The following is a 576,716-nucleotide window of genomic DNA, read 5'->3' as shown; positions in this document are numbered from 1 at the left end:
CAAAGGTCCCCTCAGTGACCCCCAGACACAGATGGGTCAGGTGGTACCAGCGGGGGGGGGGGGGGCGGGCGGGAGAGACGGAGGGAGGGAGCGGTCTGCAGAGGGGGCTCTGTCTCGTGGGAGCCCCCGTCCCGGCAGGAGCGGAGCAGCGCTGAGATGGGGCACAGGCATCGCTGTGAAGCCCACATTCTTCTGCTTTCTGTGACTTCTGCCAGGATTCTGGGCATGTAAGCAGATTGATTCTCTTGTTGTTCATGCTCAGGGCTTCTCAACTGCTGCAGCAATGGCCACAGCATTTGGGCAGAATCATCTTGACTTACCTTTTAAAAGTGGAAGTCTGATTTCCAGGGAAATGTTCAGGTATTAGATGGAATTAGCACCTCCTTCCCTAAAGAACACCTCCCTTGTAGATTCCTATCTACCTAGTCACCTAGTGACTGAGCATAATGGTGATTAATTCAGAACAGGCAGCGGCTTATTGAGCATGGAAATGTATTTTAATATATTTTATCAGAGTGGAAATACATTTTACCAAACCTGCCTCCACAAAATCCTATCTGAGCAAGAAAAACACCCCAGATGCAGCCACCGGGCCAGGCTGGGTGACAGCTCATGGATGTCAAGCTCATTTGGGAAGAAATGAAAGTGCTAGAAGTTCTTTCAGAGTTCAGAGCACCCTGAGTGTGTGGCTACTGACTGGTGCGTGTTCAGGGCTCCAGTCTGGAGGGTCTCAGCGTGAGTGCGTGCGAGCGAGGAGGGGTTCGGGGAGGGGGTGCTGAGGGGAGGTGCCTCCAGCATCCCCTCCAGAAGGGCCCCCTTCAGGGCCCCTAGGAACTACTGTCAGGTGTGGGGGCCCTGACCCCCACAGCTCAGCACCGCCCGGGACGGGCAGAGCTCCCCAGAGTCACAAGCTGCTCCCCCTTTGTTGAACCTGGGGGCCTCCTTCTGCCATAGCCCTCGTTCATGTGACTGGGATGTGGCCCGGGACCCCCACTCCATTTCCCACACTCTTCCCCACAGTGCCCCCCAGGCCCGTGCCTGTCACCGCATGTTGTCCATCACGGGAGGGGGAGTCAGGACACAGAGACGGAGGTGGGGAGGCCTGAGCTCCCGCAGGTGGTGTCTGTTCCCTGGGGCTCCCCTCCCCCGTGTGACCGTGGTTTCCTCACTCCATCCACCCCAGCACTGACAAGTAGAAAGTGTTAGTCGCTCAGTGGTGTCGACTCTTTGCAACCCCTTGGACTGCAGCCTGCAGGCTCCTCTGTCCAAGGGATTCTCCAGGCAGCAATGCTGGAGTGGGTTGCCATTTCCTTCTCCAGGGGATCTTCCCGACCCAGGGATCAAACCTGGGTCTCCTGCATTGCAGGCGGATTCTGTACCGTCTGAACCACCAGGAGAGTCGGGGGGGGGGGTGAGTGGCTGAATCACTGGACAACCCCCACTCATGGCTGTTCTTCAAGGAGAAGAACCTCCATCAGGAACTGCTCTCCTGGGTTGAAATTCGCGGTGACCAGGCTGGAGCGAGTCGGTGCTGTTACTCGGTGACTTGTCCACCACGGCGGCGGGTCACAGCCTTGGCTCCTGGTGGGGACCCGAGGAGCTCTGAGCACCACCCGTGTCACCCCTGGCCAGGGAAGTCGGCTCCCCGGGGGGCCTGGCCCCGGCGGTCCTCAGATGGCCCCCAGCTGCCTCTGCGGCTTGGGCAGGATTGACAACCGCTAACGAACACGATCTTGTTTATGTTTTACAGAAATCCTTTAAGGAAGGCCTTATCGTCACGGGCTGCAGACGAGAGGCGGCCCTCCAGCTGTGTCTAGCTGGTGTCCACACCAGTGCCCCGTCTGCCCCCCGGCAACTTCGGCTGGGGGGCGTGGGGGCCCCCCACCCCTGGCCACGCCGAATCACAGGCCGGGGGTGGGGAGGCTCTGGCCCCAGCTCCACAGGGAAGGGGGCACCACCGCGTGCCCGCTCACAGGAACCGCATAGGAATCCGTGATCCTGGTTCCTCCTGAGCAGGGGTGGGGGAGGCGCAGACCGGGGGGACGGGAGGGACGCAGGGCCCCCAGGCCCTGTGCGCTGACAATACGCCATCCATCAGGGCCAAGTGGGGGACCCAGGCCAATGCCAGAGCCCCTGCTTAAGACACACACACATGCACGTACATGTAGGTGGACAGACAGACACGGCCACACATACACAGATGCATCCACAGACACACACGGAGACGTGTGGACAGAACACTCACACACCACCATCTGTTCAGCGTGCTTCCAGCCCAAGAGCTGAAGCCCGACCGTCTGTGACACCTGTCATCTTTCCAAGTCTTCGAATTGAGCACAACAGTTTAACAACTGCCTTCTGAGGTTCCCCTCCCTAAAGACAGGAACTTCCCCCTCCTCTAATTCTAGAAGCATGAAAACAGCTTCTTCTCAATTGTTACTTTTGTTCTCAAAGGCTAAACCGACCCACTGCCAGAAGCAAAGTCAGGGCTTGGAACCAGGGCGGGACCCACAGTTGCCCAAGACACACAGGGCCCTTGGGGTGGGGGCAGAGGCCGCTCCTCAAAAGGCCGAGGTCCCCGTGGGCTGTGCACCGCCCGCCTCTGAGCGCTGGGCACTCCCTGCAGGGGTGAGAGCAGGTCTGGGAGCGGGCCTGTTGGGCTGACCCTCTGCACGTCAGGACCCAAGCTCCAAGAGGCACCAGGCGTGGCCTAGATTCCATCTGGGTCAGAATCGACCCAGCAACACCAGTGAAAGGTGCTGCCCCAGCCTCCAGGGTCACGGTGGGTGGCCGGCGTGCAGGCTGTCGGTCTGCTCCAGGCCACAGGGAGAAGCCCCGTGCCTTTGCTTCCCCAGAAAGCGCCTGCGGAGAAAGCTCACCTGCTAAGGAAGACATGCCCCTGAACGTCTTCAGACAGCCTCTCCTCTCTGCATCCCTGCCCCCCGAGCAAAGGCAGGCAGAAGGGGCCGCTGGGCCCAGGCAGGAGCACTGGGGTGGTTTGGGCCTCAGTGTCCTGAACGGGGCAGCGGGCACAGGTCCATGGCCCGGGGAGGCGGGGGGATTGCAGGGGCCTCAGCCAGTTCCCGCACACGGTGGGTGGATGACAGACAGACGCCTGGCCTGGTGAGCTGCAGGGGGCCCTACTATCCCCGGAGCAGGGCACAGGGTGGCCAGGTCTGGGGCCCGCAGAGGGCCGGTTGGAAGGCTGCTGCCTTCGTCTGCGGGGGCAGTGGTGACAGCCACAGATCAGGGGGCCTTGTCAAGAGGTGCTAATTTTCTCAGTGTCCTGGGCCAGAAGCCCCAAAGCCAGGTATTCCCAGGGGCTGATTCCTCCCGAAGCTCCCCACCCTGGCGGGTAGATGCTGCCTCCTCCCTGCGTGTTCACGACACCGTCCTTCTGTCTGTCTCTGAGCCCAGGCATCCCAGGTCTTCGGGGCCCTGGTCTTGTTGGATCGGGGCCTCCTCTGGGACCTCCCTGTGGTTCTCTGACCTCTGTAGCGACCCCACCTCCCAGTCAGTCACCGAGGGTGAGGACTTTAGGGGACAGGATTCATCCCGGAACGACTGTAAACCAAGTTCACAGCTGAACAGAAGTTTGACTTCCTATGGCCCCCGCCCGCCCCTCGCATGCAGGCCAGCCACGCGGATGACCCTGGTGCAGCTGGGCCACGCATCTCTACCCGCCCGTCTGCATCCGCCCTTTGGTGACCAGGAGGGAGGTTCGTGATCCTTTGGGAGCCCCAGTCCCCCCGGCCCACGCTCCAAGCTAGGACCCCGTAACTCCCTGGGGAGACAGGGAGGGGCCCACAGCCCCTGAGCCTGGAGCATCAGACAGGCCCTACATGGAGGAGCGCATGTCCTGGGAGACCCGGGAAAAGGTCCTGGAAGGGGGTCCTTTCCCAGGCTGAACGCGGGAAGAGCGGGAGTTACCCGCACAGTGTCACGAAGGTTGAGTGCTGAGGAAATCTGGGCCCAGACTGGTCCTCCGGGAGCTAGGAGGGCCAGCCCCCACCCCGGGCGCCCCCAGCTCCACACACTGAAGCAGGCGGCCGGCAAAGAATGTGTGTGTGTGTGGGGCACAGCCTCCAGGGAGGGAGCTCCCTGAGGGGTCTCTGACCATCCGTGAGGGGCCCACGCATGTCCGGCTGTGGGTCCAAGGAGCCTCGGGACACAGCCCAGCCTATGGGGACACCCCATTCTCATCGCACAAGGAGTGGACCCCCAAAGGCTGGCAAAGGCAGGGGGCCCCTAGGGCTTCCTCCTGCCTGCTCCCACCCTAAGGTCCCAGAAAGACCGGCACTCTGCCAGCCCCAAACCTCCCACCCCAGCGGGACAGCTCCCTGGCCTGAGAGCAGAGTAGGTTCCGACTCGCCCTCTGGCCAGCTCCTCGCCCGGGTGTAGACAGGAACCCAGCCCTGGCGGGAGGCGGGTGAGAGTTGGCCGCCCTTCTGGGGTCTGGCCCAGGCTCCCTTGTAAGGACTCAAACTCTGCTCCCACATTTCCTCCGAGAGCGGAAACACCCCCATGTGTTGGAAACAAGGCCCGCCCTCGGGGGGACCTGTGGGAGGGGGCCGGCCGGCTGACCCCCAGGACTGAGTCCTCCGCTCCCCATCCTTAGCCCAAGCCCCCGGCCACCCTGCCAGCCTCCCAGGACCAGAGCGGAGGCTGAGTCACTGAGGGGTTTAATTTGGAAAACAAGATCACAAAACCAAGAAAGAAACCACAACTCTATTAGCAATTACATGCAGAACGAGGTCAGAGTTATAACTTTCATTTTTCTTCTCCAGATTCCATGCTGGCGTTGGAGGAACTTTTTCCGAATTCCCAGGGGAAGAGCCGGAGCTTTGTCCTGGGACGTTGCTCCCTGCACCGGCTGAGTCCAGATGAAAACGTTAGATCAGATCTAACTGCTGCAGACTAGACAGGCTTTTTAGGACAAATTAGGGCGCAGGAGGGCTCCCTGAGGACTGCAGGGCAGGAGAGCCGGAAGGAGGCGGGGCCTGGTGGGAAGGAGCCGAAGGCAGAGGCAAAACCCGCAAGGCCCTCCGGCAGGCGACCTGGGCCAGGGGCAGGGGCTGCGACCCTCGGAGCCGCGCCTGGGGGGCCACCCGGTCTTGGCCCCCGCGGTTTAGAGCAGCCCCGCACCCAGGCAGGAGCCCCTCGCGGCTGGCTTTGTTGTCCTGCCCTCCTACCCAGCCCCAGCCGCTTCCGCGAGGCGCCTCTTCTCCGCCTTGTTTGATATTTTCAGATCCGGCCCGAGGCAGGCGGCGGGCCGCAGGAGGATGCTTCAGGGTGTCTTGTTTGGTTTGGAAATATTTAAATGTCTGCTGCATTTCCTCCGAGAGGGGACTCGTCAGGGCCGGTGGGAGAGCCGTGCCCTCTGGCCTCAGCCTTGCAGGGACTCTGCCTCCCTGCCCGCCACCCCCCACCCTCGATGCCGGGGAGAGGGGACCCACGACCCACTTACAGGGAGGGACGGCTCCTCGCTGTCTTTACGCCAGCCTAGCTGAGGATTGCTCAAACTGCGGGCTCCTGAAAGCCTCACCCACACAGCGTGAGGCTCCGTGGGGAGACGCATGCTTTCCATAGATCTAAACGCTAGTGGCCACCACAGAGGACCAGAGCCTCTGAGAAGGAACAGAGGGTAACGCAGACAGCCTCTCCTGCTTTGTAATAGGACATGAAGCCGTAAGTGGCCAGCAGGATGAGGGTGGTCCCTCTTGGCCTGTGTGAGCGCCCGCTCGCGGGGGGACCCCCAGGACTCCGTGACCACCTCCTTGTCACAGCCGGGTGCTCGCCTCGCCCCACCCCTAAGATTGACAGGAAGCTCCCCGCCCCCTCCACTCCCACCCCCCCAGCCTAAGCTGGGCTGGACAGACAGGTGGACGGGGTGGAGTGTCTGAGGCTGATGAAGCGAGATGGGGTGAAGCAGACTGAGGCCAGGGCTGGTGGTGAAGGGGGCCTGACGGTGAGCATCCCGGCCACTGTCCACCACCTACCTGGACGCAGGCCTGACCGTGAGCATCCCGGGCACTGTCCACCTCCTGCCTGGACGCAGGCCTGACCGTGAGCATCCCGGGCACTGTCCACCACCTGCCTGGACACAGGCCTGACCGTGAGCATCCCGGCCACTGTCCACTGCCTGCCTGGGCGCAGGCCTGCCTTTGGGGCAGGCTGGGGGAAGCACAGCATGGTTTTCTCCTGCTCCGTTTCCCGAGGCCTGCCTCCAAGAGGGAACCACTTTTCCCTCTGTGCCCCTCACCCCCTGCTTCCCCCAGCAGAGAGCCCACGCTGGCGGTGACTGGACGCCAGGTCCCTGGCCCGTCCCCTAGCGGGCCGTGCCGAGTCCCTGCCGAGGTCCCTGCCAGAGAAGCTTGTCTTCAGGGAAAGACACTGAGGAAAGACTTCTGGGTGTGGCTCATCTCCGTGCATTTCCCCCTCCCCGGTCAGCCCGCCCAGGGCCGAGGGCCTGGGAAAGCCGCATCCACACGCCAGGAGTCGCCTCGCCAAGTGGTGCACGAGCTGGAATGGCCGGAAGGGACTGAGGGGATGACCGTGAGAGCCCCCCACCCCATGCTTGTGGGGGGACGCTGGGAAGGATGGGACTTGACCCCCCGCCGGGCAGCCTGCCAGAGCTGCTGGGCTGTGAGCCCCTGGGCCTGGGGCCGCACGAGGGGTGGGCACATCCAGCTCCGGCCACTGGAAGACCCCCCCCCCCCGCCCCTCCTCCCCGCCCACCATCCCATCCTGGGCCTGGTCACAGGCCCTGCGGTCCACCCCTGCACTTTCTCTCTCCTGTTAAGTTTACCTCCGCAAGCGGCCCCGACCTTCCTTTCTTTGTGTTTTTTTCCTTATCTTGGAACACTTCTGTTTTAATTTTTAGCTTTTTGATTTATCGTAGGTTTTAAATCATTGTTTTCCGTTTCTTGATGGACACACGCACATCGCAGATGGGAGGGGAGGGTCCATTGTACCGTCTTGTAGCTCTGGGTGTTCGTACAAGAATCAGAAAGTAAATTTTCTGTGTCTTCAAGTGAAAGGTGTGTTCCTGTTAGGTGCCATCAAGGGAGAGCTTACTGCCAGTTAGACGTGTTCTCAATAAAATCTGCCTACAGGAATGGCCCTGCTTTGCTAGGATTTGTGCAGCGAGAGGGGGAGGCTTCACACCAACACAAAGGCCAAGGGAAGGCTCTGAACCAGCATGACAAGGAAGGACCCCGTCAGTGCTCCCCCAGGAGCGGGCGCTCCAGGTGCGACCAACGTCTGACTCAGGATGTGCGGGAACCTCAGACAATGGTGGCTCTGGGGACTCCGCAGGAGACGAAACCCGGGGTCCCCGGCTGAACGGATGCCGACACCCCGTCTCCACCCCATCTCCACGGCAGCCAGTTTGTCCTCATCCCGCACCTGCTGGCACCTGGGCAGGCCCGCGGGGACGGGAGAGGAGGCCGCTCTGTGCTCGCTGATCCTCACCGCTGTCCCCGGACAGCACGGCCTCTGCAAGGCCAGGGCTTCAGGGCCGGGGAGGAGGAGAGCAGGAGGGATGCTGCTGCCTCTCCTCAGCTCCTCACTTTTCTGATCTAAAATGTTCACTGCTTCTGGGAGTCCCATGTGACTAAGAAAGATACACACAGATGAATTCTTAAGCCCATAACTTAAACCTCTTAAAAGCTATTGTTTCCATTTATCATGACAACATTTTTTTTACATTAGTTGCAATTTGAAAAAAAAGAAAACAAATCACATAGAATCTCACTTTCAGGGATTTGAACAGCAGGCAGACAAGGAGCGAGAAAGGCTGGCGTGACTCAGCAGAGCCCTGCCTATGGCAGCCAGCGTGGGCCGGCCACAAATCCAAGTTATTATGTAAAATCTCCTTCTTAAACTTTGGCCCATATAATTTTTTAAAACGCCGTACCAGCTCAATAAAACACATCTGCTGGTTGAATTCAAATAGCAGTCCGTCTGTCTGCAAACTTTGGTACAGATTTTGCATCCACACAAAGGATGAACAGAAGAAATTGGTGATTAATAATGGGAACATATTTGAAGAAATACTCTTTGTAATATGGATGAGTCTTAGATCTCTGAACTTATAAAGAGGATACTGAAATATGAGGCATCTAAAGAAAAGATGTGTGTGAAGCTCCTCATTTTACATTGTTACAAGAAAACACCATCATCCCATGCATATAACTTAGAACTCATGTTACCAAGAGACGTACTAGCAACTTAAGTGCACGTGGATGGAGGGCAAAACTGAGACAATTTTGGACAAACAATGGAATCACAGAGACAACACAGGCCAGGGCTCCTGGGGCCCACCAACTAGAAGGGCACTCTGAAGGGTTATTCAGTTACTGGGAATAAGGAAAAAATCCTGTTTCCATGCTGGAGGCGAAATAATTAAGTTGAGGCTCATCTCATACGTGAATGTTACTGAGTAGCATCGCAAGGAGCCTGTCTTGATCCTGAGGGGGTGCTGGCTGTCCGGGCGCAGGGGGCAGAGGGACAGAGACTGTGGAGTTAGCGTATTCACAAGTCATGTCCACTCAGGTGCTCAAGTCTACCTGTTCACGACTCCGTGAGCACCGTAGACCCTGGGCTTGAGATGGAGGGGACTGACTGGGGGGGTGGGTCCCCCCCTCACAGAGCATGCAGCCTGCTGGAAAGCATGAAATAAACCCAGAGTCCAAAAGCCTGCAGAACTGTAAAAGAAGGGCTGAGCGCAACGCAGGCATTGAGCAGCCCCCAGAAACTGAGTGGCTGCCGGTCCTGCCTGAAAACCAGCGGGAAGAGGCAAGAGAACCAACCACGGGGGCCCACCTGCACCCCATCCGCCCCAGGATGCGCTCCTGAGGCCATCAGGGCACAGCAGCTTCAGGGCAAAGCCAAGCTGGAGGTGGGAGGACTGTGAATGTTTAGATATTGCCGGTAAAAAACAACTGTTGCCATTCAGCTGCTGTCTGTAACCCCACAGGCTGCAGCCCGCCAGGCTCCTCTGTCCATGGGATTCTCCAGGCAAGGATCCAGGAGTGGGTGGCCATTTCCTCCTCCAGGGGATCTTCCCAATCCAGGGATCGAACCTGCGTCTCCTGAACTGGAAGCAGATTCGTTACCACTGAGCCACCGGGGAAGCCCTTACAAGCAGTTACATGCTTGGAAAGAAGAAACACGTGACCGCAAGGCAGAGTTAGGGCGTCCCGGTCAGATCAGACCAGGGAAGGTCACTGTTCACAGCCGTGAGCTTGGGGCAGCCACGGGGCCACCCTCACCCTTGTAACCCCAGCGGGACCGGGTTTCTAATCCGCCCTGGGGACCGTCCTCCCCCAGGTGCCCTCCAGGACGAGGAAGCCTCCACCCGCCCCAGACAATTTATGAAGTACCTACCTTCCACCCTGAGCTCACCATCTACCTTTATCAGAAACAACCTGCTATTGAGACAGATGACAGCCCCAGACTGTGAGAGGGGAGCTGAATAGAGACCGATTTTGCTCCCGCGTGGGGGCTGGAGGAAGGCAGGGAGTGCTGAGGAGCGCGAGGCGGCCGGGCACCCTCAGTGATGCCAGGCCCAGGGGCACGAGGTGCAGAGCCCCCTTGGAATCACCCCCTGTCTGCCTCGCACCTGGAGGTGAGGGTCCGGCTGTGACTTTCCTAAGCAGGGCTGGCTCAGCTCCCGCCGGGCCTTCCCACTGCCAATCATAATACAGCTCCAGCGAAGCTGCCAGAAAAGGCGTCGGGGAGCGCTTCTTGGAGCTGCTTCTCCAACTCCAGCTCCAGGTCCAACTGCCGGAGCCACCGGACGGCCCAGGCCGAGCACGTCCACGAGGACGAGGAGGTGGCGGGAGCCTCGGCATCGAAGCCGGCAGACTCAGGCACCTTCGCCCTTGTTTGCGGGAGGAGATGGAGCGAGTTGTGACCACAGGGATCGGGCAGCTGCAGACCATCCCAGGCCCAGAGTGGGCGCCCAGGGAGCGTGGCTAGGCCTGAGTCCCCGCTTCCTGTTCGCTGGCGCGTCCTGAGCTTTTCAGGCCTTTTCTCATCAAATGCCAAGGGAGGGGTCAGGCAGTCTCTAGCTTCTTCCTGCTTTAAACCTCTAGGGCTAGAAGACAAGAGCCTGCCTCAGGGGTTTTCAGAACAGTAAGCGCTCAGTTTCCAGGATAAAACAGGAGTGTGGCTGCAGCAGCCTCCTTTGACGCCAAGAATTGGCACAGCCCCGGGACTCGTGAGGGATCGTAAGGACCGCGGCAGATGCAGGGGCGGGAAGCCGGTCCTCCACTCGCCAGGACGAAAGCGAGTCATCACATTAGTGCAGCAGCAGGTTTTCTCTTCGTAGCAGTCACCACCGTGACACTGTGTAGATTTGTAAGGACATGAGGCTCCGAGTGAGCAAGTAACATGCCCGAGGACATGGAGTCATGACCCCGCTGCAGCCCGAGTCACACCAAGCCTCTGGGCTGTGGAGCCTGTCTCCTCCCCATCCTGAGCCCCAGGAGGCTGTCAGATGGCTCCCAGGACAGTTGGAAGTGCGGGAAACAGCAGCACCTCGACCACAGCCCTCGGGCACTGGCGACCCCGGGGCCGGGACGGGGAGGGATGTCGTGGGGGAGCCGCGTGGGCAGGGTCTGCTCAGAGCAGGTCGCCGGGCTTGGCCGGGCCTCTGGGCCGCTGGGGCTCGCTGCCCACAGCAGTGAACAGAAGAGGCTGCGGATGCTGGCTTCACAGAGAGCAGCCACAGCTCAAATTCCTGCCCCAGTAGTTCCCCCTGCCCCCGGCTGCAAAGCCAAGCCCGCCAGTGCGATCTCCCCCCACGGGAGGAGCGCAGAGCCCTGGAGGATGGACCACCCAGTGGAAGCCTAATTAGGATCAGGCTGCTCTGTGAGGAGGACCCGGTGCTCCGCTACGAGAAAGTCTCTGCTGTGAAACGCCTTCCAATCCCCTCAAGCATCAGCCACACTGACCTCAGGAGCGGGGCCAGGCGGTTCAGGGGTGACCAGCCCACGGCACACTGGGACCCCCATCCGCCTGTCCCCATGTGGCCTGGGTCCTCCTTCTTCCAGGCCCAGCTTCCCCACCCCCCCGCCTGCACCCCCACCCCTCATGCCCCCGGCCCGTGTCACCCTCAGGCAGCGGGGAGCTCAGGCTCCGTGGCGAACTCCGTGTCCCCCCAGACGTGGCGTCGGCAGCTGGTTTTGAGGGGTGAGCTGAGCACAGGTCTCTGACCTGTCCGTGACCACAGAGCAGGTGAGTGTAATCAGGCTTCCAGGCCAGGCCGGGTGGCCCCTGCCTGCTGGAGAATAGACGTGTGACAAGCTCACCGAGGGAAGGGACTGTCGAAAAGCAAGGACAGGCCCACTCATGGCCCTGAGTCTGTCTGAAATTCCCGTCAGGCCATGCACCTAGCAGGGCCATTTGAAGAGCTGCTGATTCTGTGAGGATAAGACTTCGCAGGTCTTAGCTATCATTTCTTGTCTCACGCAGGACATTAGACACGAAAGTGAACAAAGAGTTTATGTGTTAGTGGCAGGAAGGGGCTGGGGAGGAGGGAGGGGCTGGGGAGGAGGGAGGTGGGGCCCTGCCGCCCCTTCACCCAAGAAAACAAGGCCAGCGCTGCGGATCCGAGCGGGAAATTCCTGCTCGCCTGTGTGTGGTCACACCCAGCTCACGGAAACACCTGCTCTATCTGCTCACAGACAGGAGAAGCGGGCTTTCAAAATTGTAGATTTGAGCCTGGAACTTTTAAAAAGTGCAATATTTTACCCCAACTTCACAGAAACTTAGCAGACAAAGCCAGTGGAGTTTACGCTGGCACACCTATTTTAGTAATGCACCGCGATATTATTTTTATTCTTTAAAAAAAATTGGAATATATTTGCTTTACAGTGTCGTGTTGGCTTCTGCGGCACAATGAAGTGACTCAGCCGTACGCATGCCTGTGCCCCCTCCTCCCTCGGGAGCCTCCCTCCCTCCCCACCCCGCCGTCCCACTCCCCGAGTCATCACAGAGCACCGAGCCGAGGCCTCTGCATCAGCAGCTCCCGCCAGCCGTCTGTTGTACGCACGGGAGTATATAAGTGTGGTCTCCCAGGTGGTCCCAGCCTCCCGTTCCCGTGTCCACAAGTGTGTTCTCTGCATTTCCGTCTCTATTCTTGCCCTGCAAATAGGCTCACCTGCACCATTTTTACAGATTCCACCTGTTATTATTTCAAATAATTCAACTCTGACTTCACATGATGTGTCACTTGAGGTCCTCTCTGGGTTCTTGTACACGAAGAATCAGACGCCAAGACAGTCTGCTGAGAGCAAGAGCAGGGCCTGAGGAAGGGCCCCCACCAGGAACACGGAGGGTCTCCCTCTGGACACGCCATCCCACCCCCGCCCGGGAGGGGCTTCCTGAATCCTAAGGAGAGCAGCTGGGGTCATTCCAGGAGCATCTACCATTCAGACACGCTATTTCTCTCCCCCCGAACTATCATAATGGGAGGAAAAATAAAGCTTGAGTAAAACTTCCGAGGATGGCTTTGTTGGTAACACAGACGAATCACCATCTGCATCCATGGCCCATGACTCATGTCTGGTACTCACTGAAATCCGGGAAATGGACGGTTAGGGCAAACTTGTGCATCTCACCCCTGCGGACAGCGGGTGGGCCTGGGACTTGCATCCTGCGTTCGGGCCCCGCTCTGCTTGTCTGCAGCTCGAAAATCTCCTGCCTTCACCTCCTGGACTCCGCCCTCCTCATCCAAAGAAACAGATCTCTGATCCTCAGTCACCATCTGGCTAGAGAACCCAAAAGTTGACATCCTGAAGGTATTCCTTTCACACACCTCCTCTGCTTTCAAAAATAATTCTAAACAACACTATGGTGTTTTCTCAACAAGAAAGAGGTTAGTGTAGTTTTTATCTTAAATGACCATCTCGAAAAGAGGGAAGTGAAAGGTGAATTGATTAAAAGAAATAATCTGTACACTGTCTGGGAAAATAGAAGGCAGGCGTCCCGACAGACACCCATCAGGAGCTCCGGGTGAGGCGTTGAGAGGACGCTAGCTCTTCCCTGTCAGGTGTGCATGCCCAGCAGGTTTTAAACGTGGTCTGAACAAGCGTTGGGGGCGTGTGGAGAAAAGGGAACACCTGCGTGCTGCACGTGCGGATGCTCAATGGTACATCCCGAGGAGAACTGCATGCAGCTTCCTCAAAAGACTGAAAGAAGAACCACATGATCCAGGAGTCCCACTTCTGGATACCTGTTCAAAAGAATTGAAAGCAGAATCTCAAACATATTTGCATACCCAGGCTCAAGGCAACATGATTCACAACAGCCAAGTGGCGCAAGGAAGCACACGTCCATCCGCAGATGATAGACAAAGAGTCTCTCCATACAGTGGAGTACCATTCAGACTTACAAAGAAGGAAATTCTGACACAGCCTCCAAGATAGATAAACCTTGAAGACATCAGGCCCAGGGAAATAAGCCAGACACAAAGAGCCATGTGCTATATGATTCCGCTACTACGAGCCGTCAAAGTCATGGAGACAGAGTGTAGCGTGGAGGCTGGGGGGAGGTTAGAGTTTAACGGGCACTGAGCTTCAGTTTGGGGAAACGGGGAAGTCTGGAGGAGGGGGGAGGGATGGGAGCCCAGAACTGAGAATGCACTGGATGCCACAGTGCTGCAGACTCGAAAGTGGTTGATGTTCAATTTTAGGTTATGTGAAAGTGAAAGTCACACGGTCACGTCTAACTCTTTTCAACCCCCTGGACTATACAGTCCATGGAATTCTCTAGGCCAGAATATTGGAGTGTGTAGCCTTTCCCTTCTCCAGGGATCTTCCCAACCCAGGGATCGAACCCAGGTCTCCCTCATTGCAAGCGGATTCTTTACTGGCTGAGCCAGTTGTGCATTTTACCACAATTTAAAAAAAAAAAAAAAGAACAATCCATTTTGCAGGAAAGGGAATGGGCCCTCTTCCCAGCCCCCTAGCTCCCAGTCCCTCAGCTCCCAGCCACCCCCCTCCCAGCCCCGCTTGACCCTGAGGACGACCCCGGCGCTGTCAGGGACAACGGGCAGCTCTGGACACCCGGGTGGGTGAGCCCCATGCACCCCATCCCTCAGGGGTTACTTCCAGGACGGCAGACAGACAAGATTAGCCTCAGACACAAAACAGCCCAGACATTGAGAAAGTGGCAGGAACACACTTTGCAAACAACTGGATTCAAGAGCGCGCGCAACGTGAGCGTGGGAAGAACAGCGTCGGCCTGCGGGAGACCAGGGCTGGAAGACAGGACGCAGCCCCCGGGGCTCACGGCCGAGTGAGGGGGTGTGGCGAGCCGGCAGGAGGCAGCGCGCGGGCCGGGCCGCGCCCCGTGGTTCGCCCGCATCTGGTGAGACGCCCACCGCAGCAGCTCCGGCGCAGCAGACGGTGGCCGTTTCTCCCCTGTGCTGAGTGCGTGTATCACTACCAGTGCCCAAGTATGCGCTAAATAACATTGACCACACTCACCGAACTGCACGTGAGAGCCCCAGAAGTGATCCCGCTTACGCTGGGATCTCTTTTTAAAGCAGTTCTTAAAAAAAATAAAAAATAAAGCAGTTCTTGGGGTTTTCAGACCGAGGCGCCAGAGGGACGCCTCCTTTTGTGGCGCAACAGCGCCGCCTCATGGACGAAGCTCATATGACACACGCTTCCTAAAGGCCTCGGCGGGGAGCTTCCGGCCTTCCTGGGACCTGACTGTGCGGCGTTTCCAGGGGGTCCAGGGAGGATGACGACGCCCTTTTTGCAAGTCAAATATGGGGGGCAGAAATCGAAATCTCATATCGCCTCCACTTTGCTCCTAAGATTGAAAAGTCTTTGGGGCACTTGAATTTGAGATGAGGGGCTGATCACCAGCTTAGCAGAATCACTGGAAATGCCCACCGAACAATGTGGGATCCAACTGGTGGGGACAAGCAAAGGAAACCTCATCAAAGGCAGCAGGATGACACTATGCAAAGAAAAGTGCCCCGTTTGTTATCACCCTGCCGGGCAGGCCTGAAGCTCTAAGATAGCCCGCAAGCACTGGGCTGGACTTCCCTGTGGCTCAGGGGCCTGACAATGCAGGAGACACAGGTTCCGTCCCTGGGTGGGGAAGATCCCCTGGAGGAGGGCATGGCAACCCACTCCAGTATTCTTGCCTGGAGAATCCCATGGACAGAGGAGCCTGCTGGGCCACAGTCCACGGGGTCGCAGAGAGTCGGACACGAGTGCAGGACGGAGCACACAGCACCCATGACATCTGCTAGGTGTGCGATGGCTTTAAAAAAGGACAGACTTACTCTAAAAACAGCGTTGCTGGGAAATGAGTGTCAGTAGGCTTGCTCGACACAGAGTTGCCACAAACTTTCAACTAGTACAAAACACAATATTTGCAAAGCGCAATAAAACAAGGTCTGTGTGTCCTGTAGATTAGACTCTGTCCCCAAAATAGTGCTTCTCAAGCACTGACATGCCCTGAATCCTTTGTGTGTGTATGTGTGGGGGGAACAGTGTGCCATCAGCTCAGACCCTGACACGGCTCTCCGCTCCCGGCGCTGATTCTGCTGGGCCACAGACCATACTTCAAGTAGCAAGGTTCTAAGCTGCACCTGTGGATGGGGGTCAGCCCTGAGGTAGCCCTGCCCCCAGCTTGTATGTTGTGTCATTATTTAGGCTCTGAGAGCCTCAAATTCTTCAACCACTGAGAACTCTTCCTGCAATCACTTCAAGTATCAGAGATTTCAAAGTAAAGTCTGTTTACACTGATTATCTTAATCAGTTCAGTTCAGTCGCTCAGTCGTGTCCGACTCTTTGCGATCCCATGGACTGCAGCCTCCCTGTCCATCACCAACTCCCAGAGTTTGCTCAGACTAATGTCCATCGAGTCGGTGATGCCATCCAACCATTTCATCCTCTATTGTCCCCTTCTCCTCCTGCCTCCAATCTTTCCCAGCAGCAGGGTCTTTTCCAGTGAGTCAGTTCTTTGAATCAGGTGACCAGAGGATTGGAGTTTCAGCTTCAGGATCAGTCCTTCCAATGAATATTCAGGACTGATTTCCTTTAGGATGGACTGGTTGGATCTCCTTGCTGTACAAGGGACTCTCAAGAGTCTTCTCCAACACCACAGTTCAAAAGCATCAAGTCTTCAGCACTCAACTTTCTTTATAGTCCAACTCTCACATCCATACATGACTACTGGAAAAACCAGAGCTTTGACTAGATGAGCCTTTGTCAGCAAAGTAATGTCTCTGCTTTTTAATATGCTGTCTAGATTGGTCATAGCTTTTCTTCCAAGGAACAAGCATCTTTTAATTTCATGGCTGCAGCCACTATCTGAAGTGATTTTGGAGCCCAAGAAAATAAAATCAGTCACTGTTTCCATTGTTTTCCCATCTGTTTGCCATGAAGTGATGAGACCAGGTGCCATTTTGAATCTCCATATTTTGAATGTTGAGTTTTAAGCCAGCTTTTTCACTCTCCTCTTTCACTTTCATCAAGAGGCTCTTTAGTTCCTCTTCACTTTCTGCCATAAGGGTGGTGTCATCTGCATATCTGAGGTTATTGATATTTCTCCCGGCAATCTTGATTCCAACTTGTGCTTCATCCAGCCCAGCATTTCGAATGATGTACTCTGCATAGAAGTTACATAAGCAAGGTGACAATATACAGCCTTGACATACTCCTTTCCCTATTTGGAACCAGTCTGTTGTTCCATGTCCGGTTCTTTGTTCCATGTCCGGTTCTTTGTTCCATGTCCGGTTCTAACTGTTGCTTCCTGACCTGCATACAGATTTCTCAGGAGGCAGATAAGGTGCTCTGGTATTCCCATCTCTTGAAGAATTTTCCACAGTTTATTGTGATCCACACCATCATAGGCTTTGGCATAGTCAATGAAGCAGAGTAGATGTTTTTCTGAAATTCTCTTGCTTTTTCTACAATCTAACAGATGTTGGTAATTTTATATCTGGTTCCTCTGCCTTTTCTAAATCCAGCTTGAACATCTGGAAGTTTACAGTTTATGTACTGTTGAAGCCTGGCTTGGAGAATTTTGAGCGTTACTTTTCTGGCATCTGAAATGACTGCAACTGTGCGCTAGTTTGAGCATTCTTTGGCATTGCCTTTCTTTGGGATTGGAATGAAAACTGACCTTTTCCAGTCCTGTGGCCACTGCTGAGTTTTCCAAATTTGCTGGCATATTGAGTGCAGCACTTTCACAGCATCATCTTTCAGGATTTGAAATAGCTCAACTGGAGTTCCATCACCTCCACTAGCTTTGTTCATAGCAATGCTTCCTAAGGCCCACTTGACTTAACATTCCAGGATGTCTGGCTCTAGGTGAGTGATCATACCATCATGATTATCTGGGTCATGAAGATCTTTTTTGTACAGTTCTTCTGTGTATTCTTGCCACCTCTTCTTAATATCTTCTGCTTCTGTTAGATCCATAGCATTTCTGTCCTTTATTGAGCCCATCTTTTCATGAAAGTTTCCCTTGGCATCTCTAATTTTCTTGAAGAAATTAGCCCTATCTCTAGTCTTTCCCATTCTATTGTTTTCCTCTATTTCTCTGCACTGATCACTGAGGAAGGCTTTCTTATCTCTCCTTGCTATTCTTTGGAACTCTGCATTCAGACGGGCGTATCTTTCCTTTTCTCCTTTGCCTTTAGCTTCTCTTCTTTTCTCAGCTATTTGTAAGGCCTCCTCAGACAGCCACTTTGCCTTTTTGCATTTCTTCCTCTTGGGGATGGTTTTGATCACCACCTCCTATACAGTGTCACGAACCTTGTGAATGAGGCGGGGTGGATGCATGACTCCAGCCTCACAGCTGAGGGAACTGGGCTGAATGTCTACGCCCCTCCCCCAAGCTCATCTGCTGGGATCCTAACCCCAGTTTGATGGAATTAGGAGGTGGGGCCTTCGGGGGGCCATCAGGGCGGAGTCTGGAGCCCTGGGATGGAATCTGTGCCCTTAAAGAAGAGACTCCTCACCATGTGAGGACACGGAGTGAAAGCCAGCGTCTCTGAAGAAGCAGGCCCTCCGAGACACGTGACCTGCGGGCCCCACCTCGGACGCCAGGCCTCCTGACGTGAGAGCGGATGTCGTGGTCCAGGCCCCTCGCCTGCAGCCTCTGTTACCGCGGCCCAGATGGACTGAGACAGCCGTTCTTGGCCTTGGTGAAATCGTGCGTCCCTCTTCTCTTGGCTAAACGCCCAGACGCGGAGCAGTGGGTCACGTGCAGGTGTTTCTCGCTGATGCGAAGCTGCCCGTCTGCAAAGGCGCTGCTCCGGTTCCCACGAGCAGGACGAGCGTTCCGGGCGCCTGCATTCTCGCCGCACTCTGCGCCTCTGATTTTGGTTTTCTATCCGTTCTACTAGGTGCGTTACGGTAACTCGCCCTGGTTTTAATGACTCCAGTGGCTAATCATGTGCTTGTCTGCATTCTGTGTATTTTCTGTGAAAATGAAATGCCAGTGAAATGCCAGAACTGTGAAATGCCAGTTCTGACCTTGGGCCCAATTTTTATGAGGCTGTTTGTTTTCTTATTTTCGAGTTTACATGGAAACAGACTTGCTGCATTTCCTATCTGTGTGCACCTCCTTCTGGGTCCTCTGTTCCACTTCATTAATCTACCTGCCTATTCCCAGGCCAGGGCCACACAGTTTTATTACTATAACTGTTTTATTACCGTAAGGATGCCTTTCATTCATGTAAGACAAGTCTTCCTTTATTATTCTTTTCAAAATACTCCCAGTAATTTTCAAATTTTTATTGCCAGATGAACTTTAGAACAATTTTGTCAACTTCTCCCCAAATTCTGTTGAGTTGTTTACCTGAAATGATACTGAATTACATAAAATAATTTAGGGAAAATGACCCTTTATACTACTGTCTTCCAACCCAAGAAAAGATGGGTCTTTCCCTTTGGTAAGACCTTCCCTTGTGTCCGACGGCTTGGATTGTTTTTATTTTTTCAAATATTTGTATTTAGACTGTTTTCACATTCTGCATGACCAGAGTCAGGGATAAAATCAGAAGTGAAAACAGGACACTTCTTGGCAGAAGTCTGGTTCAGTCCCAAAGTGGACAGGCTGGAGGCAGACAAGACAATGCTGGTTTTTACATCTGTCCTATCTTAGCTATTTGTAAGACCTTCAGCTTTAAATCTCAGGATTAGAAAAGCAAACAGCTGCAGGCAGAGTTAGGCTCCATCTCCCTCTACAGCCCATAACTCTCCACGGTGAATGAAGCGCCCTCAGTTCAGGCCCCACTCGAGGGAGAGCCAACCTGGCCTGAGGCTTCCGGAGGAGACCACGTGGCCACGCAGGCCAGCAGAGGCCCATATCCCAGACACGCCTGCAACACATGAAAAAGGCCACTTTCTTAGTCTTTAGCCTAAGCACAATCCCACGCGAACACTTGTCTTTTTCTTTTGAAAGGAGTGATGTAGGCTGATGTACAAAAGAATTCTTGAGAATAAGGATGCCATTCTCGAGCCTGCCTGCCAAGTATCTGAACTCACTCCCTCTCTGTGATGAACTGATCATAGCGATCAATGCCATTCCCAGATCTGACGCCCCTGGTATAACCCTCACCTCATTTTCGAGAGACCTATTTCTATCATCGTATCCCCTATGGTTTTGAGGAAGAAAACAGCTCCTGTATGTCTGACTTCTTGTCTCTTAATAAATTTCCTGTCACATCGGTGTTCTCAGCTTCCGTGAAGGAGCTGGGTCCCAGTGCATGGCACCTCCTGGAGCTCCCTGGGCCTACAGAATTCAAGTCACCTTAGAGTCTCAACTTCCTTCTAAGAGGAAGGGCAGGCCTCCACCCGGGGTCCCACTGCTGTTTGCCAGCTCGGACCCCCTGTGTCTCTCCAGCGCCTTTGAAGTCTTCTCCATTGTGGGGGAGGAGGGGTAATCTACTGTACTGACAGATAAGCTCAAAATCTCACACCCTTGTATGATACAACTTCATCTCTCATTTACCAAGTCACCAAGAAGCCGGTTCTTCCCACAGAGGTGTTCAGAGACCAGCTAAGGGAGGCCCCGTTGCCCCCACGAGTGACGCCCCCACGAGTGACGCCCCACCAGTGACGCCCCCCACCAGTGACGCCCCCACGAGTGACGCCCCCACCAGTGACGCCCCACCAGTGACGCCCCCACCAGTGACGCCCCAACAGTGACGCCCCCACCAGTGACGCCCACACGAGTGACGCCCCCACCAGTGACGCCCCACCAGTGACGCCCCCCACCAGTGACGCCCCCCACGAGTGACGCCCCACCAGTGACGCCCCCCACCAGTGACGCCCCCCCACCAGTGACGCCCCACCAGTGACGCCCCCACCAGTGACGCCCCCGAGTGACGCCCCACCAGTGACGCCCCCAACAGTGACGCCCCCCACCAGTGACGCCCCCCACGAGTGACGCCCCACCAGTGACGCCCCCAACAGTGACGCCCCCACGAGTGACGCCCCCACGAGTGACGCCCCACCAGTGACGCCCCCACGAGTGACGCCCCCACCAGTGACGCCCCCCCAGCAGTGACGCCCCCCACCAGTGACGCCCCCACGAGTGACGCCCCCACGAGTGACGCCCCACCAGTGACGCCCCCCACCAGTGACGCCCCCACCAGTGACGCCCCCCCACCAGTGACGCCCCCCACCAGTGACGCCCCCACCAGTGACGCCCCCCACGAGTGACGCCCCCACGAGTGACGCCCCACCAGTGACGCCCCCCACCAGTGACGCCCCACCAGTGACGCCCCCCACCAGTGACGCCCCCACCAGTGACGCCCCCACGAGTGACGCCCCCACCAGTGACGCCCCCCCACCAGTGACGCCCCCCCACCAGTGACGCCCCCACAAGTGACACCCCCACCAGTGACGCCCGCACCAGTGACGCCCCCACCAGTGACGCCCCCACCAGTGACGCCCCCACGAGCGACGCCCCCACCAGTGACGCCCCCACGAGTGACGCCCACACCAGTGACGCCCCCACCAGTGACGCCCCCACCAGTGACGCCTCCATCAGTGACGCCCCCACCAGTGACGCCTCCATCAGTGACGCCCCCCACGAGTGACGCCCCCACCAGTGACGCCTCCATCAGTGACGCCCCCACGAGTGATGCCCCCACGAGTGACGCCCCCACCAGTGACGCCCCACCAGTGACGCCCCCCACCAGTGACGCCCACACCAGTGACGCCCCCACGAGTGACGCCCCCACGAGTGACGCCTCCATCAGTGACGCCCCCACGAGTGATGCCCCCACGAGTGACGCCCCCACCAGTGACGCCCCACCAGTGACGCCCCCACGAGTGACGCCCCCACGAGTGACACCCACACGAGTGACGCCCCCACCAGTGACGCCCCACCAGTGACGCCCCACCAGTGACGCCCCCCACGAGTGACGCCCCCACCAGTGACGCCCCCACGAGTGACGCCCCCACGAGTGACACCCACACGAGTGATGCCCCCACCAGTGACGCCCCACCAGTGACGCCCCACCAGTGACGCCCCCACGAGTGACACCCCCACGAGTGACGCCCCCACCAGTGACGCCCCCCATCAGTGACGCCCCCACGAGTGATGCCCCCACGAGTGACGCCCCCACGAGTGACGCCCCCACGAGTGACGCCCCCCACCAGTGACGCCCCCCACCAGTGACGCCCCCACCAGTGACGCCTCCATCAGTGACGCCCCCCACGAGTGACGCCCCCACCAGTGACGCCCCCACCAGTGACGCCCCCACCAGTGACGCCTCCATCAGTGACGCCCCCCACGAGTGACGCCCCCACCAGTGACGCCCCCACCAGTGACGCCCCACCAGTGACGCCCCCCACCAGTGACGCCCCCACCAGTGACGCCTCCATCAGTGACGCCCCCCACGAGTGACGCCCCCACCAGTGACGCCCCCACCAGTGACGCCCCCACCAGTGACGCCCCCACCAGTGACGCCTCCATCAGTGACGCCCCCCACGAGTGACGCCCCCACCAGTGACGCCCCCACCAGTGACGCCCCCACCAGTGACGCCCCCCACGAGTGACGCCCCCACCAGTGACGCCCCCACCAGTGACGCCCCCACCAGTGACGCCTCCATCAGTGACGCCCCCCACGAGTGACGCCCCCACCAGTGACGCCCCCCATCAGTGACGCCCCCACGAGTGATGCCCCCACGAGTGACGCCCCCCACCAGTGACGCCCCCACGAGTGACGCCCCCACGAGTGACGCCCCCACGAGTGACGCCCCCACCAGTGACGCCTCCATCAGTGACGCCCCCCACGAGTGACGCCCCCACCAGTGACGCCCCACCAGTGACGCCCCCACCAGTGACGCCTCCATCAGTGACGCCCCCCACGAGTGACGCCCCCACCAGTGACGCCCCCACCAGTGACGCCCCCACCAGTGACGCCCCCCACCAGTGACGCCCCCACGAGTGACGCCCCCACGAGTGACGCCCCCACCAGTGACGCCCCCACGAGTGATGCCCCCACGAGTGACGCCCCCACCAGTGACGCCCCACACCAGTGACGCCCACACCAGTGACGCCCCCACGAGTGACGCCCCCACCAGTGACGCCCCCACCAGTGACGCCCACACCAGTGACGCCCCCACGAGTGACGCCCCCACGAGTGACGCCTCCACGAGTGACGCCCCCACGAGTGACGCCCCCACGAGTGACGCCCCCACCAGTCACGCCCCCACCAGTCACGCCCCCCACCAGTGACGCCCCCACCAGTGACGCCCCCACGAGTGACGCCCCCATGAGTGACGCCCCCCACGAGTGACGCCCCCACGAGTGACGCCCCCACCAGTCACGCCCCCCACCACGCTCCCAGGTATGCTGTCCCCCCCCACCCCCTGCCAAAGATGGGCAGAGAGAAAGCAGAGAGAGTCCGCGGGTTCCTCCAGCCCGCTCGGGCAGCCGCGTCCAAGCAGCGCAGGCAGGCAGCTGGAGCAACAGAAACGGGTTTTCTCTCAGTCTGGAGGCCGGAAGCCCGAGGTCCGGGTGCGGGCGGGGCTGGTCTCCTCTCCTTCCTTTCCCAGGCTGCTCTCCCTGGCGTGTAGACGGCCATCTTCTCCCTGGTCCTCTTAGGGCCTTCCCTCCGTGCGTATCCTAATTTCCCTTCTTACAAGGACTCAGTCCTGTTAGTTTAGGGCCCACCCACACGACCTCACTTAACCTTAATCACTTTTCTGCAGACTGTCTACAAACGCAGTCACATTCTGAGGTCCTGGGTGTTAGGGCTTCAACATACGAATTTGGGGGATCACCCTTCAGCCCATGACACGTTTTGAGTCACTTTAGACCAAGTTGTGATCTTGGCTAAAATCACTATCCAAAGCTGATAACACAGCCCCCCTAAGCCAAGGTGGCCAGGAAGCACCCCCACCTGTAGCCGATCCAGCAGGGGTCGTGGGGCAGTGAGCCTGCTCTGCCAGGCAGGGCTCCTTGCCCTGGGGACTCTCTCTCTAACTGACCCAAACCATCACGCTCAGACAGTCGGGAGCAGGGACTTAGAGGCTCCAGAGGCTCCTGTAAGTCCGCTCGCTGCCTCAGTTCTGTACTTGGTGTCGTGATGAAGGGCAGACACAGTTCCCGGTGTTCTGTATCGTGTGCGGAATGCAGAGTCGACTTAGAATTCCAGCAAGAGCCCGAGCTAAGAACCGCTGTCCTCACCGTCACCATCTGCAAGAGTAAACAGTGCAGCTGACACAGACCTAGGGGAGTGGAGATGCTGAGAAGGACCACCAGGACCCACAGAGGGGCCGGGGTAAGAGTGTCCCCCATACCTGCCACAACCCCAGCCTTTACATCCAACCCACAGAAGTGTCACCCCCCAGAGCTCTGACTCTCCAGATGTCTGTGAAGCTCTAGCTGGAGCCGGGATCCGCCCCATGAGCCGCAGCTTAAATGCCAGCTGATGGGGCTCAAATACGCCTAAGCGTCTCTGTGAGCTGACGGCTAATTCTTAGAGAACAAGCCCCAGCGAATTCATGAAAGCACATTTCTGCAACGGAGACCAGCTTCCTAACTGTTGGTTCACCCTGAATGCAGGTCATTAGATATTCCTGCCTGGGCCCTGATCGTCACTGTCACTCCTGAACCATGGCACGGAGGAGGGGCGTCTATGGGAGCAAGGGGTGGCCTCCCACGAGAGCCCCTGATGGACCCGAGGGACTGCTTTACCTCCCGGCCTCAGGGTCTCATGCGGCAGCTTCCGCAGGGCACAGGGCCGGACAGTGAGCGTCTCAGAGGCTTCCGGTCAGAAGAGGGAGGTGTAGGAAAGGAACGGAGGCACTCCCCCGGCACGCCCGGCTCAGGAGTGTCCACACTCTCTCCTCCCTGCGGACGGACAGCGGAAGGGTGGCGTTTGTTCCACGCACGGGACTCACCAGCCTCACACACAGGGGTCCTGGGACTCACACTCACCGTCCCTCCCCCGGGCGTCACTCCCGGCTCAGGGACCGCGCTGCCGTTCCATGTTTTAGCGGCTGCGCAGTCCACGCATCGCATTTACAGACGCTTCCTTCTGCGGACGGCGTCTGCCTCGTCCGCACCTTTGCCAGCCTCGGGGCGCAGCGCTCCGGAGTTGTCTTCGGGAAATTCGTTGCTGACAGTCGTGCAGCGCACCCCGGGGCCCCCTCACTGTGACAGGAGGGCGGGGCTTCCACGCGGGTCCTGACGCGCCCTCCCGCGGGGCTCGGCGCTCCGCCCCGGGTGGTCCGGTGCTGTTGGGCCCCCGGACCAGCCTCCCCGCGGTGGCCCCGCCCACCTCCCCACCCTTTCCCCCACTCGCCCTCAAGTTTGCCGGCTCTAAGCTTCCCAGTGAAAACCATTTTCACTCCTCTGATCCCAATATTTCCATTACGGTACTGTAACAGAGTTACTGGGCTCCAGAGAGCATCTGGAGCAGCGATTCTGAGGGTGCCTGGGACACCCTGGGGAGGCTGGCGACCCTCACGAACCCCGCGCGTGAGGAGGGGTGGGGTTTCAGCGGAGCCGAGGAGGGGCGGGGGCAGTCAGGGGCTCCTGATGGTGACCGATGCACACGGCTACAGGACCGGAGCCCCTGACTTAGGTGAAAGGGAAGAGCCCACCCAGGAGGACCACACTGTCTGCTGTGCGATCCACTTACGCAGCACTGAGGAAACGGCAGGATTCTAGAGATGCAGACCAACGGTGGTTTCTGGGGAGCAGCGCGGGGAGGGGAGTTGACTCCAAAGAGAGTAGGATGAGTAGATGGAACAGTTCGGAACTCGCCGGTGGTCACAGGAGTCTGCACAGCGGATAAGATGGCTTAGAATCACACACACACACACACACACACACACACACACAAACACGCGAGTGCAGGTGAAAGCCAGGGACACCTGCTAAGGTCTGAAGTCCAGTGACCAGTGCGAGGTTGATGTCCTGGCTGTGACACCACTACAGGGATGGGTGGGCGGGAGGACGGGATCAGGGCTCTGTAACAGTCTTGCCATTTCTTGTGGGTCTATAATTACCTCAAAGTAAAAGGCTAAATATTTTTCTGAAAAAATTCCAGGAGCTAATTAAGAGTTGACTCATTGGAAAAGACCCTGATGCTGGGAGGGACTGGGGGCAAGAGAAGGGGACGACAGAGGATGAGATGGCTGGATGGCATCACCGACCCAATGGACATGAGTTTGAGTAAACTCCAGGATTTGGTGATGGACAGGGAGGCCTGGCATTCTGCACTTCACGGGGTCGCAAAGAGTCGGACACCACTGAGTGACTGAACTGAACAGAACTGAATTGCTAGATAATCAAAAATCTGCAAAGTATACCCGGATCCCCTGAGTCAACGACTATCTTGTGAAAGAGCGATATCTCCTCAAGGACCCCAGGCCCCTCGCGGGGGCCCCGTCAACCCCCACTGAAGCTGAAGTTGTAGGCCCACAATGCTCCCTGAGCTGGCCAAGCCCTCCCACTGGAGAGGGAGCTTTCTACCGCCTGGGCCTCATACTGACAGGAGTCGTGGAGACAGACCTGGGGATCCAGGACAGAGGAGGGGCAAGACTGGAGATGTGTGCACGGGCCCTGGGCCTAGTAAGTGTGTGTGCACATGTGTGTGTGCATGTATGTGTTGTGTGTGCGTGTATGCTGAGTGAGTATGTGCATATGGGTGCACACATGTGTGCTAAGTACATGTGCATATATGTACCCACATGCATATGTGTGCTGAGTGAGTGTATGTGTGTGGGTGCTGAGAGTCTGTATGTGTGTTATGTATGTGTGTATGTGTGTGGACAGATATGTATTATTTGTGTATATATGCACACACATGTGCTGAGTATCTGCATGTGTGCACACACATGTGTACTAAGTATGTATATGTGTGGACACATGTGCTGAGTGTGTGTGAGTACGTATGTTCCTCTATGCACATGTGTGCTGAGTATATGCATGTAGGTGTACACATGCTAAGTATGTATGTATATGTGTGGACACCTGTGTGCAAGTGTTTGCATGTGTGCATGCATGTATACTAAGCATGTGTATATATGTGGGGACATGAGTGCTGAGCAAGTGTGAACATGTGTGCATGTGTGTGCTGAGTGCATGTGTGTGCACACATGTGTACCAAGTGTGGTGTGTATATGTGTGGGCACGTGTGTTAAGTGTGTGTGCATATGTGTGCACACATACGGGGATTACGGGGGAAAGTTGGCTGAGAAGGGAGTTACCAGCTACTTGTCTCCTCAGAATTGACTCCGAGTAGATGGTTGTGTTATTTGTACTAGTCTACGGTTCCCAGTCCAGTCCCCTGGGGCCACCTAAGCTTAGCTCCAAAGCCATGGGACATTCGCTCTCCCCACTGGTCCCAAGGGGGTCTGGGACAAGGGAATAGAGCCCTCGTCCTTTGAGAACCCGCAGCCCTGGTGTTCGATCCCCGGGTACTTGCTGTCCCGTGTCCTGAAGACATGCAAAGGATGAAGTGCTGCCTTAGCATTAGCGACTTAGAAGGCAGAGCAATTTTCTTTTGTCTAATTATGCAAAGACGCATCAATCAAAGTAAATACAAAGAACTCAGGTAAAACTGTGAGGCACTTCAATGGGATGGAGACTTGAAATATGGGTTTGGCTGAATTGTGGGAAAAATGCCAAATAACATCTGACTTGATGCATAATCTCTGACATAGATGAAGAGCTGGTTTAGAGAAGTTTCGTAACAAATGGCTCTTAAATTAGGATTTCAATCCTTTTATACAGACTTGGCAAATGTAAATCCAGGGTAGGCTGACCTCTGCATGCTAATACTTTATCCTAATTTTAGCCTGGGGTGTCTGCCTTCAAACGCACCAGGTGTTTAGGTGTGTAGGTGTTGAGGAAGGTGGCGGGGGTGTGTGTGTATTAGTTACAATCAGCACCTCAGAGTAAGAAAAGGAACACGCCCAACCCTCATGACAGAGGACTCCAATAGACAACTACAGAAGCAAAATACCAAGTTAAACAGACAAAATTCAGAGATTTTCCAAGTAGATTTCCCCCCTCAAATGTTCTTTTCTTTCTCTGCCTCTTCTACCCTCTTCTTCCTTGGAGCTCAATGAAAACTTTGGCTTTCCAAGTTTAATTTTGCTTTCAGTTTGTATGGAACCTAACATCTGCTTTCAAAGGCCGGTTGCGGCCACCGTGACTTGGGTTTGCCCAATTCCCATCTGGAGGGAAATAAGATAAAGGAGTGGTCACACGGGGCCCTGCTCTCCGCCTCAGCGGGGGTCACTTCACCCCATGGAGGCACAGGCGTGATCTTTCGGGGAAATGTTTGAAATCAAACACATCTGCTTGAATTTATCGTGAACACAGAGGTTCCAAGCCCGAAATAAAATGGAAAAACGATTTTGTGTGGTTTCCAAAGCCAGTAAAATGGCCAGAATCACTTACATCTCTGATCCCCGGGACGACCACGAGGATCCTCCGCCTTCCTGTGAGCTGTTTTCAGATCAGCTGTCTTTAATCTTCCTCCTCGCCTTCCCTTCAGGGAACTTACAGAGTCTCAGGTCTCTGATCCAACCTAAGGCGATTATAAGTGCATACTTTCCAATTTTTTTTAAAATTACATTTTAGACCCTTAGGCCCAAAGAGAAAACACCTGGAAAACAGACGAGTCTTAGAAATTCATTGAGCAGCTTTAAAAATCATTCAAATGAGCTTCATTCTTGAGCTGAGGTTTTTATTAGCTATACGTTCCTGCAGTCCAGACAGCAGGTACATGGGGGCTTTCATATCAAATCATGAGAGAAACTTTGACCTACAGCTCCTTTTCCCTCTCTACTTTTAGGAAAGACCTCACAAATCATAATAAATTAGCTAATCGTGATTTTGTGAGAGAAATTAGCAATAAAAAAGAAATAGCTTTCCACAGAGTTTTTCTAGAAGTCATACATGATAAGCCCAATCTCCTGTTTCACTTGCTCAGACCCAGAGTCACTGAGATATCACAGAGTCTTCGACCACGAAACAGAAGTCTGGTGCTGGTCGCAGACTGACCTTCTTTCTGGTTTAATGTGTGGGTGCTGGATGGCTGCCATGTCCCAGGACAGGGGCTGGATGCTCAGGGTGGAGACTGCGTTGGTCCCACTAGTGCGGCTGGTCTCTCGCTGCTCCTTTTTTCCCAAAGTTTTCTGTCCTCCCAGTTCAAGTTCTAACTGAATCTGTTCAGTAACTCCAGCTTCAATTCCAAAATCCTAGCTGAAAATGTCTTATTGATACAGTCCAGCTGTGAATTGAATATAAACAGATGCGTCTCCTATGATGCCAAGCCTTGGCTCCACAGGCAATGTAGCAGACCAGTCGGGGTAGTTGAGTTCAGTTCAGTTGCTCAGTCATGTCCGACTCTTTGTGATCCCATGAACCGCAGCACGCCAGCCCTCCCTGTCCATCACCAGCTTCCAGAGTCCACCCAAACTCGTGTCCACTGAGTCAGTGATGCCATCCAACCATCTCATCCTCTGTCGTCCCCTTCTCCTCCTGCCCTCAATCTTTCCCAGCACCAGGGTCTTGTCTGAGGAGTCAGTTCTTTGCATCAGGTGGCCAAAGTACTGGAGTTTCAGCTTCAGCATCAGTCCTTCCAATGAACACCCACGACTGATCTCCTTTAGGATGGACTGGTTGGATCTCCTTGCAGTCCAAGGGACTCTCAAGAATCTTCTCCAACACCACAGTTCAAAAGCATCAATTCTTCGGCGCTCAGCTTTCTTTATAGTCCAGCTTTCACATCCATACTGGAAAAACCATAGCTTTGACTAGATGAGCCTTTGTCGGCAAATATCTCTGCTTTTTAAAATGCTGTCTAGGTTGGTCATAGCTTTTCTTCCAAGGAGCAAGTGTTTTTTAATTTCGTGGCTGCAGTCACTATCTGCAATGATTTTGGAGCCCTTTATTTGGAAGAAAATAAAATCTGTCACTGTTTCCATTGTTTCCCCATCCATTTGCCATGAAGTGATGGGACTGGATGCCATGAACTTAGTTTTCTGAATGTTGAGCTTTTAAGCCAATTTTTTCACTCTCCTCTTTCACTTTCCTCAAGAGGTTCTTTAGTTCCTCTTCACTTTCTGCCGTAAAGATGGTGTCATCTGCATATCTGACGTTATTGATATTTCTCCCGGCAATCTTGATTCCAGTTTGTGCTTCACATCCAGCCCAGCATTTCACATGATGTCCTCTGCATATAAGTTAAATAAGCAGGGTGACAGTATATAGCCTTGACATACTCCTTTTCCAATTTGGAACCAGTCCATTGTTCCACATCTGGTTCTAACTGTTGCTTCTTGACCTGCCTGTAGTATCTCAGGAGGCAGGTAAGGTGGTCTGAGATGGGTAAAGAATCTGCCTGCAGTGTAGGAGATGCAGGACACTTGTGTTCAATCCCTGGGTCGGGAAGATCCCTTGGAGGAGGGCATGGCTACCCACTGCAGTATTCTTGCCTGGAAAATCCCATGGAGAGAGGAGCCTGGTGGGGTACAGTCCATGGGATGCAAAGGGTCGGACATGACTGAGCACACACATACACTTATATGTGTAACAGATTCACTTTGCTGCGCATCTGAAACTCACACAACATGGTACGTTAACTATATGCCAATAAAAATAAAAAAACAACAAATAACAGCAATTCTCCCAGAGTTTCTGTGGGGATTAAGTGAGATGATGCAGATAAGAGATCATCACAGCCTGGGCACAGAATACACCTCGATAAGCTATTCTATTCCTACCACCCTCAGGTTATTCTGAGTCCATCGTTTGGCAGCTGCCTGAGCAGGTTTTCTCAAGGAAGCACTGGGTGCGGCTGTTGGGTCCCCGGGTACACCGGGTCAGACCCTGGGCACCCACCAGCCCATCGAGTCAATACCCTGTCCAGCGCAGGGTCCCGCCTGCACACCCGTGTCCTCATGCATTCTCTAGACTCTCCTCCAACAAATCTTCTTGGAAGTTTCCAGAAAACAGCCTCGCCAACACCCTTCTCTCGCCTGTCCACTGGGGTGGATCTGAGGCCTCCTCACTGTCCATGCACTTGTGACCCAGGAGCTGATGCCGTCGCCCTGCAGTGGGGACCCTCGGGAAGGGCACTGCCCTGCTGAGGAGGACAGTTCACCACATGCCCGCTGGGCCGCTATGCCCCCCACCAGGTGCTCATGGCACTCGTGGGCCCCCCGGGCGGGCTCCCTGCTCTGGAGACACCCTGGTGTCTGTACTGCATGGACAGATGCATGCAGTGACTGTGTCCCTGCTGTGGAATCTGGTGTCCAGAGAGACTCCTTCCATCACCAACTCGATGCTGACCAGCTGGTAAGTTAGTCAAACTCCTTGAGCTCCAGCACCTTCTGCAAAAGGATACCAACCCCCTTAGAGATGTGGTGAAGAGTCACCGAGCCGATGTATCTAGTCTTAGAAATTTCTGATTTCTGGAAATGGCAAAGCAGTTTACACCAGACTGATCTGCCCACCAGCATCGGTTACGAGCTTCAGACAAGATAGGATGGGCTATTCTGAGGCACCAGAGCGCAGAGGCAGATGCGGAGAAGGCTCGGCTCTTGAAAAGAAGAGACGCCCCCGACGGAGTGAGGAGCCGCGTTTACCCAGTCTGTCCCCTCGGGCCCTTCACAGGCCCGGGGACTGGAGGCCGAGCAAGAGCGGAGGCACTGAGGGTGTCCCTGCAGACGGCAGAGCTCGGGGCGGGCAGTGACAGGACCCGGAGGAGGAGGGAGCACCAGGCAGAGCAGGGTCACGGGGCGGACTGGTCTCCTGCCAGCGTGCTCCACTTTCTTTCTTTCTTTTTTTTTTATTATTTTTTTTTTATTAGTTGGAGGCTAATTACTTCACAACATTTCAGTGGGTTTTCTCATACATTGATATGGTGTGCTCCACTTTCATTCTTCACATCGACATTTTACACAGGAACATGAGCCAGCCAAGAATTTCTACACCACGTCATCCACAGTGCCCAACGTAAAACGGTAACTACTTTACATGAAAAGAACCAGGAAAATGTGACCTACTCAACAAGGCAGGTTCACTCATGACCCCAAATCACAAAATAACAGATACATTCAAACAATTTGCAGGAAAAGATACACAGATGAAGAGAAGTTTAGGAGAGAAATAGAAATTCTAAATGAATAAATATATCTCCTAGAACTGAATGTTCAATATCTGGAATTTTAAAGAAACCTCCACAACGTGGAACATTTCAGTATCAATGACCTTGAAGACAGATAATCTCAACAGAAATTGTCCAAAATGAAGAACTGGAGAAAATAATTTAAAAAAAAAAAAAAAAAAACAGTGAAAGCAATGAATAGAGGCACAGTTATATGTAAGAGTTTCAAGCAATCCAATCTGTATGTGATCTATCTGGAGACTCTGTTTAGAGTCCTAGCAGCAAAGAAAAGAGAAAACAGGACAGAAAAAAAATTGGAAAAATGTTCAAAATTAGTCCTAATTTGATTAAATACATGAGTCTCCAGATACTTAAGACGATCAAGTCCCAAGAGGGTTAAATATAAATAAAACCACCCCTTAGCACCCATCCTCAAGTTGTTAAAAACTAATAAGGAAGAGAAAACTCATAACCAGAGAAGGAAAGAAGATCCTCATAGCCTGCCTTCTCATCAAGAACACTGGAGGCCAAAATAACGTGGAATGACGTCAGTGAAGCGCTGAGAGCAAAGTGTAAATTCTGAAAGTCTCAGCCCCACGAAAACACTTTCAAAAATGAAGGCAAAATAAAGATTCCATCCCATGGGCACGAGGCCGCGCTGCACACGCATTCTAGAAAAATCCACCGGTGGTCGCGCGGCCACGAGGAGGGGCCCCTGCAGGCGGGTCGGAAAGAAGGGCAGACGTCCAGAGAACATAGAACCTGCCGCCAGAGGGGCGGGGCCTGCAGCCGCCCCGCGGGGCAGAAGCAGGGGTTTCGCAGAAGCGCGGCTTTGCTTTAACCTTATTTTTACTCTACGATGACGTACTGAAAGCACTGGCTTGTGTTTGATTCCACTTGAAAGAATAAAGAAAGTGACATTTCTTTCCTCTCTGTGTTTGCGTTGTTAGATTCACATTTTTTATTGGAATATAATTGCCTTACAGTTTGCCGTGTTGGAGTCCGCTGTGCGGCAGTGTGAATCAGCCGTCAGCATACACGCGTCCCCTCGGTCGTGAGCCTCCCCCCACCCCACCCTCCAGGTCTCACAGAGCCCCGAGCTGAGCTCCCCGAGAGACACAGCGGCTTCCGCGAGCCATCGCTGGCACACGCGGGAGTGTCTGTCCGCACGCGAAGCCACCCGGTCAGTTTCTCTGCCCCGTCCCTCCCCTGCTGCGTCCAAACTCCACTCCGACATCTTTGCCTCTATGCCTGCCCTCAAATAGGCGCTTCAGCGCTGCTTCTCTAGACTCCGTATATACTAGGAAGTGAAGTCGCTCAGTCGTGTCCAACTCTTTGCGACCCCATGGACTGTAGCCCGCCAGGCTCCTACATCCATGGGATTCTCCAGGCAGGAATACTGGAGTGGGTTGCTATTTCCTTCTCCATCCGTATATTAACCCTATATATATATATATATATGGTTATATATTAATATATGTTAATATATGATGTTTGTTTTTCTCTTTGACTTCACTCAGTATGACAGGCGGCTCTGGTACAATGGAATATCACTCAGCCATAAAAAGGAACAAAATTGAGTCAGTTGAAGTGATGTGGGTGAACCTAGACTCACTCTTGTTACGAAAATAAAGCTGATCTGGCCCCTCTTCATCCAGGACTCCCCCCTCCCTGGTCCCGTCCGAGGCTGTCTCACCCGTCCTCCCCAGGAGGGGCAGGGCCGGCAGACAAGCAGGGCGGAGGACATTGCCTTTTCCCTCATTTCACTGTGTCAGTCCCTTTTTGAAGCTGAAAGCTTAGTGACCTGCTTTCCCAGTCATCACTGGGTCTGGCTGATAAGTCTCTCCTGTGTGTTCAGTCCCCAGGGCTGCTCTAACAAGACCAACAGAAGGTGCCTTACGTGGCAGAAACGTCCTTTCTCAAAGCACTGCCGGCTGTGGGCAGGGCCAATTTCTGCGGAAGCCTCTCCTCGGCTGGCAGATGCCGCCTTCTCCCTACATGTCTGTCCTGGTCTCTTCTTCTCCCAGGACACCAGCCTCATCTCGTTGGATTAGGGTCCACCCTAAAGACCTCCTTTTAGCTTCATCACCTCTGTGAAAACCTCTGCCAAACAGAACTATATGTGAGGCCCTGAGTGTTAGGACAGCATCCTGTGGAAGGTGGGCGTGGGGGCAGCCCCACCCAGAGCACCGAGAGCAGGGCAGCTCTGCTGGACCCAGAGAGTCTGTCCGTCCACGTGAGACACAGCCCAAGCCACCGGCTCACGCCAGCTCCGTCTTTCAAGTTCAAGGCTCCCGATCTTACTCCCCAGGCTTCTGCACAATGGAGGGGCCTCTTCAAAACTCCCATCGTAAAGAATAGCTCTTTCTAGTTTTCCTGGTGAAACGCCTGTGGTTCAGAGGCTGATCTTATCGAAAGGCTGCATCAGCACAAACCTCCAGGATTTGCCTGGGGGCCTCTGGAGGAAGCCACGCAGTGTCGAGAAGAAACTGGACTGCAGCTCCTCTTTTGGTACCAGGCGGATACCCAACACCCTTTATAGTCTTGTTTTGCAGCTTAAATTGTATACTCCCCAAGTCCCCAGCTGAATAAATGCATTGAATTAGGGGTGGGGGTGTGCGACTTTGAATAAGGCTGCCTCTGGTCTGTGAAATTCTATATGGCTTTGTCGGGGACCTAAACAGTTGTTCTTGCCCCAAAGATGGTTTGATTCTCATGTTAAACTTTTAGTTTGATAGAGAGCCAAAGAGCGCAGACTCGGGAATCTGAAATGCCCCATTTCCCAGGCAGACCCCCGGTGAAGTCAGTGACCCGTGGGAGGTAGACAGGGCCGGACTGCAGTGTCTGGCGTCTCCCTGGGGAGCAGGCGCCGCTTTCACATATGCTGTGATGTGGAAATAGGAGAGAACCTAGAAACCACTGATGCTTTCGTGTGGGCATCACAGGGGACTCCTGCCCAGGTGTCCTCAGACCTGGGACGCCTCATGGGTCAGGGAGAAAGGGCCCAGCTCAAGCAGGCACTTCCGTCAGAGGCCGAGCCGCCGGCAGCTGTACCCAGACAGGACTCTTGAGCCGTGTGATCAGAGCACAGAGCCTGCAGGGGACCCTCCAGGAAACAGGAAGGACGTCCTCCCTGTGACCACAGGCCTGAGACTTCTCGGAGTCCCAACGGATGCATTTCCTTGAATTAAGATGGTACCTTGGGGAAGAGACAGAAACCCTGCTCCGGCCAAGGGCCAAGACGGAGCGAGCACCTCTTGTTTGCTGGAGAGTCGTCTGTGTGCCCACCAGCCGGCTTCAGCCCGCCGGGGACAGAGGGAGCGGGGAGCGGGGTTTAGGGCAGGGGGTGCATCTCAGGCCCTCCCCATCACCAGCCCTCCCGGGGGCCCACTGCCCCCAGTTCCTCCCTCCCTGGGGGCCACAGGCAGCCTCAGGCCCCCTCCTCTGCCGGTTACAGGATGTGTGCTCCCAGGCACGTCCTCCGCCCGTCTGCAGCGGACTCCCCGCCCCCCCCACGGCCACGCAGACAACATGCAGGGCTCAACACGCAGGGCCGAATGAGCCGGCCTGGTGCTCCCACTGATGTCCTCTCGCCCTGGGCTGGTGGGGCCGGCCCTGCAGGGGGTCCCCCAAATGAAGCCAAGGGCCTCCAGGCCAGGGTGGTGTCCGCTGCTGTGTGGACAGAACCTGTGGGATGCCTTGCTTTATCTCACTGCAGAGGTTTCACCTAAAGGACAGATTTCTAAGTGAAAATCCCAGACCCATGCAAGCCTGACGTTTGCTATTTGAAGGCAAAGAAACCACAGTGAGGGCTAAATTGACCTCTTTTCGTGGGACACATACACACATGCCCCAGGACCTTTTGGAAGGAGCTGCAGGTGGGCCCATGGTCCCCACGTGAAGTCCTGGATTTGAAGCCTATTTTAGGAGAAGGAAATCTGAGGCTTGGAATTTCAGACTCACGGACTCTTGCAGCAAGAAAGGACCTGAAGTCAAGGGACCAGTGAGCAACCCCAGAGTCCCAGGTCCCCAGCCCGGGGCTCCAGCAGCCCTGTCACTTCCTGTCAGAGCCCATGGAAAGCTGGCAGCTGCTTCTCCAGCTGCAGGGCTCCTGCCGGCATCACGGGGCCCACCCGAGGTCCCCTAGGCGCTCAATGATGGTTCTAAGGAGGATGAACTCGTTAGCACCCAGCACGGGGAGTCATCACCTCTCTTCTGTCTCAGAGGCCACACCCACACCCTTGGCATCTCCCTTGCCCACCCCGCAGCCTGAAGGGCACCAGGTCACCCCGATGATTTGCTCAGGGCCTTGGTCTGGCCCCTGCGCTGGGTCTGGCACCCAGACGTCTGACAGCGGTGGGGACGGGTCGCTCTCTTGTGCACAAGGGGCTCCCAGGGGACCAGATGGCAGAACCCACCTGGAACCCCGGCCCTGTCTCTCGCTCACGTACAAAGGCAAGGTGCGTTCTGCCGCCAGCTCCCTCGGGAGGCGCCGAGCAGAGGGGAGACCAGGGCCTGCCTCCCAGGACCCCACGTGAGGGAGAAGCCTCAGGGCCCAGGAGGCCGGGCCGCCCTGTCCCCCACTCCTCCCTGGGTACCTTTGGCTGGGCGGAGGGCCGAGCCTGCCCGGCTTTCCAGCCCTGACCCCAGGAGCTCCGGGTGCGCTGGGGCCCCTCGTTCCGTCCCCTGACGTATGCGGGGCCATAGAGGGGCGGGAACAGGCAAGTCTCTGGCCCCCTGCCCCTCCAGGGCCTGAGCTAGAGGCGGGTCCCCAGCTCACAGGCAAATGGGTGCCTGGCACTCGAAGCCTGGGTGCAGGCGCCTGAGGAGGCAGCTCCTGGGGCTGCTGGATGTGGGACATCCTCCCCAGAGTGGGAACACGGGCCAGGTTCCCGGGCGCCGTTGCCCTGCTCCCCCCACCTCCACGGCACCTCCCTCCCCCTCACCCCCCAATGGCACCCCTCCACCCCTCTCCCCTGCTGTGCTCAGGAGCCCACCCCCAGGAGGAGCTGCTTGTGTTGTTCCCCACCAACGCCGTTCCCAGCAGAATTGCATGACCTCCCCCTGACAGGGAGCGAGCTGGCCGCCTGGCCTCGGCTCTGCCCCGAGGCCCAGCCTCAGTCCTGTGCGCCTGCCACATGGCTGGGCCCCCTCGGAGCGTGGAGACCTTGTGGTGATTGGGATTGGGGCGCCGGACCCACACTCCTCCAAGTCCAGGATCCGCCCGCAGGGGTCTCCTGTCCCCGCGCAAACCCTGGGGGTTGGTCAGGCCAGGGCAGGCACACTGTGGTTCACCCCGGAGCAGACGCCCGCACAGCCGCCTTCACACTCCCCCAAGCCCGCGGTTCCCTGGACTTGGCCACACAAACACGCTCCTCACTTTGCAGCATCCACAGCACTGGGCGTGGGGCGGCCCGCGCGGCCCTCCTGACCCATCTCCTGGGCAGCCATGTGTCTTGCTCCTTCGAGGTGGGAATCTGTGCCCCCTGCCCCAAGGGCATTCATGGCCCACTCCGTCCGGGGACACGGCCTCAGCAGAAAGCGGAGACAGCCCGGCCCCTGTGAACCCACCCATGGCTCCCAGCTCTCCTCCCCCGGGAGTGGCCGGTGACCGGGGAGCTGGCACACACGTGTCCCCCCAGCCCAGCTCAGGCTGCCAGGGGAGGGCCCTGGAGAGACAGCCAGGAGGAAGGCCAGAAAGGAAGGGCGGGAGCTCCTGCCTTCTCTACCACAGCAGGTGGGGCAGCCCCAGGCCCCTTAGGCGGGGCAGGGTGGCGCGGGGCCTCCTGCAGCAGCTGCCGTCTGCTCTTTGCCTGTGGCTCCTTGGCGCAGTGGGCCTGTGGCGACCCTCCTGACAAAGGCGGCCCCCATGCAGGGGGCTACCATTTTTCCCAGAGAAACATCACTGGCTTTTGGCTGGAGTCCGAAGTTGCCCAGAGGAGATGGCAACCCACTCCAGTATTCTTGCCTGAAAAAATCCCATGGACAGAGGAGCCTGGTGGGCTACTGTCCTTGGGGCTGCAAAGAGTCAGACACAACTGACCTCAGAAGTCAGACAGAAAAGAACAGGCAAGTGCTCTGGGGAGGAGAGGGGCTTACTCCAACTCAACCTGCATGAAGAGCCTTCTAGTTCCTCAGCTGCTTGGATGGACACTCGGCTTCCACTGGCCTGAGGCTGGCCTGAGTGAGGCAGGCAGACTGGACAGCCTGGGGTAGGAGTCCCAGAGGGTACTGGGGTGCAACAGAGAGGACTTCTAACAATTTCTGTGTGATTTTCACCAATATACTGGGGAGCAGAGCCTTGCAAAGACAAAACTATTAGAAGCTAAACAATAACATATAACTAAATAATAACTCCACCATAGTTCAGCCCCAGGTAAATAGCAGGAAGGGAACGCAGCCCCACCCATCAACAAAAAGCTGGATTAAAGATTTACTGAGCATGTCTCCGCCCATCAGAACAAGACCAGTTTCCCCCTCAGTCAATCTCTCCCATCAGGAAGCTTCCATAAGCCTCTTATCCTTCACCATCAGAGGGAAGACTAAAAACCATAATCACAGAAAACTAACCAATCTGATCACAGGGACCACAGCCTTGTCTAACTCAGTGAAACTATGAGGCATGCCGTGAGGGGCCACCCAAGACGGGCGGGTCATGGTGGAGAGGTCTGACAAAACGTGGTCCACTGGAGAAGGGAATGGCAAACCACTTCAATATTCTTGCCTTGAGAACCCCATGAACAGTATGAAAAGGCAAAAAGATAGGACACTGAAAGATGAATTCCCCAGGTCGGTAGGTGCCCAATATGCTACTGGAAATCAGTGGAGAAATAACTACAGAAAGAATGAAGGGATGGAGCCAAAGCAAAAACAACACCCAGTTGTGGATGTGACTGGTGATAGAAGCAAAGTCTGATGCTGTAAAGAGCAAGATTGCATAGAAACCTGGAATGCTAGGTCCATGAATCGAGGCACATTGGAAGTGGTCAAACAGGAGATGGCAAGAGTGAATGTTGACATTTTAGGAATCAGCGAACTAAAACGGACTGAAATGGGTGAATTTAACTCAGATGACCATTATATCTGCTACTGTGGGCAAGAATCTCTTAGAAGAAATGGAGTAGCCCTTATAGTCAACAAAAGAGTCTGAAATTCAGTACTTTGATGCAATTTCAAAAACGACAGAATGATCTCTGTTCTTTTCCAAGGCAAACCATTCAATATCACATTAATCCAAGTCTATGCCCTGACCGGTAATGCTGAAGAAGCTAAATTTGAATGGTTCTATGAAGACCTACAAGACCTTCTAGAACTAACACCCAAAAAAGATGTCTTTTTCATTATAGGGGACTGAAATGCAAAATTAGGAAGTCAAGAAACACCTGGAGTAACTGGCAAATTTGGCCTTGGAGTACAAAATGAAGCAAGGCAACGGCTAACAGAGTTTTGCCAAGAGAACTCACTGGTCAGAGCAAACATCGTCTTCCAACAACATAAGAGAAGACTCTACACATGGACATCACCAGATGGTCAATACCAAAATCAGATTGATTATATTCTTTGCAGCCAAAGATGGAGAAGCTCTACACAGTCAGCAAGAACAAGACCAGGAGCTGACTGTGGCTCAGATCATGAACTCCTTATTGCCAAATTCAGACTTAAATTGAAGAAAGTAGGGAAAACCACTAGACCATTCAGGTACAACCTAAATCAAACCCCTTACAATTATACAGTGGAAGTAATGAATAGATTCAAGGGATTAGATCTGATAGAGTGCCTGATAAACTATGGACAGAGGTTCATGACATTGTACAGGAGACAGGGAGCAAGACCATCCCCAAGAAAAAGAAATGCAAAAAAGCAAAATGGCTGTCTGAGGAGGGCTTACAAATAGCTGTGAAAAGAAAAGAAGTGAAAAGCAAAGGAGAAAAGGAAAGATACACCCATTTGAATGCAGAGTTCCAAAGAATAGCAAGGAGAGATAAGAAAGCCTTCCTCAGTGATCGGTGCAAAGAAATAGAGGAAAACAATAGAATGGGAAAGACTAGAGATCTCTTCAAGAAAATTAGAGATATCAATGGAACATTTCATGCAAAGATGGGCTCAATAAAGGACAGAAATGGTATGGTTAGATAGAAGATATTAAGAAGAGGTGGCAAGAACACACAGAAGAACTATACAAAAGAGATCTTCACGACCCAGATAATCATGATGGTATGAAGACCTAGTGCAACCAAAAATTAATTAATTAACAACAATAAAAGCATGCTTATGCTGGGACTCTACCTACACTTACCTGAATGAGCAAAACAGACTTTCAAGTAAAGTGAAAATACTATTGCCAGCATGGATATGTTGTATAGTTCTATATTTAATTTTCATTTGATTATAAAATTTCATTTACAGTTTTTTATCTTAGGAACCCAAGGGCTGTTTAACATAGACATTTATGGTGAACTAAAGTTACTATGAGACCATTTAAGCACTTGGCATTAAGTGAGCATGAATTTGTAGTTCCATAAACGTTCTCTTGAACTGCTTAGGACACAGCACTGCAAAGCAAGCTGAGAAATCCAAGGCTTGTCGCGTCATTTTTTCCTGATCAAGAAAGAATGCTTTTCTCTTTGCCAACTAAAGTTAACAAGCCGGACCATTACATTAAAAGTTCTGACTGATCAGTCTGGGTCTTTTGCCAGTCACTCTGAATGGGCTTCCCTGATGGCTCAGTTGGTAAAGAATCCACCTGCAATGTGGGAGACCTGGGTTTGATCCCTGGATTGGGAAGATCCCCTGGAGAAGGGAAAGGCTACCCACTCCAGTATTCTGGCCTGGAGAATTCCATGGACAGTACAGTCCATGGGGTTGCAAAGAGTCGGACACCACTGAGCGACTTGCACTTTCACTGAACGCAGCGGTGAGAAGGATAAATACGGCCCCTGCCCTCACCGAGGGAAGAAGCCACGTTCCATTATTTAAGCAGCACAGGCCCTGGAAGTTGCTGGGGTGCAGGGCATCCTGAGCTGAGGCCTGGGGGCACACGGGTCGGGAGGGGTCTCCTTGTAGAAGGGCACTCAGGCCGAGCGTCAACGTTGGCCAGGAGGCGAGGGGTGGGCAGAGGGGAAGGGGACCGACCCGGGGGTTCCCAGGCCCCAGTCAGGGCCAGTGCTCCGTGGGGACACCAGCACTTCCATCGGGGACACGGGGAAGGAAAGACACGGCTGGGCCGGCCTGGGGATGGGAGGGGGCAGGGGGCGGGGTTCTGAAGGTGAGGCCTCCGTCGTCAGGGAAACCAGAACAGTGGGGTTTTACTTCCCGCGTCTTCCAGGGATGAGAGGGGCTGACAGGGGTGTGACAGTTAAGCTCAGTTTCAGGAACGAGAGGACCAGTGTTAGTCCCTCACCCATGTCAGAGTATTATGGATGCCAGCCCTCTGTCAGCAGGTTAATGGAAGGAGTCAGACGTAAGTGGTGAAATCTGCTGAAGTGCAGCTCCCGCATAACCCAGTCTGACTCTGGGGAACAATTTTGAACATGGATTCTAAGATGCACAAAACACTCTGTGAAAACCCAAAGAAAAGCACTTGTCGGCTATAGGCCTCAGATTGCAGCCAAGTCCCAAACCTGCGTTTGGGAGCATCAGCCTTCTGAGACGCTCTGAGCTTGCCCTGCAAGACCAGAGAGCAAGATTAAACCTGGAACAAGCATGTGTTTCTTGGAACATGTTAAAATAAGAAAATCATGTGTATTCTTTTTTATTAATCTGTAATGCTTCAACCTAATTCAAAGCAAATGTATGAAAACCAGAGCCTGTGTGTAAGGGAAAGGTCATCTCAAGGAGTCTTAGAGATGATCCTGTATTTAAGCCAGTGGCCGGGGCGAGGATTCTCGAGACCCTTGTAGGACTGGTGAGTGTGGAGCAGGCGGCCACCAGCCCTCACCTTCCGAGGGCAGCGCCGTTTCATGCTGTGGTCACCAGGTGATCATCAGTATCACTCTTTCGGTCTGAAATGCATCCGAGTTTGGACAGCAAAATACGTCTTGATTTAGAGCTGGGAATCGATCTTGGGGATCTTCAAGCAACGGTTGCTTGGGGGCGGCTACAGAGAGAGCCGGGGGCCAGGCGGGCACGTGCTGGCCGGCTGCCCTCTGTCCCCCTGAGCAGTCCCCGTCACAGGGGCCAGCCCAGGCCGAGGGTCTGTGGGCGGCGCTGAGGGTTCACAGCCCCAGAGGAGCCCCCATGCCCCGTACCAAGTGGGAAGCAGTAGAAAGTCTGGCACTCGTGTGGATGCGGCTCCCGGGTCCTGTGTCCCCTCAGGCCAGCACACAGGCTCTGAGCCGTGGGCTCCCAGATTGTGGCCCTTCTGAGCCGCGGCCTGGCCCAGCCTGCATGCATGGAATGGAGCAGAGAGGGCCAGGCCTGCCGGTGCAGGCTCCTGAGAGAGGGAGGCAGGGGAGACCCAAGTCCCCGAGATTCAGGAAGGGGCGTGGGGTCCGGAGACCGCTCCTCACGCTGAGCACCGTACTCTCCCGGGAGGAGGCTTAGGGAGCAGTGGACCCATCCACTTTCGGACGCTGACCCGGGCTCCTGCCCACGGCCTCCCCTGTCTCTGTTTCCCAGGGACCCGGCCCAGTGGGGCTGCGCCTGAGCTCAGTCCCAGGTCACTGCGCCCGCAGCAGGACGGGGAGGGTGCTTCCTTGGCCCAGAACCCTCCAGGAGGCCGTTCTGAGGGCTCCCTCCAGCCCTGCCATGCTCAGAGCCACGGGCTCGCGGCCCTCGTGGGGAACGGGACCGTGGGTGCAGCTTCACATGCACACGCATGTGCACACAGGGACGCCTGTGCCCGCAGCCCAGGCTCGGGGGTGGCAGCGTGTTTCCGGGGCGCCCTATGTACATGTAACATCCAGCCTTGAGCGTGTGCAGGTTCAGTGTTCCTGGGCCCACGGGGTTTGAGCACCGGCCACGCGGGGCTGCGTGGCCTCTGCCGCGTGGAAAGGGGACGCTCTTCTCCCGAGGCCCCTCCCCAGGTGCCTCTTCCAGCGAATCCCAGGCTGGGCCTTTCCTGGAAGGCAGTCCAGCCCTCCACCCTCAGGAGGCGCTGCTCAGCTCTGGGGCCCAGCCCTGAGACCCAGGTGGCCCACGGGACCCCTGAACTGACCCCGAGTGCCAGGGTGCACCCTGTCAGTGCCCCATCTTTAAGCCCAGAGGCACCTGGTCTGGCCTGCAGAACCGCCGTCCAGGCGCCGGTCCCGGCCCGGAGTCCCCCTTCCTGGGCTCTCCTCCCCGGGGCGTGCCCTCAGCCTCCCCCAGGCTCCCGTCTGGGGAAGATCTAATCATCAGTGAGCGATGACCACTTCGACCCGGGGACCCGGGAGGAGGGGGACGAGCCGCGCCCTCTCTGCGGGAGCAGACCACCCCCTGGGGCCCAGGCAGAGACGGATCAGTTCTCATGCTGTGCCCTGACGCTGGATGCAGGCCGGGCCCATATCTTCTTTGGGGCACCGCGGGCTGCGGTCCTCAAACACAGCTCTCAGTCTTCATTTTCACTGTGAAGCTTCCCGTCGTGTGTAACCCAGACACGACTGTCGACTCTGTGATTCTCGGTCGCTGGCATTTTCCAATCCTGCCTCCATGAATGTGCACTCCACCATGCTTTAAGGGGCAGCAGCGTTTTCGTCTGATGTGTTATTTTCAGCCACCTCTGCTGTGGCGGAGTCCCCACTATTGGGACTCTCTGGCTCGGACCCTGTCCCATTCAGGGGGTGCCCGCAGTCCACTCCTCTGTCAGTGGACACTCAGACACAGCTGGTTCTTCCACAGAATTACTTCCTCGAGTTGAATTTCCACGAGTGACTCGAGCCTGCCCACAGGTATAACCATTTTCCAACTTGCTTTTGGAAGAGGTTTTTAACAACGTACAACTAAAGTGAGCATGTTTTACAAAAACTACAACCTTGCCAGGAATTAAATTAGCTTTTGCTGACTTTTTTAGTAGCTAAAAAAAAAAATAACAAAACAGATAAACTCAAAGGTCTTTGCATTTCTTTGATGATTAGTGAAGTTTTTGTTTCCCTTAAACTTCATGCAGGCTTCCCTGGTGGCTCAGAGGGTAAAGTGTCTGCCTGCAATGTGGGAGACCCAGGTTCGATCCCTGAGTCAGGAACATCCCCTGGAGAAGGAAATGGCAACCCACTCCAGTGTTCTTGTCTGGAGAACCCCATGGACGGAGAAGCCTGGTGGCTACAGTCCACAGGGTCACAAAGAGTCAGACACAACTGAGCAACTTCACTTTCTTTCAAACTTCATGCATTTTTAAAAGAGCCCATGGCTACACCTTCATGCACTTTCTGTAGATTCTGCTGCTTCAAAGCAAAGAATTCTAATGAGGCCCGAGGGGCGGAGAGAATTAAGATCCCATGCACAGGCAATGGCACCCCACTCCAGTACTCTTGCCTGGAAAATCCCATGGACGGAGGAGCCTGGTGGGCTGCAATCCATGGGGTCGCTGGGAGTCGGACACGACTGGGTGACTTCACTTTCACTTTTCACCTCCATACATTGGAGAAGGAAATGGCAACCCACTCCAGTATTCTTGCCTGGAGAATCCCAGGGATGGGGAGCCTGGTGGGCTGCCGTCTGTGGGGTTGCACAGAGTTGGACACGACTGAAGTGACTTAGCAGCAGCAGCAGCACAGCCTGTAGCCGACTTCCCAGGGTCGGTCGGCACCCTGCAAGCTCTCCCAGCCCAGAGAGAGCAGGAGCTGGAGTTGGGAGCAAGACGTCACCTCCAGGGAGAGAGAAGGAGGTGGGGCACGTCCGTCCTTCCCTGGGTGTGGGCGTCTGTGTTGCCACCTGCTTCCCACCTGCCCAAAGCTCCCGTGGGCTCCCAGGTCCCGCCAGCGTGGTCCCCGTCCCTGGTCACCTGCCCCCAGATATAAGCTCTCCCCACACAGCTGTTCAGTCCCAGAGGCCATACTTCCGGTGCCCACGGTCCGGCTCTCCCCCAAGAGTGGCTCGGGCTTGCAGCCTTTCCTTTTTCCAGCTTTACAGAGATACAGTTGACATAAGACACGGGGTAAGTTGAAGGTGTGGGACGTGATGACTCGACACCCTTATGTGCTGCTGACGATTACCACTGTGTCTTCTGCAGGAAGCTCCAGCTAGAGCCGGTGGGGACACTGATGGCTGAACACAAGCCATCGGGGACTTCCGGGCGGAGGGGAGAGAGAGACCAAAGAGGAGGGGGCCACCTGTAGGTTAAAAGAGACTTAAATACATCAACCAATTCCAATGTGTGGGACTTACTGGGATCCCGACTCAAACAAACATGCTACCAAAAGATTATGACACTTTTGATACAATGAGAAATTTGAACATTTACTGGATATATAGTCAAAGATATGGCTTTTCCAATAGTCATATACAGATGTGACCATAAAGAAGGCTGAGCACTAAAGATTTGATGATTTCAAACTATGGTGCTGGAGAAGACTCTTGAGAATCCCCAGACATCAAGGAGATCAAACCAGTCAGTCTTAAAGGAAATCAACCCTGAACACTCATTGGAAGGACTGATGCTGAAGCTGAAGCGCCAATCTTTTGGCCACCTGATGCAAAGAGCCAATTCACTGAAAAAGAGAACTTTGTTTCTCTTGGAGAAACCAAATCTCAACCAAAGAGAAAAGAGAAGCTACTTGGAGAGTTTATTGATATTTCTGGCACAAGCTTCCACCTTCCCCACTGTTGCTCTAGCAGAAACCTGATCTATCTCCTGATAACCAACCGGAAAACTCCCCTCTGCCCAGGGATTGCTCTTCACCCGGAACCTCGGCCTGTGGCCCCGGGTCCTCTCTGCAGGATGTGGATTTTCTTTCCCCGGCCAGATCCCTTACAGAGTTATTCAGCGTGGCTTTTCACCACGCACATTTCTGCTGTAAATTGTGTTTCCATTTTCCTGCCGGCATCTCTCTCACCATGAGGTCACCACGTCACCTGCTTGTGACATTTCCTTCACCTGCCTCCCTCTCTCCCTCCATCTCTCAGGAGTTGAGTTTCCAGCAAGAGGAAGTTTCCTTCTGATTCAGTAGATTGATGCAAGAGAAGAGCTGTTTTGATTAGGATTTGTTTACTTAGATGCCTTTCCAGCTGTGATCTAAATTCAAGAGCTCCTTTTTGAGTTTCCTCTGTGTGTCAGGCCCTCCAAAGAAACAACAGGCCCGTTCAAAGTGAAAATGCTTGATTCTTCTTCCAGAAATATGAGCATCTGAAGGAAAGTCCAAGAGAAGGTTTGCTTTCTTCTTTTAAGCTTGCTGCTACATAGAATGGTATGCAGATTTAAGATGTTGAATTTTGTGTCTTATTCCTTTTGAGCTGTTATAACAAAATGCCATAGACTGAGCTATTTAAAAGCATCAGACCTTTATTCCTTGCAGTTCTGGAGGCTGGAAGGCAGGGTCAGGCGAGGCCCCACCAGAAGTGCAGACTGGAGGCTTCTCGCTGGCTTTTCACATGGCGGAGGGTGAAGGAGTCCATGGGGCCTCCGGTAAGAGCATGAATCCCTCCCCTGAGGGTCTGTCCTCGGACAGGATCACCTCCAAAGGCCTTGCCTCCTCCCACCTTCACACTTGGAATTAGGTTTTCAACATAGCAAGCTTGCCGGACATAAACATTCAGACCACAGCAAAAATATTATGGTTACTTAGTCCTTCATCTCAGTCTCTGGAATAAGGATGAACAGATGGACAGCTGTAGATAAATAGATAGAAAGATGACAGATGGGTAATAGCTAAATAAAAGATACAGAGACACACACAGAGACAGCTAATGGGGTCATAAAATGAAAGTCTTTCAGCCTCCTTAATTTACTGGTGAGGAGACTAAAGCCCAGGGAAGCGAGTTCTGGTTCCCCAGTAATGCCTAGACCCGGGGCTCCTTACACCCCAAGCAGAGTCCCTCGTGGCCACTCTGCCTGTTCCCACTGGAGCCGGTCCGGTTAAACTGGGACCCTGCAGGGCCGCAGCGCCGAGTCCCCGGGCCCCGGGCAGCAAGGGCAGGTCTCCACTCATAGCTCATCGGCAGCTAGTCCACAGGAGGGCCCCTGGTCACTGCGGCTGATCGGTGCCACGCCTTGGGCCATGGCCTCTCAGCTCACCTAAGTCCCCAGTTGCCAGGGGAGACTCACCCGGGTCTGGCACGGCTCTTCACACCCCCATGGGGAAGCACCAGGGCCGCTGCCTCTCCTAAGGGGGCAGCATCCACTTATTCTTTGCTGTGTGTTAGGCAGCTGGGGGCGGGGCAAGGACCACGCACCTGTTGCAAAGGTGGGGGCGGGGCAAGGAAGACATGCCTGTTATAAAGGTGGGGGCGGGGCAAGGACGACATGCCTGTTATAAAGGTGGGGGCAGGGCAGGGAAGACATGCCTGTTATAAAGGTGGGGGCGGGGCAAGGACCACGCACCTGTTGCAAAGGTGGGGGCGGGGCAAGGAAGACATGCCTGTTATAAAGGTGGGGGCGGGGCAAGGAGGACATGCCTGTTATAAAGGTGGGGGCGGGGCAAGGACCACGCACCTGTTGCAAAGGTGGGGGCGGGGCAAGGAAGACATGCCTGTTATAAAGGTGGGGGCGGGGCAAGGACCACGCACCAGTTACAAAGGTGGGGGCGGGGCAAGGACGACATGCCTGTTATAAAGGTGGGGGCGGGGCAAGGACGACATGCCTGTTATAAAGGTGGGGGCGGGGCAAGGACCACGCACCAGTTACAAAGGTGGGGGCGGGGCAAGGACGACATGCCTGTTATAAAGGTGGGGGCGGGGCAGGGAAGACATGCCTGTTCTAAAGGTGGGGGCGGGGCAAGGACCACGCACCAGTTACAAAGGTGGGGGCGGGGCAAGGACGACATGCCTGTTATAAAGGTGGGGGCGGGGCAAGGACCACGCACCAGTTACAAAGGTGGGGGCGGGGCAAGGACGACATGCCTGTTATAAAGGTGGGGGCGGGGCAAGGACGACATGCCTGTTATAAAGGTGGGGGCGGGGCAAGGACCACGCACCAGTTACAAAGGTGGGGGCGGGGCAAGGACGACATGCCTGTTATAAAGGTGGGGGCGGGGCAAGGAAGACATGCCTGTTATAAAGGTGGGGGCGGGGCAAGGACCACGCACCAGTTACAAAGGTGGGGGCGGGGCAAGGACGACATGCCTGTTATAAAGGTGGGGGCGGGGCAGGGACGACATGCCTGTTATAAAGGTGGGGGCGGGGCAAGGACGACATGCCTGTTATAAAGGTGGGGGCGGGGCAAGGACCACGCACCAGTTACAAAGGTGGGGGCGGGGCAAGGACGACATGCCTGTTATAAAGGTGGGGGCGGGGCAAGGACGACATGCCTGTTCTAAAGGTGGGGGCGGGGCAAGGACCACGCACCAGTTACAAAGGTGGGGGCGGGGCAAGGACGACATGCCTGTTATAAAGGTGGGGGCGGGGCAAGGACGACATGCCTGTTATAAAGGTGGGGGCGGGGCAAGGAAGACATGCCTGTTATAAAGGTGGGGGCGGGGCAAGGACCACGCACCAGTTACAAAGGTGGGGGCGGGGCAAGGACGACATGCCTGTTATAAAGGTGGGGGCGGGGCAGGGACGACATGCCTGTTATAAAGGTGGGGGCGGGGCAGGGAAGACATGCCTGTTATAAAGGTGGGGGCGGGGCAAGGAAGACATGCCTGTTATAAAGGTGGGGGTGAGCACAGGACGAGGCACCTGCACTGCCTTTCTCAGGATGACTCAGAGTTCGCCTTTGGGGGAGGGAGCCTTGGGAAATCACAACCTCAAGTCACAAGGAGTCTTGGCATTTCTAGTTGCCTCTTTGTCTTCCAATCTGAGGCTTTACAACCTTAAACCCTTCATGCTGCAGCCATGAAGAAAAGTCTGTTTCTACATTTCTAGAGCATGCAATGTCGCCAGCTACACGGATGGCCACAAGTCCTCCAGAGACTTAAAAAAAATGTATGTCTCTTTGTTTCAGGCTTCCCTGGTGGATCAGCAGTAAAGAACGCACCTGCTAATGTGGAAGACGTGGGTTCAATCCCTGGGTTGGGAAGATCCCCTGGAGCAGGAAATGCAACCCACTTCAGTCTTCTTGCCTGGAGAATCCCATGGACAGAGGAGCCTGGTGGGCTAGAGTCCATGGGGTCACAAAGAGTTCTTTGTTTGCTGTAGTCTTGGGGTCTCATAGACTCAAGCCCATTGGCTTTCAGAGCTGATGCTTAGGGAGTCTCTCCCTCATTTGAACAACGGCTTAGAAGTTGGTGTGCTTGTTGGGAGGTGCAAATCCTTGCTCTCCGCTACTGGACAGAGTGGAGCCAGGGCGGGGCTGATGGCGATCTCTTGTATCTGGCCTCCCCTGGCAGCTCAGTGGTCACTGTCTTATTCATTCCCCAAAGTGCAGGGGGCACTCAGCTCGCTTCTGGATTTCTTCTCAATGGAACTGCTCTATGAATAGCTGTGCAATTGAGGAGGGGGTCTCGGGAGTTTCCTCCATCACCATCTTGGATTAGAACCCAAAATGAGTCCTATATTTTTATTGCATGATGAATCACTGATATTCAAAAGCTGAAGTACGGGAAGAAGGGCATGATGAGAGTTGAGATGACCCAGGCGGAGGACGGCGCTGTGCGCTGTGAACTGAGTCACCTCGTGTCCCTGCTGACACCCTTCCCGTGTGCCGCCCTATCCCGGGAGCTGGTGAGCTAGAGTTCCCCAGCTCTCCCACATCTCGCGTTCGATAGCGCTTTAGGCCCCACTATTTAGAAACCCGAATGTAAGTCTGGCAGGTCTGTTTCTGATACTTCTCCCATCGGGGGGGTGTCTGAGCCCTGGGTGTCAGCAGTGCCTACTTGCTGGCATCTGGGACTTTGCAGAGCACGGCTGAGGGCACGTGTTTGGCCGGCATGGGCAGCGCCAGGCATGGCGTGACTCTGGATCCCGAGGCACCAGCAGGATCTCCTTGGGGAGGTTGCCGGTGGCACCGGCTGGGATGGCTCGGAGCCCGCCGCTGCCCTGCCCCCCCCAGGCAAGGTCCACTGAGGCAGAGAAGAGGCAGGGTGGCTTTGGACAGTGCTCCTAAAAGATCAGCTGGCATCTATTCCTTCGGGTTCCCCGAAGAGCCTGGAAACCATGCGACATCCTGTAACAATTTCCCTTCTGCTCGCACTCGCCAGAGTGAGTCCCTCTGTCAGCCAGCGGACCAGGCAACACCCCGGGAAGACCTCGTGGTGACGCCTTTTCGTTCAGATCCTTCTCTCACTAAACCAAGTCCCCACACGTGGGTCGAGAATGTTTTATTCATTCTCCTCGGCCAAACCGCAGGCTTCCCCCTTTACAAATGCAACTTGAGATTTACCCTCCATGAAGCCATTTTAGATGAGTTCAAAAACACATCCCATTTCCTCTGAAACTGTAACTTAGACACTTAGCGATGGCTCTTTGGGGACCCCGAGAGCATTAATCAGTTTCAGAACCAGAGTCAGCATACCTCCCCTGGGAAGCATTTTTCACGAGAAGTAAAGAGTACTTTGACCTCAGCCGGCCAGATGAAGACTTAAAAGCTGGAGCTGAAGGCTGGGGTGGCGGAACGTGTGCAAACTCACTCCTCTGGTCTTTCAAGCTATTTCTCTTCCCGTTTCCTTATCTCTCGTCTTCCCACAGCTCTGGCAATTGGCAGCAGAACTACATGCAAGTTAATCTCACCAGTGAAGGGACGTTTTTTCCAAAAAAAAAGGGTCCAGATCTGTCAGCAAAGGTGTCAGGAGACCTGCAGTCAGAGCCACCTCCTGAGTCAGTCTGCTCTGAGTGGCAGGTGCCAGGGCGCAGGGGGCGGGTGACCCCGCTGTGGGCACACACCACCCCTACAGGGCCCTCTGCTTTCCTGGGGGGCTTCTCTGTCCACTTCTCAGCTGCAAACTTTCCACCTGGCCCAGAGCAGAGGCAGATAAGAACACAGAAGCAAAGTCGCCAACAGTCCTAAAGAGAAACTTGCAAAGGAAAACTAAACGGAGAGAGAGCATGCCAACAAATCCATCAGAGACAACTTAAGACTCGTAAATTGTTCTTCTCTTTGACTGTGATTTCCAAAGTCACTGCCTTTTTCCTTTTAACTTGTAATTGCCTGACTCAGAAGTGGTGTCATGACCCTTCGATTAACCACATCGTTGGGCTTTGGCAGTGGGACCAGCAATTGTGAAAATGAGAAGTGAGTCAGAAAGAGAAACAAATATTGTATATTAACACAAATATGTGGGATCTAAGAAAACAGTACACGTGAATCCATTTGCAGGGCAGGAATAGAGACGCAGACACAGAGAAAGGACTTGTGGACACGGGGGATGGGGAGGGTGGGACAAACTGGGAGATTAGGGTGGACATAGACATACTGCCATGCATGAAGCAGCTCGTGGGAGGCTGAGTTCTGGGAGGCCGCTTCATGCAGCACAGGGGGCTGAGTTCTGTCCCTGTGACAACCTGGAGGGGGGAGAGAGGGAGGGGACGGACGTATACACACGGCCGCTCCACATCGCGGCTCAGCAGAGACCAATAAAGCACTGCAAAGCAATTATATCCCAACAAAAATCTAAAAGACAACTAAAAGAAACCATAACCCATGTAAAGCCTTAAAAAGAGATGATAAGTGACATTAACAATGTCATCTACATTTTGATGTATTTTACAGTACTAAAAAGAATGCAAAGCAAGCTGGTTAGTTAATCCTAAGTGTTTATTGGTCCTTTTCAAAGCTCAATAGTCTTTGAATAATAAAACTAACACTTTCTCTAGCAACTCAAGAAGTAACGAAGTGCCACTAAGCCACTGTTTGGGATTTGGAACTAAACTTAATCTGTAGAGATTCCTTAACTGGAAGGTTGTCTTCCTTGCAGGGGACACTAACCTGTTCCTACTTTAATTATTCTTTCCTTTGATGAGCAGATTGTAGTACACGCCTTTTTGTTCATACACGTATGAAACGTTTGTCTCACCAGGATCAACTAGATATTAAAAGAATTTAAACATTTCCAAAAATCACAAAAGGACATTTTGGACATTCTCAGCACTTCTATTACTTCCCATCTGTGATGTGCTAACCACTGAGAAGTAGAAAGTCTCTCAAGCACCCTGGCTTGGTAATGCCCAGGGAGGCCCCCACGACAAGGACAAGCTGATGAGGCTTATCACCCTGGCCTCAAGGAATCCACCACTGTCCCAAGGCGTCTGCTCTTGCAAGATGTGGTGGAAACAAAGGGTGTGTGCCAAGAAAAATAACGGCTTCCACTCCTGCAACTCCATCTTTAAGAAACAAGGCGATTCCTGAGAAAGGTGTAAAGGGCACAGGCCTCGTTATGCAAGTATCACATAGCACAGCTGGAGCTACACCCAGCTCTTAGGTTCCCGTGAAGGTAAAGATTCAGATACGTGTTTCTGAATTGTCTTAAAAAGAAAAAAAACAACTGTCCTTTTAATTAAAAAATTAAATTTGGTAACCAACATGTGTTAAACTCATATTTTGCATGTTGCATGTTATGAAAGTGCACGGGTTCCTGAAAGTGTCTTAACGCTTCCGAAAATGTTCGAGGACACACCTCTGGAGCCCTCCTTCTCTTCGTCTTCAGAGACAGCAGTTTCCCTGAAACGCGCAGAGCATCGTTTTAAAGCAAAGGCTCCTTCCACGGGTCCTCAGGAGTGGTTGCCCGCGGCTGAGACCGCGTGGTCGTGGGTTCTCTCCACACAGGAGACTGGGCAGCAGTGTGGGCATACGTCACCTCCTCTTCAACCAGGGGACGAACCAGGGTGACAGTCGTCCCTTGTGCCCATCCCCGGAGCCTGCGAGATCGTTTCTCTGCACACGGGGGTCCCAGGAATTAGCCACAAGTGCGGGTACCTGCAGGGCTCACCCTCCATGCCAGGCCTGCCTCGTCATGTGGGACCCCACGCAGTCCTGGGAGGCAGGCCGGTCACCCACCGTGTGCCCTGAGCACCCCGAGGCTGAGGGACTGCTAACCTGCCCTCGGTGAAGCTGCCCAAGACAGCCCAGGCCTTCTGTGCCAGCCTGTGCTCAGTCATGCCCCTGCCTTCAGTAATGGCCCTGCTCACCCGCTTGGCCACACTACGCTCCCACCAGACCCAGATGCAAGCAGTGCTCTGAAATGCAAAATCAGAATAATGATTACAAAGCCAAACACCACCAACATGCAAACCATGAGTTTTTAACATTCAGCTCACACTGGAGACTTTTCTACACTGCATTTCCTTTAAGGAGCTCTATAATGTACTTACAAATTCAGACTGCTTATCTACTTAATTCATAATCACTTTACAGCATTTACTTTTAGGTCAAGTCTAATATATCATGAAATATTTAAACTTCCCCTGCAAATAGAAAAAGAGCTACTTTATTTTACATTTGAATTATTTGAGCTTTGCCATGCTATATAATAAAAACATTTTCCCCAGCCAAGACAGTACCTCCAAGAAAATTAAACTGATCCGTCTTCATCATAAGTATTTCCTTAAAAGCACTGAATACTGAAGAAAAAAAAGAGGTTAAAGAGAATGGGAGAAGGAACGGATGCATTTTTTTTTTTTATAACTGACGACACACAGAGATGCTTCAAGTATCAATAAGAAAATCAGACAAGGTCCTCTCTATCGCTTCCCTATTTTTTTCTAGATTTTAATTGGAAATATATTAAATATAAACAAAATGTACCCTTTACTCAATTCAATTTTCAATATTTTTATTAACTCCCACCAAATACCCACTTCCTCCAATTACTTTGAAGTAAAAACAAGGTATATCATTTCATATAAAAATACTTCCATGGCATTTAATAATATAGCTGTTTTTGGGGGAAAATATCTGCACTACAATGATCACAACTAAAGAAAAATGTGAGCGCACTTCTCCAGCACCGACACGCTCCCAGACAGTGCTCCATCTCTCTGACTGTCTCAGGGCCTCTCTTCACGTCTGCTCAGTAGTGTCTGAGGTCCACGCGTTGCCCAGCTGCTACATCTCTCGGGTCCTTTTCCACCTACAGTTTCCCTTTCTTTTTTCTTGAACTGTCTTTGTTGAAGAAACCGGGGTTTTTGTCTTGCAGCACCGTCCATGTGGTGAGTTTGCTGATTGCAAGCAATGGTGTCATTTAAATGTCCCCCATAATTCGTGTAACTGGTAGTTCGATTTAGACCCTCTCTGAGACTGAGCGTTGCCCCTCCTGAGGTTGTTCAGCTGTGTGATTTTTTCCTTCCTTTCAAAAAGAACAAATAGATTCCGTGATCTCAATACTACATAACATACAGCTACTGCGAAGGAGGACCTCCTCTGGGAAAGTCTTTGTTGGGAGAATACGTAGCATCTCACATGGTCTGAAGGAAAGAGGACGTACAGACCCCGTGGACGCGCCCCCACCTACGAGTTAGGCGACCTCGAGCCTGATGTCTGTAATTCGGTTATTCTTTTGCCAACAGGAATGGCGATACCGCCCTTAAAAGGCTGCCCTAAGTTTAGAGAGAGCGTCACACAGCCCTGAGCACACCCTCGTTTCTAAGGTGCTGCGCTCACTAATAAATTAGCACGCTTCTGCTCTGGCTCTCAGGGCTCTCCAGCGCCTCGCCCGCTGGCTCAGCCCCGCCCGCCCGCTGACCGCATTCCCCTCCAGGCTCCCGTCCCCCGCGGCCTTTCCAGGAGGGCCCGCCCCAGGCTGAGCACCCTCCGTGTGTGTGCTGTCTCTTCAGTTATCAGGACTGAACAAGCCTCGAAAACGTGAGCTACCCACAGATGATTCCTCCGTGCTTTCATTTAATGTTGTTTTGAATAAAACTTGAAGCTGTGAGTTGCAGGAAGTGAAACCATAACGCCAGAGAGAAGCAGCCATCCCCGGGCTGACTCAGCGGTGTGTCGAGGGCACGGTCCTGTACACAGTGCAGTTCTGGGAACAGACTGTCAGTGGTCGCCATGAACCGCCACGAAGGCCGAGCACCCACAGGGCTCTGATCTAGGGCCGTGAGTTGCCGAGGCGTCTAACACCCCACAACTCAAGGATCCATCCTACAAATCCATGGAAGTGCCTGTGTCTCCACTAACCAGATCGTTGGCAATAAAGGGAGCTGGTCCTTAGACCACTCAGATCCACTCCCTGGAGCTGAGGATGACATCGGCCTTCCCTGAGGCGCAGGGCACACAGGGAAGGTGGATGCTGGTGCTTTAAGTCACTCAGTCATGCCCGACTCTTTTGCCATCCCATGGACTGTAGCCTGCCAGGCTCCTCTATCCATGGGATTCTCCAGACAAGAATATTGGAGTCGGTTGTCATTTCCTCCTCCAGGGGATCTTCCGTACCCAGGGATTGAACCCACATCTCCTGCATTGGCAGGCGGGTTCTTTTTACCGCTGAGCCACCAGGGGCAGAGACCTGGAACAATCCTCAGCAGACTGTCTGCCCACCATGGCCTGGCTGGCACTAGTGGTGAGAGAGCCCGCCTGCCAGTGCCGGAGACGTAAGACGTGGGTTTGATCCCTGGGTCGGGAAGATCCCTGGAGGAGGAAATGGCAACCCACTCCAGTACTCTTGCCCGGAGAATCCCATGGACAGAGGAGCCTGGTGGGCTACAGTCCATGGGGCTGCAGAGTCGGACATGACTGAAGCAAGTTACCACATACGCACCGTGGCCCAAGTGCCCACTCCCAGCGATGCACCGCAGGCCCAGCGGTGTGACCCTGGCCCTCTCCTGCCGCCGTGGTGGGCTGAGGGCCGCAGCCTTGATACGCGAGCGTCTCACTCTGCGTGACGGGCTTCATCAGACCGACAGGTGGTGCTCACTCTTTTGTGGTGTGGTGGGGCCCTACATCAGAAGGACAGTCAGCAGATCGTGTTTGCTGTTCTGTTCGGAAGATTCCTCACCGGCTGCAGAGGGCAGTGCCCGTGGCAGAGGGGGCAGGACCGGACCTGCCCAGCCTCGAGCAGCTTCGGGGCCAGCACCACAGCTGGCTGGCATCCCGTTGGCGGGAAGACACCACAAGGCGTCCCCAGGGCCCCGGGCCGCTGGAAACACGGGGCGGGCGACTCCAACCTTCGAGCCGACCCCCCTCCGGCACCTGGACGTGCCCACCATGGTCCCTCGAGGGAGTCGAGGGTCACAGGTCTTTCCTCCCAGCCCCACCCCAGGTCTATCTCAGCACCAGCTCCACCAGTCTCTCCGGTTGCAGCTGCGCGGAGGCCCTGGGCTTGGCCCGTGTGTCCAGGATAACCACCCCTCACCCACGTGCTCGCTCCCCTCTGCGGGAGTGGAGGCTGGATTCCGGTGACAGAACAAAGCTGGGATCATCAGACCCCCAGACCCTGTGTCAGCCGGTGGTGCTGGGTCACCTCGTGGCTCATGCAGACGTCGCCCAGCGCTGGGGAAAGATTCAGTGGTAAGTCTGGTTTCTAGAAAACATTAGAAGCTGACAACCCCGCCAGACCCAGCCTGGGGACGCGAGCAGCTCAGCGCAGGGGAGGAGCCTCCTGTTCTCACAGGCTACGGCATCTCTACCTGGGAGTCAGGGAGGTTTGGGTGATGAGCCTCTCCATCAAAAAGGACGCCAAAGCCGCGAAGCGCCGGCCGCACGGCCTGACAATGACTCCCGCGCAGTCCCAGAGGCCGAGTCTCAGGGCTTCAGCCCCTGGGTGCTCGCTCTCACAGAGGAAGGAATTCCAGGATCACCAAGAGTTCTCTTTCAAAAACAACCACCCAGACGCCTCATTCCACAGCCACTTTCACGCCCAGAGCTCGGCCTGCTCAGGACAGGACAGCACCTCCCTTCCACGGCGGTGGGCAGGGCCTGGGGTTCGGGCGGGGGCCTGGTGGGGCGGGGCCTGGTGGGCGGGGCCTGGTGTTCTGTGGGGGGCATGGCTGCGCTCCCCGCGATGGGAAAGAGCGATCTTGATGAGTAAAGCGAAGCGTGTGTTTCCACGGGGCTTGGAGATGCCATTGCTGAGCGAGGTCAGAGCCATCTGCCTGCCTTGTTTTCTCTGAACTTCTGGTTCCAGCGGGGATGGAAAAGAAAACCCCACTTTTAATGTCAGTTATGATCCACACACTGCAGGGTCTCAGCCTGGGATTTAGGAAACCAAGCCATGAAAACGGTCTGAAATGCTGTGTTCAAGGTCAGTCTGCCAGCCTAGGGTCCTTTCTAGGACAGAGCCCTGAAGACACCAGCAGGAACAGGGACATTCTGCACGAGAGCGACATTGCACCGTTAGGACAAGGCTGTTCACAGCCTCCAAGTCCTGAGCTGAGATCAGCGCTTGCATCTGCAGACTGCCCAGCGATTTCTATAGACTTCCTCCTCGGACTCAGACCCTCGGCTCTAAGAGTTTCCCACACGTCATTTAGGAGCAAGTCTGCTGCTTTGGCTGCATTTCTGTGACTAGCCGCTGGTCTCACTCAGAGGATCTCAATCCATCACCCTCTCTGGTGTCCAGAGTGTTCAGTATTTGCAAGATCCAAGGACGGGTCCAAAGTCCCAAATAAAGAATAATATCTGAAAGCAGGCATCAAAGGAAACAGAATGAATGGTTGTGGCTCTGAGCTTTGCCATCAAAGCACTTGGAAAGGCCCCCAAGTCTGATGGTGTTGTTCCAAGTTGTGGTCCTCACGGTGTTGTCCGAAAAGTGTCAGAAGGATCCAGGGAGGGATGGGGGGCCTTGGGTACCATCCGTGCCAAGATGTCCCCGGAAGAAGTGGCAGTGAATCTGGGTGGAAAAGCAGGACTTAGCCCCAGCGGACTGGGCCGGCGGTCTGGATGCCCACATGCATCAGTGAGAACAGCTTTCAGAGGTGAAGCCCCATGTGTCTCAGAGCAGCCCAGCTTTCAGAGCCATTAGCGGGACTCATCTCTTCATTTATGTTTTATTATTTTACATAGAAATTCCTGGTCCTGAACAGCTCACAGAGGGAAACACAAGAGGAAGTGGGTGAGCTGTGAGGAGTGGAGGATTGAAAATACCATGTTTTCGGGAAGAAAAACCTACCACTGTTTTCTGCATTTCTTCACTGGAATTTATTACTCATCCAAGCACAACAGATAATTGAGCGGGGTATTCTGCCATGCCTCCAAAAACAATACGGCCACATGTCCGAAATCCCACCGTTTCCAAAACCTCATCTTATCCGTAAAGGTCCCGCTATGGTAACCATCTCATACCAAATAAATCCTGCTGTTGTTACTGAATAACATGGTTCTTTCCATTTCACATGTGGGCTCCGAACAGGCCATAAATCCATTGATGAATTAGTCAGATTCTGACCACGGTTCTTTCCACAAAGGCAAGGCGAGCTATGATGAATTTAAGCCCAGTGGCCTGCACAGGAAAAATCCCACAAACTCCCTCTTCATAAATTGAGGATGAGGCATGTGGGGGGCGGGGCGGGGCGCCCAGTGCGTTCTTGCTGACACCCAGACCCATGGGTCATTTATTAGCTGTTCGGACCGGTGGCTGGGGAAGCGCGTCCTGCCTGGGTCTGGTCCAGTCTGCCCGCAGCTGCCTGGGCCGCGGTCCAGTCACAGGGCTTCCGGGTCTCGGAGCCGGGGCCCTGAAGGAGGCCCTGGGGGTTTCCTGCCGCAGGGCTCCATGGTTTCACCTTCAGTTTGCAGGAGGCGGGGAGCAGGTGAGACAGTGTGTGGGAAGAAATGGGCAGAAAGGAAGGGAGAGAAGCTGTTGCCGGATGACAGGGGAGAGGGGCGTCTCTCCACCCCGAGGTTAGACTCAGCCTCTCTGGCTCCCAGGCAGATGCAACAGGCCAGCCTGGGCCCCCCGACGGCAGAGAGCGTGTGCAGTGCACCTTCCCCGACCCCAGAGAGCCCCGTGTTAGCTTGTCCTCACCTGGGAATCCCGCGAGAGGGCGGGGAGGGGAGAGCGGCCGCATCGCTGTTAATTTCTGCTGTCAGGACCGCACGGACAAACAATGGGGAGATGACGCGGAGAAAGCAGAGGTTCCGGGAAAGGCCTGGGCACACGGCTGGGCGGCGAGGTGCTGATAAACAGATGAGGTCGCTGAGTCACAGAAAGGGTTTTAAAAGCCTCATGCTGCCCTGGGTGTGCACAAAGAGACCAAACACTGCACCTAACAAGGCCCTCTTTATTCTGTGGATCCCAGCCCTTCCTACAGCCTCAGAGGAGACCGCAGACCGTCTGGAGCACCCCAAGTTCAGAGGAGCCTCGGGAACACGGGACGCCTTCCAGGAAAGAGCCGCAGAGTGAGTTATAGGCTGCGAGGGGCACTCCACGGGGCGGGTCAGCATCGGCGAGGAGCCCCCTGAGTCAGCACAGCGGCTCTGGGTCCACTGCGGCCAGCACAACGGACAGTGACCCCCTGGCCCCGAGAAGGTGCCTTCCTCCTCAGAACTGGGGCTGCAGACCACACCCGGGCTCTCCACCAAAGAGCCAGCAGTGTATTTAGAACCACAGCCCCAGAGGCCGCGGCGGCTCCCAGAGACGGTCCCACAGAGGGGCGAGCCAGGCAGAGCCGGCCGGGTCAGTGCGGGCGCCCGGCCAGGCCATGCCTCTGAGCCGCTCCCGCCCAGGCCTTCCCTGCCGCAGTGGCGCTCCTGCCTCATTCACTGCCCGGGTCAGTGGGGGCCGCCAGTGAGCCCCGTCTGAGCCCCTCCCCTCTGAGCCCCGTCTGAGCCCGCTCCCGCCCAGGCCTTCACGGCCACAGTGACGCTCCTGCCTCATCCACTGCTTCAGCCCGGGAGGAGAAAGATGGTGCAGCAGTCCCACCTCGAGGCCCGAGTGACCCTGCAGACCATCCTTGACACCACGGATCCTGGAAGACAGTGCATCCCACAGACCCCCAGGATCTCAGGAGAGGTCGTGGGGGCCACTGCCTCAGCCCTGCCTACCTGCCGCCCTGCCTGGAGTGCGGACAGAAGCCAGAGTCAGAGATCAAGGATGCAGACTTTCAGACAGGGTCTAAAGAGTCTGTCCTCATCCTGAGCCTGCCTTCTCCTCTTACCCCTCAGAATACAGCTTCAAGATGCTCCTGAAGAACACGGAGGAAGAGTTTCTAAATGGAAGGACATACTATGCGTCTGACATGAAGACTCCGCATCAAAAGATGCCAACTCCAACTTCATGTAATCAAATACAAACACATCTTGATTCTTAAAGGGGCCTGTTTCTGGAATGAGACAAGTAAATCTAAAATCTGTATGAAGAAAAGGAAAGAGAATCAAGAAAATTCTGAGCAGAAAGGTGAGGGCATTATTATTGTCAGTTTTCTTGGATACGATGACTGTGTAAGAAAATGTCCACGTTTCAAGAGGGCCAAGCTGCTGTGCTGTCTCACACACGCACACATTCACACATGCACACACTCATGCACAGTCACACATGCACACACACACAGCTAGGGCAGAGGTGATAACTGCTATCCACTGTTGAATTTAGGGGGTGGATACAGAGGGATATGGTCTGATCCATCAGGGCTTCCCTGGTGGCTCAGATGGTAAAGAATCTGCCTGCAATGTAGAAGACCCATGTTTGATCCCTGGGTGGGGAAGATGCCCTGGAGGAAATGGCAACCCACTCCAGTACTCTTGCCTGGAGAATCCCATGGACAGAGGAGCCTGGTGGGTTACAGTCCATGGGGTTGAAAAGAGTCGGACACGACTGCGTGGCTAACACACACACCCACGGGTGATCATGGCACTATGCTTCTGACAATTTATTTATTCATAATAGAGAGCTGAAAAAAGTACACGATAAACAAAGTCGAAAGACAAATGACAAACTGGGAAAAACTGTAACTTATATCCCGGACAAGGGTGAGTCTTCTTGTACATAAAGAACCTCCATAAATCATGAGGGAAAAGTCCCATACCCAGATGGGAAAGTGAGCAAAGGAAAAAAACGCTCACCAGGAAACAGAAATCATGAAAAAATATTCAGTCTCCTTTGAAAGAAATTTAAATTAAAACTGCGCTGAGGGCTTCCCTGGTGGCTGAGTGGATAAGAATCCACCTGCCAATGTGGGGGACGTGCGTTCAATCCCAGGTCTGGGAAGACTGCACATGCCACTGAGCAGCTAAGCCCACGCGCCACAACTTCTTGAGGCTTCGCCCCACAACTTGCGAAGCTCAGGTGCCTGGAGCCCCTGCTCTGCACCAAGAGAAGCCCCCACAGTGAAGCCTGAGCTCCACAAAAAAGAAGACCCCCCCATGCCCTAACCCCCACAAAGCAATGAAGACCTAGTGCAATTTAAAAAATACTGCACTGAGTCAACAAGCCTCATGTATGTTGTTGGCAAATCCCCCAAGTTTGGGAACACGGGGGCGGGGACGGCGGGGTAGGGCCTCCACACCCCTCGCAGGCACTGACTCTGGCCTAAGCACCTGACATCTGGGCATCCAGCCCGCGGACACTCCTGCACACACAGAACGAGGCTTCCAAGGGGATCGCTGAAAGGCTGTTTGTTCTAGCAGATGGCTGACACCCCCACCAGCACCGCTGTGTGGGGTTAAACCACCTGGGCATGCCAGGTGCCTCTGGAAGACGCTCCCAGGCACTGGGGAGAAGTCAGCAGAACACGATAGGGAGTGAGGTTAATGCTACGGTGTCGGGGGCTTAAAAAGAAGAAAAAGAAGAATATGTTTTATCTGCTTGTATTTCTACAGTGAAATATCAGGCGGACACGGCACGCACAACCTACCCTATACAAACACACAAGGGGTAGAAGCCGCTGCTCGGTCGCTGGGGTTGGAGAAGGAGGTCAGTGACCTGGGCGGGAAAGAGGCTTCTTGGTGTCTGCTTTTTACATCTTTGTTCTAGTTAAACCATGCTTGAGGATCGCCTATTCAAACACACACACAAATTAATGTAAAAGAAAACAGAAAATGTCTTCAAGAACGTCTTCTGATTTTTAGATAAGGATTTCCTAACTGCTGGGGAAACAGTTTGAAGATTCTTCCATGTGTGGTCCAGGCAACACCTGGGCCTCTGTCACCTCCTTTAAACTGTGCCGAACAACAAGCCTGCTGCCCGCCTGGCGAGTCTGACCACTGCGGAGGACGACCTGACCATCCTCCGCCTCCGGGGCCTGGAAGCGTGGAGTAGGCTCTGCAGGCTCCATCAGCTCCCTGGGGCTCTGCATGTGCAGACACAGCCTGGCTTCTCCCAGGGCCTGGGACCAACGCATGGCGCTCACACCCCCTTTCCAGAGAATTCCTAAACAAATACGGATGAGAGAGGACCAGGGGAGCGACCGCATTGGCTACCGTTTGGGACGGGTGGGGAGAAGTCCCCCACTCCACATGAGACTCCTCCAAAACACCAACATGAAACACATCCCCGCCCTCTGGAGCCAGCTGAAGCCAGGAGGCCACACACGCCGAGCCTGGTCCTTCCTGTTTGCAGGGCAGAGTGGCCCGAGGGCCTGGGTTGCGAGCAGGGGACCAGGCCCGGGGACAGCCACCGCCTTCCCTAGAGGCCGCCTGCCCGGGGTGAGGCAGACCAGAGCAGAGCTGTCCTTCAGGAGGATGGCCTGGGCTGCACAGGAGCTGATGGGGGGGGATGGGAGGGATGGGGAGGGGGACAGGGAGTGGGACGGGGAGGGGGATGGGGGGGGACGGGGGGGGGGGATGGGGGGACGGGGAGTGGGATGGGGAGGGGGAGGGGGAGAGGGATGGGGGAACGGGGAGGACGGGGGGGACAGGGGCCGCCCCGTCCCAACGCCCCCACGGCTCCCCAGCACGTAAACAGGGGCCGCCCCATCCCAACGCCCCCGCGGCTCCCCAGCACCTAAAGCCGTGTCACAAAAAACGGCACTTGCCACGAGGCGCACGCATCCCAGCGTTGCAGATGGAGGAGGAGCTGCAGGAGGCCGGGCCTTCTGAGTCCCCGGGAGGAGCCCGCCCGTGAACCCGCCGGTCGACCCATGCCCCTGCTCAGCCAGCAGGATGGGCCCAGAGCCCGAGGGCCCTGCGTCCCCAGCCCAGCTCCCTGCCCAGGGCTGGGCCACCTGTGAGTGGACGCCCCCCCGTCACAGCCCGGAGCCCCCAGGATTGCAGTGAGCTGGGGTATCTTCCTGAATCCCCACCCGTCCCCCTCCCTGCCAGCGGCTTTACAGCTCTTTCTGCTTTCATTTAATGAAAAAACACTCTGCTGGCACTGTGTTGTTTAAATAGAGAAAATCTGAGAGATCGGATTGTCCGAGCCGGGAAGTGTTACTGTGGACGTGCCGCTCCGAGCCCTTCTGGAGAGAGCTGCAGGCGGACAGGCCTCCTGGCCAGCCGCCCTCAGGACCAGGGCTCACCTAGGCACAGCCGCCTGACATTTCTCCCTCCGGAAGGCTGGAGGGGATGGAGCTGCTGAGCGGCAGCAGCGAAGTCGCAACCAGCTGGTTGTGAGCTCAGCCCCGGGCCTCTGCTCCAGCCACAGCGTCTCCCCTCCCTGCGTGTCCCGGGACTCCCGCTGCCGCCCAGGACATGCGAACACGGCTCTTTTTCAGGTCAGGACCAGGGCGAGACCCCGCTCAGAGCATCCCGGACAGAAGAGCAAACTTTGGGGGCCGGGCGGGGGGCACGTCTTCCGTCACGACGGAAGGGCCTAGCCGCTCCTGCTGCATCAGAGGTGCCCCAGACTCGCCTTCTGGCTCGGACCCCGTATCCTGACCCTGAAGCAGCGAGTGTGTGCCCCGGAACCGCCGAGTGCTCACTGGCGTGCTCCACAGTCTCCTGGCACATAAACCAGGCAGGCAGAGCTGGGTTTGCTGCGGCCAGACCAAGGGCGCATGTGTGCTCGGCACGTGTCGGTGGCTGGTGTGCGAGTGTGTGAATGTGAGAGATGGGCAGGGACACAGCACCTCTGAGTGGCTGGGTCACATTCTGAATTCCCGGTGAACTGAAGCCAAACAGTTCAGATAAAGAATCTGTTTTCACCAACTCACGGAAGGCTTAATCGCTCTGGCAGAAACTTCCCAAGTTTACCTTTGGGCAGACACGGCCCAGCAGTAGACAGGAGGTTTCAGCCCTGAAGAATCTGGCAGATCGTCGTGGGCAGCGGATTAAAGTGGCTGGGACACTTGGCTGCCCCCAAGGGCCCGGCCTCTGCCCGTGCGTGCATGGCGGTGGTCCGCAGCCTAGGGGAAAGGTCCCCACATCCCCGGTGGCGGGCTCGGCTCACCTGGGTTAACTTGCCTGGGTTAACTCGCAGGGTTAAGTCCCAGGAAGGGGTTTGTGAGCTGAGGTGAAGCGACCTGCGGGAGCAGCAGGGCTGTAGACTTCATGACGGCTTCCCCACGGCCGCTCCCAGAGCCACCCCACGCAGGGAACCTTCCCCGCTCACGATTCCGCATCAATCTGACACACAAGAGGAGCACCGCATGGTCAATTTCAGGGCACAAGCACGTGATGTCCCAGAACAACTGCCGACTCAGGCCGAGAAACGGAGACACGAGGCCTTTCTGGGACCTGTGGCCGCAGAGCGCGCCTGCCAGAACCTGTCAGAACCTTCCAGAACCTTCCAGATGGAGCACAGGCAGGCTGTACTCCATGCGGCTGCCGGACGGGCTCAAGTCTCCAAGTCAGTTTGCACGTGTCATTAGCAGAGAAAATTCCTTCTGAAGATTGAATCCACAAGTGCGCCCACACCTGCTGCTTGCTGAGTTGTCACCGGCCACCACTTCGTCGCAGCACGTCCCGGGTCACAGAACGTCCCAGGTCACCCCAACTGCACCACCCAGGTGACCCACGACCTGTGGGTCTCACTTCAGGGCTGGTGCCTGACAGGGACGTGCCAGCCCGGCTCTGGGCGGAGAAGGGCTCGAGTCTCTGCTCCTGCGGCTTGTGATCACCAGTGCCCCTCTCCTCACATACAGGCCAGCACCCACACACAGGTACACACACCAGCACACACACACACACACATTCACACCAACACACACACCAACACACATCAACATGCACACCAATACACATATACCAACATACACCAACACACAGCACATATATACCAACACACACACCTACATACAAACACACCACACACCAACACACACACACTGACACACACACCAATACACACACCAGTGTACACACCAGCACACACCAACGCACACACATCAGCATAACCGCCAGCAAGATGTATTGTTGTTCAGTGGCTCAGGCGTGTCTGACTCTCTGCGACCCCAAGGACTGCAGCACACCAGGCTGCCCTGTCCTTCCCTATCTCCCACAGTTTGCTCAAACTCATGTCCATCGGGTCGGTGATGCCATCCAACCATCTCATCCTTTGTCGCCCCCTTCTTCTTCTGCAAGATTAATTTTGCTCAATCTGGTAAAAAAAAAAAAACTACATGCTGCTAGACTCAGCCCACAAATAGAAGTTTACAGCCTGATAAGTCTGATGTTCGGGTTCCTTCAGTGGAAAGTCACCCCCCCAAAAGCCCTTTATGGTCAGGCACCCCCACCCCCAGGAGCCGCATGCTTCTTCCATGACGTGACGATCGCACGGCTATAAAGAGGCATGTTCTGAGTCTGAAATAGCACATTTTTCCTTTGAACTGATGAAAAGATCCTTGGGCGATTTTGGGAGCGGGGCCCAGGGTTTGCGAGCAGAGCAGAGATCCAGAAGGCTTCTGCTTGGCTCCTCAAAAACACAAGGCGCTCGAGAGAAATGGGTGCGGGGTCTGCTCCCCAGACGCAACAGCCTCAGGAGGAGACGTCTGCCTCGGGCGAGGGTTCTGGAAGCCCGCGGGGCTGCTCGCTCTGGATGAACGACACTCGAGACACTTGTGGCCCCTGTGTGTCTGCGCACACCTCAGCCCTGGAGCAAGGATGCCGGGCCCCCCGGTCAGCACCTTCGTCCAGAGGAGCCTGCCTCCGAGTCCTGCTTCCAGGGAGGGGGCCCCAGGTAGGTGCCCCTGCCTGCCCTGCGTCCCCGCCTGCCAGACACACGGCTGCTCCCCCAGCGGCAAAGCTGGACATGGCGGAGATGACGAGGGCTTTCTCTGGGGGAGGCAGATGAGACAGCAGGGGGATTCTCTCTTCCTGGGGAGCGTCAGCAAAGGCTGATTCCTGGGGTCTAGGGTCCAGCCACAGGGACGGGGGGCGCCCCCTGACTCGACGGCTCTTCACTCTGCTGTGCCCTGACCCTGCTCGGCTGCTGAGAGCCACAGTGTGTGTGCTGAACCCAGGTCTGTGTGCGTGTGCGTGTGTGTGTGTGCGTGTGCGTGTGTGTGCGTGTGTGTGTGTGTGTGGAGTTGGATTTTTAAATGGTTTTGTGTCACTGTCTTCAAAAGAAAGAAAAAGCAAGGTGCGGGCACAGAAACGACTCTCAGGCCAACAAAGAGAGTGCTGCCAGGGCAGGGTCAGCAGCGACGTGCTTTCTTGCGGCCACTCAGCCTGTGCCCTGGACACCGTGTCCACCAGGAGGTCTGCCGGGGTCTCTCGCTGGCTGCTTCTGCCCCCCGCTTCCCCGGCAGGTCTCAGGTCTGTGAACCCAAGAGCGCGGAGCTGAGGCGGGGAGGGTTGAAGGTCTGCACTTGAATATGGCTGAACCCTTCTGACTGACAAACATATGTGTATCATGAATTCTACACGAGTCAATACGCCAAGGAAACCTGTCCAGAGTTGGTTCTTCGTGAAATCCCAGGAAGGTGGGAAAGCCCCATTTTCTCTCTCCTTTCTGAAGGGCAAGAGCTCTGTGGTCTGGCAGCCTCCTCCCGAAGTCCGCGGAAGCGGGAGCAGGTAGCGAACGTTCCCAGGAGACCGACGGAGCTGAGAGCAACCTGCGGCTGGGGGAGAACAATGAGCTTATGTTCGTCCAGGACAAATCACACGCTTTCCCCAGCTCATAAAGGCTTTTTATATAACCTTGCTCTGGCACTGCCCGCGCAGAGAGAGCCCGCCGGGAGGTAACCACATCCCCGGGGCGCCAGATGCCCTCGGAACCGGTTCACCCAGCTCATAGCACCCAGGGGCATCTCCACCCACTGCGGCCGCCTGGGCCCTGGGCTCGTCCCCACCGGGAATCAGAGCTTCATGCTGGCGGGGGCCGCTGCAGCCATGGGCGGAGGGACAGACCGCCAGGCACCCGACGCCTCGGTCACAGTGACGGCGGCCTGTGCCAGCCCCCGGCCCAGGAGACCTTCCTGAGTGGCCGTGACCCACACGTGCTTCGGCCCGACCCATCACCCAGGGCACTGCGCCACGTCCTGGCCACCTCTGTGACTCAGAAGCGAAAATTCAGACCCTGCTCCCTTAGAATCTTCTCGCGGGAGATGCTGAATTAGCGGTTCCATCTTTCTCTCGGTACAGACAGCTGTGGTCCCCACCGACACCACGGCTGCCCACGAGGGCTCCTTCTGGCCATTCCAGCAGGCAGACAGGCCCCCCGCAGAGCCCTGCTCTGGGCAAGGCAGAAGAGGAAAGGACAGACCAGCCGGCATGGGGATGACCTGGAGACGCGTCTGTGACAGTGCTGTGAGCCAGTGTCCAGGGAAGGCAGACTCAGGGACTCAGAGGTGAGGGTGAGCCTCACGCAATTATTCCAGGAACCCTTCCAGATGGTCATGAACACCTTTGTTATGCAGATTTGTTACTACTCATGCTAAAACAGCAATACTATTAATTAGCAACAGGTTTTCCTGGTAGCTCAGTTGGAAAAGAATCCACCTGCAATGCAGGAGATTCCTGGGTCAGGAAGATCTGCTGGAGAAGGGATAGCCTACTCATGCCACTGTTCTTGGGCTTCCCTTGTGGCTCAGCTGGTAAAGAATCCGGGAGACCTGGGTTTGATCCCTGGGTTCGATCCTGTGATTATCATCAAATATTAATCGTTGTGTTAAAACCATCACTTGAATGAACTCATCTGGCCACCACGGCCCCTGTAGTTGAGGTTTTTCCAAGGTCTGGGTTTTCAGGTAATGCATCCAGATGATCAGCTGCCCAGATGGCTGGTTTGGGGGATCCCCTCGGAACGGCCCCACCGAGGTGAAGGGCCCCCACAGGGTCATTCACTGTCTGGAACTGCGTCAGGGGAGGGGATGACGGGCACGTGCCCCTCAGACGTCCCTGAAGAGCCCGGTGCCATGAGGGCTGGGCCCCAGGCACAGACTTGGCAGTGGCACCAGGGCACAGTCACCCTCCTGTGGTCTCACGTCTGCCTGGGCCTGGCCCCCGGGACACAGGGACTAGAGCTGTCAGGCTGCTCTAAGGAGGCCGGCAAGGTTTGCAGGAGGTCGAGGAGGGGACAGCAGAGAGCAGGAGGCAGGGCGAGTGCCGGGCACACACCTCGAGCCTGGCTGGCCTCGGCCACCTCTCATGGGGGTGCTTGGGTCTGGAGACGGGTGGGCCAAGGAAGCAGGCAAAAGGCGTCCAGCTCACTCATGGATTTCCTGCACACCCTACAGACACAGACCCACCAAAGCGGACCCCAACGTCACTTGACATTCAGCGGCCCTTCTCCCCAACGAGCTGGAGTCGGTGTAACGACCCAGCAGCAAAGAGGCCTGGACCACTGCTTGCAGAATCCCCTGGAAGGCCGCTGGTCGGCAAACAGCCTGAAACGCCGAGCCGGTCGGCCGAGTCCCGCCCGCAGTCTCCGCGTCCGCCGCGCGGTGGCGCCAGAGCTCCACCGGCCCCGCGGCCGGATCGGAGGCCCCGCGGCCCGGCAGCGCGCAGGGCGCTGAGCCCGCGGTAACCTGCGTTTACGGAGCCACGAGGGGATAGTGGCATCGGTAGACGAAAAGCCGTAATAACTGCACGTGCGAAATGTGGCGCCGCCTTCAGTTCTTAACTCCAGGCCCAGAGCCGGGCACTGCGCTGCGCGTGCCGACGCAAGCTGGCCCTGGGCTTGTGACGGCCTCTCCCCATAAGCTGAAGGGCAGCGGGGCAGGGTGGGCTGCCGCGCGGCTGGCATCACGCAAGAGCCGGGGCTCTTCTTCCTGGAAAACAGCTCCAGGGGGTGCCCGGCAGCCCGCCTGCTCCCCAAATCCTGCTCTCCCTGGGAATCCAGAGTCATTTGCCCTGAGCCTCCCAGGAAGGGAGACACACACGCATGCACACACACACACACACGCACGCGCGCACACACACACGCATGCGCACACACACGCACACACACACACACACGCACGCGCGCGCACACACGCACGCGCGCACACACACGCACGCGCACACACACACACGCGCGCGCACACACGCACACACACACACCAGCCCAGAAAAACCAGAAGAGCAGCTCAGGAGCAGTGGGCCCTCCCCCAGGCTCCCCCCTCCCCCCAGCCCCCCACAGGCTCAGAGATAAGACTCAGGCAGAACCAGAGGGAAATCAATACCCCCCAGCTTCTCCCCACCGCCCTCCGTGTCTGCACGGTAACTTGCAGCCCCTCCATTTGAGCATCGGCAAATGTTATATAAATGATTTACCATTTTAAAGGTGCGATAACATCAGAGCGGAGGGAGATAAAGGGCTTTACTGAAACCCTATGCCCACGGAGCTGAGGCAGCGAGGCTCTCCGCCTTCCCAGGGCTGTGGGCCCATGTTTATCTCTCCCTCTCACCAAATGACTTGGGGCCATTTACACCTCTCACAACACCTATTTCCCCTCTTCCCACCCCCGCCCCCGGCCCTCTGCCTGCCCCACACTTGTTCCCAGGAATTTCCAGGCCGGCTGACAGCAGCTTCCTTCCAGGAGTGCTCCTCCTGAGGACGAGACTACCTCCATCTCAAGTCACAAACAATGCTTCCCAGATTCCGTTTCCCCACTTCAGAGTTTAAAACCTGCATCATCAGATGTCGAAGACAGGTTGAGCTGGGAGGAAATGTCACTCCACTACTCTGGCCACCATTTCCATTCTGCATTTTCTTTGACATTCTTTGTCCAAAGGAACCATCAGTGGCTTCACTGTTTCATATCTGCATGGTGCTCCTAATGATGATCTTTCATGATCCTGTTGACGTTCTCATTCATGGGCAGCCAATTTGCTTCCAAAGGCTTTGCTTCAAAGTTTGCAGTGTTGAACAGCTCACTTGTCCTTCACACCCACTCACAGTGTGGTAGGCTGCGTCGCTTGTGGATGTTTACAATCGAGTACCTACTGCAGAATATGAAGGCGTTTCCCCTTAGACTTCAGGGCTCCGTCTCCTCTGAAGCTCAGCAAGAAGGCTCAGATGCACTCCACTGCCAGCACTGGGCTTTGGGCCCCTCTGCCCCGCGGTCAGTCCTTCGTGGTCAGTCGAGCTCTTCATCTGCAGAAACAGACATGAACACACAGCTCCTGTCAGCATGCGCTGGTCAGAGCAGAAACCTGAAAGTCCAAGACTTTTAACTAGACGCTCAGAGACCCAACCACTCTTTCAATTCCTATTGTGTTCTTCCATTTCCTGTATTTACAGTTGACTTTCGCAAAGGCATTCCAAGGGTTCTCCATTGAGATCACTTGATAAAAATCTGTCTTCTAAGTAAAAGACACATGTTATTCTCCTTTGCAGACAAAGTAAACCGAGGCACAGCTCAGCACTGGTGCTGGCACTCCACGCGCCTGGAGCCCTGGGCCTCAGCCGTGTGGCCCTGCCGTCGGGGTGTGCTGGACTCCCCTCGGCGGCCAATACCCCACCTTGAAGAGGGGAAGCTTTGCTCCTCCATCAGACGCAGCTCACAGGGCTCAGCCATTCGTTCCATTGAAATAATTGGGAGAAGTTGCTTTTTTCCACAGGCTCCTGCCTGCACTTCATCATGTGTATTATTTTGGATTTGCTTCAAAAAGAAAAATGGCCTTTCATGGTGCACACCGAATGTGGGAAGAAACTGGACCAGGCAGACGAACCACTCCACGCTGAGATGGAAACCATTGGCAGAGAACACCCACATTCGAGGCAGGGGAGGGTGTGGGCCCTGCAGACAGAGTGCGGGGCTGAGCCCTGCCTGGTGGCTGCTCCCAGGTGAACCCCATTGGCCAGATGGGCCATAGGACCCTGTCCCCAGCAGACGGCCCTGCCTTCCATCCGCAGGAAGGCCCCAGGAGATTGCCTGCGTTGGTGCGAACACCGCCTTCTGTAGGCGCACATGTTTGCTCAGAGCTCATGTCTGGCCAGGCAGCTGCCTGGGGAGCCCTGCTTCCCCTCAAATTCTCTTTTGCTCCTGACCAAAGCCTGGTCCTCACTGCACCAGCTCCCAGACACCCAGCTTCAGGGTGTCTGATGCCAAGGTGCTGACCTTGCCACCGGACCTGGACCTGCCGCAGGTGGGGGTGGGGGGTCTTTCCTCCCCTCCACGTGGGTCCCTCCATCCCCACCGCCCCCACACCCCCACCTCTCCCCCAGGGCACAGAGAGAAGCCGGCGCTACAGAAGCAACTTTCGGTGAAGTATTAGAATCCATGTGTCTTTTGAACAAAGAAAAAAAAGGGGCATGTTTGAACAAAAATACCCACTCCCCCTCCCACAAAGAAAGAAAGTCCAGCTAGCACAGAGAAGGCCAGCCCCAAATCCCCCAAATCTCCCGTCCAGCCAGACCTCTGGGGGACTCAGCCGGAACCACACAGCCACAGCCATCCTGCCTTTTAACAGAAGGTGGGACCCACAAAAAGCCCATCACATCTCTTCCTCAACCTGGTCCCCATTTGAGTCCTTCTCTGACCTCACCTCCATTCTCTCCCACCACATTCCACCCCCAGCTAAACTCAAATGTTAAATACAATGTAAAATGTCCAGAAGTGGTGGGCACAGGGGTGGATGATGAGCTGAATCTGCAAGACATAAATTCACATGAATTAGTCACAAGTCAAACTTTTCCTAAGGCAGAGAACAAGTGCTGTACCCACGGTCTTTATTCTCCACCTGATGCACATACTTGCAGAATGTTTGTCTGCTGGACAAAACCAAAAGCCTTGCTGATCTTGGAAAAGCAGACCCAGGCCCAGCAGAGAAAAGCGTTTTTAAAGAGACGTGACCGAGAACTTCGAAGACAGCACGTGACCTATGTTTAATGTAACTCTGATCTGCTAGGGGACGCTTTCTGCTTACCTACTTGGAAAACGTTTGACAGCGCTGGAAAATAAAGCACCACTGTCCTTTCATGAGATTTACGACAGGCTGTCAGCACCGCCTGATAATTGAACCTCCTTGAAATCAGCAAAGCTATAGAGATATCATCAGGAAGGCTGACGTTCCAGCAGTGAGAGGAGGGAAAGGAGAGTCAGAAAAGCTTGTTTACTTCATCGAACGCATAATCGAGGAACATTCAAACTCTGCCAAACCGAGGAGGAATGTGAAACACAGATTTTTCAAAATTCACTTAAAAGTCAAAGGAAATGGGACTGCAATGCACTAGCCCTGTCTTTTAAAATGTCCAAAGACGAGCTAAAATGGACCCAGCACTACAGTCTGGGTAAGCCTGAGCCCATTCCAGAGAAAACAGTTGACATGGATGACGGTGATGTTTACTAGAAAACTAACCTGCTTCCAGCAGACAGTGGACAACGTGACTGATACGAGACGAAATGTGTGGCTGTGTTTGCCTTGATGTGAGAGGGTGCGGCCCGTCTGTTTTCCTATTATGTAAAACCCCTGCCCGACTCCTGCCAAAACATTTTCCCAGTGACATGTCTGTCTGCCTTTGGACGGGTTCCTTACTAAAACAAATACAGCAAACAAACCATCTTTGATAGCTGGGACTCATAAAGGCAAACAATGAGAACTACTATGGGCTGTTTAAGATGGCAGCGGGCACCACGCAGAGTTACCACACAGACAGGGCAGCTCCACACGGCGGGCTGGGCCGGCTCCCAGGAGTCACCACTGTGAGCAACGTGCTCTTTCTTGGCAATGACTGAGCCCCCCAGCCCCCACCTTCTGGGCAGTGAGTGGTCCTCTCCCTAATAAGTCACAGCGCGTATATATGTTGCCTGCTTTAGAGGAGAGATAAGTATAAAAACAAACTATTATTACAAGCGCACACTCAAATGAAAAGAGAACGTCTCCTAATACGATACTGGCACCCTATAAAAGTGTAATTTAACCTTATCTAATCTGGAGCCCGTTTCATCACAGGGATGGCCAATAATGTAAACCTTTGTGTGAGAGGCTGCGGAGAGGCCTCTCCCGGGACCGGCTGCTCCAGGCCGGCAGTGCAGAGCCGCGTCCCGGGACGAGAGGTGAGAAAATGATGGATGAGCCGGGGTAGCGCCGGCAAAAATGGCCGAGAGGAGCGTTTCCTCTTCCCATCTCTTCAGGAAGGACGTCAGCGAGACAGACTAAACACAGGCCCTGGTGCGGGCTCCACGTGCGCCCTGCACACACAGACGCCCTCACCAGCTGCTCCTGAAGGGAAGCAGGGCCATTCAGGCTGTCGCCAGAGCCGGCCGAGGGCGGCTGGCGTCCCTGGGGAGTCTGGCCTCAGGTGCCCACCCCGGCTGTGGCGACTGGCTGGGGGGACGCACACTCCAGAGCTGGGACCTCAGGCCCTTCCTGGGAAGACACAGGGAGTCCTGCCCCAGAAGGGCCCCCAGGCACCACAGGGCCCAGGACACTTTGCTGCCCTGTCCCACTGAGAGCAGAGCCCCAGAGCTGCGGAAGCACCTCCCCCACCCCAGCCCACCCCACCCCAGCCCCACTTCCCATCCGCCACCCTACCCCTCCCCTCCCCCCAGCCCTCAGCACCCCTGCTCGCCGGGGATTCTGCAAATCTTGGCTGGAGCTGGGGCTCACCCACTTCAGAAGTAGGGGGCCCGAGCCTCAGGCGCCCCCTCTGTGACATGACAGCCAGGCGGTGCCCTCACGGGGTTGTGGGGGTCAGCCATGCTTGAGCCCACAGGTCTGATGCCCTGTCCCCCCGCCTCACCCTCCCCAGTCTCCGAGGGCACAGAGTGACCTGTCGGGGTTTCCAGCAGTGCCCTGAGCTCTCCCGGCCTGCAAGGCCCTGCTGGCTGGTCCTCCTGAACTGGTAGGACCAGCCGTGAAGGGGGCTGGGAAAGATCAGCTCATCTTCCACGTGCCTGTTTCCACGTCCCCTCCCCGGGGACGGTCCTGGGGACTTCCACGTGGATGGTAAATCCAGGAGAGGAGCCAAGACGGCTCTCGGGTGAGAGAGGACACAGGCTCTGCTAGAGCGCCGGCGGCCAGCACAGGGCCATCTGCGCTCACAGCAGACTCGAGACCCCAGAGTGGGCGTTCTCCCCGTAGTGACCAGTACACACCTCCACAGAGGTGTCCAGCCCAGCTGACACATCCCTCTGCTGGGAATACTCTGAACAAGGACACCTCCCTATGTCTGCCGATTACAAGGGTTAGCCCAGCTACCAATGATCTGGGACATACGCTTTAACATCTGAAATCATCAGACTTATCACGGATGAGGTTTAATAGTTAAACGTCTTCTCTTGGTGGCACATAAGCCATATACCTTATCACAAAGGGCACCTTAGCGCCAAGGAGACACAGCGGAGTAAGATGGAAAGGGAAGTGCGTGACCTGGGCAGTCACTCTAAGCCCACCTTCCTCCCGCATAAGACACAGAAGATGCAGGGATTCAATGGGAAGGTGACTCTCGGCCCTGGACAGGACGACCCCCATGGCTCCCCACCCCATGTGCAAGTTCACCCTGACCGGGTCCACCTGCCGCCTCCCACCAGGTCTGCGGGAGGAGGCCAGCTTTGGGGCGTGGAGACGTTTTCTTATTCCGGCTGGGGTCTCTGTGATCTCAAGCAAAGTGGACCTCAGTAAAAATAAGTCACAAGTTTGTCGCCGTCAATTTTAACCCGAATCAACCACTGGCCTTAAAAAATATGGGAGCAACCACAGTGACTACAACGTGGCTGTTTTCCTTTCATACATTTATTCCTACTTACATTCTATGGAAATTTGCCTCTATTCACTATAGTTTATCTTTCCTTAAATTTTCATTTCCAAACTAAACAGCCCTAACGCAAGTGCATCCCTCCCATGCGCCACTCGCCGGGCTCCACCAGGCGGCTGCATCCACGCGCCATCTGTGTGCGGGGCTCCAGGTGGAAACCGCCTGGGACTGTGGTCCGCGCCGAAGCCGCCGGCCCCACCTCCCCCCCCCCCCCCCCCCCCCCCGTTCTCCAAATCGATTCTTTGGGGGTTCAGTTTTTTGGTAATTAAGACTAAGGAGCGGTTAAAAAACAGAAGTACTTTTTCCTGGAAACCAGTGGCCTTCATTTGCAACTTTTATTGGCAAACCTGGCTGCCAGTAAATACATTCCTTGGCATCTCCCAGAATGTAGTTCACTTGACTAGGCGGCCCCTCTTTCTCTGTAACGTGTACATCAATTAAAGGGGCCGCTGGGAGGAGTGTGGCTGGGGCTGCAAGCCTCCAGCCGGGTCGCCTAGGGTCCCGGGAACAAAGGCTCCCAGGCCTGTGCCGGGGAGTCTGAGCCGGTCCCTCCAAGGGGCCTGCCGGCCGGACTCTTCCCGCGAGCACGCTGGAGAGCTTGCGGGGTGCGAGGACCAGGAGCTGGGCGGGCGGGCCCTCCGTCCGGCGGCGAGGCCTCTCACTGGGCCCCTTCCGCAGAGACCCCTCCCCGGGCTGCGCTGAGGGGCTGGGCTTGGGCGCCGAGGGGCTTCGAGTCGCCCAGGGGCGGCCGCGGGCGGCAGGGGGCGCTCGGGGCGCGCGCAGGGCCGGAGCGGGAGCCGGAGCCGGACGGCCTGAGCCCCGCGCAGCGGGCGGCTTGGCCGGGGGCCTGCGCCCCGGGGTCCAGAGCTCCCGCCTTAGGTGCGGCCTCCCGGCCCCCCTGCTTCCCGGCCCGGCGCCCTCGCGGCCGAGGCGGGAAGCTGTGGGCACCGCTGGGCCGCACTCCCCGCTGCAGATGCACACGACGACCCGGGACCGGCTGCTCGGATCCCGGTGCCGGCCTGCATCCGCCCTGAAGCTGCGGACGGCGAGCCGGGCCGAGGACCCCGCGGCCGCCTGGGAGCTTTGGGAGCAGGCCGGCCTCGCCCTCCGCGCCCTGGGTCGGGCGGATGGAGCGTCCCGGGTCCCTGGCGGCCGGCTCGCGGAGGGGCCAGGGCGTCGGGGCTCCGGCTCCTCAGGCCCCTCCTGGGCGGGAGGGGGTCCGGTCCCGCGCGTGGGGCCCCCGAGCCGGGCTGGAGAGCAGGGGAGCCGTCCCGGAACAAGGCCCCGCCGCCACGAGGTGCGGCCGACTCCTCCCCATTGCGGGGCCGCCCAGCCTTCGGGTCTGTCTGCGCACAGAGGCCTATCCTCTGACACCCGGAGCACGCCGGGGGTCCCTGTCGCCCGCACCGCGCACCCGGGGCCCCGCGGGTCGTCGACCCTTGAAGGCCAGGCTGCTCCCAAGTCTCAGTGGGGACCCGGGTGGGAAGAACCCGAGGCGAGACTGGTCCTTCCGTTCATCCACGCTTAACATTTTTTTTTTTTCGTCCTGGCTGGCTAAGGAAAGAAGGCAGTTCTTATCACCTACCTCTGCCAGGACAAAGGAAGCCCCCAGCATGCACAGCCAGGACCTTGGGTAAAGCTCCCCGCGGCCCCTTCTCGGCACTCAGCTAGCTCTGCGCCCCAGAAACGCTCTGGGAGGCCGGCATTCCCTGCGGCCGGTGGCAGGTGGGAACCTTGAGCAGGTGTGGGCACACTTCCACCAGTGAGTAATTAGTGGGACGGCCCGTCGTGGGGACTAGGGGGACATTAAATTTCCCCATCACATAAACTTCCTGTGGAGGCTGCCCGTAGGACAGCAACTGCACAGTTCGTTCAGTCATGGACATCACTTTGTCTTTAGATTGTTTTTGATTTTTAAAATCGAAAAACAAACACACTTTTTATTTACCATAGGAATTATTTTTCTACTAAGGAGAGGACTGAGCCAGGAAGACTGCATTAACAGAACAAGTACGCCGAAACCCCCCAATGGAGAGAGAAGTCGATCCTCCAGGAGGCTGGGCGTCTGCCCCGCCCCGCCCTGCGCCGATGCCCAGCGCTCCCTGCTTGTCCGAGGGTCTGATAACGAATAACGATCACTGACAGCTTGTATCCTCCCCCACCCCTGGACTTCAGCTCTTCCTGAAGGAGGCCATGTGGAGAACTTCCACAGGATTCTAAATAGCGCGAAGACACCCTGAAACGGATGTGGCTACAATTGCTTGTGACTTCAGTCTAGCGGGGCGACTTCAGGTCCCACTGTCCGTTAAGTGTTCCATACTCCACAGTTGTCTCCCGGCAGCGAAAGGGGGGAAGGTGGGAAAGCTGCGGCCCTGCAGAAACCCCTGTCCCCCTGTGCAGCGTCCCCCCATGCAGGGCTGACTGCCCGTCTAGAGGGGCAGCCAGCTTTTCCTGACGACCCCTGTAGGGCGTCATCAGACCAGCCCGGACCCCCGAGGGGCTAGCTTCCCGGCAAAGCATCCGCTGAGCGGAGCCGGGATCCACCGGACACTGGGCGGAGGGGCCTGCTTGTGTCTGGGGAGGGTCACTGTCCGGGGTTGGGGGGGCGGGTGCGGCGCGGGAAAGTTCCCGAGGGGTCTCTGAAGGACAATGCCAGGAACTTGGGCTGAACTCACAGCCCCTTGGGAATCCTTTTCTGGGCTGGGGATCCCTGCCCCCTCCCGGATCCCTATTCCCTTTATCACGACACGAAAAGAAGCCGCCCCCCAGCTCCCGGTGCCCGGCGGGGATCACCCCTCCCCCCTCTTCCTGCGGTATCACCGGGTCCCAGTTGGGCATTTCCTGCAGGGCCCGCCCCCTCTCCCTTCCTCAAGCTCTTCCAGCGGAGGGCTCGGGAGTCCTGTTTTGGGGAAGGCTGTGACGCCCCTCCCCAGAGCTAAGACCCCCTCTAGGGGTCCAGGTATTGTGATTCCCCCCCTCCCCGCCGGCGGGTCAAGGAAGGGATGGGGCCGGGAAGGTCAGCGACCGTCCGAGGAAACACATCCATTACCGCTGTCGCCCGCGGACCTTCAGGTCACAGCCGCGAGGTGTCAGAAAAACAGCGAAGGTTTCCTGCGAAGGCATTTCTGCCAGTTAAGGTCATGGGGACAGTGACTGAACTATGCAAGGGGCATCAGAAACCCTAGCCGAAAATAAAAACTTCACCCCATTCCCTGAAGACTTCATTTCTGCACCTTCGTGTCCACATACCACCACCGACAATAATAACATAAATCAAGTACTTTAAATACAATCAAGCCGTTTAGTGGAAGTTTGCTTCCGAGGAAGCTTATAAAACACAAACGCAAATATCTTTTCCTGGCGAATATCCAGAGCTCGGCCAGGGGAAAGTTGATCTTCGTAAACTGCACCCTCCTTTTCCCCCGCGCGCCAGAAACTTATTTCACAACGGCCACTTTCATCCCCGAAGCGGCCCAGCACGGCCGGCTGTCGGATTTGCAGTTTACCTAAGGAGCTTTTTCCACCTCTCGGGCCTCGGAGCCGGGAGCAGAGAGGCCGCGCGGGCCGGGCAGCGCGCACCACGGCTCCCGCATGAGCTGCGGGTCCCCGCGCCGGGAAACCGGCGAGTCTCCATGGCCGCGTTGGTGCCCGCGCGCCGCGAGCGGTGGAAACGCAGTTCAAAGGCCGAAGTCGCCAGAGGCCAAGGCGTTCGGGGCGACCGCTGACTTCCTCGGCCTCCAGGCTGCTCTGAAGCCAGGGCGCCCACAAGGCCTCGATCAAGGCGGCGGGTTCCGGCGGGATGCGGGAGGGTGCTGGACTCCAACGCACTGTTCGGTCTCGTGGCTGCGCCTCTTGCCCACCGGGTGCCCAGGAGCATCGAGCCTCTGCCCCTAACTCAGGGTTTCTCGGGGCGGCGGAGACGCGGCCTGGTGGGGGCCCGGGAAGCAGGCCGGAGCGGCCCAGGCGCTCTGCAGGCCGCGCGGCGCTGGGAGCCGGGCTTTGGGGCGGCACCGCCGGCTCGGGAGGAGCAGATACCCGGGTTTCTCTGCGTCAGGGCCCACTCGGAAACCCAAAGGTTTACCACCACACAGGCCCGCGCCCTGACAAGGAGCGCAGCTGTGGCTGGGGCTGTGCAGGAAGCCAGACTCGAGCCGGGAAGCTAAAGGGCTCCTTACACGTCCTCGCAGTTCCAGACTGTCCGGAACCGGGGGTGGAGGTGTGAGGGGCGCACGGCGGCTCTTCAGAGGCTCGCAGTTCCTCAGGAGAGGGCCCAGAGGGCCGCTCCGGGTTGGCCAAAGCGCAGAAAGTCCCGCAGTCCCGGAGGCCGGCTCTTCCCTGCTCTTCATCCCAGACACAGAAGCCGCAAGTCTAGGGGTCCCCCTGACCCTCCAGGGCCCTGCAGGTGTGATTCTGAACGTCCCCCTCCACCCCATCAATCCTCTATCTCTGCAGGCAGGAGCCACGCAGGGCGGGGAGGGAGGTGGCTGTCTTACTCCTCACCACCCGCTCTCCTCACTGAGTTCACAGCCCGAACCCTCCTCTGGGCCGAAGGGTGCCGGCCTCCCCCAGAGGAGGCCGTGTCTGAGAACCCCCAGAGGAGCCCAGGGACGCACAGGCTCCAGGAGCGCCCGCGGCAGACCCTCACCGCCAACGCAGCCCCGAGCTCTTGGCAAGGCCCCTGTCCCACTCCTTTGTTTCTACTGGGGAGGGGTCCAGGAAAGTGAGGTAGGAGCAACAACCCTGCTCCCACCCAGAACAGAGTAGCGGCAGCCCTGCTTTCGGACTCCGAACTGTGCCTTTTTGTAACCCTGCTCAGGACTGGAGAACTTCCAGGTGGGGGGGACTGGGGACTTCTGGGAACCCGGGAGACTGGTGATCAGGAGTGGAGGAGAGGGGAGAATAGGGGAGGGGAGAGTGTAGGGGAGGGGAGAGTGTAGGGGAGGGGAGAGTGTAGGGGAGGGGAGAGTGTGGGAGAATAGGTGAGAATGGGGAGAAGAAAGGAGGGGAGAATGGGGGGAGAACGGGGGGGGGGGGAAGAATGGGGGGGGAGAATGGGGAGAATGGGGGGAATGGGGGGAGAAGGGGGGGAGAACGGGGGGGGGGAGAATGGGGAGAATGGGGGGAATAGGGGAGGGAGAGTGGGGGGAATAGGGGAGGGAGATTGTGGGGGGAGCAGGGGAGAATAGCGGAGGGGGGACAGATGGAGGAGAGTAGGGAGGAGGGGGGGAAGGGAGGGGGGAAGGGAGGAGGGGGGGAAGGGAGGAGGGGGGAGGAGGGAGGAGGGGGGAGGAGGGAGGAGCGGGGGGGGAGGAGGGAGGAGCGGGGGGGGGGGAGAAGGGAGGGGGGGAGGAGGGAGGAGCGGGGGGGGGGGAGAAGGGAGGATGGAGGGGGGGAGGGAAAGGAGGAGACGGGGGGGGGGAAGGGAGGAGACTGGGGTGGGAGAAGGGAGGACGGGGGGGGGGGGGGGGAGAAGGGAGGGGACGAGGAGCGGCCCGGGAAACGCCGGCGCCGGGTCGGCAAGGAGGGGCCTGGGATTGCGAGAATGGGAGAGTCGGGGCCCCAGGACGCCGTGACATCCGGGAGCAGCGGACGAGGAAGGGTCTGCGCGGGGACCGGAGGGCCCGGCCGGGCCGCGGGAACAATGGACGTCCAAAGTAGGGCCCAGGGCGGGGAAAGGGCCCTGCGCGGCCAGCAGGCGCGGGGGCCCACGGCCGAGGACGCCAGCGGGGGTGCGGGCAGGGGTGCGCGCGGGCGCGGGGCAGGCGGGCCGGCGCGCGTGTGGTCAGCCCGCGGTCCTCCGCGGCGGGGCGCGGGCCGGCCCGCTCGGCCTCCGGCTCCTTCGGAGGCGTTCCCGCCTCCCATTGGCCGCCGCCGCCGGGACGGGGCGGGGCCCCGCGGCCCGGAAAAAATGTAACTGCGTAAAAAAGTCCTCGCCTGGGTGACGGATGCTCAAAAGTTCAGGAGTTTTCCCAATGCTTCCTTAGGCGGCCGGCGCGCGCGAGACTGAGAAAGTGACGCGGCCCGGGCCGGGGCCGGCGCGCTGCCCCCGCCCGCTCCTCTGGCCGCCCCGCCGGCGGCTGGGGCTCAGCCTCCGCGAGGCGCAGGCGGCGCGGCGGGCCGGGCTTCGGCTTGTTTTCCAGCCCGGGCTCCGCGCTCCCGCTCCCGCCGGGAAGCCGCGGCGCGCGATCCAGGCCGTCGGCCGCGTCCTCGTCCGGCCCTCTCTGCCGGCCCGAGGCGCCCCGGAGCCGGGCGCGCGTAGGGGAGGCGGCGGCCCGGCACCAGCCCGCGGGCCCGGACTCGGACTGGGCGGCCGGCCCGGCGAGGGCGGGGGGCGGCGGCGGCGGCGGCGGCGGCGAGCGGGGCCATGCAGGCGCGCTACTCCGTGTCCAGCCCCAACTCCCTGGGAGTGGTGCCCTACCTCGGCGGCGAGCAGAGCTACTACCGCGCGGCGGCGGCGGCGGCAGGAGGCGGCTACACGGCCATGCCGGCCCCCATGAGCGTGTACTCGCACCCGGCGCACGCCGAGCAGTACCCGGGCGGCATGGCCCGCGCCTACGGGCCCTACACGCCGCAGCCGCAGCCCAAGGACATGGTGAAGCCGCCCTACAGCTACATCGCGCTCATCACCATGGCCATCCAGAACGCGCCGGACAAGAAGATCACCCTGAATGGCATCTACCAGTTCATCATGGACCGCTTCCCCTTCTACCGGGACAACAAGCAGGGCTGGCAGAACAGCATCCGCCACAATCTCTCGCTCAACGAGTGCTTCGTCAAGGTGCCGCGCGACGACAAGAAGCCAGGCAAGGGCAGCTACTGGACGCTCGACCCGGACTCCTACAACATGTTCGAGAACGGCAGCTTCCTGCGGCGGCGGCGGCGCTTCAAGAAGAAGGACGCCGTGAAGGACAAGGAGGAGAAGGACCGGCTGCACCTCAAAGAGCCGCCGCCGCCGCCGCCGGCCGGCCGCCAACCCGCACCCGCGCCCCCCGAGCAGGCCGACGGCGCGCCGCCCGGGGCGCAGCCTCCGCCCGTGCGCATCCAGGACATCAAGACCGAGAACGGTACGTGCCCCTCGCCGCCCCAGCCCCTGTCCCCGGCCGCCGCCCTGGGCAGCGGCAGCGCCGGCGCCGCCGCGGTGCCCAAAATCGAAAGCCCCGACAGCAGCAGCAGCAGCCTGTCCAGCGGGGGCAGCCCCCCCGGCGGCCTGCCGGCGGCGCGGCCGCTGAGCCTGGACGGCGCGGAGCCGGGCCCGCCGCCCGCGCCCGCGCCCGCTCACAGCCAGGGCTTCAGCGTGGACAACATCATGACGTCGCTGCGGGGGTCGCCGCAGGGCGCGGCCGCCGAGCTGGGATCCGGCCTCCTGGCCCCGGCCGCCGCGTCCTCGCGCGCGGGCCTCGCGCCCCCGCTGGCGCTCGGCGCCTACTCGCCGGGCCAGAGCTCGCTGTACGGCTCGCCCTGCAGCCAGAGCCCCGGCGCGGGCGGCGCGGGCGGCGCGGGCGGGGGCGGCGGGGCGGGGGGCGCCGGGACCTACCACTGTAACCTGCAGGCCATGAGCCTGTACGCGGCCGGGGAGCGCGGCGGCCACGTGCAGGGCGCGCCCGCGGGCGCCGGAGGCTCCTCGGTGGACGACCCCCTGCCCGACTACTCCCTGCCCCCGGCCACCAGCAGCAGCTCCTCGTCCCTGGGCCATGGCGGCGGCGGTCAGGAGGCCGGCCACCACGCCGCGGCCCACCAAGGCCGCCTGGCCTCGTGGTACCTGAACCAGGCGGGCGGGGACCTGGGCCACCTGGCCAGCGCGGCGGCGGCGGCCGCGGGCTACCCGGGCCAGCAGCAGAACTTCCACTCGGTGCGGGAGATGTTCGAGTCGCAGCGGATCGGCCTGAACAACTCGCCGGTAAACGGGAGCAGCAGCTGTCAGATGGCCTTCCCTTCTGGCCAGCCCCTCTACCGCACGTCCGGGGCCTTCGTCTATGACTGCAGCAAGTTTTGACCCCCGCCTCCGCCCCGGCTGCCTCCCAGCCGGACCGAACCGAACCCCGGAGCAGGAGCAGCCAAAAGGACCCTCGGCACAAAAGCGAAACCAAAAACCCAGTCCGTAAAACGTCCACCAAACCAGCAAACAGAGGCCCTCCACACTTTCAAGTCACCAGCATGAAGAAAAGGCTTTCTTCTCTTAGAAGATGGATTCGGAGCCACCTCCACTTGGCTTTATCTAAATAAACAGAACCGTAAACTGTTTTGTACAGAGACAGCAGAGTCATGGTTTGTTAAAGGACAGTGTTACTCCAGATAACACGTAAGTTTCTTCTTCTTTTTAGACAACACCTCTCCTCCTCCTGCCCTGTCCCTTGCCCTCTCACCTGTAAGATATTATTTTATCCTCTATTGAAAGGAGGGAGGAAGTCCCCCATACATGGAAACCGCTTTCTTTTTATTCCTGGACTTGTTTTAAAATGTAAATTGCAACATAGTAATTTATTTTTAATTTGTAGTTGGATGTCCGTGGACCAAACGCCGGAAAGTGTTTCCAAAACCTGACGTTAAATTGCCTGAAACTTTAAATTGTGCTTTTTTGATTATGAAAAGGGAAACTGTATTAATCTTATTCTATCATCTTTGCTTTCTCTTTGTTGAGCATATTCATTGTTTATTAATAAATTACCATTCAGTTTGAATGAGACCTATATGTCTGGATACTTTAATACAGCCTTAATTCTTATGAGAGAAAAAGATTTCAGAGATTAAAACACTAGAAATTACCAATTCTCCTCCTAAATCTCTGGAAAAAAAAAGTAGAGACAACTTCTGACTATTCCTGGTCAAATTACACGCATAAGTCTCTTTTTGTTTAGATTTATTTTTTTCCTGCGGCATCTTCTGCAAAAGTACTATATAGTCAGCTTGCTTTGTGGCTAGTAAAAAGAGATTTTCCTAAACATATCTGAGTTGGCATATACACAAACGCATTTTCTCAGTAATGACAACAGGATTTGGAAATTTCAAGCCCATGAATCAGCAGCAGTCTCACCACGGTGATACCTGTGTGTGGAGAGGTAGCTGTGCCTTCAGATACACATTTGAATATTTGGCTTGTGTATCACTTAGAAAACTGTCGTACTTAGCAGACATCCCTGTGAGCCAAATGCTGGATGAATTTTCTTCCTGTTAATTTCACTCCTTTTTATGAAGGGGGAAAAAACCCCAGCTTTTAAATGTGTGTATATAACTCATCCACATCTACAATCCTTCATGTCTAATGTAGGATTGATTTTTATTTTAATGTACTGCGGGTTGGAAAGGGATATTTAATCTTTGGGAAACTATTTTAGAAGATATGTTTGTAGAACAATTATTTTTTGGAAAAAGTTTTAAAGCAGTAACAAGAAGGAAGGAGCAGGAAGCAGGGCATTTTAGTCCAGGTGGTTTCTTTTCAGTCCCATTTTTCTTGTTAATTTACAGTTAAACCTACGGGGCAGTCCGCCGGCCCCCTCCTTTTGTAAATAACCCAGGAAATGTAATAAATTCCTTATCTTAGGGTGATCTGCCCTGTCAATCAGACTTCGGGGAGATGGCGATTTGATTACAGACTTTCAGGGCCTTTCCGTTTGTTTTGGAGATAATACAGTTTCCTGCTATCTGCCGCTCCGATCTAGAGGCAACACTTAGCAGTAATTGCTGTTGCTTGTTGTCAAAATTTGATCATTGTTAAAGGATTGCTGCAAATAAATACACTCTACTTCCAGTCAAAAACTGCTCTACACGGCCTCTGATTTGCTGGGTCCCTGGCTCAGAGTCGAGCCCGGAGGCGCGCAGGGCGCGGGGCGCGGCGTCCCCGGGGGCAGGCCACCGGGACCGGCCTCCCCGCCGCGCGGCCTCCGCGTCGCAGCCCCGGGCTGGGCGGCCTGGCACCTCCGGGGAGCCCCCTTTTGGGAGTGAAGGGGAAGGATCCGCGGGCAAACCGCCTGGCTCCCGCGTGGCTTATTCGTGGGAGCCGAGAGCGGAGCCGGGCTGGCGGACAAAGGGGCCGCGGCGGCGCGGGGCCGGCCCCGAGAGAAGCGGCCGCAGGTGGCCAGCGGCCCGGTCCGCACGGACGCGGAGCGCCCCCACCCGCCCCCAGGCGGGCTGCGGGAGCCGAGCCCTCCGACCTCGGCCGTCCCGATTCTCTGAGCGGTGGGCAGCCGTGTGGACCTGGCTGTACCCGGCCTCGGGACCGGACGCTCCTCGGCTAGTTAGGGGGAAGACACGTCCTGGGCGCTTAGCGCCCACGGCCCCTCCTCTCCGCCCGGCTGGGTCGGGGCGCTGGGAGAGCCGCGCCTAGGCGCCTCTGGCCGGGTCCGGGGCAGGCGGGCCCACCGCGCGTCTGTGTCTGGCGCAGGGCTCCGGTCCCGCGCCGCGCCCGCCGCTTTGTCTGGAGGACGCACGTGCGTTCGTCTAGCGCGCGGCGGCCCCGGGACGACGGGCAGGCCCCGCCGCCGGCGCCGGCGTGCCCTGGCCGGCCTGACAGCCTCGGCCCGGCCGGTTGGCTGGTTCTGGGCCCGGGCGGCCTCTCTGCTGGGCCGCGTCCCCTCTCGGCGCGCGCGTCCGGTTCGCGAAGGCCGCGGGGCAGCTAGAGCCGCTCCTTGGGCGGGGGGGCGTCCCCGCGGCCTTGGGGCCTGGCCTCGACCCGCCCTCGGTGCTGGGCGGCGAGGGTGGGAGAGAGCTGGCCGGCCCGACTCGGCTCGTCCTTCTCGCCCCGAGTCCAGGGGCTGGAGTGGGAGCGCGGCGCTGGCGCTCGGCTTCTGGAGGAGGCCGGCGGGCAGCCCCGGTCCAAGCAGGGGAGTGCTTGCCTGCTTGCTCCCCAGGGAAGCCTCTTAGCAATCATTTATGCCTTTTCAATCCCAGCGTTTGGAAAGTTAGGTCTTTAAGATATGCTTCGGGGAAGGTGCTTGGGTTACTTGTAGGCAGAGAAAAGAGTTTTCTCCACAGGAGTGGCCCACGGCGTTGTTCAGAAGCTGTGTTGGAGCGGAAGGGCCTGGTCATGGAGCTGATGTTAGATCCCCTTATGTGGCATGTCCTGCTTTCAGGACGTTTTGGCTTCTTGGACACAGTTTAAGGCTGACTGGGGCCACCTGATCCCTGGGAGGTCTGGGCTCTTTATTCTGGAGGGACCCCGCCCCAGTTGTTCATTAGTGCTTTGCACATTTGATTGGAACTGTTACAGCAACAAGGATAATTTTGCTATGAAATATTCTGAGAAGCTCCTTCATGTTTGAACAAATAGCACAGTTTGGAATTAGCCTGGGACATCAGACAGGACCCAGCGGTGGGGGGCGGAAGTCCGCCTCTGTAGAAAGCTTGAGGAAAGTAAGTTTTTCTGTCCTGTGTGAGGCAGTGGACGCTTCTCAGCAGTTTCTACAGGAGTAGGTAATTCTCAGCGTGCTGCATGCCACATGCAGGCTTGCATTTGGTGTATCACACGGTGTTGGGTGCTGTTCTCCAGGGTGATGTAGGTGACAGGCTGTTTCCACCAGACTGCATGCAGACAAGCACACATTTTACAATTTATCATGCCCCGCAGTTTGCAGTTTGTGTCATTAATAATCGAGGTCTGCAGGCGAATAAGGCTCGATTGTGCTGGTGGCCCGTAAGCCCTCGGCTGTTTCCTGCGGGGTCAGAACAAGGGTCAGGGAACAAGCCTGCCTTCCAGCCCTGTGGCTCCCCTGAACTTTGATAGGTGACCAGGGACTGGGGCCTTCGCCCTCCTCGCTGTTCCCTTTGGAGGGGTCTAGGTTTGTAAAGTGGAGAGCCGTCCGTTTCGGTGTGGATGGCGCGGTGCTGGCCGGCTGCCGGGAGGGAGGCGGCGCCCGGTGGATCCAGGCCGACACCGGGAGCAGGGCTGTCCCCTGTTGGCGGCAGTGGGGGTGAGTTTCTTTCCACCGTCACCCCTCGCCCGGAGCTTCTGGGGGGCCTGTTTGCTCTGGAGCTCAGTGCCCAGCGCGAGGATGGCCTGCCTGGTGTCGCCGAGTCTTTGGGCTCCTGTGGACTCATTTTGTAGATCCGTTCCTGAAGCCATTAGCCCTTCCCACAGGGTCATAAACAAATGTCGCTTTAGGGGCAAGATTGATGGTGGCCACGTAATAAAGCGGGGCGGGCGAGAATCTGATTCTGTGCAAACGGTTCTTCAGGCAGGCAGGGAGCTTTGGGGGAGGTCGAGAGAAAAAGAACCCAGAGACTGTATCAGAATGTCCACTCCAGGAACCAGGGGTTGGGGGGCGATGCACAGCCTGATTGATTCAGGCGATGGCCAAGGCAAAAAAAAAAAAAAAAAAACCAAAACCAAAAAAAAAAAAAAACCCATCGACATGTGCTTAGGGCTGAAATGCCAGTTTCAAGACCCCATCTTCCTGAAAGTTACTATTTCAATTTATAAGGAGGCCAAGAGCTTCCTTGAAAAGAGCTGTTTATTAGTGGCATTTCGGTCGCACCTAAACACAGCCTTCCTCTGACGTCGTGGTATCGGTCACTGGGCCTGGGCGGCCGTGGCCCCTCTGCTCCAGGTCCCCCTTTGGCATGCGAATCCATCGTTTGCAGGAAGCTCTTCGAGTTTCTGCCCCCCGTACTCCCCCTCTATCCTCCCCTACTCCCCCACTACTCCCCCCAGGCCTCCACAGAAGCCTGGGGGCCCGAAGCCCCTCCTGGGAGGGTCCCCACCCGCCGAGGGCAGCCTCCCGCGTCCGCCGCGCTGGGCCTGGGCCGGATGTGGCTGCCGGCTGGCGAGCAGGCCTTGACACCCGGCCCCAGGGAGCAGGACAGGCTGGTTCCAGGTCCAGATCTGGTTGGAAAAGGGGCGATGGTTAATCCAAGGAATTCCAGCGCTGAAACCCACTCGGGGGAATGAAAGCCGCCTCTCCATGACGTTCTCCACCGGATTAGGAGTGGAAAATTGAGCAAAATGGACCATGTCCGCCTTGTTGGAAACCAAACTAAGGCGTAGGGAGCAGGAGGGCGACCTGAGGCCTCTGCCGACCTGCTCCTTCTCACCCGGTTCCAGAGAAGTCTCTGCTTCACATTATGTTGTTGTTGTTGACTTGATTTTTTCCCTCACTGATTTCAAATTTGCAGCATATTGAGCTTATTAGAGGGGATGCCATGGGCTCTGGGGTCTCCTGGCCTACAGGCCCCGGGAGTCTTCAGCAGGAGAGAAGGGCGGAGCTCCTGGAGGAGACGCAGGACAGCTCAGAGGAGTGGCTGGCCTGGCGGGGACCCTGCGGGACTCGGGCGCCCCCCCACCCCCACCCCAGAGCACCTCTTCTCTCTGCCTTTGGCTTCCTCCAAGCTGCTGCCTTGTCCCCTGCCCCTACCTTCCCCCAGGTCACTCCCAGGAAGGACCCTGTGTGGGCTGCTCCTCTGCCCCCAGAGTCTGCACAGCTCAGTGCTACTTGGGTGGCCCTGGGAGTGAGCAGTGGGCAGGCAGCCAAGGCTGCGGGCCTCCTCCCTGGGCGGGTGGTGGCACCCCAGGCCTGGCCTCGGGGCAGAGGAGCCCTCCCCTGGGCTCAGGCTGGAGGTTGGTCGCCAGGGCTCTGAGCTGGAGGCTGGGGAGTGAAGGGCTTTGCAGCGGGGCTTTGGGGACGATTTACATGACAGATGAGAAAGAAAGGAGACAGACCCTTCCCTCCCCATCACCCACCCCTGGGAAAAGGCAGGAAAACCAACGCTTTTAGCGCCATTAACTCCTAAGGCCTCTGCTTTTCCTTCAGTACAAAGGTTGGTCCCTGGGCCGGAGGCTGTGCGGGTCTCAGAGGCTACAGATGTGGAAACCGGACGGGAGTGGGAATCACGTGTTTAGGAAGCCATCGGATTCTCAAAAATTCGCGAGTGGAGGAAAGACGAGGACTGTGTCCCCTGCGGAGAGAGAGCCTTGCGTCCCTGTCGGCAGAGGTGGCCGCGGACGCGAGCCGGAGCGCGGGGCTTGGTGCGCCTGGGTTCTCGCCGGGTGGAGGCCGCCCCAGGGCCCTCCGTGCGGCCCGAAGGCCTTTCATCGTGGTCACCCCGCAGGAGATGCGCTGGCCCTGGCAGCGGGCGTTAGGCCGCAGCGGGCGGAGGCGGAGGGGCCGTGGAGGAGACGCGGAGGCCCCACTGTGGCTCCTGGCCCGGCCGTCTGGGAGCCAGACACCCCCAGGCGTCTGCGCGCGGCGTCGGGGAGGCCGGGACGCGGCGTCCAGCGTGTCTGGTGACTGGGAACCCCCCCGCCGACGCGGCTTCGCAGGCCGATCCTGGGAGAGGGTCGGGGATCCTGGGAGAAGCGGCCCGACAGGAAGGCCTCGCTGGACGGCCTCCGCCTGGCTGGCAGCCTCTTGGCCACAAGCGGAACTCCAGCTGAGGTTCTGCTCCCCCGCAAACGGCCCTCCTACCCCAGGCGCGCCTCGCATCGGGGTCGTCTTCCTCGGAAGCCCGTGGCCTCGGATCGGAACCGCCCCGGTTCACCCGCCGCTGGGAGTTTGGGGACCCGTCCTTCCGAGCACCGGCCTCTCGCGCGCCTTGGGCGCTCGGCACGGGGCTGAGCCGTGCGGTTCTCCCGAGTCCTCCGCTCTCGGTGCTGGGACATGTCGGGGGTCCCGCCACCCGCGCTGGGGGAAGGGCGCCTGGCCCCCGGCGGTCAGCGGTCCCGGCGGTAGGTGTGGGAGCCCCGGACCCCGCACCCACGTCGGGGCTCCTCCGTGCAGTGGCTTCCGCGCCCGGTGCCCGGTCCCCGAATCCAGAGATCAAAGAGGAGCAGCTGAGAGCCGGGCGACCCGTGCCTGCGACCCCTGGCCCTGGAGGGAGGGCGGGAGCCGGGGTCGGGGGTCGGGGGTCAGGCCGCGGTCGCTGGCTTCCCTGAGGGGCCGCTCCCCCGGCAGAGATGGTGGCCAGGACGGGCCAGCGAACAGCCCGCGGCGGGCCCAGGGCCCTGAACGGCCGGAGAGGGGGTCGCGGGCTAAGCGCAGCGGCACCGCCTGGACCCGGGACCGCAGGTCGGCGACGCCCGGCACGGGGGAAGGGCCGCTGGGTGCTTCCGCCCAGCTGTCCCTGCCGCGCGGGAAAAATCAAAACCTGCCACTTTTGGAGAGGTGTGGGTGGCGTGTTTGGGTGTGGAGGTGTTTGAAAAACCCCGTCTAGGCACACAGTCTTCCGGTAAACCTGGTGACTCCACCCCTCCCCCAGCCCAGACACCACCAACCCCAAAGGCTGCTCCTTGTGGAAAACAGATGGCTTGGGAACTTGGACTTGCACACACTTCTTAAAGCTGAGAATACCCGGCTGGAAGTGCCGGTGCAATCCTAGTACTGGGGTGTTTTGAGGCATTTTGGCTGGGTTCAGGATGATTTGTAAACAAAGCATTTATGGTTATTTTGAAACAAAAGTTGGAGATATCGCCTTTTGCTTCCCTGATGGCTCAGACTGTGAAGAATTTGCCTGCAATGTGGGAGACCTGGGTTCGATCCCTGGATTGGGAGGGCATGGCACCCCACTCCAGTGTTCCTGCCTGGAGAATCCCATGGACAGAGGAGCCTGGCGGGCTACAGTCCATGGGGTCGCAGAGTCGGACACGACTGAGTGACTAAGCCCAGCCGTGAGCGTTAATAACAGCGGGAAGGAAGGCCTCATTCCCCAGCAGCGCCGACCACCCTGGGGTCTGTCCTCTTGGTGGCTGGCGTGTGTCCGAGCACAGTCACGGACTGGAGTCCAGCTCCTGAAGGGGCCGCCTCGCGGGGAGGCTGACCCCCAAGCCCTCCAGTTCTTCCCCCCCAGGCCCAGCCTGTGTGCCCACACTCACCCCTGGACAGCTGGAGGGGCAGAAGGCTTTCGGCCACCGCCCCCCCCCCCCCCCCCGCCCTCACTCCCTCCCCACCTCCGGTGAGGACGGCGCACAGGCCGCCACCTTCAGGCAGGTGGGGTGGGACCCAGGCCACGGCTGTCGGTACCACCCACGGGCCTCGCTGCTCCGGGGGCACCAGTGTGGGCCTGACAACTCTGTTCTCATGTTGGACTGTGACGCTTAACTTCTTTAGTTTTCACCTGAAAAATCAAGGTGGAAGATAATCATATCTAAAATGAATATTCAAAGCTGGCAGAAGAGAGAAAAAGGGGAAAGTAAATTTGTTGAAATTGAAGCGAGACGTAAGGTAGAAAAAACCCTTTAATGAGAATTGTCTTGAAGGATGTCTGAGTGAAATGCACAGAAAGAAAACGCAGAGATACTCAAGCAGATCTGTTCTCTTTCCGTCTTCTTAAGCATACATGGGGAGGTCAGGAAGCAAAATTACCCCCTCCCCATCCAAAATACGGAAGAAGAGAGAAGGTTGAAACCCAAATACTTCTTGTGCCCTTGAAGCCAGATGCTCCAGGCCATTTTGAGAATAATTTAACCCCAGGGCACCACGGAAGCCCTGCTGACCCCCTGCCTGGACCCCCTCCAGTGCTCACGGGGGAGCCGCTGGGTAACAAGCCACAGAGCCCTGGGACCTGGCGTGAGAAGGGCTAGAGGGTTCAGGGGGTCAGATTCGGAAGAGGAGGAGGGGGTCTGCCCACCACATCGAGGCCAAGGGCAATGTGTGTGAAGGTGTGTGTGTGTGAGACGTTTAAGAGTGTGTTTGTGACAGCGGGTTTGCATTGTGTGTGTGCGTGTGAGCTGGCATGTTTGTTGGTGTGTGTGTTTGCGTGTGTGAGTGTGTGTGTGTGCCCACCAGCCTGCCTAGTCCTGGAGGCCCAGCTTTCCGGGGACCATCTGTTTCCAATTAGCAGCATCCCGATTGGGAGAAGGCCCGTCCTGGGGCCGCTCCCGAGCCCAAGACCCGGGTGGGCCGGCTCAGGCCCCCGGTTCTGCTCCACGGGAGCCAGGCCGCCCCCGGCCAGCAGGCTCTCACAACACGAGCAGCCACACAAAGAGCCCTCTTTCCTGCCACCAGCCTGGAGCCCAGGTCCTCCCCAGATCATAAACCTGCCCGTGAAGACATTCAGAAATAGTTCGGCCCCACTCACAAGCATGTGCAAAGGCTGGAATTCCATTTGCTGTAAAGTTTTATTTTATTTTCCTTGGAGGGGGAGTGAGGGGGAGAGGAGTCCTGACCTAATTTGTTCTGGGGCAAAATACGGCCTCTCAGGCAAAGGCTCCACCTGTACACGAACTCTTGCTTGGTGCGGGTGGATTCCACACGTGTGTGTCCACCTGCCTAACGCTGTGCAGACACGCTGTTCACGTCTCAGGAGCACAGGCGGTGGGAGCCAGGCCGCTAAATGATGCTCTCAGCGAAGCCGGATTTCTAATTAACCTCGCGTGGTTCACATGCACGGTGTCTGGCATACATTAGGCACTAAATATAAACTGGTTGAATAACTAAATAAAAATTAGATTTAAAAAGTGATCTAGTACTGAAAGGAGGTTGGAAATAAGTAGTGTGTGTGAGACTCTAGACCACAAGCAAAGGCATGGGCTCAGAGACCTCTGGGTCACCCAGGGGCCTGGCATGGAATGTTCCAGCAATATTTACCTTCCTTCAAGTTTCTTCTTCTAACCCTCCCTGTTTCTCAAGCCTTCTTTTGAGATGGTGGGAGCCCTGTGGGTTCTAATTATAGTCGTAGACCAGCTCTGCCGTGAATGCCGCCTTTCTGCAGGACCTGGGTTTCCAGATCCGCTGCACAGAGTGGCTTATTGTCACCAGGAGGGGAAGGCAATGTCGCCGCTTGGACTCAGGAGGGCGTGCGGCCGGGCGGGCTCAGGCCAGGGATCTCTCTCGGAAGAAAGCTAGATTACTACTCCAAGGCATGGATTTGCGTGACTTTTTGTTTGGGGTCCTTACAGTTGCTGCTTTTATAACTTGAAGACAGTATCCACAGGGACTGTGTTAATGCTAATTAAGAGGAAGGCTCTTTTTAATAACAAAAGAGAAAAACCATTTGAAAGCCCCACAATCTCAGTTGTCTGGGATATAATTTCAAGTGAAGCAAATATGTGATTAAAACATCGTGATTCCAAAACCGATCAGAGGAAAAGGAATCGGCTGGGCCTTTCCCGGCTGCCGCAAACCTCGGCTGGCCTGGGCCCCGCCGGGCGCTCAGGCGTTGGGGTTGGTCCTCATGAGCTCCACGTCGGCCTCCACCATCTCGCGAACCAGCTCCTGCAGGCAGGGCGTGGGCGCGGGTGAGGGGGACCCCCGGCCCCCCGGCCCCGGCCCTCCTCACTGCCCCCCTTCCCCGCCCCCCGGGCCCCTCCCACCCGGCCGGAGCACCGGAGACTCACTCACATCAAAAGTGACCCGGGGCTTCCAGCTGAGCTTCTGCCTGGCTTTGGAGCAGTCTCCCTGCAGAAAGTCCTGCGGGCAGGATGGGGCGCACGGTCGGGCAGGCGGTGGCGGCCTTGGCAGGGTCACCCGCGCCCCCCCACCCGGCTCCTGTGGCCGAAGCTGGGCGGGTCCCCGCCGCCACCCCGAGTCCCGCCCCGGGGACGCGCTCTGAGGGCCTTGTGGGCCACACCGAGGAGAGGGGACGCGCCCCCGCCCCCCATGGTGCTCGCTTCCCGGCTCCTCTCCCCTCCCCCCTCCCCCGCCAAGTCCCTTCCCCTCCCCCGCCCTCCCCTCCCCCTCCCTCTGCGCTTCTCCCTCCCTCCCCCTCCCCTCCCCCAACCCCCTCTCCCAGCTCTCGAAGCCCCCCCCACAACACCTGCCCCGCAGGAAGCAGGTCTCCCAGCCACCCCTCCTTACTGACCCCCCGCTGCCGCCCTCAGAGCCGAGGTCCAGGCTGTTCTGTCGGTCCCCTCCCTTCCTCGGAAATGCTGATCTCAGGGCTTCTCCTCACCCCCAAGCTCCCCCCACCCAGGGCCGGGCTCCTCTGCCCCTTCCCCGCCCCCAGTCCCACTGCGGCTCATTTGCTCAGTGGTGAGTTTCTCTCCCCAGCTGACAGGGTCTTATCAAAATATAAAAACACATAAAAGAGGACACGATGACTCAACTGGTCCCTGCTGGGCCTCCCTGGACGGGGAGGGGCTGAGAACCTCCTGGCTGCTGCCTCGCATGGACTGCCTGGGAAGGGAACCGGGGGAGGGACTGCCCACCCGGCCCAGCTGAGCCATCCCCTGCCTACAACTGACGGACATGAGGATGAGAAATGAGAATTTCAAGATGCTTCCCAAAAGAAAGTGAGGGCAGAAGGAGGGAGGGGAGAGAGAGGGAAGAAAAAGGAGAGAGAGAGACTCTGAAACAGACCAGGCTGGGGTAACCTCCCCCAGATGCAAACCTGCTTCCTCCAGGGGCCCTTAGATGGGCCATGAGATGGCTGCATGAACACGCTCGCCCTGGGGAAGACATTCTCCCAGCCACACGGAGTACTAAAGGACAGCCTCAAACCACCACAGTGAGGAGCCTAACGGGTGCTCAAGCTGTAGCTGAAATGTTTCTGCCCCACATCAGTCAACTCAGGCTGTGGAAGGTGGATCCACAGGGGCAGGCGCAGGGGCGGGCGGGACCTCTGTGCTCACCCCAGCCCGGCCCCGCTCACTCAGCCTGGACCCACGTCTGCCTCGGCTGTTCCAGCATGGCCCTTCCAGCGGTTCTCTGCCACCCAGCCTCACATTCAGGGCTCAGTCAAGCCCCCAAAGGGCTTCACTGAAGGGCTGCCTTGGCCTCCAGCATTAGTAACAGTCAGACAAGTTACTTCTGCTGGCCCTGAAAGTCCATGTGCAGAGTCCTCAGGAAAAGTAGGGTGCAGATATTACTGATTAGCAATTTAACACAGTGCCTGCCCCGTGGAGCTGGAAATATATGCGGAAAAACAAGTGAATTTATTTCTCTCTCCTTTCCCCGAGTAAATGTGTCTAGACTTTGAGGCTACTTCTGTTGGAGAAGAGAGTCACACAAAGACCTGCATTCTGTCTGTGTCCCCAGTGCGAGCTGTGAAACGTGGCCCCAGGAAGCAGAGCCCCAGGCCCCACAGCAGTCACGCTCAGCTGGGGCGGGGCGGGGGGCGCCGTCCATCCCCGCACCTGCCACGGGCGCCCGCTCCGAGAGGGTGCAGAGCCCCGAGACCCGTGCCGCTTCGCCTGGCTGCAGGAGGCTTGGAAAGGGCGCTCTGCATTGTAACTCTGCTTCCTGTATTTTTCTACAAGCAAGCTCCTAATCTAAAAACAAGTAGGGAACGACAATTAAGGAAGAAGAAAAATGGCTTTCAAAAGCTCAGAAACAGACGTGCTACCGTGCAAGGGTTTCATTGAAACCAGAGACGCACCAGTAAAACTTCCCGATGCAGTTCTGAGCCCAGCTCCCACATTCCGGCCCAGCAGCTAGCTTTCGCCTTCTGCCAAGGCGCTGTCTCCCTGAAATTTAATTAGACCGAGAGATCTTGTGAAGGAAAAGGATGAGGTTCCATTAAAACAAAACGTCGGCTCTGGACGCCAGCTGCTGTGTCCAAGCCGACACCTAGACCGGCCCCTTCTAGGGAAGACATGGACCCCCGGCTTGTTTTATACTCAGCCCCTCTTGAGGGGCTTTCCTGCTTATCCCTGGAGCGTCCCTCAGGGAAAAGGTAAACAGCTGGGCCTGCAAGGTTTGGGGCCCGGGCTGGGGTACATGAGGCTGGCCGGGGGGCAGGCCCAGGGTCCTCCCCACTCGCGTGGGATCGGCTCTGACGACAGGCGAGGAACCAGCCGTGTGTTTTGCTCTCTGCTTCTCTCTGACAGTTCGGGTCCTCCTTTATTTATAGGCTTAAAGCCTTAGTATGACAACAGGGGTCGGGGCTGAAGGGACGTGATGATTTTATGTACAGTTTCCCAAACGCACGCTGTGCACTGGGTGGTCTGGACCTTTTCTTTAAAAGGGAGACAGGGCAGCTCTGGGAAGAATGTGAGGCATTTCTATGTGAAGACGGCGTTTCCTGAGCCCCGGCTCTGGGTGTCCTCCCGTTTCCACGGCTGTTCCCTAGGTGAGCACTGCAGTTTCAGCCTGTGATTTATTCTTGTCGGATTCAATTAGGGTTGGCTGAGCGGTTCCCCAGCGGCGGGGCGGCACAGACGTCCGTGTGCGGACGCCCCGGCTCTTCCGGGTCCGCAGACTCCGGGGCGGCCTTCAGGGCTCGTCCTCCGATGGCCGGGTCCAACCCAGAGGCCTGGGGCCTGAGTGCCCGCAGGCGGAGCGGCAAACCGACGCAGGTGGGAAGCATGTTTTGCTGCAGCAATTTTTCCGGCTTTCCTGGTTTCTGTCCTTGTTCCAGTGAAGTGATAAAGGGCCAGGCCAGATCCTGGAAAAGTCATTAGGCCAGTTCCTGAGACGCCGCAGTCAGCACAAGGCCCGTGCTGCCTGCCGCCACCCTCACCGGCCGCTCTCCACGCCCGGGGCGCCTCTTCTCTACCAGGATGACAGCACAGCTTCCACGCCGGCGGCCTCCCCCTTCCCCTGTGCTCTGGTCATTATTCAGCACATTAAGCCCTTGGATACCCACCCGCTTTCCTGAAAATCACCTGGGGAAAGCCGTCAGGCAGATTCTATCACATTTCTGTTTAAAGTTCATACTCTCATTTCTCTCGCTATTTCACTGAAGTTACATTAGGAAAGTTTTTAATATGAAAGTTAACATCCATTTTATTTTCAAGTGATGTGTCTCCTTAACAGGGCTGCCTGTAGGCTCTCCGAAGGGCATCGGTTTAGGTGGAGAAACATCTAAGGGTGGGCGCTCTTTGGGCAGGAGGCTGAGAAACGCCCACAGCGCCCACAGCAAGAGCTGGACTCCAGCCTGTGGCTGAGAAGGGGCACAGACGATCCGGAGGCTCAGCCACCTCCCAGGACCTAAGAGCCGAGCGTGAGGGCTGCTCCACATTCATCGGCTTCCTTCCACTTTGCTTAAAAAAGCAAAACTGAGGAATGGCTGAGGTTCCCAGGGAATAAAACAATGCCAGTGAATTTGGTTCCTGATGTAACTCGATGCTAATGCCTTCCTCTTGGGGAAATGCTCCTTTTTAGAAAGACAGAACTGCTCACTACGACGACGACAAGGGACAGTCAATGGGAAACGCTGGCCCAGTCCGGGCTGGAGACGCACAGCTGAGAGTCAGCGAGAATGAGGAGAAGGGCCAAGTGGGGACCTTCCCTCAGCAAGCCCACAGGAGAGTCTGCCTCCCGGGGGGCAGGTTCAGGCCTCTGCCCTCATGTGCGTCCTTTGCGCAGTGCGGGGAGGACCGCTCACTCCCCCCCACAACGCCCAGGACCCCCCGCCGTTGGCATCGAGGGAGCTGAGGCCTGGCCTCCCCTCTGACGACAGGGCTGATAAGAGACGAGGAGAAAACCGCGGGTGTCTGGTCTGCTCAGGAAGCGGCCTCAGAGGGGCCGTCCGTCAGCGGGCTGCCGTCGGGCCTGAACAATGCTGGGCTCTCTCGCGGGGAAATCCAGTCCATCAGCACCGCCCCGCTGCCGCTGACCCTGGAGATACCGGGCAGCTGGTGGGGCAGAGAGCGCCTGCCCAGAGACGCCGGCACCTCCGCTGGGGGCCTCGGGATGCGGGGTCCCGGCCCCAGGGCTGGGGGGGGGTGCCTGAGTGGGTCCCCAGGAAGCTTATGGGCTGGGAACCACGATTTGTCATTTGGAACGAGCTACTGAGAGCTACCAAACCCAGGCCTGCAAGGCCACCTCCAAGTGCACCCCAGACACGGGTGAAGATGTCTACCCAGCACACAGAGCTCTCTGGAAGAATGAACGAGAACACAGACTTCCTGACACGTCCACTTCTAAATTTGTAAATAAAGCCTATGGTGGTAAACAGAAAAAGTATTCGCTTTATAAATGGAGAACCCAATTAACAGCATTTATAGTGCAGCCTTCATAGAGATGTCTGTTTTCATTTGTATTTTGAAGATATGGTTAGCAGAAAGAGAAATGTGGTTAGGATGAAGGGAAGAGGCCGGGACAGATGATTTTACAGTGGAAACTGCAATGAAGCACATCAAGTTCCTTTTAAACATAGCTTGAGCAAACGTCGTGGAGAAAGTCCTTCAGGCTGAGGTGAGGACGGGGGCCTTCTCCTCGCAGAGTGGACACAAGCCCGGTACCCAGGCTGGTTCTCTCCCCGATGCCAGCCCTGAGTGCCCCCTCACAGTCGCACGCCCTCCCAGGGCAGAGAAGCGGGCCCCAGCGAGGCCAGCCCACCCGCCTCCGGGCCTGGCTCACCCGGGCTCAGTCTGCGCTCGGCTTCTCTCTTATTTTTGGCTGTGCTGGTTCTCGTTGGGGTGCAGGGCCTGCCCTCTGACTGTGGTGGAGGCGTCCCCTGCTGCAGAGCGCAGGCTCCATCGTGGCATGCAGGCTTAGCTGCTCTGCGGCACGCGGTGGGATTTCCCCAACCCGGGGATCAAACCCACACCTCCTGCCTCGGCAGGTGGACCCTCTTCCACTGAGCCCCCAGGGCAGCCCCGAGCTTTCTCAAAGCTGCGTCCGGGTGCTGTCTGCGCCCAGGTTACTCTGAAGGTGCCGGTGAGGCGGGGGGTGGGCCTGGCCACGCACGCCCTGGCGAGGTGCCTCCTCCCCACCCCAGCCCGCTCCCTTCTCTGTCGGCTGTCCTCCGGGATCCGAGGTGCTCCAGGGGCTGACGGCCCCGGGAGAGCTCGGTCAGTGCTGCCGCGGGAGCCTCTGGACCCTGACGCCCTCCCTGATGGTCACTGTCAGCGGCAGAGGCGGGGCCGCTGGAGGTGGCAACACAGGGCTGGTTCACGACAGGGAGATAAGATTGTCGGTGAGCTCAGCACATCCCAGGCTTCAAAGCCAGCAGCGTCTTTGTCGGAAATGACTGGTTACTGTTAATAACTGGGTCGAGGGTGTGAAGATTACCCAGGCTGGTAGGAGGTGACACCAAGCCCGCGGAAAGGAGATAAAGCACCTTTAAGTGGACGATTAGAGGGGCTGTGACACTGTTGGCCCGTGGCCCCTGGAGCACGAGGCTGGGCGGCTCTGCCTCTGCCGTTTAGGCCCTTCCACCCTCCAAGTGCTGCACGTACACCAGCTAATTAAACCTCCAGACGATCGAAATGCAACCAGGAGCTCCTGGATCTGCCTCAGGAGGCCCCTTCCCTGGGCACCTGACAAGCACCTGGGGGCCAAGCCTGGCTCCCTGTTCGCTCACCTGCAGCCTGACGCGGGCTGGGGGCGCCCCTCGGCAAGGAGGCCGAGGATGGCCACCAGGGACCCGCACACACGCAGAGGAAGGCCATTTCCTTCCCCATTGTGAGGGGACCTGCTGGGCCCTAGACAGCTGCCCCCTCCATGCCCCAGATTAGTACTAATGAATACAGGCTTCCCAGGTGGCGCTAGTGGTAAAGAACCTGACTGCAACTGCAGGAGACAAAAGAGATGAGGGTTCGATCCCTGGGTCTGGAAGATCCCCTGGAGGAGGGCATGGCAGCCCACTCCAGTATTCCTGCCTGGAGAACCCCATGGACAGACGAGCCGGGTGGGCGACAGTCCGTGGGGTTGCAAAGAGCCGGACACGACTTGGCGCCTGATGCGGCACGGCATTAGTGAGTACTGTGGATGCATGCATGCACCTAAAACATGGACGGGTTTCTTCCTTTGGGCTTTTCTCAATCTGAAGAGCACATCAAGCTGTTCGATCTCAAGAAACCCCGCTTCTGTAACCCTCCCGCCCTCCTCTTTCTCACTCCAAACAGAAATGACAAAGCACTCATGCAAACATGTGTTCCCTCGCTGACTTCTGAAGAGATGCTGGGGCTAGCTCGGCCACGGACCACATCCAGGTTCTTGCTTTCTGGCTGTTTCTCTGGGGAGCTTCTTAGTTGAGGAAAACTTAGGACAGCTGCTTCGACACTTGTTAAGGTTTTCTAGTGGCGTGGTGGAAGACGTGCGTGGAGACGAAGGTCAGGTCTCTGTGACTGGCCATTCTCTTGGTTTCCTGCCAGTGGCAGGTTTACCAGGTTGAGAGGCAGCCATGCTGCCCGGTTACCTGGGGTCTTTCCTTTTCTGTCTTTCTAAGAGAAATAGAATCCCTCCCTGAACACGGCCACAGAAACGCTTAAACCCGACAACTTGACGAATGTCATGAAGCCCCCGGGGGTCGGGCGCTGGAGCAGAAGACGCACAGCCCTCAGCAGGCCGAGCCCGCCCAGAAAACACGGCAAGAACATGCTCTGTGGACAGTCGTCTGAGAGGCAGAGAGCTCTCTGAGCAAGATGGACGAAGCTGATGGGTGGGACCAACAGTGTGCTGCAGTGCTGGGTGACCAGATGGCCAAAATCAACCACACGCTCGCCGCCCACCGTGCTGGAGGTTCTGTCCTGGCAATGGAACTGGAGGTGCTGGGAACAAGACTGCCACCGGCCGGCAGTGGGCGGGGAGGGTTTTCTCACCCAAGGGCGGTGGAACAGAAGGTGTGCGTCTGCCAAAGCGCCGGTCTGCCCCCTTCAGATCCGTGTGTTTTGCTGCACACACCTTGTATCTCAAGACCAAAAGCTCCTTAGACACCACTGGGGAGACCCAGCTGCCTCTGCAGCTCAGCCTCTGAGCCGTGTGGCCGTGGGGGAGTCTGAGCCTCAGGGTTTCAGGCTGTGCAGCGGGGGGAACGTTGCCCACCAGGCGAGGCCCCATGAGGGTCAGGATCCTGGGTGGGAACAGCCGGCGTGTCTCTATAACGTCACAGCTCACGGCAACAGCAGGCTGGCTGTCGGCGCTTTCATCACCAAGGTGGGGGGAAAGCGGCGATTCTGACTTCTTGTAGTGATGTCAGGGATGAATCTGTCCTCTTCAAGCAGGGGTGGTCTCACAGATTTGCTTTTATAGTTCTGTCACTTTGACTTGCACCCCAACCAAACTTCTATTTTTAGATCGTAATTTTTGAACAATGGTAACCGATTTTATGTTTAATTTTTCCTCCAATTATTGTAACCATTTCACACGCTGTTGAGTGTTTCCAAACCTTTACTGTCTTAGATGCTGGGGGGGCAGCAGTGGACATGATGAAGGCTTGCTCTGAGCTTCGATGTCAGCAGGAGGGCCAGTCAAGGGGCCGGGATGTGTGAATAAGCCCATCGAGGCCACAGGGGTTCGGGGCAGAAGCCGAGGAGGAGGTGGGCTTGAAGAACAGCGGGAGGTCCTTCCTGGAGCTGTGCTTTCATCAGCGATTTGATGGTGAGAGGAGTGCAGGTGGAGCCCTCGGGTCTCGGGGACAGAGAAAGGCCCCTGAGTCTGCACAGGGTGTCCAGGGGGTCAGAGCCCAGAGGAGCTGACGGCGTACTGGTGTCCAGGGAATTCCCATCTTGGGGCCCAGGCCCTTTGTAGCAAAGCCACGTATTCACGTGGCTTTATTCAGTGGTTGCTGACGGTCCCTTAGAGGACGTGCAGACCACCGGCCACAGTTATGAACTGGCCACCTCAGCGTGGTGTAGCTTGAAAACCTGTTTTTCTGATGCCCATGTCATTTTTGAAAGTAAGTATGGGGTTGACTTCCAGCTCTGTGTCTTACAAGGGTGAGTGAGTTCTTCTCACCTGGAGACTCTCACACACACCCCCCTTCCCGCCTAAAAACCTGCCAGTCTTTCCTGTGCTTGAGTCTCTCAACCTGGGAACATCTGGCCACTCTTGGGGGCCAAGGTCTGGACATCTGCTCCACAGAGTCAGGACCGTGCCCTGCGGGCGGGCAGGTCATGTCACCCCCGGGCCTGCCGGGCAGAGGGCAGGGCCCAGCGCTGTACCAGCACCTGCTGTGGGGGTGAGGAAGGGCTGACCTGCCCCTGATCCAGTGAGGACACAGTGGACCTCCTCCTGGGAGGTCGGGTCCCATCTCCTGGGCCACGGGTCCCTCTTCTGCCAGAAGCTCTTGTGAGGATGGGACACAGCACCACAACCTGCTTGAGTTTAACTGTTTTTGCCCTAATTCTCTGTGACGGTGTGACGTAAAGGTCCACCCGCTGGCTCCACTTCAAGATTTGTGGACTTGGTCAGCCTCCAGCGGAGTTCAGAGTCTCACGTTCCTCGGGGCCCCGGGGGCTCTGAGCACAAGCTCACTGGTGTCTCTGACCTCACCGTGGGCGCTGAGCAGGGTGGGAGCGGTGGGAGACAGGGACGGCGGGGGGACCGTGGGCATGCAGATGATCGGAGATGGAGGTGGCCAGAACCGGGAGCGTGCTGAGGATGCCGGGGTGGAGAGAGGTGGTGGACATGACCCGCTGCCAGGGGAGAGCAGACAGAACACTTGCCGTGGATGGGGGGGTGGGTGGGGGTGGGATTTGGGGAGAACACCCTGGGTTGGGGCTCCAGTGAGCGCATGTGAACCAACGTCCAGAGACAGCATGTGAACTGATGGCGCTACCAGTGAAGTTCCAGAGTCACGTTTTATCAGTACCCCCTGACTTTAGATAGTGCCTTCTTCAGATAGCACCTCCTTTTCAAGGACACGTCTTTTCATGATGATGATGCAGAGGCTCTTCCAGAAGATGGCTTTTGTAAAATCACCTGTGATCGCCTCTATGGCTCTGAGGGACACACTGGCTTGTTCTGAATCTTGATTTGATGCCAGACTCTTGGTGGAGGAGGTCTGGTTCACCCCATGGTGGAGGGAGGCCCACAGCGCCGTCCATGCCCAGCCGGGGGGCAGCCTGGCCATGCCCAGCCTGAGTGAGCAGAGGGTTAAGCCAGCGGTGTCCACACGTCCTGCGGCCGCGGCAGGAGGAAGAGGGGGGGACCTTTCACATGACATCATAAAAGCCTGATTTATCGCCAGCTACCAAACATCTAGAAAATCATAACATCCTTTCAGGAAAACGCAGTGGAAAATAATCAGGCTGACTTTGATGGAAGCTTCGGTGGTGATTCCAAGTGTGGCTGGCTGTCCTGGAATCCCGGCAGAGGCTGTGTTTGTGGCCGGAATGGCCGTCGCCGCTGAGGCTGGGGTCCGAGCTGCGTGCTGCCAGCGGCCGAGATAAAACAGGAGCCTGTGTCACCCTCTGCCGCTTGCCCAAGTGCTTCAGTGTGAGAATCATTTGGAAACACCAGCTGTGCCCACACAGGAGGAATCACGGATCACAGGGCCACGAGCACCACCTGGCCACGTGACCCCACAGGTCCCTCCCGGGACCCCGCTGTGCACGCTGCGGCGTGTTCCCAGAGCGTGAGCCCCGTCTAAGACGAGCCGTCATCCCCAGTAAACAAGGGGCCAAGAGATGACATGGAAGAGATGCTCGGAAGCGTCCAGGAAGCCAAGGGTTGGCCCCCTCCTGCACGAATGTCCGACCTCCGAGCGTTGCTCCCGTGCAGTAACTGGGTCAGATCTCCTGACAGAAGCCGTGTCTTCTCTGACATGTCTGTGAACAGATCCCGGAAAGGGGAGCCTCGCGGGGGGCGGGTGGTGGCCCAGGACTCCGGCCGCAGCAAGTCCACACGACGGTTGGCACAGACCGTGGCCCACCTTGGCCCAGCGATGCCCCCCCGAAGGTCCTGGGTCCCTGGGGTTTGGGAGGACAGATGGGGGGACTTGGGCAGGAAGGCCACGCTGGACTCTGCTCTCACCGGATTTGCTGCTTCTCCCCCAGAGTGTAGCTCAGACTCTTCACAGGATCACAGGCGACTGCATGGGACCCCAAGAAGGTTCCCCGGAGGCTGGGGCTCCATGTGGCCCCCCCGAAGGGGAGAGGTCAGAGGTACTCAGCCTGGCCCCAAGCCGTCAGCCTGCAGAGGGGTCTCCAGGCACCTGGGGCTGCCCTGACACACCACTGCCAGCGCCCCCGACCCCCCTCTTGAGTCTGTCGACAGAAAAGTGCTGCCGCGACCCCCCAGGGCCCGCAGAGGAAGGCCGGGCGGGCGCGGGGCCTGCCCCGCTTGCAGAGCTGCGGCAGGAAACCCCGCAGCTTGGGCTGTTAGCAGAGGGTGGGAGCGGCACTGGGGCCCCTCCGTCCGCGTGGGCCAGGACGCGGGCAGCTTTATTTTAGAGCTGGTGTCCCGGTGGGTGAGGGGAGCACCCCTGTGGCTGAGACTCAGCGGTAGACACGGGGCACAAGGAGTGGTCTGGACACGGGCATGCAAGCCAGCACCTGGGGTCACTCACAGGGTTGCTGTGGGGACCGTCGGGGTGGGGGGCCGGGGGACAGGTCGAGCTCTGCAGTCGGGGTGCCAGGGTCGAGTCCTGAAGACCAGGCCGCTAAAGGCAGGACAAGCCCTCCCCCTTAGAGGACTCTGCTCTTCATCCGACCCAGCCCACCCACCCTGTGCCCCAGGACGCGCCCCCCACAGAACCCCGGGAGCGCAGGGCTGCGGCGCCCTCAGCCCCCTCCCCGGGAAAGGCAGTCTGTCCTTCCCAGCCCCGTGACAGCCTTGAATGTGTGCTGGCCCCAGTGACCGCCCCGGGGAGGCTGACTGCAGGACTGACCGCACGCACCCCCGACTCGACTCGACGAGGCCTGGAGCTCTGAAAGGCGGGCGATGGCTTGAGGCCAGTCACCTCCCCTTGCACGTTTCCCCAGGATCGTTCTTTAGAAGGGATGACCTAAGCAGTGCTTGTTCCGAGGGGAACCTCACGTCTTTACCATCCAGCGCATCACGGCTTCCACCCCGAGGAGGGAGGACCTCTGTCTGCGGGGGTGCTTCTGAGTGCTCACGTGTCTCAGGCTGCCTGCAGAGCGGCCCTCAGCGTGGTGGGCGGTGCTGTGGGTTATCTCATTCTCTGAGCAGAGCTGCCCCAGGAGACACCGCCTAACCTGCAGCTAGCACCACGGTACTGATGTCACACGGGAGAAATCCACGGCGGGCATTAGCTCTGATGACCCGCGTGCCTTGCTGTTACAGTGAAGCTGTGGACACCTGGTAAGAAAATGCAGTGGGATTTTCCTCGGTCCTTTATTGCCTCCTCAGTAAACATGCAGAGCCGTTGCACAGAGACTCATCAGAGGCTTTAGTTTTGTGATACTTTAATTCATGGGTCGTTGAGCTAATTACCACTCCCAAATGATAAAACATCGCAACTATTAACAATTTTAAATCAAAGTGTTTTTGTAAAGCAGCTGCATTTTACAGGCCTATGTGTAGACAGACTGTGGAACACACTGGCTGCTGCCTCTGTGTTGAACTTCCCTGCTGAGAGAGGACTTAAAACTTGGACGGTCTTCTCAGAGGTCTTCTCCGAATTCACTGCTCTGAATTCACAGCTAAGGGCTATAAAGGCAACACTGTACAAAATCAGAAATAAAGAGATCGTGCCCTAACTTTAAGGCATCCTTTTAAAATCTCGAAATGTAAATACAATTCTTGCTTTGTTTAAAGTGTCAACTTATAGTCCTGTCGATGAGATACTGTGCATGTGCAGGTTTTGCTAAAATTCACTGCCACTGGGCCGGAACCCCCGCACGGGGGGCGTGCACCCTCAGCCTCAGAGTCCTGGCCCCATGAGTCTGCGGCGCCCTCGGGAGCAGGTGCGGGAAGGAGAAGCGGGGCTCGCAGAGGCATCCCGGGACGCAGCGCAGCCCGGGTCCCGAGGACGCGCCATTCGCTTCCCAACAGACGGGAGAACTCAGTTTCAGAGGTCAACTCAGGGGTCAGAATATCTGACGACGTCTCAATCTCTAAATGTAACAGTTATGCTAGGCCAGCAGCATCAGACCTTCGCGGAGCACGGTTAACACCACGTTTCGGCTTCCCTAATAAGACAGCCCTTCAGCTATGATCCTGGGGGACTGACTCCTGCACCATGGTGTGGCCGCCCGGGGCTCCTGCCCATCTCCACACCTGCGCCAGCGGCCGGAGGGCGTCTCCTGCTCGGTCAGGCCGGGGACACAGACCCAGGGGACGGTCTCAGCCAGGGCTGCAGACCCGGGTGACCGTCTCAGGTCTTAGCCAGGACCACAGACCCAGGGGACGGTCTCAGGTCTCAGTCAGGCCCGCAGACCCGGGGGACGGTCTCAGCCAGGCCCGCAGACCTGGGTCACCGTCTCAGTCTCAGCCAGGACCACAGACCCAGGGGATGGTCTCAGCCAGGGCTGCAGACCCGGGTGACCGTCTCAGGTCTCAGCCAGGACCACAGACCTGGGGGACTCTTCCCAACCGCCTCTTCCTTAGACTGAAAGCAAGCTTCTCGTATCCTTCCTATAAAGACATTTATGTCGCTTCAAAGATGGCCCTCGGATGTCATGGTTCTGATGGCTTTTTAAGAAAATAGCTCTAAGCTGTCTTGTTTCTTTACGCTGGTTTTCTAAGAGTTTTCCAAGTTCATCTTTCAGAGAGCCCTCAGAGAAAGCCTGAAAGGAGTAACCGGCTTTCTGACCTGCGACCCTGTCCCCCTTATGGGAAGGATCCCCCGTCCGGCGCTGGCTCCGCAGTGGCCCCCCAGGCCCCAGAGTCCTCAGGGGTGCGAGGAGGACTGAGGCTGAGGGCTCCGCCCCAACTCACTCTGCAGACTCAGGGGTCACCCACATGACGAGCTGCTCCCCAACTTCCCTCCAAGGACACCTCCCGAGCCGAGGACACCCTCAGTGACACACTTCTGTCTCTTCCTGTAAACGAAGAGGTTCTTGGAAGCGCTGGCCTTTCCCGGTGCCCCCAGGACACAGGCACTCTGCCTCCGCCATCATGACCAGGCAGACCCAGGACTGCTCCAGAGACCCCAACATGGCCCTGGTATCTTACCTACCAAGCAGGATAATACACAAGCGGGGGTAAGCGCCAGACTCACTGTCTCTTAAAGAGATGCCTTAAAGAGCTGCCACAGTCCTGTCAGATGGAAGAAAGGACACGTGAACGGAACAGGAAAACACCCAGTGGGGGACGTGCCCTCCAGGAGGGTGCCCTCCGGGAAGCATACCCTCCAGTGCAGGGCCACGTCAGCGGGTGGGAGGGAGGGAGGGCCCGAAGCCACTGTCCTGGCCCCTGTGGGTGAGATCCAGGCCCAGCCCTGTGGGGCTCCCCTGGGAGGGAGTCTGAGCGGCGCTGGCCATGCTGGGCTCCTCCATCCAGCAGGGCTGGCTGCCCTGGGCCTGTCCCCACACGCTGGCGGCCCACACTCACCCTGGCCTGTTCCCGCCACGTCTGTGCCCACTCCGTCCTGCAGGTGAGGACGCTTGGTGACAGGCCCAGAACACCAGGCTGATGGGGGCTCCTGAGTACAGCTGCCCCCACCACTCATGCTGCCCTGCCGGCATTTCTGGTCCGAGCAGGCAAGGGACGGACAAGGCAAACAGACGTTCTCCTGAAGGCCCCTCTGAGGTGCTCCGGGAGCTCCATTCCTGAGGTTGCCCACCCCCCATCTCTGCCCGTGCCGACCATGGGTGCACACTCGGGCCTTCAGTTAGGGTCTCAGGCCTGACTGACGGTACCACGATTCCGGGGGGACCTCTGGGACCTGCTGTTTAGCCTTCGGCAGTGCAAGATGAGGGGCTGGATGCGACCAGGTATCAGGAGGCCGGCAGACCGGCCGCCCCGCGAGCCTGTGTCCACCCTTGTCCTGCATACCTCACTGCACAGACGCCCTGCCTCCCCATTGTGCGTCAGCAGAGACCCTGGGCTGCATCGTCGCCCGCCTGCTGTCCTCCTGTCTACACCTGCCACCTGTCCTTGCCTGTGCATTGGCGGTACACAGACACACACACACACGCGCGCTGCCCTGGCCGCCTCCCACACTTGCCCAGGTCACCTGCCTGGTGGTCTAAGCGTCCACCTTGGTCTCGCAGGCTTGTGCGTCTCACCCTAACCATCCAGCCCACCTCCAGCTCACAGACCCACCGGGTCCGTGGCTCCCCTGACTCTCCTGTGTGCTCAGGTCAGTCTCCCGGGGGTCTGAGAGCAGCTCAGATGTGGTTTCCTCCTCTGACCCTCAAGGTGTCACCTTGACTGATGCCCTCAGCTGGTGTCACTTCTCATCTCGGTTCTGACTTATTGATATAATTTGCTTATCACTCAGACTTGGCTATAGCCCACTCCAGGAAAAAAGATTAATTTTTCCTTTGCTCTATGATCAAAGATGGTGCTGTGTTTACAATGGGACTTCAAAATCAAGTGCAAAAGCTATAAACATATGGAAAGACATCCCGTGTTCACAGATTGGTAGATTTAATATGTTTAGAGGAAAATACCACCAAAGACATCTACACAGCTAAATGCAATCCCTATTAGAACCCCAGTGGGATTTTCTATTTCTCTTTTTTTTTTTGCAGAAATAAGACTCTGTCCTAAAATTCATATGAAATCGCAAGGGTCTAGTAATAGACAAAGTACTCTTTAAAGAGAAGAACAAAGTTGGAAGTGTCACACTTCCTGATTTCAAAACTTATTACTGAAGCTACGATGATAGTCTGAGCTGTGTGCTTCTGGCATAAAGATAGATGAATAAACCAATGCAATAGAACCCAGATCTCAGAAATAGACCCCTGCATATGTGGTCAAATGATAAAATGGCTAGAAGAAAACATAAGGGGAAAGATTTATGACACTGGATATGGCAATAGTTCCTTGGATATGACACCAAAAGCACAAGCAATAAAAGCAAAAACATAAACTGGACCACATCAAAATTTAAAACTTCTGGATATCAAAGACACACTGAGCGGGGTGAAAACACAACCAGTGAAATGAAGAAGACATTTGAAAACGAGGTGTCTGAGAAAGGGTTCACATCCAGAATAAATGCAGAAGTCCCACAACTCAACAACAGCAAAACAAACATCCTGACTGAAAAATGGGCAGAGGACTTGCATAGACGTTTCTTCAAAGAAGACACCCAGATAGGCAATAAGCAAATGAAAAGATGCTCAACATCACTAACGAGTGTGGAAACACTAATCAAAACCTCACGGGATACAACTTCACTCCCACTCAGATGGTTACCCTGAAAACAGACCACCACCACCAACAGAGAATGACAAGGTCTGGGAAGAATGTGGGGGACTGGGACCCCTGCACCCTGCTGGTGGGGGGTGAAATGGTGCAGCCACTGTGGAGAACAGTGAGGAGACACCTCAAAAATAACAGAGTTAATACATGACCCAGCGATTCTACTTCCACTTCCGGGTGTCTATCCAAAGCTCTATTCTATTCTACTCCCACTTCCGGGTGTCTATACAAAAGAACTGAAAGCAGGGTCTTGAACAGACATTTGCACACCCATGTTCGCAGAAGCATCATTCACAACAGGCAGAAGGTGGAAGCAACCCAAAGGTCCACTGAAGGATGACGGATAAAAAGGTGTGGTCCATACACAGAGCGGGACATCACTCAGTCTTAAAGAGGGTGGGAATCCTGACCCAGGATTCAAGGTGGATGGACTCTGGGGACACTGTGCTCAGAGAAATGAGCCGGACACAGAAGGACAAGTATCACACGACTCCACTCACGTGCAGTCCCTCGAGGAGTCTGTTTGTGGGGACAGAAACTCGGAGGGCGGGCTTCAGGGGCTGGGGGCCGGGGAGTGATGGGTTGTTGCTTAGTGGGGACCAGGTTTCAGTTCTGGGGGGCGGAGGTGTTCTAGAAGCACAGAGGTGATGGCTGTGAAGGTAGGTGAGGCCACAGCACTTGAAAAAGGTTAACATGGCAAAATTTATGTATACTTTACCACAAAAACTCCATCAGCACCCCATTTAGAAATGACCAAACCACTTCTGTCCAGAATCACTAAGTCTCCTTCATCCCTCAGAAGGTGGCACACCCGAGCCAGGCCTCCAGGTGGTACCTGAGCCTCGTGTCCCCGGAGTCCAGCACGGGGCTGGGGACGCCACGAGACTGGTCACCGAGCTAGGAAAGGAGCAGGGCCGAAACAGGCACCCTGCCTCTCCCTTCCCGTTTCTAAGGCTCCGCCTTCCACTATTTCATGCTCAACTGACATGTGTGTGTATCCTTTTAAGTGAAGAATTTCCCTATTTAAGTAAAATATTTATATTAGCTTTCTTTTAAGGTTGAAAGCCCTTCATATTTTAAACACAAAACTAGAATGAAGGGTAAAATGATGTCTGTCTGTTTGGCCCAAGGGCGTTCTGTCTGCCCCCGTGTATCAGGTCCCGGTGGTCAATGGTCAGAGTCAGGGTCACATGTCCGTGTCCGGCCGGGGCCCCTGGGGAGGGCGGGAGCGGTCTGTCCAGCCTGGACTCTGTGCTGAGTCTACTGGGGGAGACAGGCGCGGGGTGCCGTGGGTGAGCACGGCTCCGTCAGCGGGCATCCCCTGAAGCCACGGGGCTGTCCGGCCCTGGCCCAGGCCCCAGCGGGCGGGTGGCACGGTCCACACCCCAAGGACCTGTTGTGTTCCTGATGCAGGTCCTAATGAGCACCTTCAGGACGCGTGTGTCTGAGACGCATGCCCAGGCTTCCCACCTCGGTGAGAGGCAGCCCCGCTCAGCACTCCCGCGGCGAGGTCCATGGCAGAGCCTCAGCCCGCCTGCCGCTGACTCCGGGGCCTGGGGGGAGTCTGAAGGTCCTCACACGGAACCAGAAGGAGCGGGGCTCGTGGAACTGGAGGCTTGCTGCGCCCAGCGCCCAGAAGAGGTAGGGCCGGTGGGACCCAGGACACCCCGCGGACGCTGCGGGCGCGTCTCCAGACAAGCAGAGGACGTGGGGGACGACGGCGTGTCTGTGCTGAGTCTGGGCGGGAAGCTGGGCAAAGGCCAGACTCCGCCTGTCTGATCTGCAGCTGCCCGCTGCCCATGTCCACCCAGGCAACACGACATCACAGAACAGGACAGCAAAGTGAAAGTCCAGACCCGCTGTGAAGTCTTCGTACAACAGACACAACCACGGACGACACACAGACGCGTGTCCACATGCAGCGCCTGAGCGCTCAGTAAGCTGTGTGGACACTCGGGTGCGAGGGGCGCCCGTCCGTCCAGCCGGGCCCAGGGCTCCGTGTGATCGGCACTGGCCATGGCGCACAGCCCTCTTCTCTCGTCTCGACCTTGAGACGCGGTCCAAGGAGGCCACAGAGTCCAGCCAGTGGTTTCCACTCTGCCTGTGAGTGTCGCCACCCGAGGGGGGGAGGTGACCCCTGCACACGATACAGCCCCCCAACCCCACCCCCACTCCTAGAACACTGCAGGAGCCCCCGGGCGGCCAGCGCTTGGCCCCGGCCCTACCAGCATCCTTCCAGGTCGTGAATCCACTGCAGTGGACTGCACCCAGGCAGGGGCTGGGAGAACTGGTGGTCAGCAGTGACTGACCGGCCAGCACCCGGGAGGGTCCAGGAATTCTTGAGGACAGTCATCAGGCACGTGAACACGCGACCAGCTTTGCGTCGTCAAAGCACTGCACACGTGGTAATTACTGAGCCTCACGATGCCCTGTGGCGCGGCTAAGGTCACCTCCGCTGGACACAGGAGGAAGCCGGCTGGCTGAGCGGGCTGCCCGAGGCCGCATGCCATGCCAGGAGCGGGTGGGGCCGTGAACTCTGGGCACCTGGCGCTGGTCGCTTGGGGTGCTGGGGTGCCATCAGCTGGCTCACCTCACCGGGGCCTCCCCGCCCAGCTGGGGAGCCAGGGGGCCGGGAAGCAAGAAGCAGGTCGACAGCTGACGGTCAGCGCCCGCCCGCCCTTGGGCTGCTCAGCCTGATGCATGGGGCATCCTTTGCCATGGTGGGCCTCAGTACAGTGGACCCTCTGTCGATTGAACAGAGGTTCCTGGAGGAGGGAGGGGGGCAGGGACACGCAGCGACGGGCAGGCTGAGTGATGAGCCCTTCGAGAGGCCCCAGGCAAAAGAGGTTACACGCGGCCAGCTTTCCGCATCATGTCGCCATAATCGCAGAGGCCACCTGCCCAGCAGTCCCAGGACGCCGGACCCCAGGGCTGGGGCCCCCTCTGGGCTGGACCCCCAACGGGGGAGTGTGGGGGAGCCACCCCGTAACGCCCCCCGCTCCTGGGGTCACAGCCTCCTTAGAACCTGGTGCTGGAGGACAGCAGAGTCAAGAACAAACCTCATCTCTCCTCGATAGCATGGACCTTGGTCAGAGGTGCCCTGGCTGGGCCACAGTCATCCCGGGGGCACTCCCGGGAAAGGGCCCCAGCAGCTCAGGGCGCAGCCAGACGAGGACGCACGCGGGGCCCATGTGGAGCTGCCCTCAGCCCCACCAGGACGCTGGTCTGGGGGGCTGCTGTGTGGGGGGCAGAGCAGGAGGAAGTGGGGCCGCTCCGTCCACTGCCTGCAGGCGGCCGCCCCCTCCTGATCTGCCTGGACCACCGTTCAGGACTGCGGGTGCCCTGGGCCTCTCCGCCCACCATTAAATCCCGCTCAATCACAGAGGCGAATGCAGTCACGCTGGGCAGCCAGATGCTATCGCTGCAGACCCTCCTCACAAACCGCGGTGAAACTCGAGAGCTTGACGAGCGCGGCTAAGCAGCTGCACCTCTGACCCGACCGCATTACCCCGGCCCCATCAATCCCGCGTCAGCATAAACAGCATTCCCAGGGCCCCTCGCCACCACAGCGCTGAGGAGCGGCTGACAGCCTAAACATTTTTTAACAGCAATCTTGTCCTACAACACCAAGGGGATTTGCCCGGTATCTGGGGCTTTATAAAACCATATGAACATGCTGAAAGAATTAAAACCCTTTAAAGATGAAGAATGGACGGTGACAGTGCTTTCTGGAGCCCGGGGGCTGGGACGGCAGCACGGGGCGGCAGAGGCGGCCGAACGTCTCTGTTTCTCCAGGTGACTCACCTGCGTCACTCTTCTCCTCTCTCAGGGGGGTGTGTGCGCAGTCAGGTCCAGGTCTGCGGCCCCGTGGACTGCAGCCCCCCAGGCTCCTCTGGCCATGGGATCCTCCAGGCAAGAACACTGGGGTGGGCTGCCATGCCCTCCTCCAGGGGGTCTTCCTGACCCAGGGATGGACCCCGTGTCTCTGGCATCTCCTGCCTTGGCAGGTGGGTTCTTTACCTCTGTGCCACCTGGGGAGCCCCTCGGGTGCTTAAGCTGGCCATTCGAAAAAAAAAAAAACGTGTCCCACTTATCAGTGGCTTGGACGTTTCAAAAGGACGGGACACACTTATCGTCCTGGGTAGGTTTTCCTGACTGTGTGTGGGGGCCTAAGGAAACACTCCCGGGGTCCCCATCTCTGCTTGAGGCCAAAGCTCGGGGGACGAACGTGCGGGGCCGGGACGAACGAGGAGAGACCGTGACCTGTCGCTTGATTCCTAACATCACAAGCAGATGAGGCTGAGATTCCTGTAAGATGCGACGGTATAGTTAGGATTTGAATATATTTATGAATACCTTTCTATGTAATGTTATTTCAAAAGAGAAGACCAACCGTGGGAATATCTGTTTAATTTTTTTTTTCACTTTGTATAAAAACAGTATTTAGTCACTTTGTGGCTTAGCTTCCAAATAAGGAGGATGCTGTTGTTTTTTGTTAAGATACTACAACAGCACATAGGAAAGCAAAAAAACATATGATTATAAGATTTATAAACCCTAACAGAGTGCTTTGAAAAATATGTTATCAAGATGATTTAAAAACATCTTTGCATTTTAAATTCTAAAAAAAATAGGCAGAAAATGTCAATATTTTCAGAGACATGGGGGTAAGAAAAAGGAACCCAAACAGTAAAAACAGAACATTTCCAGTAAGGTAAAAAAAATACTATCAACTTAGAAATAAGTGTTGGGAACATGTGCTGCTCTTAGCCACATGTCACTGAGATTTGCTGAGGCCTGAGCACGAGGAGTCGGCCCAGGAGGACAGATCCCGAGAGGCCGCGGGGTCCTCACGCTGACCCTGACGTCGGCGGGGTCACTGAGGCCCTGGAAGTGCACAAGCTTCGTGAGCCACATTAAAAGAATTATATATTTCTTCTCTCAGAAGGAGCAGACTGAACGTACGTTCACCTCGTGAGGCTGGCGTGGAGGGGGCGCCCGCTCAGCTCGTGCCCGGGGGACATGCCCAGGCTCCGGGGGACATGCTCAGGCTCCAGGGGACATGTCCAGGCCCCAGGGGGACACGTCCAGGCCCCGGGGGACACATCCAGGCCCCGGGGGACACATCCAGGTGCCGGGGGACCTGTCCAGGCTCCAGGGGACACGTCCAGGCCCTGGGGGGGGACACATCCAGGCTCCTGCAGGCCCTTCCGGGCACGGGCCATCCCTGAAGCCGGTCAGGGTCTGTGGCCTCTGAGGCTCTTCCCAGCTTTCGGATCAACGCTTGTTTAGAGGAAAAAACGACTCCATTATACATCTGCCCTCTGCCACTTAAATAAAAAGAAACAGCGTGTGCTGTGTGCTTTGCTGCTTAAATGAAGTGTGTTGGGGGGCGCGGTTTGGAAGACCCCAGGGAGGTAAGGAAGCCTCTGGTAGAAGGGAGGTCAGCGGCCGGGGCTGTCACAGCCTGTCCAGTGACGGCAGGGGGCCGCTGCGACCCCCGCCCCGAGAGCCGGAGGGCTCCTCAGGGCCCCCAGTGTTACAACGCCCCGCAGACCCCCCGAGCCCGGGAGGAGCACGGGTCTCTCCTCGGAGAGGAGCTGCTGCGGGGTCAGGGGTGGGGGCGTGGGCGGGAGGGTGTTCAGAGCCGCCCTGACCGGGAACTGGGGGTGTGGGGGGCAGACACGGGCTGCTCCTCTCTCTCTTCCAGACCAAGGGCTTCTGGGGCTCCTCCCACCTGATCGGGGGCTTTGGGAGACCCGCGGGTGGTCAAAGGACCCCTTCCCGGGGAACACAGGCCAGAAAGGGGGTCTGTACCCCCCGAGGCATCACGGCGGGTAACTGACGCTTGGTTTCTCTTCATGAATGAGCAGGTCGGATATCTAAATGGAACTGGTTTGTCCAGACTGGACGAGACACAAAATGCATATCCGTATGAAAAGATAGAACACTCTCCAGGTTGGTGTCATAATTACAAGGACATCTACAACGAGGGAAGCTACATGGACAGAGATGCTGGATGCAGAGACCTCCGGAGGTAAGAGCAGCTCAGTGACACTGCAGATAATCATCTCCGCACGTCTCCTGTCTTCAGCTGTGTTTTTAGTCTTTGCTCTGCATTCCACCGTTCCAAAAGCCGAAGTCACCGGCGGGTCAGCCCATGGCCCGGGGTGCGTACCTCACACATCTGAACAAAACGCATCTTTGCTCTGAAACGTGAAAACTCTTGCTCTGAGGCAGGGTGCTGGGAGCCCCACCCCCCAGGTCTGCCCTCCTGGGTGGGGGCGGCCACTCCCCACGGTTCTGCTGTCAGGGCCTGGCTGGCAGGCTTCTCCAAGCTCGAGACAATGAGCACCTCTGCCCGCGCTCACCCCCACCCACACGGGCCTCCAGGAGGTTTGCACAGTTGGGCAAAGGTCTGAGGGTGCCTCCTGCCTGCCCCAGGCCAGCAGGCAGAGGGCCCGCTGCACCAGCGCCCGAACCCACCGCTCCCCAGGCCTGCGGAGACGCCAGGCCTGGGGTGCCCCCATCCTCCTCTGGGAGGTGCCTATGGGCTGCCTCGCCCTCCACGCCCTGTTCAGAGGAAGCCACAACCCCAGGCCATGTTTCCGCCCAGTGGCTCTTCTGAGAAGTCCAGGGTGTCCAGGAGGGGTCGGGCTGAGGGCCCCCTGACTCCCTAGACCCCGGCAGGCAGCCCCAGGTCCGGGGCTCAGTCGCGGGTGCAAGCCGCTGAGGAAGGGATCCCAGAGGAAGCATTCCACGGTCCTGAGTGACTATGGGTTACAGACCGGAGAAGCACAGCTCCAACGCCAGCATACATTGCCGCTGTGCTTCCCCAGAAGCGTGTTCTCTCCTGGGTCTGACGACGCCACGTACCGCCCATCAGGAGAAGACCCTGATGCTGAGGGCAGGAGGAGGGGGCGATAGAGGACGAGATGGCGATGGACATGAGTCTGAGCAGGCGGCGGGAGATGGTGAGGGACAGGGAAGTCAGGCGTGCTGCAGTCCACGGGGTGGTGAAGGGTTGGACACGACTTGCCAGCTGAACAAAACTAAGCAGCACCCCCAGGACGACCAGCCCGGGTTAGGGTCGGGTTCAGGAGGGAGTCGGCCTCTGAAGTCACGCTGTGCTGTTTCCCGATGTGAGGAAGACGGCATGCTGGGCAGTCACAACAGACGGGGGCAGGGTGGGGGAGGCGCCATGATGGGAAGTGGTCCCAGAGCAGCGATGGGGGCCTGGCTGTGTGTGTGTGTGTGTCCACACCCATGCACATGCACAGACAGAAGAGACCTAGAGTTCTGTTAGATTCGTGCTGCACGGAGACCATTCCCGGGAACGAAAGTCTAATGTTCCCAGTTCTAGGTCCAACATCCTCTGTCACTTGTTAAGCCTTTAAGGTTATATTCCAAACTGGGAAAGAAGTATGTCAAGGTTGCATATTGTCACCCTGCTTATTTAACTTATATGCAGAGTACATCATGAAATGAGCTGGGCTGGAGGAAGCACAAGCTGGATTCAAGATTGCTGGGAAAAATATCAATAACCTCAGATATGCAGATAACATCACCCTTATGGCAGAAAGCGAAGAACTAAAGAGCCTCTTGATGAAAGTGAAAGAGGAGAGTGAAAAAGCTGGTTTAAAACTCAACATTCAAAAAACTAAGATCATGGCATCCAGTCCCATCACTTCATGGTAAATAGATGGGGAAACAATGGAAACAGTGAGAGACTTTATTTGGGGGGGCTCCAAAATCACTGCAGATGGTGAATGCAGCCATGAAATTAAAAGTCACTTGCTCCTTGGAAGAAAAGCTATGACAAATCTAAGCAGCATATTAGAAAGCAGAGACATTACTTTGCCAACAAAGTTCCATCTAGTCAAGGCTATGGTTTTTCCAGTGGTCATGTATGGATGTGACTGTTGGACTATAAAGAAAGCTGAGTGCCAAAGAATTGATGCTTTTGAACTGTGGTGTTGTTAGAGAAGACTCTTGAGAGTCCTTTGGACTGCAAGGAGATCCAACCAGTCCATGCTAAAGGAGATCAGTCCTGGGTGTTCATCGGAAGGACTGATGCTGAAGCTGAAACTCCAATATTTTGGCCACCTGATGGGAAGAGCTGACTCATTGGAAAAGACCCTGATGCTGGGAGGGATTGGGGGCAGGAGGAGAAGGGGACGACAGAGGATGAGATGGTTTGATGGCATCGCCGACTCAATGGACATGATTCTGAGTAAGCTCCGGGAGTTGGTGATGGACAGGGAGGCCTGGCGTGCTGCGGTTCATGGGGTCGCAGAGAGTCGGACACGACCGGGCAGCTGAACTGACTGAACTGAACTGGGAGCCATTCCCCAGCGCCTGGTCCCCGCGATCAGACGTGGAGAGAGAATTCAGGGACGGTCCCCAGGGGCCCTGGAGACAGCAGACGTGAAGGCTGCACGTGGAGTGGACGGGAGAGGAGAGAGCCTGTTTGCCCACCAGGCTCCATGGCCCCAGGAGAAGCGGGTACCTCACCAGGCCCTGGGCTGCCCCACCTCTCATGGGTTCTTCTCTCCCCACTTGGGCGTCTTGGACTGCACGGAGCGCCTCCCCCAGGGTCCCTCCCCAGTGAGTTGAGAGGACGGGTAGGCACTGGCTCTGCAGCCCCCACGCCTGGCCGGACACCTTCGCGTGATTCTGAAGGCACGACCCCGTCCCTAACTCCATATTCTTAAACATGAAACGCACCGCCTGTCAGCCCGCAGCAGCTGACTGAGGATCAGGCGGGCCCGCCCTGGTTTTGAATTTCGGCTTAAACAGATGAGGTTCGGGGTTTGAGAGCCCCCCTCTGGCTTCGGGTCACCGCTAGCATCCTGACATCCACAGCGTCCCTGTGGCCGTCCCAGGCGTCATGGCTGCACCCCTGGATGCGCCGGGGCCCCAACTGCTCTCTTGGTTCTACAAGGCTCCACCTTCGTTCCTTTGATTTCTCTTCAGCTATGCTGTCAAAGGGCCTTTTTAAAAGTAGACTCCTTTTCAGAGCAGCTTTCATTTTGCAGAAACATGATGCAGAAGGTAGACGGGGGGCCTCTGAGTCCCTCCTCCACCGCCCCCGCCCCGGAACGACCTCCCCTGTGAACATCTTAGTCACAACTGATGGACCAAGACCGCACGCTGACTCAAGTCCATACTGGAGACTGAGCTCCTCTGGGTTCTGACTGACATGTGATCTCTCCTAGCCAACGCATAGGCTCACACAGACTAAGTCTACCTCCTTAAGAGATAAAACCCCGTGCTCCACTGCGTAGGCCACGAATGCGTGTGTGCTGTCGTGTCCGACTCTGCGGCCCCAGGGACTGTAGCCCGCCAGGCTCCTCTGTCCACAGGATTCTCCAGGGAAGAATACTGGGGTGGGTTGCCATTTCCTCCTCCAGGGGATCTTCCCGACCCAGGGCTCCAGCCCACGTCTCTAGCGTCTCCTGCACTGGCAGGCAGATTCTTTACCATAGGTGCCCCCTGGGGAGCAGTCTACTTCCCTTAATCCCTGGGAACCACTGACCTCCCCGCTGTGTCCACAGCTTCGCCTTTCTAGGATGGCACGGAGCTGGAATCGCAGTGTGCAGCCTTTTCAGACTGACTTCTTTCACCTGCCTATATGCAGTTGTTTCCTCCCTAAGGCTTTCCTTTCAGTGTTGACTGACACTCTGCTGTCTGGATGGACTATGATTTATCCATTCACCTATGGGAGGATGTCCTGCTTCCAGTCTGTGGGAATTATAAACGCATTTCCTGGAAACAGTGACATGCAGCTTTTATGGGGACATAAGTTTCAGCTCAGAGGGGTGACTGCCTTTGAAGGCAGTGCACGCCTTCCCCCAGAGTGGCCGCAGTGTTCTGCTTTCCCACCGGCAGGGCGTGAGGGGCCTGCTCTGCACCCTCGACAGCAGGTGGTGTTTGGGACGTTCCATGTTCTCACAGGCGTGCAGAGGCGCATCACTGTGGTTCTGGTTTGCATTTCCCTGATGGCGTAAGATGCTGGGCATCTTCTCACATGCTTATTTGCTATCTGTGTATCTCCTTTGGTAAGCTGTCTGCTTGGACATTTTGCCTATTTTTAAATTGGGTTGTTCATCTCCTTATTGTTGAATTTTAAGAGTTCTTTGTATATTTTGGATATCAGTTTTTTTTATTATTATTATCAGAGATGAGTTTTGCAAAGATTTTTCCAAGTCTGTGTCTTTTTTTTTTTCCCCTCCTAAACAGTGTCTTTCACAAAGCACAAGTTTTTACTCTTAGTGAGGGCCCACTGATGAATTTTCTTTCTTGGGCTGTGCTTCTGGTGTCAGCTGAAAACTCCAACGTCATCAAATCGTCTGGATTTCCTCCTGTTTTATCTTCCAGAAGTTTCCTGGCTTTGCATTTTACATAGAGGTCTACGGTCCATCTTGACCTAACTTTCATGGCGGGCGGAAGGTCTGTGTAGATTCGCTGTCTTGCTCTGTGGATGTTCAGCAGTTTCCGTGCCATGTGCTGAGAAGACAGTCCTCCCTTCACGGGGACGCCCCAGCCCCCTTGTCAAAGAGGAGCTGACCGTGTGTGGAGGGTGGGTCCCAGTGTGCCAACATCACCCCGTGGTCACTGCTAGTGACCGCTCTCTGGCTTAGTTCTTCTTCAGTGTTGTGGTGGCTTTTCTGAGGGTTTAGCCTTCCTGTATAATCTTTAGAACCACTCTGTCAACACCCATAAATACATCTTATATTACTTTTCTTCTTTGTGAAGAAGTTGGTTTAACTCCATTTTTTGCAAGGTATGTCTACTGGTGATAAATTCCATTAATTTCTATTCATTTGAAAAAGTCTTTATTTCTCATTTGCTTTTGAATGATAATTTCATTACATACAGAATTCTAGGCTTTTTTTCCCCTAGCTCTTTAAATATTTCACTTCAGTCACTGCATGCATGGTTTCTGAGGAGAAATTTGACATAATTCTTGTCCTTGTTCCTCAATAGATAAGGTGTTTTTTCCTTTATGACTTCTTTCAAGATTTTTTTCTTTGTCTTTTATTTTCTGCATTTTGAATATGACACATGCAACCACAAACATTTTGGTATTTATTTTGCTTGGTGTTCTCTGACCTTCCTGGATCTGTGGTTTGGTGTCTATCATTAATTGTGGGAACTTCTCAGCCATTCTTACTTCAAACATTTCTTCTGTTCTTCTCTCTCTTCCTTCTCAACCTGGTATTCCCATGACATGCATGTCACACCTTTTGTAACTGACCCGCAACCCTTAGATATTCTGTCCCAGCTTTTTCTTTCTTCCTTCTCGGCCTTTTCAGCTTTGGAACTTTCTGCTGATGTGTCTTCAGGCTTGCTGGTTACTGCCTTGGTCCTGCACATCCACCTCTGAGCCCATCAGAGGCGGTCTCATCCTGTTGCAGAGTCTCTGATCGCTAGCGTTTCCTTCGGCTCCTTCTCAGATGCCCACGTGTCCCTGCATTGCTCGTCTGTCCCTATGTGGTGTCCACGCTGTCCACTACAGCCCTCAGCATGCCAGTCACGGCTATTTTAATCTAAAGTCTGATGACCCCCAAATCTCATTCATGTCTGAGGCTGGCTCTGATGCCTGCTTTGCCTCTTCAGCCTGTGCTTTTCACATTTCAGCATATCCTGTAGCTGAAATCTGGACACGACGCGTTGGATAAAAGGAACTAAGGTACATGGGCCTTCAGTGAGAGGCCTGCGTGGACCTGGCTTGGAGTCGGGCTGTGTTTCTCGTCTGACGCAGCTGCCGGCGTTGGAGGCCACAGTCTCCCCCCAGTGTCCCTGTGTTGTAGTGTCCTGGTTGTCTTGGGGTTTCCCTAGCGACTCCTTCTTAAATAGGGTCTGAGCCTCGCAGTTTCTCCAGCTGGGACCCCGTGTTATCATACGGGGCCCTGCTGACGTGGTATGGGAAGATCCTGTGTGGCCCTAGGAGTGGCTCTCACTCTGTGTCCTGTGCTATGACCTTCACAAGCGGCTCCCAGCCTTCCTCTCCAGCTGCGGGAGACCAGAGGGGTTGAGGTGGGTGCTTCCTTCCCCTACATCCGTCAGTTTCCCTGCAGGGAAGGGGCCCGAGGGCTCTGGGCCCTTTGAACTTTTCCTCCTCTGTCCCTGCCCCACCAAAGGCATGAGGTCAGTCCCTCCTCTTCCATCCTGAGACAAAACTCACGGATAGGTGGGTCCCCCAGATGCTGCATCCTGCGAGTTCCCATCTCTCACTCGGCCTCCAGCAGCCAGCCAATCACCCTTTCTGCATGTGAGACTGGCCCCAGGAAGGGTCCATCCTGGTCAGCTCTGCGTTCAGCCCTCTCCCCAGCGTGGGGCACCATTTTGCCCGGTGACTGCAGTATCCTGATGGATCTGAGAACAGCTGTGCACTTTCAGCTGGTTCAGCTTATTTCCTTCTTACGAGGACACCTGTCGGTGTGGAAACTGGAAGTGAGTTAAGTGGAGTTTTATTTATTTTCCTCCTCAACTGGACTCAGCTCAGACCAAACATGGACAGGCAGGGACAGATAGAACGTTTTAACTGAGGACTCAGTCAGAGGTGAGAAGATTAAAATAGATTTTATAATTATTTTCCCACAAGACATATTTATAAATTTCTGTAAGGAGGGATTTCCTCATGCCAAAATACATTTTCAGGCATTTCTTCTTTGGTTATTTAAACTATCATAAAAATCACTTACAATATTTTCATCTACACAAGCAAGGGAACACAGCCCAGAGAGCTGTGTCAGTAAACACGATAAGGGCTTCTTTCTTTGTTTAAAACAAGCATCCATCGCAGCATTAACACCTGGAACGTGGTGGCCAAGTAACACATTGCCCGAGCGGGAGCTGTTTACCAAACCACCTGAGACCAGGCAGCTTTCCAGTAGATGTACACGGCCCCCAGGGTGTGCATGCACACACACGTGTACACTCACTGGGCACAGACACGCCTGCTCCCGGAGCAGCCAGGCTCTGCCCCAACGCTGGGACACGTGCGTCCTGGAGGAGCAGCCCCTGAGTGAAGTCCCCGGTGCGCCGGGGTCCAAACCCAACAGTGGGAGGGAGGCCGGTGAGCTGCTCCCAGTCCCGGGGTGGTTGGGAAAGAGCTTCAGAGTATAAATAGAGCCCAGGACAAGGACTATATTTACTTAGGGGTGACTACAGCACAGAATAATTTAGGTCAGCTGACGCAAGAGCTGAGAGGCTGAACCGTGACAACAACTGCCCCGGGTCCCAGCGGTCACCAAGCCAGGCGAGGCTGCCCTTCGTGCGGTCTCTGGCCTGCACAGGTTTGCCCTTTCCTCCCCATCCTGGCTGACATGGGCCCAGCAGGGTGAGCCTCCGGCCCGTGGCCGGCCCTGGCGGTAACGGCGGGCCCTGTGGGTGGACCCTCCCGCACCTGTGCTGCGGGCCCCGGGCAGAGCGCCTCTGAGGGAGGGCCTGGCCACTGCCTGTTGCTGCACTCTGCGTGTCCCATATTTTGATAATGTACAGAGTGTTTTATTGCAGTCAAATAATATCTTGAGCTCTCACTACAGCAAACTGCAGGAACTTCAAAGGGATTCCAGTCCAACTGGAACCATCACTACAAAACAAATTTCAGCCTTATTGTTAGCCAGACCACAGAGGGGCGGAGATGGTGCCAAAGAAAATGCTCTCGGAATCTCCTCTATATGTTACCTTTGAACAATTAACTGGTCTCCTGGAGACGAGGGGGAAAGAAAGGAAAGAAAACAAAATAAAAGATTGACAATGGGATATATTGTTCTTGATGTGTGGTGTGCATAGGCTATCGCAAAGCACGAATACCTGCGGGACTGATCACTGATTCCGTCTTGTCTGTGACTGCAGGCAGAGGCCAGTGCTGTGGATGAAACCAGCCTCTGCAGATGGCATCCGTGGCTGCTTGCGGGGCAGAGGTCCTCCCGCCTACGAGGCCCAGTGCCCTCAGAGCAGGCTGCTCCCCAGACAATGGGCACGGTTACCAGGTCTCAACATGGCCTCTGCTCAGGATGCAGTTCTCTGTGCCAACCTGAATTCCTGAACTGTGGGCCCTCTGCCACCCTGACTTCTTCCTGAAGCCCCCAAAGAGATGCGGCGTGGCTCTGGGTGGCCAGCTGCATGGGCAGAACAGGAGGTGAGCAGCACTGGCATGGGGGCCTGGGCCCTTGGGACTAAAACGTTTGGGGTCTCAGCTGTAGGTATTGAGGGCCCGAGGTTGGCGACAGGCCACGGGTCCTGTCCTCTCGACCCTCTGTCTTCCGAGTGCACACAGTCCGAGGTCGTCAGACTCAAGCTCTCATTCTGACTGCGGCTCTGTGTCCCTCCTTGGGAGCCGAGCCGGGACAGGATGTCACCTCAGTAAGGCCCGCTGAGGTCATTATGTTCAAGGCAAGGGAACCGCAGGGGCCACGTGGAGCCATGAGGAGCAGCGGACGGTCTCCACACTTCTCCCCCAGGGAGCTCTGGCCCCGCGCCTCTCCGTCTGCACGGATACCTGCCGGGGGTGCCCAGGCACGCTCCGTACTCTGACACCCACACAAGCCAGCCCTGCACAAGCTGCCCAGAAAGTGGCTCCTCACACAAGTGCCAGGGAGAGGCTTCCTGAAGAAAAGCCCCATAAGTGCATGGGAAACCATTTAACACCTGGTTTGTTCTGTCTGACGGTTCACACTCAGGGCTGCTTCCTTGGGGCGGGGGTCGGAAAGGAGAGAAGCAAAAGACATGTGCACACACATGCACACTCACATATGTATGCACACATGCACACATAGGCACAAACGTACACACTCACATACACACATGCACCATAGTCATATGCACATACACAGATATACATGCAAACACATCCAAGTACACACACAGACACATGCACACACATGCACACACAGATATGCACATGCAGACACACACGCACACGGACACCCTCTCTCACACACACTGATACTCACATGCACACACACAGTCACATGCAGACACACATACACACACACGCACACAGACACTCACACACACTGATGCTCACATGCACACACACAGACAGGCACATCATGCAGACACGCATACACACACATACACACACACAGACACCCTCTCTCACACACACTGATGCTCACATGCACACACACAGACATACACAGACAGGCACACACAGACACACAGACACCCTCTCTCACACACACTGATGCTCACATGCACACACACAGACAGGCACATCATGCAGACACGCATACACACACACGTACACACTCTCTCACACACTGATGCTCACATGCACACACACAGACAGGCACATCATGCAGACACGCATACACACGCATACACACACACAGACACCCTCTCTCACACACACTTATGCTCACATGCACACACACAGACATACACAGACAGGCACACACAGACACACAGACACCCTCTCTCACACACACTGATGCTCACATGCACACACACAGACAGGCACATCATGCAGACACGCATACACACACATGCACATAGACACTCACACACACTTATGCTCACATGCACACACACAGACAGGCACATCATGCAGACACGCATACACACACATACACACACACAGACACCCTCTCTCACACACACTTATGCTCACATGCACACACACAGACATACACAGACAGGCACACACAGACACACAGACACCCTCTCTCACACACACTGATGCTCACATGCACACACACAGACAGGCACATCATGCAGACACGCATACACACACACGTACACACTCTCTCACACACTGATGCTCACATGCACACACAGACAGGCACATGCAGACACGCTCATGCACACACATGCACACAGACACTCTCTCACACACCCTGGGGAGATGATGGACGCAGGGCGTGTGTCAGCATGGGCAGGAATGTGTGCGCCCGCCGTGTGGCCGTGTGGCGCCCCAGGACGGGCCGGCACTTGTCGCTCTGTGGCAAGGCTCTGCTTGACGGACGCGTGTGACAGAGCACTGCAGGGTCTGTCACACTGTTGGACGAGCCCTCGGCCTGCAGTCGGCTGATCTGCAGCACACAGGGCCTGACGGGGCTGGGGGACGCGGCCTGGATGTGCGGCGTCCCCACTCGGGACGGAGGCCGTGGCTCTGCGGATGGGGTTGGGGGGGGCCGGGGCAGGGCCCCCACGGGCTGCGAACCCACAGGCCTACCCGCCTTCTGGGTCTCTGGTCGTCTCAATAAAGGGCTGGAAGGTGAGTGAGGAACGGGAACCTGACTCTCAAACACCCACGGAGCACAGTCCCATGGAAGTATCTTCTCCCGACATGAACAGAAGGACGCTGGGACTCAAACTCTGAGCCACTCACATTCCAGACCCTCACCTTCAAGGACCCATTCTCCACCACTGCTACCTTCTTGGCTCAGGAGACATTCTCTTCTGAAACTACCATGCTGTCTAAACACCGGCAATTTACCTTCCCAAGACGTGCAGTTGTGAGAAATGTGATGAGATTCACTTATTTTATTCTCTAACTTATTCTAAGGCAGAACAAAGAAAAGAGGAGGAGTCATGTCCAGAACAACCTCGGGGCACTCTGTAACGTCACCTGCTCAGGAGAACACCAGTGCTGAGTCAGGGCCCAGCGAGGCCGCCCCCCCAGCCCCTAAGAGACGCAGGCAGGCAGCACCTAAGGATGTCAGCGTCAGCGGGATTTGGGGAATAGAAGCTTCAGACACGACTGCTGCTGCCATCTCACCTGGCTTGCCCTGAGTGCGTTTTCACTGAAGTGAAAGGTTTCTTTAATCCTTTTGATCCTGCTTCCTATGCACAACCCATGAGGTGAAGCCAGAGGCTCTGGGCTTTTCAAACCTGACTAGTCCTTTGTAACTTGTCCTAAACCCTCAGATGATCCACGCAAGCTTTTCCAGCTCTAACACTGGCTCACTTTACAGAAGTCTCACCAGACCCGCGTTAGCATAAGTGGAGCCGCCAGCTCTCAGCACGCACCCCGCACGAGTCACGCGGCCTTGCCACGCCTGTCTCCTTGTGTGCAAAATGAAAATAGGACCTATGGCCCTGGATTTACAGTGTCATTGAGGAGGGACTGAAATAACGCATGACCACCCAGAAGAAGGGCCGCGGGAACTCTCAGACACCCCGCTGGGAAGGCGTCTTGGGGCACACACGGCGACCTGGGGCGACAGCTTGGCAGGGCCTGAAAAATGCACGGCCCTTGTGAGCCCCTTCATGGGCATCCACCTGTCCGATGTGGGCCCCTCACGGGTGTCCGCCTGTCCCATGTGAGCCCCCTCAAGGGCGTCCACCTGCCCACGTGAGCCCCCTGCATGGTATCCGCCTGTCCCACGTGAGCCCCCTCACGGGCGTCCGCCTGTCCCACGTGAGCCGCCTGACGGGCGTCCGCCTGCCCCACGTGAGCCGCCTCACGGGCGTCCGCCTGCCCCACGTGAGCCGCCTCACGGGCGTCCGCCTGCCCCACGTGAGCCGCCTCACGGGCGTCCGCCTGCCCCACGTGAGCCCCTTCACGGGCGTCCGCCTGCCCCACGTGAGCCCCCTGACGGGCGTCCGCCTGCCCCACGTGAGCCCCCTCACGGGCGTCCGCCTGCCCCACGTGAGCCCCCTCACGGGCGTCCGCCTGCCCCACGTGAGCCGCCTCACGGGCGTCCGCCTGCCCCACGTGAGCCGCCTCACGGGCGTCCGCCTGCCCCACGTGAGCCGCCTCACGGGCGTCCGCCTGCCCCACGTGAGCCCCCTCACGGGCGTCCGCCTGTCCCACGTGAGCCCCCACAACGGGTGTCCGCCTTCCCCACCTGAGCCCCTCAAGGGCGTTCGCCTGCCCATGTGAGCCCCCTGCATGGTGTCCACCTGTCCCACGTGAGACACTCATGGGCGTCCGCCTGTCCCACGTGAGCCCCCACAACGGGTGTCCGCCTTCCCCACCTGAGCCCCTCAAGGGCGTTCGCCTGCCCATGTGAGCCCCCTGCATGGTGTCCACCTGTCCCACGTGAGCCCCCTCACGGGCGTCCGCCTGTCCCACGTGAGCCCCCACAACGGGTGTCCGCCTTCCCCACCTGAGCCCCTCAAGGGCGTTCGCCTGCCCATGTGAGCCCCCTGCATGGTGTTCACCTGTCCCACGTGAGCCCCCTCACGGGCGTCCGCCTGCCCCACGTGAGCCCCCTGACGGGCGTCCGCCTGTCCCACGTGAGCCCCCTGACGGGCGTCCGCCTGTCCCACGTGAGCCCCCTGACGGGCGTCCGCCTGCCCCACGTGAGCCGCCTCACGGGCGTCCGCCTGCCCCACGTGAGCCGCCTCACGGGCGTCCGCCTGCCCCACGTGAGCCGCCTCACGGGCGTCCGCCTGCCCCACGTGAGCCGCCTCACGGGCGTCCGCCTGCCCCACGTGAGCCCCCTCACGGGCGTCCGCCTGCCCCACGTGAGCCCCCTCACGGGCGTCCGCCTGTCCCACGTGAGCCCCCACAACGGGTGTCCGCCTTCCCCACCTGAGCCCCTCAAGGGCGTTCGCCTGCCCATGTGAGCCCCCTGCATGGTGTCCACCTGTCCCACGTGAGACACTCATGGGCGTCCGCCTGTTCCACGTGAGCCCCTGACGGGCATTCACCTGTCCCACCTGAGCCCCTCATGGGTGTCTGCCCAACAGACATGCACTGGAGCCCACACAGACCTCGGCGTGACGTCCACACAGGCAGCACCCAGCTTGCCCCAGAGGCAGCTGCCAGCTGTGCTGGGCCTGCGGGGTGGGGTGTAGGGACAGACCCCCGGCAGGCGGGGCCTTGCTCCCGTCTCCTGAGGGCGCCACAGGCAAGCTCCAGGGGAAGGCTCCCTTCCAGTGACGGTCAGAACAACGGCTAACGTGGCCAAAAAGTGGGCACGGGATCCGGCAGAGGGGTCGCAGAAGCCCCCGAGGGCGGCAGACACGCTTCGCGTCTTTGTGGCGGCCACACACCCAAGTGTCGCCAAAACTCCCAAGAGCAAGTGATCTCTGTTTCACTAAACCTGGGTGCGGCCAACCATGGAGCCAGCTCCGAGGATACTGTGATGCCCCCGCTGGAGTCCTGTCACCTGGAATCACAGCCCCGTCATGCAGCATTCCTGCTGCCAGCGTGGGCCTGCCGAGCTGACCTCAGGCCTGAGCACAGCATTCCCCCCACTTCCTTCGGACACACGCCCGCCCTCCCGTTCGTTATCTTTGACTGTTCACCTCCATCCCCCTGCCCCGCAAACAAAGGCAGTGAGGCCCTAAGAAGTGAGGTGGGGGTGCCAAGCGCGATTCCCCTGGCTTTCCAGCACCGCGCGGCCCTGCGGCTCCTGGGGCTGAGGCTGGGCCCGCAGACGCAGGGCGGTGAAGCTGGGGCGGACTCTGCCTCTCCAGCTGTGAGGGTGCAGCACCCTCAGTCCTGCGTGGCCCCAGGGTCAGCGGGATATAGGTAGTACAGCTCTTGGTTTGCTAAGTGAGTTTAGTAACAAGGTTAAAAACAAAATGTTGTTCAATCCTAGAAAGTAGTGAGAAGGCTGTTGACGCCGTGCCCCCCGCCTGTCCTCCTGCTCAGAGGACCGGCTCGCGCCGCCCCAGGGCAGCAGGCTCCCTCCCGGCCACTCTCCTCCCCGTGGGGGTCTCCCTGCTTTCTCGTGGGGCGGGCGGCGGGCACAGGTGGACGGAAAGGAGCCAAGGGCATGGAAGCCAAGCGAGGCATGTGGCTGCTTCACCTGACACGCGGGGCTTCCCAAGGGTCAGGTTTGCAGCCTCGCCCCCAGCCTCCTGCTCCTGAACATGCCCGAGGCCCGACCCTCCATCCCTCTCTTGGTGACGGTGCCTCGAGGCAGGGCACGAGCTGGGCTCGGGGCGGAGCGCTGGCGGTGCCCGGGGACCTGGGCTGGCGGAGGGGGCCAGGCGGGGGCCGCCACTCTCCCCCTGGAGCATGCCCGGGGCCTCGGCTCCAGAGGGAGCGGAGCCCCGCGACCTCAGTCTCCACGCTCTGAAACCCGAGATGACGCCGTCCTTTCCTGCACAGCCCTATGGAGCGTCCAGTGGGTGTTATGACTTGTCTGGTTCCCACAGAAGGAGGAATCCTGCCAAATATTTGCAATCTGCGCTGGAGTGTGCAATCAGGAAGACCGCACCCAGCGGCCAGGGCACGGCTGCAGGGCGAGGAGGCGGCTGCCCCCAGGCCAAAGGGACGTCGGTCCAGGAAGCCGCGAGCCGGGCCTTGTCCTCCGGGAGCCTCCTCTCCCGAGACCCCAGCAGGCGCGCGTCTCTCCCCGCACCCTCTGCCCAGCCAGTGACTTCCTGCCGAGAGTGCAGTTGCCGAGGATGCGGTATTTGCACCGCTCTGGAGCATCTGGGCAGACAGATCCCAGTTTGTGTTTACGTCGGAAGCCAGGGCGGGCTGCCCGGCTGTGCATGATCTTCTCTCCGCCCCTCAGAGAAGCGTCCTGTCCTGTCCGCTCAGGAAGCACCAGCTCAGCGTGCATTCCAGGGCCGGCTTCACCGCACGGAAGGGGTAAAACCAGTCACTGCCCTAGCGTTCAGCAACATAAAGGGCTAAACAAATTAATCTATTGTCCCGGGACACAAGAGCAAATTTTTAGTGAGATTATTTTTTTTTTCCATTTATTTTTATTAGTTGGAGGCTAGTTACTTTAAGGTAGTAAAGCTGAATTTTATTTTTTATCGTCGGATAATAGCTACTCGCAGCGCCATCTGTTGAAATACTACAAAATTTCATTTCCTCCCACCCAAAGAATATTGACTTTAAGGAAGAGAAAAATGTTTGGAATCAGGGGTAGGAACGGAACTTGATGGGGTTTCAGTCCAGCCCTAGTTTCAGGCAAAGTCGCGGCTGTGATTATTTCCCAGACGAGAGGAAAACGGCTGTCTGTGAAGCCCTCCCTGCGCCCGCGCCCTCCCACCTGCTGAAGGATGCAGTCCTTCCTGCGATGAAGAACCGTGGAGCTCAGGGGACCTCCGCAGTCCGTGGCTCCATGGTCGGCTGGGAGGGCAGGGGCAGGCAGACACTGTCTCCCACTTCTCTGGACAACTTGAGCCAGGGCTGGGAGGCCCGGGAGCCCACCCCACCACAAGGAGGACCGGCCCTCCTCCAGGTGAGAGAGGTGGTGAGCACCACGGCCACGACCAGAATCTGAGCCCAGACCCCGCGCTGCCCTGCAGGCCTGCCCTTCCACGGCGAGCAGGGCTGGCCCCCCAGCAGCCGGGCCAGCGCGTCAGGTCCCGGCCGGCACTCAGGTCGCAGCGGCGGTGGGAGGGGAGCTGCGGCGGGTGCTGCTGCTTCCTGGAGGCTCTCAGGACAGAGCGACATGGACACGGAGCCCCAGGGCAGGAAGGGGCCAGCCCTGCCCTCTGGCTCCCCGGGGCCTGGCCCGCGTGCCCAGGGAGGCCTGAAGGGTCAGGAGGCGGAGGGCGCAGGGCAGGAGGGGCAGGCCACAGGCACCTTGAGGCACATTCTGAGCCGGTGGGGAGGTGTGGGCAGAGCAGTCTGCTCGCTTCCGGTCCAGCGCGGCTCTGGCTGTCGTCTGGAGGGCCAGCTGCGGGCGGGAGTGCGTGCTCTGAGGAAGCCGCGGGGCCGGCAGGGGGCTTGGCTCGGAGAGGAGGCAGTGAGCTGGGTCCGGGTTCAGTTCCCCCAGAAAGGGGCGCAGAGGGCCTTGGCTGATGGAGGAGATGCAGGTGCAAGATGGGGACGGGCTTCAGTGAAAATAACCACCATGTGCGTGTCGGGCGTGGGAGCCTCACTTTGGAGGTGTATGCGGGTTTGGGGGTGGTGCCTTCAACTTCAGGGGTCCACTCAAGGAACATGAACTTATTAAGATGACCAGCTCCCCACATGGACGCGGGACGGGACGCCACGGAAGGACCCTGACACGCCGGCTCCTGCGCTGGAGACCACCTGCGGCGGACGCCGGGGTGGGGGTGGGGGGGCCTGCGCTGCTGCGGCTGCGGCTATGAGCACGGCTTCCTTCTAACAGCTCTGAGGGCTGCGGACACGCGCGGCTCTGCAACGGGCTTCCTGTGTCCTCATCAGCCCCAGGGGCCAGTACAGCTCGAGCTATCCAGCCAGGCCCCCGTCCAGCCCAGGTCTCCATCCATCCACCCCAGGCCCCAGACCAGCCCAGGTCCCCATCCGTCCACCCCAGGCCCCTGTCCAGCCATGACCCCCATCCACCCCAGGCCCCCGTCCAGAGCCACTGGGGGATGAGAGGAAGGGCTGACGGGCACCCACGGGCCCCGGGCTGGGTGGGCTGCACACTCAGAAGGGTGCCCCCACCCCGTTCCTCTTCCCTGGACTGTGCCCCATGCCCAGAGGTTGTACACGTGAGCAAGCCAGCCCATAAAGCCACTTAAGTGCAGGCCTCCAACACAACTCCGCGATGAGCCCTTAGAAGCTTTCACTGCGAATATACAGCAACTTCTCTCTGAATGAACCGTCGCATGACTCATGTCGCCTGGCATGGAGCAGTCAGGACACGCCCCCTGAGTCATGGCAGGTGGAATGGAGCGGAGGAGGGACTGAGAAACTATCCTCCCGCTTGCATCAGAGATGAGCGTGTCCTGTGACCGACCCGGGAGTCCGGAGGGAGGGGATGCGCTGCTGGCAGCCTGGGCAGGTGAGTGGCAAGCCCCGCGCCTGCCCCGCGCTTGCACAAGCAACCCCCATCCCTTTCCAGGCATTCTTCTGTCCCTGGGCAACCTTCCCACTGCCCACATGCTGCCCAAGCCCCAGTGTCCGGCCAGCTGGCACCCCCAACTGCCTCCTGAAAACTAACACACTTACATTAGAGCCAAGATCTTCTTCAGTCAGGTGGACTCGACCTGGCCTAATGAATGAAACTCAATGTTTCTATCTGCACGGAGAGCAGGAAGAAGACCAAACAAGGAACTGACCACACGAGACCCATAAGCAGATGGCTTCAGCTGCACACTCACATACACGAGTGTTTCTGCTAAAGGCGTCACCGTGAAGCCCCGGTTTGCTATCCCTGCCTTGCTTCACATATTACTGGAGCATCTACAGGGCAGGGCAGGGAGCCCACTCTGGGGCTTCACTTTAACTATATTCAGAGGCTCACGGCCCAGGCGTACAGAGGGCTTCCTCCTTAGCTCTGCCCCTCGCAGGTCATGGGTCCTGTGACACGTCCTCTTTGTCTCTGGCTTATGCTCCATGATCGTGAGACTCCTCTGGAATGTTTTCTCCCTGTTTCTTGTGCTTGAGGTTTGTGGAGCTTTTTACATCTGTGTGCTTAGAGTTTTCATGAAATTTGAAAAAAATTTATTTGTTATTTCTTCATGTGTTTTTTCAATTCCCTCTCTTCACTATGACTCTGACTACTAGCACATCTGGGCACTTAAAGCTGCCCTGGAGAGCTGACACTCTTCGTTTCCTGGAAAATTCTTTCTGTGTTTCATCTCAGACGGTCTCCAGGGGCACTGGGGTCTTCCTCTGTAGAGCAGTTGCCCCTTAATTCCATCTGATGTAATTTTCACAGCGGACATGGCAGGTTTCATCTCTGCAAGTCCAACTGTCTTCTCCATATCTTCCCTCTAGCTTTTCGGTCTATGAAGCAGTGTTCCACACGTGGGCTTAATGTCTAACGCCCCTGCCACGGGTGTCAACATCCAGGTCACTTCTGCACTGGTTTTGGTGGATTCTTTTCCTCTTCACTGTGGGATATATTGTCCTGCTTCTTTGCAAACCAGTGATTTCCAGTTGGATGTCATCCATTGTGAAGTTCACCTTGTGAGGCAGTGTGTCTATATTGTTACGAACACTCTTGAACTTCATTTTGTGATATATCCTTAACTCGCCTGAAAACAGGGTAGTCCTTGGGGTCCTCCTTTTCAGATCTGTTAGGCAGGTCTGGAGCCGCACCCAAGGCGGGGCCAGTGGATCCCCACTACAGAGGCGGGATCCCTGGACTCTCAGCCGCCGCCTGTGGATGCGTCCAGCCTGGCTGGGGGGAGCCCGTCCCCGGCCCGTGTGAATGTCTGGGCTCCCAGGCCCCGATTGTTTCCTCACACGAGGGGGTGGCTTTTGTCTGCTTCAGAGAAAATGTCAAATATGAAGTTCTGTCCCAGGAAGCACGGTCACCCGTTGGCTCCTGGTCCATCATGACCTGAGCACCTCCCGTGAGCGGGCTGCACTGACCTCCATACCGCATTTTCATCTGTGCAATAACTCTGTAGTAAACACATGGTTCCCCCTTCACATATGAAGCCACGACAGGGCTGATTAGTGTCCGGGCTGAGAGCTGAGCTTCAGCTCCTCTGATTCCCAAGCCTGCGCTCTGCTCCGGGCTCTCCTGAACAGACTGAAGAGAAGACCACGGGCCACCGGAAACGTGTGGGAACAAGCATGGGATCATAGAAACATGCAGGCCTGTGGCCCCTCCCCGAGAGCTGAAAATGCAGAACGGCAGCAAGCGCTCTGCTTCATTCATCCGAGGGGCCTCTGGGGCTTCCCAGGCAGCGCTAGCGGTAAAGAGCCCGCCTGCCAACGCGGAGACACAGAACACGGGTTCCATCCCTGGGTCGGGAAGAGTCCCTGGAGGAAGGCTTGGCAACCCACTCCAGGATTCTTGCCTGGAGCATCCCATGGACAGAGGAGCGGGCTGCAGTCCACAGGGTCACAGAGAGCCGGACACGACTGAGTGACTCGCACACACAAGTGACCTCTGACTGTGAGGGCAGCGTGACCGTGTCTGTCCCTGAGAAAGGAAGACACTGCCCATTAAACCAGGACGTGGCGCTTTACATAGTAAAACTAAACTTTAAATGTTAAAAAATCAATTTCAGGATTTGTTAAAATTAGAATTTTAATAAAAATTAAATTTAAACAAAATTTAAAGACTGAGACTTAATGTTGCTTAGGATCATAAATAGTCACCTAACCTCAATTTCAGACTTGCTAAAATTTCACAAAATACACAGTAAAGTCAATTACTTAGAGAGTGATATTTACTGGTACCTCCCACCTGCCACTGTTGCCCTGACCCGACAACACTAAGGGGCAGCATCACGGTCAGCATTTCCGAGTAACGGAGGCACAGAGAGGCGGGGGCCCGGGCAGCGCCACACAGCTGGTAACGGGTGGTGCCCGGTCTTGCTACTTCTAACACGCTTGTGGGAAATAAGCCCATCTTATCACCTTCTGTGTTTTCCTGCTGACATGTCAGTCCTGTGTGTGTGTGCACCCGTGTGTCGGCATGCACATGTATCCCGGGGGGCTGGAGTCACATGCAGTCGACGGGCACCAGTGGAAACAGCATCAGCGAATGTTGGCGGGATGAGATGTCTCAAATGCCCACAGCACAGTGAGTGAACAGTCATCCACGGGCCTTACATAAACTCAGAAAAAGAAGGCTATAAACCAGTTTTTACATTAGAACATACAACTGTTCAAATGAAAAGCATCTACAGCTTTTGAAGACTCCTGTTTAGCTGTTGTTTAGTCGCTCAGTCATGTCTGACTCTTTGTGACCCCATGGACTTGTAGCCCACCAGGCTCCTCTGTCCATGGGATTCTCCAGGCAAGAATCCTGGAGTGGGTTGCCATGCCCTCCTCCAGCAGATCCTCCCGACCCAGGGATCACACTTGCCTCTCTGACGTCTCCTGCACTGGCAGGCGGGTTCTTTACCACTAGCCCCAACTGGGAAGCCCCAGAACTCCTCAGTTCTGCACAAACCAGGAGGGCTAGTCACCCTGTCAGTCAGAGACTGAACTAGGAATGAAACAGAAAACCCGGGAACGGCTTCTCGTAAGATACTCCTAGACACAAACGACGCGACAACCAGAACCTCTGCACCACACGTTCTAAGCTGGCGGTCTAAGGGTGGCCCCAGGCCAGCAGCACCCACAGGCACGTTATAGAAGTGAGCGTGGGCGCCAGCAAGACCTCACATCGCACTCCAGGGATGGGGCCCAGCAAGAATCTGGGCTTTAAGGAGCCACAGGTCCCAGGACTGGGACAGGGACACGTTAGGGCGACCCCATCATCTGCCCGCCTCACAGGCCCCCGGTCCAGATGACGCAGCTTCAATACCATCCTTTGCTGAAGGAAACGCTGCCCCCTCCCACCAAGCCAGATGCTTCTGCATCCTTTTCCACAGGGTAGGCCCTCGGATGTATAATCTTTCACAAAAACTGAATCGCCAGTTTATCTAGTTTGCCCATCTATTCAAAGTCTCTCCTTGGGAAGCTAGCATTTAAATTGAAACACTTTGTATTGAACAACCAAGGCAGAAACTGTACAGCGTAGAAGTGCAGGGAGAGGAAAATTTCTTCAGGGAAAAACCTTCATGAGATTTCCTTTTCATGAAGCCTCCAGCTCCAACAGCCCCTGGCTGCACCATCCCCCACCCCACAGAGGACCATTTCCAAACCTAAAGACAGATCCGTGCAATTTAAGGAGAAATGCTGAAATTTAGGAGACATGACCAATGTGCCATTTTCTCACAGGTTCTTCATGATGACAAAATTAAAAATCGAGTAATTTAATACATTCTATTTTTTTTTTAGATTATGTCATCAAACCCAAATCAGAAGTCTTCTCATTTTTAAATTACATGTATATATTAATTATAAGCAATTAATAAGTTTACTTATAAATGAGTGTCTGCCTTTCAATACTCTATAAACATCTCTTCCTTTCTATAAGCTTACATAAGCTCCTTAAAGTGAATTAGTTTGCTTACTAATGATGGGCATGACAAATAACGTTATTTGCAGCAAAATATGTTCTGATTCACAGAGAACCAGTTCTTCGTGTCGTGTACGGCTGGACTCTGTGGTCCATGGTCTCTAAATGCCCAGGATGTCATAACTCAGAGGAGACCGCTCAGCCGTATCTCAGGGCAAGAGGCAGTTGGCATCTCTTACGATGTACTGGCTTACGACTTTCCAAAGTCTCTTGCCATCAGCTGGGCACGGAAATGCTTATAACGGGTGGTTTGTGGATAAGAGAAGAGCCGTATTTTAGCACTTAAGTGACTCTCAAGTTCCAGTGCCTCTCAAATGCTGTTTACCAAAAATTTCAATGTTATTATTGGTTGGGAAGAGGGGGAATTAGAAGTACATCCCCACGCGCCACCAGAAGCACGTCTCTGCTAACCACGCTCCTGGTGATGAGGAAGGGGAGCCAGTCAGCGGGTTTCGAGGTCAAGACTCGGGCGGAGAAGACGGTGACCTCACGAGCGTCTGTCTCCTTGCTCACCCGCGTCCGCTCCTGGAGACCTCCAGGCCTTGGGGTGGGCTGGGCGGGGGTGAAGGTGCTCAGGGACACGCAGGCCTCCCGGGGGCCCTCACCCGACCTCGCGGGGGCCCTCACCTGACCTCCCGGGGGCCTGCGGGCCATCAGAGCTCTGTCCTTCCCCCGCCCACTCAGAAGCGCCCACTCCACAGAGAAACAACTCTGCCTGTGGGCGGAGGCGCAGTTCAGGGTTTCTGATTTGTGTTTTAGACACGTCACTGGGACAACGGCTTTGGGTGGGCAGGGCTGGGCCCCAGTGTCACTTGAAACACAGCTTCTAGGAGGAAGAGTTTCCAGGAGCCCGTCAGAGGAAGAGGGAGAAAGAGGGACTCTGGGGGCCATGCTGTGACCAGGCCTCTTCCCAACTTCCAGGCCCTGAGCTACTCTGAGTCCCCCCGACTCCCAGGAACGGACCCCAGGCCTGAGACCGGCACCCCTGAGGGGCAGGCGGGGACGTGCACGTCTAGACACAGTCAGGGCCTCCGGAGGCCGTCTGAGGAGTTCCCGGGAGGATAATCACCGCAATTTACACTAACGCTGCATCTTTGATGGTGAGATCGCAACACGCTTCACGCACGATAATTTCACCTCCCAGTACTTTTGTGCAGTTTAGGACAATCATCCCTCAATTAGCACGGGGAGTGAGCGCTGAGTCAGGGGAAGATGAGGACGGAGGCCAAGGTGCCATTTCAACAGCAGCCTTCTCTGAACTCCCGTGAGTCTGACCCTCGTGGGGTTCCCCATGCTGCTTACTCTCCATGAATAAACTAAAACCTCTGCCGGTGGTTTACATGAACAATACCTGCAAAAACCACAACCTAACCTGCTGTCCACGTGAGGGTCAGGGCACAAAAATGTCACAGACAGACGATGCAGCAGAAATAATGACTGACAGTCAACTCAAGTTTAAAACAAACCATCCCTGTAGGCTCTGTGATACAGACCACCAAGTACAAGGGGATTGAAAATAAATTCCAGCTGCCTGGAAAAATTGTAAAGACGAGGGAGGAAGACAGAAAAGAGGTTGAGTTACTTAAAAAAAAGAGAGAGAGCAATATCATGAAAGACGCAGACAAGGAAAGGAGGGTGTTTCCAGCAAGCAGCGGGTGGCTCTGTCTGGATTTCAGCAGAGGTTGGGGGCAGGATCACCTTAATATTACTTAACTGAGGAGAGGAGCAACTGAGTCAGAAGGCTGACACCAACCTGAGCAGGTGTGCAAAGGTGTTTCTGCTGAAAGCCACCACCACGGGGTCTGTGTGTGTGCCCGGACGCTCAGTCATGTCTGACTCTTTGCGACCCCATGGACGGTAGCCCGCCAGGCTCCTCTGTCCCTGGGATTCTCCAGGCAAGAATACTGGGGTGGCTTGCCATTTCCTCCTCCAGGGCATCTTCCTGACCCAGGGATCAAACCCAAATCTCCTGCGTCTCCTGTATTGGCATGTGGATTCTTCACCACTGAGTCGCCTGGGAAGCCCAGGATCTCTGTTCATTCCAGAGCAATAAAGCTGTGAACATGAGGCTTCTTAGGACCCAGGCTTGGATGTGAGATGGCTGGACGGGAAGAAAGGTGACCGCAGTGGACACTCTCAATGGACAGGCAGAAGCTTTGCTTCACGTTTAGCCAGACATGAAAGTGACGGCCTTTTGATAAATACATTAAAGAAACCCACAATGAGAACCGTGGCATTGGCCCCTGCTGTCCCGATGGGATGAGCGCCCTGGTCTCACAGACAGATTCCAGTGGGAGCCGTCCTCACTCCCTTGGGGTCGGCCAGGCCCGCATGGTGGTGGGGCCAGGCTCTTGCTGCCCACCCTGGGCTGCCTGCTCATGTCTCTCCCCTAGGCCTCCCTGAGCAGCGGGGGCGGACATGAGGCCAAAGTGGAAGCACCCACTTCGCCTGCAGGGCAGCTGGGAGGGGCTGATTCACAGAGAGAGCGAGTCACAGCCACCAACCCGAGGCCTGGCTCCTCGTCAACGGACACGCAAACCACACGCCTGTGGACAAGCCAAGGCCGGCTCCACGTCCATGGACATGCACACTCTGTCCACCGAGGAGCAGGGCAGGCCCACACTCCCGGACACGCACGCCACGTCCGCAGACGAGCCAGACTGGGTGAAGACGGCTCCTTTCTCACCTCGGGGGGCGGCACTGGTACAAGGACCTCACGGGGAATCACAGCTGTTCTTTCTGATCCACATTCTCCCTCTCTTTTCATCTCCCTGTTCATCTGATCCATGAGTCATTAGAATTCTGGTTTTTTCCCTCTGTCACTGCAAGTTAACATTTTTAGCAAGAGAGCCATCTTCAGTCAGGCCACTCCTCTTCACCTGGGAAACGTGACATTAATGAAAACCGTGTTTTGGAAACCTGTTTTAGAGAGTCTATCCAAAGCCTAGTCCAATGCATCTGACTGAAATTTTCATCAAGATCGGTCACGGAGAGGAAGATTCTGCAAGGGGTCACCCCATAGTGACTGGCCAGAGGTCAGATGACACCTGTCAAAGGGGAGGCTGATGGTCTCAGAGGAAGAGGGACTCAGTGGGGCTTAAGGATGACATGGTTTTGAGGCTCATGACAGCAGGAACAGGATGGAAGAGAGTCCAAGCGCAAGGAGAAGAGGGCGAGGCGTGCGGGGAGGAGGGCTGAGCTCTGCCCGGCTGGGGCGGGCACTCACCGCGGGGGTCTGGGAGAGGCCCTGTCTCCACCTGGGGGGAGGTGGTCCCTGCTCCGGGACGCCCTCTGGGCCTCTTTTTAAAGCCACAGTCACCCCACTGCTCCCGGCCCTGCCTGCAGTCCCTCAGAAACACCACACATGTGGGCTGACCCCACCCACAGGGGCCCACATCTGTTCGCGGTGTTTTCGAGGGTGGGCATTATCAAACTTTCAACTGACAGCTAGCTGGAATCTTCATGTCTTCTTTCTCCTCAAAGTGATTAACAATGTGTTTTCCAAACAACAGAAAACTCTGTGACCCAGCAATGGTTCAACGTGATCAACTCAGTATTTTCTTCCAGTAGAACACCCAGACCCTAAGCCCCTGGAAGGAGCACAGCTCTGTCAGTGCTGGGATCTTAGTTCCTGAAACTCACTCAGGCTTCTGAGCCTGGAGCCACAAGGGGACAACGTGTGTGGTGTCCCATCTGCTGCAGCAGCGCAGGGGCCCATGCAGATTCCAGGCCGGGAAGCGGCGTCCGGCGCGAGGATGTGCACAGAGGCCGGTTTCTGTGGGCGGGGGCGGGGCGGGTGTCGGGAAGGCAGTGGACGTGGACGGCCGCCCAGCGTCTCCCGTGGCAGCTGACTTCCAACCCGCTGGCAAGGCGGCAGTTCCGGGGTTGGCCCTGGAATGTGCTGGGCTCCAGGGCCTGGCAAAGAGAAGAGCAGGATCAGAGGAGGGACTCAGCTCTTCATCTTTCCCGGGACCATCGGTCCCGACGCAGTGCTGGCTGTGAAGGAGCATGTGGCCATTGCTGCCTGAAGCCGTCGGGGAACAGAACCAGGCACACACTACAGGAAACCTCAGGAGCCAACGGCTCAAAGAAGCCTTTGAGATGGCCTCTGATAACTAATGATTCCACGGGCGTCCACGACGATGCTGATGGTGATAATTAACCATGATCACAGTAATGAAAGCGATAACACGCGGCGCGAAGCACCTTATACTTAGGCAAGCCTTTCATCCTCAGGAACTAAACGCTCTGCATCCCGCCTTCCGGGCACATCACTTTGAAAGTAGGTCTCTGCTCATCCCTGAAATTCAGTCTGCCTGGACTGGGATGGGGGCACCGCCTGGCAGCTCACGTCAGCTCTTTGGCATCAGCCCTTTACCCCTCTGAGGAGTCCGGCCTCCTGAACTTTGGACACAAACGTTTCATGTGTGGTTCTTAACCAGCTTCGTCAGTCGGGTTTCTGAGACTGACCTCCTGCACCCACAGATGCCTGCCTGTGGGGGACCAGCTCCTGCTCACGACCCCCTCCCCTAAATGCCCCTCAATGCTTGTGCACATCAGGCCCCAAACCCAACTGCCATCGTCCACATCAGGCCCCCAGGCCCAGCGCCAGCTCGAGACTCCGAAATCGTGCCAGAGCTCAGCGCCCTGCACCTGCCCCGTGAACGGAGTGCCTGGGTCCTCGGGGGATCGCGATGGGGTGACGGCCCCCTCCTGCACCGGTGCCCTCACGTGCCGCCTGTCCTACAGCACCGTCCTGCCGCCCCGGCCCCGCGATCTCTGTCTGCAACATCCTGGCACCTGCTGCTGTCCGGCCGCCACCTCCCGGTCCAGTGAGCGCCCCGCTGCCCTGCTCTGGACTGGCCCACAGCCTCCACACCGTCCCCTTGTCTACGGCCGAGGACCCTGCTTCATCTGCCTGCACGTTTCTCGTGGGCTGCGAGGACTCGTTTCCACGGCAGGAATTCAGTGAACGTTGCTTCAGGATTACTCCTCTAAGGCCGCAGTCAGATAGAGACAGTCTACTTTATATGTGCTGATATGTCTTCTGAGACGCTGAAGGTATGGACGTGGCGAGTGCGCCAAGGGATCCCTACAACGAACCCTAAGAGCCGGAGAGCCTCTCAGCGGCTGAGCGCTGACCTGTTTCTTAGTTTAGGCGTTCTTACACCAGGTTTAGGAGGCGGAGCACTTCTGACTTACCCAGGAAACCTGACATGCGTTAGGAAACGTGCAGACCAGAGGTCCTAATGCAGGTTGCACCATTTGTTGCACCAGTAGGGGTTCCTCTAAAATCTGTACCTTCTTCCCCCCAAAGCGGAATGGCACCATTCTGATCCGCATCTAATCACGAACCCTTCAAGGAGCAACGGGAGGAAGTCGGGGGCGTTGTGGTCGGGACACAACTATCATTTCATTAGATACAAACACTCTTGAGGGGTGGGCAGCCAGGGAGGAGCTCAGGCTTTAGGAGGAGTGTCCCCTGCCCGGGGGCCCGGCATGGAGGAGGATAGGCCATGGTGCAGCCGAGACTCGAGTGCAGACAGCCAGGTGCACGGCCCTCACGGGTTCGTCCCCGGAAGGAGAGGGGCAGGGGGCAGCGTGGTTAAGGAGAGACACAAAGCTTAGCAGGAGGAGCCTGGGAGGGAGGATTAAGAGCGTAAACAGTGGTTTCGAGACATAAACTCCTTATAAACACGAGCGGTGAGAAGGTCAGGGAGTAATTACAAAGAGGAAGCTCTGTCCGAAGCGAGGCTCTGCTGACAGCATCCACGCTGCTGCGCCCACCGGTGATGAGAGGGCAGACGTGGGGCCTGCGGGGACGCTGGGCCAGGAGCCCAGCTGCTGCTCTCCTGGTCCCGGCAGAGAGGGGGCTCGCCCTTCGTCTGCCTGGCCAGCTTCCTCTTCCCCCACAAAGGGCAGGAGGGCGGCAGTGGGGGACGAGGGCCCTGGGGGTCAGAGGACCAGGACTGAGCGATAGGGGGCCTCCAGGGGGGCTGGGGAAGACGGAGCCACAGGGAAGGGAGGGTCTGGCTTCCTGCCGGGGTGGGGAGCACAGCCACGGGGAAGAGGGGCCTTTTCAAGACCCCTGCCGTGGACCGGGGTGGTGCTGGGCGAAGGTCTAACTGGTATTTGTACAAGTCCTCTGATGACAGATCAGATTCCTGAGGTCTGGAAAGTGTTACCCTGCATTATTCTAAACAGGGCTACGAGATAGAACAAGCAATTATGGGCCATTTAACTTAACATCATTTACAGAAAAATATTAGGAAAAGTTTGCAGAGGGGACAACTCGACAAGCGTGTGGTAATTTGATTAGAAACAGCCCACATGTTTCTGCTGAAGGAAGGTGTGGTTTTAACCGGCTTTGCCTTCTTTGAAGTTACTGCTTTCCCAGATCTAGATTTTAACTCAGGGCTTTTTTCTAATATCTATAAAGAATGGGAATAAACATAATGTATCTAGGTAAAGGAAGCAAAAGCCAGTCACAGTGGAGGATGTTGGAAATACCACAAGAAAAGTCCATGTTAGAGACAAACAGGACAGGAAGGAAAATTCAGCTCCATCATCAGTAGAGTTTAAACATAATTTTTCATGAAAAATAGGTGCTTTCAAATATGGTCTGTGAATGCATTTCCCGTGACATTTCTTAAAGTGTTCTGCAGGAAAAAAAGGCATTTTTTGGTTTGTTTGTTTCACTGAAAAAAAGAAAATCTTAGCTTTTCTTTTTTTAAGTGAATTGACCATTTGGTGTGATTAACAACTGCCACGCTGGGATGAATACTTCTTAATCCAATCTTTGTGAATTTCCCAAGTTAAAAATTTTCCAAAAAAAAAAAAAATTTTTCAGACAAAAAGAAAACGTCTTTGTTATTATTTTAAATTAAGTAATAAATCAATGTTAATTTTCTCATATTTACATGATAATTCCATATCCCTGAATTGTTATTGAATTTTCAGCAGGGTCAGAAAGGATAAAAATCAAGATAAAACAAGAATAAAGAAATCAAAGTACATAGTAAAACGTTTGCTAGAAGCCTTGATTGTATCACATCACTGCTTGTTAGCAGTTAATACGCACAATTCACCAGCGATGTCAGTCTGTCTTTCAAAAGGCAGCCAACTTGAGTAACTGACCTGTTCTTCCCACCTACACTCCCCACGGGGACTGGGTGTGTGTGTCGTCCATGATCGATTCTTAGGGCCTAACACAGGGTTTGGCAAATATTTGCTGAAAGAATGAATAACTAACAATAATGGCATCAATGCTGGGTGTTTTACTGCGTGTCACTGTTCTAATGAGCAGTTTGTAGAACCGATTATCACTTCTACAACAATTCTTTGAAAAAAGTTCAATGGTTAACCCCATTTTTAAAGACAGGCAGACGGAGGCACTGAGGAGCAACAGGTTTGAGGTCGCCCGCCCGTGATGGACAGTCTCTGAACTCAGGCCGCCTGGCCTTCTGCACAGCCCTGCTTCCTCCCGGCTCGGACGCCCATCACCAGGGCTCCAGGGAGCGTGCACCCAGGGAGACCCGCAGAGGAGGGGGCCCAGTCTTCACACTAACGCTGGGAAATGTGAAGCCCAGTTTTCAGAAGCAAGTTCTCCACCTGAGCCAAACAACTAAACATTCAGGGGAAGCCCAGAGGCGTCCACCGAGAGACCCAGAACAGGACTCCGCTCAGCTCTAGGTGGACGCCAGCATCCTGAGTGCAGACACACACTTTCAGGATTTCCACGCGGAGCGGGAGCAGGACCAAGGAGCCCGCCGCGGTGAGCCCGACGAGGGGAAAGGTCCCCAGCCGGGAGTTCTCTCCACACAGAACGGCTGTTGGGCTCCCTGGGGTTCTTGTCGGCCTCTGCTGGGTAAACAGCCTTCCTTGGTCTGAATCTTATTCACAAACAAGACAAACCTGCACCTCCTGCCAGTCGTGCTTTCGGACACTGGTGCTCTGGGGCCCGCCATGTCCTCACAGCCTGCCCCCATGTTCTCTGGCATTTCCCCCTGGCAATCGCTCTGGAAGCACTGGACCCTCAGATGATCTAGTTCTGCGGTTGGCTCCGGGGTGCATGAGGTGCTGAACACACAGGACAAAAGTGGCTGGGGAAGGAGCTTTTCCAGAACCCGGGGGCGGGGTGAGGAGGAGCCTGTGGCCCCGGAAGAGGGTCCTGACCGCAGACGAGGGCAGGTCGCGGCCCCGGGGGCTCCATGGCCCCCATGCCCAGCGCTTCCCAGGCCTCGTCCCCGTGACTCCCCCCGCTGCTGCTCAGGGCCCAGACCCAAGTGCAAGCGTGCCGGCGGCTCTGGGTCTGGGCTCCTTTCACCTGGAGGAACAGCACCCCGGGCAGCTCTGCCTCAGCCTGTCAGACTGCTCAGTTCTGGGAAAGCTGCTGTGCTGAGGAATGAGGTGAAAAGTTGAGCCTCACTGCACATGCCCCACGGAGCCCTGAGCAGGGCGGGGAGGACAGGCTGCCGCAGCAGTAAAGGGGCCCGGGGGGGACAGACGGGCGAGAGGAGCCCCGGAGCCAGGCGGTGCTCTCAGGCTCAGAGGACAGACCTGCAGAGCAGGCACCACCACGGCATCCATGGGAACAGAAGGACGGACTGACGCGGCACTTCGGCAGGAAAGACGGCCCACGGGGGCTTCGGAAACCGACTCGTGAGCCCCAGGCTCCTCTGCTCTCTCAAGCCACGTCCCCACCAACCCCCAGGGTCCCCAGGTGAGGGTGACAGACAAGCTGCTGGTAATGGCCTCCTGGCTTCGGAAGGAAGGCCCGGGGTGATGGGGTCACAGAAGTGGAGGGCTGGCCTGTCCATTCCCACTCTGAGATGACAACTCCTGTCGCACGCTCGGACACAAGGCTGCCCACTTAGGTTCCAGAAATACGACAGCCTGCGCCTCTGGGCCCCGGCGGGCGGCGGGCGTGGGCTCCAGGGCAGGGCTCCCGCCGTCAGCAGGACTGCCCCGGCCCCCTCCCGGCCTGCACATCCTCTGCCGGCACACCCACCCGGCGGCACAGCGCGCCATTGTTCCCCGGGTGTCAGAGACTGCCCCGCCCGGCCGGACAGCCCTGCACACTTCCTCTCCTTGCTATCCCGCCTGTGCGGACGGGCCGTGAAACGACGCCTCTCCTTTGTCTGAAACAAGACCGTCTGACGGGTGATTACCGGTGACACGTTCACTTTCAATCTTCCTTCGCGGGGCTTTCCTGACCTCAGAAAGGTGGCATGGAAGACAGGAATTTGGTTCAAAACACAGGTCGAGCAGGTTCCAGGGTAACGTGTTCACAGTTAAGACACAGTTCATTCAGGAACCACCACATTTCAACACTTCTCTCTCAAGAGGCTGCTTTCTATCACCCCTAGGTCCATCCCTTTAAAACACTGAGCTTCGTCACCAGAGTGAAGGTGGCCCAAGTTTAAGTGACAACACCAAGTCAGGAGTTCTTACAAAGGGAGGAAAGGGGGATGCGGCGCTCGGACGCCTCGAGGTTATTTCTCCGTACAGGAACCTCTGCATTTAGAAATCCATGCATTAGCCACCCATCCACCCATCAACAAGTACTCATTATGCCGAGTTTGTTATCGTCTGAGACAATAAGAGAGTCCTCCTCAAACAGTTCACAGTTTGGAGAAAAACATGTAAAGAAATGAGTATATTAAGTTATTATACATGTTATAATATGGTATGTACGTATGATGTAGATCCAAGAGAAAAAGTTGGGAGTTCAGTGGTGGTTAGTACACTGGCCAGAAAAGGCTTCACACCCAGGACCATACTTGAGCTGAGGCTCAGAGAGTGTACAGGCTCACACAGCTCAGGTTTGTGTGTGTGAGTATGTGTATATGTGACTGTGTGTACGTGTATATGACTGCACATGAGTGTGTGTGTGACAGCATGAATACATGTGGCTGTGTGCATGTGTGTGTGTGAGTGTGTTGAGTATGTGTGTATGCAAGTGAGTGCATGTGTATGTGACTCTGAGTACATGTGGCTGTGTGTATATGAGGGCACATGAGTGCATGCATATGTGAGTGTGTGCATGTGTGTGCATATATGGGTGTGTGTGAGAGCACGTGAGTGTGTGTGCATATATGAGTGTGTGTGAGAGTACATGTGAGTGTGCATGTGAATATATGAGTGTGTGAGCATACACATGAGTATGTGCATATGTGTGTGTGTGAGTACACATGTGTGTGCATATGAGTGTGTGTGAGAGCACGTGAGTGTGTGTGCATATATGAGCGTGTGTGAGTACATGTGAGCATGTGTGTGCATATATGAGTGTGTGTGAGAGCACGTGAGTGTGTGTGCATATATGAGTGTGAGTACATGTGTGTGTGCATATATGAGTGTGTGAGAGTACACGTGAGTGTGTGTGAATATATGAGTGTGTGTGAGAGTACATGAGTGTGTGTGTGTGCATATATGAGTGTGTGTGAGAGTACATGTGAGTGTGTGTGTGAATATATGAGTGTGTGTGAGAGTACGTGAGTGTGTGTGCATATATGAGTGTATGTGAGTACATGTGAGTGTGTGTGAATATATGAGTGTGCGTGAGCATACACGTGAGTGTGTGCATATATGTGTGTGTGAGAGTACATGTATGTGCACATATGAGTGTGTGAGAGCACGTGAGTGTGTGTGCATATATGAGTGTGTGTGAGAGTACATGTGAGTGTGTGTGTGAACGTGTGCAGGTGCATGTGCATTGTGACCTCCAGACTCTGCAGGTCAGGGGGCCCTGGGAAGGCAGACATCCTGCAGGTTCTAGGACTCAGCCATCAAGCAGGCCTAACCTCAACGGGTCTGCCTTTGATCCCAGTCTCCATTTCTGAAACCAACGCTTCCCAGGGCATGAGCTACCCCTGCTCCCCTTTATACAGCAGTGGTCTTGTGCCAAGAATGGCACCCCAAATTCGCCTCCCAGGGCTCTGGTTTGGGTAAGGTGCTGAAAGTCGCAGACCGCCCAGCGCGGGGCTGGGCAGCCTGGCCGCGGCGCCCAGGGACGATCTCCCAAAAGTGGCCAGTGAAGACGCGGGTGGTGCGCCAGGAGTCTTACCACTTCAGTGGGCCGGTAGTACTTGAGATCCACAGTCACGTGAATTTTGCCGGTCTCCTTACATCTGCCCACTTCGTTTTCATTCTTTCCTTCCCACCTGGAAAGGAGATAAAGACTCAGTCATCAGCGCCTAATTGCTTGGGAGCACCTGGCCAGGCTGCCGGATGGCCGGGCTTTGCCCGGCGGAGCACGGGAGCGCGTGAACTCGGGAGCACAGGCCAACGCTAACCCATGGTCTTAGGGCCTTCCCAGATCCATTTCAAAAGTCAGGGCTTCCGCCTGCCTTTTTAAAGAAAATCACAATGCAGTCAGAAGTGAGACCTCAGAAATGAACAGATTAGCCAGAATAAGGAATTCAGCAATTTTCAGGGATCTCAAAGACTTTGTGCTTCTTTAGACTATTCGTGATAAAGTCAATTACTATGAAGTAATCTCTTCTGTCTCTCCTATTTTTTTTTTTTTTTTTTTGTTTTAGGTGTATTTATTGTAATTTTAATGCGCTCCAATTTGGAACAAGCTTCATGTCATAATTAACCTCTCACATCATCCCAGTATTACACACCAGTCCCCTTTCTGTACCTAGACAGCCATGGACCCCAGTGACAAATCCCAGGTGATTAAACCTCCAAAAAATACGTAACGAAGCGGTCACTTCCTGCTGAGAAAGCGTCTGCCAGCCTCTCCTTCTCCTCTTGCTCAGCGGCGAGGCCGTCTGCACTCCAGCCTTCCCCCCTAAACACCCACAGTCGCCCACCCTTCAGGGTCCCAGGCCCAGTCCCCACTGTCACAGGTCCAGGAAGCGAGCGCACATGTTTCAACAACGGCTTCTCGCTGGAGTTCGATTTTACATTCTTACTTTTACAGAAATGAAGATTCTGGCTTAGAGCTGACCTCTGCGTTTCCACAAGCCAATACTCAGAACAACAAAAACATACTATACAATTTTAACTATTTTCACAAATGAAACTTTTTGGCAAAGAAGGAAAATACGTTACAGGGTAATGTTTGACTCTAATATCTGACCTCAGACCTAGCTTGCTCTATCAGCGGGTGAAGAGTCCTATTACAGGACAGTCCTGTGCCCCCAACCAGTCACAGGGCGGTTGAAGGGAAGAGCAGAGTATCACACTGGCCACTGGACCACGTGCTTTACAGGTGTCGTTGAAGATGGACATCAAATGTTGATCGCAGTTGTGTTCTGGACAAAGGTCGGGTATCAGAGATATAAACTGGCATCACAAGCTTTGTTTCTGATCGACCATCCGGAGGTTCTGTCTTTAAATCACTTTCTGACAGCACATGGGTCATATTTCATTGTTGGAGAAACAATCAGTCTGTGAGTACGCTGGGCCTGCCCACACTAAAGGCACACGTGAAAGACGTCCCCCAACGCACAGAGAGTCACAGCAGATTATGTTGAACGATAATATGAGTTCAACTGGCATTTTCCATGAATCTTATATTAATTAATTGACTCAAGAAAGGGTGTTTGGCTATTTACTTATTTGGTTTATTTTCTTACCCTTGCCTAGACTTACCTGGCAGGCTCAGAGCTAAGTTTTTGGAACACTCAATCTGGACATGCATTAGATACAGACTAAAGATGCAGAGAGATGGGAAGCCCTGTGATCTCAGACGGATGAAGACCAAACCTCGGCCAGCATCCACAGCAAGGGAGGGTATCTGGTGAAGTCACGATTCCCAAGATCACCTATGTAACTATACAGCAGCTGTTCCAGTGGACCCTCCCTGTGGTGACGCGTCTGGTCAACGAAAGGATAGTTGCTTCTCACGAGCATCTTTTAGTTTCATTTTTGTTCACATTTCATACTCGCAAAGAGAAGCAAGCTCACATGCCTTCCTGACGCATCTTCACGGAGCCGGGGGTTCAGAAGCATGTGCTCACCCGCATGTAACCTGCGACGGGCCACGCTCACGCAGAACACGGACACACACGACACCGCCCTCCGCATGCCTGGACCAGGGGCTGGAGGACTGTTTCTACAGAGCTAGAAGCAGACGGTCTTGGGCGCTGCCGTCACCTCAGGCTCTGTTACATGTTCCTCCTCCTTCTTCTCTTTCCCAATACCATCTTTTTTTAATTTTTTTTTTAACTGCCCTTTAGAACAGTAGAAACATCCTTGGAGAACAGGAGAACACAGGTCTCGCTCGGGTCTGGCCTGCAGACCAGTCGTCCGCCGGGTCCTGAGGACGAGTCAGGGACACATCCTCACCCTCAGCCCCGGGAGGGCATCTGGTTCCGTCCACACCAGCAGGTCGACGGCGGGCATCCGGTTCCGTGCACACCGGCGGGCCGACAGTGGGCTCAGGGCGACCTTCCCCAGCGTCCCGGGCTGGCTGGGCTGCGCTGTGGTCCTGGGCCAGCACCGGCAATTGTCACAGCAGCTGAAGCGGGAGCAGCTGGGGAAGGGCCTGCCTGGCAGAACCAAGCGGACACTTCGGGCACCTGCAGGGTGAGCTGCCCACACGGGGGTCTTGTCTGCACCACGCTGCCGGCTGGCCTGCAGGGGCGTCCACGGCCACGGCCACCTCTGCAACGTCAGCAAGCGAAGGGCTCAGAGCAGAACGGAGCCACAGAAGCCACTTTCTGATCTGCAGCGGGCAGCTGCAGCCAAAGGCCAGGAAGCCGTGGGCTGCAACAGCACGTGGAGCGCCTTACCAGCAAGAGGCACGGGCGGACCTGCCAGCAGCTGGCGGGCGACTCGGCACGGCTGCGGGGGGCGAGGATCCCGCCAGCCACATGAGCACAGCCCGCTCGCCAAGACGGGCTCACCGCGTGGGGTCCCGTGGGCTTCAACGGTGACGTCAACTGCTGACTCCTAAGGAGTGCTGAGAGCCCGAGACAGCATTGAGAACAGAACTGAGCGCCGTACGGTGAGACAAGCGGCCGTCCACACCTCCCCTCCCAGGAGCCCCTCTGAGGAGCAAGGGGCGTGAAGCGAGCAGGGACCCCCAGAACCTACAGGGGTCCCTCAGGAAGCGCTGCTGGAGCGGGGCGGGGCCAGGAGGCCCCGGCAGAGGACCTGGGCGGCCTGGGAGAGGCAGCGGCTCTGCACATGAGGCTCGCTGCTTCCCAACCCACCTGCAGACACGGGTCAGCCCACAAGGGCCGGACCGTGGGAGAGAAGCGAGGACCTGCATTCTGGGCCATGACGAGCAGATGGACAAGCGTGAAGGACGGGGGAGGAGCCCCCAAAACAGGCTCACGAGCGGGCGGTGGGCAGGCGGAGCCGGGCAGCCCCGGGTGTTCAGGACGGAGGGGCTCAGTTCCCCCAGAAGCAGGCTGGGGCCCAGCCCCCCCCGGGGCCTGCATTACCGGGCAGCAGCCTCAGCATCCCTGTGACGCTGGCAGGAGGGACGGCCCTGCGCCCCCGAGGCGGGGCCCCCATGTGGAGAGCAGGTAGGTGGGCTGCACCTAAGTGCTGGGTGCCCTTGGCCCCCAGGGGCTGGGATCAGGCTGGCCCCTTTTCGGGGGGAGGCTGGGGTCAGACTGGCCCCTTCTGGGGGCCACAGACATCAGGGTAGCCTCTTCCTAGGAGTGGGGTGGGGGTCAGGCTGGCCCCTTCTGGGGGGAGGCTAGCGACGCCCTCTGGGCTCCATTCTCCAAGCAAACAGCCCTTCTGAGCCCCCAGAGTGACCAAGAGCCCCCGAGCTCTAGGTCCTAGAAAACCCAACCAGCTTTTAGGCCCCCCCACTTTCAAATATGAGCCAAACACTAAGGCTCACCAGACACATGTGAGGAAAACCACAGAAATGAAGACAGAGATCGCAACAGACAAACTGGAACATGGCAACTGGGAGGAAACAGGACAAACAGGGACAAGGAGTGAAAACAGAACAACACAAGCAGAGACAGTTCACGGGCACCGCCGTGCGGCGGGGATCTTCACTGCCGTAAGCTACCGCGGAGGCAAAGATAAGATACTATATAACAAAAAGCGTAATTTGAAAACAAAAGATGTAGTAATTGGAAAAAATTCAGAAGAATTCAAGAGAAGATTTTGAAGACAAAATTGAGGTAATTTCTCAGAAAGTAGAGCAAAAAGATATAGATATGAAAAAGGAAGATAAAATTAGAAGATGGCCTCAAGAGGTCAGTATAATAGGATTTCCAGAAAGAGAGTGAAGGAAAGAATGGTCTTCAAATAAACGAAGAAAACGGATCAGAGCAGAAGAACAGATGTTTCCAGATAGAAAGGGCCCCACTGAGCACCCAGACGCCAGGTGGGACTGGCAGCCCACGGCACGGGGTTTCAGAGCACGGGACGGGGGTGGGCTCAGGGACGGGGCAGGGCGGCAATGCCTTCTAACCAAGAAATGAACATCGGCCCCCTTATTCATGCTGAGGACGGAAGAGACGTGTTTTCAGATGCACCGTTCTCAGGAAACCAAACCACGAGTTTTTAAAAAGATGTTGGAAAATAGGGGCTGCCAAGCATCCACCTGTCCAGGCGGGATCAGGTGAGGAGGCTGCAGGGGGGCTGCTCCAGGCGACCTGCCCGGGGAGAGCCCAGCTGGGCACCGTCAGGGCTGACCAGGCGGGCGAGTGACGGACGCACAGAGAACGGAGCAAACGCAGAGAAAACGCGACTGCCGGTCTACGACCAGCGGGGGCCACCGGTACCGATGGGAGAGGTCCGTGGCCCCTGGAGGGCATGCGGGGTCCGTCCTGATGCCGCGACAGGTGTCTGTTACGACTCTGAGAGATGGGGGTGTGGAGGGTGGGATGCGGGGTGCAAGGGATGGAGCCTCGTCCTGAGCAACAGGCCAGGAGAGAAGCCTTGAGGGGAACACTGCGGACCGGAGATAAGAGCACCGCGTGGAGTCACGCAGAGGGAAACGCCAGAGATGTGGCGGGAGGACTCCCAGGAGGAGCGGCAGACACGGGCAGGGCGGAGGTGGACCCCTGGACGGCCCAGGCTGGCTGGGCTCCCGGGGGCGAGGACAGCGAGCGGCCGGACGGAGCGGAGGGCGGGTCGGCGGGGACTCCGGGGTGAGGAGAGCTGAGCCCTGTGCCCTCTGCGAGCTGGCACAGGAGGAGGGGCCTCTTCAGCGGGAGCACTGGGACGGCCACGATGCTGTGGGAAGGGGCTGACGGCAGAGGAGGCAGGGACGGTGGTCTGGGCACACGGAGGCGGCAGCTGGAGCCCCAGGCCCACAGGAGGGTCTGTCCCAGACACGGGCAGCGCCGGGGGGCCTTCGGGGAGTGAGGGGGCTCCCAGGCCCCTCGCAGAGTCTCCCCCTCCGTCCCTCAGCCAGGGTCACTGCCACTGACTGCGGCTGCAGCTGCCACGCCGTGAGAACCAGTAACCAACCACAATACAAGAGCTAAACTTTAACCCTAGGGCCCGGGCTCCGGAGGAAGGCTGCCATGGGACTCATCCCCGGGGCCCCACAGCGGGGCGGGCGCAGCACCCAGGCGCACGGTCTGCGGCCTGCACGGGGCGGGGGGGGGGTGTCCGGGGCGGAGCGGACAGTGAGGTCACTGGGGGACTGGAGGGGAGAGCGAGTGGCTTCCCCTCCTTCCCCTCCCTCCTTCCCCTCCCTCCACTGCTGGCATCCTCCAATGGGGACGCTGCATCCTGGGGGCAGGGGGGCCTTGTCAGCATCTCCTCTGCATCCTTCATCACCAGCATCACTCAGTTCAGTTCAGGCGCTCAGTCGTGTCCGACTCTTTGCCACCCCATGGACTGCAGCACGCCAGGCCTCCCTGTCCATCACCAGCTCCCGGAGTTTACCCAAACTCATGTCCATTAAGTCGGTGATGCCATCCAACCAGCTCATCCTCTGTCTTCCCCTTCTCCTCCTGCCTTCAATCTTTCCCAGCATCAGGGTCTTTTCCAATGAGTCAGTTCTTCACATCAGGTGGTCAGAGTATTGGAGTTTCAGCTTCAGCATCAGTCCTTCCAATGAACACCCAGGACTGATCTCCTTTGGGATGGACTGCTTGGATCTTCTTGCATCCACAGGACACTCGAGAGTCTCACTGGAAACTATTAAACGGAGAAGCTCTCCTTTCAAACTGTCCCCTGTCAGCTTCCTCTGCAGGATGTCTGATGGGGATGATTAGCTCAGTGGACAGAGCCCGTGTGGTCCAGCCTAACGAGGCCTAATGAGGTGGCTCAAGAGATCAAGAGAGAGACCAGGGACAGCCCCCTCAGGGCATGCTGAGAGCAGAGGGACACTCAGACCCACGGAGGCCTCGACGTGGGCCTCGGGCACCTGCGCCGTCTTCACACGGCTCTCATCCACCCGCATAACTTGTAGTGAACTCAGCTGGGGCGGCCTGTCTGCCCCCAGAGACTGTGGCTGGGGCTTCTCCAGCCTCAAAGGAGGAAGCACCTGGGCAGGCCTCTAGCCTGGTGGCCACGCCGGACAGCATGAGAGTGGCGGGGTCAGAGGACCAGGCGGGCACCCGGTAGATGTGGCCATGGTGGGGCAGGGCCCCGGGCGGGTCGCTGAGCTGAGACCCCGAGGACGGGCGGTGAGAGGGAGGCGGAGCCTGCGCCTCTAGCTGCGCCCGGGGCGGCCAGGCTGGTCCCGGCCATGGCTGGGCGACTGAGCGGCCTCTGCGCCAGTTCTCAGGCCTCTCCACCCACGTGGGGCCCTCCTCCTCGGAGCTCCCAGCCTCCTCTCCCGCTGTGACTGCACCTCCCTGCCGACATCACTCCAATCCCTCCTGGGGCCCTGACACCCGGCCACGGGACACGGGCTCCCTCCTGGGGCCCTGACACCCGGCCACGGGACTTGGGCTTGCTCCTGGGGCCCTGACACCCGGCCACGGGACACGGGCTCCCTCCTGGGGCCCTGAAACCCAGCCATGGGACCCGGGCTTGCTCCTGGGGCCCTGACACCCGGCCACGGGACATGGGCTCACTCCTGGGGCCCTGACACCCGGCCATGGGACCCGGGTTCGCTCTTGGGGCCTTGACACCCGGCCACGGGACACGGGCTCCCTCCTGGGGCCCTGACACCCAGCCACGGGACACGGGCTCCCTCCTGGGGCCCTGACACCCAGCCATGGGACCCGGGCTCGCTCCTGGGGCCTTGACACCTGGCCACAGGACCTGGGCTTGCTCCTGGGGCCCTGACACCCAGCCACAGGACACGGGCTCCCTCCTGGGGCCCTGAAACCCAGCCATGGGACCCGGGCTTGCTCCTGGGGCCCTGACACCCGGCCATGGGACATGGGCTCACTCCTGGGGCCCTGACACCCGGCCATGGGACCCGGGTTCGCTCTTGGGGCCTTGACACCCGGCCACGGGACACGGGCTCCCTCCTGGGGCCCTGACACCCGGCCACGGGACACGGGCTCCCTCCTGGGGCCCTGACACCCAGCCATGGGACCCGGGCTCGCTCCTGGGGCCTTGACACCTGGCCACAGGACCTGGGCTTGCTCCTGGGGCCCTGACACCCAGCCACAGGACACGGGCTCCCTCCTGGGGCCCTGACACCTGGCCACAGGACATGGGCTCCCTCCTGGGGCCCTAACACCCGGCCATGGGACATGGGCTCCCTCCTGGGCCCTGACACCCAGACATGGGACACGGGCTCACTCCTGGGGCTGTTACTTCAGAACAGATGATAGGATAAGCTTGCACAATACCCACATCTGTTTGCATAGATTTGTAAATAATGGCTTCTCATTATCACTTCATTAAAGCCTATGCTTCTCCACGGCAAGCAACTGTCTGAGTAGTCTTGGGTGAATTTGGCTCTGAGAGTAAAAAGGAAAAAGAACATGTGCGGGGAGCACATTGCTGGAGCACCTGCTCTGTGATCAGCTCAAAGTCCCGGTTTCATTAGGTAAGTTCCGGAGGCAGCAGGCACTCTGAGATCTGATGGATCCTTAGTTAAAGAACGTAACTGACCTGCTATCCAGAGGATTGCATCAGCCGTCCGTGAGGGTCGGCCCCAGCCCCCATGGCAGACCGCATCAGACCTGCACGCGCTGGTCATTCAAGCACCTGCCGCTTCAGGTGAAGCTCCTATCGCTTTAGCTGTTACATTTTGTTTATTTTTTTAAGTGGGTTAAAACCATAAGAATCTCAGAAGTTCATATAAATATAAAACGGGGGCTTAGCTCTCTTAAGTGGGGGATGCCTTGTCAGCGGTGAGTGGAGGCTGGTAAACAGGGTCCGGTCTCCACATGGACACTTCGGGAGGAGGCTCGGGCCTGCTCAGAGTGCCTCCTCCACGTTCTCAAGGGACCCACGCCCACTTCTCTCCCAGGTCCACGGAAGACGCCAAGTGACGCTATTCTACCCCTCAGTGTCGGAGAGTTCACTCGACTCGGCTAGACCGTGTGGGTGTCAGAGAGGGCGGCTGAAGGCCACCACAGGGAGCTGGGGCTCTGGGGCAGGGCCGCTGAGGGGAGACGCGGGCCAGTGCAGCCCCCAAACATGAGCAAACATGCGGAACCTTCCAGAGAAAGAAGGCAGACCCCGGATGTCCCTTCTTCCAACTCCCCACAAGTAGAACCCTAACGTAGAGCTGGGGAAACTGCGTGTCAGAAGCGGCAGACTGGAAGGGTGGGGTTTTCCCGCAGAGCAGCTGGACACAGGCAAGGCTCAGCACGTGCAACGGAGGGTTCACGGCAGACGCCGGGCCACGGGACATGGGCTCGCTGCTGGGGCCCTGCCACCTGGCCACGGGACCCAGGCTACCTCCTGGGGCCCTGACACCCGGCCACGGGACCCGGGCTCGCTGCTGGGGCCCTGACACCCGGCCACGGGACCCGGGCTCGCTGCTGGGGCCCTGACATCTGGCCACGGGACACGGGCTCGCTCCTGGGGCCCTGACACCCGGCCACGGGACCCGGGCTCCCTCCTGGGGCCCTGACATCTGGCCACGGGACACGGGCTCGCTCCTGGGGCCCTGACACCCGGCCATGGGACCCGGGCTCACTGCTGGGGCCCTGACACCCGGCCATGGGACCCGGGCTCACTGCTGGGGCCCTGACACCCGGCCACGGGACCCGGGCTCGCTGCTGGGGCCCTGACATCTGGCCACGGGACCCAGGTTCACTCCTGGGGCCTTGACACCCGGCCATAGGACCTGGGCTTGCTCCTGGGGCCCTGACACCCGGCCACAGGACACGGGCTTGCTTCTGCCCGCCCCCCCACCCCCACCCCCACCCCCGCCCCCGCCCCGACCCCATCTCCCTACACTCCCCTCTGCGACCTCCGAGCCCAGGGGCCAGAAGCCTCACACACCAACCCCACCCCACCGCCCCCATCCCCCGCCCTAAGAAACAATCCCTAATTAGGGGAAGAATGTGCAGGAACACAAAAGGCTTGTTATCTCAGCCAGGAGGCATTTAGAAATGAGTTTCTTTTTAAATGTATAATAAGGTTTGCACTTGTTGTTTTGACTGAAAATATAGATATGATACCACAAACTATGATAAATATTTCCATTGGAGAAACACTGCCCCCCACCCAGCAGCACACGGTGGTTTTCACATGGTTGCAGGCTATTCCTACAACTCTCTTCTCAAAATTTAACAAGATTAATGACAGAAAATTAGTCAAGACAAGTATTGGCCTGTTTGGTTTACGCATCACTTCAAGTGCAAGAGAAAAACGCTTCCTTTTCACATTACTTATTACCTAATAAGTAATAAGGTGACAGGGAAGTGAGCAGCAAAACCCAACGCTGACAACAACCCCGAGAACACAGCCTCCTCCAAATGCACATGTGTACACACACAGGCATGTATACACTCTCACACATGCACACACATGCACACACACCCACGCACACACGCACACAGACACACACAGACACTCACAGACACAGAGATACACACACAGGCACGTACACACTCTCACACATGCACACACACACACCGACACACACACGCACACATACACAGACAGACACACACAGGCACGTACACACTCTCACACACGCACACACACGCACACACCCATGCACACACGCACACAGACACACACAGACACTCACAGACACAGAGATACACACACAGGCACGTACACACTCTCACACATGCACACACACACACACGCACACATGCACACAGACACTCAGACACAGAGAGACACACACAGGCACATACACACTCTCACACATGCACACACATGCACACACACCCACACACACACACACACAGACACACAGACATTCACAGACACAAAGATACACACACAGGCATGTACACACTCTCACACATTCACACACGCACACACACCACGCACACATGCACACACACAGACACTCACAGACACAGAGATACACACACAGGCACGTACACACTCTCACACATGCACACACGCACACACACCACGCACACATGCATACACACAGACACTCACAGACACAGAGATACACACACAGGCACGTACACACTCTCACACATGCGTACACATGCACGCACACTTAGATACACATACACACACTCAGACAATAGATGCACACATATACACCCACACACATAGATACACATATACACATAGAGATACACATACACACACAGAGATACACATATACACTCACATACACATAGATACACACACAGATACACACACTCAGACACATAGATACACACATACACACCCACACAGATACACATACACTCTCACACACAGATAAACATATACACAAACAGGCACATAGATACATATATGTACACACACAGACACACACACATATACACTCTCACACATTCAGTTAGATACACATATACACACAAAGGCACACAGATACACATATACACACACACAGACACATAGTTACACGCACACACACACACACACACACACACACACACACACATGAGGAGCACTGCTCCTACCTGGGTTATGCGTATGGCTTGGTTTTATTAGCATGAATACTTCACACATTGAAAAAGATAAGAATTTATATATTTCATCCCTCACAACTTTTGGAGTTTAAGACAATATCAATGAAACATCATACTTTACTCCACAAGAAAATATAAACAAAAAGTATACTTATTGTTAGAAAAAATGATGTAAAATTGTCTCCATTGTAGAGGGAAGGGTATTCACTTTTTCTATCCTATTCACTCTAATCAGAACCTTGGAGGTTTATTTAAAGCAACATGGACTCTGAATTAAAAGGACATTTAAAAACTAAATCCTGACACAAGGGACCCATGATACATTTGCAAATTACAAAAGAATATGGATAATTTTCTTGAAACGTGCACTATCTTCTTTAACAATGCAGCAGAGGGCATGGAGATAATCCAGATGACTCATCTGCCTGCATATTCTTTTATGTCCTCTTGCTTTTTTTTTTCACTTATGTTCCAGCTCCCAGCATTGTATTTAAAATGAAAACGCCAACACATTTGCCTTCCTATTTCTTATCTCCTCTAATGAATATAATTAGTCTCCTGCACAATGTGTTCATGCAAAACAAATATATAAGTCTGGTAGTTAAAGAAGAAAATGCAGATGAACTGAAAAATAACAACATAGAAGATGATTCTGTGGAATTTTTGACATAGAAGGTGATTCTATGGATGGAATTTTTGCTCCTCTTGCTACAGTCTGGAAGCATAATCACCTAAAGTCCACTACAAACAAGGACGCTGGTCTTGGGTTTACAAACCTTCACCTTCTCTTGGGATCCAAGGGCCAAATGTTTTAAAGGCAAAGTATTACAGGAAAGCACGTGAAGTGTTTCCCAAAAGATGAGCTCCTGGACTTTCTCCAATTTCCAAGGCTGTTTTTGACAGATTGCCATTAAAATTTTTGAGGTAAGGGAACTACTATATAAATTAAGTCGCTGGAAGAACTTGACTCCTACACAACTGTGGAACCGAGTCCCCATCAGTTCAGAGGTGACCGACATGTTTCTTGGGCTCCCAGGAGACTTCCATCAAAGCCTGGCCCTCATCTCGCTTTAGAGACCAGGGTTCTGGACCCCCTGGCTCTTGCCCCTTGGAAACCCTCATCAGTTCTTGGTCAGTCTCTTTCCTACCTTGGGAAAAGAACAAGTCGGGATGCCTACAGCTGTTCAGAACTCTATGTCTCCCCAAGAGCAATCAAAGGTCACTGCAGGCAGGAATGGGCTGTTCAGAGAATTTCTTTTATCTCAATTTATCAGATAATAATTATCAGATAATAATTTATTGACTTCCCCGGTGGCTCAGATGGTAAAGCGTCTGCCTATATTGTGGGAGACCTGGGTTCGATCCCTGGGTGGGGAAGATCGTCTGGAGAAGGAAATGGCAACCCACTCCAGTACTCTTGCCTTGAAAATCCCATGGGAGAAGCCTGGTAGGCTACAGTCCATGGGGTTTCAACGAGTCGGACACGACTGAGCAACTTTTTTATCAGATAATAAACTCGGTCCAATGTCTATTCAGTTCAACTAGATTTAAGTGATCCCTGGAGGCGTGAGGGCAGAAAGAAAGAGGAGAAAAGGAATCAGACGCAGCAGGCGCTCACTGGATGGCAATCTCCGTTTTTTTTCTCGTGGAAAAACCTGGAGAGTCCAGGCTTTTCATTTTACAGCAATCTGCCCTCATCCCCACTCTGCAAGCCACACACACGAACACACATACAACCAAACTCTCCACTTCCAAAAATTCCTTTTCCATTACCGACTCATGAAAACGTTATTTACCAACTGTCTGCCACTGTGCGGGGCAGGATGCAAGGTTCAGAAAGGACTCAAAGCAGATTTGGCCTCAAGCAGGGAGGGTAAAGTCACAGGTGACCTAAGATCATGGTCAGAAGGGGCAAGGGCTTGGATGCGGGTGACTGCCGGGTTCACCTTGGGCCTGAGGTTCTGTGATCTCTCAGGCTCTGCTGCTCAGAGTGGGGTCCAGGGGCCAGCAGCCCCCGCATCTGGCATCGCGGGGGTCCTGTTAGACTGTCAGGCCCCACCCAGACCTACCGACTCCAAATCTGCATTTTAACTAGATCCCCAAGTGCTTCTCAGCAGTGAGCACTGGAAGACTTGTGCTCCGCAGGAGACAGACCAGCGGAAAGGTGTCCTAACTTTGATAGAAGGTGAGTTACTCCCGGAGAGGAGGGGCGTTCTCATCACAGCCACAGCCCCCCGGGGCCGGAGCGAGGGCCTGTCCCCTCCCTCCCTGCAAGCCTCTTGGCTGAGCAAGCCCATAGCCTCCTTCTGCTCACGTGAGTGTGCGGCGTTGGTGGGACTCGACTGTTTAGAGTCCCCAGACGTAGCATCAGTTGCCTGATCATACTGGTTTCATGCTTTGCTTGTCCCTAGCATTCACTGTAGACAAATGTCACTTTCCATCAACAGTTTCCTCATGAACAGCAAACACGCAGCGTGCGCGACGCTCCAGGCCCACTGCGGCGCGTCCTGCGTGCCGACGGGTTTCACCTGCACCCGTGCCTGGGAGGCAGACCCTCACCCCTTCTCAGGTGAGGCCCAGCGCTGCCTGCCTGCCCGGGGGGTGGGGGGTGGTGGAGCGGGGGCCAGGCCCGGGGGGTGGGCAGTGGAGCCCCTCACCCGACGCCAAGGCGCGCAGCGTGCCGAGACAGCACGCTGAGTCCTGGGAGAGGCACCAGCGTTGACGGAGAAGGGGCCCTCCAGGCCCGGCTCCAGCTCGCTGTTTTCCTTGCCCGTCGCTGCCTGGCGTCTGACTGTGCAGAAGCCATTCCCAAGGAGGCCCGGCCTACCCGTCAGAAGGACAGCTGCAGCGGGGCCGGCCCGGAGCGGTCCCGACTCTCCCGACTCTCCAGCCTGCTCCAGCTGAGATCGGAATGCTGCTCGAGGGGCCCGGAGACGATCCCGAGAAGGAAATTGGAAAGAAAACAAACAGTAGAATGCGACTTGCAGACAGCGTTCAGAGAGCCATCCTGATTTCATTATCTGGCCCTGAGAAGGAGTTCTGTGTTCGGCTGTGCTGTGAGAGCGCGCATTGCCAGCATCCTGTTCCCACGCGGGCTCGGGGCTCAGGTGCCCGCCGGGCGGGAGGCTCAGCCGGGGGCGCAGGGAGGCGCTTTGCCTTGGGCCATCGGCACCTCACACCCGCTCTCTTCGTGGGAGATTCGGGAAAACGTTTTGGTTTCACCAAAATCGTACGCGACACTCTAAGGCGATGTTGAATACCACTGAAGCCTTGGCTGTGGCTTAGTCTGTCATCTGGAACAACGTGAAGATCCCTCCTGAAATCTACCGTGGGTTCTAGCGAGACTACAGTGGGCTTTCCTGCCGCCTCTGTGGATGGGGACGCGGGCCGTGGTGGGGCTCCGAAGGACAGAGGGCACGCCCAGTGGTCAGTCCACGTGGCTCCGTTGTTCAAGCAGGATTCCAATACAGGGTCAGCTTGAGAAGCACCGGGTTAAACAACGTCACACAGACTCGTTACTGGTGATTCTCCAGGAGGGGTGTAAAGTTCAATAGTCTCCAGATTAACTGGACACAGACGCTTCTCTAAGGCATTTCCTCTCTACAGAAGTTTCAGCATGTGCAGGTCTGTGCTAGGTATTTTTAAAAAGGCGTTAGCCCAGGGGACCAGGAACAGAAGGCTGAACACAAGACCCCGTCTCCAAAGCAGGAGAACCACACTGAACCCGCCGACTGAGCCCAAGAGAACTGCACCACCCATGTCCTGCAGTCCACGCACTCGGAGCACCTCCCCACTTAGGGCATTTCTGATTTCTCCCATCGATGTCTTTCAGATTCCAGTGTGCAAATCTTTCATGTACTTTACTAAGTTCATCTCAATTTCAATTTTCTGATCCTACTCTAAATGGTATTGTGCTTTTTTTAAAAAAAAAAATTCAATTCCTGGCTGCTGAATAGCAGTACACAGAAATATAATTGGCTTCTGTGCATAGACCGGGCATCCTGTGATGCTGCTAAATGTACTCGCTAGTTTTCCTGGCTTTTTGGGTAGATTATTTATGTTTCCTATGTACTCCATCAAGTTATTGGTGAATAAGATAGATACACATCTTCCTTTATTTTTCTTCTTCTTTTTCTTTTTTTGTGGCTAAGATCCAGGATAATGTTGAAATGGTTTGATAAAAGCAGACAACCTTGCCCTGAGCCCCATTTTTAGAAGAAAAGCATTCAGTATCTCCACATTAACTATGATGTTAACTGTCGGTTTTTCTCAAAGACCATTTATCAGCTTGAGGAAATTTCCTTCAAATTCTAGTGTGTTGAAATTAATTTTTAAAAGTAATAGTTGTTAAATGTTATCAAATGTCTTTTCTTGCTCTATTGAAAAAAAATACAGCTTCTCTTTTGTTTTCTTAATATGGTGAATTAATTAATTTTCAAATGTTAAACCAACCTTGCATTCCTAGAATAAACCCCACTCCGCCGTGGTGCACCAGCTTTTTATATATGGATAATTTAAATTTGCTAATATCTTGTTACTATTTTTTGTTTCTATGCTCACTGGAAATACTAGTCAGTATCTTTCTCTTCATGTAACATTTTTATTTTTAGCATCAGGGTAATGTTGGCCTCATCAAATGAGTTGGGAAGTGTTCTCTCTTCTAAGTGAGTGTTAGGAAGGAAGGGAATGTTTTCTTCCTTAAACGTTAAAAATTCAGTTTTTTAAATACACAAAGAATTACTAAAATTTATAGATTTTTTGAATCAGCTTTGGCAATTTGTGTCTTTCATGTAATTTGCCCATTTTCTCTAATTTGAAAAAGTCATTGGCAATGATTTGTTCATAGTATTTCCTTGCCAATTCTGTCAGTGTCTGGAGGATGTGTGGAGATGACGACTCTTTTATTTCTACTATGTGTAATTCCTGTTATCTCTTTTTTTCCTGGATAGACGTTTATCCACATTTCAGTTGTATGATTTTCTCCATTATTTTCCTGTTTTCTACTTCATTTATCTCTATTTTTATCCTTGTCGTTTCCTTCTTTCTGCTCGCGCTGGGTTTAACGTGCTCTTCTTCGTCAAGCTTCTTAAGATGGAAGCTTGGATGGTTGGTTTGGGCTCTTTCTTACGCTTAACATCGGTGTCCACAGCCACACTTCTCTCTAAGCGCTGCTTTGGCAGGACCCCACTAATTTTGGTATGCTGCTTTCATTTTCATTTAATTCAAAATATATTCTAATTTCCCTTGTGATTTCTTCTTTTGACCTGTGAGTTATCGAGAAGTGTGCCAGGTGGTAAGCGCTAGAAATGCTAGTTAGGTCAAGTAGGTTTACTTCTGTATCTGCAAAGACTTTCTGTCTACTTAGAAGTGCTGAAGTGCACAAACACAAAGTTTGTCTTTTTTTCCTATCAATTCTGTCAGTATTCTGAAGTATCTATAACTCAGTGTATATACATTTAAAATTATTATGTCTTTATGAAGAATCAACCCCTTTAAAATACAAAAGGACTCTTTCTTCCTTCTAAGTAAATGAAGTCTATTTCATCCCATATAAATACAGCCACTTCAGTTTCCTTATGGGTAGCATTTGGATGTTGTATTTTTTTATCTTTTCACTCTTAGACTATCTATGTGTTTATACACAAAACGTGTCTCGTGTCAGTAGCATATTGCTCTTTTATCAAGTCCAACTTTATCGCTCTTTTGATTAGCGTATTTAGGGCATTTACAGTGGATGTAATTATCAGTATAGTCAGTATTTGTTTTCTGTTAGCCCCATCTGCTATTTGTTCTCACCCCCTCTTCTCCGGCTTCTTTTAGATGAGCAGTTTTTAGGATTGCGTTTTGACTCCAGCATTGGCTTGTGGCTATTTTTCATTTTGTTTTGTTTTAGTAGCTTCTCCAGCATGTGCAGCACATACTTTAACTAATTGCAGTCTGTCTTCAAATAATTTCATGCCAATTCCCATCTGGTGTCAGAATCTTACAACAATGTAATGATGCAATGCTTCCATCCTGTCCCCACTCTCAGAGCTACTGCTATTGTACGATTTATTTATATATGTATTAGAAACCACAAAGGTATTGCTATTATTTGTACTTTCAACAGTCAGCTACTTTTCAAAGAAATTTTAAAATGAGGGAGAAAACTTTTATTTCCCCACATTTTGGCTGCTTCTCCTGTTCTTCATTCTTCTGTTTTCCCTCCATCTTAATGTTTGCTGGGGACAAACCCGCCCAACCTCCTCCTATCTGGAAAGTCTCTAACTCGCCTCCATTTCCGAGATGGTTCCCACGGGCACAGAACTTGGGGGTTAGGTCTCTTCCTGCAATTTAAGGATGCTGCTACAAGGCCTTCTTGCCTTGCATAGTTTCTGATAACAAAGCTTTCTTACCTTTGTTCCCCTCTACATAATTCTACTTTTAAAGTTCTCTCTTTAGCATGTATTTTCAGTAATTTGGGAAACTTGGGGCTTTTATTTAATTCTTTTCCTGTGCCCTCTCCCCTTTCTCCCCAAGACTCTGATTATACACATGTTAGATTGTTTGATTTTGTCTCACAAGTTAATCAAATCAAACTCAGTCTTTTTCCCTCCAGTCTTTTTCTTCCTGTGCTTCATTTTGAATTATTTCCAGTACAATGTGTATAAGTTTACTAGCTCTTCTCCCACAGTGTCTAATCTGTCCTCAATGCCAACAGTGAGATTTCACTTCAGATACTTGATTTTTCATCTCTAAAGGTTGCATTTGGCTCTTAAAAAAACACATATATTTCTTCATCTCTCCTCACCCTACCCATGTGTTTCTTAATATACTTGACAGTTAAAGTCAAGGCTACTTTACCTTCCTTCTGAGCTCATACCACTGTCTTTATAATTCCTCAGTCTGTTTCCGTTGATGGATTTTCCCCTTGGTTTTAGGTCATTTCCCACTTCGTGACACCGCTGCTGATTTTTGGTTGAATGCTGAACGTTAAGAAAGTCTGTTTCTGGGTCTAGATTTCACTGTCTCCCTTTGAGGAGCACAGGGCTTTGCAGCGGTTGGAGGCTCGGTGGCTGTGAGCCCTTGAAGTCTGTGCGTCAGCTCTGCTGGCCTGGCCCTAGAGGAGCCTCTACTCAGGGTCACCCCACTCCGGGCACCCCACCTCCAAGCTTGGACCTTCTGGGCGACAACCGAGGTTGCTCGGTGACGGCTGCAGCTCACGAGCCTCCCAGCCTCGGGAACGCCCCGAGAAGCCTCCGGTTCCACCTCCAGGCAGTTTCCTATCCAAGCCTGTGGAGCTTCCTCGTGTTTAGCAGGAACTCAGGGGGATCCTGACACACATTTCTGGAGCCCCTTTTCTTTGGAGGTCACACCTTTCTAGAACTCGTCCACACCATCCCAGCCCCGGACTCTGAGCTCTGACCTCCGTCTTCTCTGTAGGAGCGCCTCTTCCTCCCTCCCAGGTGGAGGCCTCCAGGAGGCCGGGTGATTGCAGGGCTCACCTCGCCGGTTCCTTTCCTACCCGGGCCCACCGGGCCTACCGGGTCCTGCACTGCCCGCTGTCCAAAGTTGTTCTATAAATTTCATACAGTTTCCTAGTTTTTCAAGGTAGAGGTTTAACCTAATTTCTGTTATTCCATCATAGTTAGAAGTCCTTTCTTATATTTTAAAACTGAACCTTGGGAAAATGTTTTGCAGATCCTCAAGAAGTTAAACACAGAGTTACCATAAGACCCAGAAATTCCACTCTTTAGGCTTTTACCCCCAAAGAACTGAAAGCAGGGACTCAGATACTTGTATACGTGTGTTCACAGCAGCACAGCTCACAACCCAGCAGTTACAACAGATAGGTAAGCAACACGTGGTCCAACTGTACAGTGGAATATTACCCAGCCTTAAAAAGGAGTGACATGCTGACGCAAGTTACAACAGGGACAGACCTTGAGGACATCAGGTTCAGTGAGCTGAGCCCATCACAGAAGGAAAGAAACTGTGCCGTTCGACTCACACGAGGTCCCTGGGGTCATCCAACTCAGAGACTGAAAGAAGAATTTTCATTGCTGGGGCTGGAGGAGGGGTGGAGAGCTAGTGTTTAATGGAGACAGTTCCAGCTTGGGGAGATGAAAGGGTTCTGTGGGTGGTGCTGTTGGTTGCATCAACTGTGAATGTACTTAATACCGCTGACTGGCATGCCCCAAAATGATGAGAATGGTAAACTTTATGCCATACATGGGCTTCCCAGATGGTGCCTGTGGCAAAGAACACACCTGCCAATGCAGGAGATATAAGAAACATGGGTTCGACCCCTGGGTTGGGAAGATCCCCTGGAGAAGGGCATGGCTACCCACTCCAGTGTTCTTGCCTGGAGAATCCCATGAACAGAGGAGCCTGGGGGGCCACAGTCCATGGGGTCCCAGACTCAGACACGACTGAGCGACTAAGCATGCATGCACGTTATACATGTCCTACCTCAATAAGACAGTCACCGGAAAAGAGTCTTCTGTCTATAGTGACGGACTGCCCCCAAATCTTCCAAAAAAATTTGACTTCAAAATTTGTGTAATCAACAAGTGGATGAAGTGGGTGGATTGTTCTGGTATAAGGGGTAGTGCTGGCTGAGCTAAGGATCTCAGTGAGATCCACGGACTGGATACTGCTCACGTACCAGTGGGATCTCCTGGCCACCCTGCGCCCACGTTCGACAGCGTCACTGTTCATGGGGAGAACAGATGAGGTCCATGGGGATGGGGCCTCAGGTCAGCAGCCCACTCTCAGTGCTTCAGAGAAAAGGATTTTGCTGGTAATACATTTGAAACTGTCCTGTAAATTTTTGTGGTTTCAAAAATTTAAAATATATAGTGAAAGTGTTACAAACAGAGATTGTATAATGTTCTCATATTGAACTGTTCAGAGGCATTAGTGACAGTAAAATCCCAGTAAAGCATGTGTAAACCATGATACAAAATTTGAAGTTAAAAGTTAAAGAGCTTAAAAACATATTTAAAAATTAAAAAGATAAAATAAACTTCCGAAAGACTGAGCTTGGCTGGTGACCTGCATGTGACAGGGACCGCCAGCAGGACAGAGCACCTGCTTCCTGCTCTAGAAGGGCAGGGGGAGAGGCAGACCGCAGGCAGGCGGAAGGGCAGCCGCGTCTGACGGATGCCCGTGGGGCGTACTCACACGATGGTCTTCCCGATGTGCAGAAACGACTTCTCCACGAACTCCCGCACGCTGTGGACCTCCCCCGTGGCGATGACGAAGTCCTCTGGCTCGTCCTTCTGCAGCATGAGCCACATGGCCTGGGGAGAGAGGCGGAGCGTGTGAGAGCTGCTCCCTGCCCCCAGGACGGTCAGGGTGCCAGGCACATCCCCAGCTCAGCAGGGACCCTCACACCGAGCCCCAGGGAAGCCTGGACACACACACACACACGCACACACACACACACACATGCACACACACGTGCGCGCGTACAGACGTGCACACACGCACACACACACATGCACGCGCGCGCACACATGCGCACACACACACATACACACGCACAGACACACACACGCACACACACATACACACAGAGGTGCGTGTGTCACTGAACCACCTTGCTGCATACCTGAATCTAATAAAACGTAAATCAACCACACCTCAATACATTTTTTTAAATCAATTTTTTCATCACTTGCATCCATGTTTTTTTAAAAAATTTATTTATTAATTTTAATTGGAGGCTAACTACTATACAATATTGTGGGTTTTGCCGTACATTGACGTGAATCAGACACGGGTGTACATGTGTCCCCCATCCCGAACCCCCTCCCACTCCCTCCCCATCCCAACCTGCTGGGTTGTCCCGTGCGTCGGCCCTGAGTGCCCGGGCACCCCCATTTTAAATAAAACAGGTAAAAGCAACAGGCGCCCCCTTAGAACACCGTCCCCACTAGCAGGTACACTGAGCTTTTGCTTTCACATTTAAAGAAAACTGTTGGTTGGTGTCTCCCTGGCTGCTACTAGATAAGCTGAAAAATACATTTCTGAGGTCAACGGAGCAGCTTATTTTCCTTTAGAAAATGCAGTCAACAAACCTGAGTTCCTCTTTATCCATCTGAAATTCCGGCAGGCTCCTAAAAAAATACAATCATGCTTATTTCTCCTGTACTCGAAACTTTTTCTTGCAACTCTTTTGCATTTTGGGTTTACTTCAGGACCATCTTCAATCGTATTTTTGTCCTAGAGCAGACGGGACTTGTGGCCATGTCACACGCCGTGGCGCTGCGGCTCGTGTGGCGGAACGCAGGGCAACGGCGGCAGCCCAGCTCAGGGACGCAGTGAGGCGCCCGATGAGGTCGTCCTGCAGGAGAGGGCTCTGTTCACGGTCACAGACCGCAGAAGACCGGCGGTTTCACGTTGTCCTATAGTTAATGAACTCAGCTGCAAGACTTTTTAAAATCTTATTTTTATTGATTTGGCTGCACTGTGTTTTGAGACATGTGGGGTCTCCTTCCCTGACCAAGGATTGAACCTGAGCCCCCCTGCATTAGGAGCTCAGAGCCACTGGAGCATGAGGGAAGTCCCAGTTGTAACACTTCAAAAATTTTACATGAGTTATATTAATAATAAAGCTTGACTGGTTTTTAAAAGGCACAGAACGCAAGCTCTTCTCTTCATTGCGATGGTGCTCCTGGCCTGGGAAGCCTGAGCTTCGGTGGCCCCCGCAGTGTCGGACCACGGCCCCACACCCTGGCTGTCCGCTCCTCAGGGGGCGCCCCGCTCGTGGGCACCCGCAGAGGCCGGGGCCTCCTGGTGTCTGTCCCGCAGGAGCCTCCCTGCAGGCCTGCCCTCCTCCTTGGCCTGGGAGCCCTCTCTCTGCACCCTGACGCAGGGGTCTCCCGGGTCTCTCTGGGGCCATGGCCCAGCACGCTGGCTTCATCAGGAGGTGGCTGCACACGCCCCCCAAACACATACGCGCAGGGGCACACACGCACGTATGCGTGCACACACACACACACACACACACACATGCACACGCATGTTGTGGCTTTCTTCAAAATACTTTCAAAGTTTTTAGGAAAAATCAAATTATGCTTCTGGCTAGAATTTCTATTTGAACGTTTTTCTGAGGGATTAGTATATATACTTAAGTGTGTTTTACTCAAATTTCCATTCTAAAAATAACATTTCAAATGGGTCTTTCAGGACTGCTCGGCTTATTTTATTTCTTTTGAACACTATGTTGGGCTCAAATGGTTTAAAAAAAAATCATATTTTGAATCATGTGAAAGAAAGTAAGGACAGCTAAAAATAAAAGGAGCGAACATGGTGACTGGCTGCGGCTAGATCATGTGAAGCACCAGTACCAGCTCCTGGGGTGCGTCCGTCCCTGCCGGGAACCTGGGGTCGCCAGGAGCCTCTCCCTCTCACTGGACTGAACACCAAGAATCTGCCCCTTCTTTTCCATCAGACCGTCCACGGCCTCTGACCCTCCAACTTCTAGGCATTTCCTGTAAAGTTCATACTGTCCCAGACTGTAGTCTGGGAAGGGGAAGGGAAAGGATATACAACTCCAGATTTATTTGTTGTTCCTGAGCAGTTTACTGGTCTTAACAGAGGGAAAGGGCTTTGTCTGAATTTCCACTGAGTATAATGGATGGTCCTTGACTGGTGATGGAGGCCGGGTGATACCCGGGTCAGAAGGCGAGCGAGCTCGTGTCTGGAGCGGCCGCAGCCAGTGCTCTGCCCCCATCCGCGGCGGGCGGCCTGCGGGGAGGCTCGCCCAGCTCAGCTCGAGGGCCCCTGAGTGGGAAGCGACGGCCCCGTCTCCACACACAGCTGGGCAGGCTAATCTGGTCCACTTCTCCCCGGACGGACGAGCTGGTCGAGCAGGGTCCACCTCCACATGCCTTCCTGATCAAGGGCAGGAGGAGTGACCCATGATCCAGCTGTGGCTTCCAACGCAGAAACGCTCCAGAGAACACAGGCTTCAGACATCAGGGTCCAGCCCCATCTCTCCAGGCACGAGGGGCCCCGTGTGGATATGACGGACGTACCCATGTCCTCACACGCTCATCACCTCTGCCCGGACCTGATCACCAGGGCAAAGGAAAACTTCGCCTGCTTCTCATTTTTTCACCCATCCCACGGGGAGGAAAGACAGCCAGTGCAGGGATGCACCAAGGCTTGAAATTCCTCCGCAGAGAACCGTCTCTTGACGGCAAACGGACCCTGCCGTTGTCCAGCCGTGTCTCACATTCGTCTCGCTTTTAAGGCACATGGGGTCCTGGAGGCCTGACCCACATCACTGACATCGGAGAGCCAGGTCTAGATGGTTATGGATATTCGCTCCATTTGGATGTGTGTTTTCTTGTAACCATACAATTAGCCTAGCTGTTTTACAAATCTGATTAGAGAAGTCAAAACTCCGATTTAAAAATTTTTCAAAGAAAAAAAAACCCTAAAGCCCTCCTCTCCCACGCCTGCTTGTGGACCATTCAGGTCACGGATGCGGAAGTCCCGCAGAGGGGCCCCCCCTTCCCTGGGCGCGGGGCTCGGCGGCTCCCAGCTGGACCAGTGGAGGAGAACAGCCAAGTGCATCGCACAGCTGGCCGGCGGCCCGATTCCGCACATGCCCTCCAGAGCACCGGGTGTGTTTGTCTTCAAAACCGGGGTTTGACGACTGCGCCCACCTCGCTGCTAACCTCCGGCTCGGCATCCAAGCCACGGACACTTATTAACCGAGCTGTCACCCATGAATAACAAGATGTGTTAATCAAGGTTATGTTTAACTATGTCCAGTGGATTGCTGCCATTTCAGCCCTGCACTTGTGTGGGGTGCTGCATGGGCTACCGTCACGGAAATGGTCTAAACATACACACATACCTACAAATATACATGCATGTATACATATACATACACACATATACATAAAATAGGGGAGAAAGTCCACGTACTGTGTCTAATGAAAACCAGAGGCGTTTGAACAAATGGAGATAAAACTCCCCATAAAGTGTTCTAAGTGTGGAACTAGTCACAAGCGTTTTCTTTAAGCTCACTCAGTAGCTGTCTCCATGACGACAGCCTGGTGTTCTTAGCTTGAATCAGGACCTCAAGGAGTCCTGCGTGAGGCTGGGTCTTACGTTTGTGGGACCCACAGGGGGAGGTTGGAGGGCTACCCCAGGGCTGGGGAGCACTGCTTACTCTGACATAGTTGGGGAACAAATACAACTTACAACTATATTGGGAGAATCATTCGGCATAAAATCAAAACCTCAGTCTAGTAATTTCTTCATGGGCAAAAAGACTGAGGCTTGTGGAGTCCTTTGATTAAGGGCCTTTTAGACATTTTAAAGATACAAACTCACTAGACAGGAAAAATATCATTACATCATAAACTTTAAAAAACACCAAAAATAATGGAACAAACTTAGAAGGCCCTCTAGCTCTCGCTATGAACATGTCTTTCAGCGCTGGAACCGATGCTCTGAATTGGGCCGGGCCAGCGCCTGCCCTGCCCTGGCCTTTGTTCCAGCCACACCCACGGGCCTGCGAGGTCCGAGGCGGGGGAACGGCAGCCTGGTCACCCGAGTCCTCCGGGAGTCACCCTGACCCTGTTTTTCTGGAACACTGTCTGCTCTCTGCACTTGCAGAGCCTGGTAACACAGCTACTTCTCCACTGGTCTCCGAGGACATTTCATCTCTGTTTTCCCAGGCACACCGATTATGCATGTGCTGCATCTCTTCTCTGTGCTCAGGTCTGTTACACGCTGCCCGGTCACACTCACGCTTGTTCTTTTCCGTATGCTTTTATCTGATTTCCTTTTGCTTGTTCCTCTGATTGTTTCTAATAACATTTATTTAACATTTTCTTTCTAATGTGGCTTCAATGTCTTGCATGATTTTCTCTCTTGTCCGTGTTGTTCCTGACTACTTGAAGCTTAGCTCTTTCATTTATTTCATTTATTTCCTTGAAGTGTGGAATCTGCAAACATTTCCTTAAAGGGCCAGAGAGTAAACACTTGAGGTTTCTGAGCCACAGGCTGCACCACAGCCACTCAGCTCTGCGGCCCGAGCTCTGAGCGGCGCCGACAGCTCAGGGATAGATCCGTGCGTCTGCAACGCTACAAAACCGGCAACTGGCCCGTGGATGCTTATCCGTCCACCCTGGCTTCTAGCAAACAGAACCGGACTCTGCTGCCTGTAGTTCCTCTGAATCCCGGTATTTTCTTCTGACGCTGCTGCTTGCAGTCAGCGTGCATACCCGCCTGCCTGCTCGGTCCCCGTCCCCAGGCCACTCCCCTTTCCCACTTTCATTATTTGCTGCAGAACCGCATGAGGAAGAGCAGAAAAGCGCAGGGTGGGCCTGCTGCCCCCATCAAGGTTCTCCCCAGACACTCTCTCCAGAACCACCACGCTCCCTGCCAGGGGCACACCTGCCCTCTCTTCCCAGCCCTGGGCTGGGGAGCGTGGCCACCGGGCAGCCCGACCGTGATCAGTCTGCACCCTCAGCCAGGCGGCCCGGCCCAACAGGGAATCTGGTGTCTCTGGCAAGAAACAGTGGGCATTGATATAGACGTTCTCTAACCCTCCGTAACCCTTATGGCAGACAGCGATGCAAAACTAAAGAGCCTCTTGATGAAACTAAACAAGGAGAGTGAAAAAGTTGGCTTAAAGCTCAACTTTCAAAAAAACGAAGATCATGGCGTCCAGTCCTATCACTTCATGGCAAATAGATGGGGAAACAAAGGAAACAGTGAGAGACTTTATTTTTCTGGGCTCCAAAATCATGGCAGATGGTGATTTCAATCATGAAATTCAAAGACGCTTACTCCTTGGAAGAAAAGCTATGACCAACCTAGACAGCATATTAAAAAGCAGAGACATTACTTTGCCAACAAAGGTCCATCCAGTTAAAGCTAAGGTTTTTCCAGTAGTCATGGATGTGAGAGTTGGACTATAAAGAAAGCTGAGTGCCGAAGAATTGATGCTTTTGAACTGTGGTGTTGGAGAAGACTCTTGAGAGTCCCCTGGACTGCAAGGAGATCCAACCAGTCCATCCTAAAGGAGATCAGTCCTGAATATTCATTGGAAGGACGGATGTTGAAGCTGAAACTCGAGTACCCTAGCCACCTGATGGGAAGAGCTGACTCATTGGAAAGACCCTCATGCTGGGAAAGGTTGAAGGCGGGAGGAGAAGGGACGATAGATGGCTGGATGGCATCACTGACTCAATGGACATGAGTTTGAATAAACTCCGGGAGTTGGTGATGGGACAGGGAGGCCTGGCGTGCTGCAGTCCATGGGGTTGCAAAGAGTTGGATTCGACTGAGCCATTGAATTGAACTGAACTGAACTGAACCATACGTAATATTCTGTGGGGCTTTTAGGACTGGAGACTAAGCTGAGAAAATTCTACAGCCAGATGTGCATGCCCAGGACAGCATACTCGGAGTGGGTGCGTCAGGCTATGTGACCATGTAAACAGTGTAGGAAAGAACCACAACAGAAGATGCACAAACGATGTCACCCTGGTCCCGAGCTGCTTAACAAGCCACCCCCACACTCGGGCTTGATCCTTCTTACTGCTAGGGACTCGGAGTCTGGCATCGGGGGGACTTGGGGTGGTGGCTCCGCCCTGCTCCTGGGCTGTGGGCCGAGTGGCCTGACCGCCTGGTCCCCGTGCTGGACGTGCCGCTCTCCTGCACCTGCCTCCACGCCCCCCCCCCGGCCAGTCTGCCCCCACCTCCTCAGAAAACAGAAGCTGCAAGGCCTCCTCTAGTCTCGTGAGGCCTTGGCCTGGAGTGACTGAGCGTCCCCCCACTCCGTGGACAGACTCAGCCCAAAGCCAGCAAAAGGGAAACACCGCTGTGAGGAGTCGGCAGTGAGAGGGCGGTCCTGTGACGACCGGAGCTTCAGCTGGTGGTTTCAGCACCGCAGTGGAATTCCGTGCTTGCCTTTGATGGCAGCATCGCTGCCTCTGCTGCAGCGTCTCGGCTCAGCGCTATTTACCTTTAACACCTGTCAGGCCCCCGAGAGGGACAGGAGCCCGGGACTCGGGCTTGGCGGCCCGGCCCAGGCTCCGGGACTGTCACAACATGCTTCCCAGAAGTGCTGCTTCCTGGAGCCCAGCCGCCTACCCGTACAGGTGCTTCCAATTACCTGCTCCCACGCGCACGCCCTGCGAGCCACCCAAACCCACTCCTGGCTCAGTGGGGCCGCCGTGAGCTGGGGGCTCGGGGCAGGAAGTGCCTCCACACCCACGGCCACCCGCCAGCTGCCCCGGCTGCCCGTGGCTCCCTTGCAGGAGCCAGCCCTGACTTCCCTGTGACCTTCCCCTCCAGCCCGTCCTGACCACTGGGCCCTGCCCCTCGGCTGACTCCGACCTCTGGAATCCAGCTTCTGGGCTGGTCCTGGGCGCCCACGAATGGCAGGCATGAGCCTCGCCACCCCGATACCCATCGTCATTGGTAACTAAACCCTATAAACACATCAGGGTATGTGCATTAGGGAAATGCAGGTTGCACTTTCTTTACAAGTTCAGTTTCCTTAAAGCTGTGCTGCCCCAACAGCAGTGTGACATAAGCCACACAGGCAACTTAGCATTTTCTATGAGCTGCACTGAAAAAGAAGAAGGAAAACATAAAGCTGATTTCAGCGTCTTAGAATGCCCAAACGCAGTACCCTGTCATTTCAACATAGAATACCCTCACAATACCTTACACTATTTTTCTACACAGGAGGGCTTGGCACTCCTACCGTGTTCACGGCACACCTGAGTTCAGACAGGCACCGCTCACGCGCTCAGTGACCCGGGGGCCCGGTGGGCGCCCGCCGGGCACAGGGCGGCAGAGCCGTCCCAGGAGGGAGGAGGGCTCAGTGGGCAGTGGCCTGCCCTGCCTGCAGGGCCGGGGAGGCGGCCGCCCCGCCCTGCACAGCTGCAGGACTGACCTCTCGGCCCGCCCTCGTCTCAGCCTCCACGCCGCCTGCCTCTTCCTGGAGTGACCTCACCGGTGAAGACAGACCTTGAAAAGTCGTCCCATAGCTCCCGGCTTATGCCCATCTGACAGGTGAAAGCTTGCGTCGTGAGTGTCAGATGGGCAGTGATTCCCTCCCCACCTGCCCTGTGGGGACAGCAGGGAGTGAAGACCCAGAGGACCCTGATAGGCGATGGCGCTGGGCGCTGAGAGGAGGCTGGCCGCTCGAAGCAAATCTGGTGCCTCAGAGTCACCCGGAAGGGGCCCGTGTGCCCTGCGGGCCTCCACCAGCCCCCACAAGGCTGGCCCTGCAGCCCGAACACCTGTCCTTTAACAGGTTCCAGGGAGGCTGCCACTGCCCGTGTGGGAACCACAAGGAGAACGGGGGCTAGTTGAGGGGCTCAGACGTGGAGTCAGACCACCTGGGTTAGACACCAATTCCAGGGGTCACTGGATAACTTCTGAAAAGCTCCCTAATCTTCCAGTGCTTCAGAAAAATGAGAATAATGGTGCTGACTTCAGAGTGCTCTTTTAGGAATAAATTAGTTAATATCCCTGGTGGCTCAGCTAGTAAAGAATCCGCCTGCAGTGCGGGAGACTGGGGTTTGATCCCTGGGTTGGGATGATCCCCTGGAGGAGGGAAAGGCTACCCACTCCAGTATTCTGCCTAGAGAACTCCATGGTCTGTATAGTCTGTGGGGTGGCAAAGAGTCGGAAACGACTGAGTGACTTTCACTTTTCACTTTCATGAAAAGTGCCAGGAACAGGGGCTGGGGCAGAGTGAGTGCTCAAGGACAATGGTTTGCCATGATGACGACGCTGACTAGGCAGCTGGTGAGGGTTCCTGGTGTCTGGGAGGCGTCAGCTCCTCTCCAGGAGGGGAGAGTGGAGGGTGGATTCTGTTAGTCAGAGCCACAGACTTGCACAGCTGGAAGGGACCTCGAGGTACCGCCATTCCATTCAGCTCGTTTAGAAGGTGGGTTAGCGGCTGAGAGCAGAGGCAGTGTGACCTGGCTGAAGCCACACAGCCGGTTTGGCTGGAGGCGGGACGAGAGGCTGCAGCCCCCGTTCATTCCTCCTCCAGGTGCACGCCCCTCCCACACGCCTTCCTGTGGAAACGCTGCGGACGGCTGCGAGGAGCGCCGCGTGGGCCTCTGTGCACCCACCCGGGGACCCGACCCTCCAGTCCACAAGCGTTCACGGGGGCCCGCGAGGTGCCGGACATCGAGCGCGCAGGGCGGGGAGGGCGGGCAGACACGGTCGACGCCCTGCCAGGCTCAGGGACAGCCACGCTTTACGCAGGAAACAGCTTCAGCAGGCCGACATTTGGTTCAGGGCAGGGCTGCCAAGTGTCAACTCCAGGGAGCCTCCAGGGACGTCGGTGTGGGGGCTTCCTCACCCTCTGTCCTGAGCAAGTCCACAGCCCGCGGCTCCGGATGGAGGGGCATGCAGCCGGGGCGCTGTCCTGGGCTCTGCCCTCCTCCCAGCCCTTATCAGTGATGGAGATGGACTCATTCTGGGTCAGTCAGGGTCTCAGAAAAACCTGTGTCCAGGGACCCAGAGCCTGCGCGGCCGGCCCTGGGTACCACAGATGCCCGGCTGTGCTGGGGTCAGCAGCTGGCTGAGGCTGGGGGGCCTGGGGCAGGAGCGCCAAGGCCCAGGGTGGGAGACCCAGAGGTGAGACGCAGGGGCGGGGGAGCCACAGGCCTGGGGGGCTCGGCAAGGGGCCCCCTGACCAGGCCTGGGAGGCGTCCGCCACCCCTGGACAACTGCCCCCCACCCTGGACTCTCTGAGCTGGCTTCCGGCCCCCAGGCACAGGCTGTGAGGAAGACGGGTCCCATCCCCTGGGTAGGGGGCGGCCACACGGGGGGGGCGGTACTCAGCGCTCGGGGGGCACCCGGCCCAGGACCCGCGGGGAGGACACCACGCGTCCAGGAGGACCGAGGGGTGACGGCCGGCAGGGGCGGGAAGCTGGGGGCACACCTCGGGATGGGCCCCAGAACCGGCACCTGTCTGCCCCTTCACCCCAGGACTTCAGCGCCTGCCTGTCCAGCGTCCCGGGGACCCGCCCAGCGCTCACTGCATCCTCCTAATGGAGGACGGCGGCCTGGCCACCTCATTGATCGAAACTCACTTCAAACACGTGTCCCACATGTTCCGATTCACAAAAATCAGGATTTCAGTGTAAAAGCTACCCTCCCCTCAGTACTTCTGAAGCTATGATGAATTGATTTAGATTTAATCATCCTGTCTTTAACTTTTGGTTGCTAAATATAAGAACACCCCAACACACACAGTATGTAAGCCTTGTTCTTCTGGGAGGTCAGGTCACTCTTCTTAACTCGGTCCTGCACATGAGTACAATGTTCTGTTATAATTATTTTCTAGATGCTGACTCAGTAACGTCCTTGATTGAAAGAGATGGGAAGGGAAGCCAGTTATATTAAAGAAAACATTTCTTATGACAGTCGTATTGGAGCTGAGTGACACGGGAGGAGAGAGATTCCACTGGATAAAAAGACCCAATAGTTTACAGACGACACTCCCACGACACTGTTGAAAATTAAGCAAAAAGCTCCTTAATGTTCTCCAAATTAAAAAAGAAAAAAATCAAGAGAATTCCTAAAGGTTTGATTACTTTAAAAACACATAGTGACAGGAGATTTTTTTTTTTTTTTTGAGTCTTTATAACTTTAAATGAAATCTGGAAAATCAGGTCTTTGATAAATTGAATTAATATTTTCAAAACAGTTAACATGTCGAGTAGTTAAAAATTCTAAAATTTGCGCCCCCACCCCCTAGTATCAAATCAATATAAACCTCTTAGAGAAGCTTAACTCAAATTGCCAGATTCTGGAGAACAAACTTTTATTTCTTGGTGACTAAAATTTTCAGTTGTCTGACAAGTACCAATGACTACTCAAGACCCAGGATTAAGAAGAAAAAGTTGTGGGATCCTGTGAAACGCCAGAGGTGGTTCTCCCGGCAAACGCTGTCGGTAAGGGCCATGGGGCCATCTTTTCTGTTAACACAACATTTTCACATTCGTTTCATATGAATGAACAATGTCTGCACTGTCTTCCTGAACACTAATTTAGTGTTGTATTTTTTTGCTGTGTCAATGAGTGTCAAAATATTGTTCTTCTAATACATGAAAGTATTTGCATGGAGCTCTATGACTGATCTTCAGATGTTAGCCAGAGGCAAAATAAAACAGAGACTCCAGTTGGGAAATCTCCCCAGCAATGAAAGGCAAGAGTCTTTAACATATTCTGCCTTTCTGCCAATTTTTTTTTTCAACTGCACAATGGCTTATTTACCCTGCAACTGGTGAAATTAAAAGCATTGTCAGAAACAGCAAAACTATATTTCAACAGTAAGACCTAAGGATTCCATTTCCCTGAAAATGAAACAGAAAGTTTTCAAGGAGGAAGACAAAAATTTCAAGAGGAAATTCTAAGAGCCTGACATGAATTAAAATACAAACCATATCCACCAATTACAGAAAAGCCAAGAAACACAGTGCGCTTTAACAATGAGTTGAGAAACACATGGGCAGCTTTCCCTGTCATGCGTTTCTGCATCATCTCATGCTTGGATGCTCAACGGCCTGTAACCATGTGCATTCATCCCAGTTATTAAGGAGAACAGGGCCACCGAGTTTCCAGTCTCTTCAGACTTGAAGAGCCCGCGACCAGCTATTTGACGGGTTTCAATTCCACTCTTTCCTCCTTCCCACTCAGGGTCTGGGCACAGCGGTTCTGACGGGAAAGGCGCCAGTGCCTCTCACAGGAGCGCGGGTCCGGCCACGGCTTACTCACCACGAAACTGCGGGCTGGGCCGCTGCGTCGGGAGCGCGAGCCCGGGGCGGGAGCCAGGACGGCAGTGAGGCCGCGCTCTGCCGCAGAGACCAGACCAGCCTTTCAAGTCAGGTGCTGGCTTGCAGAAGAGCAAGCTCATCGGCCTGCAACAGCCTCCACAATGTTCTCATTGATCAGAAGGGCTCATGACGCCAGGCTCTCGGGGGACGGGGGGGCAGGGGGGTGTGGAAATCTGTGCTGGCTCCCTCGGCCCAACTTTCCGAGAAGGAGGCACTTGGGGTGGTGTTTAGGGAAGGCAGACGTTACCCCAGGATGAGCCCCTTCCTGGGAAGACGTGTGACAGGCCGGGTCCTCGGGACCAACTGAGCCCGCTGGTCATGCACAGACGTGCAGCGTCTTCACCGCCCTGCCCTCACCATGGATGGAGCCTGTTCAGAAAGCTGGCCACTGATAACATCTCAGAACTCAATCTGAAATGATCCCCTAGACGTTTTTCTTCCCTATGACACACTAGGTAATGTTGATAGTTTTGTTTTTAAAATCAATGTTGTCGATACAAGAACAGTTATTGAACGCTTGCTCCAAAAATCATAAATTAATGTAAGAGGCTGGATCATAAATTTAGAGGCTGCTAACTTTCAAGCAGGAGCACGTGTGTGGGCAGAACATGAAGTCACCTATCACGGCTCTGGCAAAGGGGCCAGTGTGACAGTCACACTTTCTGCTCAAACCACATGCAGTCTCCAGTTCCTGTTGCTACTAAACGCCTCCTGAAGTCACAGGGAAGGACAGTGCAGTGAGGGGATGGGGGGTCAGAGCTTTGGGACACACCAGGGCGCTGCTTGAGCGGGCCACCTGGCTTGACCGTGGACAAGGAGTCCTTCCCACCCTGCCCTCCCCCGTCAGCCACTGTGAAGGCTCAAGAGCAAAAACGAAGGATAACAGGGCTTCCCAGGTGGCACAGTGGTTAAGAAAAGAAGATGAAATTCCGTTCAGAGTCCAGTGAGAAGACCACGCAAGTGAGATGAAGCCTCAGTGAACTGCCTCCAAGGAAGCCCGTCTCCCCCGGCAGGGAGAGGAACCCGCGTCCCCCGTGGGCAGCCCCCACCGCCTGGGGCAGGCAGAGATGGGGGCGGGCTGCAAGGACCACTATCCCACCCCCGCCCCGTGCCTCTGAGTGTCCGACTCCAGGCCACACAGGACGGGAAGGGACATGAGCATAGGCTCTCGCAGGGGCATAGACAGGCAGGGCTCCGTACTGTGGGGCAGCGTGACATCCCAGCCGGGCTGGCACAGCCCATCCCCACCAGGGGCCAGCAGCAGCGTCTCGGGGTACCTGTCACCTCCATCTCTGACTCCGTGTTAGGTTAGGACCCTGAGAAAAGGCACAGTTTGGGGCCTTTGCCTCCAAGAGTGAGTGGTGTCCCCTGGCTGGGAACATGTCACCCGTGGGGGCTGCCCCCTGCTTCAGCAGAGACCCCTGTTTCGTGGTAGCCCCGCTGCCCACGGGGGGTCGGGGGAGCAGGGCCAGCCCCCGCTGATACCAGCTCCTCCTGCTGCTTGAGGTGGAGGGCAAGGACGAAGGGAAGAGTGAGAACAGCACCCTGGCTCCCAGCGGTGCGGGGCATGGGGGCCAAGGATCCCTTCTGCGATCGGCCATCACCCTGTCACGGGGTCTGGGGGGAGGCAGTTCCACAAGCCGAGCCTGTGCAGTGAGCCCCCCAGGAGAGACCCTCCTGCCACCGCAGACGGCGGGACGTGAAGGCCTGACACCATCATGCGTCCCCCCAGGGAGAGTGTCACAGGGAAAAAGGCCGTGAAGGCCAAGGCCAAGGTTATGGGGTGGGAAGAATGCGGACAGAAGTCCTAGACTCTGGGCTCGTCATGTCAGACATGTCACCGACTTCCTGCTCAGGCTTCCCACGCGTTCCAGGGCCTAGGGCTCCCATCAGAGCACCTCTTGAAAGCACTTTGTGATCCATAAGATGTTACCACTAGGGCAAATGCTGATATCATTGGAGGAAATTTCCTGGGCTGAAGCCTAAGAGATCAGTGACCCGTAACGATCTCCCAGATATGACGTGATAATTCCATGGCCTGTTATCAGTCCTGACATGAGAACACAGCATTCTTCAGAGCACTCATCCTTTTTAAAGATGTGTTTTAGAATGGAATCTGTGGTTTCAACATTTCTACCCTTAAGAATTTCTGAGTCCTTGCCCAAGGCAGGTTGGCTATGTAAGTTTTGAAAGAGTATAAAAATCCTGGTAATTTATGTGTTTGTCTTATATGTGAGTTTTGCTATTTTAAGAAAATAAATCTGCTACACAGGTAGATATTTCGGGGGCGCTTGAACTCGTTTATTCTATAGAGTTAGCTTCATACATCATTGTGTGTGCTCCTGGGTGTAATACGATTCCCGAGTTGTCAACAGTTGTTGAGAGAAAAACAGATGTTTTCCCAACATTTCTCAATGAAGTAGAAAAGCCTATAAATAGAGCCTAAACTGAGGCATGATTAGAAGATTTCAACAAAATGAAACTTTAAAACAAACAAAACAAACCTTTTAAGACAGAGCAGCTAACTGGAGAGTGTGCTCTGGGGTGCTGAGCTCCCAGTGAAGTTATAACGATAAGTCTGATGCCATCTTTACTGTCGCATCGTCCTAAGTATCTTGGTCTAAACATCTCCAAACTTCACCGTTTATTTTGGCATAAAGAGCTCCCACCCGCTCCACCTCTCCTCCTGGGGTGGTAGGGGGACCAGGTGAAGCTGGGGCAGAACTGGTGGGCCCAGAGTAGGAAGGCGGGTCTGAGAAGCCCCCCAACCGGAGAGGCAGGCCCAGAAGGGGACCAAGGTGGAGCCCCAAGAATCGTCCATCTGCCATCGTTTCCAGGAAGATATCAGCAGAATCTCCCCAGAGCTTCTCTGAAAGAACATTAACTTCACTGTCGTATTTTACAGATGGAGAAAACAAAAACGGCTGAGAGTGACCTTTCGAAGGTCACGGTTGCGGAAGGACAGAGGGGCAGACTTCCTGACCCGGGGCCAGTGTCCACCCAGGCTGCCCCGTCTGGGTGAACCCGCAGGGGCTGAGGGTTGACCAGCGAGTGGTTCCCTGAGAACACCCCGGGCCAGCCCCCCAGCACTCACCACAGCCCCTGGTCTGGGGGAAGCCTGGGCCCTGCTGCTCCAGGCACAGGCCAGCCCAGGACTCAGCCAGGATGTGAGGGGCTCGGAGAGGCCCATCTCAGGGTGAACGTGGGACCCTCCTCCTTCCCCACTCTCCAGCCTGGACATGAAGGGTCCTCCCAGACACCGCTGGGTCCCCTCATTGATGCTCTTTAGACGTCAGGGGCACGCGTCCTCCGTCTCGTGGGTCAGACAGGCCAGACTTGCTTCACTTTATGAAGACGATGGGGATGGGGGTAGGTGTTAATCTGAAGGATCCTGTCTCTATAAAGGGGCTCTCTGCACAGAACCCGAACGTTTGCTAGACACAGCCCCCTCTGAGCACAGCAACATGCTTCATTCCGTGATTAATTTTTTTGGCAGAGAAGGCAGGTAGTTTGGGAAGCCCAAGCTACTGTGTCTTGAATCACTGGAAACTGAAAAGCAGTAAAGATCACAGAAACTTTGAGAGCTGGGAAATTTGTCTTGGGTTTTGGTGATAAGGAAACTGTCCAAAGAGACATTTCAGATGATGAGAGATGGGCTTGCTGGGGGACCCAAGTCCGTCTACGAGGAGGGCGTCTGTCTGGGCACCCTGAGAAGCATGAGGCAGGTCAGTGAAGCCGTGACTGTAATATTCAAGCATCTGCTTTTATACAAAAGCTAGGAAGGGCTTTCCAGTGAACAGAGCACTTTACTTGGCAGAGTGATCTCTCTTTTTTAACACAGCACCGGAGAGAGTCCAGAGGTTCACACCTCCAGTGACTTCAGGGGCACTGCTTGGAGGGGGAGGCGCCCTGGTGACCTGCAGGGCGTATTCCCTTGAGGAAGGGCCAGGACACTTCCGGGAAGAAGGTGCTTCCCATATGGGATGTGGAACCAGTCTTGCCAGGCCGTCTGGGTACATAAGAGAAGCGGTACACCTGAAACGCAAAAAACTGACACTTTTGTTAAAAAAAAAAAAAAAAAAAAAAAACAACTAATTTTAAACGCTAGTTTAAAAAAAAAAAATAAACATCGCCTGGACCAAACAAGGCCCAGCCACAGCCCAGCTCTGGAGTGGGTGGGAAGGACCCTGACAGGAGTACTTTTTCCCGAGGATCCGACGTGGGTGTCCCGTCCAGCCAGGAGCTGCAGACTCTCCCCACGGCCACTGCCGTGCACACTCAGCCGCACTCAGTTCACGGAAAACAAGGGACAAGCCAAGAAATGTGGCTTCTCGGTTTGTTTACAGTATAGAGTGCCCTTGTTCCCCACGTTTTCTGAAATCCATCATATAGGAAATGTAAACCACGAAGAGAATATAATTTTAAAACCAGAAACATATTTCCCAAACCCCCTTGCCCCAAATTTCATTAAATGTACAAGAGAAAACATCCTTTGTACGATAGCTAATATCATTACAAAATAATTAGTCGCAGAGGTCCTATAAAAAAACCCACGGCCAACAACCCTTCAATTTCATCCACCCCAAATCAGTGAATTCATTATTTGAGGAATAAAAACACCAATTCATCTAATTTAAATTGAGGGTTAAGAGAAAAGAAAATGACTTGCAAACTGCAGCCCTGCTTCCCCACGCTCTTCCCGCCTCCGTGGACGGACGTCAGACGGTGGATGGCAGAGACCGAAGGCCCGTCCGGGCCCCTGGCCTCGGGGGGCGGCCACCTCTCCCAGCCCCCAGACTGACCTCCCCGAGGAGCCAGACGGGCTGACAGAGACGTCAGGCAAGTGCTGAAAGGGGACTCGAGTGTCTGGCAGCGAGTCTGGAGTGAGTTTCTCTGCAAACTCTCTGGGGGCCTCCGCGCTCCAGTTTCTCAGGAATGTTTCGTGCACCCCCCGCCCCCCAAGAGGTCAGGGAAGCCTGCGACGGCCCGAGGGCACGGCCCAACTAAGTGAGCATGAGACAGCTTGGACTCTCCTCCAAACACGAAAATACAAGGGACGGAATTTCATTAAAAGCAGAAGACAAGCTGATCCAAGTTAATCCCGGCTCTGAGCTGCTGCAGAAACCGTGCTTGCATTCCGCACGCCTCCCTGGGACGGAGGTCACCGGCGGCCACACCGGCCACGCCGAGGGTCCAGTGCGACCTCAGCTGACCAGACCTTAGCTTCCCAAATAAGCTTCAATGCGGGTTTGGGGGTGTTAAAATAAGTATTCAGCCTGTTTGTGTGTGACTCCATGAAGCGGTAAGACCCTGGGGTAAAAAATAAACATTTCAGGACTTCATCCTTTCACTATCTTTTAAATCGGGAAACAGAAAGCTTTACTACGTAACATGAGCCATTAACCATATGTAAGTGTGTAAACATGGGAATATCTAATGTCAATTTAGCAAGGCATATACTGTCATAGAGACGTGCTTTCTATTATATCTACAAATATTTGAAAGAACGCATTGTAAATATTTAGAATGATAGTATAATTAATAAGATGTGCAAAAGGGCAAGGATGACATTTCATCATTTGCTTCTAAAAAATTTAATTGGAAGGATCACTCTAGAAAAGGTACAATGTGGCCTGTCGATAACATATGACCAATAAAACACTACAGAACTCAAATGTGGGTGCTCATCTTGGAACCCTCTGCTTCAGCCAATCGCCGATGGACGCACTGTAATTCCGTGGCATTTACACCCATCACAGGCGTTTTCAAGATGCCGGTAGGACTCAGTGATATCCGCGGCCCCGGGACCGAGCTGAGAATTCGCCAATTGGAAGGTTGAAACCCAAGTGTCAACCTCATTAGTTTTAAGCTCTAACAAACCAAATTCGATTAGCTCAGACATGAAATGTTGATACCCTTTAGGTAACACAGAGGTTAAGCCTAATGTTCTGATGATTTCTATCTCTTGTTATGAATGGTAAATAAAATCTTAAGATTTGGGGCTGTTTCATTTTTTAAAGCAGTGATTATTGACTTTACTGGGGTCATGAACCCCTTTGAGGATGTGATAAAGAATGAGGAAGATGCCTTCTTCTCCGAAAAGCAGGCATGTGTGAGTCTGCATGGTGCACGCTTCTGCCCAAGGTTTTAGGAGATTCACAGATGTCCCAGGAAGGCCGTCTGTGGACACTGGCTTAGACATCTCTGACTCGCAGAGGACACACCACAGCTTCCACTCATCTCGCACTCACATGCTCACTGAGGCCACAGTGAGGTCGGGTTGGGAAGCTGAGTGGGACGCCAGGGAGCCGGGGTGGCGCTGACATGCAGCAAGGCCAGTGACCGGTGCCTCTGCCCACGTCAGCGCAGCCCAGGGCGACCGGTGCCATGGACCGCGTCAGCCCAGCCCGGGGCGCTCCAGACGGCAGCTCCCACGTCCGGGCGCGAGCCCTCAGATGGTGACCAGCTCTGGGGCCGAGACAAAGCGGTGAACAGTGCCCTCTTTGTAAACGGCGGACGCGGAACAACTGTTAGCTGTTGGTTTATGAAGTCAAACTCGCCTTCCTGTCTTGAGAGCCAGCCACGGATCAGGGAAGCGGAACTTATACCCGGAAAGGGAAAGCAAGAAGGAGTCAACTCATCAGAAGCGTCCAGGAGGTCTTCTTGATGAGGGGAGATCACTTCACCAGAAGCCCCCAGTGAACTGTTCTGAAAAAATTTTTGAAACGATGATCCTTTAAGAAATAAAGCTGCCACAGCAATAAAGGAAGAAGCAAGAGTCTGCAGCATTGGACTTTGACTTACATTCTCCATTGGTTCACGAGACGCATACGTAAAACACACTGATATCAAATAAGTGAAAGTGTTAGTCGCTCAGTTGTGTCTGACTCTTGTGACCCCATGGACTGTAGCCAGGCTCCCCTGTCCATGGAACTCCGCAGGCAAGAATACTGCAGTGGGTAGCTGTTCCCTTCTCCAGGGGACCTTCCCAACCCAGGGATGGAACCCAAGTCTCCTGCATTGCAGGCAAATTCTCAACCATTTGAGCCACCAGGGAAACCCATATAAATGAAAGTTTATGAGACACAGTTGCTTTTGAAACTCACTGACGGCTTATACCTCATATGTTAAGACACCTGTCTGCCGACAGTCAAACACTTGATTCTTCTGGAGCTCAGATATCTAAGCCTGAAAATAGGATTACAGTAGACCCCCTCAGCTGCCAGAGAGTCAGACCCCACATCCCATGGAGAGCATGGCACCTCTTCCTCCGCAGGGACAGTAAGGGGCCCTGGCGTGGACAGGCTGGGCAGGACTCCAGCTCTGCCGTCTCATGTCCAGGACGCCGGGCAAGCCCTTCAGCTTGTAATACGAGGGCAGCAAAGCCTCTTCTGCAGGCTTTCAACAAACAAATGAGAAAATGAGTGCAAAGTGCCTGTAACAACGGCCAGCCATAGAAGCAGGTCAATAGGGGGCAGCTGCCGTTAACCTGCACTAATGAGGCCACTCACCCAGTTTCTGAGGCCCAAAGGCCCCCAGTTACAGAGAGACAGGCTTTGTAAACACCCACACACTCTGTCATCTGATCCTCACAATAAACTCATAGAGTAAATCAGCAGCATGACGGTCTCTCTTTCACCCAAGAGGAAACAATGCATGAAAGACGTTAATTGATTGGGCAAAGTCACACAGCGGAGACGCAGAAATGGCCCGAGGGAGACTGTCCAGCCATCCAGCCAGCAGCGCGTCCTGCATCACCAGCACCCATGGGTCCAGCATGAGCTCTCAGTACTGCAGATGTTCAAGAAAAGGAAAAGGAGAAGCCCTATCTGGGGGTGTGAACATATAACCAGGAGGCAACCAGTCTGGAGGAAATGGGGAGCACAGGAAAGAAGCGGGCGATTGGCAAAGAGTGGTGCCCCGACGCCCGGCACAGCCTGTGGTCCTCTGAGGGCAGGCCACCGGACCAGAAGAGGGTGGGTGAGGCCCGTGGACAGCTCTGCTTCAGCGTCCCAGCGGTGGTCAATCACTGCTCCAAAGGAAATGGAGCAGACAAGGACGCCGACCTGAAGATCACGGCCAAAGCCAACACACTCTCTCTCTCTTTCTAATCCCTGAGGGTAGGGCAGGAAGGGATAAGCCGAGGAGAGAGTGGAATCCCACCCTCACGTGTGAGGGGCATCTGAGTGTATGCAGAGCAGGTCTGGCGGATAATGTCCCCCAGTTCTCTCATTTCACCACCAGGGAGAAAAGAAGCTTCCACGTCTGCGGGGCAGTAAGAGAAGACGCCTTTCCATAACGAAGAGGCCTTCGCAGGATCTCAGTGTGTGAGCACTGGGACTGTGTCCTCAGAGGTGGTTAATAAATGCTTTTCAGATTATGTTTAGCTCTCAAAATGCAGCAGCTCTAAAGAGACCCCGGACAGCGGCCTTGCTGGGGGTCACAGGACGCGTCCCCACGTGCGAGGTCGCCCGGCTGACATCCTGAAGGGCCGTCCGGCACCGAGTTCATTTGTAAGAACTTTGAAAACAGGCTAGTGACTGTGGGGAAAGACTGATGAGGGGAGAACCAGCCAAAGATTATTGTGATCTCGGAGAGAAAGCTGAAAATAAAAAGATGCAAATATTCGCTATTTCATCTCAACTTCTCTGCAAGTGCAGCTTGTCAGCAACTGGTTTCTAGAAGGGGGGCGGTTATTGAAAACAGTGCTTCTATGTTTCTGTTTGATATTCATCCTGTTTCAGCTGGGATGCACATTCCAGGGCAAAATGTAAGGTAAAGAGACCTCGTGGGGACACTCTGACCACCACTAGCTGGGCCTTCTTGGCAAACGGCAGAGCCACGCCCCCCACCTGTGAGCCTGAAGCGCGGGGCCGAGCTCGGCTGCCCTCTGGGAGGCGGGAGCTCAGGCAGAGCCGGAGAGCCAGGGGCGTGACACTGCACAGAAAGCACCGGGGATCGCTATTTCAGGGCCAAGGGAAGTGCACCTGGAGAGGACACAGAAGTCATCTGGGTTAGCGAAGGACGTTCTCGACAGTGATGGTGGCCCTTGGACAGTATTAGCATCGAATGAAGTAATAATTCCTCAGCTAGAATTCCGTGCTTTTAAGGAGCCGGTGGTTAAAGACCTTCTGTGGCTCCGAGCGTTTACGGCTCCGCAGAGCCAGACTTGGGGCATCACTTTTTCTTGTTTCTGTTGTTCAGTTGCTCAGTCGTGTCCAACTCTTTGCAACCCCGTGGACTGCAGCACGCCAGGCTTCCCTGTCCTTCAAAATCTCCCAGAGTTTACTCAAACTTATGTCCATCGAGTCGGTGATGCCATCCGACCGTCTCGTCCTCTGTGTCCCTTTCTCCATATTTGCACTAAAACCACCTCACAGAAGGCTTCTGGGGGCCTCCGAACCACAAGCACCATCATGCAGATGAAGAGCGAGCCTACCGCTCGGCCGGCTGGGTGACTGTGTCAGTTTCACGGCAGGAGAGTGACCCTGTACTCAGGGGCAGTCAGCTGTGGACCGAGACCCTGTGGTCAGCAGCTCATGCTGCTGGGGGCTGGCCCAGGTCTCGGCTCACGAAGTCTGACATCTGAGTTTTTTTTAAATATTTATTTATTTGTCTGCTCCAGGTCTTAGTTGCAGCACTTGGTGGGTTTTGTTTTTTTGTTTTTTTTTTTTCAGTTGTGGAATGCAGGATCTAGTTCCCTGACCAGGGGTTGAACCTGGGACCCTTTCTTTGGGAGTGTGGAGTCTTAGTCACTGGACCACCAGGAAAGTCCCTGATGTGTGAATTCTAAGTGGGCAGTTCCTCTTGAGAGAGTATAGGAGACATTTCATTGGGGTAGTTACCTCTTATTCCAAAAGTGTCAAGATTTTAGTCTCCTTAATGGACTTAGATTTTAACATAAAAGGGTGCAGGTGGTTCTTATGAAGTATCAAATCCACAGTTTATCTATATCTAAGAGTTCAAACAGTTATGATCAGGTCAAAAGCTCAAATCATTGGACATGATATGTTTATGAAGAATAGAAATGAGACTGTTTTTGTATAGTGGCTTTAATTTAAAGCATAGAAATGCCTACAATGATTAAAAAATCAACACTAGAATAACATACAGATTAATAAAAGGAAATCTTGAGAGGAGAGAGTCATGGCCATGATTGTTTCCTGCAAAATTTCCAAAAGGCCCTGGATACATCGGAGGTGAGGCCTTATAAATAGGTGAGTCACAAACAGGAGCATGCAGCTTCCTGGGGTCTGCTCTGAGCTGCGCTCTGAGTGAGACACGGCTGTGGAATCTAGCCCCATGGGTCGTCCGGGGTGGAGAAAGAGACTGTCCGTTTGGCTTGTGCCTCTTCACTCGGGTGTCACAGAGCAACCTCCCCCTCACGTCCCTGGCGCTCAGCGTCTGTCACGGGGGCTTTCTGCCGACAAGGAGGACACCGGGTAACGAGAGGAGGTGAGATAACGCGCTAGATCCCAAGAGCCAGACGGGCAGGTGCATCTCTCCGCAGGTGCGGAGCACTTTCAGACACCGCCACACCAGGCACGGTGCAATCTCTCACTAGGCTGTGAAAGCGGATTAGGGCCCATCAGCGTGCCCCCATGATGACTGCGTGCGGACGTGCAGACACAGCCGCACACGGGAGGGAACACACACTGTCTTGCTGCCTCCCCAGAAGTTGAGCAAAGATGTTTCAGCCGGCGGCTCACATTGGAAACACATGTGCCGAGAGTCAGTTCAGGAAGCCCAGCAGCTCCCGTCAGGGCAGAAAGCACTTGACCCACGCTGAAAAGGGAAACGCTTCCTCCAAAGCCTTCCTTTGTGCTTATGAAGAAGCGGGTTTTCCTGTGTAATCACCACAGACATCTTCACCAGCCGCTGAGACAGGATCGCACACGTGCAGAGTTCCAGAGCTGCGGGAGGCTCTCCGTGTGCCCCACCGCGGGCGGGGACCCTGGCGTCAGAGCTGAAGGCGGGCCCGGGTCAGGGGCACAGCGTTTCAGGAAGCGGACAGGCGGCTGCCCGTCCTGGGGGTGTCCACTCGGAGGGCATCCGTCACTGGCTTCTTCCGAAGGAAAGGTCTTCTGGGGAAAACTACTTCATTAATGTAACACCTAATGTGATTATGGAAATAAATAAAGTAGCTCAAGGACTCAAGCCATCAAGAGAGGAGGTGAATTCTGCTGACATGCACATACAGCCCCCAACCCCGCCAGGGAGACGCCAATGCACACGGAGCCCCCAGGACCGGCCACGTGACATCGGCGCACACGGGGCCCCCAGGACCGGTCACGTGATGTCAGCGCACACGTCCCGGTCACCGTCACGTCGGCGCACACGGGGCCCCAGGACCGGCCAGATGCCCTGCTGGCCCAGGACCCAGGGATGGGGAGGCAGCGTCCTGTGGCCCGGGATGAGAGGACAGAACAGCCAGTTATTCCTTCCTCTAGAAACTCGTGTTGCTGACGAGTCAAGGTTTCTCCAGGAGACAGATGCTCTGATACAGTTTTCAATGATAGATGGTGGTTTCTAAGGGTTGGCATTTTTTTTCTTCAAATTTTTTCAACTTTCTAAAGTGAATTTTACTCTTTCCTGTCTTTATGTGTATGTGCTAAGTCACTTCAGTTGTGTCTGACTCTTTGTAACCCCATGGACAGTAGCCCGCCAGGCTCCTCTGTTCATGGGATTCTCCAGGCAAGAATACTGGAGTGGGCTGCCATTTCCTTCTCCAGGGGATCTTCCTGACCCAGGGACTGAACCTGCGACGATTCTGTCTCCTGCACTGGCAGGAGGGTTCTTTACCACTAGGGCCACCTGAGAAGTCCTTCTGTCTTTATCGTGAAATAGGAAAGGGGGCCTGGGAGGCCGGGGGACCACGGCGGCTCTGCTGTGGGACGCAGCGTGTGCTTCCCCGCCTCCCTTGCCAGATGTGTATGGGCCTTTGTGCTGCCTCGGTCTTGGGATGGCAGGGACAGCTGGGGAGGCGGACGGCCACACAAAGAGGCCCAGAAGCTCCATCCAACTGTGAACTGACCACTGGGCACAATCTGGACTCGACAACTTGTCAGGACCAAGAAGACACAGTCATTGAGGCCACGAAGAAGCACCATTTCTCTGTTTCCTGAGTCTGGACGTCACGGGCAGTGGCGGCCCTTCTCTAAGCCCCTTTCGTTAAAACAGGTGGACGCCCACTGCAGTCTGAGGCACCGCTGCATGGGTCTCTCGGCCAGCGAGGTGCCGAGTGGTCTCTGTCCTGGCTCTCGAGAGCGGCCTGTGGCCGTGGTGTCACCTGCAGTCACTGGCTCTCGGGCTCCAGCTCTGACGGAAGGACCGCAGACGGTGCTGACCTAAACGCCCTGAGCCTCACTCTGGTTCTTTCCTACCTGGAGACTCAACTTCCACTCCCCTCACCCTCATCCGGGAGCCTGTTATCACAGGAAATGATCAAGGAAAGGGTGAAGACAGATGCTTTTCTCCAGCAAGGACTCCCGGGTCGGGGCCTCGGGGAAGCAGCCGCATAGAACATGGGCGGGTGGTCTCCAGACAGGTGTCAGACGCTCACCTTGTGAAGCAGCCCTGAGACCCAGGGTTGGGCGACCCCCGACAGGCTGGCCTGATGGTAACGAAGCCCGTCACTGGTGAGCACCCACCAGGCCCGTGTCTGTCCACACCCCCGTGAGCGCCCACCAGGTCCCGTGTCACTGTCCACACCCACCGTGAGCACCCACCAGGCCCCGTGTCAGTGTCCACACCCCCGTGAGTGTCCACCAGGCCCCGTGTCACTGTCCACACCCCTCTGTGAGTGTCCACCAGGCCCTGAGTCACTGTCCACACCCCCCTGTGAGTGTCCACTAGGCCCCATGTCACTGTCCACACCCCCCGTGAGCGCCTACCAGGCCCCGTGTCACTGTCCACACCCCCCGTGAGCACCCACCAGGCCCCGTGTCACGGCCCACACACCCGTGAGTGCCCACCAGACCCTGTGTCACTATCCACACCCCCCTGTGAGTGTCCACTAGGCCCCGTGTCACTGTACACACCCCCCGTGAACGCCCACCAGGCCCCGTGTCAGTGTCCACACCCCCCATGAGCGCCCACCAGGCCCCGTGTCACTGTCCACAACCCCCGTGAGCGCCCACCAGGCCCCGTGTCACTGTCCACACCCCCCATGAGCACCCACCAGGCCCTGTGTCACTGTCCAGGCCCCGTGTCACTGTCCACACCCCCCGTGAGTGCCCACCAGGCCCCGTGTCACTGTCCACACCCCCCATGAGCACCCACCAGGCCCCGTGTCACTGTCCACTGCCCCCGTGAGCGCCCACCAGGCCCTGTGTCACTGTCCAGGCCCCGTGTCACTGTCCACACCCCCCATGAGCACCCACCAGGCCCCGTGTCACTGTCCACACCCACCGTGAGCGCCCACCAGGCCCCGTGTCACTGTCCAAACCCACCGTGAGCGCCCACCAGGCCCCGTGTCACTGTCCACACCCCCCCGTGAGCGCCCACCAGGCTCTGTGTCACTGTCCACTGCCCCCGTGAGTGCCCAGCAGGCCCTGTGTCACTGTCCAGGCCCCGTGTCACTGTCCACACCCCCCATGAGCACCCACCAGGCCCTGTGTCACTGTCCAGGCCCCGTGTCACTGTCCACACCCCCCATGAGCGCCCACCAGGCCCTGTGTCACTGTCCACACCCCCCATGAGCACCCACCAGGCCCTGTGTCACTGTCCAGGCCCCGTGTCACTGTCCACACCCCCCATGAGCACCCACCAGGCCCTGTGTCACTGTCCAGGCCCCGTGTCACTGTCCACACCCACCGTGAGCGCCCACCAGGCCCCGTGTCACTGTCCACACCCCCCGTGTCACTGTCCACACCCACCGTGAGCGCCCACCAGGCCCCGTGTCACTGTCCACACCCCCCGTGAGCACCCACCAGGCCCCGTGGAACTGTCCACTGCCCCCGTGAGCGCCCAGCAGGCCCTGTGTCACTGTCCAGGCCCCGTGTCACTGTCCACACACCCCATGAGCGCCCACCAGGCCCCGTGTCACTGTCCACACCCTCCATGAGCGCCCACCAGGCCCCGTGTCACTGTCCAGGCCCCGTGTCACTGTCCACACCCCCCATGAGCGCCCACCAGGCCCCGTGTCACTGTCCACACCCACCGTGAGCGCCCACCAGGCCCCGTGTCACTGTCCAAACCCACCGTGAGCGCCCACCAGGCCCCGTGTCACTGTCCACACCCCCCGTGAGCGCCCACCAGGCCCTGTGTCACTGTCCACTGCCCCCGGGAGTGCCCAGCAGGCCCTGTGTCACTGTCCAGGCCCCGTGTCACTGTCCACACCCCCCATGAGCACCCACCAGGCCCTGTGTCACTGTCCAGGCCCCGTGTCACTGTCCACACCCCCCATGAGCACCCACCAGGCCCTGTGTCACTGTCCAGGCCCCGTGTCACTGTCCACACCCACCGTGAGCGCCCACCAGGCCCTGTGTCACTGTCCAGGCCCCGTGTCACTGTCCACACCCCCCATGAGCACCCACCAGGCCCTGTGTCACTGTCCAGGCCCCGTGTCACTGTCCACACCCCCCATGAGCACCCACCAGGCCCTGTGTCACTGTCCAGGGCCCGTGTCACTGTCCACACCCACCGTGAGCACCCACCAGGCCCCGTGTCACTGTCCACACCCCCCGTGAGCGCCCACCAGGCCCCGTGTAACTGTCCACTGCCCCTGTGAGCGCCCAGCAGGCCCTGTGTCACTGTCCAGGCCCCGTGTCACTGTCCACACCCCCCATGAGTACCCACCAGGCCCTGTGTCACTGTCCAGGCCCCGTGTCACTGTCCATACCCACCGTGAGCGCCCACCAGGCCCCGTGTCACTGTCCACACCCGCCATGAGCGCCCACCAGGCCCCGTGTCACTGTCCAGGCCCCGTGTCACTGTCCACACCCCCCATGAGCGCCCACCAGGCCCCGTGTCACTGTCCACACCCACCGTGAGCGCCCACCAGGCCCCGTGTCACTGTCCAAACCCACCGTGAGCGCCCACCAGGCCCCGTGTCACTGTCCACACCCCCCCGTGAGCGCCCACCAGGCCCTGTGTCACTGTCCACTGCCCCCGTGAGTGCCCAGCAGGCCCTGTGTCACTGTCCGGGCCCCGTGTCACTGTCCACACCCACCGTGAGCGCCCACCAGGCCCCATGTCACGGTCCACACCCCCCGTGACTGCCCACCAGGCCCTGTGTCACTGTCCAGGCCCCGTGTCACGGTCCACACCCCCCGTGAGCGCCCACCAGGCCCCGTGTCACGGTCCACACCCCCCATGAGCACCCACCAGGCCCTGTGTCACTGTCCAGGCCCCGTGTCACTGTCCATACCCCCCGTGAGCGCCCACCAGGCCCCGTGTCACGGTCCACACCCCCCATGAGCACCCACCAGGCCCCGTGTCACTGTCCAGGCCCCGTGTCACTGTCCACACCCCCCGTGAGTGCCCACCAGACCCCGTGTCACTGTCCACACCCCCATGAGCGCCCACCAGGCCCCGTGTCACTGTCCACTGCCCCCGTGAGCGCCCACCAGGCCCCGTGTCACTGTCCACACCCCCCGTCAGTGCCCACCAGGCCCCGTGTCACTGTCCACACCCCCCGTGAGTGCCCACCAGGCCCCGTGTCTGTCCATACCACATCCCTCACAGCGCAACCGCACAGCCTGCTCCGCTCCTACATGAAGGCAGAGGTGAGGTCAGAACGTCCTGGGCTAGCCCCTTGGGACCCCTTATCGGCCTGCTGTCTGCCCACCTTTCCACCTGCTTCCTGCAGCCCAGGCTACAGGGGAAACGGGGAAACATCAAAAATACTGATGTGGCAATTCTAGGTGGAAAAATCACCTGCGTGCATTTTTATTTTATATTATTTCTATATGTCTTTTTGACACAGCTCCAAACTTACTGCTGACTGAAGTTGAAGTTGCCAAGTTTTGGGAAATTTGCATGCACACACACGCACATCTACACATACACATACATGCACACGTGCGCAGACATACATAGGCACACCCACAGATAGGCATATGTATCAACTCTGCCTGGGAGACCTCACCTCACCAGTGGGTGTCACACCCCCAGTCTTAGGGCTTTTCTAAGATCACAGTAATGTGACTATTTCTACAAAAAGGGGACACATGGAGCAAGTGTGTGCTCCCGGAACACCGCGTGTTGTCGGCAACCCCGTGCTGGGGGACTGGAGCTGAGTTAGAGGCTCCCTGGGTGGAGGTCACAGCGAGCACGCTCTCAGGGAGGGGGGCGGGCAGAGACAGCAAGAAGGTACAGAACGCCTTCCTCATTTGAAACACAAACTGGTCTCTTCAGGCAGCTCACCGTGAATAATGAACCTGGGAATTAAAAGCTTTAAACCTGTTAAAGAAGCAATATTAAGTTTGGTATAAATATAGCTGAAATAATCCAGACAGTTTTATGACCTTACACCCCAAATAAAGGTGAAATGCTGAATTCTTTCCCTAGAAATAGTGGTAAACACAGCTAACAGATGGAAGAGCTGAATGGAAATTTCAATAAAGAGGGCCACAAAGAAGCATTTGTGAGCTCAGGGGTGCACACTTTAAAAAAAGAAGCTGAAAAATGGAACTTTGTTTTATTTTGATAGAGTGCCAAAACAGTGCTGCATTCCTTACAGAGCGAATAAAGGCTCAAGTTAGACTGGCCTTCTCAACACCTCCCGAAAAGCCCCCGTGGGCCTCATTTTGCCAGGACGACTATTTATATGACAGGTAAGGGAATAGTTCTGCTGGATTCAGTTACAGCCGGGCCTCTGTGACCCCCAGGTCAAAAGAGCAGAGGCACAAGTGACAAGGCAGATAATTGCCCGTTCAGCGGGACCGAGCAGCGGCCGCGGCCACGACTGTGACACCTGGAAGATAAACGGGCCGCCGCGCGGGCCCGGGGCAGCGGGCAGGGCCGGGCAGCCCGCGCCCAGTGGCCAGGGCGCTGGATTCCGAGGGGAGGGGCACGCTTCCTGACCTGGAACTCACTCCAGCCCGGCTGTTCCAGCATCTCAAATAGGTTAGTTTGTAAAACATGCCATAAAACAGAAACTCAGCCCAATGCCCCAAACTGCAGGATTAGAGCAACATTAGTAAACGTGGCCTCCATTAATTTTCACCGTAACCTCCGAAGGCCACGGCGCGCCCCAGATCCATTACTTCTGTCTGTCACTGGAGGGAACTTTCCCTTCCTGCCAGCCAGGAAAAAGCCTGCTGACGTCCGCACTTCAGCCCCGGGCGCGCGGCTGCGGCCAGACCGGTGTGGGCCAGGCCTGCACCGGTGCCGCAGCCAGACCCGGCCTCTCAGACGCTCTCGTTTCTTTCTTCCTTTGAGGCAGAAAAGGACTGAGGGTGTCTTTCCAACCCCAGAACCCCCTGCCCTCCCAGTCCAGTTTCCTTCTGCCGCCTGGCCCTTCAGAGGCCTGGCTCTCTTGGTGGGGTTGCCGCGGCTGCCAGGCTACTCCCTGACCAGGTGGCACCGCTCACGGGCCAGGCGGCCCTGCTCTGCCCGCGTCCCTGGCGGCCTCGGCCCGCAGCCCTTCAGCCCAGATGCGTGATGCCAGCGATGGGAACCTTAGGCGAGGTGTCCCCTACTCAGACCCCCGCGGCACTGCGGCCCCCACGCCCCCTCCCCCCAGACCCCCTCCCCACACTGCGGCCCCCACGCCCCACACACCCCATTCACACACGCCCCCACCCCACCCAGGCCCCCTCCCCCCCAGACCCCCTCCCCATCCACACCCCCCCACACTGCGGCCCCCACGCCCCTTCCCCCCAGGCCCCCTGCCCATCCACACCGCCCCCCACTGCAGCCCCCACGCCCCCACCCCACCCAGGCCCCCTCCCACACTGTGGCCCCCACGCCCCCTCCCCCCAGACACCCTCCCCACACTGTGGCCCCCATGTCCCCACCCCCCCCGCCCCCCAGCCGAGCCCTGCTCTGGAGCTGCCTCCGGGCGCGTCCGCCTGTCGCAGGGCTGCAGCCTGGGACGCTGCCGCCAGACCCTCTTTCCCGAGCCCTTCTGAGGGGGCCTGACGAGCCAGGAGCGACCTGGGAAGCCCAGGACTGGGAAGGAGCCCGGGACCCAGCCACGACTTCCAGGAGAGACGGGCGCCTGCTGCTCCTGGGGATGCTGTCCGGTCCGTGGGGATGGTGTCCTGTGATGGCAGGTGTCCCGGAGACACCCCTGCCCCACGGAAGAGCCGCCCTTGGCACCGGCACAGGCAGCTGGTCCTGCGCCCCCCGGGGCGACAGAGGCAAGAAGCTTCACCGGGTCACGGGGGCCAGGCTGACCAGAGCCTCTCGCCTGCTCACTCCCGCTCCAAGGTCCACTCCTGAGGACCTTCTCTCCGGAGGACCCAGCTGCACACCACCCACCCCTGCGCAGCCGGACGGACCCAGAGGAGCAGAGGGCGGCTGAACGCGTCCCAGCCGGCGGACGACAGGGGCGGGAAGGGGCTTTCTGGGGCCCGCCTCTGAGGATACAAGAAAGGGCTCTGTTTCTCAGTAATCACTCCTGCCCCCTGCAATGTGTGACCCTCCCTCCTCGGGGGCCCAGGGTCCTGTCCATACGGTGAGGGGCAGACCTGGGGTGGCTCTGCGGTCTCGTGAGGGCCAGGTGTCGGCACTCAGCCTGGGGGACACGCGGACGAGACTCACAGCAGCCACACCTGCCTCCAGTCCCAAGCTCCCTGGGGGCATCTGCACTGGCCTTGGGCAGGGGCAGAAAGGTTCATGACCCCTCCCAACCCCAATCTTGGGTAACACTCAGCACCCCCCGGGGAACCAGCAGCTGAGCCGTCGCCCTGAGAGCGCCCGACCTGGCTCCTGTCCCCAGCCTGCAGGGCCCAGGCAGCTCTCCACCCTCCTGCTGGATTCCAGACACAGTAGCGGGCAACCTCCCATCTCTCTGCCCACGTCCTCTCCTGTGAGAACCAGCTTGGCCAGCAGTCACCTGCCCAGGCCCCCATCACCCCGTGCCCCGTCACCCCGGGCCCCCATCACCCCGGGGCCCCGTCACCCCAGGCCCCCGTCACCCCGGGGCCCCGTCACGCGTCCCAACAGCAGCTGCAGCACCGGAGTGACCAGACAAGGACCTGCCCCGCTGTCCCGCCTTATTCCACGTCGTGGGCATGCTCCTTTCTAACTGGGGTGCTGACTGGCAACCCGAGATTTACCAGTCCACGAATGGCACCCCGAGATTTACCAGTCCACGAATGCACCCCGAGATTTACCAGTGGATGAATGGCACCCCAAAATTTACCAGTCATGAATGGCACCCCAAGATTTACCAGTCCATGAATGCACTCCGAGATTTACCAGTCCTTGAATGCACCCCAAGATTTACCAGCCCATGAATGGCACCCTGAAATTTACCAGTCCATGAATGCACCCGATTTACCAGTTGATGAATGGCACCCCGAGATTTATCAGTCGTGAATGGCACCCCGAGATTTACCCGTCCATGAATGGTACCCCGAGATTTACCCGTCCATGAATGGCACCCCGAGATTTACCCATCATGAGTGCACCCCGAGATTTACCCGTCCATGAGTGCACCCCGAGATTTACCCGTCCATGAGTGCACCCCGAGGTTTACCCGTCCGTGAGTGCACCCCGAGGCTTACCCGTCCGTGAGTGCACCCCGAGGCTTACCCGTCCGTGAGTGCACCCCGAGGTTTACCCGTCCGTGAGTGCACCCCGAGGTTTACCCGTCCGCGTCCACGTGGCGGTCGGACGCACCGCGCACGTGATGACGCAGCAGCGTATGCTTTGTGTATAAATTAAAACCATCCAATCGAGAGACCACATTTCAGATTTTAGAAACTAAACCAGCTTCCCTTCCTTCAGATCTCACTACCCACACCCTGCGGGAAGAGGACTTCTCTCTCGGACACGCCTGCTGGTGCGGTCAGAACCCCGGGCTTGGCAGCCTGGCCCCAGGTGGGAGGCCCCGCTCTGTGGGGGGTGTGGGACGCCCCGCTGCAGCAGGAGGCTCCAGGCTGTGTTCAGGGGACCCTCACAGCGCCGGGGCCCCAGGAGGGAGCCGCCCTTCCCGGTCCTTCCACGGGGTTCTGAGCAGCCCCGTCCCCTGTTCCCTGCTGTCCCCGGCCACCCTCAGCCCAGCCCGGGCCACAGTGTGAGACATGGCCGCCCCACCGGCTCGGGGAACATGGCCTGCTGCGGACGTCCCTGGAATGGACCTGCTGGCCACAGCGGCCTCTCCTCCAAGCTCAGTCCTGAAAGACGAGTCTCCAGCTTCCAATACTCTTAACGGTTTATGGAGCCTTTTACAATTTCATAGTATTGTAGGAATAATAATTTAGGAGTAGCACAATCCTCTCAAACCAGCATTTTTTTTTTTTTTTTTTGGCAAAAGTTGATTTTCAGAGAACCCCAGCTGTCCTGAAATACTGATGAGCGGGGTGGAAGGGGCCAGCTTCAAACACGATCCCACCCCCACCCATCGCCGCCAAGGTCAACAGGAGGCGCAGCACAGACTGTTGTGCTTGGATCAGAAGGCCCCAGGGCTGCAGGTCTGAAATACAGCCCATTTTATTATGAGTAAAATTAAGTCAACGGCATTCTATTGAAACTGCATGGAAGGAAGGGGAATTTGGCCTGGTGGAGTCCAGACTCACAGAACTGGGTCCAACTCTTCCATTTATTTTCTTACTCCAGCTTAGCCCCAAAGAAATTTCTAGCAAAAGACCTAGTTACATGTATTTAAAGAGCAAGAAGGGAAAAACAAAACACCCACACCTAAGCGTGTTCTAGGGTCGCTGTTTCTGGATGCACAGAACCAAGTGTCATCTCCGTCATTTCAAGCTTGGCTGTCCTGAGTTGGGCAGTGAGGCAGTCTTCACCTCACCAGAGGCTGAAGATGCTCCAAGCCTTAATCTCCTAATAGTCTCTCTCAAGGTCTGCGTCGGGACCAATAAAATCTGAATCCAGAGCAAATGGGCTGTCACGAAGAACCAGGCGCTACCACCCACAGGAAGATGGGCTTGTGGCCGAATATCTGAGTCCCGGGGCTCGCAGATGTGAACTCTGTCTGGCAAAGAGAAATATTTGGAACTGCTAGGAGGCCGTGAATGCGGGCAAAATTGCAATGTGGATCAAAATGGAGCAAAATTTTATAAAACCACCTTACTCAATGCTCACCCCACGCCAGCCGCCAGGCACACACCCCCGCTCACCTCATTCCCAGCACAGCCCTGCAGGGGTGGGGCTCCGGCCGCGTCAGAAAGCTGAGGGCGGGGAGGTGAGGACGCTGGCCGGGCCGGCGCAGGACCGGCGCTGCTCACCCAGCCTCCCCAGCAGCCCTTCCTGCTGGAAGGCCGGCTGCTGAGGCCACATGGGGCAGCCGCACTGGACCCTGACGTCTTGGGGGGGGGTCTGTGTGCGCCCCTAGGGTGCCTCTCTCCCCACCGCACCCCTGCGCCTGACCTGGCAGACATCAGTGAGAGCTAAAGGCTGGGGTCAGGAGCCCCGTGTCCAAAGGGCACAGCCTCCCTCCCTCCCCTTTGGAATACAAAGTCGCAACCAGGGCTGAAATGAAGGGTACCCTGTGTGAAGCCAGCGTGTTGATCCTCAAGAAGCACCATGGTGTCTCACACAGGTGCTGGCGGTGCTGCTGGAATAAACGCAGTTTTGGCCTCTTAAGAGGTAGCAATTCTATTACTACTGGAAATACGCAAAAGAGAAATGTGAAAACGCTAGTACAGGTGGTGTGACGGTGCAGCTCACTCGGTCCTGTCGCTGAGCTGCACACACACTAAAAGGTCATCGGGCCCTGGGCTTCGTGACAGGCAAGGTGGTAACGTGGTCAAGCCTTTCCCCGGGGTCTCTGGCCAGACTGGATTTGTGATAATTAGGTAGATGGTCAAGCCGGATGGGATGGTCTTAAAAAAACAGAAACCACAAAAACCTCTCAACATTAGTCAGGGCCTTGACATCAGTAAAATATTCGGCAGTTCAATCTGCTGTAATGGAATTTATGCTTTGCATGTTACAGGTGGCCTATTTATGTTTACCAATTAAAAAAATCTAAGCATAATGATATGAAACAGAGACTAGAAAAGCTCCTTTGCAGGTTTTCACAGACCTCCCCCACCTCCCCGGCCCAAAGATGCCCAGCGTCTGTGTGACCTCAGGAGCACCTGGCCCGGGGAGCAGCGTTGGTCCAGAAGAGGGAGAGGCGGGCAGGGGGTGCTCAGAGGAGGTGACGTGCAGAGCATAGTCTGGGCCCGAGAGGGCGGAGGGTGGAGAGGTGCCTCTGGATCTGGACGCCAGCTCTGCATCATGGGCCCGGGACCCTCTGCCACCTCTGCTGCAGGAAAGAATAAGAGCACTTTTCACTGCCTCCACCCGGCCGGGCTCCTATTTCTTTAGGATGTGACCGACCACAGGGGCAGCTTGGTTTCCTCTGCATTGCGTGTGAAACAAACCGATGTCCTTCTCTGCCCCGTCTCAGTTACGCTTTCAGATCTGAATAACAGATCGTGGTAACTCACAGATTAAAATGGCGCGATTATCTTTAAAATGATGTTTAAAGACTTTAAGCATCACCATTCAGAAAACACAGAAAGAAAGAGTTTTCCAGAGTAGTTTTGATACAGAAATAATATGTGTTGCAGCATAAGTTTTTCTTCTAATAAAGCATAAACAAGGCAAGGATCAAAATAAAAACGTGCTGCAAAGCCCCAAGAATACCCCAAAGTCCTAAGAAGTTGACTTATTATTTTTCATCAGAGACTGATATGAGCCAAGCAGGGTTAGGAATGCAATTCATGAAGTTCTTCAGCCATAACAAATCCAGATGGTTTATCGTTGAAAAACAGGATTAGAAACATGTTTTTATTTGTACTTGTAATAAATCTTCAGCATGGAGTATATAAAAGAATAAAAAAAGATCTATAGAGATGGTGGGTTAAGGGAAATTCTAACAAGTAACAAGAAAAACAATTTAATCTGATGAAAGTCCTGATATTTTGTGGGATGTAATAGGCTGCATCATTAGGCCTCACTCCTTGAAGAGAGGCATTTAACCATGACCATGGCAACGAGATGCCCTGACGATGTTTGATGGAGCTTTCTCATTCCTGAAGGGCAGCACAGGAAAAGGACAGTCAGAGATGCTTCGTCTCGAGTTTGAACAACGTGGTAACATGTCACTCGGGAGATATCATATTCCCAGAGAAGAGCCCAGTGTCACTGTATGACGGGGTCCACAGGGGACAAGGGACACAGGGCCCTGTGATGCCCCCAGGCCTGGACCCAGGTCATGCGCTGCTGACAGACAGGCAACCACAAGGTCTCAGGATGGTCCTGTGCGCCAGAGATTCAGTGTCCCCACCGAGGTCTCTAAATGTTTTGAAGCCACAGAAGAGAGAAATAGGTGAAATGATTTTTAATAACATATCATTGTCGTTGTTCAGCTAAGTCATGTCCAGGTCTTTGCGACCCCATGAACTGCAGCATGTCAGACTTCCCTGTCCTTCACCATCTCCCGGAGATGTGTGACTCATGTCCATTGAGTCAGAGATGCCATCCAACCATCTCATCCTCTGTTGTTCCCTTCTCCTCCTGCCTTCAGTCTTTCCCAGCATCAGGGTCTTCTCCAATGAGTCAGTCCTTCGCATCAGGTGGCCAAAGTATTGGAGCTTCAGCTTCAGCATCAGTCCTTCCAATGAATATTCAGCGTTGATTTCCTTTAGGATGGACTGGTTGGATCTCCTTGCAGTCCAAGGGACTCTCAAGAGTCTTCTCCAACACCACAGGTCAAAAGCATCAATTCTTTCGCACTCAGTCTTCTTTATGGTCCAGCTCTCACATCCATACAGAGGAGTCTGTTGGGCTACAGTCCATGGGGACGCAAATAGTCAGACATGACTGAGTGACTTTCACATGCAATAATATATTACTTAATCTAATATATCCAAAGCATTATTATCTTGATTTGCAATTCATATAACCAATTGTTGAGATATTTTATGTTCTGCTTTTTGCTCTTGGAAATTTTGTGCCCAATTTACATTTACAGCAATTTCAGGTCGGAGCAGCCCTGTTCTAGGGCTCGGCAGCTGCAGGTGGCGGGCAGCTTTGGGCCTGGGTGGCAGAGGCCCCGCAAGGCAGAGCCCTTGGGAGAAGCACGGGGCAGTGGCCAGCGCCGACAGGACTCCCCACCCAGGGCGCCAGAAGGAAGGGCTGCCCTCTGCTTACGGTGGAGCCACTCCCACCACGAGGAAGAAACTCCCTTCCGTAAAACACGTTCCTAGAAATAAAGCCCTGATAAGTGCTGATGAAGGCAGTGAGGGGCCCAGCAGAGACCGTTCTCAGCCAGGATGCTGAACCGTTAGGTGAAGAGGGAGATGTTAACACACCAGCGCTTAAGGGGCAAACACACCACAGGAGCCACGATTTCAGGGTGACGTGTGTCTCCGAAGGCAGGTCTCATGACACTCAGAGTCACATTCTGTATCCCACGCAAGGATGCTATTTTATTCCACCATAACTCCACAGAAATGGTGAAAGAGTGAAGCCCCGGTACAGTACAGTTCCGTTCACTGAAGTTTGTTCAGTCAAAGCCCTCAGAGGGTGGGTCGGTGCATTCAGTAGGAGCGAAACAGCCAAGAACCTGGGTGAGGGTCAGGTGTGCCGGAGCGGCGTCTGCTGGCGGGAAGAGAGGGCAGGCCTGGGTCCTGGCCGGGCACTCAGACAGCAGAGGCCAGAAGCCGAGATTTCCGGGCAGGAGGTGAGCTCGGCGCCGGGCTCAGGGTCCAGACACCGGCTTCGGGCTGTAAACCCAGCTTGGCCCTGCCAGCCGGGGGCGCCGGGGCTGGGGGCAGGGTGTGTGCTGGGGGGCGGGCGGGTGGGGGGCACACCGGGGCGGGGGGAACCAGGGTGGGGGCGGGGGGTCCACCAGGGGGGTGGGCGCACCCGGGGGTGGGCGTACTGCGGGCTGGGGGGGTGCACAGGGGGGTGCACGGGGGGGTTGGGGGGTGGTGCACTGGGGGAGCACCAGGAGTGGGGGGACCAGGGAGGTGGGGGCACCAAGGGGGGGCGCACCGGGGGGTGGGCAGGGGGGATGGTGCACCAGGTGGGGGGGCTGGTGAACCAGGGGCAGGGGCATCAGGGGGCCGGGGCACCAGGGGGGTGGGGGCATCAGGGGGTGGGGGCACAAGGGGGGTGGGGGCATCAGGGGCTGGGGGCACCAGGGGGCGGGGGCATCTGGGGGCGGGGGCACCAGGGGGTGGGGGCACCAGGGGAGCAGGGGCATCAGGGGCTGGGGGCACCAGGGCCCAGGCACCCCCCAGGGCCATTCACCCCGCCCCTCCCGGAGGGCTGGCTCTGCTAGGGGCGCACAAGGCCAAAGAAGGCAATTACACATCAAAGTCACCACAATGAAGGAACTCTGTCCACAATTTGTGGCATTTTGATCATTCTGAAAATCATACTTCAGGAAGAAAGAAAAACAAAACAATGACTACCAAGTACTCCAAAAAAAAAGAAACTAAGTGAATAGAGTCGTGGAGAATGACCTCAGGGACCCAGGGCTGCCCGCCCAGCAGACACGGCCCTGCAAACGCTCAGCACCCTCCAAACTCACGTGTGTCAAAACAAAAGTTTCCCACTTAATAAAAATGAAAGGCTGACGGATTCAAACATTTACGGCATGCTTTTTCGGGTCTGCCTTAATCTCCCCCTTGGCTAAGTTGCCATCATATAAATCAGACCCTTAAGTTATCATTGTTATAGTAGCAATAAAAATAATAATAAAAGCACTGTGAGGTCAGAAAATGTCAAGAACAGTTGGAAAAATGAGAGAGACATAAAACAAAGTGAGAAAGAGGGGCTAGAACGGGAAGTCGCAGGTACTGTACCTCCGGGGGTGTGTCGGCGGGAGGGGGCTGCCTCTGCCGCTTTATTTAATGCGGCCCCACATAACCCAGCTGCTAACCATGCGATAAGTCCATCTCCACACACAGGGGCCCTGCTCATGCTCCGCGCTCAGGCCCAGCTGCCTCTCAAGGAATCCCGCTTACAGGAAGGGGGAAACAGATCTTGAGATGCTCTTGTGGATTAATATTTGTTTTTTTTTTAATCAACATTAATTGGCTTCATTCTATCTTTTGCATCAAAATTAACATGTAAAGTCCCTAGACCCAAATATTAAAAAAGGCAGGAGAAGAAGCCCCAGATGCCTGAAATAGTTTTCATGTGGAGGAGGTGCAAAGATCTTCCTGAGATACCAAAGACAGAATCTAGACCTTACGGTAGAAATAAAGCGTGAAGTCAGTTTCACAAGTAGGGGCTATTTCTTGTAGGACTCGCGCTCCTGCAGGTCTGGTGACTGAGGCTTCCGTGCTGATACTCGGCTGTAAGAGCCGGGCGTGCCCAGGACTGAGACGCACCCCCTGGGACCCCCGGAGCCCAGCCCCGCCCACTAGCCTGCAACCTTGGCGGGTCCTTGCACTTTCCCAGATTCAGTCGCCCATATATCACATCAGAATATTAATACCCAGAGGTTAAAACAGGCAATCCTAGAGGAAATCAATCCTAAATATTTATTTGGAAGGATTGACAGTAAAGCTGAAGCTCCAATACTTTGGCCACCTGATTCGGAGAGCTGACTCATCGATGCTGGGAAAGCCTGAAGGCAGGAGGAGATGACAGAAGATGAGGCGGTTGGACGGCATCACCGACTCCGTGGACATGAGTTTGAGCAAAGTCTGGGAGACGGTGATGGACAGGGAGGCCTGGCGGGCTGCCGTTCATGGGGTCACAAAGAGTCAGACACGGCTGAGCGACTGAACAGTAACAAGAACAGGCAACAAGAGGAGGTGGGCCAGCTGGTCAAAGGCAGGAACAGAGGAACCACGAGTCAGGGGCGGGGACCAGGCGGCCACCAAGGCCGCAGTCAGGGGAGGGAAGGGGGCAGGCTCAAGTGCCTGGAGGGAGGCCCCGGGACGAGGCGGGTGCAGGGCCACACAAGGGACCCCAGGTGGCCGTGCCTGGAGCTCCCGAGTCCCCGGGACACAGACCCTCCCACGCGCGTACAGTCAGCTGCCATCAGCGCCGGGGAGCCCGGGTACTCAGTTAGGACCAGGGTTCGCTGCGCCTGATGGACCGAATTCTCGGCTACACGGTTGAGCTTGACCTCCAGCGCCCACCTTCACGGAGGCCAGGAGGTGGGCTGCCTGCTATGGCTCAGAGCCCCGACCCCCAGACCCCACGGGTGGTCTTTCAGCATGACCAGCCCCAATGCTCATGCTATACTGTAGCCCACCACAATGGACCAAATGCTCCTGCACTTGGGAAATCCCAAGCATTTATAGCCTTCATTCCAGGAATGAGGGAGAAAGAACATCAAATCCTCTGTTATACAACTTAAATGTAACTGGACAGCAGAATATCCTCAACGCAACTTGCTGCTGGTGACACGGCTAAACTTTGCTCACATTTAAAAGAGGCGTATAGCCTCACTCCTGTTTAAATATCATACTTCTGCTCCTAGAATCACAATAATTTTTGACTCACTCTGGTATGTTTTCTTATTTTTCCCCATCTTGTATCCATAAAGATACTTTTTTTTTCGTCCTTAACTACATGACACTGCATTTGCTGCTGTTGAAGTTCTTATCACGTGTAATGAGATGTTCCTCCCTCGCCCCTTCCAGGAGCAGCCTTACCAATCCTACTACTTGTCGACAAATCCAGACAGAAACGGTGTCACCCCAGCCCGACGGCTCAGGAACAGCCCTCAGGGTTTGGGATGTGAGACAAGCCCCTGCCGCCTGTGGATGATCACAGTAAGAGCCCACGCTCTCTGCGTGTCCTCAGGGTGCCAGGCACAGCCCACAACAACCCGGCTGGGCGGAGAGTCTGCTTTCTCTGTTGCACAGACGAGGAAGCTGAGATGGAGAGAGATTTGGTGACCTGTCCCAACTCAGGCGAAAAGAGGCAGAGGCAGAGGCAGGTTTTAAGCTCAGTTGCTTGACACAAGCATCCAACACGCAAGTGCCACTGACTTCTTTACCTGTTTTAATGGATCAAGGTTCTCTATAGTTATAACTGAAACTTAAGTTTTCCTCTACATTCAAATATAACCAGTAACACGTGTTTTAAACAAATGTGATTTTGCTGACAACAGCCCCAATATGTGGGGATTAAGTATAAGGAGTTCTGTCTACTCACACCTGCTGGTTCCCTGGCCCCCAGTGGTAGCTGAACACTGGTCCCCAAAGAGGACCACGCCCCAGTCTAACCTGTGAGCATGTGCTCAGTCAGCTCAAGTGACGCTGATGAAGGTAAGGACCCTGAAGCGGGGAGGCTGTCCTGGTTATCGAGGAAACCATGTGACCAGTGTGAGTGCAAGGGCCCCGCACGGGAGCGGGGGTCTGAGGAAGCGGGGGTGGGAGGTGGGGGGATGTGGCCTGAGTGTAGGTGTAGCCACAGGCCGAAGGATGCAGGTGCATCCAGCAGCTGGGGAAGGTGGGTGTGGAGCCCCCAGAGCCTCCAGGAGGCTAACTCCACAACTGCAGCCTGTGTGACCCGTCCAGACTCCGACCCGAACAATCAGATGATACATGTGCTCCTGTCTCCATCTGCCTGGCCTGCACAACAGGGTACCCCCCCGCTCAAGAGTTCAACAACAGACCGTGATTTTCATTCTAGAGGCAGAGGTCACAGCGTGCTCAGCAGCTCTACTGGCTCACAAACGGCCACCTTCTCGCTGTGTCTTCTTTTCCTGACCCCATCGAGAGAGCCCCACCTCACGACCTTCTCCAAATCCAGTTACCCACGTCCAAACCTTACTACACACAGGAAGACACAATCCAGTCCACACCGAGCTCTTCTCAGCCACCAAGTCTGGTGACGTGTGTCAACAACAGCAAGAAACTATGTGCTGCTTTCCCCAGAAGTGAAACGAACATCTTACTCTTCTAACTATACTGACTAGAGCTTTCCAGGTGGTGCTAATAGTAAAGAATCCACCGGAGTAGGAGATGCAGGATACGCGGGTTTCATTCCTGGGTCAGGAAGATCCCCTGGAAAAGAAAATGGCAACCAGCTCCAGTCCTCTTGCCTGGGAAATCCCATGGATAGAGGAGCCTGGTGGGCTACAGCCCAAGGGGTCACGAAGAGTCAGACACGGCTGAGCTAATAAGCACACGCACATACTAACTCTAGTTTATAATACTGCATTGTATATTTCAAAGTTGTTAAGAGAGATCTTAACAAGTCCTCATCACAAGAAACAAATTATAACTGTGTCTTGTGATAGTTGCTAACTAGAATCAGTGCAATCATTTTGCAAGATATGAAACGTCAAATCATTATGTTGTATACCTGAAACAAATACAGTGTTATAGGTGGATTATATCACAACTAAAAACAACAACAAAAGTCTTACTTCCTGTTTCTAGAATGTAGGGTGCATTCTGGCATATTTAGTAAAGATGAAAACTGAATATATTTTTAAACTTTAGTGCTGTGTACAACATATGATCAAGTTATATTTATTTTAACATTAATTTTTAAACTAACCAAAATATGACATGTCAAAAATATAAGAAATTTAAAAGTGTTAAAAGACTTATAATAATAAAAAGAACAATTCCCTTGTTCTCTGCTCCTCCCAACTTATCAGACCCTCTAGGGCCCCTTTTAATACTTATAACCATTTGGTAAATTATGTGTGTTTATTCTTTTATCACCTGATTAATCCACTTTAGGCCTTAAAGTATTGCCCAGTATAGCAATAGGGGATTTTTAGCACTACACACCTTTTTATCCTACTTTTTAACTACATTACTCCTCAATTTGTGGTTAAATTTATATCATAGTTGTTGTTGTTGTTGAGTGGCTAAGTCGTGTCCAACCCTTTGGGATCCCACGGACTGCAGCACCACAGCAGAATAAAGTCTGCCACTGTTTCCACTTTTCTCCCATCTGTTTGCCATGAAGTGATGGGACTGGATGCCATGTTTTTTGAATGTTGAGTTTTAAGCCAGCTTTTCCACTCTCCTCTTTCACGCTCATCAAGAGGCTCTTTAGCTCCTCTTCGCTTTCTGCCATTAGGTTGGTATCATCTGCCTATGTGAGGTCGTTGATATTTCTCCCGGCAATTATCACAGTAGCCAGTATTAATTTCTAAAGAAATATTTTACTCCTCAGTCAACTGGTGGATCGTGATTTCAGTTTCTGAAAAATCCCTTCCCGCAGTCTAATAGCCTTAATAACTGTTGGGCTTTCTGCATTTGGTCAGCCTTGCTTGTGTCTCTGAGTTTTCTCACGCCCTCCGGCTCTCCGTGCCCCCGCGTCTGGCAGGCTGCTTACTGGCTCCTTTTCATCTTTCTCTGGGTGACGCGCCTTCCGAAACCCCCCGTCCAGTCACTGACTTTGCTCTCGGCCTGCAGCTGCCTTCCCGGCTCCTCTGCCGTCACCCTGAGAACGTCCTCCTCCCGGTCTGCGCTATATCCCTACCTCCTGAACCCTCTGCCTTCATCTTTGTTGGTTTACCTCATTGTTTTGGTGGAGCCTGCTCTCCTGTATCTTTCTCAGAAAAGTAGATGGACGACAATGTCTTTTAAAATGATGCATGTTTGAAAATGCCTATAATGTTTCATATGGGTTTAGAATCTCAGATTGAAGATCATTTCCAAAATTGAGAAGGTTTTTCTTCTTTGGTTTCTCATTTTTTTTGTGTTGGAACAGCATACAATGGCATTTTCACTCCTGCTTTTTTACTCTGGGTCATTTTTAAGAAACTTGTTTTCACTCTTAGAACTTTTAGGAACTTCCCTTTAAACCCAATGTTGAAATTTCACAGTAATGGTCTTTGGTGTGGGTCTTTGTTCATTCACTGGGCTGGACACTCACAAAGCTTTTGCAATCTCAACATTCATATACTTCAGTTCTGGGAAATTTTCTTCAAATAGTCATTTGATAATTTCCTTCTACTCCCATTATGAAATTCTTATGCGATGCTTTCACTTTCCAGTGCCTCCTCTAGTTCCTGTATGTTTCATCTCCTTGTGGCTCCAGGGCTTAGTTCTTGATCCCTTTCTCTGTCTACACTCGCCCCAACAGTGACCTTCTCCAGACTTAACAAACTACTTCCTAAGGTTTCCTCTGGGCACATACTTTCCTCAGTCATTTTACATTCCCAGATGTCCCGTGGTTCATGGCACTCTTGGGACCTGTCTTGGAACGTGACTCTGCCTCTGCGACACACTTCTCTACTCCAGAATGGTTTTAGGAACTTACGAGGCTGTTCTGGGTGCACAGATGTGGGTTAAGGAGAGCGAAGAGTTCCAGTTACCTTCAGAACAGCTAAAAGAAATTCAGATAAACATAAATTCCTGTGTTCTTTTAAAGTAGATCTGAATCAGCATGGGGAATTATAAATGCATAAATGACCTCTTTCCAGAAGTTTATGAGATGAAAACTTGATGTATGCCCTTGAGATGTCCAAGGATATGGAGTCTGTCCTTGTGTTCAGTGAATATAGCCAAGTCCAGGAGACCCAGATGCTCCTGCACTGGCCTGGGGACGCCTCGCCCAGGCGAGGGATGGAGCACACCAAGGAAGCGCCAGACGGAGCTCCAAGCCCCAGGCGACAGCTGCTGTCCTTCCCCGTGCTGCCCTGCAACCCCGGGTCTCTCATTTGGCTTCGTGTTCCTAAATGCATGCAAACGCTCTGTCTCAGGTCTCAGAGCTTCTCCCAGATACTCCAGACTTTAAAGCACAGAAAGTGTGATGGTGCAGGACCACAGGGGAAGAAATGTCTGTGCTCAGCGTGAGGGACAGCATGCTGGGGTCTGGCAGGACGGGGGACCCCCAAGGACAGCGAGAAGAGCAGTGATGGGAAGGGCCTGCCTGCGTGCGGGAGCGACTTTGGTTTAAGTGTTATGGGAGAAGGAGATGGACTCCTCGAAAGAAAGGGTGGGGAAGTTATTATTATTATCCCAGGAGGACACATTTTAATGGAAGGAACAGGAAACCAAAGAACAAAATCAACAAAATATGGCATTCACTTCTTTATGGGAACTTTTTGAATTCACCTTTTGAAGTGAGTTTACAAGTCACTTTCTCCACACCACAGCCAACACCTACTGAGTTCTTGCTTTTGCAATAAACCCATGGAGATTCTCACAGCTGAATAATTACATTTCAGATCTTATTTCGTCACACTTATTTCACTCCACTTTGAGCATTTCTCAGTCTATGATATCTTCTAAAGAATCGGTTCATTGAGGGAAAAAAAAAAACCTTGGGAAACCACAACTCCGTATAAACTGCTGAGGTCATGCAAACATCAGGGTGGACACAGACACCTCTGTATCAGCGAAAATCACAGAAAGGAAATTGTGGTATTTCATGGAGGCACTTTATGGAGAGCTCAGGGTTTGGTGGTTGAAGCCATGGGTGTGGCCAACTGTGGTGGCTGGAAGCCAAGTACAGAAGCAGAGGTCAGCCGCCGGAAGTCCACTAGCCTCGGCTAAGTCTGGCCTCAGTCTGACTTCATAAGAGAACAGGGTTGATAGGCTCTCTGAGGATGAGAAGTGACTAAAAGTCTCCTATCCACCTGGCTACTAACAGTGGTGCCCAAATCATTTTATAGATTGATTAAAAGCCGTATGTATTAACATTTAGTGAGCCGACTCCTGCATGTGGAGATACTGGACACATCTGTCATGCTTACCCTAAGGGTATAAAGTTCATTTGGAGCCTTCTGGAATCTTTGAAAAGAAGCTAAAACTGTCCTATTTGAGACTAAAGGTATTTAGAATAATATCTTAAATTTTCTGCATGAATGCATTTTTATATAAAGATTTTTATATGCTAACACAGACTCTGAGGCTGTGACATTTTTTGTTTTTTAGGGAACTCTCACTTACACCGAAAGCCCACGGGGCACAGAATTACACAGATGTACACGGCGTTGGCCTCACTGCCCACATGGCCGTATGGAATCTGACCTTCCAAATGGCCCAATCTCTTTTTCCGTATTTATATCTTTTAAATCAGCTATTAGAAAGATCCACATTTCCTCACTGGAGAACAATTAAAAGCTGCAGAAAACTTTCAGGCTTAAAGATAATAACCATGAAGTGACAAATGGGAATATTAGTAGGAATCAAGCTTTGAATTCAAATAAAAGTTGAAGATAATTATGTGTAGACATGAAGTCCATGTGAAACGCTTCAAGAGTAGAATGAGCTTGGCCACATAAAGATACTATAAATAGGTGTGCACCTGTGTTAACAGTCACTCACTGATTGTGAATTTCTGTTCAGTTACTAAGTTGTATCTGACTCTTTGTGACCCCATGGACTGCAGCATCCAGGCTCCCCTGTCCTTCAATATCTCCCAGAGTTTGCTCAAATTCATGTCCAGTGAGTCAGTGATACTATCTAACCATCTAACCCGCTGTCACCCCCTTCTCTTCCTGCCCTTAATCTTTACCAGAATCAGGGTCTTTTCCAGTGAGTCAGCTCTTCACATCAGGTGGCCAAAGTATTGGAGCTTCAGCTTCAGCATCAGTCCTTCCAATGAATGTTCAGGGTTAATTTCCTTTAGGATTGACTGGTTTGATCTCCTTGCTGGCCAAGGAATGCTCAAGAGTCTTCAACGCCACAGTTCAAAAGCATCAATTCTTTTATCATTCAGTCTTCTTTATGGTCCAACTCACACATCATATATGACTACTGGAAAAACCATAGCTTTGACTCAGTTCAGTCACTCAGTCGTGTCTGACTCTTTGTGACCCCATGGGCTGCAGCACACCAGACTTCCCTGTCCATCAAAAACTCCCAGACCTTCTTCAAACTCATGTCCATCAAGTTGGTGATGCCATCCAACCATCTCATCCTCTATTGTCCAATACTTTGGCCACCTGATGGGAAGAACTGACTCAATGGAAAAGACCCTAAAATTGGGAAAGATTGAAGGCAGGAGGAGAAGGGGATGACAGAGGATGAGATAGCTTTGACTAGACAGACTTTTGTCAGCAAAGTAATGTCTCTGCTTTTTAATATGTCCAGGTTTGTCATAGCTTTCCTTACAAGGAGCAAGTGTCTTTCAATTTCACAGCTGCAGTTTCACCATCTATGGTGATTTTGGAGCCCAGGAAAATAAAATCTGTCACTCTTTCCACTTTCCCCATCTATTTGCCATGAAGTGATGGGACCAGATGCCATGAACTTATGTTGAGTGTCAAGCCAGCTTTTTCACCTTTGTCTTGTGAATATTACACACAATTTAAACAGCTTTTTGCTCTAAAGATATGCAGGAAACACTAGCAATGTGATTGCAAAGAAACACTGATATGAATGCTGATAATTCATGACAAATACATCACCAGCATTTACAGTGACCAGTGGAGCCGGGGCAGGAGGAGGGTAGGGCCCAGTCAGTTCCCTTCTGTCCTCCCCGAACTAGTGAGAACTGTGCAGCGAAGAGAAAGTGTAACCAGAGCCGGTGCTCAGTTGGGAAGTGTTCCTCTCCGAGTTACGAGGAAGGCTGTGTGCACACGTCTCCCCGAAAGGCCTCAGAAGCTGGGCACGGTGGACCCCTGCCGCGTGGGGACCTGAAAACTTCCCCTGAGGCCCACAGAGAACTGGGGTCCCTGGTCATCTTATGTCAAGTATAACATTTGCTATTTTTCATTAAGACAGTGCTCCATAAAAGAGGGTGTACAAATGAAGCTGGTCCAGGTTTTAAACTATATCTTTTCTTTTCTTTTTTTACCATGTGTATTTTGAATCACTTGGAGTGCTTTAAAAAACACAATTTCTCAAGCCTCACTTCCGCAGATTATGATTTGGTGAACTGGTAAGGGGCCTGGGAACGTCTAAGTTCATAAAGCTCCCCCAGAGCTCCTAACAATCAAGTCATCTTTAGGATTTCAAATTTGATGCTATTTTGGAAAGTTTCCTCAGGGTACTAACTTCTCAAAGCATGACCTTCCAATTTCATGCAAATTTGGTTTTCTGAACTCCTATATATATTTGCTCTTTTTGCAACGTAAAAACCCACTGATGTGTCTCTTCATTTCAATTAAAAATAATGAACATAAAATATTCATTTGCTGAGTTTTCCATCCAAATGCTTACTTTGTTTTAGTGGCAAAAGACTTCAGAAAGTGGAGAGTACAGTCTTCCTTTCCTTGGCACCTACCGGGACCCTCACTCCTCAAGCCACGGCGACTTTGACTTGTTTGGTAGGCTTGTGGGGGTCCCTTTCCCAGTCACTAATAAGAAGTTGGGGAAACGTTATCTCGCTTCTGATGAGAAATGTTTCTTCCAAAGGCTCAAGAAAGCAGAAAGAATATGTCACTAAACCCACATGAAATGACCACTAGCTTGTGGTTCTGCTGTGCTGGAGGAGATTTTAAATCTTAGAGCCGGTTTCCTCGGTGTGTATGCCCAGAAGTGGTATTGCTGGGTCATATGGCAGTTCTATTTCCAGTTTTTTAAGAAATCTCCACACTGTCCTCCATAGCGGCATTGGGAAGACTCAGAGGGATTGGGTAGAGAGGGAGGTGGGAGGGAGGATCGGGATGGGGAATACATGTAAATCCATGACTGATTCATGTCAATGTATGACAAAAACCACTACAATATTGTAAAGTAATTAGCCTCCAACTAATAATAAATGAAAAAAAAAAAAATCTTAGAGCCGGTAGGATAACAGCACAGGAGGACCTGGTAAGAATACACCCAACCCCTCTTCAGTCCAGGTGATGGATGTCGTCACAGACTCGCTCTGTGCATGTGACCTGCGGTGGGGTTGTTCTGGGATGCTCTGACGTGGGTGACGATGCAAAGCACAGAGGCAAGTACCTGTCAACACTGCCTCCACCAGCATCATCACAGCTGCCCACATTGAGACACAGCCACGGTCTGGAGAGCTGGACACGGCCTGGCTAATGCCCTGCTGGAGTCCTCCAAGGTGAGCACTGTTACTGCATTCATTTTACAAACGCAGATACTGAAACACAAAGAATTGGAAAGCCGGGCCCAGGAAGCGGCAGGGTCTGGACCCAGGGGTCCGTCTCCCGCGCTGACACCCCGCAGCACCACGTGTGACCAGGACAGGCTGGGGGGCTCAGACCCCGCTCTCTGAAGACAGGCAGGGCGCGCTGGCTCTGTTCCGGCTGTGTCTCTGACTCATCTGGGGGGATTAACACTACGACTGTCACAGAGTTATTTCCTGGTTTTATACACGCTCAGAACTACTCCTGGAAAACGCCGTTCTGCACTTGTTTTATCAGCAAAGGACACGGAGCTTCCACACCTTCCCAGTTTTGGTTTCAGCACACTTGTACCAACTTCAGAAAAACACTCATCCTATAATTCTAGGAACTTCAATTGTGGGTACATAAGAATGGGGTCAATTGTGCCCAAATTCTGATCTGAGTTTACTTCTAAATACAGTCGTCAGACACACACACACAGACACATGTACATAGAGTGCCGTCAGACACACATGCACACAGACACTCCTAAAGAGAAAGCGCTCAAGGATTTAGTAGCAGTTATTGAAATTACAGCCCCACACCATCGTGTTATCATTTTCCAGTAAGTAACCATAATGAGCAGCTCTGAAAGAACCCAGACTTTAAAGGATGCTTGTCAACTTCCTGGGTTCAGTTCTTCCCCAGTAAGACAGTACCTGCAGAACCACTGGGCCTTGTGTAAGCCCGTGTGGGAGGTACTGGAACGGTCCCAGGTTTCTGGAAGTGGCCTGTGGGGGAGAAGTGGTGGGGGGCAGGAGGGCTCCAGGCCCTGCTCACAGCCAAGGGTCCTCTCCCAGGCCCTCTCAGCGGGCGCGTACCCGGAGCCTCCGAAGTGCCCGCCCCGAGACGCCAAACAGAACCCGGGCTCCGAAGCTCGGCTTCCCCACGCCGGCCCGCCCGCCGGTCGCTGCACAGCCTGGGAAAGGGAAGCCAGGCCTGCTGACACCCACACGGGGCGGGAGCTCCAGGCTGGGACACAGGCCTGCGGGCTTGAAGATGGGCTCCTGACAGGTAGGGAGCAGCCTCGGAATCCAGTGAGGCCGCAGCCAGGATGGGAACAACTCAGACACAAAGCCCCGAGCTGACGTCTGCCCCGGGGAGGGTGGGCCAGGCTCCGGGAAAGTCCCGAGCCAGGGAGGAGGCATCTCAGTCACCAGCGGTTATTTCTAAAGACGGACTTCCCAGAGCTGCACTCCCAGCACCCAGAGAGGAGAGGGGAGACCGACCGGGGAGCGGGCGGGGTGGGGGTGGGCGGGGACGCCCGGTCAGGGAGCGGGGGCATGCAGGGCCCAGGCCCCAAGGAGACGAGCGGGGAGCAGGGACATGTGGGGCCCAGGCCCCGAGGAGACGAGCGGGGAGCGGGGGCACGCGGGGCCCAGGCCCCGAGTCTCCCGGGCACCACAGCCAAGCGCCCTCCTTCTCGCCCCCAGTGTTCAGGTCTCAGGGCGCAGGTTCTCTCTCTGTTTATTTTTAAAGGACATTTATTTGGCCACGCCAGGTCTCAGCTGTGGCGCGTGAACTCTTCATCTGACTGTTCCCCGACGAGGGACTGAACGGGGGTCCCCGGCCCTGGGAGCACAAGTCTTCATTACTGTCCCGTGTTGGAATGACCCATTAGAAGGGAAAAACACACTTGCTGTCAGGACACTAGGCCTGGGGGTGTCCCACAGTCCCACTGTGATGGGGACACAGCAAACACTTATAATTTGCTCCTTCAAGTTCGAAAAACACAAGCCATGCTATTTATACAAACAAGAATGTTCTGGTGTTGGAGGATACCACATTCCTGGATTATTGTTGTTCAAGCTGCCAGCCCTGGTAGCTAGTCAGTAGATAAGCAATTAGTAACAGTTCTGCTGGACCATGAGTATCCGAGATCCATACCCTTTGAACAGAACCTTAATACGGCAGTAAAGGTTTATAGCTGCATAAAGCTGTCTAGCTGGAGTGGAAGCAACCCACAACATTTTCCATACGAGCCACCCTGTGATGCGCTCCCCCAGCAGAGGTGGAGTGAACGAAGCAGATGTTTGCACGGCGATTTTCCCAGGGTTCAGTTCAGGAAGCTGAGCAGTAAGCCCACCTGAGCAGATGGGGGGCCCCCTGCTCCCCAAAGATGATGGTTCAGGAACCCAGGGGGCCTCAGAGGAGCCTTTCAAGTTGGGGTTCCACCCGTTGGCGACAATAACGCTGAACGTCACCAGCTTTCAAGAGGGGACAGAGGAGAGCCATCATATTTTTAGCTTGTTGATGTTTTCAGTATGTTTATATATATCTTGGAGAAAATGCCTCACTCAATGCTGCCTGCCCCCAGAAATAAATGACGCTGGACGCCATCAGGCTGAAAGAGGCACTGACCTTAAAAAGCAATGTTGCAGGCATTGCTTGTCACAAACTTTGAATTTGGATATTTAAGCAGACTATGTTAAACTAGGGCTGTATTTGCAAAATAGGAAAACTGAGATACAGTAGCAAGTAAGAAAAGTGAAAAAGAAAAAGTGCTGCAACAGCATCAGTTGATTAGTGATACCAGTGTAAAATAAAACCTACCTCCTAAAATATTTTAACAAAGTAGCACAAGTCCGCCCTAAGCATTTGAATGATACAGACACGAAAGTCATCTCAGTGATGTACACACACCAGACTCCAGTCAGCCCCGGGGGCCTTCTGCACAATCGGCTCTCAATCCATGAGGATGAGACAGAATTCTCTGAGATCGAAAAGAGAAGGTTTCTACAAAGCAAGCATTTTCCATAATAGGCATATCTCAAACTAATAGGCAGGAAGCATATTTAAAAAAATGTTTTTGCTTTAGGTCTGAAAGATTTTCCTTTCCAACTATAAAACAGCTGAAATCCTGTATCCTCAGTCCAACGTAATTTCACGCCTAATTTATGGAAATGGAATACCAAAGGGCTCTGGAAGGGAGCTGGCGCGCAGGGGGGCTGGGAGGGTGTGACAAGAGGGGGGACCTGCCACCACGGCGGGCAGGGGGCGGGCGGCCGGCCTGGGGGGACACAGAGAGGGCCCAGCAGAAACACGTGCGAGCGGGGAGGAGGGAGGAGGGCTGAATGAACTCACTGTTACCTTTTCCCCCCTCCCATAAGTCTTCTTTTTCCTGATACTGTCTGCATCTGAAACATCTAATTTAATCCGTTGGAGGGCCAGTGTTCCTTTTATTTCCTGTCTGCTCTGAAGCAGTCGCCTGTTTCAATTACGACTTTCCCCAGCTCCTCCGTCTCTCGCACTCCAGCTGGCTCAAGTGCACTTCCTTGGAAGGTAAAATGCACTAACTGAGCTGATTGGAGACTGATAGCCCGAGAGCCACAATATTTAATAGCTGCACTGATAAGGAGGTTTAAAAAAAATCCATTTTTGAGTCTAAACAAAAGGATATTATGTAGCTGTATGTTCAATTAAGATCCAGTTAAATTTTTTTTTCCCATTAGGTGGAACTTCACGCAGGCAGCCGACATAATTCAGAGGGTTATGGCAAATTTCATCGGCACTGTATGTTTGAGAAATGGCTCCCTCCTGCTTCCCCGTTAGTTACTGCTGATTTGGGACCAGCCTGGTGCAATTATTTCAAAGAACAGCACTGTGGGATTGATACGGCCTTCTTGCAAAACCTTGGCTGGCTAAAAATAAGACTGTTTTGCAGTTGAAAAAAAAGGCAAAGAAAAAAAGTCTCTGGGCTGTAAACACCAGTCAATGTATTTCTTTTCTGCTTTATGAAACCACAATTTTTTTTCTTCTTCTTATTTTCTGTCCCTCCTTACTCATAGAGGAGTTTAATTACAGTTTAATCTCTTTCAGGGAGTAGTCCTGTAGCCCTGACTGCTCACTCACAGTATTATCAAGGCCATGGCTACAATTTATGGCAGAAGGTAGCGGCTCCCCTTAGAAAACCCCAGATTCCCCCACTCCCCAAATAAATAAATACATACATAAATACATGCACAAATAAATAAATAAACACACAGTGACTTTATTACGACTCATGCTGCACATTTTTACGAGGCCCTCGAGATGCCAGCCCAATAATTAAAGAAATGCCTGCGAGGTGTGGATCAACACTCACCCTGTTCAACTCCACTGGGTCAATAAATCTGAAGGAAAACTTTTAAGTTAACAAGACTATTTAGGCCTCCAGTTGCCGAAGTGTTGGGTTACACTGAGGGGAAACGCGGGGAGAGCGGGGGCCAGGTTCACGGGAGGGGGCCGGCCCTGCACCCCGAGGTGCGGGCAGTGCAGCCAGCCGCCCACGGCAAGGCCAGGCGTGCACAGTGGTCAGGAGGTGAGCTTTGCCGCCCGAAGCTCGTGTGCAGGTGTCTGGCTGTGGGGGCCTCTCTCTAAAGGGCGTCTGCAGTGCCAGGGCACCCAGGAGAGGGAAGGAACACTGACTTGACCGTCCACCAGGAGAACGGGCTGATGACCAGATCAAGCCATGACTCAAGGTCGAGACAGATGGGTCAGCAGTGCTTGGTTAGCTTCCTTCCCTGTCTTCTTTCTGTAAACTGCTTTACGGCCAGTGGGTTAAGCGGCTCATGTTCTCTGAGCAAGCAGGAACAATGAGAGCCTTTTACTCAGCTCACGGAGCAAGCTGGCTACCTGGAGGGTTTGCTTTCGCACACGAGCTTGGCTCAGATGGAAGTCTTTCCAAGCCTGAGAGCTTGCCCCAGTCTTAAAGTGCACCCAGCGGCTGCTCCCAGACGCCTGCCATCCTGGAGGCTGGCGCCCCACCAAGAGCTGGGTCTCGGCCACTCCACTTCAGGGGCCACTCCGCTTTTCTCACCAGGACGTCAGAGATGTGGGGATAGAGGGGCGGCTTTCCGCTACCTCTGCCGGTGGGTCGGAACGCCAGGACCCGCGAGTCCTCTCGGTGGGGCACAGCGCCCTGAGTCATGAGCTCCCTGGCCACCCGAGGACGCAGAGACTCTTCCTTCTTTACTGTGAACTGTGCACACGTTCACGAGAGATTACAGAAACTGGTACGGCACTCAGGTAAAATACAAAGCCCATAAACAGAAAATTCTATAAACTTATTAGAAGGACTTCCCTGGTGGTCCAGTCGCTAAGACTCCACGCTCCCAGTGCAGGGGCCAGGGTCCCGTCCCCGGGCAGAGAACGCGATCCCATGTGCCGCAACTGAGACCCGGTGCAGCCAAATAAAAAATACCCACGTAAATAAAATACACTAGAAATTCACTTCCAACCCTTATCAGGAGACATTTTTACACGACAGAGATGTGTCTGTTCTATTTTGTGCTTTCCAGTTCTTTACTATCATACACTCACTTCCACCAGTAGCAGAGATGCATTGCTCTGATATTTTCTAGGCTAAGGTCATCTCCACAAACTCAAAGGCACAGATCCCTGTGCTTCAACAAAATTAAAGCTTTTGTTTGAGAGGAAAAAAAAAAAAAAAAGGTCTCCAAGTTTCCTGTAACCAACCTTCTAAAGAAGTTGAGTGGCTTTCTATTTCAAAGAGAAGACAGACATCTTACTGTCTGTATCAGAGTATCAGCTTCCCTCCTTTTATCATTTTAAGAACTGAAGGGTCTCTTTCCTGTCACATAGAACTTAAAGCTCCAACTTCACACTCTTAGGTTTCCATAAGGTAGCTCATTGATCGAGCCTTTGAGAGGGTTCCGCGTCACGCTGTTTGATCTTATGAAGCACTGATACGGAAGTGGTTTGGAATGTATGCGTTCTCTGTCTTTTTCCCATTGTGTTCTACATGCACTTAGATAATCTAAGATACACTGCTTGTTTTTAAGTAGGGGAGCACGTACGATCCAGCAAGTGTTTGTGTGTATGGAAGTCTGCACAGCGTGCCACTTTGCAAGGCAGTGTGTTCGTGCGGATGGCTCTGATGTAGCCCGCGGCATTCCAGAGCACAGTTCCCAAAGTGTGATCGGGTAGCCCTGGAGGGCCCCCACGCCTGAGACCCTGAAGCCCCAGGTCCAGCCAAAATCATTTTTCTAATAACATGAGGATGTTGTGTCTTGGCCAGTCCCCTCACACGAGCGTGTGGGGTCCTCCAGGGGCCGCCCCACTTGTGACACTGCAAGACTGTCAGAGCGGGTGAGAGAACCCAGCTGCCTTCACACATTCAGAGAGCAGTGAGATTTCTAAGATGTGAGTACTCTTCCTACTAACATTCTTTGTTTATAAAAATAAGTGTTTTTCATAAAATATTTATGTTACCATGTTATTTTTAAAGAAGTAATAAATATCTCTTAAATATCACAGTTTTATTTTCTAATATGGTAAACATTGGTAGATTCAGACCACAAAAGCAAAAGTAGTTTGGGATTCTCCTTTTTAAGAGTGTAAAGGGGAGGGAGTAGGGCTCTGAGGTGAGAACAGCTTGCAAAATTCTGGTTCAGGGCACTTAGCTGGTTTCGTTTGGGGCTGTTCTATCACACAGTTTCAATTCACATGAAAATGTGGAAATCTGTGACTGTGCCTGTGTGTAAGAACGTATCTAGATAAACAACTTTGTTGGAAGTCCAAATTCATCCCTACAGTGGAGAGTGACTGCAGCCATGAAATTATAAGACATTTGCTCCTTGGAAGAAAAGCTATGAGCAACCTAGACAGCATATTGAAAAACAGAGGCATCACTTTGTCAGCAAAGGTCTCTATAGTCAAAGCTATGGCTTTTCCAGTAGTCATTCATGGATGTGAGAGTTGGACCATAAAGAAGGCTGAGTGCGAAAGAATTGATGCTTTTGAACTATAGTGCTGAAGAAGACTCTTTAGCATCCCTTGGACAGTAAAGAAACCAAACCAGTAATTCTAAAGACAATCAACCCTGAATATTCATTGGAAGGACTGAAGCTGAAGCTGAAGCTCCAATACTCTGGCCACCTGATGGAAAGAACTGACTCACTGGAAAAGACCCTGATGCTGGGGAAGACTGAAGGCAAAAGAAGAGGGCCACAGAGGATGAGAGGGTTGGATGGCATCACTGACTTGATGGACATGAGTCTAAGCAAATTCCCAGAGATAACGAAGGACAGGGAAGCCTGGTGTGCGGCAGTTCATGGGGGTCACAAAAAGTCGGACATGGCTGAGTGACTGACCACCAACAGCAAACTTTTGAAGAAGTATACAGGCTTTCAAAAATCAACTTTATGAGCTCTGAAGAGAGTTATTCCCTCTAGGTCCCAGCATTTGTTTAGAATGGGCTACTTAGAATATTGAAAACCGCACTAGAAGTTCTTATAAGTTTAGAACTCTGTCCTTATAAACTGAGCTCTTAGCTCTGTATTTAAAAGGCAGATTTCTTAGGAATAGAGCTTGTCACAGCAATTCAACTCATTAAAGTCTCTGAACTTGGGCACGCGTGTCCCATCAGTGTCAGAGGAAAGTATGCAGTCACCACGTCAGACACTCTGACCTGCGGGGCTGCCTGTGACTTGAACGGGGCTGGGGAAACACCACCTCAGCTTGATCCGTTCTGGGTTTGGTATGAAGGCCTTCTGCTATTACAGCCATTAGTATGTGTCAGTGACAGCAAATGGATTTGAACTTGCCCGGGTTAGAATTTAGGATTCTTACATTTCAAACCAGGACAAAGGTTCTGCTGATACATTCGCACACTGATGCCTATCATCAAAGCGGAGGGTTTTATTTAAGCAATAGTTACCTTCCAAAAATAGAAACATAATAGATGCCACTCAGATTCACAAATCAGCTAATGGTTCCCACGGAGTCTGCACATCCGTCCTTGTGCTGCCGTCAAGCCTCCAGTGCTGAGACGTTCGGTCCTGATGACAGACGCCACCCGAACACGCGGTCCTCCAGACCCGAGGGTCTCACTGTCTGGGTGGGTGGTCCTTATCCAGACCCGAGGGTCTCACTGTCGGGGGGGGGGGTCCTCATCCAGACCAGAGGGTCTCACTGTCGGGGTAGGGGGCAGAGGTTGTCTTCTTGCTTTGGAAAAGCATGTTCCGAATTTCAGCTGTTTTCTTTTAGTTACAATATTTATTTTTATAATTCAAAGAACAGATGAGAGAGCATGAGATTTATAGACAGGGATCTTCAGCTTCTGACAATATACTTTCACTCTCCTGTAAAATCTGTTCCTTGCTTCAATCTAAACCAAAGGGTGGAACTATGGACTGTAAACCCCGTGAGAGCAGGAACACGTCTGTGTTTCATGCTGTTTTGACAATGACCAAAACACAGACCCAGTTAAAATGCACTATAAGAATTATGGATGAAAGGATGAATATCAAAACTTCAGTATCTTTCTAATTTTCAACAAAGACGTCAAAGCAATTCAATGAGGGGAAAGGGAGGTGTTTTCAATAAAGTTCTAGAGCAATTCGACATCATACAGAAAGCGTGGCTCTCCACCGCTACCTCACACCATACACGAAAGCACCGGAGGCGGGTCACCAACCCCGAGGTGAAAGCAAACACTAGTTTCCTCAGGAACGAGACGCAGGGCCCTCACCTTGGAGGGAAAAGGACAAGCCCGAGCGGACAGCCGTCACAGACTGCGCCTCGGAGGAGACCACAGAGAGAGCGAAGCGGCAGCCAGAGACGGGGAGGAGACGCTCACGCTGCGCGCGGCCCACGGGGACCTGAGTCCCCACCGCGCCCACGGCTCCCGAGCCCGCCGGGTCTCGGGCGGAGCACCCCCGCTCGTGCCGAAGCAGAGCGGCCGGCGGGCAGGCAGGCGCGGTCACCCGGGTCACTGCGGCCTGCGTCCCCGCAGGAGAGGTGCCTGACGAGGGCGTGGCCAGAGGCTGCCAGTTCAACCAGGAACGTCGCAGAGCCCGGGGTGGCAACGCGGGCCTCGCGGGGCCTGGCTGAACACGAGGGCGGCCGCCAAGGCCACCTGCCTGGTCGCATCTCCTCGTTCGCAGCCTTGCGGGCCCTGGCGCCGCGCCCACACACGCCCGCGGGTCTCACTTGCCCGTCTCTCTCTGCGCAGAGACCCGTGGCAAGGACCACGGCGAGGTGGGTCGTTACCTGTGGAATGGACAGGTAGATGGGGCATCCAGAACTAACTTCCAAACGGAAGGCACGCTCCTGGCATTTTCCTGTTGATCATATTTGAAGTTTGTCTTTTGAAACAAGTTCTTCAGAGTGTCTCATGCTGTGAACTACATGAGTGAGTTTCTCTCACCCTGGAATTTGTCAGACATACACGTGTAACGTCGCACCAAAGGAAGCACACTTCCAGCATAAAAAGAAAACAACAAAAAAGTGCTCTATTGCCTGCTGTAGTAATTTTGAAAAAGATCATCTTCCTTGGTTGAGAATTTCAAGATTACTCTCTTCTCCAAACATATGAAAAGGTAAGGATGGTTGGAACTAAACTGAAATCAACGTTACAAAATACTACTGAGATATATATATCTATATCTATCTATCTATAAATGAAGATTTTAAAAACAACCCTACGTGCTCACTCACACCGCTTGCACTAGCGTGTGCTGTGTGTGCACATGTGTCTGTGTGTGCACGCGTGTCTGTGTGTGCCATGGGCACCGTGTGTGTGCACACAGGCCACCGACCTCTGTGTCCGCATCCATCTCTCCCTCGGGCACATGTAAGTAAATTTAAGGTCCTTGTCTTTTTCTTTTTCAAAGACGATTTTACCTCAGTTATTTTCTGTGAACACATCTGGTGCTTCTTTAAAGCCTGAATTTACTAAATGTCATATCTAATGAAGGAGGAATTTATGCTTTTTCAACATAAATTCATTTTATTTTCTCCAGGCTCCTCCTCCTCTGCTCAAAGCTGATGACTTCTTAAAATGGTTGGTCAGAATCCAATCAAGAATATAAAGGCAACTGAGTAAATAAGACCATGAAGTAAGTGTAAAATATTAGTGTCCAGACATGCAAGATGTATGTGGCTACTATGAATGCACACAGCTGCACCAACCCGGAGCCCACGTGGTCCCCCAGATTTAACAGAAACCATTACCAGTAAGGGTTTTATTTGCTTAATAAATTACATTCTAAAGCACAATAGCCTGGGTTCATAGCTGTAAAATTGCCAAATATTGTCAATGACCACTCTCTGGTCATAAATAACAAAATAATCTATGACTCACTGGATTTTTGATTCCCAGGGCAATTCTTTCTCACCATTACTCAAAAATGTAAAAAAGCGCCTCTCCGTGGCATTTTATGGAGGTTATAAATTACTCAGAGGAGATGACATAGGACAGATTTGTAGGCCGAGTAACAGGAACCAGACAGCCCAATGTGTAAATTAAAGAGCGAGTGACACAGAGGAGGGCTAGTGAAAGGATCCTGAAACCTCAGACTAGATCAGGATGAACCACAAGAGAGGAGAGGAGAGGAGGGGAGGGGAGAGAGGCGCAGACCGCTCCTGGGGCCCCCGCGCCCGCCAGGGCCGCAGGAACCGGATCCGACCGTGGCCTGACGAGCAGAACGCCGCGGTCCCTGGAACACAGGACTGTGCCTTAGGGCGACACATGCCTGGCAGGTGCCTTGGAGATAAACCTGGGAAGGTTAGCTTTTTAACGATATCAACTTTCAAACTGGCTCAAATTGATTAATAGTTCTCCCATTTATTCCACAGAAGGAGATGGTGCAGGTGCTGTCTGCCCACCCTGTGGCCGGGGGCGTGGAATCGACCCGGCACAGCCCTGCCATCTTGGAGGAGGAGACACGGGAAGACGCCAGCCTGGGAGGTGCGGGCTGAAGGCTCCCAGCCCACTCACCTGGGGGGTGGCGGGAAGGCACCCTCAGGGGCAGCCGTGCTGGGGAGGAAGGATGGGGAATGGTTTTCAGGTGGATGGACCAGAGTGAGTAAGGGCGCCTGGAGAGCCTGGTTTGTCCAAGGAGCAGACAGGGAGGTGGTGGGGGAGCTAAGACGGGCTATTTCAGGGGTCTCCCTGCCCACAGGGGGCCTGGGCACGCTTGATGGGCCAGCAGGACAAGGCCAAGATTAGACCTGCTTTTTGAAAGATCATCCCTTCAGCACCACAGCTAAGTTCATAGGACATGAAAAATCAAAGTCAAGTGTTTTTCAAGAATCTTGGAAAATAAAAACTGATCAATAAACTAATCATTTAAAAAAGTTCTTTGGAGGAAAGTTCAGACAGAAAACTCAGCGCTCAAAAGCCAAAGTGAAGTTATCATAGGAACACTGACACCCAAGTCATTCTTATTCTCACCTGACTTAAGAAAAAGAAGGAATTCTTATGGGCTTCCTTTATCATCTGAAAACTTTGCATGATGTCCCAGGAGACACAGATAATCATCAAATCCCAAAGACGGTACCTTGGGAGGAATTAGTTCTAGATAGCAAACACTGGATGGCTGAGAAGACAGAGCGCTCCAGTGCTTTTAATAAGAGCATCTTTGCAAAGACGCAACAAGCATGAGACTCTTCAGAGCTTCAAGTGTGAGAGGCAAGCAGCTCCCTGGTCTTCCTTTAGTGACAGAGTTCTCCTAATTCATGCTCCTCAAACAGGAGCTAAAGCAGAACTCTTCCACAATGTTTCTCAGCAGTCAACTGAACACAGAATTGTCATCCTGTTGCTCCCCAGCTGGAAACTGAAATATTGGGGGTAAAACCATAGAATGAATTCCATGCATTAGAACTAGTAATTAATTCCACTTAATAGCAATTAATAGCAATCTCTGATTTCATATAAAGAAACATAGGGACTAGTTTATAAATCATAACTGCTTCTTGCAAGCACGTTTTGAAAATTCAGCATCATGGACATGAGGCACTGGGGCAGCCCCAGGCTCCAGGGTAAACGGAAGCCTGTCCCCCTTGTGTTTCCATTTCCATGTCAGCAGACTTCAGGTGTCAATAAGAACCAAGGTGGACAACAGGATTTTTAAACTCAACCGGAATATCAGTTCCGGGGTGAGTCTGACTAAACCCACTGTGGCTGCCAAGGGCTTCCAGCTCTCCAGGTTGGGAGGTTGCATTCCCTTCCTCACAGAGACAGGAATTTCCGCATGAGGGAGAAGCACCCACTTCCCAAGGACCGTGGCTGGAAGGCTTTTTCTTCCTTGTGTTAATAAGAGAAGGGTACATTTTGGAACCAGAAAGACTCTCGGAGCTTTACAACAAGCAATGTTTTCAACATTAATACTCAAGATAAGGGAACCCGGGAGAAAAGTGCGGCTGCAGTTGGAACAGTCGAAGACCACCCAGGCTGCACTCTCCAAGCCCGTCCAGTACCCTCGGAGGAGGGACGCGGCTGAACGTGGGGGGCATCATGGAGACTTAGACGGTGTAAGACTTAATAATATAAAAGCCACTTAACGTCTGTAGTTTTAAAGACTTCAAGTGGGAGATGAGCAGATTTAATTTGAAGGCATTTAACTTTTTTCAAAGTGTGTGTGTATGAGTGTGTGTGTGTGTGTATTTGAAGCTCACATATTAAAACAGTTCCACTTTACAATTCAGTCTCCAAATTTTGTTATACAAAACCAATTCAATGACTGGTATTTATCTTACGATTTTGTAAAATTTCTTGATATTTCAGTTTCCAATTAAAAGTGATAGGATGAACAGTTCTGTGTTTAGTTGACTTGTGTTAAGAAGAAAGGTGTGTATTTTAAATCAAATGTGAAAAAAAGTCACATTTGGGGACAATAGCAGGAACACAATAAGATGTCACAAACCCTAAGGCGGAATGTACATGATGGTGTCATGAAATCCCCCTCTTTAAAATGAAGTGAATTCTGCAGGGGTAAACCTGCCCTGCCCCTCCATGCATAGTACGTCTCCTTCAACATGAGATGCTGAGACTTTCTGTATCTTGAATTGTTTTTAGATCATTGAAGACATTTTTTTCCCCAATACATATACTGCCTGCAGTAAAAAAGCAATTCATCTCATTAAAAATTCCAGCACTTTACCTCAAGTTTGAGGCAAGTTTAGAGTCTCAGTCAATCCCCAAAATAATATTTTTAGCCCACCAAGTTATCATATGCATACATACACACAGAAAAACTGATATTTTAGCAAAATAAACCTTAGGTGACTATTTTTGGAAATAAAAGTTACGGTAGAATAGCTCAGTGTCTTTGTTTTTGCTATTAAATTTTAAGAAGAGGCTACATGTGGTCTGGACTTACTGATCACCCGTGAATATTCCTGGACGGGGGCAGCCGCCCTGCCCGGGGGCTCAAGAGGGGACACTCACTCCACATGGTGAATGAGACCACCGAATAATCCGTTTCTTGGGAAACTAAGAGAAAGATGGCCGGAATTTTTGTTTTTCTCCTTTGTGATGACTCACATGCTTTGAACCATCCTTTATAAACAAGAGTAAGCTGTTCAAGTGAGATTTAAAAAATAAACCCATTTCCATTCATACAAGGTGAGCAAACGAGCCTTTCAACTACTTTCTTTTCTTCTTTCCTTCTGTCTCTTTCTTCTTTATTATTATTATTTTTTAATGACAAACAACAGGAGTAGTAAAAAGGTGAACATGTGCTCTGCAGATAACTTCCTATTTAATTATCAGCTGTTTGGATGGCCTGTTCTGATGTCCACTGTTGTTTTAACCCTGGCAAATTTCGCTCACAAGAAAGCCCAGACTAGCAGAACACTGCAAAATAGAGAGAAAAAAAAAGACTTCAGCTGCTACAAGCGGACTTTGTCCATGACTCGGAGCACGTTTCCCGTCTCTGATATGTGGGGTCTGCAAGTTAACCCTGCTGTTTGCAAAGACGTGCCCTGCCGAGGGCCCACCGTCCACAGGCGTGGGCGCCCACGAGCTGAGCGGAAGGCCTGGCCTCCCCTCTGATCCCGACCCTGACCATGAACAGGCCAGGCAGGTCCAGGACTGACGGAAAATTAACCATTTACTCATTGGCCCCCTGGTCCCATAGTTATGAGCACCTATTGTACACACGGCTGGGTTCTGGGCGGTATTTATGGGAATTCTGCCACGAGCTAGGAGCTTTAATCATCTCCCCTCATCTTTGCCATCTTAACGGACACAGTGTTTTTACAACGTCCTTCTGGATGAGGAAGGGGCGTCCAGAGAGCTTATGAGCTGACCTAAATCACACCAGCTAAGGCCCAAGCAGGACTGCCCCCAGTCTGTCTCCTTTCACAGCTCAAGAGCTCCTGATGGCAACATTCCGGGGATCCCACAAAAGGCCGCCTTCGGGTCCATCCACGTGCATCCACCCTCTTCTGAAGTCCAGGCGTCCAGAGGGCAGAGGTCAGACCGCTGCTGGTACTCTGCAGAACCGGCGGCTTTGTTTTCTACTTTTTATACCTTTAAAAGTAATCTATGTTCTTTGCAATAAATCAAAGAACACAGAAGTGTGTAAAGAATTTCTCCACCTCTTTTAAACAAAGTTGAATTCAACCCGTTGACCCAGTTCAAATCTGGCCTTTTTCCTACACTGTTTCCCTGCTCAGGCTAACTGTGACAAGGAGATACGCAGACACTGTTTTTTTTAAGTTGTGAAAAAGCTTTTCTTCTCATGTTTGACCACAAGATGCTGCTTCCATGGGAGTTTCAACGGGGGAGTGGCCGTGCAGTTTCGGGCGACCAGGGAAACGGCCGGAGGCGAGCAGGTCCGGCGGGACTGTCAGCGCTGACCTGCCCTCCAGAAAACCTCCTCCTCCCTCTTCCGAGCGGGGCCTGAAGGCCAGGCACTAGCGGACTGGCTGTGACCTCACAGAAGCACGGCGGCAGGGCTGTATACACGCTGGGGTGCACACACACCTACGTTATCGGTCGCTGCTCTGCACACGCATGCACACACACACCCTCACACCCTCACACTCACACACACACTCACACACACACTCACACCCTCACACTCACACACACACACTCACACCCTCACACTCACACACTCACACACACACTCACACACACACTCACACCCTCACACTCACACACACACTCACACCCTCACACTCACACACACACACTCACACCCTCACTCACACACTCACACACACACTCACACCCTAACACACACACTCACACTCACACACTCACACCCTCACACTCACACACTCACACCCTCACACTCACACACTCACACTCACACACTCACACCCTCACACTCACACACTTACACACACACACACTCACACACACACTCACACCCTCACACTCACACACACACTCACACCCTCACACTCACACACTCACACCCTAACACTCACACACTCACACTCACACACACACTCACACCCTCACACCCTCACACTCACACACACTCACACCCTCACTCACACACTCACACACACACACTCACACCTCACACTCACACACTCACACTCACACACACACTCACACCCTCACACTCACACACACTCACACCCTCACTCACACACACACACACACACTCACACCCTCACACTCACACACTCACACTCACACACACACTCACACCCTCACACCCTCACACTCACACACACTCACACCCTCACTCACACACTCACACACACACTCACACCCTCACACTCACACACACACTCACACCCTCACACTCACACACACACACACACACACTCACACCCTCACACTCACACACCTACTCACACCCTCACACTCACACACTCACACCCTCACACTCTCACACACACACTCACACTCACACCCTCACACTCACACACTCACACACACTCACACTCTCACACTCACACACACACACTCACATCCTAACACTCACACACACACACACACTCACACCCTCACACTCACACACACACACTCTCACACACTCACACCCTAACACACACACACACTAACACACACTCACACACACACTCACACACACTCACACCCTCACACTCACACCCTCACACTCACACACACTCACACACTCACACCCTCACACACACACACACACCCTCACACTCACACACTCACTCACACCCTCACACTCACACACTCACACCCTAACACACTCACACACTCACACACACACACACACACTCACACCCTCACTCACACACACACACACACTCACACCCTAACACTCTCACACACACACACTCACACACACTCACACCCTCACACACACACTCACACCCTAACACTCTCACACACACACACTCACACACACTCACACCCTCACACACACACTCACACCCTAACACTCACACTCATACTCACACACACACTCACACCCTCACACTCACACACACACACTCACACCCTCACACTCACACCCTCACACTCACACACACTCACACTCACACCCTCACACACACACCCTCACACTCACACACTCACACCCTCACACTCACACTCACACCCTCACACACACACTCACACACACTCACACCCTCACACTCACACTCACTCACACACACACACACTCTCACACACTCACACACACTCACACCCTCACACTCACACACACACACCCTCAATCACACACACTCACACCCTCACACTCACACACACTCACACTCACACCCTCACACACTCACACACACACCCTCACACTCACACACTCACACCCTAACACTCACACACTCACACCCTCACTCACACACTCACACACACACTCACACCCTAACACTCTCACACACACACACACTCACACACACTCACACCCTCACACTCACACACTCACACCCTCACACTCACACTCACACACACACACTCTCACACACTCACTCACACACACACCCTCACACTCACACACACACACCCTCAATCACACACACACCCTCACACTCACACACACACACACACTCACACCCTAACACTCACACACTCACACCCTAACACTCACACCCTCACACTCACACACACACACTCACACCCTAACACACTCACACCCTCACACTCACACACACTCACACCCTCACACTCACACACACACACTCACTCACACCCTCACACACACACACACTCACACCCTAACACTCACACCCTGACACACACACACACTCACACCCTCATACTCACACACACACACTCACACCCTCACACTCACACACACACTCACACACACACTCACACCCTCACACGCACACACACGCACACTCACACCCTCACACTCACACACACACGATGTTGCTGCCGGCATGGGACCTACAGCATGCCTTCCCGTTCCAGCACAAATGGGTCTGCATTTTCTTTTAACTTGGCGAGGCTAGAAAACAGACTCGTCATAAGTGTGTAATGTCTTGAACCAAAATAGACTTCCTTAATGATTTGTTTTCTCCAATTTCACCACAAAATGTAACGCAGCCAACAAAAGAACTATTCTTCCCCGCGTATAATAACATGTTATTCAACAATCATGTAAGAACGTCTATACACGACACTGCCAAAGACCTGAAATGGAGTCTCTAGCTGAAATGTTTGAGAAGAAATCTTTTTTTTTTTCTTTTTCAAGTTTCACTCCAAGGTTTTGAGTGAAGTGACATAAATATCTAGGAATATACAGTTGCACTTTACTAGTATAACATGTTTACAGAAGTAGTTATGGCTTACTTTATGACAAGGGTCACTGAAAACATCAACCATAAAAACACAGAAAAATACAAACAAGTTCTCAGCAGGCCATTTACTTTGTAGCAGAACAAACATATTAATTGCTTCAGTCCTTGTAAGGGCAAACAGATCCTGGCGAGGCTGGCTTGGGAGCACCCCTTGACTTTCTGGCCTTTCTGACAGCAGGCCTTTGAGGGGCGGGCCCCAGGGGAGGGAGAGGCCTGGTGGACCCTAAAGGAGGTTAGAATACAATGAAATCATGGGCTTCTTCCTTTTTTTAAAGGAGAATGCAAAAGAAAGAAAAATTATAATGCTGTAAAGAGCTAACAAAAAGGGGGGAAAAGTGAAATCATGCTGTCAAGTTTCCTGACATACACAGTCGCTCTTAAGATATACCTCCTAGTCACCAGCCCATTGGAAAATTACAGACGATGGGAAAACGTAAAAGCCCCATCTGAATGTACACTGAGGCAAATTCATGGTATAAATACGTCAAGGGATAACAATGCTACCAAAAAACTTCTGGATATGTTACATTTCTTGGAAACTTAACTGAATATATTAAAATGGAATAGCTAAGAGAAAGCAGAGCTAATGAATTGAAAAACTAGAATATCAAGGACAGGCTATTATAATGCCTCAACTTTGAGATGACTCAAAGTTCGGGTTTCTCTAAATGAAACTTTTCTCCCAAGTGAGAAAACAAATACTACCTGTGGGGGTGGTGATGGCACAGGGACTAGAAGAAGCACACACGTGCAATAGACACACTTATACCCATGCACAGACACACACAGGTATATGCACACACATGTATATGAATGCACACACACGCATACACAAATGTATACACACATGCACATGCACAGACACATAGACACACACAGGCATATGCACACACACGCATACACAAATGTATACACACATGCACATGCACAGACACATAGACTCACACAGGCATATGCACACACACATGTGAATGCACGCACACACACATACACAAATGTACACACACATGCACATGCACAGACACATAGACACACACAGGTATATGCACACACATGTATATGAATGCACACACACGCATACACAAGTGTATACACACATACACATGCACAGACACATAGACACACACAGGCATATTCACACACACACATGTGAATGCACGCACACACATATACACAAATGTATACGCACATACACATGCACAGACATATAGACACACACAGGTATATGCACAGACATATAGACACACACAGGTATATGCACACACATGTATATGAAGGCACACACACACGCATACACAAGTGTATACACACATGCACATGCACAGACACATAGACACACACAGGCATAGGCACACACACATGTGAATGCACACACACACACACACACAAGTGTATACACACATGCACATGCACACATAGACACACACAGGCATAGGCACACACACACACACACAAAGTGTATACACACGTACACATGCACAAACACATAGACACACACAGGCATATGCACACACACATGTGAATGCACACACACGCATACACAAATGTATACACACATGCGCATGCACAGACACATAGACACACACAGGCATATGCACACACACATGTGAATGCACACACACACACACACACACAAGTGTATACACACATGCACATGCACACATAGACACACACAGGCATAGGCACACACACACATGTGAATGCACGCACACACATATACACAAATGTATACGCACATACACATGCACAGACATATAGACACACACAGGTATATGCACAGACATATAGACACACACAGGTATATGCACACACATGTATATGAATGCACACACACACGCATACACAAGTGTATACACACATGCACATGCACAGACACATAGACACACACAGGCATAGGCACACACACATGTGAATGCACACACACACACACACACACAAGTGTATACACACATGCACATGCACACATAGACACACACAGGCATAGGCACACACACACACACACAAAGTGTATACACACATACACATGCACAAACACATAGACACACACAGGCATATGCACACACACATGTGAATGCACACACACGCATACACAAATGTATACACACATGCGCATGCACAGACACATAGACACACACAGGCATATGCACACACACATGTGAATGCACACACACATGCATACACAAGTGTATACACACATACACATGCACAGACACATAGACACACACAGGTACATGCACACATATGTATATGAATGCACACACACACACATACACAAATGTATACACACATGCACATGCACAGACACACACACATGTATATGAATGCACACACACACGCATACACAAGTGTATACACACATACACATGCACAGACACAGACACAGGCATATGCACACACATGTATATGAATGCATGCACACGCATACACAAATGTATACACACATGCACATGCACAGACACATAGACACACACAGGCATATGCACACACACACATGTATACACACATGCACATGCACAGACACATAGACACAGGCATACGCACACACATGTATATGAATGCATGCACACACATACACAAATGTATACACACATGCGCATGCATAGACACATAGACACACACAGGCATATGCACAGACACACACATACACAATGTGTATGTATGCACACACACACACAAATGTATACACACACACGCGCGCATACACAAGTGTATACACACATGCACATGCACAGACACATAGACACAGGCATATGCGCACACATGTATATGAATGCATGCACACACATACACAAATGTATACGCACATGCGCATTCAGAGACACATAGACACACATGTATATGCACATACACATATGTGAATGCACACACATACACAAATGTATACACACATGCACAGACACACCCAGGTATATGTACACACATATATATGAATGCACACACACACACACACATACACAAATGTATACACACATACACACGCACAGACACATAGACACACACAGGTATATGCACACACGTATATATGAACGCGCACACACACATACACAAATGTATATACACACACAGATACACACACATGACATATATACACATGCACACCCAGATATACACACATACATTACACACATATACACACATGGTGTATATACACTACCCAGGTATAGAGTACACAGGGAAACACCACAGGTGTACATACACACGTATGCACCTCCACACATATACACGTACATCCACGCCATGTGTGTAGCACACATATACACAAATGTGCACATATATATACACACACATACTACTGACATATACATACACATGGACTACACAGGTATATATAAACACATATGCCCCTCACACAAATACACACACACACGCCCCTCACACAGATACACACACACACACACACCCCTCACACAGATACACACACACATGCCCCTCACACAAATACACACACATGCCCCTCACACAAATACATACACATACGTTCACATGGTGTATGCAGGACACATACTCACATGTACAAAAATATATACATATACACACATTACACACATGTATGGTACATATGCACACGTTCACTTGGTGTATGCAGCACACATACACACATCAACACGCACATCCACACTAATACATGCATACATATGGTATATACGCACAGACTACACAGGTATACACACTCACATGGTGTATGCAGTACACACATATACACAAATATTACACACTAATACACACACATACGGCATATATACAGACTACACAGGTATGTGTACACACACTTTCACATGGTGTAGGTCACATACATACACATATATACACAGACTACATAGTATATTACACACACTTCCACGCGGTGTATGTAGCACACATACACACGCACAGTAGGTTATAGAAGTGATTGCATTCTGCACCCGGGATTTGTTTCAAATCCCAGATCTACTGCTGACCCCCCACATGGTCCTGGGCAAGCCAGCTCACCTCCCTGGCCTCAGGCTGTGGCACCGACACCCCCCACAGGGCCTCTGGGACGTGACCAGCAGCGCAGGGGGCCTGGCGTCCCCCCTTGTCCTGGGCAGCTGCTCGCTCTAGGACCCAGGAGAGGGCGGAGTCCAGCAGGGCCCGCGCAGCTGGGGAAACTGCTCGCTGTGACTTGTGACCCCAGGAAAGCTTCGTGGGAGAGGCCTGGTCCTTGAAAGACGCTTGCACGTCGGGCGAGGTGTCCCCACAGAAACGAGATGAGGACGGGCAGAAGCTGCGGGCATGCGCGCTCCCGGCCCCTCTGCGGCCACGAGCACACACGCGTGTGGAGCACACTCACAGCCTTCGAGGGGAGCAGAAGCTCAGCGTTTCCTTTGGAGCGTGCACAGCAGTAAACACACACATCACACGAAACTTCCGTCTGGAGTCAGTATAAGAGCCCTCTGATAATACAACTGTGAGTCAGGGAAACTGTATTTCCTAATCTGCTGTTATCGTTTATAAACTATCTATCTTTGACTCAGCACTACTGAGACTTGCACACTTAAAAACATATTTAGCATAAATTTTAAGTGGGAGGAAGAACTTAGGGTGATGTCTACTGTTTATGTTGTTACTGAAAGATGTATGAACTTTATCATGAAAAAAAATGAAAGGTGGATAAAGAATCCCTTGATAATAAAAACATACACATAAAAAATATTGGATTTCACAATCAAAATCTAACAAAAAAATGTTCCCCTTTGGCAGTCAAACTAAAATTTCAGGAAAATAGTTTAAATTCCCTTCACAGAGTTCAAATGTAGCTATCACATGCAAATATAAGGAAAAATATTTTGGTATGGATACTTGATCAGCAATTGCTTATGCACCCTGTAAACTTTAGAATTTTTTTTTGCATTAAATATATTTAATATGCAGTTATCATGATAATAGTCCAACATCTATTTACTTAATGTAATTCCATTCAGATGTATTATAACCGCCTACAATTTTATGTATTTAAATTTTAGGAGGAATAAGTGGTGCTCATAATTATTTTTAAGAGAGAAGAATGTTTTAAAGACAGAGACAACACATATGCATTGACGAATACGTTCATTTAATCTCTAAAATTCTGATAAGCACTGTAATTTACACATGTCTACGATATAAAGTCTCAGCTTTTAAGAAATATCATGCATGCCCCTAGATTCATCTTTTATAGCTCAAGTTCTCAACACGGGTTTCACGCCAAGAATGCCCTGGCCGGTCACTAAGCCGCTCTGCACACATGGGTCAGGGCCTCCGCTGGGAACCGGCCCTGGGGTCCAAGCTTAGACCCAGGGTCATCAGCTTGCTCTGTGATTGCAGTGAGGTCCCAGAACCACAGGTTCCAAACAGGAATTTACCAGAACAGCTATGGGAAGTCCTGACAGGACAGTCCCCTGGTGCCGTCCACACGTGGGCTCTATATATGGACACACGCGTCACGCCCAGTCACAGCATCCCAGGGCGAGAGGGCAGTAACTGAAAAGAGGCAGTTACTACAGCAGAGAGACAGGAAACACTCTTTTTCATCGCTCAAGGGAGCACACACATTTGTTCCTTTCCTTGTCTCCTGGCAGAAATGGGAAAACTCTCCAGCAAGTCAGAAGTTAGTGGATCTCCCTGGGGCTTAGGGAAGAGGTTACAGTAAAACTGCTGAGCTGGGTTCCTTCCTGGGGAGCTGCCAGGGGTCCCTGAGCGGGACAGGGCGCAAACACGAGGCAGGGCGCGGGCGCGCCAGCCTCGGGCGGGCAGACACCCCCACAGCATGCCTGGCGAGGGCAGGGTGGGCAGGGGTGGGTGGGGAGACTGACGTTTCTTTGGTAATAAAAATGCAATTTATATAAACTACAGGAGACGTGGTGAGAAAGTAAAAGAGGTAATTGTTCGCATTCCAAACGCTTTAATATATAAACTGTGTGACCATCACTCACGAGTAGAGCAGCTGCTAGCAATTTCTTCTCTTTTTTCCCCCCAGGATAAAATTCATGCTGAAGCCAAGAGATGTTTCTCTAGTGAATGATATTTTGCATCTCGGGTCAAAATAGAATTGTGACATAATAAATTTTTAAGGAGTCAGGAAAGTTTTCAGCCTGAAATTTGAAAGAAGCCCCCGTTTCCAGCCCAGTTGGGAAGGACCTCGTCAGTTTCAGGGTCCAGGACGCGCGGGCCCGGCGGGCGCAGGGGACTTGCCTAGTGTGCACATCTGTTTCCAGTGCAGGCCTGGTATGCAGACTATTGTCTATTGGAAGTGTGTGGGGTAAGGTTTGCCAGGGTTAAAGGCTGGGTCAATCTGATCAAGCAGCTAAAATTAGCTTCTGTGTGTTTTCCTGAAAAGAAAAAAAAAAATACTGTAAAGCTCTTTGTTTTCCTTCAAGGGCCGTTCTCAGATTTCAGTTTCTGGTGTGTAAGCTACCAGGAAACAGACGGCTCTGACAAGTGACTTCTTGTTCGCTGCCTTCCGTGTGGTGAAACCCCGCGACAGGTTACCTGAGCTGGAGACGCCTGCAAACGCGAGCCTTCTGACCCAATTCACATCTTCCCGTTTGAGAGCATTAGCGTTATGAAATTATTCAAAGCGAGTGCATTTGGAAATTCAAAACCAGAGCTATATTTTAAAGTATGTGATGGTTTGGCGAAGCCCAAACACATTAGGAAACGCATCATTCTGAGAAGTATTGGGGTGAGCTCCAGGTCACAGATTACTGGTAGGCTTGACAGTGCTCTGATTATTTTCAGAGGAAGTGAGTTCCTTCAGACAGAAAAGAGGGGGAACATTCACATCGGAACTCCGCGCCAGTAACAATCTGACAAATTCAAGGAGCAGAAGGGAACGGTGGAGACAAAGTATGCAGTCATGAGATAATTCAAGAAAAATATCAATATGCTTTTAGGCTTAATGATGTTCACATACACAGGAGAGAGGAAAAAAGACAAAATTCTCGGTCGTGTTGAAGGCTTTGTGATGAGAGAAAAAGAACCTCCAAGGTTTATTTATGCTCTCAAGATTACACTGGAAAAGCTAGATCACAGTGACCTAGCTTTGCTTTAGCAAAATACCTCTTTAATATTTTAACTGCTTAGTGAAAGTGAAAGAAAGTGAAGTCGCTCAGTCGTGTCCGACTCTTTGCGACCCCATGGACTGTAGCCTACCAGGATCCTCAGTCCATGGGATTCTCCAGGCAAGAATACTAGAGTGGGTTACCATTTCCTTCTCCAGGGGATCTTCCCGACCCAGGGATCGAACCCGGGTCTCCTCCATTGTAGGCAGACGCTTAACCGTCTGAGCTGCCAGGGAAGTCCTTTAACTGCTTAAACATTATTAATTTCTAAAAATTGTAATGTAATAAAATGTGATTTTAAAAATATCTATGATATAACAAGTAGTTTGGGGGTATACGTGTTTTACTGCAGTCGTGTCCGACTCTTTGTGACCCCGTGGACTGTAGCCTGCCAGGCTCCTCTGTCCGTGGGATTCTCCAGGCAAGAATACTGGAGTGGGCTGCCATGCCCTCCTCCAGGGGATCCTCCCAACCCGGGGATCGAACCCAGTCTCCCACATTGCAGGCAGATTTTTTACCGTCTGAGCCACCAGGGAAGCCAAAAAATTAGATGATGATGATCTATTTTTGCTTCAGCAAGATACCTCTTTAATATTTTAACTCTTTAAATATTACTAATTTTTAAAAAATTATAATAAAATATGATTTTAAAAAATCCATAATATAACAAGTATTTTTGGGTATGTGTGTTTTACTGCAGCTAAATACTTCCCTGATAAAGTGGTGTTTGAGAGAAGAGAGAAACAGCTTTTCCCCTAAACACAAAGTGTTGTAAAAAATACTTGAACCAACATGAAAATACTGTGTATTTGGGTCATTTATACCACAGGATTTCCTTTTTTCTAAACATCCTCTCAATTTCAGTGACTTTTTGTACTTTTTAAATTTAGAGCTCATTGAAAAGATTTGGCTTGTGTATCAGAAGTATGTAAAATATTTGGCAAAACTCACTCATATATAAAATCTACTTATTTGTAAAATATACACAAAATTACCTACTTTTTACCTGTAAGTGTTCTCTGGAACTACACAGAGTGCGGGGCACCTACAGCGTCAGTCAGTCCAGTCACTCAGTCGTGTCCGACTCTGCGATCCCATGGACCGCGGCACGCCAGGCCTCCCTGTCCATCACCAGCTCCCGCTTGATTCTTTTTTCTTGGATCAGAAATTATATATTTTGATAGACAACTAATACAATCCCATATTATCCCCATTTCCCCACCACCCTCTGCAGTTTATAATCAATCCTCTTTCTCACAGTTCTTTTCAGAAACGGGAACCGTAACACTAAGCCACAGTGGCTGCCCATCTGGGTCCCCTGGGGGCTCAGATGGTCAAGAGTGTGCCTGCACTGCAGGAGACCCGGGTTTGATCCCTGGGTACCCATCGAGTCTTGGGCTCTCCAGATAAACCTTCCTAACTGTATCACCTTACACACAGCTGACCCGCCCGGTCCTTGGGGGCCTTAAGACACCTCGCGATCCAGCTCCCCGTCTGCCCCACCCCGATGACCACCCCCCCACACACATCCGGATCTGCAATTTCCTAAAGTTGTGACCTGGTCTTCCTGCCTCTCCTTTTACATACTGTTTTTCAGCAAATTCATCACTAACATGGTTTCAAACAGCTCTGTCCTAGTGTGGAGCCCTTGAACCTGGGTCCCTGAATGGATGTCAGGGGTATGTTAGGCTCCGCAGTCAGGGTGGGAGGCATGAATACCGAGAATCTGCACGAGACAAACCCAAACCCAAGCGCCATCTCCACCCTGGCAGCGTCACCAGCACCGCCAACACCAGCCCATGGCACCACCTGCCACCTCCCTGAAAGCGCTTCTCCTACACACTCGGGTGCGGTCACCAGATCCCCCCCCGCCGACTCCCCACTTCCTCCCTCTCCAGCAGCACGAACCAGCTGCCCGTCCAGGGCGGCCTGTCCCACCAGCCTGGGCTGCGACCCATCCTCCTCCACACTCCGTCTCAGGCAGAAACTCGCAGGAGGCCCCGGGATGTGCCTGCAGCCAAGAGGACCAGATACCTGCCTCCGTGGCGCCCACAGGCTCTCCCCAGGCCCCCCCAAGTCCTGTCCGGCCCAGCCCCTGCCCCGCGGGGCTCCACGGTACCTCGTGTCCACCACCTGAACGCTCCACCTGACAGGCGCGCTCTCAGTGGGGGTAGGCTCACAACCGGGCCGTGAGGATTAGAAGGAATAATGCACATTGCACGCTCCAGACTTTTAATGCTCACTCTTTGCAGCTATGGTCTGAACATCCCCACACCAAAGCAGTGTATCTGTTCTCCACCCTCTGCCTCGGGCTTCGGGGCTGCCTTCTCACCTCCTAATGAGGTTTTAGCAGGTAGGGGTGGGCATTAAATCACCCCCAGCAACCAGCTCAGTGCCTTATACATTGCAGGTGCCTACGAAACATTTCATTGTCTTCCTGAAGTCACTTTTCCTTGGGCCAGAAACTACAGAGGTGAAGGCAGAAGGAGGCCGGGGAACACACAAGGGTCATTTTTTTAAACATCTAAATCCTTTACTTGCAAACAAACAAATTCCCTGTGGGCGTCAGTTGCCATTCAAAGCTGCCCTGCTTCAGCGCCTGAGGCTTTACACAAATCAACGGTGAGAATACCCCTGGCAAAGTCTCACAGTAGAGCGCCCGTCAAAATACCTGACTCCCGTGAGAACACATCTGTAGGAGACACACACACAAACTGAAAAAACCACAAAACATACATTTTCTCAACTTTAAAAAATGTACTAGACCAAACTTATTACAAAACTTAAAATTTGCAAAATAGCAGACAAATAAATCAGAAGTTGGTTTAGGTTGAGGAAGCTGAGTAAGCAGAGCCCATCTAGTCTGAAGAACTAGTTAAAACATCTGTAGTCAGGACTGTGGAGCAGTTCTCAGGAGCAAGCCTGAGACGTCTACAGGCACCTGTGTCTATAGATATAGCATTTGCATCAGCAAGCTATTTTTGTACAAATAGAGGCTCCTAAAATTATGTTAACGCTTAAAAGTTTGGTATAGGTAGGCATCATTTTCACTTTGCTTAATCTGTTAATATGCTAAACAAATGCTTTCTACAGATATTGTAAAATTACAGTTATGAATCCAAATTAATGAGGCAAGTTAAAATAGCCTGACTTTAATTATACATACTGGGTTACTTTTCAATTCTGAAATCTTACCACGAATGACCTAAGGCTGCTTATAAACTTCCAATTGCTATCTGAAATTAATTTACGTCAGTAACTGAACATGGCTGACCCTCCAACAATGCTGGAGTCAGGGGCGCTGACATCTTGTGTGGTCGGAAATTCACGTATAACTTTACAGTTGGCCCCCTGTACCCCCAGGACTTTTACAGGGAGTTCCTCATCCACAGATTCAACTGTCTTTGGATGGTATAGTACTGGGCATGTGTGTGTATGTGCACACTCAGTCATGTCCGCTTGGGATCCCATGAGCTGTAGCCCGCCAGGCTCCTCTGTCCATGGGATTTCCCAGGCAAGAATAATGGAGTGGGTTGCCATGCCCTTCTTCAGGGCATCTTCCTGACCCAGGGGCTGAACCTGAGTTTCCTGCATCTTCTGCATTAGCAGGAGGGTTCTTTACCACTGTGATGCCTGCAAAGCCCACAGCAGTAAAGTATTTACTGGGAAAAAAAAAAAAGAAATCCTCATAACAAGTGGACCTGAACAGTTCAAATCCATGTTGTTCGAAGGTCTGTTGCCTGTATAAAATGGAGAATTTCATGCAGTGATTATTTATTATAATTCAACAAATATCTACTGAATATATGCTAACTTCAAGGCACCACATTATATGTTTGGGAAAGAGTCCTAAGGCAGAATCTCTGACTTTAAAAATGCTGTAAATCAGTTTTATTAAAAGATAAGGATTTATTCTATTGCTTCAACACCCACCCCCACCCCCACCCCCTGGCTGAAATGGCTTCCACAAAGTCAAAGGAACAGCCTTCTGTCTTCAGATACTCAGAGACACCCACACGTTCAGGAATTCAGAAAGTCACTGTGCTCAGCAGGGAAAGACCTGAGAAGACCTTAATCCTTTTCACCTTAGGCTGACCCCTGGCACAGACACACCCAACAATAATAAAAACAAAACTAAGAGAAAAACAAGCCCTGGGAAGGAGGATTTTATTTCCAGAGTTGACTTTCATCCAATTCAAATGTCTAGTTTTCAACAACAGAAAAGAAATAAGAAAGTATGGGCTGCTCACAGGGACAAAATAAATTCAGAGAAAGCATACCCGAGGAGGTTCTGACTGGACTTACTAAACAGCCGTAGAAAAGATGCTCAAAGGCTACATGATAAAGGCAAGAAAGTGCCAGAGGAACACAGAGACTGTGAGAGAAGAGACAGAACTTATTTTTTTTTTCCCAATTATTTTTATTAGTTGGAGGCTAATTACTTGCAATATTGAGACAGAACTTATAAGAAGGAGCTACAAAGAAATCCTGGAGCTGAAAACTAAATACAATAAAAGATAAATAATAAAATAAATAAATACATAAGTAAATAATAAAAGATACGGCGGAAGGGTTCAAAAGCAGATTTGAGTAAGAAGAATCAGCAAACTTGAAGATAAGAAATATGAGATTACAGAGTCTGAGCAACAGAAAGACAAACGATGAAGAAAAGTGAGCAGGGCCTCAGTGACCCGTGGACGCCACTAAGCGTCAATGTCCCCGCTGCAGGCATCCCGGAAAGAGGACAGGGAGGAAGCGCCAGAAAGGAGACTCAGAGAAACGGCGGCCGACAGCGTCCCAACCTGATGGAAGGAGGGTCCTACAAATCGAAGAAGCTGGACAAACAGCTGGGATCAACTCAGAGAGGTCTACACTAAGACACACAATCAAATTAAAAAAAAATTAAGACAGAATCTCCAAGAGATAAATTAGGAGTTTAGGATTAACATATACACACTACTATCTATAAAACAGGGGAATAACAGGACCCGCTGTATAGCACAGGGAACTCGACTCAATACCTTGTAATAACCTGCAGTGGAAAAGAACCTGAGAAAGAGTGTGTGTGTGTATATATACAAATGTATAACCTGGATGTACACTTGAAACTAATACAACATTGTAAATTAACTCTACTTTCATTTTAAAAAAAATAGATGAAAAGAGCAATGAAAATGCAGATTATTAAAATCTTTCAATTTTCAAATCATTAAAAACTTCAAATCATTGAAGCAGCATAGAGAAGAACCTCTTCAGACACGAGGGCCCTCAGAAAAAACCGTTAGCCAATTTCTCAACAGAAACCTTAGAGGCCAGAAGCCAAAGAGCCTCTGGTTGATATATTTAAAGTGATGAAAGAAAAACACTGTCGAATGAGAATTCTATATCCAGTAAAACTGTCCTTCAAACATGGGGAAGAAAGCAAGTCTCCCTGGATCAGCAGAGGCTACGGAAGCTGAAGGAAGCCACAGCGTAACTCAAAGCCGGACGGAGACGCGAGGGTCCCCAGCAGAGTGGTCACAGAGACACTGTAAAGTCAGTATCACGGCGATTTTGGTTGGTAACTCTGCCTTTCACTTTCTACGTTATCTAAAAGGCAAGTGTTTGCAAGACTACCTGTGAATCTGTTACCGGGCACACGCGGTAGAAAGACGTGATCTGTGGCGCCCTGACAGCGGGAGCTGCACTGAAGTGAAGCTGGCAGCGACACAGAGAGAATCTGGAGAAAGTACACGCCAGCCGACGAGAGGGGGGAGGCAAGCGTCTGCTTCCAGCTTTGCCATCCACTGAACGCGCAGCCCCAGGCTGGCCACTCAGCCTTTGGGAATTTTTGTTGCTCGCTGTTGCTCTTTACTCACTAAGTCGTGCCCGGCTCTTCACGGCCCCGTCAACAGTAGCCCGTCCGGCTCCTCTGTCCGTGGGATTTCCCAGGCAAGAACACTAGAGTGGGTTGCCATTCCCTTCTCCAGAGGATCTTCCCAACCCAGGGATCAAACCCACATCTCCTGCACTGGCAGGCAGATTCTTTAATGCTGAGCCACCAGGGAAGCCCTTTGGCATCTTAGCTTCTTTATTTATAGTCAGGGACAATATCACATGCCCTGACCATGTCAGAGTCAGAGTGAGGGAAAATGGTCTCATATAAGTAAAATACTCAGCAAACTAACTCTCCATAGAGAATCCGGGAGACTGACGAGAACACACACGTTCTGTGAATGACTCTGTTCTGTGTGAACTTACATTTCTGGCATCTGTAATATGTCTATGGTCATGCCCCTCACTGTATTTACATATAAAAAGGGATGATGGGGATGCCTGACCTTTTTCTGCTCCATCTACAAATAGCAGTATCAATATTTCATGAATGGAAGACATTCTCACGTTCTAAATTGATAATGACAGGTTAATTTTTAGTTGTGTGGACATCATGGTAGGAGCTCAGAAACCTCGACGCATTATTTGAATATATATCTTAAAAGAAGATAAAGTATTCCTTCACCTCCATGTTCCAGCCTCTGGCACAGCTGTGTGATAACGGGGTGCTCCTCAGAGGGTCCACTTTCAACCAAGGAGTTACACAACTCCAGTGGGATGTGGTAGTTCTTAGATGACTCACAAGGAACCTGTTCCCATTAATACTGCTGAAGTTTGAAGATGAGTAAAAAACCTTTGCCAACAAAGGTCTGTTTAGTCAAGGCTATGGTTTTTCCAGTAGTCGTGTATGAACGTGAGAGTTGGACCATAAAGAAGGCTGAGCATCAAAGAATTGATGCTTTTGAACTGTGGTGTTGGAGAAGACTCTTGAGAGTCCCTTGGACAGCAAGGAGATCCAACCAGTCCATCCTAAAGGAGATCAGTCGTGAATATTCACTGGAGGGAGTGAAGCTAAAGCTGAAGCTCCCATATTTTGGTGACCTGATTCGAAGAGTCAACTCACTGGAAAAGACCCTGATGCTGGAAAAGATTGGGGGTAGGAGGAGAATGGGACGACAGAGGATGAGATGGTTGGATGGCATCACTGACTCAATGGACATTAGTTCAAGCAAACTCTGGCAAATAGTGAAGGACAGGGAAGCCTGGTGTGCTGCAAGTCCACGGGGTCCCAAAGAGTCGGACACAACTTAGCAAATGAACAACCACCACCACCACAAACCCGAAACCTGAGCATATTCAGGGCTGTCTGCACACCTGGATGTGGCCCTAGAGTCCAGGAGGAAGGAGGCATTCCCTCACCTTGCCCACAGGGGTGCCCTTCGTGAGGTTCATTTAGAAATCTGCATATGAACTCACATATGTCCAGACTAAGAGAGAATTTAAACTTTTCATTTGAGATAATTTTAAACACATGACGTTAGGCAATATAAGTCACTATCAGCGGGCTCCCAGTGTTACCAAGTTGGGTTCCATCTTGTTTAGTCTGTACTTTGACCCACTTTGCTCAGCCTGGCTTGTTCTTAAGGAAACCCTGGCGGGATTCCTGTCCCAGCCCCACCTGAGGCCTGTGCAGGAGCAGCTCTCAGAGGACGCACACACACATCGGAGTCCAGAAGGTGCTGTTTAAACCACAGTCTCTTCTCTTCCCCTTGGCTCTCAATCTCCTCTGTACTCAGAAATCAGGTAAAACCACTGCTTTTCCTTTTGATGTTCTGAGTGTGTAAGCCTTTTTTTCCCTTTTACCATCCTTCTAATGGGGTATAAAGTGATGATCCCTGGAGAAGCGAATGGCGACCCACTCCAGTGTTCTTGCCTACAGAATTCCCTGGACAGCAGAGCCTGGCAGGCCACAGTCCACAGGGTCACAAAGAGTCAGACTCAACTGAGCAGCTAACACACACACGATAGCAGCGCAAACACGCCCACGTGTTCGTTCCACTTTCAGAAACACATCAGATCAGTGAAAACCACCACGTTTCCCGGTTTTGCTGGAACCGAGTGAGGACCAGGTGCAGACCCGAGAAACTCCTGAGAGGGTGCTTTCTTTTGCAACCTTTTGGCCCAAGCATTGAAGTGACATCTTGGTCTTGAAAGGCCTGCAAACGCTACCAGGGCATGAAGACCCTCTGCCCACAAAGCCGGTGGGTGACTGGGACCCCGGCCTGACTGTGAACATCCCGGAAGAAGGCAGGCTGGGGGCTTCTCATGTGAAAGGGCACGCACAGACCCGCTAGGGCGGCGCTCACTTTCCATTTCCCCCTTGAAGCTGGATTTCCTCACACGCAGGGTCTTCTAGATGTGCGGCGTGGCCGCGTGAAACCGTGGTGACCTTCACTGGGCTGGGCCTCGGGGTCCACTTCCGAGCCCTCAGGGTGCTCAGCCACTGGAGGAAGGAGATCCTGGGCTCCAAGGAGCTCTGCCAGCCCCGGGCCTGTGATCACCCACACAGAGGATGGGAAGCAGCCGGCGCCGCGGGCACTCTGCCTGGCCCGGCCACACACAGGCAAGGACAGCCTGCTCTGCGGCGGGGCCCCCAGGCAGGGAGGCCCAGACCCCCGGACCCCTGCACCCTGGGGCACGCTCATCAGCGGGGCAGTCGGCCCTCCTGTGGGGCTTCCCGCCCAAACTGCACGGTCAGCAGCCCTGGGGTGGGGGGAGGCCACCCCGGGGCACCGGGCTCCCCCACCTTCGGAGGGAAGGCTCATCTCGGGGTCTCAGGGTGAAACATGAGGCCTTGCTCCATGACCAGAAAGACCCGATAAGGCGGGACCACTTGTTTTCTGAGTTTTCCTCCTCTCTTCCCCTCCCCTTCCTCAGGGAACGTAACACAAGGGAATTAAATGGTAAATTACTTGAGAAAGAAAGACAGATGCTGAGGCTCATGACAAATGTGTGCCAAAGACAAACTTCATGCCCCACGTGTGTTCTGATGACCTCGTTCCGGCAGCAGAAGGAGAAAACTACAACCCAGCTTGCTCAAAACACAGTGTTCAGATGGAAGGGCAGAGGGCTGAAGATTCTTCATTATTCAGGAGTAACGTAATTTACGGAGGCAAAAATGAACACAAACCCAAGTTGCTCATTAAATAAACAAGGTGAATTAAGAGGCAGTTGGTTAGCTTTTCTGCATCTCTAGTCAACGTCTACTTGGGAAACACGCCCTCCTTAAACGACTCGGTGTGCATTCCTGTAGAATCCCCGTCCTCCTGTCCACCAGAAAAGCAAGTCCTGTGCACACACAAGACGGGCTCACCAAGGCAGGGCCTGGGCTCCAGCTAAAAGTTACTGCAAATTTAAAGACATTATTAAGGGTTAATATTTTAAAATCTAGTAGTTAAAGTTGAAAGGGAGAAAGTTACTGATTTGCAGGTTAAAATGTTTGGCATGCTTTGAAATGAAGCCAGCTGATAGTTAATTTCATCCAGTAGCAGGAAAATGAAGGACACTGTACAAGCTTTTGTTAGGGGTCCATCGAAGGCTTAAAAACATTTAAACCTATGGTTTAAAAGGTTTAAACCTAAAAGAGGTTCCATGTAAAACACTTGTGGTCATGGAAAAAAGTTGGGTGATTTCAAGATGCTAATTTCCATCAGCAGAAGGGCTGGTACACCACAGGGCCTGAGCCGGGCAGGGGCGGGGTCAGGGGCGCCGCCACCTTCTGCCACCGGCCAGCGGGGCCCCGTCTTTTCCTGGAGGGTGACATCCGTGTGGACACTCAGCAACTCCCTCTTTCACTGACCAGGAGCTCACGCGAAAGCATTTATTCACGAGGCTGTCACGAGATGAGGTCTAACCTTCAGCCCGCACTCGGTTTCTGACACACTTCTGGTCTGAACCAGAGATTCCGCCAGCCCAGGGGGACAGGCTGAAAGGCGTTTCCTCTGGAGCTGCACCACCCCAGGGGACTCCGCTCTGCGTTCCCGCGCTAACCGGGCGATTCCCGAGCTGCCTGCCCCCAGTCCAGACCCCCTGGCGGGCAGCCAGGGGACCCTTCTCTTGCACGCACCATCCAGTCAGCACCAGAGAACATGCTGCTCTGACCCTGCTTTCTGTCCGGACGTCTCTCAGAGGTGCTTCCACTTCCTGGAGAACATGCCTGCTCTTCGCCACAGCTGCAAGCCAGCCGCCTGATAGCCTTATCATAACCCGTTTAACTGTGCTTTATGTTAGATGCAAATCGGCTTGCTATTGGGCAGGAACAGGCTTGCCTCCACCCTCACTTCCAAAAAAAAAAAAGAAAAGTTATTTTGGATTTTTAAATCTTGTCTTGATTTTGTTCCATGGCTTTAACTAGGCACAGCTGATCATTTGAACATAATTATTTGGTCCTTGAGTTTGATCCAAAATCAAAGCCTTTCATGTATCTATTGTGAACAATACTGTATTCTATTTTTCATTTCTATGTTTTCAGCAAGTGTTTACTAAGCATCTATTATATGTCTTTCTCTTGGCACCCACTAGGTATCAAGTGGAGGTGGCAGGGTGGGGGAAAGATTTTTAAAACTTCACCAGAGTGCCTTAGGGACTTAGACTGTCATTGACAGGCAACAGAGAAAGGTGCAGGACAGAGCTGACCAGATGTCCAAAGAGCAGCTGCATGAGTTTAGATGTTTCTAGGTAAGTCAGTAAAAAAATTTAAAAATTAAGATCGCTGCTGTTTTGGCCAGAATTATTTATGTTCACATGCAGACTCTGTCATTACTGTCCACACAGTCCTGGGCAACTTCTCTGCAGCTTCTCTGGGCCTGTTTCTCTTCCTCCTGTTTCACGGGGCCGCTGAGAGGGGTGAATGAGACCATGCACGTCTCTCCCCAAGAGATGAGGCCGCGGGTGTGGGCAGGGGACACAGCCTCTGGGAGCCGGACAGCCCCCTCGATGGAGCAGAAGGGGGTGATCGGGGTGGGAAGGGAAGGGCCCAGAACCGTGGCGGCAGAGATTGTCAGGGAGGTCTCCTGGGGGCAGGACGCCTGAGAAGCCCTTTGGTGACAGCCAGGGGACATGAGAGCCGAGTCCAGGGCAGCCTCTCAACCCCCCTACGCCCCGCGTCCCTGCAGCAGAGGAGGGAGCCACCCGAGGGAGACACACTTGTGCCTCTGAGGGGAGCTCTGATGTCAAATGCTGGGGATCTTTAGCCTGTTTTTACAGAAAATGAAGTGAAATCAAAGGAGGCTTAACTTATGAAACCACCATCCCCTGAGTAACATTCACCTTTAAATCACCAAATTACGCCTATGACGTTTTCATTCTGACGAATCGACTATTTTACAAGTTCTTAGACTTTTTGTATTTCTAATTCAAATGGGAAGTGCAGGAGGGTGGACATAAGCAGCAGTTGAACTGTTGCTGATGAAATTACATGTAGCAGGCGCTTTTTGGTTACAACAATTCTTGAAGACATTAATTTGGTAATACAGTAGAAAATAACTATCCCATCAAGGAAAGAAGAGGCTATTGATTTAACGTCCCGGAGGGTTCTTAGGGAATTTTTTTCATTCGCTCTATTTTTTAAATATGCTTTTGATTCACTGGTGTCCCATCACCTCTAACACGGGCAAGTCTCTCTCCCCGTTGGTTCTGTGGTGTCACTGAAAGAAACACGTCCGGCCCTGGGCTCAGATATTGACACTTACTCCAGCAGACGCCAAGCGGAAGGCTCCCAGATGGGTGAGTATAAGCAAGCATGCCGGCCACCACTGTAACAACGGGAACGCTGCCTCACTGAACTCGGGCAGATGCACAGCGGGTTGCAGCCTGCACTGTCGGCTCGATGTCTGTGACGTTGCTGAGAAGGTCAGTTCACAGTGCCCCTGAGTCGGAAGGCATCTGAAGAGTGCTGCTGGGTATTTTATGGTAAGGTAGCTAAAGGTCTTGCTTTAGTAAAATAAAATCTACCGACTATTTTAGTTTGCAGAAAAACATTTCAATGTGAAAAGAACCTATAAAAGGGAGGTTGGTAAAAGTGGTCAGGTTAGCCCGTGTTTCTTTGCGAATTTTGTCGTGTCCTGTGCCCCCTCTTATAAAACTCCTTGGATGCTTGCAAATCCCTTTCTTCTGCGGCCAAGGGCTCATTCAGCAGAGAGGACACCTGAATTACATAAATCTCATCACAAAGTTACATTTCTGTGCAGAGCGAGGCTTGTCAGGAGAAAGGTAATGAAGAAGAATAGCTTGGACGGAGGGGTTTAATGGTATCCAGCTGCTACTCTGTGTTGCTTGCTGATAAGACTTTGTTTTAAGTTTACAATAGAGAAAGTTTGGGAAAAAGCTAAAACTTCATCGGCAGGAAGTGCAAGTCTTTATATTTCATTTGTTCAATTTCCGCTAACTCTTGCAGTTGTGTTCATACAAGCTTTAATTTTCAGCATGTTCAGCTGTGTCACTTATGACTTAAAAAATAAAAATTAAATTGCATCCAAAAGTGTAGAGACACTGCACCTTGGGGAAAAGACACTTCACCTGCTTGGGCTCACCGCACGTTCAGATGATAAGATGAAGCCGGGAAGGCACAGACTGGTAAATGTTCACTTCAGTTGTCCACTGTGGTTGCACTGATTGATTTCTCTGCACTTACAAAACGGTGTGTGTGTTGTAGGGGGAAGCCATTTCTTCCTAACATAGAGCAACTTTCCACAAAAGTAGACCACGAGTCTCTGAAGACTGTTAGAACTGAAGCAAACTGCGTGATGCTGAGGATCCGGGTTCCCCCGAATTTGTGATGCTCTGGCTTCCTGGTCTTATGACTGGTGTGCCGGCCACCTGGCTCCTCAAGCCTGAGCTTTCCGAGGGCAGGAATGCATCGGGATGGACCATCGCCTGGGGAAGGAAGCTAGCAGGGAGTTCTCTGTGTGAGCAGAGTGCTATGACTCTCCAAAGACAGAGCCCCCTCTGAGCAACGTGAGCGCTGCCCTCCTGCATTTACTGCGGCAGGAGCCCGGAGCGAGCAGGGCAGGAAGGCGGGATGTTCTTTCAGGCTAATGAGACCTTCCTGCCCGGAGTTCCTTCCCCAGCAGGTGGGCGGGACAGTGGGAATGGGGGCCCCTGGGCACTTTCCCACAGGCCTGGACAGGATCTCCTGCCTGGGTCCAGCCCGAGAGGAAGCCGGTATGGAGGGCGCCTGTGGACCGGCGTGGGAGGCGGGAGGGGGCAGAGACCTGACAAATAGAAGCACTGCCTTTCTGTTGAAGGGTGGAGGGCCCGGAGGTCAGTGGCAGGCACCCACGTGCAGGCCTTCGGTGCTATCGGTGCAAACCTCCCAGAGCTGCCCTCCTGGGAACACTTCTCTCGCAGGAAGCCTCCAGATACAGGAAAAGCCCATAAAGTGAAAAGGGAGAGGCTGTGCTTTCCTTCCCAGCTCCCTCTGACCAGGTCTCACATTACACATTTGCAAACTAATTACTTCGAGCCAGACATATTAAAAATTCCCCCTTACAACTAAGTGAACGCAGGGAGAGTCAAGATTAGAGAACCTGGCTCCAGACTGAGATAGGGCTCTGAATTTAAAAGTCTAATTAAGGCCAACACTGTTTGCGACGTGGTCGTTCTCTCAAACACTGGCATTATTGAAATTACTCCTAACGACTTAATTGATTTAACCAATACCTCACATAAAGATCAGGCAGTAATTAGTTCAGCCTGCAGAAGCTGGAGCAGTAGGAATGATGAGGTTTTCTATAATGGTTTTGGTTACTTTTATTATTATTTTTTTTTACTACATAAATTTATCTGTGAGAAATTTTGGGTTAGACAATTTTACTTTAAACAGATGTCGATCAGTATCCAAAACAGCGGAAACTGCAGCTTGAATGGGCCGCGTTCTCCATCCGAGCGGGGCTGAGTGCCGAGCATTCCCTGTCTTTCCCTCGGAGCTCCTCTGGCGAGCGAGGAGGAAGGGAAATGGCCATATTCCGTGACTCATCCTCTGGAGCAGCATTCCAAGTGTGATTTACTTAATATAGCCTCATAAATCACCTAATGCAGAAATAATCTCCAGATCTGCATGTAAACACAGCTATTAAAATACTACAATCACTCCGTTTGCTTAGTGTTCATACGGCATATCTCATCTCAAGGTGAGCAGCCTCTTCCCGAGGCAGGGCACGCAGGGCGGCGTCCGGATTACCTGCCCATCGAAGAATGCTGAACGCGGTAAAATACGGGCTCACCGGAGCGCCACAGGGCGTGCCTCACTCGGGGACCATGACACCCGAGCTGACAGTTTTCTGCTTTCAATCTGCTGTCCTGTTTGGAAATCAAATTCATCTCACTCCCTAATTGGCTGTGACACTCATCGGCGATTATTAATCACAGAAAAGAGATCCAGCTCAGGAAGAAGCGTCAGCCTGCCTGCTGACTGCATTCGTTTTAAGGGTCTGCTCTGCGGCAGCCACGCGGCGTTTGTTGTTAAACATAAGGTGAGTCGGGGACCTGGACACATGGTGCCTCTTGGTGATGCTCACTGTTGAGTCCCAAGACTGAGCCTTGTTCAGCGCGGCGATCTGTCACGGGGAGCACTCACCCTCCGATGACTACGGGTTAACAACTGTAAACCGTCTACAACTCCAGCGTGATCCCTAACCTCTGCAAGGTGGTAATCCAGTATCGGTTGTTAGCTGTCAAATTTATTTCCCTTTGCTGAAATATACCCTGGGTTTAATTAGCAGTCATTCTAGATGCTTTATGGAGCTTAGCCCAAGCGCTGTGGCTCCAACATTTAACCCCTGACCCTTAAATATTTACCAGCTTTTAAACTGGTTGTGTACAATTATCCCTTCACGTACATCTCAGATCCATCATCCTGACCGCCGCGTCGAGCCACGTCAGATGTACTATTCCAGCTCACGCTGCACTCACTCCCTGAAGCCAGAGGCAGAGCCAGGCCACTGCACCTCGAGCCGTGCTTGCGTAGAAGCTTCCTGGAGGAGTGGGGGGCTCCGGCCCCGGTTCCCCACAGCTGGGACCGGCAGGCAGCAGGGCTGAGCGGCTGGGGCGCCCTGGGCCCCGACTCATGTGGGGATGGCTGAGAACCGCTCATCTTCAGCTCACAACCAGGAAAGGAATCCTCTAGGAACCACTTCCGTCCGTTCCTCTGAAGTCAACAGCATTGGGCACGATGCGGCAGCCTGTTTTAGTCCCTCTTGAGTTTCCAGGCAGGAGGTGCCTGGACGGACACACTCTGGGCACACCGTCGGTTCCCACTAGGCTCCGAGTGGGCACTGAACAGGCAGCCGCAGCTTCACACAGGCAGGCACGCTGACCGCAGACGTCAACCAGGTTTGTGCGAACAGAACGTTCCGGGTACAGAGAGAGCCAGAAACACAGCGGCAGCCGCCCACTCCCCACACCCAGCCAAGCAGGAGGAGAGGGTGCTGCTGGCGGGGAACCCCTGTGTGTGGGGGCAAGCTCGGTCATGTCCCACTCTTGTGACCCATGCACGGTAGCCCCCCAGGCTCCTCTGTCCATGGGATTCTCCAGGCAAGAACATTGGAGAGGGTTGCCATTTCCTCCTCCAGGGCATCTGCCTGATCCAGGGATTGAACTTGGGTCTTCTGCATTGGCGGGCGGATTCTTCACCACTGAGCCGCCTGGGAAGCCTGGGGGTCCCACAGCTGAGTCTAAATTACAGACGAGTGCTGGGTTCTCCCCACTTTAAGAAACCAGTCTGGGTTGCTTCCATGGAGAGCTGTTTTTTTTTTTTTTTTAAATGGGTCAGGGTTTTTTTGCATTCTCAAACAGGTAAAACTGCTCATTTAAGATGTTTAGGAAAATTGGGAAGGGGCAGCTGCTGACATCAGCATGGGGATGAGCACAGATGAAACGTGCTTTGCACGCATGCCCTGCTCTGGGCACAGCGTCACCGCCAGTGTGAGGATGACGCAGCTCGAGGGTCACCGCAGCCGCAGGGCCCAGGACACGCCTGCTTCTCCCCCGGCACCCCCTTGGGAGGATTCCTCTGAGGTCAGCCCTCCCTGTCCACCCGCCCCAGTCCTGGTCAGAGGCCTGCCCGAGTCCGGCCGACCTCAGGGACACCCTGAGGTCGTGGGCGGCCATGATCCCATGCCCTCCTCCCGATCACCCCCTCACCCTCATCCTCTGCGGTCATGCGTGTCGGGCTCCCATCACAAGAGCTTTCAGGACTTGCTGTACAGACAGTTCCCTCTACGTCAAATCTCGTCCATAACTTACTCTTCAGAGCCCAGGGCGAAGGCCACCTCCTCCAGGAAGGCTTCTGCGGCGTGATTTCCTGCCCCCCCCCCCCCCCCACTGGCTGAGCGAAGCCTGGCACAGACCAAGTGGTGGCCGCAGCCCTGAGCCTCAGAAGGCTGACCACAGCCCGTGTCTGGGCAGTCAGAGCTGTGCCCTCAGCAGACCGCCAGGGGCCACGGCAGGGCCGGGCTCTGCCAGAACAGGACGGGCATCACTGCTTTGTGCTCAATGGAGGTGATGCGGCCTGACGCCCCCCCCCAGGGACCAGCCTGGCGCGGGGGGTGGGCATGGGGACAGTAGAGGGGGCAAGTGGCTCCGGACACCTCTGGGTGCACAGACTTCCTTACAGCTACGGCCACTTTGACTCAAATTTTCTGTGACTTGAAGGTAGACACATCCTGATTTGGGGGTGGGGGCAGGCCCGTGACCCCCCGGCCGCCTGCAGCCACCTGCGGACGTGTCATAAGCAGAGCCCCACTCCCGCATGGCCGGGCGCTGCCCGGGGCGGCGTGGGAGGTGCAGATGACGAGCCACATGCCAGGGTGACAGCTCCTGCCCACACCCAGGTGGGCGGCCCTCGGGCAGCGGGGCGCGGTCTCGGGCAGGCAGGCCCCTTCACGCCCCGGGCAGGCCGCGGCCACGTGGGTGGAGGAGACAGACTCCACCCTCCCGGGTCTTCCGACTCCAGGGCTGGAGGGAAAGTGCCCGAGTCAACATCCATGCAGAGCACAGTGACCGGCACCAGCTGTGAGGCTGGGGAGCCCGGGACCCAGGCCTGCAGGGCCACGGGCAGCACGGGGTGCAGGGCCCCCAGGACCACGGGGCCCCCAGGACCAGGGGGCCCCAGGACCACGGGGCCCCCAGGACCGCGGGCAGCATGGGGAGTGGGGCCCCCGGGACTGCGGGGCCCCCAGGACCATGGGGCCCCCAGGACCGCGGGCAGCCCGGGGCGCAGGGCCCTCAGGACCGCGGGCAGCCCAGGGTGCAGGGATCCCAGGACCACGGGCAGCCCAGGGCGTGGGGGTGGCGCCAGCTCCCCATCCAGACTCGCTCACCTCCTCGCCCTCCCTGTGGAGGCGAGGCAGCCCCCACTGGCCACCAGGCTGGGAGGGCATGGAGCGGTCTGCGTCCAAGTTCGTCTCTAAACTTGCGGTCTCTCCAAGTGTGGTGTGTGGCCAACACACAAAGAAGTAAGAACAGTCCCCCAAACAAAGACCCACTGCCAACTCCACGCAGAACGAGCTCTTCTACAACCGGAGGCGAGGCCGGGTGGCCTGGAGGCAGGGGGCTGGCGGGGACGCGAACTCTCCATGGTGGGCCTCAAGACACGTAACGGGGACAGCCAAGGGCCTTACACGGGGTGTGTCTATTTCAGGATTCAACACAGCATTCTTACCACACCACACTTTTTTGCATTTACCTTGAAGTTTAGACTCACAAATGCTTGACGTGTTTTTGTTGTTGTTTGTTTAGTTTGAAATCTCCTCAAATCCCTGACAGATAATCTTCATTATTAGAAGAAATCTTTCAAAACTTTGCACCAAGAAATGCAACAAAGCACACCTTACCCGCCCCCCCCCCCCACCAGAGGGAGCAGAAAAAAAAATTAAGATTACAGCAGTGTTTTTTTTTTGTTGTTATTGTTGCTTAGAATATTTTGGTCGGCAATTTTGGGAAAGATAATGAATGTACAAGCTGGCCCAACTGTATCTATGCAGCAAATTTTAGTGGCATTACTACACGACAGTACATTTCAAAATAACTTTTGGCGTAAGTTCAAACACATACTTCTTTTTATAAGTAGGCTAACTTTCTCTTGGATAATTTTGTGTAAGTAGAAGAAATTAATAACAGAATTGCACCTGTAATCTTAAAGTAACATATCTTCACATGAATTGATGATGATTACATTAAGTGCCCTCTTTATACAAAATGGGAAGGGGGCCTCAGAAGACAGCTTTGGGGCTGCGTCGTTCCGCCCGGTAAACGCTGCTAAACCTCGACGCATCTACAGCGTGTCCGCTCGGTGTTTTTCCCATCTTCCACCTGAGTATGAAACACGACTCTGGTTATGGATGGAAAGTAGAAACATTTGAAATAACGGCAGACAAACTGTTTTTACATCACAGGGCATTTCATGTCTGAGATGGAGGTAACATGTCAACGCCACCACCGGCCTCGATTTCTCTGACTCGCAGGCAGACCTTGCTCCTCTCTGCCTCTCCTTACCCTTCCCGAAGCTCACCGATGCTGCATCTTTTACAAACAGAAGGTCTGTGGCAGCTCTGCACTGTCAGATGATGGTTAGCACGGAGTTTGAGCAATAAAGTATGTTTTAATGAAGGCACATTTTTTGGACGTAATGCTAACACAAGCTTAATAGACCTCAGTACAGTGTGAATGCTACGTGCCCCGGGAAACCAAACAGTCTCAATTTGCTTTATTGCGATGTTTGCTTTATTGCAGAGGTCTGGAATCAAGCCTGCAATATCTCTGAGGTGGGCCTCTATGACAAATAAAATAAGTGGCTTACAGAAGGTCACAGACTGACTGAATGGCAGAAAGCATGATGCGTCGCATTCTCAGTTTACTATCCTTCATGCAAGACTGTATTTATGCCTCATTGGAAGAAAAGTACTTTGGGATGCGTGGAAACCTTTCTCAGTGACGAACACAGATACGCAAACACACACCTGTGGCAAGTGCACACACATAAGCACGGCCCTTCTGGAAAAGGCACACGGATCACAGCAGAAGACCGTGCGGGCCCGCCCTCCCCCTGGCCCCGCGGTCAGCCAGCTGGTAAACCGTGCGCATCTGCCCGGCAGCATCTCCGACCCAGGGGCTGAGCGCGGACCTGTGCCAGTCTGAGCCATCACAGAGGCCGAGACAGACGTGGCCCTGACTTGACAGATCACAGCTGCAGGGGAGACAGGCTCTGGGGGAGCAGGGGAGTGCACGAGATTTACTGGAGTGAAGGGTCAGGACGCCAAGGGCGTCCATGGCCAGGTCATGAGGCCAGGCGCCGGGAGCCGGGGAGGACCTGGGGAGACGCGCACTCGAAGGACTCAGGTGCAGGGGGCAGAGGGTCCTGGGACTGACCCTGGTTTTGTTCAGTCACCAAGTTGTGTCTCTCTGAGACCCCATGGACTGTAGCCCACCAGGCTCCTCTGTCCATGGGATGCTCCAGGCAAGAGCACTGGAGTGAGTTTCCATGCCCTACCTCCAGGGGATCATCCCAACCCAGGGATGGAACCCCCGTCTCCTGCATCTCCTGCATTGGCAAGCAGGTTCTCTACCACTGAGCCACCAGGAAAACCCGCTACTGCTTTCTGAGTCCACCCAAATCCCACCTCTCGCTCCCCAGCTCTCCATACCTACAGAGCACACTCCTTAGCTTTGCCTCGGATTCCTCCCAGATCCAGCACCAGCCCGTCTCCCAAGCAGGCACCCCACCACCTGCTCCCAGCCTCTGGGCCAGCGCCCACCTCCCTCCACCCAGAAGCCCGGGGTCCAGCTGTGGTGAAACTCTCGGTGCCCAGCACACTGGCCCCTTATAATGACCCCCGGGTCCCCGAGCCCCTACCCCAGTCCAGGTCCCCTGCCCTCAGCACAGAAGCTCCTCGTGGGCACCCGGAGCTCCCAGCACCACTTGTCCTGACAACGGCCACTTTCTGCCTTGGGTCGTTTGGCGTGTTTTCTCCGCCAGCGTGCGCCCAGCAGAACACTGTCAGCAAAGGCCTGGAGGAGAGACGGTGGATTCATTTGGGAGGCTGTCCTTGGCCAGCCTCGGAGGTCTCCAGGAGGAAAAGGTCCCTCTCAAGGCCTTCAGACGGATGCTCTTTGCCGTGGCGCATGGAACGGCAACGCTGTCAGGACCGCGATGACACAGTTTTGCAATCCCTCCTCTCAAACAAAGAACTCTTCAAAACCCTTTTCATGGAGCCAGACAAACTCAGGAAAAGTGGGTGCTCTCTGCAAGCTATGAAGTTCATTCTTCACAATAAGGAAGTTAGGCTTTGCAGAGCTTTCGTGCCTGAAGACGTGTGTATGTGAAATTCCACGTGCTCCCCCATAAACGGCCATTGCACCCCCACGGAGGACGCTGGGCACACCCCACTTCTTCCCGACGCTCCCTGTTCACACACGTGGGCTCCCAGGCCTGCTGCTCTGAACAGAGGCGTCAGCGGGCAGCAGACGGACTGCGGGGTGCCAGACAGCTTCTCCCCGCGCCAGGCTGTCCCCAGAGGTGGACGCGCCCTGGACTGTGTCAGGGAAGCAGCCCTTTCTGGTCCCACCTCGGCTTCTGCCTCCAAGCTCTCTCCTGAGAAAGTCCATGCTGGGGACACGGGTGTGGAGGCCGCTGCAAGGGACGCGGCGGAGCCTCACCCAGACCCCGGGCTGCACCATCGCCCTGGCGGTTTTCAATCAACTGAGGACATTGGGCTGCTTCTCGGAACTGCACCCAGGCCGGCCTGGCGCGGTGCGTGAGGCCCCCAGTCACCCGAATGCACCTGTTAATTTTGCCTCTGGGTAAACAGTTGAAAACTCCTCAGCTATTTCCTCAAATTGGGTGGAAACAAAGAAACATAAGATTTAAAAAAATGTCTAGATTAGGGAATTGGAGATGCATTAATTTAAAAAGGGAACAGGGTCAAAGCAGGGGCTCGGAGGCTAATAAGTGCAGAGCACAGAGCAGGGTAAGAGTTCACTCAATTTACCCCGAGATCTATTCCAGACGCGGCCGGCGAGGGATTATTGGATCCAGACCTGTGGCTGCTTCCTAAGACCGGCTCTCGCTGGTCCCCGCCCGCCCTTCAGGAACACCGCCCCCAGCCCAGCCGCTGTCCGGGGATGGGGGTCTCTCAGCTGGCAGCCCCCCACGTCTGCTCGTTTCGCCGCCCCCTCCGATTCCCAGCTCTGCCGTGGGAGTCAGGCAGGACAACCACTGTGCAAACCGCAGAACACCCAAGTTGATCCAACTCGACAAGATTTTTAGTACTTTATTGCACGGGAAGCCAGCCTCAGGGGTAACAGACTATAAACAACAGCAAACGCTCCGTGGGGCAGCTGCACGAGGTGGAGGGCTCTGAGATTTCCCGGAGGGGCTGTGGGAGGAGATGACCCTTCAGACGAAGCTCTTTCTTACACATCAGATGGAAAGAGGAGAGAAGAACGGAACCCCAGACACTGAGCTAGGATGTTCAGAAAACACGTGCGTGTTCCCAACAAGAAGGGAGGGCTGAGGGATTAGCTGTAATTAAGACTGTCTTCTAACCTTTTAATTATTATTAACATGGAGACTTATAAGACTGAGAAAAAAAATATATATATATAAATATTTTATTGCAAAGGGAAATAAGTTTTAGGTGTTTGCTGATGTCATTTAAATATTTTAAGTGCATTTGGTGAACAATAACATAATACTAGACTCGTACTAAAGGCGTTTACTGGAAATAACAGACTTTATTAAAGTTAGGAGCTTCAGGGCAGGAATTCGCTCCTTGCCTGTGCGAGTGCAACTGTTTGCAAATACACAACCGTGGGAAGACCTCGCACTGAATGCCAGGACACAGGCCCAGAGCAAGGAAAGTGGTCTGGCAAACCAGCAAGGGCGGGTTCCCCAACACCAGCCCCCAGGGCCCCCACCCAGAGCCCCCGCTAAACTTAAACGATGATCATGAAGCACAACAAGAGTTGGACCAGAGAACTGCCCACAGACCACGACGGTCAATCCGAGGTGACCAGACCACCGTCTCTGTAATGCCAGCATCTCCCAACCTCACGCCTCTTCCGTTTCTTATTCAGAAGTATCTTTTATTTGCAGAAATGAATGCTTTCAGACTAGAAAAAAGCGGCAGGCCACGGCCAAGCAGTGGCCACATGTGTGTGGCAGTCCCGGCCACAGCCAGTCTGAACTGACCACCGTGCACGCGGCCAGCTTCCGAACCGCGAGTGCCTTAGACACGCAACACTACCACGCCGAGCCCAAAGAGCTGCTCCTTCTGTAGGAGGCCGTTTCACGGTCATGCAGGAGACCACCGCATGTACGTGGGGCTGGGAAAGCCGCGCACAGTGGCTATGTCAGAGCTGGGGGATGGGAGGCGACTCGTTTACTAAAGAGAACACCCCTCCCTGGGCTGTCATTCCAGCAGTTCACACCCGGAGAGGAGAGGCTGGGAGAGGCAACCAGAGGCAGCGCCGTCGGTTTGATTTACCACGGGAGGCAAAACTCGGGAATCCTGCGTGGATCAGACCAGCGTGTTCACTCTAGAAAATGCCCTGAGCTGAATGGGTGACTCATGCGCGTAAGGTGTGTTTTGTATTTTATTTCCCCCGCTCTGATATCAGTGCCAAAGCCCGCCCCCTGCCCTAGCCCCAGCCCTGTTCCAAGGCAGACAATGCCACCACTGTTCGCAGGGCACAGACGCTGTCCGGAGTGGAGGAACGCCGTGATGCCACGGGAGGCGGGGCGCAGGGGCTGTGTCAGCGTTTCCACTGAAAAAGGCTCAAGGATTAATATCTCAGTTGTAAAAATTCACACCCAGGGAAACTCTGGTAGCAGAAACAACTCCATTCTATAAAACAGGAAAATGTACCAAAAAGTCATATTTTGAACATACACTAATTTCTACACAAACATGGGCAAGTGGGAAAGGGGACCCTCATCTGTGCACAGGGCCAAGGCCTCCTGTGTCTGACTCCACGGCCACGGCCACAGCCACGGCCCCGTGGACTGCAGCACGCCAGGCCTCCCTGCCCCTCACTCTCTCCTGGAGCTTGCTCAAACTCATGCCCATCCAGTCGGTGATGCCATTCGACCATCTCATCCTCTGTCGTCCCCTTCTCCTCCCACCTTCAATATTTCCCAGCATCAGGGTTTTTTCCAATGAGTCGGTTCTTCTCATCAAGTGGCCAAATTATTGGAGTTTCAGCTTCAACATTAGTCCTTCCAATGAATATTCAGGGTTTATTTCCTTTAGGATTGACTGGTTTGGTCTCCTTGCTGTCCAAAAGCAAAGAGGCCACACACCAAATTGGGATTTCAGTTTTTAAAACTCAGCTTTTGTTGTTGGAAAAACCCGAAGACACTGCCTCATGTCGACCTTCTCCCCTCCAGTACCATCCGTCCTTGAACAACAATGGTTCCCGAGACGAGGGCGAGGGGCGTCTCTCCCAGGGGGCTGGAGCAACGTCTGGGGACGTCTGTGGTTGACACCCTGGATGGGGCGCGCCACTGGGGCTGAAGCCCGGGTGCGCTGGATGGGACGGGCTGGACCCAGGGTCCAGGACTGTGGTGGGGGCGAGGTGGGCTCTGCTGGGCAGTTACCCCTGAGCCCTGGGGGCTGTCCTCACTGGGGCCCTGGCTCCGGGCCATGGACCCAGGGCAGCTGCACAAACCCCCCTTCCAGGGTCCTGAAGTGACGCCTGTGTTTTCTGTCTGCACTGACTGGACAGGGGCGCCACCCTGGATCAGTTACTCAGACTCTTCCCTGATCACACTTTCCTGCTAAGGGTGGCTTTCTTAAAACCACAGAGACAATCAGCGGAAAGGAAGAAAGGGGGGTGAGAAAGTAGTGACCCTGTGCTAGTCCGACACCACCTTTGTTTTCATTGGAGGGAGGCTGACGCTCTGTGGGGCCTGAGCTCACAGCCGTGAGAATCTCCCACTTGCTTTGCTCTTCCCTGAGGCACACAGAGACAACACCCGATTGTTTGCCTGTTGATTGATCAGAGATCTCCGTACCCTGTGGCAGGGAAGACGCAGGGACCCCCTGTGCCCTGAGGACCCACAATGGGGAACGGGGAGGAAGCACCGAGGAGGCCCCAAGAAGGAGGAGGTCCGGTCACAGCCGTGGCATTAGCGTCTGCTCCAGGGTCGCCCCTGGCTAAAACCGTCAGCCCCGCGTTCTGGGGACAAACGGCACATGCTCAAGTTCCTCACCTCTCCGCTGAGAGGAAGACCTACTCACGGAGAGACGACAAGGGCGGGAGACCAGGGGTGGGCAGAGGCGGCGGGGGTCCCATCCAGAGGAGGGCCTGAGCCCTGGAGGCATGGGCGCCCCACGCGTGGGTACAGCACCCCCAACATGCCCCTGCCTGGGGAGGGCGCGGCCGCGCGCGTCTGTCATCGGGGTCGCCGTCACGAGGGAAGGGCTGATAAGGTCACACGGTAGAGGAGAAAGAACTTCAGGGTGACCCTGTGAGGCTGGATGTCTTTCTTTGTGTTGTGCGGGGTCTTCACTGCCGCTCCAGGGCCTTCTCTAGTTGTGGTGAGCGGGGTCAATGCTTTGCTGCGGTTCGTGGGCGTCTCCAGGCAGTGACATCTCTTGTTGTGGAGCGTAAACATCTGTCTACACTATGTGTTCCTGTGTCCATCTCTCGACCCCAAAACCTCCCAAGAGAGCCCCACGCCACTGGGGATCTGAAGGGTCGCACAGGGAACACGCAGCGCGGCGGCGGGGGTAAACCTCGGGCACCCAGCTGCCTCGGGGCAAGTCCGCGTCTCGGAGTGTGGCCAGCAAGGACGCGTGTGTCAGCTGTCGGGGCCGCAGTGAGAACCCAGCATCTCCTGACGCTAGTGCACACAGGGGCTGGACGTGAGAGCCTGTGCGTAGCTCCCCGGCCGGGCGCCCGTCACAGACAACTGCGCTCCCCCCGCCGTGGCTGTGGGCCGCGCCCACGGGGCCTGCTGGTCCCCCTGCATGCGGCGTCTGCGCCGCTGCCCACACTGCCGCATCAGGGTCGTCCTCCCAGCAGCTACACGTGCCAGACTCCACCTGAGACCAGGCCGGACCGGAGCTCCCCCAGAGACCCCCGGAGCTCGCAGTCGCCAGTGTCCGTCTTTCAGGGTCTGCAGCTGCACGGAGCCACCCCACCGCCCCCCACCTGGGCGCCGCTCAGGACGGGCGACGCTGGCAGCCGCCCGAGGGAGACACCTGTGGCCTGTCGGACAGCACACAGCGGAGCAGAGCCGCTGTGACTCCCGACGGGGCCTCCGAGGGGCTGTCACTCCCGACGGGGCCTCCGTCCCGGGCGGCCTTGAGGAGCAGAGTCAGAATGGGGGAGGGTGACACCTCTCCCCAGGGCCCAGCGCTTCCCCACGGTAGGGAGCGGGGAAGGGGCCGCTCACTCTCTGAGTCTATATTGAGCTGAAGGACAGCGATTCCTCAAAGCGATGGAGAGAGAGAGCAAAACCATTACAGACCATTCATGAGTTTCTAATTGCTCTTAGAGTCTAAGGAAGGGAAGAACTGATGCCCACCCCGGGACGCGGATGCTGCGCCTCACGAAGGAGTGACCATGTGTGGCCACACGAGCGCTTGCGCCCCTCGGCAGATCGTGCTGTGCGGACACACCGCGGCGTCTGCTGAGAGATCAGACTCTGCTGCTGAGCTACGGGGCAGGAAGAGGCCCAGGCCCAGGCAGAAGGAGGGAACCACACCAGGACACTCAGCGCCCGGGAGCCCGCTGGGCCTCACTGTCCTCCACTCTTGGGAAATGCCGAGCAGTCAGCAGCGCCGCTTCCTGCAGTCAGACGAGGCCTGTGGACACCTGGGCACCCTGCGTGGACTCGGGGGGCCGCACGCCTGGGGGAGCTCACGCTGGACCTGGGCAGGGGCGTGTCCAGCCATAATCTCAGCACCTCACACTTCGGAAACTGTTGTCTGGCTCCAGCTGATGCTTGATTTCGGGTCACAGTAAGAGACGTGGGTTCCATCCCTGGGTCGGGAAGATCCCCTGGAGGAGGGCATGGGAACCCAATGCAGTATTCTTGTTGGAGAATCCCATGGATGGAGGAGCCTGGTGGGCTACGGTCCATGAGGTCACAGAGAGTTGGACCCGACTGAGCGGCTGAGCGCACATGCACGCAGAGCTCATTTGGCAAGTGCTCCTCGGCTTCCTTCTACTGGGAGCGGCCTCTCAAGACGGGGCACGCTGGCCCCCCATCTGCTGGGAGCCAGCAGCAGAGTGCAGATGCTGAGGCTGCTCGTCTCGGCATCACCGGGAATATAATGAAACGCATTTGCAGTAGTTTTTACATTGCACAGCAGGACTGACCGTGGTCCATGCACAGACGGCTTTTGTGAATTAAGTTAGAAATATTCTGACAGTCTAGAGGTCACGACTGCTGGAAACTGCATTTCTGCGATTATTAGCAAAGGACACTGCAGTGAGCACCCTAGAAAATCCACGGGACGATTTTAGGATGAACTCCACCACGTGCACCCCCAGCCTGTGTTACGCGTATGAATACGTGTCTCGTCCTGTCAGAACCCTGGGTCTATCATGTTCATGAAGACCTACACTCCCTATGTAGGAGAAGCCACCAGGCTGAGAGTCCAAATAAGTCAGCTAAAACATATCAACATGAAATCATACAAAAAGGATCCATAACGTGAAATCTTCAAACAAGAGTGAAACCTGGAGAAAAGTGCTTACACGTTACCCCTCATTTCTTGCAAAGTAAGCTCATATTTAAGTTCAGATGGACTGGGTTAACAATCACTATTTTTACTGTTAAAATGCCCCAGGGAAGTTATAAACGCACCAAATATGCTGTTAACCTTCCTTTATATTGTGTGCAGCTGTGTGGCTTTGTACCAGCGACCAAGCTTCCTAACGGGGCCAGCAACGTGAAAGAGGCTTTTTTCCAGAAACTTTCAATAACAATGCTTTGCTTGTCACTAGATTTCCATTTCTTTTTTTTTTTTTTCCTACTACTTCACACTACAATTTGGTTCAGAGTTTACTTATTCCAATTACTTTTCACTGAGGAGTGTGATGTATATTATTTGAAAAGGGATAAAAACAGGCAAAGAAATGTCACAAAGAGAGAGTAAATTCAGACATTTATTTCCGACAGCCAGAGTGAATGCTTGCTTAACTCTCACAGGAGGATTCTCACTGACCAGTTCACAGAGGTGTCTTTAACATTTCTGTGGCCCTCCCTGGCATCGGTAATATTAAGGATTGCTGATTGGTCTTAGGAGAATTCAACAAAGATGGTAACTTTTATTCTTTTCCCTCCCTGTCTACATGGGAGGTTGAAATAGATTGAGCTTTTAAAAGAGCATTTTAGTGGTTTTAGGTCATTCACAAGTGTTGGCAGGTTCCGTTTAAAGGAGAAACGTCAGTCCCATCTCAGGCCCCCTCATCCTCCCCCCACAGGACTCAGACGGAAGCAGAGGCCCCGAGGTTGGCGTCTCAGTTCCGGGGGACACGCCCTGTCTACTGCTTACTCTTGGTGCTCAGACCCACACAAACTGGAGATTCAGCCATGACCCGACTAGCGTATTGTCTGTGATTTCTCTCTGACAACCAGCCAAGACCTCCTCAGGGGCCAGAGGCCCCCATGGACCCCCGTGCTGCTTCTGCTCTGCCCCCGTCCCCGGGAGCACGCTCCCGACACGGTCCTGCTCGTGGAGAGGCCATGACCAAGTGGCCTCTGAGACGCCTCGCGCGCGAGAGACGCAAACAAACACGTCTTCAGGCAGGAAGTCAAGCTAGGCTAAACTGCAGTACATTGGATGAAAAATTTCAATTAGGAAAAAAAAAACTCCATTTGTCATAGAACTGCAACATCCTAGGGCTGAGGTCCACCAGAGTGAGAGGAGCGTAACTGACTTAATAAGCGCCCCCTCGAGTCTGTTCCCCCTCCAGCTGGAGACTGGACTCCAACCTCCGTCCCTCGTCCTGGGGCGGGACGTCCCGTCTGACTTTTGGTTTCGGTTTGTGAGTCAGGACAAATGGCACCCAAGCCCTGGCTTCTGATCGATGCGCCCAGAGACCACGGGCTGCGGTGTCCAGGCCCCAAAGGCCCGCCCAGACCTGAGCTTCTCTGCTCACAGTCGGGGCTGCAGAGATGCTGTCACAGCCCTTGAGAGACTCAATGCGAACTGAGCGTCACGACACCTGACCGCACCCACGGGACCTCATCACAACACCGGACCGCATCCTCGGGACTGTGTCACGTCACGATCCACGGGACTGCGTCACAACACCTGACCGCACCCACGGGACCTCATCACAACACCGGACCGCATCCTCGGGACTGTGTCACGTCACGATCCACGGGACTGCGTCACAACACCTGACTGCACCCACGGGACCTCATCACAACACCGGACCGCATCCTCGGGACTGTGTCACGTCACGATCCACGGGACCGCGTCACGTCACCGGACGGCACCCATGGGACCGCCTCACATCACCAGATCACAGCCACGGGACAGCATCGTGACGTGCTTAGTAAATGCCTTCAAATACACTCATCCTCATTTTAAGAAAACAGTACTAAGTCCAAATTTTACAAACTAGAAATCCTGGGTAATGACGGGACTCGAATCGTACACAACAGATGGCCGTGCACAGACTTCCCGCTCCCCACTGGCCCTCCAGACCTCCAGCCTTACCTCCAGTGAGGACAAGAGACTAACCAAGCAAGTAACCGTTAGAAATGCCACAAGACACCCACATGAGGATGTGTTTCAAAAAGGAAGAGACGATGTATTGTAATAACCTACAATGGAAAAGAATCCAAAAAAGGACATATTATACATGTGTGTGTGTGTTATGAATGTGTAACTGAATCGCTTTGCTATAAACCTGAAGCAGAACATTGTAAGTTAACCATTCTTCAATAAATAAAGATAATCAGTGGGGGGGGGGTGCGGCGGGGAGAGAGAAATTCAAAGTAAATCACTGACCCGACCTTAACTGTGTGTATTTTAAAATATGGGAATATACAGGATAGACACCAAGTTAAAGTGTTTGGGAAGCAGCACTGATGCACGCCTGACGACACGGGAGATGCCCACGGGGTCGGCTGCGCAGGCCGGGGGCACAGCCCGGCTCTGTGACGACCGAGGGGCGTGGGCTCGGGGGAGGGGTTTATGTATATACCTATGTATGGGATTTACACGCGTGTGTATTTACACAAACATATGATTTGCACTGCTGCATGGCAGAAACCAACGCAACACTGTAAAGCAAAGATCCTGCCGTTAAAAAGAAAAGGACGGCTACAAGCAAACAGCAGTGCCACAAAATTTAAAAAGTTACACAGTGTGATTCGGGACCTTTCTTTCAGTTAAAAAAACAGTTGATCCATATAATGGGCTACTACTCAACAATAATGAAAATACGGGAACGACAGGGCTGACTCTCAAATGCAAATGAGAAGTGAAAGCAGCCAGACTCCGAAGACTGCAGAATTACATTCACGTGTTTTTCTGTAAAAGGGGAAATGTTGGGGCAGAAAACTCACTGATTCTGAGGGGTCAGAAAGGAGAGGAGAGGAGGCAACTGACCACGGAGGAACGGGGGGCCTCCTAGGCTGTGAAAGTGTTAGTCGCTCAGTCACGTCTGGCTCACGTCCACAGACTGCGGCCCGCCAGGCTCCTCTGTCCATGGGATTCTCCAGGCAAGACTACTGGAGTGGGTTGCCACGGCCTTCTCCAGGGGGTCTTCCCCACCCAGGGGTCAAACCCGGGTCTCCAGCATCGCAGGCAGATTCTTTACCATCTGAGCCACCTGGGATGTGGGTTTTTCTAAATCCTGACTGTGGTGGTGGCCTCAGGACTGCACGCAGTTACGAAAACCACAGGTGTACACACCAACGAGGGTTAGCTTCACTGTGTGTGAGCTACACACAGTGAGCCTGGCTCACAACCACGGAGCTGGCATTTTTCACTAATATGTGGACAGCACCCCCAAAACAGATGTAAAGAGTTTAAGATCACAAGTTGTCAAATGTGAAAGGGAGTGTGGTCCGCAGGTTTGGGATTTTAGGGACTTAGTTCAGAAGGTAAAACCCTACGTTGTTTAGAAGCTTCCACATGGCAAGTTCCGCAGCGTGCTGCGTTGCCCACGAGCAGACACCGCTGGGAAGGAGGCGAGGCCCCGAGCCGCCCTGCCCCGCCGCGGCCTCGGCCTGGGCGCACCGTGCTTCTCACCTGGCGCCTCCGCGTCGGCCCCACCCACTGCCGGTCAGCGGGCAGCATCACGGCCAGAGCCCACCGCAGGGGCAGGAAACGTCAGGCCTGCCCGCTCAAGAGCGTGATTTACAGAAACAAGCTCTGCCTTCCGGTGAGCACCCTGCGGAGCTCTCTAAGCGTCTGCTGTGGGGCTCCTTCTGGGCCAGGGCCCCGGAGAAAAGCGTGGCGAGTCACCGGCACACACGATGCCCACAGGGCGGAGGGACGATCGGGCCATGAAGGACCGCGCTGGGCCGACAGCTCCCAAGCCCTGGGCTGCCAGCACGCATTCCAGGAGGAGTGTGTGTGAGCCCAGTGTCCGGGAAGGGGCCAGGCAGATCTCAGACAGCAGAGTCCGCGTGATGAACAGGAGCACGGGGACCCAGGGCCCGGGGCTGGCTGAGCCGGGCCGCCTGCCCCGCACCTGAGCTGGCTGTTGCCACTGCTCCCAGCTCGGGGAAACAGCGAGGTCAGACTTTTTCTTATAACAGTGCTGTTTTGATCTTTGGAACTATATAGCTGATTTCTATTTCCTCTACTGAACAACAGCCTTTCAAATGTGAAATGGTAGCTTTCAAGGTTCCACATTAGACCAAAGCACATACTGAAGCAGTTTGCAGGAAACGCTTAAAACTGCCGACTGAATGATGTCAACTCCCTGACCTCAGTCGCCAAGAGCATCGCACTGTCTGTCCCTCTCTGGTGGCCAACGAGTCGGCCTTGGGTCACCAGAGCCCTGGGAGCTGAAAGGGTGTAAAATCTCAAAAGACAGATGTCAAGACGCTCCGATGACTGCCCGGGCAGTGGTGTGGGGGGTGGACACCAGGGGTCCCGCTTCTCTGGAGCCAGCGGAGTGAGCAGCTCAGCGCTGCCTTCCAGGGGCCCCGGGGAGTCTGCCCAGTGAGAAGGGCAGCCCCTGGGGCTGGATGCCGCGCCGCCCGGCTGATCCACGGCCTCTGACTTCAGGGCACAGACCAGAAACGTCCGTGGCTGAAGGTCATCTCTGCAATCTCTCTGCTCGAAAAGTGAAAGACCAGGAGTCACTCAAGGCCACAGGGAAGCTGTCGCAGCCCCGTCCTAGCAAGCACACTCCCCTCCCACCGCAGCAGGTCTAGGGGCTCACAGACACACCGGGTCCTACTCAGCTTTTCTTCGGGAAGGTTCATCCAGACGACAGTCAAAATACATCTTATCACTAGACTGACATTTAATCTTGCTAAAATCCCAACTGAAAAGCAGCTACGTTTCAGCACAGAGACGTTGCATAAACCTTAAAATGACGAAAGGGGCTCAGGGAGGACGTGGACATCAACCGCTCTCCAAGCGTCTAGGTCCCGGGCCCTTTAAACCCTGGACTACGTGAGTGGGATTTACAGGGAATAACTTGAACAGGAAAGGAGACGATGATGACAGAACAGATACTTTCTGCACTAGAATTCCTCATTCTTCACAAACCAGACCAATAAAAATAATGTTTTGCTTGATGAGCTAAGCTCATTTATTTATTTTAGAGGCTGTGGGTGATCCGGCGGTATTGAAAGAGGAATAAAATTATTTTGTTTAATATTTCAAACTGAAATAGTGGTTCCTCCTTTACATAAACAGGCCTTGGACAGGAGGCAACAGGAAGGACAGGAAGACAAGGGTTCCTGCTGGCACAGCATAGGGCGGCCAGGGAACAGCGCTGGCGAGCCGGTCCCCACGTCTGCCCTGCATCAGGTGCAGCCCACCACATAGCCAGCCGGGGAGGAGACCGGCCGAGTGTTCCGAGTGTGCACCTCGGAAAAGTTCTCTGCGTTAGCCAGAACAAGGTCAACAGCATTAAAACCCTTCGTAAAAGAAGTCTACGATTTATGCATTCCCACAACTTGGCAGAGCTCATGCCAGTCTGTCTCTGCCGAGGACTCTTGGCCAGCCGTACCCAGCAAGCCTCATGGAAAACATCTAACGTTTTATTCATGTAACATTTTCCTTGGTTAACAAAAAAAAAAAAAGGCTGTGGATTTATTATCTGGTACTATTGAGATATTCTTCTTTATGCTAAAATGATGGCATATGTGAAAAGCTAATGAGGAGGAGGAATAATTTCTATGTGCACAACTGTGACATTGTTAAGACAAGTCTTTCCAAGTAGCATTCTCTCTTCCAAATATAAGACTCTCATCAACTTACACCAAACCCCCAGTGAACATCCCTAAACTCGAGAAATTAAATACTGAAGTTATAGATCATTTATTAGACATAGTGACTGCTCAGAAGCTAAACTAAGTATGTTATTCTACTTTTGAACATGTAAGGAACGATGCTTGTATTTTCACTCTGCGGAACAGGAAAATAAATTTCTTAGGGAATGTGATTTTAGACATTAAATCGAAAGCATCTGCCTGTCCTCTGCGGCCTCAGTGGGCTTTGTCACCTGTGATGAGACGTGGAGAGCCGTCGATGGGGGCCGAGCCAGGGGGACTTATCCATGAACTCCGACCAGGGCTCACATGCACAACTGCTGGGTTTTCTGAACACACAGAGGAAATCTCGCCATAGGAAAGCCTCTAGCAAGTCAAAGAGAAAATGTTTTAGGACTTTACCTTAGAGAGTATATTTTTCCTGTTTGTTTTAGTACATTTTTGTGAGCAGGGCAAGTGGACTGGAAACAGTACCCACAAACGCTTGGCTGTAAACCCTTAAGTGTTATGTAATGTGAGTGCACACAACAGTCCCTCACAGGAAAACGTGTGTGTGTGTGTGTGTGTGTGTGTGTGTGAGTGAGTGTTTTCCAGGGTAAACAGGGGAGGGAGGGGAAACCTCCTGGTGATTTTATTTAACACCTCTAAATTTACATGAAGTATCTGGGTAGCTTTTTTTTTTTTTTTTTTTTTTTTTAACTTTTACGTAGCACGAGAATGGGCTATTTTATTATTGGTGATTTAAAGATTCTGACACCTCCTAAAAGCTTTTAAAAAAATCTTATAAATTAAAATCACTCTTAGAGATTTAGATATGCTCACGTTTGCTTCAGCTGCTGAATATGTATGTCTCAACAGTGCAGAAGTCAGATAGTCTATGAATCCCTTCATCTTTGGTATTATTGTACAATGTACACTCATCAAAAAAATGCAAACATGTCACATACACGTCCCTCCCTTCACATCTGTGCCTTGTACCAACATCACAAATCAACCTTTACAGTTAGGACAAAACAGAAGACAAAAAATTTTTTTCAAGTGTGTAGCCTTAAAAAGACATTGACCAGTTTCAAACAAATCAGTCAATAAACCAATAGGAAGAAAGTGGTCATTTTTGATTGATAAGATTAAACTGTCTAAGAAGAGAGGCAGGTCAGAACATTTTATTTATAGAAAAGAAATTTAAGTCACTTTTTACAAAAATTAGAAATATGTTCCCTACTTTATTATTGGTTCAAAAATAATTCTAAGAAGACAAAATATATAGATATTAAAGAGTTATTTAGAGAACTTTTATTACTCATTGGTTTTAACTACACAGGAATAGCACTTTGACTAACCTTTCAGACCAAGGACTTGGGAAGTATAACTACTTCTGGATTAGGAAAAAAGAGGATTTCAAGATGATGTATCTTTATGTAATGTAGGTCCTAACAGCATTTTAAAAAATAGAAGCATAAATTTAAGTGACTATGACCAAGGAAAACACACGTGAATAAAATAGCCCTTCACTCAGATCAGAAATAAGCTATTAATTTTTACTGTGAATAAGAACACGTGACTACCAGAGAGCCGCTGGAAATGATGAAGCAGTGGCTGCACCTCCAGCGACACGGACTCCTCTCCTCACACTGCGGGTGTCGGCGGGGCCGGGCGGGAGCCCCGTCCTGGTCCCGTCCGGGGAGTGTTCACTACATGTGCAAAGGGAGACCTGCTGGTGATGAACTCAGGATAAAATGGGAAAAATGTGAACTCTGACCTTCTTAGCACCACTTAAAAATCAGAACCAGGCCCTCCGCTCACCACCCCACGGCCTTCAGCTCCAGACTCGAAACCTGACTCCTCGTCCATCGGGTAGAAAGGATGCCAGCCAAGCGGCAAGGGCAACGTTGCTGCCCCCCAGTCTGTTGCCTCCCCCCCCATGCCACCCCCACCCCACTGCCTCCCCTCCCCCCACTGCCTCCCCCCAATGCCGCCCCTCCCCCCACTGCCACCCCTTCCCCATTGCCTCCCCTCCCCTCCCCCACTGCCTCCCCTCCACCCACTGCCTCCTCCCAAAGCATATCATCCGGGGCATAAATCTGGACTCCACAAGAAGCGACGCGCACACTTCTATCACCGGAGCAGAGAAGCCGCATCAGGCGTGCTCACAGGTTCCCTCTTCCGCGTTACCACCTTAAATCGACGGGACCACCCTAAATCTCATCAGTCCCCGCCTCAGACGTCGACGTTCCCCACGTGTATGTGTGACCCTCCTTCCCGCGCCTGCCGCGGGAAGAGCTGCTCAGTGGACGGGGGCGGCAGGGCCGGCTGGTCAGCAGCCGCACAGGCGCTCTGCTGTGTGTTTACTTCCAGCACAAACGAGACGCCTGTAAATACCTGCTGTCCTCTGCTCTTCCAAACTCGAAAACCTGAAACTGGGCAGAAGTGAGGTGAAACTTTACAACAAATTGACCTAAGGTGATAAAATCCATGGGGAAGAGGAGGAGGTGGAGGAGGAGATTAAATGACAGTTAAAAATATCCAAGTCTTCATTTGATTAACTTTAATCTAATTAGAAAAAGTCACTGCTCGGTTCCCAACCAAACAAGGAGGCCTCAGAAGGTTTATGTAAAAAGAAAAAAAAAAGGTTAGAGCAGCAAAAATAACGCTGAATTAAGAGTGCTCAGAGGCCGACGGCTTTGAACCTGGGCTCCAGCAGCCCCGTGGCCCGCGAGGCCGTCTGCGCGGCCGGGCTCCTGCGAACAGAGGCCTCATTGTCCCAGAGGCAGCGAGAAAAAGGCTGCTTTATATCTGCTCACACCACGGCCCCACGGAAGGCAGCCGAGGCCGCGCAGTCCCCAGGAAGGAGGAAAATGCGGTACACACAGCCCCTCACCACACCAGTACCCACACAGAGAAACACACTTCTCAGGAGGAGCCAACCCCAGGCCGTTCCTGGCGCGCAGACTGCGGTAAGGGATGTTCTGGTGGCGCATAATTTATAACTGCAAAGTCTTGATTCATGTGGGACCTGGGCATTTCTCTGCCCTCTGCCCCTCCGCCCGCACCTCCAGCCCCGGCCGAGGGGTCAGTCTGCCCGGCAGCCAGGAGATAAACACTGCATTGGGCTGGGCTGGGTGCAGTCCTTCCACACCTGTTTAAAATGTTTATCCAGTAATTAAAGATGAACGCTCATTCCAGACCAGACAAACATTAGACAGCATGAGTGTGGACACACATATATGAATGTGCAATGCGGCCGGGAACAAAGGTTTCATTGTGGGAGCTGCCTCGGTGCAGGGGACACGCTTTAGAGAAGCCGGAGCTTCACAGAGTTTACATTACAGACGGGAAAAGGGCTTAGAAACGTCAAGTGCTGGGAGCTACCGTGGCCACACGGGGCCCAGTCCTCACTGCCCGGCAGGCCTCAGGCACCTCAACGAGCATGCTGAAGTTCAGCAGGAGGGCCTCACCGAATGCCCCCCGCCAGCCCCCGCCCCACACGGTGCTCCCAGCTTCGGAAGAAGCAAAGCTTCGAGGTGTCCGGTCAGACGCTGGGGCACGGGCTGCCGCACACACCACCGCCACCTCCACTGGCCGCCCGGGCGGGATGGCTGGCTCGAATTCTCTCCGGGAAGGAAAACCACCCAGCATGGCAAACTCACAGGATGACAAGAGAAATGCATTTTTTTTTTATTTATAATGCATTAATCGTTTTGGTAATTTGAATTAGCACTCCCCCCCCCCCCCCCAAAGTTTAACAGAGACTCCAATGTTGTCCTTCAGTTTCTACAAAAATATGCTTTGGAGAAACTGCATAGATATATTCAGCCATGCTTATCAGTTTATGTACAATAATTTGACAGAAATTCTGTGTTTCCTTCTGATGACTTTAGTTCTAGTGACTTCTTTAATACGTGGAAATATTACTTGCAACTCAAAAGCGTAAACTGTGACAATATTTAAAGTTGAGACGCTGCATTTTAAAGGGCATGCTAATAGAGTCAAAGTAAGGGAAACTTTATAACAGGGGTTATTTCAGGATCATAAAATTATCCTTACATGTTGTTTTATAAAGAAAGGATTTTTCTCTCTGAAATCTTAATGAAGACGAATTTTATTTATACTACTATAGGGTAAGACAAGCAATTAGGTAGGAGTCCTAAAAGGTAATAGCAAATATCACAGATTTGATAGCATTTGTGCACAAATACAGAAATAATTCTGACAGATCTGGACTCCATCCCTCTGGACTTGACACCACTGTTCACGCTGACCCCCAGAGCACTTTACAGCCCAAGGCCCACTCAGCCTAAACATTACACGGGAAGGTCTGCACACAGCAAAGACCTCCAGAGACACACGGACGTGGGTCTGAGACACAGAGAAAGACATGACAGGAGACCGCCCTCTATTGCTTGAGTAACTGTGAATTATTAAAAGTACGACATAAAGATGCTTAAGAAAAATAAGTCAGTAAGTCAAAAGGAAACTCTGAGGAAACAAGCCAGAATAAAAGCTAAAATTGGCTGAGAGGTGGAACTGCCCGCACCCAGGAGCCCCGACGACCGTGGGCAGGAGGTGGGGGGACAGGAGCCCGCCCCGCAGGGTCCCCGCCTCGGGCGGCTGCCCCGGGGACACAGGGCCCCGAGTGCTCGCCTCAGCTCCTGACAGCGGCCCTACAGCCAGCGGTGTCCGCCCGCAAACACACGGGGCCATCTCTCCTGGCAGGTGACCAGGCCGCCTGGGAAGCACCGCCCTGTGCCGACCGAGGGCCACAGGGGCGCTGAGGGCCCTGAGCGCGTCTCACCGCCGGGTGGCCTCGGCCCCGGGAAGGAGACGGACAGCCCGGCTCTGCAGGGCACTGACAGGACTGGCCTTACATCCTTCCTTCATTTAACAGTTCGAAAGGCTCTCCGAGTTCAAGAAGTTTACAGATGATGGAATTTATCTCAGAGGCGTGGCGCAGCAGAGCCGGGGGTCAGTCCTGACCCCCTGGCTTCAGTGGAGGGTTCCTGGACTCTGCTACGAGGGTTACAAGGGCGGCTCTAGAAAGAACAGGACTATATGACACACAGGTGTGCTTCCGAATGCCAAGCTCCCTAACAGGCCCCCGGGAAGCAGCAAGCACATGTGTGCTCCTGCCTATCGGGGGCACGCAGGGCTAAGCCTCGAACAGCACGAGAAGCTCGGCACAGGGACTGTGGGTCACGGGCTGGGCCCTGCGTCTGCACGGCTGAGGGAGCGGGCCCAAGGTCTGCACGGGGAAAGAAAGCTTCCCTGGGCAGCCATAAAGGCTGGATGCTCACTTCTGTGGTGAGCACCTCGTGACGGCCGTGTCAGATCCTCACACTGCACGCTTACACACGGCTGTGTCCGGCCATCTCGGTGAAGCTGGACAAGACAGAAATCAAGGGTAGATTCCTTATGCATATTTTAAGTTTAAAACATTGGTTTTAAATCAATTCCTCATAATTTACATGCACTTTCCTGCATCAGGAAAGGGTGGATTGCGTCCTGGGGCACTGGGCTGGGCTCGCCCCCTTTCCCCTGGGGACACCTGGGGAGGCCTGGAAGGGCTGCTCTCCACGCCGCCTGGACCCCTCCTGAGGTGGCCGTCCTGAGCCAGGGTGTGTGGGCGAAGCGTGCTCTGTGGTTGCTGCCAAGCGCCTGCACCCACCACCCCTGGCCCCCGGCCCCCAACCAGAGGGCGGAAAGAAGGGTGAGTCCACCAGCCCCGACACCAGGGAGTAACACGCACGTGCGCGGAGACTCTGCGGACCACACACCGGCCAACCCCCCGCCGCCCGCACCTTTCCCCTGCCCCCCGCGTGTCCTCAGCATGCCCGCAAGGACCCAGGCCGAAACATGGCACCCGCCCCCGAGCTAGAAGCCCCATCCCAGCATGTTTTGCCTTCTAAGGGGAGGAGCGTACACCACGGCCAGTCACCGATAAACATCTTAAACGCCCTCTTCCGTCCACACACTCTTCTTAATAGAATCATTACCCTTGTCACAGCCGAGACACACCCACAAAGTGGAAAGAGTCACTGGGGAAGTGTATTCAGAGCAGGGACGGGCTCAGTGAAGCATGTCAATAGCTTTATTTCCCTCGATACCACCTCTCACAGAGGCAGACAAGATGAACTGGCCCAAGTCACTAATTTCTGCAAACAAACTCGGCGGGCCAGGGCGGAGAGCCGCCTGCTGCGCGAGAGGCTGACCGGCCGGTGCCCGGCAGAGGAGACCCAGAGCCCGGGGGAGGAAACACACCAGACGCGGGGACTCCTCCACGTGTCCTCCAAGCGGAGGGCATCCACCCTCGCCCACCCCACACTCACCCTGTTATCTAACTGTGCTCTGAACGCCCTGGCCAGAGGCCTGAGTGCCAGGGGCTGGCGGGGCGGGGCGGGGCCCTCCTCCAGCTGCGGCCTGCTCCTGACGTCTTGGCCTCAATGTTTGAGATGTTCTGGCATTTTTATTGCCTGTTGTCTCAGTGATAATGTGCAAGCATAGAGATATATTAAAACTCTAAGTAAACATATTCAAAGAGGGAGAAAGAATAGGTCATTAGAGAAAACAGCTCAAGAACATTAAATCTGAAGCAGCATGCACAGAGAAGGAGGTATTGTAATTTTTAAAATTGCTGTAAAAGTGTTAGTTAAGGCAGTTATTATTTCAATTGAGTGCTCTGGGGAGCACAGACAAATAAATTATAAACGGTAGTCCATGAACTGAAAAAGCTGGAAGGAAGCCCCGGTGAGCTGGACTTTTCCTGTCCTGTTCTGCGGCAGAAATACTTTGTGAAACTGTGAAAAGACAAATTACCACAGAAAAGCATAACTACCTTCACTTCGGAGGTGTCTGTTCCACCCTAAAACAGTATTAGGTGGCCATTGCTAACAACAGGCAGAGTTAATCATGACTTGCAAAGATTTTTAAAGAATAGTTACAAATGAGCTCAATTCTTTTCTTATTAGTCACATGACACTTTCTGCAAGAACAGTCAAGACTAAGATTAACAGCATGGCAAGAAATTTGCCCTTCCCCCCTTTATTTCCCCTGAATGTGAACAAATACACAATATTGAGCTGAGAGCCAGGTGGCCCAGAGCTGCTGGGACGTCCCGTTTCTGGTGGCGTGCAAAAGGACTCTGGGCCCCGGGTGACTTCCTGGGCGAGTGAAGGATGAACCCCAGGGCAGGCAGAGCGGGTCCGTCCACACCGGGCCTGTCCTCCCGCCTCACAGACGGACCCCTCCCCTCGAGGTCCCCCGTCTTTGCCCTCAGCAGCAGGGGGCCCGCCTGCAGTGAGAGGGGACACAGGAGGCCCGGGGCTTCGAGCAGGACGGCCTGCTCCCCGGGTTAACTGCAGTCACAGGACCCACACCAACGGCAGCTCAGCCTGTGAGCTGCATGGCGTGTGATACGGATGCCTAATAACCGAGAAAAAAAATGATTAATGCCTTGTGGAAAGGCTGAAGCCGAAGTGAACGCGTTTGTTTGTAACTAGACTCTTCTGAATTCTTCCCCAGTTGCGCCGCCAGGACCTACTCTTTTTGCAGGAAAAGATGGTCCTTGGGATAAAAGAGCCCCATTTGCTGGCTATGTGTGACAACACCCAAAAGGGGTGCAATATATCACCCAGGCAGCCCACAAACCGGCCGGTCACATTATTTATTACGAGCCACACATGTGACAAATTATTTAACTCAGTTGATCCTAATAAGTCAAAGAGCAAGCAATTAGCTGGCGCAGTCAGAGGGCTGTTTGTGGAATTTATGGATGCGCTCAAGCTGCCCTGCACTTCAAAGCCCCATTAAGGGGAACCTTTTAATGACTCACTGGAGATGACAAGCGTTACACAGCCCACATGGCAGCCCAGAGCCAGGCCGCCGACGGGGTTACCCCCGCCTCGCTGCGCCCCTCCCCCAGCCGTGGACCGTCTCCCCGCTGGGGCTGCAGACTCGGGGGCCTGGAACCCGCTGACACCCCACACTGTTCTGGGGCTTGGCGGCCTCGTTCACAGGTGGGGAGAGACAGACGGCTCATAGCCGGGGCAGCCCGGGAGGCGGCTCTGTCCCAGGCCTTCAGAGGCAGAGGGACAGCGAGAGCCCTCCTCCAGGCCAGGAGGGGCTGGAGGTGTTCTGGGGGGCCTGGGGGAGCCTCGGAAACGTCACACGAGAGTGAGCAGCGTCAGCAGCCTGCACTTCGCCCTCCTGACAGCACTCGCCCTTCAGAGGCGGTCACTTGGGGGGATCCACCCCCCCGCCCCCGTCCTGGGCTCCCCTGCAGCACCCCCACCCCGCCCACCCCGGGGTGTGTCGAGTACAAGACCAGGGCTCCCCTGTGCAGGGGGAGGGAGTCTGAGCCACCACCTCCCTCAGGACATGGACAACAGGGCCCCTTTGTCCCTGGAGACGGGTACCCGCTGGCCCTGGGCAGAGGGACGGGGAGACCAGGCCCCAGACAGGCGGCCTGGGAGTGGAGCCTTGGGCCCAGGGCTCTGGCTTTAAGTGGCAGCCATGCCGGCTCCTTACCAGGGGTTCAGGGGCCTCGGCGGGGCAGGCTGGATGGATGGGGGAGCTGGTGACAGCAGCAAACACACCCCCTCCGCTGCTGGGAGCGGGGAGGCGAGCACCCAGGACCCCTGCCCGCACCCCGCCTCCTGCAGGAAGCCCCCACCAGCGGTGCTCTGGGCCCCTGTGGCCACCCCAGCTCAGAGCTGAGCTGCAGCGCGGCTCACGGGAGGTGGCGACCCGGGGGTGGCGGACTGCCGTCCATCATGGAGGGCGGGGGTAGGGGATCCCCGGGGACAGCAGTCCCTCTGTTCCCGACTCCAGATTTCCACTTTGGCCTGATGCAATATCAAGTGAGAGACTTTGTTTATACAGAAAATCTCAAAGAACAAATGTGAAATTTGATACAGAAAGACACGGATGTTTCTTCCATAGTGTGGGGACAACGTCTCCCCCAGTGCACCTTCTGTCCAAGTCCTGACGGAGTCCTGGGGACCCTAGATGGCCTCTCAATTATACTGTTTCAAACAACTAAGCACCACGTCGGGGCGGCAGGGTGAGAGGGAAGACATTCACTTGAAATAACGTCAATCCATCCTCGTTTCCACGATTCAAGGGGCCATGTGAAAGAATCTGTTTAAAGACGAGGCACCAAAGGAGCTATAATCATCGCGAGCATGGTCTCATCACCGAAGAGTCTGATGTCAATGAAGACACTGGAATCCTCTACAAGGCAGGGTGTTTGGGTCGAGGAGCACGGCGGCCTGTCCTTGCAACGGAGGAAGCGGCTCATCCCCGCCAGGCCCCGAGGCCTCAGACGGACGCCCCGACATGGGGCCAGCAGTGGAGGAGGGGCTCTGGGGAAACGGCTGGTCGAAAGATGCCAAAGACGCATTTGAGGGGATTAGATAAAATCGTTTATAAAATGCAAGAAGAAAGAACTCCAATATTTCTAAACACCCTCGGCTCAGTTGCTCAGTCGTGTCTGAATCTTTGCGACCCTGTGGACGTAGCACACCAGGCTTCCCTGTCCCTCACCAACTCCTAAACATCTAAACATCCGAATGTTATTTAAAATATGAATATGTACTTAATTTAGCAAATTAAATATTTATAGTCACTTAACCATTTTGTCCACATTCCTAAAGGTTTAAATATTCGGTTGGCTTAGCGTATTTTCTGTTTCTTCCCTGTGGAAAATATGGGATGGCCTCATATTTGAGGTTACCTATTTTTGGGCACATATAATTCAAAATAAAAAGAATACAAAACTGTAAAATACTGTAAAAATATCCAAAAATGTTCTACTCCAAAAGAAAACTCTTTCAAATGAATGAATTTGAACAAATTTAAAGGAACATTTTTGATGTTTATGATTCAAATTTTATAGACAATATCTGAATACCTTTTATTAAGCAAATTTATTTGCAATCTTTTTTTCTATTTGAAAGTTACATAACAACAAAAAAAAGTTACATAACTACATATACACATAACACACACAGAGACTGGAAGAGTTTGTGCCAACACAATCTCTATTAGGATTGAAAAGACTTTTGAAAGTATGTAAGTGCTACAAGATAGATACACTGTAAAAATATTTCAGTCATTTAACACACACATGCACACAAAACAAAGCCCATGGCGCTCTACTACCACCTCCAAACCATTAAACACCACAATTACACAGGCAGACTAGAAATCTCAGGAGATTTTCTGACTAGAGAACCCTGAAGTCCTCACTGAGCTTTTTTATCTTGAAGTATTGCCAAATATATCCACAACTTCTATTTGCCAAATATCATGCCAAAGTGAACTTGACAAAGTAGAATTTGCCCAGAAGAAGAAGGAAGACTGCTAATTGCATGTTCTAAAACATGCACGCAAAATGATCTAATGCCATCTTCAACTGCATCCTCATGAAAGTACACGCATGACGTAACGAACAGACTGAGAACAAATGTGAAGCTTCTGAAAGAGACACAGCCGTGCCCAGGCTGTGGGGAGGCCGCAGGTGAGGCTGGAGAAGGTGCAGCGCTGGGAGCAGAGACCCAGGTTCACAGGGGCTTTTGAACAATCTCTGAGCTTCTGGGATGTGACTCCATCCCACCTAACCGGGGACAGTCACACCACCCGGGGCCATCAGGAGCACTGCCGGAACAAGGTGATGCTTCCTGAAAACTCTGACGCGAAGCAGAGGTCAGGCACTCACAGTGACACTGCTGCTTGTCTCTTCAATGAACGCTTACCTAGAGTAGACCACGAAATAAAAGTCTTCCCTCCCGCCCTGATTTACAGTGAGAGACAAGATGGTTGATTCCCTACGGACAGAGTCCTCTGGTCATCTTTACCTCTCTGGTGGCGGGAAAGCCAGGAGGGATGACCTTGCAGGAAAATCTACCTTGGGGCCCAGCCAGGGCTAAACTGCCCGAGTAAATCCACTGCCGGCTGCACCTCTGTGTCCAAGCCCCGGTGCTTCTGGGGATAGAGGAGGGCCTCACGGGATGATGGACACAATCCCAAGGGGTCGCCTTGGTGAGGCTTTGCTGCTGGAACTGTCACCTCCAAGCCCTGCACTCACAGGACGTTTCTGCAGTCCCAGGTCAGACCACGTGGGAGTAGTCTCAATTTGCAGAGGACTCCCAGATGGTCAGCAGAGTCACGGGCTGGAAAGTGAAGGGGCGTCAAGCAGGGCATGGAAAGCCTGCGACCTCACCAGCGGCTGTGTCCTCTGCAGATCTGGGACGCCCCCTAAAGCAGTCGGGACACGGCCAAGGAGGCCACCACAGGCCCTGGAAGAGATGCAAAGGCCAGCTCGGCAGGCACACTGACACCTCCTCGGTCCCCCGCCCGCACACACTCACTGCGTGCACCCAGGAGGCGGGCTGGAGGAGGTTTCCTCTGCGGGGTAAATTCACACAGCTTATAAGATCAAGAGTGAAATGCTCTCTGAGGCAAACACCAGGATTCAGAGGTCAGCACACCTGTCGACACTCTGCAGCCCCCCTGGTTCAGCCGTGACGGGCAAGAGAAACGTCCCCCAGTCAGTGGTGCAGACCAGTCCCCTGTCCTCAGGGACAGGCTTCCACTGTTACAACCCTGGGGTGGCGTGATGTCACCAGCGACCCCGGGGCGTGCCCACTAGACCGTGCTGCCCAGCCCCATGGGGTTTCCACAGGCCCCTTTCACAGAAGTGTGACAAGTGTGGGATGAGAAATGCCCACTGATGTACACGCAGCTGCTGGGGACAGGTTTTATCTAGTCAATCCTAGGACAGGGAACTGAAGTGTCAATGAACCCAGTGCACTTGCTGGGAATCCAGTGGAGAGCAAGGTCAATGAGATATTTGCAAAAACAGCACTTATAAATAAAGTTCAGAAGACTAATAAAACGGTGGCTTTTTCCCGATAGAAATGCACTCCAGGGCGAACGCAGGGAGTGGGGTTGGGAGAGGCCCTCACTTCTCTCCACATTCCTTCCTGGGCCCAGAGCCCCCATCACACCCACCACCAGGAACCAGGACCCATTTCCAGGACCATGTGGCTCTGGATGGGGTGTGGGGCTCCCTGAGGTCAGAGGCTGCTTTGTATTCACCACATGGTCGATCCCAGTGCAAAACACATACAGCACAACAGATGTCAGGCATTCAGTAAACGCTCCCTAAATAAGTTATTACAGAAAATGGGGGTGAAAGAATTCAAAGATTAGTTCTAAAATCTAGTTATAAGCATGGCAAAGACAATAATTAATTGGTGATTTTCTATTTAAACAGGTAGTGGGCACAAAATACATTTTAAAAATACACTTCTAAAATATATTTAGCCTGGCAGGCTACAGTCCATGGGGTCACAAAACATATTTAGATTCAGGTGAGAAGGACAACTTGGCTGCAAGAGGAACAATCTCAGAGTCTGCCAAGGCAGGAGGCAGAACTATCGGGGTCCTCGGACATCTGAGACGCAGCCGGGGCCCTGTGCTGTTGACTTGCTCAGGAAGCAGCTGGCAGTGAGTCAACCCCAGGTGACCGCGGGATTAGGGTCCTGTAGGCATCTTTATGCTAAATAAAATACTATTCCTTGAAGAGAGAAATTTATTCTTATTTCTCAGCACGTTACCCCAGTTTTTACACTGAGATGATAACAGACAAGTTCTCTTTCACGATAGACTTTCTTTACTCCTCTGTGTTTCAGCAGCAGAAAATCTAGGACTTGAAGGTAAACGTCTTGACAGATGATCCACTAACTGCCGGGTCACACACAGGGTGCAGGGCCTCCAAGGGTCGGTCTGGAAATGCATAGTGCTCCTAAGACGTCTCTTAGGGGCCGCCTTCAGGCAGTGAGCTCTGGTCTGGGCACACCAAGGAGACCAGAGGGGGTCCCCGAGGGCAGCTGGCCCCCCAGCCTGGGCAGCACGGCCCTCCAGGCGACAAGGCCGAGGGTCTGGATGGACGGGCTCGGGGAGGGGGGCTGCTCGTTTTGCTTGGGAACACAGGCCCTCGCCCCACATCAGGGACGTGCAGAGCTCTGCGGTGAGCAGGAGGCGGCCCTGGACTGGTTTCTCTCCCACAGGCACCCACCGTGCAATCCGCTGGTGTGTGGACAGCAGAGAGGGGCGTTGTGTGTTCTAAGTGGAGCTGGTTACCGGGGCAGAAGTCGGAGCAAGACAACGAGAAGGAAGGGAAGGAAGACTCGCACAAGGACTCCACTGTTACAAGAAAACCTTCAGAGCGTTACCGGGCTGACGTGTGGCTTACTTCCCTGGGTTTGTCCAATACTATAACTGTAAATGGCTTCCCAGGTGGTGCAGGGTTAAAGAACCCACCTGCCAACGCAGGAGATATCGGAAACATAGGTCCAAACCCTGGAGAAGGAAATGGCAACCCACTCCAGTATTCTCGCCTGGAGAATCCCATGGACAGAGAGAGGAGCCTAGCGGCCTACAGTCTGTGGGGTCCAACGAGTCAGACACGACGGAGCCACTGAGCACCCGAGCACCCACGCTTGTGACTATAAACATGCTGTTTGGACCGAAGCTGTCTAGTTAACATGCCAGCAGCTGCTAGAGGCGTCATCTCTGCAGGGTGATCAGAAAGTGCACACTTACAAGGCATCTCTCAGCACATAGGTAGAAGCAATACAGTTGGTTCAGGATTTTCCCAATTCCAACCAAATTCCATCAGTATGTTACTAGTTAGACAATTATCAGAAACAAAGATAACTTCTGGCAGCAGAAGCGATGCCCTTCATCCAGCAGAGATCTTCCCCGCCGCCCCCCACCATGAGGGCACTGCCTGTCTTCTGGCGACGGTGAGGTCAGCAGGGAATGGACGCCCCCATCACAGTGCTGGGCACTACTAGAAAAATCAAACTAGAAATAAGGACATGCGTTGATGAGATGTGAGAGAAGAAATCAAGGATAAAGAAATAAAAGGTCATCTTGTTAATTTTGTAACTTTTAGATGAACCAAAGTTAAAATAATGCTGAGGTATAAACTGTAGAGGGAAAAATAAGACATTTTTAAGAAACAATATTTTTGTAAAGAAGACATCCACCTATTAAGAAAACAAAAACAGGCAGGAGGAAAAGGAGGCACAGAGAAATCAAAGCGACCAAACAGGCTGGAAAAGAAGGTTTTTCCTGCAGAAGCGGAACCAGTGACACCAGGGATCGGCCTGGACGCAGGACACGGAAGAAACGGGTAAGACGACGAAACGAAGGAAGAGCAGCAGTAAGACAGTGCTGGAACCTGCTGCAGCCAAGTCCTCGGCTTGGGTACCAAACCGTGAACATCAGACCAAGTTAAAAAACAGAAAAACATTAAGCAATTAAGAAGAACAAACAAATAACTAAGATTAGAAATTGATGGTTTACTTTCTAGGAAAAGAGAAGGCTGAGTACGGGTTCGAGAACAGTGCGTGTGAATAAATTCCTGAAGCACACCATCATCGAGCTCTGCCAGGCAGCCTCATCAGGGCAGCATCAATCAAGTCACAAGAAGTAGATCTGAAGAAAGAACACAGTCCTAACATGGCAAAGACACGATTAAAACAAGAGCCGCGTACATGAGGCAGATTTGTCTATCCTGAAACGTCCGCTCTGCTTTTCGCCAAACGGCCCATCTCTCATCTCGGGATTGCCCCAGGACTGACTGCTCCAGCTCTCCCTCAGAAATCCCACTGAGTCTGCTGGAAATAAGCGGGCTCCGGTTACCCTGGCTGTGGAGGGCCTCTGCTCTCCCGCAGGACGCACAGCGGGAGGAAGAAGAGACGCCCCTCCAGCCCTGCGCGCCCACCACCCTCAGAGGAGCCGAGCCGAATGCAGGGAGGTTGGGAGAAGTGCCGGGAGCAGGGAGTCCAGCCCGTGCAGCCACAGAGACTTAATGTCTCCTCCTGGGTAAGGCCCGATGTCAAGGAACGTCTGTCCACCAAAAACGGTCGAAGGGATTCTTTTCGAATGCACATGTAAGTAGGCTTATGTGTGCTCACTATTTTATTTTTAGAACTTCCTTTATAAATCAACCAAGGAGAGCACAGGCTTATGACCATGGTGCAGCATTTCCAAACAGATGCCCAGTTTAGCTGCTAAATTAGACATTTTTACCAGGCGGTAGGGGGGGGAGGGACAACTCTCTGCAGCCCTTGGTCCCTCAGAACTGGAGGCAGAGAAAACTGAAGCCCAGGGCTCTCTGTGAGGCTCCCTAATCGGCTTTTCTAGTGAAGGTAAATATTACTTAGAAATAGAAATAATGGTTGTAGTTAAATTACCATTTAGTTGAGCATATGTAAGTATGTATGTGCATGTAAGCATGAGTGCATGTGCGTGCGCACGCGCGCGCGCACACACACACACACACCCCCAGGCTGGAAGGAAATAAACCAGCCTGTGATTTCAAGTGCTCCTAGGGTAGGAGGACAAGTTGACCCCAAATTCCCTATTTTGCACTTAGAATGATCACAACTTTTAGGACCACTTAGAAGAGAGAGAAATAATGAATAAACTCCATGTGTAGACTCAGGAGGGGAAAAACTCTAAAATTATTCCTAACACCATTAGCAACATCCAGCACGTGACCCAGAGTCATAGAAAGTCAGGGCCCACGAGACTCCTAACGTCTGCTGCTGATTATTACGAGAGCTAGTCTGGCTACAGAAGGGCCCTTCCGAGTCCCCAGCTCTTGAACTCACTGCATGATGACGTCCACGGGGGATTTACAAGGGCGTGGCCACAGGAGGTAACGGAAGCCAGCGCTGGTCATCCCGTTTAGAATTCCCGTTTCTCTGGTTACACACCTCAGGCTGAGCTCCAGTTTTCCCACCTGTAGAACAGTTACTGAGCCAAGCCCGCATATCAGGCGAGGAAAGCGGGCATGTCCTGTATCCTGGTCCGAGCAGCTCAGCAAACAGCACACGCCTCTGCCGGGAGCAAAGGACCTCATGTGTGGCATTCAAAATACACACAAATGTTAGGCTTCCTGCCTTAAAAATAATTTTATAGAATTAATCAACTGTCCGTTGACCTACTTTTTATATACAGATCAATGGATTTTAAAAGTTGCCAATGAAAATGAAACACAAAGTAAAAATGTTAAAGACTACTTTAGAAAAGATCTCTCCACATATATTACAAAACAGATTTTGAAACGTGAAGGAGCCCTCAGATACACCATCTGTCTATTCTAAAACTCTATATTACCAAGAACACCTCTGCATGTGACTTGCACAGAAACACAGCTTAAAGAGCAGATGTGAGTGAGTCTAACATTGGCACCCCTGGTACCTAGCTACCCTTCCTTCTACAACTGAACACATACTAATTACCCTGGATACTAAGCCAAGTGACTTCACCAATAAAATATTAACATTTAAACTTCAATGTTAAATATCAATAATCTCAGATATGCAGATGACACCACCCTTATGGCAGAAAGTGAAGAGAAAATAAAGAGCCTCTTGATGAAGGTGAAAGAGGAGAGTGAGAAAACTGGCTTAAAACTCAACATTCAAAAAACTAAGATCAGGGCATCTGGTACCATCAGTTCATGGCAAATAGATGGGGAAACAGTGGCAGACTTTGTTTTTTGGGGCTCCAAAATCACTGCGGACAGTGACTACAGCCATGAAATTAAAAGATGCTTGTTCCTTGGAAGGAAAGCTATGACCAACCTAGACAACATATTAAAACGCAGAGACATTACTTTGCCATCAAAGGTCCATATAGTCGAGGCTATGATTTTTCCAGTAGACATGTATGGATGTGAGAGTTGGACTATAAAGAAAGCTGAGCACTGAAGAATTGATGTTTTTCAACTGTGGTGTTGGAGAAGACTCTTGAGAGTCCCTTGGACTGCAAGGAAATCCAACCAGTCCATCCTAAAGGAAATCAGTCCTGAATATTCACTGGAAGGATGGATGCTGAAGCTGAAGCTCCAATACTTTGTCCACTTGATTTGAAAAGCCGGCTCACTTGAAAAGACCCTGATGCTGGCAAAGATTGAAGGTGGGAGGAGAAGGGGACGACAGAGGATGAAATGGTTGGGCGGCATCACTGACTCAGTGGACATGAGTTTGAGCAAGTTCTGGGAGATAGTGATGGACGGGGAAGCCTGGAGTGCTGCAGTCCATGGGGTTGTAAAGAGTCAGACAGGACAGAGCAACTGAACAACAACAACTTAAATGCAAAATATATCAGAAAGGAAGACATGTTTTATGTTTCCTTATTGTAAGAATACATACAAATACATTATTACATATTTTTGTAATCAAATCTAAGTGTTCTTTAATCATTACAAAATGTATTACATAGTTTTACTTCTCGTTCGTTTAGACTTGATGGGTGGAGCACAGTCACCTAAGCAGTATCCAGCATATAATTTTCAACTGGCCAAGACTTCGATACAATGGAACTATGATTAGAGTAAGAGCCTCAGGGTAAGGAGATGGGCAGGACCGGCCTCCGCGTGGGGACCTGCGTTTGTCATTGTCCTTCGACCCGGGTGTCTTACTTTTTTACCCACAGGTTGTAGGCACCCAACTAAATATCCTCGAGAAAAACAGATCAATACAACCATTTATTAAACTCATATGTTCAAGGACTTCCATTATTATCCAAAGATCTAAGCTCTGACAACAAAGGAAAATGCTACCGAGGAGGGTGATTTACATACAACTCAAATCATCACTTTAATAAAAAGCACAAACCCCAGAGTCCTAGGGAGGAAAGGATGCAAGTCCCACTGTGGAAAGCCAGCAAACAGGACCGGTGGTCAGTATGTCTTCGGCAAAGTGGCAGTTTTTGCTAGCCAGGCTCTTGGCAGCCCTCAGGGGGCCCAGCGAGCACAATTTACCAAATATGGTGGGGAATGTGAAAACACTGCAGATATTAGCATTTATTTCTGAGGCTAACATAACGCAGTCCTCAGGCTCGCCACCGGAGCCTGCAGCTACTAAGTGATAAGTGAGGCAGTGGAATTCAAATAATCCATTGGTTCACATCAGTGTCACGCTCGTCTGTAAATGTTCCCAGTCCCCTCTGGCCCTCGGGGCACCGCACTTGCTTTTTAGGGGCATAACTCACGGGCAGTATATTAAAAAGGGAGTTAAATTATGAGAGCACCAGTTAGTCATGATTTACTCATTAAAAAGTGCATTAAGCCCCAGTGCCCTGAACGGCCGACCTCGCAGCTGATCGCTCCTAAGTGGCTTGAGTACAAGTTCGTTATTTACCTATTGGCAGGGCCCCAAGATTTATCTCTTTGAGCCACAGAGTTCCATCATTTATCTGTAAGCTCCCTACTCCACGTTAAATTTTGAAATGCTGATTTAATTATAGGAGGAAACCACGCTGAAATAAGTGAAAAAAGGAATACAGAACCCGGATGAAACAGGAAATATTTAAGCACTCTGGCACCTCTCTTCCAAGAAGTTAAAAGGATGTTTCAAATAATTTATGGATTGAAGGGGATAACACCCTTGTTATAAAGAAACAGGGGCAGGAGGCTCAGAGCACTTGACCCAGAAACATCCTATTAGACTTCTGATTCTGGAAAAGAGTGAAACTGTAATTTAATAGAAAAGCCTGCATGGAAATTAATTTACAGCCTCGTTATCTCCATGTGCAGAGATAAACATAATTATTTCTCATTTCGAAGCTGAAAAAGAAAAGCTATCTCAGAATAAGTGGATTCTCCCACTCGTCCTCTCTCTGCTCGTTTATCTTCGTCATATATCAAACTAATGTGTCTGCAGATCCAGGCAAAGAAGTCAACTGTTTAATCTGAGCTTCACGTCACTTTCTCAGAGCAAGGAAGAGCAGGAGACGCGGGGAAACACATCTGAGCTGACGCTGGCTGGAGAGGACAAAGGCACGGGGACAGGGCGGCGACCTCTCGGTGCCGAAAACGCTCCGAAGTTTCGGTTTATAAAGATCCTCACGGTTGTGCCTCGGCTGCTGCGGAGTCCCCCGCATCGAAGGGCAGACACAGGCTGTGTCCACAGGCCTCCTGATTCCCTCCGGGGTTTCCATCCTTCCCGCCCCCTGCATTAACGCCCACCTGCCGTGCTCGCAGGACACGACCCTTGGGTCTGGAGGCTGAATTAAACCAGTCGTCGGGCCAGCCTGCGGTGCGGCACGGAGTGGCCTCAGGCAGAGGCCAGCTGTGCCCTTTCCTCGTGTTCTACACCCCAAAACAGAGCCTTCTGAACTCCCTGGCCGCCTTGGGGGCTGCTGTCCGAAGAACTGCTGCGTACGCGGAACCCCAGTGACTAAGTCAGGACTCACAGCAGGTTCTGCAAAGTGAGTGTGTCTGTAACATATGAAAAAATCTCCTGCTTGGTCGTTTGTCTGAGAAAAGAAGAAAAGTCATGATGTTTCTCCTTGCTTCCTCCCAACTGGGAATAGCAATGCCAAGAATGTCCCCTAAAAATATAACATGAATTTCCAACTTCAAGAACTTAACATACTGCCATCAAGTTTAGTCTCTGTCAGAAATCCATTAGAGTGTACACTTTCAGGACCTACGGGATCATTCTTTCTCGGTTGTGTAATTCTGCTGGAATTTTACTGTAACAAGACCTAAAATATCAATGGGAAAAGGATATCGACCAGAAATGGCACAGACTTTATTCTGTGATAAATCAAACAAGGCCGTCACATCCCAGAGACGGACAGAGAGACTGATTCCAGGCCCTGCTGTGTGGACGTGAGTGGGCTCCCCATTACCAGGACACTGAGCCCGCCATGCCCACAGCCCCAGCGGCGACTTGGTTATCAGTCTCCGTGATGAGGATGCACGTGAGCATGGCCTGGGAGGCAGAGGCTCCTCTGAACCCAGAGCTCTGCAGTGCAGCGAACGGGGGCCACCTGACATCGTGTTTTGCCTGCCTCCTTTCAATTAATTATACTTTTCAAAGACCAAGAACAAAACCAACATTTATCTCATTTCATTCATCTACACCAGGGGCTGGGGGTGAAGACGGCTGAAGGGAGTGGCACTGTTCGGTCCTAAGAGATCAGATCTGTAATTTGCATAAATGATTAAAGCAGCAGGGGTCCTTATTGATGAGCTCTCATTGACAACCGCAGAAAATGACTCTTTTCTTCTGCTTGTTCTGAAGACTTTCACTCTGAAAGGCGGTGTCAGCAGTGGCTGCTGTTGCCACTTTAAATTATTGAGCCTTTCCGATGTGCCAGGCTCTGTGCAGACACGCAAGTTCTCTTTTATTCATCACAACAATCGCAGGAGATTAACATCTGTTGTACCCATGCGACAGATGAGCAGAGTCACAGAGAGGATGAGGAACTTGCCCTGAATTGGAATGGGTGACAGTCTATTCTGGGGCTTTATTCTTTGCCAATTATTTAGCAGCTATATTTTCAACAATACATTTAAAATAATCCTATCAGAAACGTTGCAAGTGGGCAGTATTATTAGCACTGTGGAGCAGGGACCACATCCTTGCGGAGGTTTTTGTGGCAGTTCTACAAGTCCTTTTCACCCATCCTTCCCTCCATTCCCTTCAGTGACACAGACCCAAAACAAATGCTCTCCAACCTGGCAGAGAGCCACCGCTACCCAGGCCACCTGACCTCCAAGTCTAAGAACCCATCCCTCTGAAGGTCAAAGCGAGACCTCTATCTAACGTGTGGGGCAGAGCAGAGAGGATGGCTGTGTCCCGATATCCTTAGCCTGTCCCTCAACTTCCAGAAAAGATAAAGTTAATTTGGAAAAATCCAGGGGTAGTCCTGGATAATAGAAAACTTCTGACTATTTTAAAGAGATGGTCAACTTATGATAAACATTTGAGCTTCTAATCTGGCTCGCCAGGCTCGCTTTTTGACAGCGTCACTGAGGTGCAGCTGACAGGGTCTGCATATGTGCGAAGCGCACCCTCGACAGGCCGCGTGTGTAAAGACTGTGCGATGACCTCCATCGCCTGCAGCCACCTTCTCCTTTCCTTCTTTTCACTGTGAGATCGCGGGAGGCCTGCCCGCTCTGCAAACTTCAGGTTCACAGTACAGCGGTAACCACGGTCACCACACCTCTCATTATAAATCCAGAGCTGCTGCCTTTTAAAGCTGGGTCCCAGCTTCACTGCTGCTGGGTCAGGATGTGGGTGAGTGGCTAGCCCAGCGCAGGATCACCTGGGGAACTTTAGAAATGTGCATTCTTGGGGCCCACTCAGACCTGCTGTGTGGGAAACCAGAGGGACAGGGGACCCACGTCTGTGCTTTAAACAAACTTCCAAAGCATCCTCCTGCAGCCAGAAGGCTGAGCACCGCTGAGTGAGGATAGCAGAGAGGAGGAGCCTGACCCTGGGAGGCGGGACGGGTGCCAGAGGTCACATGGCGTCATCAGTATCTCTTCCAGATGCTGAAGTGGCCTCTGAAACCAGAGCGCTCCATGGAGCCAACCGCCGCCAGCAGCAGTGGCTGTGGATAAATGATACAGCTAAACACACAGCTCGTGATGGGCGACGGGGACTTCTGAAGGTGATGGCAGTGTTTAGTCGTTCAGTTGTGTCCGACTCTTTGCAACTCCATGCAGCTTAGCCCGCCAGGCTCCTCTGCCCACGGGATTCTCCAGGCAATAATGCTGGAGTGGGTTGCCATGCCCTCCTCCAGGGGATCTTCCCGACCCAGGGATCAAACTGGAATCTCCTGCATGGCAGATGGATTCTTTACTGACGAGCCGCCAGGGATGCCACAGAAGGTATTAAGTTTTGAAATTATTCAAAATCCAATGTCCTCTGCAGGAATAGCTGAGGAATGACCTTGCTTATTTTGACATCACAGATTCCGTGGGACAGAAGCAACACGGTGGAGCTTGAGCAGCAGCTACTACTGAGCTACACATGTTCAAATACAACATTTCATCTCTTTTGGGAGAGACTGAGGTTTGTGTCCAAAGAAAAAAGCAATGACACACATATTCACAGTCCCTCCCCACCAGCCTCTGACATCGGCCAGCCTCCAGAACCTAGAACCTGCCTATATGCATCTCAATAGCACATCCCTCACCAAAGCCCACAATAAATCCACTTTTAAGCAATCTTTTACACCCTATATGAATTACTTACAATTAATTTTGGACCTAACAGGCAGAGCCACACTTAGCAGGTGGCTTAGGTGCAATGGCGTGTGTGATGGGGCGTGCCATGCGGCACTCACTCCAGCCTTGGCCGCTGTGCTGAGACCTGACCCCACTCAGCTGCAGCACCTCCCGGGTGCCAGCCACCTGCGCAACACGCGTGACGGTGGCCCTGCTGGGCTCCCCACCCACCACCCCCAGTGACGGCAGAGCTGCCCTGAGACCCAAGGCCAGAGGGGGACGAGCAGGACAGCAGCACTGAGCCTGACTCCGCCCGCACCTCCAGGTGAGAAGGGAGTGCCACCCGGGAGGCGCTCCTGGGGTGCTGCAGGGGTGAGGGGCCCCTCCTCACCCCCCCTCCCACCCCGACAGCCTGGCCCCGCCTCCCCCACCTCCCTGCCAAGTTCAGTTGCCATTTTGGGCCTTCCTCACAAATTGAACCCTGTTTTCCAAATTGGCCGGAGAAACGTTTTTGCCATGCTGAAATCATTTCCAGAGCTAAATCGGGAAGCCTGAGGCCGCCGGGCGGCCGGACAGCTGGCGGGAAGGGCAGCCCAAAGCCGCTGAATAAGGTGCATTGAGACTAAATTGGATTCACGTGAAGGGCCGTGCATGCGGTGGGGGTGGGGGTGGACGAGAGGAATTAACGAAGATAAGCGACTACGTGAGCTCAGGCCGCCTTTACAGAAACCGCCGAACATCTGCCCTGCCCTGAACCTTGTGCAGACCCGAGGCCCTCCGTGTCCAGCGGGGAAGCTGGGCCGGGGCTGCGGGGAGGCACAGGGCGGAGGCCGGTCCTGAAAGCTGGAGACCAGGGTCAGCGCAGCTACGAAAATCTTTAATTAACTCATCACTGAATACCTGACACGAAAACAAACATGGCTTTTCATCTCGGCTCACACATCCTCCTTCAATGACAGGAAAAGAAACCAGGGCTTGTCATGTTTGAGAAAAATTATCGATCGATTTATGAGCCTAATGCTTCAGCTGACGGTGACAGTATTTTACTCGCACCTCTAATCTGACCTTCCTGCCCTGGGGGCTCCCTGGGAAGAACCAACTCAGTCCCCAGCCTGGGGTTTTAAAGACGTGTGCTCCTGTCCCGTGAAATGCCTGCTGTGGAATAACGGCCCTTCCTTAAATAATCATCTAACTCGAGCATCAAAACATCTAATAATCTTAAAACATTAATAGAAGGGAATGTATTAAATTTCTTAAATACCACTTAGCTTTCTTTACAGTTTTGAAGTGAAAACACACGTTTCTCATGGTCACCTAAATCTCTCTTCTCTTGGAACGGTGTTACCTCCACTGCTGTTTCTACAAAACCGTCCAGTAAGACGTCCTGTCCTCGGGACGGATGCTCTAATCCTCAGGGGCTCCCAGTCTTTCTCCGAAGAGCAGCTCCTCACCACTGGCCCGTCTGGTCCCGCGTGCGGGCCGGGAGGCCGGGGGGTCCACAGACACGCATGTGAGCGGGACGGGCGCGGGCAGCCCAGCAGGTCCGGGGCACCTGCGGACTCCCTTCTCTCTTCTCGTCGCCCGTCGTCCAGAGCGCGGCGGGGCCGGACTGGAGGGAGGCACGCAGGCCAAGCGGCCGCCCCCGCTGAGCACCCGCCGCGCGCAGTCCACACCGGGCCGGCCCCCGCGCTCGGTCGAGCAGGACGCAGCGTCCGCCTCCGCTCGTCTTTCGCTCCACCGTCCCTTCAGTAAACATGGGCCAGGTCAGCGTGGCTGGTGTCGGCCGGGCCCGAGGGTGCGGCGACAGTGACGCCCCGCCGGGGAGAAGGACGACCGCCACTGAGGGTGAGTGAAGGGCCGGCGAGGGGCCCGCGGCCAGGCCTTCCGATGGGCCCGCGGCAGCGTGGGGAGCCCTGCGGCTGGTGCGGCATGGGAGGGCCCGGCCACATCACCCGCCCTCTGAATAAACATGCGCGGCCCCCGGGAGGGGCCGGGGTCAGGCGCAGGCAGGGCGCGCAGCGGGGTGCGGGAGGAAGGTGAACCCAGGTCACGGCGAGGGGGTCCCAGCTGTGACAGCCGCCACCAGAGACGAGAACACAGGCGAGGCCGCCGAGACGCCTCATCGGTGTCCCATCCGTCATCCACGCTCGTCTCGCGGGGAAGGCCCGGGTAGCGACAGGAAGGAGGCTTCCTTTCCCCAGCCCACCCTGCCTGTGGAGACATCTAGTGAAAATAAGAGCCAGGTTTAAATGTCACCAGTGCCACCGTTTCTGAGGGCTTGGATCTAAACCTTACGAACCGGCATATTGAACAACATCTAACTTAATTTCTAGGAGGAAATTTAAGACCATGGTTTCCGTGCACCAGGGATACCTGGAGAGACAGAAAGTGAGTGATTCTCCCTGTGGCAAAGCGGGCAAACGTGGCCTAAGAGACCAGTGAGGAGTCAGGAGTCACCGTCAGGGGAGACAAGACTTCACTAAGGAAGCTCAGGGCAGAAGCTGCAAGGAACCAGGAGAGAAAACCCCCTCGGACCATCCCAGGAAATGAAGGAGAAAAGCAGACATTTTAGCAAGTTTACTATAAAAAACGTTAAACATCAAGGCAAAGAACAATCTACTAAGGCTTTAGCTGAACTGTGGCTCAGGCTGTTTGGTAAACGCCACCGAATCTTAACCGAAGAGGCGTCGGCTGGGATAGGCCCAGGAGGACAGTCACCTGTGATGGACGTACCCACAGCTGTCTGAGCCAACGTGTAAGGTTTAAGCCACTTGTTTTCCACACAAACTGACCCTTCCCCAGGAAGGGGGCCAGTGAAGAGCAGAAGACCCCACAGGAGGGGCTGCTGGGAAAGGGTGACCCCCTTAGGGTCTGATATGGGGAGAGGAGGCGGTTCCCAAGCAGATGCAGTGGCCCCTGCTCACCTTCAACTATCCAAGGCCTCCATCGTGTGCGGCTCACAAGGACAGTGCCAGCGACACAGGAAGGAACCACCTCGTACCTTAACAAGTGACAAGCCACCGCCCACCTTCATATAATTACGCCCTTGATTTGAAGAGCTACGTATTTACTCTCATCAAAAATACCCTCAGAAAGAAACCATGCTGGTAAGTATGATGTCAAATTTCATAAACCATGATGTTTTAAACATTTATGTTGAAATAGAATGTTGTTGTTCAGTCTCTCAGTTGTGTCTGACTCTTTGCAACCCAATGGACTGCAGCACGCCAGGCTTCCCTGTCCTTCACCAACTCCTGGAGTTTGCTCAAACTCATGTCCATTGAGTCAGTGATGCCATCCATCTCATCCTCTGCTGCCCCCTTCTCCTCCTGCCTTCAGTCTTTCCCAGCATCAGGGTCTTTTCCAGTGAGTCAGCTCTTTGCATCAGGTGCCCAAAGTATTGGAGCTTCAGCTTCAGCATCAGTACTTCCCATCATTATTCAGGGTTGATTAACTTTAGGACTGACTGGTTTGATCTCCTTGCAGTCCAAGGGACTCTCAAGAGTCTTCTCCAGTACCACAATGTGAAAGCATCAATTCTTTGGTGCTCAGCTTTCTTTATGGTCCAACTTTCACACCTGTACATGACTACAGGAAAACCATAGCTTTGACTATACGGACCTTTGTCAGCAAAGTGATGTCTCTGCTTTCTAATACACTGTCTAGGTTGGTCATAGCTTTTCTTCCAAGGAGCAAGTGTCCTTGAATTTCATGAAGCATAATATACAGGTTAAGAAAAAAACACATATAAGCGCATAGATAAATGTGTCTTCAGAAACTAAACAGTTGATGGTCAACATCAACCAATCTTGACAATAATGAGAAGATATGAGACGACGCTGGGAAGAAGAAACAGTGGCCAGGGAGCTAACAGCTCTGGCTGGATGCACTGGACGCACCACTGACTTCTGCTGGTCTTCACGACCACATCTAATCAAAGTGGACAACTTCCCAGTGAACATTCTCATCTAAAATATTATACACTGAAAACGGAGGCTGCCTAACTTCTAACAGTGCATCTGGACACAGTCATCAGGGAGTGTTCTGGAAACTTCCTCAGCCGGTCTGCTGCACTAAGATACCACGTGAGGCGGGGACAGGCCAGGCGTGGGCTCGCCTCCCTCCCAGGCCGCGTCCCAGCAGGGAGATTCCCGGCTGAGCTGAGGGGTTTGCACCCTCTACCCCCGGCCCAGCCCCGAGGGCAGGCAGGCCTGGCGTCCACCCACTGCCCAGCACCCCGGGCAGCAAACAGCCTGCGTTAGTAGTTCTGATTTCAACGGCGGGCTGTAGTTCTGATTTCTGACTACAGCAGCGCTTAGTCTTTTCTGAGCTCTGACCGTGTTAATCCTTGGGCTTGGGAATGAGGCTCCTCGCCGGTGCTGGTGGGGTGCACACGCTCACACTTGGCACAACCACCCCAGGTCTGTTACACGAGCTGTTCTCCTCAATGCGATTAGAAACACAGAAGGGAAAATACAGAAGGATTATTTTTAAGATTATTCCAGGAGCTAGGCTGCCTGGTTTGGGGAAATGCAGCGACTTCTTCAGATCATTTTCTGCTCTGGAACCACTGACCTGGGCCTTTCAGCCTGTGCAGGGCTAGTGAAATTAAATGCAGGATCAGAAGCAATGATAAACATCAAGTTACTCATGGGCTAAGCAAGAAAGCATGCAGTGGCAATCCTCCTAAAAACATCAAATATCTGGACTAACAGAAATGGAACTTTGCAGTAAACTATTCCCCCCCACCCGCCCCCCAGATAATTGACTACTATAAGCCAAGGGTCCTTGAGGAAAGCCTTGGAAAGCCAAGTACCATGATGTGAGACCCATGATAACTCCTAAAGAATGATTTCTAATCTCAACAGAAATACAGAATTTGATCATTTGGAAGATAGCTGAAATGGTTGTTTCTGAGAAATTGCACAGGTATGCTAAAAAGTCTATTTAGATTATTACACTTCAGTCACAATCATCAGATTATAGAATGAAAATAATAAGAAGTCATATATGACCACATATAATGTGGCTATTAAAAGTTTATTAGATTTAAAAAATCCTTCAAATTGGATATGATTGTATATTTAAATACCTGGGCCACATAATAGGTATAAAAATATTCAGATCACCTTCATTGAAATCACCATGCTTATCTCTGGAATTTGTTTAAGGTATATGCTATTTCATTATTTAGGTTCATAAAAACCAAAGTGTTCCTGTCCAGAAAGTAAGCATCAATATAGCATTGTGAGAAAACCCAGTGTGCTGGGGAAAGCCACTTTCTGTTGATAAAAGCCTCAGGTAAACAGAAAGATGTGCTATACAAAACAGCAAGCTGTTTGGCACAAAGGGCCTTGTTTTTTTTTTTACTATCAGCATTTTCCAATTGTCATTTCTGATTATCTGTTTACAGAGATCGTGCAGCAATCGGGAGTCATCGTTTTATTTACAGAGTTTCTAAATAGCTGATTTTCAGATCCTCAGTAAGGGAAGTAAACATATTACCACAGGAAAAAGATGTTTGGTTATTATTTGTCTTTCATGGTGTCTTTTTTTTTCCAACTTCATTATCAAATTTCTACAGTGGTTAATATTAAGGTTAAAGTACAAAAACATGGTTGTGGTGTATGCTTTTACATTACAAGCTATTTCTTGTTTTCTGTTTCTAATGCAGCATTTTGCTAGGATACGTGGAGAACTGGTTCACGCTGCACATTCCCTTTCATGTAAGTTCAGTCAAGCACCTTTTTCTGGATGGTTCCATGCACTCGTTCAGGACTGAAGGAAGGACTGAGCAACTGCTGAGGCGAGAGCCGCTCCCGAGGAGCCCAGCTCTCCTGAACTCAGGCGCCACAGACCCGGTTCTCCCGGGTTCCTTGGCCTGACACGGACACGTGCGGTGTCAGCGGACACTGGCTTCAGGACAGCTTTTTCTGCGTTGAGAGCGCCTTGACTTGGTCCCTTTTCTTCCGTCTTCTTCAGATAAAGCACAGCCTCTGCGTGACTGCAGGCCCTGCAGGCAGAGGCTGGGCACGCAGAGCAGGATGCCCGGAGCACGCGCGCGTCCTGCAAACCAGGTGAAGTCCGCTCAGACGTGTGCACGCCCGCGCTCCCCCCGCGCTCCTGGGTGGGCAGAGACCCGGGAGACGCAGCCACCAGGCAGCACATCTGGGCTTTCTATCAGGCCTTTAATTAATCCTCAGTGAGAGCCGAGCTATGACATTTCGACTGGGCAGGCTCCAGCTCTGGACAGGCCTTGATTTATGGCGACAGAGTCTCCACCGACTGTGATTTATTCCAGCTCTGGGGCGAGGGGTGAGCCCCGAACAGAGCCACGCTGTTGAGCGCGGAACACGTGACACGGAGACAGGCCCTCCAGGGTTCCGGGCCGCGGGACAAAGGAGCGGACGGGAATGGCCTCGGAGAAAGCCATTTCCAAAAAATCCAAGATTCAAGTAATGCAGGGTTGTAAAACAAACACCATCGTGGATGAGAGAGACGGGCTCCTGAAAGAGCTGGCTGACCGAGCCCAGGCCGGGGCGAGGCCTCATCTCTGGGAGCAGCAGGACGCTGGACCTCCTGCTGGACCTCTTCCGCTGGACCACCCAGCCCTCCCCCCACCCCTCTGCAGAGAAGCCTCAGGACGACTTCTCGTCGATGGAGGTAGGGGAGATCTCCAGCACTGACTGTCTCAGGCAGACACAGTAAGTCATCAGAAGGCTTAGCTGTTTGACGGAACAAAGGAGCCACCAGATCTAACTAATGAATTTGCATCTCTTGTGGGCTGACCGCTCCCCTGGCTGAGGTCTGGACCTGTGCTGTGGGTGCCAGCACCTGCTTGCGCTCAGCCACGGTGACCCCGGTGCCCGCGAGATGCCAGCCCCGCCCGGCGCTGCACCCAGTCCACGGCGGGAGCCTCACCAGAGGGCTCTGCCCCCGAGGCCCCTGCTCCCCAGCTGGAGGGAGACAGCCTGGAGCACGCAGGGTCCTGGCCGCGTGTCACAGGGAACACACGGCTGACGAAGCGAGAGGGCCAAAGACCCGTCAGAGGCAAAGTTACTGTGCCCCTTGAGGGGAGGCAACAGCAGGAAACGGGGTTGGGAGCAGAGGGAAGTTCTCCGGAGGTGGGGGGCCGGCCCGCGATTGACGCCTGCCTGCGGAACCTGGGGTGATGCTGCCACGCGCTCCGGGGAAGTTACCTGGCCACACTGCTACCGACACGCTTCATCACCAAAACGCTAATAATGCTCGCTCTGCGAGGCGGGGCTTTCTCCAGCTCCCCCACGCCGGAGGCGGGCACTCCTGGCGCTGCCGACAGGGGTGGGGCTGCCAGAGCACCTACCCTCAGGTGCGGGGGTGGGGGTGGGCGGGCCTCCAGGGCCGATGGGGACCGGTGCCAGGAGGAAGGGGGCTGCGAGCGCGTCCCGCCGCCAGCAGCTCTTCACCCGGGGCCGCTAAGAGACAGCGCTGGGCCTGCAGGCGGGGGACATGGATGGACGGTGCTGTCCAGAGAGCAGCACACCGGGAACTTCCGGCCCGAGTGGCTTCCCGGAGGCTCGCTGGGAGGGGGTCGTGTGGGTGCGGGTCCCCCTCCTGCTAGGGGGTTCCCTGGGCTGGGATAACCGAAGAACCCCCAGGTTCTCAGGGACGATTTAGGCCAAACCAGAACCCTGACTGCTGTAAGTCGAACGGCCAGACATGCACTTTGTCACTGAAGCCTATTCTAATTTTTACGACTCCTTAAAAAATCTACAGTTAAAGTTTTACCGGAACACGTCTGTTCAGCAATGCTGGGGATCTAGGTCTCCACATCTCAAGGACATGCTAGTTTCTGGGAGGTTCTGAGGAGGTTGGGGGTTGCAGAGCTGGGCTGGGCGATGCCACCGATCCTCCAGACCCGTGAGCCACGGGTGCGCGCGTCCAGGGCGAGTATGACCCGAAATGCGAGTCCCGGGATTCCCCTCCACCCCTCACCCCGCCGCACTCTCCCCGGGCTGTGCTGGGGAACAGGGGACTCGGTCCTCCAGGAGCCCCTCTTAGTCACAGCAGGCCGGCAGGTTCAGCCTTCAGGTCTGGGGCTCCCTGAAGCATGGCCACAGCCCCTGCTACTCGTCAGCCCCGTGTCCAGCTGTACCCGGGGGGGCCAGGCGGGGCAAGCACCTGCAGCTGGCGGGGGAACGGACGGGCGGGGCAGGGCGACCCTCGGCCCGACCCCTGACCCTGGACGGTGGGGAGCGGTCCTTGCCGCCGGCACCGGAGAGCAGGAAGATGCGGCCACGTGCTCGGTCCACAGGCCGGGGCCGCACCCATGCACGAGCGCTTCCTTCTGCGCATGTGTTTTCTCTGCCCCGGGATCCCAGGCTTCCAGGGGAAGATGTGCCTTACCTCTGCACTAACTTATCTCTGCTCCCCCGGCCCCAGGTGGCTTAAAGCTCCATGTGCTGGGGGGATGGATGGCAAGTCTAGGGCCACAGAGCCCCACCACCCAGTTTCCAAACCTGGATTTAACAAACAAAGGTGGCACAAAGCAATATATTGTGACCTACGACTACAGAGAGCTTTCCAAAATAACTTAAATTTTAAGAAACCAATAAAAAAGTACTAAAGTATCAGTCGCTCAGTTGTGTCCAACTTTTTGTGAACCCATGGACTGCAGCCCGCCAGGCTCCCCTGTCCATGGGATTCTCTAGGCAGAAACACTGGAGTGGGTTGCCATTTCCTCCTCCAGGGTAAGAAACCAATAACTGTGGATAAAAAAGTTCTCCCTGTTTATCACAGGGAATTATAGTCAATATAACTTTAGTCAATATCCTGTGATAAACCATAATGGAAGAGAACATGAAAAAGAATATATACACATGTGTAACTGAGTCACTCTGCTCTGCAGCAGAAATTAAGACAACATTGTAAATCAACCCTACTTCAACAAAACAGATTTAAGAGAGAGAGAAACTAAAGGCTGAATACCTATTTTGGGCCATATGGCGATGAAACAAAGAAGTAAGACAAAGTCTCCTGGGAAAAGTCGGCCTTAAAGGGGGCTTCTGACTAAACCAGGAGAACAGTTTATTTATGGAACTTTCCCTGGTGAACTGGTCAGAGAGCCTGCAGAGCACGTGTCTGTGACCTGCTCCTGCATACAAGCGGGCCCGGGCCCAGGACCAGTGTCAAAGTCCCTCCCTGGGGGGCCACTGTGACCTCAGGGGACCTACACATACAAAAACACAAACAATCTTAAATTGATAAGCATCATAAATGATGTGCCATGTGCCTATATGTTAGAGACACTCCCCATTAATGAGAAAGCAGCATGATTTTGTATACATTTCTTGTATATATTCCTACACAGTGTATTAAAAAAAGAAAAGTCATCACTTTGCTGACAAAGGTCTGTATAGTCAAAGCTATGGTTTTTCCACTAGTCATGTAGGGATGTGAGTTGGACCATAAAAAATGCTGAGTGCCGAAGAACTGATGTTTTCACACTGTGCTGGAGAAGACTCTTGAGAGTCCCTTGGACTGCAAGGAAATCAAACCAGTTCATCCTAAAGTTAATCAACCCTGAATATTCATTGGAAGGACTGATGCTGAAGCTGAAGCTCCAATACTTTGGGCACTTAATGTGAAAAGCTCACACACTGGAAAAGACCCTGATGCTGGGAAAGATTAAAGGCAGGAGGAGAAGAGGGCGACAGAGGATGAGATGGTTGGGTGGTATGACCGACTCAATGGACACGAGTTTGAGCAAAGTCTGGGAGATGGTGAAGGGCAGGGAAGCCTGGCGTGCTGCCGTCCACGGGGCTGCAAAGAGACAGACACGACCTAGCAACTGAACAACACCAAAATACATTACTTATATTTTCACTTCCATGTTTCATCTAAGGGTTCTCTTTGCCAAGTAGTTGATGAGTTGACCAGTTTTGTTCAGAATTTCCTTTGGTAAAAATACTGGAAGGGAAGTTTTCTGTGAGATACATGTGATGTGAGCTATGGCATAGACTTCAGTCAAGTCACGCCATCCCCTGGATGGCAACCACCCAGCCAGCAGCTGGGGTCCTGGAGGTGAGCCCGCCGTCTGCTCAGCTGTGTTTCTGCCTCCTGACCTCCTCTTGCTGCTCATCACTCTGACCCTCCAGAAGCACCTGGGAAAGCGGCGTGTGCCCCTGCGCTCTGAGGCTGCAGGGGAGGGACGATGCGGGTGGGCTGGGCAGGGGCTGTGGGCTCACACACAGCTGGACATGCGTTGCAATGAGCAGCAGTGTCCTGTCTCTTCATATTTTTAAATAACTAAAACTTCGAGCAGAAATTCAAGAATCAGGAGTCCTGGGTTAAAATCCCAGGTTTGCCCCCAGACTCCTAGCTGACTCTAAAAGCAAGCCATTTTCACCCTTGGAGAATTAAAATATCCACATCTCTGTAATTAGAAAAACTATACCAACTTCTACCCAAACATGGTTTGAGAGGCTTACCAAAAAAGATGTGGTGTAAATGGAAAGAATGACACGGATTCACTGAAAACCTAGGATATTAGTCACACAACGAAAGTTACAAGTGCCTACATTATTTGTATAGCTGCCCCTACGAAAAAAGAGCACCCCAGGAGCTTGTGATGTTCCCTCTAAACAGACGTTTCGAGTTTGTAACCAGGGAAGTTTGGCAGTCTTCAAAACCATACAGAAAGGTGCAGCTACAACATTCTCCAGAGTTAAATGGATTCCTAGTCTGAAGTTAAAGCACTTAAGTAGAGTAAATTAAGTTAGCCCCGAATTCCGCTTGACAACTGGGATCCCGCCCACTGCTGAATTGCTGTCTGAAAGAAGAGAGTCACAATGAATCTGTCTGGTCTGAATCAAAGCCCCAAAGATATATGCTCTGTTCTTATGGTTAATCCTGTGTCAACAACTACATTCTTTCTAAGGTCCTTAAAAAATTCTGGGATTCTCTGGATTGCAAAAGGATCTCCTCTGAGGCTTTTCACGGGTGGCCTGGTGTGGCTTCTGTCCCCAGGAAGGCCGGCGGTGTGTGCTGTCACCTCGCCGGTGCTGGCTGCAGCCACTCCGGGGAAAGACTGAGGACAGAGTCTAAGCAGCACGGGTCGCTGGGCTGGGGCCCCATCGGCTCCCCAGGGGGATGGGACAGGCCACCGGCCTCCGAGTCACCCGGTCTCTACAGAGAAGAAGGGCCATGTGTTCAGCATACAAGCACCCAGGCTTTCTCTTCCAGGGATGCCCTTCTTCAGGACTGCGTGTATGTAAGAGCTAGTTTTAAAACATGCAGCTCGGAGCGAGAGAGGGCAGACCGTGACTCTACAAACCTACAGAGCTCCCGTGCAGTAACCTCTGAGGGCCTGAGGTGTGACCTGAACGTGGACAACCCAGAAAGTGGATCACATACATACTGTACACACTGGGCCTTAGCACAGAAAAATAAAGGGGGTAAAATGTCTCAATAACTGTGTATTTAAAATACATCTAAATGGTGTTTTGGATGCAAAGGGTTAGATAAAATATTAAAATTAATCTCATCTTTTTTTTATTTTCTCAAATGTGGCTACTAGAAAATTTTAAATTACTTAAAATTAAATGGCTCACATGTGTGGCTTGAATTACTATTATTATCCAATTATTTCTATTGGGTAGCCATGTTCTATAACATCTCTTACCTTGGTATGGAAAGAGAAATAAATGTTAGCTTCAATGTGTCTAAATTAACTCATGAAAGTTGAAGAAAATGACATTGGGCTGTGTAAATTGTTTCATTTAGGGATTTCGCAATGTCAAAACAGGAAGGCATAGTCTGCATCATTAAAACCAATATAAATTGTATAGTAGATGGTCTTTAGGCCTTCATGGGACAGTGTCTATCAAGCTGGAATCATATTCTCAGATTCAGAACCTTACAGTACGCACGACTCCAGCCCTCACACTGAAGATGAGAAAACCATGAGTCGGAGTGTTTGCAGCTCCTGGGTCAGAGGCAGCCGCTTGGGGCTGAGGGGCACGCGGCCCTGTGCGTCAGGCCACACGGGCCGGGAAACAGCAGGTACAAACACTCAGGATTTCACGCTCCATTTGGAGATAAATTCCAGGAGCACATATTTTATTTTAATAAAAACAGCTCATGAGGCGAAGGCCCTCTAGGAAATATGATACAAGTATTTCTCTGAATAATTGAGTATTAGCTTTAAAAAAATTGCTATGGGAAAACTGGTATCCTGCTTTTAAGAAAACTCACCGATAACTCTGGAGAACGGTCAAGTGATTCATTTTACCACAAGAAAGCTCACAACATTAGCCATCACCTAGAACTGTTCCACATCCCTCCCGACTGTCGCGGTGACTGATCGCTGAGTGAGGACGGCCTGGCTTATCTGTTCATCCCCAGGGCAGAAGCCCCATCTTTCAAGGTGGTCCAGCATGGGACGGGTTCCCAGAGCCCAGATCCCACAGGCAGGGACCCAGCGAAGGTCGCGTTCACCTCTGACGCGGGGACAGCAGCGGTGCGCACCACACACTCGATGTGGGCGGCAGACAGGGCCGTCCGAGGGCAACGTCTGTAAGCGTCGCAGCTTTGCCTGCGTGTGGACACTGTCCCCAGCCCTCGCTGGTGTCCCCTGCAGGGCCTGCCGAAAGCCCAGCTGCGCTGTCTCTGCACCTTTAACACCGGATGTGCAGTCAGGTAATGCCCCGCATCCCTACCACGGAAAGCAGCTTTTCTCGAAAACTGGAGTGCGCCCGCTGGGTTTGGAGAACGTTTCCCATCCTAAAATAAGCTTCAAAGCACAGAGACAGAAATGGTCACTCTGCTGATAACTGTTTTACCACCCTCTGTCAAATTAGGGAAAATGGCAGGGGAAAAAAAAAAAACCCAACCTGTATATAGTCATTTCTGTGTGCCTGTTCTTTCCACCATTTAAAACGACGGTGGAGCTGGCCAGACAGTGAGCCACAGGCAGGGGAGGGGCGACGCGGCCACATGTCTCACTGGCTCCTTTTCCAGGGGACAGAGTGGGGGCCAACAAAGGAAGACACCACACACGCACGTCAACGGCGTAACCCACCCACTAAAGGGCGTCGGTGCTCCTCGTTAACTGGCATCGGTCTCAATTTTTAGCTTTTATCCTCCTCTTGAAATAAAAAGACGAGCATCCCTTCACGTCTGTGTACCTTCAAGCTGTGGCATTCAGGCTCAACGAGGCCGGGGAACACCACAGACAACCGACTCTCTATGCGGGCTTTCCGTCCACCTCTCCAGACGCTTCCTTGCGGCCGTTCAGTCGCTCAGGCATGTCCAACTCTTTGTGACCCCATGAACTGCAGCACGCCAGGCCTCCCTGTCCTTCACCATCTAAGAAATCCTAGACTGAGGGGGAGGATCAGGATGTCACAGCCCTGTTCCTCCAGTGTTGATCCTTCCTAAGCACTAAAAAGAAGTCACTTAAAGAATCCTGGAGAAGACTAATTAAATCCGGTCCTTCCCACGTGCTGGGCATTATGTTACACACTGCTCTTATGCACTGAAATCTGGGACAAGACCTGCACGCTGGTCAGTAGATATGAGACCAAGAAAAACTACAACAAGAGAGAAAAAGATGCCCGGGGAGGTGGGGGGTCTTCTCTCCATAGCTCGTGGGTCTGAGCTGCTGGGTGATGTGGGGGTGGGGAAGATGAACAAAACCATTATTTTATAAAAAAAAAACAAAAAACAAGTTTAATTTGTTTCTAGAAACAGTGATTTTATATCTAAAAGTAGCATTTTAGAAAATGAAAAATAAGTGCACATTTGCTCAAAGTGTTCTCAAAACAGGAATGTTACAACATAAAGATACAGTATTTCACCTCCACATATACAGGCATCTGCGGGAACAGGGCACCTCTGCCTGCACCCGAAGAGACCGAAGAGACCGCCTTTTAAAAGCAGACCCACCTTCTCCACGGTCACAGGAAACAGGAGCTGAGTGGGGAGTCTCTTTCAGTCGTAACACTTACTGTTACCATTTATTGTTAATTTGAGTCTTAATTGTTGCTATATGATCCTTTTAGAAAACTGGCTAATATATATACTATAGTTCATGTATATATTTATTGTTGTTTAGTTGCTAAGTCGTGCCCAACTCTCCGTGACCCTGTGGACTGTAGCCCACCAGACTCCTCTGTCCATGGGATTCTCCAGGCAAGAAGACTGGCGGGGCTTCCATTTCTTTCTCCAAGGGATCTTCCCAACCCAGGGGTTGAACCCGTGTCTCCTGCATTGCAGGCAGATTCTTTATCACCGAGCCACACAGGAGCTCTTGTAGATATATATATATATATATATATATATATATATATATGTAAACAAAGCACAGAATACTTTTTCAGCCACAAAAAAGAATGAACTCCTGCTATTCGCAGCATGGATGGACCTGGAGGGCATCATGCTGAGTGAGTGAGTCAGATAGAGACAGACAGACAGTGCCCACCCTCACTCAATGCTAAAAGATACAGCAAGCCAAAAAAACGGAGCCTACAGACACAGAACCAGGTGGGGGCAGGAGTGAGGATACCAGCAACAGCAACGGGTGAGGGTGGTCAACAGCCAGCCCCTCCTAGGGGTGAGACAGGTGAGGCCCGGGGTGGGCGGAGGGCGGGTGGCACGCTCAGCACTGCACTGCTGCGCCCTTGAGAGATGCTCAGAGTAGATCTCAGACGTGCTCATCGCAAGATTAAAAAAACTGTTAACGGTGTAAGGTGACAGATGCTGCCTAGGCTTATCATGGTGATCATTCTGCAACATATACCAACATCAAATCATGATGCTGCACATTCAAAACTAACACAGTGCTATATGCCAACTAGCTCGCAATTAAAAAAAAAGCAACACCTAGTGCTACCTGACCCTAATTTAAGAAAACTTGTACTGCTGTGAACATGTCCAGTCCATCCACAGTCACCTCGGTCGGCTGACATGCAAACTTAGTAGCTCCGTATCTAAAAGAAATTTTAGAAGCAAGGTTTCTTTCTTGCTTATAGAATGCTGTAATTCTTTTTAAAAGACTATATTTCAGTTACAGAAAAAATAATAATACTATGTCAAAAATGACAACAATATGCATTTTTTTCCACCTTGGAAACTTTAGACTTGAAAGCCGCCCATAGTGTAACTTTTCCAGCGCTCCAGTTGAGTTCTGAGACCACCAGAGTAACACCAGCGTTCAGAAACCACAGGGCCGGCCTGGCTAGAATACACACACGGCTGCCGAGGGGCCGGAAACGCAGCCAGATGGTTCTGCTGAGGGAGGCACTTTTCTTCTTTATAAAACCAAAAAGGCAGTAATAGGTCAAACACAAAAATGCAGATACGGTAGAACCGAAAGCTAGCGGGAGACTGATGTCAGCGAGACAGGCACAGCCTCGTGCGGTGCGCCCATCGACAGCAGCCGGTGAAGGCAGGGAGATAAAGTGAGGAGACGCAACCCCGTCGGCCCAGACCAGACGCCGGAGTGGTTCAGCGGGGCCACTGAGGCCTGGAAGCCAAGCACATGTGAGGGTGTGAGACTGGGCGCTTACGAAGGATCACAAAAACAGCAAAAATGAACCTCCGTGCCAAGCCTGAGGGAGAGACAGGCTGCACACGGGTTGCTGGCCTGTCCATCTCAGCCCCCTGTCAGGACCCCAGGAAGCCCTCCCGGGACGGCACTCAACATGGGTCCGGGGGCGGGCGGCACAGCAGGGACAGCAGGGTGCTGGGCCGAGAGCTCTGAGCCGCCCAGGCCGGTCAGAGCCGGGCCTCCCGCGAGCAGGCATATGGCCCAGGCAGGCCCTCCCAGGAGAGTCTTGGGAGGGGAAGACCTGCCCCCACGAGCCCCAGCAGAGCAGAGTAGGGCAGGGCGGCCGCAGGCCCAGGCTCACCTGAAGGTCTGTGGCCTTCTCTTCTGGGCAAGGGGGTGCTCACGGGGGGGGGTGGGGTCACCCCGGGGTCACTGGAGGGGCCAGGATCTGAGAAGCGTGGACTCCCAGCCAAGAGGAGAGACTGGCCTGAGAGGGGAAAGGGGCTGCAAAACCCGTCCCTTAATGTTTAACACAAGATTGTGTGCTTGTCATGGTTTCCATGGAAGGTGGGTGACTGCGGGTCTCAGGTCCCCAGTGGGTCCAGGCCCAGGGGCTCCTGCAGCTGCAAGGGCGTTAGGAGCACAAGGCCAGGGCCTCACCCTGCAGACATTGAGACCCCATCAGAGATACTACACTCAAGTGAGGGTTCAGGAGCTGCCACTTTACCGGAGAGAGGGGAGGGAGAGAGGGGGGACCAAGAGAGACCCCCGGAAACAGCCCCTGAGCCGCACGGCCGCTCGGAGCCTGCCGAGGTTGTGAGCCAAGGGCAGCTGAGCTGGACCCGGGCTCGCGGGGCTCAGGTTACAGGTGACTCACGGCCACACCGCCCGCTGACGCCGGTTCCCGGAGCCGCCCGCGGACGGTTCACTACAATGAGGCCCTCAGCGGCCTCTGACAACAAGCAATGGAATTCAAGCCACCTCGGCCCTTTCTTCCAACTTCTCACTTCAGAGTTTCTGAAGATAAGGATCAAATGAAGTGATTTCTGTTAAACCTGTATTTCCTGTACGGAGCTGATACCTTCCCCGGACGACACGACGGTACAAGTACTGAAGTAACGCGTGCCGCAGCAGAAGTCCCTGCTCGGAACCGCGGGCCGCCTCCCCTCCCTAAGCAGCTGTTGCGGCTTCTTTCTGACCCGGGTCCTCGGGCCTGGGCTCCGTCTCTCGGGGCGGGGGGGGAGTGCCCAAAGCCAGCAGCACAAACGCTGTCTCATCCCTGATTCCCGGGGAGGGTCGACGCTGGGGGTCAGTGCAAAACACGACTTCTACATCTCATGAGAAGGTCTAAAGGCACCAAGAACCCACCCGAAAAGGCCACGCGGCATCACAGTCAGGCCAGGCCTGTGGGCCAGGGCGTCTCCATTCAAAGCCAGCCTTGCCCTGTGAAAAATGCACATAATAATCCCTGCTCTCCTAACCACGGTCTGACATTTGTCAGGAGAATCAGATCCAAAGATGGGACTGATAAAGCACCACACAAACACAAGAGGATAACCTTCGGGGCTTAAAAAAAAAAAAAAAAAGTCCGGTGAAAGCACTTTTTATTTTGTTTTCAGTCTGCTGAAAACACTTTTTATTTTGTTTCCAAACTTGAAATTTAAGATTCAGTGAAAGTCAGCAAGTAATTCCCGAGCCATAGGAGACACCGTAAGAAAAAAGCCCGCGAAACCATGGTGACGCCCAGGCCCGGATCTCTGTGGCGCCGCTGCCACGCGCGGGATGAGCGTGGGGACCACAGACGCGGTCCCAGGCTGGCCAGGTCACGGCCACGGCCAGGAATGCACCCCGCCTCCCAGACTCTGCCTGGCGGCCCCCAGCCGGCCCACAGGGGAGCCAGCACGGGCAGGCCCCAGCCCCAGTGCCAGAGTTCTGATCACAGGAGAGGAAGGGACGCTTGGAGAGCCCGAGGTCCTGCAGGACGACCTCCCTCCGCGCCACAGTTCAGAGACTCCTACCGCCAATTCTGCCAAAGAGCTGCCTACGAGTCATGAAGTCAACTTTTACACATATTGAAAAACAAAGACAAATCATTACAAAGTGAGCACCTCATATGTGTGTGTGTGGCAGGGGGTGGGGGGGGGGTGGGTTGGAATGGAGAGAAAGTTTCCAGAAGAACCTGTGACAGAAATCTTGCTCTATCAAAGAATGCTGCACCAGTGATGCGCTTGAAAACTGAGTGGAAACAGCGTGGATCCCACAGATCAAGAGGTTTGTACGGGGCAGGTGTCAACGTTATCAGTCAGGCTGCGGGCGACTGACCTTACAAACTCACTCTGTGATGTTTAAATTCTGTCTTATAAGTCAGGGCCAATGTACCATTCTTTCTATGTTTTCCATCTGCTCGGATAACCTTCTTTTAAAAATAGGAATCAAGTCTAGTGATAGTACTGATAGAACCTAGAGGTCCTCGGGAGACTGACCCAAAACGAGAACGTGTGAGCACTGCTCGGCGTTCCTTCGTGGCCAGAGTGCAATAAGAGAGAAACCTGCCTAAGCACGTTTGGCTGGGGTCAAGAAAATGCATCACAACTAAAACCTAAATGTGGTAAGAGTGTGTTCTGTGGAATATGTCTTATGCTAAGTATAAGAAACAATGTTTTAGAAGTAAGAGAAATCAAACACATCCCGTATTTTTATAAATTCATTTTTAAGACATGTTATGAAGAAGTAATCGACAGGAAGGGTCCATTCCTTCCACGTATTTACAGGGCGCCTGTTCTGTACCAGGCATTTTGTGAGGCCCGATTACAAGGGAGAGGGACAAACCCCAGTCCGTGGGGGGCGGGCCCAGGTGGCCAACCTCATCCTGTATTTGTGGAGGAGGGATTTCATTCTCCGAGATTTCAGGTCTCAGATTCTGCAGGAAGTGATGGACAAGGAGGTAGGCTCAACCATTTTCATTATGAAGTGAGAAAGTGCGGCAAAAGCGACCTCAGATATTTTGCGTGACTCAGAGGAAGTGGGGGACGAGAGGCTACAGAGGAGTTTTGCGTCTTTCTTTAGGGTCTTCACTAGTCACGTCCGCGTGAGGCTCTGTCAGCAGCACCGACCGCTTCACAAACGATTTCTCAATTCTGCCTTTAGGTAATTCTGCTTCTGTAAAACTTTGCTTGTGAATTATTCGGGCTTCGTGGAAGCCCCATCCATGATTTTCTTTGCTAAAATGAGACAGGGTCTTCACTCCGTTCCCCAGGCTCATGCCCCTGGGCACCCTGAACTTGTGAGCAGGATACAACCACAGCCTCTGGAACCACTTCAAAGGCCACCTGTAAAACCTTTTGGAAATTTGGTTCCAAGAGGATGATGGCTCCTGCAGACACTTGAACCACAGTAAGGTTCAAGAACCGGAATATAAAGTCAGTACCCTATCCTGAAGCTATTTAACTAGCAAGTCAAAGTGTCAACCGTTCCACTTCTGCACAACAAGAGTCCCCAGCACTGCTGCCTCCTGTAAACTCATCACTAAGTGCAGGTGATGTCAGCCTTTATGAGAGGCAATTACATCCATATCTCAGCAAGAGTCTTGTCATTGCGATTAAACAGCCAGTTCTCATCGTGGGCGGAAGCAGACAGGAAGTGGGCACCAGCAGGGACAGACGGGAAAGCACAGGAGCAGACACGCGAGAGTCTGCGGGCGAGGGGGCAACACGGGAGGGCAGCTGAGGGCTGCAGCCCAGAGGCGGGGGCCGTCCAGGGACCCTCATCAGACCCTGAGATAAGAGCGAGCGCCACCATTCACACGGTCATCTTCAGGAGCAGACCATGACTCCCCCGGGGGCGCGGGGTCACCTGAGGACCCGAGGTGTGCCGCCGCCGCGCGGGGGTGGGGCGCGGGGCAGGGCCCAGGCCGCTGCTGAAGGCGGGCGATTCTGCCCCTGAGCAGGCGCGGGGCGTCTCCCCGGCTTGGCATGTGCTGAGCCGGCAACCCCACCTAGATGCGCTTTCCTCCTCTCCACGCACACGTGCACATGTGCGCGCACACCCGTACCCCTTTGCCAAGAACTGCTCTTCCGATGCAAGGTCAGATGTTCCCTTCTACCTTTGTAAAATACAACTGAAAATCTGATCTTGCAATGTCTCTAATCCCCATGCTGGGACTTACCTTTGGATGAAAACTTAAGGAGTAACCCAACCCATCCTAGAAGCTTCATTCGTCAACATGATGACACAGACAGGACCTACAGTGTATGCGGTGTGGGGCCCATGGCCACTCCTGGGGTGTCACCCCCAACCAGTCAAGACCTGGCCAAGGAAATGTGGCTATGGTGACCTTCAGCATCTCTGCCGGGTATGGCCTGACTAGCGACCCGCTTCAGAGACCACCGACTCTCAGAGACTCAACCCTGACAAGAGACCAAGTCCTCTTCTAAAGACGAAGAAGAGGTGCCGCAGTGAGCCAGCTCCCCTTAAACAGCCTCCGGGCGCCCCCACGGCATCCCCTCCCAGACCTGTGTGAGAGCGCGCAGGGCGGAAATGCCCGCAGCGGCCTGCACGCGGGGCGAGGGGCCCAGGAAGAGCGGGCAGCTCCCCCAGCTCGGCCGCCGGGCTCCCGTCCGGCCGGAGGCCTCCGCGCTCCTGGGTCTCCGTCCCCTGCGAGCACAGCCCTCGAGTTCTCGCGGAGACAAGCTGCAGCCCTGACGCGCGAGCCCGGCCTGGGCACAGGCTGTGCTGAGGGCACGCGCACAGTTAGGAAGACGAAATTATTTTCACAGTGTGAACTGTCAGCTGACCTTATCCCAAAAGAAATGCAAGTTTACAGAATCTGGGTGATGGATATATGTGGCCGTTCACAGTAAAATCCATTCAACAATTCTGAACCTTTAACAATGTTTCCAATAAAATAATAAAAAAAGGTCTAACTGCACACCACTTGTCTACCCTAAAGTACAATATAGTTTAAAATAGAATTTATATTCTTCATTTCAAGCTGAAATACCTCTTACCCACTCAAATAATGTTTTCATCATCTTGATCTCAAAGCTAGACTATGAGACAGAAGTTAACGGATCTGAATCAGCAACAGGAAATGGCTTTGTATAAATTGCCAGGAAAATGTTCCCAAGACAGACAGATTCCCATCATGGACGTACAGCACGTGAAGGTGAAGGCTAATTCTTAACAGGACTGCTATTTGTCCTTTTCAAAGATCGATAAATTGATACATAAACCTTGTAGAGACTGTGGCAAAAATCACTAGCCCAGGTGGGACCATCTATACCCAGTCCAGCAAACTCTCTCTACTCCTCTTCTCTGAAATCCATCCACAAGTAAAAAGTATAAGTTGCTTAACCTAAAGACTTATTGATACATTTATGTACAAATGAGAGGGATTCTATTGTTAAAGCGTGTGTAAACGAGATGCTATTGTGACTCGTTTGATCTGTGCTGGCTGAGGCTTCTCAACTCCAAGACTGATTAGAATGCCAGGATCTAGATGTGGGTTAATCAAACAAGGCTCCTGTTTTTTCATTCTTAGGCTTGTTGATTTTAATTTTGGCCACACCTACCTTGACTCATAAGTCTGTGAAGTAGCTCATTTTAATATAGTTAGAATTGCCAAGGATGGTCCTATTTCTTAAAATGGGGATAAAAGTTATGAATTTTTATTTAATGATGACACTTTTTTTGGAAATCATGAAATGTCAATTTCTTTCAGAACCTGTAAATGAGAAAGTGGTTTTTTCAGCATCAGTATCTGTTACTGTCGGATCCCCGGGAGCCCTCAACACGCAGAGCCCACCTGTTCAGGGCACAGACCAGGCCGTGGATGCCAGGGATGGCTGGCTCTGAGCATGTGTCTCTGGAATCCGAAAACACCACACCGTCCCTGAGGAGCCAGGCCCTCCTGCTCTCATGCCTTACTCTCCCGGGCAGTTTAGAACCTGGGGTTGCTGGACTAACACGTCTCGTCAAGGAATCTTAAACATGACATCATTTGGGAAGACCTTTTGAAGCCTTTGAGCCAAGATGTTTCTGAAATACTTCCCTGTTCCACGAACACAGACAGGGGTCCTTTGCGCCGAGGTTTGCGTGACCCCCTGAGCCAAGGTGCGCTTGGCATTTCGGGATGAAATGACCCCACAGTCCTCACGCAGACCCAGTGAGCTCCCGGAGGGGTTTTCATTACTTCTGCATTTACCCAACGGTCTCATGCATTTTTGTTGGATTTTTCTGGCATGTTTTCCAAATGCCATTTATTTTTCCCCTGATTGAAAAAGTTTGTATGTACTTGTTTCAATACATGGAAAATACAGAAGTCTACAGAAGAAAATAAACATAACCAAAAATAAGTATTACTAACATTTTGATATACTGTTTATTGCATTATCAAGATCTATTTCTGAGTTCCAACACAAACTTCTTCTGAATCCCAGTGCAAAAACATAAAATAGAATGAAGTTTGATCTATTTGGTTCCAAAACTGCAGAACAAGACTTTGGATAAAGATGGATACCTTCACAGCCTTCTAAGTAGCTGCAGGTATTTGCAGAGAGCTAGAAGGTTATACGCCAAAATGACAGTATTGAAAAACAATTATTTTTACAAAACTTGCCTCGTATTCTTAAGAAGGGGAGGCCAGATAGGTTAGACGAAAGAAAATTTCAGGTTCTCTTACATCACCTTTCACCCACTGTCTCATAGTTTTTAAAAGTGTGGACTTCTGTACTTTTTTAATGCAATGTTCTTAAAGTATATCCAAGGGCTACCATCACAAAAAGCTTCATTTTGTTTACAGCTCAGAAGAACACATGTAAATGATCTAAATGTTTCACTGCTGTGCAAAATATTAAATCAGAATTTTGGGGGCCATACTATACATCAAAATGTAGATGTCTAAGTATGCAACATTTTGAACTGTCACAAATAAAAGCAGTAACACAGCGGAGTCGGCCTCTGTGTTAGCAAGGGAACTCATGTTTGCTTTCTTTTGTAAATGGCCGTTTCTTTTTGAACTGCATCAATGAACAAGGGAGCCAGATCCGGTTTCCCAGAGGCACCACTGGGGACAGAAATAGTCCTGAGCGCAGGAAATCGGTGAGCACCTAAACAGGCACCGCAGGCTCTGGGACGAACACCCCGTCACCAACACACTCCTTCACGTCTCGCCACGGAAATGCCAGATTTCAGCAAGCATGCTCATCTCGGCAAGGTAAAGGTAACGATTTGTTCACAGGTACCACCGAGGTAAAAGGTAACGATTTGTTCACAGAAAAATCACGCTACTTACGTGTATATTAAATAACATACGTAACCCAAACTGAAACGTAACATGCAAGTAAATCCTGAGACTGGAGCCTAAATCCCCTCGAACAACGCCTGCTGCTCTGCAACAGCATCCCTGCTAGCATCTCTCTCCTGCTCTTTCTTTAATGGACAGAATTCACGGGTGGGAGTCATAGGCTGCCCAGGGCGGGGGATAAGCAGAATCTGAAGCAGCAGCAACCACACTCTCTGAGGACAGCACTCAGGAGCGAGCCAGCACACCCGCTGAAGGGCACGATCATACAGACTGGAAGTGACATCAGTACCAGTCGTGTTTCTGGGGGGTCTGAACACCAGTTCTGTTCACCAACAGATCCTCTCGCAGGCCGTCACTCGCATCGTGGGTGGGAAGAGGGAGGAGGCACGCGGAAGATGCTCCAGAGAGGAAAGAACACCATGCGCTTTCTGTCCACCGTCCAGCCCACTGGCCGGCAGCCTCGTTTTCAATAATTAAAACGACGACTGTGAGGGGCTCCCCTCTGGGCTGCGCAGGACAGCCCGCACACACCGCTGACCACGGGCCAGCAGAGGACACGGCGTGAGCTGAGACGCAGCTCCATGAGCACACTGACCAACCGCCCCCGCCAGGCAGCCCTCCCAGGAGGCCTGGCTCTCACTCGGAAAAGCAGACGCAGATACTTAGAGACCAGAACGCATTGGTTCCTACCTCCACATAGTCCTTGGCATGGCCCCAATCTCGTTTGGCATCCAGATTTCCCAAACTGAAACATTCCAGTTGTCCAAGGTGAATCTTAGCTACTGAACGGCTAATTTTCCGAGTAACAAAATTAGCTCCTAAAAGACACAAAAGATGTATTATCAGTTGAGTGATTTTGACATTTAACAGTTTGGTGAACCAAACACAATCTTGAGCCTCTGGGCATTTCTTCCATCCCCTCCCCCCTCTAAAACAATAACAAAAGGAAACGACAGAGACCACGGCCGTCACTCAGGCAAGCTCAGGAGCCCCACTGGAGCATCACGCCAGCTCCATGGCCACGGCAAACATTTGGGGGCCGTCTTGGCATCCCCCACATGCTGCAACACGCGAGCAGGCCCCAGGCCAGAGAGCAGCTCTTGGAAGGCCAGTCTTCACACAGAAAATTCAACTGGTTGGGCAAACGGAAATGCCAGAATCTGTAATAAGACCACCCTCATTTTTTAAGAACATAAACATCATGCATTCCTATTAATAAAACTATTTCAGGGTTCATGGGGAGAGAGAGAGGAGACTAGCCTGCCTCCCAGGTGGTACCACAGGAAACAAACAAGAAATGCATGTGGCTGCTGGAAGGGGGCTGGCCCATCCTTCTTTATCTAAAGAAGGTGGAGCGCCGAAGAACTGATGCTCTTGAACCGTAGTGTTGGAGAAGACCCTTCAGAGTCCCTTGGACAGCAAGGAGATCAAACCAGTCAATCCTAAAGGAAATCAACCCTGAATATTCTTTGGAAGAACTGATGATGAAGCTGAAACTCCAATACTTTGGCCACCTGATGTAAAGAGCCAGCTCATTGGAAAAGTCCCTGATGGTGGGAAAGACTGAGGGCAGGAGAAGGGGGCAACAGAGGATGAGATGGTTGGATGGCATCACTGACTCAATGGACAGGAACTTGGGCAAACTCCGGGAGATGGTGAAGGACGGGGAAGCCTGGTGAGCTGCAGGCCATGGGGTCACAGAGTCAGACATGACTGAGTGACTGAACAACAACAGTGGTGGCTATCCAGGGCTGAGTCTGAACTTCCAGGACTCTCTGTGCTGACTACAGTGTCGCCTTCTAGAGTCACCCAAGTGTCATCTGCAGGACAGCATTTCTGAATTCACTATAAATATTTTGAAATGATCGGATGAAAGGTATCATACCCGAAAGGAGTGAAACTGTTTTAATGTTCTCTGGTCTTTAATGAAAGCCTCCATCCACTATTAAAAGATCACAAAGCAGGAGAAAATTAAAAGGCACTTCTGAGGCAGCTTTATCTATGCCCCCGCATCTAAGTAAGGTTATCACAAAGCTACCAAAATCTCAGGGTAATTAACGGGCACGTGAGCTGGTCAATGGTGGCGTCACACAGTTTAGACAGATTGCCATCATAATTTATCACATTTCAGTAACTTTAGCTTTGTTCTTCTGCAGAAGAAACAGGGAGGTGAGTGTTATGACAAAAGCGTTAGACAAACTGACACAGAGATAAGGGGGATTCTTACAAATAGGTTTTCTCAACTTTGGCAAGAAGAGCCCAGCACACATTCAAACACACAGCAGACTCACTGCACAAACTTGGCAGACGCATTTATACCAATGCCCTACCACGAGTGACAGTGAGAATCTGAATTTTCAGCCTCCCTTGGCTGTTAGTAGAGTGCTTTAAGAAATCCAGCTTCAACTTTGCAGGGCACTTTATAATACACATAAGAGCTCCTTCCAAAAAGAGCCTTTGAATACAAAGTATTTACCAGGCATGATCCTTTTCAATCTACTACCAATTAGCAACTTTTAATTTACTATTAATTTAAAGTGACAATTAAATTTAGGCTTGATGTCTATCTTTGTGTTTTAGTGTCAGGACCATGCTATTATCCTGAAGTTCCCTGGGTAAATTTGTGATGTCAACTCACCTACATGACATGACTTAGTACTTCCTTCTTTGTGGCCAAATGGACAAGGACACACTGCATTTCTGTATCCGTCAATCAGCACACGGCCACTGGACTGTTGCCATCTCTTGGCTGTTGTGAATGGTGCTCCAGTGAACGCGGGTGCACACCTTTCTGTGTGGGGATCAAGTGTGCATTTCTCCTGGAATCACTGGGTCCCAGGTCAGCTCCATGGAGCCTCCCTGGCGGCTGAGCACTAAAGACTCCGCCTGCAATGCAGGAGATGCAGGTTCACTCCCTGGGTCGGGAAGGTGCCCTGGAGGAGGAAATGGCAGCCCGCTCCAGGTCTCTGGCCTGGGAAATCCCATGGTCAGAGGAGCCTGGCGGGCTGCAGTCCACGGGGCTGTACAGAGTCAGACAGGCCTGGAGCGATGCAGCGCTCACGCGCAGGGCAGCTCCACAGCGAACCCATCGATCAGCCGCCAGGTTCCGGCACAGCCGTTCGCCAGCTGCATCTCACCAACAGCGACTGGGTTCTCATTCCTCCACATCCTCCCCAACAACTGTATGGTTTTATCTTTTTAGTGACAGTCATCCTCGTGGGTACTTAAGTGTTATCTCCTTGGGGTTTTGATTTGCATTTCTCTGACAACTAATGACATTAAGCACCTGCATTTTCATGTACTTATCAGCCACTGGTATATCTTCTTTGGAGATATGTCTAAGCAGGTTTTTTTGTCCAGTTTTTAAAGGACGATGTCACTGGTCTTTTTAATCTTGAGTTGTAAGAGTGTCTTTATATATTATGGGTCCAAAACCTTTATCAGACATGACTTACAAACATTTTCTCTCACTGTATAAGTTATATTTTAATTTTCTTGATGGTGTCCTTTCACACACAATTATTTTTTTAGTTTTTGTGAAGTTCAATTTGTCTATTTTTTTCTTTTTTTTTTGACTGTGTGAGCTTTTGGTGTCATATCCAAAAGGGCTTTGCCAACGCAAGGACGGTCTTGAAGATTTTCTCCTGTATGTTTAACACCTTGCGTTGATTTGGTTCTTACATGTAGGTATCTGGCCTGGTTCCAGTTCATCTGTGTATGGTGAGAAGAAAAGGGCCCAGCTTTAGCCCTTGCGTGTGGCTATAGGGCAGCCTTGGCACAGCGTGTGTGCTGGAAAGGCTATTCTTTCTCCCACCTGAATGGCCTTTCACCTTCTGCTGAAAGTCGACTGACCGTGGACACACGGGCTTATCACTGACCTTCAGTCCTGTTCCACGGACCTAACACCTGCTGGCGTGTGAGAGCCACGCATGTGACCAGTACAGGTCTGTGGGAAGCGTCACAGCCAGGAAGTGCAGTCTTCCGACTGTTCTCTCTGTTTTACTTTTTCTCAGTCCCGTGAATTTCTGCGTGAATTTTAGGACCAGTCTGTTGATTCTGCAAGAAAGGGGCCCGACTTTGCAGCAATGGTGTTGACCATGCAGATCGGGGCGGAGGGGTGGGGCGGGGGAGCTGCCCTTTCTGACAGCACATCGTCTTCCTGCTCATCAGACGGTGGGAGGGCGCTTCCACTGATCTGGGGCTTGTCCAGGTGCTTTCAGCAATGTTGAGTAGTTTCTAGAGAATACATTTTCCACCTTTTGTTAAATTTGTTTCTAAGTAGCTTACTCCCTATGATGCTATTATAAGTGTAACTTCTCATGGTTTCATTTTCAGATTCATTTTCAACATTTTTATTGCCACCATGTTTCACTAGTTAATTCCTGGGAGAGGAAAGTGATTTTTTTTTTTTTTTTCAATTTGTTCTTCCCATAGAGCTGAGTGCCTAGGTCTCAGTGGTAAAGAATCTGCCTGTAATGCAGGAGACACGGTTCGATCCCTGGGTTGGGAAGTTCCCCTGGATGAGGAGACAGAACTCTTGCCTGGGAAATCCCATGGACAGAGGAGCCCGGTGGGCCACAGTCCATGTGGTCACGGAGAGTTGGACACGCCTGAGTGGCTGAGCATGCACGCATGCGCTTCATTTCCACTCATTACACAAGCTTCTTGTTTTTTGGAGAGAACTATACAAAATCACTTCACCTGAGGGCTGAGGCCTTGGCGGGCACTCTGTCCAGCCAGGCTCGGCGTGCAGACGAAGGAGGAGAGGCCCAGGGCCCGGGCTGAGCCGCCCCCGGCTCCTGCCAGTGCTGCTGGCACCAGCCTGCCCCCGGCGCAGGAGGCGTCCCACCGGGACGGGTTGCCGGTGTGGCGTGTGGCACAGCACACAGGGAGTGGAGCTCCTGTGAGCATTCACATGCGCGCTTGATTTCCAGCAGCCTTAAACTGCAATACCTCAGCCAGGATGAAGACCAAGTGACGGAAAGTCGGCCCAGGGAACCGACCGGAGGCTGCTGGCCACAGGCTCTGCCACCCAGACCACGTGGCGCTCTGAACACCAGCAGGGCAGGCACAGCTGCCAGGCCAAGCCTCGGGCACCCACCCAGGGACCCGGCACTGCAGACCGTGAACCATCACAGGCACAGAAGGAGTCAGGGTCGTCAGGTTTTAGTTTGTAAAACAGGGATCATAACAGGACTTACCGTGCAGGTCTGCCGTTTCAGAAAACCTAGGTAAATGTGATTAAGGAATTCTCAGTAAGTGTCACCTATTATTACAACTGTTACATTACAAAGTTAATGGTACCTGTAATTAAACCTCAATGAGAAGTCCAGATTTCTTAGTTTGTTCATGACTAAGTCCCTTAATTCTCTGATTTTTGGAAGTCTGAGAATGAGAATAGATCTAAATAAACAGCCAGAGGCAGGCAGGTGGACTGACACGCCAAAAGCACCAATAGCCATCTCTTATGTTGTATGTTGTAGGTTACTTTTTCAAGGTAAATTCGTTAGCCAAGGAAAAACAGAATACACACAAAAATGTATACTAATAAGAAGGAAACCAATCAAAATGGGTTTTAGTCCAAATACTAACTGAGATTGAGATCAGGAGCTTTTCTAGCATTGACAGAATGAAAAGTTCAGAACTTTTACTTTGGCAAATAGCAGACAAGAAAACCACCCCGTTAAAAAAACGCCAAACTATGCTGGATAAAATATGATGACGATTCACTGAATTTGAAAGCTGAGTCTCACACACCGCCTGGGTCACAGGTGGGCCCCGAGGGGTCAGGCTGGGAGTGGGTGGGGCATCACCTGAGGCCCCGGAAAGAGCTTCAGCTCTGATTTCCAACTGGAGGCAAAGGGCGAGGCTTCCAGAGAGGTCCAGGGAGCAGGGCCACATGCCCTGGGAGTCACTCGTAATTCTGTCCCTTTTATCAGTGTGTGCTAAGTCACTCAGTCATATCTGACTCTGTGCAACCCTGTGGACCATAGCTGGCCTGGCTCCTCCGTCCACGGGATTCTCCAGGCAAGAACACTGGAGTGGGTTGCCATTTCCTCTTCCAGGGGACCTTCCCGACCCGGGGACGGAACCTGTGTCTCCTGCACTGCAGGCACATTCCTGACTGCCGAGCCACTGTAAGGGTGATCTTTCATGAGCAAGAGTGCCAAACAGGGCCTCCAGCTGGAATAGGCCAGGGGCGATCAAGTCAGTTTCCTCTCAGCGCTCCTCTGCTGGGTGCTCGATTGCTCTGAACAGCTCCCCGGCCTCTTTTCAGAGAAGACAGGTCTGTTTATAACTCTGGACTGGAAAGGCTGTGCATCTTCCCGTCTGTACCAATTTTCCTTCTCATCCTACCTTCTTGAATCTTTCTTCTGGCATACTTTCCTTTCTTCTTAAAATGCATTCCTCAGAAGTTCCTTTAAAGTGGAGAAACTGTCTGGCTTGATTCCGAGAGTCCTGAGAGCCCCGAGCTGAAGGTTGCCCGTCAGCACTGGGGGCGCTAGCACACAGCCTTCCGGCTCCAGCTCTATCCTGGATGAGAGCTCGGTCAGCAGGGCGGTCCTTCCCCTTGCTCCTCTGGGGAGACCAAAGACGCCCTCTCTGTCTTCAGCTCCTGGGGTCGAGTCCAGGCGTCTAAGCGTGGTTTCTGCTCCGTGCACACGGTGTCTTCCTGCGTCTGAGTAACGCGCGGACCTCTGCGCATGCTGCCTCCTCTTCACCCTATCTTCTTCTTTCTGTTTCCTTCTGGGAAAGAATGCGAGACCTTCCCATGTTACCTTACAATCTCTTCACTTCTTTTTAAAATAATTTTCCTCCTTCTGCCTTTGTCTGCAATATGCGGAGTGACTTCCTTAGATCCATGTCATTCTCCTCAGCGTCTAGAATTTAAGTCAAACATTTTATTCTTCTTTAAATAACCTTTTATATCTAAAGTTCTCTCTGCTCCTTTTGCAGATCTACCTGGGTATTTTTCACATTCTGATTTTGCTTCTTTCATTATGACTTTTCATTAAACACACCCTGGAGCTCTATATTCTGATTGGACGGCTCTCACACCTCGAGCTCACCGGTGACTGATCTCTCTCGTCCCCTCTGCGGACTCTGACTCACTGGCTTCATTCTGCACTGATGGCGCTCCCAGTTCTCTGTCAGCAGTAATCCGCTGGAAGCCGGGGGACACGTCTAACAAGGACGGTCACCTCTAGAGAGGGTCTGCACAGAGACACCGCCCTGCCGTCTCCTCTCACCTCCCCCAGCCCCAGGGGCACAGCGTTCCGTCCCCACTTTCACGGGAAGGCCCAGACTGAGCCCACCCCTCCCCCACCCCCCGCTGAGAGGCTGGGTGGTGAGAGGCCTCCTGGGTCACCACATCCCACTGGGTGGACAGAACCAGGGGGCACCTTGCTGACCCTCACGGTTCCTGCCTGCCAGTGGGCGGGGCTGCCAGCAAGGCCAGACAGACCTGCAGGAAGAAACCCGCTTGCCCTGCACATCTCAGTACAATGTGAGCAACCACACCACGCTGGGCATATTTATTTTCACTTTACACATTCAGAAAACTTTGATTTTACTGTTTTATTTTGCATGGAGTATGTCTGTACATTGACTACCTGTATATAAAAAATACGTAAAAACCTGAAATTTGTCTATCTTGCTCACACGATTTCTCTGGCTCAAATACACTTATCTGTAATGATTTTTTCATGCACAGGCAAACTCATGAAATCCAAGAGGACCCTGTTTCTCTGGGCCTTCCCCTCTTGCCAGGCCTCACCTCCCATGAGGCCTGATGACCAGGACCCTCTGAGAAGCTGGGGAGCAGGACACTCGGGCTCAGAGGGGAACCCAAGGCAGACCCCGCGTCCCTGGCTCTGTTCCCGTGTCTGATCCTTGCGTGTGTGTGTGCAGACATCCAAGCCTTTGTTCTATTAAACTTTCTAATCTCATCTAACAAAGCAACCACATAACACCCTCCAAGTCAAATACCTTTAAGACAAAACTTGAAGGAAAAGGAGAACTGACAAAATTGACAAAACACACACCTTATATTTCCAGCATTAAACTGTAAGACATGAAGATAGCACACTCAGTAAAATTAAAGAACTAGATTATCTGTTAAAATACATTCTCTCCCACAGTGCATCACTTCAACAAACCTTTTCAAAAATGCAACAGTGGACACCATGGGGAGACTGAGCGGCTCTAAGGGAAGAAGCACCAGGGAGCCCCCGGAGCCCTGGGACAGCTCTTCTGTCATTCATGAGACAAGTCATCTCTTCTCTGGCCAACCACTTGCCGTGGGCCCCGCAGCTCTGAGCGTGGGGGACTGCAGCGGGCCGCCTGCCCGTGCCTGGGGCTGCGTGAGCACACACACAAACCCGTGAGAGCTGACCCCATCGGCACCAGGCAGGAGGAGAAGCGACCACGGTGCCTCCAATAAAATTCTACCCCATTGCCCAGCACTGCATCCAAAAGCGTTTGATTCAGAGGCTTTTTGGAATTAGATAAAGCACAGAGACAGCTTGGACGACGTTCTTCGGCAAACAGAAATCGTTCCAATGTTCCTTGAACCCCTGGCGACCTCCGCCGAGCCCACGTCCCACCCCGCAGGGATCCCGGCCGCCCCGCTGGGCAGGGCCTGGGCCGGGCGCAGTGCAGACGGGGTGGAGAAAGAGGAGACGCGGGAAGGTCACAGCCAGCGGTGCAGACCGCGGAGATCAGAGGGCCCGTACCTCCTGTGCTGCGAGCCCGGCCAAGAGCAACAGCGTCTGACTGCAGGGACCCGGCGGACAAGAGGCCCATTCACGGCGTGAGCTGCCACCTCCGGGCAGCTGGTCATAAATGTGGGCTGAGGAGAGAGGTGCAGGCTGCTCTGCTGTTTGCTCCAGCGCGCGCTGCCCTTGTCGGGGAGCCGGCCCTTCACGTGCCTGCGTGCTCACCCTCCTGTCCTGGGCTGTCCTGGGCACTCAACCCTCGGGGCAGCCGCCCTGGAGACGCAGTGTTCCCAGGAGGAAGCACGCCTGGGGGCCACACAGGGACTTGCACACCATCCTTTGAAACCCACTCTTTCTATTGAAATGATTTGCTAATGTTAAAAGACGACTGATCTCCGGTGGGCCTGGGTCGCGTTCGGGCGCATCCAGGGCAGGGCACCTGCTACATCAGGAAGGCAGTGCTTCTCCCTGGCCAGGCTCACTCACAACCGCGGGGATTCAGGTCCTTCATCTTCCGTCTCAACTCAGAACCGTCCTGACCACTGAGAAGCAGAGCACGGCCACTTCACGGAAATTTCACGTTCAAGGTAACTTAAAAAGTCAGCATCTGCTTACAGGCATTCCAGTGCAGAGACTGCAACGTGAGAAAATCTCCCAAAGGCTGTGCTTCAAATCCTTCATCTGATGGGAAACAGGGACAAGACAAAGGTCCACACGTGGAGGCCACGGCGTCCCATTCTGGGGTCATCTCCCTCGGTGCTTGGGATCCAGTTCCTGTCCCAGAAAAGTGAGCAAACGTGGGCCCCAGCAAACAATGGCCTGCAAGTGACACCTCCACACTGCAGGCCGGGCCGAGTGAAGGCTGCCGAGCCCCGGGGCAGGGGTCGTCCACTCCCGCGGACATGGCCACTCCACTCCTGAGTGCCCGTTCCAGGAAGCAAGTTCACGTTCACGACCATCGGACTTAAATAACTAGCAGCATCTGCCTGCATCTTTCACAGTGAGAGGGGCATTTATGTGTCATTTTTTTCCCATATGGGGTATTATTAATAGCGCGTGACTGTGCTGGGTCCAGAAGTTTGCTGTCCAGTCACTAAGTCACGTCCGATTCTGTGACCCCGTGGACAGCAGCCTGCCAGGCTCCTCTGTCCTTCACTATCTCCCAAAGTTTGCTCAGATTCAAGTCCATTGAGTCGGCTGGTCCAGCAGAATAGATGATACTCGTTTTTAAGGATATTTTCAGTTCCTGCCTGATTTTCTTTCTTACAAGGAGACGTCATGTCTGCAGGCTTAGGAAACACTTCAGCTGAATCGTCCACCGGGACCTCCTGCATGCGCCGTCCCAGGGCCGTGCACGCGGGCGCACATCCACACTGAGGTTCACAGCCACGTCCAGCCCGTCTTCCTCCAACAGAAACCTCACAGCTCCTCAGAGGATCGCCCCCCTCTTCCTTTACGAGGTTTCTTCTTCTGCACAAATCCATTGTTAGGGTTTTAAGGCGGACCTGGGGCCGGGCTGAGACGTTTCCTGTGGACTTCACCGCAGCCTCCTCAACGTCGTGTGGGCACAGCGGCTTCCCCTTTTCCACTGGTAAGACGATGCTGAGCACCCACCTTCCTCACCGCCAGGAAGTGCTCTCTGTGGTCGGGCTGTGGTTGCACTTCCTAGATTGCGGCCATTGTGGGCTACTTATCCTTCCGCACATCCTCTTTGGTGCCTTTTCAGACACTCCAAACTTACCAGATACTCAGCAAGTGTTATTGCAATGATACGCCTATTCTGGCAGAAATAAGCCTTCTTCAACATCAACTTTGGCCCACTCTGGGAGTTTTGATGTGACCCATCATTCGGGTCCATGCAGACCATGAATGTCTCTGTAACAACACCTGAAGTGTCCATTCAGCCAGGGCTGTAGGAAGACGGCGAAGGGTCTGCTGAGAGATTGAGCCTAAGCTCTAACTTCCTGAATGGACCCAGGACCGGAAGCCCAAGAGTCCATCAGCCGGTAACTACCAAGGTCAGAGAAGCAGTTGGGCTGACTTCCGCTGACCCAATGGGAAATGCTGAATGTTCGCAAAGCCTCCTGTCTGAAGTTCTCACCGTCCTGGCACTAAACAGCTTGAGGGAGGAACCACGGGCACCACACCCGGCCCCAGGGCTCGGCTGGTCCCAAGGCTCCAGGGGCAACACGTCCTCCCCCAGGACGGTGCCCCCACGCACGTGGGGGAGAGGCCCCTCCCCAGTTCCTAGCATCAGTATGGCATCTGAGCCCCACGGGAGTGCTCTCAGGTCCTCAGGCCCCAGACTCACAGGCTTCTTCTTGTTTTAAAAGCACGAAGCCGGTGCCATCCTCACCCCTCCTGGGTCAGACCAGCTGTGCGTCTCGGCTTCCAGCGAGGAGCGCCGCCAGCCCCACCCGGCATCTGTGCGCAGGCTAAGCCGGCACCGCGTACCGCGCGCGTGGGCGAGTGTCCGACCAACCGGATAGGACGTCAGGGCTCCGGCAAAGCCCCCGGCACCCCTCGCCCTCAGGCCGGGGCCGCAGCCTCAGGAGCTGAGCTGTGCCGCGGGCTCTCCGCGCCCCTCACGGGCGGGTGGGCGGCCGGCTGCCACGAGGCCTCGGAACTGCGGATGCCCAGGCCAGAGGCCTCCACCGAGCCCCGAGTCGTCATCGGCTGGCTGCACGCAAGGCTCTGTTTCCTCTGCCTGCTCCCTGAGGCTCCTTCCCCACCTTCCTTTTCTTTCTTTACCACCAGTATTTTCTACAGAAAGAGTTTTCCTCTGCAAAAGATGAGCACAGGAGAGTAATATGGCTTTAAGGCCTTTCTCTAGAAGAATCGTTTCTGCTCAGAGTTTGGTCTCTAACTGAACTCTGGGAATTGAAAATAAACAAGTACAGGACACTTCCCACCAGTACGGGGTATTCTGGAAATTACTGACACTTCACCACACCTCGTCTACCTTAATCACCCCTTAGCAAGGTCTGAAAGCTGAACTTCTCTAACTTCTTCAGGAAAGACAAGCTGTCACCTCTCCCTTCATGAGTCTCCCCCATTCCTTCATGATTATCGCATTTGAATGTGAGGTGGCCACAGATGGGCACCCCTTCTCCAGATGCACGCTCAGCAGGAGTGGTGCAACATGCGCTAATGACCCTACTTACAGGACTTCCTCCCAAGCTCACAGGCCCTTAAGTGAAGACAGTCATCATCCCATCTCACAGGTGAGAAAACCAAGGCTCAGAGAGATGACAGGACTTGACAAAGTTGCTCCTGCCATAAGTGGAGGAGGCTGGCTTGGATCTAAGCAGTTGATGACTCCTGGGTCCTCACCTGAATCTAAGCCAATGAAAAAGGGGAGCAAAGCCCCATGATAAACAGGAAAAAAAAAAGCTTTGGCTCAAACTAAATTTTGGGGAAAATGCCATTTGAAAAAAATTTGCAATGTATCTTATAATAAAATCTAAACAATAATTGTACTTTTTTTCTCCCTTAGTATCACCAAAATGTATAGCAGGCTTTTTTTTTTTTTTTTTTCTGGTTTGTAATTTCTTTGACAAAACATTTTGCACTTCACAGGACCATTAATGAAAATATGTGAACCATTTTTAAAAATACTTAAAGGTTTCATTAACTTTCCCAAGGGTCTCACACAGGCCTTTGGTGTCTACCCATAATCCTTCCATATTCATCATCATCTGCTTTTGGCTTTCCTAATTCAAACATTCGCTGGCTTAACTTCCAGAATCTCACTTGCAAATGGCTTTTCCTGTGGTTCCAGCGATTCTCCAGGACCGCCTCCGTCTCTTCTTTCTGCAGTGCACGGACGCCTCGGCCGCCACTCTAAGCCATCTGTAAACACCATGATCCGTTCTCAGTGTTCGGCTCAAACACCTCTGGCCGGCAGCCCCGCGGGATGTGCGCTGTTGAGGCCACCCCTGCTCCGAGGGCTGCTCCCTCAGACGGGGACGCTCGAGTCCGGCCTCCAGGGCTCAGCAGGGGAAGCACAGGAGGAGGGAAGACAGAGAGGGGAGGGAGACACACAGGCTCTCAGGGCACCGGAGCTGCGCTCACCTGTGTCACACCCGCGCCCTGTGTCTCCACTGCACGGACCCCGCGGGCACGCAGCGCACACCGTCCGCTCGCTGGTCCTCCCGAGACAGCCTGAGCTGGACCTGGTCCCCGACACGGAAGAGGACCGAGGGCTGCCCGAGCCCCTGCCACGTGGCCCCGGCCCACGCCTGGCTCTGCACGGCCTGCAGCCCCGTGGACGCTGCCGGCTTACGGGTGGGAGCCGTGCTACGTGAGACCCGAGAGTCGTCAGTTTGGTTTCAAATGTAGGTGCCACAGAAATCGCAAAACATTAAAAAAAAATCAGTGTTAACAATGCTGGAAGTGTCCTCTCAGGAGGTGGGAAGGGACTTGACTTTCTTGAGTGGTAATAACCACTCGCTAAGACCAAGCCTCACTTCAGGAGTCCTTCGTGGGCTTCACTGATGGCTCGGTGGAGCCTGCCAGTGCAGGGGACACAGGTTCAGTCCCTGGTCCTGAAGATCCTGCGCACCGCGGGGCAGCTGGGCCCGAGCGCCACGACTTCTGGGCTTGTGCCCCGGAGCCCAGGGACTGCAGCTGCTGAGACCCACACACCCTGGAGTCCGCGCTCCACAGCCAGAGCAGCCCCCACAGTGAGAGGCACGCAGACCGCAACTAAAGAGAAGGCCACACAGCAACGCAGCCGGCATAGCCGGAAGTAAAGGAACCAGCAACATTCTAAAATCTTAAAAAGAAAAAAGAGCCCATCATGTCCGATCAGTTACACCTCATCCTCTGCAGAGAACAGGCAGTCAGCTCTCTGACGCCCAAGTGTCACAGTCCACAGGGGTGACAGGGGCCGGAGGACGTCACTTACTGCCCAGTCAGAGGCCACCAGAAGCCTGGTCCGGCCACAGTGAGCAGCCAGCGACCTCATCATAAACGCAGGTAGAATGGGTCTGCGCTGAGCCTGCAGGACTGGGCTGGGCTCTCGTGTGGGCTTACTCACACCCCAATTTCACAACAGGTGGCTGCATTGTTTTCAGTAATTCAGGCTGTGATGCTCACCCAAAACCACAGAGCACTCTTAATATATAGCAGTACAAATACATAGTTGGCTGATTTGATATTGGTTTCCATGTTTCTTAGTATGTCTACAGCACTGCAATTTAAATTTACCAGCCAGATTGACAAATACTAACTTAAGTCATTTTTTAAAAGATTATCTTATTTACAAATAGACATCCACATACAGAAAGGGGAGTGCTTCCTACCCATCAGGATTAAATACAAACCAGTTCCAACTGTTTAATGTATACCATGCATCCTCTCATCCCCTAGAGCACTAAATAGCTGTGAGTTTGAATCATTTCAAAGGAAAACTCTCACACTTCGGGAACCTCTCCAGAAATGTTACTATGGCCCTGTGCACTGAGGGATGGGCTCGGACATGGACCCACAGTTTGTTCCCAAAGAAAAGCTGTGCTCCAGCTCTAATTTACAACGAAAGATACAAACGCTCATGTACTTTGGAGGTGGAGGGAGGGCAATGGAGCCACCCTGGATGTGGGCTGTGGACAGTGGGCCCCTCTGCAGGGAGAGCTCATCCCCAGCTGATCAGAAGAGCCGTGAAGACGCTGACTGCTCTGTCCTCAGGCTTCCCTGACTCAGGCCTGACCTCCAGGAGACCTAAGGCCTAAACAGTCTCACAGGGAACTATTTAAATCAGATTTCTTTTCTCCTGTGTTTAGGTGAACATTTGCTAAGCTCTAGGAAGGATTTACCACAAAGTAAAAGTGATACATAAAGAAAAAGATGCTGATCTTAGAGAAGACATTCATCTAGATATGGTGACAATCTCTGGGGCTGTCACCCTCAGCATGACTGACAATCAGCTGAGGGACTCTCGTCCATGGGGCACCTGTGCTTGTGGGCTGTTTAGGAGCATCCCTGCCCTCAGCACCCCACCCTCCAGGGGTGAGAACCAAAAACGTCTTCAGGTGGATCACATGTCCTCTGGGGGCAGGTCACATTTTCCCCACCTTGCTCCCCATCCCAGTGGAGAACCTCTAGTCTGAAGAGTTAATCTTATATTTACAGCAATGAATAAAGAACAATCTTTAGAAAAATAAAGGGGAAAACTGTCGAAAATTTTACCATGATTTGAGTAGTTAATTCTCGCAATTATAGTTTTAAAAAATCTGAAGATTAACTTATGTTAATATAGTTAGACATTTTAAGAAGCAAAATACTTGGCAAAAAAAAGAAAAGCTCAAGTCTAAACCTTAAAACCACAAGTTCATGAACCTTCCAGAGTCTCCCAGTCAGGTGAATACTGTGTTTAGACTGATATATATGGTTTCTTACGAAGCCCATGTTTAGAGGCATGTGCTATAGCATCTAAAAAAGCCTCTACTCCTAAGCAGTCGCTGGACACCATGCATTTGCGGAGTCGAACTGCTAATCATGGGTGTATTTAAGGTGCTTTACTGCCACACACTGTCACGTGGGATTGTAATGTATTTTGTATAAGCTCTGCTTTTTCTCCTGGCCAGCTCTTGGTCATATTCAAGATCAGCTTTTTACTTTAAATCACATTTGTATTTTACTGCCATAAAACTAATGTTTCATTATGATCATTTCTGCTAAACATCTGAAAGGCACACTGCATTTAACCAGAAGAATTCACGTCTTTCACCAAAGACACGAGCCATTGCTCCATTCCATCGTGAAGCCCAGCTCTGCTCCTGGGGGTGACCTGCTCCCATGCCAACTCCAAAGCGTCACCACGTGCGATTTCCACAGGTACAAGCAACGTGTAGGTCGACCCTCCGTCCCCAGGGCTGTGCCAGCCTCGCGCGGACATCAGTCAGTGCCGAGACCGCAAACGCCTCACCCTCGTGCTACTTCCACTTCTTCACTGATGAGACAAATGGGACGAAAAGACTCCACTCCTTCTCCTCATAGATTCTGAGCGCCTCTGGGGAGGGCACACACAGGTGGGCAGCCATTGGTCGTCCCCTAAAACCGCTTTCAGAGAAAGAGGGTCACCTCATGGGCTACTATGTACTTTTAAATTAAGAAATCTTAAAAAATAGAAGTGTGTATGAATTACTACATACACAGAAAGTTAATGTGTAAGTTTAACAAGTCTGTCAAAATATCTCTACAAGTATCTTTAGAGTATTAACTGAACATGTCGGCTGCAGCAAAAACAGCTCATGGGTACAATGACCTTCCTAGTAGGCATGCTTTCAATGTTCTAATCTATAGAACAGTCTCGTATTTTATCATGATAACCAATATATTGGAAAAGTAGCTACTTTGTTTTCACAAGCTACTTTAAAGTAATTTTAAAATTTCTCAGCATTTTTCACATAATCTAATTTTGCTATAGCTAACGGCTCCGTGATGTCAGTCTCTAACTGATCAGCTTTCCAAAGAAACAGCAACGGAAACAAAAAGGTTCTTTGCACATGACATTCTCCTCACAGAAATGTAACAGTTCTAGACAATAGCACAGCCTTTGTTTCCTAAAGAGAGAACATACAAACCTGTATCTTCAAAGGAAAGGCGGCACCGCTGCCACATTCTGTTCTGCAAACGGGACACCGCGTGTATTTACCCACATGTAGAAACATGTAAGTAAAACAGATGAAGCAGCTCAAGTTTAGAGAAACAAGAGGAGAAGTAAAAGGTTTCCAGGTGCATGTCCAGTTTTGTGCAATTTCTCCACGAAGCAAAGCAACTCTTAATTTAAAAAGAATAGTCCATTTTTTACTTTAAAGAGCTGAGTGCTTATGAGTAAAAGCACTATGTTGATATCTGTGAATATCATTATATAATACGAACACACGATGATACATTTTCAACCCTTTATGGACATACAATGCTAGATAGTAAACTACCAATCACTGTTAATTTGCTGTAAATGCTACTCAAGGGCCTCCGCTTTCTTAAAAGCAAACCTGGAGCATGAGCCACCTGCATCTCCGAAGAGCAAGCAGGGGGCTGGCCGGGCAGACAGGCCGCCTCTGATCACGGGTGTCTCCACCAGATCAGGGGCTCTGAGCTGCCACTTCTCACCAGCATCTCTGAAGAGCGAGCAGGGGGCTGGCCGGGCAGACAGGCCGCCTCTGATCACGGGTGTCTCCACCAGATCAGGGGCTCTGAGCTGCCACTTCTCACCAGCATCTCTGAAGAGCGAGCAGGGGGCTGGCCGGGCAAACAGGCCGCCCCTGGTCATGGGTGTCTCCACCAGATCGGGGACTCTGAGCGGTCACTTCTGGGCCAATCAGAACCACCCCAACCACCTTCAGAGCTACTGTGAGCTCACCACGTGAGGAAGTAAGCATGCTTCCAGAGAACCACCAGGACTGCAAGGGAGCAAAGACACGCAGTGCAGGTGAAGCCAGCGGCCGCCTGCCCGGCAGGACCAGCTGGGACCAGCCCTGACGTCGGGTCCAGAGATGACAGGGCGGAAGGACTGAGGGACACACACGTGCTCAAGCTGCTTAAGAAAATAAACTCGAAGCACTAGAGTATCGCAGGCGTACAAACGACAGGCAATTAAAGAGGAACTCTGTGTGTTTACTAAGGTACACCAGAGAGGATCTTCTGAATCCTTTCCTACAAATAACTGTGCACAAAATAAATAAGCTAGAAGGATGTACTGTACAGTGCAGGGAATAGAACCAAGGTTTTACAGTAACTACAAATGGAGAACAGCCTTTAAACACACACACACACACACACACACACACACACAGATTCTTTTCCCATATAAATTATTACAAAATGAGTGAGTGTGTGCTATACAGCAGGTCCTTCTTGTTAATCTGCTCTTTGTGTAGCGGGGTGTATGTGATCTTCCTAAACTTATGATCCGTTGCTCCCCCAGCCTCTCTCCGTTGGTGACCACAGTTTGTTTCCTATGTCTCTAAGTCTGTTGCTGCTCTGTAAGTAAGCTCACTTGTGACATTTAAAGATTCTGCATCTAAGTGACATCATATGCTATTTGTCTCTGACTCACTTCACTCTGTGATCATCTCCAAGCCCATCCGTGTTGCTGCAAATGGCATGATTTTGCTCCTTCTTACAGCGGAGTAATATTCAATTGTATATATCTACCACATCGTCTCTATCCATGCTTTCCGTGTGTGTACACATACATATATATATATATTCAGTTACATTATATATAAATCATTTAATTGTACACCTGAAACCAATACAACATTATGAATCAACCATACCTTAATAAAAAATAAATACATTAAAAAAAAATAAACATTCCTTTTAAAAATAAACGTTTTTAAACAGTCACTAACATCCGTGAAGACAAACAGTTCTCATTGGCAGGCATGCGCAGAGAGGACTGAGGTGGGATTTATATTTAAATGTAAAGCTACTTATTCTACAACTAAGAATGTTTTTCCCTATCCTAACCTAACCCCCAACAATTGAGTTTTCTTTTTTTGCCAGTGGAAAATTTGAGGGGGGTAGCACAGAAGACAAGACGCATTGACATGTTTGTGACTGGGAGGCTGGACGGTCGGTCCCCAGCACCCCAACCCGCTCCAGAGGCGGGGATGGCCAGGCGCCCCCTCTCCCGGCTACTCAGGATGCCCCACACTGCTGAGCCTGTTCACTGGCTCTCCTTTTAGCATCAGCGGCGGCAGCCGGATTCTTATGCTCCAGCAGTCCATCGTGGGAATTTTTAACTTAAGCAATTACAAAATTAAAATGTATTGCCACTAAACATACCAGTATAAACGTCACTTTAATCTTTCCTCATGACTTGCTGGTTTAATTACGTGGCTACACAGTCACATAAAATTTCATTGACCAAGTTATAAGCATTACTAATTTTTGGACATGAAACAACTTACAACACTGGATTTCTCATTCATTTGCAAGCTAAAATCCTAAATGATAGTGAAATTTAATAAAACTTCTTAGAACTAGATTAAACAGATGACTTTCACTTTGTAGGTGTACATGTTTTGTTAAAGCTTTCTCATGCTTTAGTAAACCAGAAATAATGAAAGGAGTACACATTTTCTTATTTAAAACCTAATATTTGGAAAAGGAGACTTGGCATGTTGCTCGCAGTCTCAAAGACAACCACAAAAAGGCAATAAGCCAATGCAAACAAATATGATTTTCTGAAAAAGAAAATAAATAAAGATTCTAAAGCAGTGATTTCAAATGCACCTTAAGACACACTCCAGAAGCACAGAAATGTCTGGGTGCTTGTTAAATGTAATGTAAAGAAGGAACATTGAGTGCTCAACTGATTCAAAGTGAGAAAGGGGAGACCACAGGTGGAGGCTTCAGAGCGACAGTGACGTGGGGAAGAAGCCCTGGTTCCCGCCCAGCCCCTCGTGTTCCAAGGACACCGCCCAACTCTCGGGTTCACACATGCGTGGTGAGCCCTTCCAATGGAAATGGTAAACCCGGGACACTGCTCAGCTCCATGCTGAACAAAACCCCTAACACAGCTAATAGGTAATTAAAGCTAGATTTGCATGTCTTCATCTACCGCTTCTGACACTCGCATCATTAAAAACAGATGTGAAACGGCCCCAGTCTGCACGGCACATGTGTAGAGCCCATGCATGCATGTGCTTACACATGCACGCACACACACACACACACGTCCCTGAGTGGAGCCAGGCGCTCTCCTCCCATCGGCACCTGTACTGACCTCTCCGGGGGCTCTCGTGGTTGAAGAGGATGCCATTCACTGCAAACAGGTTGTACGCCTCCCGGAAATTCACCACAATCCAGTAGGCGTAGAGCTTTGCTGCCCCTGTTGGAATAAATTTTTAAAAGCAAATCAAAGAGTGTCTTACTGTAAAACAGATTTTCACTCAAACATGTAACAACTTGCAAAATTTACAGTTCACAATGTATCAAGATAGGGAAGAAATGAATCAAAAGCCAAGGACAAAATAAAGGTTGCTGTGCCAGTCAGTCATGAAACAAGGAAGCACTTCAGAGCGTCTCCCTCCGTGACAGCCGCAGCGCCCCCCAGGCTAGCTCACCTGCAGTGTGTGCCGCAGAGCGGGCGGGCCTTTGCTGGGCCTCGCCCCCTTTTTCTTTGTTCCAAGGAATTAGTAGCTGAAAACGCGGGTCTTGGTATTCTAGCTGCTTTACAGTTTATCTCTAAAGTCTTCTGTGATATTCTTTTCATAGATATATTAGACGCAATAGATTTGTCTATCTGTTTTAGGGTTTCCCTGGTGGCTCAGATGGCAAAGAATTCACCTGCAATGCAGGAGATCCAGATCGATCCCTGGGTCAGGAAGACCCCCTGGAGAAGGGAGAGGTAACCCCCTCCAGTATTCTTGCCTGGAGAATCCCATGGACAGAGGAGGCTGGCAGGCTACAGTCCACGGGGTCACAAAGAGTCAGACACTACTCAGCGACTAACACTTTCACTTACGGGTTTGAGCTCAGGGAGAATTTAAACTGAAAAGTGGAATAACACCAGAGATATCATTTTAGCACGACCCACACAGTCCAGTACAAAGAATCTTGCGGGAAGCAACTTCCGTCTCAGCGCTTTGTCTGGAGGGTGCAGTGAGACAGCGATTTCACCCCAAGGACCCTGCCTGCGCACAGGTGCCTGGCTGGCAAGTCACGCCCCTTGGTCCGTCTGCCCAGCCACCGCCCACCACGTGACGCCAGCCCCCGGGCAGGACTGGGCCTCGAGTTCTCACCGTAAGGAGAGCGCGGGTAGAAAGGCGTGGTCTCCTTCTGGGGTATCTCCTGCACCTTCCCGTAGAGCTCGCTCGTCGAGGCTTGGTAGAACCGCACCGAGTTGATAAGGCCACAGGTCTTCACCGCGTCCAGGAGCCGCAAGGTGCCCACGCCATCCACGTCAGCCGTGTACTCCGCCAGGTCAAACGAGATCTGAAAACAGCAGGTGCCAATGCAGCCATGTTAGTGCAGACCCGCAGCAAAGACCCTCAGAGGTGACAGGCTGCAGCTGCTACTTGGAAGGGTTCCGTTTGTGGGAAAATGTTATTTTCCAGCAGCAGAGTAAGAGCGTGGATGTCATCTGTTTCTAACGTCTTGTGGATGGAAAAATACCTTAAGAAAAGTGGTATCAATTCCCTGTGGTGACACGGGGAATGCCTGGACCACACTCACTGCCTCCTAACTCCAGGCTCAGGTCCCTGGGGCTGGGCTCCTCAGAACGCGAGCCTCTGCCCCGTAGGACCGCTGGGCGCCGGGCGTCCTGGAAGGGTTCAGTGGGCCAAGCTCTGGGTGGGGGGTGGCAGGGAACCCACATTTCCAATGAGCCCCATTTAATTTTTATGCACAGAGAAGTTTGGGAACATGGGAAAGAACTGTTTTAGCTTCTATTTTTAATTAAGCTACAAGCATGACTTTTTAGTACCTTCTATACATATAATATAGGCTTCTCAGGTGGCTCAGTGGTAAAAGAACCCTCTTGCCAATGCAAGAGATGTGCGTTCAGTCCCTGGGTTGGGAAGATCCCCTGGAGAAGGAAATGGCAGGCCTCTCCAGTATTCTTGCCTGGAGGATTCCATGGACAGAGAAGCCTGGAGGGCTACAGTCCATGGGGTTGCAAAGAGTCAGTCATGGTTTAACAACTAAACAACAACACATGTATCTTTAATTATGAGACACACTGCATACAGCGTGATGCTGACGCGTGTGGAGCTGACGGGCTTTGGAGAAGAGGGTGTTAGGGACTCACTCAGCACTCTGCGGCTCTCACATGCTTTATTTAAGAATAAACGTGACCGACGTGCTATTTTCTTCAAGTAACTGTAAATACAATAAATAAATTAACCTTATATTAAAATCTCCTAAACTAATAAAAACCATTGTCTGCAAATCGCTGTCCCGGTGTGTGTGCTCACAGGCACGCACACGGTCAGCCTCACGCTGAACGCAATGTGCCCCGTCCCAGGGGCCTGCCCTGCCCTCCTCTCCGCCCACAAAGCCCAGAGGCCCTCCACTCCATTCACCCAGCCTTCACTCACTGTCCAGCTTCCCCATTAAAACGAGGCTCCTGAGGGCAGAGTTTCCTCGTGTTAAGCAGGAGCCCTGGGCCTGAAACATGGCTTGTGTCAGTGTTGGGTGGATGAATGAAGACAGCCATTGACATTTAAATGTCGAACACAGAAATAGCAAATAAGACTACAAAGACTACAAGAAAACATGGGCTATCAGAAGATGGAAGAAGGTTGATAATCTAATCTTACTGAAACAGGTACAATTTCAAAGAGTAAGATACACGAAACTCTTGTCAATTTCAAAACTTCAGCATAACAGTTACAACAAAGGCTGCACGGTCCCGCTGCACAAAGATGCAGAGCTCAGAGCAGAGGAGCGTCTGGGGCTGCAGGTGGGAAGCAGTTGAGCGAAGGAAGACCTTGCCGCCCCCGACACGCTCACCAGGTCGTGATGTGCCAGGCACATCAGGACAGCGGCAGGGCCGCCGGGACCCAGGGCGCTTCAAGTCAAAGGAAAATAGGAAACATAAGTTCAAATACAGAGCAGATTGCTCTGATCAACATTCAAAGATATAAACGCATATCCCAGAGTTATCCTCATTCAGAGAGGGGCAGAAATCGGAGCCTCCTGCCCAGAGCGCTGTGGGGACCCAGATGGAGGTGCCGGAGGCCTGCTCTCACCCCGCACGACTTCGTAACACGTGAGCGCGGATTCTGGAAGCATCCTCACCAGACCGGGCCCAGCTTTCGGCACAGGGCTCACACCACGCAGGGCCAGGAAGGTCGGCGGTCCCACCACCCTCACACCCCTCCCAGGCGGCGTCTCCTCCTGGCGTCACCTCTGACCTCAGAGCCCAGTTGCCCACGGCCTAGTGGCCCGGAGCCCCCAGGACAGGAGCCTTGTCTGTGTGTGCCTGTGTTTCCTGTTTTCCCATCAGTGAGAACCTGAAGGGTGGCGGGGGGTCTGAAGTGACCTGAGCGTACAGTTAATAAGGGAGTGGACTTTACACGGGAAGCAAACTTGATTTCTGAAATCTCAAGGTAAGAGCCAGCATTTCCTGAGTACAGATGTCGCCTCAGACCCTCAGAGGCTGCTGCTGCAGGAGAACTCTGTGTGGGAAGAGGCAGCCGGGCCCCGGGTGCCGCCTCCGCCTCTGGGAGACGCGGGACCACACAGGCAGCCGCCCGCTGCCACGCCTCCTCGGAGCTGGAATCTGCAAGTGCGATGATTAATCAAGGAGAGCAACAATAAAACACCCGTCTCCACGGACACGGCGCTTGGTGGGCAGCCACCTCCTCACAGCTGGGACGAGGGGAGATCGGAGCCTGGCGGCGGGACAGCAGGGGCCTGGCCCACAGGGGCGACGCAGCCTGGCAGAGGGGCTTCCTGGCCGATCTGGGGTAAGGGGCAGCGCTGTTTACGGGGTGTCCACCCCGAGCAGCAGGGCGCCCTGTCCTGAGTGCAGGGCATGCAAAGGTGAAGGAGTCCCCCCACCGGCCTCCGGGTGCAGAACAGCGAGGGGAGTGAAGGGACCCCAAGGCTGAGGCCACGGGGACTGAGAGGGGTGGGGCTGAGACGGCGACAGGGTCTGGGGACCACGGAGGGTAGGGAGCCAGAGACTCAGAGAGGGGCGAGGACACGGACAGAGGAGAGAAGGCTCAGGGAGGAGACGCCCCCAGGAGCCAGCGGAGATGTGGAGGGGGGCCCCCTGACGGGGGGTCAGCACGAGCAAAGACCAGACGGTCACCCTGGCCGTGCTGGGAACCAGGAGGCTCCAGCTCAGGTGGGAAAAGCCGGGGACAGAGGCGGGCCATGCTGGGGCAGGCCGCGGTGCAGTCTTGCTCAGGGGGCACTGGGGAGCCAGCGATGGCACCAGAACAGAGGAGGGGCCTCGTTTCAACCAGGCTTTGTGCTGTGGACTCGCTCCCGGCCTTGGCTCTCTGTGCCTCTAGACCAGAACCTCCTGACACTCACAAGCCCAGTTTTATATGATCTTTTCCTTATTTCACTGCAACTATATTTTTATTCAAAAACATTTATAATGATAATTTGAAACATCTAACAATCATAAGGTTATCAGTCCGTCAGCGTGGCACATTCTACCCAGACTAAACAAAGGGGACATCTCTGTGCAAGTCTGCACACCCAACGCAGTTTCCATTGAAAGTGAGAATCGCTCAGTCATGTCTGACTCTTTGCGACCCCATGGACTACACATCCTTGGAATTCTCCAGGTCAGAATACTGGAGTGGGGAACCTTTCCCTTTAGGTTTTTAAAAAAATATTCCAAGTCGACATTCGTGGAGTTTGGACAAGACAACCGCCCCAGGCATCGTGCGCCTGACAACTCCAATCCCACGAGAGCCGTCTGCCCACTGCCCGCACGGGGACCCCACGTCCCACCCATCCGCTCAGCACACGGCAGGGCATGAAATCGTTTGTGGAACAGACGAAGGACAAGTTTCAACTTCTCTCCCGATTCCACTTTTTATCCGTGAAGATGAACAGAAACACTGACTAATCAGAATCTCGGCCCAGTCTCTCAGAACCCACACCCCCTCCATGAACAAGCCCCACCCACCCACGTCGGGGCCTGACGCACACAACCTCACGGCACATCGCTGCATCTTCGATTATTCTATGGTCTGAATCACGGCAGAGTCCTGACCTCGGTGACTAAGTCCCAAAACCACATAGGTGTACTAAGGCGCTAATGTGACAGTGCTTTTGGACAGATAATCAAAAAGTGAATGACCGATGTAGCTCTGAGCCCTCACTGATAAAGTTCACAGCTTCAGTCTCTGCATTACTCTGATCACACACACACACGAAGGCTCTAACTGCCCTGAAACCCCGGGCCAGGAGGCCTGGGAGTGACTGGAGGGATTATCTGCATCAGGGAGACTCAGCCAAGAGCCTTAAACACTTAAGCAAGGGATTAAACTGTCTGTTGAAGACAGTCCAGAGGCCTCCCGCCACCACGCAGGCAGCGGGGACTCGGGGAGCCCTCGGCACAGACCAAGTCCGAGCAGCTCCTAGTAGGGCACAGGAGGGCCGGAACGGCGTCCACTCTTCGCATGAAGCATCCCTCTCTCTTCCAGCCTCTGCCATGACAGCTGGAGCGGCCACTACTACACGCTGAAGTGGGAATTCAGCACTTCCCTTTGCATCCCAACAGCTAATTGGTCCTCAGTCCACAGACCATCAGGACAGCAACCACAACACGGGAACTGCTGGGAACGTTAGGTGGGCCTGAGAAGCTACAGGGTGCTCAGCTGCAGGAACGTGGGTCCCGTCCTGTGAGGGAAGAGAGTTTCATTAAGATGAAGAGGAGCCAGAGCTCCTGGCAGGAAACTAACAGCTCAGGGAGATTTAGCCCCAAGCAAGTGGGGCATCCGAGGGTCCCATCTCAAGACAGGCCACAGCAGCAGCGCAGCATGTGAGCACACACAGTGTCTGTCCTTTTTGCCTCCATTTCTCTTGAGGTGCTTTTTCTTCCAAAAGCAGAACGTAAGCATACAGTCTATCAATTTTAGGAGAAATAATACACTAAGCCATTGGGGGAAATGCACAAAACACGTCAGGACACTGAAAACTGGACCGTGGAGGCCGTGCATTTAAGATGCGAGAGAGAGAGAAAAGGGACAGTAGCCACACCCTCAGACCCCGAATCCCCACAGATCTCGGCTTCAGTTTGGGGCCGAGAAACAGAAAAGGAGCCGTCTCACCGCAAAGGGCAGAGACGCAGAACAGAAAGCAGTGCCCCCCACCCGCGCGTGGGGAGGCCTCGCGGTCACCACCCTCCAGGAGCATCTTCTGGACGCAGAGAGTTCGAGAGAGTCTAGAGGACACAGACCAGCTGTCACATGGGCAGAGGACTCAGGAGGGCGAGATTTCTTCCCATTGTGAACTCTTAGCAGGAAGCGGGTGCAGTGACTCAGGCTCTGTTAAATAATAGAGGATATGAATAGAAAGATTATAAACCCGCTTGTTAGGCTTGAGAAGACCTGAAGGGGCTGTGAAGGGGCACACCCTTCACTGAAGTCTGATTAGGCACTAAATTAACAAAACAGAAGTCCATCTGCAACTGAGCGGTTTTGAAAAACAATCTGCTTAACATGCTCCCTGTGGAGCAACCCACGCTCTTGAGAAGCAGGTTGTGCGTAAGAGAAACCACAGTCTTAGGGGCAGGGACACGCCTCCATCCTGCTCTCCATCATGCCCAGGGCAGAGTGATATTCCGTAAGGACATGAATAAGAAAGAGCCAAGTATTCCAATACCACCAAACATGGCACATCTCCTCAGAAAGGACAGGGACATCGAAATCGCTCCTTCCTCCGTGAATGCCTTTCTCTAAATCCCAGTGTCCATTCTAAACAGGAGTCATTCCCACAGGAACAAAATAATGTGAAAGCCTGATGCAAACATAAGACTAAGGCAATGCAGCGACGTGCAGTCTCTAGGAGGAAAACATCATTAACGACAGCACTGCTGCTGTTCACGCTTTTAGTATGTGTTTAGTGCTATTAAATGGCATTTTAAAAGTAGAATTTTCTATAACAAAAAAGTGCATAAGCAGGTATTAGCCATACACTTTCAAAATGTGGGAAAAAAAACCACTGCATTTTCATGGTTTTTTTTTCCACATTGAAACTGCTGCGTGGTACAAAAGTTAGATTTCACAGGAAAACAAAGGTCACGCTGGGCAGGATGCATGTCTCACTCTTTTGAACACTGCCCAGTGTGGTGCTTGCTAAACTGCAGACTGACGTCTGTCCCCCTGGGCCCTTTGAGCTGAGTGGCCGAGCAGAGCCAGGAGGCTGGGGTGGGGGGCAGATGGCCGCACACACAGCACGTCAGGCCAACAGACACCTGAGACCAAGAGGACACTGATTTCAGAGCAAATGCGGAAAATAACTGCATCCAAGTCAGAGTTGAGCAGGGAAAGAAAGAACTAGAATGAACGCGTGAGTTCTCAGAAGAAGGAAATGCAACTTGCTGGGATAGTAGCTTCCTTGGGTAAGGTGCAGATGCCTCTGGGTGTGTGATGGGTGGATGACAAACGAGGAGAAAGTGACACAGAAGGTGCCGACGGCGAGTGATAAACTCGAGGCTCTACTCCTTGTTATCAGTAACCTAAGCCTCAGTCTCTTTCTCCCACATAAAGTCCTTTCCAGGCTTATTCCTCTGTGTATCTGAGGACACCACACAACCCTCCTCTTGACTGACATGATGGTCAGTGGAAGCAAGGGAAACACAGGCTCCACCTTCTGTTCCAAGCAGCCAGTGAGTAACGTGGCCAGAGGTGCGGCAGGAAAGTGCTGGCCTTGAAGGTGAAGGGCGTCCGGGCAGCCTGGGCGCCCCGCCCAGCACAACGCAGCTGCCCCTGGTGACCCTGACATCCTTGCTGAGTCCACCACCGCACACCCCGGGTCTCTCGTCATGACCTTTGCACAGATGCAACGTTCCAAACACATCTCCCAGCCTCCGGTCTGGGCTTTCTAAACTCCATCTTCCATGCTACCTGAGTGATCTTCCCAAAATGTAAAATCTAATCAGGCCACATTCTTCTAGAAGTAGAATGGCTCCTCACACCGTTCAGATGAACTTCAAACACGTTAGTATAAATAATTCAAAAATAATTATTTACTCATGCTAAAGAGAGAACCAACAAGATCTACAATTGAAGAGAGAATTTACACCAGAGGAAATGAAAATAATAGCACATTCTGAAAATGACCTTAAATAGTTCCCCTTAATATCTCTTTAATGTTGACTTCATATATATCTCAAAGAGACCAAACAATTAATAACATCAGCTAAAAACAGGAAATAATTTTTGAAAACAGGCAAAATGAAACAATAACAGAGTGAAAAAGACTGAAAATACTGGAAATAAGCAGTCAGAGAAATCAAAACTATGACGACTGAAGACAGGCAAAGTGCTTAGAAAAGACACCTAGAAATATCACAGCAAAAGTACACACCAAAAGAATGGGTACATTTTGTGAGACTTGGGTTCCTTCCATCTTCAATAGCTAGCACAGAGCCAGGAATGTCACCCCAAAACACACAGATGCAGTGAAGAGAGGGAGAGAGGTGGGGAAGGGTGATGGACAAGGGAACCAGAGCTGGATACAAACCAGGTCCTCCGGAGTCAGGAGGCAGCCTGAGGTTGCCGCCGTGAGCCTGCCATGGCGAAAGCAGGGTGAATCAGCGAGTGCAGGTGGCCCGGGGTGCACACACGGCTTTATTCCAAGCAGAACTACTTTGTGTCTGGATGCAGAAAGCTCAGGCATATTTATGACGGCTTGAAAAGTGGATGACCTAGAAAACTAGTGAGTGCCAATAATATCAAGTTTCAGCATTTCTGTTATTCAAAAGAACATCACTTTCCTCTAAGATTTATTACAGTAAGACAGGTCTTAAATCATAGGTAATCTGCAAATGATGTTCTTTGTGTTCTTAAAAACGTCTGAGAAAATGACCTTCCCTGGGAGCTCTCTGAGTAAGATGAGATGTTGGTACCTGCTCTTTCTCTCTGAAATGTTACAGGTGCCCTGGAGATTAACTGCCCGGGAAGTGCCAGCATGGTCTGGGCAAGTCCAGCCTGAGCAAGGGCACCTCCCGTGATGCCAGACACTGCAGCCTGGGAGCTGCTAAACTCGCCACCTTCAGCGACCCTGGCCTTCCATCTGCAGAAGGGCCAACAGTCTCCCTATGAAGCTAGTCTTTCACTGCCTTAAAGAGAGCAAAGCACACATTACTAATTAAGCAGCAAAGCCAGGTGAATTAAGTTCATGAGGACGCAGTGCAGCACGACCATGGCGGTCTAACATCAGCTTATCTCCAAGCTTCTTCACAAAGGTTTCGAACTCACAGAAAAGACAACGGCTATGTGAAGACCCTGCGAAGCACCCGGGTTCTGACCCCACAGGAAACTTGAGTCTGGCCTGAGCTTTACCTGTCGCTCCCCTCACTGCCGTTCATTTAATGACCCGGGCGGCTGTTGGGGAGACTGTGTAAGAGCGATTCATCTTCCAGGGTCGTCTCCAAACCACGCCGCCCAAGTGCCAGGTTCAGACCACACAGGGTTTGAGAGTGAGGGGTGGGGTGGAGACAGAAAGAGGGGACACATGAAGAAGCACCGGGCCCCGCCTCACGGAGGCGACACGGAGCCCCTTCTCTGAGAGCACGGGAGACCAGGGCTGAGCCTGAGGCCGCGCTGCTGCCTGAAGCAACACCGCCCTCCACTGAGAGGGTCGCGTGGCGCCCAGGGCGGCCGGCCAGCGCCGTCACTGCGCGTGCGCTGCGCGTGGACGCAGAGACGCAGAGACGCAGAGCAGGGACTCGGGAAACCGCCAGGGAGTCGGGCACAAAGATGTGCAAGGAGAGCCCATCCATTCCCCTTGCTTGTGTCAAGCGGGAGAAGCGGAGCGAATGTGGGAACGGAATGTTTAAAACCTGCTTTCACCTGGTTTTCATTCTTTTCTACGTATTAATACGTCCAGATAAAACACCCTCAAAACGCAAAATCCACGGAAAGTTGTAGTGTCTCTCTGACAGGCAAGTTTCTCACATTTTATTTTACTTTCACTTTTTGCTGCAGATACACTGAGTCATGCTATTTGCAAAACCAGCATCCGATCCACTTTAAGTCCTCTTATTGCTTATTCAGCTAAGTATCACAGAGCAACTCTCGAGGTTCCAGGCGCCAAAGACACAAACGAAACAAGCAAAGAGCTCTGCCCTCGCGGGGCTCGCTCTCCAGTGATGGGAGAAGGGGACTGACAATACGAAGAAGGAAGACCCACAGACTCACCCCCCAGGGACGAGAGGTGTGCAGGGGGGAGCAGGCCGTGGCACCAAGGACGCCAGGGAGGCTCCCTGAGCACAGGGGCGAGCCCCGGGACAGACATGGGGAGCCCCAGCGGGCGGCTGGGAGAGACCCCAGGACAGACACGCGGAGCCCCAGCGGCTCGGCTGGGAGAGACCCGGGGGCCAGCTGGGCGCTGGGCACCTGCCCAGCGCTCTTCCAGCGCTCAGTCATCTATGAGTCAGAAACTACTATTATATCTAGTTTACATCTGGAAGAAATGAGACTCAGGGCAATTAAGGAGCTTGCCTAGGTCACAGTCGGTAAGTAGTAGAGCTTGGATTAACACGAGGGGAAAAATAATAATATACGGGAAAAAACCAAACTACCACCAACGCCCCCCGAGCGCGCCTTCACATTAGTGCTTCCTGCAACCACAAGCGAGACACACAGAACTGGTGCCCTTGTTTTTCTCTGCAATTTAATACCGGGACGATGCTTCCCTTTTTCTAAAAACAGGCTGGCTGTGATTTAGAATCCACTTGCCTATGGCAGTATATATTCAGGCCATTTCCACCATTCGGAACGTATTTCCCCATAGGTGTAGGATTGAAAACAGTGGCCTAGTTTTCATACAAGCCTGTTTGATTCAGAATACAGCTAAAAAACACACGGATTCAGTTTTAAAAAGGAGGGAATAATTCTGATCTTCCCATGAGGGAAATTATGCACTATATTCCATATTGTAGCTTATAATTTTCACAAAGCATCAACAAAGCAAAGCAAAAATTACTCTTCAACAAACACGGAGGGCACACTTCCATGCCTGGGCACAGAGCAGAGTTTGGGGACAGAAAGATGAATGAGGCACTGCCTCTGTAATCCAAACACTTGCAAGGGAGTGAGTGAATAAACAGGCCCGAGGAGCCAGGCCGTCAAGGAGTCGAGGCACTGAGGTGAGCCAGGGGAGGGGACAGGAGGGGAGGACATCCCCCTCACTGGACAGACAGGGAAGGCGCAGGGGGAGATTGCGTGCTCAGAGGCATGGAGGACTGCCCCTGTGAAGAAGCGATCACCGTGAAGTCATCCTATGTCATTTGCTGCTTAACTGCCTGGAGCTATAGCTTCCAGCTTCTTCCTCATCTCCACTCTTTCACCCAACAACCAGCTGGGTCATCAGGTGGTGGATGGACAGAAGCTGGTTCTGGCATAATTTGTGGGCGTGAATTCTTCAGGGGACCTGGGCAGGGGGCATCAGTACCTCTGCCCAGCACCCAGTGAGAGAAATCAGGCTCTGGGCAGACCTCTCTGTGACAGGCTTCCTCCCCATGGGGTCTCACTGCCGGGGTCCCCGCTGGGGCCCAGCCTTGCAGACCAGCAAGAGAGGGCTACTTGCAGCTGCCCTTTCTGCCATTTCTCCAGTTCTCCTCCTCCCTGCTCCAAGTGACTGCTTCCATCAGCTGGGACTGGGCTCACATCAAAGTGAAAGAAAAGCTCAAAAAGAGAAGCTGACACAAGTTGAAAGTTCCCCCTCCCCTTGTATAAGTCTGCCTGTAGAGAGAAAGGCCTGGTAGCCCCACAATTACTAAGGATGCCAGTTCTCTCCATGGCTCCGCTATCCACATCATAATGCTTCCAAGCCCTAGTCCAAAATGGCTGCCAAGATTCCTGCTACCACATCCACCCTCCCACCAAGAAGATTCTTCCCATTCCCCTCTGTGGACACACACACACACACACACACACACACACACACATTTTATAGACTGTAGCAGATGTCATGTCTATTTGAAAGTAATTTCATAGAAGGCAGTCACATGCACAAACAAATTATAAAGGGAGCTGGGAATGTAATTATTATAGAAGACGATACACTCAGACAAAACTTCAGAACTGTATCCCTGAGAAGGAGAAAACGGGAGCTGAGGGACAAATCAAGCATTTCTGCCACACTCGCTAAGCAGACCTCCCACCAAGGAGTGAGACGACAGCCTTTCTGGAAGCTGCACCAGTTCCCCAGTAATTCCTGCAATGTCCCCAACCCTGAGCTTGGGAAGAGACGCCCACAGTACCCCAGCAGGCTGGTGCTCACACCTGACGACCCCTCCCCTCTTCCTGCCTGTCTGCTCTGACGGCTGGGGAGAGTCCACTACAGGGTAGAGGAGGGAAGCGCCCAGAGAGGACAAGGCTGGTCCAGAGGCTGCTCCTGGGCCCGAGGAAGGGCCGCGAGAAGCTGCCGACTCCCTGAGCATGTGAGGCGGCATCACCCCCGGACCTCCATCTCGGGCACAAGTCACAGTCCCCTCGGCACCCACCCCCTGGGGTCTTCCTAGAAGAGGCGGGCTCTCTGCTTCGTTCCCAGGCACTGGGAGGGGAGGGCCCCCCTTTTGGCCTGTGAACCCCTGCGGAGCTTGCTCCCACTGGCCATTTGCTGGGCGGAGGCCCCTGGGAGAGGAGGAGAGCCCCGGCGCTGCGGGGTCTCTGCAGCCAGCGCACTGGCAGCGTCACACCCCGCTCCATAAGGAGCACGGGGCACCCTGCGGGGGGCGGAGCATCCACACCAGAGGGGGGTGCCCCAAAGCAGCGGCTCAGGGGGCTCGTGTCACCTCCAAGCAGGACAGAGCCCCGTGAAAACACACAAAGAAACGGAGGGCCCAGAAAGTGTGAGGAAAGCGAAGACACAGCCGCTCAGCTGAGGTGCCCAGTGGAGACATGTGACCTAATAAAACACTGAAGACAACCAAAGTCTTGGTGTGAATTCCAACTCGATAATCTCCCCGAACAGACAGGAATAGTGGTGCGCACACAGGGGAAATGCAACCGTGACAGTTGGGGGCGCCCACAGCTGCGAGCTGAGCGGGAGGAGCTGCAGCCATCGCTGGGTCAGGGAGACCCTCTGAGCATCCGGCCGCGGGTGCTGACCACGGACCCCAGACCTGGGGGTTCTCAGTGCAAAAACAAGGAGAAAGTCTCCATGAGCCCCCAGCAGGAGCAGAGGAGGGCAGGGAAGGAGGAAACCCAGGGGGAGCGGAGATGATCCTAAATGCCAAACACAGATGAGGGAGAACCCAACAAACCTGAGGGAGAGGACCACAACCCCAGAGCTGAAACAAGATGCCACAGTAACCGTGAAGATAAAAGAAAACCATTTTTCTTAATGAAAAGACCTGGAAAGCATGCCAACGCATTCTTCTCAGGAAAAATATTACCTGAGGATGTACTTCAGAGAAAATAATGATTATGAATAATGCAAGCAATGAGTGGCAAACTATGAAGATAATAAAAATCTTAATTAGCCCAAACCCCGTCCAATAATGCAGTTGTGGAATTAACCGCAATTGCTCAGAAAGACAATAAAATAAAAAAGATATAATAAAAAAATCTGACCCAGTATTTAAAATATAGATTATTTCTTTAAAAAAAAACAAAAAACCCTAGGATTCAAGTAGGAAAGAGGAGATAAGAAAAAAGTGTGCACAAGATTTCCTTTCATCCTTGGCAAAGATGCAGTAACATGCAGATACTATTAAATTCTTGGAATTCATAGTTTCAAATATTCTTATGAGAAACAACCAGCAAAGTACAGTTGGAATGCAGACCTTCAGAACAGCTTGGGGTGGACTATAGCTTAAAGAAAATTAGATAAATGAGAGGCATCAGAAACAGAAGGAAAGAAATAAAGGGAAAAAGTGATAATTTAAAAAAAAATAAAATACAATGGCAGGGATTAGGACAAATCAGGAAACAGATCAATAATTAAAATAGATGTGAATGCCTTGAACCTTCCTATCAAGACTCAAAGGTTCTTTAAAAGTATTTTAAAAAGCTTAATTAGAAGTCATTTTCAAGACATCTAAACCCAAAACATGAATGAAAAAGATTGAAAAAAGGCATGAACAAATGCTAATAAAAATAAAGTAAAAGTGGTAATACTAACGTCAAATAAAGAGTAATTCCAGAAAATAGCATGGAAAGGAAACTCTGTACAGTTCTTTTATAGTAGGCTAGGAAAAGAGGAGACGTCAACACAGAGCAACATTCCAGCTTCCAAACATATAAAGTGAAAAGTCAGGAATGTAACAGAATTAGACAGGACAGCTGTACTGGGGGGTTTCTGTATGTCTCAGAATTTGAAAGATAAAGTCCTCAAAACACATCAATGAAGGGAGTGGGGAGGGAGGGAGAGAGGGAGAGAAACAGGGGAGCTGGGGTGTGGGGAGACAGGACATGGGATGTCTCTGGACAGACGGAGGGCGCAGGCTCCCTGGCTGGAGTGGACGAGAGGCAAGGGCTTGGAAGGCTGCTGGGACCAGACCCAACAGGGGGAACAGGAGAGGTTGGGCGGGGTGGGGGGGTGGGCAGAGCTCTCCGCCGGATGCACCTGACTCCCTCGGTGCAGAGGGACTGAGCGAAGGAGCGGGGGCGTCCCGGGGCTCCCGGGGCAGCAGAGGAAGGAGCGAGGCTCGGCCCCACCCCTGCCAGCAGAGCCACCGCTCATGCAGGCTCCAAGCCTTCAGGAACCGCGGCCGCAGGGCTCCGGCAGAGACACCTCCCAAATCGACAGCGCGAGGAACACGCATGCGTGTCGCTGGGCTTGGAGCCCAGCTAGGCCAGCGTAAGGACACACGGTTCTAGCCACGGACACGACAGGTCAGGAGGGAACCCAGCGGCTCTTTCTGTGCCCACACACAGAAATGAAAGGCTGTCAGATACGCATTAATAACTTAATATTTTGGTATAGATATTTTATGAGCAGGACAATTGATTTGCAAGTGTTTAAACTGGTTATGAATCTCTGTGCCTCTCTCTGAGGTCCTCTGGTCTAACCAGTGGTTCACCTGCCCCTCGTCTCTGCCCGGCCCCTGGCTTAATTCACTCAAGACCCCTCAGAGGCTCCCAGACGCTGATGCACTTCAGGGAGCTTTGCACAGCCTTCCACCAGTGGGCTCCAAGTTGACTTTTCCACCTGTTTCCCGCCGCAGCCCCGCGGATTCCCATGAGCGTCACCACAGGCCCCTTTCATCACCCACAGACCGCAAGATCGCGGAGCCTTTTCCTCCCCTGAAGCAGCGTCTCCTCTCCGGTCTGTATTCGCCATCACTCCCATTGTGTGAACTTCTGGATACAGAACTACAGCGCACAGTCCAGCTCCGCACCGCACCTTCGTCTACGGATACTCACAGAGCAGGAGGTAAGCGCCTGGTTCCTGCAGGACCACACGCACCTTCCTCTGACTCAGCACCAAGGTCAAGTCCACAGCACCTTTTATCCAGGGGGCTCCCGTGGGTCAGAGAGCCCCAGGACTCGCCCAAGATGGTAGCATTGATGAGCTGATGTGCCAGGATTCAGACCAATCACACAGGCCCCACCACGTGCGTCTGTGGCACTAGAAGTCTAGGACAGTGACCGAGGATACGCTGAGCTGATGCTGACACGCTTGGGTCAGCAAGCACCAGAAACAGAAAAATCAACCAGTGTTTACATTAATGTTTCTCTTGGGACGCCCCTGGTGGTTCAGCGGTTAAGAATCCGCTTGCCAATGCAGGGGACACAGGTTTGATCCCTGGTCCAGCAAAACCCCACATGCCAAGGGGCATGTCAGCCTGTGTCCCGCAAAGACTGAAGCCTGAGCCCTCGAGCCTGAGCTCTGCAACAACAGAAGCCACCCCTCTGAGAATCTACGAGAGAGAAGCTCCCGAAACCAGAGAAAGCCCGAGCGCAGCAAGAGAGGCCCAGCAGAGTCGAAAATAAATAGTTTTTTAATGTTAAAAAAAGACTCCAAGCTTCCAAAGCAGGCGGTGTGGGTTCAATCCCTGGTTGGGGAACTAAGATCCTTCATGATGTACAGCACTGTGGTTTAAAAAAAAAAAAAAAAAAAATTAACATTTGTCCCATTTTAAGTCCTTCCAAATGACAGAAGATATTACCCCGGGGAACTCTGACAGCCTCTGAGCTGCTGGACACTGAAGACTTGACGGAAGGACTCCCCACTCTGGGGCTGGTCCCACACTGTCACTGGCTGAGGCTCTCCAACCATCACCGCGCCTCAAGGCTGACACGGAAGCTCCAGACTCCGGCTCAGTGAGTCAGGAAGCAGGAATAGATCCCCTGAGCCGGGCATCCACTGACATTTCCACAGTGGCAGGGAGAGGGCGGGGCTGACGGAAATATGGACTGTGGGTAGAAGAGCGAGGGACAAAGAGATGGAGCCTGGCTTTCAGCAAGTTCTAAATGGGTTTCTGGTATTTGGATTTAATGCTGCTCTTTGGACAATTATTTGAGCTGATGTTTGACATTAGCTGCTGAAAACCGTCTATAAAATACAGCAACTGGAATTAAACTAGTAAAATCTTAGCCAGTATCAATCCACAGATGTAATAACTAGATAAGAGTGGTTTGCAGTAAGCGAGCAGATAGTTTATACGTGAGTGAGGGCCTCTGAAGGACTTAAGGAGTACTTAGGACCACTTATAAACAAAGCCCTGCGCTAAGGAGTCGGAGCATTCCTGCCACGATCGCGTTTGCGCTATGCATTTGCTTAGCGGAACCTTTTCTCAGCGACCGTTACGGTGAGTTTTAACAAGCCTGCGTCTGGAATTGCTCAAATCCTGACTCAATGGGGCCCGGATTAATAAGGTTTTAAATTACCTCAAAACACAGGGCCTTGTGCAATATGTGAGGGATCACTGGGGCTCAGGGCGTCCAGCGCAGGGCCCGACCTCGGGCCAGAAGGCTCGGTCAGCAGTCCTGCGGGGCCCCTGATGCCAGCCCTGGAAAGGGAAAAGGCCTCGAGCAGGCAGACACGCGGCTCCCCTCTAAGCAGCCGGGGTCTCGGCGTCTGAACTCGAGCGTCCCTGCTTTCCTTTCCGTCAGCGCGGGCCGTGGGAAACTGGTGATGCCGAGGGAAGCCTGGACCCCGCCATGCGGGGCTCGGCTCACCTGTCGGGGCTACCGCCGTCTCTACCCGAAGCACCTCGCGCTCGCAAGGGCCCCTTCCATCCCTCCCCCACGGCAGACTCATACTCATCACCCCTGCCCTTGTCTCCAACACAACCGCCTGAGTCGGGAAGGCTGCCAGGCTGCACCAGAACAGCTCTGCCAGGACGGACCTGCCCCACTGCCCCACGCCCCGCCCACTGCCCCATCCACGCCCCGCCCACTGCCCCATCCACGCCCCGCCCACTGCCCCACGCCCCGCCCACTGCCCCATCCACGCCCCGCCCACTGCCCCCACGCCCCGCCCCCTGCCCCCCACCCTCAAAGTCCTCCCACCCGCGTGACAGAAAAGCGGAAGTCATCCAATCCTTTGGCTTCAGAATCCTTGTTCGCAGCCATGCAACTTTAAACAACTCTAAATAGATTCTTACTTATCAATAAGTAAACCTAAAAATGAATAATTTACATGTTGTTTTCATTCTATCTTATGTATTTTCTGCATTAACTAAAAACACACTTTTCAACATCATTTTACCCTGTCTTCCCACCAGTAATTTTTCACCACCTTTTCCATTCTGTAACTAAAAACCTAGCGAAGTACTTAACTTTCCCCCCAAATAAATCAGTCATCACAAAATTACTTTACATCAATTTGACCTTTAAATTCATTTACATACATCCAAAGTGCATAAAGTTTTCAATCACAGTGTTCAAAGCAGTGAGGGGAGCAACTCCCAGGGTGCACTGCAAATATTTTGCCCTTGAGTGTAGAAATGGTTTGAGTAATACCCCGAGTGTAAGTTCTTCCTAAAAGGGGAACACCGATCTGCTGTGATATAATTTCCTGTCTTATAATTCTTCCTTGAGGTTGAGAAAAAGTGACAGAAAAGAGAGTTTCACACAGAGTAGTCTTTGTACTCTTTAAAACAGAATAGAAAATAACAAGTGGCTTTAAAAACACCCAGATTGATCTGAGAAACTTGTGATTGGTGAGTCACTCATCCTTTGACAGCTTCAAGGGATGAAATTTGGGGCCTCAGGGCCCCTCAAATCACCCTTGAGGGGGATTCCTTTTTATTTGTTTGTGGGGAATAAAAAGCTCACCTAAGGAAAACTGAGGTAAAAGCAAATGATGCCTTTATAATGCACCAGGAACTTCCCTCTAATTTAAAAAAAAAAAAAAAAAATGACACAATTCTAAGCACATGAACCTCTGGGGAATATTATCTACCTGGTTATTTATAATGAAAAGTTCTACGAGAAATGTATCTTTCAGGTTAATGAATGTGGTCTTGCTACTTCTCATTTTTTCACTCACATTCTCTTGAATGTGAGATTATATAGCTCAGTGCTCTGTTTACTCACTATGTTCGCAAATTTACTAGTCTTTCCCCAAAAAGGGTCTAAACTTTTCATTTCTTGGTTTTTGGAGTTTAATACCATCTGTACAGTTGAAAACATCCTCTAGCTCTTCAAAGTTAAGTTGATGACATTTTAAGAGAAAAATATGTTCCAATAACTGTAGGATTCTCAGGAAAGCAGTTAACCCGGCTATGCCAGTGGGTATATTCTCCTGTCTTGTATATTTGGTTACACAAATCTTTTCTGGTTCATCTGTAAATGAAACATCAACACTTAAATGCATAGCAGCATGTTTTATGACAACTGTGTACTATGGCTTCATTTTATAATTGTTTAATTTCAGAATATTTTAAAAATTATAATTTAGACCCCATTACCTCTGAAATACAAACTCCAACATTTGTAATTCTAACCTTGTTTACATCTGAAACTGCTTTGGAAATAAGAGGCACTAACTATACGGGAAGCTGTATCATCTTTTCTCATTGTTTGATGAAGAGGGTGTACACCAGTTTTTTATCACACAGAAACATTTTCCTGGCACTAAATCTCAGAAAAAACTATTTTCAACATCATTTTTACTGAATGCAGAAGATTCTTCTTGCTTCTCCTGTTCATTCTTGATTTAAAAAATTAAAGTACAGCTTAGTTTCTAACTATTTACATCCAAACTTTTTGTTTATGACAGGGTCCTTCTTCAATGCCTGTGGGGTCCACACGTCACAGGGCGGGCTTGAACTCGCCCCGCCCGGTCGCCTCTGCCAGCCCCACACAGCTCCCCTGCTGCTGACAAGAGCTCAGGAGGTGACCCGAGCGTGTGGATATGAGACTCAAATGCTAGTATTCTACACTGCCGGACAAAAACAGAAGTGTATCTTATAGATAAAAACTTCGGGATAAAAACCAAGAAACTTAGCTTAGCATTTCCTCAAGCCACACCTACAGGCCATGATATTAGAAAGAAGGCCAAAATACGTTCGGTTTTGAATGAATCTTAGACCAAGGAGTGCTTCCTGTGCTTCCCAGGAACCTGCCAAAAACACTCTTTTAAAAATGTCTTTGAAGTTGTTTAAACCAAAAATAACAATAGATTGTAAGATTTAGAAGATGCGTGAAAAGAAAATCTATGAATATTACCGCAGCATAAAGACCAGGCTGAGAAAACGGAAGCATACTGTTGTCGGCTCCTTACATCACTTGGGGGGCCGTCTGACACCGTGAACAAGCACAGGTGGGGCTTCCCCAGGGGCTCGGTGGGAAAGAATCCGCCTGCCAAACAGGAGATGCAGGTTCCATCCCTGGGTCCGGGAAGCTCCCCTGGAGGAGGAAATGGCAACCCACTCCAGTGTTCTTGCCTGGGAAATCCCAGGGACAGAAGAGCCTGGTGGGCTACAGTCCGTGGGGTCTCAAGAGCTGGTCACAGCTCAGTGAACTAAGCCACCACCATCACCACCACAAGTACAGGTGGAGAGCGATGAGGAAAAGTGCATGTGACAAACGCATTAAAGCACTCACCGAGAAATTTAAACAAACGTGTACAGACAAATGCAATGAACATTTGATTTTCAAAAAGTTTAAAATACCCAATTCAACACAAATAAAGCAAAAAAAAGAGATAAGGCCAAGAACACATGTGACAAGTAAAAACAAAAGCTATAAACTCTAGCACTCACCTGTCACCAAAAAGATACACAGACAGCAAGCAGCACATGAAAAGACGCGCCACACCATGTGTTATCAAAGAGATGCAGCTGAAGGCCAGGGGATCCGACTGCAGGTCTAGCAGAATGACCAGATCTACATCGACACCACCAAGTGCTGGTGAGGGGGGGAAAGGGACCGGGGTGCCCTCTCACTGCTGGGGGGTGGGGATGTCAGAGAGGACACACAGAGCACTCAACAGCAAGGCTTAGAATTCAAACCAGTACAAAAACCTTACTTTTTAATAATTTCCCAGTTCTACAGTTTAAATTAGGGTCGGTGGAATGCTTCCAATTTTCTAAAAATTTATTTTTAGGGAAGCAAGAGTTTTAGCTTAACTTCATAAAAATATTAAAATTACTACAGACAACATTTTGCAATGCCTTAATAATCATGAGAAAATACTACAATGAACTCAGATGTATATATTTTTTAAAAAATCAAAATCATCAGAGAATCCCTTAATGGGAAACAATAAAACTGAAATTCAATGGGGAGGAATCATTAATATTGACTATAAGTGAAGAGTGACTTTTAATAGCTGTAACAAATGGCTGAAGAGAATGCTTCCAAACTTAGGATAATAGAATTGCCTGAAAATAACACATCTAACTTGCATAGGAAGACATTTTGCTTAAACCACACATAGATTTATGTTCCTTAAATCAGAGATGGAATGTTACTAAAAAATGCAAAGCTTGAAACTGTGCCTATCTGCTCTGCATATCTGGAAACATTAAACAAATGTAGAAAGTTTGGTGAAGCCCCCTTCCTCCCAGTGCCCTGGGCTTCCTCCCGGCCGTGCTGCGCGCCCGCCTTTAATCAGGTGCAGAGCAGGAACCCCACATCCTGCTGGCGCTCTCTGATTAGGAGGGTCATGTTCTGCAGACCGGCAGGTTTCTGCTTCTAGCGATTTTATTTGATGAATCATTTGCTTTTAAGTATTTGAAAAGGGCCATTACCGCAGCGGTAGCCCCCTTGTTGATATTTTCCAGCCTATTTATAACCAGACACTCCAAGCACCCAAATGCTGATCCCCTTCAACTATAAGACCTAAAATTTAGGGAAAAAAATGGACACACTGCCTCATCTTAAATACCAGTCGTGATCAAAGCTGAGGTGCTGGCTCCAGAGGTCTTAGGACCATTAAAATACTAAGTTAGCTGACAAAGAAACCATGGTCCCTTCTCCTTAACACCCAAGAGAGAGAGAAAGGCTGAGCGTAAAACTCAAGGATTCAGCCTCCAGAAACAGTACATACAGACTTAAAGATATAAACAGAGAAAAAGAGCCAAAAATATAATAAGCAATATATTGACGTCACCGGATCTCGTCTCCACTTTGACTCCTAAAGCCCTGGTCCCAGCTGTGAGATGTCACGCGCACCAGCATCAGGGCGGCAGAACCCAGACGTCACCCCCACTGGCGACCACGTTCCAAACAGGCTCCCGCCCCACACGTGCACAGCGGTAGCTCCCACTGTGGCACCACACACAGCCCGTACGGTGACACCGAGGGGCACTCGCCCCCGGCCGGGAGGGTGGCAAGCAGCCGGGCTTCCTCAGCTGTGCCGCCTTGACTCCCAGGCTGTGAAATGGCAGAGTCGCACTAACACACAGCCAGTCTCTCAACATCTTCAAAATGCTAGCGTGGCAGGCCTGGACATCAGATGACCTTGCTGTAATCCTATGAAGCCAAAGGGTGATGAGAGCTGGACTTGAGGATGAGGGAATGCTTGCCACTGCAACCTGAACTTCTTCTCCATTTTGGGATCAACAGGTTCCCTACCTCTAGCAAGGCAGCAGAGTACAGAGAAGTACAGACATGTGAGTTAAAACCAGGAAGAAAGAAAGAAAGGAGAAAGATAGCGCTAAGTCGTATCCGACTCTTGAGACCCTATGGACTGGAGACTGCCAGCCTCCTCTGTCCTTGGGAACTTCCCAGGCAAGAATACGGGAGTGGGTTGCCATTTCCTTCTCCAGGGGATCTTCCTGACCCAGGAATCGAACCCAGGTCTCAAGCACTGCAGGCGGATTCCTTACCAACTGAGCTACACGGGAAGCCAGGAAGGGGCAGCACCAAGTGTACAGAAAACACAGTCTAAAGGGACTTCCTAGGTGGCGTGAGTGGTAAAGAACCTGCCCGCAGATGTAGGAGGCGTAAAAGACAGAGGTTCCATCCTTGGGTCGGGAAGGTCCCCTGGAGGAGGACATGGCCACCCACTCCAGTATTCTTGCCTGGACAATCCCACAGACAGAGGAGCCTGGAGGGCTGCAGTCCATGGGGTCGCAGGAGTCGGACAGGGCTTAGTGACTGAGCACACAGGGTCTAGAGACACCAGAGTGGAGCAAAGAATGCTTTTAATCCCATGGGGGTGCTGAAGGCGAGCAAAGCAAAGAGACGACCAGAGTAAGCGCAAAGCTCCGAGGCGCGCAGCGTGAGTGAGTGCATGCTCGACACGGGCACAGGAGAGTGGCTCCCGGCCCCAGCGAGCAGCAGCTCATGTCCCGAAAACCAGCGGCTGATGCTGTAGCTGTTTCCTGGTTTCTCTGTACACTTGTGAGATCCGTAAGGTAAAGAGAACATGATGCTGCTACACAGGATTCAAAATATCTCAGAGATTCCACCATTCTTAAAATTCAAACTCTAAAAGGAGGGAAGAAATGACAAGTGAAATGACCTGTTAAATCTGCTAGTAATTATGCAGATTACAAAAATGAAAATCACCAGCCCGTTTAACACAGGACAGCCCTGAGATGCTTAGAACACAACGTGTGTTGTTATGTATACACCACAGGTGCACAAGGCCCTTTAGACGGGAATGTGTATTTCTGAATTTCACTGTATATTTAACTATACAGGAGAACAACATTCCTAAAAAAGATAAGGTTTTGCTTCATATATATGTGAGTAATTTGGAAATCAGTCAATTAGAGCATTCCAGGCAAATAATTGTGAAGCTTTAGAACACACTAAGAGGCCCCCCCCGAAAGTCTCATCAGCTTTCCTTCTGAAGAATAATGAAAATATTCATGTACTTGTCTTTTAAGAAACCAGGTGTTCTCAAGACATAATTAACATTTTAAAAAGTATTCATTAGTTGACTTCTATAATTGAGTTCCTTAAATATGCAGATCCTGGACCTACTTAGCAAACCATGTCAGTTAATATCGAGGCAGGTCCTAGAATCTAGGTGACTGACAGGCAAACTGTATTCCCAGAGGTGTTCCAGGCATTTTTCAAATAGCCAGCTTGAATTTCATTTTAGATTATATTGAAACTATACTCAAACTTACACGTAAACCACACTGACATTCAAAACAGTGGCAACCAGCTCAACATGTACTTACGCTGTCAAGTGAAACTCCTTTTCACCTAGAGTTTAGCGTAAAGCTCCTCCTGTCCTATTCACATAGACTTGAAACCCATAAATGTGTCATCAGTTAGAGTGGTAACAAGCTACAAAAGGATAGGACATCTGTCCCTTCCTTGTACTATCTGTTAGATGGACAAACTGTTCTGTGCCACAGTTTTCAGAATTCAGAACATAAGAACTTGGTTGGAATGGGGAAACCTGAGATGGGACCGCACAGATGTGATGCCCCACCGCAGGGAGCCTCCCACATCCAGGGCCCACAGACACCCCACAGAAAGCAGGGGTGCACACCCAGGAGGGGTGCACACCCAGGAGAGTCCTCACTCGAAGGGTGAAAAATAAGAGAATGTGAAAGACTCTAAAATAAGCATATCTGAAATATTCAAACAGATGAAAGAAGTAACGACACAGAGCAAGAACAGGTGGGTCTGAAGCAAGCACTCAACAGGAGCTGCACGGAGTTGGTAAAAGAACAATAGGGAGCAGTGGGTATCGGGGTAGCGGACGGAAGCACTCAAAAACTAGCCGGACTACCACTCAGAATTCAGGCAAAATTAAGATCTTCTCAGGCGGAGTGTTTGTAACGCACACACCTGCACTGAAACACCACTGAAGGATCCACGGAAACCAGAAACTTAAACGAAAAAGCAGGAGCGGGATGCAGAAGCGGGAGGGAGCAACGTAACCATAAAACACACAGACAAATCTAAAACTCACAAGCTGTACGGAGAACAACAGAATGACGGTAAGGATTATTGGAAAGACATGCAGACAGGACAGAATTACATCTCTGGACAGCAGTCCACGGCCCTGCGAAGCAGCAGATGGACTAGTGTTCTGAGGCAGTGAGAAGTATGAATCGGGTTTAGAGTTTATAAAGTATGTGTGTTGAAATTAAGCACAGTAGCAAAAACAACTCAAATCGAAAGTACACAAACTAAAAGTTTAACTTCTGAACTGGTAGCTGAGGAAAAAGAAATTAAAAAAAAAAAAATCAAAGTAACCAAAGGCAAGAAAGAAGAAAACAGACAGGCAGAGAGAAAGTAGAAGATGTACACTGAGACAGAAATAAGCGTCCACGTATCAGCCATAACAATAAATACTAGACAAAGAAATCCCAGGCAAGTACTTATAAAAAGAAAGTTGATTCAGTAATATGAATTCTTTTTTTTTTGGTTTAAAATATTAACAATAATGAGCATACTACATACTGGTACAAACCACGCACCCCAAAAGATATGATGACCATAAACCAGCAAAGACAAATCCATAATAATAGGGATTTTAATACTTTGTGGGGATACTATCAAATTCAACGCAATCATTCAGGGGAAAAAACTAAAATAAATGAACTTGAGATTATATAGAAGAAGAAACAGAACAATGTAGCCAAAGAAAGTGATGACACTAAAGCTGATTGTTTAAATTTTGACTTTGACAAGAAATCTAACTTGTTTCTAATTTATTTAACATGTATCCACATGGTGAGAAATCCATAAATTAAGGTCTAACATAAAAAGATACTGAAAGAATTCAAAACTTAAACAATTAGTTCTCTCAACCTGATGAGGATGTGTGTGTATGAGTGTGTGTGCCTGATAAATATTTAATGAGTACTTACTAAATGGCCAGGATAAAATGAGATTTGAGCCTACTGAAATAAATATTTAGAACTCAATGTGTGCATGTGCACATAACCACACACCCACAAATGAAAATTTCTTTCTTTTTGAACTTGAAAATTTTCAAATCAAGAATTTATTAACTTTATACATGGATAATAAGAATTAGCCAAGTAAATTCAACCCATATACTGTAGGAATAAAGATTATACCAGCTCAAAAAACCCTACTTTCCACCTTGTACCTTAATCTGTGGATCTGTAAGTGAATGAATAAGGATGTTTCCACATAGCCAGCAGCTCTGGTGATCTGAACACGTTTCAAGCTGAAGTAAGTATTTGGGGGGAAAAAAAAAGTTTGAGTTCTTTCTGAATCTTAAGGGACCTGTGCAGGAAACTGGCTTGACTGAGTAATTAGTTTGCTAGCTCTGTAATGAACATTCACAACTAACTGAATAGTTGGTTAACTAGCTCTGTGAAGAAGATTCACAGGTCACATGGGAAGACATCAGTCTCCCTCACTCGTGGTGTTAGCTTAAGAAAAAAAAAAAAAAAAGGTTTTAAAGCTAGAGGGCCCTTAGAGTTTTTTTCAACACAACAAAATAACTTTCTAAATCAATCTTAAGGTGGCTCAGCACCTTTTGCTCCAATGCTCAAGGCTTCCTGTTGTATCTGTAACTTAGCAGTTCAACCCTCAGAACAATCACCGTAGTTCAAGGAGCTGTACTTGGCTGCCAAGTAAAAACTGCTCCACTGGCGGAGGGGTCAAAGGGCGACCACCTGGTCCCGGGCCACAGATCCCCTGGGCTTTCTGGCCATGTGGCTTTTTTATGTCAGGATGCAGAAAGCGGCCCAGCTTCTCTAAACCCAAATGCAGGAGGCGCCATCGGGGCTCCCACGCACACACCTTCACTCCAGAGCCGTCGGGCTCGGTCTGTCACCCTGCTGGCCCCAGGCGTGGCCTGTCCAGCCCTGACGCGAACATGCTAGGTTTAAGGATGTGGCAAGGAGGACCGTAAGCAAGTAGGACTTTACAGACACAAAGTCATGTGAAAAGACCTCTGCAATTCATACATAAAACATAAAAAGATTTAATAGTAAGAGATCACCATTTTTCTTGGCAAGCGAGAAGCCGCTGTTCAAATCCACCATCATAAGCGTCTGGGGTGCGACCTTGTGAGAGACAGTCAGCGTCACCCTCTGTGTGCTACGCGCACGGTCTCAGCAGTTTTCTTTCAGCGGTAACACTTCCTAAACCGCTCGACGACTCTCAGCGTCTCGGGATTCTTCGCCAGAGCTGGTTTTGGTGGTGCCCATGGGTACGCTGCAGGGGGAGGTCACAGAGCCCCACGGGGGTGGATGAGGCCATGGATGACATGGCCACCAGGCTCACTGGGACCCTGGCACACAGGAACCAAGTCTAAGGCCACTGCCTTATAAAATCAACGTTACAGCTTCGCCAGTTTACGGCGTGTTGCCTATGGAAGAGCTTTGTACTAACTCTGAGACGTTATCAAGAAACAGGAAATGAGTCAAAAATATTTTTTCCAAAGAAGAATATGGATCATATAAGAAATAAAGATAACAATAAGGTCAAAGAAAAACAGACTAAAAATTACAACAAAACCTGCAGAAACTATGAAATACGTACTAATATGCATACAAGCAAAAACATCACGGTCAACCGGGAGCTGAGACCAGGGCCTGGCGGCGGGAAACGAGCACTCAGCCTACAACGGCTCCGGGAAGACGCAGTCCCTGTGGTCCTCGGGCATCAGGAGGTTCTGACCTGACCCAGCACAGCTGAGGTGGGTGGCTGCCGAGTGTGACCTCCCAGGTCACGGGGGGGGACGCAGAGGCGACCCTGTGGGGACAGAAGCAGGCAGACTCTGACACCCAGGGCGACCCTTCTTCCCTTTCCTCTGCCTTCCGGTTTTCTCAGAAAGGGGCTTAGGTGATTTTCCTTAGAGTGTGAGATTCAGAAAGATGATTTTTACTCGGATATACCAGATATGCAGAAATAGAGGCGGAATAGCAAACAAGAGACAGGATTCTTCCAGAAACAAATACACAGCATCAGAGGACAGCAGATGGCGTCATAGTTACCTGAAGAACAGGTAAATGGCTTGTCAGAACACAGAATGAGACAAAAGGTCATAAATTGGCGTTTCACAAAGTTTCGGGAAAGTCCTTTTATTACAAATAGATCATAAATGAAAAGTGAGAACTTTAGGAAGTTACCTGCATAATCAAATTGGCTTTCTATACTGTTACAATTAATAAACCTATTACCATGGCACAGTCCACTTCTGGTGTTAAGACTAAAAAAAAATTACAGCGTTTATAGTTCCTTGAACAAAGGTTTAAAATAACTTTGACTAGTTAAAGAAAAACAAAAAATTCTTGGCAGAACAGCCTTGAAGATAGCAACTATGAAAGGGTGTGATGAGGTCTCACGTATAAAATGGCTTCTGACCTGTCTGATAAGCTCTGATGTGGGTCCTTAGTTCAGCGTCCCTTAACATTTAAGAGTAAAAAGAACACTTCCATTCAGGCAGAACCTCTTTCTGTTTAGTGTAACTAGTAAGGATATGTGCGCTCAGCATGGCATGCATATAAACACCCTTATGGGTGGGAAGACACACAGATAATTTAATTGAAGTTAAATGTGTTTCATGTTTCTCTCAGTGGAGAAAAGGTGTACATATTTTTAAACCCTCTGCAATTATCTCATCTCCCAGAACTCCAAAACCAATTGGCTGGACTTTCATTTCTGCTTTATAATAGGAAAAAATGACACATTTCCAAATTTAATTAACCAAAACAAATACTCCTAGGACACCCCGTGTAATTCTGAGTGGACTAAACAATACATCTTAGCCGCTCAGGACAAAAGGTCATTTGGAAGGGATGTGCCTTTAAGGGTTGACAAAGGCTCGGTCCTCAGTCCAGTAATAAAGAGGAAGCACCTCTCAGTGAAGGAAGGATGCCCACTTTAAATAAGGAAATGGGTTTGCAGGATGCACACAGGCTGCTTTCTATTAACGATAAGGACCGTCTAAAAAAGAGCCCAGCCTGCCTTGGCTTTCATGTGGGTCGCCTGCAGAGAATGCCTAATGTAAACAATGACAAGTCAAGTGTCCCCTCGCCATTTTATTAAGTGATTTATGTGTTCATAATGAAGGCTAGTAAATACTGACGACTGTATTCCTTTGAAGACCTGTAATTACTGGTGTGATGACTGTATGCCAGGATCAACGCCAGTAACATTTTGGGAGAGAAGCGCTCCTTGGAAGTTTATGAGGATAATTATACAAGATAGATGGCTTTGCCGTGTGACTTTCTTTTTTTTTTTAAACTGGGGATACGAGGAGGCAGAGATGTCTTAAGACCTTTACTATAACTTTAAAAATATATGTTGAATTGTATATTTTTAAGGAATGCAAAGCATTATGTTAAAGTTTGACTGCCTTCAAGACAAAATAAATCCAAACAATATCATGACAAATACCGATTTAAAGTTAAGTTTGGACATCACTTTTGGGCTTCTTCCATTCTCTGTCTCTGTCTCCCCTCCACCCTTTCTGTCTCTCACACACCCTAGTCAGATATTTTCCAACTACAATAAAAAAAAAATTTACAATCCTACTTAATGACTCAGCTGATGACGATCCAATTGTCAGCTTGCCCTGCCTCTGACCCCTCATCTTCCTTCTCACTATCGGGCGTGCGAAAGCGGATAAATTACCCACCCAGCAGAAACCCATTACAACTGGTCCAGGGTACTGGGGCTTCCAAGAATCGTCCTGATGACGAATGAGGGCCAGGTTGAAAACTGCACCGACTCAGCTCAGTGCAGACCGGTCCCGCTCAGCATCAGCAGCGAGGGCAGAGGACTTAGGTGGTGGGAAGCACGTGCGCCCTCTCATGCTGCCTGTGGCGTCACTCCCACGTTCCTGAGTGTCCTCCGCTGCGGGCAGGGCCGGCCCACCGCGGGCTCGCACACAGGCTGCCTAGGAACACGCTTGGGGCTCCCCGTGTCATCCCAAAGGAGGAAAAGCTTATCCTCTGTGAAGTTACCTGGAACCTGGACATCAAAATATTTCAAAGAACCCACATGAATTTAAATCTTGTGTCATGTGGAATTACATATCAGAGTGTGGAAGAGGCACCATGAAATATTGTTTTCCAGCTCTGAGATCCTCCAGGATGTTAATCTGGTCCTGAGCAAACCTCTGTTGTAAAACAGATGACATGCATTTTCTCTGCTGGGCTGTTTCTCCCCATGAGATAATGAGCGCTTCAGGTCAGTATGGACAGTGGACAGGCCATGGAGGAGGAAAGAGGGCCCACTCAGGACGCACCCCCATAGCACCGCTGGCCATGGCTCCCAGTCCCTGTGGGTACCGTCCACCTCCTCCACAAGGGCCTGTGCCTTTGGTCTGGACTTTTGAAGAGATTATTTCAAAATAGAGGGTGAACAAGAATACCCGTATATCCACATTTTCTTTAAGTATTTTGAGGGGTGGTACTTTTGAACACCTGCATCAAACTTGGGAAGTTGGAAAGTCAGTAAAAAGATGAGTCAGGCAAAATTTAATTTGGTGTTCTTTTATTTCAGCATCTGAGAATCTGCAGAGAGAGGAAGCACAACTTCAAATGTTATCCTGATTTTTATTTTACACAGACCTGGTTCCATACATAAAATGCATACAAAATGTTTTCTTATCTAAGGTTCCCCCGAGGATCTGCAGCAAGCAGAATTTGTACAGCAGACTTGACCGCGATGAGTCTCAGAGGCTCTCATGCTCTCCAGGGATCGAGGACATGTGTGCAAAGAATAATTTTTAAGACTCGTTGTAACAGTTCCCTGGGAACTATTACTTTCTGGTGAAGAAAGTAATAGATATTTTTTAAAAGTAGCGCAGTTGCCAAAATACGTGTTGGTTCCGAACAAGGCCGTGTGCACTGGACAAGCACAGTGAAGCGGCCGTAAAGTGCCTCGCCAGGCGTGGGCACCCGGCAGGTCAACACAGACAGCCTGGAAACAGGGAGGTGCAGCCCACGGGGCCCTGAGACGTGACGAGCCGGGGACAGGAGTCTCATCAGGACTCAATACAGACACAACAGCAAGGCTGCTCTCCAAGTCCTTAACTACAAACAAAATCAGCTACTGTCGTGTCAATTCTCTCACATGTAAAAATGATCACCTTACCCTCCACCAGGTCACAAGTGCCCACGGGGCAGGCCTGTCATGTAGTAACTCAGGTGGGTCAGAGGAGGCTGCAGTCACCCCATGCGGGGCTTCTCAGACTGCCATGGGTCAAGTTCAGGGGTTGTGGGAGCGCTCAAGACCCCTATTTCTCACAAGCTCCTTGAGAAGCAATGGCCTGGAGACCTCTTCACCCTTCCTGCTACTCTGCCTCAGACGACAGCCTCCACACAGAAATGCAACCAGGCCCAGTGCTGACCCATTTCTCTGAAGAAGCCGGAAATCCATTCATCCAACAAATACAGGCTGGTCTGTGTTCCTGCACTGTAGGCTGGGAAGGCCCAGCCATGAGTGGACAGACCAGGATGTACCGGAGAGACGCCCAGCAAGATACACATAGATAGCATGCAAGTCTGTGGCCAGCGCTGTGGGAAAGAGAGGGAAAGATGGGGAGAGTGTGTGTGTGTGCACCTGTGTATGCACGTGTGCAGGCATGCGTGTGTGTGTACAAGAGTGTGCATGTGCAATATATGTACATGTGTCTGTGCGTGTGCATGTATGCACATGTATATACACGTGTATGCACATGTGCGTGTGACCTGTGTGTATGCATGTACGCATACATGTGTGATCAGGGTCATTCTCACTGAGAACAGGCAGGTGAGACTGTTGAAGAAGACGCAGAAGATGGGGAAGACTCTTGAGGACCTCTGGGGAGAGAGCAAAGTCCAGCTGTGAAAACCGGGCCAGTGTGTCCAGGGTCTGTTAAACTGGGCCAGCCTGGGGGCTGGGGGGCTGAGGAGCAGAGAGCCGGAAAAGACGGGCACCTTCCTTAAACACTAAAGCTTCCCTTCTGACTTAAAAGTGGAGAAACCTAGTCATGTACTTAGGAGATACCAAGATAGAGCTGTAAGAGCTTGCAGATACAAGTGATATTTTAGTAAAACGCTTTATGAAAAAAATAAATAGCCACTTTTCTCACGGCCTCCTTTCTCCTGAACTCGAGTATACTGAAAGAATGCAATCTTACGATCAGAACTCATTCCTGAAGGTGCACACACACAAAGATCCACAAGGAGCCAGGACAGACGCGGGAATCTCTCAAGGATCAAAGGGTGGAATAAAATCTCAGCAAAAGGGGACACTCTGCCATCCTCCGTCTGTGGATCTGCTGCCCCCGTCCATCATCTGGAAGATACATACACGCCATGAGCCGCGTCTCTGGGGGCAGGGCCGGGCCGGCCCTGCACACACACATCTATCCCTCAGTTGCTCTGTGATCAACGTCAAGCCTCTGACAGGCGAGCAGCCAGGTCAAGGATGCCCACAGAGACAGTAAATCTACACAGCCTTTTATCCTCCTGATACACAATCCTGCGCAGCTGGGAATCCCAGTGTCAAATGCACAGCCTTCGCCGGCCAGCCGCAGAAGGCCGCGTCTGTGAGCCGCACTCTGCTCTCATCCTTGGGCTGTCCTCCTCTGCTACTTTCCCACCATCTCAGTTTCTTCCTTAGCAATATTGAATTTATCTTCTCTTGGCATACTGTGTGTATCATCACACTTGTCAGTATTTCTGAAATCCTTTTCAAAATAAGTCCTGGAGTCCATTCATTCACTAAATTTTTACTGAAGGTAGACATTATTAGGTTCTAGGCATATACCAGAGAACAATGATCCCTGCCCTTAGGGAGCATACAGAAGTAAATATATATATATGTGTGTATATATACATATGTATTTTATATATAAACACACACATACACACATATATATACACACATGCACACAAGAAAAGGAATGACTTGTTCACAAGGAGTCTGCTTTAATCACCAGCATGATTAGCAGTAAGACCTCCACTCATTATTGTAAACTGCTAATTGTTCACAAGGAGTCTGCTTTAATCACCAGCATGATTAGTAGTAAGACCGCCACTCATTATTGTAAACTGCTAGTTTACTGCTAGTTGCAATGTTTTCCACAAGGTCACAGTAGAAACACTGTCAGCATTTGGAATATAACTCATCCTGACAGATACGAAGCAGTTCCTCATAGTGATCTGCTATATACTCACTGTCTACCAAGAAGAAGAAGGCACTAAGAAAAATTTAAACAACAATTTGGGGTTTTTCAAATCTCATTTTTAAAATTTTTAAGTTAAAAGCCACAAAAATGAAAGTAAAATTAAAATTCATCTTACATGTGGGTAAACTAAGTTACTCGCATTTACTCAAAGGGAAGAGCATAATAACTCTCATAATCATCTGAATCACACAGGAAAGAATAGACTAAGGTCCTCAGAATTCTGGCCGTTTCCGTTCCTGGATCATTTTAAATTGATTATTTTCTTCATTTGTCACTTGAGCCAGACCACGAGATCGGGGAGTAATAACTGCAGAATCACCAAATCGCTGATTCATTCATCAGTGGCGAACCACTGCTGACAGAAGCCGTAAGCGCCATTGTGCAATTGATAGTGAAGAGCTCCGTGAGAAGGTCCCACAGCATCGCTTTATTCTGCTCCTGAATCAATAAACTAGAGCAGTAACTACTTCCCTCAAAAATCACCAACTGTTTGCTGGGAGGCGGGAGGGTGGGTCTCATCATTTCTGTCCGAGGAAACCACTACGGACGTTCTGGAAACATGCACGTTGGACCTGTCAAGTGTGGACAAATTCTTTGCTACATCACTGGCCCGAGGTTGGAGCCTGTCAGGTGTGGACAAATTCTTCGCTGCATCCCTGGCCCGAGGTTGCTCTCCCTTCTGTCCTCTCTCCTGAAGTCTCTCACAGCGCGTCCCAAGGGGCAAGTGGCAACGTTTGATTCCTAGGAGGAAACTTAAAAGGCTGCTCTCATGACATAAAAAGCTTCTGGAAGTTCACTTTCTAAAGGAGTGACGCGTCCGAGGCTCCGTGCCACGGCCTTTGCTGCACCATCTTCCCGCACGTTGCACCAGGAGCCTGAAGGCGCAGAGCCGCGGTGCCTGACCCAGGCTCCCCAGCAGAGTCACTGTGCTTCCTATCAAAACACAGGGTCCTGGCTTCAATTTCTTAAAAAAAAAAATAATTATCTGGCTGCACTGGGTCTTAGTAGCATCATGCAGCATCTTTCTTCATGGTGCAGGGTCTTAGTTTAAGTTCCACAGCATGTAGGATCTTAGTTCCCTGACCAGGGATTGAACCCACGTCCCCTGCATTACAAGGCAGATTCTTAACCAGTGGACCACCAGGGAAGTCCTAGGGTTCAACTACTAAAGAATCTCTTTCAGTATCTCTCAGGTGGAGGGAGGTCTGGATAGTGTATTTTTGATAAATGCCAGCATGCTTCTAATGCAGTCTATTTATAAATAAATATTTTGGCATCACCAATCCTGAACATAGTATGTGCCCCTTGAGAGGAATATATAATGGCTCACAGAGATATGGAAAAACATTTTAGCTTTTATATTTACTTTTATCTTTCATTTTTGAGTTGAATGATTTATAACATACAAATATGTGGTACAGGATTAAACATATAATACATAAATATATGTCCTTGTGTAAATGCATGTGGTGTATATGCAGGAGCTTCATGCTCAAAAACATCTTTCTGATCAAAAGTGCACATTGATCTGTAACAGGGGTCAGCAGGCATTTCTGTTAAAGGTCAGATAGCCAATCGTTTCAGCTTCACAGGCCACAGACAATCTTTGTTGTCTATTCTCTGCATTTTCCTTTTACAACGTTTAAAATAATGCAATAACTGCCAGTTACAAAAGACCACATATTATAGGATCCATTTGTTTGCAATGTCCAGAGCAGACAAGTCCAGAGCAGAAGTGACGTGGAGAGGTGCCAGGGTTTGAGGGGCTTGGAGGGAACAGAGTGACCCTAGCAGGTATGGGGGTTCCTGCTGGGGTGACAACGCCGTCCTGGAGCCAGCTGTGCCAACGGCCGCACGGCCTGCGAGGGGACGGGACCCGCCACGCTGCGCTCACCTGGGCGCTCTCCCTGAGGCTGTCAGGGAGGGCGAGACCGCCGCTCCTACCTCAGGGCTGAGCCTGGCCCCGGGCCACCGTCTGCAACAGGTACCGAGAGCTGCGGTTCTCCAAGTGCCGGGTGGGAACCCCTGCCTGAGTGAGGAGACACCCCGAGACCGAGAGGAGAGGTGCGGGGGCGCTGCAGGGGGCAGGAGCCGCCCACCCCGGCGGCACCGGGAACGGACAGGGACATCATTGGTCCAGCCTTTCCAACCCTCCCGCCTCATGAGAAAAGCACACTCATTTAAGCAGCTTTCCAGGATTCCGTAACTTGCAGCTGAACAAAATTCTTTCCGTGCACAGCATCCCATCACCCCTAATTCACACCCAGCACAGGGTCTGGTCCCGCTGGCCCCGGGGTCATCCCATGGAGGGCAGGCCCGGCTATGGGACAGCGGCAGGCAGGTCCGCTGTCCGCGGTTGGCTTGCCTCGGTTGGGGCTTCTGATCAGAGCATCCCTCCTCCTCATCTCCCAAAGCTGGAAGCCCTCCATCCTTCAGGGCTAGCCCAACGAGTCAGCCCTCCACCTGAGTCTTCCTCTATCTCCCCAGGAATCATCCGTTGTTCTCCCCCACTGATTAAAAGCTCAGATTTGTCAGTGCTATCAGTCTTAGCACCACAATCAAGTTCTTAAGGAAACAGAAACGCCAGTGGGTAGAACAAGTTTCCCAAACCCTCTCCCCACAAGTAAGCTCATGTCTGCAGCCAGTGTGGTCTAGGGGGCCTCAGCCTTCCATCTGTCCTGCTGCTACAGGGAAAATACAGTGCTTTCCTGCCACCCAACTTTAGTTTAATATTTGTATTTTTGTTTAATGAAAATCAACAATCCCTCCACTCCCTTTTAGAGTTAATGAAGGAAATCAGGGAGATTTAATTAAAGGGTGAAAAAAGCCCTCTTGAGCAGGATTTATGACCCTTCTGTGTAAAGTGTTTAAGAAAACAAGGTGTTGATAAATTGGGATTTGACTGGATAAAGATCTATATACACCAGCATCACAGATTACCAAGCTGTCTTTTACAAACTCACATGACATGAATAAACCAGCTTATTGATCCCTTAAAATGTTTGCTAACTGGAAACAAACCATTGCTCTTCACTGCTCCAGGGGGAGCGCCAGGCTGGTCAGCGGCTGCCAGGCTGGTCAGCGGCTGGTGCGGAGAAATCCATGCGACGTCCACGTGGGCAGGTCTGTCTCAGGGACCCTCAGAGCTCCCACTGTCCCAGGCTTCGCTGTCCACACTGAGCACACAGATATTTCCCGGCTACACAGTAGCATGTGTGTCCATTCCAAACAAGCGGGGCTCCAGGCAAAACGCCAGAGAGTTTTAAACAACAGAATCATATATGCTGATTCATGATAATTTTCTTCCTATAAATGTCAGGAAGTAAATACAGTATATACCGAGGGTGAGCAGTTTACCCACGACGAGAGTTCTATAGGAAAAACACACCGTGTAGAAAGCTTCTGTGTGGGAAGACCTGAGCGCCTCTGGGGCTTGTGGACATCCCTGCAAAGCCCGGGAAGCAGAGCTCCCCAGCTGAGTGTGGACGCGGGATCTCATGCGTCCGAAAGGCACTCTCCGAAGTAACGTTTAGATAAGCTCTACCTACATTCCACTTGGAACTGCTTTACGGAGGCAGGAACGCGGGGGATGCAGGGCAAGAGCGGCACCACGAGCGGGGCCAGCTCGCTCCACCAGAGGCGTCTGCACCCGCAGCCCGCCCGGGGAAACAGCGCCAGCACTTCGCAGGCCCGGAGCTCGCAGAGCACCCGCGCGGGGCGGCACCCAGCTCGGGCGTGCTGGTGCTGCAGAGAGAAGGAACGGAAGTACACTGCGTCCGCAACACACGAGCCTTCAAGGCCGCAGCTCGTCAGCGTCAGGCGTGACGCGGCAGCCCGCCTCCCCGCCCCTGTGCCCGATGACCGCGGCCCGCCCTCAGTCAGGAGCGCGTCCTCCGGTCACTCAGGGCAGCCCCGGCTGCCGGCACTGCGCTACCCTAGTCCTCAAGGCCCTGTGCTCTAAGACTGAAAGAGCTCCCTGCCTTTTTCACCTTTGTTCGTCACGCAGCGTTTGTGTGACAAGTCCTACACCGCCAGCTGCGCCTGGGTTCCTAGGCTCCCTGGGTTGGACGTGCGGATGCGCTCTGAGAACAGAGCTTGTATGAGTGTCGGGGATGTGCCAGGGGGGTGGGGGAAGATGGAAATCCTGGCGGAGCCTCACAGAAGGTCCACGAGGAAGGCGCAGCAGCCTCGCTTCCAGCCTGTGAATCCGTCAGAGCTGTGTTTTCCTGCAGTACCAAGAACCTCAAATGAACGCCCCCTGGAGCGAGCTCTCCTGACAAGCCCCAGGGCTGCGCTCACCCTGGGCCCCGGGACGGGGGCTGTGCCCTGGCAGCTTCCATGATGGGGTGATGGGGCAGTGCAGGGAGCTGACGCGGAGGGGCAGAGAGCCCGGGGCGGGAGGACTGGACCCAGCCCTGCGTCCAGGAGGAGGAAGCTGAGTGACTGTCCTCACTGTCCAGCGATGCACAGAGCAGCTTCTACAGATGAGGCCGAGCTGGGAGCCCCCGCGTGTCCCGAACAGAGACTCTGACTGTCCTGGGGTTTGCTTCTGCTGCTCCCTGGTGTCTACAAACACCAGGGCTGGGCTTCCTGACGGATCTGCCCACTGCTACGCGACACGTCTCAAGTCACCCGAGATAGCCACAGGAGGATGAGGAGTGAATGAAGACAGTGGGGGGACGGAGCCGAGAAGGCGCTGCCACACGCAGCACGAGCGTCCGCAGGGACACGTGTCCCAGGCTCTCTCTGCCACCGTGTACCTGCAGTTGGCCTGCCTGGGGAAGCCGTGCTTTTAAAGTTAACCTTGGACCTTGAAATGAAGAGGGAAAGACCTGCTCACCCAAGACGCCCTCCCAAAGCGGGAACTCGCCCCTCTCCCTGAAGCCCACCCCCCCCACCCTCCACACAGGACACAAAGCGGGTTTTGTCCCCAGCTCTGCGCAGGCGGGCTGCATGGCGTGCTTGCTGAGAAGCAGCTGTTTGCTGACAGCCAGACAGGGAGCCGGGGAGCCAGAGCCCAGCGCAGTGCTTAACCCACGTCCCCTCCCAGTGATAAAGTGCTTTGATAAGCGAACTCCGCGGGTAGACGTGGCAAGAATGCAGGCCTGTCTGCTGGACCCCAGGGCTTCCCCAGCCCGGCGTCCACCAGGCCAGCCCTGGCGTCCTCCCGCGGGCAGCGGGGCCTCAGGTTTGAAATGGCAGAGCAGTGTCCCATTCACATGGGGAACGTAGACACACCGAATGGGCTCTAACTCAGAGCCTCCCAGAAGGGAGCCCAGCACCAAAGCGAACACCCCCAGAGACGCTGTCCCTCAGTGGCTGCTCAGAAACACGGGCACACAACGCTCTCTCCACCTCTCAGTCACAAAATAAAACGTGAAGGTAACTAACGTGATTAATTTAGAGTCTCACCTCCCGAGTACCTCTGGTCTCAGAAAGCGAAAGAAGTGCAAGTGTTAGCTGCTCAATCGTGTCTGACTCTTTGCAACCCCATGGACTGTAGCCCACCAGACTCCTCTGTTCATGGGATTCTCCAGGCAAGAACACTGGAGTGGGTTTCCATGCCCTCTCCAGGGGATCTTCCCCACTCAGGGATCAAACCTACGTCTCTTGAATTGGCAGGTGGGTTCTTCACTATCTGAGCCACCAGGGAAGCCCTAGGTGTTACCTAAATGCAGAGCCTGTATCTCACGCTAACCCCAGGGGACCCTCCTCTGAGAAGAGAGCGAGGCCCCAGCTGAGTGTGCAGGGTGGAGTCCCGTGTACGCACCTTCCCGCCCAAGCCAGAGGACTCCCGTCACTCTCTCTCCACAGAAAGAGAAACCATGCAGAGGAGGGCGGGCCCCACGACCTGGTGACAGGAGGGACCGAATCAGGGCTCAGAGGGGCCGCTGGCCCGGCTGGGACGTTCACCAGCGTCAGTATGAGTCATACGTGCGTTTGGCTGAAGCCCTTCTGAAGTAAGAAGTACCATATAAGCTCAGTGTTCAGAGACAGAGTCCCAGAGTGCATGAAGGCAGAGACCGGGGACTCCCAGAGCTTGTGTGACAGGAAACCGTCGTGTGACCTGCTGGACTCACCCGCGTCAGAAAGGACCTACTTCACGGCAAACGAGCTAGTAGCGCAGCACGACCTCACACGTAAAGCGAAATGGTGCGAGCATCGGCACTGGTCGCTGCAGAGGCCACAGCGGGGGACGGAGGGGAGGGGAGCACGTTCACCGGCAGGGTGCAGGCCCTAAGGCAACACACGTGCAGGAGGGCCTCGTGCTGTGTACAAGGACACGGGCTCAGATGCACAGATGTGCACATGCGTGTGTATACAGACAGAGCTTCTCATAATGGCAAAGCCCTCTAGAAAAGGTGAAAAAAATTAGAGAAATAATCGCTGAAAGAGCACAACGACATGAAGCTGCCCCCACAAAAATAAATGAAAACACAAATCACGAGACTATGACTGTCTCAGCTGCCTGGAGAGCCTGGTGGGCTCAGCAAAGAGCAGCTGACAGGACAGTACCATGGCACCACCTCAGACCTGGCCTTAAGAAAGCAAACCACTGGGCTTTCACCTTTTAAAACATTATGTTACCCACAAGCAAGAGCTTCGGACAGTTGGTCCCATCCCTGATCCACACCCTCGAATCCTGGGCCTGGGAGGGGGGGAGCTGATGGGGGTCTGCAGGGCCACTAGGGCTCCAGGTGTCTGATGAAAACAGTACTCAACACGTGTTATTGAATTCCGGCTGCACTGGGTCTTTGTTTCTGGGTTTTCTCTAGTTGTAGGGACTGGGCTTCTCTCCGTGGGGGCTTCTTTCTCTGTGGGGCTTCTCTCTCTGTGGGGGCTTCTCTCTCCGTGGGGGCTTCTCTCTCTGGGGGGGCTTCTCTCTGTGGGCTCCTCTCCAGGGCCTCCTCCCCAGGGGCTTCTCTCTGGGGGCTCCTCTCCGGGGGCTTCTCTCTGTGGGGGCTTCTTTCTCTGTGGGGCTTCTCTCTCTGTGGGGGCTTCTCTCTCCATGGGGGCTTCTCTCTCTGGGGGGGGGCTTCTCTCTGTGGGCTCCTCCCCAGGGGCTTCTCTCTGGGGGCTCCTCTCTAGGGGCTTCTCTCCAGGGGCCTCTCTCTCTGGGGGCTCCTCTCTCTCTGGGGGCTCCTCTCTCTCCAGGGGCTCCTCTCTCTCTGGACCTGGGGCTCCTCTCTCTCCAGGGGGCCTCTCTCACTGCAGGCCATGGGCTCTGAAGCAAAGACTCAGTAGGTGTTGCACACGGGCTGGGTTGCTACATGGCATGTGGAATCTTCCCAAACCAGGAATTGAACCCATGTACCCTGCATTGGCAGGTGGATTTCAAACCACTGGACCACCAGGGAAGTCCTTAATACTCGCTTTAAACCACAATTTTTGGACTTCCCTGGTGTTTCAGTAGCTAAGAATCTGCCAGGCAATGCAGGGAACATGGGTTTGATCCCTGGTCAGGGAATTAAGATCCCACATGCCTTGGAGCAACCAAGCCATGAGCCCCAACTAGAGAGCTCATGGACTGCAACTTAGACTGGATGCAACCAACCAACCAGCCAACCAACCAAGCAACCAACCAACTAATCAAACCAACCAACCAACCAACCAACCAACCAAACAACCAACCAATCAACCAACCAACCAACAAACCAACCAACCAACCAAACAACCAACCAGCCAGCCAGCCAACCAACCAACCAATCAAACAAACAAACAAACAACTAGTCAGCCAGCCAGCAAGCCAACCAACCAACCAACCAAACAGCCAGCCAGCCAACCAACCAACTAACCAACCAAGCAACCAAACAACCAACCAATCAACCAACCAACCAACAAACCAACCAACCAACCAGCCAGCCAGCTAACCAACCAACCAAACAAACAAACAAACAAACAAACAACCAGCCAGCCAGCCAGCCAGCCAGTCAGCCAACCAACCAACAAAACAGCCAGCCAGCCAGCCAGCCAGCCAGCCAACCAACCAACCAAACAAACAGCCAGCCAGCCAGCCAGCCAGCCAACCAACCAACCAAACAAACAAACAACCAAACAAACAGCCAGCCAGCCAGCCAGCCAGCCAACCAACCAACCAAACAACCAACCAACCAACCAAACAGCCAGCCAGCCAGCCAGCCAGCCAGCCAGGCAGCCAGCCAGCCAACCAACCAACCAACCAAACAAACAAACAAACAAACAAACAACCAAGCAACCAGCCAACCAACCAACCAAGCAACTAATCAACCAACCAACCAAGCAACTAAACAACCAAACAACCAACCCACCAACCAACCAACCAAGCAACTAAACAACCAACCAACCAACCAAGCAACTAAACAATCAACCAACCAACCAAATAACCAACCAACCATCCAACCAACCAAGCAACTAAACAACCAACCAAACTAACAAACAACTAACCAACCAACCAAACAAACAAACAACTAATCAAACCAACCAACCAACCAACTAAACAACCAACCAAACAAACAAATAACTAATCAAACCAACCAACCAACCAACCAACCAACCAAACCAACCAACCAAGCAACTAAACAACCAACCAACCAACCAAGCAAACCACCAAGCAACTAAACAAACAACCAACCAACCAATCAACCAACCAACCAGCCAAACAACCAACTAATCAACCAACCAACCAAGCAACCAACCAACCAAGCAACTAAACAAATAACCAACCAACCAACCAACCAACCAACCAACCAACCAACTAATCAACCAAACAACCAAGCAACTAATCAACCGACCAACCAACCAACCAATTAAACAACCAAACAACCAAGCAACTAATCAACCAACCAACCAACCAACCAATTAAACAACCAAACAACCAAGCAACTAAACAAACAACTAATCAAACCAACCAACCAACTAAATAACCAAACAAACAAACAAACAAACTAACCAACCAACCAAACAACCAAATAACCAACCAAACAACCAACCAACCAAGCAACCAAGCAACCAAGCAACCAACCAACCAACCAACCAACCAAACAACCAACCAACCAACCAACCAACCAACCAAGCAACTAAACAACCAACCAAACAAACAACTAATCAACCAACCAACGAAGCAACTAAACAAGTAACCAACCAACCAACCAACCAACCAAACAAGCAACTAAAAACCAAACAAACAACTAAATAACCAAACAAACAACTAACCAATCAACAAACCAACCAACCAAACAAGCAACTAAACAACCAACCAACAAACCAAGCAACAAAACAAACAAGCAACTAAATAACCAACCAACCAAACAAGCAACTCAACAACCAAATAACCAATAAAGCAATTAAACAACCAAACAAACAAACAAACAACTAATCAACCAAACAAACAAGCAAGCAACTAAACAACCAACCAAACAACCAGACCACCAACCAACTAAACAACCAAACAACTGAACAACCAAACAACTAAATAACCAACCAACCAACTAACCAACCAATTAAACAACCAACCAAGCAATGAAACAACCAAAGAAAGAACCAACCAACCAACCAACCAAGCAAATATTTACAAGAAAACAAACCACAGCTTTACATCAAAATATGACCTTGCAAAAATATATAGAGAGATTTGAAAGCTACTAGAAAAGTTTCAGGCTTCCGTGCTAGCTCAGCTGGTAAAGAGTCCACCTGCAATACAGGAGACCCCAGTTCGATTCCTGGGTTGGGAAGATCCCCTGGAGTAGGAATAGGTTACCCACTCCAGTATTCTTGGGCTTCCCTGGTGGCTCAGCTGGTAAAGAATCTGCCTGCAAAGCAGGAGACCTGGGTTCAATTCCTAGGTTGGGAAGATCCCCTGGAGGAGCCCATGGCAACCCACTCCAGTGTTCTGGCCTGGAGAATCCCCATGGACAGAGGAGCCTGGTAGGCTACTTTTGGGGTTGCAAAGAGTCGGACACGACTGAGCGACTCAGCACAGCACAGAGAAGTTTCAGGTGAGCAGGCAGAAAGCACAGTACGCCTGACAGGGTGCAGACAGAGGGCTGACACCGCGTCACGGACTTCCCCGTCGCCCGGCGCAGCACGTGAAATAAAGGGGCTGAGTAAAGCAGCACTGCCAGCTCCTCTTCTGAGTCTCCCGCTCGCCGGTTGACAGTGATAAAGACACACCAGCAGTGATTACAATACTAAAAGTGGCCCCCAAATCCATCATATTCCTTAAACTAAGTGGTGGTTTGAGGAGTCAGTTTTCCACACAAGCAAAACTATGTTTCTACTGTGTATACTCAGGGCTGCGTGCGGCACAGAAGTGTGCTCACACACATGCAGGAATTACTAGAAAGGCGGACTATATTGAGTACAAATTTCACTTTTCAGTTATGCTTGGATAAGTTCCAGACACTAAAAAGTCAGAAGCAGGCTGAATATATACTAAAACCAATACCCAATTCACACAGTAGATTACAGTCTCATTGTAATGGACATCTGATATAATCCATGAGAACACAAATCTTCTGGCAGTTCTCTTTAGAGTATCTTGCACAGCTTGACTTGGATTAAAATTTGAGCACAGAGATCCTCACAAACGTAAACCGCCTAAATTCACGGAACAATGATTTGGAGGAGCGGGAGCAACAGCATGGTGACGGGGTCCAGGAGGGTATTTGGCCTTTGGAGAGCAAATTCAGCTTGGAAATCCTTGAAAGTAGCAAGTTGCCTGGCAGGATTTTGTTTTTTTTCCCAAGTCATTCACAGAATTTTTAAGGATAAAATCAAATAAAGTAATATTATGCAGAGTGAATTTTTTTTAAGTGCACTGTCACCCTATAAAGAACGTCCCACCTGGTCCTCATGGTGGGATGAGTGCTCTCAGAGAGCAGACCTCGCACAGTCTGTGCGTCCTCTGCCCTCCCCCCACCCACGCACTGCCCGTCTTACCACCTTAGGACAAGGTGGAAAGCCAGCCACCTGTAAGCCAGAAAGAGAGCTCACCAAACCCAGCCAGGTTGGCACCTTGATCTTGGATTTCTAACCTTCAAAACTTTGAGAAAATAAATTTTTATTGTTTAAGCCACTCAGATGATGCTATTTGGTTATGAGGGGCCAGGCTAAGACAACTCCTAAAATTAGTCATTAACTTCAACAATTTCTCTATCAGTTTTGGGGATTTTCCTTTGTCCACAGTCATTTTGTTGCTCAGTCAGTAAGTCGTGTCCCACTCTTTACAGCCCCATGGACTGCAGCATGCCAGGCTTCCCTGGCTTCACTATCTCCCAGAGTTTGCTCAAACTCATGTCCATCAAGTCGGTGATGCCATCCAACCATCTCATCCTCTGTCGTCCCTTCTCCTCCTGCCCTCAATCCCTCCCAGCATCAGGGTCTCTTCCAACGAGTTGGCCCTTCTCCTCAGGTGATCAAAGTATTGGAGCTTTAGCATCAGTCCTTCCAATGAATATTCAGGGTTGATTTCTTTTAGGATTGACTAGTCTGATCTCCTTGCTGTCCAAGGGACCCTCAAGAGTCTTCTCTAGGATCCCGGTTTGAAAGCATCAATTCTTCGGCTCCCAGCCTTCTCTACGGTCAAACTCTCACGTCTATGCGTGACTACTGGAAAAACCATAGCTTTGACTATATGGATTTTTGTTGGCAAAGTGATGTCTTTGTTTTTTAATGTGCCATCTAGGTCTATCATAGTTCTCCTTCCAAAGAGCAAGTGTCTTTTAATTTCATGACTACAGTCACTGTCCTCAGTGATTTTGGACCCAAGAAAAGAAAATCTGTCATTGTTTCCACTTTTTCCCCATCTATTTGCTATGAAGTGATGGGACCAGATGCCATAGCTTTTGGAATGTTGAGTTTTCAGCAAACTTTTTCACTCTTCTCTTTCACTTTTATCAAGAGGTTCATTAGTTTCTCTTTACTTCTGCCATTAGAGTGATATCATCTGCATATCTGAGGTTGTTGATATTTCAGTCTTGGTTCCAGTTTGTGATTCATCCAGCCCAGCATTTCACATGATGTACTCTGCACATAAGTTAAATAAACAGAGTGACAATATACAGTTTTAACAAATTTCTTTCCCAATTTTGAACCAGTCTGTTGTTCTATATCTTGTTCTAACTGTTGCTTCTTGATCTGTATACAGGTTTCTCAGCAGACAGGTAAGGTGGTCTGATATTCCCATCTCTTTAAGAATTTTCCATAGTTTATTGTGATCCACATGGTCAAAGATTTTTGTACAGTCAATGAAGCAGAAATAGATGTTTTTCTGGAATTCCCTTGCTTTTTCTATGATCCATCAAATGTTGGCAATTTGATTTCTGGTTCCTTTGCCTTTTCTAAACCCAACTTGTACATCTGGAAGTTCTTGGTTCACATACTGCTGAAGCCTAGCTTTAAGAATTTTGAGCATAACCTTATTAGCATACAAAATGAGCACAAATGTACAGTAGTATGTACATTCTTTTGCACTGCCCTTCTTTGGGACTGCAATAAAAACTGACATTTTCCAGTCCTGTGGCCACTGCTGAGTTTTCCAAATTTGCTGACATACTGAGTGAAGCACTTTAACAGCATCATCTTTTAGGATTTGAAATAGCTCAGCTGTAGTTCCCTCACCTCCTCTAGCTTTGTTCATAGTGATGCTTCCTAGGGCCCATTTGACTTCACATTCCAGGATGTCTGGCTCTAGATGAGTGACCACACCATCGCGGTTATCCAGGTCATGAAGACCTTTTCGGTAAATTTCTTTGTGTGTCCTCACCACTGCTCCTTAAGCCCTTCTGCCTGTTTGGTCCACACCATTTCTGTCCTTTATCGTGCCCATCCTTGCATGAAATATTCCCTTGCTATCTCCAATTTTCTTGATGAGATCTCCAGTCTTTCCCATTCTATTGTTTTCCTCTACTTCTTTGCACTATTCATTTAAGAAGACCTAATTTCTCCTTGTTATTCTCTGGGACTTTGCATTCAGTTGGGTATATCTTTCCCTTTCTCCCTCGCTTCTTGCTTGTCTTCTTGTCTCAGCTGTGTGTAAAGCCTCTTTAGGCAACTACTTTGACATCACGCATTTCTTTTTCTTTGGGATGGTTTTTGTCACTGCCTCCTGTACAATGTTACGAACCACTTATCCATAGTTCTTCAGGCATTCTGCCTAATTCTGGATCTAATCCCTTGAATCTATTTGTCACTTTCACTGTATAATCACAAGGGATTCGATTTAGGTCATACCTGTATGGCCTACTAGTTTTCCCTACTTTTTTCAATTTAAGCTTGAATTTTTCAATAAGGAACTGATGATCTTAGCCACAGTCAGCTCCAGGTCTTGTTTTTGTTGACTCTACAGAGCTTCTCCATCTTCTCCACCTGTAAATAATAAGGGATATTTCCTCCTTTCCCAACTTCTATTATAAGTTTTTCTTTTGGTTTACATATTTGCCTAATCACCTCGGATCTGTTCCCCATCAGAAGGTCAAAGGGACACGTTCTGAAGGCAGCCTTCTCATCCCCCACATCAGAAGTATCTTCATGATTAAGCACAACTGTCTTTGCACACTTTTTAAACCACACAGTGCTAGGCACACTAACGCCCCCACCTCCACCAGGCTCCTCTGTCCATGGGATGGTCCAGGCAAGAACACTCGAGTGGGTTCCTGTGCCCTCCTCCAGGGGATTGCCCTGACCCAGGATGTATCACACATCTCTCATGTCTCCTGCACTGGCAGGCAGGTTCTTTACCACGAGCATCACCTGGGAAGCCCTACTTATACTACTTATGTTAGCGTCTACTGATTCCTACAGTGAGGTGGGAGGGTACTGCTCCTTTCATGTTTCCCGGAAGATACTGACGCCATGTAACCTGACCTGAGTGCAAATCAAGCCATGTGACATATTACTTGCTTGGCTCAAGTGAGTTAATCTTGTTGTTCAGTTCTTATATATATATATATATATATATATATATATATATATATATATATATAGTCTGCTTCTAGTAATTATAAGAAAAATATGTTAAAATCTCCTACTATGGTTACAATTTGTCTACTTCCCCATTTACTTAGTCAATTTCTGCAATTGTTATACTATTTCATACTATACAATTTTATACTATAGCTTGACTTAGGTTGCTAAGTGGGACATATATAGAATTGTTATCACTTCTTGGGAACACAACATTTATCATTATAAAGGTAATTTATCTGTAACAGTGCTTTGCCTTAAAGTCTCCTTTTTTGATCATATTAAGAGAGGCTTCCCCAAAGAAGCTATATCTAAGTTTGGAGTTAAAAGATGAGAAAGAGTCTATTAGGAGTAGATTCCAGGCAGCAATAAAAAGGTCCTAAAAGCAAGAGAAAACATGGTTCTTTTAAGGAACTAAAAATCTTTGGTTATCTAAAATCTGTTTGTAAGAACACAACCTCTATCCTATACCCCCTCCTTGCTGGCCACCCAAGTCCTAGCTTTGTTCTAGCATTCACTCTGCTGTGTGGTCAGGAAACACATGGTCTAGCCTGGGAAGGTAAATCATGATTGCTGCTTACCAATTATGATAATTCTATTTCCGTGATCAAGGAGATATGAGGAAACACCAGGAAAAGGTTTTCCCCTCTAATAACACATTCATGGAAGGAAACCTGGATGTCTGGAGCTATAGCAATCATTTTGTGACAATGAGGGGACTCACCCTAGGACCAAGCTAATATGATAAGGCTGTCAAACCAAAAAGATGGAGGGAGCATCTGTCCACATTGACCCCACTGACCTGGCCCTGTGCCCAGAGTTCCTGCTATGCAAGTTTAGAAACTCCTCACTGTTCAGGGGACTTCCGGCTGGGCTCTCTGCTCTTCAGAGCTGAAGCATCCTGTCATACCACCTCTTGATAGTTTTATCTCCAGTTTTAAATGACAACAGATTGTTGAAAAATAGCCAATTTCAAAATGGAATAATCTTTGTAAGAGAATATATTTTTTACTTTTCCCCTCAAACATTGATATAACATATATGTTTCATGATAGTCTAAACTATTGATAAATTTAATTTTTAAAGCATTACCATTCTATAATCATTAAAAACTAATGGTATTACAGGGATTCTTTTTGAAAATAAAGTTCCCAGGTCTGGTCATGATAAGGTAAAAATACAAAGAATTAAGAAATAACACATAAAAATGAATAAAATTTAGTTCCACAAATACACACACATTTACATATAGATGTAGGATAGCATTAGGCATTTCATAAGAGTTTGCGCTCTACTGGACTTTTCTGTGATTTTCAACAAATTAGGAAATACAAAAACAAACTTAAATTTCTTAATTTTCATATCTTTTATAGCTGCCAGATTAAATACATGTATCAAAATAGTTCAAATTTGAGAAAAGTATAGAAGAATGGGGTGTACATTTCTAAGTCAATAACATACTTAGCAGATTAAAATTGCACATAATTTTAAGAAATAAGGTTAAATACATTGAAAAAATTAATTTCCAGGTTTAACATGACCAAGCCAAAAAAAAAAAAAACAAAAAACACCTTTAGTTCATATTATAACCACAAAATAACTCAAATTAAAATATTTCTGTTGATGAATGTGCCATGCTGTGCTTAGTCACTCAGCTATGTCCGACTCTTTGTGACCCCAAGGACCGTGTAGCCCACCAGGCTCCTCTGTCCATGGAATTCTCCAGGCAAGAATACTGGAGTGGGTTGCCATGCCCTCCTCCAGGGGATCTTCCCAACCCAGGGATTGAACCCAGGTCTTCCACATTGCAGGTGGATTCTTTACCATCTGAGCCAGCAGGAAAGCCCAAATAAGTAGGGATTTCCAGGGATTGAACCTGCATCTCTGACATCTCATGCATTGGCAGGTGGGTTCTTTTCTACTAACACCTTGCACTGCCAATTAGTAAAGCAAAATCATCAGCGTTCCTTTTTTCTATAATTAAACATAGAATTTACACAAGATTTAATTACTTATATTTATGCCCTCCATCTATAAATCACTTCACTAATGAAAGCTCTTACACTTGATTTGTGAAAACTAGCATCTTCTTATTTATTAGCAAAGCAAAAGTTTCCATATAGTAAAAAAAATCTCAATTTCTCCAAGAAACACACCAAATGTACTTATTCAGAATTCAGAATAAATTACACTCACAAAAAGAAACCAAAATGCAAAAAGAGTACATTCAGTTATCATGGAAGGTGAAGCAATAGCTCTAAACCTCCATTCTAACATGTTAAAAAACAGAAATGTCATTGTTCTTCCCAAGAAAAATATAACCTTCACACATCTTCATCACAAGAAACATTTGCGATTATTAAAATGTAAGCAGTCCAGAAGAAGCCTCTGACAAAGGAAGAAAAAATGGCTGTTTTTCTGAACTGCCTGCAGATAATAACTGCAAACCTTGAACAATACAACAAAACTGCCAAGATATTTAAGAGCATCCCAGTGAAGAGTCTGGAGGGGAGATGATACTCCAGTGACTTTCCTGCTTTTCGTGAACTTTAGCCTGAGGGCAGGCTCCCACATGGATCAAGCAGAAGCAGCAACACCTGCAGAAAACCCCCTGTTTTATTAGTGCCAAGAAACAAAGGACAGTTTAGGGCAATGGCAGCGACTGGGAATAAGGCTGGCAGGGATGGGTGACTCCAGTGAAGACAGACAATAAGATGACAGGCACGTCTGTGTGTGAACTCTGCCCAAACTTCTAGCTGACCCGGACACCAGGATAAAACTGAAAGAAACGGCTGTGGTTGGAGCTACTGCCCACACTCAAACTACTGTTGGCAGCTTGAGTCATCCAATCTTTGCAAAAAGGAAGAAATCAACACCATTAGGAGGGATGGAATGTGTCTCAGAAATGAGAACCTGAGCCATCTGAAAAGGTAAGACAATCAAGGAAGGCTGATACCGAGATAACCCCAGACGTCAACAGGAACTGCAACTGTCACCCTCATCGTGGACACTTGAAAAAGCGCGCTCAGGATGAATGGAAAGAAATCTCATCAGAGAGACAGACCTTTAAAAAGAGAAGGAAAAAAGAACCAAATGAAAATCCTCGAACTGAAAAGCATCTTACTGAAATGAAATGGACTTAACAGCAGCCGGTGATGACAGAGAAGGCTGGGTAGAGCTGAAGATACAGCAAAGGAAACTATGGACCCCGAGGATGAAGTTCCTGAACAAAACGATAAGAACGTAGGGATCTACAGGATAATATTAAAACATCTGTGTAACTGAGCTCCTGAGAGAAAGAAAAAGAGTGCAGAACAAATAAATTTCCCCATCAGGGCAAAAGTCATTATGCCACAGATTCATAAAGGTCGCCAACACCAAGCAGATAAATACAGACAAGCACGCAGAGACAGTCTGAAAGCGGATGACAGAGACCTGCCTAACTGTCCCCTGGCTCACTGCTGGCAGCTGGCAGCCCTGCGGCTCACACATCCGGGTACAGCCTGGCACCTGCCCTGCCCGGGGCTCGAGTCCACCACCCACGCTTCTGCTGAAGCCGCGCCGAGCCGCGAGGACCACCCAGCTGCCTGCAGGACCCTGAGTTTCCCCCTCGCGCCCCACAGCTCTCACCACCAGCCCCCCGCACCCAGGTGAGAAAGCGCTCTGAGGCAGAAGGGGAAGAGAGGCTTAATGCTTTCTAATTTCTGAGGTGAAGGTAAAGGCAGGCAGAGTATTATAAGCACAGGAAGAATTTTCAAACACAGTCGCCTGGAGGCACAAGGAGTCCTGGCCCCCAGAGTTTCTGGGGCATCTCATGGCCTCCCCGGTGTCACCAAAAAGGAATCTAGCGGCGGGGTGGGGGCAGCACGGGGAAGCTGAGTCCCAGCACACACGTCCAGGGAGAGACTGACCCCCCTCTGGAGGGCTGGTGCTGCCCTGACGCGGTCATGTGAGTCCAATGTGCCCCCGGGCATTCGAACCCCTGACCTGGTCCCGGCACCAGGAGAATGGCTTTAGAGGCTCCTCGTCTCCCTGCTGGCGGTGACCCATTACACATGGCCTCCTGGCCCCGTTTCTGTACAAACCCAACAGAGAGCGCCATGTGAAAACACAGAATTATACAGAACTACTGTTTTCTTTGAATTTGAGACAGGTTGAAAAGCTAATCATTAACATGATAAATGTTATTAAATATATCATGGTTTTGTTTATAATTTCATTATCATTCCCTTTCTAGAAAATCATTTCTAGAAAGGGAAAATCATTTCTTTGTGAAAGCTTAAAAATGCACTATTGCTCAAATCCTATGGTGGGAGGAGACTGTACTTCATCCCTGAATAGTTTTTAAGTTCATCAACCCCAATTATATGATAAATAATTCTGAGAGAACAAAGCTTAGAAGCAAGGACCTGAAAATCTTATAGAATAAAAAATATGAATCTCATTAAAAATGGAAATATAATTGCTCCATTTTCAGCACTAGTATTAGAGTCTGTCTTTTGAATTTTTTTAATTTATAAAACAAGCTTTCTAGTTGAAATGACAATAAATAATACAACCACACTTTCAAAATAAAAGAACAAAAAGTATGTCAGCAAATACGAGCCTCCCTCACTTTTTCACTTGACTACTAGATTGCTCACTAGTTTTCAATGTTCTAAACTGCTCTCTGGTCAATAAACTATGGAGTGATATTATGACATAAACACCCTCACTTCACAGATGGGAAATTAACAGAGGTCACAAAACCACCCCCGTGAACACGAGTGGTGCTTGGACGTCCTGCCTTCCAGACTCCAAGGCTCCCTGTCCACCTGTGGTCGTCTCAACCACTTCCCGAATGGCCCTCCTCAGGCTGGGTGAGAGGCCTCCACAAGGACCATCCTTCCTTAAGTTTCCAAGAGGAAGCATATCTTAATTGTTTGTGTCTTACTTTCAGGTTTTTGTTCAACACTGGTGAAAAACTCACAGCCAAGCAAAATGAAGCCAGCTTCTAGGTTCTGTGATCATTTAAAACATCTTCACCAGTTCCCTGAAAAAAGCTTGGACGGAGCAGCTACAGCAGGCCACCCCAGCTGGGCCCACGGCCCCGTCGCCGAGTGTCAGGTTGTGAGGCATGAGCGTCATCTCCAGAACTGGTTAGGAGCATGTGTCTGAAACCTGCACTGAGAGACCCAAGAGAAGTGGTCAGCTGGGACAAAAGACTGCGGTTTAAATTCCCAACATCAACGTCCTCGAGTGAAGCAACACGTTTCCGAGCCCCTGTTTTCTCACCTGTGAAATGAAGATGGAACTGGTTCCTGTAAAGGCAGAGATATCATACACAAAGCCTGCACCTTTGGGTTTGCCTCAGGGTCTGCTTTGCGTCAGATCCCAGGACATGGTGTGTGTCCCATGAGCCACAGACACGAGCCCAGGACCAGATGACGGGGGCAGAGACTCTGTCTGATCACTGACCATCCCCACGCAGAGCACAGTGCAGCGGACTGAAAACACCAAGTACATGTCCTTTCTGACTGGAGGGAAGAGAGGAAGAGCGTTGTAATAAAGCTCAAAGTCAGCATCAGCCTTCACTTCCGCAGCAGTTCCTGCTCTAAGAACAGATACCCAATCACCAATAAGGAAGATCTTTAACTTCTTAAAGAAATCACTTGTCTAAAGTGCTAGACATTCCTTGCAAGTTTTTTAATTTGCAAGTAAACACATATCCATCCTTGAAATTCAAAACACCCCAAACCCAAAAAGCATTTAAGTACTCACAAACATAAACACAACCGCTGTATTTCTCATAATGGGAAACTATGTAAAAGCAAATACAAACAAATGAAAATAAACACCACACATGATTCTAGTAGCACAAATAAAACGAGAACATAATAACTATTAATACATAAAACGCTGACCCTATAGCTGAAACCTCCATAAGGCTGGCTCTGGCAGGCATGTTTCAAGCTCAATAGAGGCGCCTCCTGCCACGAGGGCAGCTAGGAACAAGCGAGTCGAACACAATCCCCAGGGAACAAAGCGTGTGGAGCCCAGCATTTCGCGGCCCTGAGTAATACCCCACCTGTCGTTAGGTCAAACGATTTGGCCCACTTCCATAAAGGAACAAAAGACACTTTTGTTGCAGTCGGGGAAGCTGTTTGAAGGTTAGAAGGACTCTGAGTGGTTAGAAAGAGCTGCAATAAATAAACCTTGTTTCTGCCCCTAACATTACTGCTCAGAAATAGCCATGAATTAACAGATGTTACCAGCTGAGCTACATACCCAGATGATAGACAAATTGAGTGATATAAATAGGGGACCTACAAATAAAGATATGGAGAATGAATAATTAACGACAGACCATGTGGAAAAGCGATCTCACGAATTTAGAACATCAACAAATGGCACCTAATGAAATGGTTTTCAAAACACAAAGAGGAGATCTCATATTTTCCATCACCTGAAAAGTAGATCTGGTCATAAATTATGTTTTTGCACATCAAACGGATGCTAAAAGGTAACTCAAGCTCAGGGAACTTCTAGAGTATTCTACATCTTTAAAAGTTATTAGTTAACAATCACAATTGTATACCTATAATTATTGTATTTTTCAGTTTGTCAAAATTGAGTCAAAGTATTTCAGAAGGAGGATAAAAAGTAGCAAGGCTGAGAGATTAAAAGAAACTGGGGGAGGAGAAGCTGATGTTCGCCCAGTGTCAAGTCTGTCTTCCTCTTTCCTGGACCCGGGTCACCTGCTCCCACGCTGCCTGCCAGCACCTCTTCTGGCCCCATTCCCCCTCTTCCCACAGTGGGGCCCTGGGGGTCCAGCCCTGTGGCTGTCACGCAGGGGGCTGAGGTTCCAACCTCTCTGCCTTCCAGGAAAAGCGGGCAACTCCACGCAGCCGTCCTTCGGGAGCCCCAGGGCAGGCCACTCGCAGGGCGCCCCTCGCTGGAGGCGGAGGCCTTTGAAGCGCTGCACTCACGTTCCTATAAACCTCACAACAACCCCAGGGAGGCCATACCGTTGTTACTTCTGTGTACAGATTAGGAGACAGGCATGCAGAGATCAGGGACTTGTCAAAAATCACAAAGGCTGTGGTGTAAACCATTTCTGTGAGAAGTCTTCTGATACCTATTGAATTACTGAAGAACACAGAGGCGGCAGGACACGTCACCCCAAAATACGCCACTTTGACTCAAGGATTATTTTGAGCCAAAGGTACTGGAAGAACAGCAGAAGGAGGGAGGGTACCCTGACCTCCGCCTCTGTCCTGAGAGCAGGAAGGAAACCTCCATGTGAAAGATGCCCTCACAACGCCCGAGGACAGAAGCTCCGGCCCGCAGATGACAGGGTGGAGGCCGAGGACTGCGGACATGGCCCAGCGGCCACCACTCCCCACGTGCTCTGGCTGCGTCTCCACGACTGTGTCTCTGCTCAACCCTGTGTGTGAACCCGGGGCCTTGCAGGTCTCTGGATCCGCACAGCCTGCGGGGGCTCCCAGGACAGGCACATGTCTTCTCGCTGGCCTGTGTCTGTCTGTGTCAGCTTAACTCTCAAGCTCAGCCCCCACCCTGAGGGGGTGAAGTCCTGCCTTCCCTACGGTGCAAATCTCATAATAAATGGATGACAGGAAAGCAAACCAAATCAAAACAGTAAAACTGTAAATTCATGAAGAATCCAGTCCCTTGAAGAAAAGACAGCTGTGGGGCTCTCTGTGTTTCTGAGCAAGTCAGGAAACCAAGCAATCAAACAATCCAAATAACTTCTGGATTAAAATAAGGAAGAGAAAATGTAACATCTGACATACACGATGATATAAATTTCCACTTCCAGGAAAGCAAAGACATGACTTGAGAGCAGTTAAGCAGTTAATGTGTTCACGACCAGAGAAGTTGGGTCTCTTCAGGGTGGTGTAAAAAAATCTAAAGAGCTAAAGAGAGGTCAGACCACCCAAGGCGAAGAATCCTTGCTGGATCAGGGCGGTGTCTGCACTCGGGGCCCACAGCAGTCAGCCTGCCCAAGCGGAAGGACGGGGTGCCCGGAGGAGGGTGGGCACCTGGAGAAGGATGGGGAGTGGGCAGGTAAGTAGGCCCCGGGACCTGGTGCACACCGGGCGAGGGAAGAAGACAGACTCAGGTCAAAAAGAGAGAAGCTCTTCTCTGCTTCTTCAGAATTAAGACTTGCAAGTGTCCCATGCACGTCTCAATTTAACACATGCAAAATTTCTCCAAAATAAAAAGGGCTTCCCTTGTGGCTCAGCTGGTAAAGACTCTGCCTGCAATGCAGGAGACCCTGGTTCAATTCCTGGGTCAGGAAGATCCCTGGAGAAGAGATAGGACACCCAATCCAGTATTCTTGGGCTTCCCCGGTGGCTCAGCTGGTAAAGAATCCGCCTGAAATATGGGAGACCTAGGTTTGATCCCTGGGTTTGGAAGATCCCCTGGAGAAAGGAAAAGCTCCCCACTCCAGTATTCTGACCTGGAGAATCCCATGGACTAGTCCATGGGGTCGCAAAGAATTGGACACAACTGAGCAACTTTCACTTTCACAATATCAGAGGCTGTATGTAGAGTCGAAAGCCTATAACTAGCAAAGTCTATCACATTGTAGATTGAACACTCCCTTGAAACACCAGTGGCCCCCATCGTCTAGGCACTGAAGTATGTTTGATGAGAGACATATCTACTCAATTCACCTGTAACAGGAAGCTCAGATTCTGCCTTGGTAAGTGCGTGATTTCTAGCATCCACAGCGTGACACTGGAATCGCCACACTCGCCGCATGAACCACGTGTTGCAGGCACCCAAGCAAGCCCTGCACAGGGCAGTGGTGCCCGAGGTGCAGCTGGGCAGGAGCCGGGACGCCGTCGGAGGCCGTCCCCCACCACGTCGTCTGAAGGGCGGTCATCATGGGGGTGAGGCACACTCGCCATCAGCGAGCGGCAGGCAGCGTCCGCGGCCACCACCTCACACTGCTCCAAAACAGGCTCAGGGCTCAGCAAGTTAATCTGGAAAGACATGGCTTTGGCGCTGTTACCCACAGTTCAACCAGACGCAGTCTTTATAACTGACATCAATTTCACTGCCATAAAACTAAGAGATTCTATAGAGAAATGGAAAGTAAAGAAAAAGTATCAATACGCATTCTCACCCCTGCAAACATCTTTATTTCCAGTCCTTTTGGCACAAGCACCTACATCATCATGGTGAGTCTCGAGTGCTATATCCTTTTCCATCATCGTCTTATGTTACAGAAAACTTATGGCTGCAGCATTCAAGATCACGTCTGGGCACTCACGTGGGGAGGTCCCACACCCCACGGCCCGCACTGGCTGTGGGGGTGAGAGGAGCCGGCCGCACAGACTGCCTGCCCGCCAAGTCCCAGGACGGGGCCGGGCGGATGCTGAGACCCCAGGGGAGGAGGCTGGTCCACCGCCCAGGTCTCAAGTCCAGACGCCCACCCGGGGCCCACGTGGAGACACCACTGGGGACCCAGGTGCATGGGACGTGTGGTCCAGCCCGCACCCTGGACTGTGTTTGTGCTGCGCGTCTCTGCAGCCTATGAAGCTGAGGGGCACTTTCTCAGAATAATGCATTTAAAGATATGAGGAAAAATACAATTACAAAAGTAAAATTATAAAGGAAGCAAGTTCTATATGATAAGGTAATGTATGTCCTTTGTTGAGGACTTAGCAATGTGATGAAGGAAGACACTAGTTCCGGGGCTGGAAAGATAATAAAATTAACTAAAATCATAAAATAACTTTGGTATAATGACTTGATATAATAATCATAAATTAATCATAAAATAAATAAAATAAAATAGCCCAAATCACATTTTTATATATGCTCATAGACATCATTAATACAGTGGACACTCTAAAGAGGCTAACGAAAGGAAGAATAGGCCAGGACAGAAGTCAGACACCTCAGAAGCTGCTACGAGGTATCCCCGGGCTCACCCATCTGAGGTGTCCCTGGGACCCCCCATGCGAGGCATGCCTGGGCCCCCCCAGCCTTCTCCCCAACCCATCTTCCTCTGCTCCCTCCAGTAACTCCCCTTCCCGCGTCTGACACCACATGCAGAGCAGGCATGGCAGGTCCAAACCTCATGGACATGGCGTGGCAGCCTCAGCACCGACCCTTTCATTCACATAGCCCAGGACCACACATCTTCCTCTAAACAGCTCCCTCGGCCCCAGACAACAGAGGCCTGCCAAGCGGGGACCAAGCTGCCTGTCTTCTCCAGCACTGTCCTGCATCCTGTCCACGCACACAGCTGCCCTTCAGCGCCTGTCTTTTCAGCAAGTGCAACCCAGTAAGCCCACTCCCAGGAGTTAACTGGGCCCACACCAGAACAATGCAAGCAACCCCTAAACCCTCACTCAATCACCTGTAACAGAGACTGCTGAAACAGCCCTCGGGGGCTCGGGGCTCCTCAGTTCTCGCGTCCTTTCTGGCCCCAGCAAGCTGACCTTAACTCGGAAATCCCAAGGAGCCCTTATTGCTTCAGCACAAGTGCAAGAGCAGCAGACCTGAGCGAGGCCTCCACAGGGTCTTTCTATCAGCTCATCGCCCTGAGCACAGAAACAGGCTGCGCTCCCGTGCACCCCACACAGCCGCCGCACACGTGGAGGGGCTCACTGAAGGCTGAAGGGCAGAGCCCCGAAGGAGCTGTGGAGACTGAGGACGGGCCAGACGCGGGGTCCCCGGCGATGGCAAGCACTCCGCGTTCCTCAGGACAAAACTGGAGACTGAAAAAGCTGCGAACAACAGGCTACTTCATGCAGAAAGAGAGAGAAGGCACCAAAGCTCTGAACCCTCAAGCCCTAGACCCCCATCCAGCCACCTACGCCGCCACGGTATGCCTTCCAGGGCAGCAGAAGGGCCGATGGCACAGGAGACTGGACGCCGGCCCTCACACAGTCCCACTGGGCTGTCCATGCCAAGTTTTGACTTTGAATGTGACCCCGGACAGGTCACACCGCACACCCAGGCCTGGGGTCTTAGCCTCTAACTGCGAACACTACCGTTAAGTCTTTTCAAGGAAGAATGAGCAAAAACGATGGGAAAGCCTTCTGTCGGTGTGTGGATCACCTCTTCACTATTGCACAGGTCCACCCTGGGCCAGAGGGGGCGTGCTGGGCGGCTGGGGCACAAGCAGGGTGTGTTTGGCCAGGAACATATTTCACAAGTTTCATCTGTACTGTACACAACAGGAAACACATGCCATGTGACAAAGCTGGCGTTAATCTACCTAAAAAAACAAACTTGCTCTGTTTCTGCGATGCAGATGCCCTAAAGTGTCTAAGATCTGAAAGGACAGGGGAGGCCTCCTTCCTCCAAATCCACACAACGCCCCAGGTTCCAAGAGCTGCCCTGTAGGACACAGCTGAGAAAAGGCAGGGCATCGAGAGGCTCTGGAGTGCTCACCCCTTTCATTTTTTATTTTTCAGTAGAACCGATGGAATGCGGTAGTACTTCTGCTACAAACTAGGCTGGAGTTTCCAATTCTCTCAAGGCCACTACTGCTCCTTCCAGTCGCTCAGCCGTGTCTGACTCTTTGCACCTCCGTGGACTGTGGCCCACCAGGCTCCTCTGTCCGTGGGGTTCTCCAGGCGAGAACCCTGGAGTGGGTTGCCATTTTATTCTCCAGGGGATCTTCTCAACCCAGGGATTGAACCTGTGCCTCCTGCATTGACAGGCAGATTCTTTACCACTGAGCCGCTTGGGAAGCCCTCTCTCAAAGCTACATAAGACACATAAACTGTAGATTCTCAATTCACAGCAGTAGGGAGTGGACCATGGGAGTCGGGGCTTTGATTCTGAGTGACCAAATCTTGCAAACTCAAGTTTAAGGAAAGATACTGGAAGTCATCCAAAATCAATCTTCTCTCAATTTCATTATTTTAGGACAAGCAGTGGAGCCTTCACACCGCATGGAACAAAATCAATAAAAGCCAAGAACAACAGGCCGCACTCTTTCGAGATGATCTCGTCAAGACTCCGCAGAGACAAACACAATGAGGGATCTGTGAGCTGCTAGAATGACACCATTTTCACTTTGTTATTCACGGGGCCCTAATCTGAACCCCATCTTCCTGTTCCAAATGCCATTTCAATATTTGAAATCTCCACAGCTGGTAAAATCACAAACACATCTGTGAATTTCTATCCCCCTAAATCAGATGAGCGAGTGGCCTTTCTCTGTCTCGGGTTCAGATACTCTGCATTAACATACTGCTTTCTTTCTGCATATATTTTTTTTGTCCACCTGAGGCTCAGTGACCCTTCCCTGGAAACACTGGCTCTCGGTGTTGTGTTCAGCATCGGAATGTTTACATTAGACAGTCAGTGAGGAGGGGAAACGAACACAGCTCCCACCTGCCTCAACTCCTGGGAGCTCTGCAGGGGCCACCCCTGTGCTGACCACAGAGCTTCCAGTGGACAGCTCCGGGCCGGCGGGGAGGCAGCTTTCTAAACATATCTGGTTGCTCTCCATCATCCGGCATCCCGGGGCGGGGGTGCCAGCTCAGGGTATGGAGGAGTCACCAGTAGTCACAAGGCACACGGCAGAGGAACACAGTCAGTCCTGCAGAGACTGCGTTGGCCACAGACTCCCAGCCAACGACAGGTCACGCTCACCTTCAGGAAGTAAAGAACACAGAAATGACTACACTGGGACCCTGCAATCACCCTTCACTCCCGACCCCTAGATAGTGCCTCCTTCAGAACAAAGGTGGTCGGGACGCCCCCTGACCTCCCAGCCCCACCGTCTGGTGCCGACCGAGAAGGTGTTTTGGGCTTGTGCAACACGACGGGACATCTCAGGCTTCTCTGCAGTTTGTTTAGTAAGCTTTTAAAATGCGGTAAATTCCACACAGAATAGTAGGGAAAAGGAGAGGGGCTTTGGGTCATCAGAGGCGAATTAGAATGTCATTGGCTGGGCACGGAGCTTTGGTAAGTTACCGGGTTAAAAAAATCTCATAAGGCTGACTCTTCAACTGTTTGGAGGCTACAAAATGGCAACTTCACACAGGACGAGACTAAAGCACAGGAGCCTCCAATTTCAGGAAAACAGAGCTGTCTCCCGGGCAGAGTGGGAGCGCGTCCCACAGCCTCGCGGAGCCGCCTCGGTGTCCTCGCTGAAGCTCTCTGTTCACAGGCCTGACGAGGACCAGCACCGCTCACCCAGCCCCGGGCCCTGAGCCCCGCACGGCCGCCCCGCTTCCTGCTGGGACCGCGGCGTGTCACTGCCAAAACTCACTCACGTTTCTAGTCGAAAAATCATAAAATTGATTCTGCGCGTTCAATTTAAAGTCCTAACATTGGTGAGGATGAGGGCGTCCCATCCAGCGGTTTCCAAACAGGGGCCTGGAGTCAGTTCACAAGTGACGAGCACACTGTATCCCGTGAGGTCACATGTCACTCTGCCTCACTTCTGCTCAACACATACACACACACACGGACGCACATGTGCACCACGATTTTTCACGAGAATGTTTTTCACTGTGCCCTTCAGTGGGCAAGAAGTTTAAAAACACTGATCTAACATCAGAGCCTTAGTTGACAGATATACAGTTGAGCCCCAAAAGGTGAAAAGACTTATCCACAACTACACAGCCCGTTGCTGGCAAGTACTCAACCTTAACTGTACTTTAAGTCTTAAAAAAAAAAAAGAAAAGAAAATCTTCATTTTCTGGAGATGTGTTAAATTAAATGAAATGGGCACAAAGACAAGAGGTGTAACAACTATTTAGGAAGCAAGAATTGAATCAGAAATACTCAATCCGAAATGCCAGTTCAGAGGGTGCCTGCTTCCTCTCTGACACAGCGGTGACTCTGAGAAGTCAGGGGTCGAAGGTCGCATGGGTGCTCAGAAAGCAGGCTTGCCTGAACGGACGGCAAGGTCTCTGCCTTCACATCCATCTTCACGCTCTGAGGGCTCTTAAGTGTAACTGCCATCTATCAGGCAAGCCCCTCATCAAGTAATTTTAAAATTATGGTGTATTTATCATCTGCCAGTGGTTCCTGACAGATACACCACTTGGAGGTCTATTTTCACCAAAACATCCCAGTTAATTGGGGGGCAGGCCTTCCAGTGTCCCACTTTAACAGAAATTATTTCCACTTGAAGAGAAAGTAACAACTAATGCTAAAATAAACAGTATTCAAGATACTATGAATCATAAGTCAGTTGGTCAAAATTATATGTCTCAAGGACAGTTCTGGGTAGAGAAAACCAAACCAAAAACTATTTTATCGAATGCCCGCTATATGTGAAACACGGTGCTAGACTCTGTCTCAGGCGAATGCAGGTAACTCCGGCTGCCAGGTTGAGTCTCTGGAGGACACAAGTTACTCTCGATCCCCTCAGCCTCCCCCTCCTTCCTCGTGGGTTCTCGCCACACAAGCACCTGCACCCGAGAGCAGACGGCCCTGCACCTGTGGGTCTTGCAGGTCCGAGGGAAGGGAGACGTCTTCTAAATCACACTGACTGTGACAGCCCAGCGCACCAGGGGCAGCTCTGCAAATACCTGCTGGGAGGGAACCGGGGGCGGGACACTGGAGAAGCTGCTTATTTGTTCAAGTGGCAGACGGAGACCTAATTTCCAACATCTAAAATTGTTACCAGATCTTACATTAGTCAACGACCCTTCATTTCACAGCAAGTAGCTATAATAAAATAATCCAAATAAAATTCTTGAATTCAACTTTCCAGAAGTATGAGTGCTGGCTTACATGTAGATTGTACCTATTTCATGTAGAACAGGTCAGTGGCCATCCCCTTCATCAGAGACTGTCTAAAGGGACTAAAGTGAGAGAACCAGCCTGGCAATTAGCCTTATGAAAGCATAACCAAATTCAGGAGTCAGTACAAAATCTAGCAGCCCTGGTCATTTTTCAAGATTTTAGCAGTTTTTCCAGGTAAGCTATAGAAGCCCAGGAAACACCCCGAACTAGCACATTCACACCTAGAAAAGTTTGCTTCTTCTACAACCATGATTAACCACTGTCAGCGGATCCTTTATGAAAGTACCCTCTCCTCTTTGGAAAAACCAAAACATCTTTTCCTTCCTAGACAAGCCCAGTCCCACCCCGCATCCCGTATTCCCCTCTGCCTGTCACCCCAGATGCCTGTGACAGCTTCATACTGTGCTCATCTCTTATTTTTCTCCTTTCACTGTAGCTGTTCAGTTTCCTGAATCAATCAAGCTTGCTTTCTCACCAACGCAAGTAAATAAGTGAAGGACGATGTTCTAAACCCAAGAAGAAAGGACGGCGTCGGTGCACCTGTATCTTCATCAGCCGCATCCTCTTACTGCTAACTTCTCTTAGTTTTTTACATGCCAGTCTCATCAGAAGAAAAAACATCTACCATGAAATTTAGTCATTCATGGAAATATTCGAATCCAGGACCTGCTCTACCTAGTCGGATGTGGTTGAGCCACGTGGGAGAGAACCGGCCAGCTTTCTCTTCTTGCAGCATTGACCGCCGGGGTCGCCCTGCCAGCGGAATCGAGAACCACCTGTGCCGGCTGCTTCGCCAGCAGTTCTGGGTCTTGAGGGGACCACTCTGTCTATCTGAGTGGTCTATCTGAGTGCCGGCCTTCCCTCCGAGTCACAGAATCTGTGAAACCCTTCCCATCCCTCTAGGAGAAGCCACATTCCTTTGGTTCTAAGACACAGTTCAAAGAAAAATAAAGACAGTCACGCCCCACACACCTTGGTGCGTGCCACCCTGACAGAATGGGCACCCTTCCCTCGGGGCGGGCAGTGTCCCCACTGCGGCCTCCAGAAAGAGCCCGCCAGAGGAGCGGGGTGGTCTGCAAAGCAGTGCCCCGCAGCCCCGTGGGGCTCCGGCCAGGAGCGGTGGGGGGGGCTGCCGCCCAGCGCTGACCACTTCTCCGCTCCTACCGCAGGCGTTCCGCAGAGAGCGACTGAGGGCCAGTGCACCAGCTGGTGGGCTCCAGCGCCCTCCGGGCCGCGTGCTGGCCACGAGCTGCAGGGCAGAGCGACGCGGCGGGCCTTCCGGGCCTTTGGTGGTTGAGATTGTGAAAGGCGGGCTTCGACAGGAGCCCTCACCTAACCGCACTAGTTCTCCCTTCAGGACCCTATTGTTGCCATGCGCTTGCTGCTCTCTGGGGCAATAAAAAAGCCCTGAAATATCTGTCTCCATCCTTCATGGACTCGGGAGTTTCCATGAGAGAAATCACTTGGAAAATTACAATACTGCTCCAAATAAAATATTAACATAAAAACCCTGTTGAAATGTTGAGCTAAAATACTAAGATGTGATTTATGAAGATCCGAGGGCCCCGGCCCCACAAAAGCTTTTCCACCCCTGCGAGCCCATGTCTGGGACGGTTCCTACACAACACAGCCCCGCGGGTACAGGACGCCCGGACGCTCGGAAGGCACAGGTCAGGGCAGAGACGAAGGGCGCTCTGTCAGTCCATCCTGAGCAGGGGCGCAGTTAGTAACCGACAGGCCATCGTGACAATTGTTATCTACAGACATTTAAATTCTTTCTTCCTTCCACATGAAAAATATAGACACTTCTTCCCTCTTTACGTCATCCACATTATAGATGGACTTCCTCCAGTCGAAGGACTTGGCCTTGCCACTACAACAAGTTACCAGAAGTAATAATTACCTACAGGAGAGGCAGTCAGTGTAGCATTGGTGAAATAAAGCATCTTTTGGTAACCATCTCTCAAACTTAACCCCAGTGGAAACCTTCTCACTAAGAACTGGCCTTTGGGCCCATCATCTCCTCCTAGCTTTTCAGGTTCAAGGACAGACATCAGACCCTCGTGAGCTGAAGCCTGCAGGCACGCAGTAAACTCTGTATCAGCCCTCAACCGCAGCAGCGTTCCTGGGTTCCCACCGCCGCCGCCTCTCCTCTGGATGGAAAACAAGCTCAGTGTCTTGAACTTTTAATGATCCCAAGAGCTATCACAGTTTGACTCTTTGTTCTAAAATATTATCAGCATCAAAGAAGCTGCTATTTTTGCCAACATTTTAGATTGAGTGAAGTCTCTATAATCAAGGTAGATTATCCACGTTGCCCAAGTTTTGTGTCCTAAGATTCTTGTTGGCATTTCTGCATATACTCTGTTGACATATTTTGTTTATACAAGTAAGATCTTTGTTTTTCCTTACCCCACGAGAGCTGAAAAAGGAACTTTGGACGTAACAATTAATTCAGTGTTTATCTACTTTACTTGTCTGCAAAGTAATATAATACATTCATACACTGGAATGGAGGAAAGAGAGGTGGTTAAAAAGGTCAAAAGGCGAAATAGAAGCTATTCAATATAATAAAACATTGTGACATGGAGTATTACTTTTACAGATGAAAATGCTATGGAAGAAAAAGGCCAAGTGTCTTGTCAAGGTTACAGGGTTAAATTAGTGATTGCAGCAGGGGTCACAGTTAAAAAAAATAAAAAACCTGCAGTCAAGAGCAGAATGTGGGAGTGTGGTGTTTAGTTGAAGCTTCTAGAAGTGAACTGAGTAACTCATCTGCAAGAAGAAAGTCTGGCTGTAAGGGAGCTTTTCTGCACAAACGGCAGTCACAGGAATCTGTGCTGCCTGCATTGTAAGGCCGGCATAAAGATAAAAGGGGTGGAAAATCCACAGGAAATGTCCTGCAAACCAAGGCGCTCCAGTGGGGGCAGTGTCCCCCCGCCCAGCCTGCCCCCCTCTCCTCCCACCTAACAGCTCAGGACTTCTTTCAGCAAAGCTGCCACCTGTTTTCTCAGAGCCACAGATTCACCTGGTGAGCGTCTACTGGACGACCGCAAGCATAAACCTCTCTATGAAGAGTCACTGCCAACAGCAAAACAAGGGACCTCTCCCGCTTCAGAGAGTGTCCAGGTTAGTCTGAGCTCCTAGCACGCAAGGCATCCTGGAAGAAGACAGTGTTCTCAGCCAGGCCCGGGTCCTCCAGACAGTGAAGGACGGCCTAGCTGAGGTCAGACCAATGGGAGATCAGACGGAAGCTCCACTCAGATACACAAGAGTTTCAAAAAGGGGCCTAATTAGCCCGAACTCCATTTACCATTGAATTTGGGAAGAAAAAAATGAAATTAAAGCCAATGAGAAGACTCTAACCGCAGACTGTGGGTGAGATGGTGAGGACGAGCTTGCCTGGAGGAACAGGAGCAAAAGCAGGTCAGAGAGTGGGGTCTGGCATGGGGGTGGGGGGCGGCTCTGAGCCAGGAGGGGGATGAGGATGGGAGTGGGGCGGGCAAGGAAGAAGGGTGAGAGGGGACGCAGAGAACAGAGAGAGGGAGAGAGAAGTGTGCACAGAGCAGAGAGGAGAAGACGCTAGGGGACGGTCTCAGGGGGAAGCACTCTTTCCAGCACCTGGTTATGTTGCCTCCGTGCTGCTCACTGCCTTTGTAAAGTCATTGGTGTTAGTTCCTCCAGAGAGGAATTTTATCAGCTTCTGTGAGGAGCCTAAGGGTTCTGCACGCGTACGTGAATACGTGTGCCAGACCCCGGGCTTCTGGTGACTTCGGGTGACAGCACGCTCGAGGAGCCCCCTGGGGTGACACCTTCTCAGGCATTCCCTCCACTCGCCTCTGTTGAGACCAAAACCACCTTCCTGGGGAAGTCACTGGAGGTGGAACAGGGTTTCTGTCTGACTCATCCTGAGCCTGGTGCTGCAGCCTGTGGGTTGCCATCTTTCTCATCACACGAGACTGTCAGAATGACGCTCCAGCTGGCCAAACAGGCAAACACTTTCAGGATTAAAGCAGCCTAATTGTGTGGTTACACCCCTGCTTTTCCGATAACTGCTTATGATCTTATTCACTCAAGTTATTTTAAGGAGATTTAAGATATTCTTTACCCTGCATTTTTAGTTGTTTTCAATAGAAGATTTGATCCAAGTAATCTAGCCTACAATATCCCTGGATATAGAACAAAACAATAAATTCAAACCTCCATACACAGGAAGTATTGTAGTAAACTAAGAAATTATCTGGCCCCAAATCTCCTGGCAATAAGCATAAAAAGTTCCTATACTTAGAGGGAAAAAAAAAAAGTATTTACAAAACTGAGATCCACGTATTCACTTGATAGTTATAAATAAAGTTATTTACGACCAAAAAACAAATTATTTTATTAGGCCAGGCACCAGCAAATACATAGAAAACATTCCTAATGATATACATCCCCAAGATCAACACAGCTCTTAAAATTTCAAAGCAGCATTCAGCCCAGACAAACAAGAATAGATTTTTAAAAAGTCCTAAGTTTATAAAATGACCTGTTGTGCACAGCTTTCCAGGATTTCAGTCACAAGCTAGAACAACAGAACCAAAAAACCTTGTTTCTCTATTTTAATTATAATGGCATAAAACCCCAAACTTTGTGGAATAGCATTTTGACTTATACTGATACTGGTTCAAATTAAAACACATATTTTTAAATGTTTGAACTCTTACTATGCTTATCATGGCATTAAATAATTTGAACAACTCCTCTACAACCAAAGTGGAATATGTACTTTAGAGTATCAAAGAAGGATTTAGCTGAAGTTTCAAGGTCTCATCACTTCTTGGTTCGGACTATCAGCCTAACAGAACTGAAAGGAAAAATGATACTATGCTCATTATGTGATTTAAGAATAAAGCACTGCCATGGTAAATATTTGGAAATTCCAGGCTTCATAAAAGCACACTCTACGCACAGGCCCGGCAGCCACCCCTTAGGGTGTGCGCGGTGAGCCACCCGGGGGGATCCATCTCATTTCATTTTCGCTCTGCCCCGCACTTCTGAGTTGCCAGCTAAATTGCTTCTCGGTTTATAGTACAGGAGGCTTCATCGTGTTTAGCCAGAACTGCTTACTTTTAAAGTATGCTGATAGGGAGCCCAACGCGGTCTGAAATGGCCTCACCAGATGTTTGGATGGATGAGGAAACAACACATCTCAAAAGGTGACCCCCAAATACCATTAACTACGTAACATGTCCCCATACATTAAATAAGTTCAAGTGATCAGAACACATTAAAATATTTTCAGGGGAACTGAACTTATGTTTTTACATTGCTAGGTATTCAAATTCTATTCAAGTTTTCATTTTCTGTTCCCCCACCTCCCTTTCAGGATCTCCATCATTGTCAAGTCATAATGAGTGATAAGTACGGTCTAAGTACATTTAACATGACTACAGTGGATAGCTGGATATACTGAGCAAAACAGTCTTCACAATCTTGGTCGGATAAATGGAAGTTTAGTCACTAGAACAAAGACAACTGTAGACTTATCTCTTTCCACACCACTGAGGCCACAGCCTAGTATAAAAAATTTAATTCCAAGCATTTACCTGAGGAAGGACCAAGGCAGGTGGGAGAGGCTGGGCAGTCGAGAACCAGGACCTGGGACCTTGAGCGCAACAGGAAGCGCAGCTCCAGGAGGCGGGCTGTGGGCCCGAGGGGCGGCGGGAAGGCTGCGCCCGGTTTGGGGTGGGGTCTCTGCGGGGAATGAACGCCCTTTCCCAACTAAGAGAAGAGGCATGTAAGGAAACCACTGGATTTGTGCACGGTTCCCAAGGGAAAGAGTAGAAACGACAGCATGAAACCTGCCACACTGAGGAAGGTTCTCAGAGCTGCCCGAGGGTGAAGTGGGCTGCCAGAGCCAGCACCACTGCGAGTGCCCAAGCCAGGCTCCCCGGCTGCCCGCCCGCCTGCACCCCTGCCGCGGTCACACCCCGGCCAGCGCTGCCAGCTCGGAACCCGCGCCTTCTCTGGCCACTTGGAAGAATCCGGCTTCAATCTTCCTCGCTCAGATGTAGCCTCCTTTTTGCAACTTCCCCTGACATGGCCCTTTCCTCCAGACAGCCCTCACCCTCAGAGAGCACACACACCACACCGCTGGTCCTGCTGCCGCGGGGACCACCTACACCGAGGTGTGGGGCAGGAGAGGGGTGCTGCGTGACTCTCTTTATTCTCCAGGCACCCGGGCAGGCCCGGCCTGGGCTCAGCACCATCATGCTGTTGGCAACATGTGTTCTGGAATGCAGAGAAGAGTCAAGTACCACATGCAGAGTCAGGCTGGGTGACCTTTTAGACCCTGCGTCCAGGGCTGTAGGAAACCTGGAGACAAGCTCACAGCCTCTTCCCAGTGAACATGCTCGCCCACGGTACCCACATCGGCGAGCACCAAGGAAAGAGATTCTGCAAACATGCCCATGAAATGAAGCAGAGGGGCTCAGGGCCTGGAGCGCTCCTCTGGAGAGCCAAAACAAAAAGCTCACCCAGAACTCCATAGGTAGAAGCTGGGCATGTTAGACACTCCAGGAAAAAGAACACCTGTTAATTTACTGGCAATATAAATGATAATCTAAATAAAGCAGTAGGTCTAATAGATAAGCAAAGATCCTGGAGGCTGTCAGGAAATATACAGAGGTGTGTGTATTAAGCCAATCATAATGGTTATATAAACTTACAGAACAAAAATTATTCATTATTCCATTTTCTGGACTGTACTTGCCCATCAGAACATGGCAAAACTATAAAAGTAGGATGAAGCAAGAAATCTGTAGTCTTACCACCAATTCTCCTTACAGGGTTACCAGGCTTTCCAGATGTAACTAAATGAAGTGAGGGTCAAGTCCAAGCACATTTTGCCTCTGCCAGTCCTGTTGGGCATTTCGAAATCTCTATTTTAAACGGAAAATAGGTCAACATTTTTTCATATTTAAAAGAAGACAAAAAAGAAAAAAATCCACTTGAAAAAAATACAAATAAACACACCAAAAACCTGTTTTTTTGCATTACATACTCTAGTTTTTACAAAATAAGAAAATAAGAAGACAAAATCACAGATTTCTCTTAAAACATAATGTCCAAGGCATTTCATACAGTCAGCACAGATTCAACTAATCCCCCAGAGAAGAGAGTAGTTAACAACTTTAATAGCACATTATTAGAGACATCAGGGAACAGACCCAAGCAAATGAGAAAAATGCATGAGAGTGCACTTTCATTATAATGTTCAATTAAATGTAAAGTTAAAAGTCATTCTGTGTGAGCCTTCAAACTGAAAGACATGTAAGATAACACAGCTATTGAAGTGATGCTTATTATTTTAAAGAGAATCATTTTATAAAATTTTATTTCTAAAAATGACACAAAGTTGAATGCATATTATGAGTCCATGGAATTCAACAGGCTAGAAAGAAAAATATTTTAAAAAAATAAGTAAAATATAGGTTCTAGTCTTAAGATTTTAAAGAATTTTTTTAAATTTTCCAAATTTGCTCTGATATTGCTGCTTTTGTAATTTAAAAACAGAATTTCATTTAAAAATTTTCAAAGACCTGATATAATGGCAAAATAGCAAAACAGTGCTTAAGGTAGAAGGCTCTTATCAAGAAACAGTCTGTGCTAATCCCCAACAGTCTTCTGGCCTAAAGTCTTTACGATACTCTTGTCAATAGGATGATGAAAGGCAGGCCCTGTGAGAAAACAGGGAGATTCTAAACTGTCTGGCCCTCCCAGGGGGCTAAAGGCCAACACAGATGCTCAGCTACGGGATCCTCCTGCTGAACGGATCAAGGCTCCGCTCCACATACAAGTCAGGGAGTGGACACAGGCTTGGAAACAGGCAGAGTGCATTTACAGTGGTAATGCTGGAGATTCCAGCTGTATCACAGAATAAAACTTTCAAGTTGTTAAATCACAGCTGACAAAAAATTCAACTGAGACCTGTAAGATGGAAACTTAAATCTAAAGTCTCCCAGGAGTCTCAAGTCCAAATACTAAATTATAAACGCAAGGCAGGGACTTGCCTGGTGTTCCAGTGCCTAAGGCGCCACATCCCCAACGCAGGGGATCTGGGTTCAATTCCTGGTCAGGGAATTAGATCACGCATGCCACAACTAAGACCATGTGCAGTCAAATAAATAGGTAAAGGGGCTTCCCTGGTGGCTCAGCGGCAAAGAACCCGCCTGCCAATGCAGGAGACGCGGATTCGATCCCTGGGCTGCGAAGATCCCCTGGAGGAGGGAATGGCAACCCACTCCAGCATTCTTGCCTGGGAAATCTCATGGACAGAAGAGCCTGGCGGGCTACAATCCATGGGGTCACAAAGAGTCAGACATGACTTAGCAGCTAAACAACAGTAACAAATAAACAGAAGTGGGGCAGAGGGAAACATAGCTAATGGGCTAAACATCTGTGAAAAACTTGGGCATTTTAGCTGTCACTCAAGAGCACAGTATGACTCCAACAAAGCAAGAGAGAGTCCACTCCGCACAGAGGAGCAGATGGGGGCCCTGGAGTGCCACCCGCTTACCCAAGCCCACATTTTACAGAGAACTTCAGAAAAACAAGCGCTCAGGGAAACAGGGCAGATTTAAGGCTTCTGGTCAACACTGTAAGCGTAAGTTATGGATGTATAAGAAAAGAGGTGGATGCTTCGGTAGTTTGGTGGTTTTGGGACAGCTAAAACAAATGGCACAGAGATTGGAAAGAAGCTGGTTTGGGTTTAGACCATGACCTCCTGACAAGTCCAAAGGCAGAGCCGGCGCTGGGGAAGGCGTCAGTGCAAGACTGAGTGTCAGGCGGGTGCACAGATGCGAGACAGCAAGGACGCCACATGCACGCCCGAGGAGGAGGACATCCTGTGAAGGTCCGGGGTTCAGGAAGCCAGCTAAGGGACGGTACAGGCACAGCTATGCCGACACCAAAGAAGTGGTCTGTATGGATTTTCTCCTTACAGATAAGACAAGTGGCTCCTCTTTCCTAATGGTACATAAAATAACAATGCCTCTGAAAACCAGTGGTGTCTTGGATTCAACGAACTATAATGTGCTTCTTGCAAATCTGGTATATATTTTAGACTTCACAACCCTTCATTTTGACTCTGTCTGTAACAGAATAGAATTCTAGAATCGTGGAGGTGGAAGGAAGCTCGGCAGTCATTTGGTCGAACACAGTCTACTGTGTGAACCCTTTCAACAATATATCCCAGATGACAACTTCCAAAGCAGCTGACAGAGCCGCATCAGTTGTGGAACCTATCAGAGAAAGTGTGCAATCCACAAGAGGGTTTCTCCAGCAAACCCCACAACGCCCCCACCAAAAAGGTCTGACCTCAGAAAATGAAGATTTATGTTCAGGGGATACCACAAAGTTAGCACAGAACTGACAAACTGGAATAATGTATTTGCAACATATTTAACTGATAAAAGATTTATAGGAATTCCTATAAATCAGCAATAAAAACGGTAGAAGAACCGAATGGACAAAGACTAGGAAAAGGCATTTCACAGAAGGAAATACCAGAAAATCTAAATGACCACATAAAAAGAGTTCAACCCTACTATCAATCAGAGATAAAGCTATAACATGATATAATTGTCCTCAAATTTACTGGGGAAATATACAGAGATTTCAATATTTAGTAAAGTGACACAGAAAGGTTATTAAAAAGAACCCCCAGATGAAATAATTTATAAAGTAAATGGTCACACTATAATTTACAATGGTAATCCTATTTGTTTTCTAAATTAAGATTTATACACATCAGGTTGTTTTAAAGCAGCAAAATACGTTTGCAGAGAAATAAGGTATATTTAATGATTTCCAAGTATAATTTACATACATATATATATATAATATAAATTCATATTTATTTTATTACTAGGATTTGCTTATATTTCAAGAAAACAACAGATTTGTAAATGTGAGCACAGTTTAAATGCAACCCAGTAGGAAAAATATTCAGTGTCTCTTTCAGAAATAAAGTCTTCATGTTAACTGATGTTAACTGATGCAGTGGAAATCACTACATCAATGATTTGCCGTTTGAAAAACGACAAGTTGTGTGACAGCTGTTACTAGGACAAGTGCAATTCAAATTATTAAGGCCATGGTAAGGTCAGTTCTAGAAAACATTTCAATAGTCTCTCAGGCTGAGAAGGTCAAGTATTGCTCAAAGCTTCCAGGACTTATCAAAAGCAAGGGGAACACAATTCTCACCAGTCTGGGAACAACAAAAACCTCCTCAACCTGTCAGCAAGGAGGTCCCCCACTCAAACATTGGGGTGTCAGCCCTGAGTTACAGGGAGCTCAGCAGAGCCCTAAGCAAGTGACCGTGGTCCTGCCAGAGAAGCCGACTTCAGCATGTAATTTGGGTGTGTGTATACACATCTAAGAGGCTGCTTTAGTGGAGGAGTGGAGGTTTCATATTTTTAAGTGTCCATAAATTTAAGAGGCCAAGAGTAAGTTTTTGTCTCTTCTTAAAAGATAGTTTCCAAACACAGATATATACTGTGCGTATATTGATGGCCAACGTGAATCTATTCAACATGTTTCATCTTAAAGTTATCACGCTGTGCACAATATAAAGAAAATAATGCTATTTGAAACAAAAAGGAAAAATAAACCAGGCAAGTTTCCAAGTTGCAGAATAAATGAATGGAAGAATCACAAGAACACCCAGAAGTCCAAGAGAGATTGTTCCAGACCATGAGATTTTCAGAATCTGAAAATTTTGTATTTCTTTATTTTATGAAATTATTTTTTCATTTTTATTCTTTAAAGTATGAAAGTATGACAACACATTTACAGGAGACTTGCAAAATACAGAACAAAGTTAATTATAATTCCACCATATATTACAATTATTTTTAAGTAAATTAAGATTTTTACTTGGAGTTTCAATATCAAACTCTTAAAAATTAATAGAGTGAGTATACAGAGAAATAGAAGGATACAGGAGTCCTGAACAGCGCTATGACCAGATCAAAGTAATTAAGATTTATACAATTTTCACCACTCAATAGCAGGATACCAATTCTATTCCAGTTTCCACAGACTGTAAACTAGGAGACACTGGAACAGATCCACGGACATAAAATAAGGTGCAAAAGTTTCATGTCTAAAGGTATTGAAATCATACAGATTCTGTTCTCCTATCCCTATGGAATTATGTTAGAAATCAATACCAAAAGGTATTTGAAAATAACCCACATATTTTCAAAGTGCAATGCGACATTTACCAAGACAGCTCTTTGACTTAGCTACCGAAAGCCTCAATGAAGTTAGGCTGAAAGAAACACAGGGTGGTTGCAGAGAAGAAAGCATTTAAATGAGAAGCATTTCCTCACTATTACAGGGTACGTGCACGCACCACCCCCCACAGAACACCGCCTGCCGAGCGTGTCTGAGGGCGAGTGCAGCAGATGGTTCTAGTCAGGGCCCTTCCCAGCTCCTCGCCTGCGATCCGCGGAGGGTGGCAGAGTGGGGGCGGCGGGGAGGAAGATGGATGCAGTGGGGGGGTGGGGTTTAAATCAGAACTGACAGGTAGAGCGGCAAGGGGCGGGGCTGGATGTAAATTATGTTTGACTTTACATATAAGAGTTTTAATGTTTTATTGGTAATAAATCCACCCCCCCACCCTTAAACTGCTGTCACAACATGTATTAGTGGCTCCTGACAAACGCCTGCAACCTGTGCCATCCTGATTACACAGGAAAGGCTCTGTAAGAATTCCAAGCAATCTATCCATGTCATGCTCTGACAGCACAGAGAAGACTCTGGAGAAACAGCAAGGAAGCCTTAACACAGCCCTGGTTCCGCTGCTCAGCACCCAGCTGGTGGACCTGGGGGCCCCAAGGCAAGGAGCGGAAGTTCTCTGAGATTTAGTTATCTGGTACATAAACAGAAGGAATCCTCCAGGTATAAGAGAGTAGTCAGCAGTCTAAATGGCTAGTGTGGAGACAACACAGGAACTGTCAAGCACACACACTGTGGCCAATGATTACACTCCAGAATTAACTGTCAAGCATCTTCTCATTAGTGCCACAGCTTTAAAAGAAAAAAAGAAAAGATGAGAAAACAGTATAAGAAGCTGATTTAAATATTTCCTTATGTTACTAAAACCAAATAAGCTAGGATGCTATTTTTTAAATTACACGTGTTATGTTTATAATTGTTCTTCAAATAAGGAAAATTCAGTCACAAAGAAAGCAATCTATTTAAAAATTTTACAGCTTTTATTGTAGCTAGCAAAGAACAAAGAACAATGGAAGAGTTTGTATGCAATTTATAGCCAGCTACAAACAAATTCTTAAATACTTAAAGTAATTGCAAAGGAGAAAGGTGGGAAGGTTTTTACATGATTATTTGGGTTATAGCAATCTCTGCAGAAAACGTTTAAGATTTCCACAAGTCATATAAGGAAACTTATAAAAAGCTCACAGTAATTATTTTTAGGAATGTCTTGATTGGGGTTAAAATAAGATGATAATAAGCTTCAGAAAACAACCTTAAAAAAAAGTTTGCTACCTTGAACTTGTGAAATGCCACTAACTGGAAAAGGAATTGGGATGACTTAAAAATAATTGAACTTCTGCTAGTTATAATGTGGGAATCTTTGACTTGGGAATACAGTATTTAAATACAATAATAGCTAAGAGGAAAAGGCATGTTTTTATTAGCATGAGGTATCTTTCTCTGATATTTATAAGCTCTCGGAATAAATGATAATTCTTTCCCAAATAAAAAGTGAACAACAAAAATAGTCTGGAAATTAAAACTTTTAATTTTTTTTTGTGCCAGGTGATGAATTTGGTCTGCGCTAGTAAAGACTCAGGGAGACAGTGAAGGACAGGGGCGCCTGGCGTGCTGTAGTTCACGGGGACACAAAGAGCTGGCCAAGACTTAGCCACTGAACAGCAACAAGTAAAATTATAATGTTGCCTTTGTTTCCTTTTAAAGATAATTTTTTAAAATTTCAGTTTGTTTTCTAAAGTCATTGTCTACATTTAGCCACATTTCTCATCATAAACTCCCATTTAGCATAATTTAGAAGAGTGTGACAAACTTATTATTCCACAGATCAAACACCCAGTTCCCACTCTTCTGTATCACATTTTAAAAAAGACAGGCATCTACTACAAATCAGGATTTCAAATATTTCTTAAGAAAACTGTTATATATGAAAATCTATCAACTGATTCTTCCCAAAAATATCGTTTTGAAAAAAGACTGACATTTTCATCCTCAGCTTTTCTTACACCTAACGTTTATATTAGACAAGACGTAGCTAACATCAATACGCATAGCAGCATGGCAAAGACCTGTCATATCATCGTAGACTTTTAGGGTGGAAGAGATTTCAGAGAGCACCTAACCTAACCCTCAATCCCCAAAGCCTTACACCCCATTTCACGGATGTGCAAACTGAGGCCCAGAGAAGTTACACGCTTGGTTCCTGAGTTCTGCTTTTCATGACTAAAAAGACTCCAGCCAGCCTAAGTCCTTCTGTTTCTCATTATGAAAAAAAAATACCCTGTGCTAGTATTTAGGATGTTTTACATTTCAATATATTGATCACAAACATAAGATCAATGAGGCTTAAATCATAAAATAATTATACAATTAAAGCTGGGTTAAATAAATATGCATCTATAAATTTTCAATATAGTGAAATCCTCAGTTATCTTTCAGATTTATCACAAATTTCTAAGAGATAAACAACAAATTTTCAGCCATTAACTACGCTTAAATATGTTTTCTTAATGTCTTAATTGTCCCAACAATCAGTATTGTCATCATTACAGTGCTGTTTCATGAACATGTCTGTATATGCAATAAACTATTTTATTTAATTTTATGAAGCTCCATCGATAAAGGCCTGATGTCTCAATACAACTTAAATGAAGTACAAATTCTTCATAATGGGTTTGATGGCTGGCAACAATCATATGTCTTTCATTTAACACAGATGGAAGACTGCAAATAAAAAGTAACAGCAGTAGAATCTACAGAACTGAGAAATCACTACACACAGCGTCAGGTCACAGCACAAATACTAGACAGACAGACAGTACTTGAGCGCCGTGTGCTAACACCGGGGTGAAGACCTGCCGCCGCAGGGGAAAGGCGGCGCCCCTGAAAGCAAAGGTGGGCGCTGAGCCCCTGCCCTTCACTGTCGTGGTCTTACATGGAGAACTGTGATTGTCACCCCAGTGAAAGCTCTCAACTGTATCAGTAATTGCAAAAAAATGAGTAAGCTGAGTCAAAACTCTTTGTAAACTTCTATTTTATTATGAAAGAAGATAAAATTAACCTGCAATGCTTCTATTAAATATTTCATGAGCATATGAGCTGACATTGAGATTTCTTTTCTTTTTAAATGTGTCAAAATTCTAGTGAAATGCTTTTACTGAAAGCAGTAAATGCAATTTATGCTATTATATAAATAACAAATTTTTATGGTTTGAAATTTATCAATAAAAATCTCTGACCAGAAAACTGCATAACCAAGATATTTATGTTGTCAGTTAAAATACACATTTTCCTAAATGATATATCTATACATTCTTTCAGAATCAGGATAGCAGAATACGTTTGAAAAAAAGAAACAGAAAATTCAACGAAGCTTGTCAAAAGAGAAAATGGGAGAAAAAAATGACAAGCTAATATTTTACACCTTAGAGACTTTTCAAACTGTATTATGGATTAGTCTCTGGATCCTGCGCCAATAAAGTTGCAGCAGCAAGACTCATCATAATAAAAGATGTTCAACTGGAGAAGCAGAGCCCCTGAGCGGAAACCGAGAGAGAAGGAAGCGGGCAGAGAAACAAGCTAGAGACATGAAAGAACCCCCACATCAAATCCATGTGGAATAGTCCCTCAAAGAGCACAACTAGGAACCTAAGCGTTCAATCCAAAAATAAGGGTGCGACCTGTAAAAAAGAAAAAGGAATTTTTAAAAGTATAAATTTTCAGCCAAAATTGGACTTTGGGCATTTAAATTAAATTTACTAAATTTCCTACAGATTATGAGTCCTTCACGAAGAACAATAGTTACGTGAGAAAGTATGCTTTGGGATTACAGTCTCTCTTGTCTATCAATATAAACCATTTAAAAATGCTTTTAAAATATATCAGATTTTTTAAAAGCACAATTTAGGCATAGAATGAAAAGCTAAGCATTAAAAGGGCAAATATTTTTACAGTATAATCCTAAACAGTATACTCCATTTTATTGATCAACTAAAATGCCACCTAGTTAATTATACAGAAGATAATACAATTAAAAACAAATACTCAAGAGAAGCGGTACAAAAACTATCATTATATTATAGTACAAACTTTCAAATATCTAAGGTTTTTCAAGATTCATTTTACAAATGTAAAACCATTATGAATTATAATTAGTTATGATTCCAATAAAATTTTAAAAACCTCTATCACTCACGTAAAATCTGTTTCTCTATTTTGAAAGTGTATCAAAAATTATTTATAGAGAGCATCTTTTCTAAAATCCATTTGGAAAATTGTAAGCAAACTGAAAATTTTTAATTGTTCTACATTTAATTACTTGCACAAAATATTCACAATATTTTATCAAGGAAAACTAATGTGCTGATGCTAACCTAAAAAAATATATATACAGGTTTAAAAAGTTTTAAAACAGTTTTATTCTGTGAGATTTGCCTACTCTAGACACGATTCTTTGAAATCAAGTAGTCAGAGGAAGTGGAGTTGCAATATTGTCCTTTTTTTTGAAAAAGGTCACATAAATAATCTGCCAGGTACTCTCCCACCAAGAAAAAGCACATGCTCTAAATCTAATGATGGCCGCAGAGGGACAAATGTGTAAAATAAAGTGTACAGGCACCTGCAAATCATATTATATTCTGGCCAAAAGCTGACTGCAAACAGTACATGTCAATCTAAAACAAATCCTATACACTTCTATCTAAATCTAAAAAAATGCATTTGATTCATTGATAATGATTTATAAAGAAATTTATATATAGTTGTAACTAACTCAAACAATACAGACTTTGATGTTAAGCATTGTACGGTGTTGAAAGTTTCATCTTATAAAATTCCATCTAATTAAATTGAAAGCTCACAAAATTCTAAAATAATTACACGTTTAGGATCAAACTCAAATTTGGATTAGTTCAAATGTTTCTTAGTTCTTACATTTACAGAGCTCACACAATGAAAAAAATGAGAATAACTCAGGCCGAGCTGTTCAAACTGAAGTTAACACAATAGCTTGCTGAACTCAGAAAAGCAGAGCACACGTGTCAGCGTGTGTCTTCTTTTCCTACCGACGTGCGACAGGGTGGAACCCCTGCATCACTGACGAGTAACAGGCGGCAGCTTTGTTAGAGCGAGTCCGAGGCCGTGGCGGTGCCCGGCGGGGCCTGGTCTGTCGGCCACAGCCGTCCCGTGGTCCAGCAGCTACGCTCAAGTGAGCCTTCGTGAAGGCTGAGAAATAAATTATATTAAGTGCTGTGTTTTGAACCCAGAAATGAGGGAAGGGGCTGTTAAGATATCAAATTTACTAAAAAAATAATTATGTGAGAAATAAGTTGCTGTCACAGAGAGACTTGCCAGGCTCACGGTGTCGGAGCGGGTGGTCACGCACACCTTTGGGATCAGTGTTGTGACACGGAGATTAGGCTGGGGGGCTGGTGCGCCTGGGGCAGAGGGGAGAAGAGGAGGGCATGCAGGCAGCTTCCTGGACAGCCGCACCGTCGGCACCCACGAGGAGCGAGCTGCCGGCCTGATTCAGCAGCTTGGGACGCTTCACAAACCGCTCTTTTATAACCTGCTTCCACGTCTCACGTTTCTAATGAACACAGCTTCACTTCTGCAGACCCTCCTGCCGGTGCTCTCACCAAACTCAAATCTGAAACTTGAAAACTACCTTGGAAATTTGTGGGCAGCCACAGAAAGGCCCCGGAGAAGCAGACGCATATTAAATGTTAATTGTAAGGATGACTGTCACCTTTTATGGAGATGATGTCATTATTCAGGAATGCTAATTAAGACATTAAATGAACTGCTGATTGCAGACGCATTCTGAAGGAATCTATTTGTCCTCGTTCACTGAACAGCAAATCCAGCGTGGGGACGGGGCCATAACAGACTGCAGTTCCCTGTTCTGAAACGCTGCCTTTCAGTGAACGTTCCCATGGACTATTTGCCTGATTTCTGGACTGACACTTCCTCCTGGTATCCGGCTGCAGTGAGCAGGCGGAGCAGGCCGAGCGTGGGCCCCGCAGGCAGCAGGCTGTCCCTGGCCGCGCTGCTGGGTCCGGTCTCTCCTTGGCTGTCCCTGCCCGCCACCCCCAGCCCTCTGCCGGCTCTGGGCCGTGACATGCCTGTTGTCTTAGCTGAGTCCTGTCGTTTTCCAGGACTGGGTGACATACCTTCAAAGATTAAGCTTTCCCACCTGGGATCTGTCCAGAGAGCCAGTGAATTACAGCTTCTCACGGCCTTCTTCATCCTCCTACACCCTGGTGTTATCAACAGTGGCTTTCTTTCCTATTTTGTGTTTAACTACAGGACACAGGCGGCCGCGCTGATAGAAGTCGGTTCTCACTGTCACTCAGGACTGTTCTGCCAGGCTGACTTCCGCAGTCTGCGACACTCTGCCGCCATCTATGTGTAGCAAAGGGCACAGCACTGCCCACCCCCTCAGTTCCCCTAGCTCCAGAAACAACCCTGTCTCTGATCCGGACAGATGAGAAGCGAAGCTTCAGGAATAATCTGCTTTCTCACAAAAAAATGTAGCAGCTTCCCAGGAACCTCTATTTACTCTCTATGAAGCAAACTTCTAAAACTAGAAGAGGACTGAAATGCATTATTTAACATAAACCAAAACCAACAGTCTTTTGCATGACTGCTGTTGACAAATTTTAGCAAAAATGGCCACTTCCACAGCATTATGACAGAAAAAGAAGAGGTGACAGGAAGTTGAAGCTTTAAGTCACTTAAACAATTGCAATAATTTTGCAAAACTGCCAAATGACATGATATGGTCACTTTTGTAATATTAATATTTAATAAAAAGGAAATGTAAAGAAACAAGATTAAAAAAGTATCTACTCACATTATTTCAACTAGCAATAGCACAGATATAATCACCGAGTCTTTATCAAATGCCCCAATGCTCCCTTCCTAGGGAAGACAGAGAAACACATCAGAACCCTAGACAGCCCTCAGCCTTTCCTACGGTGCGGACTACACAGGTTCTGAAGTGTCCCAATAGATGTCAACATCAAAAAAGCAAACAAACAAGAAAACCACTCCAGGGTGAGTCATACAAGATCCTTAAGCAAAACAAACAAAAAACAAACAAAACCTTTCCTCTATGAACTTTTTAACAATAATTAATCTACTCAGTAAAGGCAGACATTGGTTATTTCCGATCAGGACTAACAAGGTTGTCAATTGTCCTAGAGAACAACCCTCGAAGGTTTAGCTTGTCAACACTACTGATTTCTAAAAGACTTTTTACTGATACAACAACTGGCACCAATGAAATGCACAGGGGAGGGAGGGAAAGGAGACTTGGAGAGAAGGCGAGCCCTGATTTACCCAACTAAACCAGGAACCCACCCTGGCCGCCCCCTGCAATGACCTCCCATTCACAGGAGCCTCACAACGGCTGTCAGCCTAACACTTGTCATCCAGCAAACACTCCACTGAAGCATCAGCACACCGACCGTGGACAGGGCTCCCTGCTGGCTCAGCTGGTGAAGGGCTCGCCCCGGCTGCAGTGCAGGAGACCCCAGGTGGATCCCTGGGTCAGGAAGATCCCCTGGAGAAGGGAATGGTTACCCACTCCAGTATTTTGGCCTGGAGAATTGTGACTGTATACAGGTTGAGCTCATCATTGAAAATTCAACATTTCCTAAGGAACTATCAAAGTGATTTTGAGCTAAACATAGTTTAACAAGCCAAACCAAGCCTATATGTGTATTTCTTTGTAAATAGAGCAAATTTATTTAAACTCATCATGAATGATTTTTTAATTGACATTCCTAAACAACATATACTTCATGTGAATGTTAGTTGAAGAATAAAATGATGAAATCTACTAATAAAGTGGAAATTTAAATTAAGTAAGTCTTGATACAATTTATTACTTGCACTGGTAAAGTATCCAGTTAATGATTTACAAAAGAACTACATTAAAAAGATATCACATGTTAAATTTCTTTGAAGTAGAAAAGATTTTATTTTATCTTACTGTACATACCAACTTCAAGGATCCAACTTTAACAAAGAGAATTTGCATTAAATTCTATTTGTACTAAAAGGATAAAGTAGAAATCTTGTTTGACACCAAGCTCTATTTGGTGCTTCAAAGGAAAAGTTAAGTTTAAATTCTTAAATTTCCAGGATCTATGGTATTAAACATAAATTCACTGGTGGCTCAGTTAGTAAAGAATCTACCTGCAATGTAGGAGAACTGGGTTTGATCCCTGAGTCAGGAAGATCCCCTGGAGGAGGAAATGGCAATCCATTCCAGTATTCTTGCTTGGAGAATTCCATGGACAGAGGAGCCCGGTGGGCTACAGTCCTTGGGGTCGCAAAAGTTGGACACAACTTAGAGACTAACCGACCACCAAACACAGGTATTATTTATGTGTACCTCTTACCTGCACATCTATTAAACACAGATTCAGATACCATATCTATGGTATTAAACAAGGCATTATTTTTGTGTACATCTTAGTTTATGCAAATTATGTACTCCAATCTAATCAGGAATCCAGAGAAAATTCTTCATTCATCATCAAAAGTCTAAAACAAAGTGTTTCATTCATAGTACCTTCAGTGACTTACTTCCTTTTTACTACTTGTGTGTATATATACATCTAAAAATTAGTATTAAGATAAAGATGTGCATTTAGCTATCTAAACTAATTTTGGCTTAACTCTGCAAAGGTAAAGTAATACTTTGGATTTTATTTAGTAAGTCACTGTTTTAAGTGAATTAAGAGTACCAAACTCAACAAACATACCTTTGTGTGGACCCCCAATCACGAGAAAAAGTCCAAACATTATTAACTGTTATCAAAATTACAATATCAACTCAGGCTAGTAAAACAGAACAATCTGTCTGAATAGGGGGAGGAGAGCTTTCATGGAGTGCTTTCTCATATAAATTCTTAAATTCTTAATGGAAAGGACTTTTAGGTAGTTTTAGATTTGAACTCAATTGCTCAGGTCTGTAACAGGCTTCCAAGGGGAGTCTGAGCCGCAGGACACCTAGGGACCCAAACACAGTGCACTGTCCACAGAAGACAAGACACTCAGCATCCCACCCCCCCACCCCCCCACCCCCGAGAACTGCAGGCACCGCCCAGCCACACTCACATGAGGGGATCGAGCGCCACCTGCACAAACATTACATCGTAAGTGAAAAGGGCTTTTGTGCTGCAACTTCACCTCGTAACAAACTAAAGAGGCTAAACATCACAGGGACTGAGTGGAAACAGGATCCATCAGCAAGAAGTGAAGACGAGAACAAAAGCAGAAAAACGCAGCTTCCCCAGGTCACCGGGGGCTCAGCATCGCCCAGACCGCAGCTCCGTGTGACCGACCCTCTCCTCCCATCTCTTCCCTCCTCCCATTTCTCCAGAAACAGACGCGTTATGTCCGCGTGGACGCCAGGTCAACGCACAACAAACCTCACTCGTTCCCAGGGCCTCACGGCCGCACTGAGAAGAACCCCCACCCAAAAGACACCTTCACAATTTCAGTGTTGACAATTTGCTGACATATCGGAGTGATTTTATGTCACACTAAGCACATATGAGAGTTATACGTGAAAATATAAAAACTATCTTTAAACCTTATAAAATATACAAGGCTGTATCAACTTGCACATCTACCAATCAAAATAAGTTATCTTCAGAGACCCAACATGGAATTATGATTTGTATATGCTAAAATAGTGGGGTTTCCCTGATGACTCAGCGGTAAAGAAGCCACCTACAATGCAGGAGATGCAGGTTCGATCCCTGGGTCAGGAAGATCCCCTGGAGAAGGAAATGGCAACCCACTCCAGTATTCTTGCCTGGGAAATCCCATGGACAGAGGAGTCCATGGGTTGTAAAACAGTCTGATACTACTGACCTGGCTTAAAACTCAACATTAAAAAAAAATAAGATCATGGCATCAGGTCCCATCACTTTATGGCAAATAGAAGGGGAAAAAGTGGGAAAAGTAACAGATTTTATTTTCATGGGCTCCAAAATCACTGCGGATGGTGACAGCAGCCATGAAATGAAAAGCTCCTTGGAAAGAAAGCTATGACAAACCTAGACAGGGTATTAAAAAGCAGAGACATAGCTTTGCTGACAAAGGTCTGTATAGTCAAAGCTATAGTTTTTTCCTAGTAGTCATATGAGGACAAGACTGAGCAACTTTCACTTTCACTTTTCACTTTCAAGGATTCCAGAGTTGGTCCATAAAGAAGGCTGAGCACCACAGAATGATGCTTTCCAATTGTGGTGCTAGAGAAGACTCTTGAGAGTCCCTTGGACTGCAAGAAAATCAAAGCAGTCCATTGTAAAAGAAATCAACCCTGAGTATTCATGGGAAGGACTGATGCTGAAGCTGAAGTTCCAATACTTTGGCAACCTGATGTGAAAAGCCAACTCCCTGGAAAAGCGGTATGCTGGGAAAAACTGCTGGGAAACCACGACATGCTATGGAAGACTGAGGGCAGGAGGAGAAGGGGGCAACAGAGGATGAGATGGTTGGATGGCATCACGAATCAACGGACATGAGTTTGAGCAAGCTCCGGGAGATGGTAAAGGACAGGGCAGCCTGGCATGCTGCAGTCGATGGGGTTGCAACGAGTCGGACACAACCTAGCGACTGAACAACGACAAGCAAATAGGAACATCAGGAAGAAGCCCTTGGAGAGGGCAGGTCTGTCGCTGCCTGTGGCCTGCCCCGCCCCTGCCGCGCCCCCTCCACCCCCAGCCTCACCCCTGCACTGGCCGCTCCATCTCCCGGGCCCTGCACGGCTGCCTGGCTGCTCCGCCAGCCCCTTGGCTCACAATCGGCCCTGCTTCCTGCCCGCTTCCTGGGCTGGACGTCCCACCAGGAGGACAATCGGACTCGGCCTCTCGCTCCCATGTCCAGCTCTGCCACAAGGGCCGCAGAGCTGGATGAGGAAGCCCTGCCCCCAGGCCCCCGGGCCCAGGCACCTTCAGGCACGTAGGCCTCCTGGCTGTCCGGAGACAGAATCAAACAAATGGCCCACAGAGTCGAGAAGGAAATAATAAAGATAATTCAGGAGTCAGAAAACAAGCACAACGGATGAAGCTATTCAACATGAATGAGAGAAAGTCAAAGAAAGACTTTATAATGGTCTTGAACACTGAGAAGGGATTTGAAAATACTTCCCAAAACTAAAAAGAGAAGAGTCAAATGACTTTCTGTCTCCACAAACACACAAGGAAAAAAAAAAAGTTTAAGAGGAAACTTCTACATGTGGGGAAAGAAAGTCTTTAAGGTGAGGACTATTTTACATTAGAATTATCACTAAATGGAGATCATCTTTGTCTATGATGGTCTTTAAAATAAATTACCAAATATGAAGATCTGAGTTCTGGATTTGTCAGTAACCAAACGGAGCAGCAGGTAGCTTCACTTATAAAATGAAAATCTTATTAAATTATTTATAAAGCTCATTTCAGCTCTAGCATTCCATAATTGCATAATCTTCATTTTTAAACAATAATAAAGGCAATTCCAACATGACATTGTGAGATCACAGGGCCTCACTGGGCTTGACTCCCTGTGGAAAGATCCCATCCAACAGAGTAGCTTCAAGAATGAACTGAGATTATCAAAAAAGCTGCAAGGAATGGTGGAAAAACCCCAAGTCACAGCAGTAATGGATGTTGATTAGATGAGAAATTCAAGACAGAAGTTACTGAAACATATTATTTATACAGCAAAAATTTAAGAACAATAAAGCAGGCTCCTAAACACCACCGCCCCCCCCCCAAGATGGGCAGGCCCGTACAATACCGGGTCATTTGTTCCTACTGGGGTGATGTCACCACAGTGGGTTTAACTACTTTTAATAACTAGTACATTTTGGTCATCTGTCACTTGCTCCTACATTAGATCAAATCAGCCTCTCGATGACCTACACTACATGAGTCATAATTTTTCTGTTTATGATTCAGAAAAATGTCTTCAGTCAGTATTTCCCAGCCTACTGTGGGTTTCTTCCAAGAACCAATTTCATCCTCATTGGTTTCCTACAGGAAACCAGACCAACTTCCTATTATTTTATTTTCCTCACTTTTAGCATACCATAGCCCACATCAGATTAACTGGGAGTGGGAGTGAGAGAAGACTGTTCTGCGCAAAGAAAGGCCAGCACAGCATCACCCCGTCCGGAGGTCACGGATTCGGATGAGACACAGTGTGTGCTGGCGTCAGAGCCTGCTTTCTGTGGGACGCCAGACCAAGTGAGAAAAGTATTCTAATCAACTTCTTACAGACATTACACTCTCAGAAAGAACTTTTGTTTAAAAACTATTGTCCATGAATACAATAAATTCTACAACATTGGTTCATACAGAGAAATTAATTATAAGGAACAAAATACATGTTTTCCATCCCAACCCAGTAACGAGCAGCTAGGAGAACAGGGAGGCAGCTGATGACTGGTACGCAGAGCCGTGGAGTGGGGGGCGGGAGGGGCCAGGAGCCACCGCCATGGTCTGTCATCACCAGCCGCCTCAGGCGAGCCCTCCCCACACCCGCTCTGTGCATCATTAATAACCATCTGACTCCTGAGATCACAGAAGGAAGAGTGCATGCAACATGGGCTTTCCAAGGGCACTGTGACCATGGCCTGCACTCACCTAGCTCTCCAGAGCACCGGGGATGCCAGGAAGTAAGTGCTGTCACTGGCCACACACTGCTCAGCAGAACATGTCTGAATATGGAGGATTCTGCTGTGAACATACATCAGATTACCCTTAGACTCCCTCCATCCTCCTCATTTCTGAGGGCAAGTACCATTTCAGGCTTTACAAGCTCTCACCGTCATTATCTGACAGGGAATTTATACCAAATCCAAAAGCTATGCACTGCTAAAGGAAGAATGCATTTAAGGTGCATATCACACAGAGATAAACCAAGAGCAGCAGCTCTCAAAGGGAAGCCCCTCGACAAGATCGGCATCGCTGGGACACATCCTGGAAGGGGAGGACCCTGCAGACCAGACCCTCTGGGGAAAGACCCCAAGCCTACGGCTGATGCTGAGGTGGGCCCTCCTCAGGCCAGGAAACTTCTAGAGAAGAAACCACTCAATGTGGATTTCCCTCCTGACCCTTGTCTCACATAGGCTTCACTGAGCCGTTCCTGAAAGTCACAAACCGCTCCTAACCTAATGGCCAAGGTCTCGAGCCTGGTCCTCTCTCAGCCTGCAGACACCCTCCTGCCTGAGAGGGCAGGGTTTGCTGACTTGTCACATAATTCCACCCTCCTGCCTCCCCATCCCATCCCCTTGTCATCCCTGACACCTACCCTCTCCAGTCTAAGTGCTCCCTTCCCTGAGGATCAGTCTTCATCCTCTGTCTCCACCTGCTGCCTTGGCTTCAGCCTCTCAAGAATCCTTAGGACTGAACTCCAAATCTTTCTCCAACCTCACAACATACTTTAAATTACCTTTGACCTGCATTACCTGAGTATCCCTCAAGTCCTGGTGGTAGAACATGCCTGGGAGGACCCCTCACACCCCCACCCGCCTCAGCAGTCCCTCCTCGAACACCTGCTTCCAGCACCGCGACCACCAGGCCCCACGTCTTGACGGCAGCGGGTCAGCCTCACCAGGCCTCCCGCTTCACCCGCCTCACGCCCAGTTCGGCTGCCACCACCTTCACCCAACAGCGCCCTGCACTTCTGAAGCCCCACCTCCACTCACCTCTGAATCTGTCTCCTGTTCAGAAACAAGGAGCTCATCCATGCTGCTTTTATTCAATGTAATTCTAGAAGTCCTAGCCACAGCAATCAGAGAAGAAAAAGAAATAAAAGGAATCTAGATGGGAAAAGAAGAAGTAAAACTGTCACTGTTTACAGATGACATGATGCTATACACAGAAAATCCTAAAGATGCTACCAGTAAACTGCTAAAGCTCATTAGAGAATTGAGTGAAGCTGCAGGAAACAAACCTGTTACATTCCTACACACTAACAATGGAATATCAGAAAGAGACATTAAGGAAACAATCCCGTTTACCATCACATCAAAAAGAATAAAATACCTAGAATAAACCTACCTAAAGAGGCAAAGGACCTGTGCTCTGAAAACTGTAAGACACTAATGAAAGAAATCAAAGACAGCACAAACAGATGGAGAGATATATTCTTGGACTAGAAGAAACAACACTGTCAAAATAACTATATTACCCAAGGCAATCTACACATTCAATGCAATCCCTATCAGATTACCAATGGTGTTTGTCACAGAAAAGAATTTTTTAAATTTGTATGGAAACACAAAAGTCTCTGAACAGCCAAAGCAATCATGCGAGAGAACAGAGCTGAAGGAATCACACTGAGCAAAAGATGTGCAACATCACTAAATATCAGGGAAACGCAAATCAAAACTACAGTGAGGTATCAGTTCACAACAGTCAGAATAGCCATCATCAAAAAGTCTACAAACAGCAGATGCTGGAGAAGCTAGTACACTGCTGGTGGGAACACAAATTAGTGCAACCAATATAGAAACTAGTATGGAGGTTCCACAAACTGAAAAAAAGAAGAGCAAGTGATCCAGCAAACCCACTCCTGGGCATACGTTCAGGAAAGATGAAAACTCTATTTCAAAAAGATACATGCACCCCAATGTTCATTGTAGCACTATTTACAATAGCCAAGACTTGGAAGCAACCTGTGTCCATCAACAGACGAATGGATAAAGAAGATGTTGTACGTATATATAAATGGAATATTAGACATAAAAAGGTGAAATAAAGCCATTTGCAGAGACATGGATGATCCTACAGAGTGTCATATTAAGTGAAGATGGCCAGAGAAAGGCAAAAATCATATGAAATCACTTGAATATGGAATGTAAAAAAATGATACAAATGAACTTCTTTACCAAAAAGATAGACTCACAGACAGAGAAAACAGATTTATAGCTACCAACAGGGATAGCAGGGTGGCAAGGTGAGAGATAAATTAGGAGTTTAGGGAATTAATTATGGAATTAATTAATAATTACGGAATTAACATACGCACACACTACATATAAAATAGACAACAAAAATCTGCTGTACAGCACAGGGAACCACATTCTATTGTAAATTAACTACTTCAATTTAAAAAGTGGCTAATTAAAATTTCTGGGCTCCAAAATCACTGCAGATGGTGACTGCAGCCATGAAATTAAAAGACACTTACTCCTTGGAAGCAAAGTTATGACCAACCTAGACAGCATATTAAAAAGCAGAGACATTACTTTGCCAACAAAGGTCTATCTAGTCAAGGCAATGGTTTTTCCAGTGATCATGTACGGATGCGAGAGTTGGACTATAAAGAAAGCTGAGCACCGAAGAATTGATGCTTCTGAACTGTGGTGTTGGAGAAGACTCCCTTGGACTGCAAGGAGATCCAACCAGTCGATCCTAAAGGAGATCAGTCCTGGGTGTTCACTGGACAGACTGATGCTGAAGCTGAAACTCCAATACTTTGGCCACCTGATGCGAAGAACTGATTCATTGGAAAAGACCCTGATGCTGGGAAAGATTGAGGGCAGGAGGAGAAGGGGACAACAGAGGATGAGATGGTTGGATGGCATCACCGACTCGATGGACATGGGTTTGGGTGGACTCCGGGAGTTGGTGATGGACAGGGAGGCCTGGTGTGCTGCGGTTCATGGGGTCGTAAAGAGTCAGACACGACTGAGCGACTGAACTGAACTGAATTAAAAAAGAAAAAAAAAACACATAGAGGCCACTCAAACCCAGCCCAGCGCCCCACCTGCCCACCTCCCATTTCTCCCAGCACACTTCTCACTCAGCTTACCTGGGACGCACATCATGTCACAAACATGTTCCACGTTCTGACTCTCAGCCTTGTATTTTTACCTCGATTTCAACTACCTGCTCCCACTAACAGTGTCTGTCAACTCCTCCCTGAACCTCCCTGACACCATGCACGCTTTCCTGAGACTGAGATCACCTATCTCTAAAGACCCAAGGATGTCAGCGCCCGCCTCTGTCATCCGTGAGAAAGCCAAGAACCCCTGTGGCGGAGGTGGGTGCTCTACTCTGCCATGCACGCAATTGCCATTGAAGGGCTAACCTATTTTACAAGCCAAAATTCATCTCCAATTAAGCACCATTTCTGCCCATTAGCTGGCCTTTAGGCGAAGCAGACAAAACCCAATAAAAACAGACAAACTTCATGTAGGGCCACTTGGAGGAAATCAGCTAAGCCCCTGCGCTCTCTGTACGCACAGCCCGGCCACTCTGGGGTGCTAAGCAGACACCCCAGGACCGGCATGTATGGAAAGCATACCGGACTTTCTGAACTAATTACAAAGATGTTTTAGAGAAAGGAAAAGACTGACTCATTTAAGGCTAAAATGACAGGGGAAATCCTTATATATGTAAGTCTATAAAATACCCTGCATCTTCCCACCATTCCACCTTATGACTTCTAGAGGTGATGAACCATCTATTAAACACCATCACAAAGGAAACGTCTTAATCTAAAGGAAGCTGAGTAACAGAGTATTCATTCCAAAACATTCTACTTTGTCTGGAGACAGCAAGAAACCTAGAGATAAATTACAACGTGAAGATGGACAGGCTGTCTCAATGCAGGATAAAGTCTTCACTGCTGGAGTGGCAGTTACTGCTTCTCTAGAGGAGAGGGGACAGGCCCTGAAGGCACAGTATGCCGGAGACACCTTTTCAGATGGAAAATACATTCAGAATCACTTAGAAAAATAACTTTGCTCTCAAAAGACAAGACTTTGACATGTTCCACAGCCCAGAGCTTAAGCGTGGATATAGAACAGAATCATCAGAAACTAAGAAAGGAAACAAGAAACCTTCCATGACAGCACAGACAGGTAAAGAAGTATTCTTACTGGTGGACTGGTTGCCATCCTCCAAAGTTAACATCTTGGAGAAAAATGTGCTGGGAAGGTTTATGCTCAAATTTTAATTCCGGCGTCAATAATGAGACTGGGCTTTCTACTTGCTTCTCTTACTATGTTCTACCCTTGGTTTCATTGATCTAGTCTATAATTTCTTCCTTAAACTGGAAGAGATTATAAAACAGGCACTTAGTTTCATTTCGCCCCAAGCTGGGGGTGTGGAGAAACAGCAACCACCTCAAACACTTTCTGAAGCAAGAATTCCAGGTTTACCGATGAAACAGCCAAAAATGCTGATCGAGTTTCTGTTCCCTTTATTTTGGGGGAGGGGGCTGCTTTAACTTGGAGTTAGTTGCTTGTATTTCTAAGCTCCAGTAACTACCCTGATTAAACACATATCTAAAAAGAGGCATACCATCCCTGGCTGCGGATCTCACCCGGACACAGCAGCAGAAACTGGAGTCAAGCAGACTGCCAGAACCCTGGGGGTGGCTCCTCAGGTTTACTGTGACTTGTTCCAGAAAGACCCTTCTCTAAGGAGAGGTAGACAGACACCCAGAGAGTCTGCCTGAATCAACGGAAAGAAGTCAGCACAAGCTATGTGTGTCACAACAGGGAGGACAAGAGTCCAAACAGAGTTTTTCTCTCAGTCATTTTTACTACTCACAGGAAAACGTTAATTCCATTAATTCTGACATATTGGCACTCAAAAATACTATTTTCTCAGCCAGTAATATCATCACCACCAAAAATTAATATTAAAATGGAAGTTTTATTGACTTAATTTTCCAACATTTGAACAAAAGACTTCATTCACAATGTGAGTTAAGGTAGCAGAAAATACATCCAAGTGGGGTTCGTGACTGTAAGATCAACCCCAAAGAAATGAATACTTTTATTCTAATGTCATCAGTAAGATTTAATAGACTGTTCAGTAACAGAGAATATACTTTTTAAAAATGTATTAGCATTTCCATTAGGATTCTTAATACCCAAACTAGTGCGAAGAATTAAAACTTGAGGACTGGGACTAGTGGTTTTAGAACCGCATTAAGAAGTGCTCATTTGCCTTATTGTACAGCAGAAAGCAACACAACATTGTAAAGCAATTTTCCCCCAATTAAAAGTAAATTTAAAAAAATAAATTAAAAGACACGAAAGGAAAAAAAGCAGGAGCAACAGAAAAAAGTAAAATGCAGGACTCAGGATAGAGCAGAGAAAGCACGCCACGGCATGCTCACCTTGACGTGGCTCTGGGCTCCGAGGTTGTAGATCTCGGTGGGCTTCACCTCGTTGATGATCTTCACGAGGCAGGTGCTGTCGGTGAGGTCGCCGTAGTGCAGCTTCATGTCTGCAGAATCGAAACACACACCGTGAGAGGGAAGGGAGTAGTAACGTGCCTTCTGAAAACCTGAGAACCAGACCAGTTCTGGGGTGGCAGTCCGTGACTGTCAGTCTGAAAAGAAACTAAACGGCAGAGGTCCACATTTGTTGCCACGTCTACACAGGATTTGTAAAAACTTTGATGAGCTTTCTTTAAAAACACAATCATGACAGATGTTACACAATTAATGTATCTTATGGCGCCTGGGTGACTGTGAGACATGTCACAAAAGAATGAGATTCAAAGAAAATCTGGAAATAAAGTGTACACTCTCAAAAGAAATCTGTAACATACTGGTGGTGGTGAGGACGGCTCTATTCAGAAACTTCCATCCAGTCCTTCATAAACACCAGTCCTGAAGCCACTGTGGAATGCTTGACGTGGGCCATGGCTGATTAAAAGACATCTAGAGTGTTCTGACCCCAGATCTCAGCCGATTCCCACATGGACTTCCCGGCTGTAAACAGGTGACACAGGCCAGTTGGCAACCTATTCACTTGATATTTTCCTTACTTTTACATTTTGGTCTACAGCTAAATCCAATGGCAGTACATTTCTGCATTTTGCACAAAACGATGATAATTTTCGGGAAGGCTTCACTGAAAAACCTAAGTATTAAGATGGAAAGACAACTAGCAGGTCATCTTCCTGATGACATCAGTGCCTGTGCAATGAACCCAAACCTTCCAATATTCAGGGCCTCGACGTGAGTACAGGCTCCTGGAGGGTCTCTGTGGGCGGGTGGTACCCATGTCCTCATCACGCCTATGTCTCCCACATGCTGTGGGCCGTGATAAAGTCAACCTCTCTCTGCCTCCACCAGCAAAACAGACTCATTCATGACCCCAGGAACTGCTGCCAAGGTCAGATGAGAAAACTGGGATGTCAACTTGCAAATGTGTCACCGAAAACAGCACACAACTGTAGAGACTAACAACTGCCTGTAGAGCTTTACACATATTTCTGACTGCCATCTGCCTTTGGACCTGTCCTCTCCAATCATTTTTAAAATTAATGTACCAAAGATGGCTTGACTTGATTAAACTAGACCAAACGTGCAAAGCAGAGGTGGGTTCTGTGGGGCTGATCTGACTCCAGGGCATGGGGACACCTGGAGATGGAGCTCAAAGGCTAGCCTGCGGGCTCTCAGGCAGCGCCGCCTGCCAGGCCCCTGGGCACAGCCTCAGCACAGTGACCCCACGGCCCAGGGCCGCAGGCAGGCAGGGAAGGGCTTCAGAGCGAGCAGACGGCAGTCAGGGGTGTGATGGGCTTTGAGGAGAATGACATTTGAAAACACCTTACCGTAATATAGGAAGTTACACAGAAAGAGTTTAGAGACAGAGAACAGCTTACTTCCTTCAGTGTGAGCCTGGGGGTTCTTATACAGATGCTCGATTCGGCCAGTATTGAACGAACTGGATCGCCGTACAATTCCATGGACCTGCATTTTTATCAGGTGGAAGGAAAAGGCTAAATTATAAATCAGCAATGAAGATTGACTAGACACTCAGGTTATTCTGCTAACATTCAGCTTTTTGAAAAAAACACGTAACTGGGATGTACAGATATTACTTTGAATTAGTAGAAATAATTCCACCACTTGCTCTTCCCCCAGCCCCTGCCCATCACCTGCAGGCACCTCCCTCCATCCCTTTCCAGTGTTTTTACTTCCAATCTCAACGAAAGTATTTAGATAATGACGTGACTTCACAGTGAGCACTTAGCTGTAGATACTCAAGTGTCTCCTTTCTCAACCACACACACACACACACTCTGTTAATCCTACTGCTGACAAAAACATCTCTTCCATTTGGAACTGAAGACAGACCCTGTGAGGCTGCATCCATCGCAAGCCTGGCCCGCCCCTCAGACTGGAACATGAGGTCAGGGCTCTGTGCCTCCTGGCCTGGCACCCCTGAGCGCTGCAGCAGGCACTGGCATCTAAGTAAACACACATCTCCACTCATGAGAGAACTGGGGAGCAGCTGATATTATGCAGTCATGTGGAAAAGCTAAGAAGGCTAAGGAGTTCAGGGCAGGGACAAGACTGAGGTCCTACAGGATTTAAGACATGAAGGAAACTCAAAGGAAGGGAGGGTTTTTTTCTTTCAGTCTTTATCTTTGACTTAACCATGACAAGTGTGAGGGGGAAGAAAGTAGTTGGAACCAGAATGCATACCTGTCCGACACTGAAGAAAAGACTGTTTGTGTCAGACACATTAGAGAAATTGTTCAAGACCTGCTCTCACTTCCTCCTCCGTGCTGCCAATGCTAATACCAGCTTATGTCACCGGCTGCCCACGTTCCAGTTCTCCTGGTGGCAGTTTTAATCCTTCTCTTATTTTAGAAGAGTTCGTTCTACGTTGGGTAGTTTCATTTGCAGCTGAATACACTTCTATATTTTAACTCAATCGTTTTCTGTCTATTTCAAACAAGAATTAATCCTTGGAGTGACTCAAATATTCCTAGTGTGGGGGGGTGGGGAGTTATAAGCACATAAGACTTTCTTTCAAAGAGAAAGAAATGTCATCATCATTTTACATGGCATACATGAAAAACTGGCTTCTGCAAAGTGTACAACACACACACAATTAATAATTCTGCTGGTCAGATGCTTCATCCAAAGAGCTAAAACCACACTATTTCCCAAAAGAGCTAAAACCAAACAAGTTTGTAAACATGAGAATATTTTAAGACAGGAACGTCACAAACTTGGTTGACATTTCAGGAAGCCAACAGTAAAATCTAGGAAACATTACATTGAGATTTGGGTATACAAACCCCTTACTTAAGGGCTTCCCAGGTGGGATTAGTGGCAAAGAACCTGCCTGCCAATGCAGAAGACATAAGAGACGCAGGTTCAATCCCTGGGTCGGGGAGATCCCCTGGAGGAGGGCGTGGAAACCCACTCCAGTATTCTTGCCTAAAGAACGTCATGGACAGCGGAGCCTGGTGGGCTGCAGTCCATGGGGCTGCAAAGAATCGGACATGACTGAAGTGACCTAGTACGCACACATACACACACACCCATTACTTAATTTAAAAGTAGAGAAAATTCTACTTACACTAAACCTTGAATTAATTCAACCTCATAGTCTCCAATTTTTCAAGTTGTTAATGACAAAGTTCAGCTACTCTATAAACCTAATAAACTTTGTTTAATAAAAACCAAGTTCACATGTATACTTATACATATCAAAACTGGTATTTACTACCAAAGTTACTTCTGAAATACATAGATCTCAGATGTAAGTTGAGCTTTATTTAATAGAATAGAGGGAAATTTTTAAGTTCTAAAAACAGATAGTTTAGTTTTGACAATGAAAAACTATAAATAATATGATTTAGTCTTTTTCTCTTGAAGGCTGATCTCTGGATAAGTCACATATCTCACCCCAAAGCAAAGAGAAATGCTATATACATATACATTTTATATCAACATGAAGTGAAAGTATAAGTCACTCAGTTGTGTCCGACTCTTTGTGACCCAGGGACTATACAGTCCATGGACTTCTCCAGGCCAGAATACTGGAATAGGTAGCCTAACCCTTCTCCAGCGGATCTTCCCAACCCAGGAACTGAACCAGGGTCTCCTGCATTGCAGGCGGATTCTTTACCAGCTGAGTCACCAGGGACACTCTTTATATAAACATAAAGGACTGTTAAAAATATTCAATGACATTGATGGACCCAGTATGAAAATCAGACAATTACACAAAGTCACAGCAAGTAAAGAATTTAGGACTTTACTGCCACACTTACAACCAAAAGCATTAAGCACTAGTTTGGGGCTTTAAAAAAAAAAACAAAACTGTGTTTTAATTTCCCCTCACTCCCAACTCTTGGTATGTGTATATAGGGGAAGAAAGACTGCCAAATGTTTAATCCATGACAGCAGGTATTATTCTAAGAACTAATGAAAGCTGAGTCTGTCTACTTCTGAGACAGGTGAAATGCAAACTTTAAGACAAGCCAAAATGTGTGCACATTGGATAATCTAGTTAAGAATTCGAGATTAGTGGCTTTTTCTTACAGAAGGGATGTATTTAATAGGTAGGATTTTCTGTTTGTTTTTATAAGGATTTTTGGAGAAAAAGAAATGAGTGAGGAAACCAAAGTGAAAAGATGAATGAGCTAACTTTGAATAAATTTAACCAAAATTATTAAAGTACAGAAGTTCAAAAACAAAATTTCTAAAAATCTGAGGGTGTTAAATGGAAGTCAGCATTTCTGAAAAACAAAAAAAGTGATGAAAAAGAAAATATCAAGTTCTCACAATGTCAGAACAAAGCTGGTTTGACTTCAAATCCAAGAGTCAGATTAGGCTGTATAACACAGAAATGCTGATTAACTGACCACAATCAATTGACTGACCACAGTCAAGAAAATAGAAAGCCATCGCCACTGTATTTTTAAATTCTCCACGTCGCGGTTTCTCCTGAAGTAATTAGTCCTCCAGAGGCTGCTTGAGGCGCCTGCCTTTGAGAAGCCGGATGACTCTATACCGTCAACTGCCAGCACGCACGGGCCGCGACCGCGCACGCACGTGCAGAGGCCGGCACATACGGGCAGCAGCCGCGCACGCACAGGCAGCGGCCGGCACATAGACGGGCCGTGACCGCGCACGCACGGGCCGTGACCGCGCACGTACGGGCAGAGGCCGGCACATATGGGCAGCGGCCGCGCATGCACAGGCAGCGGCCAGCACATAGACGGGCAGTGACCGCGCTCGCACGGGTCGTGACCGCGCACGTACGGGCAGAGGCCGGCACGCACGGGCAGTGACCGCGCTCGCACGGGCCGTAACCACGCACGCACAGGTATTGGCCTGCACATAGACGGGCAGTGCCCGCGCACGCGCGGGCCGTGATCACGCGCATACAGGCCGTGCCCGTGCACAGACTGTCCTCTGCGGAGTGAAAGCACGGCGCACTCACAGCCTCTCCAATCGTGACTCCCACCCACAGGCCAGGGTGCTGCCGAGACCACACGGCTAGCACGTCGGCCTGTGGAGGGCAGACGTGGTCATCAGGCCAACAGCCAGCACAGTGCAGAGTCAAAGCCACGGAAAGCTTGGCCTCTTCGCACCGAGGCCTCGAGGATTTCCAGCAACTCAGAAGGAAGGACCCACAGCTGAGGAACTGATGCTCGGGAGCTGGTCCTAGCAGACAGCCCCCGGGGCCTGCACAGCCCACGCCAGCGCTTCTCTCCTGAGGCTCCCTGGGGATGGCTCCTCTCAGGCAGGGACACCGCGCTCACCTGTCCTCTGTTTATATTCTGAGTCCCTGTGCCCCTGTCACCGAGTGGAGCAATATAGGTTGTCCACATACTCCGAGATGCAGCTTTTCAAGGGTTTGACCGTGTCCTTCATTTTTCTGGTTTCTCTGTATTTCTGCACAAATAGGTACAAAAGCATATTGTTGGCTTATCTGCTAACGACGATGCCAGGAAGGCACCTGAAACCAGGTACCTTCACAGGAAGCTTCACTCCTCTGGTTTCCTTTTCCCTCATGATGAAAAGAAGCAGGCGCAGGGCTGGGCCCTGGTCAACGTCACACTCCTGCCCTTCCCTGGTGCGGTGACAGGTGGGACCAAGGGCCTCCTGCAGAGGCTGCGTCCGTCGGCTGGTCGGCACCAAGCTGCACGCCCTGCCTTTCCTATGAGGGTCAGCCCACAGGCCTCTGGGCGCCTCTGCACGGTTGCCCACGTGTGTCTCACCGGCTCTTCACCGTGATCTGGGGGACACGGGTACACAGTTCCTAAGTCTCCAAGAGGCCGTGGAGCTGGCAAGTGGCAGGAAAGGATAAAGACTCAGTCCTGCGTGGGGATGGCCAGGGGCTGCCTTGGAAGGCCTGGCTCACCCCCTGCTCCAAGTTGGCTGGCACGCTACAAAGGGGCAAATTGCCCTCTGCACTTTAACAATGTGTAGAATTAAATCTGTAAAGGTTAAAGGGAGATTTTCTACAAAACCTGAGAATTATTGGCTTTTCTCATCACAAGATGACACCTGCAGACATCCTGTAAATAATGAACACAGGCTAGATCTGCTCTCTTTATGACCACTCAATGTCTCTGTGTGTGTGTGTGTGTGTGCGCTCAGTCACTCATGTCTGACTCTTTGTGACCCCATGGACTGTAGCCTGCCAGGCTCCTCTGTCCATGGGATTCTCCAGGCAAGAATACTGGAGCTGGCCTTTTCAATACTGGGTTGCCATTTCCTTCTCTAATGATACCATATATAACATAACTAAAATGCTCTGCTTTGCAGAATACAAATTGCTCACTCAATTATTACAGGAATCCATGTATATGAACATGTGTGTACATGTGTATTTCTATAATTACATTTGACCTATCTTGATGGCATTACAAGATGTAGAACTAGTTATTATTTGATAAGGGCACAGAAGGTTTAATCATATCTGCTCCTAATTAAAGTCTAAGAGTTAAAGTTCTCAAAAAAGATTATGAGTTACAATAAAAAAAAAATTCCTTTTCTTCAAATCCTGCTGGTGCTTAGCTGCCAGATTCCTTGCTATTGCTTTTCCATTGGTCCATGGTGCACATTTTTTAAACCGCACCTGCCATTGGAAAAATGTGGCATCCCAAATTATTCATGTAAACACCCCCGAATCAGGTGGGAACATGTGGGCCGCTACTCATGATTCTGTTCACTGCAGAGCACAAGTCTCTAGAGAGGTGCATATCCAAAAACTGTTCTTAAAAAGGGGAAGGTGTGCACACGGAGCTACACCCATTTCACATATAAAATTCCTGTTTGTTTTGGGGAAAACAAACTTCCAAGCAAACTTGGAAGGAGGAGAAGGAGAAGAAAAGGAAGACGAGGGCAAGAGCAGCAAATGCAGCTGCCACGCGTGCTGCCCCGACCCACTGGCCAAAGGGCTGGAAAGCCGGCATCCTGAGGTCAGCTCTGCCGCTCAGGCTGGGGGGCACCATAGCTGTTACTGCTCAGTGCAAATCAAGGGGCTTCACTGGGAGCGGGACATTTTTGTGTAGCACACGACCTCATAAAGTCACCCGAGAAGGGCACGGCGGGCCTGGCTGCCGGTTTATCTGAGAATGTGGGGAACGTGCAGAGCAGGGAGCCGGGAGGGGGGCCGCCCGCGTTTGCCAGCAGATAAACTGCACAATGGGCTGGCGCGGGGACAGGCCCGGGGGCTCATTCCGCCCCTGCCTCCTTATCAGGGTTTCCGTGGAAAACACGCACAGAGGAAACAGAGGAAGCAGGAGGCCGCGGAGTCCGCGGGATTCCACTGGCCCAGGGACTCACCTCGTAGCCCTTCTCCAGCAGGAACTCAGCCAGGTAGGAGCCGTCCTGGAAGACAAGGAAGAGGGACAACGTCAGACCCACCGCAGTCACGACCAAGGTTTGAGAACAGGCTTTCAGGGGCTCTGTGTACGTAAACAAGGCCCACAGCACCCGATGAGAAAAACGATGCAGACGACATCCGACGTGAACACTGTGCGCTGCTCTGCTGTCCTCCAGGCCTTCCCATAGGCGGGAGCTCAGCTGAGCCCGCGGGGGGGACAAGGCGGGGACGCTGGTATCACTACCCGCACAGGGAGAGATACTGAGGTCCGGGGACACTGGGGGCAACAGGCAGAATGTGAGGCTTCAGAGTCTGGTGGATCTGGTTCAGGTTTGGCCACTTGTAAGCCGTGTGAAACACAGAACTTGTGGGCCTCCTGAAGGCCTTGGTGCTGCTGGGACATAAAGCAGGAGGCTGACAAAATTGGGGGTGGGGGTCACTGCAGGAGGGATGAGACAGGAGCTGCGGGGGCTGGGGAGAGGGCAGGGGGAGGACTCGTGGGCAGGGGGAGGGGGCTGAGAACACGGGGTGCTGACTTCCCCGGGAAAAGCCAGCACATGGAGAAGAGGCCCCCCAGGCTTCAAACCCAAGGGTCTGGAAAGTCACAAGAAAGGGTTTAGGGGTTTTGAGGTGGGGTGGAGGTGGGGGCGGTAGACATGATCAGATCTGTATCATCCCTGCCCGTGGGCAGGCACACATAGATGGATTTCAATAGAAGGAGTGCACTTATTTTATATAGAATAGTAAGAGCTTCGTTTGTATGCATCTTAAGTCGAGCATTCTCTAAGATCAAAGTGTCGGACTAAACACAGAGATTCGCAACTTGGTTTTTGGGTTTTGTTTTGATTTTTATTTATTTTATGTATTTAGGCTGTGAGGGGCCTCTGTTGCTGCCAGGCCCTTCTCTAGCTGTGACAGACGGGGGCCCTCCTGCAGTTGCAGCATGGGCCTTCTTGTGGCCTCCTCTCTCGTTGAGGCTCCCGAGCTGCAGTGTGAGGCTTCTCCTTGTGGCGTCCTCTCTCACTGAGGCTCCCGAGCTGCAGTGTGAGGCTTCTCCTTGTGGCCTCCTCTCTCGTTGAGGCTCCCGAGCTGCAGTGTGAGGCTTCTCCTTGTGGCATCCTCTCTCACTGAGGCTCCCGAGCTGCAGTGTGAGGCTTCTCCTTGTGGCATCCTCTCTCACTGAGGCTCCCGAGCTGCAGTGTGAGGCTTCTCCTTGTGGCGTCCTCTCTCACAGAGGCTCCCGAGCTGCAGTGTGAGGCTTCTCCTTGTGGCCTCCTCTCTCACTGAGGCTCCCGAGCTGCAGTGTGAGGCTTCTCCTTGTGGCATCCTCTCTCACTGAGGCTCCCGAGCTGCAGTGTGAGGCTTCTCCTTGTGGCCTCCTCTCTCGTTGAGGCTCCCGAGCTGCAGTGTGAGGCTTCTCCTTGTGGCATCCTCTCTCGTTGAGGCTCCCGAGCTGCAGTGTGAGGCTTCTCCTTGTGGCATCCTCTCTCGTTGAGGCTTCCGAGCTGCAGTGTGAGGCTTCTCCTTGTGGCATCCTCTCTCACTGAGGCTCCCGAGCTGCAGTGTGAGGCTTCTCCTTGTGGCGTCCTCTCTCACTGAGGCTCCCGAGCTGCAGTGTGAGGCTTCTCCTTGTGGCATCCTCTCTCACAGAGGCTCCCGAGCTGCAGTGTGAGGCTTCTCCTTGTGACGTCCTCTCTCACTGAGGCTCCCGAGCTGCAGTGTGAGGCTTCTCCTTGTGGCATCCTCTCTCACAGAGGCTCCCGAGCTGCAGTGTGAGGCTTCTCCTTGTGACGTCCTCTCTCACTGAGGCTCCCGAGCTGCAGTGTGAGGCTTCTCCTTGTGGCATCCTCTCTCACAGAGGCTCCCGAGCTGCAGTGTGAGGCTTCTCCTTGTGGCATCCTCTCTCACTGAGGCTCCCGAGCTGCAGTGTGAGGCTTCTCCTTGTGGCATCCTCTCTCACTGAGGCTCCCGAGCTGCAGTGTGAGGCTTCTCCTTGTGGCCTCCTCTCTCACTGAGGCTCCCGAGCTGCAGTGTGAGGCTTCTCCTTGTGGCCTCCTCTCTCGTTGAGGCTCCCGAGCTGCAGTGTGAGGCTTCTCCTTGTGGCCTCCTCTCTCGTTGAGGCTCCCGAGCTGCAGTGTGAGGCTTCTCCTTGTGGCCTCCTCTCTCACTGAGGCTCCCGAGCTGCAGTGTGAGGCTTCTCCTTGTGGCCTCCTCTCTCACTGAGGCTCCCGAGCTGCAGTGTGAGGCTTCTCCTTGTGGCCTCCTCTCTCGTTGAGGCTCCCGAGCTGCAGTGTGAGGCTTCTCCTTGTGGCCTCCTCTCTCGTTGAGGCTCCCGAGCTGCAGTGTGAGGCTTCTCCTTGTGGCCTCCTCTCTCACTGAGGCTCCCGAGCTGCAGTGTGAGGCTTCTCCTTGTGGCCTCCTCTCTCACTGAGGCTCCCGAGCTGCAGTGTGAGGCTTCTCCTTGTGGCCTCCTCTCTCGTTGCTCCCGAGCTGCAGTGTGAGGCTTCTCCTTGTGGCCTCCTCTCTCGTTGAGGCTCCCGAGCTGCAGTGTGAGGCTTCTCCTTGTGGCATCCTCTCTCACTGAGGCTCCCGAGCTGCAGTGTGAGGCTTCTCCTTGTGGCATCCTCTCTCACTGAGGCTCCCGAGCTGCAGTGTGAGGCTTCTCCTTGTGGCATCCTCTCTCACTGAGGCTCCCGAGCTGCAGTGTGAGGCTTCTCCTTGTGGCATCCTCTCTCACTGAGGCTCCCGAGCTGCAGTGTGAGGCTTCTCCTTGTGGCATCCTCTCTCACTGAGGCTCCCGAGCTGCAGTGTGAGGCTTCTCCTTGTGGCATCCTCTCTCACTGAGGCTCCCGAGCTGCAGTGTGAGGCTTCTCCTTGTGGCCTCCTCTCTCGTTGAGGCTCCCGAGCTGCAGTGTGAGGCTTCTCCTTGTGGCATCCTCTCTCGTTGAGGCTCCCGAGCTGCAGTGTGAGGCTTCTCCTTGTGGCATCCTCTCTCGTTGCTACCGAGCTGCAGTGTGAGGCTTCTCCTTGTGGCCTCCTCTCTCACTGAGGCTTCCGAGCTGCAGTGTGAGGCTTCTCCTTGTGGCCTCCTCTCTCACTGAGGCTCCCGAGCTGCAGTGTGAGGCTTCTCCTTGTGGCCTCCTCTCTCACTGAGGCTCCCGAGCTGCAGTGTGAGGCTTCTCCTTGTGGCCTCCTCTCTCGTTGAGGCTCCCGAGCTGCAGTGTGAGGCTTCTCCTTGTAGCCTCCTCTCTCGTTGAGGCTCCCGAGCTGCAGTGTGAGGCTTCTCCTTGTGGCATCCTCTCTCATTGAGGCTCCAGAGCTCAGAGCTCCAGAGCTCAGGCCCAGTAGCTCTGTTGCACAGGCCAAGCTGCTCCACGGCAAGTGGGATCTTCCCAGATCAGGATCAAACCCTGCGTGGGCAGGCAGAGTCTTCACCACTGAGCCACCAGGGAATCCCCTCTCAACTTATTTTCTAAAATTCTTTTTAAAATGTCTAAGGAAGGAGAGGAGGTCTATGTAAACTATTCTATGTGCCACTTTCAGGGAAAGAAAGTATGAGCGTCATCTAACTAAACCACTAAGAGGCCACACGGCACAAACTAACGTTCAGGAGACAGCGGTGCTTCAGATCACCCCCAGCCCTGCCCAGGTGACCAGGTATTTCACAACCAGCCCCAGAGCTGCGTTTCTGCTCCCAGCCCAGGCGGGCCCCTCACCCATCCGGACTTCACAACTGCTGGGGCTCTGTGCTCATATCTGGTTGGGAGCACTTGGGTTTTCTTTGGTTTCCTAAGTTTGAAGAAAACCTTAAAATATCTTTTTGAGCTTCAAAGGTTCCTACCAGATACTCCAACAATAAGAAAAATGAAGCGGGCTTTATCCCTATCATTGCTGGACTCAAAGCTGGAACTGGAGACACCCTGTGGGTCCTGGAAATGGCGCGGTTGCTTCGAGGGTGTTCACGCTTTAGCGCAGAAGTCAGGACGAACTCCGGCAGGACCACTCGGCCAGGGTGCCAGGGACACATTTTGCGGTTCATTGAAACATTCAGCAAATTTCCCTCTAACTCCTTGACGTAAATATTCCGGTTTACAGACTCATGTGGAGAAGAGAAACGGTCTGGCATATTCCTTTTCCTCTCCTGCTCATGACATACACACAGCTGCTTGGTTTCACACACCCAACATGCAAAGTAAATCAGACAAGATTGCTGAACAATGCGAACTCCGACAAGCCAGGTTGATCGGCAGGGCCATCAGAAATTTGAGGATAATCAAAAGCCTTATAAATCAATCAATCCGAAAACAGCTTGACAGAAAAGCATCTATAACAACAACGTCACAGGCGGTCAGATCGCCCTGGAGAGACGTGTTTCTTCTCGTCTGTGCTGTTGTCATTTTGAAGTGCTCCACACTATGCACATTTTTTGTTTTTCTTGGAATAAAAATTTTAAATGCACTATACTTCACCACGGTTGCCCAGAATGTTTTAAAAAGGAAAAAAGGCAGCAGTGAGACCCTGGGGGAGGGGGCGAGCTGTGATTATCCGGACGCTGATGCGAAGCAGGCCTGCCGGGACTGGACGCTGTCAATAGGTCTTGTTCTTCTCACCCGGCCCTCCTCAAACTTTCCAGCCGCCTGGAACATTCTGCACCAGCGGTGGCACCCGCTTCCTCCCCACTTCCTTGCCAGGCCTCCCGAGCGATAGGGCCGGCAACACAGTGTGGGAATGGAGCTGTGGGGCCCTGGGCCCGGTCTCCCCTGGTCCCCAACCCTGCGCTGAAGCCTCTCCGGCAGGACGGGTGGAAGACTGACCCGTCATGCCCCGGAGGCCACAGCCAGACACCCGACTCTGCGAATGCGAGGGCTAAGGGGCTGAGAGCCGCTCACTCACCACGAGCAGACTGACTCGGGGGCAGGTTCCCGCCCGGGCTCAGGAAACGTGTCCCCATCACAGAAACGTTTTCACTGGAGAGCTGACGCTCCAACTGTGACTCTTTCCATCTGACTTTGCACACAGCTATTAAAAGAAGCTCCGTTCCATATTAAAGGCTGTACAGTTTGAAGTAAGCACTGTGGCTCTGACATTTTCAAAACACAGAAGTATTTTCTATTTTATTCTAGCAGGAACACCCCTGGAGGGCAAGCAGCCACTCGGCCCATGAGCTACAGAGGCAGGTGGAGGTCAGCTGCCCACCTGGTCCCCACCGTGAGAGGGGAGGCAGCCCAGGGCTCCCACCACTGTCACCCAGAAAACACGCTCCACCCCCGGGACCCACCAGCCCATGCCAAAACCCAACACAGTAATAAGAACTCCAAAACGGATTCATTGGTAAATCAAATTGCTTTTGTTGCTTTGCCGTCATGACAGGGCACCTTATGGATTAAATGGTGCTTCTTGTTTTATCCAAGTGACCCAAAAGCAGATCCCATAACTTCAGGACCACCTGGAGCTCGAGGACTGGGCAGGACGCAGGGCCTCACGTGGGCACCAACACCTCTGGGGAAGTGCCACAGTGCTGTTTGGAGGGGACTTGGGTTGGTGGTGGATGTTCATTCTGGGCTGTGAAGCCCAGGGGGCAGAGCCACAGTCTAGAATCCAAAACAGGCATATTTCAGTGCCTAGGGCTGCAACTGTGTCCCTGAGTAGCTCTGTCCTTCACCTCGGTGGAATGTTCCAGATATAAACCCATAAAATTCACAGCAACACTAGAAATTAACTGAATCATATCTTAATTGTAGAATAAAAATTATCTAAAATTTCACATCTATGAAAAGCTGAAGGACGTGGAAGAAGGTTCCCCATTCTCCTGATGTCCAGGGCAGGCTGAAATAGCCCTGACGACTCTCATGCCCACCCACGACCACACATGACATGCCTGGACACCCACCTTCCCGCAGAGAGGAGGGGCCATTTCTCCTCTCTTTCCAAACATGGACCCTCTTCCAGCCCAGAGAATGAATGAGAGGGACGCCGTCTCAGATGCAACATGAGCACCTGGCCCCTCTGACCAGCACCTGAATCAGACTGGACGTTTCTGCCAAAGCATCGCCAGCAGCTTCTTCACACAGAGGAAAACAAGCGGAATTGGGTGAAGAACAGGCCGCTGATAAAATCAACTCCCTTGTTTTCATCACCTTGAGCACCGGGAAGTAAAACACCCCTCCTGGAAGGAGAGAGCATCACCAACACTGCCTGCACGGGCTTTAAGTCTAGGCGTGCGGGTCACCCTACGGTGAGTCTGGGTGTGCAGGTCACTCTACGGCGAGTCTGGGCGTGCGGGTCACTCTACAGTAAGGCTAGGCATGCTGGTCACCCTACAGCGAGTCTGGGTGTGCGGGTCACACTACAGTTAGTCTGGGCGTGCTGGTCACCCTACAGAGAGTCTGGGCGTGCGGGTCACCCTACAGTGAGTCTGGGCGTGCGGGTGACCCTACAGAAAGTCTGGGCGTGCGGGTCACTCTACGGCAAGTCTGGGCGTGCTGGTCACCCTACAGAGAGTCTAGGCGTGCGGGTCACTCTATGGCGACTCTGGGCGTGCGGGTCACTCTACGGCGAGTCTGGGCGTGCCGGTCACTCTACCGAGAGTCTGGGCGTGCGGGTCACCCTACAGTTAGTCTGGGCATGCCGGTCGCTCTACAGAGAGTCTGGGCGTGCGGGTCACCCTACCGAGAGTCTGGGCGTGCGGGTCACTCTACAGCGAGTCTGGGCGTGCGGGTCACACTACAGTTAGTCTGGGCGTGCCAGTCACTCTACAGAGAGTCTGGGCGTGCGGGTCACCCTACACCGAGTCTGGGCGTGCGGGTCACCCTACAGAGAGTCTGGGCGTGCGGGTCACTCTACGGCAAGTCTGGGCGTGCCGGTCACCCTACAGAGAGTCTGGGCGTGCGGGTCACTCTACGGCAGTCTGGGCGTGCGGGTCACTCTACGGCGACTGGGCGTGCGGGTCACTCTACGGTGAGTCTGGGCGTGCCGGTCACTCTACCGAGAGTCTGGGCGTGGGGGTCACACTACAGTTAGTCTGGGCGTGCCGGTCACCCTACAGCGAGTCTGGGCGTGTGGGTCACACTACAGTTAGTCTGGGCGTGCCGGTCACCCTACAGCGAGTCTGGGCGTGCAGGTCAGTCTACAGCGAGTCTGGGCGTGCGGGTCACTCTACAGTAAGGCTAGGCATGCTGGTCACCCTACAGCGAGTCTGGGCGTGCGGGTCACCCTACGGCGAGTCTGGGCGTGCGGGTCACACTACAGTTAGTCTGGGCGTGCCCGTCACTCTACAGAGAGTCTGGGTGTGCGGGTCACCCTACAGCGAGTCTGGGCGTGTGGGTCACCCTACAGAGAGTCTGGGCGTGCGGGTCACTCTACGGCGAGTCTGGGCGTGCGGGTCCCTCTATGGCGAGTCTGGGCGTGCCAGTCACTCTGCCGAGAGTCTGGGCGTGCCGGTCACCCTACAGCAAGTCTGGGCGTGTGGGTCAGTCTACAGTGAGTCTGGGCGTGCGGGTCACCCTACCGAGAGTCTGGGCGTGCCGGTCACTCTACAGTTAGTCTGGGCGTGTGGGTCACTCTACAGTTAGTCTGGGCGTGCGGGTCACTCTACAGAGAGTCTGGGCGTGCCGGTCACTCTACAGTTAGTCTGGGCGTGTGGGTCACTCTACAGTTAGTCTGGGCGTGCGGGTCAGTCTACAGCGAGTCTGGGCGTGCCGGTCACCCTACAGCGAGTCTGGGCGTGCGGGTCACCCTACAGCGAGTCTGGGCGTGCCGGTCACCCTAGAGCGAGTCTGGGCGTGCGGGTCAGTCTACAGCGAGTCTGGGCGTGCGGGTCACCCTACCGAGAGTCTGGGCGTGCGGGTCACTCTACGGCGAGTCTGGGCGTGCGGGTCACACTACGGCGAGTCTGGGCGTGCCGGTCACTCTACAAAGAGTCTGGGCGTGCGGGACACCCTACAGCGAGTCTGGGCGTGCGGGTCACCCTACAGAGAGTCTGGGCGTGCGGGTCACTCTACGGTGAGTCTGGGCGTGCCGGTCACTCTACGGCGACTCTGGGCGTGTGGGTCACTCTACGGCGAGTCTGGGCGTGCCGGTCACTCTACCGAGAGTCTGGGCGTGCGGGTCACACTACAGTTAGTCTGGGCGTGCCGGTCACCCTACAGCGAGTCTGGGTGTGCGGGTCAGTCTACAGCGAGTCTGGGCGTGCTGGTCACCCTACCGAGAGTCTGGGCGTGCGGGTCACCCTACAGTTAGTCTGGGCGTGCGGGTCACTCTACAGTTAGTCTGGGCGTGCGGGTCACCCTACAGTTAGTCTGGGCATGCGGGTCACACTACAGTTAGTCTGGGCGTGCCGGTCACCCTACAGTTAGTCTGGGCGTGCGGGTCACTCTACGGCGAGTCTGGGCGTGCGGGTCACTCTACGGCGAGTCTGGGCGTGCGGGTCACCCTACAGAGAGTCTGGGCGTGCGGGTCACTCTACGGCAAGTCTGGGCGTGCCGGTCACCCTACAGAGAGTCTGGGCGTGCCGGTCACACTACAGTTAGTCTGGGCGTGCCGGTCACCCTACAGCGAGTCTGGGCGTGCGGGTCAGTCTACAGAGAGTCTGGGCGTGCCGGTCACCCTACAGCGAGTCTGGGCGTGCCAGTCACTCTACGGCAAGTCTGGGCGTGCGGGTCACTCTACGGCGAGTCTGGGCCCGCGGGTCACTCTACGGCGAGTCTGGGCATGCGGGTCACTCTACAGTAAATCTAGGCATGCTAATCACTCCACAACACACATTTTCAGTTAACCGCAGTTACAATGCCAAAGGCATCTGTACCTCCAGTGAGTAAAGCACAGACACCTCAAAGGTGGACAGAAGTCGCTGCTGTGAACTGGAATGAGAAATGTCCCTGGGAAGACGAGCTCTGGCAGTGTGAGAAATCCAGAGGCAGGATGTACAGTGAAAGCATTTTCACCGGGCACATGGCTGCGACACAGATCACTGGACAAAATCTCCATCAGAAACACAGATTTCAAAAGCCCAACGGGATTAATTAATCCCACTGTCTCAATTACAGGTCAGGGAATGGAGACTGAAAACGCTAAATGTTCAGCGTCCAGTCACACAGTTAGGAAGTAGCAGAATGTTACAAAAAAAAAAAAAAAAGCAAGAAAGAGAGAAAAGAAAAAAACAGATCTCCAGAATCTCAGATCTCAGAATTTTCCACTAAAATGTTCTGTGAAAAGAGCTAAAGTGAAGAGACTGGACGGATGCCCACAGCTGAGAAGCAGACGGAAGACCAAGACAGAGCCCGCAAGGGTCAGGAGGGCAAGTACGAACTGACAGAAGGGTCAGCAGGACTCAGGACACCGTCAATACACAAAACATGCAGATAATCCCACTCCTGCCATCTTTAGAGTCGAAAATTATTTCCGCACAACAGCTGAGGTAACCAAAGGGCAGATTCTCACTCTGTGATTTACCTTCTGATAGAGAGAAGTGATATCCCTGATGACTCAGATGGTAAAGAACCAGCCTACAATGCAGCAAACCTGGGTTCGATCCCTGGGTTGGGAAGATCTCCTGGAGAAGGGAATGGCAGCCCACTGCAATATTCTTGCCTAGAGAACCCCATGGACAGAGGAGCCTGGAGGTCTGCAGTCCATGGGGTTACAAAGCGTCAGACACAACTTTCATTTTCAGAGACCAGTGATCAGCGGTCCCTGCACAACCAAGAACGAGGGACACTCCTCTCGGACATGACCCTCTGCTGGGTAAGGGCCGCTGCACACACACCTCACACAAGCACAGTTCACACGTGCACACCTCACACGCACATGCCTGATACACACACGCCACACACACGCACACCACACACCTCACACACACACACACACACATGCTTGCCATACGCCTCACACACACATCATACATCCAGAGGTGACACTGGTTCTGCTGCCGATCCAGGACCTCCCAGGAAACCGTGATGAGCTGGAAGGTTAAGGGCGGCATTTTAGAAAGAGGCTGGATATCCCCCACCACTGTCAGCCTAAATATCACTCTATCTTCAGTTCTTTCCCACAAGCATTCTCAAAATTTTGTAAAGCTAACTTCAAATTAACATTCAATTTCAAAGGATTCCAATGTTAAGTCTTGTGTCTAATGGTAAACTTAATATAAAATATCATAGAGGAAAGAAATTACCTAAAAAGTTAATTTTAGAAAATATTTTATTTTTAGCTTAATAGGTTAAAAAATGATGTTTTTCTTTCCATTTTTTGATTAGGATAATATTAAGACTGACAAGGCTTTTGTGTTTATGACTGTGTGCCCTATTTCTTCCGGAAATGATTTATTCTTATCTTTAATATTTCTTATACATTTTTCTAGTAGGCTGTATTTCCTCAATTAGTTTGTTTCTCTAAGCATCTAGAACATATATAAAACCAACTAATTTCTATCTCCAATAAAAGACACTCAAAAAATATTTGGAAATAGGTGAGCAGAGATTTTTAGTGGTAGAACGAACCCCCATGATAACTGGTTTAAAATGCATTCCTTTCAAACTGCAAATGATTATTGTAAACTCTTGGTTTAATGAGCAAAGAAGAATGAAAACACAAAATGCTGAACTCCAGGGGCATCGACACAACCCAGCACTTGGCAGCACCTCTGACTCCAACACGGCAAAATGCTTTCCTGTGATTTAGGGAGATGTTGTAAGAAAAGTGGGCTTGGAGGGAAGAGCTGCTAATAAGGCAGAGAAAGATCACTTCTAATCACATGGTTAAAAGGACAACTCACACAGTCCAGCAGTCCCAGAACGGCCTAGAAAGCCTCAGAAGCAGGTCCAGAGGCCCTGAGCACACACGTGCGTGGTGGATGTGACACACACGTGGCACATGGATCATCCTGTGGGAGACGGTGGTCCGCCTCCTGCCCACCTCCCCTCCCTTCTAAATCATGAGCCCCTTCAGTTTGAACTCTGGGCCTCTTCTGTCTCCCGTATTGACGCTCATGCTGAAGTTTCTACCCTTCACAGGGAAGCAGAGGTCCTCATGTGAGCTGGTATCACTGTAGATGCCGATGACACCGGTGCTAACAGCAAGGGTGAGCACTCACTTAGCACGTGGGCCAGGCAGCCGTGCTCCCAGTGCTTCACGACCACTAACACGTCTTCACAACAGCCTATGCAGTTGACACCAGTATTACATCCATTTTACAGATGAGCAAACTGAGGTGAACTGGGACCACGCCACATGCAGGAGATCCCAACTGGAAAACAGAGAAAGGATCACACTGTATAGACTTGTAATAAACGATGTATATGGCACCTACTTCACTAAATAGGGCCAATCACTCTGTAATGACGGGCCTACAGATGTTGGGACGTAAAATCCAGTCTCTACAGAACTTGTTAACAAAGCAAAGTGTCACAGACTAGTGAGTATCCAACCCTCACCGGGCCACGGGTGTCTGGGGACGGAGGACAGGGAGGAAGCCAGGGCCTCAGTCCCTCGCTCCAGGCCTGAAAGTATCTGGGAAGCCAGGCACTTCGTGACCGAGATAGGACTAGACTTCCATGCTGGCTCGGACCTCCAGCTTCACACGGGTCAGCAGCCCCACATGTGGACGGGATCAGCGGACTGGCCAGGTAACCTGTGAGCTGGCAGTGTCCTCTGCTGGGGTACCAGGAGACGCAGGAGTCCCGAGCGGAGGCAGGGCAGGGATAAAAGGAAGGCTAAGAAACACTCAAACCAGTTCATCCTAAAGGAAATCATTGAATATTGGTTGGAAGGACTGCTGCTGAAGCTGAAGCTCCAGTACTTTGGCCACCTGATGGGAAGAACTGACTCACTGGAAAAGACCCTGATGCTGAGAAAGGTTGAAGGCGGGAGGAGAAGGGGATGACAGAGGATGAGATGGTTGGATGGCATCACCAACTCGATGGACATGAGTCTGAGCAAACTCTGGGGGATGGTGAAGGACAGAGAAGCCTGGCGTGCTGCCGTCCACGGTGTTGCAAAGAGCTGGACACGACTCAGCCAGTGAAGAAGACGAACTTCCATAGGACAGCATCTGTGTTGGACAGCATGGTGCTCTGCGGAAATCCATCGCCACCCTCCAGCACAAAATCAAGGTGGGCAAAAACCGAGGAAATGTAAGAAGCAGGTCCCTGTCAACATCCCCTGCAAGGTCTGCCTGACTGGCCAGTTCAGTGCCGCTGTGAATAGCCTCTTTCAAGTTTAGAACAATATTCTAACTGAAAGTCTTCATAACTCACGGCTCCAGATACATCGATAAAGATTGGTCCAGATCTGTAGAAAGGTTGATAATAAATTATGAGTAAACTTCATGCTTAGAATAATCTCTTTGTAATAAATATGCACATACATTAAAACTGTACAAAAATGGAAAACAGAGTTTCTCTTCCCTCTTCCCTTTCTTGTTATCTCTCAGTGACGGTCCACGCAACTAAAGGCTGTCTCTGCAAAGCGCACGCCTGCACAGCTCCCATCACCCGAGTGATTTATGCAGGAAATGACTTTTTGCAGGTGCTCTCACCAAAACAGAGCCGCACTTTGTCCAGTGTTCAAGGCCATGCTTAATGAAAACTTCAAATTTGGAAGAAAAAAAAGTAGTACTGAAAAGAGAAGAATTATTAAGTTTTAGGATTTACCTGATTTATTAACACTTCCTTGTGCATTTCTTTTTAGAATTTGTGCCCTGCCTAATGGAGGAAGAAAAAACAAGTGTCCTTTCATTTACCGGCTTTAAAAAGGTCATGAGAATAACAAAAGGACACACATATATTGGCGGCTGTATCTTTTTCCATTTTACTGCACATTCAGTTATGAGGTTGTTACTTAAATGTCACCGTTGGTGATAAGTAGAGTTTACCTATTTGCAAACATTCTTGCTCTTTTTAACCTGATTTCTTTCAGGGGTAAAATCACGTGGCACAGTCAGGTGAGACTTCCTATCACAGGTACGGCCGTGACATAAACGCCACCTGGGGCGCCCTCGGGCATTGCAGATCCGCTCTGCAAGCGTGGAGTCCCCAGGAAGCAGAGACACTGCAAATAACAGAAGGGACACAAGAGGAGAGCTATGACTCGTGGGACATAGAACCACTGGACGATGACGGAAGTCAAGCGCATGCACACAGGCGTCCACAGAGGGCTGTGTCAGCGTCTCCCCGGAAAGCCGCCCGGCATCACATGGCTCCAGATGCCGCCCGGGGTAAGGGCGTCCCGGCGAGGGGAGGACAGGCAAGAGCCAAGCACCTCCTGGCTGCCAGGACAGGCTGATCTCAGCGGGCACGCAGCCTGTGGGCCGGTCAGCAGGAGACATCACTCTATGGACGAGGACATCCCTGTGCTTGCTTGCTGGGCGGCGCTATGTTACGCGTGAAGGTCTGCCACTCAGAGGAGGGGCCAAAAAGCACTTTGGGGGGACATCGCATGTTGAGAAGCACGCACCTCCACCCAGCCGGTGGCCATCTCTGTGGTCACTGCCCCCGAGGCCCTGCAGGCGGGGGCGTCTGTCCCCACTCAGCCCCTCCCAGACACAGGGAGAGGACAGGCTCCTGGACTTCGACGGGGCAGCTTCTGCAGGCGACCGCTGTTGGCCGTTTCATCTTGCCGCTGTGCCCTCTCTCGCCAAGAGCAACGGGGCTCAGCCTGTACGCAACCATGGACTTCTGTCTTTAAGGAGCTTCTCGGTTGTAGTTTTCAATGTGTGTCCGGTATAAGGACACACCGGGGGTCTGTAACAAAGCCTGGGAAAATCCCCACCCAAGACGAGATCTGGAAGGTGCGTAATTCAGGCAGCTAAGTCTGGACTGTACATGGACAAACCGCACAGAACCACTTCAGGGTTCTGAGAAACGCTGGAGTTTACCCCAGGACGACACAAGCCTGGATTCTGGTGATGTCACGGTGGCAGAAAACACGGCTTTGGAAATGCCCCGAGTGACGGTACGGAGGCTCCCCTCAGCCACCCCGGTGACCCCACCACCTCCAGGCGGCGGCCCGGGTCTCGGGAGGGACAGTGGCCAGCTGAGGTGGCTCCAGACGGTGACAAGTGAGACACGTCAAGGAAGGAGGGAAGGAGCGCTGTTTCCAAGAAAATATCCCACAGGGAGCAAAACAGCAGTGCCCGCAAGTAACTCAGAAACTAACACGAAACAGAAAAGCATGCACGCGAGGATTCCATAAAAGCCAGCAGTGAAGCACTCCGGGGAGGGGGCCAGGCCCCACAGGAAGCCCCGGGCCCTCTGGAGACTCTCTCGGGAACTGGCAGCTCTCAGGGGAGCAGAAGGCCCGCGCGGGGGGGAAGAGGGCCCAGAAAAGCCACAGCCTCCCGGACGCGCGGGCCCCAGGCCCCAGGCCCCGAGCTGGCCCCAGGCCTCTGTCACAGCCGCACGCGCAGCTGGGATAATCACTGCCAGAGAAACACTGCCAGGTGGGGGCTCAGATTCCAAGTCTGCAGTACGCCGCAAGCTCGGCACTGACCCGCCAGAGTCCCACCAGGTCCCGTGCCCACAGGCGGGAGCCCACTCTGCACCCGCCTTCGGAGAACTGCTGACGTGACCTGCAGCTGAAAACAGACTCAGAAAAGGCAGGGAGAGAGGGAGGAGGGGAAATGAGCCCCACTCGACACCGTCCTGTGAACTGACAAAGGTCCCCGCGCCGAGGAGACCACAGGACGGGAGGGGAGGATGGCCAGGGAGGCAGGGGGCCGCTTTCCATTCGCCAGCCAGCTGACCACAGGGCCCAGCGGCCACACACCGGGCACCGCGGCCTCCAAGCGTCCGCCTGGCACCTTCTGTGAAAGCTAATTACAGGCCAGGGCGTCTGGGTGTAGCTCTGGTTGCGTTCTCTGTCTCCATCCCCGTGTGTCTGTCTCCACGTCTGTCTGTCTCTGCCCTGGCTCTCCGTCTCCGACTCCCTCTCCCCTTCTCCCCCTGCACTCCTAGAGCACAAATGCAGTTCCCGCTGGTCTCAGGCTCAGGCACCCACTCGGCAGCAGAGTCTAACAGGCCAATGCCCAACAACCGGCACGTGTTTTCTTGCAAGGCCGAGGTAAACTGTGGCACCTGAACAAAGACCTTGCAATGTAACTTTTGCAGCGTGTTTACTACAGGCCAGTCTCAATTGCATGTTTTTGTCTCTTGGCCTTGAGACAAAGGGGAAAGAAAGTTCACTACATATCTGAAGAGGCTATTTTCTAAAAGCATAACATCAGTCTAAAAATAGGACCTGTTATGGGTTAAATAGTGCCCCTGAAAATTCACATGTTGAAGTCCTAATTCCCAGGACCTCAGAAATTATCTGAATTTGAATAAATGAGTTATTTGTGGCCTTATTTGAAACAGGGTAATTGCGGATGAAATTAGTTAAGATGACATCATATTAGAATAGGTGGGCCCTATTCTGATATGAGGGCTTCCCAGGTGGCTCAGTGGTAAAAGAATCTGCCCGCAATGCAGGAGACACGGGTTCAGTGCCTGGGTGAGGAAGGGCCACTGCGGGAGGAAGTGGTGGCCCACTCCGGTGTTCTTGCCTGGGAAGCGCCATGGACAGAGGAGCCTGGTGGGCACAGTCCACGGGGCCACAGAGTCGGATGCAACTCAGGAACATAGGCAACAACAGGTTCTGATGTCACCAGGGTCCTGACAAAGAGAGGAGTTTGGACGCAGACACACAGGGAGACACCACCTGAACACGGAGGCGAAGACCAAGGTGCTACTAACAGAAGCCAAAATACCAAATATGACAACACACCAGCCCGGAGCGGACGGTCGGGAGCCAGTCCACCCTGCAGGCCTGAAGAAGGAACCACCGTGTGGACGACTTGATCCTGGACATCTGGAGCAGGGAGAAAATAACCCCCGACCTGTGTTCCGTGTGACGGGACGGGAAAGGAGCAGCAGACGCGGGACACAGAGGCAGGGCTGCCGAGACGGCCCCGAGGCCCCCGCCCGCCCCGGCGCTCTCACCCGGCCTGGCCCTAGCCTTCAGTCCTGCAGGGGTCACCAGGAGTTTCCCAACGTGTGGTCCTGCAAAGTTTTAGATCCACAAAAAAGTGATGAAACACCCATGAACCCTGCACGCAGACTCACCTGTTGCCAGGTTTTCACTTGTGTCTCATCTCCGTCTTACATGTGCACGCACTCACTTTGCTGTTGGCGGGAGACCCATGTGGGAGCACGCTGCAGCCACGCAGGGACAGAGCGACACTCCGCCCTTCGTGAACTTCCTCGGCTCGTGGTTCCCGAGGGCCTGGAAGCTCTGCTCTGACCTCAGCATCGTTAACACGGTCAGTTTCTAACTTTCCCAGTCAGTCAGTTCAGTCTTCAGTCGTGTCCGACTCTCTGCAGCCCCGTGGACTGCAGCCCCCAGGCCTCCCTGTCCATCACCAACTCCCGGAGCTTGCTCAAACTCATGTCCATCGAGTCAGTGATGCCATCCAGCCATCTCATTCTAGGGCAACCTTCCCGACTGCCCTCAAAGTGTTTTAATAACGGTTTATTTTTTTTAATCCAAGACCCAGTCATGGTCTGTACATTGCGTGCGTGTGCGTGTGTGTGTGTGCGTGTGTGTGTGTGTGTGTGTGTGTGTGCACGCTCAGCTGCTCAGTCATGACTGACTCTTTGGGAACCCACGGACTGTAGCCCACCAGGCTCCTCTGTCCATGGGATTCTCCAGGCAAGACTACAGGAGAGGGTTGCCATTTCCTCCCTCAGGGGATCTTTGCAACCCAGGGATCAAACCCATGTTTCCTGCGTCTCCTGCATTTGTAGGTGGGTTTCTTTACCAATGGAGCCGCCTGGGAAGCCCCCATAAATCTTAAATCAGTAAACTTGTTATGTCTGTGAAAGTAGTGCTTCAGGGTCCATGGGGGTGAACAGGGCCGACCAGAAGCCAGAAGAGCAGCTAAGGAGGGAGACAAATAGAAAACCACCTGAGTCCAGGAAACGGGGTGAGTCCCCAAACGTGGGTGGTGATGATGACCACATAAGAGATGGGCAGAGTGGGCAGTTAGAGGGCAGAAGAGAGGAGAACTTTCAGCTGCCCAGAGGAAGGGTGCATACTGGGTGGGCTGGTTGGGGGGACAGGTGATGCTCTGTCTCAGGCATTCTGAGCTTCAGGCAGTAACAGCGGATGGACACGTCCCACAGGCAATCTACAGCGGTAGAAGATGGAACTTGACTAAATTATATCATCACGAATGGTCCTTGTGTCTCCTGAAGAGCGAGGGTTCTGTGATCATCTCAGACAAAGCCAGGCTTCACGGCTCCTTTGGGTATTCTGCTGGAAGTGACTTCTTCCCTCACTCTGACACTCAAACCTGCTTCTCAACCACCTCCCGAGCAAGGGGGGAAAGCTCTTTATGAGGCGGATGTGTGGTTTTCTTCTTCAATTGGATAGTAGGTCCCAGAAGGACATAAGCGCCCGGCCGTCTTCCTCCTCAGAGAACCTTCTATGGCAGCGCTGTTCACACAGAACATGTGATCTGCCTTCTAAATGGAGTCTATATCCAGGAAGGTGGCCTGGTCAGGTAGAAGCAGACAGGTGAATTTGTGACAATGAATTTGGGGCCAGCCTCTGCAAGGTGTCAAGGAATTTAGCAAAGCGAGACAAAGAAGAAGACCCCCAGGTGGAGAGTATGAAGACGCGGAGGACAGAGCCACTGCTGACCCTGCACCAGGGACCGTGGCTGCAGGACCACAAGACAAGAGCAAGCAGCAGTCCATTCTGACCGAGGCTTATTCTGTTCATTCATAAATTCAGAATGTCTATGGTCTTTTAATTTTTAAAAAATGGATAGACTAGTTTTTAAAACATTTATTTATTTGGCTGTGTTGGGTCCTCATTGCAACATGAAGGATCTTCTGTGGTGATGCCCCGACTCCCTAGCTGCACACGCACCCCGCAGCATGCAGGATCTTAGTTTCCAGACCAGAGATGGAACCCGTGTCTCCTGCAGTGGAAAGCGAATTCTTAACCACTGGACCACCAGGGAAGTCTCTATAGTCTTTTGATATGTTCGCCAAAGACAGTATTTTGGAGCAAAAAAGAAAAATAGAACACTCAGAAAACTGTTCAGCTTTGACAAAACCTAAAAAACGTTACCAGTTGGCCAAAAAGCTGACCAGTGACGCTCTGGTACAAATCGTGAAGACAGTCAAGACAGAAATCCTTAACCCCTGGCCCAGCGGACTCCACAGAGATGCAAGACCAACCCCCCACACACGTTCAAAGCCCCTCATTTCAGAGCCATGTGACATGGGCTATAGCTGAGATGGAGGCAGGCGATTCTGAACCTACACTTTCCAGTGACTCAGTCCAAGAGTTTAGGATATTTTGATAATATTCCAAAGGGGGGAGGAAAGACCTAGATTCGGACTGCTGTAACTTTGAAGCCCTGGAATTAATTATCTCTCGTCTGGCGTTCGGACACTGGAAACCCTTGCATGGTCCCCGGTCCTCACTCTGGAGTCCCTGCGTTATCAGGGCGGCTCCACCCTGAACACATCTCCACGGCCACCACCCCCCGCCGCGGGACAGCAGCAACAGGCTCGGACTTTCCACAGAGATTCAACTCTTGCTTACAAAGCAGATCACGCTACAAAATGGGGCTTTTCTTAAGGTCCTCAAGAGAATAGAGAGATAGCTCCAAGCCTAGTAAAATGCTGTAGAAAAATTCCCCTGAGCATACTAGATAATTTAGCAACTTAAAAACTAAAAGTCGTTAGATGTTATGCATAATGAAATAGATGTGTTGCTGACAAGATGTCTTAACAAAATATTTATATATTGACTCACATTTAAAATATGTTAGGAGTATCCCTTTTTAAAAGACGCCTGTGTGAAGCCTCTCGAAAGGTGGCATGTTAGACATTCTCAAAGTGGGGCCCCCACACAGTACAACTAAGCCCCCTGTTCCAGTCCAGTGTTTGGAAACACATTTTTACTATTCCTGGAAGCACTTTCACATTTTTGTCAGATGTTGAGTGAGCAACAGGGTAAATAACGTTTCAAAAGCATTTCTCGAGCAGTAAAACCTTCAGTTCCCTGCTAACAGGGCTGATCCAAAGTAAATGAAAGGCTGGGGTGACTCAGTGAGTGTGTGAAAACCTCCAGTTAATGGATCTATTCAGGGACTCGGCACGCACTTGGGAGTCATAAGCCGGGCAGCCGGGCATCAACGCCAGACTGGGCGCCTGCCCACACCCGAGGTGGGGGCAGCAGGGGTTCTTGGGGACCCCGGGTCCCACCAGTTCTGGGGGAGAGACAGCGCCCAGGGGGAGGAGCGGGTCCAGGAAGCCGCAGGAGAGAAGGGAGACACGGCTCCTGTGGACGCCTCTGGAAGCCCTCAGGTGCATCCACGGAGGTACCACCGCTTGGCTGGGCTCCCAGAGCACCACGGACATGAGTCACTAATCAGAGGTGGAGACAGCCTCGGAGGTCAAGTCCTTCAATCACCCCACCCGGGAGGAAACCGAGACCTTGACAATGAAACAGACGAAAACAAATGGAAACTGCTTTCCTGCTTATCCAAGGCTGCCTCAGACAGCTTAGGAAGGACAGGCTTTACCCTGGAGAAAGTAATAGGGAAAACGTAGACAATGATTCTCCTATTAGCTGGGAAGGTTCACTGGCGTGCCAATAGTTTGGTTGGAAGAAACCATCCGCTTAGTGGGCGCCATTAAACGGGGAATAAGGACTAGATGGGTTCCCTTCTCATGTATTAACCTGCTACCGAGTTTGGGGTCATCTGCACACCTCCTGCTCTTTGGAAACCTAACAGGTGGACGGTACAGAACTCTGATGACTGATGGGCAGTGAACGTGCAGGTCCGGACTAAACAACTGGTGTGTTGCAGAACAGCTCTTCGGGCACCTGAATGCGGGCCCCTTAAAAAAGAAGGGAAGCAAGAAACGCAGCCAAGCAGAGCGGGGCAGGTGTCCGCGCGCCAGCAGCCCCGGGCAGGGAGACACTCCCAGGCCAGCCCCCCACCCAGCCGGCTCCACGGCCCCGCGTGGACTCAGGACACAGGGCACTGCTGAAGAGTGCGCTGACAAAGGGGCCTTGAAGAAGCGTCAAAATAAATTGCTTTGAAGTGTTTCTCACCAGCTCGCCTCCAGCTTTCCCTTCTCTTCCTATTTGCTGTTCCACAGAACCAGCTGAGGCTATATTTAACCCACTTTACAAGCTGTGGGCAGACGGGCACAGCACACCCAGGCGGGCCGTGTGCGTGCACGGGGCCAGGCCTTTCGGGTTGGGAGTTTTCTTCTTCTTTTTCCCTTCTTGGTGTCTTAAAATCACCTCATACATCTTGGAAACGAGAAAACATGCGTAGAAGCCCCTCCATGTTGGTTTGTTAACATAGCTTTAGCCCTGAAATTTATTCATTTATTTATTTTAATTAATGACAAGACGGTCTTATGGCTAAAACTGCCATGATGCAGGATTCTTGGTTACGGTGTGCATTTTATTATTTCTACCAGAAAATGCTTGTTCCACCTAGGACACAGTACTGGGGAAGAATCAACACTGGTCATTGATTTCCTTTGAGGAGTCGGTGCAGAGACGAATAGCACCAGGAACTGACAAGGATGACGACGTGACCCCAACACACAAAAGCAAACCCTCGTCTCCCCGAGCAGGGCCCGGCAGCTGACAGACCGCTTCTCTCACTAACACAGAACCATCTCCCGGATTCTGGGACAGGGACCCCCGCACCTGACCGGCTTTCTCATTTATTACATTGTCCTGGAGAAACCACTGGTTTGGTTTTAGCTTTCTCATCTACAAAATTAGAAATTGAACTCTAAAATAATCTCTGAAATTATTTTCACCTAAAAGAAGCAATTGTTTCAGATTAATAATGCACAACAATGAAAACAAAATAGCATTCAATAGACTGGATGTTTCTGTGATCTTCAGGATTATTACCCTTACTATTATTATTTAATAAGCACTGTTACTAACAAAATGCATAGAAAACTGCTCTTGATGTCAAAACAGATATGTACAATATTACTAATAAAAAATTCGATTTTCCAAGTTTCAATCTCTCACGCTTTAAGAGTTTTATGACATTTATGTACTACTTTTACTTTTTTCTCTAGATCATTTTGCTTTGTCTTTGACCTCATTCTAAACAAATGTCAACCATGAAAACACACATTACAAATGGAGTAAATACTTTTTTCCTAAGGTAAAACAATTTTATGACTATGCCTTTAAAGTGTACTCAAAATATTTCATGTTATCTTACCAGTGGTTTTCAGAAACACTGCTCTACACTGGCATTTGCTAATCTGCACTAGCTCAAAATTAAAGTCCGCATGTCACGGTAAAAGTCCACCATACTGATGGGCCGCACACAAGCTGAGAGGTCCCCACCAGAAACACAGACCTTCCCCTTCATATTAAAATATCAGTGCTATGGAGAAATATCTAGATCCATATTGTTATCTCCTCATACTTTGACTTCACTTCTTTACAAACAGTATGTAAATACCCTCTATTAGATAGAAAACTAAACTCAAGAGTACATTCCTTAAAAGGCTATTTATACTCAAGCTAAATTCACTCCAAATATTTTATTGGTCAATGTGGAAAGTATTTAAATTAATAAGAATTTCTTCCTGCTACTAGTGAATGCAATTAGATGAGAAAGAACATAAAAATAATCACTTTGCAGATGATGCAACTGTATACTTAAAAGACAAGCATCTATTAAATTACCTGGTTACAAAACTACTAGTCAAAATCAAGAGTTTTCCAATTAATAAACAATAAAATTATGCTGAGGGAAAATATCCTATTTATACTAGCAAAGAAAGTTGAACACCTAAAAATAGAGTTAATAAGATATTACTAACAACAGGAATCATAATAAAGAAAACTTTAAACACTTCAAAGATGTATAAACAAAGGTATTTTAAAACAGTCAAGGACAATCTTTATTCTTGGATTAGAAGATTCAACATTATGAAGATATCCACTACACCCTAATTAACCTTAAATTTGATTCAATGCCAGATTATAGGGTTTGGGACAGAAAGTGACAAAATTATATGCTAGAGTCAAACAAACATGCAAGAATAAACGGGAAATCCTGAAAAAGATTAGTAGACATCGACTTGTGTTAGTCATGAAAGCTACACATTATGAAAACATAATAAAGGTGAGAGCCATCGTGATGCACTCAGAACCCCGATGCAGCCCCAAAGGCACGCAAGAATGCAGCGCAAGACCCGGGGAGCACATTTCAACCAACGGAGAAAAGATGGATCTTAAATAAATGACGCTGAGAAATAAGTGTTTTAGGAAGAAAATAAAGTTACAGCCTTGCTTCAGTCCTCATACTGAACTATATTTCAAGCCCAACAAAGCTGACAAACAAAATCTTAAATACACTAGAATGGATAAATGTATTTATAACCTTAGAGCAAGGACCATATTTAACAAGACACAGTATCCAGATCATAGAGGAAAGGACTGATAACTGACTAGAGAAAAATTAAAAATATCTTCAGGGCCAAAAAAACACCAAATAGTTAAAAGGCAAATGAGAAAATGGAGGGGGAAAGCTATCTTTAACATGACAAAAAGAGCTACAGTCCCCACATAGAGAGAACACGTCTGAGAAGAAAGATAGTTCAGTATGAAAAAAAGACACAGCTGTGAACAGGCAATTAACAGAACACACACACATAAACAGATAGTAAGTACATACACAACGACACAGACCCCTACACAAAACGAGAGAGATACGCATCAAAAGGAAATGTCAACGGCATGCTTTTCACCCAGCTGTACATACATATGTAAACAAGAATGTTCAGACTTCTCTGTAGAATACAACATTCATGCAAATTCTAAAGGATAAGTACAGGCTTATGCATTAAAATATTCTGAAAAGATGCAACAAAACCTATATTCTGAAGGGAGAAGACTGGGCTGGGGAAGAATGTGAAGAGGGAGACTTTCTGCCTTGTCCATAAACGCTTTTGTATAAAAAGAAAGAAAGGATTTAGTAAGGCTGCTTTTACGTCCTCAAATGTAAGTATTCTCTGTTCTTCCAGATGACACCTACAACTCCAAGTCATAATCACATTTACTAAAAATTCAAAGAAAAATATTTGATATTTCATGGTAGATTTCAGAGACAAAAGTGGATATAAAATCATACAGAATATTTAGTCTTTCCTCTTAATATGTTGGCCCACTGCACATTTTTTCTGGACTTAAAAGGAAAATGGCTGAGTACATACAATGATCCTATTTGAGAAATCTTTTACGTCTATTTCAGAAATTCTATTCAATATCAAAATGGCACATTAAATAAATGTTCTGTTCAGATTTCTGTTAATGACTTTTGTTAACTAACACACAAAAGCAATGTTTGAAAAGCACTCTTATACTCAAAATTAAATTAAGATACTGGGAAGTGGTTAGGATCTATAATTCTGATTTTGGCACACAGAATAGGAAAGAAAGTCAGTGACCACAAGTATGTACCAACTCTACTTCCAACTCAGATTCAGTAGAGGATTTTTTCCACCTAAATTTAGGCCACTCAACATGCAGATATTCCCCGTCTGGTGCCACTCAAAACTCATTCTCACAACTAATTCTAAGTTTACAGTACTTGAGTAACAACATGCCAATAAGAGCATGCACTGAGACATAATAACACGAGTGATCAGAGTGAAAACAGGATTTTTCAAACTCTTTATCACTAAGGACCTGAGCTCCTGGCCAAACCTAATCTTGTGCTGAGCTTTATCTGGCTAAAGGCAAGTTAGATAAAAGCTTCCTATTGAGAGGACACGAAAAGAAAAAAAAATTCTTTTTAATTCTTTTAGAAGTTTCGTTTAGACCAAACCAGAGATTCCAAAGAACACTGCAATAGGTTGAACCAAACGAAATGCATTCCATGGTTTACCTACAGCTTTTTACCTATTTCACATGCTCAATCTAATAGTAAAACTTAAAGAGACTAATGAGTTCTCATAGCATTTCTTTATTTTTTTCAATGCATAATGTATGTAACCATGTTTTACTTTTTAAGTACTTTCCCAAACCAGAAGGGAGGCTCTTCCTGAAAGGATGCTCATTCCCAGGTCCTCGCAGGACACTGGCACAAGTTCTCCATAAATGCTGGCAACTTAGAAAAACGGACTAACTTCTTTAAGTGAGACTTCACGTGCCCAATGTGATAAAACGCAGATGATTCCAACCATAGGGGATATGTTACCACCCATTGAGAGGTTACGTATAACCAGGTTAATCTCTGTTTCTCAATGATTCTATTTAAAGACAAAACACAAAAGGAGATGAGAAAGCAGAAAAAAGACAATGAGGTTTTGCCTCCTGATTTGACAACTAACAAAGAAATCAGAGGAGTGGACAGTTTCCGAAAACTCAGTCAGTTCACGGACAGACTCGAAAGGCCTTTACCACTCGGGTGTGCGTCTTCTGTGGCCAAGCCTTGTGACCAAATGGCCCAGGTTAATTCTGGATGTCTCTGGTGAAAGGAAGCACTTGACTGCCCGCCGCCCACGGACGACAGCCCAGTGTTTCAGCCTGAGGTCTCCTGACGGACAGAAGACTAGGGTGTGCCAGACAGAAGATGAGAAGAACGCAACTGCTCTAAAAGTTCTCAATTTGGGCACTGTGTGCACAGGCGTTCCTATTACCCAGCACTTGAGAAAACCAGACCCTTAAGAAAAATGAAGTGCGAGGAACAGCTGCGATGCCAGCTTCCTCCCGAGCAAGCGCTCCATCCGACGGTCCCGGCCACAGCAGAGGGTAAGGAGCCCGGCGGCTTGCTAATGGGCATTTCTGTGAAGATTTTACAAACATATGTGAAACCAAAACAATAGCCATGAGGTGAAAAGGTTAGAAAAGACCCTGCAGACCAACCTACTTACAAAATCAAACAGCTATAAAGAATAACCAATCACAAAAGAAAACTGAAACTGTTTTGGGATCTATCTAAAGTATTAGGATCACTTTTTTCTAAAGACTCAAGGAAGGGATGATACTTACAAGTTATTGCTACACGTTTAGGTTCTTTAAATCTTTTCACCCATTACCACTTTTTGCCCCTGGGTTTAGAAAATCAAATATATTATTCGGTACTTTAAAAACTGGTCCCCCCATAATTACTTTCAAGGCAAAGTGTGAAGGCTAAATACTAGAGGCAGAAAAGTTTTCAATCACCTGAAATGAATTCAGAGGTAATTTATTTATGTGTATGTTCCTATTACTGCATTCTGAAAAAAAAAACGTTCTTACTCATAAAATAGTATTGATTTTTTTAATTAAGAAATTCTAAGTTCTAGAAGGGAGCAGGCCATGCCTCGAAGTGTTATCCCATGGCAAATGCCCAACAAATAAACCATGAAATAAATTAGTGAACTAATAAGAATCGGGCACACAAGCAAAACGGATTTTCACAGTAAACTAAAAAGTCTTGGGTTTTTAAAAATATGCTCTTAAAACACGTCTCTGATAACTGTTGAAATAAGATAGTATTGATACTTTATTTTTTTCTTAATAAAAAAAATTTAAATTTCACAGTGTGACCAACAAAATAAATGGCTTTCTTCTTAAAGTCAGGTAAGGAACGGAGAATATGATTCGAAACACGAGTGTTAAAAAAATGTATTTAAGGGTAGATGCTATTTCGTCTCTCAGCAGGGGCGCTTTCTAATTTCCATACTGAAGACGCTCCTGTTCCTTTTCTTTTCACCAAACATCAACCCCCAGTTTCTCCCATGTCCTATTAAAATGAGAAGAAAGCAAAAGCACTGAGTTTTAAATGAGAGGCAAACACCATAGTTATGCCCACGTTGCTAACCTTGCCAAAGAGAACAGAGTTATCACCGAATTGTCATTATTAAAGAAACACACAGAACTAACCCCGCTCCTCCCCTCCCGATGCACACGCGCGTGCCTGTGCGCTCAGTTGCTCCAGCCCGCCTTTGTGCATCCGTGTGGGCTGCACCCCAGCGGGCTCCTCTGCCCATGGGCTTCTCCCTGCACACGGTAAACTTTATTTCTGTGTATTTCAGGGGAGTTCTGCTTCCACATCAAGTGCAGCAGTGAGTGCGCTGCCGACAGCCCCATCGGGAACAGCAGCAGAGCCCAGGTCGCCTTACAGCCTCGGGACGTCCCAGAACAGAGCTGCTCGGACGTTACTGCGCGTCCAAATAGCACGACAGGTGTAAAAGCCAGTCCTGAGCCGGCGGGGCCGGGCAGGGCCAAGACTGCGTGTCTGTGGACCGGGCCTCAGGCAGCAAGGTTCTGCAAAGAACGCCCCCTGGAAGAGCGCCCGGGGCACCAGCACACCTCTTTCTGGAGGAGGACCCCCAGCGCGGTGGTTTCCCTGCTGGGGAAGGTGCTGGCGGTCTGGGGCTCGATTCTCGTGGTCAAGCTCCGCGCCTCCGCCCGCCAGCCCAGGACAGCTGACCGGGCGCCCGGGACCCGCGAGCTGGCCCGGCTCACGCCGCATCTCAGCACTGAGGAGGCCAGAGCTCGTCTTATCGTGTGAGTAAATACTTCTGCTGCCAAGAGGAAGCCTGCAGACAGAGGACAGACTTGCCAAGGAACTCAGGGCCTCAGTAATTAGGAAACCGCAGGCCACTACGCATCTTGCGTCAGTCGGAGATGAAGGGGAGCACTTGCAAAAGGCTTTCACCGCTGACCTGCTTTGTGGAAGGGAAAAAAACCAGAATTTTTGAATTCTTCTATTACCCAATACAGTTATGTGTTTCAGCCTACACCGACACTGGCTCCCATCCGCAGGATTCCTTTTCTTGGTGAGGAGCAGAACCAACACCCGTCTGGGCGGGCCTGGCCCCGGGACGGCCCGGGAGAGACGCCTCTGCGGGGAAGCGGCCCGCCTGATACGGCTTTGATGCACCGTCGTCTCTGAGGTGAAGACAAACCCGGCCTCGAACCGCATCCACAGCACCCTCCTCTGAAGGCGCCTCCTCGTCACCTCGCTGGTCCCCAATCTTGTTTTCCCTTCACAGGAGTGATACTAGGAAGGTTCCAAGACAAACCCAAGGAGAACACACATCATCCTTCACAGTAGTGATACAGTACCGATACTAGGAACGCCACAGAACAAACACAAGGGAAAACACAGGGGACTCAGCGGGAAACAGAAACCAAAGCCTGTCTCAGTTCACACTCAGGTAACCCCCGAGAGGGAGCCTAATCTATAGGAAGAAAACACTTCCTAGGGTCTGGTAAGACTGGAATACAGATGTCCTGGGACAACTGTTCGGGTTTTTTTTTCCCTAAAAAAATGAAGAAAGATGAAGCAAGATTTCCAATCCACCCCAAACACATACCATCTTGATTTCAAAATAAAATGGTGCTTCCCGCCAAGACACTGCCTCAGAGGACCTAGACGTGGGCACTTGCAGCTTTGGTGAGAGTCCCAGGTCACAGCCGGTCACTCTTCAGCAGACGTGGCCCTGGACCCCTGCTGACCGCGGGACTGCGCTGCGGCCGCCCCTGCCTGCCCTTCCTTCACTGGGGGGACACGGCTGGGCCGTGGGGCACCCCTCCGGTCACTCTCGGGCCGGCCCTGCCGCCAGGACGCCCGGGGGTGGTCCCTGTGGCTCTTCCCTGTCCAGCGGCCACAGATGGCTGTACGCTCCCTCGGCGTCCATCCTAGCAACTGCCCGTCCTGCCCACGGAGCAGCAGGGCCCTTCCCGGTCCCTGGGTGCTCATGACAAACACAGCCATGTGCAGCGAGACTCCCCGAGGCTAAGTCTGCAGGGGCAGGTGGAAGGCCGGTACTGACATGCTCGCGGGAGCCAGCGAGACAGAGGGACTCAGCCACAGGAAAGAAGGACTGAGCGCGCTTCCCCTCAACACTCTGAACTTTGACACTTTACAGATACAACCGAAATCTCTCCACCACCTGTTATGCTAAACCAAGCCAGATTTTAAGGAGATATATATATACACACACACACTAAATGTAAGCCAAAATTTATTTTTTAAAAGCCTTTGTAAGTGATATGTACAAATATGCAATTTGGTAGTCACAATAGATTAGCACCATCCATTGGAGTATAAATGAACAAGGAGGCCAACGAGACATCACTTACCCACATATATAATATAAACCTTTTACAATCAATGGGAGGCAACCTTGATCTATTTAAGCTTTAAATTAATGTATTTTAAAATAAATTCTAAAATTCAAACGTAAATTTTTGCTCCCTATAAAAACAAGCAGTACTGTATTTTCCAATAGATTATTACAATAGTTTTTTTTTAATTGCAGTTTATAAATTGCAATTTATAAACTAGTTTATAAACAATTCATAAACAATTAGTTTATAAATTGCAGCTTATGCCACACCCGACATCTGAACTGAGAGAAGGGTAGGTTCCGGACAGCAGTCCTTCCCCGGGACAGAAGGACACTGCGGCCGGTGCTGGCGGACAGCATCCAGTAGCTGCACACAGGTGTCACAGACTCAGCTTCCCTCCTGGCCCCGCACGAAGCCCGGAGGGTGAGGCTTTGATGACCCTGCTTGATATGGAAACCACCTCAGACAGAAAGCACTCAACCAGGGTCTGATGTCCAGCTCCAAACAACTAATTTGGATAGGTATTTTTAAATTAATTCTGAAAAGACAACTGCTTCCTCGGCCAACACAGATGACAAACGTGCTCATTAACATCGCGCTCCTAAATCTCTGCTGTGATTCCTACCAGACACATGTGCAGCTCTCCGGGACGTCTGCACTGATAACAGACGCTGTCAAGGGCGCTATGCTGGGACTGCTTTAGGGTTTAACCTCTAACTCTGTGTGCGACTCACTCCTCGGCTGAAGCAAGCTATTCACTCAGCGCTGAGCGGCATGAGAGGCAGCAGGCATCCAGAGCGCCTCCTGGGGCCATGGGCTGAATGTCTCGGGGACAGGGTTTCCCGAGAGTCAAGGACAGGACCCAGCAAGGCCCCAGGGGCTTCCATGTGCTCCCCTGAGGACTCGGTTTCCATCTGGGGGTAACTGGAGATTCATTTTCAACCTCATAACAGAGCGGTACCACAAAGTGCTGACCCAGAGGCGGCTGGGGAGACCCCGGGTCCCCCCGCCCGTGACCCGTGGACAGCCTTTCTGGGACAGAGCAAGCTCTCACACCAGGCGAGTGAAGAAACGGAGGAAAAAGGAAACCAAACCAAAGCACCCTTTTAAGCAGAGTTACCATTTCCCAAATTCTCCCGGAAACACAAATAAGGGTTTGGTTTCAAAGGACTTCCTGGCTGTGACTCAGGCTTTTAGAGGAAAAAAAAGCAGAATAAAAAGAAAGCCAAGACCTCAACCAAGCAGGTCACTAATGACAGGAGGCCCTGCCGATGAAGTCGAAAGCGAGACCTGCCACAGATAAGCAATGACACAGCGAACTCACTCGGGAAAACAGAGGGCTGGCTCTGCATGCATGTCCTACACCACAACACAGTCACCAAGAAAAATAACATTCTGCCAAGGAACATCTTAATGACACAGGAAATTGTCTGTGCCTGATAAGGTCACTGCTCTCAGAGGAAAAACCTCTCGAGACTAAATTGGCCCCAGAGCCACACCAGGATACATATTCTAGTGCCTATTAAAGAAAAGAAAAGCGGCCCATCTTCCGAAACCGGAAAGCACAGCTTCCAACAGGGGCGTCTGAGCCCCACTCCCGGTTCTGCCTGCAGCTATGTGACCCTGAAATCCTGAGTAAGACGCAGGGCACGGGGGCCAGGTTTTGCTCCGGTGAACTGATCGGACAAGTTCAGCGGTTCTCAAATTCTCTTCCCATGGAACATCAGTACTCCGCAAATTAAGACTGTGGTTTTCTGCAGCTAACATCAAATAATGGACATCTGTGAGCACAGTTCTTTCCCATCAAGTTTCTCTTATGCTTCTGGGGCTGGGAACCACCCGTCTGAATGAGCAAGCAGAAACTGACTACCCAGCAGAAAAGAGATTTGTTTTTGTGCTTCCAGGTTGTAATGTTAAACTTCATACTTTTAAAATAGTTACATTTTCTTGCTAGTAAAATTATTCCTGGTGCAACTGACAGAATCAAAGTTACTAGGCTTTTATGTCTCTCTCACACACACACACGCACACACACAAACACACACAAACACGCACACACACATGCACACACGCGCATACACATGCACGCACACATGCGCACACGCATGCACACATGCACACACATGCGCACACGCGCGTGTACACGCACGCGCACATGCGCGCACACACACACACAAGCATGCACACACACATGCATGCACACACACACACGCATGCACACACACACCCTTCCTGGAGCGTTGTGATGTGACCAGATTTGAGACCTACTGGGTCAGTTATGTCTAAAGCGGGGCCCTGGGCTGAGGAGACAGTGCACACGCCCCCGACTCACGTGGCTTCCCCAGGGCACAGAGCCCCACCTGGCCCCCTGGTGCGGGGGGCGCCCTGCAGTCTCCCTCCATCCCGACCTCTCTGCACGTGTTCAGTCGCCCTTCTCCACCACCCCGCCTGCTCTGCGACCATCTAAGGATAAAGGTTAGGAAGCAACAGCCTGTAAACTGTGAAAAAGCTCTGATTTTCTGGCCCTTCTGCTGGCAGGACGGCGCTGACGTGACGCTGTCACGGGAGACCGGGGGAGCGTCCAGGATGTCTGCCCTGGACGGATCCCGCGCCCTGGAGCCGCGGTCGGTGACACCGAATGACGGTGTGTGTATGGCTCAGAGGACAGGGAGAAGCCGTCCCAGCAGTCAGCAGGCACTAGAGAAACCTCCAGGGCAGGGGTGGACAGCCCTGTCATCTGCCGTCTCAGATGAAACCTGAAAAAGACACCTGACATCTGACCTCTCGGGGAGAAAAAGAAGCACCAATGAAAAGTCAGACGCCCAAACCAGCCACCTGCGGCCGGGCCCTCGTATCTGGAGAGCTTGAGTGCTAGACGTCCTGTCCCAGCCAGGGTGCCCCAGGGAAGCAGGGCCAGCTGGACACTGCGCAGAGTGAGTGTGAACAAGGAGGCTTATCACACGGACCTGGTCTGACCAGCACCATCTTGGTTGTTCTGGGTACAGTTAATCTTTAGTCCCAGGGTCCGTTTGTTCCCATGTCCTTGAGGCCCGTCCTCAGAATGGTGGCAGCGCTTGTCCTGGTGATAGTCTGGGCATCGTGCAGCTGACTTCTCCACCTGGAGGGAGTCCAGTGTCTATAAGACAGCTCACAGGACAAGGCTCGGAGTATCACCTGTAGCTCCTGAGGACGAACTAAAGGCCCTTGACTTTGCTTAATGACTAAACTATTATTATTTCGTCTTGTGGGACTGTTTTCCTTTGTTTCTATAGTCTCTCATTTCTCTGATTAAGCTTATGCTTTGGCTAAAGGTTTTCCACAGACAAAAGGCAGGTGGAGGACCTGTCGGGGGAAGGACCACAGGGTCCTGCTCCACTTCAAGCAGAAGAAATAGGGGGAAGCAAAGAGTCACTCGCTGCTGACAAAGTGTGAGTCCCAACATGCAGGACCAGTGATACGGCATGGTTTAAGGCCTCAGCCACTCCCAGCGTCAGACAGCTGACACCCTGGGCTTGTACACTGTCCAGAGAGAGAAGGCTGGGTGGAAAAGCCCCTAACTACGCTTTAGTTCACAGGCCACAAGCTGAGACTCTATGAGGCTCTTTCTCTTCTCTTTGCTGTTTTGGAAGCTGAATGAATCGGTTACATTTTTCAAATACTAGCCAGAACACATCAAGTGCTTCTTTTAAAATAAACTTCCCAAATGGGGCAAAGTCGATGCCAAATAAGGACTCTGCTTCTAAATATAAACGTAATACAACCACTGCAGGCAAGAATGAAATTATTCAAGAAACCTGACAGCTGAATATTTAGAGGAAGAAAGTGTAATTTTAATGGATTTCTCAGTCTTTGTAGTCAACAAGAGAACACAAATAATAATTGATATTTTAAATCCCATCTGGATATATTATATTGACAAAACACAATGCAGAGATTAGGAACCGCATTTTGTGAATACTTAAAGAGTTTCAGTAGTAGACAGAGTGCTTGAAAAAGATACTGAGGTTCAAAGAGAATTTGTGGATTTCACTTTAGATCCATCATCAACTTCCTACAGGAAAAGCCAAAGATCCTTTCCTTTCTCAATATCTAGGATATCTTCAAACACAGGCAGCACTACGTTCACCAGACCTAACTAGGGGACAAGCCAGGAACTGCAAGGTACTCGGAGAAACAGAAGAGTTAAGTCACATTTCTATAAAGGTAGTTCTAACCAAAGTCCAGGTGTTTTTTTTAAAAAAAGAAAAAACAGCTGAAAACTCCTCTGAGGGAACAGCTCACTCAACAACAGGACATGGAACAGTTTGAAGCAACCAGGCAGGCCCCCATGCTCCGGCCAGAAAGGGGCATCCAGTCTTACATCTGCTGGGAAAACAGAGACACCAAGAACTTAATGATCACAATTACAAGTCGATGAGGCCGTTGAGAGTAACTTACTTCCCCCTTTACTTTCATAAAATAGCCGCCAGGACCTGGGATCTTTAACTCACACCCTCCTCCAGCAGAACCACATGCCCAGATACAGACCCAGAGGGGGACAGACACACGGAGAGAGGGCAGGCAGGTCGAGGACAGCAATTCCCGCTGCCTGGACAGACGTGCCGCACCGGGAGCCGCCGGAGGCGGTGCACCCCACGTGCTGGTGTGGCTTTAAGAAGGCCTTGTTGCTTCCAGCCTGCCTGAAGTCCTTTATCCTTGTCACTTCATAGCCTAAACTCAGTGTTTTTAAAAAGCACAGTTACAGTAGAGACTCACCCATTTGTCTTTTTTGGAAGACTTAAAACTCTAAAAACCAATACACATCAGACTTACAAAAATTACTACCAGTGGGCTTCCCTGGTGGAGCAGCGGATAAGAATCCGCAATGCAGGCGACACGGGTTCCATCCCTGATCCGGGAAGATCCCACACGCCGCAGGGCCACTCATCCCGAGCACCACAGCTACTGAAGCCCAAGCACCTGGAGCCGCGCTTCACAAGAGAAGCCCCCGCTGCGAGGAGCCTCCGCCGCGAGGGGCCCCCGCCGCCAGGAGCCTCCGCCGCGAGGGGCCCCCGCCACGAGGAGCCTCCGCCGCGAGGGGCCCCCGCCACGAGGAGCCTCCGCCGCGAGGGGCCCCCGCCACGAGGAGCCTCCGCCGCGAGGGGCCCCCGCCGCCAGGGGCCTCCGCCGCGAGGGGCCCCCGCCGCCAGGGGCCTCCGCCGCGAGGGGCCCCCGCCACGAGGAGCCTCCGCCGCGAGGGGCCCCCGCCGCCAGGGGCCCCCGCCGCGAGGGGCCCCCGCCGCCAGGGGCCCCCGCCGCGAGGGGCCCCCGCCGCCAGGGGCCTCCGCCGCGAGGGGCCCCCGCCGCCAGGGGCCTCCGCCGCGAGGGGCCCCCGCCACGAGGAGCCTCCGCCGCGAGGGGCCCCCGCCACGAGGGGCCTCCGCCGCGAGGGGCCCCCGCCGCCAGGGGCCTCCGCCGCGAGGGGCCCCCGCCACGAGGAGCCTCCGCCGCGAGGGGCCCCCGCCGCCAGGGGCCTCCGCCGCGAGGAGCCCCCGCCGCGAGGGGCCCCCGCCACGAGGAGCCTCCGCCACGAGGAGCCTCCGCCGCGAGGGGCCCCCGCCGCCAGGGGCCTCCGCCGCGAGGGGCCCCCGCCACGAGGAGCCTCCGCCGCGAGGGGCCCCCGCCGCCAGGGGCCTCCGCCGCGAGGGGCCCCCGCCGCCAGGGGCCTCCGCCGCGAGGGGCCTCCGCCACGAGGAGCCTCCGCCGCGAGGGGCCCCCGCCGCCAGGGGCCTCCGCCGCGAGGGGCCCCCGCCACGAGGAGCCTCCGCCGCGAGGGGCCCCCGCCGCCAGGGGCCTCCGCCGCGAGGGGCCCCCGCCGCCAGGGGCCTCCGCCGCGAGGGGCCCCCGCCACGAGGAGCCTCCGCCGCGAGGGGCCCCCGCCGCCAGGGGCCTCCGCCGCGAGGGGCCCCCGCCGCCAGGAGCCTCCGCCGCGAGGGGCCCCCGCCGCCAGGGGCCTCCGCCGCGAGGGGCCCCCGCCACGAGGAGCCTCCGCCGCGAGGGGCCCCCGCCGCCAGGGGCCTCCGCCGCGAGGGGCCCCCGCCGCCAGGGGCCTCCGCCGCGAGGGGCCCCCGCCACGAGGAGCCATGCATGGCAGCGCAAGAGCAGACCCCGCTCGCCGCAGCGGGAGAAAAGCCCTCACATGAGCGAAGACCCAGCACGGACAAAATTAAATAAACAAATAAATAATTTGAAAAGATCACTACCAGTGAGTATCTATCAATCTAAACGACAGCATTACAAGCGACAAACCTAGGATGCGATGGGAACTCAGGAAGTCATGCGCCTGAGCTCAGGAGTGAGGAGTAAAGTGTGAGATCGTCGCACAAGTTTCCAGGGTCTCGTGAGCTTCATAAAACATAGCAGTGAGCTCTTACCCGGATTCAAACGACAATATGAGAAACAAGAGAGGACGAACAGGGAACGGAGAAGAAATGTAACCTGTTCAACATGGAGCCCCTTCGGCAAGACAGGGCAGCCTGTGTCACACGGCCTGCCAGACACACTCAGGAGAACGTGAAAGGAAAGGGGAAGGCCGGGAAGGGGAGGGGAGAAAAAGGAATGTCGGGAGGGAGAGAGAGAGAAGGAAGCAGACGCGGCCAGCTACACCCCACAAAGAAAACCAGCACAGAGAGGACCGCTGCAGAGTGAGGGCCATGGTTTAGCACACGCGCACGCGCAGAGCTTAAAATTAATAAGTAACCGAAATTAACAAGTCAAATCGTGATGAAAGTGCCAGAAACCACAGAATACACACCCAGGAGTCTTGAAACAAAAGCTGGGAAGACAAGGATTGAATAAGGATTAGATGAAGGCAGGAAGAAGCCTTTTATGTTCAGGCTGGGACGTGACCGAAGTGGCCATCACCAACCCCCTCACGACCAGCCCTTCCCAACAGCACCGGTCAGGGTTCTTTGCTGGGAAGCAAGGCTCCACCGGCCTCCCGGCTTCTGCACATCTTAAAGCAGGAGGACCGACTGTCCTGCGTCCTGAACTGCCTTTTCAAGGAGGTCTGGACAGTGACTGCTTTGAAGATAAACCATTTCCCTCCACAAAAAAGCCTGCTTACCGCCCATCACAAAAGACTCAGGTTCCCTAAGCTCGGGGTTCCCTTCCTGCATGCACGGATCTCTTCCTCTGTCTTCACGTCGCCCTGTGAAAACAGGGGGTCTGGAAGGACAGCAGGGGCAGGCGACACCCTGGAGGTCATGAAGCCTCCTGCCTTTGACCCGAGACTTTTAAGTCTTCTGCCAGCTCTCAGGAAACCCGCCAACTAACTTGTCAGCTTGCAGGGAGCTAAAATCTCAGACCCCTCCCCGGTCTTGACAGCAATAAGCAGTTCATAAACATGACCCCCTAAGTATCCCATCACCCTGTAGGACAGCACCCCCGTTATTTCCATTTCATAGATACAGTCACTGAACAAATAGTTATCACGTGCCAGGTATGTGTCTGGCCCTGTTCTAGACGCTCAGAACAGAGCTGTGAAAATACCCAGGAAGTCCGTAACTCCACAGAGCTCAGTCCACTAGTGACGACGAGATTAAATACAGAGAACCACAGGCCCTGGCCTGCCTCGACGGAGCAGTGCCCATAAGTGGTGGAGAGAGGCTGCCTGGGCGGCAGCGCGCCCCGGGCCCGCACACTCCTGCCCGCGGCATCGCTGACCCCGCGCTGTGGTGGAAGGGGGCCCAGCCTCTGGGTTTCCTCAGCAGTGTGCTCAGAATCGCCTGGCCCGACACCCCACTGAACGGACAGCACTCCCGCAAGAAACCCCTGACGGTGGGTCTGGGCAGCAAAATGGCTGCAGTAGGATGAAAGAAACGAGAGAGCATCCAGGAATACTAGGGTCGTCTCTGAAGGCCTCTGAGTGACCTACAGCCCCTGAGAGGACAGATGGGCATCGCCGATGATCACTGCCGTGAACTGAGACCCAGGACGTGTGTCCATCACGACACTTCTGACAATCCCACCTTTACAGGACATTACGTGTTATGAGATACACCGTGTCCCCCACAGAAATTGATATGTCGAAGCCCCAGCCGTCCACGAGACGAGGGGACAAGGGAGCCCTGGGCATGGGACCGGCCTAGCAGCCTCAAGCTCAGACTTCTCCCCTCAGGAACTGGGAGAAGGGCGAGACCACAGCGGACAGGGCGGAAGAACAACTCAAGTGGCAGACAGACTCAAGATGCTGTCCAGACCATGGACTTAAAACAGATACCTTCCCAATGCGGTAGCAACACCAAAGAAGAGACGGTGTATACGGCAGAAAAACAAAGTTCCCAAGCCCCACGGGAGGCAGGAAAATGTTAAAAAGTAAAAATAAGAAGGCAGAATTATATCCAAACTCACTTGCTATGCTGGTCCTTATAAATGAATTTAACCCCCTCCATTAAAGGTAAAGTCTCTTAGATTACGGGGAAAAAAGTAAGATACCACCTTTCAAAATAACCCGATCTGGTGTATATACAGCAGATAAAAACAAAAGACAGAGGGAGTAGCAACCTTAATACGAGACGATGTCGGTCTCAGGCAGAAGCATCAAGAAGAGCAATGGCCACAGTGTAACAGTCATGAGTCTCTCTGCGTCAAATATCACTGAACTGACAGAACAAGAAGGCCAGAAAGAACAAGAGGCAAAAGTTCTAAGACTGGCATGGAAAACAGTCCCACAAAACCTAAAAGCGCTAAAAGAGCAACCCTCTCATCTGACATTCTCGGAAGGAAAAAATCAGCTTGAAGCACGGAGGATGGAGTTATATGCTTGATACAGGTCACGGGTTTGCATCAGACTGTCGTCACATACATCTTCCTGTTAAGCATTAATTAATGCTTCCTTTTAAGCATTAATTCTTCCTTTTCTTTTTAAAAGGAAGAAAATGCTTCCTTTCAAGCATCTGTGGGGTCGCACAGAGTCGGACACAACTGAAGCGACTTAGCAGCAGCAGCAAGCATTCATTATAATTAATGATTTTTATAATCATCCATTTAAAAAAGTTGATGATATATCAGAACACAAAAGTTCCTAACAAATGTAAGCAGCACAAAGTCACCGTCTCGATTTCCAAAGCAATAAAATTCATAACCAATATTAAATTTAAAATGCTAGAACTTTTTAAATACTGCACTAAGTAATACATAGACAAAAAGAAAGCCAAATTTGTAATTATTGGTTATTAAAAAAAAACTACTACCTATCAATACTTAGGAAATAAAAGTAGATATAGTCCAAAGAAAATGTATTACTTTACCAACAAAGATTCGTCTAGTCAAAGTCATGGTTTTTCTAGTAGTCATGAATGGATGTGAGAGTTGGACTATAAAGAAAGTTAAGCGCCAAAGAATTGATGCTTTTGAACTGTGGTGTTGGAGAAGACTCTTGAGAGTCCCTTGGACAGCAAGGAGTTCCAACCAGTCCATCCTAAAAGAAATCAGTCCTGAATGTTCATTGGAAAGACTGATGCTGAAGCTGAAGCTCCAATACTTTAGCCACCTGATGCGAAGAACCAACTCACTAGAAAAGACCCTGATGCTGGGAAAGACTGAAGGTGGGAGAAGGGGACAATGGAGGATGAGATGGCTGGATGGCATCACCAGTGTGATGGACATGAGTCTGAGCAAGCTCTGAGAGTTGGTGATGGACAGGGAGGCCTGGCGTGCTGCAGTCCATGGGGTCACAAAGAGTTGGATATGACTAAGCGACCGAACTGAACTGAACTTCTTCTCTGAGTAAAAAGAGAAAAGTTAAAATGAATTTCATAACAAAAGAAATGGCTCAACTAAATGTGTGCAAGCTAGGGAGCAAAACAGGCACAGTCTGTATTATATGTCGCTTGATGAAATAGGAATGGACAATAAACTGGATGAAAAAGATATACATACAAACAAAGATGGTATAGTGCCAAAGAGCCAGTAAAGGAATGGTAAGTTTAAGGTGACTGGAACATCAGCAGCCCTTAAAAAGACTCAGCTAATTTAAGGAGCTTGAGAATAAAATAAAAGCGTGTTTCCTGGGCTGGACAGAACTAAAGCAAAGTATCGTAGAACTCAAAGAGACCTGCCATCTTGGCCTGGCAGACCATCTGTCCGCTCCACGGCCCCGCGGACCCTCCCAAGGGAATCAGCACGGGTAGACATGGAGGGCGGCCCAGCACCCTTGGGCCCACGAGGTTCCAAGCCAGCAGGTCCATCACTCCTCGGTGCGACCCGCCCAGCACACTCCCCCCCAGGCACTCAAACCTCAGGGGGTCGGACGAATCTGCTGCGTTTCCACACACACAAGGGCAGGCGCACGCCCTTCACACGGCCACAAATAAAGCACCCAGAGTCTCTGTTAATAACAGCAGTTAGGGTGAGTTTATATCCAACACTTACATGGCCCCTGAAGCATATTCTAAACCCCGCATACTCATTCACTCACACACACAGCATGTACCCGCCCAGCCGATAAGGGAGCAGTGCTTCTACACCAGCCTTACAGATGAGGAAACAGGCAGTGTCTGAACACACATATGCCTATGTTCCCCCACGAACAAGGATGCTCTGATGCCAAAGCACGCCACTGGAAACACATTCCAAGTACACAAGATAATCTCCACGGCGACCAGCACAGAAGCAGGGCTGCCGCGAGCAGAGCAGAGCAGTTTGAAAACCTCAGCATCCTTCCATCGAGTCGCTACTTTGTCCAACAGACAGCTCTATTCTCTATGTGGAACATAACAATGAATAAAAGTGCTACCTGCTGTCCAGAAGACCACCATTTAGTCCAAGAGATGAGAAGTAAGTGCCAAACACCACAGGACACATAGAAAAACGTCAAGACTACAAAACACAGCAGAAATATCATAAACAATTCCAAGTTAAGTCTAAGATAACTCCTTTCTTTAAAAAAAGGCAATTGGTATTCACAATAAAAAATTCTAAAGTATCTTTAAAACTTGACTGAAGAAGTTGCAGTATCAATCCATAAGTGTTTGAAAGGGTTATGCAAAAAAAGAAAAAAAAATCATTTTAAGTTTCTCTATTTTGAAATTTGGATTGACTGCCGAAGTCAATAAGATCAAAAGAATTCTCACTTAAAAGCAGAAATGAAATTTCAGATGCTACACCCATTGGATCATACTAGAGATGAAACAGACCCAACATGGGAACAGGCAATTTCCTGACAAGGGGCCGCTACGAAGCATGGGCTCTCCACAGGGAGGCTGAGCAAGTAATTCTCGGTCTGTGGCCGGAGCGGCACCACCTGGGCGTGTGAGGACCACCGGGGATACAGGACGGAACCAACGGCGGCCTGAGAACAGGCCAAGGTGCCCAGCAGCACTGGCAGAGACGCCAGAGGCTGGGCAACGTCACAGCATGTTTCACAACAGCCCCGGGCCCGCTCTCGGGGAAGGAAAAGAATAGGAGCGTCAGCGTCTCACCTCACAGAGCCCAGACCAAATCAAAGACCCCTGGAGCTTCCTGGAGAGACCCTAAGGCTGCAAGATAGGAACATACCAGGGCCACTCTGTATTCTCAGCTGTCCTCTGGATGGAGGCGGCTCTACTGTCATAATCACAGATGTGATCATCAGTCTGGATCTTTTTTGTCACTGAATTTACCAAAGGAACAAAAAGGGGGCGGGGGGGTGCATGGGGAGGGGTATTACCAAACACATAAATGGTTTGCAAAATAGAGTTTAGGAGCTAAAAGCTAATATAAAGGTTGCATTTTTCCTTTCCTTTTTCTCATTGTCTTAAGAACAGGACACTGTGTGAGATCCAGCTGGAGGGCCGCCCACAGCTCTGCCCCACCCCGTGAGGAGCGTGTTCCTTTGTGGGACGAGTTGAGACAGAAGCAGAGGCCAATTAAACACACACGGAGGAGGACGCCACTCAGGAATCAGTGACAGCTAACGTGGACAAGTCCTCCCAGTCAGCCCAAAGAATTTTTCTGCGAGTTTCCAAAATATTTGAGCAACGAAAAGATTTCTTTCTCTGATGTTTTGAAGGCATGAATCCAGCTGGAGACTCCCAGATGCCTCCTTCACGAGGCATTTCCTCTCCAAGTCCTCTGTAACAATAGTATAGAAGTCAGAACTGTGAAGTTCCACTTTTAAAAGGATTTACAAAGAGGTTCACAGGAACAAGGAAGGCAACACTTCTCACATCTCAATTCCAACCCTCCCCTCTCTTCAAACTATGTCTTCCTGTCGATAACTGGCATCTCTATTTACCCAATCAATCAAGACACACACTCAGAAGTCACCCCTGCTGTCCCTTCCACTCCCCAAATCCAATCTGTCAGCAAGTCCTACCAGTTCAACTTCAAAACATCCCAGAGACCAACCTACTCTTTCCATTGTCCCACAACACTCCCAATTACACCACTACCACCTCCAGGCTGGACCATCCCATGACCACCTCCTGCGTGGACCACCCCACCATCACCCCTGACCTGGACCACCACACCATCACCTCCTGCCTGGACCACCACACCATCACCTCTGGGCTGGACCATCCCAGCATCACCTCCTGCCTGGACCATCCCACCATCACCTCTGGGCTGGACGACCACACCATCACCTCCTGCCTGGACCATCCCACCATCACCTCTGGGCTGGACGACCACACCATCACCTCCTGCCTGGACCATCCCACCATCACCTCTGGGCTGGACGACCACACCATCACCTCCTGCCTGGACCACCCCACCATCACCTCTGGGCTGGACCACCACACCATCACCTCCTGCCTGGACCACCCCATCATCATCTCCTGCCTGGACCATCCCACCATCACCTCCTGCCTGGACCATCCCACCATCACCTCCTGCCTGGACCATCCCACCATCACCCCTGACATGGACCACCCCACTATCACCTCCTGCCTGGACCACCCGACCATCACCTCCTGCCTGGACCACCCCATCATCACCTCCTGCCTGGACCACCCCACCATCACCTCCTGCCTGGACCACCCCACCATCACCTCCTGCCTGGACCATCCCACCATCACCTCCTGCCTGGACCATCCCACCATCACCTCCTGCCTGGACCATCCCACCATCACCCTTGACCTGGACCATCCCACCATCACCTCCTGCCTGGACCATCCCACCATCACCCCTGACCTGGACCACCCCACTATCACCTCCTGCCTGGACCACCCCACCATCACCTCCTGCCTGGACCACCCCATCATCACCTCCTGCCTGGACCATCCCACCATCACCTCCTGCCTGGACCATCCCACCATCACCCCTGACCTGGACCATCCCACCATCACCTCCTGCCTGGACCATCCCACCATCACCCCTGACCTGGACCACCCCACTATCACCTCCTGCCTGGACCACCCCACCATCACCTCCTGCCTGGACCACCCCATCATCACCTCCTGCCTGGACCACCCCACCATCACCTCCTGCCTGGACCACCCCATCATCACCTCCTGCCTGGACCATCCCACCATCACCTCCTGCCTGGACCATCCCACCATCACCTCTGGGCTGGACCATCCCACCATCACCTCCTGCGTGGACCATCCCACCATCACCTCCTGCCTGGACCACCCCACCATCACCTCCTGCCTGGACCACCCCATCATCACCTCCTGCCTGGACCACCCCACCATCACCTCCTGCCTGGACCACCCCATCATCACCTCCTGCCTGGACCATCCCACCATCACCCCTGACCTGGACCACCCCACCATCACCTCCTGCCTGGACCACCCCATCATCACCTCCTGCCTGGACCATCCCACCATCACCTCCTGCCTGGACCACCACACCATCACCTCCTGCCTGGACCATCCCACCATCACCTCCTGCCTGGACCACCACACCATCACCTCCTGCCTGGACCACCCCATCATCACCCCTGACCTGGACCACCCCATCATCACCTCCTGCCTGGACCACCCCACCATCACCTCTGGGCTGGACCATCCCACCATCACCTCCTGCCTGGACCATCCCACCATCACCTCCAGGCTGGACCATCCCACCATCACCTCCTGCCTGGACCACCACACCATCACCTCCTGCCTGGACCATCCCACCATCACCTCCGGGCTGGACCATCCCACCATCACCTCCTGCCTGGACCACCACACCATCACCTCCGGGCTGGACCATCCCACCATCACCTCCTGCCTGGACCACCACACCATCACCTCCTGCCTGGACCACCCCATCATCACCTCCTGCCTGGACCACCCCATCATCACCTCCTGCCTGGACCATCCCACCATCACCTCCTGCCTGGACCACCACACCATCACCTCCTGCCTGGACCATCCCACCATCACCTCCGGGCTGGACCATCCCACCATCACCTCCTGCCTGGACCATCCCACCATCACCTCCTGCCTGGACCATCCCACCATCACCTCCTGCCTGGACCATCCCACCATCACACCCTGCCTGGACCATCCCACCATCACCTCCGGGCTGGACCATCCCACCATCACCTCCTGCCTGGACCACCCCACCATCACCTCCTGCCTGGACCATCCCACCATCACCTCCTGCCTGGACCATCCCACCATCACCTCCTGCGTGGACCACCCCACCATCACCTCCGGGCTGGACCATCCCACCATCACCTCCTGCCTGGACCATCCCACCATCACCTCCTGCCTGGACCATCCCACCATCACCTCCGGGCTGGACCATCCCACCATCACCTCCTGCCTGGACCACCACACCATCACCTCCTGCCTGGACCACCCCATCATCACCTCCTGCCTGGACCACCCCATCATCACCTCCTGCCTGGACCACCCCATCATCACCTCCTGCCTGGACCATCCCACCATCACCTCCTGCCTGGACCACCACACCATCACCTCCTGCCTGGACCATCCCACCATCACCTCCTGCCTGGACCATCCCACCATCACCTCCTGCCTGGACCATCCCACCATCACCTCCTGCCTGGACCATCCCACCATCACCTCCGGGCTGGACCATCCCACCATCACCTCCTGCCTGGACCACCACACCATCACCTCCTGCCTGGACCACCACACCATCACCTCCTGCCTGGACCACCCCATCATCACCTCCTGCCTGGACCACCCCATCATCACCTCCTGCCTGGACCACCCCATCATCACCTCCTGCCTGGACCATCCCACCATCACCTCCTGCCTGGACCATCCCACCATCACCTCCTGCCTGGACCATCCCACCATCACCTCCTGCCTGGACCATCCCACCATCACCTCCTGCCTGGACCATCCCACCATCACCTCCGGGCTGGACCATCCCACCATCACCTCCTGCCTGGACCACCACACCATCACCTCCTGCCTGGACCACCCCATCATCACCTCCTGCCTGGACCACCCCACCATCACCTCCTGCCTGGACCACCACACCATCACCTCCTGCCTGGACCATCGCACCATCACCTCCGGGCTGGACCATCCCACCATCACCTCCTGCCTGGACCACCACACCATCACCTCCTGCCTGGACCACCCCATCATCACCTCCTGCCTGGACCACCCCATCATCACCTCCTGCCTGGACCACCCCATCATCACCTCCTGCCTGGACCACCCCATCATCACCTCCTGCCTGGACCACCACACCATCACCTCCTGCCTGGACCACCCCATCATCACCTCCTGCCTGGACCACCCCATCATCACCTCCTGCCTGGACCACCCCATCATCACCTCCTGCCTGGACCACCACACCATCACCTCCTGCCTGGACCATCCCACCATCACCTCCTGCCTGGACCATCCCACCATCACCTCCTGCCTGGACCATCCCACCATCACCTCCTGCCTGGACCATCCCACCATCACCTCCTGCCTGGACCATCCCACCATCACCTCCTGCCTGGACCATCCCACCATCACCTCTGGGCTGGACCACCCCATCATCACCTCCTGCCTGGACCATCCCACCATCATCTCCTGCCTGGACCATCCCACCATCACCTCCTGCCTGGACCACCACACCATCACCTCCGGGCTGGACCACCCCATCATTACCTCCTGACTGGACCACCCCACCATCACCTCTGACCTGGACCATCCCACCATCACCTCCTGCCTGGACCACCCCATCATCACCTCCTGAGTGGACCACCCCACCATCACCCCTGACCTGGACCATCCCACCATCACCTCCTGCCTGGACCACCCCACCATCACCCCTGACCTGGACCACCCCATCATCACCTCCTGCTTGGACCACCCCATCCTCACCTCCTGCCTGGACCATCCCACCATCACCCCTGACCTGGACCACCCCATCATCACCTCCTGCCTGGACCACCCCATCATCACCTCCTGCCTGGACCACCCCATCATCACCTCCTGCCTGGTCCACCCCATCATCACCTCCTGCCTGGACCACCCCATCATCACCCCTGACCTGGACCATCCCACCATCACCTCTGGGCTGGACCATCCCACCATCACCTCCTGCCTGGACCACCCCATCATCACCTCCTGCCTGGACCACTCCACCAGCCTCCTAACTCGTTCAGTTCAGTTCAGTTGCTCAGTCATGTCCGACTCTTTGTGACCCCATGAACTGCAGCACGCCAGGCCTCCCTGTCCATCACCAACTCCCGGAGTCCACCCAAACCCATGTCCATCGAGTCAGTGATGCCATCCAGACATCTAATCCTCCATTGTCTCCTTCTCCTCCTGCCCTCAATCTTTCCCAGCATCAGGGTCTTCTGAAATGAGTCAGTTCTTCGCATGAGGTGGCCAAAGTACTGGAGTTTCAGCTTCAACCTCAGTCCTTCAAATGAACACCCAGGACTGATTTCCTTTAGGATGATCTCCTAACTCGTACCTTCCCCCTTTCTTGAACCCTAATATCCATGCTGCAAAAGTGATGTTCTTCAACTATGAGGACTTCTCTGCTGAAAACCATTCAACAATCACCACTCTGGACAAAACTCTGCCTTGCTGTCAGGGTCAGGAGGCCCTTGCCCACCAGTTGGCAGCCTCCTGTCACCCCCTCCTCCTCACTGTGCCCCTGGCCTCGCTCTGCTCCTAGGACATTTGAACTCAGCTTGTTGTCGCCATGAGGCCTGTCAAGACGAGCCCCAGCATCTTCAGATTTCAGCACAAACCTCACCTTCAGCGCGGCCTTCCCTGACCGGAACCTACACTGCATCTTCACCTGCTGGCCCGGAGCACAGGACTTCTCAAACTATCTCTGATGAAAGGAGCCTTCTTTTTTTCTTTTTCATTTTCAATCTATCACAGAACTGATCTAAAATACAGTAAAATGATTTTCTTTAAAGATAGAGTCAACAAAGACACAGAGAACATGTGCTTGAGATTTTAGTTAACAGCGGTGATGGTCTAAACCCGCTCCATCACAGCCCTGAGCCTCAGCCCCGTGCTCCTCCCGCTGAGCCGGCAGCCTGGGCCCGGGCACTGCCTCTGCGGCCACCGGGCGACCCCGGCCACTGCCGACGTCCGCTGCCAGCTGCTGCGCTGGGCTCTGGAGCGCAGCGGCGGACGGGCGCAGGGCCCGCCCTCTCAGAGCCGTCTGCTCCAGGGAGGCCCCGCAGGCTGGGTCCTCATCAAGAGCACAGGGCAGAACCCAGATCTGAACTCCGGGGCGACTCCACGGCGTCTCCCGGGTTCCGAGCGACACTCATCACTTCTCAGGGCGGCGGGGAAGGACCCATCCCAGCAGGGGAGGAGACGCCGCAGAACAGCCTTAAGGTTTCAAGTGGGTCAAGAGTGACCATAACCTCCTGCAGGACACGCTGCCTGCCGGAGCGGCGGACCAACAGATCTGGACCAGGGCAGCCCAGGCCACACACAGCACCATCTGCTCCTGAAAATAGTGCCCTCGTGTGACCACATGCTCCTTACATTTCACAGCAGTCAAATATTTTGATCAAAGTCACCACTTCTAAATGTGCGTCCATTTGGATATCAACCTGGTGGATCCAACCACGTGGAAGAACTCAACAACACCCTTACCCAGTGTCTGGAGCCAACAGCAACGGTCCCCTAACAGCCATTGCACTCCTTGGCTAAACCGCCAACACTTGCCCTGTCTCCCCCGCAAGCATCAGTCCACCCGACATGCGGGTTCCTTCACCACTCCCCAGATCAGTAATAGAGACACTCAGGATGTCTCCCAAGACAGAACCAATGTCTCAGCAGAAAACCCCAGCTGCCACCCTCGGCACAGTCTTAAAGAAATGGGGCAAGATGATGCTGATACATGTTAAATATAGAGCTCAGCTTCCTAAGACCTCGTCAGCTTGCGATAAAAGATGAAGCCCCGCTCAGGTGTGGGCACCCTGGCCACACTCTCTACCAACAGGTCTGGACCGGCATCCTGAGGGCGGGGGCATCTCCACTTTCTCTCCACGCCTGTCCGTCCCGCTCTCTCCCGCAAGCTCCCCACACCGTCACCATTCCCATTTCACAGATGAGAAAACAGCAAACTAGGGATGTTTAGTAAATGTCTGTCAAAGAACGAATTGATGAACACACATTTGCTAAAATTTTATTGTGTTAAATACAGCACTTCTTTCTTAGCAATGATTCTCAAATTTGGCTAGGCTTCAAGTCACCAAAGCTGCCATGATCGAAGCCAGCAGGTGGTTCTCAAACAGCCAAACTGGCCCTGGAAATAAGTGACCTTCACCACGTGAAAACCAAGTGTGCACGTGGACAAAAACACGCAGGGAAAGCAGGAACATGCCAGCTGCTCATTTTCAAGATTTGCTGGGACTGCCGTGATGTTTTACTGTACAATGATACTAAAGTATTAATTGTGCGGCAATTCAAAAATTACTTGTTTATGTTACCGCAGTGGAGGCCTGGGCCTATCCCTTAAAAATAGCAAAGGCACCAATTAATGAAACCTGGCATAAGTCTCCCTATTTAGCTTAGCTGATTCCTAAAATAAGGCCAAGGGCACTGTTTAAAGATTTCCACTGAAGCATCAGAATATGTGAAACAACCTGGATGATCGCAACAAGCCCCTGCAGTTACTGTACAGAAACAACGTGTCAGCCGGCTCTCCTGCAGTAAATCAACCCGGCTGGGAGAGTTCAGCGCTGTTCCCGTGTCCCCTGCAGGCACCTTCAAGCGTTTGCTCTAATACACACTGGAGACCATTGTTTAGCTGTGTTTACTAATTTCAAGAAAAAAAAGAATCCATTCTATCAAGCAAGGGCTGAAAACCACACAACCGCCTACACAGATTCACTTACCAAGATCTGAGTAATCACGGCGAAGGACTGAAGTTACTGGTAGATACACACTAACACCCTCCCGCTGCTGGGGTTCTGACCCAAATGGGCACCAAGGAGAAGTCTCGAGTATTTGCCTCATTTCAGAAATAAATGCATGCAAGGATATACATTTATACATAATGTCACATATGTGATAAATTTGATACTTTTAACTGAAGTCTACTGTTAAACATTAACGTTACTCTATGTTTAAAAACAATAAATGTTTTAAAAGTTTTGCCAGATTATTAAAATACCCCCAACAATCCCTTCTCTTCGGGCAACCACTCTTTAGATATCAGGTCTGCTCTATTGATTTTGCAATGGCATCATTTAGGACCTGAGACACTCTTCGTTCAAAGTCAAGTTCATAAAATAAACAGACGAAAGGACCGGGTTCACCAGTCCTTTCTCTGCTGGGGCAGAGAGGACGTGCCTCTAGCCGGTCAGCTGACTCAGGCCAAGTAGGGCCTTTCCCCACCTTCAGATTCTGCTTCAGCTCCGTTCTGCCAGTCTGGGCAGACGTCAGTGACCAGCAGGACCAACACCACGCTGGGGAAAGACGCTCCAGTCCTTTGCTCCTCAACAAGCATTCTCAGTTCTCTGGACGCGATTTACCTGTGGCCCCATTAGTCACAGTCACAAGCTTGACTCTCATCCCAGGAGACCTAAGCTCCTCCTTGGAAAGCGACCAAGCTCTAGACAAAATATGAAATGGGAGCACCAGGGTGCCTCACGGTGTCCCGTGGGGAAAACATTGCACCGGCCAGCCAGCCTGCGCGGGCAGAGCCGACACTCTCGCTTTTCGGAAAAGAACACTGAGGTTTACAATGAAGTGAAGACATTGCGCCTGAGACAACGCCTCAGGTGAAACAGTGAAGGATAACAGCCTGGCTGGGCGCGATTGGCATGCCATTCTTTCATCGTAAGAGATCCTTCAAAACGGGACCCGCATTATGAGGAAACATAGTGACGGTTTTCAAGCTGAAACTGCTTTATTCAAAGGGAGAGTTACTTTTAAATGTTTTGAATACCGTCAATTACTGAAGAGCAGAAAATGACAGATTTAAACCAGCACTCTCGCCTGAGAATCAAAGAATTCAATTCCTGCTGAAACAGTGAGACGACACCCAGGGGTCGGCTCCACAGAAGCAGAGAGGGGGGTCTCCAGGCTCCCGCAGAGCCGTCAGCGCCTAGAGGACATGACCAGCGCCCCCCGGCCCACAACATGGACAAATTAACTGCCCACACCTCAGGCGCCCCCCGCCTGCAGAAGCAAGGTGCCCGTCCCCACAGAGGAGGGCGGTTTAGAGTCGGGGCTGGGGGAGCACAGTCCTCCTGCACAGAACGGGGTAACGGGATTGATTATTTTACTGAACCTCAGAACTCTCTCCTCAGCCACAGTGTCCAGTTTACCTAAAATTCATCAGTGGTCAGTCAAAATAAAATTTAGCTTCTCCACAGTTAATACTGTACTTCCAAAATCAAAGGCAAAACTGCATATAAAAACAGTATCAAGAGGCTCTTTTAGGGCCTTGCTGGTAGCTCAGTGGGTAAAGAATCCGCCTGCCAATGCAGGAGACACGGGTTCAATCCCTGGTCCGGGAAGATCCCACATGCCTCAGAGCAACAAAGCCCATGGGCCACAACTACTGAGTCTGTGCTCTAGCGCCGGGAGACACAAGTACGGAGCTCACGAGCCGCGCTCTGGAAGCTTGGGAACCCAAGCCCTAAAATCAACCCCCTATCCCTAACCACCTAACCCTGATCGTAAAACTAACCCTAATGACCTAACCCTGACCCTAACACTGACGCCCTAACCCTAACCCTAATACATAACCCTGACCCTAAATCTAACCTTAACCGTAACCCCCTAACCCTAACCACCTGAGCCTGACCCTAACCCTAACGCGCTAACCCTAACCCTAATCCTAACCCTAAACCCTAACACTAACCCTAACCCCCTAAACCTAACCCTAACCATAACCCCCAATCCTAACCTTAACCCTAACCCCCAACCCTAACCCTAACCCCCAACCCTAACCCTAACCCTAACCCTAGAGCCTGTGCTCTGCAACAAGAGAAGCCACGGCAGAAAGAAGCAGGCAGTCCGCAATGAGGAGCAGCCCCCACTGACTACAACCAGAGAAAGCCTGCGTGCAGCAATGTGGACCCAGCCCAGACAGAGGTAAACAGATCTAATTACTTTGTGGGGAAAAAAGACTCTTTCCGTCCCTCCAGCTGCTTCACTGAAACATCGGGAAGTGGACGGTCACAGAATCAGCTCATCCTGGAGCTCGCCACTGCCCTCCTCTGACGCGGCCGGGTTCATCGCGGAAGCAGGAATGGCAGTAGGAGGCTTCGTTCTCTGCAGCAGTGGGACGCGTCGCAGGCAATTCTAGCTCTAAAGGGTCCAACAAGCAGCTACTGCCTCATCTTTGGCGTCTGTGTTCTCCACGAGCTGCCGCGGGCTGTCACCAGGAGCCAGCCTCGGTTCCCAAGGAGCTTACCATGTGGTTGACAGCCAGTGACCTCGCACGCCGCGGAGGCTCAGAGACAGACGCAGGCGCGTCCTGCAAGGGGGGGGCCGGGAAGCTGGCCTCCAGGACCGACACGGGCACTCCATTAGGACGGATGATGAACGGCGATGAGCAGACGCCCCCGGGAAGCGACAGCGTCCACTGCGCCCCGCCACCACGCCCGTGATGCCCGATGGCGAGAGGGGCCATCGGCCTGGCTGCTGGACAGACAGCACGGAGGGTGCGCCCACGTCCATGCTGGAAGGGGGACCCTGCAGATGTGGCCCGCGCTCGCCGCAGGCTCTGGGCCTCTACATGCTGCTCCTGGCTCAGAGGTTTGCTCCTACCTTCCACCTTCATTCCCGTCCCCCTTCTTTTCTCTCTCTCTTTTCTTCACCCCAGGAAGCCTGTGTGGCCACCATGATGTACTTTCATGGCCAAGCACTGACCCTTTATTCCCGACTTGCAGCTGGACCAGGCCCTGCTCACTGCTAACACTGCTGGGGACACCTTTGTGCCGTTTGTTTGCGGCACCTTTTTGGGCACTGATTCCTGGCCGGGAGACCACCTTGGAAGGGACAGCACCCAAAATCCCAAAGGCAAACCCTGACCCAGCTGTGCGGTGGATTTGACATGAGAACGGAACTTCTGGGTAGCACAGGACTTAGAGACGTCACTCCAGGCTTGGGTCTGAAATGGGTCAGGCCGACTCCATCCCAACTAATACCCTTCTGGGCCATACACTCTGGGACTGGGGAAAGTTTGGACAACAGGAATTAAAAAGGAAAAAAATCTCATTAGGTTATATAATCAGCTTTGGCCACAAGATGAGTTAGGAAGCCAAGAAAAGTGGCCACTAAACGGGCCCCTGAGTTATGATCCTAGGTTGCAGTTAGATTTATATTACAGAAGGAAATTAAAAACGGACTGGCGCACCGTATGTTCAACTTTCCGTGGCCATGCTTCCAGGCAACGAGACCCAAAAGGAAGGCAGGGCATGAGTAGCCCGGAGGGATGACTCCAAGAAGGATGCAGAGGACATGCTGACCGGGCCCTGGGGTCACCAGCACCCTGGGCCCCCGAGGCAAACAGGCCCACCGTGGAATCACCAGGGAAAGTGTACTGACGTGGAACCGTGTCACTAGACGGGATCTATCTAACAGAGGGCGTGAAGACACTAACAGTGAAACCGTAAGCTGTGGAGAGGTGAAAGAGGTCCAGCGGGGACAGGGCGACGACCTTGCAGCCTTCCTGGGGGCCCAGAGGAGGCTCTCGGGAAGCAGGACAGCGCGGAGCCCGCCCCCAACCCTGAGGGACAGGCACTTTAGGCCGTGCGTTTCCCAGCCCAGTCTGCTGGTCCCACACTGACCTCCCTCAGGCACGATACTCAGCAAGCGACAGCTGGTCCTCAGATGCCAACAAATGTCTGCTTCAGTTGGTTTATTCAGTCTCCAGTCATAGGGATTTGGCAAAAGGACTGGAGGCACCCAGAGAGCTCTGCAAAAGGCCCAGATGATGGCACGGCTCTGTCCACTCAGAGACCGCCAAGGGGGAAGCCCGCTTCTCCGGGCCCATCTGGCTCTGTTGGACCACTAGGCTCATGGCTACCCAGATCGGGCCCATGTTCTGGGGTGGGCAAATGGGGCGCTGGGGGGAGGATCGCGCAAAGACCCAGGGCGCTGGTGTAGGGAATGCCCAGATGCCAGAGTGATGGGGGCCCTCGGCCACTGATGGTTCTGCCATCAGAGGCGCACAGGGCCTGAGGCGGACAGTGAGTCTGCCTGGAGACGCTCTCTATGTAACCGGCGTTGAGCCTCGCGCGGTCACTAACGTGGCCACCAGCTGACAGAATTTCTTACAGACACTGGCGCAACCTTCCCGGCCTTAACCCCAACGACTGGAAGTCTTAGCAACTGTAAGGAGTGTGTGATGGGGTGTCGGGGAGAGGCGGGGACACGCTTTCCTGCAGCCCCTTTCATGTGAAGTCAATGGCCAGCTGTTTCCACATTCCTTTTTGTGTGTGTCTGACCGCCCCGTCCGTTTAATGGGAAGAGGCTTATTAACTAAGTGAGGGTCACTCTGTTTCTCAAGGGGCAAGGAAACCACCCTCATCACCACGGATTCTAACAGAAAATGGAAAGGAACAGATGAAATCTGGAGCTAAAACAGAAGACTTCATAGACCCTGGAGTGTGGGCTGTCGACATCCCAGACTTGGCCAAAGATATCCAGCTGGTGATTATTAAGTTTAAAAGGGCCACAGAGTGTCCAAATCTAAGGCACGTATTTCTTAAACCCAGGGAGGATCTCAAGAGTGTTTATGAATAACCAAAATAGGAGGCCACTGCTCTGACTAACCATGGCTGATAGGAATTTGAGAGGAGGAGGGGAGGCCTTCCTAAGGTAAAGGAAGGAAAGTTTGTTACTATGTTACCATTCCAGCACAGGTAAACGGGGGTATCAGGCATTCAGCATCCTTGAGGTGGTCACCCAATTCTGTGAGGGAAAAAAACATTCTGGCCTTAAGGGAACAAAGTCATCCGAGGAGAAACTTGCCTTTCTGTGTCTTTGAGATGCAAATATTCCACTTGGTCTTCTCCAGGAACCCATCATCTTTTTAAAACGCAAATTCTGAAGATGAGGTAGAGTGATCTAGAAGTTGACTCGTCGAGGACAAACAGAAATCCTGTGTCTTTTTCCCTAAAAGGGGTTTAGCCATCTAGACAAGTGACCTTGATTTGTTCCATCTACTGCAAACCCAGCGTGAACCAACCTCCTTTCTAACTGATGGGTTTGACACTGTTGTTGCCGATTTCTGGCAGAAATTCTGGAATGGGAGCGATGAGGTCTCTGTGTGTGAATCTGTTTATATGCCTGTTGTAGGTGCATGGCATTGCCGAAAGCACTGTGTAAATAAAAGAGCTCTATTTAACTGGCTTAAAGGAAATTAAGCACTTATATAAACATTTAGAAATATAAAAAAAGCCAGGCTGAGCAAATTTCAGGTTCATGTGATCTGAGGAAATATTCGGTATTAAACCAAGGTCTGGTGTTGAAGTTGAGCTCTCTTGTAACTTGGTTAAGGAATCAGCATTGTCTCACAGTGACTTACAATCTCCTTTGACTAAATGTTTTGAAACTTTTTGACAAACTTCCCAAATACAAAAGTTAAATCCTCTTGACTTTCAGCTGCCTTTGGGATGCTTTACAGGGCCCCCGAGGCATCTCAGAGAGAAATATTTAACTAGTATTATTTGGAAAGTTAAATAACCTGGAGAGCATTATCACATGGGTGGTAAACCTCCTTAGAATGCACTCTGTGGATGAATGCTATTACTGTACACATTAAAAGTTACATAGTTTCTGAACTTTGGCTATGTCCTGGTACAATGCTACAGTTCAAGCTCTTATCAAAAAATGTATGTAGCAGCAACTCGGTCAAGTTCCTTTGTCAGAAACATCATAATCAGGGGTTTAAGCTGCCTTCTTGAGTCTTTTGTTACGGATGGTTATTGTGCTCTGATGCTGCCACAAAGGGCCCCATCAAGGACGTTCATAGGAAGGTTGTGGAAGCAGTTACAAGAGCTCCACATCCCGACGACGGCCGTGTGAGGACTCAGCCCGGCCGCCTTAAGACAGGGAGCCGTCCTGCCCCGGCCGCGGGGCCGGGCATCCAGGACTTTCCGTCGCTCACAGGCAGGTTCGACGCCCCTTCCCCCCTGAAGCAGCTACAGAAGGTGGGCCTGCCCACCTCTGCCTTCCCTAAGAATGTGGGAGCAAAGCCTCTGGGGGGACTAAGACAAGAGGCAACCAGGGCGCGGGCAGCGCACAGCCTGTGAGGAATGAGACAGTCACTGAGGAGGATACGCATCACGGTTAGACCCGACTCGGCCCACGAGGCCCGAAGGTTCGGCTTCCACCAGACCTCGGGCCTCATCACACACTCACTGTAACACACTAGCATCTCGGCGACACACCCACAGGTACCAGGACAATTCTGAGGCCGACCACAAAAGGTCAAAGACTGGGTGGTGGTCTAATTCCTGGAAAACCACCCCCTTCTGCAAAACAGCTGGAAGACTCCTCCCACTTGTCAGTCTGTGAAGTCACCCTGTAAATGCCAGCCAGCCAGCCCACTGGACATCAGGGCCTCTCGGCTTCTACGACAGCCACGCTCGGCCTGTGGAGTGCGCTTCCCCCTAAACAAACCCGCATTTCCACTCAGTTCTTGGGCGGAGCCTCCCTGCTTGCCTGCTTGTATCCCTCAGGAGCCTCCTATGTTCATACATCTGCCTCCTGCCGATCACTTTGCGTCTCGCTGAATTCCTTCTGTGCTGAGACACACAGAACCTGAGCTTCAGGCAGTCCTGACCCAGGCGTGTGATTTTAACAAAAGACAGCCGGTTCCACTCCCATCTGAGGTGTGACGGGATTCAGGTCCCATCTGAGATGTGTGGTTTCAAAAGCATTCAACTTGCAATTGTTATGAAAAGCACAAAACGCTTTTTCTCTTATTTTATATTGTGTTTATCTAAAGAAAATAACCAGGAAGGGGAAAAAGAGCAAGTGTAGAATGAAAACCTGACATTACAAACCATGGGGGTTTTCTTTCTTTCTCAATTTAACTTACACTTTTTATTAGTTTCTCTGGCTTTTTAATGTTTTTTGTTGTGGTAAAGTCACATAATATAAAACAGAGTATTTAACCATATTTAACTGCAGTTGACCGGCACTAAGTGCATTAACCCCGTCTATCGCCAGTAAAAGGCACGCTTTTACACACTGCTGTCCTCACGGTTCTCTCTCCATTCCCGGTTATCTTACCGGGCAGCTAATCCCATTGTCCTGGCCTCTGCAAAGGAGGAAGCTGCCCCTGGGACAGGCTGCCTCTGGTTCCAGGCGCACTTCCTGTGTGGGGCAGGGGCCGAGCGCGGCCACAATGGGGGCAATGCAGGGGCAGGGGGTTGGGGGGCAGTGCAGGGGTGCGGGGGTGGGTGCAGGGGGCGGGGGATTGGGGGGCGGTGCAGGGGTGGGGACGGGCGGTGCAGGGGGCAGGGGGGGCGGTGCGGGGGGGGGGGGGGCGGTGCAGGGGCGGGGGGGTGGGCGGTGCAGGGGCGGGGCGATGCATGGGTGGGGGGGCGGTGCAGGGGTGTGGGGGGGGTGCAGGGGCTGGGGGGGGGGGCGGTGCAGGGGGAGGGTCCCGCTCAGCCAGATCACCCCGCACGTGCGTGCTTCCTGGACCCCGTCTGTGACCGGCCCCCTCGCTAGGCTGGGCCTCAGGAAGGAAACAGGCGGCCCTCACCATCGGCGCCCCAGCACCCGCGCTGCCCGCCACAAAGGTGGCCGCTGCAGGAACCGCAGAGGCCCACGGCCACGGGACCTAAGGAGCTTCCCCACGGGCTCTCGCGGCCCATGTCACAGAGCCCACGGGCCTGGAAACGCCGGTCACCGGGGGATGCGGCCGGCCTCAGGGTGGAGACCGGGATGCCAGGACAGCCCGCACACCAAAGCCTGTCCTGAGTCCCTCAAAACTTTCAGAGGTCCTGCTGGGTACTCCTGCGCAGAGAAGAAAAGGAAAAATATGCTTATGATTATCTTGGTACAGAACCTTTCTGGTTTCAGCATAGGCGCCAAGCCTGCACTACAAAGCATGTTGAGGAAAGCTACTCAGTTCAGTTCAGTCGCTCAGTCGTGTCCAACTCTTTGCGACCCCATGCATCGCAGCACGCCAGGCCTCCCTGTCCATCACCAACTCCCGGAGTTTACTCAAACTCATGCCCATCAAGTCGGTGATGCCATCCAACCACCTCATCCTCTGTCGTCCCCTTCTCCTCCTGCCCCCAATCCCTCCCAGCATCAGGGTCTTTTCCAATGAGTCAACTCTTAGCATGAGGTGACCTAAGTATTGGAGTTTCAGCTTCAGTATCAGTCCTTCCAATGAACACCCAGGACTGATATCCTTTAGGATGGACTGGCTGGATCTCCTTGCAGTCCAAGGGACTCTCAAGAGTTTTCTCCAACACCACAGTTCAAAAGCATCAATTTTTCAGCGCTCAGCTTTCTTCACAGTCCAACTCTCACATCCATACATGACCACTGGAAAAACCATAGCCTTGACCAGATGGACCTTTGTTGGCAAAGTGATGTCTCTGCTTTTTAATATGCTATCTAGATTGGTCATAACTTTCCTTCCAAGGAGTAAGCGTCTTTTAATTTCATGGCTACAGTCACCATCCACAGTGATTTTGGAGCCCCCCAAAAATAAAGTCTGACACTGTTTCCACTATTTCCCCATCTATTTCCCATGAGGTGATGAGACCAGATGCCATGATCTTAGTTTTCTGAATGTTAAGCTTTAAGCCAACTACTACTACTTTATGCCAAATTTAACCAAATTAGACCACTTCTCAAACGCTGGCGCCAGCAGCATGGAGCTGGTGCTTGCTGGGCGGCTGCGGCCAGCCTCTGCTGTCATCGTGCGCTGTGGGTGTCACAGCCACGCCCAGGGCCGTCAGGCCAGGACGCACGCCGGGGCGGTGTCCAGGCGCGCAGCAGCACCTCACGTGTACACGCGGGACAGACTCTCCTGACAGACTACTTCCCCTTCCTTTTCTTGGCTATAATGAAAACAGTATATGGACTTAAAAAAACATAATGTGTGCCGTTAAGATATGTTATCCATGAATTTCATTTTAAGATTGTAAAGGCGTCAACTATACATGAAATGGCCACATGGACCCCTGAAAGACTGGAAGCTTAGTGAAAGGGCTGTTTTTTTTAAAAGGCATATAAATATTACCTGTCTTTCTCAATTCAGCACAACGCAAGTCAAGCTAGGTAGTTCCCATGCCTCAGGAAATCCTGACTTAATCTCAGCCCTGCCGTCAGTCTGGACAATGTGCGTGAGGGGAGGCACCCGCAGACAATGCACTTTTGTGCTCTGCACATGCCGGAGTTCAGTTTTTAAATTCACTGTGATTTTTGAAGCAACATACAAATAAAACGAATTTAAAACAATTTTAAAGTAGGAGGAAATGGTATTAGAACATTCACAGTGAAAATTAAAAAATACAAAACAAAACACCTTACAAAGAAACATGAAAAATAAAGTTTGGGAAACAAGCTTCTTGACTCATAAGGTCAATTCGTTATGTGATATTTCTTAAAGACACACACACACATAAAACTGTTCAGACCCAACAGACAAACATCACATCTAAAAGTGCACGCTCAGTCATTCAGTCGGGCCCAGCTCTTTGCGACCCCACGGACTGTAGCCCACCAGGCTCCTCTGTCCATGGGATTCTCCAGGCCAGAACACTGGAAGGCCAGAAGCCTTCCCCTTCTCCCAGGGATCATCCCGACCCAGGGATCAAACACCCGCTGAGCCACCTGGAAAGCTCTACATCTAAAAGTATTATAAAACTCAATTATATCTTCAGCCACTTTCGAGCAATTTTACTTCCTTACTTTATCAACTTGCTCTATCGTCACAACAAATGATTCCATTTTATACCAAGCCACCAAGTTAAATAAAGGATAAGTAGAATTAAAAAGTGCTCCACACACACACACACACACACACACACACTTTTTTGTTGCTTTATTTTCCAAATCATGGGGGTGGGGGCAGCACCCACAACACTGTCTACACTGTTCACACACAGGAACAGTATTTTTTAAAATCTCATCAGTTTCCGTGACAGAGATGAGTCCCTTAACAAAGACTCGCTGTTGAAGACTCCCGGCTGCCACACGGCTCCCTGCAGCGGGGCGAGTCCGCGCGGCCGGCAGCAGAGGCCGAGCCCCTCAGACGGCGGGACTGCTCCTACTTGGGGGGCCGCGGGGCGAGGGGAGGGCCGCTCTGCCAGCTCCTCACGCGAGGTGGGGCAAGGCGCTGCAGTTATCAGCCTCTGCTTCAAGAAAAAGGACAAGAGACTTAACCTTTAATAATACCAGTAAAGACTTAGGTTTCCTTTCTGAGGTAATTATACTTACATGAAGTTAACAAAGGTATATAATCCCATGGTAATTTTATTTTTTTTATTTATAGCACTTTTATTCACAGTAGCCAAAAAGTAGAGAAAAATCCAACTGTCTATCAATGGATGGATTTTTTAAAAAGCACTAAAAAATGAAATCCTGATAAACACTGCAACATGGATGAACAGCAAAGACATTACGCAAAGTGAGAAGTCAGACACAAACTTACAGAGAAAGTGGATCCGTGGTTATGGGGCTGAGATGGGAATAAAGAGCCTCCGTTTTAGGCGCCTTAGCCCCTAGGCCCTGTCTGACTCTTGAGAAGCCACAGAGTATAGCCCGCCAGGCTCCTCTGTCCCTGGGACCCCCAAGCAAGGACACCGGAGCGCTGCCATTTCCATCTCCAGGGTCACGGTAATTTTAAAACATGCTTTTTAAAATTTATTTCATCTTTTCTCCAGGAAAAGTTTTAACTGAAATTAGTACAATGGTGGGGGGAGGGGGGAACCTGATTTGAATTTTACCTTCTTTTCCCTTTTCCCACTATGTAAGAGAAGTGACAATACCTAACGACTTTGTCCAAAAACACTGAAGCAAAAAGAAAAAGACCCACATAAACAGGAAACTGAACATTAAATTTTTGAATAACGGTTTTATTTTCTAATATGCCTTAAGTGTATCAGAAAAAATCCTAATTCCAGAAAATCTGTGGTTGAAAAATAAACCAAAATTAAGACGCAATGTCATGATCTGCTAAAAAAAATAAGCAAGTGTCCCGAGGGTTAATTTTAACTGAACTTCACTGCCTTATTGCGCATTCTCCTGAAACAAAGGAGACACTTTGGCGTTTTAACTCTTCTTGTCTAATGGTAGCGGGAAGCTACACAGCAACGTCCTTCTCATGCAGTAAGGTAGGTTTTGAAATTCTTCAGGAGAAATAATGAGTCCACAAAAATTATGTGCTCATTTTTTAGGTACTGGGTGTCTTCATTTCTCAAAGAACAGAAGTATAAACTAAAACCATATAAACCATGTATGACAGTCTAAGTTTCTGTATCTATTCATTTTACCTGTAACAATGGAATGTATATGTCAAAATAAACAGATAAATTATTACAACATTTGAAATCAACAATTTGGGGGGGGGGGCACTCAGTTCAGCCAAAAAGGGAAATAAATGTTCAAGCTTTTCATAAATCTAAGCAAAACACAGCATATGGGTCCAAAATCTTGTAAATAGTAATGAGTGACACAATTCAAGAAGGTAATCGTCCACTGTAAGTCAGAGTCTAAGATGGTTTCTCTGAACTGGTCTCTCTGAAGTGAAACCAACCGGAAGACGCAGGGCGGTCACCAAGGACCAGAGTCCTCGGCTGCGGACTTGAGCCACCTGGTGGCCGGCTGCCCTCACTGCACCTGGAGGCACCTGGAGGCCCGCCTTGGTCCTGCTGGTGCCGGGACCACAGGGAGCCCACACGCCCAGCGCCGGGAGAGTCGGCCAAGCAGGGCAGCCCCACGGAGCAGCACCTTGGAAACGCGGCCGCTGTCCGCCCGCACGGGACCCACTACTGGCGGCTCACCACTGCGGTCTCTCACTGTTCCCGTCTTTTCAACAGTGACGCCTACACTGGGTGCCGAATTCAGAACAAATTCAAAGTCACTGCAGCTCACGCGGAGGCCTGCTGGGCCCTGCTGACCTCGTGCATGGGTCTCGGCAGCTCAGAGCAGAGCAAACGTAACTCCCAACAGGACACCATCTTCACCCCCAGCAAGGCGGCAGCAGGTGCTCAGAGATGTGGGTAAAAGACACAGAAAAAAGGGCAATGAGGTACAGTCTGCCGACAAGAGGAAAGTTACAGAATGGCCTCTGCTAGACACCAAAAGAGGTCCCAAAGAGATGCCCTGGGTGCTTAACTTTTATAAAAGCAACACCTTCATCTTAAAATAGAAAGGCCTGGGAGGCAGAGGGCATTAGACAATCCTGACGGTGGTGGTGGAGAGGATCATACAGAACTTGGCTCTACATGGATGCCTGCCACAGAGCCAGGGACAATCAAGCCCTTCCCCCAGTGAGCGGGTGGGGAGGTGGACCCGTGTGTCCAGCAGCAGCGGTGCCCGGGAGCATCAGCAACCTCGTCAACGGAGATGCACGCAGCTCAGCAGCGGGAGCCACGGGCAGGACGGCTCGCCCACTCCCAGCACTGCGGCCACGGCGGCCCCTGACCCCTGACCCGGACCCCTGACCCCTGACCTGGACCCCTGACCCGTCCCACAGGGAAGGCCGCATGGCTCGCCCACTCCCAGCGCTGAGGCCACAGTGGCCCCTGACCCCTGACCCCTGACCTGGACCCCTGACCTGTCCCGCAGGGAAGGCTGCACGGCTCGCCTGCTCACAGCACTGTGGCCATGGTGGCCCCACGTAGGCCCGGACCCCTGACCCCTGACCCAGACCCCTGACCCCTGACCCGGACCCCTGACCCATCCCGGACCCCTGAGCCGTCCCGCAGGGAAGGCCGCACGGCTCGCCCGCTCACAGCACTGCGGCCACAGTGGCCCCACGGAGGCCCGGACCCCTGACCCCTGACCCAGACCCCTGACCCCTGACCCGTCCCAGACCCCTGACCCGTCCCGCAGGGAAGGCCGCATGGCTCGCCCCGTGGAGACGCGGAGCGGACAGAAGCTCCCCGAGGGTGGCTCTGCCCAGCCTCCAGCCCAGGTTCTCCGCGGAGGCGAGGCTGCTATTAAAAGACTCGTTTCCCGAGGAAGGTAGACAGTTTTAGGAAAAGAATTCAGCGGGAAGGCGGAGGCCCCTGGGCCAGCTGTTTCTCCCCTCCTCGTGTGATACTGAGTAAGCGGCTCACCCCGACCACGTCGATGGCCAGGCCTGTAAAAGTGACCACAGTTCCGTCAGAGGCTGCCTTGCTCCGCACCGTGCACCTCTGTGGGGAGCCCGCAGCTGCAGGGTCTGCTTTGCGTGAGCCCGTATGCTGCCTGCCCGGAGGGCCTCGCTCCCCACCCGGGTAACACGGCTCCGGGTTCAGAGCTCCCCAAGTCCCAGCTGCCATGAGGAAACAGCCCCACGAAGAGCTCAGGCCTGCGGTGGGGCGGCTGACAGACGGAGGCGCCCTCAGGAAGTCAACCCTCCTGACCCACTCAGGCTGCGGGGCCAGAGGCAGATGCAAGTCCAGCCCTTCAGTCACTTCTTGAAGAAATCACTACCAAGAAACAGCAAGGGCGTGAGCGGGGACGTGAGGGTGAGGAGAAGGTCAGAGCTCAGATCCCAGCTTCGTCACTCAAGTCCCAGCTGTGACGGGGACGCCGTCGCCAGCCCCGCAGACCCCCAAGGGCTGGTGGGGGAGGAAGGCAGGGGACAGACCTTCCTTCACTGGGTGCAGGGGGGCACCTCCCATGAAGACCAGGGGCGTGGACATGGGAACACACACATGCACAAGTACATGGGAATCTAAGACCACCGTCTCCTCAGCAAGAGGCCTCCCTGTCAACTGCTATCCCATCACTGCCGTCTCACAGCAGGAAAAGAAGCCTGTTAGGAAACGAGATACGTCCGGAACGCTGAGAGGCTCTGTGGGTCCTGCTAAGCCACTGCACTCTGCTGCTCCCTCGGCGACACAGCTTTCAATCTGCCTGCTTCCCTTCTCCACCACACGAACGCCAGGACTCTCGATGACTGCGAGGTCCAAGGCTACATCAATAATTTCTAATCATGCCCCAGAGACCCCTGGATCAGAAACAAAGAAGGGGGGAACTGAGCGATATAGAAAAGTGAGCTGCAGACAGAACCGAGCAAGGGAATTTTATCTTTTCCAGAGATAAGCTATTTTACAGAATCAGAGAGTTATGACTGGGAAACTGGGAAAGGTGAGACGCGTCGCCACCTCTACACCACATCGGACTTCCACGAAGCTGGAACAAAAACAAGCTGCAGGCACGTCCTGGCGTCTGGATCACAGGCCACAGAGTTCAAGGAGCCTGATCAGTGAGGTCACACCCGGCGCCCAGTCCTCACCAGGACGGGAAGAGAGAAGCCGGCATTCAGGGCAGGCGAGCGCTGCCTCCGCACCCTGGAGGGCGCAGAGCCCTGGTCGCGAAGCTGAGCCTCTACTTCTAACAGTCTGTTCACTCGAAATGCAACTTCAATAGTGAAATATTTAAAAGCACAGTTTCCTATTTCATCATATAAAAGACTGCAGCATCCAATACTGCTCACTTTCTGTCACAGTGGTTCACACGTGGAGTCTAATTTACTGTGTTTCTAACTCTAACTCGGACAGAATTCTCGACACCGGTGTGCCTGAAGGTCTGGCGTCACCTCAAACGCTTTTTCGGACGCTGCACTTCTCTCTGTGCCGTAGGACTGGGAGGAGGGGCTGGCTGCCCGCACTGGGATGGAGCCGACCGACGAACCCAGGTGAGGGGAGCCGTCCCGACGGCCCATGGGCTCCGCCCCAGACTGGACGTGACCCGCGTGCCGGCACGGGAAGGGAGGCCCGGGGGTGGGATCCGATCTAACCCGGCGCCGCGCCTGCTAGGTAATCTCCACAGAGACGCTGCTCTTGACCTGACGCCCCTCACCCTGACGGGGAGCTGCGCTCCGGCTCTGACCACAGTGGGCAGGGTCTGCAGCGGAGGAGCAGAGGAAGCAGGTCCCCAGGCCCCGGGCACAGGCCCAGAGCAGCAGTCCTTTTCCACTTGACAGGCTCTGCAGAAAGTCAGCCCACGACACCAGCTCAGGTCCGGGGGGTGGGGGGCGTGCAGCCCTGGGCCTGAGTACCCGGCCGCCTTTCCATCTCAAAGGTTCCTAAGAACTTTGCTTGGTGTGTCTTGAATGGTTCATACTTGTGAGTTTTATAGGAATGCGTGTTTGTGGGAAGCCTGTTAATCAAACTGCCAACACAAATTACTTTTCCTCATTTTTGAAGGCCTGTCCAATTAATAAAAGGCTGATGCTTATGTGCTCAAGTTATGTGAGGCCACTGGGGGGCCGGAGGGAGCAACAGTTATTGATTCAGTGAAGGCTCTCCTGTCACTTTGAAGACATTTATTCAGGTTTGAAATGAAAAATGATGGTGAAATTGGAAAAGAATATGTAAGAAAAGAAATTTCTGAGGAACAATTCCCCAATTTAGAAATAATACAGGCCTCCCTGTCAGGCCACGCTGCCAGCTGCTATTTAAATGTGCGCTCCTGCCAGCCTGAGGGGGCTCCGGGGGCGGGGGGGGGCGCAGGAAACCAGGGCATTTATGACTGAGTTCCTGTTATTGACTTACTCGCAGACAAAACGCCAAGTTTCTGCAGACACAGTACAGTGGTCCCACTGTGGAAGCCCTGTGTGTGCCACTGACATTCAGGCTGCAATTTCTGGTTCACGTGTCAGGATATTTTTGAGATGACTTTCAAAACGTCCCTCCCACATTTTCTGTAATGGTTTAGGGAAAGTGGCTGAGGGCGTTTTGTGACTGAAAACGAACATTTTGTGTTTGTTCACTTATATGCAGAGTATATCATGCAAAATGCTGGATGAGATGAAACACAAGCTGGAATCAAGATTGCTGGGAGAAATGTCAACAACCTTAGATACACAGATGACACCACTCTAAAGGCAGAAAGTGAAGAAGAACTAAAGAACTTCTTGATGAGAGTGGAAAAGCTTCACTTAAAACTCAACATTCAGAAAACTAATATCACGGCATCCGGTCCCATCACTTCATAGCAAATAGACAGGGAGAAAGTGGAAGCAGTGACAGATTTTATTTTCTTAGGCTCCGAAATCACTGTGGACAGTGACTGCAGCCATGAAATTAAAAGATGTTTGCTCCTTGGAAGGAAACCTATTTCAAACCTCAACAGCATATTAAAAAGCAGAGACATCACTTTGCCAGCAAAGGTCTGCATAGTCCAAGCTATGGTTTTTCCAGTAGTCATGTATGGGTGTGAGAGTTCGACCATGGAGAAGGCTGAGCACTGAAGAATTGATGCTTTTGAACTGTGGTGCTGGAGAAGACTCTTCAGAGTCCCTTAGACTGCAAGGAGATCAAACCAGTCTATCCTAAAGGAAATCAGTCCTGAATATACACTGGAAGGACTGATGCTGAAGCTGAAGCTCCAATACTTTGGGCCACCTGATGTGGAGAGCCTACTCATTGGAAAAGGCCCTGATGCTGGGAAAGATTGAAGGCAGGAGGAGAAGGGACGAGAGAGGATGAGATGGTTGGATGGCATCACTGACTCAGTACACATGAGTTTGAGCAAGCTCTGGGAGGTGGTGGAGGGCAGAGGAGCCTGATGTGCTGCAGTTCATGGGGTCACAGAGAGTTGGTCACAACTTAGCAACTAAACACCACCACCACCAGCTGACTGGCATGCCAAAGTCACAAACACAGAGAACGTGGGCCCCGGCGTGTGCCTCCGCAATGGTGCACTTTGACAGAAGGCCTGTGGCGCCCTTCTGGGCCGAGGACAGAAGGCTGGGGCAGCTGAGCAGCCACCCTCGCAACACGACAAGAAATGAACAACCTTAAATGGCTGCGCAACTTCTCAGGAAAACTAATCCATTTTGAACAAATAAAAATAACCAGTAAGATGAAATCAGTATGGACCAAAATGTACCAGTACTGAACACTTTTCTTCAAGGGGGTGGTGGGGCAGGGGTTGAGGTGAGGCTGAGGTGCCTCTCAACAGCCTGACTTTGAAACGTCCTGAGTAGGAGACGCGCATCCAGAAAGGAATCTGCTTCGGGCAGTGACAAGGTCAGCCTGGGCTGACTTTGCTCCATTGGCGGCCAGTGTGCGTCGCGTGAGGCTCCCTTTGCAGGGCCACGGCCAGCCCGGCTGGAGGCAGGCGGGGGGACGTCTGTGCTCACGGTCTGGGACCAGGGCAGAAGACCGGGAAACACCGCACCTGCTGTCGTTACGCTACTGCACCCGGGGCAAGGCCCTTGGGTCCACGGCTCAGCCACAGCCCTCCCCCAGGCCCAGGCGTGCGCCAGGCGCTGACGTCTGCCCCCTCCTGCAGCTGCTTCAAGGCCAAAAGCCAAGACGACCAGTTTCCGAAACAAAAGTCCATGTATAGTGCGTGTGTTTTGACAAAGCTTCAGTTAACGCTGACATTTTTTGTGTGTGAAAAGTTTTACAAAGGCTTCCTGGGCAGCTCCGCTCAACTGGTAAAGAATCGCCTGCAAAGCAGGAGGCTCCGGTTCAATTCCTGGGTCAGGACAATCTGCTGGAGAAGGAATAGGCTACCCACTCCAGGACTCTGGCCTGGAGCATCCCATGGACTGTGCAGCCCAGGGGGTCGCAAAGAGTTGGACACGACAGAGCAACTTTCACTCTTCAACAATGACTTTTTTTATGTGAAAAGTTTTACAAAGGAAGATAGTAATGACTGATACGTATTGACTATTTGCTATCTGTATTGCTGTCAACACTTAAACATACTTTTCCTCGCTTAATTTTCCCTGTAATCTCCACACTGCAAATGAGGAGGCTGAAGGTAGGACAGGGGCTCTGGAGGCGGGGCCCCGACACCTGCTGCCCAGATCCTGCCCGGCCGACTCGTCCTCACTGTTCTGTCTGCACCCTCAGCGTCTTTGCTCTGCAGGGCTTCGGCATGTGCAGAGAGGGGACGGCTTTGACAGCACCATCGACTTTCTCCGTAGACACACCGCCACGTGCGTGCTGTTTCATCACGTGTCAGTTTTCACGCAGTGTTTTCCGAGCAATCTGTCCGTTTTTCATTGAAATAGTTTGATGAGAGAACAGAGAACGTAATAAAAAGCACAGATATCCAAATGTAAAATCAGACGTCCCCATTCAAACAAACCGCTGTTTCCTCCGCCACCAGCGGGCTCTGGGTTCTCACCCCAGCGGGCAGGGCCAGGCATGACCTGGGGTGGCTCCAGCAGACATCAGAAGCCAGGCTGCGCTGGATCTCTGTGTGAGCTCGCGCATCTCCTTACATGCTCCTCTGTCATCTCCTCAGTACGCAAGGGAACACAGCGCGAGCAGGATCCCAACAGCCACGTCAGCAACTCCAGACCCAGCCAGCCCCCAGCCACCCCCAGCTTCATGTGTGTGCCCGTCTGTCTGTCTGAGTGCAAGATGCAGGTCACAAAGCCACGATTTCAGACCGCCGTCTGCATCCGAACCACGCATCGAGTCTCAGACGGCCAGACCTCCCTCCAGAGCTTCATTCAGAGGGCCAAGGCGTGGCCTGGCGATCACAAATGCCCACCTGAGGCCAGAGCTGCTGATCTGGGGAGCACTCTGAGAACCTCCATGGAAAGTCTTCCAGGCACACTTGTTCAGGACCAGTGCAATTAATATTCCTTAATCTGAGGATTTCGTTACTTGCAATCTGGAGTGATTGCTTCCAGGCGCCCAAGGCAGGACGAGCACACTGCTGAAGGCCGAGCGGTCCCCTCAGTGTGCTGTTTGCAGTCATGCCACTGAAGCTGAAGATGAGCATGGAAACCTAAGTCACTCAAAATAATTAACTGCAGCTGCATGTAAGTTAAACCCTCACACACGTCACACAAAAAGAGTCCGGCGGTAGTCAGTCCAGGGATGGTATGGCTGTTGATCACTAGCTCAACAATAATCAGGGACCTAGGCTCCTTCCGTCCTTCTGGCTTCTGTCTTCAAGGCTACCTCCTCATCCAGAACTGCTGCTGGAGCTCCAGACATCACATCCACCTCCCAGGTATAGAAAAAAGGAAGGTAAAGGCCAAGGGGGCACTTTTCCCGGTGCCTCTCACACATCCCTTATTGACGGCCCACACAGCATTTCCACTCACACTCGTTGGCCGGAATTCAGTAGAGTCAGAGTGTCTGCCGTGCAAGCTGGAAAATGCCGTCTTTTAACTGAGCACAGAGCTGATCCAAATAACACAGGAGTTGCGTTCATAAGGAAGAGACGAACGGCAGTCAGCTAACGGGCCGTCTGTGTCACAGTGAAAACAAAATGCTAGGTGATGATGACAGAGCTTGGAACTGTAGTAAAACTGAAAAAGTCTGTATCAGATCCAAATTGCCCATTAGCTCATTTATCTACATTGTTCCTAGAAGCGTTTTGTTCATAGAAGACAGTCAACAAATATTTGCTAAAGGAATGGATACCACTCATAACAGCAACGTACACCCCAGCATTAAATAAAAACAAACAGGGTTCTCACAGTAGACCCGTCCTCTTCTGCCCTGGAAGGCTTCCTGCGTGAAGGTTATCCTGGGAAGGCTGCGATACGAGCCTGCCAGAGCAGCTGTCTGAAGGACCGTGGGGTTACTCAAGTGAATTCCTCTGGGTCAGATAATCTGAGATCTCTTCTCTAAAACAGCATCCTGGGAACCGAGAAGTAAAGCACGTGTGTATGCACATGTGCCCTCAACACGGGGTGCGCACACACGTCCCTCGGCACTCACAGGGCCTCAAAGAGGTGCCGCTCAGTCCGCGTATTTAAATGCTCCCAGGGAGCTGGCCACGTGATGGCTCAAAACGCTCAGACCGTAGACGGGCTCGGTGCTGCTGAAACTCCCAGAAGGGAAAGCACGTTAGAAAACAGCATGCCCGAGACGTAATTTGAGAGCACAGAATTTTAGGAAGAGTTTTTCTTTTTTCCTACCATTTTCTTCAAGCAAAACTGGCAGGATTTTGTTAAATCACTGACGCCTAAGGCCTGCAGAGTGGACTGCGTCGGGAAAGCTCTGGAACCGCCGTCTGGATACCGCTCACCACCCCCATTCCTGATGGAAGGGAAGGTGAGAGCGCCTCGGGTTCACAGGCCCTAACCTCAGCGGGCACAGGCGCGCACATGGCCTGCAGGCCCGTGGGCACGGTGGGGACGCAGCTGAAAAGACCCCACGCTCGGCTCCACACACCCCACCACCACTCCGAGGCTGCCATCCCTGTTACGGAGGGTCCCTGAGTGAGGGTTCCCCAGGCCGCTGCGCAGAAAGAAGGGTTTGGGATAAGGTCAGAGAAGCCTGGCTCAACACCTCTTCCAAGACCTCTGCTCTCGAGATGACCCCCTGAGCACTCCGCTGCGGAATGTCCTTTATTTTAAACGATGGCAATATTCAGTATTAGTGTATGATGGGGTTTTTCTTCAGTCAAAACCTAGAAGACAAGGTAAGAGCTCTGGGGGCCCCACACACAACCCAGAATTAACACCTCTGGGGGCAGGCACTGCTAACGCTCCCTTCCAGACGGTCCCTCAGCTCAGGGCTGACTTCCCAGCGCCCTCCCCTCTGGGGGACGCAGTTCTGCCCAGCACTGCCCGCCCAGGACCTCCTCCCCAACACGCAGGCCCACACCTGCCCTCTGGGACTTCACAGGTGCCAAGTGAGAAAACAAAAGCCACGCTCAAGTCCTAAAGTGTGATGGAGCTTAAACACACACATGGGCTTCCCTGATAGACCAGTTGGTAAACAATCCACCTGCAATGTGGGAGACCCTGGTTTGATTCCTGGGTCAGGAAGATCCCCTGGAGAAGGGATAGACTACCCACTCCAGTATTCTGGCCTGGAGAATTCCAGGACTACACAGTCCATGGGGTTGCAAAGAGTCAGACACGACTGGGCAACTTTCAACTGAAGAACTGAACTGGAGAAGAACGCCCACTATTTATTTTCCTTATATTTAGCATTATCAAACATGAGCATTTACTAAAAAAACACTCTGAAAATCAGGTAAGTGGTCCTAGAAACAAACAAAATTAGACAGACCAAGCCTTAAGTTAAGGGGAAATCTATCTTGGAAATCTTAGCTCACGATTTATCACGACAGCTAACAGGAGGCTGAAGACTGATCGCAAGCCGCTTTGGTGAAACGAGGGCTCCCGAGCGGGTGGCCAGCTGATCACGAGCGCCGTGGGCGGTGAGCACCCACAGAACCCACTTCTCACCCCCGGGACCGAGGACTGAGCCAATTCCGCCTAAACAAGACGAGCTGAGCACGCACAGGGCACACAGTGCTGTGTGCAGAGAAGGGACAGACACTCCCCGTCCACACGGAGAGAAGCAGGGGCGTCACGCAAACGGAGTTCTCCAGCTCCTACAGGCTGGTCAGTTTAGAGTGTTTATTGGACGGGGCTGGCACGCCCGGCCCGAGGCCACCTGGCCTGCAGTGCGCTCACCGCCGGGGTTCATGTGGTCCCAGGTGGGTGCCCCACGCCTCCCAGTGCAAGCGGGCCCCGAGGGGACCCAGGGCCGGTCAGGGGAGCACTCAAGGGTAAGCACCGACCCCGAGACATAGATGAGGTCGCTGGGGGTTTCCTTCTGGGAAAGGGTTTCGTACTCTGAAGAGACAACGTCAGGCAGAAAGCTCCCCTCCAGCCCCGTACCCTCTCTCAGCGCGCGGCTCATTTCTTCCAAGGGCGTGGGAACGTCCTCCTGCCCAGCCGCCCTCCCACAGCGGCCTCGCTGTCTCCTCAAGCTCACATCCGCCTGCCCCGCACGACACTGGGGCCGGGGGACAGCCGTGGATGCTGCGTTGGGCCCCACGCGGGCGCTGAACCCCAGGGTCTGGCCTCCTCTGCCTGCCAGCCCTGGGTCTGAGCAGGACGCTCATCTCACACGCTAGTAAAGTAATGCTCAAAATTCTCCAAGCCAGGCTTCAGCAATACGTGAACCGTGAACTTCCAGATGTTCAAGCTGGTTTTAGAAAAGGCAGAGGAAGAACCAGAGATCAAATTGCCAACATCCATTGGATCATCAAAAAGCAAGAGAGTTCCAGAAAAACATCTATTTCTGCTTCACTGACTACGCCAAAGCCTTTGACTGTGTGGATCACAATAAACTGTGGAAAATTCTGAAAGAGAGGGGCATACCAGACCACCTGATCTGCCTCTTGAGAAACCTGTATGCAGGTCAGGAAGCAACAGTTAGAACTGGACATGGAACAGACTGGTTCCAAATAGGAAAAAGAGTACGTCAAGGCTGTATATTGTCACCCTGCTTATTTAACTTACAGAGTACATCATGAGAAACGCTGGGCTGGAAGAAGCACAAGCTGGAATCAAGATTGCCGGGAGAAATATCAATAACCTCAGATAGGCAGATTGACACCACCCTTCTGGCAGAAAGTGGAGAGGAACTAAAAAGCCTCTTGATGAAAGTGAAGGAGGACAGTGAAAAAGTAGGCTTAAAGCTCAACATTCAGAAAACTAAGATCATGGCATCTGGTCCCATCACTCCATTGAAAATAGATGGGGAAACAGTGGAAACAGTGTCAGACTTTATTTTCTTGGGCTCCAAAATCACTGCAGATGGTGACTGCAGCCATGAAATTAAAAGACGCTTACTTCTTGGAAGGAAAGTTATGACCAATCTAAATAGCATGTTAAAAAGCAGAGACATTACTTTGCCAACAAAGGTCCGTCTGGTCAAGGCTATGGTTTTAAGCTGAGCGCCGAAAAATTGATGCTTTTGAACTGTGGTGTTGGAGAAGACTCTTGAGAGTCCCTTGGATTGCAAGGAGATCCAACCAGTCCATCCTAAAGGAAATCAGTCCTGGATGTTCATTGGAAGGACTGATGCTGAAGCTGAAACTCCAATACTTAGGTCACCTCATGCGAAGAGTTGACTCGTTGGAAAAGACCCTGATGCTGGGAGGGATTGGGGGCAGGAGGAGAAGGGGATGACAAAGGATGAGATGGCTGGATGGCATCATCGACTCAATGGACATGGGTTTGGGTAAACTCCAGGAGTTGGTGATGGACAGGGAGGCCTGGCGTGCTGCGGTTCATGGGGTTGCAAAGAGTCAGACACGACTGAGCGACTGAACTGAACTGAACTATTCCTCCCCGGCAGGTATCCGTTTTTCAAAGGACTTCGGATTACTTTGAGCTTGTTCTGATGGCATTCTCAATGACTCTTTCTCCTGTAATCCTCTAATTTGCATTTTAAACTTTGGATAAGACCAGATAAGATTGTGCTATCTGAGCTGCTCTCCAACAATGCTCCTTTCTGAAGTTCCTCCCTCAAAAAAGCAGTAGACAATTTTTTTAAACTCCCAAAGCCGCATAGACAAATAATAATAATTATTTTTTCGTGTTAGCATTCTTAAAATCTCCTATGCTACAGGATCAGAAAACATTAATGATAATGAATCCATAAAATTACTGCAGAATTTTAAATCCCCATAAATATGTATTCCATTTGGAAGCAAGACTTCTAATCTGTCAGGTAACCTTTTATAAGCCATAATACATAAGCAACTTTTCTATCACTTAGCCCAGTTCAATCACCAAAAATTTCATTAAACTTTCAACAATTGACAATTTAACCCATCCCTTCGGAATTATAGTTCATTCAATTAAATAAATATGGCAGAATTGTGTGGAGAATTTTATAGTACTTGTTTTTCATTTAGAACCTGTGTTAAATTTTGCTGTAATTCAATTGATTAAAAAGTCAACTAGATGTGATATTTTGTGATGTGATAAAGAAAAGTTATACTACCTCTGACATGAACTATTTTTTAACATCTGGATTCAATCATAAAACAGCAATACCCCAACTAACTTAGTCCTTAAGTGACTTGGATGTTATTTTCTACTGGGGAAGGTCAGGCTTCAAGAAGCTTCCTCAGTGACTTAGAGAGACGCGCACGGACACGCTAGCGGCTTAGAAGCTCCCCAGACTCAGACAAGGCACTGCAGCAGCAGGGGCGTCTGCAGGGCGACGGCTTCAAAGGCCGTGCAGGCGGGAAGGAGAGGGGAGAATCAGAGGGGCAACATTTCAAGAACATCACAGCAACTGTTAGAACATAATGCAAGTTACAGGATGCTCCTTACACAGCTAAACCTTAAACATGCAAATTCTCTGAAAACTGCACAGCCCGGAACTCCTGTTCTATAAAATTGGTATAAAGAGTGTAAAGGCTGGAAGAACACCTTCGGTGGCCTCTGCATCAGAAAGGGCCTGCAGACACTTCTCTTAGCCGTCGCCGTCACCGGTGCCTTACCAATGGCGTCTCTCACCTTCATTGGTGCCTTACCAATGGCGTCTCTCACCTTCACCGGTGCCTTACCAATGGCGTCTCTCGCCGTCACCGGTGCCTTACCAATGGCGTCTCTCACCGTCACTGGTGCCTTACCAATGGCGTCTCTCGCCTTCATTGGTGCCTTACCAATGGCGTCTCTCGCCGTCACTGGTGCCTTACCAATGGCGTCTCTCGCCGTCACTGGTGCCTTACCAATGGCGTCTCTCGCCGTCACTGGTGCCTTACCAATGGCGTCTCTCGCCGTCACTGGTGCCTTACCAATGGCGTCTCTCGCCGTCACTGGTGCCTTACCAATGGCGTCTCTCGCCGTCACTGGTGCCTTACCAATGGCGTCTCTCGCCGTCACTGGTGCCTTACCAATGGCGTCTCTCGCCGTCACCGGTGCCTTACCAATGGCGTCTCTCGCCGTCACCGGTGCCTTACCAATGGCGTCTCTCGCCGTCACCGGTGCCTTACCAATGGCGTCTCTCGCCGTCACCGGTGCCTTACCAATGGCGTCTCTCGCCGTCACCGGTGCCTTACCAATGGCGTCTCTCGCCGTCACCGGTGCCTTACCAATGGCGTCTCTCGCCGTCACCGGTGCCTTACCAATGGCGTCTCTCGCCGTCACCGGTGCCTTACCAATGGCGTCTCTCGCCGTCACCGGTGCCTTACCAATGGCGTCTCTCGCCGTCACCGGTGCCTTACCAATGGCGTCTCTCACCGTCACCGGTGCCTTACCAATGGCGTCTCTCACCGTCACCGGTGCCTTACCAATGGCGTCTCTCACCGTCACCGGTGCCTTACCAATGGCGTCTCTCGCCGTCACCGGTGCCTTACCAATGGCGTCTCTCGCCGTCACCGGTGCCTTACCAATGGCGTCTCTCGCCGTCACCGGTGCCTTACCAATGGCGTCTCTCGCCGTCACCGGTGCCTTACCAATGGCGTCTCTCGCCGTCACCGGTGCCTTACCAATGGCGTCTCTCGCCGTCACCGGTGCCTTACCAATGGCGTCTCTCGCCGTCACCGGTGCCTTACCAATGGCGTCTCTCGCCGTCACCGGTGCCTTACCAATGGCGTCTCTCGCCGTCACCGGTGCCTTACCAATGGCGTCTCTCGCCGTCACCGGTGCCTTACCAATGGCGTCTCTCGCCGTCACTGGTGCCTTACCAATGGCGTCTCTCGCCGTCACTGGTGCCTTACCAATGGCGTCTCTCACCTTCATTGGTGCCTTACCAATGGCGTCTCTCACCTTCATTGGTTACCAAAGTTACACTAACTTTTTAAAGAACTCAAAAAAATGAGTTTACTACTTGACAATGACCTCAAGAAAATCTCACACTTGTGTAGCCTGACATAGACTCTGACCTCAGAGGGGCAAACTGTTATCTTCCTAGAAAGTAAAAACAGAAGTTATTTTCTAAATAGTTATCTAGGTTTTTTAAAAACAAAAACAAAAAAACCACTGCTTACATTTTTAACAGAAAAGCATCATCTTTTCCTATCATTTCTTCGGTGTGTTCTTCTCCAAGGTCACTCCCTCTCCAGGTGACTTAAGAACCTCAGCATCAGGAAGATAAAAAATAGTCCTCGTATTTTTTAACTCGTATTCCCCGTATTTTCTAACTCACTGCAGGGAGCACAGGCTCTCCCTGTAGATTCCTGTTTGCAGAATGTACTGGAAATTATAAATCCCTGATGCAAAGGAGAAGATCGACATCAGGGAGCGAACAGCTCTCAGGAAAGCCCTGGAGACGTCCTAACGCGGGGATACCTGACTCGCGCACAGGGGCCACGGGTGCGCGGGGAGCCCCGCGGACACCTCTGCAGCTGAGTCCTGACTCTGCCTCCCGTCACTCTGCGGTCACACAGGGACCGAGGCCAGGAGGCCGTCTGCCATCCACTCCCTTCATTCCTAAAATGAGAACAATGCAGGCCCGCCAGTCTTGAAAGAGCAGCTGTGGGAATTAAATGAGATTCTCACCTGAACTCACTTTGGAAAGAGAGCAAATAAAATACAAATTAACTTTGTCACAAAGGTGCAGTGAGTGAGTGATAGTTGCTCAGTCATGCCTGACTCTTTGCAACCCCATGGACTGTAGCCTGCCAGGCTCCTCTGTTCATGGAATTCTCCAGGCCAGATTACTGGAGTGGGTTGCCATTTCCTTCTCCAACAAAAGTGCAGGAGGTGATTCTATTATGGGGGAGGGTGGCAGCTGGGGGCCCAGGTAAACAGCACCGTGAACCTCCGCAGGTCTGGAAGGGCAGGCCTGGGTGCGGCTGCTCAGAGAGCCACTGCGGAGGCAGTGGAGGCCAGGGGCTGCCTCCCCTTCGAGTGGGCTGCAGGCGTACCCCAAGGAGCAGGCCCGGCCGGGCCGGACGCGGAGGACAGTGAGCACGGGACTGCGGGGGATGACGGAGGAGCCACTGGAGGCGGGAGGTGCTAGGCACACAGATGAGGGCGGCCGGGACCCCTCAAGGGGGAGAAGGACTGAACCGTCACCACTCACGGAGCTAGTCAAATAAAATGTTCGTACAACAAACTGGCAAACACGTACACAGCCCCCGTCACGCGCGCCACACTGCCGACTGCAGACCGGGGTGGGGGGGGCAGGAAGCTCCCAACGCTGCGGACCTTTCCCCAAAACCACTGCTTCAGCAGCAGCAGAAACACAGGAGAGGCCGCTCATCTCTTAGCTTAAGACTTTCAAAATTAAAATAAACCTGCCCTGAGCTCCTTGGGAAAATAACTGATCCCAGATTTGGAGCAGAAACACACATGGACTGTCCCACCCTCCTAGAGAGCAAAGGAAGCCAGGACCACCAAGGCTGGCCCCGAGGGACGCAGAGGCCAGATGGAAGGTTCTCCAGGCCACAGACGCGGCCACGGGAGTGTCAACAGACCGAGGACTGGAACACACGAAGATGACTTAATTCCATGACTTATAAAGATCCAAAAAAGTTGGCCCTTAGAGGATGGTAAAGACCAACTCAGTAAAAACTGACAAAGAAAAAGAATGGATGATTTACCTTGAATCTCCTGTACCTCAGGGTAACCAAGTTCTTGCAAGCCTTGTCTTTTAGGAAGCCTTTCAGCTAATCAGTGAAGGAGGAATTACAGAATTCAGTCATCAGCACTTGGCAGCCTCTAATAAAACAATGAACCTCGATGATGACCCTCAGCGTCTACCGACGCTGGAAGAATGAAAACAAGATGGTGTGATCCTCCTGACGGGAGTGCACAGGACCAGATGGTGGGGACTCCTGCCCTCACCCACTCCCAGGCCAAGAGTGAACCTGACCAAGTCTGCAAACCTAAACATCCGATCGGGGGACATGCCAGGAACGAAAGGAAGAGCACCACGGAGGGAACCAGCCACAGTCATTTGGTGCAAACAAATGAATTATTAAAAACAGCTATGAGACAACTGGGGCAACTGGAATACTGACAGATATCTGATCGTATTAACTATTATTAAGTTGTTAAATACAATATTGATAGCACAGCATTTTGTAAGAGAATCATTTACAGGTAAATACGATACTAAATACAGCTATGATAATGTGCACAGAGTTTATTGTTAAAAACCTGGGATGGGTCGGGGGGTGGGGGTCATGGAAAAATACAGCGCTACACGTGAAATGAATTTCACTGCCAACTAGTGACTGCCCTTCGTAATGTTCCTCTGACAGCCACTGTGCCTTCCTGCATTTCTTTCTCTTGGAGACAGTTTTGGCCACTCCTGTACAATGTTATGAACTTCTGTCCATAGTTCTCCAAATACTCTGTCTACCAGATCTAAACCCTTGAATCTATTTGCCACCTCCACTATATAATCATAAGGGACTTGATTTAAATCATACCTGAATGGCCTAGTGCTTTTCTCTACTTTCTTCAATTTGAGCCTGAGTTTTGCAATAAGAAGCTCATGATCTGAGCCACAGTCAGCTCCAGAACTCGCTTTTGCTGACCAAATAGCTTCTCCATCTTTGGCTACAAAGAATATAATCAATCTGATTCTGGTATTGACCATATGGTGATGCCCACGTGTAGAGTCGTCTCTTGAGTTATTGGAAAGGGTGTTTGCTATGATCAGTGCATTCTCGACAAAACTGTTAGCCTTTGCCCTGCTTCATTTTGTACTCCAAAGCCAAACTTGCTTGTTACTCCAGGTATCTCTTGACTGTCTGCTTTTGCGTCACAATCCCCTATGATGGAAAGGATCTCTTTTTGGTGTTAGTTCTAGAAGGTCCTGTAGGTCTTCATAGAACCAGTCAACTTCAGCTTCTTTGGCATCAGTGGTTGGGACACAGACTTGGATTACTATGGTGCTGAATGGTTTGCCTGAAACTGACTATAACTCAATCAGAGGAACACGCATGTGTTTCAGGAGACCCTCAGGCCTCTGTGATACACGGAGAGCTGTATGTGTGTGAGCAAGTGTGCTTGAGCGTGGAGATATGCGTGTGCACACGTTTATTGCACTTTTCTATAGAGAAAGATCGAGGATTTAGTTAGAAGGGTCTACCATCCAAGGACAGTTACAAAAACGAAAAACCCTGCCTCCCAAGACCTGCTGCCGTCAATCCTCACACAGGAAAGTGTGATTTCTACGGACAAACAGAACCGCTGAGATCAGGCGACCCCTTCCCACCGCACATCACACACGCTCGCACCGCACACCTGACTGTCCTCCAGCAGCCGCCCACCTGCCAAGACTCCCACCCACTGCATCCACTTTAAAGGACCTGAACTCAGCCATCACCACTGGGCGGGGGAGCCCTCCTGCCACCCACCGTGTGCCTGGGGCCGGAGCCTGTGGCTCACCCCCGGCCACTGTGATGGGCCCACATGGCACTGGTCCCTGCAGAGGGAGGTGAGTGTCCTGCAGAGGGAGGGCCCAGGGCTGCCCTCTGTCCTCACCGGGCGGTAGGGGGGAGGGCCTCAGGCCGGCCTCCCTGCAGCCTGGGCCCTCCTGAAATCTGCTTAGGCCTCCCGAGCCCCGCAACGTCCCGCCACCCACCCTCCTCTCTTCCTTTCCCACCGCCAGGAACCCTGCACCCCCCCACCCCCGCCTGATCCCTTCTCCGGGGTCTTCACTCCCCCACCACGCCCCCAAGGAAGGAGAGCCGGCGGGCAGCTACACGGGCCTTCCTGGGATTACAGGATTGCGGGATATTTTTTCTAATGTCGTTGCAATACAATACAACATTTATGTAATAAAATATAATAGTGTATCAGATAAAATATTTTAATATTAGGTGAAGGTTTATATTTGTGGTTTGCTGTTTAATTTTAAAGGAGATATATCACCAACTTGCTTTTGAACTCAGTATTTTACTGGAGTATAAGGTGGAAAAAAAAGGTCCCCCAACTCTGATTTAAATGGTAAACACCCAACTGTGCATATAATAATTTTGTAAATGGCTTTTAAAGCGATGGTACCCTTGTGAGGATTAAACATGCAAAGATCCTAGCACACACAGGGCTTGACACATACAAGCACTGGGTGTGTTTCAGCTGCTGTTATTAAAGATACTCCTGAAAGTGAGTGAAGCCGCTCAGTCGTGCCCGACTCTTTGTGACCCCATGGACTGTAACCTACCAGGCTCCTCCATCTGTGGGGTTCTCCAGGCAAGAATGCTGGAGTGGGGTGCCATTTCCTTCTCCAGGGGATCCTCCCAACCCAGGGATTGAACCCAGGTCTCCCACACTGCAGGCAGATGCTTTACCCTCTGACCCACCAGGGAAGATACTCCTAGTACCACCTAAATTATAACCGCTTTGAGTGAGTAACTGAGCTCCAGGCATTTTAATACGAGCAAGTGAGCTCCTTGCCGGCAAGCTGGTTCTTTCTCACCCCCTCTGACCTTCCCAGCCCCACGGGGCCCTGTGCACACAGCCTGCGGGGGGAGCCCTTCTGGCAGGGAACGTGTGCCAAAGCCATCAGGAAACTACAGTCCTCTGAAAGAAGGAAAACAAGATGGGCTGTGCTTCCGACAGCAGAAAGCCAGGCTGCGTTTTAATCAAACTCATTTAGGCCCTGGGATTATTCCAGCTGCGTCTGAAAGAAACGCTGACGGAACACAGATGCTCTCAGCTGCAGAGGAGCTGAGAGATGGCTGGTACTGGTAGCCCCACCAGGGCCCGTGGGCATGGCCTGAGGGCCCTCACACCCTTCCTGCGGGCAAGACAGTCACTCCATCCAAGCCTGACAAGGCACTTTCTCACTCACCTCTTTTTAAAGAAAATCTGAGAGTTGTAATGAAAATCTCAGGAAACAAAAGGAAAAGAAAGCTAAAAGGTCACAAAAAACTCATCTGAAAACCAAGATGCCCAGAAACCCCTCTGGAAGCTGGGAGGTCAAAGGAAAGGGACAAAGGACAAAACGAACCCCAGCCTTCTGTGTCCAGATCACCCCCAGCCCCCTCTCCCCCAGGGACAGAGGAGAATGATGGCACAGAAGCCTGTTCCCCAGGCAGTCAGGTCGGAGCTCGGGGATCACTGAGCACTTGCATTTGTAACCGCTTCCTGGACCGAGAGTCTATCTCGCCAGAAGTTAAGGGACACTTTGGCAACATGCCTTCACACCCTGCAGTTGGAAGCAGGCACTGACTTTACTCGCCTCCGAGCCGACAAGACACGAACACACCTTGACTTCGGTCCTCCCCATCTGATAACGCTCTAGTAACCTCAGTGTGTGTGGTTTTAATTTTGGGTACTTTATATACTTTAATGTGTGTGCATTTTAAAGTGTTTCAGATTACAAATGCCATAGCACTTACTGTAAACTAGCTTATGGGCCAACAACCCTGCAATTAAGGGCGAACTATCTTCATTCAATAGATTAGGACTCCAAGGTTTCCAGAGGGTAAAGCCTGAGTCGCAAAGTCCCAAAACTGGACCAGAGCCTGTGCTCTCGCACCCCAGGGGGCTCCCTCTAAACCGCCTTGCCCGGGGCCCACACGCATGCGGGCAGCCCCTCCGGGCTGCTCCGGGCCGCTCCCGGCAATGCTGACTCGTCAGCAGCCCTCCGACTTCCCAGTCTGCATCTGGACCTGTGTGTTTGCTACAGACCAACATAAAGATCACTATCCCAGCAGGAAGGAAGCAGCGGAGCACCTGTAACCACACACTACGCTGGGGGCAGAAGGGAGTCAGTGCAAAGCAGCAGGAGGGCAGAATAAGGAAACGCTCAGGGGTGAGAGGAGAGGCGTGGGCTGGGGCCAGCGCCCAGTCCACCCGGACCGAGACCTGCAAACATCCTTACTGCCCCTTCCACGGTTTAAATAAGGACCCACTGTTTGCCTTCTCAGCTCTCCGGGCACAGGCACCACCTGCAAGGCAATCAGGGGGCCAGAGTCCTGCCCTACAGCACTGCGCTCCCGGGCAGGTGACCTCTGTCCCTCATGATAAGCTGCTCTCCCTGCAGGCCTTAAGGCCTCCGCTGAAGCAGGGGGTGGGTGTGTGTGTGTGTGTGTGTGTGTGTGTGTGTGTGTGTGTGTGTGTGTGTGTGTGTAGGGGGGCGGGGGAGACGACTGTAAGGAGAAGAAGTGGGGGAGGGAGAAAACTACAGTAGGGAGAGAGAAAACAGATAATCAAGCCAGGACCTTTTCTAAAAGGTGACATCCGGCCAGGTTGGCAGCCAAGACTTCCCAACAGTTCACCACGTCTCCACACGGCCAGTCTCAAACGGAGAAGATCCAGGAGAAATCCTGACAGTGCCTGGCTCTTCAGCCAGGTGGTCCTTGGCCTGGTGGGCCTCGGTCAGCTGGGCCTCGGTCGGGTGGCCCCTTGGTCGGGTGGCCCTCGGTCAGCTGGGCCTCGGTCAGGTGGGCTCCCCACCACCACTCTCCCAGCGTGAGGAACCACCCCGGTGAGCGCCCTGTTGTGCACAAGCTTGTCTTTTCTTGGGACTGGCCTTGGGTGCAGAACCCAGGTTCCTGGGTAGAAAAATAGAAAACCTGGGAATCAAGAGTCTCCTCTACAAAGGGGCCAGGATGCAGGCTCCAAGCTCTGACAGAATTCGTCAGAGCTGCAGGAGACCACCATGGGAATCTAAGAGTTAGATTTATAGATGAAAACTGTGTGTAAGAATAAAAACAAAACCAAATCCTGGCATTGCTACGTATTATAATTAAATTTAAATGTTAATGAATCAAGTTAATAATCAAGTGCTCTCATGGAACACACCATTAACAAAAGTTAACTGCAAAGTATACCAAGAGCAACAGTCCCAACACCAGAGGTATGGAAACTTCCCGACAGGATGAGCAGTGCTGGGATCCGAGTCTCTGAAACCGCAATCTTCAAGACATAACAGCAAGTTTTCTTTGATGGTTTTGCCTTTAACATGTCAAAATTAATGAACTCTGATCCTATGCATATATATTCCCCTAAATTACATAATCTCACTGAAAACAGAAAACCATACAAACGACTGACAGGTGAGCCAAAACCTACAGGCAGATGTCTGTGACGGCTGTAGCACAGGCCCTGGGGTGCCGCGTGGGCCCTGGGGAGAGGAACCTTAAGACGGGGTCCCTCACCCCCGAACGGCCCTACCCACCCTCGCTGACTCCTACGGAAGACGGGCAGGAGTCCAGAGCTGCTGTGAGGGCCTGTCCCAGTCTAGGCGGTAAGGTTTGCTGAAAGGCAGGGAAGTGACTCAGAAACAGACAAAACAATGAAAGCAAGCAGAGCAATGGTTCTGCCAGCGACTGGCTCTGACTGGTGTAATGATGGTGGCGTTTTTCCCCTGATACTTTTACCCTCTTAAACTTTACAATTTTTCTACAGTAAGCACATATTACTATTTTTAAAACTGGGGAAAGCGTTCGGGAAAAGACAAGCTGCATCTTCAAGTCGCCGCCACCATCCGCTTGGCTCTAGCTCGCTCCTGAGTCACTGCAATTGTTCCACAAGCAGCCAAGGGTGAGTCCCACCCCGAGGCCAGCAGACTGAAGGGGGAGGCCCCAAGCGTGTCCACGCTGAGAGCTGTCCACGCTGCCCAGCTGGTTCCTACTGCAGCTGCAGAACCTGGGCATCTTCGAGGAGGACTGGAATCAAAGGTCAAACACCAAGGAGAAAAACAAAGCATGCTTTTGGAACGAGCCCCAAGTCTAGAGAACCGCTGATGCTGGCAGAACATCAGTAATTCCTAGAGAGTGAGCCGGAGCCTGGAGACAGGAGCAGGGAGTGAGGCGGGGTGGGCCGAAGGACGGGGAGGACAGGCGAGGACTGCTTCCTCGGGATTCTGGAACAAAGGGTGTGTCTGCACAGGTGCACCGCGGGCTGCAGGGGCGGTGGTCTCAGCGGCCAACCAGCCAGTGAGGACCCGGTGAGGCCAGCTCCCCTGGGCCTGGGCCACGTGTGGGCTGCCCAGAGCTCCCCACAGCCCGCCGAGCACGGGCTCCCACGCCTGCCCCCAGCGGCTCAGCTCTGCGCACGGAGGGACACGAGCCCATCCTTCAGTGAAACCCAGGCATCAGTCCCCAGGCCCCCGCTCCCCCGCGAAGGGCCCAGGCCATCCACAGACCCCCCAAAGAGCCCAGCTGGAGGCTGTTTCCCAAGATGTCCCCGAGCCCAAGCCACACCGGATGACACCCACGTGGGCCAGCCCTCCTCAAGTCCGGTTCCCATTACACCCGCTGGAACCTCCAGCCAGGAAACAAGGGGAGGCATCTAGGCCTTCACTGTCTGCGTGGATCCGCCTCTTCCAGAAAGTGTATTTAAAGAGAAGAAAATCAGCACACGCAGGAGAAGTGGCCCGTGCAGCCCAGAGAGCCCAGCAGGAACCCCAGGCTTCCTGGACACGAGCCCAAGCCGCCGCCAAGCACGGGGCCCCACAGGGGCTCCTGAGCCCTCCAGCCGCGCCCCCAGCCACTGGCCTGCTTGCCATAAAGGATTCCTTCTAAGACAGCCCCTTGTTTCTAGAAATTAAACCCAGAATCTCCAAAAAAACAGTCTGGTAATAGAATAAACTTCTGGTTATGCTTAAGTAACTGAAAATCTATATGCTCAAACATTACTAAAGATTAAAATACAACTCAACGGGGAAAAAAAATACTACATAAATTGAAATAATTCAAAAGTTCCTAAACAGTCAAAACAGCAAAATGGATGAGGGGGGTGAAATGAAAAACCACTACAGTCTACAAAAAAGCTAAAAGAAAACAATAGAAATGGTTCCGTATTTGTTCTAACTTCTCTGTCTCCTTCCCAAGGTTTACATTAAAAAGCAAAACTTTCTGAAAAATCTATCATGTATTATCACCTCCCCTGAAAAACAACCCCTCCCAAAATCTTCCTATTCACCCTTGAGAAATTCATTTAAAACCCACCCTGCAGGGCATATCCGGGTTTGACCAATGTCATAAAGCCAAGTCAAAACCAGTCAGAAGCGACCCAAACCTGATTTCAGTTTCAGGTTCCCAAGTTAGACCTGAAACAGCAAGAATCTGCACCTTCCGTCCGGCGCCCCCGGAGGCAGCCCGGGTCCACAGCTGTCAGAGGGGCGGGGGTCCTGGCCCCAAGGCTGCTGCGGATCCCCTGTGATGTGGGCTCTGCCCCATGTGCCAAGGGACATGGCGACCAACGAAATCTCCAGCAGGCAGCTCCTAGTGCTCACGGGCACCGTGCAAGGTGCCCAGCGGTCAGCAGGCACCAGGAGGACAGAGTGGACATGCCCTCCACGCCCTTCCTGACGGTCCTGGTTTCCAAGACACGGCCCCCGCTCCAGCGCACAAGTCATGGGATGTGTCCTGCGCTGCCGTCCAGAAAAAGCAGTCACCGCAGGCCAGAAGACTTACACTTGAGCCCTGAGAATCAGACAGGTAACCCTTTTTTAATAAAGCAGTATTCAGTGGAGGTCCCCAAATGTTATCAACAGACCAGTACCAATCCATGACACAGTTACAGCCCGCTCTGTTACAGAATGAGAAGAAGAGACATATTAATACAAAAGTAGGCCCCACAGCCCAAAGGATGTAATTTGGTGATTGTTCTTTACTCTGACAACACATCCTTGTTACATTTCAGTGTCTATGATGGCTGGTACCACAGAGGAATTTGCTTAAAATTCCTACGATCAAGATAAAAGCTTGGCCACTGCATATCATTCTCAGTCTATGAAATCTGGGATGGCCTGATACTCAGGACTCCTCCTCCTCCTCACTCATCCCCCCAGACCCAACACAGGGCATGGCAGGCACACCTCCTTATTCCCCACGCTGCTTCTGAGACAGCGAGCCAGGACACCCACTTCGCAGCGTGCTCACAGCAAGTGAACTGAACCACCACGGCCCCACCGCAGTCTACCCACACGTCCTCTCGTGCAAATGCCACGGCATGTGTTACACGCCTGCCGCAGTGACTTATTTATTCTGATCACAGAAACTAACATGCTGTGAAATGACCTGTCCAATTACGTGTGCCCCCAGACGATCAGGCCCTTGAGAAACGTCCCAGCCTGATGCTGGTGGCCAAGTCCCCAGCACCTAACTCAGCACAGGATAAACCTCAGCAGGTATTTGTTGTTGTTGTTGTTCTGTCGCTAAGTCGTGTCCAACTCTCTGTGACCCCATGGACTGCAGCACGTCAGGCTTCCCTGTCTTTCACTATCTCCCAGAGTTTGTTCAAACTCATTTCCATTGAGTCAGAGATGCCATCTAACCATCTAATGAGAGAATGCTCTGCAGCCCCCTTCTCCTTTTGACCTCAATTTTTCCCAGCATCAAAGTCTTTTTCCATGAGTCGGCTCTTCACATCACTGGCCAAAGTACTGGAGCATCAACTTCAGCATCAGTCTCTCTAATGAATATCCAGGACTGATTTCCTTTAGGGTTGACTGGTTGGATCTCCTTGCAGTCCAAGGGACTCTCAAAAGTCTTCTCCAACACCACAGTTCAAAGGAATCAATTCTTCAGTGCTCAGCCTTCTTTCTGGTCTAACTCTCAACATCCATACATGACTACTGGAAAAACCGTAACTTTGACTAAAATGACTTTGTCAGCAAAGTAATGTCTCTGCTTTTTAATATGCTGTCTAGGTTGGTCATAACTTTTCTTCCAAGGAGCAAGTGTCTTTTAATTTCATGGCTGCAGTCACCATCTGCAGTGATTTTGACGCCCCAGAATAAAGTCTGTCAGTGCTTCCACTTCTTCCCCATCTATTTGCCACAAAGTGATGGCACCAGACACCATGATCTTAGTTTTCTGAAAGCTGAGTTTTAAGCCAACTTTTTCACTCTCCTTTTTTACCCTCATCAAGAATCTATTTAGTTCCTCTTCACTTTTCTGCCATTAGAGTGGTATTATCTGCATATCTGAGATTGTTGATACTTCTCCCGGCAATCTTGATTCCACTTTGCGAGTCTTCCACCCCAGCATTTCTCATGACGTACTCTGCATACAAGTTAAATAAGCAGGGTGACAATACACAGCCTCAAAATACTCCTTTCTCAAATTTGAACCAGTTAGTTGTTCCACGTCTGGTTCTAACTGTTGCTTCTTGACCTGCATACAGGTTTCTCAGGAGGCAGGTTAAGGTGGTCTGGTATTCCCATCTTTTTAAGAATTTTCCAGTTTGTTGTGATCCACACAGTCTGAGGCTTCCACATAGTCAATGAAGCAGAAGTAGATATTTTTCTGGAATTCCCTTGCTTTCTCTATGATCCAACGAATGTTGGCAATTTGATCTCTGGTTCCCATGAAAACTAACACATCCACAACTGAGCGTCATTTCCACTTTGGCCCAGATGCTTCATTCTTTCTGGAGCTATTGCTAATTGCTCTCCAACCTTCCCCAGTAGCATATTGGACACGTTCTGACCTGGGGGGGCTCATCTTCTGGTGTTATATCTTTTTGCCTTACCATACTGTTCATGGGGTTCTTGGGGCAAGAATACCGAAGTGGTTTGCCATTCCCTTCTCCAGTGGACCACGTTTTGTCAGGACTCTCCACTACGGCCCGTCTGTCTTGGGTGGCCCTGCACAGCATGGCTCAGACCTTCACTGAGATATACAAGCCCCTTCGCCACGACAAGGCTGTGATCGTGAATGGGCTGGCAGATATATACTGCATGAAGAAACCTCCACTATTAAACACTAAGCTCAAAATATAGATGCTTATATCTTTTAACATTTCAATCCAAAAAACAAATAACAGGAATTTAAAAGCCTTCTTCAACAAAAAAATCACTTCATTTGGTAAAACCTACCATGGCAGACAGCTCAGACTTTCTGCTTTTAACCCTATAGGCAAAATACCGACTCATCTCTTTCCAGTGTATACATTTAATTATAAATTCACTACAGCTAATTTTGAGCAAACTCCAGGAGATAGTGAAGGACAGAGGAGCCTAGGGTGCTACATCCATGGGGTTGAAAAGAGCTGGGTACGACCTAAGCCTGAACAACTGCAGTTATAGTCACTTTTCTTAAATTCTCCCATTGGACTTATCTTTAAAACTGATACTAAATGACTGCACTGCTTAAATACAAGATTTTTTGCCCTCAATAGATTACAATTAGCATTCAATCCTGTAGTTACAGCACATTTCACTCTGAACAGACTTTAGAGGTAACCAGGTGACCCCTTCATGTGACGGATTCAGAAAAAAAATCACGGCCATACAATTAATCGGTGGCAAAACCCAGCCTCTGATTCTCACTCAGGTCCACTGTCTTTCTTCAGTTAATCAATTAATTATGTGTAACACAAAGACATAAAAAACTTCCCACCAGGTAACAGTCTCTGACCAAAGCAGGACCTGCCAACCTGGAGCATTCACAGTACACAGGATTAGCGTCTGACCACAGCTGGCAATCCTCTCTCCTGGGAGGATAAGCCCGGCTCCCAGACCTGCTTGCCTGTAAGACCCACCGGACGGCAAAGCGGTTTACAGCCTGCAGCTGATCCAAATCCCGTGGAACTTTCTGCCCGCACAAAGCGAGGCTGACTATCATACACGTGCAATGTCCTCTCCTGGTATGCCAGAGCTCTTACTATCTGGCTGCTCTGTGAAGAGAAAATCCATCCTAGTAAGCTCTCTATTTCATGCCAGACCTCTTTTCTTCTTGTTGTGCATTTGCTAAGTCATGTCTGACTCTTTGCGACCCAACAGATTGCAGTATGCAAGATCTCCCTGTCCCTTACCATCTCTCAGAATTTGCTCAAACTCATGTGCATTGAGTTGGTGATGCCATCCAACCATCTCATCCTCTGTCATCCCCTTCTCCTGCCTTCAATCTTTCCCAGCATCAGGGTGTTTTCAAATGAGTCGGCTCTTTGCATCAGGAGGTCAAAGTACTGGAGCTTCAGCTTCAGCATCAGTCCTTCCAATGAATATTCAGGGTTGATTTCCTTTAGGACGGACTGGTTTGATCTGCTTGCTGCCCAAGGGACTCTCAAGAGTCTTCTCCAGCACCACCGTTTGAAGATCCCAGTTGGAAGGCATCAATTCTTCAGCACTCTGCCTTTTTTATCATCCAGCTCTCACATCCTTACATGACTACTGGAAAAACCATAGCTTTGACTCTACAGATCTTTGTAGGCAACATAATCTCTCTGCTTTTTAATATGCTGTCTAGGTTTGTCATTGCTGGTTTGTCCTTGCTGAGACCTCTTTCCTATCCGGTAGGAATAATTCTTCCAACAGCGCAGCAATAGTAAACACCATGCCTAAGCTGACACAGCCCTTAAGGAGTTAAGCAGTAGCTCAAACCTACACCAGCCAAGAAATCCAAGTCTTCCTCTACCGCCCCAAGACAGAGTCCCAGCCTCCAGAGAGTTCACAAAGTTGCCAAGAGAGCATGACCCGAATGACAGCAAAGAAAACGAGCGGCACAGAGCACAGTGGTCAACGCAGCTATCTTCCTGCCGTCACCCACGTCTTACAACTGCAAAATGAAGACAACACTCCTGAATGTGCCTATTTCAAATGTGACAATTTATCCACGTCTCCTTAAAACTTATTTACCTGTCCTTGAAATTTGTTACTACTAGTTAAAAACTTGATAGGAAATAAAATGACTGGGACTTATATTTCACACCTGACTTTGTAAACAAGGATGGGAGTGACCTTTGGGCAAAGTGTTTAACCTCTGCCTTTCCCGGGGGTGACAAGAAAACTGCCCCACAGGAGGGCTCCCCTGCTCCGAAAGGGAAACAGATGCAGAGCCCGCTGGGCATTTCGTGGCACATGGGGGACACCCCGCGCACCTCCGTCGCCATCATCGCCCCACGTCACCTCCACGTCACCATCGCAGCCCCGGGGCTCGACATGTGGCTGGCGCTCAACTGCTTGCTGACGATGCCCGAACCACGATCACCAGCACGTCTGTGACTAAACAGAGGATGATCTGCTCCCAGACGTAACTGCCTCCAAGAGGAGACTAATTAAGCGTGAAAAAAAATTGCTCCTGGAAATTTAGGAGATATGCAATGGAGAACCACTCTCAGGCTGAACACAAGACTTGTTGGAGGAGAGAAGCGGGAGGCCTCTCTTAAGCGAGAGAAGCATTTGCGCAGAGTCGACCCCCATCAGGGAAAAGGCAAGTCAGCAGTGTGTGTCAAGAGCAGGCCAGGAGGTTTCCCAGCTTACATAACGGGGTACAGGAGACCAGAGCAGGGGACTCCCAGTCTCCTCAGAAACGCGGGCCTGTCAGCGAGGACAGACTCCAATCTGCAGGGAGCAGAGCAGCACGAGAAGAACGGCACTCGCTGCCAATCCTCAGCTGCCATCTCCTGGCCTCTTAAATCCATCCTCGGAGCCAGTAAGGCCCGCGAGGGCCACCTGAGTCCCGGGAGCCCGGGTACCTGTTTCATGTATGTTCCCCTTAAAGGTTCGGGTGACCTACAGCAGCTAGAACACAATCAAGTAAGTGAAAATAAAAAACAAGGCCATAAAAATGCAGTCCCAAGACAAAATATTATAGCTTAAATAATCTGACCTTGACAACTGAAACGGTTCATCTCCTTGCTCTATACAAGACTCAGCACAAATGTGCGGTCTTCCAGGAAGGCAACTCCTCTTGACCAGGACTGCCTTTCCAACCACATACAGAGGCACACTTTGTCTCCCGCGTGTCATGGTGCAGAAATCTGGAGCTCGGGCCTGCTGAGGTGTCCGAGCACATCGAAACCGCTTCGTAAGGAAAACCTAGGGTACCTGCGGGTGTGAAGGACCCAACGGTGCAACTCCTCCATGTTTAAAACACCAACATCCTACCAAGCAGACCCAACAAAGCAATCTAAGTTCCAACCTGTTTCCAACCTGCCTGCACTCCTGGTGGAGGCCAGCCTGACATGACTGACAGCAGAAAGACCGAGGCAAGTCTACAAACGCTGCCCGTCCACTTCTCCAGTCTCCCCCTACCCAGGGTGCTCCCACAGTCCATCGGGGGGATGACTCTACTGAGCTTCTCGTGTGTCGTTCTGGCCTGTGTCCCCCTGAAAGCTCAGGGCTAACGAGGCCTCGCCCACCCACCCACTCTGTCTCGACTGGCAGGGAGCCCAGAGCTGAGTCTCACGCCCGCCTGACAGCCGTCCTTGGCACTGGGGGCACAATCTCCATCTTTCTACGGCCCTCACTGCAGACTCCTGCTTTTTTCATTCTTCTTAGGATGGTCCAATGATATGCTTTTTATTGAAGCTACCTCAGAATCTTTTTGAAAAGGAGCAAGGAGATGGAATTTTATAAATTATTACATATGTGTTAGTCACTCAGTCATCTCCAACTCTTTGCAACTCCCTGGACTGTGGCCCACCAGGCTCTTCTGCCCATGGAATTCTCTAGGCAAGAATACTGGAGTGGGTTTTCATTTCCTTCTCCAGGATAAGTTATTAAATATCCTCCCATTATGACTATATTTGATCCTCACTGTCCCCCAGAACTCCGCCGCTCTGCACTCTTGTACCTGCTGTTCACCCAGAACACAGCCCGTGCTATTTCCAGCAGCCAGCGACTTCTTCCAGAATCCTGAGGCTGGGTGAGCCAGTCATGGGGCCTCTAACACTTGGACAACACAAAGTTCGTCATGTGCATTAAGTCCCTCCAAAACCGGGCGGTTCTGGAGGGCTGAGTACACCTCATGTACTCACGTATCCTCATGTTCCCAGAGGCATCAAAGCAAGCCGCACATCCTGCAGACACACAGTAAAGACATGCTCCGTTAACGAGAACAGTAAGTCAACATTCTGGGAGCCTACTCGGAGAAGTCATGTGGGACGTAACAGGTCAGAAAAGGGTTTCTATCTCAAAGGTGTTTACAAACCAAAGCAAGCTAAACAAAAAAAAAGAAAAACCTAAGGTATGTACACTACCTATGTAACCAACAGAGCCTGCACTTCTGTAAAAGACATGAAAATACAAACCCTGGAATGGCTGCACCTGGCTCAATGCGTGCAAGCACAGAGGCTTGTAGTTAAGAGGAGGGGGATCTGGGAGGGCATTCAGCCACAAATAATGACCCTGAAGAGGTGCAGGCAGCAATATTCTAAGACCAGCAAGAACATTCCCTGGCGCAGTAAAGAAGGGCAGGAGCAGCCAGACCACAGGGTGAGCCCGGGGGGTGAGGGCAGAGGGCTTGGAGGCTGCGACGCAGAGCAGGGCCTCCACTCCCCCAGGCGAGTCAGTAAGAAAAACCCCCGGGAAACCATTCACGGCTCCTGTCAGGAGAGACAGGAGGGAGATAGCTGCGGTGACTGCTGACAGTGAAGACTTGAGACCCCGGCAGACAGGTACTTGAAGTGTGCGCTTGGGATAACCCGTCTGAGAGCCCACGCCGGCCCAGTGGCTGTGGCAGCCCTAAGGGCCAGAGCAGCGGTTTCCACCTCTCCTCTAAGAAGAGACCCCTTCTTAAGAGTAAAAATGATCCCTTGGCCCACCCCATCTCTCTCTCTCTCACACACACACACACAGAGCTGTAATTTCATGTGGGTGGCTCACCACAGAGGCAGTGTAACAAGATACCTAGAGCAACTCTTGGGCTCAGATCTCAGCCCTGACACTCAGGAGGTATGCACCCCCAGGGAACATAACCTTACCAAGCCAGGTGTAAAATGGGGACGGAAAACATACCTAACCTCTTACATAGAGACATATCAAATGTTTAGCAGAGTGAGCCGTTCAGTAAGCTCTCACCCAAAGTGATGAAGAAAATGGACCGCGGGTGTGAATCTCCAGACCCTTCCCATTGACCTCACGGCTCTCCCAGACCTCCAATACCCACGGGGGGAGCCACTGTCCTGGAAGATAGTGCAGAGCAGACCAGTCACCTCCACCAGGAGGGCTTTATGTGGCCCCTAGAGTTCAGCATGGGCCAGGGCTGCGGAAGCCAACACCACCACCCAACAAGTGAGGGGACCGACGCAGAGGGTGGGTGCTGGGGGCAAGAAGAAACACTGGTGAAGAGATGACGAGGCGGGGCTTAAAGGTGGAAGTGACGGGGGGGGGGGGGGGGGGGGGGGCGGGGGCGGGGAGGTGCTGACTGGCACCTCCCTGGCCAGTCAGCACCAGCCAGACCACTGCACTCAGGGCTGTGAGCAAGGGCTCCTTTCTAACCTGCCTGGATTCACACTGCGGGCACTTAGCTTGCCATGAGCCATACCAACAGAGTTACAAGAACAGCTTAACTGACTTCTCCCAGGATACTGAAAGCATGCAGTCTCTTGACTGAATTCAAGAGTTCTCTTCCTCAACCTCACATCTCCAGCCCGCCCACCTCTGCCACCAGTTTTCAAACCCGCATTTACTGTGATTAACTTAAACACAGTAAGAGAGGCAGAAGTAACCAGGAAGTTACCAGGTAGCCAGCAGTCAGCATTGCCTAACGCTCTAGACGGTTTCTGCTTTCAGCCCCAGGGAGCCTGAGCGCAGTGAATCCCGCCGGGCACCTCCTAGTGCACCGATCGCTGCCTCAGTTGCCCCGTCTGTGAAGTGGGGGTCCTAAGAGCACCCCCTGTTAGAGCAGCTGGGAAACCAAACGAGACGCATCAGCAGGTGACCGGCCGCAGTGGGCAGGGCAGTAGGCGCCTTGGGGTCATCACCTTTAGTCGCGCCGCCCATCGTTTCCGGAGCCCCGGGGTCCGCGGGGTGGGGGGACCCGAGAGGCCGGGCCCCGTCCGCCGCCACTCGGGCCGGGCTCGGACACTCCTCCGGGCCCGGCGGGAAGGGGACCGGCTGCCCCACGTGCATGTGCGGCGGCGGACACGGAACTGCCGGCGCTCACAGCAGCTCCTGCGAGGCGGGCTTTCTGTTTAAAAAGCACAAAACAGGCGCACATTTCCTGGTCTGCATCCGCACAGCTCGGCTCCCTCTCGTTTCCTCCGCGACCGGGGGACCGGCAAGGGGCCGCGGCGGCAGGGAAGCCCCCGCGTGCGGACCCCGGCGAGGTGACCCCGGGGCTCACCCCCGGCCCCCGGTCCTGAGCGCGCACGGGGGCGCCCCCAGCCCCCGGCGCCCGGCCCCAGAGATCCCGGTCCCCGGCTCGGACCCCCGGCCCGCTCACCTGGCCCGTGATGCCCGTGATGAGCGCCACCTTCCTGGGCTTGCCCGTCTCGGCGTCCCCGGCGCCTCGTGCGCCGGGGCAATGCGCCGCCGCCTGGGCCATATCCGCACGCTAACTGGAGACGCCGACCGCCGGGGGTGTGCCGCAGAGCCGGCTGCAGGGACCAGCACCTCGGGGCCGGCCGCCACACTGACAGGCCGCCCGGAGGCCGGCGGGGCGGGCCGGGGGCGGGGCGGCCGGGATGAGGCCGGGCGGGCGCCGCGTGGCCGCGTCACCGCCCGACGCTCCGCGCTGCCCGCCGGGCCCCGCCCTCCCCGCCACAAGCCCCGCCCTCCCCGCCTGGGCCGCGTCACCGCGCGACGCTCTGCGCTGCCCTCCGGCCCCCGCCCACCCCGCCGGGGCTCCGCCCCCGTCCACAAGCCCCGCCCACCCGGGCCGCGCTCGCCGGGAGGGGCGGGGCCTGGGGCGGGGTCTGCGCCCAGGGGCGGGGCGTCGGGCGGGCCCGGGCGGGCTGGTCCATATCGCTGGCAGACACTAGGATGCTGGGTCTTCGCGCCAGGCCTGCCCCTTGTAAGGGCCGGCCAGTGGACCGGGCGGGCTGTCGACCGCCTGGACTTGCTCTTCTCACGCTGCTCGTCCTCCCCTCTACCCTCCCGAATCTCCCAGAATCCTCATTGTACCGAGGATACTGGGTCGAACTAGGGACTGACCTTTACCTTGGGAGAAGGTCCTTAATTTTGAATCCAGGGTTCACGGCCCTGGATCATCGGCTTTGACAAGTAATTCCTGGAGAAAGAAAGATAGTGCTAAGTCGTGTCCGACTCTTGCGATCCCATGGCCTGTAGCTTGCCAGGCTCCTCTGTCCATGGAATTCTCCAGGCAAGAATACTGGAGTGGGTTGCCATTTCATTCTCCAGGGAAACTTCCCGACCCAGAAATTGAACCCAGGTCTCCCGCATTGCCAGCACAGGCTTTACAGACTAAGCTACGCGGGAAGCTATATGTAATTCCTGGAAACCTGCTGTAATACCTTTTGAGAAGTCTGGTTCTCTGCTTCCTGAAGGGCACTGTGTTATAAGCCCCCTGAATGGGGTCACACATGTGGGCAATGACCGGCCTCATTTCTACCCTGCTTTCTGGCTCTTCTCATGTTTCTCTGAGGCTTGGAACCAGGCTGGAGGTTCCAAGTAACTCGATTCAAAATGCTCTAGTCAGGGGACTAGCAGAGCAGGACAGGAGTCTCTGGCCTCACCCATGTGCAGTGTACAAAATTCTTGAAAAGACTGCACAGGTAAGTAACCCTGGACATGTCCAATTTCAAAAAATAATTCTGATGCAAGGTGAGGTCCTAGCTTGTGGCCTGCTGAATGTGGCTTCCACCTGGCAGCAGCAGGTAGGGCAGGGAAAGGAACGGAGGTGACTCAGACCCTGGTGGGGCAGCAAGTGTATGTACCTGAGCGCTGGCGGGAATCCAAGGAGGAAATGGAACTTCCCCGTACCCCTGCTCTGCCTCCCAGCATTGTGCATATTCCTCTCCCCAACAGACTTGCACAGACCAGCTTCACATCACACACTGAGTGACTCGGAGGTGACTACCTAACCTGCCGGACTCTTGCAGACCTCAAATGCCCAAATAGAAAAGCTCAGGATTTAATGAAAAATCTCTCCGTCCCCTAAGTCTCGTCAGGAACACTGCTTAGCTTTGTGGAAAGACTCATCTCTGGATTCATTTGTCTCTCTCCTGTCCGTTCTACACAGAGAATGACAGAAGGAAAGTCTGTGGCTCACCTCCCTGGTGAACAGAGAGGCCCTGAAGCAGAGGAGAGGAAACACTGTCATTGGAGGAACTTGCTATAAGCAAGAAATGTCTGTGAAATCTACTAGAGTTGACTAAAAACTTATGTTTGTCTTGATATAAATATGCTTTGAGTTAATTTGCAGATAAATTATTTAACATTTCCCCAAAATTGCTGGGGAAAAAATGGATATTTAGGGAGGATGTGCCTAGTTTATCTGCAGCCGAGACCCCCGTCACATCTCTGGCGTGATGGTGGAAGACCCCCAGACCGAAGATCAACTATATTTTAGGGCCTGTAAACAATAACAAAATATTGAGGAAAATGGTAGTTCTGAGATACTGTGGGAGATTTAAAAGGAAGGGAATTTCCCTAGAAAATGTCTCTGAAAAAAGGTGATGAAACAGTGAGACAAGAGTACAGCCATTTTGGAAAAGGACGGAAGAATGGCCTTGAATAAGCAGGCTCAGTAAAACAGAGCACCTAAAGGGTTGGGCTTCTGAAAGATTATCTCTGTTCCCTGATGTATGTAGTTTCCAAAGAACAAAAGCGGGATTGTAAAACCCCACCCAACAGAACTGCCAGTTCCCTGAAAGATACAGATAAAGACCTGACATGTGTCCCAAGCTGTTTCTGCAGGAAGCAGACCCCCATCTGATGAAAACTGCTAAGGACAAGCCCGTGGACCCCAGCCTTGTTGAAATCAGATGGTTGATGATGCTTGAAACTTCACCTCAATGCCAACCAGTCAGACAGCTGAGCACAAGGTAATCAGGTTTCTGTGGTCCCCACCCTCATGTGGCCTTTAAAACCCCTTCCCCGAACGTCTCAGGCAGCTGGTATTTGTTTCTGCCTTCTCCCTTGTGCACAAGCTCTCCTTCCGGTATAAAATTTTGCCTACCAAAAAGCATTGCAGGAGTGAGTCACATTTCTGTGACCTTGCTGCCCCCGAATCTGGAGGAGCCCAGGGACAGCGGCAGGCCAGCATACTGGTTTGCACAGACTGCCGCAGATGGAGGGCTTACACAACAGAAATCTGTTTCCTCGCAGTTCTGGAGGCTGGAGTCTGAGTTCAGGTGTCTGCAGTGCTGGTTCCTTCTGTGGCCTCTCTCCTTGGCTCATCCCTGGGTGAGAAGTGTCAGAACTGGGTTGTACTGGAGGACACCCAGCTGATGTTGGAGAGTTGCACCTTGGTGCTATGGGAAACCCTCCCCCAAACAAACATTGATTGGAATTGTGTCCAGAACCTTGTAACATGTCATCTAAGAATGGTGATTGCAATTTGTAAAAAGCTGTTGCCGAGGTCACATAGCTAGTAGCTGGTAATGGTAAATATCATTCTTGGTTCTTCCAACCCCATTCCATATTCTATCTGGAAAGAAAAAAAGAAGACTGAGAGACTGAGTGCCAGAGAATTGATGCTTTTGAACTGTGGGGCTGGAGAAGGCTCTTTAGAGTCCCTTGGACAGCAAGGAGAGCCAACCAGTCCATCCTAAAGGAAATATTCCTGAATATTCATTGGAAAGACTGATGCTGAAGCTGAAGCTCCAGTACTTTAGCCATCTGATGGAAAGAGCCGACTCATTGGAAAAGACCCCAATGCTGGGAAAGATTGAGGGCAGGAGGAGAAGGGGAGGACAGAGGATGAGATGATTAGATAGCATCACTGACTCAATGGACATGAGTTTGAGCAAACTCTGGAAGATAGTGGAGGACAGAGGAGCCTGGCATGGGGTCGCATAGAGTCAGACATGACTTAGCAACTGAACAACAACAGCAGAAGCCCACATTTCCTGGGTTATTTTGCATCTAGAGTTTTTGGAAATTGAGTTTCACCAGTCAGACTGTGACAGGTGGAAGGGAAACGGGCGCTATCTTTCTCCTTGCTGGTCACACAGTGGAAAGATTTTTGGCACCTGGACTCCAAGTTTAGGTCTGTTACTAGTTTCACCAGGAGCCGGCGGGGAGTGGCGTCAGCAGCAGCTTCCTGAATTCTGGCTTGGAGCAAGGTGACGGTATACCCTTGACATCAGCAGCCCAGTGATAGCCCTCCAGCTTCTGTTCCTCCACTCCTTACAAAGATTTCTTTTTGAACCAATGTTTTTGTTGAAATGATTGTAGATTAAAATGTATTTCTAGGAAATAATGCACTGACACGCCATGTACCCTTTACCCAGTCTCCCCCACGGTCACTCGGAAACTACACTGCAACATCAGAAGCAGGATACTGACACCGAGACAAACGCCGATACTGTGCAGATCTCCCCAGTTCAGCCTGTACTCACATGCACGTGCTTGCGTTTGGTTCCACACCATTTTATCACACGTGTGGGTCTGTCTATCTACCAGCTGGAAGTACGGAACAGTTCTGACAGCACGGGGACGCTCCTGCCACCCTGTCCCAGCCCATCCCTCGTCCCCGGGAACTGCGACCCTGTCCTTGACTTCTGCCGCGGCCCCTTCACAAAGTGTTGTAAGTGAACTCCTGCCGCTTCCAGTCTCTGTGAATCAGCTTTATTCCCTGAGCCTGAGTTTCCCCAGGGATCCATGTCCCAGTGCTGTATATCAACAGCCCATCCATGGTGTGGGTGCCCCATAGTTCATGCAGCCCCGACCCTAACCCGCTGAAGGATATTTGGATCATTTCTGGTCTGTGGGTAAGAACATGTACACGTTTCGTGTACACGATTCATGTACACGTTTTTGTATGGCCATAGTTTTCATTTAGCCCAAGAGTGTAATTGCCAGGACACATGGTAATTGCATGCTTAGTTGTTTTGTTTCTTAAACTTCCAAACTGTTGTCTTGCAAAGAGTTTGTAAACAGAATGTCTTGCTCTATAACCCCTTTCCACTTAAGTTGCCTTCGGTGGTTCCTGTGTCCCACTCTGAACTCTGATGAACAAAGCAATGCAGACGAGATAGAAACTCCAAACCTGGGGCCTTGAATCTCCACTGAAAGGCCAGTGAAATGGTTCATGTGTGTGTGTGTGTGTGTGTGTGTGTGACTGAGTGAGAAGGACTGGACCAGGGCAAACATACGGGGGGAAAGAACAGACCATTTTCTTTTTACTTTCCCTCCATTTCAGGATTTATACCAGTTTTCCAGAAAATAAAGAAGGATAGAAGTATGAATTTTTAAGTCAAATCTTATAAGTTCCACTGAAGAAGAGGCAGCTCAGACCCCTGTCTTTCACTGTGTTTCTCTTCAGAATAAAATTAACTCAGGCAAGTCTCCTGTCCTGGGATTTGTGGCAGGAGTGGCAAAGTTTTAGAAAATGATGAGCCATCCCTGGGCTTTGTGAGGGCTTCCTGAAATCTGTCACCTCTGCTTTGGGGTCTCTCCTTTGACAAATGAGATCTCACTGCAGCAAGCTGTTTGGATCATGTTCTCAGAAAAGGCAAGATGTAACAGAAATAGTTGAAGACCTGTATTTCCCACATTCTCACACGTACAGTTGCCTCAGACAGCGCCCTGGCTCCAGGCAGACGAGCCCGAGAAGGATGCTTTCCGGGCCCTGTCGGACACATGCTGTCTCTAGTGGAGCGCGTGGGCCTGCTGCCACCATACCTCTGCCTCCTTTGTTTTTAAATCTCCAGAGTTTTTAGTTGCACTAGTAGCTTTCACGCTAGAAGAGCTATTCATTGGGAAAGGTTTCCCCTCTGGTAATCTTAGTTTCTTAATTCACAAAAAGTCCCAGGGAGCGGGGCCGTGGGTCCCTCCTGGACCGTCTAACTAGAATCTCCACTCGAGACACACTGCATAGCTTTTCCACAGTTACTGGTGGTAAACCCAGGGGGAAGCACCTAAAGCTTTCAGCCTCCCTGGGCCCTGATTTTCAGCCTTCTCTCTGGCCGTGAGGATGCACACGTGCTCACTCCTCTCCTCATGATGTTTCCCAAAGCCTTGCCCAATAAAAAGTGAATCTCCAGTAACTCGAAACACTGGAATTGAAGTAATATATTATTCTTTAAATTAGATGAGGTAATAAAACACCCTTGACCGCCTAGAGGACCCTTCCAGTTCCTGGCTACTAGTCTGATCCTTATAAAATGTCAAAATTGCCTCAAGGTTATGATATAGGTCTCACTTTTAATGGTAAGGATTCTGATTCCAGAAAACTTTATGCTGATGTGTTGAGCACGTTCGAGACACTGTCGTGAATCTCCAGCTCCTCCAGGCTGAGTCCACCTCTGTTTCTGATCTTGCCTCCAGTACCTGTGTGCCTAGAAATTTCTTGGCTCAGGGCCCAGTGTGTGCAGGTAACAGAGGAACTTTAGGATTATAAAGGCTCACACCAGAAATCCTGTGCGTTAGAGAATCTGCTAGACCGGCTGGGAGAGATGGTAAGAAAAATTAGGATCCTAGTAAATTTTCTTAATGGCGCCCTCCTCCCCACCAAGAGAGAGCTTCCTTCAACCTCTGGGAGACACGCCTGAAGGAATCTTCTCCCAGACGAGAAGTGAGTCAGGCCGGGACCTGGGACCCTTGCCCCAGTGCTTGCACCTGGGCTAATGGCTCCTCGAGCAACAAAATATAATGCGAAGAAACAATAACAGACACAAAACAACCATGCACGGTGGGGGCAAATTATGAACAAAAAGCTCTCAGAAGGCCGAAAAACTCACGGCCGAAGGGCAGTGTTGGGAGCAAAAGCAGAGTATGGTGCATGCCCCCTGCACCCAACACCACCAAAGGGGTGGGCAGAGCCCCTAAGCTCCCCCTCCAGCTGACCCCTGGACCCACCCTACCCTCTCTCCATGTGAGGAACCAGCCCACCCCTCGGAGAGTGAGCAAGGGAACCTGTTTGTTCTCGCTGCCTCCTGCTGCAGCAGGGGCCCCAGTAAAGCCTTGCCTAAATTTCTCATCTGGCCTCCGGTCAGTTCCTGTGGACTGGGGAGGACCAAGCACAGCGTTGGTCTTTGCAGGAGGGCCGAAGTGTACCCGGCTGTGTCCTTGACTGTGCCCTAATCATCCGTATAAAGAGTCCCTCATGACCTTATGGTTGATGGAGACGCCCGGTGATCCTCAGGGCAGCTCTGCCGAAACTCGTCCCGAGCTCCTGCAGCAAACGTCAGCCCGGAGGAGGCAAGCTGCCCCTCCGGGAACCTCGGTGGAGAGGTGGGGCAGGGGTCAGAGAGGGTCAGCGCGGGCACCGAGGCCGCAGACAGACAGACAGACCCTCCGGCAGACACGGGGCTGGGCTCCTAGCAGAAGGACCGAGCTGCAAGTGCGGAGAGCGGCCCCTGGAAGCGCCAATCAGAGCTCACCGCGGTGACAGCGCCGCTCGTCAGGACTGACGCCTCCCGTCTGCCCGCCCTGTCCGGGAGGTGTGAAGGTGCCGTGCCTCTGCTGCTGTGCCCCCGGGGCCCCCGCCTCCCGTTGGTGACGCTGTCCGCCCGGCGGCGGGCAGAAAGGAGCCTGGCAGCCCCAGAAGCCTCGGACGGCCCCTGCGCGCCCACCCTCCGGCACGCGGCCGGGGAAGTGGGGGCCTTTGGGCTACCGGTCAGGAACCCGCCCCCGGAGCCCTCTCTACCGAGGCTAACCTCGCTCGTTGCTTTGCCTCCTTAGAATTTTTTTTAGCCCATCTAATCCTTAAATATCTTCCCCATTTCTAAGCCGGGCTTCCTGTTGGAACATCAAGACTATATATTCAAGGATTGATCCAGAACTGTCAAAACCGCGTGCTGCCTCCATCTGAGCCCTAATGATGGAGTCAAAACTGGGAGCCCAGTGACCTCTGGGGGCAGCGAGTCAGTCTCCTCGGGCTTCTCACCGAAGTACCAGGGACTCCGTGGAGCAGACTCAGCCGCTCCTGGCTCCGGAGGCTAGAAGTCGGGAGGAGAGGCGTACGCGGGGCTGTGCTCCCTCGGGGGCCCTGGGAGGAGCCTCCCCCTGGCTCCTGAGTTACCCGCCAACGTTGGGATTCCTTGGCTTGGAGATGCTTCCCTCTGACCTCTGCCTCCATCAGCATTTGGCATTCCCCCAGTGTGGTCTCATGTCCAAACTCCTCTTTTTATAAGGACACCGAGTGACATTGGGTTCAGGGCCCACTTCACCCCAGTGAAGTCTGACCAGTCTGACCTCATCTCAACTTGATTACATCTGTGAAGACCTTATTTCTAAATAAGGTGACATTTCCAAGAGCCTGGTGTAGGACTCGAACACATCTTTTGGGGACACAATACTACCCACAAAACGCAGTGTTTATGAGTCTATTAACAAACTGAAGTGCTGGTGACAAGTCATCGTAACTGGAAGATGTGACTGAACCACGGGCAGCATAAAAGGGCAGACCTGGGGAGGCTGGATCCAAAAAAATAGAGAGAGGTGCTCAGATGGCCAGGAAGGAGACTGTGAAGAGAGCCTGGGTAAAATTTTCTGAGGGTATGGAATTCTCGTGCGTGGCCAGAGAAATTAAGAGAGAATAAATTCTTCCGTTTACCAAGCAAATAAACTGAGCAGCCCCTGGATGAAGCCCTGCCTATGTTATCTCATTATGTGTCACAATTGTAAAAGGTCAGAAGCAGCTCCATTTTCTAGAAAGGGAAGTTGGAGCATAAAGAAGTTAAGTAAATTGTTTAAAGTTTGCTTAGTAAATAAATGGCAGGACCAGGAAAAAGTTCTGCTTTGTCTGACAGCAAAGTCCATGCTCTTTCCATTGAGGAAAGTAACCTTGCCTTAGGTCAACAAATCATTATCTTATGCCTACCGTATGCCACGTACCAGCCCACACTGCCTTCCTCAAGGAGATTCCACTAACAGTGCTTAAAAGTACCCAATTCTCCAGCCTATTCACCAAACTCTGCATTAAATCTAGAACTCTTCAAAATCTGATGGCATAAGTGTATCTTGTTTTAATTTATATGTTTTACACTATGAGTAATGCAGAGCATCTATTCAAGTTTATTTTATCATTTTTGTTTGTTTTTCTCTGAATCACTGCATCACGCGTTCTGCCCCTTTTCTCTGGGTTTGCTTGTCTTCTTACAGGTTTGCTGGAGCTCTCTGTGTGTGATGGCTGGTGCCACTCCGTTATTTTATGTGATACAAATACTCACTCCCTTCAGGGTGCTTTTCATTTCCCTTTCTTTCTAGGGCTTACTTAGAAAGATATTCCCCACAGCAGTATTATACAACTGTTCCCTGTTTTTTCCTGTGTTTGTATTTTTATTTAAAATGTAATAAAATGTGTTTTTTCTCAAATGATACCCAATTACCTCAAAGCCAACTATTGATTACTCTGGTTTTCCTTCATAGTATCTTAAATTACAGTTTACATGTGAATTTTATACTAGCATCTTATTTGTTTCAACACCTGTTTCTGAAAAAGCATCCTGCTACACATACAGTCATGGTTTGGTGACCCACAAAACCAAAACTTCCCCTTGATGCTTGCTACATATCTCACAAGTCAATACTGAAAAGCCCATAAACTCATTCATGAGGGAAGGTTCGGGTATTTACCAGCAAGATCGAGCCCAGGTCTCCTGGATTGCAGTCAAATTCTTTACTATTTGAGCCACTCAGTTCAGTTCAGTTCAGTTCAGTCGCTCAGTTGTGTCCAATTCTCTTCGACCCCATGGACTGTAGCATGCCAGGCCTCCCTGTCCATCACCAACTCCCGGAGCTTACTCAAACTCATGTCTATTGAGTCGGTGATGCCATCCAACCACCTCATCCTCTGTTGTCCCCTTCTATTCCTGCCCTCATTCCCTCCCAGCATCAGGGTCTTTTCCAATGAGTCAGTTCTTCGCATCAGGTGGCCAAAGTATTGGAGCTTCAGTTTCAGCATCAGTCCTTCCAATGAATATTCAGCACTGATTTCCTTTAGGATGGACTGGTTGGATCTCCTTGCAGTCCAAGGGACTCTCAATAGTCTTCCCCAACACCACAGTTCAAAAGCATCAATTCTTTGGCACTCAGCTCTCTTTATAGTCCAACTCTCACATCCATACATTACTACTGGAAAAACCATAGCTTTGACTAGACAGACGTTTGTTGGCAAATGAATGTTTCTGCTTTTTAATATGCTGTCTAGGTTGCTCATAACTTTTCTTCCAAGGAGCAAGCATCTTTTAATTTCATGGCTGAGATCACCATCTGCAGTGATTTTGAAGCCCCAAAAAACAAAGTCTGTCACTGTTTCCATTGTTTTCCCATCAATTTGCCATAAAGTGATGGGACCAGATGCCATGATCTTAGTTTTCTGAATGTCAAGTTTTAAGCCAACTTTTTCACTCTCCTCTTTCACTTTCATCAAGAGATTCTTTAGTTCACTTTCTGCCATAAGGGTGACATTATCTATATATTTGAGGTTATTGATATTTCTTCTGACAATCTTGATTCCAGCTTGTGCTTCATCCAGCCTGGCATTTCACATGATGTACTCTGCATATAAGTTAAATAAGCAGGGTGACAATATACAGCCTTGATGTACTCCTTTCCCTATTTGGAACCAGTCTGTTGTTCTATGTCCAGTTCTAACTGTTGCTTTTTGACCTGCATACGGATTTCTCAGAAGGCAGGTCAGGTGGTGGTCTGGTAGTCCCATCTCTTTTTTTTTTCCCCCTTTATTTATTTATTTTTTTTTTCAGTGGGTTTTGTCATACATTGATATGAATCAGCCATAGATTTACACGTATTCCCCATCCCGATCCCCCCTCCCACCTCCCTCTCCACCCGATTCCTCTGGGTCTTTCCAGTGCTCCAGGCCCGAGCACTTGTCTCATGCATCCCACCTGGGCTGGTGATCTGTTTCACCATAGATAATATACATGCTGTTCTTTCAAAACATCCCACCCTCACCTTCTCCCACAGAGTTCAAAAGTCTGTTCTGTACTTCTGTGTCTCTTTTTCTGTTTTGCATGTAGGGTTATCGTTACCATCTTTCTAAATTCCATATATATATCTGTTAGTATGCTGTAATGTTCTTTATCTTTCTGGCTTACTTCACTCTGTATAATGGGCTCCAGTTTCATCCATCTCATTAGGACTGGTTCAAATGAATTCTTTTTAACGGCTGAGTAATATTCCATGGTGTATATGTACCACAGCTTCCTTATCCATTCATCTGCTGATGGGCATCTAGGTTGCTTCCATGTCCTGGCTATTATAAACAGTGCTGCGATGAACATTGGGGTGCACGTGTCTCTTTCAGATCTCATTTCCTCAGTGTGTATGCCCAGAAGTGGGATTGCTGGGTCATATGGCAGTTCTATTTCCAGTTTTTTAAGAAATCTCCACACTGTTTTCCATAGCGGCTGTACTAGTTTGCATTCCCACCAACAGTGTAAGAGGGTTCCCTTTTCTCCACACCCTCTCCAGCATTTATTGCTTGTAGACTTTTGGATAGCAGCCATCCTGACTGGCGTGTAATGGTACCTCATTGTGGTTTTGATTTGCATTTCTCTGATAATGAGTGATGTTAAGCATCTTTTCATGTGTTTGTTAGCCATCTGTATGTCTTCTTTGGAGAAATGTCTGTTTAGTTCTTTGGCCCATTTTTTGATTGGGTCATTTATTTTTCTGGAATTGAGCTTCAGGAGTTGCTTGTATATTTTTGAGATTAATCCTTTGTCTGTTTCTTCATTTGCTATTATTTTCTCCCAATCTGAGGGCTGTCTTTTCACCTTACTTATAGTTTCCTTTGTTGTGCAAAAGCTTTTAAGTTTCATTAGGTCCCATTTGTTTAGTTTTGCTTTTATTTCCAATATTCTGGGAGGTGGGTCATAGAGGATCTTGCTATGGTTTATGTCGGAGAGTGTTTTGCCTATGTTCTCCTCTAGGAGTTTTATAGTTTCTGGTCTTACATTTAGATCTTTAATCCATTTTGAGTTTATTTTTGTGTATGGTGTTAGAAAGTGTTCTAGTTTCATTCTTTTACAAGTGGTTGACTAGCTTTCCCAGCACCACTTGTTAAAGAGGTTGTCTTTTTTCCATTGTATATCCTTGCCTCCTTTGTCAAAGATAAGGTGTCCATAAGTCTGTGGCTTTATCTCTGGGCTTTTTATTCTGTTCCATTGATCTATATTTCTGTCTTTGTGCCAGTACCATACTGTCTTGATGACTGTGGCTTTGTAGTATAGTCTGAAGTCAGGCAGGTTGATTCCTCTAGTTCCATTCTTCTTTCTCAAGATTACTTTGGCTATTCGAGGTTTTTTGTATTTCCATACAAATTGTGAAATTATTTGTTCTAGTTCTGTGAAAAATACCGTTGGTAGCTTGATAGGGATTGCATTCAATCTATAAATTGCTTTGGGTAGAATAGCCATTTTGACAATATTGATTCTTCCAATCCAAGAGCATGATATGTTTCTCCATCTGTTTGTGTCCTCTTTGATTTCTTTCACCAGTGTTTTATAGTTTTCTATGTATAGGTCTTTTGTTTCTTTAGGTAGATGTACTCCTAAGTATCTTATTCTTTTTGTTGCAATGGTGAATGGTATTGTTTCCTTAATTTCTCTTTCTGTTTTTTCATTGTTAGTATATAGGAATGCAAGGGATTTTTGTGTGTTAATTTTATATCCTGCAACTTTACTATATTCATTGATTAGCTCTAATAATTTTCTGGAAGAGTCTTTAGGGTTTTCTATGTAGAGGATCATGTCATCTGCAAACAGCGAGAGTTTCACTTCTTCTTTTCCTATCTGGATTCCTTTTACTTCTTTTTCTGCTCTGATTGCTGTGGCCAGAACTTCCAACACTATGTTGAATAGTAGTGGTGAGAGTGGGCACCCTTGTCTTGTTCCTGATTTCAGGGGAAATGCTTTCAATTTTTCACCATTGAGGGTGATACTTGCTGTGGGTTTGTCATATATAGCTTTTATTATGTTGAGGAATGTTCCTTCTATTCCTGCTTTCTGGAGAGTTTTAATCATAAATGGGTGTTGAATTTTGTCAAAGGCTTTCTCTGCATCTATTGAGATAATCATATGATTTTTATCTTTCAATTTGTTAATGTGGTGTATTACATTGATTGATTTGCAGATATTAAAGAATCCTTGCATTCCTGGGATAAAGCCCACTTGGTCGTGGTGTATGGCTTTTTTAATATGTTGTTGGATTCTGTTTGCTAGAATTTTGTTAAGGATTTTTGCATCTATGTTCATCAGTGATATTGGCCTGTAGTTTTCTTTTTTTGTGGCATCTTTGTCTGGTTTTGGAATTAGGGTGATGGTGGCCTCATAGAATGAGTTTGGAAGTTTACCTTCCTCTGCAATTTTCTGGAACAGTTTGAGTAAGATAGGTGTTAGCGCTTCTTTAAATTTTTGGTAGAATTCAGCTGTGAAGCCATCTGGTCCTGGGCTTTTGTTTGCTGGAAGATTTTTGATTACAGTTTTGATTTCCTTGCTTGTGATGGGTCTGTTAAAATCTTCTATTTATTCCTGGCTCAGTTTTGGAAGGTTATACTTTTCTAAGAATTTGTCCATTTCATCCAAGTTGTCCATTTTATTGGCATAGAGCTGCTGGTAGTAGTCTCTTATGATCCTTTGTATTTCAGTGTTGTCTGTTGTGATCTCTCCATTTTCATTTCTAATTTTGTTAATTTGGTTCTTCTCTGTTTCTTAATGAGTCTTGCTAATGGTTTGTCAATTTTGTTTATTTTTTCAAAAAACCAGCTTTTAGCTTTGTTGATTTTTGCTATGGTCTCTTTAGTTTCTTTTGCATTTATTTCTGCCCTGATTTTTAAGATTTCTTTCCTTCTGCTAACTCTGGGGTTCTTCATTTCTTCCTTCTCTAATTGCTTTAGGTGTAGAGTTAGGTTATTTATTTGGCTTTTTTCTTGTTTCTTGATGTAAGCCTGTAATGCTATGAACCTTCCCCTTAGCACTGCTTTTACAGTGTCCCATAGGTTTTGGGTTGTTGTGTTTTCATTTTCATTCATTTCTATACATATTTTGATTTCTTTTTTGATTTCTTCTATAATTTGTTGGTTATTCAGAAGCATGTTGTTTAGCCTCCATATGTTTGAATTTTTAACAATTTTTTCCCTGTAATTGAGATCTAATCTTACTGCACTGTGGTCAGAAAAGATGACTGGAATGATTTCAATTTTTTTGAATTTTCCAAGACCAGATTTATGGCCCAGGATGTGATCTATTCTGGAGAAGGTTCCGTGTGCACTTGAGAAAAAGGTGAAGTTGATTGTTTTGGGGTGAAATGTCCTATAGATATCAATTAGGTCTAGCTGGTCCATTGTGTCATTTAAGGTTTGTGTTTCCTTGTTAATTTTCTGTTTAGTTGATCTATCCATAGTTGTGAGTGGGGTATTAAAGTCTCCCACTATTATTGTGTTACTATTAATTTCCTCTTTCATACTCGTTAGCGTTTGCCGTACATATTGTGGTGCTCCTATGTTGGGTGCATATATATTTATAATTGTTATATCTTCTTCTTGGATTAATCCTTTGATCATTATGTAGTGTCCTTCTTTGTCTCTTTTCACATCCTTTATTTGAAAGTCTATTTTATCTGATATGAGTATTGCGACTCCTGCTTTCTTTTGGTCTCCATTTGTGTGAAATATTTTTTTCCAGCCCTTCACTTTTAGTCTGTATGTGTCTCTTGCTTTGAGGTGGGTCTCTTGTAGACAGCATATATAGGGGTCTTGTTTTTGTATCCATTCAGCCAATCTTTGTCTTTTGGTTGGGGCATTCAACCCATTTACATTTAAAGTAATTATTGATAGGTGTGGTCCCGTTGCCATTTACTTTGTTGTTTTGGGTTCACGTTTATACAACCTTTCTGTGTTTCCTGTCTAGAGAAGATCCTTTAGCATTTGTTGAAGAGCTGGTTTGGTGGTGCTGAATTCTCTCAGCTTTTGCTTGTCTGTAAAGCTTTTGAATTCTCCTTCATATCTGAATGAGATCCTTGCTGGGTACAGTAATCTAGGTTGTAGGTTATTTTCTTTCATTACTTTCAGTACGTCCTGCCATTCCCTTCTGGCCTGGAGGGTTTCTATTGATAGATCAGCTGTTATCCTTATGGGAATCCCTTTGTGTGTTATTTGTTGTTTCTCCCTTGCTGCTTTTAATATTTGTTCTTTGTGTTTGATCTTTGTTAATTTGATTAATATGTGTCTTGGGGTATTTCGCCTTGGGTTTATCCTGTTTGGGACTCTCTGGGTTTCTTGGACTTGGGTGGCTATTTCCTTCCCCATTTTAGGGAAGTTTTCAGCTATTATCTCCTCGAGTATTTTCTCATGGCCTTTCTTTTTGTCTTCTTCTTCTGGGACTCCTATGATTCGAATGTTGGGGTGTTTCACATTGTCCCAGAGGTCCCTGAGGTTGTCCTCATTTCTTTTGATCCTTTTTTCTTTTTTCCTCTCTGCTTCATTTATTTCCACCATTTTATCTTCTACCTCACTTATCCTACCTTCTGTCTCCGTTATTCTACTGTTGGTTCCCTCCAGAGTGTTTTTGATCTCATTCACTGCATTATTCATTTTAAATTGACTCTTTTTTATTTCTTCTAGGTCTTTATTAAACATTTCTTGCATCTTTTCAATCTTTGTCTCCAGGCTATTTATCTGTAACTCCATTTTGTTTTCAAGATTTTGGATCATTTTTATTATCATTATTCTAAATTCTTTTTCAGGTAGATTCCCTATCTCCTCCTCTTTTGTTTGACTTGGTGGGCATTTTTCATGTTCCTTTACCTGTTGGGTATTTCTCTGCCTTTTCATCTTGTTTAGTTTGCTGTGTCTGGACTGGGCTTTCTGTATTCTGGAGGTCTGTGGTTCCTTTTTATTGTGGAGGTTTTACCCAGTGGGTGGGGTTAGACAATTGGCTTGTCAAGGTTTCCCGGTTAGGGAAGTTTGCGTCAGTGTTCTGGTGCGTGGAACTTGGTTTCTTCTCTCTGGAGAGCAATGGAGTGCTCAGTAATGAGTTTTGAGATAGGTCTATGTGTTAGGTGTCACCTTGGGCAGCCTGTATGTTGACATTCAGGGCTATGTTCCTGCATTGCTGGAGAATTTGCGTGGTATGTCTTGCTCTAAAACTTATTGGCTCTTGGGTGGTGGTTGGTTTCAGTGTAGGTATGGAGACTTTTGGACGGTCACTTATTACTTAAAGTTCCATGTAGTCAGGAGTTTTCTGGTGTTCTCCAGTTTGGGGCTTAAGTCTCCTGCCTCTGGATTTTAGTTTTATTCTTCCTGTAGTCTCAGGACTTCTCCAACTATACAGCACTGATAATAAAACTTCTAGGTTAATGGCTAAAAGATTCTCCCCCGTTAGGGACACCCATAGAGGTTCACAGAGTTACATGAAGAAGAGGAGAGGGAGGAGGGAGATAGAGATGAGCAGGAGGAGAAAAAGGGGGACTCAAGAGGAGAGAGACAGATCTACGCAGTTGTCTGTTCCCAGAGTGTTCTCCGTAGCCCAGACACCCACCAAGATTCACAGAATTGGATTGGGAAGAGAAGGGGAAAGGAGGAAATAGAGGTGTTCTGAGGTAGGAAACAGAGAGTCAAGATTGGGAGAGAATAATCAACACACTCCTGAATAAAAATGGGAACTGAATATTGGATTCTTAAATGTCCACAATTTATATCATATACTGAAAAACAAAAATTAAAAATCTAGAGTAGAGGTTAGACTCTTAAAAATACTATATTAAAAACAAAAACCAAAACACACACAAAAAAATTTTTTTAAATATATATGAAGTTCAGTTTAAAAATAGGGCTTCTCTTTTTTTTTTTTGTAAGGTTATAGTGTACTGAAAATGAAAATTAAGGAGTGGTAGAGGAGTACTAGAGGACTTTAAAAGAAATAAGAGAAAAGGAAAAATAGAAAATAGAAGAGAAAAAGGAGAAGAAAAAAAAAGAATTTTCCCTAATTAAAAAAATCATAAAAATCTATGAAAATGAAAGTTAAGGAGTAATGGGGGAGTAATAGGGAATTTTAAAGGAAAATAAAAGAGAAAAAAGAAAAAAGAAAAAAAATTTTTTTTTCTTACTTAAAAGAAAAAAAAAAAGTAAAAATATATCTAGGAATTTCTCTGGAGCTGTTGCGGTCAGTGTGCGATCAGCTCAGTTTCAGATAGCTCCTCGGTCCAGCTTACACTTCTCGCTATCTACAGGCCCCTTCCGGTGTAGTCGGTGTTTTCTAGAGGGATTTTAATCTGTTGCACCAGTCCCTTCTGAAGCGGTTCCCTTTGTTTATTTGGCTTCTGTTTGCCGGTCTCTTCAGAGCCTCATTTCTGCCCTGACACAGGCGGGCGGAGGTGGACCCTTATTCAGGTAGCTCGTTCCGTCGCTCTGCGGGGAGGGGCCGGCGCTGCGGGGAGGGGCCGACGCCGCGGGGAGGGGCCGGCGCCGCGGGGAGGGGCCGGCGCCGCGGGGAGGGGCTGACACTGCTTTCTCCGTCTGCGCTGATCAGGCTCCTGGCCGCTCCATATGCAGCGCGCCCGGCGCTGTGTGCGGTTCCAGCCCTCGGGTGTTCCACAAAAGCGCGGAACAAAAGGCTGCGTCCGCTCTTGTGCCTTTCCCGTCTGAGCGGTCCAGGCAGCCAGGGGCTTGACAGGCGCGCTCTCCCTGGGTGCAGCGCGCCCACTCCCTTCCGCGGTCCCAATCTCGGTTTCCGCCGGCGCCAGTCTGCCCTCCGCGTCCCCAGCCCCAGTCCCCGCCCGCGCCTGTCAGGTGCCTGCGCTGTGTCTCAGCGCGACCTGCTCCCGCCTCCGGCGGGTTTGGGCCGGTCCGCAGTCTGCAAGCTCTTCTCTGGACTTTCTCGGTCCCTTTGTTCTGCGAACGGCAGGCAGCGTGTTCGGGCCGGTTAATTTTCTCTCTCTCTTTTGCTCTCCCACAGTTCAAGTTGGCAACTCACAACAGCTCCCTCCGATTGTCCTCAGGGCACTCAGGCCCGGACCCTACCCCAAGCAATGCCGCCCGCTCCTCTCTGTTCTGCCCCCACTTGCTGGTGGCGGATGCGGGTGTCTGGGGTACTTTTCTGCTGAGAGTTGCTTTTAGGCACGTAATCTGTGGGTTTTATTTATTGTTTCCCTCCCAGTCAGGTTGCCCTCCGAGATTCAAACACTTCCCCCAGACCCGCCAGTGCGAGGGTTTCCCGGTGTCTGGAAACGTCCTCTAAAGACTCGCTTCCCGGGACGGATCTCCGTCCTTAGCTCTTTTGTCTCACTTTTTATCTTTTATATTTTGTCCTACCTCCTTTCGAAGACAATGGGCTGCTTTTCTGGGCGCCTGATGACCTCAGCTAGCGATCAGAAGTTGTTTTGTGAAGTTTGCTCTGCGTTCAGATATTCTTTTGATGAATTTGTAGGAGAGAAAGTGGTCTCCCCGTCCTACTCCTCCGCCATCTTGGCTCCTCCCTACCAGTCCCATCTCTTTCAGAAGTTTCCACAGTTTATTATGATCCACACAGTCAAAGGCTTTGGCGTAATCAATAAAGCAAAAGTAGATTTTTTTCTGGAACTCTTTTGCTTTTTGGATGATCCGACGGATGTTGGCAATTTGATTTCTGGTTCCTTTGCCTTTCCTAAATCCAACTTGAACATCTGGAAGTTCATGGTTCAGGTACTGCTGAAGCCTGACTTGGAGAATTTTGAACATTACTTTGCTAGCGTGTGAGATGAGTGCAATTGTGTGGTAGTTTGGGCATTCTTTGGCATTGCCTTTCTTTGGGATCAGAATGAAAACAGACGTTTTCCAGTCCTGTGGCCACTGCTGAGTTTTCCAGATTTGCTGGCATATTGAGTGCAGCACTTTCACAGCATCATCTTTTAGGATTTGAAATAGCTCAACTGGAATTCCAGTGTAGTGATGTTTCCCAAGGCCCCCTTGACTTCACATTCCAGGATGTCTGGCTCCAGGTTAGTGATCACACAATTGTGATTATCTGGGTCATGAAGATCTTTTTTGTACAGTTCTTTTGTGTATTCTTGCCACCTCTTCTTAATATCTTCTGCTTCTGTTAGGTCCATACCATTTCTGTCCTTTATTGTGCCCATCATTGCATGAAATGTTCCCTTGGTATCTCTAGTTTTCTTGAAGAGCTGTCTAGTCTTTACCATTCTATTGCTTTCTTCTATTTCTTTGCATTCATCACTGAGGAAGGCTTTCTTATCTCTCTTTGCTATTCTCTGGAACTCTGCATTCAAATGGATATATCTTTCCTTTTCTCCTTTGCCTTTAGCTTCTCTTCTTTCCTCAGCTATTTGTAAGGCCTTGTCAGACAACCATTTTGCCTTTTTGCATTTCTTTTTCTTGGGGATGGTCTTGATCACTGCCAATGTCATGAACCTCCATCCATAGTTCTTCAGGCACTCTGTCTATCAGATCTAATGCCTTGAATCTATTTGTCACTTCCACTGTATAACCCTAAGGGATTTGGGGTAGGTCATACCTGGGAAGGAACTGGAGAAGGAAATGGCAACCCACTCCAGTATTCTTCCCTGGAGAATCCCAGGGACAGAGGAGCCTGGTGGGCTGCCCTCTATGAGGTCGTGCGGAGTCAGACATGACTGAAGTGACTTAGCAGCAGCATACCTGAATGGTCTAGTGGTTTTCCCTACTTTCTTCAATTTAAGTCTGAATTTGGTAATAAGGAGTTCATAATCTGAGCCACAGTTAGCTCCCGGTCTTGTTTTTGCTGACTATGTAGAGCTTCTCCATCTTTGGCTGCAAAGAATATAATCAATCTGATTTCTGTATTGACCATCTGGTAATGTCCATGTGTAGAGTCTTCTCTTGTGTAGTTGGAAGAGGGTGTTTGCTATGACCAGTGTGTTCTCTTGGCAAAACTCTATTAGCCTTTGCCCTGCTTCATTCTGTAGTCCAAGGCCAAATTTTCCTGTTACTCCAGGTAGCTCTTGACTTCCTACTTTTGCATTCCAGTCCTCTATAATGAAGAGGACATCTTTTTTGGGTGTTAGCCTAGAAGGTCTTGTAGATCTTCAGAGAACCATTCAACTTTAGCTTCTTCAGCATTCCTGGTCAGGGCATAGCCTTGGATTACTGTGATATTAAGTGGTTGGCCTTGGAAATGAACAGAGATCATTCTGTCGTTTTTGAGATTGCATCAAAGTACTGCATTTTGGACTCTTTTGTTGACTACAATGGCTACTCCATTTCTTCTAAGGGATTCTTGCCCACAATAGTAGATATAATGGTCAGCTGAGTTAAATTCACCCATTCCAGTCCATTTTAGTTCGCTGATTCCTAGAATGTCGACGTTCACTCTTGCCATCTCCTGTTTGACCACTTCCAATTTGCCTTGATTCATGGACCTAACATTCCAGATTCCTATGCAATATTGCTCTTACAACATCAGACTTTGCTTCCATCACCAGTCACATCCACAACTGGGTGTTGTGTTTGCTTTGGCTCCATCTCTTCATTCTTTCTGGAGTTATTTCTCCATTGATCTCCAGTTAGCATATTGGGCACCTATTGACCTGGGGAGTTCATCTTTCAGTGTCCTATCTTTTTGCCTTTTCATACTGTTCATGGGGTTCTCAAGGCAAGAACACTGAAGTGGTTTGCCATTCCCTTCTCCAGTGGACCACGTTTTGTCAGAATTCTCCACCATGACCCGTCCGTCTTGGATGGCCCTACAGGGCATGGCTCATAGTTTCACTGAGTTAGACAAGACTGTGATCCATGTGATCAGATTGGTTAGTTTTCTGTGATTGTGGTTTTCAGTCTGTCTGCCCTCTGATGGAGAAGGATAAGAGGCTTATGGAAGCTTCCTGATGGAAGAGACTGACTGAGGGGGAAACTGGGTCTTATTCTGATGAGTGGGGCCATGCTCAGTAAATCTTGAATCCAATTTTCTGTTGATGGGTGGGGCTGTGTTCCCTCCCTGTTGCTTGGCCTGAGGCCAAACTATGGTGGAGGTGATGAGGATAATGGCGACCTCCTTCAGAAGGTCCCGAGGACGCACTGCTGCACTCAGCGCCCGCAACCCTGCAGCAGGCCCCCGCTGACCCACGCCCCCACCAGAGACTCCTGGACACTCCTGGGCAAGTCTGGGTCAGTCTCTTGTGGGGTCACTGCTCCTTTCCCCTGGGCCACTGGGAAAGCCCAAATAAACAATATTGTTGAATAATAACATTAGCTAATAATAAATCTGATAAAATATGAAAAACGGATACTTTTTAAATGTTTTTATTTTGAGTTTCTGGTTTAATGTGTGCAGTATTATGACCTATAATAAATATTTATCTGATCACTCAGGTGACCAACATATATTTCTCATATATATTTGGCTTTTGTCCATAGATCCCGGCTCACAGTTCCCCCCAAACCTTTGGAATTCCTTGGGCAACTCGAGAACAGGAATACCTTTTATCAATGTATTTGCTCTCTTATCCTCAGTCCTGAAATTGCTTCAAGATCATAAAGGAGAACTGGGTGTCTTGGTACTCATAACAAGCCCATACCCCCACACTGACTGAGGTTTTGTTGATGAGATGACTTTGGAAGCATCTGAGGTTGTGCAGGGTGGGCTGGAGTGGGAGGTGCAGGCAGGGCTGGTTGCCAGGGAACCAGCCATGAAAACAGTTTGGAACTTCAGGGTTACCTCCTGATTTCCAGGCAGGGGAGGCTGGATGTTCCATCAGTCACCATGGTCAGTTATTTAATCACTCATGGTTTCGTCATGGAGACTCCATAAAACCTGGAAGATAAGGGTTCCAGGAGCTTCCGTGTTGAACACGTGTCACCTGGGGAGCAGGTGGCACCTATGCAGGGCATGGAATCCCCACCCCTTCCCCACACCTGCCCTGTGCCTGTCTTCCACCAGCTATTCCTGAGCTATAACCCTTCAGGACAAACCAGTAATCCAGTAAATAAAGTCTGAGTTCCATGAGCTGCTCTAGCAAATGAACCCGAGGAGGGGATCCTGGGAGCCGCTGATTTATTGCTGGTTGGTCAGAAGCACAGGTGACGCCCCAGGTTTGTGTCTGGTGTCTCTGGTGGAAGGCAGCTCGTGGGACTGAGCCCCTGACTGTGGGATCCGAAGCTGCCCCCAGACACACGGTGTCAGAGCTGAGTTGACTGTGGGACAGACACCCAGCTGCAGCGGCGCTGGTGATAAAGAACCCGCCTGCCAGTGCAGGAGACATAAAAGATGCGGGTTTGATCCCCGCGTCAGGAAGATCCCCTGGAGAAGGAAATGGCAACCCACTCCAGGGTTCTTGTCCATGGGAAATTCCATAGATGGAGGAGCCTGGTGGGCTACACTCCATGGGATTGCACAGAGTCGGGCACGGCTGAAGTGACTGAACATGCACACACAATTGCCCCTTGGAGGTGTGGGAACACTCCCCAAAAAGTACACTCAGAAGTTGGGTCCAAAACCTTCTAGTGAATTGTTCATGCAACCTGTAAAAAGCTGCTGCCCGTGTTTTTAAAAATCTGCAGAAAAAAATTTCACATAAAGGGCTAATTGATGGAATTGTAAAGGGCACTGAAAATAAATCAAAGGGAAAGTCATAAGGCATTTACTCACAATAGCACACTTCCCACTCGGCTGTGCTGGAAATTCCATTTATACACGCAAAGTCTGGGGCTTCCCTGGTGGCTCAGTTGGTAAGGCCCTGGCCCAATTCCTGGGGTGGGAAGACCACCTGGAGAAGGGATAGGCTCCCCACTCCAGGATTGTTGGGCTTCCCTGGTGGCTTAGCTGGTAAAGAGTCCACCTGCAATGCGGGAGACCTGGGTTCCATCCCTGGGTTGGGAAGATCCCTTGGATAAGGGAAAGGCTACCCACTCCAGTATTCTTGCCTGGAGAATCTCATGGACAGAGGAGCCTGGCGGGTTACAGTCCATGGGGTCAGAAAGAGTTGGACATGACTGAGCAATTAAATGCAATACATGCAAAACTTATATGAGCATCTTTGGAATACAATATGAAGCTTTGATCGTGTTTAGAAAAAAAGAAAAACAAGCAAACAAACAAAACATGACATAGCTAAAAGAAAAGAGAGAATTCAAAGTGAATGGAAACTCCTGGTTGGTCAAAAAATCTCTTAGCTCGCTCATTCTTTCTCTGCCTCCTGATTCAAAAATCTAAGTTGTGTAAGGACTAGAAATTAGCATTTCCTGCAAAAGCCTTCTCAGAGTATATAAAATCAAAACAGAGTTCTTAATGAATCAAGAAACTGTCAGGACAGCCCAGCACCTCTGGACTCACCAGCTCCTCAAAAGCAGGACTGTGCATCTTATTCCTCTCAGCCTGCCCAGTGCACGCTGGGAAGATGTTCAGTGAATGCTGACTGAATTGAGTCCTGATGAGGAACAGACAGGGCTGTTCCGCTATCGGCTGCACTTTATGGGGGTGGCTTACAAATCAATCCACGAAGATGATGACCTTCAAGGTCAGGAATGCCCTCCTTCCTCTTCCTCACGAGCCTGGTGAAGCTGTCTCAGCTTATTGTATCCACTGTTTTCCCCTAAAATACAGAGACTCGTCACCAGAATTACCATGCAAAATTACAAATAAAAATATGTGCTCCTATTAACAGTTTAAAAGAAATCATTTCATCAAGAAAGAAGACATTAGTGTTCTGTTCTCTGAGCAGTTTTCTCTTTGCTCAGTTCTGAGAGAGACATAAGGGACTTAAACTGAGACTCAATGTTCTACTTGGTCAACTTTCATCAGAAAATAGTTCTAAGTGCCGACTGCTTGCCAGGCAAGCAGTTCACGCTTGCCTGTGTTCACGCTGGATAACCTAGCTGTTCATGCTGGGTTATCTGGAAAGGGGTATGATGTGAATCACTGCAGATCTTTGATCAATAGCAGCGAGGTGATTCTTGTTCTGGGCGGGGGGTGGGGACGGGGGTTACAAGGAAATGAGACACAGTATTAGGTGTCTTCTGTCCCTCTAACTCTCACTCTGGGCCTATCATGAACAAATGAGAAAATCCCAGACCTTCTGACTTAGCAGGTGTTAACAGATCACAAAGTTCGGTAGGGTAGAAGAAAGCCATGGGCACCATGCTGTCACCTAAACTTCCAGGAATGAAGTTAAGGGAAATGAAACCGTTAGTGAATAACATGGTTTGGTTCAGTGAATAGCCGTTACTCCACAACCATAATGAACTGAACGGTGACGTTTTTCTGCACCTTGAAAACCCATGATGTACAAAACTAGATTGAGAGCATGCCATTCTTGAGGAACTGGGAGAGTCTGGCTGAAAGACACTTCTAGACCCACTGGCTTCCTTAAGGACCTCGAGATGTTTGTACCCTCTCAGACCGCCACATGGACCCCCAGGGCTCCTGGAGGACCATTCTCAGGAGAGGATCTTGGAGTTAGAGTGGGTAAGTAAAGGGTTATTTATCCTTTTTGCTATTCTGAATTTAACCTGGAATGACAGAATTAGGATCTAAAAACAAGCAAGCAAAATGGCATCCAAAGGTAAAACAAGAAACAAGGGAGTGACCCTCAGAGGCAGGCTGGAAGTGAAGCTGGGAAGCTGAGAGCAGGCAGGTGTGGGTCTTTTTTTTTTTTTTTTTTACTATTATTTTTATTTTGGCTGTGCCAGGTCCTAGTTCCCTGACCACGGATCAAACCTAGGCCCCCTGCGCTGGGAACCTGGAGTCTCAAGCCCTGAACCAGCAGGGAAGTCCCACAGTGATGGGTCTTATTTGCCACCACAAGGAGCCAGAGAGCTTCTGACATTTTGGGAAGGACAGTTCATCCCTGGGGCGTTCAGGTTAGGGTTTTAGCAACAGTGTTGGGAATGAAGGTCGCAGGGGCCTGATCAGCTCATGGACCTGCTTCTGACTGGTTTTGTAGAGGTAACAGGGTGCATGCTTCAGGAATCTCAGTCATCGGCCTTCAGGTTTCAGCCAGTCTGGGGTCTATGTGCTTGTGGGCAGCATGTGGTCACCATCATCCTCAGACGGAGGTGGGGGGGAGGTCTTAGTTTCTGCAGAATGGCTCAAGGATATGTGTCAGATGATCTGTATCCCTCCAGGAGGAAAGAGGGATCCTATGACCCTACTGTCCTGTTATTCTTGAGTCTGCTCTTTGGAACCGGGGAACGCCTAGAAGATGAAAGCCTTCCTCCCACAGATAAGGTGAGACTCTGCGCTCCCAGTGCAGGGGCCTGGGCTTAATCCATAGTCAGGGAACTAGATCCCACACGCCTCAGTTAAGAGCTGACATGCCATGACTTACAGCTGCTGCCTGCTGCAGCAAAAAGCAGGACCCCGCACGCTGCAGCTAAACGTCCTGGTGCAGCCAAATAAAATTAACTTAGAAAGACAGAGAAAGAGAGAAAGGAACAGAACAGGAGGACACAAATGGGCGTTGAACCCGGGAAGGCCCCTCGGAGTCCTGCCTGGTGTCAAACCAAGGTCAATTTCCCTTTTAAAACGTTTAACTGGATTTTGTTTGGAAATTTTAGACAGACTCAGTATTCAGAACTTTCCTGAATGCTTACCATTTTATTTTTCTTTTCCTCACGTGGTGCAGAGAAAGTGTGGTGGTGTTTTCACCACATCCGTTCAACGCCTCCTCCCCTCTGGTGGCTTAGCAGTAAAGAATCCGCCTGCCAATGCAAGAGACACAAGAGATGCGGGCTCGATCCCTGGGCCGGGAAGATCCCCCGGAGAAGGAGATGGAAACCCACTCCAGTAATCTTGCCTGAGAGATCCCATGGACAGAGAGCCTGGCAGTCCACGGGGGGATAAAGAGTCGGACACGACTGAGCGACTAACACACAGCTCTGCTTTGGGAATGCAACATGGGTCTGTCCTCCCGTTGTGTGGTTTTCAAGGGCTGATGGCTGTTTTCCTGCAGACCTGGGCCCTGCCCGCCTGGTCACTTCCCGTGTGACTGAGCCGCCCCACCCGGGGCCTCTCTCTGGGACAGCCTGAAGCGTGGGGCTGGTGGGAGCCTCACCAGGGATGCGATCCTGCCTGGCAGCTGCTGACCTGCGCTTCCGCAGCCCCGAAGGCAAGGGCCCAGCTTTCCGAGAACCCGCAGCAGGAGGGAAAAGCCAGTCCTCTCTTCCGCGGAGTGCCCGTGCCCCTCCTGTGCCAGGAGCAGTACGAAGCTAAGGCCCCTCATTCTCCCTGGCTCCAAGCTTTCTCTTTCCTTCCTCTCTAGGGAGGGCACCACAGTGGATTTGCTTGTGTGTGTATCACCAGCTCTAAGACTGAGCTCTGCATAAAGAACTGCATGTCTGGCAGGACGACGGCACAACTGGGTCACCTGGAGAGCCTTAAAAACATAGCGATGCCTGGGCCAAACCCAGACAGATGGGCCTGGAATCGCAGAGGGCGAATCGGGCCTCGGAGATTCTAACAGCTCCTCTGGTGCTTCTGGTTTGCAGCCAAGGTTGAGATCCTCTTAGCTCCACATCTGAAACTAGAGACCCAGCCTTTCGTTGACAAGAACTAATTTAGAAAAAGTTCAGTTTCAATCTCATGTCACCTTACATCAGTTTACATTCTGTAAGGAGGTGAAGCTGCCTGCCACCCTCTCGAGTTCAATACTTTAAAAAGATTTCACATACAAGTGAGACTGTTCAGTATTTGTCTTTCTTTGTGTGATTTATCTCAGCATAATGCCCTCAGAGGTATATCCCTGTTGTCACAAATGACAGGATTTCCTTTTTTTTTTCTTTCTTTTGGCCATACCACATGGCTGGCAGGATCTTAGTTCTCCAGCCAGGAGCTGAAGCCAGGCCCCAGGACTGAAAGGTCTGAACCCTAAGCACTGGACCACCCGAGAATTGCCATGGATGCCCTTCTTTTTTATGGCTAAATAATATTCCATGGCACATCATGTGTGTGTGTGTGTGTGTGTGTGTGTGTGTGTTCCACATTTTTTAATCTGCTCATCTGTTGATGAACACAGGTTGTCTCCATGTGTTGGGAATAATGTTGCAGTGAGCATGAGCGTGCAGATACCTTCTCAAGGTGACGATTTTGTTTCTGTTGGATAAACACCCAGAAGTGGAATTGCTGGGTCATAGAGTGGCCCTATTTTTAATTTTTTCAGGAGCCTCTGTAACATTTTCCACAGTGGCTGCACCAATTTACAATCCTCACCGATTGAGTACAAGTGTTCCCCTCTCTCCACACCCTCAGCAACCCTTGTGATTTCCTGTAGTTTTGTTCGTGGCCCTTGTAACAAGTGCGAGATGATATCTCACCACGGTTTTGATTTTTGTTTCTCCACTGATCAGCGAGATTGAGCACCTTTTCATGTACTTGCTTGCCATGTTTGCATCTTGCATACAAACTATCTTAAAACAAGTAATTTAATGAGAAGGAAATCATTAGAGGCCCATTCCTCATACTTTTTCTTACCAGAAACACATATCCTACATTTGCTGCATACATCTCCCTTTTTATTTCTAGTAGTTTTAATTACATATTAGAGAATTTGACCCATAGAAACCCTTATTTCTACCGAAAACTAAGAAGCGATTGATATAAGACAGCTTTCTTTAGATTGATATAAGACAGATTAATAGGAGGAAACCAAATATGACTCCTATATTCAGGAATTCATAGAAATGAGACTCGAAGAAGTGACCAAAACAAACTGCTTTTTTACTTTTCAGACAAAGAAACAACAGATTTGTGAAAAATTGACAAGACAAAGAGGTTTGGGCTTCGCAGCAGTGAATTAGTGAAGAAGTAACCAGGCTGTTTACACAGCCTTCCCTGCCTTAAATTCTCCATCTCAGATGATGAGCTCTTTGCCTCCTGGTGCAGGAAGGGTACTTCCTAGGGGAGATTTATTTTGCACTTTCACGGGGACCAAGAAGGATGAGGTTGTCCTTCCCACACTGGCTGTTTCTAGAATAACTTTAATTAAAAGTAATCAGTAAACCAACCAACATGGCATATTTTCGGGTGGCCTGTCCTGGGGCCAATTGTTTTCGCTTTAAAATAATCTCAGACGATAAAGAATCTGCCTGCAGTGCAGGAGATCCAGGTTCTATCCCTGGGTTGGGAAGATCCCCTGGAGAAGGGATTGGCAACCCACTCCAGTATTCTTGACTGTAGAATCCCATGGACAGAGGAGCCTGGAGGGCTATAGTCCATGGGGTCACAAAGAGTCAGACATGACTGGGCAACTATTTTCTATCTATCTACAAAAACTAAGGGGTCCAGCGGGTCCCCACCATAGTAAAGTGTGAGGCTTAGTCACATCTTAGGACTTGCAACTTCAAGGTTTTAAGGAAATAAAAGTATTTTATTTAATGTCTCTCTAGGATACATGTTCCACAAATAGGTATGATACTCCATTCTTCATAACCATACGTTTTATTGCTTTTCTGAAACTCAGAAAGACCTGTTTCACAGCTGGATATCTCATCTTTGCCTGGAATGGCAGGGTCTGTATCACAGAAGGGGTTGGAAGGTCTTTCACTTTCTTTATGGCTCCTCATAGCTGATTCATCATCCAGTTGTTGATGGTGGAGAATCACTGCTGGATCAGGGACCAGATTATCCTTAATAATCTAATCACCATCCTGTTCAGAAAATTTTGGCTTTTCTCTCTGGACAGCGAACTCTTAGAGATCTCCTCCAGACAGTTGAGAAGTGTGCTGTGTTGAGCTCTATCAGAGTTTTACAAAAATTCTCTTCCTTGAGAAATGATCCTTATGTTTGTGAGACAGGATATTGTCCTGGGGCATTTAAAAAATGTTGCTTTCAATTTTACTACTTTAAAAGATTTATTGAGTGCCATTCAACCAGAGGCCTTTGGAAAGGTCTTATTACGAAAAAAGCCTCAGGGTTGAGTAAGCCTTTTCCAGGAATAAGAAAATTAAAGATGATGAGAATCCAGGAAAAAAAGCACACATGAGTATACATACAAACATCAGCCCTGTTTTATTTGTCTCAAGGTGGTATCAACGGAACATCTTACTGACATCTGTGCCAAAATATCACAGATCTTTGGCCTTTGAAAATTCAATTTTAATATCTTCACTCTGTTTTTAATGATGTTAGGGCTCTTTAGGAGTTCTTCTACCAATTTTAGATTGGTTTTGAAGTTTTATGGCATAAGGCTTGCCATTTTTCATACCAGGAGTTACTTTATTTGAATACCAGGGTGTGTTTCTGTTCAAACGCTGGCAAAGATGATTGGGGAAAAAAAGGGTGTGAAATCTTATTTTATTGCTACCAGAAAATAGTAGCCATAAGGTGGAAATGTGAGAAACCTCCCACTTTGTAAGAGGAATCCAGTGTATCACGCCTCTTGGCTCCACTGAGACAGGTGACGGATTCTTAGACCTCTGCGTCTAGTCACCGTCCTAACGAGAGAAGGACACACTGCTCCTTGTCCTTCCCTCCCCCCGCCAGCCAGAATGCAGACGTTGTGGCTAGAGGGTGAGCCAGCGAGAGAGACTGGAGGAGGCCCTGCCCCGAAGGCAGCGGAGCGACGAGGCTGGAGGAGTCTGGCTCCCGGCGGCCTGGCTTGGCTCTAGTCTTGAGGCAGACACAGAAGGGAATTAGCATAGGCCTCCCCGAAATGCGCCGCTCGGGCACAAGGATTATTTTGAACTGAGAACAGCTGAGGAAGAGCAGCCAGCAGGAGAGCTTTCTGCCCTGTCCTGTCCTCCTAAAAGCAGGGTGTGCACTTCCCCTGAGAGGGGCCCCGCGCCGCCCCCCAATACCAGGAAGGGAAAACAGCCTTTATCACAGCGGGTGGAGACCCCATCAGGATGCGTCTGCACAGTCAAACCCTGTGAATACCCTTATCTTCCATCGGCTTCTCCCGAACGTGTACCTTCTCAAATACACAGCCCCCCGAAGCCCAACTTCTTCCACTGATTTATCACCCTTTGTTTAAACAGAAGGTACGCCTCTGGGTCTGATCACCGCTTTGGGATTTTCACTCTCTGTGAGCTCCTCCCCTCTACACATAGAGCGAGCATTTTTCTCCTATTAATATGCCTTTTACAGGCTTGATTCACAGATCACTGGAGCTGAGATGGTAGAGGAACAGGGCTCTTTCTCTTGGTCTCTACAACATCAAGGGAACTGAAATACAGGACTGACGTGCTTTTTGGAAGGATGAGCTAGCCAGTCTTCTACTACATGCAAAAACAAGTAGAATAGTACAGTGAACCCAATGAACTGCTGTGGACCCAGAACTCAGTTTCAGCACATCACCTAGGACTAATCTTATTTCTTCTGGACCCTCACTTATCCCCTCTCCTCTGTACTTTTTAGCCAAAACTCAAGAAATTCTATCATTGCATTCATAAACATTTTAGTTGTATGCCAACAAACATCCTTCTAGTCAAGGCTATGGTTTTTCCAGTAGTCATGTACGAATGTAAGAGTTGGACTATAAAGAAAGCTGAGCACTGAAGAATTGATGGTTTTGAATTGTGGTGTTGGAGAAAAGTCTTGAGAGCCCCTTGGACTTCAAGGCGATCAACCAGTCCATCCTAAAGGAAATCAGTCCTGAATATTCACTGGAAGGACTGATGCCGAAGCTGAAACTCCAATACTTTGGCCACCTGATGTGAAGAGCTGACTCATTTGAAAAGATCCTGATGCTGGGAAAGATTGAGGGCAGGAGGAGAAGGGGACAACAGAGGATGAGATGTTTGGATGGCATCACCGACTCAATGGACATGAGTTTGAGTAGACTCCAGGAGTTGGTGATGGACAGGGAGGCCTGGCGTGCTACAGTCCATGGGGTCACAAAGAGTCGGACATGACTGAGAGACTGAACTGAACAACATACACACCCTTTCTCTTCTTCTAGGCCCACTAATCCCATCACGGGAACCCACCTTAATGACCTCCTCCAAATTGAATCACCTCCCAGAGGCCCCACCTCCAGACACCATCACACTGAGGGCCGGCTCTTCACCGTACGTATTTTGGGGGGAACACAAACACTTGGTTCACAACAGCGGAGATGTCCCCCTTCACTGCTTTTCCGGGCTGTGGAGTTGCTCCATCACGCTTTGGCCCTGGGTTACACACAGCCCTGCAGAGACAGCTTTGTGCACTGTCTTCTTACACCTTTGCTGGTGTATCTGTGGGACAGACTCCTAGAAGTGTGACTGCCGGGTCAAAGGACATGTGGCAGACCCGCACCTGTGACATCACCAACGCCCTCCCTCCTTAAAAGTTGTACGGTTTCGCCCTCCTGTCGGCTCGTGTGAGGGGCCTGTGACCCCACACACAGCCTTGTCAGTGGTTTCTTGCCCACCTTTTGGGTGTTCGCCATTGGAATAGCTAAATTATTTTTTATTGTGGTGAAAAACACATACAGTGAGATATAGTTAACAAATGCTTGCACGCGTAGACCGGCCTTGTGAACATCACATGTGCACTTTGCTGTGGAGCAGACCCCGGAACTCTGCCTCCTCTCAGAACTGAGGCTCCGTGGCCCCGAGCAGCCACACCCGCTGCCCTCCGTCCCAGCCCCCGGCAGCCACCCTTCTGCTGCCTGCGCTTGTGAGTTTGACAGCCCCAGGTACCTCATTTAAGTGAAAGTTCACGGCATGTGTCCTTCTGTGACGGGCTTGTTGGCCTCGTCCTCAGTCCATGCACTCTATAACCGAGCTCAAGGTGAAAGGTGACAGGCAAGATGTTCATTAATAAACCCCAAGCATCTTGGGGAACAGACAGGCCACAGGTCAGCTCAGGAAGCCCCACTGCCGGCTTTGGATCTGAAAATAGGGCTGTTTTCACTGTAAATACTATAAGAGCAGGTGGGCCAGAGCTTCTGTATGGAGTGTTTCTGGAAAAAATAAGGTTTCTTTCAAACAGCTCTGTGGCAAATGCCCAGTGGATTTTACATGGATGGAGCAGAAGCAATCTGGGTCAAGCCTGTTCGGCCTCCTGGTCCTGCACCCCAAAGAAAAGACACGGGGACCTCAGGAGGCCTCCTGGCAGGAATTGTGCCCGCAGAGATGTGCCACTCATCAGGTGCCAGGCAGCCGGCCTCCGACCCAGACCCAGCTCCCCCTGGACTTTCCTCACTGTTTTCCCGTCTCACAACTTAGCTCTGATCCAGGGCTGGAAAATGGATTAGGCTTTGGTGCTTTTTATAGGCTGTATAACAATTGTACAATGGGAGTAGGATAAAACGAATGTGTGTGAAAGAGAAGAAAAGGATCAAGCCCCCCTGCCATCTCAGAGCCTTGGACCCTTGGAGATTGGGTGAACTGGCCCCCTGCCCATTGTCCCCAGAGTGCGTTCAGACTGGCGCTCCAGCGACACCTGCAAAGGGCCTGATTCGCCGGCCACTGAGACAGGAATTCATGCATCAGAGCCTTATTTCAGTCGAGAGAAGAGTTTTAACGACGCGGCAAAGCCGAGAGCGCACACAGCAGGGCCCGGAGGTGTGCGTTTGGCATCCCTGTCCTTGCGGCACGGTCCTCGGAGTGCGTCCCAGACACGGCGACTTTGGGGAACTCGGCCCCTTGCAAGCTGGGTCCAGGCAGTCTTCCAGGAGATTCTAACGTTTCAGCCACCACTTTGGTCTCTTTTGTCGTGGCGTTCCTTTGCCTGAAGAGTCCACTTTAAACCTGCCTACATATTTAGATATTCAGACTTAGACATTTCTCCAATATTCCCTCTTCTTCTCTTAAGAAAGAAGTCAGGGAACTTTGACTTTTAGACAAGCTCTGTGAGCCCCAAATCCAGCCTGTGAACTGTTTCTGTATAGCCCTAGGAATAAGGAAGGCTCCACATTTTCAAACGTTGTTAAAAACAAACAAGCAAATGACAAAGAAGCTGGGTGACAGATACAGAAAGACCCTCAAAGCCTAAAATCCTCATTGTCTGGACCTCTGGAGAAGTCCATTGACCGTATCTTTCAGATAATGTCTGAAGAACCTTGTTTAATTCGAGTTAAGACACCGCATTGTTTCCGTAAATATGTTCTAACATCCATATTTATGGCAAAATAAACTTGCTCCTCAAAAACAATGCTTTGATTTGTGGAATTGTGTCTGTTTTTCTGTTGCTTTTCGTGACTGCCTGACCTCTGGTTGGAGAGAAACAGCTGCCCTGTGCTTCACTCCCAATTGACCAGTATTTGCTGAGAGGACACAATGGTAAATAACGCTGAATTTTGCTTCAAGTCCTTAAAAATGTATTGGAGAACTCTGACTGGAAAAGGGGTGCCGTTGGGCGCCGTGTGGGGGCTTGGGAGCAGAGGAGGGGTCGTGGACTCAGCTTTCGGGGCTGGGCTGCACCCCACTCACATATCCTGTGCCCGGAGGGGAGACATTTGGGTTGGTTTCAGTCTTTCCTTTCTTCTCTCAAAAGAACCCTGCATGTGTAGCCTCGTATGCAGCCCACTTCATCTAGAAGAGACAGATTTCAGGGAGGGACCCTGCTGGGTTGACGACTCTAGGCTGAGAGACTGGGCACCTTGGCCTGCTGTGCTGCCCGGGGAACAGTGCTGCCAACAGTCAGCCTCTGCGGCCCCGGCCCAGGAAGCCAAGCCCCTGTGACAATCAGCCCCACAGCGGCCGGGACTCGATGAACCCAGCGGACAGCTTCCCTGACTTTTGCCGCTTCCAACACAAGACCAACCAGAGGAATCTGAGAACGCAGCCCCGATGAGCCCCACGGACGCCCCCCGGCCGGCCTGTCCACAGCCTCCCCACACCCACAGGCTGCAGCCGGGCACCCCGGAGCTCCCCTTCTCCACCGGGAGCATCCCCGCTCCCTCCCTGCTGGAGCAAGCTCTGAACGAACTGTGCTGCTCTCCTGCCCGGCCTTTGTCTTCCCGGCTGGCATGATGGTCCTGCCAGGCAGTGGGCTGCGTCTCCTGTTGTCCTGGACCCCAGCCTGCAGCCAGGGGGAGCCTGGGGCCCCCCCGCCCCGCCTGCTCATGGTGCTGGCCTGGTGGTTCTGCATCGAGGGGCTCGGCTGTTGACTCTCAGTTTGAAACCCAGATTTTCTGGTTGTTTCCCACTCTTTTGGCATCCTTGGAGGAGTCAGGTCGCTCTCTTTCATCCCTGTCTGCTGTCTTTTGCTTCACTGTTTTGCTTCAGGCTCTAAGAAGGAGACCAATAGGATAGGACTGGACTCTAGAAGCCTGGTGTTGAGCTGACCTCACAGATTTGTGTATTTGCCGTTCTCATCAGACCCATGTTCACTTGGACACACATTGCTGTGGCTGATCAGTAAGGCTGACAGGGTTCTCCTCTGTCCTGATTTTATGTCCCGAGAGCTGAGCTTCAAGAGAGAGTCTTCTCGCTGCTGTCCTGTCTGCCAGCGGCACAGGTTGTGGGGTCTACAGTTGGAGGTGGCTGACTGTCGGGGGCCCGAGTCTTGGGGTGCACAAGCGTGATGTCCCACTGACGGTCGCTGGCTCTAGGGGACTGTCTGAGTCTAAGTCCTCTTCTCTGCACTGTCTTCAGCCTTAAACCTTGTCTGTAGTCTTCAGGGAAACACAAGTTAATCATGCAAGAAGTAGTCTCATACCTGCCTGACTGGCCGCTATCAAAAACATGAGAAATAGCAAGTGTTGCTGAGAATGTGCAGAAATAGAACGCTTGAGCACTGTTAATGGGAACATACATTTGTGCAACCACTGTGGAAAATGGCAGGGAGGCTCCTCAAAAAATTAAAAACAGAACTACCATCTGATCAGCACTTCTGCTCCTGGGCGTATATCTGAAGAGAATGAAAAGAGACTGACTAAAGAAAGTATCATGATTATTGCAGCATTACTTACAATAACCAAGACATGGACATGACCCAAGTGTTCACTGATGGATGACTGGATAAATAAATTATTGTATGTACCTATCTATCTATTCCTTTCTGTCTACACCCCCCCCCCCCCATATACACACACTGGAATATCATCTGGCCATAAAAAAGAATGAAATCTGGCCATTTGGAACATCACAGGTGGACGTTGAAGATCTTATGCTAAATGAGATAAATCAGACAGAAAAAAATTGCTGCATGACTTCATCTATTTATGGAATCTAAAACAAATAAACCAAAAAAACCCAAACCAAGTTTATAGATACAGAGACAAGACTGGTAGTTGCCAGAGGTTGGGTGAAATGGGTGGGAGAGGTCAAAATTACAAACTCCAGTTGTAAAATAAGTAAGTCACGGGCAGGTGACGTACAGTGAGGTGGGATCATAGCTAATACTGGATTGCACATTTGAAGACTGCTAAGAGAGCAGATGGTAAAAGTTCTTACCACAAGAGAACTTTTCTGATAACAATGTATTAAGACAGATGTTAACGATACTTATTCTGGTGATCATTTTGCAATACATACACTTACCAATCATTACATTGTACACCTGAAACTAATATTATATGTCAATTATCTCTCAATAACAACAACAACAAAAATAAAAAATGATGAAACTGTAGGAGATTTTCTGGCTAGATTAGCATATCCCTTTGGATGACATTTGGGAGTTAAAGCAGCGCTCTCATCTCATTTTGTCCGTGGAGCTGAGACTGACACTGGATACCTAATTTGAAAAGAGAAGCAAGAATGCGAACTAGCCCCTCAGCTGGACTGTAAGTCTGGCAGAACATTTTGCAGAGAGTTTTAGAACAAAAATGAGACAGAGCCCAGAGCTCAGTCGTGGCCGGCAGGGCACGGTCAGTTGGTCCCAAACGGCTACTGACAGGGATGCTGCAGATCCCAGAAAGGTCATCCCGCCTTACACACACCAGCACAGAGGCAAGACGTGAAGAAAAAGGAGCCTCCCCCAGTGAGGGTGCTGTGAAGACGGAGACGCGCCCTGCGTCCTGTGTAGGCGAGCAGACGGTCACGCTGGTCGACCGCTGGCGGTGCTCCGTCTGCGTGAAGTCGCCTCGAGTCAGCCTCTTCCTGGGAGTAAACAGACCACGCGGTGGGCAGGAGTGTCAGTCAGATAACCCGCTATCCTGCCAGTCGCCCAGTCCTTAAACACAACCCTTGGGCCCTGGGCTGAGCAGCAGTCCCGTCTGCCCTGTGACCCCAACCTTGCAAACAGAAGAGAGAGACTTCCTCTGCAAGTGGAGCTGTGATGGCAAATGCAGCCCAGGGAGACTATTTCCTGAGATCCCAGAGGGTTTTTCTATTTTAATCAGGCCATGTGCTCCCTCCAGTGTGTCTGAAGTAGACAAGGATCACAAGTCATGTCAGCTTTGCGATGGGACTTCCCCGGTAGTCCAGGGGCTAAGATGCCATGCTCTCAATGCAGGGAGCTCTGGCCAGGGAACTAGATCCCACACGCTGCAACTGAAGAGCCCACAGGCCCCAACTAAGGCCTGGTGCAGCCAAATAAATAAATACGATATTTTAGAGATGAGTCAACTTGGGGGAAATTTGCTCTAGAATTCAACAGAACACTTTGAAGTTCGGTAAAAAAGTGATACACCATTACTTTCCATAGTAACTAGTACAGTCTATGTACAGCATCTCAACAACAATACTCCTGAGTGTTTGACATCCTGACATGTGATTTAAAAGGAAAGTGTTGGGTTGGGCACCTAGCGGTCAGCTGAGAACGCCTCCTAACCGCGCCCTTTGAGAAATGCACATTCCCGTCAGATGACAACCTTGCCAGGGTGGCTTCCAGCAGGTCTGGAGTCCTCCTGGCCTGTGGTCTGTGGGCATGAGGCCAGGTCCAGGGCTCGCAGACACTCGGGTCACGCGCTGGGCTTGCCTGGTCTGGGGGCCTGGTACCCCGGCTACAGCCCGCCCACCCCTGCTTGGGGAGAGGACCAGCCCAGGTCTGGGTCCTCCACACACTGTCCCTGAGATCCCGGGACCCAGGTTTACACAGAAAAGGTTGCTCGGTAAAAGCTGACAACCGATTGCCTGAAAAGCCAACAACTGCGCCGACAATGTGAAACGTAGGCAGGTGGCGACCAGCCCACGGCCACGTGTCACCCTACCTGGGCCACGGCGCTTCCTAGCTTGCGCTGAGGCTCTTGGAGGCCATGGAGCCCTGCCGGGCGCTCGTCCTCCTCCCCTGGGGCAGGTGGGGGCCTCTGAGCTCACGTGGTACCCAGTGAGCTAGCGCCGGTCCACGGCGGCCCCACCCCGCAGGCTTGTCCTCGGTCTCCCTCTGCCTCTGTCTCCCCCGGGCTCTCTCTCTGTCTCCGTCTCCCTCTGTCTGTCTGTCTCTCTGTCTCTGTCTGTCTGTCTCTCTCTCTCCCTGTGTCTCCCTCTCTCTCTCTCTCCCATGTCTCCTGCTCCAGACAGGCTCCATCACAGATCCAGGGCAGGGCTCCAGGGGATTCAGGGTCACTTTTTAAAGACCTTACAACCAAAGGAGAAAAAGCTCTTGGCAACCACTCCAGCTGAAACCAGTCCCGCACCAGGCTTTGATTGGCCCAGCCAATGTCTGGGCGCTTTGGAGGTCATGTGATAACAGCTCCTCTGGGCCCCGAGCTGGGAAAGAACGTCTCCGCGAAGCGGGAGCTGAGTTGGGGCACGCAGGGCCGGGCGGCACCAGCAGGGTCCCCTACCCCCGGGGTGGCGAACTGTATGTGGTATTACGTTGGCATTTGTCTGCTGTCATGTTGGAAGGAGCCAGACAGTGAGATAAAGCCCTGCTTCTTCCTGGGGTGGGTGGGCAGACGAGCGGAGTGGCTGGGTGCTGGTGGTGAGGTGCTGGGTTGAAGGCGGTCTGGAATCCAGACACACAGACTGTCTCGATTGGGCCCGTGGGCGAGCCCCTGGACAGCCAGGAATTCCCCGAGCAAACAGCACTTTTGGATAAAGACGTATTTAAAGGGTCACAGTGTATCTGATAAAGTACAAGCCTTAACTCTGAAAACAAACCCTGCTGATGTGACTTGGCTATAAGCACGCAGTTTGATGTGTTTATACGGAGAGGTCTGAGTGGCTGTGTTGACTTTTTCTGCTGAAGGGGTTGGCCTGTTGTTTGTGAGCAGAGCCCAGGTTTGGGGTGCCTGGACTCTGGTCCCTCTGGCCTAAGGCGGATATGGGCTGCCCCGAACAGTGATTGGCAGCCCATAGACGCAGGGTGCCTGGTTCCCACCCAGACGAGTCAGGATTCAGGTCCCTGGGTGTCTACAGGCTGCGGAGCAAATTCACTGCCCAGGACTCTAAGGTAGGCACAAAACCAGCCTGGAGTAGAGAGATGTGTGCGCCAAATTCCCATTCATACTGGCTCTCTGGGCGATGCTGGGAGGCATTCAAATTAGGGTGTATTTTGTGCTTATCTTGTGAGTCTAAGTAAGGACATTGAAAGACAGATAACTTGTTGTTAGCACCACCCTTGGAGCCGTAAATGGTGGGCGACCTTCCATGGGGTTGCAAAAGAGTCGGACAAGGACTTAGTGACTAAATAGCAACATTTTATTAATTTGGGCTTCCCGGGTGGTTCAGCGGTAAAGAATCCACCTGCTAAGCAGGAGAAGCAGGTTTGATTCCTTGGGTTGGGAAGATCCCCTGGAGAAGGAAATGGAAACCCACTCCAGCATTCTTGCCTGGGAAACCCCATGAACAGAGGAGCCAGGCGGGCTACGGTCCATGGGGTCCAAAGAGTCAGACGGGCTGAGCGACTGAACAGCAAGCGGACGGCACACACTCGGCCCACCCCTGCCGTGAGACTCCGGGTCAGGGACGCCCGCACCCTGGGTCCCAGTTTCCTCGCCTGTAGGACAAAGGGGCTGTGCTGGGCTTTCCCAAAGGCCCCTCCCAGCTCCATGCCAGGACTGAGCACGCAGGCTGAGTGAGTTAGGTTTCTTTTCCTCATTTCTAAAAAGCAAGCTTCCAAGAATATTTCTGACTAAACTGCAAAGTCAAAGATAAAATAATTATTGAGCGAGTCTGTTATTTTATGCCATTCCTTTCCTACTAGCTAATCTACTTTGCGAAATAGCCTATGATCTCGTGAAAGGAAAGAAAGAGAAACTGTGAACCCCAAACTCACATTTCACTCTAAGTTAGTTCTACAGATTAGTTCATTAGCCACTCAAATCTCTACAGAGGACAGACCAGGACCCCAGCCACAGGGGAGCTGGCTGTGCAGGGCCAGCCCGAGCGGGGATCTTTTCTTTAAAGGCCTGCGGTGCCGATCACTCTTAAAAAGTATCAATCTTAAACTGAAATTAAAACTCATGCACACAGAGTGCGAAAGGTATCTAACTAAGGCCTTCACTGCAAAGCGCATGCTATAAACACGTCTCGGTGGCTTAGTTTTGGCTGCTTTCCCCTCCCCCGCCCCCCACCCTTGTCGAGGACCCTCACCAAGTCCAGCCCACTGGACAGCATCACAGATGTCTTTTGGACCAAATCTTCTGGTCTCAGGTATGAGATTTTTATTTTTTTAATGATAATAATACAACATATATTTTAAAATATAAGATCAGTATGAAATTCTACCATATAGCTTTAAACAGGAAAACATTTTAAACAGTATACAAGGCTAACAGTCTATGTTTCTGAGAGTGTTTATATGCTTTGCTAGAAAAACCCACAGCAGAGTTTATCCTCTAGAAACTTGTTGTCAGACTAAGCCAGTAGGTCCAGCCTGGCCTGCGACTGGGTATCATACTGCCCTTGAGCTAAGAAAGGTCCTCACATTTTTAAATAGTTGTATAAGTTGTTGTTTTGTTGTGGTCAGTTGTGTCCGACTCTTCGGACCCTGTGGACTATAGCCCACTGGGCTTCTCTCTCCGTGGAATTCTCCAGGCAAGAATACTGGAGTGGTCGCCATTCCGTCCTCCACGGGATGTTCCCGACTCAGGCACTGAACCTGTGTCTCTTGCGTCTCCTACATTGGCAGGCGATTCTTTACCGCTGCACCTACATCATATCCTAAGTTTTACCTCTTGGTTCTCAAAGAGTGGAACATTTTCTATCTGGTCCTTTAAGAGGCATTTGCCACCGCCTCTCTGCCCCCAACGCCCTGCTCAAAAGGGGTAAATAACTCATCTGTGGTTTTAGCAATGCCTCCTGGAAGGAATGTGTAGGGCAAGCCTGGAAACTGTGGTAATAAAAAAAGAGTGAGAAAATTTTGTTCAGAAGATGCACTGGTCGGCATGTGTATAAATGCGTCTCGTATCTTGTTGATAGGATCCAAAGGCCTCCTGTCAGAGGCTGTTCCACCCACAGATAAGTGATATCAAATAAAAACACAGGGAAAGAGGCTTGTCAGAAGATCCTGCCTCGATAGAGGGCTAATCAGCGGACTGCACGCCTGCCTTGTTTGTCTCTCCAAACACACGCTTGTTTTTGTTTCACGGGTATGTTGCTCGTCGTGTTGATAGGAAAATTCCCCCGTCGTTCCAAAGCTCTGTCCTCGGCAAGGTAAACAGTGGTGCTTGTCTGGCTGTGAAATAGATAAAGCGTATCCCACCGCTACTAAGACTTGGAAATGAAAGACGCCCGTCTCTTGAATGCACCACATGGAGCCAAGAGAAATAGATGGATCGTCAGGCTTTACAAAGGGAGTTCACGGTAGTCTCTGATAGGATGGAATAATATCTTTAAAAGTTTCAAAACACAGATAAGATTAACTCATTTGTATTTCTTGGGAATTACTTTCGAAACAATGAGAAATTCCAGCCAGGTTCCGGCTGTTCCAGCAAGCAGTCCATACCGCCACCTGCTGGCCCAATCAAGAACATCAACATTTATAGAGACTGGCAAATGCAAAGCTCTATTTATTTATATAAATGTTATTTACAAAGGAAAGAGTCTGTCTTTCCTTCTGCTTGCCAGTTGATTTCACAGAAATGTGCCTTTATGTGTGATTTTTTTTTCTACATGAGTTGATATGTATTGGGATATGTTGATATGTATAGCTACAAACCATTTCATATTCTTATTTTTTTAACACTGGAAATATTTTGCATTGGTGTATAGATGATTAACAATGTTTTGGTAGTTTCAAGTGAACAGCGAGGGGACTCAGCCACACATATACATGTATCCATTCTCCCCCCAAACATTTCCATATTCTTATGGAAGTTATGTGAGTTATAAATCTTTGTGGTGCTAAGAGTTCCTTTCCTAAATATTTCTAGTTCCGGATTTTTTTTTTTTTTTTTTGTCTTTTTGTCTTTTAATTAAGAAAATGTACCCAGAGTGAAGAGGAACTAAGAAAATGAGGCTGAAACTTATGTTAGCTGTTTGCATCTCATTAATTAACATTCATTCATTGTTTTTTGGGAAGAATGTTTAAAATTACCGGTTATGGTGAGAATCTACAGTTACTGACTCATTGTCTTTTAAATCCATTCTTCATTGACAAAGAACACTACAGTTTCAATGGAGTCATTTTAATTTAAGCATCGTGCCCCTGAAGTTTGTATCTGCATCTACCCTTCTGCTGCAAACAGCCACTCCTCAACAGACGTGCTGGGAACTGCACATTTGATTTTAGAAATTAATTTAACCAATCGTTTTTGCTTCTACCTTTGTAACATGGCTGTATTTGATGTTACTTTTGTATTAGCTTTGGAACAGGATCTTTGCAAACACTAAAACACTGAGGCTGCATGAAAGAAAGACATATAAGCAAAATTTATGCAGCTATAATGGACCACATTTTTTAAAAGTGGGGTTGAAGGGGAGGAGGATTGATTTAGGGAAATCTCCATAAATGCATAAATTTTGTATATTTTATAATTTTAGATCAGCTAAAATACCTAAATCCACACAAAATGATAATGCTATACTTACATTTTCCAACATGTGTAACTTGAAGACGGGAAAGTCTTTTCCTAGGCAGGATTTTAGAACAGTGAGCTAAGGAACAACAGTACCCTACCCCACCGCAAGACCTATTAATTACAGATTCAGACTTTAAAGTAGCTTTTGCAATATTGGAAGTTGGGGTAGATACCTAAAAGTATGTCTGTATGAATACACCAGTCAAATATTTCAGTTAAAAACAGATTTGTTTTGTATCCACGAGGCAACTTAAAATTCAAGTAAGTTTTAAGATTCTTGGAGAACAGCCCAGGTTTCTTACTCCACGGTCAGAGTCTCCTCGGAGCTCTTGGCGTGTGTACTTCCTCAGACGTTAGTTCATACTATGCTCACTGCAAGGACGGTGTGGGTCTCTGGACTGAGAGGCTCCCTGGCAACCCCCTGGTGCAGCCCTGTTTTGTTGGGAAACAGAGGTCCTGGGGGCCAGATTAGGCTGTCTACACCGTCAAAACGTGTTTCTGAGTCAGGACTGCGATGTAGGTTTAAATAGGCAGTGGGTGTTTGAACCGTGCTTCCTGCTTGAATGAGTGAAGTTAGTGCAGCACATAACTGAGCTCTTCTTTCCGAGTCTGGTTCACACAGTACTTGGCCCACTTTGTTTTCGTCGTATTTTCAAAGTCTTTGGGTTCTTTATTTTTTTAATCTGTTGTGTGTTGATGCATAAAACACACAACACAAACGCCCATGAGGGTCCATGTGATTTCACAGTTAGGGTCTTACATCGAGAGAATGAGGTCACGACTAGGCTCTAGGACATAGATCTGCTTTCAGAGGGGAGGGTGCACACTTTCGGGGGGTGGGGAAGGGGTGGGAAATTCCTGCAAACTCTTCTTCTCCAGGAAGGCCCCTCCGGCTCCCTTCTCCCTCCACAGGCAGGATCCCAGGTGATGAGCCTCCCAGTCACTCACCCATTCATTCACTCATTCATTCATTCAGTATCTGCTGTGTTTACTGAGCGCCTACACCTCTGCTGAATCATATATGGAAGGAGAAAAGAGGAGAGATTTTTTAAAGTGCTGTTGTATTTTTTTTTCTAATTCTCAGTTTTCTTCTTGTGTGTATTTTTAGTCCTCCTCCAAGCAGACCAGACTCTGAAATTTCTTTGCCTTTTCCTTTTTTTGAGCGCTGTTCCCCAGGGCTCCTTCATGTTTTATTAATAAGGACTCCTGAGACATCTAGTTCAGATACATACTTAGAAAAGCAAATTTAGAAAAAGTTGGCATACTTTATTTTTATATTAAATTAATATGGATTAGCCCCTGTAGGACTGTCTATATTTTACCTCAACCCTTTAAGGATAAAACAGCAAATCTTTCTTGCTTCTCAAAAAATATTTTAATAATAAAGATTAGTTTTAAATCCTACAAGTAGGAATCATAATATGGCAGGTTATCTAAAGGCAAGCTTTCTCCCCTTGTTTCTGTAACTCACCTGTAGTTTTAGTCTGGTACTTTGGCGTTCATGAGTGTATGTTTAGTATGAAAAGAATCAGCAGGAAAAGTCACACAGCACTGAGATCTTGCTTGTATCAGCTGTTGTGTTGTTGTTCAGTCGTGTCTGAATCTGCGACTCCATGGACTGCAGCACGCCAGGCTTCCCTGGCCTTCACCATCTCCCAGAGCTTGCTCAAACTCATGTCCATTGAGTCAGTGATGCCATCCAACCATCTCATCCCCTGTTTCCCCCTTCTCCTGCCTTCAGTCTTTCCCAGCGTCAGGGTCTTTTTCAACAAGTCAACTATTTGCATCAGGTGGCCAAAGTACTGGAGCTTCAGCTTCAGCATCAGTCCTTCCAATGAATATTCAGGGTTGATTTCCTTTAGGATGGACTGCTTGGGTCTCCTTGCCGTCCAAGGGACTCTCAAGAGTCTTCTCTAGCGCCACAATTTGAAAGCATCAATTCTTCGGCACTCAGCCTTCTTCATGAACCATCTCTCACATCTGTACTTGATTACTGGAAAAACCACAGCTTTGACTATAAGGACCTTTGTTGGCAAAGTCATGTCTCTCCTTTTTAATGCACTGTATTGGTTTGTCATAGCTTTTCTTCCAAGTGTCTTTTAATTTGGGAGCTGCAATCACCATATATCAGTTGGAAAATCCAAAGTGGACGAACATAAATGCTTTTTTCCCTTGAACAATTTGGAAATCTGTTCTTTTACAAAGTAAGAAATCAGAGGTGGGAGACTCAGGGTCAGCAAGTCAGCATCACCCTGAGGAACTCAGGTTGGTTCTGTCCTCCCCGCCGGGGTCTTGGGCTTCTGTGACACAGAACAACACACACTCACCCCAGTCCACACCCCAACCCGGACCTGTGCGTGACTGTTCATCACACGACAGAGCCTTTTAAAAAAGCTTTTTTACAGTGTTTGCATTTTGTAAGCAAATGAGTTCGTGTGTCATGGGCCACCTCCCGTGTAAATGTGGTGTGTGTGTCGCAGCGTGACCGCCTGTGCGTGTAACTGCCCACACACCAGGCAAGTCTGCAGCCTGTAGCGGCCACATCGCTTATCTGAAGATCAGGAAATGATTATTTGAGCGTTGCACATCCTACCATTAGCTATCACGCGTATCATGGCTGTAGTTATGTTTCGGGAAATCTGTTATCCTGCAGCGTAGTATGACTTCTTTCCATTCACACACAAGAGAAAACACTCTCTTTGTGCTTTTGTGCATAACATGTGATTTTCAGGAGCCAGTCAGTGATGTTAAGAAGGAAATGCGGGGATTCACCCCTGCACCTCCTCCATTCCCGTCTGAACCTGACTCCCGCCCCCTCTACCGCAGTTACTTCAAGCTGGTGTTCCTGGCTTCCTCTTGGACTTCCCAGCCACTTCCCCACGAAGCAAGAAGTGGGTTTAGAAGCTGTTGTAAAACATTCCTAGGATTCGTGATTTCATTGTGGCTAAGTGGAGAGTTCAGCGAGACTGAGTGCGTTCACATTACTGCAGAGGTGTCACCACATCAGCTTCGAGAACTCGATGGCAAGGCTTGTGCACGTGTCTCCAGGTCCCGACCCCCCACCGCCGGATGTCCAGTCCTGTCCTGGCTCGGCCAGGCGTGAAGTCATGCAGAGTCAGTGTTTGGGAGGGTTGGCTATCAGGTGCCGCCTCTGGAGCACACCACGAGGAGGAAGGCTGCTCCAGATGGCCCTCCCAGACGTGGCTTTGTGAGCAAGACAGATGGTAAACGACAAGCCTAGCGCCGCCGATGGTCCCTGTCTAGACGCAGTGGTGATGGAAACCAGCTCAGACCCACGGAACAGCCGCAGTCAGAGAGCCGATGACTCAGGCGCTGCTGGAACGCGGGGAGACGGGGCGTGGTCGTGGGCGCGCACACCATGCCGGCATTCTGCGAGGCCGTGTGTTTCCACGCGAGGCTGAGTGTGCGTCTGTCCTCTGACCCAGCAGAAGTTGTGCAACGTGCCGCTTGCACAACTGTGAGCCGTGGCCAAACCCAGACCACAGAATGGGCGGCCGGACCAGCTGGGAGGAGGGCCTTCCGCCTGCCAGGTATCCAGAGACCCAGGCTTGTCCCAGCCGAGGGGCCGGAAATGGAGAAATCGAGGCCGGGGGTGTGCAGGGCTGAAAGAGAGCAGGCAGGCCATCAGGGAACCCCAGGGCATCGTGGGCCCCTGGAGGGGTGAGGCCGAGTGTCCCAGGCAGGGGGGCCCGGGGAGAGAGTGCAGAAGGGCTCTGGGAGGATAGAACCCCGGATCCACAGCCCCGACCGAGGGGCCATGCACAGATCGCATGCCGAGCCTGAAGGGTCTCGAGGACCCCCCAACTCAGCATGGTTCCCAAGGGCGGCAATGGAAGGGCCAGCGTGGAGTGACCTCGGGGGGCAGCAGGAGCCTGCTGATGGAAGGCCTCCCCTTCCTCTGAAGGAGGTTGTGGAGGGGGCCTCCAGGGTCTCCAGAGGACCCGGAGAAGTCCCCTCCTGCTCCCAGTAGTCCCACCAGCCTGGAGGAGAGGGCCCGGCTCTGATGACCCCAAGGATGTGCAGTGACCGTAGCTGCACCCGCGCGCTCAGGGCTGTCGGCACGACCCAACCCATCTCTGCCCCCTCACAAACCCACTCTCTTCCTCGATGCGACGTTCTCAAGAGTCCGGCCCGAGGTTTATTCTGCTCTGCGGCTCCGCAATTCGGCGCAGAACCCGGGTTGTGGCGGGTCTCAGTCCTGTGAGCGGAAGGGGGAATTCGGGGTCAGCTGGGGCTGCAGAACCAGGTGGACCCGGTGGGCAGAGGAAAGCAAGGGCTCGGGGTGAGCCCACAAGCCGAGGGCTCCCCGAAGACCCCCATCCCCTTCTCTTTAGCCGGGGGGTTCCCAGCGTACCCTGACCGGCCGCTCCGACCCCGGGCGAGGGCAGGCGTGCTCCTAAACCCGCCTGAGGGACCGCACGTGGGGGTGGACGGGCGACGCTCTCCTGCAAGGCCACGTGCTTACTGTGGACAGACCTGGAAAGCCCGTCTCTCCCAAACTGCATTTTAAACTCAGGTTTCATGCTCACCTATTCCAGCCTATCCAACTACGAAGAAGATTCATGTTAGAAACCTGAATAATGTCTGGAAGTGGAAAAACGAATAACCCACATTCCAAGAGCTGCTACACCTAGTAAGAATTTAATTCACATTGTTGATTGACATACTTCCCTGCAACAGATAGTGCTTTATCGTAATGCTTTGTACCGGACCGTCCACAAAGGAAAGAGGGCTCATCTGTTTCTGAAATTGAAGGAGAAGACTATTGAAAACGGACATGCCAAAGAGATTTTATTTTTGTATTTAATTTCCACAAATCTTGACCTTTGCTAACAGAGAGTTCAGTTTTGGCTTCCCTGTGGTATTTGACAGATTCCAACTGAACTACAGGCTTTAGCCACAGTAAATGTTATTCCCTGGCACGAAGGCTTGTGGAATGGCTTAGTCCAACTTGTTATGTTTGGTTTATCTGCTTTACGATAAACAAATGCAGAGGCACTTCCTAGACAGGCTCTGCTGCATTTGGGGGTTAACGGTGTTGCTCTGGCACAAGCAGGCCAAGGTCTCAGCCGTCTGAGAATACAATCCGGTCCTGGGAGGGAGGTGATAGTTTCCAGCCATAGTCATGCACATCTGTGGGCTTGAACCCACTCCTAGATCAGACACCAGATGGGCTTTGGAACGCGCGTTCGTAGCTTTATGTGCACAAAGTGGGGCGGCTCCTCCCACAGCTCACCCCGCCTCTGGCACCTCTGTGAGCAGGCTCTGGGGGGCCAGCACTCCCTTACCCTCGCTGCCAGCTGTGGCCATGGCCAACATCCTCGGTCAGCAGGATGCGGGGCCCGGTTTTCCAGCCTGTTCTTTTCATGCTACGGCTGTCATGGAAGCATCTCTGGGCTGGTCCCTGAGACACTGGGGTGAGCAGAGTCACTCCTCTGACCCGCATTGGGTGGGGGGGGGAGGGGTCTTTCGTGTGAAATGCCCTGAGACAGTTAGGTTGTCTGTTACTGCAGCACAACGGAGCCAGTTCTGACTGACACAGCAAACTACACAGTCGGAACCCTGAGAGTGCGTGTGCGGATGACGATGCAGACAGCTGGACAGTAACGGGAGTAACGGACACAGCAAAGCACTCTCCAAACCTGTTTCCTTTCCTTCCTGGACCAGAGGTGGGCTCCACCAGTCAGCTTCTCTGGTTTGCTGGAGTTCTTTCCAGTGAAATGTAGGAAGAGGCGATGTCAGCCGTTTCCCTGGCCCACGGAGCATCTCCATACAATCGCCTCTCTGTTTTCTATTTCCGGCCGCCCAGATGCAGAGGCTCCAGGAGGCCGCCGGAGGCCGCGGGCAGTGGTGGCATCTGTGGGTGGACGGACCCGAGAGGCTGCGAGAGCAGGCCCCTCACTGCCCCATGGCCCACGGTGGGCTGCGATTTGTGGAAAAAGAGCAAAAGCGAAACACTTGCATTTGTTTAAGTCACTGAGATTTTGCTGCAGTTAGCAATAGTTGGTTACTGCCTTAAAATAAAACATTTCGACTTCAACATCATGCTTCATGAGGAAACACAAACATTCTTACTACAGTGAGAACAAGACGAGGGTCCCCCAGTTACCGTTAGTATTTAGCATTGCCCTGGTGGCACTAGCCAGTGCGGTTGGGTGAGGGAAATAAATCATGGGTTTAAGCTTATCAGATGAATTGTGGGAGGCACTGTCCCTAACACCTCCAGTGATTCAATATTTGATAAAAGGATTCCATGAAGAACCTGTGAAGAATGAGTGGATCATATAATACATGATGTCAGGACAACAGGACAAGCATCTAAATAAGATTGAATCCCTGTCTCAACTGTTATCTCCATATAGATCCTAGATCTAACAAGTTTTAATGTAAAACAACCGAAACAATGCAAACGCTTATGAGCATGGAGAAGATTTCAAAGTAACCTTGGAGTGGGAAACGTCTTTCTAGAGATGATGTTCTTCCAGCCTCCGAAGAGGAATGCCGGTCGCCAGCAGCTCACCAGTGGAAGCACCCTGTGTGTGTGTGTGTGTGTGTGTGTGTCTGCATGTGTCTGTGTGTGTACGTCTGTCTGTGTGTATCTGTGTTTGTGTGTGTGATGTGTGTGTGTGTCTGTGTTTGTGTGTGTGTCTATGTGTATCTGTGTGTGTATGTGATGTGTGCATGTGTCTGTGTGTGTGTGTGCCTGTGTATCTCTGTGTGTGTGTGCATGTGTCTGTATCTCTGTGTGTGTGTGCGTGTGTCTATGTGTATCTGTGTGTGTGTGCGTGTGTCTGTGTGTCTGTGATGTGTGCGTGTGTCTGTGTGTATCTGTGTGTATGTGATGTATGCCTGTGTCTGTGTGTACCTCTATGTATGTGTGTGTGTGTGTCTCTGTGTGTATGATGTGTGCGTGTGTCTCTGTGTGTGCATGTGTGTGTGCATGTGTCTGTGTGTGATATGTGTGTGTCTGTGGTGTGTGTGCATGTGTCTGTGTGCATCTGTGTGTGTGTGCATGTGTCTGTGTATATCTCTCTATGTGTGTGGTGTGTGTACGTGTGTCTGTGTGTCCATCCCCTCCGGGCTCCTTGGGCCGTCCCGTTGGGGTTGGCGGGATGTGAGCACGGCTGACGCCTGCCCTTTGGGACACTGTGTCCATGACACAGATGCCCCAGGCCGGCGCTGCTCCGTCCTGGGGTGCAGAGAGCCTCAGGCGCAGCGGGAGTCCTGGGCAGACAGTAGACGTGCATTGTGAGCGAGCGAGGTGTCCCCAACGGAGCAGGCCCTGAGGGTCCCGGCTGGTTCACCCCCCCAGCAGAAGGCGGCTTACGCTGGCCCATTCAGGGCCGTCAGGACTTCTAATCTTACGAGATTTAGATCCCTAGAGAGCAAGACAAGCGTGCCCAGCGGGCTATCTTAGTGACCATTCCCGTGGCCTGTGGTACGTGCTGTGGGGCTGAAGCGTGCTGGAGGGCCCCTGTGACGAGGCTGTGGTTCGGGGCCGCTCCGGCACGTCCCCCGGACGAGATGAGAGTGGCAAGCAGGCGACGGGGGCCGGGAGGGGCTTGGGGGCGGGTGGGGGCTCCAGCCTCTGATCTGATGTCTAAGTTCACTTTTGCCCCGTTGTGAAAAATGAAGTGGGGTTTCTAGGATCCCTTATATGAGATAAAATTAGGTCCAGATGGTGTCACTGGTCATTTCTTCCAAACATTTAAGGATGAAATGGTAATAATGTTACACAAACTTTTCCAGAACATAGGAAAAAGAGAATACTTTCTCTTTTTATGAGGCCAGGCTACCCTGAATATCAAAACCTGAAAAAGACATTACAAAAAAGGAAAATTACAAGATGCTGAATTTCCTAACAAAATTATTAGCAAACGGAATCCAGTGATGCATAAAAAGGATAATACATTGTGCTGAGTGTGGTTTATTCCAGGAATTTAGGGTGGTTTAACATTTGGGACTCAATCAATCTAATTCATCAGATTATCACAGAGTAAAAGGGGAGATTATATGACCATGTTGATAGATGAAGCAGAAAAACTGGACAAAATTCAACACTCCTTCATGATTAAAAAAAAAAAAAAAAAAACCTCCCAGTAAATTAGAAATCAAGAGAAACCTCCCTTATTGTATTAAAAATATTCACAAAATAAAACCCATGCTCAGCAGTGGAGCTGACAACTGGAGGGAAGTTGAAGCCTTAACCGAACAGACTTGGGACATGCCAAGCCCCCACAAAATCTCGTTTGCCTGACACATGCGTGTGTGTGCATGTGGGTGCACACACACGTGTTTCAGCTTCAAAGACTTTGTTACACTGTCTCTCCAAAAACACCCACTCTGCACCTGGGTGTTATCTCACTTCAGTGTTGATCGAAACGCTATCTGACATGTTGCAACTAAGGAAACAAACCCAAACAGGCCAAAATGGACCCCGATACCCCACCAGGACCCCCTTCCCCCTGAGAAGCTGCTGTGACCCCGAGTGGCATGCACACGGGCCTTTGCACGAGTCTGGCCTTTGACCCCTTGGTGCCACTCAGTTCCCGGCTGTCGAAGGGGTGGACACGGCACCCGCTCCATCCAGGCCCATGGTCCTCAGCCTCCAGAGATGTTCAGACGAACCTCCTTTAGAGAAAAAATTATCACAGGATCCCTCAGAGTTTAAATTATCTTTGCTTTAGTACGTATGCACGTACAATCACAAAGGTATGTCTAAACTCCCTCTGCTTACACATTCTGTAGGTGCATTACAGGATTCTATACTTTGAGTGGACATTTGTTTATAATGGTTTATCTCTTAATCAGTGCTCTAAGAGACTCTATATCAAGTCACGGTTTTCAATGTGAATACGACATTGACAATTAAGGTTTAGATCTTTTTCCACTTTTAACTTGGTATCGTCATTTCATCCTCTTGTGCAAAGTGATTCTTTTCTCCCATGATTTCTGTCTGCTCAAACCAGTAGCAAGTTTCCTTGAACTCTCTGTGGTGTCGTCTGCCTCAGTGTATCCTTCGGGTCGGGGACGGGGCGGGGCAAAACCGGCCCACACCTGACTTTGCAGGTAGCACTGCATCAAGGCCCAGCCAGGCCGCTCACTGAGGTGTTGTCTCTGGCTTCTCCACGCACCCAGCATGCTGAGCACCTGCCGTGGAGCCGAAGGGCCCGGGGAGCCCAAGGGTTTACTCCCTGGCCCTTTACAGAAGAAGTGTGTCCACCCTGACTTTTATGATAAACCGGTCACTATATTAGCAGCTTGAAACTAAGGCAGGCCTGCTCGTGAAGCCCAGTGTGCCGCTGGACCTGGTATTGCGGCAGCTCCCAGCTCTAGGCACCAGATTTGCCGCAGTTGTTCAGCCCATCGGTCGTGTCTGACTCTGCGACCCCGTGGACAGCAGCACGCCAGGCTTTCCTGTCCTTCCCCATCTCCCGGAGCTTGCTCAAAGTCACTTCCGCTGAGTCGGTGATGCCGCCCAACCATCTCGCCCTTTGTCACCACCCTCTCCTCCTGCTCTCTCCCAGCGTCAGGGTCTTTTCCAGTGAGTCGGCTTTTCGCATCAGGCGGCCAAAGTACTGGAGCTGCAGCTTCAGCATCAGTCCTTCCAGTGAATATTTAGGGTTGATTTCCAATTCAGAACATTTCAGATTGCCGTCTCTGGAGTAACCTGGACCGCTTCATGCTGCCAGATGCTAGGTCTGCGCACTGGTGCTCAGGTAGAGTGGGGGAGTTTATTGGCTAAGGCAGACTCGTTGAAAATTTATCTACTCTGCGCATTCATGTTACATGACAGTGTTCTCTTGGTATAGGAAGAAAATGAACATTATTGAACAAAATTTTACTGGAAGACCTACTCAGAACCCCGAACAGAACCAGATAAAGTTCTTGACTCAAGGTTGTGTGGAGATGGAGTTTCGGGGTCTGCTTTATTTCAAGAGTTGGGATTCGAATTCAAGGGGCCCCTAATTCACCACTCTCAACCGTTTTGTGGGGATTTTAAGTTAAATCCCAAGCCAGTGCAGGTGGCCACAGTCTGTGCTCCACATAAAAGCACTTTCATGGAGAAAAGGGTCAAGAAAAAGGGACTTGGAAGAAACAAGGGCTTCTCCTTTTGTAGTCTGAAGAGGTACCTGGGTCGCAGCTCCAAAGGCAGAGAGGGTGTGTGTTTACGCTTCCAGCCGACCAGCCCTTGCCGAGGGCTCTGCCTGTGCTGAGCGTGGTGCTGTGTGTGTGGAGACAGGTGTGCGTGGACAGGTGTGCAACTCCCCAGGGACTCCCCGCCTGGCAGGGCTGGGGGTTCACAAGAGCGTGGAAGGGACACCCGAGCACCATGCGACCCTGCAGCAGGGGCATCGGACTTCAGCTGAGGCCTTAAGTAAGTGTGGGTTAGAGAGGTCAGGAGAATTGCGAGACTCTTGCAGCATGGAGCCTGAGCCCAGGTGTGTTCGTGGAAAATTTGAGGAATGAAGACATGAAGACATTTGCAGACACGCGGATCGTGTATCCCTGAGGCGTGGAGGAGCCTGCCTCTCAGTCTCCCCTTGCTCGGCCTGGGGTCCCGGTCAGGACATCCAGGCCCAACCCTGGGACGGCTTATAGCTTGGGGTGGATCGGCAGTCAAGCCTACCCCCTTTCCAGGAGGAAGTTATACTTTGCCACCCACCTAGTTTCCACATCATCTCAGAAGTAATAAAGCAGACAGACCAGTTTATATTTGCCAAAGTCTCTTATGCTCTGAGCTTGTAATATATTGGCCTGTTTCTTCTCCCCCTGAAGAAGGAAACTTTGTTCTCATATTTCTTTCTGAGCAAGACAAATGCGCAGACACATATTTCACGGGAGCTTGAGTGCCTGGTTTCAAGTCCAAGAAGGCTCCTTGTTTTCTGCCCCCACCTCATCCGGGCCGATC

At 51.6% G+C, this 576,716-nt stretch overlaps 3 protein-coding genes and 1 long non-coding RNA gene across 4 annotated transcripts; 3 read left to right on the top strand and 1 right to left on the bottom strand.

Moving 5' to 3' along the window:
• The first annotated feature begins 19,750 nt into the window (after positions 1–19,750).
• LOC133059336 (uncharacterized) lies at positions 19,751–22,795 on the top strand. Its single transcript, XM_061146309.1, has 9 exons — positions 19,751–19,923; positions 20,504–20,625; positions 20,675–20,749; positions 20,860–21,382; positions 21,503–21,636; positions 21,731–21,820; positions 22,019–22,108; positions 22,203–22,397; positions 22,536–22,795. Exons 1-9 carry the CDS (start codon positions 19,751–19,753, stop codon positions 22,793–22,795), a joined length of 1,662 nt encoding a protein of 553 aa, XP_061002292.1.
• A 58,080-nt stretch (positions 22,796–80,875) lies between these two features.
• On the top strand, positions 80,876–84,251 carry FOXC1 (forkhead box C1). Its single transcript, XM_061146235.1, has one exon. The coding sequence runs from the start codon at positions 80,876–80,878 to the stop codon at positions 82,502–82,504; it is 1,629 nt and encodes a 542-aa protein (XP_061002218.1). The 3' UTR covers positions 82,505–84,251.
• Positions 84,252–92,385: 8,134 nt separating this feature from the next.
• On the bottom strand, positions 92,386–524,602 carry GMDS (GDP-mannose 4,6-dehydratase). The gene is made up of 11 exons (XM_061147748.1): positions 524,391–524,602; positions 432,960–433,004; positions 427,022–427,109; positions 425,526–425,635; positions 336,038–336,230; positions 335,020–335,124; positions 316,252–316,379; positions 166,120–166,238; positions 146,109–146,205; positions 92,775–92,843; positions 92,386–92,648 (listed from the first exon to the last, which is right to left on the bottom strand). The coding sequence occupies exons 1-11, from the start codon at positions 524,490–524,492 to the stop codon at positions 92,586–92,588; spliced, it is 1,119 nt and encodes a 372-aa protein (XP_061003731.1). The 5' UTR covers positions 524,493–524,602; the 3' UTR covers positions 92,386–92,585.
• Positions 524,603–526,792: 2,190 nt separating this feature from the next.
• On the top strand, positions 526,793–550,578 carry LOC133059223 (uncharacterized). The gene is made up of 4 exons (XR_009693506.1): positions 526,793–526,953; positions 548,303–548,472; positions 549,132–549,234; positions 549,632–550,578. It is a non-coding gene; the product is annotated as an uncharacterized LOC133059223 (long non-coding RNA).
• Positions 550,579–576,716: the final 26,138 nt, after the last annotated feature.

The sequence above is a fragment of the Dama dama genome, chromosome 7 (genome assembly GCF_033118175.1).
Source record: "Dama dama isolate Ldn47 chromosome 7, ASM3311817v1, whole genome shotgun sequence".
NCBI lineage: Eukaryota > Metazoa > Chordata > Mammalia > Artiodactyla > Cervidae > Dama > Dama dama.
Note: the sequence above shows the minus strand (reverse complement) of the source record. Positions and strands in the feature narration are given on the sequence as shown.

Bases quoted from the DNA above. Each gene is read 5' to 3' on its own strand.
- LOC133059336 (XM_061146309.1), top strand. From the start codon at position 19,751: ATGGCACCTCCTGGAGCTCCCTGGGCCTACAGAATTCAAGTCACCTTA. The intron at 20,626-20,674 runs GTGACGCCCCCA...GCCCCCCACCAG, and splicing joins ACCAGTGACGCCCCCCACCA to TGACGCCCCCACCAGTGACG. The intron at 22,398-22,535 runs GTGACGCCCCCA...GCCCCACACCAG, and splicing joins CACCAGTGACGCCCCCACCA to TGACGCCCACACCAGTGACG.
- FOXC1 (XM_061146235.1), top strand. From the start codon at position 80,876: ATGCAGGCGCGCTACTCCGTGTCCAGCCCCAACTCCCTGGGAGTGGTG.
- GMDS (XM_061147748.1), bottom strand. From the start codon at position 524,492: ATGGCCCAGGCGGCGGCGCATTGCCCCGGCGCACGAGGCGCCGGGGAC. The intron at 433,005-524,390 runs GTGAGCGGGCCG...CTTGTCTTCCAG, and splicing joins TCACGGGCATCACGGGCCAG to GACGGCTCCTACCTGGCTGA. The intron at 425,636-427,021 runs GTAAGCTGTTCT...TCGATTCTGCAG, and splicing joins CCAGGCTCACACTGAAGGAA to ACATGAAGCTGCACTACGGC.